Raw genomic sequence first — 576,716 nt, forward strand, 5'->3', positions numbered from 1 at the left:
GGGAAAAACTAAGAGATACTGTATTTAGGAGAAAAAACATAATTTCAAATAAGGAATTAACCATTTCACAATTTCAAAGTCCTCTTTCTCTCTCACAGGACCGAATTGTTGGTCTTGAATACATTTACACTGTTTTTGAAACTGTTTTTTTTTTCTGACCAGTTTTAAGCGAACTCCAATTAATATTAATCCAAATCATTTCTACATTTTGATACGTCCCCCGCTTTGTTTAGTCAGCGTAGAGTTTGAGTGTCGATATAAGTGTCTGTATAGGCGACTTTCCGAACAGGTCACATAAGAACATCATCTATATTGCAAAACTTGAAATAAAAAACTGGACTCTACAGATTCATTATCATATTTAAAATAAAAGTGGTGGTTTTAGGCGGATACTCATATAGTTTATATATTTGTCTCATTGGCAATTATACCACATCTCCTTATTTTCATTAAGTCTAACTTATCAACATTATACAATAAATGGGAATTCTATATATAAGTGGGTGTACTGTTACACACAATAATCTCCTGTATGTTCTAATTGTGGTTTTTAGTTTGACCATATCTAGTCAGTATGGCGCCAACATGTGACTTCTGATTCAAGTCCTGTTTTTGTTTAAGCTTAATACTATCAGAGCTCCAGATCCACGGGCGTCCTGTGTGTAAGCGTCATTTAGAAGGTGTGTCAATATTGTATTAATCCATATTTTGATGATTTTGTATTTTGTATTAATGTTAAAAATGTGTCCTTTCAATAATTACTTGTACTGATTCATTGGTGCGTTACATAGTTCATCTAATCATTGTAACCACAAGATTAAGAACAAATTGAAGTATCCACATGATTGTTTGATGTCTATTCTTTGACGCGTTAAAGACCACCACGCTGAAGTAACTACAATACATTTAGTCGTTAAGTTAACATGCATGTATATCCTTGAAGTTATAACCAATTATGTAGTAACAACTGATGTGCACGAATATTCTGTTCTCATGACCGAGGTCATTCTTACATTATCAAAATGTCTATTTTGAGAGGGAAAAAATGCTACAACTTCCATGTTATTTGTCTTCATTTACGAATGATGGTTGAAAAGCAATAAGTTAAATGACAAAATTACAGACATTTAGTGTCTATCACTCAATTTTTGAAATGCGATTTACTGTTAATGGCGTTTGAATTTGACAAAAATAGGTAATCCCTAAATGTCGTCGTTTTGGTTTTAATGTGTGTATTATGGAATTAGGCGAAGCGGGCACACTGCATTATTACGATAGCTTGAGTTAATGCATTTAGTAAATGATCAATGTCTTTTTCTTAATCGTGCACCATCTCGATGGTCTCGTGATCGTAGGTTCAATGTCTGGTCGGGTCAAACAAAAGATTTCATAGTTAAAATCCTGAACGACATGTCGGTTTTGTACAAAGCAGGCTACAACTTAAATGTGTTACTCTTAGAAAATCTATCTGTATGGTCAAATACAACACTTTTATAGATATTTAGCCTTCAAAATGAAAATAACACTTTATAAATGTGTTGCGTACGAGGCGCTTGTAAACGCTCAAAACTAAAAATTTGAAAGCCACAAGGACGAATAAATACACGAAGAGCTACTGGATCAAAAGTTTCCTAAAGAATATAGCCAAAATCAAATAAGGTCGACTTTGCCTGTGGAAAATTGTAGATGCTTGTGTTGTAAGTCTTGTCAGTGGCGAAGCAAAGGATACCCTCGGGGACGAACTGTCCACTTACAGTGATGTCGACCCAGTGCGAGAAAATGAAAATACATGATGCACATTATAAATTTGGTGCGCTTTTCGGGGTTGATATAGTGATGATAGTAGAGTTAATTTACATGACAATTTGAAAAGTTACATTTCAAATAATTTTCAGAATTTTCATTTTTTCAATGATGATAATTTATAAAGATAAGAATTTGCATGTTTAGAATTTAGAAGTAAACAACGGGTGTTAATTTTAGTAGCAGTCAAAATTCAGATTTGTAATTAATTGTTTATTTCACATGTTATTGACCACTACTCCAGACATTAAGAATTCTAATATAGTAATTCTTGGTATCTATCAAATTCAAAATTTCCATTTGGTATTTAAACGGTCAAGGGTTTGATACTAAAGATAAATTTAGAATATTAAGTAATAAGTTAAAGGTCAGTGAAATTAATTATAAAGCTATGTCTAATTTTTAAGACAGTTTTAGAATGACACTTGCCATGTGAACATCTCTATCTGGAATTCTATATATTTTATAATGTACCTTATAAACAAGTGATGCCTGTTTAATAAACAATCATAGTTTTAAATGGAGTACCTTATTATTGTGAGCTAGTGGACCAAAAGAAGTCCCCCCCCCCCCGTATTTAATAGATTCTTATGGGAGCAACACCTCACCTATCATCTGGTGACAACCCCGCTCCTACATTTACGTTCATCAGGAACGCTCGTACAGCAAGTTTTCAGTTATGCATTGGTGAAAATATTTTGTAAGGTTTGTTATATATTAAGACATTAGTTAATATTCAAAAGCAAAAATGTGTTGCTCAATTATTTCTTTGAACACAAAGCAAATATTTAAATATGTAGCTTATCTTCGGTTTCAATTCTTTTTAAAATGACAGCATCGTTGGAATTATATAAATCATTTATGTTATATTAATCGTAAATGAAAGGGTTAAATCATTCTTTCTTCCTATTTTGATAATCATTCCCCAGTTCAATACGCATAACCTTTGTCGAATTAAGTCGGCATCAAATGAAAATTATTAAAATACAGTAGCAAAAAAGCGCACTCCTTTTTATCATCGAGTGGGCTATAAATCTGAAAAAAAATACAAAATTGCTGAATTAGATAAAGATCTTTAAAAAACAAGGTCTAAACAGTTTCTAGAAGTATTTACATTTGTTATACCTTAGCAGGTGGTAAAACATTATTGAAATGGTTTTGTTCATATTGAATACTTTAAGTCAAATCGTTTTATTGGTACAATTAGGTACTCAGTTGATAAATGTCATCCGTGGAATTCTATGTTTTATTTACTTGAATAGGTCCAGTTAAACTGTCACTATTTAATAGATGAAACATGTATTCTTAGATGCAGCGAAGCAATTGATATACAATAAAGAATAATAACAATATTTATTTGGAATTCTTAAAAACCAGCAACATAATGTTTAGTATGATGATGATTGATGGCTATTTAACGTCCAGTGGCAAATTAAATGCATATTTAGGACGAGAACATGTTAGTGTGATATAAATATGAACCCTGCATTGTACTAGACCGACACTAACTCTGATTTTGAACGTGCTTGTTCACAAGGTAAAGTCCGCATGAAAACATGTCATCCTATTCAGATACATTATTCTGACTCTGGGCCGATTAGTCTTGGCTCTTCCTCATATATGACACTTGATTCGCAAATATCAATCTTTGATTTGACCAGACTGAGAACCAAACCCACGACCTCCCGCATTCGGGAACACTTAAACAAATCTTAACTTTATTTTTTATAACGAATTGTAAATTTAGCTCATATTATAGCTGTAGAAACACAATTCGCTAAATAAATAGAACCGAAATTGTCTTGGTTTTATGATATTAGTCGGACAAATTTGATCAAAAACTATCAACGCAAAAATTGAGAAGATGGCACTATGAACAAGTAACACTTTTACCTGAAAAAACCTAATGGACTGTCCAAATTATTTGTTAGTTTGCTAAACTTCCAATATTCGAACTTCTTACATACAACAAAGTACAGTACAGTACAATCGGAACGTCAGCATCTGATTAAGATCTTGCTTTCAACATAAATCAGTTATTTCTTGCTCTTTTTGTTTCATGCAGGGCCGCTTGTATTTCATACAGTTCATAATGGGAAATATTTAATCATTTAAATCGTTAACCATCACAAGTTGTTCCGCCTTCCTCGTGTAATGATCTTTTAATACTAGGATTATGATTGTGACGGTGTATTTCGTGGTCATTGTTAAAAGGCTTACGGAAATAAATAGATAATTCACTGCTATGTGTTCGTTCATTTGGAACAATTAAAATTTTCTTTTTAACTGTTTCATTCGCTTGACTTAAGTATGACCACGTAAAGTGTACAAATATAGGTATCTTTATGATCGGTATGTTACCCTATGGTAAAATGGCAGGTATATCGTTATAGCGTTTGAGATGTGTCCTTCGTGTTTACATGCTTGTTTGCACAATAAGAAATATTGTCTTATTTATGACCAACCCACTTGAAAAAGTTCTTCTCAAATACTCTGTGTGGTTTGTTGTTTATTTTTGTCTGAGTTTCCCATATCCTTCTTGTGATCAACTTATTTTGTGTGCAGATCGTCGACTTCTAAGAGGGACGTCATGTGCAGAGTATAAATCAAACCTAAGGGATGTTAATTGCCTGAGTAAAATGAAATCTTTGGTATGGAACACTGATTTTGTATACGAAAAGTATTTATCTCCCGTTTTACCAATTCAACATATTGACATCATTTAAAATGTTGAAAAGGCCATATGTACACTTATTGATTTTCAACATTTATGGAGATATTTATAACACAAACACTTGGTTAGTTTTGAATTTTTATATTACCCATAATAAAAATAAGTCGTCATTATTTATACAACACTGTATATACAATTGTAACATAAAATACTTTATCGGAGCGCTCAGCTTAAATACGTACAACAATCACACTCATTCAAATGCTTTGTGAGAAGATGTGAAAATAAACGCACTTTGAAATAAAAAAAAAAGTAATAAGAATATGATGAGTTAACTCAACAGGAAGATGATTTTTTTTAAACCGTGAACATAAAAAGAGTTGATAGAATGATAAATGTATGAAAAGTAACATTTCAGCGATTTCAAATGCATCAGGAGGTTTTAGTTTAATCAGCACCATAAATAATAACAATAAATTGCTGAACGCTATGACATTGCTTTTCGTGAAATATTTAAGGACTACAAATACAGTCCATTCTCTCATTCTTTTTCTTGCATCCATCGCATTCATGTTTTCGTACACTGATACACACACAGCAATAACATTTCATTCAAATAAATAAATATCACATTTAACAAATAAATAACAACCAAGTTCTCCTTTTGTCACCGACATCCACAACCTTCTACGACCATATCTTGATAAGCTTTTAGTACTACTTTGTCATGTTCATCAATGTATAACAATGAAATGGGTGATAGTTCTGTTGGTACACAACACGGTTTGGGAACAGACCGTGGATCTATAGAATGAACTAAGTCTTGCACTATTGCATGATTTGTTGCATTTAAATGATCGGCGTATGGCCAATGACATTCGCCGTCACAGAAAAAAGCGTTATATCCAGACGGTGCTACTATCCAGTCATTCCAACCCACTTTATCAAAATCTACATATAAAGGTTTTCTACTACATCCATTTTTAAATTTCTTCTTTTTATTTTTTCTATTTTTTCGTTTCTTTTTATTTTTCTTTTTATTTCTATTTTTATTTGATGCACGTTTAGTCCGGCTTTGTATTTGATCATTTGTATAGGTCACTAAAATAGGTCTTTGTGAATGCCACTCTGAATCTGATAATGATGTTGATCTCCGTAAACGCACATGTTTAAAATTTTGAAAGGACGGAGACAGTTTGCTGGAACTTATTCGCACTTCTATTCCATGGTTCTGTTTTGGTGTTTTACGCCATTTTAATACTGCTGGGTGAATGTCAAGGGAAACCCATGTTGCATTCTTAGTTTTTACGTGTTTGACATCTACAAGTCGCGTAACTGGATCAACATTTTTATTTCCTGGACTCATAATTTCATACACTTCTATTTTGTGTCTAAGTATTTTTCTTCTTGTAATATTATTAGCACTAATGTGTTTATCCAAAAATACTCTAAGTTCTGCTGCAGTTAACACTTCTTCTTCTGGTATATTAGAGATATTAAAATCCATCCTGACACAGCTGTCTTCATTACATGATCTTGAATCAGGTTTATCTACAAAAAGTATAAAAATGAATTAATCAAAAATCAAACTAAGATGTTTTGTGATATTTTTCTACAATAGTTTTTATTAAACTGTGTATTTTTTCTTCGTGTTTAATGGTACTGAAAAAGACTGTATAGGAATCTGGTATTTATGAGTTGGCGGATTTTAATTTCGACAAGATGAGATTGTTTAGTCTAAATTTTACCTCATTCAATGTATTTGTAGTAAGTTTATATCGGACTACTTACTATTCCAGTTATATACTCGAAGACTACATGCATATAGAATGAATTTTTAAGCATATATGTGTGTGTATTAAATTTGCTGGTTATGGTTGTTTTCTATAGATATATACATATAACACAATTAAAATAATATTTTTTACAACAATAGTCTTTATTAAACCAGACAGCTTTTTTTCTAAACGAATGGCCAAACCTTTGCTTTGTTATACCAAATGTTTACGTACTGGTGGAGTTTTATAGGAATCCAGTATTTTTTAATAAATTTCAATAGGGTAAGCCTTTAAGTCTAAATTTTAAATCATTTAAAGACTGCTTTTCCAAATATAAACTCAAAGACTATATATATACTGATGTATTTTACGTAAAAGAGTAAAATGTATTCATTTACTGAAAAAAATTGTGCGTTATTTGAGACAATGTTGGTTTTCTTCTCAATCACAGAAAAACCTACTAAGAACCATTTTTCACTATATTTTCCCAATCGAGTCCAATAAGTTCTAATTTATTTGAATGCATACCTGTGTGAACAAAGCTTCTGATCGTATTAGCACTGGCAGCTTTGCTGTTTGCAAACTGGAAATTGTTTGACGCTGAGATCTGTTGGTTATACAATTCTATCATATACTGAGGTATTATTATATCAGAACTTGGCTTTGGTCGGCTTTTTAGTCCAAAGATTTGTAGCAATTTTGATTCAAAATTCTGGATGATATTTTGTTTTTCCTTATCATTATAATTTGATAAGGCTTTGTCCAGTAACGAGTTTCCAGTATCTGTTGAATCAACTGTAACAATCCCTTTTACCAAAACGCAAGCAAGAAACAAAAAGGTCCAGAATCCGCAAATCATGATGAAATTGCCTGAAAAGAAGAAAGTACTAATTAGTTTCGGTTTCATATATAAGATAAGATATTTATTGGTGTAAAATCCAAACAATAGTATTGCTGCTATAAAACAAATGAAAAATAAACATATATAAATATATCTACCCGAACTAGAGTAAAATTCTGTTGATAAACTGGGTAAATTTTAAACCACCTATTTTGGACATATACGTACTTTAGCATGTTTAGTTAATAGTAACTAGTGTGACCGCCTACAATTACAAATGTCTATACCGCAAGTTTATTGCGTCTCGTAGGTGAATTCGTTATTCCAATAGTAAATGTCATAAAAAAAATCACGTTCCGACAATTAGTAGATTTTACGCTGAAAATTGTACCTCCTTTTATACTATTTTATTAACAATTTCGGATGAAATTTTATACAGTGTAAATATACTACATAAACGACATTTGCTCACGCAATAAGAAACACTGATATGTAGGGCATAAAGTGCACTATACTGTTAGCAATACATATTAAGAAATGCAAGTCACCCTTCTTTACATAGAAATACAGCTAGCATGTGCAATTTATTAAATAGACCAGAATGAATAATTTTTTTTTCCTTCTAAAAGTATGTCCATTTGAGTCGGAATTCTTATTTTATTTAGAAGAATAATGATGTTAGTTTTTAAGACATTTTTGTAATGCAAAGAAAACAAGGACCGTTTGACATTATGCTATCTATTTTCAAAATATTTTAAACACTTTATATATGTATACAGAATCACGTTCTATGCCACTCGAAAAGGAAATAAAACATATCATCAAACAAGGTGGCACAAGATAAAAATGTGTGGCATAAGATAAAAATGATCAATGAAACTCATAGTAAAATAAAGCTAAAAAAAAAAATCTACTCCAGTTTAGAATTTCTAAATTGCAAAGAAAGTTTTTCAAATTCCTATGAATCCAATAAATTTGATTATTTTAAAAGGGCAAAACGATCTTTATTGACTTAACTTTACTAAAGTTTTATCAGTCTATTATCAGACTGTAGAGTAGAAAGTCGTTTTAGCACCGATCCTCAAATCGACAATAAATGAGTTAAAGTATTACATTGTAATTTAGAAGAAAGATAACGTTGTTAACACTAAATCCTTTCATATCATTGTAAGCTTATCAATTATCACAAACATCACAATTACCAGCAAGTACAACTTCCAAACTTTATATGAAAAATCTAGGACCAATAGATTAAGGAAAAATACATTTATTAGAAAAATCAGTTAATCTGCACTTTAGAATATATTTTTCTCAAATCATCAGTTCTTCATGCAACTTAAACTGCATTGCTACCATTTCATAAAATAACGAATATAAAAAGAAACTTAACGCAATAGCATGGTTTTCCACGTTAACATAATTGATATATGTGTTCGGAGTAATTAATATGTGTCTTCTAAGCCTACAGGTGTGTAAACGACATCTAATTTTGATAGAATCAACATGTCTTTAAAAAGATGAATGAAAAAGATTCAATCAAGTTACCACGGAAGATTTCTTACACTGATAAAATGTGACACAACAAAGATGGAAAATATGTAGAAAATCAACAAGTTGTAGTTTTATTGGAAGGTAACTGATGGATTGGCCGTATGATTTATAACCTTAGGCATACTTGTACTATACAGTACAGACTCAAAATGAATGACGACAATGTTGGATTTTATTTTATTAGTAAAAATTTATCATTCATAAAGTATGTTTGATTTTTTGTCAATTTTTTTTTTACAGACGAATGACATCACTTACAAGTTATGGTTGGCATTTTATTATTATAGACGACAATGAAATATAAAACACGAAAAAATTTAAAACTCTTATTTCTTTGTCGTGGTTCCGGATAAAGAGGATTTCCAATCGTATTACCAACGAAGTATTATTATTTTGGAATATGTTGACATAAAAAAATCACAGAGGCGTTTTCAAAAAAGGCATATTTAAAATATTTTATGTTATGCTATTCCGCTAGTACAGAATCAAATATTTTACGAGTTCATCAATCAATTTTGATATAAAGTAGTAAAGATCCGATTAAATGCGCTATTTTGTTAAGGCAAATCCTTAAGATTTCTAAAGGAAATGATATTGATGTGTAAACCACAGGTGCCAGGCATTTAAAAATGCAAACAATACAGCCTTTTATAACTAGATCCTTAATTTTCCTTTCATCACTGAAAATAAATATACAAGAATATTAAATCCATTTATCAGATGGTGTAGTTTGCATAGTTTACATTAAACCTACTGCTTCGTTCATTTTACGGTTATAGCTTTACTATATAGATATTTAAGTACCCGACTGCGTTAAGTATAACCCTCATTCCAATGGACAATGTCCTTATACTTACACATCCAATGAATTGGAAGACGTGTTGTCCGTCCATTGGTATGTAGTAATAAATATCCACATACACTAGCATAGCTCACATTGTTTTAAATAAGTATCCTGAGAAATTAACTCCTCCGCTAACTAGCTACTTAATAAACAATTTTGAACCTATGTTCTCGCATAATCCATTGTTATATATTAAGATGTCTAATCCAAATACTGATAAGAAAACAATTTAGAAAATTATTAATCGATGTTCACTATTTTTGCACCAAAAATATCATAATTTCCTATAAATATCAAATTCTTCTTTTATTACGAACTCAAATACACCATTTAAATCACATTCACAAACTTAAGTTCCGATATGTACAATAGTCATTGATTTACATGTTATAACGGATTTAGAAAAAATACTTTTTTAATCACACTTATTCAACACAGCAGAACACAACTAAATCTGATTGGCAAGTGGGGGAGGTTACCTTTAGTGTACTACAGAATAGCGGCGCTTGCGCAAAAATATGACAGTCATTTTTAAAGTTGTGACGTCATGTACAGGTAACCTACTTAGTGGAAACAATATAATTCAGTTTTCTTTTCGTAATTACAAAATATGCTTTTCCTTAAAAGCTCCAAAAGTAAGCTCATCGCTAAATCAGGGAAGTTTATATGAACAGACAGGTTTACATATACAATTAAAAATCGCCGGTTCATTCATAAAATACATTTGCATGCAGCAATGATACTACGTGTTTTCAGATTTCACTTTTAAATGCCTTCACATTAAATAGATTGTATTTCAAAGACGTTTCAAGGGTTCTTTTAAAAAGATTATATTTCCACTCAATTGGTTAATCGCTAAAAATTTTGTATTCGTTTACTTTAAAGTTGTGTCGAATTAAATTTTTGTCGTTCAATTTGTTACCATATCTATATTTGGAAGACCATTCGTAATATTACAAAGTTAAATATATACCTAATGTTTTTCTAAACTGTCTTCAATTTCTCGACTATTTAGGATATTTTCAGCACTATGGAGGTTATTGTAAAAGAATAATTGTAATATTTTAATAATTTGATGTTGAGAGTATTTTATACTTTATTATTGTTGTTACTAGTTTGACATGTCTTTTGCCCGTGCTCATTCTCTAGCTCGCTCCATAACTGTACACATATTTTGGTAGTTTATCAAATCATAATTACCGGGTTACCTTAGATTATAATCTAATTTACCTGTAGATTATAGCTAATTGAAAAGATAAGTACTGTGTTATTGTTTGTTATTACGAGTTATGCTCATAATTCTCAGTTAAGGAGTGGGTATACAGATGTTGTTAGGGCGGGCTATCTGTTTTATCAAAACAACTTGATTGAACCATTCTAAAAAAAAATCTTATTAAAGTTTAATTTAATGAAGGGTTGACCATCTGTTTTGTAATTACTACTCAATGAATCTCATAGACTGGAAGATAATTATAGAAAAAGGTGTTGATTGTAAATAAATAAAGTTCATTCATTTGTTTAATTACCTGTTTTGTCGTTCTTTTGTAAATTTTATCTTATGACAATAACAGAATTTTTAACATTTTTGCGTAGTAATGATAACATCGAGAATGAAAGTCGTTTAAAATTTCCCGAATGGTAAAATCAATAAATGACATTGACTCCCAACCCGCTAAAAAAGTGTTTCATTATTATAGTTGCTTGTATTATTATATACCCAACAACAAGGCAAGTATAAAGACAGAAAATTACGGGTGATTTGTTAAAAGTTTCTTGAATACTGCTGCCGTTATGTTGACATTTTATTTCCTCACAAAATTACTTGTCTTACCATAAAGTTAAAAACAAACAGAAAGGAGAAAAGTCATTTTTACCCATACCGTTTTCGAAGAAACTTGCATTATCAAACTAGAATACTAGGCGTTTACAAATCATAATAAATTGTGTATGAAAAAAATATGTATGATCAAAGATAACTATGACCAGCGCCACCTCTAACGCATAATTTTGACCTTTAAAAATTGATCTTTTTATTCATTTGACAATAGAGTACAATTGACAACCTTGTCAATATTCATACCAAAAAGAAGCCATTGTGATACTTAACGCTAAATATTTATCGGCTAGAAAGTTAGATGGTTGTCCAATGTGCTGATAGGTAGTGCGGCATGCATATAATTGTTTATAGTTGACTACATATTTTAGCTTTGATTCCTTGCCCAGGTTTGGCTTTACTTTTTGTCATTTTTTTGTTTTATCAGCTCTTCAACTTTTGTAGTAGATTTTTTGACTTTCAAATGTTGTGGCCTCGAGCATCACTGAAGAGACATCAATTGTTGAAATACGCATCTGATGCAGAAAAATTGGTACCGTTTATGTTATGACCATTCTGATTATACTTTTACCTTGAAAATTACAATTTGTCTGTTGAAACAAAGCTACAGCATCAACATTTTATAACACTCGTCTTCATGTAGATCCAAATTTCCGATTTTGACAGCGTCAAAACATATTGAATGCCACAAATTAAAAAAGACACATAACACAGTATTTTGTCCGCATAACGGAAGATGACAAATTGGTCGGTTTTTACCAGATTTGTGGAAACGAAATTTTGCATTGCAGGGTACTGCTTCGTAAGAGTAATGATCGTATACGTTTAACCATAGATATAATAGCCATTATATCTATGGTTTAACAAAACTAAGTAGTACTCTTAAACATAAAAAGTACGCAATAACTAAATTTGCATTTGGGAACTTACAAACATGTATAAAAGGTTAATTATACATACTTGTTTTGAGGATTTGTTTGACGTTTAGTTTAGCCTAGATTGGTTCCTGTATTATTTAATTTCCTTTTGAACTTCATTCATGTTTATTGATTAAAAGTGCATGTAAGTGGAATATTATGACACACAACACTTAATTTAGTAACGATAGAATAAAAGGCCCACTTTTAACAACAGTGGCAAGATAACATCAAATTATAATCATCTTCTCTGAAAAGTTGGTATAAAAACTTGATTGTTGTACTTGAGTTCGACAAACGTGTAACGCCTCCTGTAAGTACAAAAACAGAAAATAATTCCACCCATGTCATTTAATTGAAAAGCTACCAATTTGTTCCTTTTAGTATATACATACAAAATTATTGAAACCAGGTGTTTGACAATGTTAAAATGGTAAGGTATTACTTATTTGTGAAAACAATCCATGGGAATGCGTTTGTGACAAGGCAACACAGAAAAAAGACTGACGGGTACCGCCTCCTTGTAGAAAATAGGTCGTACACCTGCGCTACTGTTCTGTTAATGGCCATTTAAGTTTGATAAACTGGTCCTTGGTGTTCGTGTCAAAGAGGAGTTTTAAGTCAAATTTCTATAGTACAATCAATATGTTTTCCATTTGTTTTAAAGACTTCAATTGACAAAGTAGCAAACAAAGAGCACTTCTAAACAACATCTGTACAGTATGGGTAAGATTGCAGTTGATTGGTATTGGTTTTAATTTGTTTATCCTTACGTAAAATTTTGAGGGACCGGGCTATACATATGATGAGCTATGTCCATTTTAAAATAAAATATTGGAAAGATGTAGTAAAGATTTAACTTCACTTAATTTCCATATCAATTGTCTGTCCGAACACGTGTTTTGAAAGTGTTTGATGTCACAAGCTGTAAAAAATGATTTCAACAATTACCATTTGAATGCAAAGGTTAATTCAATTCAATATTTTATTGCCATTCAACACTATACTAAGGTTTGATAATATAATATAAGATTTTTTGTTAGTATAAAATATTATAACAAGTTTATTAGTATAAAGTATTATAACAAGGTTTGTGACAAACAATCAAATAAATATGATAGATAAAATAAAATAATACCACCATGTGAACAATAATTAATATCATAGCAGCACTAAGTTGATGAGAATATTATTGCTGACGGACCTTATTACGGCAATTATTAAACCAGTTACGACTAAATAATTGTTCATAAACTTTCCACACTGACAGTAAAAATATTGAATTGAAACTATTTCATTTTTTACTTGCATGTGAGTAAAATAAATTATATTAACATTTTGTTTTACTTTATTAAGAGTACGAGGCATAGCTCTTCTCGTATTCTAAAGAAATTTATATTTTTTATCGGTGATAATTGATAGCATAACTTGTAAATTTGACAGGTTAATAATACTTTTTTTGACATGGACATAATTTATTGATTTGCGGACAGGTCATTGTTTTGTATGGTCATCTGTTTTCATTAAGAAAAGGACAAACACGTCTGTCATAATTTGTAAACAATTATTATTAATTGTTTGTAAGTAATAATATGTTGCCACACCAGAAAACAAAGGAATGTTCGTATCAATTTTTCATTTGGACTGATTTTTCTTTTAGTATATTTGCCAAACTTTGCGATATTTTATGAATAAAAAATCTTCACTGGTAAACAAAATCTTTCAAAACCCGACAACAAGTCCGCTAAGTATTAACGAAAACGTCGTGAATAAGTTCCCTGGTAAGTACGTGTTTAAATGGCAACGATGTGCTCTTTTAACCAAAGTATGACAAAGTGGATTCACTAATAACTGGTCTCCCACAGATACTGTTGCTTGTACGTTGTATTTAATAGCCATTCATGACTTTCCATTAATTGTATATCAACTGATTTGAATTATTTTGGACTGGGTTTTTTTTCATTGGTAGAGGGGTTTATATTTTTTTGTATGAACATGAGAAGCACGTCAAAAGACTCGGTATTAATTCATTGTGGTAAAACCCGAACCCTACCGCGGCTGTTTAGTCACGAGGCATAACTTTTATATATGGATGCAACGTTTCCACAGTTCATAGGCATGGATTCGTAAAGAAACAAAAACAATCGATGTAAACAATTCAAGGGAAAGTACGAAAAACAAATCATAAAACATGTTTTGTACAATCCCTGCATTTTTTATAATTTTTTTATTCATAAATAGGAGCATTATTGGGCTGTTAGGCTTTCAGGGTTGGTACATATATTTTACATAAACAATATAAAAAATATTTGAATTAACGACTTTGCTGGTTTAATTTTTTGTAAATGATATTACAAAATATTAAACAATGACCCCGTTCACATGCACACATTTGCAATGAGAGTAAATTTGCATGAGCGAACCCTTTTATGCAAAAGCTATGATTGCACAAATGCAATTTTGCACTGTGAATATTACACTGCGTGTATTTTGTGCATATAAACGCAATAAATAATTAAAAACCAATTGTTCAAAGAACAATTGAAGGTCTTTCCATATCAATTTTCTAAATAATTGATGAGAAGCTAATTCTGGTTTACTCAAAGCTACTATTGGCGTCCAATCATAGGTTTCTTCATACTGATTCAATAAACATGGTTTCTATAGACTTTTGCCTGAAATAAGGGAGATAATTGTCAACATCCGGTTTAGAAAATGTCACTTCCGGTCTCATATGATAGCTTTGTTTACACTGATTCCAAAAATATATGGTTTATATATACTTTTGCCTGTAAAAAGGGAGATAATTGGCTACTTCCGGTTTGGAAAATGTCACTTCCGGTCTCATATGATAGATTTATTTACACTGATTCCAAAAATATATGTTTTATCTATACTTTTGCCTGTAAAAAGGGAGATAATTGGCTACTTCCGGTTTAGAAAATGTCACTTTCGGTCTCATATTATAGCTTTATTTACACTGATTCCAAAAATATATGGTTTATATATACGTTTGCCTGTAAAAAATTAGATAATATGCTACTTCCGGTTTATAAAATATCACTCCCTGTCTCAAATGATAGATTAATGTATGACATTCAAAAAATATATGGTTTCTATGTACTTCTACATGAAATAAGTGAAAAAATGACTACTTCCGGTTCTATCAAGGTCACTTCCGGTTGACATTTTTCAAGGTCATATGTCACCCAACATTTTGCAAAAGATCTTATGGCTTTATCATGTACCAATATGAAGTAATAATCCATTTACCTTAGAATAAAACATTTCAGGGGCAATAACTCCAATAAGATGTCGCTGGATTGTCTCAGACCAAATGTATCATATCTTCATCACAATATAACAAACATTTTGCACTTGTTCTTTCATATATAACATTAACAATATCGGAGAAAATGCAAAAACAAGCAAAAGACAAAATTCAGAACATGACCTTGACGTTTGACCTTGACCTCATTTTCGAAGTTAGGATCAAAGGACCTTAAATAAAAAGACTATAGGTTTATACGGCTTACAGTTTATGAGTAACAAAAACATAACGACAAATTTATTTGATGAAGGTAGATAACTCCTATAAAATTTCATCGAATCGCTTCGATCCAAATTAGCCAAAAATTCCTGAGTATGTAACGAACAATTTAGAAAAAGAATTTTGTCGATATCTTTTTTTGTTACGAAGGAGATGCACACACTTGATAAACAGTGAATAGGGAGATAACTCTTACAAAGATAATTGTTCGGCTTAGCAGGGTGAAATTTAAAAGCGCATAAACTATACGATACAATATGAGAAATATCTTAGCGACATATTGCGAAACAAAAATTTCAAAAGTTGGTGGAAAAAAAGAAAAAAAATAATAATTAAAAACCAATTGTTCAAAGAACAATTGAAGGTCTTTCCACATCAATTTTCAAAATAATTGATGAGAAGCTAATTCTGGTTTACTCAAAGCTACTATTGGCGTCCAATCATAGGTTTCTTCATACTGATTCAATAAACATATGGTTTCTATAGACTTTTGCCTGAAATAAGGGAGATAATTGTCAACTTCCGGTTTAGAAAATGTCACTTCTGGTCTCATATGATAGCTTTATTTACACTGATTCCAAAAATATATGGTTTATATATACTTTTGCCTGTAAAAAGGGAGATAATTGGCTACTTCCGGTTTAAAAAAATGTCACTTCTGGTCTCAAATGATAGATTTTTTTACTCTGATTCCAAAAATATATGGTTTATATATACTTTTGCCTGTAAAAAGGGAGATAATTGGCTACTTCCGGTTTAGAAAATGTCACTTTCGGTCTCATATGATAGCTTTATTTACACTGATTCCAAAAATATATGGTTTATTTATACTTATGCCTGTAATAACGGAGATAATATGCTATTTCCGGTTTATAAAATATCACTTCCGGTCTCAAATGATAGATTAATGTATGACCATTCAAAAAATATATGGTTTCTATGTACTTCTACATGAAATAAGTGCAAAAATTACTACTTCTGGTTTACTCAAGGTCACTTCCGGTTGACATTTTTCAAGGTCATATGTCACCCAACATTTTGCAAAAGATCTTATGGCTTTATCATGTACCAATATGAAGTAATAGTCAATTTACCTTAAAATAAAACATTTCAGGGGCAGTAACTCCAATAAGATGTCGCTGGATTGTCTCAGACCAAATGTATCATATCTTCATCACAATATAACAAACATTTTGCACTTGTTCTTTAATATATAACATTAAAAATATCGGAGAAAATGCAAAAACAAGCAAAAGACAAAATTCAGAACATGACCTTGACCTTTGACCTTGACCTCATTTTCGAAGTAAGGATCCAAGGACCTCAAATAAAAAGACTATAGGTTTATACGGCTTACAGTTTATGAGTAACAAAAACATAACGACAAATTTATTTCATAAAGGTAGATAACTCCTATAAAATTTCATCGAATCGCTTCGATCCAAATTAGCCAAAAATTCCTGAGGATGTAACGAACAATTTAGAAAAAGAATTTTGTCGATATCTTTTTTTGTTACGAAGGAGATGCACACACTTGATAAACAGTGAATAGGGAGATAACTCTTACAAAGATAATTGTCCGGCTTAGCAGGGTGAAATTTAAAAGCGCATAAACTATACGATACAATATGAGAAATATCTAAGCGACATATTGCGAAACAAATATTTATCGCAAGAACAAAATTTGGCGGAAGAAAAAAAAAAAAATAATAATAATAATAATAATAATCAGAACAAATACAATAGGTCTTTCCACAGAAAAGTGGAAAGACCTAATAAATATAAATCAATTGTTTTAAAAACAATTGTTAGACGGTCTTTCCCCTCCAAAACATGAATAATTGATTTTTTGATTGATTGATTGGTTGGTTGGTTGGTTGGTTAGTTGGTTGGTTGGTTGGTTGGTTGGTTGGTTGGCTAATATACTAATTAAACCCATTGATTGATTGGTTGGCTGATATACCAATTAAACCCATGGGATAGGGTCTCTTTAAACAAGCGAAAAAGAAACAAATGCGATCTTGGACCCCGTATTAAACAGATTTAATGATTAGTTGATTGGTTGGTTGGTTGGTTGATTGGTTGGTTGGTTGATTGATTGGTTGGTTGGTTGATTGATTGATTGATTGATTGATTGATTGATTGATTGATTGATTGATTGAAAGTCTGCATGGCACTCTCCCTCTCTTAGCGAGGCCTAGGACTTAAAGTCGATATTCTGACCGACGACGTGGCTGCGTACTTATACATCTTGCACTCCCAAACAGACAGCCTAAGGATATCCTAAAGAATAAAAGTCCTGACATCTTCTTTTATTTAAAATTTACTCTTATTTTCTATTGGAACTCGTACTTCGTGGTTTCTTTTACACGCTGTGTTTGCATTTTGTTTGAACTTGAAGGAAAAAACTGAGTAACATTTTGTTTTGGAAGTTTCACATTCTATATTTGGATATGGCATGTTTTATTCTAATTTTAGGTCCGCGCGCGCGAGGGTGTTTTGAAGTCACGTGACGTTCAAATATATATGTCTGGAGTTGGAATATTAATTTCTTTTCAGGGGAGACCGTTGAACAGAGCACATGTGTATTGATCGGAGAAACACGATCACTATTGGTTTTATTATTTACAGGTCATTGATGACGGATCATGCATGCATCTTACGTACACATGTTTACGGGAGCACAGATTTGTATTTTAATGCATGATTAAAAAATTTGATTGTAGGATTTCAGCAATATTTACGATTTTTCTACGTCATTGAATTTTATTTCTCTATCAAGCGATCCGCGTCTAACGGGAACATGAATTGGAGCCGATTTTTGCAGGCATGAATTTCTATTTAAGAAATTTGTACATCAGAAGGATTGCATTTTTACAGTAAAATGTACAGGACTGAACTTCAAGGCGAAATGGGATTCCTCAAAGTAGAAGAAAAGAAAAAAAGGGGGGGGGGGGAGTTGGAGGATGGTGGACCTTGGCTGATAAATTAAGATAAGATGCATGTATACATCATGATAGCTGCAAAGTTTGAGGCTATAATTAGTTCATTTTGTTCATTTTACTATTTCAGTGGCATGGAACCCCTAAAACAATGACGCGTACTATTTTGACAAAAACTTTTCAGTTATATCATGTCGCGACTAACATTTCGGTCAAATTTTTTTTATACAGCTTACGGTTTACGTGTTACAAAAACATAACGACAAATTAATTTGGTAAAGGCAGATAACTCCTTTAAGATCTCACTGGATCGCTTCGATCCAAATTAGGCAAAAATTCCTGAGGATGTAACAAACAATTTAGAAAAAGAATTTTGTCGATATCTTTTTTTGTTACGAAGGAGATGCACACAGATGATAAACAGTGAATAGGGAGATAACTCTTGCAAAGAAAATGGTTCGGCTTAGCAGGGTGAAATTTAAAAGCGCATAAACTATACGATACAATATGAGAAATATCTAAGCGACATATTGCGAAACAAAAATTTCAAAAGTTGGCGGAAAAAAAAAAAATAATAATAATAATAATCAGAACAAATACAATAGGTCTTTCCACAGAAAAGTGGAAAGACCTAATAATAATAATAATCAGAACAAATACAATAGGTCTTTCCACAGAAAAGTGGAAAGACCTAATAATGCTTCGTTGTTTACAATTTCTCCGAGCTACGAAGTATCGGGGAGTAAATTTTTGTTTACACTACCGTCCGTCTGTCAGTCCGTAAGTTATTTATCATTTTGAAACTTAGCCGACAACCTTGTATTCTTACACCCCAATGTATCAACTACCCATTCTTAAGGGTATAAATTACTATTTTAGATGAATTTTTATACCTGATAACGACAGAATGCATCAAGTCAAATGCGTTTGTCCAGAAGTCCGGATTATAAATCAAATACTTTATATCTTATATATGATATAACAGCATGGTAAGTAAAATTGTCATCCTTCACGACAGACAAAAACAGCTGATCTGCAAGGTTACCATCTACTTGCCACTATACATGATGTACTGTGTTACAACCCTAGATAAAGCCGACGAGGAAAGGCATTACTCGATTAATAAAAGCTATATTTTTATATAGCCTAGTTGATCGATTTGTCTAGGGCGCTGGACACAGTGCAGGCGGTGTTGCCACGATGTCTCTGATGCAGTGGTTCGAATCCCGCTGACGCAAATTTGCAGATCTAACATCGTTGGGCTAAATTTGAGACGAAGTATAAGTAAGTTGTGTTGTTAGCCCTGTATAACCACATGTTATCCGATGGAGAACGTCTGTCGTAAAGTAGTCGCATATTTAGACGAATATATATATCCAACCTTCATTGAGGAAGATGCCTCCTGATATCACTGAGGTCACATTAACTAAGACAGATCGATATTAATACAGGAAAGGCGTTACCGGACTATTAATCGTGAACCTGTTACATGGGATTGAAACCAAACTTTAAATATATTCAGTAACTGCTAGTAGTCCTTTGTTCATTTATGTATCATTGTCATTTTGCTTAGTTTCTTTTGTTACCTATTCTGACATCGGACTCGGACTTCTTTTAAACTGAGTTTTACTGTGCGTATTGCTATGTGTTTCTTTATTCTACATTGGCTAGAGGTATAGGGGGAGGGTTGAGATCTCACAAAACATGTTTAACCCCGCCACATTTTTGCGCCTGTCCCAAGTCAGGAGCCTCTGGCCTTTGTTAGTCTTGTATGTTTTTACATTTAAGTTCATTTATATGTTTTGGAGTTTAGGGTGACGTCCATTTTCACTGAACTAGTACACAATTTTATTTAGGGGCCAGCTGAGGACCAACCCCGGGTGCGGGATTTTCTCGCTGCGTTGAAGACCCATTGGTGGCCTTCGGCTGTTGTGTGCTCTTTGGTCGGGTTGTTGTCTCTTTGACATATTCCCCATTTCCATTCTCAATTTCATGAGTGGACAAGTTATTTTCATGTTTGAGATCACATTTCAGCGAAAGCAAGGTCAAAATTACAAAAAAAAAATAGACTGAAATAAGTGCGGTAAAACTGTTTTCAGGATAATTACCCCATTACACTATTAAAATGAGAATGCAGCGAAATTATATAGATATAAGAAAATGTGGTATGAGTGCCAATGAGACAACTCTCCATCCAAGTCAAAATTTATAAAAGTAAACCATTATAGGTCAAAGTACGGTATGCACACATATTTCTGATTGGTCTAGCACCGTTTCAACTATTTTTACAGTTTGTTCTATATTGAAGGTGAAGAGTTGATTGTTCAAAAACATTATTAACCCCGCCAAATTTTTTATGTCCATGCCCAAGACTGTAACCAAACCCCTTCCAGCTAGTGACAGATTCAATTATGTCGTAATGGATAGGTATCCGATTTGAAACATATTTCTCCGTAAGATCACTCCTGTCCCAAGTTTAACAGCTTCATAGTATACTAGAAGATAAATATTTGTATTTTCTTAAAAATATTTAAAACATTTTACAATCAATTTTAATTGATCTATCTTTTTTTTTATATCCCACAATATTGAAGAGTGGTGGCACCTCCTCCATTTGTTGTTTCTGAAAGATTAACCTATAGATGTACCTTCATCACACATATTTTCTTCTTCTGGTATTAAACACATTTTGTCCATATTGAAAATCATATTTCACATGTGCCATTATATATTTGCAAGAAGGGGTTCGTTCATTCAGGTAAATTTATACTCATTGGACATCTGCCACATGCAAAGCTATAGTTTCTTGTTCTGATTTGGCTATACCTTCGGTCATTTTTGGTTTGTTCAGCTCCTAAAAGTGCGCCTTAGATTTTGGATTTTCAAATATTTGGCCTCCAGCATCAGTGAAGAGGCATTAATTGTCAAAATACCGTTTACGTTATTGCATCATATAAAAATACGAAGATGTGGTATGATTGCCAATGAGACAACTCTCCACCAGAAACCAAATGACGTAGAAGGTTAGCATTTGTGTATATATATATATATATAAATAAACAAGTCTAAATTGAAAACAACGTTCAAACCTATGATTGCGTTGGATAAAAACCGCAATTTTTATACGTGTGCATGTAAAACAAATTTCTTGGTAGAGGGGTCTAAATACAGCACAAACAACATTTTCCAAAAGACCAAAATAGTGAAAAAGTACATTTTAGCAAAACGCATTTGACTAACAGGTCGAACAACGGATGTTCTTAAACCCTGCTGACTGCCATTGGCGATTGCCAAATAAATTGATCACCAGTACAAAACGGATCTAATATTAATTTAATACCAAACAGAAAACAATAAACTTGTGGGAAAGATATATATATAGAAGTCTATAAAAAGGACCAACCAGCAAATTTACTATGTACCGGATCGTCTAGAATAGACGATACTGTGCAGGTAAGGAAAAAATTATATAAGTCTAGAGATTTGCACAACGATACTAATATAAGATGGTATTATACGAAGATGTTGTTAATAAATCGTGTTGACAAATATTTCGGCTTAACAAATAGCCTTCTTCGGTGTCAATTATTTTAAGATATAAGAGCTGAAAACTTAAATTCACTGGGATTATGTGAATTAAAATAATTGACACCGAAGAAGGCTATTTGTTAAGCCGAAATATTTGTCAACACGATTTATTAACAACATCTTCGTATAATACCATCTTATATTAGTATCGTTGTGCAAATCTCTAGACTTATATATATATATATATATATATAATTCGTCTAAACAACAGCCCAACAATGTTAGATCTGTAAATTTGCGGAAGCAAATTTTTTGTTCTTCCCTGGCCGGGATTCGAACTCATGCTACCGAGATATCGTGGCACCAAATCGCCTTGCACTATGCCCGACGCGCTAGACCACTCGACCACCTAGGCTCTATAAAAATAAAGCTTTCGGTGGCCGTGTCAGTTTTTATCTAACACAGTACATGATGTATAAGGCATGAAGATGGAATTGTTCGTCGTCACTGGTTCAGACGTACTTATCATATAATTATTTCTGTGACTGCATCTTACATTAATTTGTAGGATCCTTTACAATATATAATTCAGCTGATCTGTAACAATTCCATCTTCATGCCTTATACATCATGTACTGTATTACGACGCTAGAGTAAAACTGACGAGGAAAGGTAACACCCGGCCTTATATAAGAGCCTAGGTGGTCGGGTGGTCTAGTGCGTCGGGCATAGTACAAGGCAATTTGGTACCACGATATCTCAGTAGCATGAGTTCGAATCCCGGCCAGGGAAGAAAAAAAAATTTGCTTCCGCAAATTTACAGATCTAACATTGTTGGGCTGTTGTTTAGACGAGTTATATATTACAGAATGTATTTTCAGCCTTGTATCACCATCACTGCTGATGATCCGATGGATAAAATCTGTTGTAGAGTCGTCACTGGTTCAGACGTAATTATATATATAATATATATAATATATATAAAATCTGTTGTAGAGTCGTCACTGGTTCAGACGTACTTATATATACACGACTCTACAACAGATTTTATCCATCGGATCACCAGTGATGGTGATACAAGGCTGAAAACTCATTCTGTATATATAATTCGTCTAAATAACAGCCCAACAATGTTAGATCTGTAAATTTGCGGACACGATATTTCAGTAGCATGAGTTCGAATCCCGGCCAGGGAAGAACAAAAAATTTGCTAACGCAAATTTACAGATCTAACATTGTTGGGCTGTTATTTAGACGAATTATATATATATATATTTTTTTTTATTGTATATATTTCAAGATTGTTATAGTTTAATCTAAGTAGACTGATATATGATTCATTCAACATCACAATCATATTTACTGATGAAGGATATCTGTTATCCGAAATATTTATAAATAATTACATTTATAGTTCCTTTTTTTGTTATTGGTGTTGTTGTGTACACTTTTTAGGCGTTTATATAATTTATTTATTGTGTACATGTATCGTTACTCGTAACGATCCAGCGCCCTCGTGGGAAAAATCGTTGACTATTATTCAGACGTTTTATATATATATATATATATATATATATATATATAGACTCTTATATATAATTCGTCTAAACACAAATTTACAGATCTAACATTGTTGGGCTGTTATTTAGACGAATTATATATATATATTATATAAACTCTTATATATAATTCGTCTAAACAACAGCCTAACAATGTTAGATCTGTAAATTTGCGGAAGCAAATTTTTTGTTCTTCCCTGGCCGGGATTTGAACTCATGCTACTGAGATATCGTGGCACCAAATCGCCTTGCACTATGCTTGACGCGCTAGACCACTCGACCACCTAGGCTCTATACTAATAAAGCTTTCGGTGGCCGGTTGTTACCTTTCCTCGTCAGTTTTAATCTAGCGTCGTAACACAGTACATGATATATAAGGCATGAAGATGGAATTGTTACTCTTATGTCGAAATCCGGATATGGTGTACAAATTTTTGCAATTCATGTTTGCGGTATACCATCTTTTCCGCAAGTTAATTGTTTTCTGTTTGGTATTAAATTAATAATAAAGATCCAATTTTTACATCTGGTGATACGTTTATTTGGCAATCGCCAATGGCAGTCAGCAGGGTTTAAGAGCATCAGTTGTTCGACCTGTTAGTCAAATGCGTTTGTTAAAATATACTTTTTCACTTTTTTGGTCTTTTGGAAAATGTCGTTTGTGCTGTATTAAGACCCCTCTACCAAGAAATTTGTTTTGCATGCACACGTTTAAAAATTGCCGTTTTTATCCAACGCAATCACAGGTTTGAACGTTGTTTTCAATTTAGACTTGTTTATATTTTTTCGTTTGGGCTTGTATTATATTTTCTTTCGGGTTTATATGATCCGTTCATCCTATTACGACTCTTCAAAATTCAAGAGTCTATCCTAAATTGAGGTAAATTATATGGCTTTCCAAATACCGTTTCGATTCCTAACATCACTGAAGAGACATTAATTGTCGAAATCCGGATATGATGTACAAATTTTTGCACCTCATGTTTGCGGTATACCATCTTTTCCGAAAGTTTATTGTTTTCTGTTGGGTATTAAATTTATAATTAAGATCCATTTTTTACATCTGGTGATACGTTTATTTGGCAATCGCCAATGGCAGTCAGCATGGTTTAAGAGCATCAGTTGTTCGACCTGTTAGTCAAATGCGTTTGTTAAAATATACTTTTTACTTTTTTGGTCTTTTGGAAAATGTTGTTTGTGCTGTACTTAGACCCCTCTACTAAGAAATTTGTTTTTCATGCACACGTTTAAAAATTGCGGTTTTTATCCAACGCAATCATAGGTTTGAACGTTGTTTTCAAATTAGACTTGTTTATATCTTTTCGTTTGGGCTTGTATTATATTTTCCTTCGGGTTTATATAATCCGTTCGTCCTATTACGACTCTTCAAAATTCAAGAGTCTATCCTAAATTGAGGTAAATTATATGGCCTTCCAAATACCGTTTCGATTCCTAACATCACTGAAGAGACATTAATTGTCGAAATCCGGATATGGTGTACAAATTTTTGCACCTCATGTTTGCGGTATACCATCTTTTCTGCAAGTTTATTGTTTTCTGTTTGGTATTAAATTAATAATTAAGATCCATTTTTTTTTACATCTGGTGATACGTTTATTTGGCAATCGCCAATGGCAGTCAGCAGGGTTTAAGAGCATCAGTTGTTCGATCTGGTAGTCAAATGCGTTTGTTAAAATATACTTTTTCACTTTTTTGGTATTTTGGAAAATGTTGTTTGTGCTGTATTTAGACCCCTCTACCAAGAAATTTGTTTTGCATGCACACGTAAAAAAATTGCGGTTTTTGTCCAACGCAATCATAGGTTTGAACGTTGTTTTCAATTAAGACTTGTTTATTTTTTTTTCGTTTGGGCTTGTATTGTATTTTCCTTCGGGTTTATATGATCCGTTCATCCTATTACGACTCTTCAAAATTCAAGAGTCTATCCTAAATTGAGGTAAATTATATGGCCTTCCAAATACCGTTTCGATTCCTAACATCACTGAAGAGACATTAATTGTCGAAATCCGGATATGGTATACAAATTTTTGCACCTCATGTTTGCGGTATACCATCTTTTCCGCAAGTTTATTGTTTTCTGTTTGGGTATTAAATTAATAATTAAGATCCATTTTTTACATCTGGTGATACGTTTATTTGGCAATCGCCAATGGCAGTCAGCAGGGTTTAACAACACCAGTTGTTCGACCTGTTTGTCAAATGCGTTTGTTAAAATATACTTTTTCACTTTTTTGGTCTTTTGGAAAATGTTGTTTGTGCTGTATTTAGACCCCTCTACCAAGAAATTTGTTTTGCATGCACATGTATAAAAATTGCCGTTTTTTTCAAACACAATCATAGGTTTGAACGTTGTTTTCAATTTAGACTTGTATATATATATATATATTTCGACTCTTTAAAATTCAAAAGTCTATCCAAAATTGAGGTAAATTATATGGCCTTCCAAATACCGTTTCGATCCCTAACATCACTGAAGAGACATTAATTGTCAAAATCCGGATATGGTGTACAAATTTTTGCACCTCATGTTTGTGATATACCATCTTTTCCACAAGTTTATTGTTTTCTGTTTGGTATTAAATAAATATTAAGATCCATTTTGTTAGATCTGGTGATCAATTTATTTGGCAATCGCCAATGGCAGTCAGCAGGGTTTAAGAACATTAGTTGTTCGACCTGTTAGTCAAATGCGTTTTGTTAAAATAGACTTTTTCACTTTTTTTGGTCTTTTAGAAATTGTTGTTTGTGCTGTATTTAGACCCCTTTACCAAGAAATTTATGTTTACATGCACACGTATAAAAATTGCGGTTTTTATCCAACGCAATCATAGGTTTGAACGTTGTTTTCAATTTAGACTTTTATATATATATATATATATATATATTTGCACCTCATGTTTGCGATATTCCATCTTTTCGGCAAGTTTATTGTTTTCTGTTTGGTATTAAATTAATATAATTAAGATCCATTGTGTTACATCTGTGATCCGTTTATTTGGCAATCGCCATGGCAGTCAGTAGGGTTTAAGAACATCCGTTGTTCGACCTGCTAGTCAAATGCGTTTTGTTAAAATATACTTTTTCACTTTTTTGGTCTTTTGGAAAATGTTGTTTGTGCTGTATTTAGACCCCTCTACAAAGAAATTTGTTTTGCATGCACACGTATAAAAATTGCCGTTTTTATCCAACGCAATCATAGGTTTGAACGTTGTTTTCAATATATATATATAAGAAAATTAATAAAAGATAATAACGGTTTCAATTCATCACTTTTACTAGCGCTTTCACTGCTTTTACAGATCTTCAGGTAATGTGTCTTGTATACATAAGTGTTATACAAAACAATTGATTGACGTTAACAATAGTATGACGTTAACAAATACAAGGGAGACTACTAATGCCGTTTACGTTATTGCATCATATGCATTATATATATAAGAGTCTATAGAAAATAACCAACCAGTAAATTTAATACATATCGGATCGTCTAACGACGATTCAGGACAAAGAGAAAAAAAATATTTAAATTTTCCTTGTCTTAGCTTAAACACAATATTGAACATGAGTTTTCGTATCAGTAATATCTAAGAAACTGACTCAATCTTAACAAATAAAAAAATTTAATAGTATTTTAATTGATCTGGGTGTAAAGTATATATCTGTTGTATTCGTAATGATTCAATTTTATTAACAAAACAAAACAGAAACTTATTGAACATTAAAAGAAATGATTGAGGTATTTTTTTTGTTAGCTTGAACATATTTATGTTCGTTTCGGAGATAAAGTTTACCGTCGAATGATTAGTAATCCAATTGGGATTATCTGTGCCAATCTTATTATTATAGAGTTTTACTGTTATGAATCACACTTTAAGGCTTAATTTCGTAATGATCCAACGAACGTGCACTTGATAGATATTTCAACGATACCTCGACATGTACTCTGTAAACAATCAAGATATTTCTAAATATACAAATACTAGTCAAATTCACTTTTACTAAATCAACCTTAAAAATTACCGCCCCCTTTTATATGGTCGTCAACGTTGTATACGCATTTAAGGATTTAGGTTAGTTGGTAGTAATATATAGCATAAGATAGGAAAACACATGTTGCTCAGTGACTCCTGTATTCCTTGAACGGTTACTTTTACCTTTACTAAATATTAGGTTTGATAGAAAAAAAACTCAGAGGTGATAAACTCAGGTTGTCATAAAATATTCAGTCAAATTGGAGTAATATAGGACTTCACTTGATAAAAAAATATCGATATAATTCAATAACTCGCATTACTTTTTATAGCGATTTCTGAAGACGGACGTACAATGCGTCCATAGCGCGGCAGTTAAATCCCTTCTATTATAATTTCTAATGGTAATCTTCATGCCAAAATTTGACAAACGAGACTACGTTTCCTGTCTTATTCGTGATACTTTCCATTTCCTTAATTTCCTTAATAACAATGTTCCTATATAGCGTATACCTATTTAGTTATTCATAGGCAAGTGCCTGCTGCGACGTATCCGATTTCAAGGAACATTATAATGCCATTACTTAACCATTTTAGATAAGGAAAAAAAAAATAGTCCAAATTTTTACTAAATGTTATGAAAGTAGTATTCCACCTGTAAGAATTAATAGAATAGTTGCGTTTCCCATAAGGTTTTTACGATTATTTTTTTTCATAATTAGAGAATTGATCTTTTAATCATTCTTGTTTGGCTTTATAATTATATTATACTATCTGTTCATTCATTGTGCCTGGTATTTTTAGTGGGATGAACATCAATTTGCCAATTTACAGTTGAATGCGAAATAACAATCTGTATGGAAATTCTGTACATTGTTGGTATTGCACAATGCTGTGTCTTCCTATAGTGACACTGCAGTGTGAAATCTACTGCAAACTACTGTAACCGTCTTCCTATAGTGACACTGCAGTGTGAAATCTACTGTAAACTACGAGTGTAACCGAACGGCATGATTCCGTATCACCAGGTTAAGCACTTGTCTTCATGATCTTGTTTGTTACAGCTTTTTTCTTGTATGTGCGTTTTTGCTTTGTTTATTTTTATACCGGTATTATAAAGTTAAGTACTTTTCTGTACAGATTTTTATTGTTCGTTTTTGTGTATGTACCGTTGGTTTTTCCACTGTGCGAGTATACGCGTCTGGCATACACAAATTTTAATCCTGGTATCTATGAAGGGGAAGGGTTAACATAAATAGGTAAAACGTCCAAAGTAAGAAACCTCGCCAGTGGGTGTATTTATTAAAACCTTAATGTGAGAGTTTTTTTTTTTCGGTTTTTAGAGTATCACAGATGGTTAAGACACTTGTCTATTGTCGATAGCCGTTTGTTGACATCTGAATTTGTTTAAATTTTTGTGTCGTTTGGTTGCTGTCTCATCGACATGTACCCTTTAGATATTTTCTTTAACTCATATTATACATTGCCAACTCTGACATTTACGCTACAACAGGGTTAAAGATATGCAAGTAATCCTGTTGGAAACATGACTGAAAAGTATATTTATTGGGTATTTTACTTTTATGACATATGGCCAATATAGGTGTGTGCTTGTGAAACTATATTAACGAAACCACACATTTCGTGATTGTACCAATTCATGCTATCTTAATTGACCATGTGTTGTGTGTTGCTTTTTTCGTTGTACGTCTATTTTCTTGGAGGAGTCGGTTGTTGTTGGCTTGTCTGTAACGTTTCTGTAGAAGAGTTGTTGGCTTGTCTGTAACGTTTCTGTAGAAGAGGAGTCGGTTGTTGTTGGCTTGTCTGTAACGTTTCTGAAGAAGGGAGGGATGAAAAAGCTTTGTTGAAATATAAAATTTGAGTAACACTTGTAAATCATGTTATTTCATACATGATAAGTATATACCATAATTATAGTAAAGGAAGTTGATAGACGTCGAGGCTTGATCCAAATATGTTTTAATAAATATAATCCTTGCATATTAACGGCGTTGCGTTAGAAAATTTATGTAATTTACCGATGTTCAATTCTCATTTATCGACTAAGAAGACCAATCAAGCAATAAATAAAATCTGAGGGAATCGCATAAGCTCAAAAAGGAGCGAGACCGGGTGCGTCGACGGGGTAAGCGTCTCCTTCTTTGCATGCATCTCTCGCCTTGCGAATCCACACTCGGTCAAAACGTCACACTCGGGAATAGCACACAAGTTGTCGAATGACAGATTTTTAGACTTTTATGGTATATAAAGCCCCTTACACGTAAGTTATACATAGGTAATATGTATATAACCTCTAGCCTATGTTAGTCTTATGTGTTTTTTTTATTTGTATGTTTTGGAGTTTTGCGTCCAATGCGCTGAATTAGTATACATTATTGTTTAGGTGACATCTGAAGCCAACCTCCGGGTGCGGGATTTTCCCGCTGCGTTGAAGACCCATTGGTGGCCTTTGACAGTTTTATGCTCTTTGACACAATCCCCGTTTCCATTCCCTATTCTATTGTAATGTAAAAAAAAAGCAACCTTTTGACATAATCCGAACTATCTATCTAGCTCGTTTACAGCACTAATTCACCGGGGGAAAATCCTATTGCGACTCGCTGCTGATATTTTACGATACCTAATAATTTTTACTTATTTCAAATCGCATTAATGCAGTGAAATCATAGTATTCTTTTTTTTCATTTTGATGACTTCTTTCACTGTGTAAATTGCAAATTTAACACTAAACAAATTACTTAACTTTCAAAGGTATTTAATTTCACATGTTTACACCTTTGAAACACGCTGACTAAATAAATGCCTGGTTGAAATAAAGCACGATATTTTCTAAAAATAATGGCTGAAGGTGGGATCTGGTATCTGGTGTGAGTTAAAATAACACCTCATACCACTGATTAAAATACATTATATGTATAAACAGAAACAGGATAAGTTAATTTAAGACCAGGTTCTTTACTACATAAATTTTATATTATTAGATGAACGCCATTATATAAAAATCTTCAAAGAAATATATAAATTAAGTTATAATCGCATCACTTCGTTCATAAATCTAGCACTCTTAAATCGTTGTTGAAGACTCTACATGTATGTTGTATAACTGTATATCAAAGACCACTTGTTTTATTTGTGTTTCTTTATCGTTAAAAGAGAATCAAATTACTGCAGTGCATTTGTTGATAATGCATTTCATGAATGAAAGGAAAAATAAATTTGGTAAAATGGGGAAAAGGCAGATTGTCAAATTTTGGTATTTATCAACATTCTGTATGAATGATATATTACTTGGGATATTAGTCATTTTAATTAAAATGAAAAAGAAGGACGTCAAGGTAATATTATTAAATTACCACTGAAGAAAGTTTTCTTCTCACGTGCTGGCTGTGTTAGTTATTTCGGAATACCTGTTCTATAAATTAAAGACTGGGTTCGTCAGGGTATTTAAAGGATAACTCGAATGTAATCAGCTTTTTAACAGATGTTTTGCAATCAACAGACAACATAACTGTAACGCGGCCTATCCCTTTTGGTTGTTGTTGTTGTTGGGGGTGGGGTCTCATTTACCCTTTCCCCACATCTATTTTTAATCATACTATCTTTAGAGATAATTTGGTAAAGTATTTATCTTTCAACACATTTGTTTCCAAGGTTTCTTGATTGTCGTCAAACAATTTAGAAGTCTGAACCTTTCATCCTCTCATTTTTGAAATTTAAAAATCATACTCTTTTTTAACGGCTTAGCATATTGGTAAAAATGTCTCAATGTCTATTACTCAAGCAGAACTCGAGAAGAAACAACATCTTTTCATTTTCTTTTTCACTCATTAATATATGTGTTTTGAGGTCTATGATAGGAATCGCAGTGATTTTTTTTATTTTTCTTTGCCATACTTATGTTTTCCATTTTTCCTGTATAATTTTTTAAGCGTGCAAAGTTCATTCACAATAGATATTATAAAAATGTGCTTCAAACAAAGAAAAACTTTTTAACACAACATTGTTGAGATAATCAAGTTGTAACACGGATCTTAGAGATCTCATACAAAGATTGATTTATGGTACAGGGGCGGATCCAGCCATTTTTAAAAGGGGGGTTCCCAACCCAGGATAAAAGGGGGGGTCCAACTATATGTCCCCATTCAAATGCATTGATCGTCAAAAAAAGGGGAGTTCCAAACCCCAGAATCCCCCTCCCCCTTTTCTGGATCCGCCACTGATGGTATTTTATTGTACCTATCCAAATACCCACATCAGTCGATTTGCTTCGCTTCACGATATTATTGCTTCGCATCAGTTTCATACGATATTCACGCCATCTCGAAATTATTACGTAACAAATATCGGTTCTCATTGTTTTTCTAATGATGTTAACCCGAATAATTCAGTCGTTATATTCCGCTGATCTACGATTACTACATTAACAAGTAGGAGAGACCGATTACGGGGAGTGACTGAATTATTCGGGTTACATTGATTGCGGGAAAGATTCTATTGGCTAGAATGAGATATGAAATTGGGAACATGTCCCGGACAGGAGAAGATATTAAATACGGACAAAATTACAGTATGAGTATTCAAGATCCGATCCAATCCCCGACCAATGAATAATTTTGCCTTTCCTTGATTAAGCTTTATAATATCGAGTCAACTTCATGTTAACAAATAAAAGGAGGGACTAAGACGAAAAAGTTTCTGAGTGTACATCTGACTATATATGCATGTACACCAACACTAAAAATACATATTACTGCCAATGTTCTTCCAGAAATTTGTCCGAATACATGTATTCCATGGTATACAACCAAATGATATACCAAAACCACAGGTACCCCGAATTCTGCATTAGAATTGTTTTGAGAATGATCGGGAACTTCTAGGAGGCATCTTATAACAAGTTATTAAAATGGCGGTGTAGGCACACATGTCTGAGGATATCCTAACGCAAATAAATATGGAGTAAAAAATGACCAAGACGGACATAAAATACCACACTTATGAGCATATGCACAAAGAAGGTTAATAACTCCTTTCCCAAACTTAAACAACCACATCTTACTTAAAAGTATGATACAGCGAAGCACTCCAAAACTTTTTAAAGCTGAAATTTGTAAGCTTTTAGTTTCATGCCATCTTGAAATTATAACGTAACGAAAGTTACTTCTGATTGGTTTCCAGGTAATTTTGCTTCGATTCTATTGGCTTATATGGATTATAGATTTGAGGATGCCTTACGGAAAGGAGAAGAAATTATACTCGGAACTGTAACATTTTGGGTATTCGAAACCCGATCGACGAATAATATTGCTATAGAATAGTGGTTGATACACATTCACGGTTGGATAAGCGCACGAAGGTGTTCTCTACCTATATAAAAGTATACGCAGACTGGACGTATGGGTAATTTTTTGAAATGTCAAATATATCATATATCAATGGGTGCAATTTAACGGAGATAATATAACATTTGGTAGAAATGTACATATCAATGGGTCATTATTATTGATCTTCTGTAAGGTTGTCTGTAATAACTATATACTTATCTTTTAATCTTATCGCTATGAATATATATTTCATCATGTCGTTATCATCTAATTTAGATGTCACTTTTATGTCTGATATCTTGGAAATATACAAATAGGTGATGATTTTTCTATGAAATATATGTATGGGTAGGAATTTTCGAATAAATCAATATATGAATTGGGGGTGGTTTTTAAACCCTAGCCTGAAAATCTCACCAAACACAAAACTGACGTAATTTTGATACCAGCGACACTCCGTACCATTTTCAAAAAGGTTAAACTCGTAGTCGTTGTAGTTACATAAGTTAGATTGCTTTTAAGCTTTGTCTTTAGGATATTAAGTCTTTCGTTAGCTTGCTAATTATTGTGGAATTAATACCATAATTGAAGACCAGATAGCGGCTTTCGATAATTATGTATTTTATACAAAAATGAGAGAAAGTGGCCTGGGGCAACAACAAACCCCCTTTTTTGGCAAAAAAATATTGAAAACTAAAAACGGAAAATGAAAGAGATCATTGATTAACTCCTACACTATTAAACTATAGAAAAGTTTGGGTTTATTTACTTGACACTATGACCCCCCCCCCCTCCACACACACACACACACTTTCCAGACCATTCCTACGCCATTGCTATATTGAACTCGTACAATGTTTTTTGAAGCATGAATAACAATAGCTTTTTTCACGTCAATCTAACTGGCTACTTGATTATTTCAAAGAATGTATAAGCATTGTCATAAGAATGAGAATTTGGTTGACCACAAAATCTGTACCCTATATCAAATCCTCCCACCTTAGTTTTCGTTGACAATTATTGTAATTACGCTAATTAGACAGGTGCGTGTAACGTATAATGCAACACGACGTTGACAATTTATTTGATCATTTCCCATTGTTCACACAAGGAAATTATGTTTGAAATGTAAATGGTAAACAAACATATTTGACAATCAATGTTTGTATTTATGAAGGTGACATATCAGACAAGAAAACGATTAAAATTAACAATCTACGGTGTAGTCCTCTTAAATTTGATTTCTCAAAACAATACGAATAATTCTACGAATAACAACAAAGCATAAGTTAATCATTGTAAGAGTATCTTGTGTCTCATTTTGGACACTACATATTAATCCATAATCAGATATTTATGAATAAAGCGAAGTACCTTTACATCGTAGTTATGATGATACGGTGGCACAGTGGTTGTTTGAAAAAAACTTAGACGTTTGCTTATCTTTTTCTGAATTTTGAATGAATTTACCAGTCAACGAACATCGTTGGTGTTTATGTAAGACCTTCGATATATTATACTGGTATTCTACAAGTTTAAAGAGATATGGGGTAAATGACAAGCAGACAGCAACCTAACTGTAATAAAAATATTTTTAGCAACCCCTTTTCAGTCAGATAATCTAACTGTAATGTTATGTTGCTACATATACATTTGTAAAAAGGCAAAATTCAAGTTCTGCCATGTGAGCACTCCTTTAAAAACCTGTCAAACTTACAAAAATCCTTGTACCAAGTAAGAAGATAATTTTGACAAAAAAATGCAATACAGATTTGTCTAATTATTGTTTTTCACAAAACAATTTCTCCAATTTCGGAGAGCGTTCCTGATAAAGGTAAACACAGAACAGCGCATCGGATACACCAAATTGATTAAGTGTTTAAAAATATTAAAATTTAACTGTCTCGAGTGGAGAAATATAGATTCCATCACTACAACAAGTGTTTTACGATATTTCTCCACTCGAGACAGTTAAATTTTAATATTTAAAGCGCGAGGCTTGCCGAGCTTTTTAAATAATTAAAATTTAACTGTTGAGAGTGGAGAAATATCGTAATACACGAGTGATAGTGGTCGAATCTGTTTCTCTAATGATTTTTATCCTTCCTTTACGAAGATTTGCAGAAAGTTGTGTTCTTTATATGTGACGTCACCAGGCATGGTCGCCTTTTTTCATGACGTCACAATAGGGGTTTCAGAAGAAATCAAGAAAATTTAACGTCATAATTAAATTTCGACCAATCATTTGCTGAGAACAGATATTTCACTAGTGAGGAGAAATATTTTTCTCACACCGCTCATGAAAAGTGAAAATAGCACAAACATTAGAGAAATATCGTAACACACTTGTTGCAGTGATGGAACCTATATTTCTTGACACATGACGGGAAATATTTATATTGTCACGAATTTATTGAAAATTATTTTTTCATTTCATATGAAATGTAAATTTCGAAAAATTTAGCATATATAATTCAAACGTTATTGATTAACATCGTGAATCAACTGTTAATTAACGATCCGATCGATATATTCCTTGCGCAGTAATTCAGTCCTGTTCAGCGCTGATAGTTGGTCACGTGGATTGTATTACGCTTGGTCCTATCGACGAAGTATTAGATTGGGTCAGGATGCCAGGTAAAGCGGAAACAAGATTCTCGGAACGTCTCGAAAATTTTCGATCATTTATACAGATATTTCCCTTTTTTTATATGGTCCCTCTATGTATTGACTACTACGTGACATTGTATATTTCAACAATGAAAGTTCGTTGCAGACCGGAAAGTAAAAAAAGTAGACTAGATTGCAGTTAAAAAATCATTTACATACTCCAACCTACTTGCTTTTTGACAGAACATGTGCGTTTTGATGTGAATGTTTATTAAATATCAAGTATAATGATAAAGTAATTATCTAATCTATGTTTTGAGACGGTCCCTGTACGCGTTGTGTATGTGGTATTTAATATAACGTGCTTTTGTGCATTCTGAGAAAAAAAACCTGGGATTAGTAAACTGACAATATCATTATTATGTCCCAGAATTAACTGATTATTTCTGAACGTTTATCCCGTGATAATTTGTAGATCGACGCAATTATACGCAACATGAATTTGTGAGCAAATATCGGAAAGAAAAGAGAATTAACAAAACGATATTTCTGTTCACAAGGATTTTTAATCCTCGCATCTCATAAAAAACGTGATTAATATTTTACAATAACCATTTTTATTAATAAATACTTCGTTAATTATTTCATATCGTTTTGTATGGTTTTGTAAGTCCGTCTGCTTATATTTTGTAGAGCAATATATTCATAAAATCAAAGATTTATATAGTACTAAATAAATCCTTGATAAAAAATAATAACAGACCAGTATCTCTAACTTCCATTCACATGTAAGGTCTTAGAACAAATTGTACATAGCAACATCATGGACCACTTTGACAAAAATAAAATACTTACTGATGCACAACACGGATTCCGCAAAAGACGATCTTGCGAATCCCAACTCATCATAACCATCAACGACATTGCATCAAAATTAAAAAGAAGCAGCCAAGTAGACATCATCCTGCTAGACTTTGCAAAAGCATTTAACAAGGTACCACATCTCCGCCTACTACACAAGCTAGAATACTATGGCGTCAACCCCAAAACCAACAAATGGATTCGCTCCTTCCTACATAACAGAAAACAAAGCGTAATACTAGAGGGAGCTGTCTCCACGCAAGTACCAGTACTCTCTGGTGTACCCCAAGGCACAGTCCTTGGACCATTACTGTTCCTGGCCTACATTAACGACATGCCAGAAACAGCATCTACATCAGAGACCAAATTATTCGCGGACGACAGCCTACTCTTTCGTACCATCACCAACCAAGCAGACAGTGAACTTCTCCAGAAAGATTTATCAGCATTGGAAGACTGGGAAAACAAATGGCAGATGAGTTTCAATGCCAAAAAATGCCTTGTCATAAGAATATCACCAAAAAATCGACCAGTGTTACAAACATCATACCAACTACACGGTCATACTCTAGACATAGTCGAAGCTAGTAAATACCTAGGAGTAACCATCAGCAACAACTTAACCTGGAATAAACACATAGATAATACAGTAGGCAAAGGTAATAGAACTTTAGGATTCATACGTAGAAATCTCAAAGGCTGTACAAAACATGTAAAGGCAGCTGCATATGCATCCATGGTAAGACCTGCAGTGGAATATGCATGCACAGTATGGGACCCAACAACCCAAAATAAGATCAAGGCAATCAAACAGGTACAGAAAAGAGCAGCACGATTTGTGAATAACAACTACACAGACCGAACACCTGGCTGTGTCACAAATATGGTCAAAACTCTAAAATGGGAAAGCCTCGAAGAACGGAAGAAAACAAACAGACTATGCATGCTATTCAAGATCCAGCATGATCTTATAGACATAGACCGTCACCAATATTTAACCCCAAATGATAACCGGACAAGAGGTAAAAACCGCTACTACGAAGAAAGAACATGTACAGATGCCTACGGCCAATCTTTCTTTCCGAGGACCATCAGGGATTGGAACAACTTACCAACATCAGTTTCATCGGCCGACACAGTTGAGGGATTCAGGGCTGCCCTAAAGGCATGCTCTGAAAGGAAGTAGGCAACACCAGTTGTACATAATTTTAATTGTATCATATATTGCGAACGTTTTAAATGTAAATAGCCAAGAGAGAACTTTCTGTGTTGCCCGACACTGCGCAAAGTTTTCGCGCGGAACCAATCACATTCAGTTTTGAATCCGGTTCCTTACCTGGAAGAAGAAGAAGAAGAAGAAAATTGAAAGTTAGACTTGAAGAAGAGATTGGTTTGATACAAAAAAAATGTCCATCAGTAAATACTTGAAGATTGTGTTTATTGATGTACATTTTAATTTTTTGGAAAAGATTTATTTACAGAAATGTGTGTAAATGAAATTTCAATTCATTTTGTTTTTAGTTTTAATAGTTCAACCTTATAGCATCTAAATCTTTGCAATATGGTGCGATTTTGTATATCCGATTTGACAACAATAACGGTTTCGTTAACACAAATTCCGGTTTAAATGATAATGACAAACTTGAGGTAGGTAGTTTGACATCCGAACATTAGAAATTTGCGGAATTTTCTCATTTTATATCTAAATTCAGGACACGGCAGTATGAGCTTGGCATATAATTATGAATCATGATCATCATTAAGGTATTCAGACCTCTAGCTGTTTCTCTTTTCTTTTTGTATTTTGAGTAACTGTCATTATATAAATTCGAAGTTTAGTGAGGCGTCCATTTCGTTGAACTATAGTTTACATTATTGTTTAGGGGCCAGCTGAAGCCCACCTAAGGGTGCAGGATTTTCTCGCTGCGTTGAAGACATATTGGTGGTCTTGGGCCGTTTTCTGCTCTATGGTCGGGCTGTTGTCTCTTTGATAAATTCCTCGTTTCTACATATTTTTTTTTATGTAGATTGGTTCTTTTGAGAGCATGTTCAGGTATTTATGAAATTTCGGAAAACAAGATATTCTTCAAAACTAAGTTGTTCCTGTTGAATATTTGAATCTATTTAAGTAACTTCAGGAAATCTTTAAATTTTAAGATGCTTTATATGAGACCAAAATAATTGTCAGTATATAAGAGTTCCTAATGAAGCTGGTGTGTTACTCTCCAGAACAAAACACGAAACCTTCTTATAAGTTGTATGCTATAGAGTTTCATGATATAGAGTCGCATGATATAAAGTTACATTTCACATAGAATTTGGACTTTTAAAGTTCTCTATACCACCTTTACCACGAGAACAGACAGCTTCGGTAATGAATATAAGAATAATTGGAAGCATCCAGGAACCAAAATATGAAGATATGAAAGATAAAAGAAATGCATCTAGATTATGAAGCAAACTGAGTGTTGAAATTGGTAATTCGATTGGTCTGTGCAATTTGCTTTAGTCACCCGGTTTACACTGGAAATTGCAATAGGATTATGACTTTGTATATTAAGCACGAAGAAAATATGACGTAAACTCCCAACCTTAGACGTACATTCAAACGGTAGCTGTATATACTTTTCTATTTACAACTAAAATTCAAAGGCGCTTTTAATTGACTTGTGCAAGCAAGAATCTAAACACAATTACATATTTATCATACTTATAAAGTTTTAACATCATCATTACAGTATTTCATTCACAGTCCATTATTTCAAATCGAAAGCAAAAACAAATCAACAACATTTTTTTGGTGACTAGTCAACAGTCTCGGGTTAACGTATTGCTTTTCTTTTTTTAAAGAAAGCAACTTGTTTTATATTTTTGGTATTCCTTTTAGTCATTTTGCTTGTCAAGTATTTATACATCCAAATGTTTGATGTGGTAAAATTGAAGTCATTCTTCGAATGTTTTACGAACGCCACCACGAGATGGTTGTCCGTTATGGATCATCTGTGCCACAGAATGACAATAGATATGTTCCATTTGTCGTATCACAAATCCCGTCCTCTGTTCCTAGATTCTGACATAACCGCTTGAGAATTGTCACCGAATTTGTACTTACCATGAGTGACATGACAGGTGGCACATGTGGAGCAAGTTCTACTTAGCACCTAAGATCACCCCCGCTTTTTGGTGGGATTTCTGTTGCTCAGTCTTTTATTTTTCATGTAGTGTGTATATCGGACTTTTTTCTTTTCGTCGTTTTTGTTTGCCATGACGTAGTCTCTTTTCCTTCGACTAAATGCTTTGAATGTCCCCATGGTATCTTCCACCACTTTTTCCCAGATGAATGTAAATACAGAGGAGCACCTCGGACGCACCATTTAAAAATTGTTATTCTCACTTTTCTAGCACTTGGTCGATACCGCTGCTGGTGAACTGTTAGTCCGCGATTGTGTCCTCAGCCCAGTAGTTGGTGCTTCGCCACTGACATGACTTATAACTTGCATTTCTGAAAGTTTCCTTCAATAAAGCATCAGAAACTATGGTTCATACTCCCTCAGCCAAATTGACCTAATATGACTTTTTCTTTTTGTGGCCCTTTTGGTCATACTGTTCATATAACTCGCGAAGTAAAACAGTGTTTGAATTGACCGTCCTGATGAAGGTACACCAAGAAAAGCTCTTCGGACGCACCAAATTTATTATTATGTTATTTTCATTTTTTGGGGCATATAGTCATTTTTGCAGTAAATCAAATCAAATCAAACAGGATTTTGCTTCACCGACACAAATTTTGAATTCAATTTGTCTATTTTCGGCATAAAATTTTGAGTTCATTAATGCTTTAATCCTGTTCCCTTACTCATGACATTATTTATACTGCACCTTAAATTGAAAATAAAACACCGGATTCTAATTTGGTGGCTGTTGTTGAAAGAAATTGTGCTATTCAGATGATAATTAATAAACGAAAGTATTTTTAGTTTCACTAACAACCAGATACTCTATAATCTAATTATTAAGACGTTAATGTTTATACTTAATTTAGTGGGCGATCTGCACCAGATCAACCTATGAGTTGATCATAGGCGAACATCGGACAACAATATCCTCATGGATCATTAATTCCGCACTTATGGTGCAAAATTCACAAACGACAGAAATGAGCAAAACAAAATATTGATTGCCAGCAATTTCTAACAATTATTTCATTCTGTAGGTGTTTAGTCATTTGTTATTTCATTCTGTAGGTGTTTAATCATTTGTGATTGCAATATGATGAATTTTCAATACTGTTTATTTAGGACAGGTATGTGTAACTTTACACATCTAAACCTGCAATTCTAATCATTTTGGCGGGAAACCACCTGTAGCAATCTTCTGCCAAAACTCCATGTTGTAATATTTTGACATCTTAAAATTCGCAGAGCAAATGCGTCGATAAACGAGGAAGAGAAATGAAAGATTGCAATACAAGTACTCTTTGGTAAACATTTTTGTTAGCATGATGAAACGCAGGTGTCAAGCAAATTTGAAGAAACAAGTTTGGAAAGAGCGATTAAATGCATTATAAACATCAACTGTTTGTTAGTGGTTGTTATGATGTAGGTATCTTCTGATCTGCATGCCTGTTTGATGTTCAGTGTAATGTAACAATAAACTTTAAATGTCTCTGTCATACCTGGTTTTCTGCTTCTTGCATATATTTTGCAGGTGCACTCGTTTCGATCGGAAATTTGGCATCGATTTGATGAACTCGTTTCCTTAGAACTAATGATAAGGTATATAAGGTACATACTGAAATGAACATAGTTTGTTTGAACACAATCTCTTCAGTGATTTCGTAATTATTGTATTTCTTGTTAGATTAAGTTCAACATTGAACCGATCTAATTTAGTTTTCTTCACTATTTCAAAATGTTTGTACATTAAATTATGAATTAAGTTTTCTCACCATGCATGGAGAGACACGTTGTTTGCAATAATATAATCTGTCTACTAGGTGAATTTAGTGGCAACTAGAACTGAGTAAACCGATAAAAAAACGACGAAACAATCCCGTCCTCTTTTTTAAGGGGCGAAATATATCAGAAAGTGCGGGAAAGTGTTAATCTACTATTTTGTCAAATTCTAAATACATTGATTCACAACAAAAGGAGCCGATCGTACGAAACGCAAACTTCTACAAGAGACTATTGAGTTAACCGATGACTTCAATTGCTTTTTATGATTTCAGTCTTTTCTTCAAGTGAAATTGATCATTTCTGGACAATTTAAATTCCTCAGCATTTATGCATTTTGTTATAACAGATTATGATAGCATGAACATATTAATCAAGCATGTGTGTTATATTAAGTAAAGCGAGAAGTAGGGTGTACGTCAATGAGACAGCAATACACAACAATACAAAACTAAATTTATGCTATATCTATGTCTAAGTATGGTGATATTTGTTTCTTTTTCTTTGAAATCATAATTATGAAATTCCTTTCATCTGAAAAAAATCTGAACATTTAATCAAACTCTTGCATATCGCAAGATTGTAATTACTAGTAGGCGAGACAAAACAGTATCTGTAATATGCACACCTATGTTTTTTATTGTAGATCTGATTTTGCGATTGTTTAGATTAAAAGACAGAACCAGAAGGTAACGTTAATGTTTATAACAGGTGCTATTTTCATTTGGCTCGTAATAGACTTCACGCACTGTCAATGCCAGGTATAAATCTTTTTTGCCAGGTTATACACAAATGAAGAAGGGTTCATAAACCATTATTTAGTAGAATTCCATTCCATTACTGACACCCAAGGCATTCTTAAATACAAATTCCAGATATGACGAGCAAAACTTCTAAAGCAGATCAACGAAAATATGAAATAAAGCCAATTTTCATTAACATTTATGAAGTAACGCTAACAACGAAGCCAATTACATTGAATTACGTTCTGGAAGTTCAAATGCAGCTCGAATAAATCTGTTTTAAAAGCGCTTAAGTACAAATGCATACAAACTTTAACACGTTTTTCAGTTTAACCTATGACAATGTAATACATTTAGCTTTTTTACGTCTGTAAATTTTTGCGATCGTATTATGTGTCCTAGCAAGTATTGTCAATCATTATATATTTTAGAAACTATATCTACACTCGGGTAAACTGAATTAATGTTATAAATGCAAAAAATAAGGATAAAATGAAGATAAAGGCATCTGTATTTTCAATAATGTGGGGGAAACGAAAACCTAAAATCGATTTTACAACCGTGGCAATTCTTATAACATGTGTAATTAAATAGTATAAGTAACTGAGTAATAAGTAACGAAATAATAATTTTAAACCTCGATGAAAGATTTAGTTCACCAATAAACACCCGGCACATGTCTCCAAGTTTTCTATTTCTTCGATCTAAATTTTTACAATTCTTTCTATGACGTGTCTCAAAGATGACAATCACGATTTATGGCTGACATAGTTGGTCACTGTTCAACATGATACTGATAAGTCTTTGTCACCTCTAAATGGACATTACAGGAAACAAAATCTTGGTTGGACATAAAGTGTAACGACGGAATATATATCATAAGTTTGAACGATGTTTTCAATTTAGACTTGTTAATATATATATATATATATATATATATATATATATATATATATATACATATACAACTCGTCTAAACATCAGCCCAACAATGTTAGATCTGTAAATTTGCTTTCGCAAATTTTTTGTTCTTCCCTCGCCGGGATTCGAACTATTGCTACAGAATGTACACAGCCATGTATCACCATCACTGCTGGTGATCCGATGGATAAATCTGTTGTAGAGTTGTCACTGGTTCAGACGTACTATATATATATATATGCATGAGTTCGAATCCCGGCGAGGGAAGAACAAAAAAATTGCGAAAGCAAATTACAGATCTAACATTGTTGGGCTGATGTTTAGACGAGTTATATATATAAATGACATACTTGTAGCTATTAGTGTTCTGTTTTAAATAATATTCATCATGTTAAATAATTCATATCAGATCAGCGTGGTTACTGTCCAATATTAAAGGGGCATTAGCTACGATTTAAACAAAAAATGAAAATACGATTCTTTTTGTTTCAAGTCTTAACTTTGAAATAATATTTCGTGAAAAAAGCCCTCGAGGGTGACTGGGGAATAAAATATGGTCACCATTGGTCTTTCTCCGACCGGCAGTAAAACCCTCGCCAAAGTGGGGCGTCCGTTTGGCTGTGCAGGATGTACAAATTTGCAGCCACGTCCGGTCAGAATGGGGACGTTAAATCCGATGCCTCGTGTAAAGAGAGTGCCACGCTCTTTGCACGTTAAGAACCCTTGTAACAACTCTTTGAGGGGTCCGTAGGTGACCTGTTGCAAGGCAAAATTTCTGTCCTTATCCAATATACCCTCGTTTCCCGTGGCAGTCTAATTTTCTCCGACCTTAATCCCGGACACCTCTATTACAGAACCTACCTGTTGTATTTATTGTTAATTTATTCTCGTCCTGAATATGCATGAAATATTTGCCACTGGACGTTAGGCAACCAACAATCAATCAATCAATCGTGAAAAAAGCAGTCAGTTTAACCCAATTTGTCAAAATAAGCTCAAAAACATCGCTGATGTATTATTGACTTGCAAGTGCATAATTTAACGTCTTTGAATCCGTATTCATGTGACCTTAAATTTAACCCCTTAGCTGTAGATGGGTTACGCATGTACTAGTCGTGTCCAGCTATCAAAAATAAAAGAATGTCAACATTGAAGGTGAAACAAGGGTGGACTATTTCTTTGACTGATTCGATCCACAAAAAAATCATTTTTATACAGGTAAAAACGATGATTCACATATTTTTTTTTAACCTATAACATGAAATCAAACAGACCAAGAAAAAATCCAATTGCAGGTGGTCGCGATCTATTTACATTTATATTTGTGTTTATATCGGTTTATATGACCGTCGGCAGTCTTCGGAGGTCATCGCGATGGTTAATTAGATGGCGTCTAGACTAAAATACACACGAAAAACTGATACATATTATCGAGTCCATGTATTGTTAATTGTGAATTTTAGACTTTTTGCAATTTGGATATACGTATTAGTATGTTATAAATCAAATATGAGAACATGAATTTGACAGCTAATGCACCTTTAAAGACTTTTATTTGAATAAATATACAAATGTACGATGTTCTTATATATCTAATCAAAGAATACGATTTGTCATATAATTCAAAGAATACGATTTGTCATATAATTCAAAGGACGCTATTTGGCCACAAATATAAAAGTCCATTATTCTATGATGAAAATTTTTCAAGTTGATGCATATATATGTGAAGATGAAACGGGACGATTTTTGTCGAGTTTTTCTTACAGATCTTTGTCAGTTACACCCAAATTAGGGCGAACATAGATCTTGGTGAAAACTGACAAATTTCTATTTTATGGATTTCAACCACAATTAAGCATAGGAAACACAGAGCAAGGTTTCGGCAAGCTAAATACTCAAGTCAGATAGTTCATTTGCTGTAACAAACATGTTTGTAAAACATGTAAATATGAATCAACGTGCAGACATTTTATAAGTTCAGGCATTTTACATCCCATCTTTTATGGTAATATTCTATACAAAGCACAAAAATGTCGCCATTCACCTCAAAAGCTACCCAAACCTTTAAACAAACTTATTCAGAAGGAATATAGTTACGATACTGTTGTCAGGTCATTAAAGATATCATTTTTTTGGAATTAATATTGATTCACTCATAGGGTTGTTGCACCGGAAATAAACACATTTATTCTAAAACCAGTTTTTGGCGTGATACGGGTTATGTTCTTATATCGTATTTTTTAAGATGGTATGATACTAAACCCCTAACGGGAGGGATTGTGCTTGTTTTTCATATGATGAAGACATAATCTTCCAATCAGTTTAATTTAGGTCTAGAGCTGGTATGTCAGTAACTGCTAGTAGTCCTTTGTTAATTTATGTTGATTATTGTCATTTTGCGTAGTTTCTTCTGTTACCTATACTTACATCGGACTCGGATTTCTTTTAAACTGAATTTTACTGTGCGTTTTGCTGTGTGTTTGTTTATTCCACATTGGCTAGAGGTATAGGGGAGGGTTGAGATACCACAAAACATGTTTAACCCCGCCGCATTTTTGCGCCTGTCCCAAGTCAGGAACCTCTTGCCTTTGTTAGTCTTGTATGTTGTTTTTTTTTTATTTTGGTTCATTTATATGTTTCGGAGTTTAGTGTGACGTCTATTATACATTATTGTTTAGGGGCCAGTTGAAGCCCGCCTTCGGGTTCGGGATTGTTTCGCTGTGTTGAAGAACCATTTGTGGCCTTGGTCTGTTTTCTGCTGTTTATTCGGGATGTTGTATCTTTGACACATTCCTCGTTTCCATTCTCAATTTTATTATCGACGCATAGACTGTATGTTGCCATTCCCAAAATCATTTGAATTTTGCATATTATCATTGAATTTGGCGGAAAAGTAATAAATTATGATGTCATAAAAAGAACTCTGATACGCAAATTTTCAAAGAAAATATATAATTCCTATCTAGTCATGATACATTGTGATAATGACTATCAAACCCTTAAATTAAAGTTAGGTTAGAAATAGGGCCATATTCTTATATCGAATATACTCATTTCCTTTTGCCACTAACGAAGCACAATTTCTGACAATTTAAGGGCACGAGAGTACTTTTCCGATTGTGATTATAAATCTTTAGTTTTCTGTGTAATGTTTTGTTTACTATTTTTGGTCTTAAATATGAATGAAGGGAGATGTTGGATATAAGAGACAGGAACTTAACAAAACACAAAAAGATCCAAAGAGAAATGACATCTAGAGGTATGCAAACCGTCCCCAACAATCAACAGGTATCTATATAATATGTTACGGTCGAAAATGCCCTGCGATTAAGAACGTTGCTAATAAATGTATCAGTAATATATAAAAAATCTACCTTCAACAGCAAATTCTCCAAAAGACAAAATAACATACTAACATAAGACAAAAGACAACAACTGACGAGGTTCCAAGTCGGGGTTAAACTAATGTTTTAACAGTCCAACTAATGTTTTAACAGTTCAACATTCCAACCCTGTTAACATAAAATCAGCAGGATTTTGGAAATTATTAAGCCTGGTAATAATCTAGTGAAAATTAAAATTTGATCCGCTAAAAATCTTCTGGACACCACCACAACCTATTCGGAAAATCACATGGTCCTCCCCTAATGGGTTTAACCAACTTGTGCTAAATATAGTTTTGCTGTGAAGATTTTATTACTGAAAATAAAACATAAGAATAAAAAACTAATAAAAAATTTATAATCAAAAGCGGCACTAAATACACGCGTGTATTGAACTTAATGAGAAATAAGAAGGAGTCAACGGATTATCGCCATCAAGGAGAGTAAAAAATATCAAGAAGTAAGGAAAAATTGTACCGTTAATCATAAATTTGGTTTAAAAGGTTACTACGAGAAACTCTATTACCTAGACCTGAATGTCTGCGACTCTTTTCCAAAAAAAAATGTTACGAGCAAATATACCGCAAGTTACGAAAACTTGCGATCAATTTGAATCTTAAGATTTACTGTGAAAAGAGTAATAGATTTCTTTTGGCATTGGTGTCTTCTTTATTATGCTATTAAGGTAAAAGTAAAGTAAATGGGCTGTCACAGATTTTGGAAAAATTTTGCATACAATTTGGCTCGTTAACTGAAAATCGAAAGAATAATGCATTCATCTCTTTTATTTTCTCAAATATTACTGAATCAATTCTTTCAAAGTAAGTGAACATTTGTTAAGAAGGCACATAAAATCGGCGAAAAACAATCTTAAATGTGTCATACAATCATCAAATCTCCAATTAGCAATCCATAAATGTTGTTGATATTAATGAGGTAAAACAATCATAGGGTCACCTACTTCGTTTTTGATGTAGTAACCAAAAACCTGATTGGAATGAAATTTAACATATGGAAGATAAACGGGAAGGGAAAGACACCTATTGATTTTGGAGTCAAAGGGTCATAGTTCAAGGTCAGACACTATTACTAAAATGGAAACTTTTGGACAAAAATAGTTTCCAAATGGTAACTTGAGTTTCCCTTGCTTGATTGGAATGAAACTTATATACAAATGAGAGATACAGAGAACACCCTTGTTTTTTAGAGACAATAAGTCAAAGTTTAATGTCACTTTAACTAAAAAAGTAACACCATGAAAAAGTTGGTTTCCTTGCAATGCAACTTATTTTTCAGAATTTTAAGTAATGACTGGTGGGTAATTTATGATTAACGGTACAATTTTTTCTTACTATTATCTGCCCACGGAGTGTTTTCATACCTTTCCGAGGAAAAGATTTAAAATTAGTAGAAAGTCGGCCCTGCCCAACAGATGTTCCCCGAAAGGCACATTGGTCAGGTATCAAGAAACGAATATTTTACCAATACGTTCTCCAGAGCCCAATATACAACAACAACAACAAATTTGACAAGGGGCTTCGTTGACAATGATGTACCCACCATCTGCAAGTAAAAGTAACATACACCAAATTTTAAATTACGATAAATTCACCCATAGCTTTCAATTTAGGACTAAAATTATTGCAAATTGCCAGAATTTTTTAAATTAAAATAAATGCAAATATTACGTTATCAACTTGGTGCGTCCGAAGTGCTTTTCTGGATTTACCTTATCAGGAAGGTTAAAACGTTTGAAAGCCAATGATATATAAGTGCTTTAATACGCGAGGACCTTTATGACCAAAAGGGAGGTAAAAAGAATAGCAAAATCCATCTGAGGTCAACTTTGCCTGAGGGAGTTGGAACTTTAGTCTCTTGATATTTTATAAATTTATAAACAGAGAGCTTAGAAACGTGAAATATGGACTGAACGTTAATGTCATTTCATCATGTCAATAATCTGTTACTAGATAATGACGTATTATATGGTTTCTTAATTCTGCCAGGCAGAAACATAACAGTGTATAGTACGTGTATGATATTCTAAATACCTTCTTAGTCGTCGATGGGGTCATGCATTTATACAATTAATAACGCTTTATAAAGTTGAGGAAATCAAGTAAAAAGTTTTCTAATTTGTATAAGAGACTTTCTGAATTTCACTTTTCATTGATTAATTTATTATTTATTAATTCATGTTTTGTTACTGCTGACAAATAAAAAGATCTTTCGTTTTAGAATATTTATTAAGAAATTACATATCAAATAATAAGAAAAGTTTTTTTAAGGCTTTCAATTACAATTATATTGAAATATCAAAGCTTTGTAGCCTAAATTTCCACCAAAAGCATGAATCCCGCGTGTATTATTCTTGTAAACCTTTTCAAATTTAAAAAAAAATGTATCAGCTTAAAATTGTCTTCCTATATTTTTTTTAATGGCGGTATTTGGGCAAAAGAATCCCCCTGCAATCACCTTTTTTTCTTCGTAAATCGTTACATATTATTACTCAGCTTATTCTGTATAATGAAAATAACACCTTATTAATTTCGTGCGTCCGAAGCTCTTTTCTCGATTTACCTTATTCAGAAACGCTCAAGCCAAACACATGAAAGCCCCGGATGTATAAGATCTGAACACGTGAAGAGCTATATGACCAAAGGGGACCTAAGAAAAATTATCTAAAGTCAACTTTGCCGGAGGGAGTTGGAGCCTTATTTTCTTTAACATTTCGTATTTCATCAACAGAGAATTTAGGAAAAGTTTGTTAAATATCATTTCAGCACTGAAGCACTGACTACTGGGGTTACGATACTCTCGGTGACTAACAGTCCACCGTCAGTGGTTTCGACCAAGTGTTATATAACTGTATCAAGTAATGATTTGATATTTGTTCTAGAACTACATAATGTTGGGTTTTACTGTGTAAGCAATTTCTTTACCCTGAACATTGAATTTATGTGTCTTATAACGAGTGGAGGTATAATTTGCCCGAAATCACGTGCAAATTCTTGGATTTTTTGTTTTATTTTTTGTTTTTATTTTTGTTTTGTTTCTTTAATTCATTTCATTTTATTTTTTTATGATTTTTTTCTGTTGTAGTAGTGAAGGTGGTTGTCTGGAATATCGACAGCTTTCATACATTTTATCAATGTTTCCATTGGTAAATCCCAACCTTTGCCATGTTTATTTTAATCAGATCTAAATCATTTTTAAGAAAAGACGAACATTTGATTTATTGTTGCAGGTACCTGTATCTTTTTCAAAGAAAGACTTTAATCTAATTTATTGCCAGAAATTGGTGCGTTACGCTTCTTTACTCTCAACAAATGGAAACCGAGTTACGCAGCTGAAATGACAACGTGAATGCAATATAAATTTACTGCTCAATATTTCACGAGGAATGGTAATTGTTTAATACATCCACCAGAAAACTGTTTAAGTTTTCCATTTGCTTTAATAATCATCTTACCGTTTTAGAAAAGCTCATCATATTTGCTGAACAATAAAAAAGATATCAGCAGCTAATTAGTTTCACAGACAAAAAAACTCATAATCGTTATTAACACGGCATACAAGTCAGTACAGAACTGTAAAAATTACCAATGCAATGTACTTTTTGAAAAGATCGAGAACTCTCTGTGACCCTTTTATACACCTAAGAGTATAATAAAAGAAGAGATTGTTTTACTTTATTTAAAAGACGTATAAAAGGTACTGATTCAGTGTCTTGTATGCAGTTTTGACGAAACCACGATTTTGTATTACTCGTTTTTATTGGAGGATGATCATGAAAATATGAAAAAGTATTCAATTATCGACAGCAAAATCAAAAAGTATTCAAGTATCTATTAATTTATTTACTTGTTCATAAAAAAACACAGTTTTATGTTGAGGGGCAGATGGCATATTAACAAAAAAATAATACAAATGCATGAAATCCTTAAATAAACATGATCATATCGACAGCGAAATATTAGTAACCAGTTAAATTTATCTAAGAGTCTTATAATCTGCATATAAACCAATCATTTCAGTGTATAAACAGGAGATGTGTACTTGTGTCCAATTGTGTAAAAAAATATGTTTATATTAAACACGAGATTCTGACTCTCAAGACCAAAACTGTAGGAATCAGTGTACATAAAACATTTGCAATACTTACTTCTATTTATCTACATGGCAGTCTTCTTTCCAATTCAAAAATTGATTTCGTCTATGTGATATTCAAAGTTCTATTGATTTTAACGATGGCTTCGTATATTGTCGTGCAAAACTTTAAGTTCTTTTCATCTTTATGACACATTACATTTTTGCTGGTTTTTAACATTTCAAAATAATTCGTAATGTAAAAATGTAGAATAGTACGAATGCGTATTGTAAGTAGCAATTTTTAGTCTTCATTATGACGACAGAGGATTGAAAATTATTGCTTATTCATGCTCTCACCAAAAAAGGTAATTCAGGTTTTTCTAATATCATTTATTGACTACATTCAACTGAGGAACCACTTTCCTGGCATAAATAATGTGATTTGGTTGAAGTAACATGTTTGTATCCTAAATTGTGCACGATAGTTTCCCTTAACAACATTTTGAAAAATAGTAAATGTTTTATTAAATGAATGAGTAGGTATGATGAAATTCCATGAACCCGGGCAGCGGCTTTAAGTGATGTTCAATCGCAACGCATTCATATTAGAGGTCGATTGTGTAATTAGTTGATGACACTTAGTGCCAAATAATACTTTTAAATGCCTATATGATATGAATGTTAAACATTCCTTTTTACTGGACCGTTTCTCTGAGTCTCATTCTTCACACGCTACGTACCCACAAGGTCAACAGGAATATATGTCACCTCACAAGGAAAAGCTATTCAGACTCCCGGCCGTCAAGTCTTCACTTTCACTCTTAGACAGCGTGTACTTAGCGGAAAACAATTAAATACCGAGGATTGAACCCACAACCTCCCGTACTCGACGATGGCACGAGATCACCACGGCGTTTCTTAACATTTGATAGAGATGATTATTGAAATATAAATATCCGCAGTGATGATCATTTTACAGATAACTGAAGAGAGAACATAAACGAGGTGAAAAGTTGGGGGAGGGGAGGATGGGTCGAATTCGGACCTGTTGGTTAGATTTTATTCCTGTTCACCTCTAGTCCGTTCGCTATGATTTTAAATCCAAAATTAATGAATATACACGCTATAGATATAAAAATAAGGAGATGTGGTATGATTGCCAATAAGACAACTATCCTACAAAGTTTAAATGAAGTGGATGTAAGCAATTATATAGGCAACTGTACAGTTTTCAACATTGAGACAAACCCATGCCGTATAGTCGGCTATAAAAAGCCCCGACATGAAAAATGTGAAACAATTCAATTGAGAAAACATACGGCCTAATTTATAATAAAACAATTTACGAAAAACAAATATGACAGACATGAACCAACGAAAACCACTGAACTACAGGCTCCTGACCTGGGACAGGCACATATAGAATGTGGCGGAGTTGAATTAATTTTCTGACGCCAAACCTTCCCTCTAAACTGTGACAGTGGTGTAACAGTACAACATAAGAACAAACTATAAAAATCAGTCGAAAAGGGCTTAATTCATAAGATCGATACAAAGCAGAAAACATCTAACAAAAACACAGACAAGACGTTGCAGCGTATCTATAAATCCCACAACAAAATACTTTTATCAATAGTCGCTCGCCAGCTGACGATGTTTAACATTCTGCTTTGGGTTTAATTCAAATTTCGATCAAAGACAGCAAACGCATTGCAATCCATATGAATTAGAAAAGAGTTGTGATATACTTCAATAAGACCGCAACTAAACGACTAAAAACAAAAGTCATCAAGCGGGCAAGAAGTTTCACACTTTAAAATACTAGTACACATTCTCTATTTTTTAAAGTTACTTTTCTATTTTCAATATTCTTAGACTAACCTCTTTAGTTGAATTTCGTCAAAAAATGAGAAAGGAAAATGAATAGAGAAAAGTTTAACCTGAATGTAGATAATGCTTTTAATGAAGGTATGTAACATCGCTAGTGAAGAGGTCAAACATTGAAATTCGTTGTCCTAATTTAGGGCGCAAATGTGATGGATCTTGGGTCCCAACACTTGTGTATTTATATAAGATGTTAAAAACTAACGAACTTATACTGTGTTTGCTATCATTAAAGGAGGGTTAACATATTAAGCTCGGAAACAGAAGAAAAACAACTTGAAAAAGCGAGCAGAACCAAATAAACAAAAAGAATTGTGCAGAAATAATAAATAACTACGTAGCAACATTTTTTAGAGTAATAAAACACCATAAAATACTACATTTTATCTATGCAACCATATATGGTTCATATGTATTTATAAACATGTACCTTAAAATGCTTCCATAATGTCATGATGCGGTTTTGACATCTGACAAAAATTGCAGACGGCGACCAAGATTTTAACCAAATTCGATGAAAACTGATAGCAAGGGTTGAACATATACTATTGGTCATGGATATTTGCCTAATAGTACTCATGAAAAAAGATTGGACAACATTTTATCGAAATAACATAAATGATATCACTTTGATATCAAAGGTCAAGGATATTTGATTGTATATTGCATTTAAATGTGAAATATCAGAAGGCAATGTGAGATTTTAAAATTTTACAGGATAAAACATCTATGACTAGAATGACATCTATTATACTATCGAAAGTCAAGTTCTCGAGAGGATTTGTGACAAAAAAAAAACGATATGAAAAATTAATTCTAGCTCAAACGGCAAGGTGGTATTGGGGACAAAGAAGAACATCGCACGAAACAAGAAGGTGCTGAATCCGGATATGCAAAATACCACTGATAAGACTAGGTGAAAAGATGTAAAAGTTATAAAAATGACCTTTGCCTTTGATTAAGGAGTCAAAAGTTGTATTTCTAGTCTTAGAGGTTTTATCCATTAACTACTTGATGCATAACTAAAAAATGTTATCCCAAAGTCTAATCTGGTTTTTGCTATTGACACAATAGGTTGAGCTTTGAAACCGACAAACGCGCTAACAAACACCTGTTCTCTGATAATGTTTGTTTGTTCATTTATTACTTCTTTGTTGTTATTTGGAGCTTACAGAAACATCCTCCAAAATATGGTTCATCGCCTTTGAATTTTTTATGTCTTTTTTCTTAGCATGTAAAATAAATTAGAAGTTAAAAGGTGTAATATGTATTTGATAAGTTACAGATTGGAAGGACCGTTCTGTTGAATTGAATAAATAGTTTATCAATACATGTTGTTAAATCTGAGTATCTGTGGTATTTGGTAACTTGATTTGGTAAATAATCTCCCAACTTGAGATGCTATTAAATAAATCTCCCAGACGGGCATTTATCGTTTATAAGCAAGAATATATCTTAATGGAATATACATTTTCTGTTGATGGATCCGTAAGAAATCTACATGTTAATCTTTCTGGATCAATCGAAATGCATTACGATGTTTACACTTGAACACGTGTTTAAAATCAACAAATAATTATGTCTTTGAACAATGAACACCTGCAGAAGGTCACGTAAGGTCATTGCCACCTGTATAGACAATATGGCCCGTTGAAACAAGGTTTTACTAGTCATATATTTCAAACAAAATCAATATTAACTGTAGAGCAAAAATTATAAATCACTTCTCTAGTGGGTTAATTTCTTTGTTCAGGTCAACTTTTACCCTCTGGTCTTATTGTACGAAAGCAAGAAATTCATAGAAAGTTTGTATTGCTAAGATAATGTTCGTATACCGGTATAACTGAAAATGACGTGTAAACCCCATATTTAAACAATTTATGTGTCTATGTGCAGTTATTAAATCCATATCATTAAGGAAAGTGTGTTAAAAGCAAGTCAATCGAGGTCTGTAAGAAAAATTTGGCCATTACCTCATATCAAAGATGTATAAACCCATGATCTGGCTCCACTGTTAAATAGAAATAGAAACAGAAACAAAAATGTTTTCCCTGAACGGCGTTGAAAGTGGCAGTAAATGTTTTCTACTAAATGGCGCTGACAGTGGCAGTAAATGTTTTGCTGTCATAAGATGAACTATAAGTTTTAGGAAAAGAAATAATTCTATGTGTTTTCTATTTTTCCGTATATTGAATATGACATTTTATATAATTAGTGTGAACCTTATTTATTTTCGCGAGTAGGAATCGCTAAATTTTGTAAACTTTGATCCAAAACACAATCTTAAACAAACCAAATATCGATTGGAAGAAAAGCTCTATACTGATGATTGATAGGAGAGTGGAAAGGTGTAGAAATATAGCACATTTTTGTTAAAGACGTCCTTCGATGCAAAATTTTACAAAAACATACAAAATGCGATATTGTATAAGATTAGCCGAGTCACGATATTTAAGCGCATACTAATTTATCACAGATCGTATTTGATTTTAGATTTAACGTATTACGGTCATTCTACTAACGAGCTTCATGAAAAAAGCTGTTTTCTGGCTGTTTTTCAGTCACTCTACTGGATAGTGATTAATTACAGATATTGTTTTGGACAAATTTAAGGGTTTTCAACATTTTAGTGAAAGTGGTTAAATGCTGTATAATATGTTACATGTTTGTTTTCGAATAGAACTGTGACAGGTCCCCGCTTCCCGAACATTTAACGCTGCAAAGAAACTCAACTCACCAACATTAAAAACCCAACCAGGGTTACATAAAAATGATCATAGAAAATAATTGATGTTTATCATAATAATCTTTATTGACGTAAAGCATACAGAATAAAGCTTGTGATAATCAAAATGCAAATTACAACATGTACACAACAAATCTTATAAAAACCAGTTAAATAAGAGTCTCTTGTCCTCAGTTTCATTGACCGTTTTAAAAAGGAACCTAGACTTTGAACCTGTTGAAAATATGTTGGTTTGAGTATTATTGTAGTTTTGTTTTGTAAGTGTAACTCATACAGTCAATATTTTGAGAAACAATGAAAGATGAAATAATATATTGAAAAAATATGTCGTTAATTTAATGAAAAGCCCAGTGGCTTATTATGTATTTTGTTTATGTATCGTTAGAAGACGATGAATGAACATGTATCTGTGTATTCAGATTTCATACATCTGGTTAAATCACCTGCTAGTTAACATCACTCAGACGTGGCATGTTCGTGGTGTAACATAGGGTGTTGATCTAAACAAATACAATATGCAAGACATAATTAATTATCATTACGTGTAAAAGTTATTAAAGGTGACATTTCCTTTCATTAGCATCTGTATGTAGTAATCTATCGGTTTCCTGGTCATCGATCACAATAATTTATCGTAACAATATTTTTCCACAAATATTTGAAAATAGTTTGTTTTGTAATGTCCATAGTAGTCTTGTTGAACGCCATGACATAGCATTGTTCATAGAGCATTGATGTATCAATGCACAGAGTAATACCAAAACTTGAGAATTTGTCCCTTTTAATCGTTTCTAACGCACCGCTGGCGTTCACTACACTTTTATGTGATGGTTGTTGCAAATAAACCATTCTAAACAGTATGATCTGTCCGAAAAATCCGGCCAGACTTTTTGTTACTAGTATTGTTATTGTTCATATTGACAAGCCTAAGTTTGGAGTATTGATTGGTTTTTTGCCGATGCTTGGCTAAATTTGTGCATCTTATGGAATGAACAACGTTGAAGACCGTACAGTTAATTCAAAATAGTGTTATTACATTTTTATGCCCGCACCGCTAGGCGAAGGGACATTAAGTGTTATCCTTGACCGTCCGTCCATCCGTCCGTCTTTTCGTCCGTCCCATCTTCGTTTCCGCACTTAAGTTTGCCTCATGCAAATTTTATGAAACTCATACACAATGCTAAGAAAAAATCTCGCAGTTGGGCAGTAAGTCAATCACCATTCTACAGTTATGCCCTTTGTAACTTGGAAAATTGCATTTGTTTTCGTTTCCCACACGCTAACTTGAGTTTGCCTCATGCAAATTTTATGAAACTAATACACAATGCCGCGAACCACAACAAGCAGACAGAGTTCGAATTTGGGCAGTGAGTCGTTTATCGTTCTAGAGTTATGTCCTTTTTAACGATTCATATTTTTGGACCTGTTGTCTTGTCATAAACGAGTTTCTAAGAAGAAGATGAGTACTTTGGGAAGAGTGTGAAAGTTACTTGTTGATTGTTTAATTATATTTTGGGGTTGTACGGCGGGTATGCACCAGCTGTTTCAGTGCATCAAATTAAAAACCGTTTAGCCAATACTTTTCAGATTTAGATGTTTTTTATGGCCTTGAACTAGCTTTCAGTACCTGTGAGTACTCTCAGATCGGTACTTTGGATCTTTTTGTCCTTATGTTTATTCTTTTTTAGCTTCGTTCAAATCTGATGTGACAAGTCGTTTCGACTTTGAGCGTTCATGATGAAGGTAAATCCAGAAAAGCGCTTCAGACGCATTAAATTTATAACGTATTGTTTTCATTTTTACAGCACTGGGTCGATACCTCTGCTGGTGGACTGACTACCAGTCCCCGAGGGTATCATAAACTCATAAATTTTAGAAATCAGTTCTTTGAAAACATACAACACTTAGTTGCTATTTCCATAGAACATATTTTATTTGGAATAGACGTAATTAGTGTTGAACAAAACACAATGCGTTTCAGAAATATACATAGTTATATACGCCATATCCAACTGTTACTGTTTAAACATAGCATATTTATTGTATATATTTTTCATATTGTACTGAATAATATAATTGCTGTCATCTTGAAATTTTGTATATTGTACTTATTTGGAGAGGATTATTTTAAGTTGTTATAACTTGTATCGAATCCTATTGTATATTTAGACAGTAAAATATGTTTAAACTAAACTAGCTCAGTAGTCAGTACTTCGGCACTGACATGATTAATAACAAACCTTTCTAAATTTGCCCGTTTATAAATTTTGAAATTATAAAGAAACTAAGGTTTCAATCCTTCAAAGTTGGCCTTAGAAGGATTTGGCTATTATTTTAGGTCATTTTTATTATATAGCTCTTCAACTGTTTCGGTTTTATACATCCTTGGCTTTTAAATATTCGACTTTGAGCGTTCCTAATGAAAGTAAATCCAGAAAAGCGCTTCGGAAGCATTACATTTATAACGTGTTGCTTTCATTTTTTTTTTCAACTGATTTTTACAATTTGTTCTTAAGTTTTTAAGTTGTGCTGTATTGTTACACCACTGTCCCAGGTTAGGGGATTGAGCTCTCACAAACATGTGTAACCCCGCCACATTCTTTATGTGACTGTTCCAAGTCAGGATCCAGTATTTGTTTGCTGTCTGTCATATTTGATTTTCGTCACGTGTTTTTATTTTTATTATTATTTATCAGATCGTTGGGTTTTCTCCTTTGAATTGGGACCTTTTATAACTGGCTATACGGCATGGGTTGTAGGACGTACGGTGACCTATAGTTGCTTACATGCACGGCATTTGTTACTCTTGTGGATAGTTTTCTCAATGGCAATCATACCACATCTTATTTTAATATTGTAGTATTTTCATATCGATGTATTAATATAAAATGTATCATCTTCTAATAGCAATTTTCGTGTCCGCGTATCTTTAAAATGTCACAGTTTTGAGAACTTGTATAAATATTTTAACTGGTGTAAACACATATTTATATAATTTTAATTTGACAATAAATGATTAAATTGAATAGGAAATGCAATACTAGTAGATATAACTCGTACTGATAAGGTTGTGTAGATGAGACAGGTCACTCAATTTGAAAAAGTCAGCATAAAATAATCACAGACATACAAAAAACTTAGACATTTCCTATTATATATGTCTGTCACTAATAAGATAAGAATAAAAACAATACGTTCTTATGTTCTTTATTATTTATAGGTATGTAAATTGAAAATAGTTATTGTACAGGTGTTTTTCTCATTTAATGGTTACTGTAGCTGATATATTGTGAATAAATAACAAGAGTATCTTGGAAGCTCCACAAGATGGGAGATATATGATAGTTATTTACGTAGCAGCCGGTATGCTACAGGTGTTTTGCCATATCTTGTCAATAGACAGATCACCCAGGTATGATTAAAGAGATTTATGAGTATATATATATGTGAATCACACCTATTATTTGTAAAAATCATATATTTTACCAATATTACAGTTTTTGTACTAAGTACTCCGATGTAAATTATTCAGAAATATATATTGACAAGCTTTCTAGAGCATGATGTTCATATCACCTAACACATACATGTCGTGTGTAAAATAAAAGTCGTATTTCGTTTTACGAAAATCCAAATAGAGTTGTTTTGAAATTGTCTTCTTAGTAATTAACTAGAACACACCCGCGGGATATCGCGGGTCCGTGACTGAATTAAGGTACCTATGCCTTATTTCAAGGCCTGGATTTTTAGTATTTGTATTGTCATCTGATAAAGTCGTGCTGTGTATAAGGTGCACAGTTTTCTCTACTTTCAAAATCTTTCTTTTTGAACCCTTCCAGGTTTTCTCACTACAACATTATCCCTTATTTTGTATATAATTGCTTTTGTATTTTGCATGTTTTATATTTTGAGGATGAGCAAATCAGGTGAGTGTATGTTCGTATGTTTTATTGCATTGTACTTATTGTTTTGGAGGGAGGTTAACTTTCTGGTTGTAAGACCCGTCTCGGCCAGGCTGCGAAACTGGGTAGGTAAATTGCTCACATTAAATCTGTACCGACACCGCGTTTTAAATGTCCCCCTTTACTCCATACCACATGGTGGTGCTCATATTAGAGGAGGGAGATACAGAACATACATTCATACAACCGGAAACTACATGTGACATATACTATTGGTATAGGTATCGGATTCGACCCAGAACTTGTTAATTATTGGTAATATTAATTATGCCGAAAACAAAAGGGTCTGGAATGGTGTAATTTTTAATCTACACAATTGTCCTATATTAGTTAAATATAAAGTTGAATTCTTTGATTCGTCGTTTTTACGTCATGCCGGTTAACAAATTGGTCCTCGTTATTTTAGTTTTATAGATACATCGGTTCTTCTAACTAACCGAGGTCACGCAAATGGCCGAGTAAAGATCCAAAATACGATATATCCAATTCATATAGAAGAATAAAAAAAACAGAAAGAAATTAAGGCGGCAGTTGTTCCCCGATGTTTAAATTAAGGTAGCACGATACCAAATGACGTTACGCTACGAGTTATCGTTCCTGCTGTTGTCGGTATCCAAGAAATTGACGTCAAACGTAAATCCTGATGGTTTATAATATCTAGAACGAATAGTCTGGTATAAAAAAGTTGAAAGATAACTGATCCTTTATTTCAAATTTGAAAATATATTTGATTATATATTAAAAATACCTTTATTTTAGAGTCGCTTTCTATACGAATCATATTCAATCACAAAACAAAACTCATACTTTGTTGAAAGATCATACATGAGAAAAAAAACACACTTATGTGATAAAGTAAGCTTTGCATTTTATTATACGTATATAATAGTATTTTTCCATAGATTTAGAGTGTCGAAGGATATGATGCAATACGTTATTTGGGATTGATTGCTTGGTCGTCTTCCTCCCATTCTCCTTCTAATTCTTTACATTTAAATATATACTTTTTAAATGTTCTGTTTCTATTGATAAGTAAGCATTTGTACGATTTATCTATATGTGTTCTTATGCATAACAGCCTGAGCTTTTTATTCTGGTTGGTTTTTTTTATTGTCTAGATTGGAAGGGTTAATTTGATGATTCAGTTTTAAAAAGCTAAAAGTGCACCAAGTTATGACGAAATAGAATTATGTCAGTCGAATGTCATATTGAATTACTAGAAAACTTACAATAAGGAGGATAAAAATAAAATAACAATCGCCATTCAGATCCCGTTACATATTTTTTTTCAATACCTCCAACTAAGAATAACGTTATTAGATGTATTCAGTAATGTCACACGTTTTCTGTCAAATTCTAAGCGTATTTGTCAACTTTGAAGCAATGTATCTAAAAAACAAGGATGGTGACATATGTTTTTCTATACATGCATGGATTCAGTAAACAATCCTGGATTTTATGTTAGTTTTTAGTCTTTCTCCGTATATAAGAACATAGCCATCCATTGAAAAATCTAAAAACAATAAGTTAAAAAAAGGCATTTTCCCTATATATCTAAGTAAATATGTAGCCAAAATTGACGTTTTCTTATCAAAATTACAAAAAAACAAGAATGGTGACCCCTATTTTTTATTTCATGTTCCGATGTAACTCGATTGAAAGTACCAGAGTACTAAAATTTGTAGAAATCGGGAGATATGCCATTCGGTATCGTGTTACCTTATGTGAATGCCATACGATGGAGCAGAAGGTATGCTACTCTTGAGAAATCCTTTCATTTAACCCTAAGCTGAAGATGGGTCGCGGTATTAAAAAGAAAAATATGTCAACATTGAAAAGCGAATCAAGAACAACTTCGTTGGCTGAATCAACTCATATAAAAACCATTCTTAATTATACAGGTAAAACGATGATTAACATATTTTTTTTAATCTAGGACCTGAAACCAAACAGACATAGACAAATCATCGTTATACGGTTCTGTCTATTTATATTTATTTTTATGTTTATGATCAGGTCGTATGATCATCGGCAGTCGTCGGAGGTATTAAATCTCAAAATTAATTAGATGGCGTATTGTCTAAAATGCGCACGAAATGCTGATATATTATATCGAGTTTAGTACATGAATTGTTAATTTTTTCTTTTGGACTTTTTGTAATTTGGATATACGTTTTAGTATGCTATAAATCAATTATGAGAAGTTGAGTCAAATCGGTGAACATGAATTTGACAGCTAATGTCCCTTTAATCAACTACATATAAAGGAAATGTTGTCTTACTGTCATCACACTGATATCAGTGTCGATAGTATAAGGAACAATCACTACAAATCTCTTGCATGCATGTAGTTTGATTCCAAAAACCTGCAATTTTGATATTATTTTAAACATGTTAAACAGTATTTACTATTGAAGAGATATAAAATATACATTGAATTATACTTGGAGGTCAAATACGGGATTCGGTGAAAGGTCTTTATAATCCGTTTCCCGAAAATTTACGCATAAAAATAACATAACATATGTTTCAATAATACTCTAAACAATCACCGAAACAGTCGCCTCTGTGTTGTGTTTTGATTCCCGAGAGACATTCACTGAATCCACCATACATGCCACAATAAAGCCGCTCGATACAGTCGTGGTATTTTGAAAAATAGACAAATAATATACAAGATATATTCTCAAAACGGAATATTTCATTGATATATTCGGATACTTTATGAAATATTAGCCTGTTGTCTTCATCAGAATTTGAATCGTCATCGTACAATATACTCTTTAAGTAAATAATAGGAACAGTTGTAATACAAGTAGTCAAATTAAGTTATATTTTGAACATTGAAGGAGGATATGTAAGGTAGTTCGCTATCTTTACTATTTTTCTTAAATAGTTGACCCCTTAAATTAACCACTTCTCTGGAGCGTTATTTTTTTTCTTTTCTTTGGGAGCCTAGTTGAATAAGGGAATTGTAATTGGTATTTTGGAAGAGATACGTCTTAAACCAAATTTAGGAATGGCATCTAGAATATCATTCTAAAGGTTGGAATACTGATGGTACAAAAGACTTCTGATAATAACTTAATTCTAGAAATTAAAGTCCAGGAATCATATAGCTATAGAATAGGATTTAGAACGAATGAAGATAGATAATCAAGGCAATCTATGCTAAACATGTGGTGAACTTTTGTCGATTCATGTTGTCACGAAGATGCAAACCTTGCTGATCTATGATAAATCTTGTATTTACAAAATTATATATTCATTTTGAGTAAAGTCTAAAGACACTCATGTCAAAACCGTATATATGAAGAAATATGACAACAGAGAGACAAACTTTTCATAAAAATATACTCATGGACAAAAGAACATTTCCCAAATTCTGCAACTCAATATGTTATTTCGCAAGAATCGATAAAACTGACTTCTATAATTTCCATTTCCTAAAAATGTTGTTTCAATGTCAATAAAATGTGTCTCTTGACCAAAATGTGGAAAACACTAATTTTGCACAATAAGTCTGGTTGAGAGTAACTTTGGATTATCAATCAATTGGACATTGACTGTGCAGAACAATCACCAAGGTGCCAATATCATGAAATGACTCCAAAATGCCAGTGGTTAGAGGTATAAAACTTCTTTCAAGCCGGAAAACGTTGTTCAATGCTTTTGATCGAAAGAAAAAACCCTTTATTCATGTTACACATCAAATTACATACAGAAAATAAGTAAGTAAGTAAGTAAGTAATCTTTATTTAAAGTCGGGTTTTCATGTATACAATCACCATATAAATCTGAGCTCTTTAAAGCTCTTACACCGACTAATATATTATAAAATGTGAGGATCAGCATTTAAATAGAAATACACACATGATATACAGCGCATGCAATCCCTTTTCAGATTTTTTATTTCTACATTTCACAGAATTTGCGTTAACCGTCTATGTGGAACTTAATGCGTACCAAGTCACTATTTTTGTTCGTGGATGTGAGGTTTAATCCCAATATCTGAAGGCTTTTTATGTTCAGCTATTTGGCGGTAACAACCCTTTTTTGTAATTTCCATTCTAATATTCAATTAATATTTTTTTATCATCAAACACTGAAAAGTTTCTTAAGTCCAAGAGTATAGTTCCGAATCCATACCATAAAGGCACTTGCATTGTATCTCCAAGCGTTCTGGTCTACATGTTCAATGGTCTACATGTTCAATGGTCTACATGTTCAATGTTATTTACGCCATGTGTTTATTTATTCGTAGATTATTGCAATTCAATTATATACCAGAGCAGCCATTTGATTTTAACAACGTTATGTCCCTTTGTCGTTGGGATTGCTGAATTTAAGCTTTCTTTGCCAACACTATTTTTGAATGGGATGGTTTTAAACAAACAGCTATGTGAAACCATTGTCCCCTCTGGACAGGAATCATGATAATACTATGCAGTCATCGTTTAACTATTTGATGGAAAAGAAAGAAAATGGGGTATCAATTCATAACACAAAATCACTGTACACATGAAAAAAAAGAAGCATTTAAGGAAAAGTGTTTTTTTGTTGTTGCTGTTCTTCATTTCAGTCACAATGAGACCTTTAATATGGAGTAACACGAAAAACACTCACCTCACAATCCATGTTCAAGATAGCACTTACCATGTGGCATGTTTTCGGTCGCATTTCTTGGTTAATCGACATCAATACGCTAAAACCAATACTTTAAAGATATACTTTGGATCTAACCACCCAGATGTCTTGCAATTGTAAAACGTAACAAATATGTAATATAACATTGTTTACTAAATATGTTCTGTTTTTGTAATTAAGTTGCTCAAGAATACCAGAAGCAAACATTAAGGATTTACGAATTCATTTTAAACAAATGTGAGCACAATCGGAGAGATAAGTCCAAATGAACTCCGTATGTCTATCTCTGCATGAGAATACAACGGAATATAATTCCAGTCAGAGATATATCACCAACGACACCTAGTCGACCCAGATGTAGATAATACCAAATCTGTTGCATTTGAAACGTGTTTTCATCAGTACTTCTTCTTCTTCATTCAAAAGATAAATTTGTATAAAACATCAAATGCGTATAAAATTGTAAACGTAATCCAGTGAGAAGAACATTATCAAGCTCACAAGTACTTATATGACTGCATTTCTTTCCGTTTGAAGCGTTCTTGTTAAATACCTGAATATGGATACAATTACATTTGATCTTGTCGAGGTTAACATGTTTAGTCATTGATATCAAACAATTGTATGTTTCTACGCTATCAAGGTTGGTTTATTACTTAAAAAACAATGATCGCTACTCACATTTCCATATTTTCCATATATTTTGTAATTTAAAAAAAAGTTTTTTTCGTTTTGCATTGCATTAAAATGTGTAAAAGGCAGTCCCTATATTTATCCTAAAACTTAAATCTCAGACTCAAATACACTTTTGTCAAAACATTCAAATTTTGGTTATTTCTAATAAAAAAAAATCATTAACATCAAAAGGACACTCTTTTTCCCGCAAACAATACCAGTTTTTTTTTTAAATACGCAGACCGATCTATATTTCCTATAATCTCATTGTATTATTATATTTTCTATTGATAAGATAAATAATGCATGAATAGGCTGTTATTTGAATATCCTTACTTTACAATTTAACTAACAACAACAAAAAATGAACAGCTTTGACTTTTTTTACAATCGTTAAGTTTTATTGAATCGCACAAATCTTTTAAATACTGCACTTCATCGGGCCGACTTCTTCATTGTCAGTTTTGGCATGTTGTTACAATCATGGCATTAATGGTATCGGTAGTTTTAGGTGTAAACATTTCGAACAATGTCTTCATATCCTTCATATATTACAATATATATGTTATGTGATATATCATTTACTATTTAATTGATTTTGCGTGTAATATGTAAAAAATGAACTATTCTCTGACCTTTTATGATTGTGTTTACGGTTTACATTGTGACAGTAATCGGGAAGAATATTTATTGACATGGACAGAAACCTACTGATATTAAGACAGTTATAACTACATCCGACTAATTATTTATTTTGTGGTCATTTTAATTTCGTATTAAGAATGTTTGGAATTTTAGTAAGATAAGAAATGTAATCTGTTGAATACCATTGCTCTATGTTACCAGAAAAGACCACTGGTTATAAAAAGAAGATGTGGTATGATTGCCAATGAGAAAACTCTCCGACAGAGACAAAATGACATAGAAGTTAACAACTATAGGTCATCGTACGGCCTTCAACAATGAGCAACACCCATACCACATATTCAGCCATGAAAGGCCCCGAAATGACAAATGTAAAACAATTCAAACGAGAAAACTAACGGCCTGATTTATGTACAAAACAATTAAACGAAAAACGAATATGATATACAACAACAAACGACAACCATTGAATTACAGGCTCCCGACTTGGGACAGCACATACAGAATGTGGCGGGGTTAAAACATGTGTTTCCATAAATTATCACTGAAGTATGCTATCTATATCGGAAATACGAATTTTATATCTTACCAGCGAATACCACTGTTGTTTGTTACCAGAGAACACAACTATTGTTTGTTACCAGAAAATACCACTGTTGTATGTTACCAGAAAAGACCACTGTTGTATGTTTCCATAAAATACAACTGTTGCATGCTATCGGATATACCACTGTTCTATGTTACCAGCAAATACCACTGCTTGTTACCAGAATATACCACTATTGCATGCTGTCAGAAATACCACTGTTCTATGTTACCAGAAAAGACCACTGTTGTATGTTTCCATAACATATCACTGTTGTATTCTATCGGAAATACCACTGTTCTATCTTACCAACGAATACCACTGTTCTATGTTAACAGAAATTACAACTGTTCTATGTTACCAGAAATTACAACTGTTGTATGTTACCAGAAAATACCACTGTTCTATGTTACCAGAAATTACAACTGTTCTATCTTACCAACGAATACCACTGTTCTATGTTAACAGAAATTACAACTTTTCTATGTTACCAGAAATTACAACTGTTCTATGTTACCAGAAATTACAACTGTTGTATGTTACCAGAGAATATCACTGTTGTATGTTATCAGAAAATACCACTGTTCTATGTTACCAGAATTTACAACTGTTGTTTGCTCTACAAGAGAATACCACTGTTCAGTCTTGCTAAAAATACCCCTTTTTCTATGTTACTAGAAAAGAAAACGCTGTTGTATGTTACCTCAATGACAATTAAAACTGCATATTACAAAAAACAAATAAAACAAAGTTAAAATAATGATACAAAATTAAGATTTGGTATGATTGAAACCTAAAAACGTTTGATGATTGGTCTACTAAATTGTTTATGTCAATTTTTGTATATGTCACGGAAGTGTGGGACAATTATGGGATGTGTTACTTTGCAATTCCAAGAAGTAAAAGACTCTGTAGTTTTTTGTGAAAATGACATTGAGGATGAGATACATTTCATTTTTAAATGTCCCACTTATCAAGGTCTTAGATCTTATTTGATTAAACCGTCGTATTGGAGAAAACCTTCTATGCATAAATATATACAAGTAATGATTTCGAATAATCTGAGAGAACTATGTAATTTGGGTAAATTTATATTTCGTGCACAAAAATTAAGATCTAACATGTTGTAATATGTTTCACACTACCTTCTGTTAGCTATGTATACTGTGTGTAGTTCATATATGTTTTATGTCTATAGTTGTTATGACTTTGGTAAATAAAGGTTATTATTAAGTACATATTCAAATATATACCAGAATGGAATAAGCTTGGTCCAAAAATTCGTAACGTCGACTCTATATCTAAATTTAAGAAAGAATTGAAAAAAAACATAGCCACATTATGTATGTGCCTGTCCCAAGTCAGAAACCTGTTACTCAGTGGTTGTCGTTTGTTGTTGTATATCATATTTGTTTTTCGTTCATTGTTTTGTATACATAAATCAGGCCGTTAGTCTATCAGATGTATATTATAAAGCAATTGGTCATCATTTATTATCTAGAAAATATGAAAACAAAATTGTAAATAGAGTTCTTGATAATAAACATTAAGGGTGGTGTAAAAAGTGGGCATATTTTAAATTTTCTTTTTTTCAATATATTTATGAAATTAAATACATCTGATATTTTTTGGTGAATAAGGGTAAGATATTGAGGATGTTCATAATTTCTTTTTTTTTTCGTTTGTCAAAAATAAATAGCTCACCACATGTAAACAATCTTTATTCAAAAATCTTCATTGGTTTTCCGAAAAATTTTGGAATGAACAAAACATTCGAATTTAAAATATTTTCAAGACTTTATTAAAAGGCCAAACAGGTTTCTTGTACCTTTATAAAGTGTTATTGACAGGAGCACGAACCATCACCATCGTCGACATCATCATCAAAACAAGTCATCATCATAGAATATCATTTCTCAATCTTTGCTTCTTCTTTTTTTTCTTTAATCTATAACCTATAGTTTGTATAATACCCAATAAATTGTTCGCTTTACATGTATGCTCTTAATACTATTATTATTATATACATGTACATATTTGCTGCAGTACTAATGGGAATTCAATAGGATCCAGAATCCTCCTAGAACAACGTAGAAAACGGGACATCCAGATTTGTACTAGGAAGATCCTTGATTGTACTTGATGATTACTTTAAAAAAAGACAAAATGATAATAGTCAATACTTTTTATATACTTCATAATGAAATAAGCTTAATAGTCAAAAACTTGACCAAATCAAAAAGAAAAGAGGTGTGACCAATTTCCCCTGAATTAATTTCACAACGCAGTGTGCATGTATTTCCAAACATTAAATTGGTAAAATTATAGATATCTATAGATACTCCAAAAATTAATTTCTTGAACATGGCTTGGATGTTGTTCATCTCTACAAATCCTTCCAGTTTGATGCCTTTGACAATGAAAAGTCAATAAGAAATTAAAAGCTGATGAGATATTCCGACTCCAAACCTTCCAATATAAAGTAGAATTGAGAATGGAAACGGGGAATGTTTAAGAGAAATTTAATTGCGAAATATCTGCAAAAAGGATAAACCTCATCATACAATACCAGGCTATAATTTAGTACGCCAGATGCGCGTTTAGGTTTTAACAACACTTTAGTGCACATGTATTTCCGTACACTTAATCAAATTATAGATACCTGCAGATGGTTAAAAAATTAATTTTGACAGATTTTTGGCAAATTTGGAGTAACTATAAGGACATTTCAAATCCAAAATTTTATTGGAAGTATTTCTCTATATTATCTACCAGATACAAATTCATTTATTGATGTTAATGATGTCTTTTAATACAAAAATTAACCAAAACATGCGAAATATTTCTATATTGTCTTCAACAATAATATAAAGCGCTGCCTCTCCCTCTTTCTTGTTATCATCATTTAGTCTGCCTCAAAGCACAAGCAGTAATCGTCATGATAGGGCTCATTTTGATCTGAACATTTTTTTATGAGTAAACGGGGTTAAACATGGACCAACTAAAAGATGTTTTATACGAAATTGTCAGTTTGCTAACAAGTTATCAAAACAGTATGACAGAAATAAAAAGTTGAAGCCGTTTAGATATAAACCGAAATTATGTGTTTGGATGAATGTTTGTTTAAACATATGAAAGAGCAAAATGCAAACACAATGATAAAGAAAACACCAGGAAACTAGTACAACTTTTTGTGAAATTGACAATTTAGTTTTGACATCCCTTGTAAAGAAAATTATAACAAGTTTGCTACTATGCAAATTTTGTTATCAAAATGACTAATGTTTCAAAAAGATATTTCAGCAGACGATCTTGTTAATTTTTGCAAAATCTCTTTCTCTGAACTTAGTTCCATTGAAGCATTTGATGAAAAAACATCCAAGAAACTGATGACAATTGTCAGTTGGTTTCTGTCTGCAACTGTGTTTGAAAAAAAATTGTTGTTTATGTTGTGAAGCCAATAATGTTTGCTCATCAAAATGCAATAAACAAAGTATTAGCAAATCTTATTATCAATTAGATTTTTTTCACGAATTTTATGTATTTTACCAGAATTTGTTTTTAATAAAATATAGATAGCGGCATTTTATTATCATTTATGATTCACGTAGTTAAGACCGTTTTGTGATTATAAGCATTGTGTATAAGTTTCATAACATTTGGTCGAGGCAAACCAAAGTTAGAGCACGGAAACGAAAAATTCTGCAATTTTTATGTTTACAAAGGGGCATAACACATGAACGGTAAAAATGACGCCACCCAATTTCGAACTTGATCTTTATTTTGTGGTAATAAGCATTGTGTATAAGTTTTATAACATTTGGTTTTGAGGCAAACTAAAGTAAGGGAACGGAAACAAAAAAATCAGCAATTTTTATGTTTATAAAGGGGCATAACTCATGAACGGTAAAAGTGACGCCTACCAATTTCGAACTTGATCTTTATTTTGTGGCAATAAGCATTGTGTATAAGTTTCATAACATTTGGTCAAGGCAAACTAAAGTTAGAGCACGGAAACGAAAAATTCTGCAATTTTTATGTTTACAAAGGGGCATAACACATGAACGGTAAAAATGACGCCACCCAATTTCGAACTTGATCTTTATTTTGTGATTATAAGCATTGTGTATAAGTTTCATAACATTTGGTCGAGGAAAACTAAAGTTAGAGCACGGAAACGAAAAATTCTGCAATTTTTATGTTTACAAAGGGGCATAACACATGAACGGTAAAAATGACGCCACCCAATTTCGAACGATCTTTATTTTGTGGTAATAAGCATTGTGTATAAGTTTTATAACATTTGGTTTTGAGGCAAACTAAAGTAAGGGAACGGAAACAAAAAATTCAGCAATTTTTATGTTTATAAAGGGGCATAACTCATGAACGGTAAAAGTGACGCCTACCAATTTCGAACTTGATCTGTGTTTTGTGGTAATAAGCATTGTGTATAAGTTTTATAACATTTGGTTGAGGCAAACTAAAGTTAGAGAACGGAAACCAATTTTGGGGACGTACGGACGGGACGGAACGGGACGGACAAGGGTAACACTTAATGCCCCCTCCGATACCGCGGGGGCATAAAAATAATACAAAAAAATCCAGTAGAATCCAGTCACACTAACTATAGTGTTAAGTAAAATCCCAGATCCTACTAGTACAATCCAGAATCTATTACATTGCGAATTTTCCATTTCTTTTAAGCTTTGTTTCTTTAGTTCCATCTTATTGATAAGGTATACGCCACTGGCAAAACATAAATTCAAAGCATCGTCAGGACTGTGAGCCAGTCAATCTGACTTGAACATCCATACATGTAATTCATTTCTTGACAAATGTTTTATTCAAAGCACATGTTAGAAGCTCTCTTTTCAACTTTTGAAAAGGAATATACACGCTACTTATTTAAATTGCTTCTTTTTTATATGTTATTCCGACATATTTCTTATTTTATTTAAATGAAGTGTAATTAACAGTTAAAGGGACGACCATTTGGTTTCAAGGTGGGTGGGGGTGGGGCTGGGGGACGTGAGGATTGTTTGCGGACGGAATATTCATTTTCAACTGTTGCTGGGCAAACTTATTTTTTTCGAGGGTCATGGGCATTGCTAATATTGTTTTAGTTCTTACCAAGTCATCATCTTCATGTGCAGGAGTGCTAACAAAGAGCCAGAGATTGGCTCAAACTGGGACTAATACATAAATACATTTATCTATATTGGTCCTGGTTCAACTAGACAAGATTTGCTTTTGATTTCCACGTTTGGTTTTACGACAAAGACAAAACTAGAGCGACAAATTGTTTCCCTGGATGTACTAGCTGTCTAGTACCTGCCAAATGAGATAATCATTAACTTTGCAATTAGATAAAAAAAAAAACAAAAAAAAAACAAGATTTACAATACTGATATAGTCTGGTTTGTATTGTCCTATAAAAAAAGAAAGAGTTACAATCAGAACTAAAACAGATCAGTATACAGTAAAAAGGTCGCTAAATGTTTTGTTGGATCAAGACTGAAGAATACGAAAGACACAGGCCATTGTCTTTTTAATAAAGTATTTCAGTGGAAAAATCTCTTGGTTTCAGTGCACTATGTTAATCATGATTGAGAGATATCTCTGCTTGCATCAATACTGAGATCACTGAAGACATCATTCATCCAGTAACCAGTGTATCTGCACTGCTTTGATCGTTATACATTACATTTGAATAATTTTTCATTTCATTGATCATGTAATTTTTACATAAATAATGTTTCAACTGCTTAGCTAGTTTGCGCTGTGTTTATTTATGATTTGGTGGACTCTAGTTCTAGTGTCTTACGTGTGAAATGGTATCATCAGTGTCAATAGATAGTCAAACCTGTGTATGATTGGTATGATTGTGTTCGAATTTAACTTATAATAAACAGAAAATTCTAACTCAGTAAATACAGTATTCCAAATAGACATATTTTTTAACTTGACATTTTAGTCAGTTAAACTGAAAGGGGACAAAATTTGTTGATTGCCTGCTGTTCTGTTTTTGTGCTTTGAATCTTTTAAGTTTTTATTTTGAGTTCCATTTTTTCTAAAGAAAACAACAAGTACAAATAATAATAAAAATTATGTAATAGAAAGGTATCAAAACAAAACTAATCTTACAAAGCTTGTAAACAAATAATATGTAATCTATATTGCAATCAAACTGTTAACAACGTGCAATAACACCACCACAAGGACTAGAACTGTTCAAAGGAATTTGATGTTCTACAATGTATATTAGTCTTGATAATAAACCTAAACGTGCAGTCAGGTAAAAAAGTAAGGTACAAATGTATTTGAAATTTAGGTTAGACATTTCATGAATACAGGAGCTGTAAAGTGTACAACTGGGCAACTTGCAGTGGGGCAGGCATTCATTTTCGGACATATCATAATTACCTGACTGTCAAATTTTTAAAACCAAATTGAAGTCGATAAACTGTGTAATAAGTAATATATGAGAAACAGCATTAAATTCAAGAAAATAAAAATACATTTAGCGTTTTCATTTCCTGTTTATCATAAAACACCCTGTTATCACAAAAACAACCAGTTAATATTAGTAATAAACATAGCAAATAAATTCTTATAAATAAATAAATAAAATTGTGCAAATTCAAATACGTTTAAAACATAATAATCATTTTATGGTTTCTAAATCGGTACCATTAAGTGCATCATACTTGAAATAAATTAATATACATCTCAATAAAATGAATACAAAACGAAACAATGTTCTATCAGTTAAAAACTGCATAAAATCTATTTTTGTGTAAAAGTAGAAAAAAAAATCAATAATCTCGTAAAGGAATGTCTGCACTAGGAATTTCAGTCAAACATTCAGGTTTATAAATTTTGTAAATAGTTATCAAAATTTGTGAAATTTGAATGAAACAGAAAAGACAGAATGCTTGTATCCTGACTTTCCTATTTAAATTCATAATCAGCAACCCACATACCGTAAAATACTGTCGTGAGGGTAACCACAAAATAGGTTATGAAGTGTTTCAGATAAAATTCGGATGTACTTTTTAAAGCAATGCCACAGTCAAGGGAAATCACAACTGAATCTTCTGAAACCCGGATACTTTGCTTATCTGATATTCAATGCAAATAATTAATATTATGTCTCAACTAAGAATTAACTAGGTAGAACTGTTAGTGGACTTAAACTAAATCCTCCTCTATATCTCTAGAAACAAGTTGTTTGTACACCAACAACAACGAAACTTGCAAATGACTTCTTCACAGCAAAGTTAATTCAATTAAAGACCAGTTGAAGTGCTGACAGTAGAACAAACATTGTAATGTTCATGAAATTTTCGGTTCCGAGGACAATAACTACATCTTAAGTATATTGACTTAATTGAAATTTCAGTTACTCTGCAACTATTTTTTTTAAACGGTACACTGCACTAGAATATCAGCTAAAATTTACAGCAATTGTGATAAAAAAATTACCATTAAAGTCTGTTTTTTAAATAAAAATTTTGAATTTTTGTAACATTTTCAGTCATCGTCGAGTGAATTTAAACTTATGAGTAAACTATCTACTTTTTACAGTATTGTTCACCAAATCATCTGAGGTTTACAGTGTTTGCCTTAAAAATACATTATTTTTCTGTATTTTATTTTCACTGTGTTGTAACCGTTGTTCATTTTAGTGTTTTGATACTATGATCTAGCATCATAGCCATCATGTTGGTCTTTCCGCGTGGTTATAATCATTGAAACCGACTCTCTTACGATGTTTGATGCTACGTTTGATCGCATGTGGTCTAGTGATTTCAGAGTATACTTTTAACAGACGACAAACGAGAAAGTACAATCGCTTAAGCTGTCGATTGGACAAGGTGTGTAAATAAAATAAGATAATTTGAAAAGTTTCAAACTGTTATCGTTTCTTTCAAATAATCTGCTTTGATATTCCAAGATTTCTATAACTTAATTCCAGGACGTCGACTGTCAAATAGATCCCATATTCTAATGGTACCATCTTCACTGCATGTCACAAAACGATCCTCCGTTACCTTAAAATAAAATATAACAAAATTTAAATATGCAGAAGTCAAGAGTATTTAGAAAAATAGCTTACACACACTTTATGGTAAGGTCGGCTGCATCAAGCTAAAACCTGTTCAACAAATGCCGTATATTGGTTGAGGAGAGGTGGATTTCATGGACCTTAAAATCAACCCAATGTTTCGAAATTTCTTCTTTCTTTCATACGTCATGGCCTTTTTAACTTTTTTGATTCAAGCGTAACTGGTGAGTGTTTTGAATGCGAAACGCGCGTCTGGCGTACAAAACTTTAACCCTGGTATCTATGATGAGTTTATTTATATTCAATACTATCCACATTGACCCTTTTGTCATAATTGAACATTTAACACTATGATTCTTTACTGTTATTACTGAAACGCGATTTTCTCTCTATTGTTTACGTTGTAAACAAATCACGATGTCAACTCTGGAAAAGAACGAACTTAATAGGTTTTTAACCTTCGTGAAAGAAGTGTTAACCATAATTTAAGAAGAGGTGGAAGGTATCAAGGGAACAATAGTAAGTCATAAGTTAAAGAGAAACTAACAACGCCATAGCAAAAAAATAAAATAAAATGAAAATCGACGAAAAGACAAACAAGTCCACAAGACACTACATGCAAAAATACAGACTTCAAATTAAGATGAAGCAAGACACTCAAATTTCGACAAGAGTTTCATATGGCACCCCACCATACTTAAGTCACAAAATAATACATAACAGTTTATTCTGTAGGGGTACCATATACCAGGTAAAACTCTCCGCAATTTCAAGAACAAAAAACTAGAGGTTCTAAAGAGCATGTGTCGCTCACATTGGTCTATGTGCATATTCAACAAAGGACACTCTCCAACATTGTAAACGAGAATAGCATTCATGACAAAAATCTCTGTTTTGTTCATCTTGTATTGCTGATCATTTATTCTGTTTAGTTTCTTTCTATCTTCTTTAGTTTTTGCTCAAAACACAAAAGAGGATAAAAAAAATCCTCTTTTAAGGGCAATCCCTCATATAGAGTGACAGTGTGCTAACTAACTATATCGACAAAATTTGACTTGTTAGTAGATCTTGCTTTGCTGATAATTTTTGTGATTTAAAGTGTCTAAGTTATCTATTATAATTTTTATCATACAAGTCAAAACTAAAAGAAATTGTAAAAATCGTCGTTAAAGATCAATAACTCCAATAAGGTGTCGTTGAACGATTTCCTCTATACAGTCTTAATTGTAGATCTTGTCTTGCTGATCATTTTCGCTTATTTAAGTTTCTATCTATCTATAATAAATCTTTTTAAGATATAAGGGAAAAACGCAAATAATTGGTAAAACTCGTCATCAAAGGGCGATACCTCTAATAAGGAGTCGACTGAAGATTTCGACAATAAAATTGAGAATGGAAATCGGGAATATGTCAAAGAGACAACAACCCGACCAAAGAGCAGACAACAGCCGACGCCCACCAATGGGTCTTCAATGCAGCGAGAAAATCCCGCACCCGGAGGTGGTCCTCAGCTGGCCCCATACATACATATTTGTAGAACTTTTCCTGCTGGTCATTTTTGTAGCTTAAAGTTTCTCTCTATCTATTATAGTTTTCAAGATAATAGGCAAAAATGAAAAATAAATTGGTAAAATTTGTCATTTACGGGCAGTAAATCCTATAAGAAGTCGTCTGACAGTTTTGACGTATGTGAATAATTGATAGAGCTCAACATTCTGAACATTTCTGCCCTGTCAAATTTTCTCCATTTATAACGGTTTTCAAAATAATACACAAAACTTACATTTTACCCCTATGTTCTATTTTTAGCCATGTCGGTCATCTTGGTTGGCAGGCTGGGTCATCGGACTAAACTAGATACCCCAATGATGATTGTGGCCAAGTTTGGTTAAAATTGGCCAAGTAGTTTCAGTGGAGAATATTTTTGTAAAAGTTAACGACGACGGACGCCAAGTGATGAGAAAAGCTCACTTGGCCCTTCGGGCCAGGTGAGCTAAAAGCCATAAAGAGTGGATAAAAAGTAAATGTTGCTGAGGAAATTATCAGAACTAACAGCTATATATATTCGTTTAAAAACGGTTGAAACAATACCCGAGTGGGATTTGGGATAGCACAATAAAATTAACGATTTAAGCTATTATATTCTCTGACTTTTCAGTAACGTAATTATAATGAATTCAGTCCAAAATAAAAATCTCAATTTTTCGAAGGATTACTCTAAAAAAAAAATGGAAATCGTTAAAAGTTGCCCATCAAAAGTTTTAGCCGTTTTTCCAAATAATTTCTTTCTTTTTAACCAAAATGATTTTTGTACAGTAAATTCATTTATCAAATATGTTATTTCATCCCATTTAGATGATTGTACCAAACCTATTTAATGACACTCAAAATTGAATATGAAGCATGCAGAAAATAATTATAGGTTTATTATGTAAAGTTTGTGAATTGAAATTGATCAAGATATATCATATAAAACTGACGAGATCTAAAGAACTATACATTAAAGGTAAAATTATCATTGACAAATTATTTGTCCCATATACGGATACAAAATTCTCGTCTAATTGAAAACTAACGTAAATATGAACACCTGTGCTCTGTCTTCATTATTCACATAGAAATTTACCTGAAACAGGTGTTACGATTTTAGCTGATAACGAGGATGAGCTTGAAATGATCAATCACTGAATCACCCGTACAAATTTGACAGATGATTTCAAAATTTTAATGTACAAATTAATAGCCAGGTAATGTAAAATGAAATACACAAGCACTTAAGAAAGCAAACAATAAATGACATTAATACTATCACCGTCATTAAATGCAGGTGTGTTTACTTTGTTTAAATTTAACTATTTATCATAAATAAAAACTTTTACCTTTACACTTCGGTATGTAGTTATTTAAGTACAAATTCACTTTAATAGAATCTCATAGACAAGTAAAATTAGCCGATCTATTAATCACAGGTACCCCCCTGAAGCTGCAATTAGAATAAAGTATAACTGTGGCGGCAACTGAGGTTTACGTTAGTTAGTAATGTAATGTAAATCCAACTAGTGAATTTTGAATATGAAAGGGTCTCATTGATATACTCAGCAGATTTTTTCAAGCTTAACAAAATTAATATTTAAAGATATACATTTATTCATTGATCCTAATATAAACTTTTGTATTGGGGGGAACTCAACAATAAAAGGTTTTAATTTGTATCTTAAAGACAAAACATCAATTAACTTAAACTAGAATGTCCTTTCTATGTATTTGTTTAAATCAATATTCGAAAGTGTCTGATATTGTGAACAAGCAGTTTATCAAGCACGAATCAGCAAAATAAATGTGGGATATAAGCCAGCAAGTATAAAAAAAAAACACCAAATAAACAATAAGACATCAAGCGGTTAACATACTGTCTGTCACTAAATCGTCCACAATCAAGAAAGTTTGTAATATTTATCTTATATCTTCCACGGTTTCTAAATTCCATAAATTACAAACATATGAAGATATAACTTAAAGGAACATTTGCTGTCAAATTCGTGTTCACCGATTTGACTCAATCTCATAATTGATTTATAACATACTAAAACGTATATCCAAATTACAAAAGTCTAAAATAAACAATTAACAATGCATGGACTCAATAATATGTATCAACATTTCGTGTGTATTTTTGCCTGGACGTCATCTAATTAACCATCGAGATAACCTTCGAAGACTGCTGACGGTCATTTAACCCGATATAAACATAATATAGATTGAACTAGATCTCGACCATGTGCAATTGGATTTTTCTAGGTCTGTTTGATTTCATGTTGCAGGTTAAAAAGTATGTTTATCATCGTTTTTACCTGTATAAGAATGATTTTTTTGTGGATCGAGTCAGTTAACCAAATGGTTCATCCTTGTTTCACTTTCAATGTTGCCATTCTTTTCCTTTTAATAGATGAATACATGCGTAACACATCTCCAGCTAAGGGGTTAAATTTAAGGTCACATGAATACGGATTCAATGAGGTCGAATTATTCACTTGCAAGTGAATAATTCATCAGCGATGTTTCTTAACTTATGTTGACAAAATTGAACCAAATTGGCTGCTAAAATTATAATTACACTATATCACTTTCATTAATGATTGAACAAAAAAAAATAATATTCTAATTTTTTTATCTATCTCGTAGCTAATGACCCTTTAAGACAATATCTGGGTAAGCTTGAAGTTAGAACTTTAAAGTGTACATAGCAAACTGTAATACTGTGAATTCTGGTGCAGGGACTTTTGTTAAATGATACCGTATTAATATAGGGAACATGCTCGACAGATTGGTGGCTTATGCATCGATCCTTCTTTCCAACTTTCGCCTGTTCGTCCGTCCGTCCGTCCGTCCGTCATACATAGGTTTCCTGGTGTTAATTAAAGTATCGCTTGACTATATATGTAGTATTGGCTGTTTCATTTTAGCCCTTTTGGTTTTGATACAACACAATTTGGTATTTCTTTAGTAGGTTTTTCTATATGAATAGGATTTTGAATAACACAACAAATTCACTTGAAAAACATTTACTGTAATTTGTTTTGGAAAGATGTGGTGTAATTGACTTCTGAAAAAAAACTGATATTCATTTCGGCCGTTGGCTGCAGTGAATAACATTTTTTCAAAAGTAAGTAAATCCACAGATTTACCTCATCAAAGTACAGTAGCAGTATACTGCTGAACTAGTTTTCCTTAAGAACCGTATTTCTTATCTGCTATTTGTCTGTGTGTTTAAAATGGCCTTATAATGTTCAGTTTGTTGATTTCCAAAATGTATAAATTCCTTATTTAATTCCCATTCAGAAAACGAACCTCGCTGGTCTTCACAATAAACTCTTCAGAGATACCAGGAATAAAATTCTGTACGCCAGGCTCGCGTTTCGTCTTCAAAAGACTCATCAGTGACGCTCGAATAAAAAAGTTTAAAACTGAGGCCAAATAAAGTACAAATGCACTTTTAGCTCAAGATGATATAATCAAGGCAAATGGTCAACTGGAATACAGCTTAAATGGAATAACTTTCGTGTAAGAGTAAATGCTTTAGAGTTAATAAAGTTTGAGGCATATTTCAGGAATGCTATTTTTAATACAGGTTGCAAATGATTGGTAATGCAAACTGATATTTAATGTTTAATAAATGCTTTAATCGATGAAAGGTTGACATAATAGATTCAATTTGGACGACGGAATGGAAAAGCAAACAATTGTCACTATAAAACATGATTGTAAGCACAACTTCAGATCTCTGAAGTTACTGCAGAAAACAGTTCAGAGATATTTCCTAGATATTTTCCAAGTAAAGTGAAACAAATAAAGGCAACAGTAGTATACCGCTGTTCGAAACTCATAAATCGATAGAGATAAAAACAAATCCGGGTTACAAACTAAAACTGAGGGAAACGCATCAAATATAAGAGGAGAACAACGACACAACAAAAACACAACATTAAAATGTAACAAATATATCTTAACTGCATATAATTTATGGTACAATTATGATTTGTCTAAAATGTCTATAAAATCAGTACCGTCGGAAACTGCAATGAAAACAACGAATAGATAGCTTGTTACAATGCATGTGTTTATGTCTTATTCGGGAATTTCCCATGCAGGAATGTCTTCATAAGGAACTTTTTAACATCCGACTTGGAGAATTAAGTCATATGTAGGACGCAAGCCACCCCCTCGATAGACACTTTCTTGTCAGCTGAATGCCGACTGTGAAAGAAGCAAGGTGGTAACAGTATAAGACTGTACATTTGAAGTTCCAGAGGAGAAAATTAAGAAAAAAGTAAAATAACAAAAATACCGAAATCCAAGGAAAATTCAAAACGGAAAGTTCTTTAACAAATGGCAAAATCAAAAGCTGAAACTCATCAAACGAATGGAAAACAACTGTCATATTCCTGACTTGGTAATAAGTCAGAGGAAGACTTAGACCATAGAGCTAAAAGCTAGGTGATTGATCCAAGCGGGGTGTTCTAAAACTTATATTTTAATGAAATATTTTGTATACATTGTGTAATAATTTTTGACCGATATATCGGACCGCATTGAGAAGAATTACTTTATTATGACCCAGGCAATTTAAAAGGGGCAAAGTTGTCAAATTCATGTTCACCGATTTGACTCAAATTCTCATAGTTGATTTAACGCATACTGAAATGTATTTCCAAATTACAAAAAATCTAAAATAAACAATAACCAATGCAAGGACTCGATATGTATCAGCATTTCGTGTGTATTTTAGTCTAGACGCCATCTAATTAACCATCGAGATGACCACCGAAGACTGCCGACGGTCATATAACCCGATATAAACATAAATATAAATATAAATAGATCTCGACCCGTGCAATTGCATTTTTTTTTAGGTCTGTTTGATTTCATATTATAGGTTCAAATAATATGTTAATCATAGTTTTATCCTATATAAGAATGATTTTTTTGTGGATCGAATCAGTCAACCAAATGGTTCATCCTTGTTTCACTTTCAATGTTGACATTCTTTTCCTTTTAATAGCTGAACACGCCTCTTACATGGTAAATATATCTTACGATGGTAATACTTGTAAATACACAGCAAAACTTCCACGGAAAGACGACCATGAACCACTACCTTCCAACATCGACATAGCTAGACGAAGAACAGAAATGTAGTACGAAGACTCAGCAATGATCCGTTTTTACTTTGAAAATATGGCGAGATTATAATCGACCAGGAAAAGAGAGGTTTTATTGAACAGATAGACAACCCAACAACAAACACAGAACATGCGCATTATATCTCTCACCATTCAGTCAAGAAAGATTCAGCAACAAAACGCATCCGTATTGTTTATGACTGTAGCTGTCGTCGATCAAAAAACACACCTAGTCTGAATGATTGTTTGCGCAAGGACCCACCAATCTGCGTTGATAGACGTTGACCTTTTGATCATTTTAATCCCATGTCAGTTTTGCTTTAGCTTTTACGATATCAGCCGAAAACTGCAGTTTTACACTTATGTTTTCTATTTTTAGCAACATCGGCCATATTTGTTAATGTATCAAATCTCTGGGTACATTTTTTATACTAGATTCCATAAGGAGCGTGAAGGTAAAGATTTGTAACATTTGGTCCAATAGTTTTAGAATATATTTTTTGAAAGTTTATGACGACGGACGCCAAGTGATGGCAAACCTCACAAGGTCTTTTAGGTCAGGCGAGCTAAAAACGGTTGTGTGATCTTTAATATTGTATTTACATATGTCTAACAGAAATAGTTTGATTTTTAACTGCAGTTATACTTTTGTATATGCTGATTAGTTTCATTTGCTTTCCTTTCTGACCATGGTGAAAACTTTTGCCTGATATATTTGTTTTATCTTATTGCAAAAATAAAATAAAATGATTTTGAATCAATATGTTATTGTTGTAGTAACTGTAGCGTAGTTTTGTTATTGTACAAACAGAAAAGGTAACCATGTTAATCTCCGTCGAATATGGACATTAAATTCGACGTCCGATGTACAAAGTGTGACATATAACTCTCATGTAAGCCATATATGCCTCTTGTCAAGGCATCATTAGATCCAAACCGAGAATTGGATATTTCACTTTTATTTGTGACAATCAAAATATTGCTTTGGTTTTTAGAAGAGGTTTATAGGTCAACTTTTATTTTTTAAAGAAAAAGTTATTAGTTATACTTATCACAAATTTATCAATATCAAGATATCTTTAGAAAACGAAATTATTTATCATGCGACGATGCATGCAATCGGGGGCGTGGGTAATGTGAAAAAAAAATATAATTAATTTGCTTTAAAATGTATATGTATATTATTTATGGCCCAAATATAATTTCTCTTGAAATATATCCATAAAAATATGTATAACTGCAATGAAACAATGAATTTACAGCTGGTTACTAGGCATTTGTTTATTTAGGAATTGGGAATATTCCGGCGTGTCGTATTTGGGGTCCGCGCTCCCAGTATAAGAGTAAAGAACACACAAGGCAATTTATCTTCTAAAATTACAGAGACCTTATACGAAAAATTACAATTCATGCACAAAAAATGGCATAAAAGGTTGGTTGAGCGAGACCCCCATGGGTGATCAAGGTCGTTAAATACCCCTGTATAGTAGTAATAGCATTTTGTTTCTGTCCCACGATGTGCATAACGTTGCTTTGTAGGGGTTCAACGTTCCGAAATAGATGGACACATTGTTGTTAGTTCAGACGCACGAAATTTATAACGTGTTTATTTCATTTGAATGCCTACCATGACGGATGCAAGGTGGTAAAAATATAAGACTAAAGATTTTAAAGTGACAGATGAGAAAAAAAAGAAGATACTAGTAGTGGAAAACTTAAGACTGTGCACAAAGATTATAGCTTGGGTTTTGATCCAAGCAAGTTTGAAGTATTCACGACAGTTGCAAGATACCGAGTTATTCTGAAACTGTAACTTCCTTCGAGAATTGTCTCAGTACCTAGAAGACGTCGGTGTCTCAGGTGTATACTCCAATGTTGGCAATTTGAAGTTCGACTTGCGGTTTGAAATGTTTAATCTCTGTTTGCTAAGTAATTTACGTCCAAATGAATAAATGAGTTTAGACCTCGAAGTTCGAGGTTAAGCTTCTTATTTCATATTAAACAAGATTTAGGTTTCACATCTAACGTTTTACATAAAGCGTTCATAGAGGTTTGGATTTATTCTTATTTCCTCAAAGACGGAGTAAATTGATTTTCGAAATTCAAACACGGATTGTTGTAAGTAGTAAGTTGTTTCAAAATTAAGATTAACTCGTGTTTCAGAAGAAGTTTGAAAATAAAGAAAAATAGTTTACTGATATATTTTTGGGGGTTCAAGTTTCATGTCAGAGTATTTCAGATTCTGTGACAAAAACGCACACGGATCATAATATTGATTACATCGAATACTATATGTTGTAATCAATCAGATCAATAAACAAAAACGAAACTCATATGTGACAGCAACCTATATCTACACATTAGAAGACCGCGATTATGTTCTATCTATAGTGGTCACCACCCAAGTCCTTCAACACAACGGACATTGCGGAGAAAGAATTGACTACGCGTTCGAATCTTCTCCTTCAACCTATTTTTTGTAAAAAGGTTTATGTTGCCTTTTTTGTTGTCGGTCTTGCATTTTTGAGATTTTTTCCCCAATGCCCGTTTCTTTCTATAACGGTTTTGAAGAACTGTGTCATTCTAAACAATCACATTCGGTGGTGTCTTAAGGAAAGGAAATTAACATGTTCCGATGTTTTATATATTTGTTGATGTCCAAGTAGTAGACAATGCACATCCACCAATCTGCTATTGCATGACACCCTCATGCTGTTTGACCAGTAACTTATTTTTTTTATTAATGGCAAACCAAAAATAATCTCAATATTTGATGGCAAGGCAAATACAATTTCTATATTTTGAAGTGAAAAGGATTTAATTTCAACAAAGATGAAAACCAAAGAACAAAACTGAAACTAAATCTGAATTTCAATAATCAAACATAACCAAAACAGTTCAAGCAACTGTTGTATTTCGAAACGACTAATTAACAGGATGACATAATGGTTTTTATAAGACGGTAATGTGTTAAGTAATATGTCCTGGTCATTCATGTATATCAATCTACAGCAGATCATATTTTTTTAATTGACCGTAAATAATGTCGGTGTTTCAATAACAATCCAAACTTCCCGTTGTAAAACAAAACAATTTTATTTCCTTTCTATTTTATCCAATTTTGACATGTTATTTAACCAGCTACCAATAGCTAAACTACACCAAACTAAATTTAGCGAATTTATAGTTCTGACGTTATATCGAATTTCTACACCCCCTACATTGTTAATTTCCAAAAAGAAATTCTCTGAGTAGAAGAAAGCCGACATACTTTGATAGTAACGCATTGACACCTTATGACCAACACAGAGATTTTCCATTCTTACAATCTGTCAAATAATTCAATGTCTATTCATGAAATAACAGTTAGTGTCAAGGCCTGAAAAGGTATACACTAGAACTGGTAATGCTAAAATGAATCTCCCTGCTCACCTGACAGTGACACCTGTGAACCTTTACTTCAAAACTTGCGTAATATAAGAAATAGAATAAACAAGGATCACAGCACAAGGCAAAATAAAGTATATTGTATAAAAACGATGGTTTAATAAAGATTTAAAATTAAAATTTTCATTTTACCAGATGTTTTAACTTGAACCAGATAGTCTACTAAAGTTGAAAACAATATTATCAATTGCACAAGATTAAATAGCAATAAACAAAAAGTACGACTTGATAAAATATAGCTAACAACTTGGTAAAATGTTATAATTGACTATTTATTCAAGTTGGTTGTTTAACAAATATTCCACTTTGACTAGAGGTATTAGGGGAAGTAAAATTACAAAAATACCGAGCTCCGAGGAAAATTCTAAACGGAAAGTCCCTAAGTAAATTGCAAAATATTCCTGACTTGGTACAGGCATTTTCTTATGTAGAAAATGGTGGATTAAACCTGGTTTTATAGCTAGCTAAACCTCTCACTTGTATGACAGTCGCATAAAATTCCAGTATATTGACAACGATGTGTGAATAAAACAAACCGACATAATAGGTAAAAATGTCAAAAATAGGGGTACAGTCAACATTGAGGGGAGGGTTGAGATCTCACAAAACATGTTTCGCATTTTTGCGCCTGTCCTTCTAGCCTTTGTTAGTTTTGTGTGTGTGTGTTTTTTTTTTTTAATTTTGGTTCATTTATATGTTTCGGATTTTAGTGTGGCGTTAATTTCGCTGAACTAGTATACATTATTGTTTAGGAGTCAGCTGAAGCCCGACTACGGATGAGGGATTAATTCGCTGCGTTGAAGACCTATTGGTGGCCTTGGGCTATTTTCTGCTCTTTGGTCGGGTCGTTGACTCTTTCACACATTCCCCGTTTCCATTCTCAGTTCTATTGAAGGTGGGACTGATGTAACGAGTTTCTTTTGTTTTTTAAACGTTACTTTGGGTTTGGCTTTTGGTATGCTTTTAGAGTATTTAACCTACATAAGGTAAAAAGGAATGCCATTTTCTGAAAAGGTGGTTCAGTCAACTTGAGAAGCATGCTATTGCAAAACTGATAATACATGTATAGCCGAATGAAGACATAAAATACAATTTGGAAGACGTAACCAAATTATAGTTCGGCTGTCACACTATAAAACATGACTGTGTGCGTCAGACCAAAAAAATTAGCACTAGGTTTACTAGTTTCTTTGATATTGAGTACCACAGGTTTCTAATATGTACCGTTCGTGAACTAAAATCATGCACATAATTTTGAAATGAGTGCACATAAAGAAGTGTCAAGTAGATCAAAACAATTCACAAGAAATAAAAATGATTATAAATGAATATTGTGGACCAGAAATCAATGAACACAACTTGATACAAACGAAAATTAAGGTTCGGTACGTACGAACAGCTGAGAAAAATGTGGTAATTCTTAGAATATTTAGAATAATATCAACAGATGGTCATACAACACACGAGTCTTAAGTATGATATATATTGTTTTAAGAAAGAAGCAACTCGAGTTGAAACAAATGAGAACCGACACCTGACAGAGGTATAATACGTGCATACATCACCTTGTAATTATACCCTGAAGAATAATGTATTTTGATGTACTTAGGAAAAGATACATCTGATAATAATGTGTTCATGTAAAAAAAAAAAAGAAAGACTACATCAAGCAAATGAGAAAGAAATGATCAGAAACGACTTTGACTATCACCCCTTGTCCAAGCAGAAATGTTTTTTGAGATTTTCAATCAAAAGTTCTTTTTTGAATAAATTACGAGATCAACTGATTACCAGTAATGTTGTTAAACTTGTTCAGACAGATCTACTGAATGATAAAAATACCAGATTTGAGGGAAATAGCAAATGTCGTGAATGACAATACAATTTTAACAGTTCACGAAAACTGAATATCGCAATATACAATTAAAAAAAAGTATTTTATTTTTGAGGTTTGGTGAAAACAAAACATAAGATTCGATTAAGTAAGTGATAATAAAAAGTAAAAGCATGATAGTTCAGATAAAGCTTAGATTATCGCAAAAAATTCTTTTCTCCAAAAGTATCTGATAGATCTTATTGCCAAAATACTGAAGTGCCCACACACGCGTACTCTAACTTCTATACATAAAATAATATCAAATACCACAGGTATTTAACACTTTAAAATTGGGGAGTCCAAGTGGAAAGGTCAATGTTAAAATTGGAGTTGAATTTCTCATTCACTGAAATACCATACGACAGAGGGTATAGATATACAAAAAGGATAACATTCCATCAACAAACCATATTGCATTCTTTATAAGCTGTAAATACTTCGGGTGGAAATGATGTCCTGTCATAAGCAGTTTAATCTATTATATACCCAACGATAAATTGCATAGAACAGATGTATTATTGTGGTGTTACAAGTCCCAGATCGTTAACTTTGAAATACGAGGAAGCTTATCTTTCCATTGATGTAGTATCCGACATTACAAATCTGACAGCTCTCTAATTATCACAATATTATAACTCTGTTTAACTCTTGATGAAACATCAGTCTGGAATCTTGTCAGATAATCAACTGAATGCATGCGCGCTTCCGATTAAATGAATAATGAACTTTATTCAAGAAGCAAAAGATCAGAATTTGTTACATTTAAAACGAGGTAATCGCTTAATTTTGCAAAAGTTACAGAAACCTTTTATGCTCTAGACTACCAAAACAGGAGTTATATGAAAAAAAACCATATACGAATTAAAGTCCAAAATTGATAAACAAAAAAATAGCGAAGTATTACTCATGTCCGAAATACATCATTACCTCGAAGACTATTTGACAGAAAGCTTGCTTATTCGGTATCATTATTGTTCGTCCACATGCTCTTGACCATTCTATGCCGTTGTTCTCTTCGGGCACTCCGGCTTCCTCCACCAATAAAAACTGACCAACACGAAATAGCACAATAGTGCTGAAAGTGGCGTTAAACACCAATCAATCAATCAATCAATCATACTATACCGTCAATCTGATTTGACCATTTGTACAGGAGTTATGGGACTCTGATAACTTTGTTTAATATTGTAACAATGACATCTTCTGAACCTCTGAGACCGTTTTACAGAAAGCTAACATACTAGGTAGAATGTGTGCCATCATGTGTAGTTGGCCTTATTTTGGAGTAATGTAACAATGACACATCGAGACCATTTGATAAAAGCTCTCATATTTAATATGATTGACGGTTTGCCATATGTAGTTGACCATAATATATTTACCGTCATTTTGATTCGGCTGATTTTATGGACGTAATGGGACTATGACCTTTTTTGGACTAACGTACCACAATGTCTTGCTGTGAACGTAGCTCTTATGAGAATGTTTAACAAAAACATCTCATACTCGGAAGGCCATTGTTTGCCACAATACGTTATTGGCCTTAGTGTACGGCCATATTGATTCAGAAATTTTTTTGGGATTAATTGGACATTGGCCAGTGTTTGCAGTATTGTCACAATATAACATATTGTGAATGCAACTCCTCTGAAACAATTTGACAGAAAGCTCTCATACTTGTAGGATGTTTTGCCAACAAGTTTTACTGACCATATTGTAAAGTTATAATGATTCCACCAGTTTATGGGAGAAATAGAACTTTGAAAATTTTTGAACTTTGTACCACAATGACATTATGTTCTTCCTTTTGAATAACAGGTACAAATGCAAAAACTTGAAATACCCATAATAATGTAATCTATATTTCTGCTGTAAAACTATATATTGTACACAAAATTGTAGTCCTAAATTACACAGCTGTCGGGGGGGGGGGGACATTTTGTCAGTGTAGTAATCTTCTTTTGATTTGAACCATCGTTTTCATACTTTAGAATTGAATGCTTCTTTTTATAATTTTACTTGGGTGTAAAAGCGTTGAAAAGCGTTGACCAAAGCACATTTTGAATGAAGCGCTTCCATTAAAAATGTGCACACGATCAACGCTTTTACAGTCTTATAAAATTATGAAACGAAGCATGCAGTTCTTATAATTACATGTTGAAAGTCTATAATATGAAACTTTTACTACAAGTATCACCTAAACTTAATATTAAATCAATATTCTATGAAGATGAGGTAACGGTCAGATGAACCCTGCCAGACAGACATGTACACTTCACCATCCTTCCATACACCAAATATAATTGACCTTTTGTTTATAATATCTGAGAAGTAGACCAAACCGCAAAAACTAAATATTGCCCAATGAACCATGAAAAATTATTCAAGGTCAGATGAACCCTACCTGACGGACATGTAGACGTTGCAAGGAACCCATATACCAAATATAGTTATCATAACTGTATTTTTTTTCATGCAGTCACTCAACCATGAAAATGAGGCCAAGGGAACAGGACGTAGGAAAGACGAAAATTTCGTCACAAAAGGTATATGTATACAAGGTATGATGCATCCAGGTCTTCTACCTTCTAAAATATAAAGCTTCATACAAATAGTTTACGCCGCAGCCGGCGTCGCGGCTTCCGCCACCAGATTGTAATCCCTGTGTCTCGCAGGGGAAACAGAAAAATCACTTCTTGTGTGTGAATGCAGTACAACATGTCTCCAAATTTCAGGTATACAGTTGTTCATTTTCAAGCTTTTAGGTTATAGGAAATTCACCTGATTTTTCTAGAAGTAAATATTCATATTTCATTTAAGTTATTTTTTGTTGTCTTGATGATGCCCTGTGATTGTCTGTATAGCTGTACTGCCAATATATATTTATTCTTGAGTCCCTAACAGAAGTTCCTCTAGAAACTTTCTTATAAACAGTGCTATAATATCCGATAATGTTGTAAATCAAATATTCTATTCCCTTATTCCGTCAGGAACAAATACTGTAATATTTCTTCCAGTATAAGTATAAATAATATTATAAAGAAATTCTATTCCATGACAGTACAATTACAAAAAATGTTGTCGTGCAAAAAGTGATAGAATTTGTAGGTATTGAATGAGAAGTAATTTAATTACTTTTGCATATGTTCCATTTAAGTTGAGGTCATTGATAAATATAGATAAAAATTCGTAAGGGGTTTCGCGGAACCCTGCGTCTCGCCTGCAATTGCTGCTGTCAGTGTAAAAGTGTAATGTTGACTTAAAAAGTGAGTACATTTATCGGTAAAGTACAGAATTTAAAAGAAAATAAAACTTTTTCTTTAGATGTTATTTCATGGTCTTGAAGATTAGATTCTGTCCAAATTTCATAACAATCCATGAAAGTTTACAAATTAATCATGTCAATAAATGGTTATTCTGAGAATGTCTGTAAATGTTTACTGTAAAAAAAAACTAAGTCAATCTATCAGAAAAATACTGAAAATGAAAAAAATATATATTTTCAAAAGTTTGCTTCAGATCTTATCTCTTATTCATGAAAAAGCTTCTGCCAAAGTTTAATAAAATTCTATGAAGGTTTGATAAAGTAATTGATGTGTAACAAACTTTAACCCCAGACTGTATCTACTTGTTAAATGTAAAAAAACTAAGTCCATATATCAGTAAAATACGGAAAAATGAAAATAAATATTTTCAAAATGTTGCTCTGAATACTGTCTTTTGGTCATAAACAAGCTTCATTCCGAATTTCTTAAAATTGTATGAAGGCTTGACAAAGTTATCTTTGTCTAAAAAAAACTTTAACCACAGACTGAACCTAAATGTTGACGCCCCCGACGACGGAATCTAGGATCGCTATGTCTCGCTTTCGCAACTAAATGTCGTAGGCTTGACAAAAATGAAATACCTTCGTTAACCTTTGACATTGTCTAGATCTTGCTGAAAATTGTGACCTTTTGGGGTCCATCCAATCATTCAAGTAACCGTCAGGTGCATTTCTTAAGTAGTTAACTTCGTATAAAATAAAGAAGAAATAGTAAGTGGTTAAAGAAGTCCAATAAAATGTAGGCAAGGGTGATACACACAATAGGAAGATGACACGATTGTACAAATCTTAGTATCGTATACCTGAACTTTGATAAAGAAAAAAAAAATCACTATTGTTAAATTAAGTATAAAATTATTGTCAAGTTTACCTACATCAGATGGGAAGCAGGCATCCTCATGTACATGTAGGTAAACTCATCATAGATAGCAGGAATAAAATTTTGTCTGCCAGACGCACGTTTCGTCTACAAAAGACTCATCAGTGATGCTCAAATCACAAAGTGTAAAAAGGCCAAATAAAGCACGAAATTGAAGAGCATTGAGGACGCAGTTTTACAGCAAATAATGCTTATAACCAACTTCAACGGTAAATAGTCCTTAGCTGTTCACATGAACACGAACTAGCACATATTAATCCGAAGTCACGTTGATAAGTTCACTCAACATATAAAGGAACTGAAATTGCATTCCTCTTATATAGGTGTCATTTTTCATGTTTGAATATTATCTCATTGAACATTTTATTTGATTGATGCAAACACCGGTAAATGCTATTTAGTTCCTACACACTTTTTTTTTAATTATTCATGAGGGGTTACATTAAACGTATCATCAAACTGAACGAAGCAAAATATCAAACCTTATGCTGCTACTATAATTATAACACACATGTAGCGGGTGATTATAACACACGTTTGGAAATTTGTAAAATGCTTTTAAGTATATGCAAGGATCTACAAGAATTATGTAACTAGTTGAAATTAGAATACCTCAAGGGACTATTAATTCGTCAAGGTTAAAATGATTACAAAGAAGATGCACCTGTGCTTAATGAATACTCTCCATCAAACATGTACTGTCATTTAAGATACTTCCATGAAGAAGGGATGAAAAAAGGTACTAGGTCAACTTGAAACTGAACCTCACAAGGACTATCATTTAGCTAAAATACATATGTTCAGTGAACAATTACAAAAACTCGCAGTGGTACTTGGTTACAGTCTTGAGTGATTTTTGGCCTACCTGAGCGTATTAGCTTACTTCTTATAGATTGTATCATTATACTCTCAAAAGTCATTAGAGGAATTCTTATGTTCAGATTGCATAATTTGAATATTAAAAGCGAAATCTCTCAGGTCATCAGCTCAGTGAACTTTTCAATAATCCTGACAAATTAACTATTTTTGAAATATGACATGGGGTTTATTCATTTAATATCAACCGACAATAAATTATAACAAAAGGTTCACCTTTCTATTCTGACATATGATATGAAACTATACTTAGCCAAGTCAAAACAAAAGGTGTAATTAATTCTTTATGTGACAGACTTTGCAAAGATTCCATGCCCGCAAAGACCCCCTGTAGTCATTTTAATGTAGTATATTAAAATATGTTTAACACAGTTTTAACGGAAGCAAAAAATATGTATTAATTACATCATATTGTTTAGTTAAGTATTTATAAGTTAAAAGTAAGTAGATAACTGAAGATGCAAGTAATAGTTTAACGAGACAGTAACTCAATGACAGGAAAAAACCAAGACACCAAGAAGTAAACATATGCATTTCACAGTCGTCGACAAAAATCTACACAGTATGTCAAGCTAAATCACTGGAAGTCTGGAAAAAAGGAAATTTTTAAGAAACTATCAATGATCTAGCTGCAACCTGTTGAACCTCAAATTCTCTTAAGGACAAAACATTAAGAAATAACTAGGTTCCTGACTCGTGACAAGCACAAGACCATGCGACAAAGTTTAACTGGTTCTAGACCACCGAACCCTCCCATTTAAATCTTGACCAATTGACGTTGAAGAAACGTGTAACTATAGAAATGTTCAGAATAAATATGGGACTATTATACTAGTACGTCCCAGAATAAGCTCTTAAACCTTATAATTCTACTAAAGCAAAAACACAATTGCAAAATTAAAAACAAATTGTTCACAGAACTGACCAATTGAAGGTTTTCTGTCCAAATCAAATTCACTTTTCATACGAAAATTTGCATAAAAAATAGTAGCTCTGGTATCGGAAGATAGCTTATCTCACATCGATTCCAAAGATACATACTCTACGGGACTTTTTTTCATGAAATAAGGGAGATAATAAGCCCTTTCTGTTCAGCCAAATTCACTTTTCAAATAACTGATTACTTCACAGTGCTGCAAAGATATAGGGTTTGGATTTACTTTTTTTTTCATGAAATAAGAGATAAGTGGTACTTCCTGTTTAAAAAATGTCACATCCAGTTTCATATGATAAACTTTTGAACCAGAAAAAATATATGGTTGTAGTTACTTTAACACGAATTTAGATCTAAAATGGTTACTTTCTTTTTATATAAGGTTACTTCTGGTCTGTCAGTTATATAAGGACAAGTGCTAAAATCTCTTTTGATGATATTGAATATGGTTTTTGAGGAGAAGCATTTTTTTTTAAACTAGAGCCTCTAAAGAGCAAGCGTAGCTCACCTGCATCTTCAACAATGGCCACTTTTTAGTAAAAATCAGCATTCTGATTACAGTAGTTGTCGTCTGTTAATGTAGTTCATACGTGTTTCTCGTTTCTCGTTTTTATATAGATTAGACCGTTGGTTTTTCCGTTTGAATGGTTTTACACTAGTAATTTTTTGGGGCCCTTTATAGCTTGCTGTTTGGTGTGAGCCAATGCTCCGTGTTGAAGGCCGTACCTTCACCTATAATGGTTTACTTTTATAAATTGTAACTTGGATGGAGAGTTGTCTCATTGGCACTCATACCACATCTTCCTATATCTATTAAAGGGGAACAACTCTATTAAGAGTTAACTGACTATTTCATTAATGTTGACATATTTGTAGATCTTATTCTGCTGATATCTTTTTCTTTTTTAAGTTTCTGTTTATCTATTATAGTTTTCAAGACAATCGGCAAAAAAATGTAAATAATTATCATTAAAGGGAAATAACTCCAAAACCAGTCTACTGACGATTTCGGCCATTATGGCTCATTTGTAGATCTTGTCTTGCTGATCATTAGTGTTATTTAAAGTTTCTATATATCTAAACCGCCTCAGTGGTCTCGTGGTAGCGTGTTCGCCTCAGGTGCAGGAAGTCTTGGGTTTTGAACCCTGGCCGGGTCAAATTAAAGACTTTAAAATTGGTATTTGCTGCTTTTCTGCTAAGCATGCAGCATTAAGAAGTAAGAGCAAAGACTGGTCGGCTCAAAGTCAAAATAATGTGTCTGGGTAAGATTGACACGTCTTCCTGTGGACTGTTACCTTGTGAACTAGCACATTAAAAAATCCAGCTCAGCATGTCGGTCTAGTTCAAAGCAAGGCTAATATTCATATTACATTAACATGCTCTCGTCCTGAATATGCATATTAATTTGCCGCTGGACGTTAAGCAGCCATCCATCATCATCATCTATATATCTATTACAGTTTTCAATATCATAGGCAATAATGGGAAAAATCGTCAATAAAGGGCAATACCTCTAATAAGGAGTTGTCTGACGATTTTGGTCATGTTTTACTTATTTGTAGATCTTGTCTTACTGATGATTTTTACTTATTAAAGTTTCTGTCTATCTATTAAAAATTTCGAGATAATAGGAATAAAATTTTAAAAATGGTAAAATTCATCATTTAAGGGCAATAATTCCTAAAAGAAGTCGTCTGACAGTTTTGATGCAAATAGACAATAGGTAGAGCTCAACATTCTGAAGATTTTTGCTCCCGTCAAAATTTCTCTATATAAAGCAGTTTTAAAAAAAAAAATAGGCAAAACTTGTATTCTACCCCTATCTTCTATTTTTTAGCCATGTCGGCCATCTGGGTTGGCAGGCAGAGTCTTATGACGACGGACGCAGAGTGATGAGAAAAGCCCCCCTTCGCCTTTCAGCCTGGTGAGCTAGAAATGAGAAAATGAGCTTGACCTCAATAATAATCAGAATGAAACCAAAAGGTCTTTCCACGGAAAGTGCTCAAAGTTTATGAGAGCAAGCTCAATTCATGTACTTAACATACTAATATGGAATCATGTCGTCTAACAAATAGTATTAGCTGCTCTACTTCTGAGGAGTTTTCATTCATAAACCTCATAAACAGTGCAGGAAGATAAAATCGTTTGCAATGCCATCAGCTATGCAGACAAAAAATAAAAAAAAAGTTGTCTTGTTTTAAGCTATAAATCAGCAAACTTTGTTTATCTTTCTTTTTTTATGATTTGGAGGGGGATGGTAGTGGTCCAAAGTAATAAAGCTTAACCATGTAGACAGTGTAAGTTTTCCAATATCACTGTTTAAACCAATTAAATACTATCACTATCAATTTAACAGTAGTCATTTTGTTTCAAACATATCTTCTGCATGCTTTCTTTAATGATGTCTTGTTTATAAAAGAAAAGCGAAGGATACCAAAGGGACATTCAAACTCATAAGTCGAAAATAAACTGACAACGCCATGGCTAAAAAAAGAAAAAGACAAACAACAGTACACAAAACAACATATAAAAACCAAAGACTGAGCAACACGAACCCCACCAAAACTGGGGGTGAACTCAGGTGCTCTGGAAGGGTAAGCAGATCCTGCTCTACATGTGGCACCCGTCATGTTGTTCATGGAAGTACAAACCCAGTGATATGTCTAATTGGGTAGGTCACATTTGGGGTAAAGGGGACGAGATTGTAGTTATGACAATTGGAACATATCGGTCATCATCTGTGAAACAGATATTCCATAACAGTCAACCAACTTGTGATGGCGTCTGTGAAATTTACGAAGGGATGACTTCAACTTCACCAATTGGAACTGTTGGTTTAATAGCTTTTTTGTGAGTAAAGTAAGTAATTACAGATTATGGAAAAGTAATTAGTTTGGTCATATTCAAGTAAACAGTTTGTACAATTACTGATTTTTTTTTACCTCATATTATGTTATCTTATATTATTCAACACCCTAAAATATCTTAAATCAGCAAAGGTTGCCTTTGCCTTTTTATCTTTACCCTTTATGTTGGCTTATATGTGTTATTCATAGTTTTTGCATTTTATAAAAATCTTCCATTATATACAAATTAAACTGAAAAAGTCAGCATCTAGACTCCAGAGGTTGAGAGTTGTCACATTGGCAAAAATACCACATCTTCATTTTTTATAATGTCCTGCAATGTTCAAATGTTTTTGATTTTAAAGCACATTCAGTTTCTTGTAATCCTGACTACTACATGGCAAGTGGCAGTGCTGGTGGACATGAAAGTTGCCAAGGCCAAGGGTAGCATATGCCTTTGTATGGCATGTCATTATTTTACTATTTCATATAAGTATTAGTATGTCTCAAATAACATGTACAAGTACTTGTCTAAATTTAAACTTTTACATCCTACACAATCAGGTTTCAGGCCACATCATTCTTGTCAAACTGCACTTATTGATATCATTGACAAATGGCTGCAAGAAATGAATGATGGTAATTTAAACCTAGCACAATACTGCTGGACTTCAAAAAAGCATTTGATCTTGTAGATCATGACATTCTTTGCTTAAAGCTTGCTATTTATGGATTCAGTGAGTCTGCATTAGGTTTTTTCAGGTCATACCTAAGTAATAGAACACAGCAAGTAAACATTTGCAATGTTAATTTGATAAAATTGATGTGAAATTTGGTGTCCCCCAGGGATCTATACTTGGTCCTCTATTATTTGTCTTACTTATAAATGACCTTCCCCTTTGCATTAAAAATTGTAAAACAGACTTGTATGCTGATGATACTACTCTTCATAAATCCGGGAAACACATAGAAAATTTACATGATGATATACAAGAAGATTTATGCAGAATTGAAGAATGGTGCAAAATGAATAATATGTTCATCAATACTAAAAAAACAAAATGTTTGGTTACTGGAACAAGTCAGAAGTTATCAACTCAATCTTTTCAACCAAATTTACAAATAAATTCAGAAACACTACAAAATTCATCATGTGAAAAATTATTAGGTGTTAAAATTGAAAGCACACTTAGCTGGACAAATCAAATTGATCAAATTTGTGCTAGCATTTCATCAAGAATATACCTTCTTTCTAAATTAAAGAAATTTTTAGATATTAATGCCAGGAAAGCATATTATAATGGGTATATTCTGCCGCACATCGATTACTGCTGTATTGTTTGGGGAGAATGTAAAAATGAAGGGATAATAAGAATATTAAAACTTCAAATAAAAAGAGCAGCAAGATTAATTTTTGATGCAGACCCTTTATCCCCATCAGTCCCCTTATTTAAAGAACTTGGATGGATGACAGTAGAAAACAGAATCAAATACCACAAATATTTACTGCTATATAAATGTATGCAGAAAGAAGCACCACAGTACCTACTTCAAAAGTTTCTACTTAAATCTGTTAATAATCCTTATGCTTTACGGGGTGTTACTCAAGGTAATTTGATAATTCCTAAGCCAAAAACTGAACTGTTTAAAAAATCTTTTGCTTATTCTGGATCAGTTTTATGGAATGGACTACCATATGAAATGCGTAAAGTGCAAAACACTTTTTCGTTTAAACAAATTATAAAACGATACTTGAGGCAGTCCCAATATTCAGTCTTGAAATGATTGTAACTATTACTTTTTTAGAATGTATGATATTGATTTGTTTATAATATCTATTTACTACATTGAACTATCATGACTATACGATTGTGTTAATATGTTGTATGTTTGCTTTTTTTTTTTTTTTTTTCTCTTATTATTATTTTTTTACTTGTATTGTATATGAGGCCTCAGGGAAGATTAGTAATTGTAACTAACTGTGTTTACCCTCTTTAAATAAAGAATTTATTATATTATTATTATTATTATTTTGATATTGGTAATTGAGAAAGGAGGACAATATAATATTTTGGGCCTAGGATTGCAAAAAGTAGTAAAATTCTTCAACTCTTAAAATCATGTTAATTCTATCGATAAATGAATCAGTCGATATTTTCTGGACACTTCATTTTAGGTGGAGTTAATGTGAGGGAACCCGGGTTAATTACTTCACTTTCTAAATGTGAACGTTATGTGGAGTTAATGTGAGGTTGTTGCTATGGTGACACATGCCATTTGCTTATGTCATTCGAATTTACAGCAGTCATGGGAGAAACACCAGAATAAGTTTTTAACAAGAAAAATTGCAGTCTTACGTGGAACAAAAAGAAGAAAAGAATTAAGCTATCTATATTGGGGTCTAAAGCAAGATACAGGAGGAGCTTTACTCCTCTACACAGAATACCAAAATTGAACCTCTTTTGACAGTTTTTACTTTTTAAATAGGATTTTTTTCTAATATGTATGACAGCGAAATTAATTCAACTAGCGTGAGGGTACCCACAATTGCTCCTATTTGATGGGGTTTTCTTCACCTCCGTTTATTTAAGAAACACCAAAAAAAATTTTCTCCCTTCATGTTTATTTTTTTATTTTTTAGATGTATCACAGGCTAATTTACTATGAAGTTTCACTTTCATTTTGAATTCATTCTGAATCATGGAAAAATGGGTTTGAACCAACCTCCCTACTAGCCAAGATTTTGTAATGAGTTGCACTCATGCTTAAAAATTACACATACGAAAAATCTACTTACTGATGCTTTGTTTTAATTTCTGCACTTTTAGAACAATTTGACAATATTCCATTTTTTATAAGAAATGGATGCTTGTGGCATATTTTAATTGCTCATTTTTATAGTTGATTTTTTTCCCAGAAATTTTACTTCTTGCTTTGACCATTTATCTGTTAATTTAATGTGACCGTTTTGTGTATCTGAAAGTGTATTTAACTTTGTTAAAAGACATACGTAATGACAAATGATGCACATACAAATTGTTCAGTCTCTAAAAAAAACATATAAGATTCCCTTGAATTTTTTTTTTTTTGAAAATGGGAGCAACTTGGGTACTCGGTGCAATTTGGGTATAGTTATTCGCAAACACGATAAGGAAAGTGGTTGATGCGGTTTTCTTCCTAAGCGGCCAGGGATTGATCCCCAGCAGATTTGATAGTGTGAACACAGAATAAGATGTCATTAACATGTAGAAATTGACAATTTTAACTTAAAACCATTGTCGTGACGTCAGCCTATTAATTTACTGTAGATTCTTTTTCTTTACATCCATGCTCCTTTGTTCTACCAGGGATGATCTGAGCCGGATCACCCCTACCAGATCACCCTAGCTTGAGTTTCTTTGTTTTGCATGCTTTCCTTTGTTTGGTAACATCTTGGCAGGAATGTCAAATCCACAATAAAACTTAGAATTGTTTATACGGAAAAGTCTAACTATCAATATTTATGTAGAAAAAATCCAGTGTCTATGCTGGGATTCAAACTCAAGACCTTTAGAATATAGACCCACGATTCATACCCCTACACCAGGACGACTGAATACAAACTCACAGTTAATTTAACATATTTAAACATTATGTCCGGGGCTCATAAAGGGTATATACTATATATATAGTGATATATAAAATACATTATAATGATTGTGTGGTGTTCTAAACTAGATTTTATGAAGCGTAAATGTTTTTTTTTATCTAATCTAGAACAGCTGGGATGTAAAATAGTTATCCCATATGGACTTGGTGTGTCAGTGTAAGATCACCCTCTGGTCTCCGGCCATCGGGATGATCTTACACTGACACACCGCGTCCTCATGTGATAACTATTACAGAATCAACGCTTCCTAAATCTGTCACTTAAATGGACTCATCAAATTAAATTCAATTGTTTCCTTTGTGTGCCTAATTTCATTAAGTTTGAATTGGCCAATTTACTGATTTCTGTTCACTAATGGAATTAATTTAAAAACTTACCTTTAATTTTTGAAATTTTTATATTCCTTCACCGGGAATCGAACCCCTTCCTTAAAATCTGTTATGATTGTGTGACTGACATCAACACATCGAAACCTCTCGGCTACCAAGGGGTTGCATTTTAAAAGTCTAGTTTATATATATAAATGAACATATGATACCCATCGGTACAACGGACACACAGGGCTTGTACCGTTATGTATACATAATAGACAATTGTATAGTATAAGTTGGTAGCCGCTAGGTTAACATGGTTAATATCAATGAGTTAAAGAGTCAAGTTAAAGGTAGAGACTTGTTGGCTTAGGTTCGAATCCCGGTATTCTCTTTGTTGTCCCCATTCTTTAGTTTTTTCCGTTTTTCTTATTTTGTATGCTACTGCGGATATTTTTGTAATAATAGCGGGTTTTCCCTTTTATTTTTGAATTATAATTGGCTCTTTCACATGATTGAAAAGAAAATGATTACATTAAATTTGTCCATTTTTGTTTTATAAATATAAAATTGAGAATGGAAATGCGGAATGTGTCAAAGAGACAACAACCCGACCAAAGAGCAAGGCCACCAATGTCTTCAACACAGCGAGAAAATATGCTTTCATCACTTTAACTACATATCTTTACAAATGTTTATTCACAAATCCCTATGCGAGTTAATCGTGATGTGTCTAGAATTAGGCTTTGTGATAGAATTTTAGGAAGCATACATATTATATGTACTTAGAAATAAGTTTAAATATATTCATTATTTTGTAAATTACGGACGATATTCAAATGCCTTATAATTCAAAGACAGACGTGTTATGGCTCTAACTAATTAATTGTGAACTTTATTAATGTATCGTTGAACATGATAACATGGTTATTTAAACTCACTTACAATACCTTCTAATCAAGAAAAGGCTTTAATTTTGAAAAGACATCAACACAAAAGTTAAAGTTAGAGATACAATGAATACACATTGATTCTTGAAAAAGAAACCATGAGCCCGGAGATTCGTGAAAAACAAACAATTCGCCCTCCGGGCTCATGGTTTCTTTTTAAAGAATCAACGCTTATTCATTGTATCTATAAAACATAACATAACCAATTCTACTGATATAGTTTTTGTCCAAACTAAAAATGAGCCATTGCCTAACCCAAAAACATATTTTACTACAACATCTTTGTATAAGACAAGCAAAATATATTTTTGGGGTATTAACTATCTTAATATTTGTGACAAGATCTCATAAATGAGGCTATTTTGACACTTTTAGCAGTTTTCTATTGAAAGCTGCTAATATGTAAGTGACTGATAAACTAATGCCTTGTGGATATTTTCCCCATCTTGTACAACATTGTGGACATGACTAGTTCATATATTTTCCTTGTTTTAAATGACACATATGAAGTCTTGTGTCCACAAGGATTCTCCAAGTGTTTGTATATGTATTTAAAAAGGTTTATATAAGCAGGATACTAAGATCAATATCAATTAATTTTACAAAAACTGCCAAAAAAAATTCCTGAAAATATATACAACTTTAGTTTATTAATTTACAATATAACATAATAAATTTTTTTTAGTTTGAACACATTATTTCAGAAGTCATGTACACAAACCATGAGCCATAAATACAACATTGCACAAAACAAATAATGACTAATCTAAATCTTTTAATTTAGTGAAAAGCAAACTTTTGAAAGTTTTTTCAGTACTAATGACACATGTTTCTAAAAAAGTTCAGATGCAATCAAAACCAAACTTGAATTTTAATCTTAAAGGAGCTTAACAGAGAAACCAAAATTTGTTAAGGTCAGCTTTGGTTGAATTTGGTTTGGTATTATAACATGAAGCATTTGAAGGGAAAATCTATCGAAACATTTGTGATCAACAATGTTATTCTAATGAACCGCACTGTTAACAAAGGAGAAACTTATGAGAAAAGTTGACGATATGTAAAAAGCCGGCAATAAAAGTGGGTGGAAATTAGTACAAACTCTTATAAGACAGAGAAACAGGTGTTTTGATACTTTATGAATATGTTATGACAGGTAATAATATTTAAATGTATTGTAGGCGTAGGGAAGAGCAGTACATTTGACAGGACATAAGGTGACATACCTACAGTAATTCAGTCGTCCAATTTTTAAGAATGTGACAAAGGGAATAGTTTATAGTTATAACTAACTATATTTGTACAAAATTAATTCACAAGCACAAATTCAATCTGTATGAATAATCTTATAAATTCTCCTGTATGTATATCATTTCCTACTTGACAAACAATTATCACACATCTAGAAACCACCAAACCAAACTGCACTCTTGTAGAATGCTCGCCAAAATGTTGTGGCATGCATGCTACATGCAAACATAATTTTTTTTTATTGCAGTATTCTAGCTGTTCGCTAGTAGATGATTGTGGTACTTTAGCAATGTTTGGGAAAGATAGCAGGCAGGAATAGGAGGAAAAAACATCTTTTTGGTCTCACTTGTATAAACAGGTATGCTAACTTTAGTAAGAACACAATGGTCTATGACAGTTATGCTCTACATCAAATGGATATATTTTAGATCTTTTTTTATTGTGGGTAAAAAGGAATAATTGCAATAGGATCAGTTTTATGGTGCTAAATCTGTCATAACCTGTCACTATGTCATTGATCTATGTATTAAAGTCAATTTTGTTTAACATATATGAAATGAACTGAAATATGACTGCCAATAATACAAACTATCCACCTTACCACCTTCACTAAATATGGTCTTCACTTAGCAGCTTTTACATGAGACCATATCTATTGTATATTTAACAAATTAACAATTATATCATAACATAAATCATTTGATTTTATCCAATACTTGTCAAATAATGCTTTTTTCTACAATATCATGCATTCATGGACAAATTTGGAGTAGCCATTAGCTTATACCTGTAGTACTGATAGGGACAAAGGTGCACTTTCAGCTGTCAGGTCACTTCTATCATCATATGGAACACAATAACTTTTAATATATTTCTAAAGTAGCTGCAAATTTATTCCTTCTTTTCCACCTGTTTTATGTCATTCTCTAAGGACCAGTGCAGATTGATGATTACAATAAAATTTGTATGTTCTTAGGTACTATACAATTTGTTATTATATAACAGGTGTACAATAATACTGTTAAAAAAATATATCAGACAATATTTCATACATGTTTACAGCTAATTAACTGTGAATTACATCAAATAAAAAGCACTGAAACATACTATAGGTCAATAGTTGGTCATTAAAATGATGGGATGAAAAAAACAAGTCCATCAAAGCAATCATACAAATGTTTTTCACAAAGGTGGAAAAAACTCACTTACAAATAATTGTTTTACTTGTGCTTTGAATTTATCCTCTCCACAAACATCTTATGATATGGGTGTTGGTAACCAATTACAACAATTAACACATAGTTGAATTTGTTGTAAAAGAAACAAGAGGTACACCTGTGCCTGTATGGCTCACCTGGTGAAATAAATTGCAAGTTTGCAAATTAGGACTTTTATATGCACAAACTATAGTTGTGTTATTGATCATTTTTGCAATTTATATGTTTAGCTCCTATAGGTTGCACTTTGTAAATACAGCTGTTTCTCAAACCACGCCTCTTTTGGGGAGATATATAATATTCATAGATATGTTAATTTGTTAATGTACTGGTTCCCATTTATGATCTCTGTGTTTCATCTCATAGAGACATCACTTTGGAATGTAACCAGTATAGAAAAACATGGTAGCGCCTAAATTTTAATTCTTAGGAGGTCCAAATTTGAAGGTAAGGGTAGTATAGAATTTTAGTATAAGTTTAAACTCTTAGAAGTTCAGGGCATATAAATGTTGAAAATATGCCGCACAGCCCTATATTTTGACCTTTGAATAAAATAGTAGTGCATATAAACTTTCCGTTCTGGACTATTATTTTTCACGAAACTTCATAGTAAAAGTGTCACAGTTTAAGCCGCGAAGGGAGTTCCTATGGGAAATTGCATTGTCTATATTTACAGAATTGCAACCTATATAGGGTTAAAAAATAGAACATACAGAATTTCACAAAATCTGGTTTATCGCAGAGATTTTAAAGAATTTAACTCAAATATGAAGTTTTATAAATATTTCATGAAGATTGAGAAAATCCTGAGCCTTACCTATGATGACTCAGCATAAATTCACAGTTTCTGTAAGCATGGTTTACTTAAATCCCTGAATTCAAAATAAATTCATGATATATGCCTATTTGTGATTTAAATTGTTTAGAAGTGCTTATATTTACTCTTCGCAGTCATTGCAACTCATTGATTCATCCTAAATAATTTTGTTGGGTTATTTTTATCCTGTCAATAACCCAAAAGTAAGCCGTAACACCTAAATGTGTTTTTTTGTGACCACGGCATTAAAAAGTACAAGCTAGAATTACAAAAAGACCTCAATAAAACTTACAATAGTGTGTTCTATCCTAAATATATACTAAATATTCCACATTGCTAGAAACAGGGAAAATATTTAGGAAATGTGAGGCCCCAGGGGGCAAAAAACAGAAAAAAAATGCCTACCCTGGGTCATAAAACAGATAATTTAACTTGTAAATGCTATGATTTTATTATTTTCAAGGTCTTTTGTAAACAAAACAATAACTGTGCTGGAAAGTTATGCAAAAATAAGATGTAAGCAGTCATTTCTATCAAACTTTTAGTGAATTTATGCACCAGACTGATATCTTCTTAAATACAATTTTGCAAATATGGCTTTGTTTAGACACTTCTAGTTCATACATTAACTAACTTATGTTAGTTATATGGTGAAAGATGATACTGTTGTGACAAGAACTCTTAACTGACCATTTGAGACAGAAATTGTGAACTTTCATTGACAAATAGGCATACAGTAAGATGTGGACTGGAGACACAGGCAGGATTGGATACTTTGTATAATCTTGAATGTTGGAATGATTAACTACTAAACAATACATTTATAGTATTCTAAAATGCTTTCAATTTGTTATCAGAATAGTTTCAAACATGTTTTAGACATTTCATGTCAGAAAACATGCACATAGGGTAAGCTGGCAATGATTAAAGTCTTGTTTTCAAATTCTTTAAAAAATTGAAACAGGGGTAGGGGTATAAAATGTACTGTTAAAGGGAACTTAGAGTATATGCAGTGATTTCCTTAAGGCTATAATTCTGATAAATAAGTAATGTTGTGAGAAAAAGTGTTTTTAGAAGGTTTTCTATTTGAATAAATGTTTGTATAGGTTGCACTTTGTAAATACAGCTGTTTCTCAAACCACGCCTCTTTTGGGGAGATATTTAATATTCATAGATATGTTAATTTGTTAATGTACTGGTTCCCATTTATGATCTCTGTGTTTCATCTCATAGAGACATCACTTTGGAATGTAACCAGTATAGAAAAACATGGTAGCGCCTAAATTTTAATTCTTAGGAAGTCCAAATATGAAGGTAAGGGTAGTATAGAATTTTAGTATAAGTTTAAACTCTTAGAAGTTCAGGGCATATAAATGTTGAAAATATGCCGCACAGCCCTATATTTTGACCTTTGAATAAAATAGTAGTGCATATAAACTTTCCGTTCTGGGCTATTATTTTTCACGAAACTTCATAGTAAAAGTGTCACAGTTTAAGCCGCAAAGGGAGTTCCTATGGGAAATTGCATTGTCTATATTTACAGAATTGCAACCTATAGTTGTTTTATTAGAAAAAAAGCCAAAACTATAAAACACAGTAAAAATCAATATTTCAGACTCATTACTCCAAAACAGGTTGTCACAATTTTCAGGGTAGGTAGATCTTGTCATGCTGATCATTTTTGCCATTCACACACATTTAACCAAGCCCTTATAGTTTTCACAATAACAGCCAACAACTGCTAAAAAATTTGGAAAAAAAGATATTTCAAGGGCAATAACTCCAACACAAAAAGTTAATTTTTAGGGTAGATACATCTTGTCATGCTGATCATTTTTGCAATTTACACTTTTAACCTAACTACTATAGTTTTTGAAACAATTGCAAAGAGATGCCAACAAAAGTTAAAAACCAACACTTCAGGGGCAATAACTCCAAAACATGAGGACAGATTTTTCAAAATTTTTAGGGTAGATAGAACTTGTTGTGCTGTCCAATTTTTAGCCTGTCAGTTTTTCTCTTATTACTATAATTCCCATAATTCCTTAACTGTTGGTACCATAACCCCCAAAATCAATCCCAACCTGCCTTATGTGGTATTGAACCTTATGGTAAAATTTCATAGAGATCCATTCACTTAAACTAAAGTTAGAGTGCAAAAACCAATGTGTCTTCAGACGACGACGACGCCAACGTCATACCAATATACGACCGCAAAATTTTTTTGCAGTCGTATAAAAATTGCTTACTCGCTACACATCAACAAAGCTGCAGACCAAATATTAAATAATTCCCTTAAATGGAAAACTTTTTGTTTTTGTAATGTGTTTATTGGCAAAAATACATGTATTGATATTTTATGTTATAATAACGGTAATCAGTCCATAGTTACTTCGGCAAAATCAAGACAATACATATAGTTGTTTCATTGAATCATTTGACAAACTTATGAGTAAATAATAATGGTAAAAATCCCAGACAGTGTAGATTGGGAGGATATTTTTATTACTTAACAGTTTACTTGCTATAATTATTCTATTAGTTGGAGCCTTTCTACATATGTAGTTCGATCTGGAATTGTATAAAGCCCTCCTACTTTGACGAAATGTGATGTTTTCTTTTGGACGGAAGGATGGAAAGACGGACCGACGGACAGACAGACAGATGGACGGACAGAGTCAAGCGGTTACTAGACCTGCTTTCTCCTTCCACGACACAGGTAACTAAACCTTTTTGATATAAATTGGAGCACACCACGTTAAACTTCAAACGGAAATTGAACTTTTAATTTCTCTATAATACCTCTACCATGAGTAGTAAGTCATGTATTTTTAGTCATTTTTCTAAATCAGTTTTCAACTTTTTAAATAAAATGCTCCGCTGGGCGCAGCTTGATACGACCGCAGAGGTCGAAACCCTGAACAGTTGGAGCAAGTATGGACACAACATTCAAGTTTGATACAGCTCTGAATTTGGATTGTGATCAAATATTTGACACAGCATAGGTTTCTGACACAGAATGAATGTGGTCTAAGAACTTAAAATTTTTTAATTTACCTATTATGGTCCAATATCCAAAATCTTAATACATGGTTAGATTCAGCATATCAAAGAATCCAAAGAATTCAATTTTTGATGAAATCAAACAAAGTTTTATTTTGGACCCTTTTGACCTCAATGTGGACCAATTTGATAACGGGGCCCAAAAATCAAAATACATGGTTAGATTCAGCATATCAAAGAACCCCATATATTCACTTTTTGTTCAAATCAAACAAAGTTTAATTTTGGACCCCAACTTGGACCAACTTGAAAACTGGGCCCATAATAAAAAATCTAAACACATGTTTAGATTCAGCATATCAAAGAACCCCAAGAATTCAATTTTTGTTAAAATCAAACTAAGTTTAATTTTGGACCCTTTGGATTTTATGTAGACCAATTTAAAAAACGGGACCCAAAATTAAAAATCAAAATACACGGTTAGATTTGGCATATCAAAGAACCCCAATAATTCAATTTTTGATGAAATAAAACAAAGTTTAATTTTGGACCCTTTTGACCTCAATATGAACCAATTTGATAGCCGGGCCCACAAATAAAAAATCTAAATACATGGTTAGATTCAACATATCAAAGAACCCCATATATTCAATTTTTGTTGAAATCAAACAAAGTTTAATTTTGGACCCCAATTTGGACCAACTTGAAAACTGGGCCCAAAATCAAAAATCTAAATACATGTTTAGATTCAGCATATCAAAGAACCCCATATATTCAATTTTGGTAAAATCAAACTAAGTTTAATTTTGGACCCTTAGGACCTTAATGTAGACCAATTTGAAAACTGGACCCAAAATTAAAAATCAAAATACACGGTTAGATTTGGCATATCAAAGAACCCCAATAATTCAATTTTTGATGAAATAAAACAAAGTTTAATTTTGGACCCTTTTGACCTCAATATGAACCAATTTGATAGCCGGGCCCACAAATAAAAAATCTAAATACATGGTTAGATTCAGCATATCAAAGAACCCCATATATTCAATTTTTGTTGTAATCAAACAAAGTTTAATTTTGGACCCCAATTTGGACCAACTTGAAAACTGGGCCCGAAATCAAAAATCTAAATACATGTTTAGATTCAGCATATCAAAGAACCCCATATATTCAATGTTTGTTAAAATCAAACTAAGTTTAATTTTGGACCCTTTGGACCTTAATGTAGACCAATTTGAAAACTGGACCCAAAATTAAAAATCTAAATACACGGTCAGATTTGGCATAACAAATAAATAAATGTGGTCAAAGATTTTACAAATCTAATGCGCCATACTGTGCAATTAAAGATTACTTCTTGAATTTTTTCAATATTTGAAATTTGAAAAAAAAATAATATTTGAAGAATAATTCTTTTTAATGTCTGAAATCTGAAATGAGAAAAATTGACCCCCCACAATTTCTTTTTACCCCCCCCTTTTTCCCCCAAAAAAATCTTTCCCTCAAGATATGGTCATAATCTCAATTCAAATTTCCAATGGAATTTGCAACCATAATTACCCATTTAAATTTACCATAGTGCTAACTTAATCTATTTTATAATAGAATTTAAAACATGGTGTCAAATCTTTCATATGGATTTTTTTGTAAAAAAAAAAAAGATGCAACATTTGAAGATATTTTTACTGGTCTTCCTTTACAATTATGCATTTCTTTAAACATAATTTAAAAGCAGTGTAAGGGAAGTAATCAAAACGTTGTATGTGGATTACCTCCCTTACACTGTTTTAAATTGTCTTTATTGTTCATTAACCATTACTTTATACATAATTTAAAAGCAGTGTAAGGGATGCAATTCAAAAGATGTATTTGATTTATCTCCCTTACACAGCTTTAAATTATGTTTTGTACTAAAGTATTTGTCCATATAAAAATGCTTGTTTTTTGCCCCTTTTTTGGCCCCTAATTCCTAAAATTTAGAGGCAATTACCCCCAAAATCAATCCCAGCATTCCCTTTGTGATATGGAACCTTGTGGTACAATGTCAGAGAGATCCATACACTAACACACAAGTTATGTCTGGAAGTAACAAAAATGCTTATTTTTGGCCCCTAATTCCTTAACTGTTGGTACCATAACCCCCAAAATCAATCCCAACCTTCCTTTTGTGGTATTGAACCTTATGGTAAAATTTCATAGAGATCCATTCACTTAAACTAAAGTTAGAGTGCGAAAACCAATGTGTCTTCGGACAACGACGACAACGACGCCAACGTCATACCAATATACGATCGCAAAATTTTTTTGCGGTCATATAAAAACTAAAACTTTTGAAATTAGACCACATTCACACACCACAACAAAATCATGTGAAATTCGATTTGACAACAATACTGGTTTGCATTCCAAAATATTCCAGATGTGTATTTGTGAATCCAGAAACAACCCATTTGAGAAAGGTAGTTTAATTAACATCTGATTTCAACTATCATGGGATTTGAGTTTAGATAAAACATACATGTGGATGCAAATGCATATTCTTATCCAGAATATATCAGTGTGCATGCTATTTATTACTATTGTGCATGCACATTCATTTCACTAGTATGCAGAATTTAATTTAGAAAACACTTACACATTATAGAACCATTTGTTAATCCAAACTGGATTCAAATCAGTCCAGGTAAACATTGGAATTTCACAACATCCCATTTAAATATAGCATTCATGTGAAAAGGGTACAAGTTTCATAGCATATCAATTTATCAAATTATAAAACTATTTTTTATCTTTATTACATTATAGATAGTAATACATGTAGATACTTATTTATTTATGTGCATCTCTAATAATTGGTGCCCATATGTTACATATAATTGTCCTAAAGTCACTGTTAAAAGCTGGGACAATATATGACATTATTAATGATATATTTAGTCTCAACTAACACAATATTTTCAATGAATTTTCCCTTGGGTTTTTACTGTCAGTAACTATGAATGAAATTTAATATTTTTCACAGAAATATCATTTTGTTTAATTATCTTTTTGCTTTCTGACCAAGTGATGGCACTACACAGTATCATGGGAGAAGACTTTATAAGTTTGATTAAATTGTGTCTCATCCCTTTTGCATATTTAAGCAAATAAAATATGTTGATCATGTGGTAAACATTCTGTCAAAACAAATACAGTTGGCCCTTAGAGGGTTCACACACAAAAATACAGTATTTCATTTGCGCCCAAAAATAAATACTGCTTTTGCACCATTTAACAGGTAGCCTTTAATGGTTAAATTTAGGTATACATTTTATACTAAATACGAGGCTCCTATAAGAAATATTTTTACCCCCATCGTAATTTACAAGTGAGTTCATATCCATTTCTCAACCAAAACGTAGGTAGAAAATTGTATAGTTTTCACATGTTGGAGGTGACAAAGATGGATATTTTATAAACACAAATAAAGGTTATTTTATCTATTGAAAAATAGATGTACCAAAAAACTTGTAAAGCCAGAATCACATCATGTGGACAACACAACTTTTATAAAAACATTGAACGAACACACAACCATGGTGTACCCCAGCAGAAAGTAGAATCTCAGCAATGAAGAATCTGAGTTTGAAAAGCACCTGGTGACATTTCTGAAAGCCAATCAACAATTTCACTGCTTTACCAAAAAAATTAAAGCAGATGTGCAGAGTTCAAAACTGTCTCTTTTCAATATATGTCTATTATTTATACTATTTACCTATATTACTAGCACAAATAAAATGTTTTAATTTGGCGCAAATAAAATGTCAATTGGCTGAAAAGCAATGCACATGCAGTTTCAGCTTTAAAACTTCAATAAATTGAAACTAGAGGCTCTAAAGAGCCTGTGTTGATCACCTTGGTCTATGTGCATATTAAACAAAGGACACACATTATAGACAAGAATAGAATTCATGACAAAATTCTCTGTTTTGGTGATGGTGACTTGTTTGTAGATCTTGCTTTACTTAACATTCTTGCTGTTTACAATTATCTCTATCTATAATGAACTTGGCCCAGTAGTTTCACAGGAAAAGATTTTTATAAAAGTTTACAAAAATTTACGAAAAATCATGAAAAATTGACTTTAAAGGGCAATAACTCCAGAAGAGGTCAATTGACAATTTTGATCATGTTTGACTTATTTGTAGAGCTTACTTGCTGAACAACTTTGCTGTTTACAGTTTATCTCTATCTATTATAATATTCAAGATAATAACCAAAAACTTCAAAATTTCGTTAAAATTACCAATTCAGGGGCAGCAACCCAACAAGGGGTTGTTTGATGCATCTGAAAGTTTCAGGGCAGATAGATCTCAACCTAATGAACAATTTTACTCCCTCAGATTTGCTCTAAATGCTTTAGTTTCAGAGATATAAGCCAAAAACTGCATTTTACCCCCATGTTCTATTTTTAGCCATGGCTGTCATCTTGGTTGAGGGGCAGGGTCATCGGATACATTTTTAAAACTAGATACCCTAAGTATGATTTAGGCAAAGTTTGGTTTAATTTGGCCCAGTAGTTTCAGAAGAGAAGATTTTTGTAAAAGATTACAAAAATTGTGAAAAATTGACTTTAAAGGGCAATAACTCTTTATGGGGTCAATTGACAATTTTGATCGTGTTTGATTTTTTTTGTAGATCTTACTTTGCTGAACAATTTTGCTGTTTACAGTTCATCTCTATCTATTATAATATTCAAGATAATAACCAAAAACTGCAAAATTTCCTTAAAATTACCAATTCAGGGGCAGCAACCCAACAATAAATTGAAACTAGAGGCTCTAAAGAGCCTGTGTTGATCACCTTGGTCTATGTGCATATTAAACAAAGGACACACATTATAGACAAGAATAGAATTCATGACAAAATTCTCTGTTTTGGTGATGGTGACTTGTTTGTAGATCTTGCTTTACTTAACATTCTTGCTGTTTACAATTATCTCTATCTATAATGAACTTGGCCCAGTAGTTTCACAGGAAAAGATTTTTGTAAAAGTTTACAAAAATTTACGAAAAATCAAAAAAAACCAAAAACTGCAAAATTTCGTTAAAATTACCAATTCAGGGGCAGCAACCCAACAAGGGGTTGTTTGATGCATCTGAAAGTTTCATTGATATCCAAGACTATTTATGCCTTTATAAAACCTACCTTAGAGGTCCCTTGTGTCCATGTAAACCTACCTTAATGTCCCTGACAGGTCCCTTGTGTCCATGTAAACCTACCTTAATGTCCCTGACAGGTCCCTTGTGTCCCTGTAGAACTCTGACACTTGTCATTGACATTAAGTCCCATTCTCGTACTGTAGAATCACTGAAAGCAACAAATATTCATTTTTGTTTGTTCCTCAGTCCAAATATTCAAGAACATATAAACATGCCATAAATTTTCAGATGAAAATATGAATATGCTGACTTTTGTAAGTACTATTAACCTTGAATCTTACAATTAGCTTTCTTATAAACAATTCTCACATTCAAGACTCAATTTGCAATTTATTGAATATGTTCATCACACCAAATATTCTTATATCAGTTAAGAATCTAGTCAAAATATAATCTCCATGGAAATGAGATGTTCTTATGCTTACACAACTACATACCAAATATCATTGACTTACCAATGGTTCCCTTAAACTGACCTAATCACAAAATCAAACATGTAAACTATGCAAAAGTTTCAAAGTCAATAGACCATGAATGATGAGGCAGGACCAAACAATTTCCATGAAATGAGATGTGCTAATGCTAATACATTTGCATAGTCAATATCTTTGACACACCAATAGTGGTTTCCCATAAACTCATCTCATCACAAACTTTAACATGTAAACTATGCAATCTCAATAGACCATCATGACTGAAAGTGTAAGGACTAATAATATTAATAGAAACGTGATTTGCCAATTTTATTACAACTGCATACTTAAGGGCATCCGATACAGTTTCACTTTATATTGTCATTTTTATAATTTTGAAATATGTTGTGGCCCTGGACGAGTTATAAAAGAAATCACCAAATAAAACATATGTCACTGTGCTTGTTTTCGAGATTGAGGCTGAAAATTGGGGATATTTGCACTTTAGTAAAAAAGTTGACAAGTGAAAATAAAGAGAAAATTAAATCCCGTCAAGAATGACTAGTTAATCATTCAAGCCATGCTTAAAATTACGGATAAGATGCTCATAGTTGGAAATTTTTTTACCTTAAAATGTGGAAATCGAGAGGTTCTTATAAAGTCATTTTTTCATTTTTCTAAATTAACTCTCTTTTGTCATGTTTTCCCCAAATACCAATTAAAAAATATATGTCACTGTGCTGGATTCGAAGATAAATTGCTATTTATCCTAAAAATTTCATCCCCCCCTTAGTAACCTCAACGTTAGCCTGAAAATGCACGATGTCACTGGCTGACAATTTCGAGGTCTCCTGCCAATTATCCCTGCAAGGTTATCGGCAACATTTTGCAAGTGTTTATATATTGCTTATAAAGAGCAACCTTAAAATAATAATATTGTTTTGGAAATAATAAAAAAATGTGTATCATAAATACCTCTCTCTTTTATTCTGTTCATGTTCCAAGAGAGAAACATCTCAGGTAAAGTTATTGTGGACTGTTGATTTTTCTACGGCTTCATTTAAAGACTTGCAGCAATTTAGAGCTAGACATGTCGTGTATTGTTGAAGATCATATGTTGACCTCTAGATATTTTTTGTTTTAGTTGGTGGGCTGCTGTTTCATTGACATACCCCCAAAACATCCTTTTATTCACATTTTAATTGCTTTTGACAATTTCACATTTATTCATAAAATCAAACTGTTATTCAGGTGAATGATAACAGATCAAGAAAACTTTACAATAATCTTAAAATATTTCATAATTTTTTATCTGGCAAAAATGATTCAATTTACATCTGAAAAATGGGACATGTTACCTATACATGCATCCCTCATAACTTTGGTTTTGGTTTTTGTGTCCTTTTTATTCATCTCCCAAATATCCAACATGTACCATACAAAATTACAATTTTAAAGCAAGTCAGTTTAAGCATTTATAATCAGGTCAATAAATGTTCAGAAATACCATATAATGTTGTAGAAACCTCAAAGTACAGTTGTGATGATTTTTTAACAGATTTAGACCTTTAAAAAAAGACTATCAGTGTGTAATAAATTTATGGAAAACTGGCCCATACCTCTTTTGGTTTTGTACTATTATATTGGCATACATTCTCCTCGTATTAACCAGTATTTCATGTTTTTTTTTTTTTTTGTAAAAGTTTCGATTAAAATTGGAATACTTTCATTATAGTGTAATTTTGTTAGTAGATTTTTAACAGATTTAAAGACCTTTAAAAAAAGACTATCAGTGTGTAATAAATTTATGGAAAACTGGCCCTACCTCTTTTGGTTTTGTACTATTATATTGGCATACATTCTCCTCGTATTAACCAGTATTTCATGTTTTTTTTTGTAAAAGTTTCAATTAAAATCGGAATACTTTCATTATAGCGTAATTTTGTCAGTAAATTACTATATATATCATTTTAAAAGTTGTATCATCGCTAATAATGGCGACATACCATTGCGTCCTCTCATATTTGAAATAAATAAATTGAATAAAATGTTCCATGAGCAAATTCACTTCTTTTGAAGTGTTGATGTGGAATTACAATGATTAAAACTAGATTTTTGCGCTCTCTGAACTTTCGATATGAAAGACACAAATTGATATTGACTTTGCATGTTACTAAAATGCACCGTAAATAAAAATGATAATTGGCATGCATTATGTTAACACCAAAAGGGTCAGTTGTCTTGAGATTGCTCACCATACAATATTTTGTTGACTTCATTGTTTAATACCTCACAGAAGCTTCAAGACGAGGAACAGCAGAACAGTAATAAGTGTTTAATTTCTTATGATTTTATATATCAAATGTTAGAATCAAATTTAAAGGCACTAATCTTAAAGGCATAGAAGTTGACGTGTGTAAGAAACATAAGTTGGAGCATCGATTAAACTAAATACGTTCAAGTGGTTTTTTTTATTACGGAAAATTACACGCATGATGTCCTGCCGAAATTGACGTTTTGGTGTAATTCTAATGCTTTAATGTCGCGCCAATAGTTAACTCCCTTGAAACTGTATCGGATGCCCTAAAGATCACTGACTTACTGTAAACCGCAAGTGGTTCCCTTAAACTGACCTAATGATAAACTTCAACAAATTTTTGGTGCCTCAGACACCGAAAACAGCACACCTAATTTCACCTCCAAGAAATCCAAACAAGACACTATTTCAATCCTAATGCAATACCTCATAAATATGAATGTTTAATTTCAAATACTCCTTCATGAAACTAGAGACTCTTAAGAATTTTGCAATTTGACCTATATGTTCACAAGTACTCCTTACAGACACAGTTTATTTCAGTAAAACTCCTAAATGTTTTCTTCTTTCTTCATCTGAGAAGAATTTATATATTTAAAGACATTAAAGTAAAATGGTTCAGAACCCATCAGCATTTATGCTCTAAACAATACTAGATGGCTTTAAAATCTTAAATGGTCATCATTCTACAATGGTGCACTCAATAATTTTAACAGAGAGGTTCATACAAAATATTTAGTCCAAATTTTGTCAAACAACTTCAACAGAGAAGTTCAAAGTGTGATGTCCAACTGTCTGTACAATACACTAAGCAGAGAAATTAATACAAGAAATTTGGTCTGAGAGATGACAAAACTGATAGTATATTACAACAATTATTACAGCTGAATTTTATCATAGAATTGATGAAATTTCGATAGGAATATAATCAAACATACTTTGAATTAGTCTTACAAGACTCATGTACCAGTTTTAAATCTATTTTCATCCCTCCCACAATTTATTTTTTTTATTATCTAAAAAGATAACATACATCTAAAATATTGTTAAATATTTGAGTTGCAGCTTTGTTCATTTCTAAAACAAATATGACAATATACCTTGAAGCTGTGAAAAATCTTCCTTTATGGAAACAGATTTTGTGAATTTGTCCATCATGTGCTTGTACAGCTGCCTCTGTCTCACCTGTTTCTTTGTTCCAAAAGTATACATGACCTCCAGAATCACCACTAATGACTAAGTCACCTTGCATCTAAACATAAAAAAAGATGACTTATTACTTCATTCAATTTACATTTAAAAAGTACATTGATATATACATAGAAATGCATTATAATATTTCAGGACAAACTATAGCTAACCTTAACTTTAGACTGGTTGGCAGATATTGTTGTTTGCAAAACCAAGAATATAATTCAGGGATCACACTACTTCAGAATCATAGGGAGAAGTGACTTCTCTTTTTGAAATTGTGAGGGAGAAGTGGTGAGATTTGAAAGAGAAGTGCTTGTTCGCTCGCGGCACTACAATGTTTGGTTTTTACTATAATACATTAAGGGCCATATGTATCTTATTTTTTTTATATTGTTCAATTTGTACCTGGGTAAATTAAAGTAACTGTTCAAATTTAAAATTGTTGAATTTTATCATATCTAGTTGCACAATCATATGAGTCCTCTTTTCAGAAAGTAAATTAAATATCTGGCACTAATAAAAAAGATTTTTTTTTTTATTTCAAAAAGGAAAAGAAAGTTGTTATATCAATTAAAAAACTACTCTGTTATCATGTTCATGAAACTGAGTATTTCTCATTAAAAAGATATATAAATTTAACAGTTAAACTTAGTCCCAGAGTTGAGCAACTTTAACTTATAAATTGAAACAATGCATATACATGGAAATATATTCATTAATCAAGAAGATCTAACCAAAAGTATGTTAATGCGTGTGGAATGCGTAATTTTTCCTTTTGGGATCAATTTTTGTCTGTCAGCAGTGCCATTCATGCGTCTGTAGTCATTATCGTAAAAATCCGGATTTCAGTCATAGCAGGTCCGTTTCCGATGAAATTCCAACTCCGATCCGTAGTTGTACAATGATATGCCCAATAATTTAAATGGCGGACGAAGAAAAATTTACAAAAAATAAACGATGTTTGACACGCTATTTGGAAAGGAATATGACGTTTTTAATGCAATACAAGAATAACAAATTTACTTCAGACAAATTTCATCAAGTTCTAATGAAGTAACAACTTATTTTGCCGAAAGTTAGAATGATTTGATGTACGCTCTCCGAGTAACAAGTTCCGGAAGTGATAAAAAATTGTTTTTATGAAATAACATGCCACCAACTTTGAAATCAATGCTTTAACCTCTTTTCTGAAGAAAATAAATCGTTTATGCCTTGAATTTCTTTACTTATAAATGAAAAATTGCTGTTTCATCGTCTTGGTAAAAATTGAATATTGCCGATGACGAAAGGGACTGAAAGCGAGTATCGTAAACCACAAGGCGACTTGTTTTTGCTTTTGAGGGTCGGGCAAAGCGAAGTGACGGACGGGAAAGCGACTTTTCCGCCCTAGTCGCCTGGTAGCGTGAGCCCTAATATTGCACCAACAAAAATAATAAAAGGAAAACATTTCAATTACTACAAACAGTCCACAAAGTTGTAATTCACTTTCTTTGTTTTATTATACGATATCACAAATCTCATAAAGTCACTTCAAATTTTTTGAGCTCCAATGGAAACTAGAAGTGTTAAAATCTCTTTTTATTTTTTTATTTCTAGCTCAAGATAAATTTGAGGAAAAGTCAAAATTTTCCTCATTTTAATTCATGTTATCACTGTTTTTCATACTGAGATTTATAAAGAAAATATATAAAAAAAATCATCAATGTATTTAACACCTACACTTAAGACATCAAAGAAACTTAAAATGGAAACATGTTGTAACTGTCAATGGCTTATTTACATACAACATGCAATGTCACAAAGGTAAAATTACATAAACACATCTATAAATTACAAATTGTCATCAAAATGTTCAAGTTTGGCAATTATCAGAGTATTTATAAAGACAAATTTACCCAAAAATATTGATAACTTGATTGTGTTTTATTTGATTTATTTCTGTTGGTAGAAGTTCAAATTGTTCCAATACACCATTTGACAGTTTAGTTCAATGACTATAAAAAGATCAATCACTGTATTGTACTGTTGTAACAAATATTGTTCTAGACAGAAATGTAATTGTTATAATTAGCAGCAATCACATGTTATATGATACATTTTCAAAGATCTGTCACTTATAACATGAATATGTTTTCATTATTTAAGCTTCTAGTTATCTATTTAAGGATTTAATTGAGAAAGTTAAATTGTTTTAATGGTTTACACCTGCAAGAATTTGGATAATTATGTAAATTTATATGTCAAGTAAAGTACTCACTCAGTTGAAAAAGCCTCAAGCTGCAATCATATTTCTCACTTTATATCTAAAACAGTTAATCTCTTAACTATTCTGAATTATATACCTTTCCTACCCAAAAAAAAATCAAAAAATATTTATGGCCTTGTTTTGTTAATTGTTTTTACAAGTATAATTATTGTCAATTCAATTTTGAGTGTTTACAATAATTGTGACAGGATTTAAGTGGTTTATTTGATCACTTTGTACTTTAATGACTTGACTTTGCAGTTACTTAAAATTTCTAACCAGTTGAACAGTTTGATTTGATTAAACAAAATGCAATTTGAATGAACTGCAATAGATGAAGAGAATCAAGTAAATTATAATAAAAAAATTCATGTTACATACATGTATATTATTAATAAAGTGAAAATAAGCTACTATTCAACTGGCAAAAAGACAGGTTTTTGTCTTGCCTCAAGGAAGTCGAAAAAAGCATAACTTAGGTGAAAAAAGCATAACTTAAGCGTGTTATTTCCAGTGACAGTGGTGTCAACAATGTATTAGTCTGTGATTAGGTCACTTTATGGGAACCACTAGTGATAGGTCAATTATATTTGGAATGCAGTCACTTCTCATTTCCACAGAAATTATTTGGCCTTGTCCCCTCAGTCATGGTCTATTGACTTTGAAACTTTTGCTTACTTTACATAATAAAATTTGTGATTAGATCAGTTAAAGTTGAATCACAACTGTTAAGTCAATAATATTTGGTATGCAGTTGTATTAGTATTTGTAAGTCTCATTATCATGCAGATAATATTGCCCCACTCCCTCATCATGTTCACTGACTTTGTAACGTTTGCATAGTTTACAAGTTAAGGTTAGTTTAAAGGGAACCACTGTTGATAAGTCAATGGTAATTGGTATGCAGTTTTATAAGCATTGGCATTTCTCATTTCCATCGAGGTTATCAAGCCCTGTGCCTTCATTCATGGTTCATTGATTTTAACTGTTTTGCATTGATTACATGTTTTAAATATTGCCATTTTTATTATAATATAAAAATTACAAAAGGGCAAGACATAGCTCTGTTTCAACAATTTATTTCTTTGTGTTTTGTTCCTTATTTCATATTTTTTTTCTTAATCAAAATATAACAATATGGTCTTCAATACAATAGTTTCATTTGTTTGACCTCTATAAGTGTCCACTTCATAACATTTTATACTTACTACTACAGAAAGGATTTGGTCCTGGCAGCCACTAAATATGCGTAAGCATTCTGATGTTTGTATGTTTACAAGCCTAAGTGTCCTGTAAATAAACAAGCAATAAGAGATATATGCGTGTATAATTATATTCATAAATATAACAATCTCTTATTTTGGCTGATGATCAGAAATAAGTTTACATATCTAATCATTTACAGTGACTTGGGTGTAATTGTTTCTCTCTTCTTATTGCAGTTCATTCAAAATTCTGACCCAAAGGCAATTTGTTACATCAAATTGAGCTGTTCAATTGATCCGAATGTTTTTCCAACTGCTGTAGAAGGACAAAAGTCGTGTCATCAAAGTCACAAAATAAAACAAATGTACAAGATATTTTTTGTTTATCTTTAATTAAATATTCAACAACATTTATATTAGATTTGAATTCTACTTTATGGTTACTAAGACAGGATTGCTGAAAATTTCTACAAATATATTTATTGTAATAAATCATCTGAAAGGTAAGGTAGTAGTAACTTTTGAATTGCTATAAAAATGTCAAAATTAAATTTTTGAATAATCTCTTCTGACACATCATTTGTCTTTAAACAAAGGTGTCTTTGTAAATTAAAATGCAAAATACTCATTGAAATATACTTTTAGCTAAAATATGTTTTCTTGATGTTTCAAAGGGAGATAAGACAGTCCAACTAATATTTCAAATAAACTAGAGGCTCTAAAGAGCCTGTGTCGCTCACCTTGGTCTATGTGATTATTTAACAAACAATACTCTCCAACATTGTAGACGAGAATAGAATTAATGACAAAAATCTGTGTTTTGTTAATCTTGTATTGCTGATCCTTTAGTTTGTTTAGTTTCTTTCTATCTTCTTTAGTTTTTGCTCGAAACACAAAAGAGAGTAAAAAAAAATCATCATTTGAGGGCAATCACTTCTTTAAAGAGTGACAGTCTACTAAACTGTATTGGCAAAATTTGACTTGTTAGTAGATCTTGCTTTGCTGATCATTTTTGTGATTTAAATAAATAACTTTTATCATATTAGGCAAAACTAAAATAAAATGGTAAAACAATCATCATTAAAGGGCAATAACTCCAATAAGGAGTCGTTGGACGATTTCCTCCAAAGTGTCTTAATAGAAGATCTTGTCTTGCTGATCATTTTTGCTTATTTTAAGTTTCTATCTATTAATTATAGTTTTTTAAGATATCAGGCAAAAATGCAAAACATTGGGAAAAATCGTCATCAAAGGGCAATAACTCTAATAAGGAGTCGACTGACGATTTCGACTGTTCACACTTATTTGTAGAACTTGACTTGCTGATCATTTTTGCTATCTAAAGTTTCTCTCTATCTATCATAGTTTTCAAGATAATATGCAAAAATGAAAAAAAATGGTAAAATTTGTCATTTAAGGCCAATAACTCCTATAAAAAGTTGTCTGATAGTTTTGACATTAATGGACAATTGGTAGAGCTCAACATTCTGAACATTTTTGATCCTGTCAGATTTTTCTCTATTTATAATGGTTTTCAAAATAATAGACAAAACTTGCATTTTACCCCTATGTTCTATTTTTAGCCATGTCGGCCATCTTGGTTGGCAAGTGGGGGCATCAGACACATTTTTTAAACTAGATACCCCAATGATGATTGTGGCCAAGTTTTGTTAAATTTGGCCCAGTAGTTTCAGAGGAGAAGATTTTTGTAAAAGTTAACGACAACAGACGCCAAGTGATGAGAGATGCTCACTTGGCCCTTTGGGCCAGGTGAGCTAAAAAGGAGGGTTGGCGTGGAGGATGGGTGATATTTAATTATCTCCCATGGAATCTGATTGACTCCATATTGTATCTTCACATATTTTTTTACTGAATATTATATGTTTTAATTTTAACTGAAGTCTGATTCTTATAAGTACAAAAGAATTTTTTAAACAGTATAAATATAAAAATAAGGAGATGAGGTATGATTGCCAATGAGACAACTATCCACCAAAGTTCAAATGAAGTGGATGTTAGCAATTATAGGCAACCATACAGCCTTCAACAATGAGAAAACCCAATACTGTATAGGCGGCTATAAAGGCTGTATTTGGACATTTTTATAGCAATTAAAAAATTATTACCTTACCTTTCAAATGACTTATTAAAATTAGCATGTGTTGAGATATTAAGACATCATTTCAAAGCACCCATGAAGTGGAATTCATGTCTTAGAGGATTGTAAGTATACTCTGAGACTACTATATAGTAGTCTCATGTATACCTTATTTTATCACTTGCACTTAGATGACTTGACCATGGTTCTTCTACAGCAGTTTGTTAAAATTTATGACCAGACAAACAGACAAACTGTAATTGGGTAGAAATTTTGAATTAACTGCAATAGGTTGAGAGAAACATTATAATCATTTCATAGAACTACGATTTTCATACATAAAATAGTTAATTTCATAATTAAAACAAAACCACACATTTGATTCTGTTTTACAGCTCTGTTGTTTTGACCATTGCTAAATAATTCTAATAAATACTTATCCATAAATGACAAAAAAATAAAATTTAGACAATCAATACAAAGAATAATTCACAAACATTTGTGTGATATTTATGTTGATATTTTACCAATAATGAATATAGAATACAATTGTTTTATGACAATCTTTCACATATAAATACACATTGTTATGCATTTTATAATAATATTGGTTAACTTTCATCCATGACAGTAGGTAAAAAATAGACAAAAGAAAAAAAGTGCCATACAGATAAATGCAACAAGTTTTGTTTTGACAACATTTTTAAGTAGGAATATGCACATAATACATTTTTTCCTGAGAAAAATGAACAGAACAAGTGAAACTGTTAGCTACTGCTCACTGATGATACCCCCAGCCCAAATATGCATTTGTTGTTGAGTGATGAATCTGAAAAATGCATCACACGGTATAGCTGACATATATAAACCCTGAAACCAAATTTCAGACATCCTTATGATGTAGTTCCTGAGAAAGATGCGACAAAAAATATTCATGGGACGGATGGACGGTGGACGGACAGACGGATGGATGGACAGATGGACGGACTGACAGATGGATGGACGGACGGACAGACAGAGGTAAAACAGTATACCCCACTTTTTTAAAGCGGGGGTATAATAAACAAGAATGTGTCCATAGTACATGGATGCCCCACTCACACTATCATTTTCTATGTTCAGTGGACCTTGAAATTGGGGTCAAAACTATAATTTGGCATTAAAATTAGAAAGATCATATCATAGGGAACATGTGTACTAAGTTTCAAGTTGATTGGACTTCAACTTCATCAAAAACTACAATGACCAAAAACTTTGAAGTGATACAGACGGACGGACAAAAGAACGGACGGACGAATGAACGCACAGACCAGAAAACATAATGCCCCTACTACTATCGTAGGTGGGGCATAAAAACATATCTAAGAATGAATGTACAATACTGAGTAGTTTTGAGAATTTCTGATTAAAACTATCCACCTTACATAGATAACAAGTGATATCAAAAGCTTTGTCAGATAGCCTGAAATTATATGGTTTCATGTAATAGAATATCAATTAATATGCAGCAGCAGTTATAGGTTGCACTTTGTAAATACAGCTGTTTCTCAAACCACGCCTCTTTTGGGGAGATATATAATATTCATAGATATGTTAATTTGTTAATGTACTGGTTCCCATTTATGATCTCTGTGTTTCATCTCATAGAGACATCACTTGGGAATGTAACCAGTATAGAAAAACATGGTAGCGCCTTAATTTTAATTCTTAGGAAGTCCAAATATGAAGGTAAGGGTAGTATAGAATTTCAGTATAAGTTTAAACTCTTAGAAGTTCAGGGCATATAAATGTTGAAAATATGCCGCACAGCCCTATATTTTGACCTTTGAATAAAATAGTAGTGCATATAAACTTTCCATTCTGGGATATTATTTTTCACGAAACTTCATAGTAAAAGTGAAACAGTTTTAGCCGCAAAGGGAGTTCCTATGGGAAATTGCATTGTCTATATTCACAGAATTGCAACCTATATAGGGTTAAAAAATAGAACATACAGAATTTCACAAAATCTGGTTTATCTCAGAGATTTTAAAGAATTTAACTCAAATATGAAGTTTTATAAATATTTCATGAAGATTGAGAAAATCCTGAGCCTAAACTATGATGACTCAGCATAAATTCACAGTTTACAGTATGCATGGTTTACTTAAAGCCCTGAATTCAAAATAAATTCATAATATATGCCTATTTGTGATTTAAAGTTTAGAAGTGCTTATATTTACTCTTAGCAGTCATTGCAACTCATTGATCCTTCCTAAATAATTTTGTTGGGTTATTTTTGTCCTGTCGATAACCCAAAAGTAAGCCGTAACACCTAAATGTGTTTTTTTGTGACCGCGGCATTAAAAGTACAAGCTAGAACTACAAAAAGACCTCAATAAAACTTACAATAGTGTGTTCTATCTTTAATATATACTAAATACTCCACATTGCTAGAAACAAGGAAAATACCCAGGGGGCAAAAAACAGAAAAAAATGCCTACCCTGGGTAATAAAACAGATAATTTAACTTGTAAATGCTATGATTTTATTATTTTCAAGGTCTTTTGTAAACAAAAAAATAACTGTGCTGGAAAGTTATGCAAAAATAAGATGTAAGCAGTCATTTCTATCAAACTTTTAGTGAATTTATGCACCAGACTGATATCTTCTTAAATAAAATTTTGCAAATATGGCTTTGTTTAGACACTTCTAGTTCATACATTAACTAACTTATGTTAGTTATATGGTTAGAGATGATACTGTTGTGACAAAAATTCTTAACTGACCATTTGAGACAGAAATTGTGAACTTTCATTGACAAATAGGCATACAGTAAGATGTGGACTGGAGACACATGCAGGATTGGATACTTTGTATAATCTTGAATGTTGGAATGATTAACTACTAAACAGTACATTTATAGTATTCTAAAATGCTTTCAATTTGTTATCAGAATAGTTTTAAACATGTTTTAGACATTTCATGTCAGAAAACATGCACATAGGGTAAGCTGGCAATGATTAAAGTCTTGTTTTCAAATTCTTTAAAAAAACTGAAATAGGGGTAGGGGTATAAAATGTACTGTAAAAGGAAACTTAGAGTTTATGCAGTGATTTCCTTAAGGTTATAATTCTGATAAATAAGTATTGTTGTGAGAAAAAGTGTTTTTAGAAGGTTTTCTATTTGAATAAATGTTTGTATAGGTTGCACTTTGTAAATACAGCTGTTTCTCAAACCACGCCTCTTTTGGGGAGATATATAATATTCATAGATATGTTAATTTGTTAATGTACTGGTTCCCATTTATGATCTCTGTGTTTCATCTCATAGAGACATCACTTGGGAATGTAACCAGTATAGAAAAACATGGTAGCGCCTTAATTTTAATTCTTAGGAAGTCCAAATATGAAGGTAAGGGTAGTATAGAATTTCAGTATAAGTTTAAACTCTTAGTAGTTCAGGGCATATAAATGTTGAAAATATGCCGCACAGCCCTATATTTTGACCTTTGAATAAAATAGTAGTGCATATAAACTTTCCATTCTGGGATATTATTTTTCACGAAACTTCATAGTAAAAGTGAAACAGTTTTAGCCGCAAAGGGAGTTCCTATGGGAAATTGCATTGTCTATATTTACAGAATTGCAACCTATAGAATTTCATAAAGTTTTATACATCATCATAATCATATTGCAAATTTTTCTTTATGCATTATTTTTCCATGAACCGTTGAAGCTTTCATTTGTACAACTTTATGTATTTTAGATACAATGAATAAGCCTTGATTCTTGAAAAAGAAACCATGAGCCTGGAAGGCGAATGGTTTGTTTTTCATGAACCAATGCTTATACCATTGTGTCTCTAACTTAAACCATTCTTCTGATGCTTTTTTTTTCAAAATTAAAGCCTATTCTTAATTAGAAGGTACTGTAAGTGAGTTTGTATAACCATGTTATCAAAGTTCACAATTAATCAGTTACAGAAATACAAATATAACATAACACGTATGTCTTTAAATTAACGCACATATGTTCACTACTAAATTACTGTATTTAAATTTGCATTTGTAAGTTATTTTGGAAATAAATGATATTCTAACCTCTCTTCTGTATTATATAAAATTAACCTAAATTTTACATTGAAAAAAATTCCCTTATTCCGTTACTTATTTATGAAATAAAATAACCAAATTTATTAAATCCAAGTAAAATAGATGATATTACAATCATTTGAAAATACTAAGACATTTCTTCTCTATAGAAATCACCTACAGGGTCGTGATCAGAAAGTTTTTAAAACACTAAAGAATATATACCAAAGGGAATAATACATAATGATGTGTTACAATTTTATATATATCATAAAACAAGAGTGCACACGCTGAAATGTCTCGCCTACTATACTGACCATTGATTTTATGTTGATAGTCCTACATATAAAGTTTTACTACAAGTATCACATTAACATTTATGATCCAAGAAAATGAGGTCAAGGTCAGATAAACCAAGGCTGAAATACATGTACACCTTTAATACAATCATTCCATACACAGAATATAGATGACCTATTGCTTATAGTATAAAAGAAACAGACCAAACCATGGTAATTCTATATTGACCAATGAACCATGAAAATGAAGTCTAGGTCAGATGAACCCTGTCAGACAGACATGTACACCTTAAAATCATTCCATGCTTTAAATATAGTTGACTTATTGCTTATAGTATCTAAGAAACAAAGTTAACCAGGAAAACTGAACACTGACCAATGAACCATGAAAAATGAGGTGAAGGTCAGATGATACCTGCCAGACAGACATATACACCTTACAATCATTCCATACACCAAATATAGTTGACCTATTGCTTAAAGTTTAAGAAAATCAGACCAAAACACAAAAATTTAACATAAGCAATGAACCGTGAAAATGAGGTCAAGGTCAAATAAAACCTGCCAGATTGACACGTACATCGTAAAATATTTCCATACACCAAATATAGTTGACCTACTGCATACAGTTTTAGAAAACAGACCAAAACACAAAAACTTAACATTGAGTAATGAACCGTGAATATGAGATCAAGGTTAAATAAAACCTGCCAGACTGACATGTACATCGTAAAATATTTCCATACACCAAATATAGTTGACCTTCTGCATACAGTATTAGAAAAACAGACCAGAACACAAAAACTTAACATTGAGCAATGAACCATGAAAATGAGGTCAAGGTCAAATAAAACCTAGCAAGACTGACATGTCCATTGTAAAATATTTCCATACACCAAATATAGTTCACCTATTGCATACAGTATTAGAAAAACAGACCAAAACACAAAAAATAAACTATTACCACTGAACCATGAAAATGAGGTCAAGGTCAGATGACACCTGCCAGTTAGACATGTACACCTTACAATCATTACATACACCAAATATAGTAGACCTATTGCTTATAGTATCTGAGATATGGACTTGACCACGAAAACTTAACCTTGTTCACTGATCCATGAAATGAGGTTGAGGTCAAGTGAAAACTGTCTGACAGGCATGAGGACCTTGCAAGGTGTGCACATACCAAATATAGTTATCCTATTACTCATAATAAGAGAGAAATTAACATTACAAAAAATCTTAACTTTTTTTTCAAGTAGTCACTGAACCATGAAAATGAGGTCAAGGACAATGGATATATGACAGAAGGAAACTTCATATCATAAGGCATCTATATACAAAGTATGAAGCATCCAGGTCTTCTACCTTCTGAAATATTAAGCTTTTAAGAAGTTAGTTAAAGCTGCCGCCATCGGATCACTATCCCTATGTCAAGGTTTCTGCAACAAAAGTCGCAGGCTCGACAATAAAAAACTCATAACTCGAAAATGTAAAATTTAAAAATGATAAAAATCGAAAGAGAGCTCATGTAAATAGATATAAACAATTCACCAAAGTTTCTTGTAAATTGGTGAAAACTTTTTGAGTTATTATCCAAAACTGGAAAATCCCCCTTTTTTAATGAATAAAACCCCATAACTCAGAAACGTAAAAATCTAAAATTTATAAAATTCGAAAGGGAGCTCAAGTCAATAGATATAAACAATTGACCAAGGTTTCATGCCAATTGGTTAAAGCGTTTTTGAGTTATTGTCCGACATGTTGACGACGGACAGACAGACGGATGGATGGACAGACAAACGGACAATGTTCGGGCTAGAATTCATATCATCAAGTTTCTGTCCAGGATGTGGATCAGGGTACTCCAGCTTCCACCAACAACAAAAAAATGGCTGCCACAGCAAAGGTAGCTGAAAGTGGTGTTAAACAGCAACAAACAAACACATATTGTCAAATTATCAGACTTCCAATGAGAACACTAATTGTACTCATTCATTACAGATTCTTTTCTTTACTATTATGTTTATGTATAGCCTTATTGTTCTTACTCATCAATCAATCAATCATTACTCATATGAATCTTCATTCATGAAAAAAACTTTAAAAAGAAGAAAATTGAAAATTAAGAAAAGCTAATACCAGTACTCTTTTTTAACAATACATTGGACTAGCAGATACCTTAATTGATGTACTTACTATGTAAGTAAGTTTGTTAAACACATTTTTAGTATTAACCAGGATAAACGTCAGCTTGACAAAGCTAATGATAACAGTAAAAAGTGTTAATTTTTAGACAAATGAATAAAAGGAGATGTGGGGTATACGTCAATGAGACCTCAACCCAATGACAAAAATAACCAAAAAACATCTAGAGGGAAACATACAGTCTTCAAAAATAGACACTATTCTATACAATATGTCAAGCTCTAAAAAGATAATAAATTGGCAACCGTCTTCGGTTTATTAACTTTGACAAAAATTTTCACCTTTGAAACTACTTGAACCAAACTTGGCCACAATCATGCTTTAAGTATCTAGTCTAAACTAAGAGACTTCAAGGGCAATAAATCAAATAAGGAGTTGACTGACAATTTTAACCATGATAAGTTATTTGTAGATCTCGTTCTGCTTATCATTTTTACAATTTACAGTTTTTCTCTACTTTAGTCTGCAAAAACTACAAGAAAGGGTAAAAATCATAAATCAAGGGCAATAACTCCTATAATAAGTTGACTGATAATTTCTGCAATGTTGACATCTATGAAGATCTTATTTTGAGGATTAATATCACCTTTACAAGTTTCTCTCTATCTATAGTTACTATAATTGCTGCTTCTTCAAAAATGAAACAAATTGGTAACATCATTCATGGGCAATAACTCCTATATCACTGACAAACAAACCTAATGCTGAAAATTTAACTTCCATATGATGCATTAAAATCAGGTAAAGGTCAAATATAATTATTTCAGACATATGTCACAACTGGTACCGGTACATATACCAACTGCTATTGACCAATTTTGCACATTTATGTGATTGTTGAATTATTTTGAAAGTTTAACAAACAATCTTTTAAAAAAAATATCTTCTGTACGACTTTTTCTCTATAGAAATGATTCTTAAATACCTTGGTCAGACATGATATTGATAGTATCAATGTTTAGACAGAATAATTGGTATTGACAGTATGCCTTTCTGTTCATTAATGTGTTACAGTCTTGTTGATTTTTCAAAAGATCTGTTAATCAAATACATCTCTGTGGTAATATGTAGACATACAGCAATGATGTCATGGACAAATCAAACAAGTTTAGTCTTATACATATTGCTGGCATTTGCCAAGATGTGATGTTCCAATATTAAAACAATGTTATATTTCCAAGCCTCAATTAACAACAAGAATACTAATTTGCAAGGGTATGCAGTTAAAATCTATCTTTTTACATATGCACTCAAACATTGATTTTACTTTAAACTGGATTTTTCTGTTATGTTTTTCTGCAATGTCATATTTAAGGCAATTCTCTTCAAATTACCCTAATCCAACCTTATTTTTCGTTTGACTCTTCCAAGTCATAGGCCTTCCTCCGAAACAGGTTTTTTTTTTATGTCATATCTTAATGTTTTTGTCATTTGGGAAATTTTCTGGCAGATTTTTGATAGATCTGTTTATTCACTACTATTTTCGACTTAGGTTGATTTAGAACTTGATATATTGTATAGACTCCTGTCTTTTCTTTAAGACTGTGTATAGCCCTTTAGAAATCTGTTGGTTATTTTTGTTGCTGTCTCATGGACATATACTCCACCTCTCTTTTCTTCATATTATAGTGAAACATTACAGAAATAACTTTAAAAATTAGTTTTATCAATGTGACAAAGAACCAGTCACATTTGAATTGATTTTTGCTTTCACTTAAACATCACAATAATTTTGAAATTGGCCATGTTAATTTATTTGATGATCATTATAAGATATTTTCCCTATTTACAATTTCTCTTTCTATATATAATAGTTTTTGGAAAAAAATAAAGTAAGGGGAAAAATCATCTTCTCAGGGCAATACCACTGTATTTCATATAAGGGGTCAACTGGAGATTTAAATCATGTTGACTTCTTTATAAATATTTTTTTGCTGATCACTTTTAGTTCTTAAAGATTCTCTCTTATACTATAGTTTCTGAAAAACAAATGCAAATAAATGGGTATTAAAACCTTCAAGGGCAATAACTTTGTAAGACATGAATTGACAATTTCAGTCATTTCCCTTATTTGTAGATTTTATTTTGCTGGTCATTTTTACTGTAAAGGTTTTCTCTGACTATTATAGTTCCTGCAAAAAAATGTAAAATCATCAGGCAAGGGTAATAACTTCAATAAGTGCTTAATTGAGGATATAGGCCATGTAAATCTTATTGTTCAGGTCATTTTTACTATAAAAAGTTTCTCTTTTTGACTATTCCTAGTTTCTCTTCTTGAATATTCAAAGTTTCTTTTTTTTTTACTATACAAAGTTTCTCTTTTTGACTATTCAAAGTTCTCTGTTTTACTATTCAAAGTTTGGCTTTGCCTTTAATATTTTCAAAAATTTTCCACAAGAAACCTAATTTTGTAGCACAAGGGAATGCATTGAGGAACCAACAACTATAGAGGCTTTATTTTTTGTCAGATCTTATTTATTTGGTAACAAAAACAAGAGCTGACTATCATTTTTACATGATAAACAACTGCCTTAAAGGGGCATTAGCTACGAGATATAGAAAAAAAATATGATTTTCTTTTGTTTAATCGTTAATGGTGAAATAGTGAAATAATAATTCGTTTTTAGCAGCCAGTTTAGTTTAGTTCAATTTTGTCAAAATAAGCTAAGAAACATCGCTGATGAATTATTCACTTGCAAGTAAATAAATCAAACTCATTGAATGTGTATTCATGTGACCTTCAATTAAACCCCTTAGCTTGAGATGGGTTACACATATATTCATCTATTAAACGGTATGTTATAAATCAAATATGAGAATTTGGGTCAAATTGGTGAACATGAATTTAACAGCTAAATTATGCCCCTTTAAAGACAAATAATGGTGAAAAAGGGAGAAAGAGGAGATAAGGTTTAGGTCTGGAGATTACTTTTAAAAAGGAAATTCAAAAATTTTCAAACAATTTTATGATGAAGGCTTAACAAACAAGATATGGAAGGTGACTATTATGTGTTTTAAAATAATCATCCCCAACAATGTATCTATCTGTTGATGTTTTGTATGTATTAGGTTGATGTTTTGTATGTATCGATGTAGTGACGTCTTCTCATATCTGAGGGGTGTTATGAGATACTACATCTGATTTACATAGAAGTAATAAATAATTATTTTATCTTTCTCTTGTTATTAAATGAGCATTTAGTTTTGATAAAACAGGAATAGTGTCATTATTTTATCTCAAATTTCCAGATATAGTAACACTTTCAGAAGATGTTTCATAGTTCAATAATGGATTTGGAATGAAATCTTAATTGAGTCTATTTTTCTGTCATCAGATTGGTTGCCTGTAAGGCAATATGAATGAACTATCTTGTCTTTTTCTAGTTTAAATGCTCAAACCTGAACTTTTTGCTGATAAATGATAACATTTCTGGGTTTATATCTCCTACTGGATGCAAACTAATAAAATAATTTATTTGAGTGACAAACTCCAGATGTTATGAGAATTTGTGGTCTGTGGTTTACACAACAGGAACTATAATATGATGTCAATATAACCTCATGTGATATCCAATCAGAAGTCATTAATAATTTGACTGGTAGAGACTGCTCTACATGTCACCTATCTATTGTATTAAATCTATATTTTAACATTCTTTATATGTCAATTTGCTATTTGTTTACACTGGGTTCCACAATATTACATAGATTTTTGTGGACCAGAATTATAGTTGCATTTTACATGGTTTTCCTTTTATGAATTCAACTATATTCATGGAAACATAAAAAAAACCCTGCACCAAATGGTCAAAATTCAAAAGTTTCTAACAATATCAACGGTAAATAAAAACATTGCTTAGAAGTTACTTTAGCAGGAAGATGAAAGAACTTTTTCAGGATTCTAAAATGAAAATAGCACTATGAATTTGGTGTGTCCAAAGCTCTTTTCAGGATTAACCTTCATATGAAATTTGAAAACCATGGATTTATTAGTACTTAAATATGTGAGGAGCTATCAGACCAAAAGGGAGGTAAAAAGAATAGCAAAATCAATCAAGGTCAACTTTGCCTGAGGGAGTTAATTTGAAAGCTTACCGGGTAGTTTTTTAATAATTTATAAATTTATAAATGGAGAATTTAAGAAAGGTATGACCTCTATGCTATAGATCATGAAAGTACCAAAGCACTGACTACTGAGCTGATGATACTCTAAAGGCCTAGCAATCCACAAGTAGCAGTTTGAACCCATTGAAATGAAATTAAACTTTATAAATTTGTTTGGCTTTGTGTGTACGAAGTACTTTTTTGCATTGACCTTCATCTAAATCTCTGATTGATCAGAAAGGTATTCAGAAAAAATATAAGTATTCTACATATAGCATGGTATCAAAGTTCCTTGAAAAAACCACTAGATTGATTGATTGATTGACTGTTGGTGTTAAATGGCCACATCGTGGCATTCATCTCATATTGGTGGAGGCAGCTGGAGAGTACAGAGAGAATCACCTACCTTCTGCAGAAAAACTGACATAAGGCCCCATATACCACTAAAGGTTCATATGAAACTGTAACACTCATCTTGTTACTATGCCTTATGCAGAATTTTAAACTGATTCAAGAAAAATCTTCATAAAGACCATGTATAATTTATCAAAAATGCATTTTGGAGATTATTCCTAAAGGGGATAAACAAATTTCTTAGTGCTTTAAAGATAGTAATTGCATGACAGGATTACAGCAAGAGATGAGAAAAGCTCACTTGGCCCTTTGGTCCAGGTGAGCTAAAAACTATTCAATTGCAAAAACTGAACAATAACTAGACATCATTGAGATGGGAGCCATCTCTGTGGGCCCCGCTGTGAATAATGTGTGGTAAAAAATTTGTATATTTACCATAGGACATGGGGTAGTCATCTAAAACCAAAGTTTTTGACCTTGACCTTTGACCTAGGAAGTTGTACATACATTATGACACACCCTCTGGTGTTGGTTAATATACATGTCAAGTCTAAACTTTAAAATCATAACGGTTCTCAAGATATAGAGCGGACACAGTCTTTACCATAGGACATGGGGTTGTCAACTGAAAACCAGTTTTTGACCTTGACCTTTGACCTAGGAAGTTGTACATACATTATGACACACCCTCTGGTGTTGGTTAATATACATTTTAAATCATAACGGTTTTCAAGATATAGAGAGGACACGATCTTTACCATAGGACATGGGGTTGTCAACTGAAACCAAAGTTTTTGACCTTGACCTTTGTCCTTGGAAGTTGTACATATATTATGACACACCATCTGGTGTTGTTTAATATACATGTCAAGTATAAACTTTGAAATCATAAAGGTTCTCAAGATATAGAGCGGACAAAATCTTTACCATAGGACATGGGGTTGTCAACTGAAACCATAGGACATGGGGTTGTCAACTGAAACCATAGTTTTTGACCTTGACCTTTGACATAGGAAGTTGTACAAACATTATGACACACCCTCTGGTGTTGGTTAATATACATGTCAAGTATAAAGTATGAAATCATAACGGTTCTCTAGATATAGAGAGGACACGATTTGTTATGGACGGACAGACAGACGGACGGACAGACTGATCACTATAGGGCGACCCGCCATTCGGCAGGGCCCTAATTATTGAGGAATATGAAGAGGTCATGGTAAAGTAACTCCCACCTGACAAACATTTACACCTTATAGCAAATCTATACACCTTTAATATACAATTGACCAATTCCTCATTGTAAATGAAAAACTGACCTAATTCTGAAAAATTTGCATAAGATCCAGTAAATCATTAAAGTATGAGAATGAAGTGACGGACTAGTGACCTCAAGCCAACTATTCTATAAACAAAATGTGGATTGACATGCTCTTCTTCTTTATCATGACGTCATGTTTTGCCTTGATGTGAATGCACCAAAATCATTCATGAAGTTTCATGGAACTTTTTTATCTTAAATTTATACATTTTTACATGCTCTTTATATGGACAATTTCTTCTTGCAATGCATTAGAATAGAAATAACAGTGCTGTAGTTGAAGATCTGCCAAGGTCAATTTTGAATTGATGGTCGCAAATATTCATTTTACTAGCTTCGCTACATGTTGCAAGTAAAAACTGTATGTGCCACCGTCAAATCATCAATTAATGGTGAAACTCTTCAACTACAGTACTTTATTCCTTACTTGAACAGTGCAATGGAATTAGCATTCCTACATCTCACTTACTACAACTGTTGTTGCAGGCAATTCAGAAACTGTTATCAGAAATTCTTTCTCTTAATCTTTCTATGTTTTAAAAAATCTAACTATTCTAAACAGTCAATTAGTAAAATCTAGATCACCTAACAGATGAGAAAGAATAACAGTTACTACAGTTTACTGGTGATAAAATAAACTGTATAAAGGGGGATAACTAGAAAGCAGCCATGCTATAAACTCTTGAAAAAGCTTCTTAAAAAAGCTAAAACACAGTTTCATTCACCTTCAAATAAACTGAATGTGCACTCAAAAGTAATTGTAGACCAATAAAATGAAACTAGTTAAAACTTCAATCTATAAGATTCATATCTTTTTAACTTTTCAACATTTTTTGTATAATTGCAATTGTTCTAGATGCAAAATACAATTTAAACCAGACCTTAGTTTATTGAGCCACAATTTGAGATTGTCTTTTAAATCACATATAAGTAGCCTGTGTTGTTCACCTAGGTCTATGTGCAACTTTCACAATGTACATTCTTCAATATTGTAGACTAGAATATAATTCATGACTTCAATCTTTTTTTTGTAAATTAAAACTAAAAATTTTTAGTCATTAACTAATCAGCTTACAACCATCTTTTTCTAAAAAAAAACTTCAATTGATTTCAAATTATATTGTTCTAGTATCTAAAAATTTGTTTGTTTATTGAAGAATTACAAACACAACTTTTAAATCAATTTAAAACAAAATTCAACCTACATTAAATGCTTGAATGTAGGGTTTTTTTTAAACAGAATAATCTTAAAGCCTTTGATTAATGACAATTCAGTGTTGACATCAAAACATATCAATTGTAGAAATGAATTTATCCTTAGGTTAATTGCAAATATGTACCTTTTCTTAAAATAGAATAATTTGCACTTCTTCAATTTAAGAATGACAAGAAATAGACATCTATTCTATAATTATTTGAAATTATTCTAAAATTATAAGATTGACCTTTCAGCAAATAGATTCTACATCAAAAATCAAAAATATAAGTACCTATGCTAGTGTGAGGGTCTGTACAGGGTGGCTTAATCTGTATTTATTATTATTTCTGCCCAGTTTTACTTTTCAATTTATCTAATTTTATAGACCTTATCATACTCTTATCGTTACAGTTTGGGTAATTATTTTCTGTTCATGATGAAATGATCCTTATTCTGTCTCTATACTTATTAACACCCAGTCTTCAAAGAACCATGCAAAAGGCTTATTAGTGGGTCAACATGACATGTCAACCAAATGTAATGAAATTTTGCACATATGTTATGATAGTCAATAGAAAAAAATATTATCACTTTAAAATTTGATCTGATGCTATTCTAGATTTTGCAGTGCCATCTAATGGAAAAGTCATAATTTCCAAAAAATTCTACTAAAATGTCACATTTCTGTTGCTCTGAATATACTAGATATGGTTATGATCAGCTGGTATTTGAATTGATTCTTACAACAAGCATTATTTTTCCTTCGAAAAATTGACAGAATATAGTAGTTTGAGTATCCTATATTATGGAGCTTACAGGTCTAAAAAGTGATTTTTTTTAAATGTATTCAATATTCATATAAGGATTTACATCTGTGCTACAAATTTTATGATTTTTATGCCAGGCTCTCTTACACTGTTATCATGGCAACAGAATATTTCTCAATAATCTGTGTATTTAAACATGAACACTTTTAATCTTTTGACACTGGCTTATGATATTTGGCATCAAGGTGTATTATAATAAGATTAGTGTCCCATTTCATATATCATAATGAACTTTAAATGACCATGACCTTTAACCTCAAGGTCAAAATACTTTTTTTGTTTACAAGTTTCGTGTCTGATACACAACTTTTTTCTCCTTTGACATGAGCTTTTGATATTTGACACATCAGTGCAGCATCTCAATATGATGTGTCACATATAGACGATGACCATGATTTTTGACCTTTAAGGTCAAATAATAAGTCAAGGTCAAATATTTATTAATTTTTGTGTCCACCCTAAAACCTTATATTCATATTACCATGCATTTAACATGTAACTATATATTCTTTTTTGCAAAGACAATACCTTTTCAGTACTAGAATGTGTTTGTTTTGCCTTTTTTCATCAAGAGTGACTTCTACATATGAAAGGGAGACATTATTTTAGTCCAGTAAAATAGTTTTATTTAAATTCATAGAAAATTTGGTAGAATTCTGACTGCATGCAGACAAATCAAAAATACTGTGAACTCAAAACTAAATGTGTGTAATAACATTATTGCAATTTCATGGTAAAAAACCCTATTGAATCTGTTCTGTAAGGAGGAGTAAAAAGAATGCACACACTGTCATTCTAAGCTTACTCCCACTTGTAATTCAAAGTATTGGAAAAGTTGTTTGACAGATCCAAAAAGTGCTCACCAAGTACAACCCACCACTGTTGAGCTGCTGACCAAATATAAGTCATTCTGTTTAGTAATTTCTGTAAAAAGTGTGACAAAAATATTTTTTGAATAAACATGGTGATTGCAATATATACCCCACTTCTATGATGGACGTATAAGAATTTATAAAAATAACCACTCTGCCCACCAAATAAATTGATTTGCATGCATGATTGATTGACATAAAAATAAAAATGATCAATTTTAAGGCAAAAATGTGGAATAAACCTTAAGGAATGTGCTGAGAATTGACAGAAAATGTAAGGAAGTAACATCCCAATAGGAATACAAGCAAACCTTTCTGATCTTTTTCTCACATGCAAACATAAATTATACGACAAGGACTGTAAACAGTAGTTGTGTTTTCTTTCTGGCAGAACATGTAATGCTCACCTGGTTACTCACTGACTAAAGTAACAGAATTCTGACAAACTTAACTTTCAGAAAATGAATTTTAAATGTATCTGTTGTGAAGACAGTGGTATTGAATGATAGGCCAGATTAATATGTGAAAAGTATAATTGCAAAAATATGTTCTTTCTGGTAATTTTTTGGGGTCTATAAAAAGTTTGTAAAACTGAATAGTTGTTCTAGTATACAGATGAGACTGAGTATCTTAGAATATTTGGTCTCAATAGGCCAAGGAAAAGCAATTTAAGAGACTATTATTAGTGTTATATAGTAATGGAGTCTATATTGTCCATGTTGTCATCTGTGTAAAATGGACCAAATTTTGAAAGCTGACCCACTGCTGAGGACAATGAAGTAAATGCTATGCCAAAATTGTTAAATTGGTTTATATAAATTCAGAAATTATTGAGATGATTTCATTAATGTGAAAAATGTGTCAGTATCATGTTCGTAATAATAAAAACTTGCATTCCTAATTTCAGTAGTGTTTATCTGTCATGATATTTTTGCAATCACATTAAAAAGATTTCTCATTTTTGATAGTTGTCAAGGATTCACAATAATAAATGTACACAATAATTTCCGAAATTTTATTTCATATAATTTTGTTTTAATTTGTATTTCCCGTATTCATGGTTTCTCAAATTCAAACAAACTAATATTCAAAGGGAGGCAATAAATAATAATAATTATGCCTAGAGGTTACAAGAGCGCAATTATTTGTTTACATTTTACCGGCAAGTTTTTTACCCCAAGATGGTACTCAGAATAGAATCCTGTACGGCTTCTGATTGGATGATACAGAATTGGAATTAATTTTAATCGAAAGCTTATCCAATTAGGTTTAAAAAATCCAGAAAATCAAATTCACATTTTGCAAAGTATAGAAAATATCTTCCATTTCTGCACGTCGGGGCCATAAAAAATATGCCTTTTTCATTAAGCGAAAAAAATAGACGATCTTTTTCAATTGCATTTTAAGTCAATTTTTGCCGCATGACCACATATATTTTTTGGGTTGTAATGCAACACTGGCATTTCTAGTAACAGGAACTGCTTCTTGTTTTTCCCTAGTTTGTGTAGTCTTTGAGAAAAAAAATTCGGAACACCACTGGTACCCTATGGAAAATGCATTACGAATAATTGTGCTCTTGTAACCTATAGGAAAATGACATTTTTTTTTAATAAGGTTTTAAAAAATGTTAAAAACAGTCATTTTGCTTGGAAAAAATGCAAAACGGTAATTAATGGTGTCAAATGGAATTTTCATCAACGTGCATTCAAGCTATAGTCTGTTTCCTATTTGTAAAGATTTCCATATTTGAAACTAGGGTGGGCTCGAATGTCGACACAGTATAAAGAGAATAGAACGTTATTGTGATATCTACTGTTTTCATTGGGAAAAGTATGTATATATCTTGAATTTGGAGATACATTTTGGTTTTTAAACATAATGATCGTGACTCAGTTGATTTTCTAGCAAAAAGCAAATTTGATGAAAATTGGCAAAAAGTGCCCCTAAGCAAACACCAACGATTTAGTTAAATTGCAAAGTAGAAAAATTAATCTTGGCATTGAATATTGTAGTTCAAGAATATTTTTTCTTGCCAAAGTAGTTATATTATCATATATTTGAAATTTGGAAAAACTTTAGTCTGATTCAAAAACGTATTTTTTCAAGAAATTATTTCATTTAAAGCCATTCTTCAAAATTCTATGTAGCTTTTCCATATCAGAACAGTTTTGTCGGCAATATGATCAGTGCTGGATGACCTTTGAAAAATTAGGGTAGTAAATAAACATTATCTTCATGTCTTTTTGAACAGTACCGTATTTGGTAAAAAAATCAGTTCAAATTTTTGGCCTGATGGATGGGCAATAAATAATTCTCTAAATTCAGTGAGTGATCAGATAATGTTTTGAAGATTTGATATGAGCTAGATAGACCCTAGCGCTTCATTTGGCCCGGGCACTTAATTTTAGAAAATTTTTTGCATTACCATTTAGTTTAACAGAAAATCAAATTCACATTTTGCAAAGTATAGAAAATATCTTCCATTTCTGCACGTCGGGGCCATTAAAAATATGCTTTTTTCATTAAGCGAAAAAAATAGACGATCTTTTTCAACTGCATTTTAAGTCAATTTTTGCCGCATGACCATATATATCTTTTTGGTTGTAATGCAACACTGGCATTTCTAGTAACAGGAACTGCTACCCGTTTTTCCCTAGTTTGTGTAGTCTTCAAAAAAAAAGAGTACGGAACACCACTGGTACCCTATGGAAAATGCATTACGAATAATTGCCCTCTTGTAACCTAGAGTTGAGCATCTCTTCATTTCTAGATAAAGAAAAATTTTTAAAAAGAAAAAGAAAAGTGTATGTGGCATGAAAAAACCTTCTCAACATCAAACTGTTTATGAATTTAAAAACAAACAAGATTGAAATGTCTTACATGCTAAATTGATTATAATTTAATATGTTAGGGTTGAGATCTCACAAAACATGTTTAACCCAACCGCATTTTTGCGCCTGTCCCAAGTCAGGAGCCTCTGGCCTTTGTTAGTCTAGTACGTTTAGTTCATTTATATGTTTTGGAGTTTAGTGTGACGTCCATTTTCACTGAACTAGCACACAATTTTAGTTAGGGGCCAGCTGAGGACCACCTCCGGGTGCGGGATTTTCTCGCTGCATTGAAGACCCATTGGTGGCCTTCAGCTGTTGTCTGCTCTTTGGTCGGTTTGTTGTCTCTTTGACATATTCCTCATTTCCATTCTCAATTTTATTCAAGATAAATGTATTACTTTAGTATTTAGTATTGATCAATGAACCATGCAGGTGAGCAGGGACAGATCTAAAAGGGGTGCACAGTGAGTGCACCTCCACAACTAGATGCTTTGGTGGCAGGTACCAGTTTTGGTGTACCAGAACATGTGTCCCATGCAGAAATTTTGTTAAAGTTAAGTAATGAAATATATAATTGCATCATGTTGACTGACAAAAACAAATGAATGTAAATTCTAGACTACTGTACTACAGTTGTAAGTAGTTGCATATACAGGTTGGGGATTTCCTTCACATATGGGACCAATCAGAAGTCAAAATTGGGGTCTCCTCTCTTGATTTCATCCAATCAAAGTAGGAAAAAAATTCAGTTTTATGTAAACAAAAATATCTTGAGATTTTGATGGTTGGGATAGGTGTGGACAAGGCTCTAATTCATTGAATATCATTTATCTCTTGAAATTTGCCTAAAATTCTTGCTTGGTATTAGCAGGATTCTGAAGGTGAGGAATTGATTTGTATCAGGGCATCATATTTATTGCATTATTTGCAATGCATTTATAAATTTTAAAATCTCCATGCTGGACAGACATCCAAATCTACAGGTTTTCTATATATTCACATAAGCATGCACACATCTTAGTTATTTGAAACCATAAATTATATTTGCATATTAGCTTGAATGATTTTTCAGGAAAATTAAATCATAAATCCATGAAATTCTAAAGATTTATTGTAAAATAACTGGTTTCTGCCACCTTAAGAGGTCCTGTGAGTCTAGGTGCATCTTCAACAATGGCCACTCTCCAACAACATCAATGATAATAATATAATTCATGACTAAATTTTCTTTTTTGCTGATCACTCTGTTGTTTACAGTTTTTATTTACAATGGTTTTTGCCAAAAGTGCAAATATGAATAAAAGATCATCATCATTTAAGGGTAATAACTTCTATGAGGACATGTACAATCCTTCCATACAACAAATATAGTTGACCTATTGCATATAGTATTAGAAAAAAAGACCAAAACTCAAAAACTTAACTATAACCACTGAACCATGAAAATGAGGTCAAGGTCAGATGACACCTGCCAGTTGGACATGTACACCTTACAATCATTCCATACACCAAATATAGTAGACCTATTGCATACAGTATAAGAAAAACAGACCAAAACACAAAAACTTAACTATAACAACTGAACCATGAAAATGAGGTCAAGGTCAGATGACACCTGCCAGTTGGACATGTACACCTTACAATCCTTCCATACACCAAATATACTAGACCTATTGCTTATAGTAACTGAGATATGGACTTGACCACCAAAACTTAACTTTGTTCACTGATCCATGAAATGAGGTCGAGGTCAAGTGAAAACTGTCTGACGGGCATGAGGACCTTGCAAGGTACGCACATACCAAATATAGTTATCCTATTACTCATAATAAGAGAGAAATTAACATTACAAAAAACCTTAACTTTTTTTTCAAGTAGTCACTGAACCATGAAAATGAGGTCAAGGACAATGGACATGTGACAGACGGATACTTCATAACATAAGGCATCTATATACAAAGTATGAAGCATCCAGGTCTTCCACCTTCTAAAATATAAAGCTTTTAAGAAGTTAGTTAACGCCACCGCGGCCGGATCACTATCCCTATGTCGAGCTTTCTGCGACAAAAGTCGCAGGCTCGACAAAAACTGCATCTGCATATTATCTTGAGAATTTTTATGCCTGTAATATTAAAGGTCAAAAGAAGAACCTGCATATGAATTTCAGCAAATTCAACAGATCGGAGTTTTTGATATAACTTCCCGTAGCTAAGGTAATTCCCAGTGTTATGCTTTAGCATTGTGTATACTGTAATGCTATAGCTTTGAGTATAGTGTAATGCTAAAGCTTTGTGTATGGTGATTTGCTATAAATGGACTGGTGTAATGCTATAAATGTACTGATGTAATGCTATAAGAATGTAACAAGGGCAATGTTATGAGAATGATGATGCTAAAAAAAAATGTATCTAGTGTAATTTTATTAGAATGTTCCTAGTGTAATGCAAGGAGACTGCTATATGAGTTTACCTAGTGTAGTGCCATATGAATTGTGCCTGTTTAACTGCAAATGAATTTTTTAGCTTTTTTGTTAATATAATATAAAAATAAGGAGACGTGGTATGATTGCAAATGAGACAACTATTTACCACAGTTTAAGGTAGATTGGGTGTTTTTTTCTGAGTGTACGTTCTGGTCAAGTTACAAAAATACTTTTTTGTTTTAAAAATATTTTGCCAAGAGTATCAATCAACTTACAACAAAATACCTAAAACTTATAATTTAAAGATTGAACTATAAAAAAATTAAGTGTTGTAAAGTATATTTAAAATTTTGGGGGATTTTTTTAAGAAAATAAGGCTGTGACCCCTATTCTTATTTGATATTTCAGAAGTATTAATGAAAAGAAATTCTCTCATCGAATTTTAGCCAATTCTATCGTTTAATGTGTCCTCAATAAGGAAAACTTAAGTTTCCCCTATAAAAACAATATAAAATAACCCAAATTTCGTTAATTTCATTGTATTTTTACGAAAAAATAAGGTCGGTGATTCCCAGTTTTTATATTGAAATTTGAAATTACATTCACCAAGAAGTTTAAGAAATATCTATCGTCCAACATTTAGACACCCCAGCTATCTTAAATGAAGTGGATGTAAGCAATTATTATAGGCAACCATACGGCCTTCAACAAAGAGATAAATCCATACCGTATAGTCGGCTATAAAAGGCCCCGACATTGTATACATTATTTTCTTCGCCCTTCCCCCTTCTTCCCCTACCTTATACTCTTATACTCTATTCTATCATAATCTTCAATTGAGACTTGAGAAGAAAAATTTTATTTCAAAATTGTATTCACTACTTCTGAATGATACACAAAAGCATAACAAAAGAAAAACAGCTATCCCTTCGAAATTGGAATTTGATAAAGAAAATAATAACATGTTCTATCTTTATAATACATGTGTAGTTTCAGTTTCAACCATGGTACTAAATTTAGATTTTAATTTCACCAAAAATTGCGGACGGAATAGAAGACAAATGTTTATTTTCTGCAACATGAAATTGAGATTTGGATGACATAGATTTTACTTTTTCTGAGATAAATGTTATAGTGCTCAATTCTTAGTTTCTGTGTAATTTTTTGTGGACGGAATCTGATGGTTTTTTTTTGTTTGCTGTTGGCTTTGTTCTTCGACTTATAAATGTTGTGGTCTATTACCTTTTATATGTTTTACATAAATATAAATCACTGGCATGTCCTAAAATTTTCAATTGCATAAAAAACGTTAATGCCATGTCTTTCTAGTTCAACACACAAATTCACATGCAATATAATTATTCGTTACCTACAATTTTACGATACACTGTGAATTTCATTCAAAACTATGGTTTTTCAAAAAATAATGTGGGGTCAATTCTGGTTTGATTTCAATGAATTTGATATGAATAGAAGCAGAATTGTCACTGGTTTATTTGTTTATTTGGTTATAATTTTGTTATTAGGCATTTTTACTCTTTGTTGAAATAAACATGAGTCGTATTGTGTACCTGCTCCTGCGAATCTAAAACAAAAACAGTGGTAATAAAGTCAGACTAACTCACAATAGATACTCAGATTTCTGATTGAAGTCATTCTGATAATTTCTTAGAAGTTTTGAGATAGCACAGGAATACTTGTTTGGATTCGTGATAGACCGGACGAAGTCATTTCTCTTTCATGTGCCCATTTTTCCTATCTTGGAGTAGGGGAGATAACTCACGTAACTAAAGACGCACGTTTTTTATCCCAAATTCCACTAGAGGTGTGCAATTATGTATACCTCGCCTTAAGGGCAATTACTCCTAGAAAAAGTCATCTGAGTGTTTTGACATATATGAACAATTGGTAGAGCTCAACATTCTGAACATTTTTGCCCTGTCAGATTTTCTTTATTTATAACGGTTTTCAAAATAATAGACAAAACTTGCATTTTACCCCTATGTTCTATTTTTAGCCATGTCGGCCATCTTGGTTGGCAGTCGGGGTCCTCAGACAGAATTTTTAAACTAAATACCCCAATGATGATTGTGACCCAAGTTTGGTTAAATTTGGCCCAGTAGTTTCAGAGGAGAAGTTTTTTATAAAAGTTAACGACGACGGACAACGACAGAGGACGACAGATGCCAAGTGATGAGAAAAGCTCACTTTGCCCTCTGGGCCAGGTGAGCTAAAAATGTATAGAAGCAACTGAACCAATATGGGTTGTGGGACCCTTATGTTATGACAAATGGTCAATCTCTCCAAGTTGCATCTGCTTTTTAAATAAAAGTTTAAATTAGGAGTTTGAAAATTGAATCCATTTCCACATACTGTATATAAATTTTACTACTTATTATGTTCTGGAAGTAAAGTATTCATAATGAAAGAATAACATTCCAATGTCCCCTGCTGATGCCCATATCTTATCTGTCCAAGGGCAATAGTTCCAACAAAAAAGTAGCACTGTCGAGCTAAGCAAACCTCGCTACTAATTCAAAGTATCAGAAAGCTGGCAGAACTTTCCAACTTTGATATATTTTCATAAAACTTTTGAAACAATTACACTTGGGATAGAGCTAACAAGACCAGATGGAGAAATACTTGGTATTTTCTTGTCCACTGCACTGTGTTGCTACAGGAGATAGGGGGTAAAAACTGTTAGAATAGACATATTTTCTGCAAATTCTGTGAATAAAAAACCTCATCAAAGATACCAGGTTTATAATTTTGTATGCCAGACGTGCGTTTCATTTACCTTACATTATAGCTATATCGCAAAAGGATATTTTATTATTTATTATAATAAATTCTTGCCCCACTAAGCCTTTCTAAATAATTTCAAGCAACCATTACACATATATTTGAACACAAATTGAGATGATAGCCTGTATAACTCACATATCACTGGACCCTGATACAAAATAGTCTCCATCACATGACACACTGTTAACTGCTGCTGTATGACCTCTGATCACCTTCCACTGGATTAATGTCTGTCTAAACCATACCCGAACAGTTTTATCATATGATCCAGAAATACTGTAATAAATTTCAACATATGTAAGAAGTAAAACAAATAGAATGAAATTATTATGAAAAAGCTTCTGTAAAAGTTTACTGACATTCCATGAAGGTTTGAAAAAGATATCAATATTCTGATAACTTTTCCAAAGGGTAGACAATTTTACATTTTAATTTTGGCCTGTTGACTGTCAACCACCATAATAATTATTTTTGGTATTAATTAAATTTAATAATTTCATTTCACAGTTTTTGTCAACTGTTAACATTAAATTGTCAACTATAGACCTGTACACCTGTTGACTGCCTACTTAATTGTTACCACTTAAGGCAGTCTTCCGCCATCTTGGGATTGTAAAATAGCAGAAAACAATTTGTCTAAATCTTTAATGAAATGTGCAAATTTTGGAGAAGAATGTCACTAATTTGTTATATTCATGCGACTGTTTAACAAATACAAATACAGAATATTATTTGTATGATTCAATTTTTTCAACTTTGCCATGTAAGGGGAGATAACTCAGATAATGAAACTTTTATACTGGAATGTATTATGAATTTACCTAACAATGTTGTAACAATTATAATCTATACCATGGTGCACCTATCATGGGGACCAGATATATCACAAGAATACTGAAAGAGTCTTCTTTAACTAATTTTGCTTAAAGTTTTCCTCAAGTGCAGGAGGTCGTGGGTTAGAATCCCGGCCTGGTCAAACCAAAGACTTTGAAATTGGTATGTGCTGCATCTCTGCTAAGTACAGGGCATTTAGGAGTAGAAGCAAAGACTGGCCGAATCAAAGTCAGAATAATGTGTCTGGGTAAGGTGAAATGTCTTCCTGGGGACTGTCACCTTGTGAACTAGCACGTTTAAAATCTGGCTCAGTGTGTCTGTCTAGTACAAAGCAGGGTTAATATTCATATTACATTAACATGTTCTGGTCCTGAATATGAATATTAATTTGCCACTGGACATTAAGCAGCCATCCATCATCATCATCATCATACTGAACCTTCCAAGTCTTTTTTGTCAAATTATGTTTTAATAAATTCCTTTGTTTTAAATATACAGCTTTTATATTACAACAATTAATAACATACATATATTCTGGCCCAATATATAAGCATGAAACACAATCTGTATGTTTGGCAAGGACTGTCCTTTTCTCAAATGTACGCAAATCCCACACCTGAAAAGCAAATAAAAAAATATTATAAAGAACTAGTTGGGACAGTTTCATAGCAACCTTAGTAATCTTAAATCAAACTTTAATTTTAAACTTTGACATACTTCAAACTTCTATGATAACTGAGTGTGACATATTTCAAGGTCCATAAGACCAATATATGTAGGGATGAGGGTTTACCACCATGAGTTAACAATTGATATCAAGGATATCAGTGAGAATTCAATTACAGGAGATTCATCAAAACTTTTCAGTTTTGAACATAAACAAATTTAGTTGTCTCATTGGCAATAATACTACATATTCTCATTTCTATAATTAATGGTACTCCTGCACAATAAATAAAGAGGTAATTTTTTGTTAATGCATTTTAATACAGTCCTAAATGATAAATCATCTCAGCCAAGGTGAATACTACTCTATTAGAACCTCTATGTTCTACGTAAAATACTACTATTTCAAGCCTGGTTAGAAAGAACATATCAGAAAGTAGTACATATTTTAAAAAAAGCAAACATTTTTTTTTTTTTTTTTAAACCCAGGATTTAAAGGAGAACAGAAACATAAGCAACCAAGAAAAATGCATGGGCAAATAGCACGCCCACATGTTACTCCAGAATGAATCAGGGGGGAAAACAGAAAGATCTATGAATTGAAGAACTAGAGGCTCTCAAGAGCCTGTGTTGCTCACCAGATTCTACTTTGGTTTTGGAAATCATGTAAAAATAGATTAAAATCATAAGAGATACCCTAATAATGATTGAGGCCAAATTTGGTTTTTATATTGGCCCTGTAATTTAATCCAGAGCAGAAGACTTTTGTAAAGTTTACAGATATTACCAATAAATTCATCGAAATTGTTGAAAATTACTTTATAAGGACAATGACAAATCAGCTACATAGTAACAACACTTGGTCAGCACCTAAAAAAAAACCATTCATACCACATTTGGTTTCAATCCATTAAGCGGTTTTCTAGAAGAAGACATTTGTATATATTTCCCATAGGGTCCTTTGTTAAACTAAGTCCTCACGTTGGCAGCCATCTTGGTTGATAGATTTGCTACACAGTAATATAACTTGGTCAGCACCTCATTAGGAACATTCATGCCATGTTTGGTTTCATTCGATTCAGTGGTTCTCTAAATGAAAACATTTGTACGTATTTCCCATAGGGTCCCATGTTAAACTAAATCCCCGCTGGCGGCCATCTTGGATGATTGATCACCTACAAAGTTACAACACTTGGTCAGCACCTCATAAGGAACATTCATGCCATGTTTTAATTCATTCCATCTAGTGGTTCTCTAAAAGAAGACATTTGTATGTATTGTCCATAGGGTGCTATGTTAAACTAAGTCCCCTACTGGCGGCCATCTTGGATGATTGATCGCCTACAAAGTACAACACTTGGTCAGCACCTCATAAGGAACATTCATGCCTTGTATTATTTCATTCCATTCAGTGGTTCTCTAAAAGAAGACATTTGTATGTATTTCCCATAGGGTCCTATGTTAAACTAAGTCCCTCTCTGGGGGCCATCTTGGATGATGGAGCGGCTTCAAAGTAACAACACTTGGTCAACACCTCAGTAGGAACATTCATGCCATGTTTGGTTTCATTCCATTCTATGGTTCTCTAAAAGAAGACATTTGTATGTATTGTCCATAGGGTCCTATGTTAAACGAAGTCCCCCGCTGGCAGCCATCTTGGATGATTGATTGGCTAGAAAGTAACAACACTTGGTCAGCACCTATTAAGGAACATTCATGCCATGTTTTGTTTCATTCCATTTAGTGGTTCTCTAAAAGAAGACATTTGTATGTATTTCCCTTAGGTCCTATGTTAAACTAAGTCCCTCTCTTGTGGCCATCTTGGATGATGGATCGGCTTCAAAGTTTCAACACTTGGTCAGCACCTCATAAGGAACATTCATGCCATGTTTGGTTTCATTCCATTCAGTGGTTCTCTAAAAGAAGACATTTGTATGTATTGTCCATAAGGGTCCTATGTTGAAAGAAGTCCCCCACTGGCGGCCATCTTGGATAATGGATCAGCTACAAAGTAACAATACTTGGTCAGCACCTAATAAGGAACATTCATGCCATGTTTGGTTTTATTCCATTCAGTGGTTCTCTAAAAGAAGACATTTGTATGTATTGTCCATAGGGTCCTATGTTAAAACGAAGTCCCCCACTGGCGGCCATTTTGGATAATGGATCAGCTACAAAGTAACAACACTTTGTCAACTCCTCATAAGGAATATTCATGCCATGTTTGGTTTTATTCCATTCAGTGGTTCTCTAAAAGAAGACATTTGTATGTATTGTCCGTAGGGTCCTATGTTAAACGAAGTCCCCCGCTGGCGGCCATTTTGGATAATGGATCGGCTACAAAGTAACACCACTTTGTCAGCTCCTCATAAGGAATATTCATGCCATGTTTGGTTTCATTCCATTTAGTGGTTCTCTAGAAGAAGTTCAAAATGTAAAAAGTTAACGACGACGACGACGACAGACGACGACGATGACGGACGACGGACGCCAAGTGATGAGAAAAGCTCACCTGGCCCTTGCTAAAAATGTGCTCAAAGTGGTTAAGTGATAAGCTGAACATAAACCAGAAGATGATTACAATATGTGACACAGAAACTACATCAAAATCAACTATTAAATCCCATTCAATTTTAGAAGAGCAGAATGCCGATCAGTTGCAAATACTAAACAGAACAAGGCAGTTACCCTTAGAAGGAGATGAGACATTGAAACAGATACAAATAAACTTTATATTCCCTTCAATGCATATATATTATATATTTCTATTGTTAACGTACTTACAATGATGGTTGTATCCCATGATCCTGTAAGTAGTGTGTTCCCTTCAAACTGTAAACATCTAATACCTCCCTAACAAATAAATAAAATCTTGATCAACAGCTAACATTAAAGAATTAACTTACAATTGTAAGATTTAGGATTTTTTTCTTGTTCATCTCAGTCAAAATGACTAATCATCTAAAACATTATTCCCAAATAGAGTTCTTGTTTTATAATGGGTTGTTTTCATCATCATATAACTAGTCTCCTAGGAACCTGAATCACTCACATGGTAAAAATATGCAGCATTGAAATAAATAGCAACAGTGGCAGCCATCCTTAATACACTAAGCAGGTTTGCTCCAGATCTACTCAGAGATTAACTTAAAAATGTTACGAAATTCTTTTAAAGATTTGATTTGGAAGTTTGCCTGTTCCTATGGAAATTTTATTACAAATGGGATAGCACATCCTAATTTCTACTGTGCAAATATTTATAAAGCCTGTAAATTTAGATACGAACTGTAGAAACTTATTCATTCTTTGAATAAACTTTTTCTTTAAGGTTATCAATTCAAAACCATTGTTAGATCTTTGAATCCTATCTTTATTGGTACTAAGATTGATTTTGTTTTCAATAAATTAAAACATAACTATATATTTATTACTATACTGTTATGAACACTTATTGATCTAAATCCGGCCTATACTTATATTTGGGCTTTGGAAAAGGTCATGTTTATCTCAGATTATTAATGACATCTTACACTAATCTGTAGAATGTAGGGTCGTAGCTGCCATTAGGCACTTTAGGCATGTGCCTACACATAATTTTTTCACAAATGATTTTTTTTTATTAAAAAAAATAAAAAAATAATGACAACTTTATCTGTAAATGCATGTGAAGTCGTCAAAACTCTTTAATTTTCAAATGTCATTTGTACACTAGTCTATCATCCTTAGTGAATGGAGTATTCAATGGATAGAATTGTATGTACATTATATTAGAACTTTGGTTCTGATCATTTCACTTCTATCAACAAATGCATGAATGAACCTCAACATGCTCAAAACCCTGACATTTTATTCTTAGATGCATGATTTGTTTTTATTAGTTGTTGTTGGCTTTTAACTAGCTTTCCACTTGGTCTTCATCCGACCTACAATAAAACCCTTGCCAAGTGGGGCGTCCGTTCAGCTGTGTGGGATGTATGAATACGCAGTCACGTCTGGACAGAATGGGGACGTTAAATCCAATGCCTAGTGTAGAGAGAATGCCACGCTCTCTACATGTTAAGAACACTTGCAACAACTAATTGAGGGGTCCGTAGGTGGTCTGCTGAAAGGCAAAATTTCTGTCCCTATCCAATAAACTCTCATTTTCCAATGTCATTTCCAAATTTCCAGACCTTCATCCTGGACGACTCCTATTACAGGACCTACCTGTTGTATTAATTGTACATTTGTTTTTGTCCTGAACATGCATGAACTATTTGCCACTGGATGTTTAGCAATCAATTAATCAATCAGCTAGCTTTCAGTAACTTCGAGTACTCTCAGATCAACGTGTAATGACCATAATTATTCAAATTCCTTAGGTAGGAATTTTACAGTACAGGATATCAGAAAATATGAAATTCTTGAATTTTGTTAGTATGAACAGAACCTAACTTCTGGCTTCATTAGGCATCGACTGTGTGTGTATGTGTTTGTGTGGCTGGGGAGAGTGAAGGTTTAAGAATCAAAAGATGAATGGTCGATGCCTAGCTCAAAGGATAGTATTATTATATAGTAGTCTCAGTGTATACGTGCCTATTTTTTTAATGAAGGATCGTCAAAATGTACTATCAATTGACATATATATATCAATTATCCTCAATCAGAAAGGAATAGATATGAAAATACTAAACAGGATGTACTGTTTAATTGAAGGGCTACGCTGATCTACGCTGGGCAATGCATATTGTAAATACTTTTTTTTAGATTTCTGTTTGTACTGCGTAAATTCATCAGTCAGATGTTATTGTAAAATTATTTATAATTCTTTGAACTTTTCTTCATGTATATTATGATAAAATTACCAGTAAATTTTATGTTTTTTTGTACACAAAATTTTGCAACAAAAATGCTGAAAACCGTTTTCTGTCAGGGGGCTTTGCCCCCCTAAACCCACTACCAGGGCTCTGCCCTGGACCTGCTGGGGGCCTTGAGCAGCCCCCAGACCCCTGCCGCAATTTGTGCCTACAGTTTATTGGATACCTAGCTATGCCCCTGCACATTGATATTATAATCTGGGAAAACATGATTTATTTATAAGTTATAATTAGCTTTGAGTAAAGCAAGTACTCATAGTAGATTGGTACTTTATGTATTTTGTCAGTTGTTTTATGAGCTTCCTGCTGATCTGATGAGTCAAGCCCTTTCCAAATGACTTCTACAGTTTGTACTTAAGTTGTGCAATTTCACCACTGTCCTGGTTAGGGTTAACCATAGTTGGTTCTGTATATGCTTGTCATCTTTCAGTGTAGGAAAAACAATAAGATAAAACAAACAAAAACCCCTGAAGACATCTGAAGGTCAAAATACAGACTTCAACAATAGATAGGTGTCCATACCATCTGTCAATCTCCTGAGTGTATATAAGGACTCATGAGTCTATTTCCTCTACCATTAAAGATATTTAGAAGTCATTGAAACAAAATGGCAGATTAATGAGATTTTCTCCTTATGATATTTAAGTTCTCTGACACTTAATCACTATAACAAAATTTTGTAAAACAAATAAAATGTAAATCATTTGCATAATATCTTATCTATGTACTGTGGTTGCATGGTTTATAACATACTTTAGTCGAGAGTCATTAAAATTACACTTTAAAATAAAACATTACCTTGTGGCCATAAAATTTGTGTATGCTTTTGCCACTTCTGATATCCCATAACCTGATAGTCCTATCTAATCCAGCTGATATAAGTCTCTTCTTGTCAAAATGTACACATAAAATGGAATTCAAATGACCCTGCAAAAACATTTATTTACTATTACTGTGCTAATGAAAGAGTCTTGACATAAGGAAACACTATATCAAATTACATTTGGAATACATTCCTTTAAACTGAAGCTGGAGAAAAACTTTCAGTTGATTTAAAAAAAAAATGCTGTAGTTGGTATAAAGCAGGTATCTATTGTGAAATAACCCATTAGTATTGTTAAAACTAATGAATATCAGATCACTCATGCATTTAAAGTCAACCTCAATGCTGATCTAACACTAGAACCTAATAGCTATTGTCTATTTTTCCCCTGGTTTCAACATCACTTTTTTGGGATGTTTCGGTCCACTATGGGATTTTCTACTGTAAAACTTAATAATCAGTGTGGAAGGAAATGTTGTGTTTTTTGTTTGTTTTAAACTCTCTTATAAAGATAATCATCCATTGAGTAGGTCTTCCAATCATGTTTTTACATAATACATGAACCTTTAAGATTTTCACCCTAGTACATAGATTTGTCCCTTAGTCAGTAAACTAATGAATAACTAAACATTTCTTTGCAATAAATGGTTATGCTATAAATTGTTTCCTGTTCCTGCTTCTTTTTTTCTATTATTTTGGAGTATTACTGGCAGTGTTTTATCTTGAAATCACCAGATCAAATGCAAAATAAATTGTGTTTATTTTTGATATTTCTTTCATGATGCACTATTTAGAAGGGGATTTACCAGTAATTTTGCATATAAACATGTTCTGGAGTATTACTCGCAGTGTTTTTTTCTTGTAATCTTTCAGGATTTATTGGAATTAAAATACCGTGTTCATCCTTACGATTCTTTTTACTGAATTTACTAATTAAATGAAATTAATTTTACATAAATTCTTTTTCCAAGAATGGAATGTATGAAAAATAAATACAAGAGTGCACAAGATGAAATGTCACGCCTGCTTTATTTATCATGATTAAATCTATGTTGAATGTCTGCAGTATGTGGCTCAAATAGGTCAATTTCATTTTCAAAAATGAACACTCTCCACCATTGTAGACTAGAATATAATTCATGACCAAAATCTCTTTTTGTTGATCTGGTATTGCTGATCATTTTTTTCTTTTTCCAGTTTATCTTACCTTCTAAAGTTTCCCCATTACACAAAAAAGTGTAAAAAAAATTATCTAAGGGCAATAACTCCAATAAGAAGACAACTGACAAATTCATCTATGATGACCCATTTGTGTTTTTTGTATTGGTGATCATTTTTGTTTTTTAAAGTTTTCATCCATCTATTAAAGTTTTCAAGATGATAAGCAAAATCGCCAAAAATTGTTAAAAAAATGTCATTTAAGGGCACTAACTCCTTTAAAGAGTTGAGCAACAATTTCAGCAACATTAACATATTTGTTCTTGTGGAACATTTTTGCTTTTTTAAATTTCTACCTAGCTATCAAAGTTTTCAAGATATTAATGGACAAATAACATAATAAAAAATGGTAAAAGTTGTCATTAAATGGCAATAACTGCAATAAGAAGTAGATTCACAATTTCGGCCATGTTTGACTTATTTGTGGATCTTGTCTTGTCTATTTATTATTTTTTTTTCAAGATAATAGGCAAAAGTAAAAAAAAAGGTAAATTTTGTCATTTAAGTAGATATAAGAAGATGTGGTATGAGTGCCAATGAGACAACTCTCCATCCAAGTCACAACTTGTAAAAGTAAACCATTATAGGTCAAACTACGGCCTTCAACACAGAGCCTTGGCTCACACCGAACAGCAAGCTATAAAGGCCCCAAAAATGACTATGTGAAAAACCATTCAAACAGGAAAACCAACTGTCTAATCTATATAAAAAACCAGAAACGAGAAACACTTATGAACCACATCAACAAACGACAACCACTGAACATCAGGTTCCTGACTTAGGACAGGTGCAAACAAATGCAGCGGGTTTAAACGTTTTAATAGGTGCCAATCTTTAAATAACTCCTATAAGAAGTTGTTTGACAAATTTGACCAAATCAGACTGTATGACAATCTCAACATTCTGAACATTTTTGTCCCTGTCAGATTTTCTCTATCTATAGTTTTCAAGATAATAGACAAATCTTGCATTTTACTCATACATATAGGTTATATTTTTACCAATGTCGGTCATGTTGGTTGGCAGACTGGGTCACCAGACATCTTTTTTAACTAGATACCCTGATGATGATTGTGACCAAGTTTTGTTAAACTTGGCCAAATAGATTTAGAGAAGATTATTGTAACAGTTGAAAAGTAAAAACAGCATTGTATTGCAAACCATGATGAAATGGAAAGTTGTTTGTGTGTAAGATTTACAAAAATATTGGAAAGATACATGATTTCAAAGTCAGATGCTTACCCTTATGGAGCACCTGAGATCACCCCAAGATTTTGGTGGGGTTCGTGTTGTTCAGTTTTTAGTTTTTCATGTTGTGTTTTGTGTACTGTTGTTTGTCTTTTCATCGTTTTTCATTTTTTGCCATGGCATTGTTAGTTTGTTTTCGACTTATGAGTTTAAATATTGGTATCTTTAGCCTCTCTTAAGAATTTGTTCTTTCCAATAAAAAAGTCATTAATATCTTTGTCATTTGAACTCTGATGGATAGTATTCTCATTGGGGATCATACCACATCCTCATTTTTATATCAATATCTCCTTTTGCCATTTTTAATCAGTCATTCTATATAACCACAAATTTTGCATATTTCCAATAAAACTGTCTAAAGGGGTTGGCTCAACAAGGAAGCATCATAAGGATTTCAAAGATTTATAATTCTTTTAGAAATTTAAGGTGTTAAAAAAGTGGCCATATACTTTCTTCTCGAGCGTCTGTCCCAGGCCACACAACAATGGAGAGACATGGTACAAATCTTAGCTCGTTCTTTAGCCATATCCACCTGCAACACTTCTGAACACTACTACTCAAAAAGCTTTAAATCTTAGTAGGTACTGTTTGCCATATGCTTGTTTGACTAAACTATATAAGTATTTCGATATTTGGCCTATTGCAGCATAATGACACTCAGAAAGCTTATGCATTTCTCCTTATCTTTGATATTGTCTGAAAATTTTGTAACCAATCACTGTAACTTAAACTTAAATAAAACATCTGATTTAAACAATTGCTTGTTTTCTAAAGTCACTAAATTCTAAAAATGAAACACTTTTCAATTGAAATGCTATAGACTAAGTGTCTGTACTTCAGCGGTTGTTGTTGGTTGCTGGAATTATTTATTGTCAAGAAATAAAGTTTTTGAGTTATCTCCTATAAGAAAAAATAGTAAATGAATAAAAGCAGTCTTTTTTGACAATGTCACAAAAAAATCCAGCATTAAAAACAAAACAATGGTCATGAAAACAATCGTACAATCTAATATGCAGTATTTATAAGACCTAAAATTAAAAGTGCTTCTGACTTGCTTAAACCAAAAATAATAAAATGGAAATAAAAATGAAACCTCATGTGCATTGTATCACCATGGAAAAACTAATTTTCTATTGGCTCACTTGTTCCCATCATTTTCAGAAAACAACAGAGACAAAAATAAGGCTCAATCTAGTGATGTATAAGTGTTCATGTATGATTGAATTTTAAGTTGAAAATCTATAAGAATAAGGTTACTGCAGGTATCATATAAACTAAATATTTTTCAAGTATTTATGAAAATGAGGTCAAGGTCAGATGACCTGTGTCAGATTTACATATCAGCCTTTCAACCATTCTATACACTAAAAATAGATGACCTTTTGCATCCCTGTCTCACATTTGTTGCAGGCAATCAAAAATTAAACAGCTGCCAGCTCCTAAGAAAAGTTTTGGAAAACATCTGATTTTTTATTTAGCATCTGTAAACCTAGAGGACTGACACACTGATGAACAGGTCAAAAACTATTTACCCCACAACTTTGTAGTGTTGGGAATAACAATAGGAAAAGACATTTGAACATGTGACGTGAATGGACATCAGCATTAAATGTATTAGAGATCAGCTATTCATAAGCTCAAGCATTTCCAACTGGTCGGTTCAATGTAGCATTTGTCAACTCTACATTCTGATTAAGAAATATATATAGAAAAACAACAACACCAAGTCAACAAAGAGCGATAAATTAATCAATGTTTTATTGGGTAAAAGATAAAACAACCTTCGTCATATTCATGCAATACAATTCAATATTACTCAACCTGTATAATAACTCTTATGCTAATTTTAGTTACAGTGGCCATGTTAGTTCACTGAATTAATAGATATACTTAATTTAATTTGTTTAAACCATGATTTTCATTTTTCTTTCGATGTGTAAATAATACACATGCATCACTAATTTACCTGTAACCTTCTAACTCGTTTGACACTTTTCACAATACCCATGTATCTTGGCATCTCAAAAGGTCTAGGTGTTTTATCATCAGTATCTTCCATTTGTCTCCACTCTAACTTCATACTTGGCATTGATTTACCCTAAAATAATTAATGATATATTAAATTACAACTCTCAACTTAGATTCTTGTGCACCAGTTTCACTGAACAAACTGTGATTTAAGATGAAGAACGACAATAAAAGTGTTTTGGTTTTGTCAGGCATGTGAAGTGATTTTGTGTAATGAATTATTACACTCTACTCTTTCTTTTTCATTAGAGTAGTTCCAGTAATCCTGCATTGCTCACTAAGCATCATTATGCACAATCTTGACCCAATCCAAGTTTTTATAATGTAAAACTAGGATTTTAATTCACTTTGCACCAAAAAAGATGTGTACATAAATATGTCAAAATGCAACTACTAGCAAGGTTCCTGACTTGGAACATACACATGAACATTTAAGGCAGTGGCTACCTACAGGAATTTTATTTTAGCTCTCAATCCTTCCCTTATAATTACTTTCATTGGAATAAGTTTCTTATATTCTTTAAATATTGGGTGAACTATATTTAATTTATAGAATCATAGTATTGCTTAAATGGCCATCTAATAGGGTTCACCTGTTGTGATGTTGACCTTGAAAACACTTCAGGTTCCCGACTTGGGACAGGCACATGATCATATGGCTGGGTTTAATTATATAATTTCAGGTGAAATATAACTTTGATCATGTAATCTAATAAATCTAATATTAACAGCAAAAATTGTCCCTTTCTAGATTTGGATATTTCAGTATCTCATGGGAAAATCAAAAGAAAACATTTTTAAAAAGAGGATTTTGCTTTCCATATTTTCAATTTTCCTTTTTTGATCCATTTATAGTGTGTACTTATTTCCCAACTTGTTTACTATGCCTGTTTCTATGCTGCCATTTAGATTCCAATGAAAGTAATCTGTGTATAACTGGTAACAAACGAAAAAACAACACTTTATAAATTGCATGCTTTCAAGTGCTTTTCCTGATTTACCTTCACAAGGCACACTTAAAAGCGTAATATTTGAAAGACCAGGATGAATGAGAACCAAAACAGTGGAATGGCTATAAAACCAAAAAGGTAAATTATTAAGTCAGGGATTTCGTTACAATAAATTCCTTACAACTTTTACTAAATTCTTTCATAGATATAAATATTTGTTTTGAAGTTTGGCTGTATATGTATATTTCTTTTAAAGAACAGGATCTCACATCCCAAATTATATGGTAAAGTTGTTTTCAAAGCAGGAAAATTTTCCAAATGATCCACGTAAACTTATTGATCCTTTGAATAATCTTATTCTTCAATAATAAAATTTAACACCTAACCAAGATCTTTGAACACATATTTTTTATTGGTACATGTTCTTACATTGATTTTGCTTTTGATAAATTTAAACATAACTAAATATGTATTGCTTTACATTTATGAAAACTTATGGTCAAACATCCTGTCTAATTATGCACTTCTATTTTGGCATTGTACAAGGTCATGCTTTGTGCAGATTGTTTATGACATCTTTACAATAAATCTGTTGGATGTGTACTGATTAATACTTTAGTCTGGGAGACCATAATAGTTGTTATTGGCTTTGAACAAGCTTTCAGTAACTGTGAGTACATTTAAATCTTTGCCTTTATGCAAGTTGTTTTTGTGCTTCTTGCCGATCTGATGAGTCGTCATTTCAAACTAATTTTTACAGCTTGTTCTAATGTTTGTGTTGCTACACCATTGTCCCAGGTTAGGAAGAGTTGAGAGCTCCAAGCCATGTTTAACCCTGCCACATTCTGTAAGTGCCTGTCCCAAGTCAGGAGCATGTAATTTAGTGGTTGTCATTGGTTGCTGTCAGTTAAATCTGTTTTTCGTTTCTTTTTTTGTCATAAATCAGTCCAAGTTTGTTTTTTTTTTGAATCGTTTCATATTTTTTCATGTCTGGGTCTTTTATAGCTGACTATACACTATGGGTTTTGCTTAATGTTGAAGATGGTAAGGTGAACTATAATTGCTTAAATTAGTTTTTTTGGACTCTGTTGGATATTCATCTCATTGGCAATGATACCACATTGCCTTATTTTATATATGCAATCGTATATTCAAAATTTAGTTAGTTTGACCTCTCTCTTAAGGAAATAACATGTCAAAATTTGTTAGCAGATTAAGATGGTGTTTAAACTTTCTGCAAGTCATAAATCATTGGATTCATGATATGCCTTTAATTCAGAATCCTGCACTGCCCCATGTTAAAATCTAGAGTGGTCACATAGACCCAGCATGGGTGGATCAAAAACAAGAATTGTTTGATAAATTCTTAATTCTGCAAATTTTTTTGTCACACTGGTAACAACCATGACTAGACTGACAAACAATTTTTTTCAATGGATGCTTTTCTACACATTTAAAGTGGGAGTAAAATATATAAACCCTCTGAAACCTTTCATTGATATTTATTCAATCTTCTTCTGTTTATCAAATAACAAATAAATACATTACCAGTATGTCTCTTGCTTGTATTAAATCAGTTCTAATATCAAATGCTGTTTCATCTGTTTTCTTTTCTGTGTCAACTGTTCTTGTTTGTTCTGGTGCAAACGTTCTTAAATATAAATTAAACTGCTACTGGGAAAATGGTCATATTAAATCATTCATTCATTTATGAACCTGATAATGTACAATAGTAACTATAGTGAATGGCTGTACACAGATTAGGACTGCCAAAGATACAGATAAAGGCCAACAACAAGTCAAAGTGAACTGTAGTCCATATCTTTATCTTTAGATAGTCTTTCTTCCTGGAAATTGACATCTAATCAAGCAGCTATCATGTTTTTTTTACTGAAGAAATGATCCAATTCATATTTGTGTAAAAAAAATCTTCTATTATTCAAGTTTTTTTCAAAAAATTTGTTCAAATTTTAAATTTGCTCTCATGATAAGAAAGAAAAAATTAACATACACTGGAAAATAATTGTATTTTTGGTTATGTGATAATTACTGATACTGATTAAGTCATTTTCAGGCATGACTAAGGGGGTCAGTGCATTCAAATCTACTTAACGGTAAAATTCATGGATGCTTCTGCAAAATATCACAGGGTTGGACATTCACAGTTGTATGATTGCCTAGCCCAATTCAAAGTTATTCTTTGGCAAGTAAAAGCTGCAGTTTACTTGTCCAATGGGCACATAAAACAAGACCAATATATGGTCTGGACATGCGTCATTGCATGCAATTAGTTGAGGTAACATGTATACTAAAGCAAAACTGATCATTTCATTTCATTAAAGACAAAAAAATGTGACAAAAATTTTCTTTGTACAATGAGTGCTGTAAAATTTCAAACTATCAGTAAACAGAAAGTGCCAAAGTAGCTGGACAGTTGATGTAAAAATTGCTTACTTGCTACAACTCAACATTTTGAAGCTGCAGACCAAATATCAAATCATGCCCTTCAATAGGAACCAAGACAAGTTTGATGAAAATTTTCCTAGTACAAAACAACAACATGTACAATGAGTGTTGAAAATTTTTAGACCATCGACAAACAGAAAGTGAATGCAGGGCTGATGTTTAAATTGCTTACTCCCTATAACTCATTATTATCAAGCTGTTGACCAAATATTAAACCATTCTCCTTTATAGTAACCAAGAAAAGTTGGACTAAAATTTTCCTTGTACAATGAGTGCTGTAAAATTGCAAACAATCGGCAAACAGGAAGTGGCTGCACGGCGGATGTATAAATTGCTTACTCTCTACAATTCAACATTATCAAGCTTCAGACCAAATATTAAATCCTTCCCTTTCTTGGAAGCCAAGAAAGAAACTTTGACAAAAGTTTTCAATCCAAGGTCTTTCAGACGGACAGAAGGATGGATTCAAATGGTTGAGACCTGCTTTTGCCTTCCGCAACACTGGCAAAATCAAAGGTTTAAAATGGAGGAAAATACAGCATCTAGTCTGTTTCTTTTTATAAAAAAAAAGCATCATATCAATCAGGACTGACAATACTGAAAAATTTACTAATTTTTTGTATTTGCTGTTTCTAACTGTAGGCATTTTGATATCTGCCTATCAGAGTATTAGTCAGTTGTTGACGCTTACTTTGAGAACTAATCAGATTAGACCTAGCTATTTTAGGATTACTTTTTAAAGAATACAAGTCACAATAATCTAAAATCAAGAACACCTTTATATCATTGATTTTTAAATCTGGAACAAAAAGTGAAATTAAGGAAATTTAAAAAAAAATATAACCAATTATTAGAACAGCATCAGTATCAATCCTAGATGTTGGATAGAACAGCAGATTAAATGGAAAATTTTCAGTGTAATTTCCATTGAAAACTTTTACAGGATGAAAGCCAAAACTAGTGGCTCTAAAGAGCCTGTGTCACTTAACTAGGTCTACTTGGCTTGTGCATCTTCAACAATGAACAATATCCAACATTGTGGACTAGAATTGATTTGCTGATCATTTTTGTTATTTAAAGCATTAATCCAGCTATTAAAGTTTTCAAGATAAAATGCAAAAACACTAAAAATGGGTAAAAATTGTCATTAAAGAGCAATAACTCCAATAAAAAGTTGACTGACAATTTCAGCCATTACAAATATAAGCAGATCTTGTCTTGCTGATTATTTTTGCTAAATTAAGGTTTTATCTATCTATGAAAGTTTTAAGATGATAGGCAAAAACACAAAAAAAGGTTAAAATTGTCATTAAAGAGTGAAAATAACTTAATAAGGAGTCATCTGACAATTTCGGTCATGTTGACTTATTTATGGATCTTGTCTTCTTTGTGATTGTTTTTGCTTATTTAAGTTTCTATCTATCTATTATAATTTTTAAGATATAAGGCAAATTTATATTTAGCACAAGAAATGGGTAAAAATCATCATTACTTATAATAAGTGAGTATTTCACACAACAAATCAATTTTTTAAAAGTACTAGGTGAACCATAAAAATGTGGTCAAGGACAATAGACATATGAAAGACAGAAACTTCTGAACATATTAAGGCATCTGGATACAAGGTTAAAAGTATCCAGGTCTTCTACCTTCTGAACTATAAAGCTTTATTCAAATAGTTTATGCCAGTTCCACCACATCAACATTGTAATCCCTACGTCACGCATTCTGGGACTTTAGTCGCAGTTATGTATAACAACTGTTTAAATTTCATTTGTGTCCTACCCTACTTTTGGAGATTTTTGACAGACAACACAAGACAGATGAGTGAAAACTATAGGGCTCCAGTATCCTCTATCAAAGCATAACCTATAATTCTTAATAGCAGCCTTTCCTTTCATCCAATAGTGAGGAAATAAAGAATTCTATAAAGCACCTTATATCCTTTAATATACCTGCCAAGTCAACTCATTATCAACTCAGCAGTTTTATTGGTAAAGATTAAAATGTAAAAAAGTTAATAGATGGACATATGATCAATGATGACAATAATCAATCTACTTTATGGGCAAGGTTAGTTACTGACTCTATGGGCAAGGTTAGTTACTGACTTTATGGGCAAGGTTAGTTAGTTACTGCTGATTCTATGGTTAAGGTTAGCTACTGACTTTATGGGCAAGGTTAGTTACTGAATTATGGGCAAGGTTAGTTACTGACTCTATGGTCAAGGTTAGTTATAAAATTCTTTCTTGCAAACAGAAACACCTAAAATATTGTCACAAGAGTGCACACTCTGAAATGTCTCACCTACTATACTGACCATTGATTTTAAGTTCATAGTCCTAAATTTAAAGTTTTACAAGTATCACATTAACATTTATGATCCAAGAAAATGAGGTCAGGGTCAGATAAACCAAGCCCGAAATACATGTACACCTTTAATACAATCATTCCATACATTGAGTATAGATGACTTATTGCATGTAGTATCAAAGAAACAGACCAAACGATGGAAATTTTATATTGACCAATGAACCATAAAAATGAGGTCAAGGTCAAATGAACCCTGCCAGACAGAAATGTAAACCTTAGGTGTTGTTTTCATTTTTTAAAAATCATTCCATGCATCAAATATAGTTGACCTATTGTTTATAGTATCTAAGAAACAAAGTTAACCAGGAACACTGAACAATGACCAATGAACCATGAAAATGAGGTGAAGGTCAGATGATACCTGCCAGATAGACATACACACCTTACAATTATTCCATACACCAAATATAGTTGACCTATTGCTTAAAGTTTAAGAAAAATGGACCATAATACAAAATCTTAACATTAAGCAATGAACCATGAAAATGAGGTCAAGGTCAAATAAAGCCTGCCAGACTGACATGTACATCATTAAATATTTCCATACACCAAATATAGGTGACCTATTGCATACAGTATTAGAAAAACAGACCAAAACACAAAAACTTAACATTGAGCAATCGTGAAAATAAGGTCAAGGTAAAATAAAAACCTGCCAGACTGACATGTACATCGTAAAATATTTCCATACACCAAATATAGTTGACCTATTGCATACAGTATTAGAAATACAGACCAAAACACAAAAACTTAACTTTTACCACTGAACCATGAAAATGAGGTCAAGGTCAGATGACACCTGCCAGTTGGACATGTACAACTTACAATCATTATATACACCAAATATAGTAGACCTTTTGCTTATAGTATCTGAGATTTGGACTTGACCACGAAAACTTGACCTTGTTCACTGATCCATGAAATGAGGTTGAGGTCAAGTGAAAACTGTCAGACAGGCATGAGGGCCTTGCAAGGTACGCACATACCAAATATAGTTAGTTGTCCTATTTTTTATAATAAGACAGAAATTTACATCACAAAACATGTTAACTTTTTTTTCAAGTAGTCACTGAACCATGAAAATGAGGTCAAGGACAATGGACATATGACAGACGGACACTTCGTATCATAAGGCATCTATATACAAAGTATGAAGCATCCAGGTCTTTTACCTTCTGAAATATTAAGCTTTTAAGAAGATAGTTAACGCCACTGCCGCCACCGGATCACTATCCCTATGTTGAGCTTTCTGCGACAAAAGTCGCAGGCTAGACAAAAACCAGCATTAAGACATGTATCTTCATTGTGATATTTGAAATCAACATATCATTTAGCCATCATCTTATTGACAACTGATTTAATAACTGAAACTTGTGAAACCACACACAAGGATAAAATCAATTTGGCAAAACAGAAATACAAATTATTATTTAATTATAATTAGAGATTTGATTGTTTTATTGGTTTTCCTATTTGCATCATGATTAATCAATAATATGTTTTGACACAATGTATTTTGAATAACAAGGAAACAGATTTTCTACATAAATCAGAAGACATGAAGTTAAGTCTGTCTTGTCAATATTGATGAAGTTATAAAAGAAAACATTTAGTTTAACCACAGACATAATAATTTGTTTAAATAATTTCAATTTCAAATTATTCTAAAAATTCAAAAAAAATCTGTCTTGAATTTGATTTGTTCCTGACAGCAGAAAACCAACCAATCAATCATTTTCAAAATATTCGCATCATCGAAATGGATGCAAAATTCATGTGACAGGTACAAAATATTTCCAATATAGTCCACACCTGTTTCTCAAAATAACATGTGTTTAACCACAATAGGAAATGATCAAATAAAGAACAAGGAAAGTCATTTTATAATGAACATCAATTAACAACTAAAATCTTACATAATTGTACTTCAGATCATTTTATCATACAATGTACTGGTATTGTCTAATCAGAACTTATGTAACTTTTTGTACTTTTATGAACCAAAACTTTAAAGAACAAAATTAAAAATCTAAAATTAAATTTTTTATTAATTTTAGACTAAGACAATTACATAAAACCATTTGAAAAGGACTTTCCATAATCAATATGTCAACAGTGAAAAAAATCTGTGCTAACAAAGTTGTCTTTTTAATAAACCTGGAAATTAAAAAATCTCAACTATGAAGGTTTGGCTTGCTTGCTTGGTCTACAAATACAGTCAGAACCTTGCAAGGTAAATTCAGCTGTTAGTATATAAGTGGCAAGACAAAATTTTAATATAACATCAGCAACATTTCAGGAATAATTTAAGTGAAGTTTTTTGTCATGTGACCTTGACAACTTATATTCATTGGCAAAAAGGGAATCACCTGTATTGATCATCTGTAATAAATCTTTACACCATTATCAATTCCTTCTAATGCCATAATATATTAATGCAGTAACTTATCTCTTATTATGCAATCTGATGATCTTATATGTAATAACAAAAGTGCACACACAGAAATGACTTTCTTGCATAATTAATCATAACTGATATTGGTGCTGAAAGTCATGAACATAAAGGCCCTACTATTAGTAATCACATAAATTTAGCATTATCAATGATCCATGAAAATGCAGTCAAGGTCAGATGAACTCTGACATACAGATATGTACACCTTATAATCAATCCATACACCAAATATAGCTGATCAATTGCTAATAGTATAACCATTTTAGAAACAGACAATTTTGGACTATGGATTTTATGAAAAGAATCATGCATAATTATTGGACAAAATAAACATGATTGAAGATCAAGTATAAATATATATAAGATAAAGTGTGAACAAGGATAATAAAACAAGATCAACATACTTTTCTGTGGCTTTGCTCTTCTTTTTTGACTCTTTTTCTAGTTTTTCTTTCTTTTCTCTTTCTTTCAAAGCTTTCCTTGCCTTGACTTGTTGTTGTGTTCTTTCTATATCTTGTAACCTTGCTTGGTTAATTAAGGGTCTCAGTTTTTTCCAATATGATGAGGATCTTGTTTTTTCTAAAAGGTTTAATGTATCATATCATTTATTTCATTCTTAACGGAAATGATCAAGTTTATTCAAAACTGACTTAAAAATGTAGTTTGGTTAACTTGAAAATTGAGGAAAATTTCTTCTTGTGTTTCTTAAACATTAAAATTATATATAATTATGTATTCTCAAAATGAAATGTCCTCATAAAACTAAGTTTAAAAAAATATAATTAATAAATCAGAATTAAAAATATGAGCTTTCAAACAAAAAATAAAACTGTTGACACAGAAATATGTCTTACCTGTATCTAATTTTGATAGTATTATAAAATGGCAATATTTTAACATTCAAACTTGCAAAACATTCAATGAAAGAAACATGATGAGGGGGCGGGCTATATAATCTCCATGGTACAATTGCATACCAAATATCATTGACATTGGTGGTTCATCTTAACATGTAAACTAAGCAAAAGTGTTGAAATCGATAGACAATGAATGAGGGGAAGGGACCAAACAATCTCAATGGAAATGAGAAGTGCCAATGCTTATACAACTGCATACCAAATATCAATGTTCTGCCACTACTGGAACCCCATAAACTGACCTAATCACAATCTATTATATTGTTGACACTACCGCCACTGCCACAGACACAGTCAGAAACAGCAACCATTAGTGTTTCGCTTTTTCAACTTAGTTAATGCAAGACAAAAATCATATATTTTTGAAGTCACTGAATGTGAATATTTGCAGACTATGTTCTTTCATAATCCTCATTTGTCTTTGTATCTTCAGATAATCACCAACTTCTATCCATCAACTTAAACATCTTTAATAAAATTATTCCCTGATGGTACTTTACCAAAACCACAAACCTAACCACAACCATCTTCTTTGTAAAAAATCAATAAAAGTGCACAAATCTCTAAGTCATATAAGGGAATAATCAAAATATAAAACCTCACCTTAATTACTAAGTACACTGGAATATTGATAAATCAACCTTAAAATGGAAATTAGGCAAAGGTTTGATTTACCTGTTAGACATGCACTTTATACCAATTCAAAAGATAGATACTAAAGAACCATAGTAAGCAAGCTCACATATTCATGCTCCAACTTCTTTGAAGAATGCTAGTGCTAAACAGTACAATTACAAAGTGGTCCTCCTCAGAAAGGTTTTTTCTGAAGTAACATCTTTTGTTAATCAAACTCATACAAGATGCTGATGATAAAAGGCTTAGTAAAGGCACAACAATATTTGTCAAACAAAATTTGTTTAAAGAAAGAATCATTTATGATTTTGGGTCATTCTGGTCCTAAAATCAAACGTCTCTCAATTCATTTTTTTATTTACATAATATAAATCTCACATTTAGCTCCCTGCTTTACTGATCATGATTCAATTTTATGTTGATAAGTTTTTTAGATAACAGTTTTATTACAGCTATCACAGTGTCAGTCATCCATTAAAATGAGGTCAAAGTCAGATGGAAATGTACACCTAACAATGATTCCATAAGAATGTCCTGATGTTAATACTTTGTAATACTTTGTAAAAAGGCAAAAGATACCAAAGGGGTATTCAAACTCATAAGTTAAAGATACCTTCCATAGCCAATATATATCAATATTATATAAATACATATCATCTGCAGATTCTCTGTCAATCAATCTCTATGATATTTCCAAATATACCTATTTCTTCGCTGCTACTCGTAAAAAATTTAAAATTCTCAAAAAAATAGAAAATTTTCTAAATCCTTGCCTAATATGAGATTCATTGGATGATTCAGATAAAAAGGTAGTCTTTGACCAACTAACCTGTATTCTACATTTAAAATTGAATACAGTTTCACAAACTTTGATTTTCTGAGTTTTTGTATTAAAAGTAGAGATATGATTTGAATCACCCCTTGTTGCTTGTTTTGATATATTCATACCAGCTATTCATGATTCACTTCTGTCACTAATTCAAGAAAGTGAACATTTATTGCAGATTGTGAACTTTTGCTATCAGCTCAGGTGTGTGAACTTTGGAAACAAGTTCACAGATCTTACCTCTTTTAACAACCTGAAATACTGAGTCCATATACTCCTCCAAATCTTCTGAGGAAACTTCACTAGAAACATCATCCTCTTTTTCTTGAACCTTTGTTTTTGACTCAAGTTCAGCTTTAGCTGCAGCTGCTGTTATCTCCCTTAGCTGTCTCTTCTCTTCATGTTTCTGTAGGCGAGACAGTGTCCCTCGTTTTACTTCAAGTTCAGCTGAAGATATTAATTGAATAAAATCTATAATAATAATAAATAGTTGATCTTATATTTTAAATGCCATATGTCTGTATGATTTACATCATGTGAGTAACAATATTCTTGATTTGATTTGGTTCCTGAGATTATTTACATAAGTATACATAGACTTTAAATTATTACTTAACTTCACACAAAAATATCTAAGAATAGATGAAGTTTGACAAAATAATAATTTCATCTTCAATGATATTCAAAGGAATGTATGTCTTTATACTACATAAATTAGTCACTTTTAAACAAATCTTTATGTTAAACATATTGCCAAATATTATGTATGACATGACTGTTAAAATCCATTGATTATTAATAAGAAACAGAAAGATTGCATGTCTAATAATAGAAATATAAGTTGCTACTAAGAATACAAATAAATGAAGTCACTAAGTCTCTTTTGAAACAAAAAGCAAAATGTATTTTTCCATAGGATTTCAATGTAAACTTTGTCCTTTGTTGGAGGCCATATTGAAACATTTGTTAAGGACCTTCAAAGGAACATCTGGCAAGTTTGGTTCCAATTGGTTCAGTAGTTCTTGATAAAAAATCTTGTAATTTCAGACCAATTGGACCCTCTTATATGGTCCCAATAAGCCATTTTGGATTTTTTATTTAAAACCAAAGTAACAACACTTGGTACCATTAATTTCCTTCAGAGAAACATTTCTGCATGGTTTGTTTGAATTATACTTCATCTGTTCTTGAAAAGAAATGCAATATGTAATTTCCAGTAAACTTGACCTTAACTGGCCGCCATTCTAAATCCACATCATTTATGGTAAACAATACTTTTTAAGGACTTTCACAGGAATATATCTGGCAAGTTTTGATTCAATTAGTTCAGTTGTTCTATAGAAGATTGTGAAAATGATTTATTTATTAGTTAGCAGCCTCAAACTAACTTTCAGTAACAGCAAGTACTCTTAAATTGGTATTTTGTGTGTTTGAATGCAAGATGATTTTCTGCTTCATTTAGACTCTGGTGGATAGTTGTCTCATTGGCAATCATACAATATCTCCTTATTGTATATCTAATGAGAAGGTGTTAAACCTATTTTCAGCACTTTTGGCTATATTGTTGAGGCGGGGGGGGGGCAGTTTCTGTTCATAATTGAATCAGGAGTGCACAAAGAGAACCACCGACCTTAAGCAGGAAAACTGGCTATCCTAGTCAATTAATATCAGAGTTGAATGCCAGTGCAGGGTTCAAACTCAGGCCTCAGTGTTCAAAGGCTAGTGATTGCTGTAGATGAACTTCTTAGACCACTCTGCCAACAAAGCCCCTAAGAGTACTTACAATGTTGATCTTCAATAAATTAGTACTGTAAATTCAGAAATTACTGTGTGCATTTATTATTGCGATTTTTGAAGAATGGACAAAAATGAGAGATTAATTAATGCGATTTCAGGAAAATCTGCATTAAGATATATATATCGGATATCAGAATGCGAGTTCTTATTATTGCAGTGCTCACTTAGTCGCATTATTCACATTAATAAAAACCTCACAATAATTTCTGAATTTACAGTAGTGTACATTTCCAAGGACATAACTCACCAAAAAATATTCTTACCATGCTAGCTTGAAAACTTGTCTGCCTTATTTTTTATTTAAACCATTGATATATATCAATATATATGTATGCCAAAAATATTCCATCAGTTCAGATTTTAAACTCACCTGAGACATTGCTGAAGAAAATCTTTGACATAAATTTCATTAATCTCTGATGAGGATAGTAGATGTGAGAGTGCTTACAAAATTTACTTTTTCATGTTATTCACAATCAAAGGGGCACAAGACCAACAAAAAGTGATTGGTTTATCTTGATTATTTAACTCATCCTGGATATTGCTGATATCAACCTTTGACATAATGCAATAAACTTCAATGAGAAATGTCAGCACAACAGTGCTTACAATGTTGATTTTTAATATCATTTTCATTTCCAAGGGAAATAATTCCCTAAAAATAATCAATCACCCCTGATTTCAATCTAGTCAAACATTTTGCTAATATTAATCTTTGTCATAAATTCTATTGAAATGCACTGTTGGCATTAGTGAGATTTTACACCATGTGAGCTTAAAAAAGTGCTAATACAACATCAAGTGTGCATAGAACATTGAACTGGCTTTCATGCATTTCATCAAAAGTGAGAACTGACAAAGCAGTTGTTTGGGATAAAACTGCATGCAAGTGAACATTATTGCTGATTTGCAGAGTCCATGGCCATATTTAATACACTTATAAAAAAGAAAAAAAACATGCTTGATAACCACTAACTGAATCACTTATAAATAAGAAGAAACAAAACATGCTGGAGTACTAGTTCCAATAATTAATATACTTATAAGTAAAGGAAACAAAACATGCTAGATTACCTATAATTGATATACTTATAAATAAGGAGAAACAAAACATGCTAGATTACCTATAACTGATACAGATTTCACTGAGAGCTCTTCTTCTGTACAAATCAAATGGATTATTTATTAAAACTTGTGTTTTTTTTTAATTTCTAAAATGCATTGATGTTATTCCATGTACAAAAGGGATATGCTGCAAGGTTTTTTAAAATGATTCTATTTGTTTATGTATAACAGGTTTGCTGTAGTCCAGAATTACTTCCTTTTAAAAGTGAAGTGACACCCAGAGGATTGCTGGGAGTATAGAAATATGATTATTTCTTCAATTTTCCCATCTGACTATGCCTCAAGCTACGTGTCTGTTTGGCTATTCCATATATATTATATACATATATATATATATATATATATATAATTCGTCTAAACAACAGCCCAACAATGTTAGATCTGTAAAGGACAAGGTACGAAAAGCCCCCGTTTTGGCCCCCCTATTTTCTCATTTTTCAAATTTTGTTTTGGAAAGCTACTTATTATGTTGAAATATTCCCTTAGTTTTGAAGTTTGTTTGGATGAACTTCAAAACCATTATTTTCAGCAACTAGATGAGGTGAGGGGGGTGAAAGGGCATCAAAAACGCCAAAAGTAGGAAAAATTACGATTTTTGGCCTCTGTTTCTTAAAATTTAATAGCGTGCGCCTACGTGACCCAGAGAAAATAATGGCGATCTAGACAGCAAAAACAGTGATAATGACATTGTAATAAAAAAGTTCCTGGGTCACATTGGCGCATGCACTTAAAAATTAAAAAATCGTTGTACAGAACACATCCAAAGTGAATAATAATTACAATATCTGAATAATAACGGAAAGTTTACCCTCTTCGCCTCACCCAGTTGCTGAAAATAATGGTTTTGAAGTTCATCCAAACAAACTTCAAACCTCAGGGAATATTTTAACATGATAAGTAGCTTTCTAAAACAAAATTTGAAAAATAAGAAAATAGGGGGGCCAAAACGGGGGCTTATCGTACCTTGTCCTTTGCGGAAGCAAATATTTTGTTCTTCCCTGGCCGGGATTCGAACTCATATATATATACAGAAAGGTGTAGTAAGAATGGAAATATTAAATCTGGTGCCTCATGTAGAAAGAGTCCCACCCTTTTTGCATGTCAAAGAAACATTGCAACAACTCTTTGGGGTGACCTGTTGCAAGGCTAGGTTTCTGACCCTATAATCCAACATATTCCCATTTTCAAGTGCTAATCAAAATCCCTGTCCTTCGTCCTCATTGGCCCACTTTGCAGAACCTACATATATGGTATCGTAATTTATCTGTATATGCATGAAATATTTGCCATTGGACATTAGGCAAACAACAACCAAATCAAAAAATATCAATCAATTTTATACAAATTATTTTAAAAAAATAAACATATTTCCAAATATTTGAGATGTCTAATCATGCACAATTGCATCAGGAATTTCTCATTTTCTATACCCAAAAACCAAAAACAAAAATGATGTGACCAAAAATCTAAGAGAAACTTAATGTTAAGATAATAGATAATAAATATTAGCTTTAGATTTCTGGAGAGTGAAAATATAGTCTCTAGTATTAAAAGTGCACTTTTCCTAACTTTTCACTACTTTGTTATTATTTTTTTTCTAGCATACAATAGTAAAAATAGAGTCAAAGTGTAGGATAAAAAAATTGTCACTGAATTCTAGTACACTGGTAATTAAGCTGTCAGCATAAAATCAAGATCCTACTGAGGATTCTTTGTCTGAGTATACTATATATGTCTTTTATACTGAGTTGGATATAGTAAATTTAACTTAAAAATTTTGAAATAATTTTCCCAAAATTTGTTCAAAACCCAATACAAATATTATAAAGTTTACACATGTGAAATTTTTTATCTGCATTTATTGTTACAAAGATACTGTGTTTTAAGGTCTGATGAATTACCCAATATTTTGTAGTTTCCTTGACACTGTCATAAAATAGGAAGAAGATAAATACCATATTCAATTCATATCATAAAATCAGCATTAATTAACTATTTTTTTCACCCTAGGCAAATTTCCTTTTGGCAAATAAACCTGCAATAAATGGACCATATGGAAAATTCCTAACTTGTTAAATTAAATAAACCAAACAGGGGTAAACCCTTTCATGATTGCATAGATAAGGCCCAATTACAGTAACAAAATAAATGACTGGAACTAAATTTGATTGAAAATGGGTAGTAATTGATATAAACTTTTAATTTAGACTTTAAAAGATTCACTCAACATTCCAAACACTATCATCACATGCTGGCATTTTTCATTTTTCTGCCATCCTGGTAAAATGATCAACTTATAAAATACAGCTAAGGGCTGAAATGAAACTTGTATGGTCTAAGGTTGAATGAACAAAAGAAGTACTATAAATCAACCTAAAACTTCAAAGAAAAATACTTTATATATCAATTTATGTCAATAAAAGTATTCTATATATAAATTTCCAATAAACTTTTAATGATTTACAAGAAGCTTTCACTTTAATAATTTGGCATTTGAATTATTTATTAATCTCATTGAATATGTTTTAAAAACAGTGATGTTTTAATCTTGGATCTAAATTAAACATTTAAGTTGAATGATCACATCATAAATCATAGAATTTTCTTTTTAATATTATACAATTTATTCTATTATAAAGTTTATCTTGATACAAAGTTTGATGTTAAAATTTGATATCAGCTTTAAGTAACAATGATAAATGTTTAAATCACATCCTTCACTTAAATATTTAATTATAATCTGCACGACATGGATGTAAACTGATTAGTCATTTTTTGTTCATTAATGAAACCAAGACATATTTAATGATATTTAATAAAATAGCTATAGAACTTGAGATTTTCATTAACAATTTGATACAAAAATCATACAAAAAAACTTCAAAGTTTTACTGTCAAAATATGGGAGGGTCTTCAAAATTAAATAATTAAATTTAAATTATAAAATGAAACTTAGGTACAGCTGTATCATATTTTATGATGGGTTTGTCCATAAGATTAGAATAAAACTAATTCCATATGGTCAAAGGCTCAATAATAATATTTTCCCGCGTTTCGATCAGTATAGCGGGAAAATGTTGTATTCTCGGTATGGAATCGTTAATTTTCGGTAGGCCGATGTACATCTATCCAATCAGGGGGCTGAGTTGTGGTCATATATAAGGTGTTTTTTTTTTTGTGTGGTAACTTCACTTCTAGCCGTCGTATTGACCGAGTAAACTTATGGACGCCAATTTACAGCAAGTTATTCAGACAGAGGTACAAAATGCCGTTCAAACTACGCAGGACCAGTTGTTGAACAACATGACGAAGTTACTGGATTCACGTCTGGAGGGTTTCCAAAAGAGGATACAAGACAACCAGAAAGTGCTGTCAGATACTCAAATAGCAAGAATGGACGAATCACTAACCGACAATTACAAATTTCGAAAGAGGGGGAATGAGGAGCAACACAAGCACAACCAGAAAGTGTTCGTTAAAATTAGAGAAGCACACGCCGAATTCGAGACCGACAACTTGACGCAGTCAAACATTAACAGTGCCAAGAGAAAAATTTCTGAAGGTATGGACTTGATTAAAAATCGACAAAAGCTGATAAAACTTGCCGATTCATCAGACGCGGGATGGCGCGTGGTAGATGAATACGTAACTAACCCACTGGCAGAAGATTCAGAGGACGAAAAGAAGATGTATAAAGCGCAAAATAGAGCAGAAAGCAAGCTGAAGAAGGAAAAGTTAAAAAGACGCCCAGACCGCAAGAGCGTGCCATACACACAACAGGCCCCAGCAAAAGCAGCAAATTCGATCCCGGTGAACGTTAGTGGTGGATCCAGGTCTGATGTACGACCCGGTAGATGCTTTCATTGTAATGAGTACGGGCACTGGATTAGGAATTGTCCAAAGTCTGCTGCAGAGCAAAAACACAAGATAAGTATTGATACTATCGATAACGTAAAACTGAATACACACCCAGAGACCGATCTAGCATCGGGTGAACTCTATTCAATGAGTAATGTAAATTCAATAACACAGACATCACGTGATGTCCAGTCAATGAGCAATACACATACTACTACTATAGTAAAAAATAACGGTACAGGTGTAGGTCATTTAAAAGAGAGCTTGAGCGAATGGAAGAAAATAGGTGCCACGGATTTTGTAATAGACATTATAGCAAACGGGTATAAAATTCCTTTCAGTACCATTCCATGCACGGTTGAATTACAAAATAACAAATCGGCACGAGACAATCCCGATTTTGTAAAGAGCGAGATTGAAAAACTGCTGGAAAAAGGATGTATTACTCGAGTGTCTCGTAGGCCATATGTAGTTAATCCTCTAACTGTAGCTCATAATAGAGGTTCAAAACTCAGATTAGTATTAGATGCAAGACATATCAATCCACATGTCGTTAAATTTAAACACAAATACGAAGATGCAAAAACTGCTAGACAACTATACGATAAAGGAGATTTTGTATTCTCTTACGATTTAAAAAGCGCATACCATCACATTAGTATTTTTGAAGCAGACACTACATATTTAGGTTTCAAATGGGAGCATGAATATTATGTGTATAATGTTTTGCCTTTTGGGTTGTCAACTAGCGGATATATTTTTACAAAGGTAGTCAGGGAGGTTATCAAATATTGGAGAAGTACAGGTTTAAAAATCGTCATGTATCTAGACGATGGCCTCGGCGGGGGCAAAAACATGAAAGAGGCTATGTTAGCGAGCGAAAAAATTCACTCCGATTTGGAGAAATTTGGTTTTGTTCTTGCAGCAGAGAAGTGCAATTGGGCCCCTATTCAAAGTTTAGAATGGTTGGGTTTTCATTGGGATATGACAGAAGGGGTTATAAGAATTACCGAAAAAAGAATAGAAAAGCTTTTAAAAATTTTAGAAGTTTTCAGGACACAATTTCACTACGGGATTAGGCTTTTCCGGGTGAAATTCATTGCAAGTATTGTAGGACAGATCATATCAATGCAGCCTGTATTAGGAGATCAGGCACGTTTAAGAACAAGGTATTTGTATCAATGTATATTGCAAAGGGCAAGTTGGAACGCCCAAGTACTAGTTAGTACGGACGCATTCAAGGAATGCACTTTTTGGGAACATAAAGCTAAAAGCTTTAACGAGATAGGATCTCGGTTAAGTCAGTTGACTTATAATGAAACACAAGATTATTATGTGTTCAGCGATGCATCTGGTACAGGTTTCGGTGGTTTTGTTACCACTGGTTCAGAGGACGAACCTTTGGAAATGTTTGGTAGTTGGTCGTTGACGGAACAGTCCGAAAGTTCGACCTGGAGAGAGCTCGAGGCTGTAAAAAGAATATTGATAAATTTTGTCAATATTCTCACTGGTAAGATTATCAGAGTGTTCACAGATAACCTGAATATCACACATATACTTAATGTTGGTAGCAGGAAGATGGTTTTGCACAAAATCGCTTTGTTCGTTGATGAATTCTGCAGAGAGAATGCAATTAAGTTGAGCTTGGTTTGGATACCACGAGAAACAAACCAATATGCAGATACTTTAAGTAGGGTAACAGATTGTGATGACTGGGAAATACAAGATGAGGTTTTTCTGTACCTTAATCATGTTTGGGGTCCACATGATATAGATAGGTTTGCGCATGATTACAATGCCAAGTGCAAGCAATTTAATTCAAAGTTTTGGTGCCCCGGGACTGCTGGGATAGACTCGTTTACAGTAGAATGGGGTGGACATAATAATTGGGTAGTTCCACCACCAAGTTTGATTCCAAAGGTAATAAATAAGATTAGTATAGAAAAATGTAATGGCACTTTAGTCATCCCGGAATGGACATCGGCACCATTTTGGCCCATGTTGGTGGATCGACTTGGAAATTTTAAGGATTTCATAGTTGATAGCAAGTTTTTTCAAGGGGAAAATCTGACTAAAAGAGGCAGAGGTCAGTGCGGAGTATTTGGACAACAGCGCTTAAAATTTAGATTAATTGCTATAAGAATAGAATTTTAGTTTGCAATATACTTATGACGTTATTTATTTTGACAGGGGTTAAATTAGACCGTACAGTGGAGGAGACCGTCCAGGACAGTGGGATAGAAGTTGGCAGTTATATGTACGAGCTTTATCCGAAAATGTGTGAACTGTTGATTAACTCTAAAAGTGACAATACCGTTAAATCATATTTTAATTCATATAAACGGTGGGAACGTTTCATTACTTTGCAAGGTCACAAATCTTTGCCAGCTCAGCCAATTCATGTTGCACTGTATTTAACACATTTATTGAACAATAATTCAACTTGTCACCCTGTTTCTAACGCAGTTTATGGTATTAAATGGGCACATGAGATAAATGATCTAAACGATCCTACAACAAACACTTTCGTAACATCGATTCTTGAAGCTTCTAAAAGAGTAGCATCAAAAAAGACAGAAAAGAAAGATCCAATTACTCCTGAAACTTTAATTGAACTTTGTGACATGTTTAAAGATTCTTCAGATTTACTTGTTATAAGGGATTTGGCAATGATGATTTTGAGTTTTTCAGGATTTCTCAGATATGATGAGGTCAGTTCCTTACGTTTTTGTGATGTTAAAGTACACGAGTCTCATTTAATTTTGTGTATTCAAAAAAGTAAAACCGACCAATATAGACAAAGTTCTGAAGTCTTGATTTCTAGGGGTGTTTCATCTGCTTGTCCTTACACAATGTTTATAAGATACACTAGGTTAGCAGGTTTTGGTGATTCTGGTCAGCAAAACTTTTATTTGTTTCGGCCTATTTATAGATCTCGTAATACATGCAAGCTCATTACAAAAGATAAAAAACTAAGTTACACGGCGGCTAGAGAGTCAATTCTTAAGAGAATCCGGACAATTTGTCCAGAGGGAAACATAGGTCTTCATTCATTCAGATCCGGTGGGGCCACGATGGCGGCTAACGCTGATGTTAGTGACAGATGCTTAAAGAAGCACGGCAGATGGAGGTATGACTCCAGTAAAGACGGTTACATAGTAGATTCCACTGAGAAACGTTTGAAGATATCTAAGGTATTAGGCCTATAGATTACCCCTTTCTTTGATTTTCTATCACGTACGACGGGCTGTCGGCAAATTTGAATTTGCGTTTGAGTTTTATTTTTCTGCCATGCGTACAAAAAGGTGTTGTCGGTGTGCTGTCAGTGGCAGAAAAGGGTGTCATTTGTGTGTCTGTCGTCTGTAGTATAGAGAATACTAATATTTTCCCGCGTTTCGATCAGTATAGCGGGAAAATGTTGTATTCTCGGTATGGAATCGTTAATTTTCGGTAGGCCGATGTACATCTATCCAATCAGGGGGCTGAGTTGTGGTCATATATAAGGTGTTTTTTTTGTGTGGTAACTTCACTTCTAGCCGTCGTATTGACCGAGTAAACTCCATTATTTTAAATGATGTTTATATATCTATTGTTAGACAAATATTTTTGTTTTTCGTTAACTGTTTGAACCGACGAGGTCCGACGTCATTATCCTGAGATAGGCTCGAGCATTGATTCGGATACAGGTTTCCGTAATACGGTTTTTCCTGGTCGGCCTTGGCTATCAATGAGGGGTAATTTATTAAACGTACAGCTGCCAATATTTTGATATTTTGCTGTGTTTTGTACATAATGATATGATTGGTGAATGAAAATGCCAATTGATTACTGATTTATATGCTTTATTTGATGATATGTCACGATTATATATTATATACAATTATATCTGGCGTCCATCACGTACGACGGGCTGTCGGCAAATTTGAATTTGCGTTCGAGTTTTATTTTTCTGCCATGCGTACAAAAAGGTGTTGTCGGTGTGCTGTCAGTGGCAGAAAAGGGTGTCATTTGTGTGTCTGTCGTCTGTAGTATAGAGAATACTTATAGTATAACTAATTGCCCTATTTGAATATAAAAAATATGACAACGCATGACTGAACGACACATGGATTAAACGAGTGTGTAGCACGAGTTTAATATGTAGAGGCATTCAGTTACAAGTGATCTTAATCTTTATATTCAAATTGGGCAATTTGTTATACTTTTAATTCTATAGAAACAGAATATAAAAACTCTTTTCTGTGTTAGCGGCGTTAGTTGTATTCACTTTATCAATTGTTGATTTCACTGTACTTTTTTGGCATATGAATATATGTGTATTGCACACAGTTGTCAAAATGGCAGATAGTCACTAACTGAGAAGATTGATGCAGATATTGCCAAAGATGTGAATTGCGAAGTTGGTTGAAGTTGGTTGAAATGCACACATTGCTTGTGATGTATGCCCTTATATTTTTCAATTATGGGTTGTTTGCCTGTGAGAGACTTGAAGACCGTACTTTGACCTATAATGGTTTACTTTTATAAATTTTGACTTGGATGGAGAGTTGTCTCATTGGCACTCATACCACATCTTCTTATATCTATACACAGACTATTAATTGTTGATATATGACACACACAATCAATTATTTTCAAGTTCCAAGGCGAAAATCTTCAGTTGGAAGTCTAAAATCAGGTCTCAGACGGATAAAATCTCAAGAGTGAAAATCAAACAAGTCACTTCACGTGAGATTATTGGAATTTATTATGAAGGGAATTTCATATAAATCATCATCATCTATATAACAATCTTTCTTTACACTTTCATATTTTTTAAAGACTGGATGATACAGGTACATTGTATCAAGGTTTTAATTTTTTGACAAATCAAAATTCTTTGAATTTTAAGGCACAAATTAAAAAGAATAGAATAAAAGAAATATTCCTAAATTTTAATCTCTATTGGCCTCCTTACCATCTACAATAATTTTTTTCAAATCACTTGTTTTTGTCATTTAAAAGATAAAATGTTCATTTTCCACCCAGAAACAGTTTATTCCTTTACCACAATTACGTTAATAATCCTGTTGAAAGTCAATCTTCAGTCATATATTATCATCTTTGTCCTGTCCAAAATTTGTTGTTCCTAGCAGTAAATGTTGAATATATACCTAAATTGACTGATTACATTTGAATTAAAGCTTGACATATGTTATTAACTTTAGTCTATTGTGGAAGACCCTATGTTGATCTCTTAATATATTTTCTAGATTTATTGTGTGTTGATGGGTTGCTGCCATGTTGAAGTGTTCCCCAAATTTCCTTTTATTCAGAAATAGTTAGATTTAACCACTCCATTTTTTTTTTCTAAATAGCTGGATATCTTTATGAATATATATGTTGTCATGACCTAAGAGAAGACTTCTGGGAGAGTTCAGTTTTTTCATTTTTCTTCACAGTAGTATTACAAGATTGGTCATTCTGATATATCTTGTCTTTACACCAAGATGTCGTTAAATGAAATTGGATACCATACATTTATCATGCTTTTCATGTTAATTAACGTATGGTCAAATTGCTGAAAGATCCCTCCTAAATTATTGAAAACTATCATTCTGCATTGACAATAATTATCTTGGTGTTAATTAGATAAACTCATTCGGCTAGCCCTGTCAAGGTGTATCTAATTATGACTGATAATCTATTATAAGTCTTTGATATCATGATCTAACTACGTAGATATCAATGTCTTGCTGTATAGATGTACCACAAAAACTTAAAACTGGTCATTAAACCATACAATTCAGATTAAAGTCCGATGTCCTTATTAAATGGACATGAATATCTTGCAATGATGAGGAAGATCGGTTAAGTTTAGCCTCTTACTTATAACAACTAAAAACAACCTTCATAAAATCGTACCATTGGTAATAGATCTATAAAAAGGTCAGATCATCCCTGTCAGACCGACAAGTACTCTTTACAATGGTTCTATAGACTAAATGCAGTTAACTAATGCCGAACTGACAAGCATGAAAACATTATACCTTCTTTAAAATAAAACTTTTGTAATCTTTCAAATATTTTCCATGCTAGAACTCATAAATGTACTAATGTTTACTTGCTGTGTTCAAACTAAAATAAATGATCCAATCACAAAAAAACGTTATGTTGATCAATAAACAATGGAAATGATGTCTGAGGTGTGCTTACAACAATTCTATATACTAAATATATTTGACTTATTATTGCATTAGAAACACTAACCTCATCACAACAACAACATTTAATCATCTCTTAACCATGAAAATCAGAAAGGTGAAAGATCAAGCAAACCTGTCAAACAGACATGCAACCGTTACAACCATTCTCTATATCTGTATAGTTGACTGAGCATTACTTATAGAAATAATGAATCTGTTTGAATCATAAAACTTTAAAACATACATCAGTCATAATTTTAAACTAAAAAACTGAAAGTGGTTGAAAAAAAACCAAAATGTTATCCCATTTTTAAAGTCTATCAAAAAGAGATAATCTGTATTACTTGTTACATGCACATAATTTTGCTAAATAAATAACTGATTTCCAAAGTCAGAAAAAATATGAAAAAAATCTCAAACATCTCCATAATAGCAGATCAACAACTGCAATATATGTGCAATCATTCTAGTCTAATCCAGTCAGAGATAATGTGATAAAAATAATTTTAATTCAGTTATTGAACTGTCATGAACGGGCAAAGTCAGATTGAAATTTCAGCCCATAAGACATCTGTATACAAGATAAGCAGTATCCAGCTCTTATATCTTCTGAATATAATGCTATATATTTTTAAAGAAAAATTTAGAAATCATAAAGAAGGAACCAACTCCATCAGGCAAAGGTGACCTTAGATGGATTTGGCTATTCTTTTTAGATACACTTTGATCATATAGCTACATGTATTTATATTTTCAAGTATTGTACTGTTGGTTTTCATCTTTTGAGGTTTGAGTATTTTTTATGAAGGTAAATCCAGAAAAAGATTTGGACACAACAAATTTATAATGTGTTATTTTCAATTATAAAAGTTTATGCATTTGCCACTGCAGTTGTTGGATTATATCCTCTTTGCCACTGCAGTTGTTGGATTATATCCTCTATAAGTTTTTTATTCTGCAATATTTGTTGCTGTTAAGACAATCAGGTAAATACACTTTTTTCAAATTGTACTTCTTCTCAAACTATCATTTAAATATGAGTGACATTCTTTTACCTCGTACATTCAATCAAAGGGAGACAACTTAATTTAAAATAAAGACTATTCTACAAGCACTAATCTAAATCAGATATATGTATATATATTTAAAGATGTATCTACTTTCATATCTGATTATATAATGTTATATGATGCAAATTTTACCTAATGGACTAAGATGAAACAATTTACAATATTTCTCCAGTAAATCTTGAAAATCCAACACACTTGTTGACAATCCTGTCAAGGCAAAAACAATTGTTATCATATCGCACTTTAGCCTAAAGATTTATGGCAACATCATTGACATATTATATTATTCCTTTATATCTCCAGTTTAATCACATAAAGTAGGTCTATAATTACCCTAGTTTAAATTACCTTTGATCACTGTTAGATATACTTTCAGATTAAAACTGTGGTTGTAAGATGACTTTCAGAGTGAGCAACAGAAACTACAGGCTTTTAAGACAGTGTGTTCACTGGTAGAATTAATAGAATTTATAAATATGAGCATATGTGTTCAATTTAATCTGCATTATTATGCATACAAAACCACAAAGTGAAATAAATTCAATCAAAATATCTTAGATACAACATACAGGAAACTATCTTTCTGGTAGAATTCATCAACACTAAAATTCATTTCGTCCTTAAACCCAGTTTGAAGTATTGTTAAGTAATGAAATGTTAAATTCATATGAACCTATTACCAAAACTAGTTCTAAAAAGTTACATAATATGGAAAAATGTAAATCATTTGTGAAAACAATGAACAATGTACATTTCTGAAACGAACAGATTTGTTTAGAGAAAATTCATAATGATCCAAGCTATGCATTCCTTTTTATCATGATCACCATATGTCTTTTATATCTGACCTAACAGTCACTGCACCTTACAAATAAAGTCAGAGAATATTGAATTTGGTCAGTCATTCAGCCTGTTTATGAAATGTAATAGTCAGTGAAACTCATGGTTATCTTTGTCTTGTAGGTGTTCTATACCAATATATTACTGTTCCCAATGAGGTATAGATATGCAATAAAGTTTTGATTTCCCAAATTTTTCTATTGAAAGTAAAGAAAGACTAAACATTGTAACTGTATACTACATAAGTTTAAAACATTCAACAACAACAATGATGACCATCAACAATGGATGCCAAGTGATGACAATAACTCATATTTCCCAAGTGAGCTATAAAGCCATCCATATTTTATCATCCATCATCAAATGAAATTCATCAAAATTTCTATTTCCTACAAAACTATAATTTGTTTGATTTTTGTCAGGAAACTCCTGCAATTATAATAGGTGACTAAAATATCAAAATACAAGATATCAAACACTAGATATTACATTTATTATATTTAATTATATTTATATTTTCTAAGTTTCTAAGGATGTACCAGAAGTTCTTTGTAAGTCAAACAAAATGAAGCATGAACTTGATTTTCAAGCCAACATTATATACATGTTAATCCAAACCAAAAAGTCAGCTCAATTTAAATTTACATAAAAAGGATCAAAGACTCAAAATGTTTCTTAAACAAGGTGGAATGGTCTATATTGAACATTGAAATATATGGAAATACATTAATTGTTAAATGTGGGGAATCTTTAAGCAATTCCCTAATGCAGATCATTGCTCCCATTTGAGATTAGACAGTGCTATGACACAAAAAGTGAAAAAGTTGGATTACTATATCCTCAATGATCTGGAATGTCCCATCATCCTCTGAATGTTATAGTATACATTCGTAACAGAGTCCTTTGGATCAAGAATGATCTGAAGAGGTCAACCAAGCACTCCCAACAGTTAGGAAGCCAATCATTACAATTGTGAATATGTGATGACAGATTCTGCTGTATCTGATCAAAATTGTAACCATGTCCTATATAGGTTCACTATCTATATTTTTCCCCCCTAAATCGTACCAATTGTAAGCTTGATTTTACATCTGTAAGTTGCTCTTAATTGACTGAGTACCAGAATGTCCTACCGCAGAGTAGGTAAACAGTCTAAAAAATACTTACTCCAGAGTCTAAAAAGTTGGTAATATAAAAATAGTCTATTGGTTTGCACATTTTTGTAAATCTTTCTGTGGAGTTCCAAAAATTTGAGTTAAAAACAAAAATTGTTACAATCGACTAAGTTCTCAAGTTTTGAAAAATGTAAAAATTCCTCTTACAATTCAATAATAGCAGTTGTGCAACTTCAATGTGTGTGCAATCTTTCTTTGAAGTTTCAGGGATCTGGGTTAAAAACTGGATTACTCAAATTAGCTATCATCATTTCCCTAACTGCCCGAGATTACCATACTATAAGCTGGGTTTTCTCCAACCTAACCAAAAAGTCTCTTCAACTGTTTATTTCAAATTGTTGAAATGACAGACATGGGTACATTGTATGCCCAAGTAACTGGGTCGTATTGGTCATAAAAAACAAAACACAACATTAACACATAATAAAAAAAGTTTCAGGCAAGTAAAAGCATGCTTCTTACTTATCTGAAAGTAAGTGAAAATAATGATACTAATTCAACCTGTTTTGATAATGTTTTAACTTAAAAGCAAAAGTCTGTAATTCACTCAAATACCTGCCTTCACCCTAAATCTACATAAATAATACAACACCATGCTTACAGAGTGCTTGTTAGAGTATGAGTCATGGATGGTTAGCAGAAATACATGTAGCAATGCTAGAAGAAAGAATAAAATAATCAAAATGTAAGTTTACTGAAAAAAATTTAACATTTTGAAAGATTCAAACTATATATTATCTAACTTAAAGAAGACATGGAAATATGTCATAAATAAATAGCTTTTTTGCAAATAAAATAAATGTTTTCCTTTTTTTATTCTTAACATTTTACTTCATTTAGTAGAAAAAGTATTAACAAAGATAACGAATTGATTTATTAATAATGTATTCATACGATATATGCGATATAACTGACTTAGACAATATCGCAGGCCTTCCTAAAATAAATTCAGATGAAATTGATATAATTTGTTATGATAACAACTCAAACAACCCCCAATTCACCATGCAGCTCATGCTATCAAACAGCTATACTTACTGGCCATGCTTGTTTTCCTTAACAAAGCTAATTTTCTCAGGAGCTCTATTATAAAGTACATCAATAGTCAAATTGTATGTAAAGGTTAAAAAGCATTTCAACTGATCTTCTGATATTTTCTGACTTTGCTTCTTTAATTTTTTGAAATACTAGTAGTAAACCTTACTTTTGGATTTGTATTTAGCTCACTTAAAATGTGGTCTAGTATTAAAGTAGAAGTGAACTTTCAAAATGGAACTCAACAGAATCAGTACTTATTTCTAGGCAGAAGAAGAATTTTGACATTTTTCTCCAAAGTACTCCTCCACAAGCACAAATAAATCAAATGTCAGCTTATTCTATATTTAAATTTCCATGTAGTTCATAGATCCTAATTACAATAGTTTTTCCTATTGTTAATTTAAAAAAAAAATGAAAATAATTGGCTATTGTCAATGTAAGTCAAAATATGCTAATTCTAATTTAAATACAATTAGGGGTCTAAGAATGTGATTAAAATCATTGTCAGTATCTTACAATATTTCATTTCAATCTAGTTTAAGAAAGACAATCTCTATGGTAACAGACAAACAGAACCATTTAATCTTAATTCAATTTGAAAACTAAAACAATGTTAAATTTTTACAATAGACACATGTGAAAGTAAAGCATTTCTACTTTGAGCACTAAAAGAGGAATCTAAAAGTTCCGAGAAGCTTTGTTACAGTTCTACCGGTAATGAAAATGACAGAATTGCAGAATATCTATAAAAGTTAAACAAAATTGTAACAGATAATTTAAGATGAAAATTACAGAAAAATAGAAGCAAAGACATAAAATTGAGAATTTTATGTATAACATAAATACAGTGCTATCTTATTAATTCAAATCTTAAAATCTAAGTCTATCAAATGAAAAGAATAACCCATTATTTCCTTACTTCCCTCATATATAACAGACTGCAAACACTAGTAATGTTTGCTTAAAAATCAATAAATACATGATTTTAAGTATCAGAAAATTCATAAGGGTTCCGCGGAACCCAGTGTCTCGCCTACTTTTTCTGTTAATCGCAGGCTCAACAAAAATGAGGAAGTAAATCAATAAAAATATTCCTCTTGATACTATCTTTTGATTGTAAGAAGCTTCTGTCCAAGTTTGGTAAAAATCCAGGATAGTTTATGAATCTAATAAATGTTTAAAAACTTTAACTGCAGACTGAATGTAATGTTAACTGGAAGAAAACAAAATTTCCTTCTAGATACTAGCATTTGATCATAAACAAGCTTATGTCCAAGTTTGGTACAAACCCAGGATAGTTTAAGAAAGTTATTAAAATTTTTAAAACTTTAACCACAGAGTGAATGTTATATTTCCCGGCAGAAAAACTAAGTCCATTTATAAGTAAAATACGGAAAAAATGGAATTTTATTTTTACAAAATTTACTTCTGGATACTATCTTATGATCATAAACAAGCTTCTGTCCAAGTTTGGTAGATATCCAGGATAGTTTAAGAAAGTTATTAAAATTTCAAAAACTTTAACCACAGAGTGAATATTTGTGGACGCGCCGCTGCCGCCGACGGATATAGGATCGCTATGTCTCACTTTTTCGACTAAAGTCAAAGGCTCGACAAAAATCAAACATTAATGGTCTAGTTGAGTAAATCTTTGCAAATATGAATTTAAAAAAAAATTATCATTTGAACTATCTAAAAATTCATATTGCAGGGATGCTTATACAACAGCATACCAAATATCAATATTCTTGTATAAGTACTTTTTTATTTACACTGACCACCTCGGTGCTAGAGTGGTAGTGTGCTTGCCTCAAGTGTGAGAGGTCATGGGTTTGATCACCAGCCTGGTCAAACTAAAGACTTGAAAATTGAAATTTGCTGCTTCTCAGTAAGCATGTGGCATTTAGGAGTAAGAGCAAAGAATGGTTGGCTCGGAGTCAGAATAATGTGTCCCATAAGAGTGACATGTCTTACTGCGGACAATTACCTTGTGAACTAGCATGTGAAAAAGCTGGCTAAGCGTGCTTGTCTAGTACAAAGTAGGGTTTATATTTATCTCACATTACCATGTCATCGTTCTGAATATGTGCAAATTCTAATACAATACCAAATATCATTGACTTATCACTAGTGGATTATGTGTGACTTTCTTTTTTCATTCAAATTTTGTATAAAGAGTATTTTAGTATTTCAGCACAAACATAAAAATTAATTATTCATACATGGATTTAATTAGTTAAAACGACATTCTTGATTACCTTGGGTGCCTATTTACTATCTGTGGGACATTTGTGCATTTTTGTCGAGCCTTCGACTATTGTCGAAAAAGCGAGACATAACTATCCTACATTCCGTCGGTGTCATTGTCGTCGGCGGGGGCGGCCACAAATATTCACTCTGTGGTTAAAGTTTTTGAAATTTTAATAACTTTCTTAAACTATCCTGGATTTCTACCAAACTTGAACAGAAGCTTGTTTATGATCACAAGATAGTATCCAGAAGTAAATTTTGTAAAAAAAAAATTCCTGTTTTGCCGTATTTTACTTATAAATAGACTTAGTTTTTCTGCCAGGAAACATTACATTCACTCTGTGGTTAAAGTTTTTAAAATTTTAATAACTTTCTCAAACTATCCTGGATTTCTACCAAACTTGAACAGAAGCTTGTTTATGATCATAAGATAGTATCCAGAAGTAAATTTAAAAAAAAAAATTCCTGTTTTTCCGTATTTTACTTATAAATGGACTTAGTTTTTCTGCCAGGAAACATTACATTCACTCTGTGGTTAAAGTTTTTAAAATTTTAATAACTTTCTTAAACTATCCTGGATTTGTACCAAACATGGACAGAAGTTTGTTTATGATCAAAAGCTAGTATCTAGAAGGAAATTTTTATTAAAATTTTGTACTTGTTTATCCATATTTAACTTATAAATGGACTTAGTTTTTCTTCCAGTTAACATTACATACAGTCTGCAGTTAAATTTTTTAAAACATTTATTAGATTCATAAACTATCATGGATTTTTACCAAACTTGGACAGAAGCTTCTTACAATAAAAAAATTGTATCGAGAGGAATATTTTTATTAAATTTTTTCCTCATCTCATTTTTGTTGAGCCTGCGATTAACAGCAAAAGTAGGCGAGACACTGGGTTTCAGAGGAACCCTTACGAATTTTTATAGGACATGAGCGCTTTTTTTAATGGACATCTGCACTTCAATTTTAAGGACAGTTCACTTTCTCAACATAACCTATGAGCTTTGGTGTTGGGGACTTAATGGGACCAACAGGTTTGAACTGGCAAAGTTTAAGTCATATTGTTTAAAGTTTAAAAGTCACAATTTACCGCCAACATTTATTTTTATATACAGCTAAAAATTAAAGGTTTAAAAACATATAGGACATTGCAGGTCTGTTTAGGCAAAGTTTAAACAAATTTTGAAAGCATAATATGTGCTAACTGGTATTTATTCCACATCTTTGAATTGAATTAAGTTTTCTAATTTATTTATTTTTATTTTGACCGTTGGTTTTCCTGTTTGAATTGTTTTACACTAGTCATTTTGGGGCCCTTTATAGCTTGCTGTTCAGTGTGAGTCAAGGCTTAGTGTTGAAGTCCATACTTTAACCTATAATTGTTAACTTTTTATACATTGTGACTTGGATGGAGAGTTGTCTCATTGGCACTCATGCCACATCTTCTTATTTATAAGGCACCAGCTCATCAATATGTCTTATTTTGATGCAGTTGACATATTGCTCTTCCAGGATACTCTTTAAAAAAATTATAAGATGAGTTAAGGTGAAACAGTTCAAAATTGTTATAGTCAGAATAAAATGATTCTGAAGTATTTGTTGCATGTTTACTGTGTAATGGCCTCAGCCAATAGAATGGTTGAAACTGAGAGTCAACAGTTATGTAAGTTCTGTTAGATACATTGCAAATTTGGAAACACCTATTGATTATTGTGAAGCTTTAGGCATATTAGATAATATAACACATATCAACAAAAGAATCTTCAACATCTTCTTCTGGAATAAACATCTCGCAAAAAAATTATGTATCCATTTTACTACTTCACATGTACACTTTTTATGTTCCTTTGAGAATCCAAATGACCCATTCTTAAATTTGCGTTATTATTACAACTCATTAAGATTACAGGTTTACTTTTATAGGTAAATAGCGCAAATCAGTCAATTTGGTACAGGTGCATGAAAATTTAAAACAATCTACATCAAAGGTGGTGATTCTATTAAATCTCACTAACAGGTGAAATCCCACCAAAACATCCAGATCACGTTAAAACAGGACAACAATAATCCCCTTGAACTTTACAGTTGTAGGAAATTAACCCTGCATTTCCCGAGTCATAAACAAATATCTTGGGTGCTTTAAGGCACCTTTTTTTTTGTTTTTGTGTTCCTAAAAAATATTTTTGAAACATGCCGTAACCTACACAAATAAAGGAGGTGAGATATTGCCTTGCTTTCTTTCAAGGAAGCTTTCTTTCTTATATGTATTGAAACAGTGTGTGAAAATTTCAAAGTAGTACTGGACAGGTCAAAACATCATTCATGCCAAGTATTTTATTTTTTTTTGAAACGGAGGTCAATTCTGCATAATTTTTTGAAAAATGCCAATTAAACAAAGACTAATAGGGGGAAAATGATGGTATTACCCCTATTTACACAGGTGACAGGTAAAAAAAGTGAGATTTCAAATCATTAAAGGCAAAGAGAAAGTCTCCTGCCTAGAATTGGTGTGTAATCAGGTATGTAGGCAAGACAAAACTATTAATTTGAAGAGAAATCTCATTGAAATTTCCTAAAAAAGGATGTATACATTTTTTGGTGCCTGAAATAATCCTTTCAATATCATGTTAATTTCATTTAATTTTAAAAATGTTTATTTACATATCACTTTTAAGTCAAAAACATGCCATTAATTGACATGTTTTCTTAGAAAATAATAGGTTTTGTGATTACAGAATTCTAGGGGTAACAAAGGTGGACTTATCATACCTTCTCCTACAATTCCAGATTATTCATTTTTCTTTTATTTGAAATCTAGAAGATTTTAGAGAGTATATGTCCTGCAGTCTTATTAATGATAAGCCTACTTTGCCAAAGAAATCGATGTATAGCCATAAGGGTATAACAGGCGAGCACTGTAGTGATGAGATACAACTTCCTAAGAGAACAATGAATAAAGGTAAAACTGTACAAAGTATTATGTATTAAAACTGTACAAAGTATTATGTATTACCTTCTTCTTCTTTTTGTTTTCTTAGTCGCTCTGCTTCTTCTGCTGCTCTTAATTCTGATGAAAATCAAATGAAACAATTAGTATAAAATATGAAAAAGGAAACTCAATAATTTATCTATTTATCTATCATAAATATAGTCAAATATATCTTAATGGGCTCATTTTCAAGATGTCATCTTAACTACACTAGTACAATTACAGACTCTTTCAAAGTTCATTTTTCATACTTTAACAAAAATGATGATGCACAAAAAACATAAATATGGGACTTTTTTAGTTTGTGCAGTAAATGTTTTACTTGGGACAGTATTTGCCAACATCACTTCAATATATTATTGCAGTAAATATCTTTCTAGTCTACTTTGTATTATTCACAAAAAAAAATGCTTAGACATCTTTATATGTATCTTTATCAATCAATGACTTAAAATACCTTATAAAGTGTTCATGGGATACAATTCCATGTGTCTGAGAACTGGTTATTAATATAGGTCTAATACCTGTTAATTAAGCTCTTGCAGGTGTCTTACTGTGGTAACAAATTGTCAAAACACTTAATATGTCAGAGAGTTATTTTTGTCTTAAAATGTCTCATATGTACAGCAAAGGAAGACTCTTTCTGTGAAATATTGATGGCCCTGAAAAGGGCCATTTGTGAAAGCTATCATCTGCACCACATGAGTTTAAAATACTTGTTTCTTCTTCACTCCACAGAGTTCTAACCTGGCCATTGGAATTTTGTTTACAAATGTCAGTGACATCATTTAGATGGGAAATACCTCATGTAAAAATCAAGAGGCTAAAAGTGTTACTTACCCCTGAATAAAAGGGTAATTCAATGCACATTATTAATTTTAAGTGTTATTTGACATTCCTTACATTTAAATGAAAATTACCATATAACTGTAAATTCAGTAATTATTGTGAGGTTTTTATTAATGCAAATAATTTGACTGGGTGAGATTCTCAATAATAAGAACTTGCATCTGATATCTGATACATATAACTTTATGTATATTTTCCTGATATCACAAAAATTAATCTCGCAGTTTTGTTCTGGATTCAAAAATCGCAATAATAAATGCATGCAATAATAATTTCTGAATTTACAGTGGTTCATATTGATCCTGTAAAAAGTTTTCTTACAGTCATATTTGTCCTCTTTGTCCTTGATCAGCTATGGTGGTTATTTTAAGTCATTGGTTATTAAGTAAAGGTGTCATAAATTGGGTGTTTTTTTATAAATTCTCTATTATGTTCTGGTACAGTCGTATTGGGTCTTGTCATTGACCATAATACAACTGTATTTGAACATAATACAGGAATAAAATGAAAACACTCATTTAATAACACTATAGTATCAAATAGCCATTTACAATTTTATAATAAATTATTAAATAAATAAATGTGGATAGTGTCCACATGTGGACACAGATGATACCCCTGCTTGCATATCATATAGTTATAAAGGGGGATGTGGTTCATAAGTGTTTCTCGTTTCTCGTTGTTTATATAAATTAGACCGTTGGTTTTCCCGTTTGAATGGTTTTACACTAGTAATTTTTGGGGCCCTTTATAGCTTACTGTTCGGTGTGAGCCAAGGCTCCATGTTGAAGACTGTACTTTGACCTATAACGGTTTACTTTTATAAATTTTGACTTGGATAGAGAGTTGTCTCATTGGCACTCATACCACATCTTCTTATATCTACATAACTGAAGAATGGTAAAAGTGACGCTACCCAAATTTGAACTTGATCTGAGTTTTGTGGTAATAAGCATTGTGTGTAAGTCTCATAACATTTGGTTGAGGCTAACTTAAGTAGAGAACAGAAACTAAAAATTCAGTAATTTTTCTATTTGTAAACACGCATAACTCTAGAACGGTTGTGTATAAGTTTTATAACATTTGGTTGAGACAAACTAAAAAATTCAGCAATTTTTATGTTTAAAAAGGGACATAACTCAAGAATGGTAAAAGTGTCACCACCAAATTTCGTACTTAATCTGTATTATGTAGTAATAAGCATTGTGTATAAGTTTCATAACATCTGGTTGAGGCAGACTAAAGTTAGAAAACGGAAACAAAAAATTGTACTTGATCTTAGTTTTGTGGTAATGAATATTGTGTATAGGTTTCATAATGTTTGGTTGGGGCAAACTTAAGTTACAGAATGGAAACTAAAAATTTTGCAATCTTTCGATTTATAAAGGGGCATAACTCAATAATGGTTAAAGTGACACTACCCAAATTCAACTTGATCTGTGTTTTATCAGTGGAAGTCAAAATTAAACATTGTATTGTATAAAGCATTGATTTAAGGCAAACTTAAGTTAGAGAACAGAAACTATGCAATTTTTCCATTTATAAAGGGGCATAACTCTAGAACGGTTAAAGTGACGCCACCAAAATTCAAACTTGATCTGTGTTTTGTGGTAATAAGCATTGTGTATAAGTTTCATAAAATTTGATTGAGGCAAACTTAAGTTAGAGAACAGAAACTAAAATTTTTTCAATTTTTCCATTTATAAAGGGGCATAACTCTAGAGCGGTTGAAGTGACACCACCAAAATTCAAAATTGATCTGTGTTTTGAGGTAATAAGCATTGTGTATAAGTTTCATAACATTTGGTTGAGGCAAACTCAAGTTAGAGAACGCAAACCAGTTTTGGGACGTACAGACGTACGGACGGATGTACGTACAGACGGACAAGGGTAAAACTTAATGCACCCCTTCGCTACGGCAGGGGCATAAAAAAAGTTTTATAGTACACACACAATATGTTTGAAATGTACATCTTTCATTCACCATCTAATAAAAAGCTGCCTGCATGTAAATTTGCTTGTAAACAATAAACAAACTGTGTGATTAGTATCTAATCATGTGTTCAAAATGCTACACAATACATAAATTAAATTCTATCTAACCATGTGATTGTGGAAATCCATTATTCTAATTAACAGCTGTGCAATGAGTTCAATTTTGATATGCCCATACCCCTTACTTGAGGTGTTAATTTCTGTTACTCAGGAACAAAAAATCTGGGCACTGTTAAAAACTGACAGGTAGGGAGCTTTTACTGGTTTTAAGATTGAAACAAAATTTCATCAGTTCTTTGTTCAAGGCCAACACAAATTGTCTACAATTTCAAAAATAAAGTCCCATAACTGTGAAACAACAATTTAAAAATAGCTTCAAAATCAAAAGGTAACTTATCTTCATAGAACCATGAATATATGCATATATTAACATCACCTAAAACTTCTTACAGATTCAATGAAGTAAACCAGAGTTATCATGAAAGTAAAAAACAATTTGGAATGACGAACCAAAAAATCATCAAAACATTAGAAAAACTGGTCTTTCTGAAACCGAACATGTGTAAATAATCAGACAGTTTGAATTATGCAACTCTAGCTATCCTGAGATATGATTTAACAGACGTACAGACAGAATGCAGTATAACGTAATACATCTATCATTAAACAGGTGTATAATAAGTGACATGTAAATCAAATATGTGAGATAAAAATAAGTTCCAACATCATACCATAATATAACAGTTCTTTTGCAAATCTTGAATCTGATATAGAAATTCATAAAAGGTTATCTATTATAATACATAATTTTGTTGATTAAACATAAAAAATCTTATGCACTGCATATCATGCATCATAACAAATCCAAAATATGTGCTACTTCATGCTGTGTAGCAAGTTAAATAAGTTAAATACATGAACAAATAAATATATAGTGTACTCATAAAGCAGAATTGCTGATAAAATAATATATTAGAAATGTAAATTGGTTTAGATTTTTAAATGTTATAAATTGGCTATCACACTTGTATATTATTCAAAATTTCTTTTTGGTGCCCCTTTTAGTATAATATATATCAAGTTTTTAACTTAAAATCAATTTAGTAACTTTCAATAAGTTGATTTTGTTTACCCTTACCAAGCATATTCCATCTTTTGGTGTGTTAGATAACATGTCCAGTTCTGATCTGATTGTACTGTATGATTAGATGTATCACTAATATATCTTAATATTGCAGAAATTTTATTTTTGCTGGGTTTGACTACAACTGTGGATTCATTTATTTTTCGTGGGTACCAATTTTCGTGGATTAAGGAAAACTTACATGTTCATGGATATATAATTTCGTCGTTTTGCCCAAGTCTGCATACAAGCCTATAGGCAATTAGTTTTGTTGAACATTTAATTTTGTGGTTCACCTATATGAAATCCACGAAAATTGGTATCCAACAAATAATAATGAATCCACAGTATTCATGCATTTTTAAATAAAAAAAATGTTTTTTATTATCTTCAAGTTAATCTATCCAAGGATACAGCCTATGGTGACAAAAAGGTGAATGGTACTCATAACTGCAAAACTACATACTTTCATATTCTTTAAAAATGTAATTTACAAATTACCACGTCATGGTATAATAATTTATGTCTTCCATTGTTTTGAAACAATATTTGTGATGTCAATAGAGGAAGTTTTATTTATGTTCCCTTGTCCCATGACATTGTCATTTAGACTGAGGATTTATGCTGTCTGTAGCTGTTTAATCAAAGACAGCTTGAAAATTTTAAGGGAATCCACAAAGTTGTTTGTGTGCACGTCCTGGTTGTTTCTGGACGGTTTTGAGTGGCTGGACTTTAATGAAATTAATAGTGCGATTATATTTTCCTAAAGGCTGGAATATCAATCCTTTGAATTTTTGCTGAAGCAGTTTTAATGTTCTAGAGTTGCTTTAAAAAAATTCACTTCCGAATTGTCCTACAAATTGAACGCCACATTTAGGTTTAGCTCATGTTACAAGATATATATATCAGCAGTCAGCAGGGTTTAAGAACATCCGTTGTTCGACCTGCTAGTCAAATCCATTTTGTTAAAATATACTTTTACACCTTTTTGGTCTTTTGGAAAATGTTGATTGTGCTGTATTTAGACCCCTCTAACAAGAAATTTGTTTAAAAATTGCAGTTTTTATCCAACGCAATCATAGGTTTGAATATATATAATCCCAGCAAGGGAAGAACAAAAATTTGCTTCCGCAAATTTGCAGATTTAACATTGTTGCGCTGATATTTAGAGTAGATATATATATATATATATTCTTTTTGTTTTTCAAGTAACTTTATTTTTATGTTTTACAAAATACAATTAAATTCAGACTGACAGTATTTGTAAGATTTCTTTGCCTGATATTATTTCGAGTTTGTTGATATACCCATAGCTGTCTTCTTCAATGCACAGTTTTGTTTTTTAGCAAAGATTATGTTCAAACCAGTGCATGGGGCCATTTTGAATTTGCAGTGAGATGACAATTTTTGCTCCATATTTGAGGCCAAACTGTGACTTTGAGTTGAAGAACAACAATAAAAGTGCTGTTCCATTGGTTTTGGAGTTTTCATGTACACATATTGATTTGTGTCATGAATTGATAAACCATATCCTTTCTTTTCCACATACATAAAACTTCAATGACTGAGAAATTGTATTTAGACAATTAAAAACAGCAGAAATGATAATATGAAACCAAAAATGTTTAATTTTCAAATGAAATCATCATATCAACTGGTAATTTCTCTGACTGACTTCTTTTTTAAAGTTATGACTATAAAAAAAAATGTCATATGAACTTCACTCTTACAAATTTATTAGAAAAATTAATAAATTATGCAAACCATAATTAGTTTCCATGCACAGAATTTAAACGTCTCTTTAATGAATTATAAGTGACATAATATACAATTATCATTCAACATGCAGCAGAAATTTACCTGCACCTTTAGCAGTGCTTGGAATGGTCACCAAAACAGGCAAAAATTGTTGCCATGGTATTGGAATGTAATTTTCTTTAGAGAAATAAAGTACTTGATTAAAAATCATATACATAAAAGCACCTACCGTTTACCAAGGATTTGTATAGTGAGACTCACTATACAAATCCTTGCGTTAACCAATAAGTTATGTGCATAATATTGCAAGCTTGTTGGACTTTTTATAGCAAAAATATGAACTAGTTTTATTAACCTGAACAGGTACAAAATTTTAAATTGGGGTTAACAGGAAAGTTGATTTTTTTTGCTAACAATTTTTTTATTTTAAATATACAGTCAAACTGCCTGTATTATTTAGTCTTAGATGCATGATTTTTTATATTAGTTGTTATTGGCTTTGAACTAGCTGTCAGTAACTGCGAGTACTCTCAGATCTGTACTTAGTGTCTTTTTGTTGTTTGGATGTACAAGTTCCTGATCACGTCCACGAGTTTTTGTTATATGTATTTCTATTTGTATCCATCTGATGAGTTAAGCCTTTTTCAACTGAAATTTATAGTTCGTTCTTATGTTGTACTGTTACACAAATGTCCCAGGTTAGGGGAGGGTTGGGATCCCGTTAACATATTTAACCCGCCACATTCTGTATGTATGTGACTGTCCCAAGTCAGAAGCCTGTAATTCAGTGGTTGTCGTTTGTTGCTTTGTTACATATTTGTTTTTCGTTCATTTTTTTGTACATTAATTAGGCCTTTAGTTTTCTCGTTTGCATTGTTTTACATTTGTGATTTCGAGGCCTTTTATAGCAGACTATGCGGTATGGGCTTTGTTCATAGTTGATGGCCATACAGTGACCTATAGCTATTAATTTCTGTGTCGCTTGTGGAGAGTTGTCTCATTGGCAATCATACCTCATCTTCTTTTTTATATATACTGAATGATCACCTTGTTTCAGCGGTCACCTGTCTCTAACGGTATCTTTCATACCCTCCCAAATCTTTTCTCTATATAATATAACTCTTTGCAGTATCGAAGTGAAAATGAGAATTGGACCCTGTTTGCAACTGAGATTGCACAATAGGAGATGAATTCCTAATGTTCTTCTTTTTGGAAAACAGTATCACCAACTTCTATGGATATTAACGTATTGCCAAAGTTTTCATCTAATTCACACCGTTGAATTTGCTTTTTTTTCTTTCACTGCTCCAAGAACAGTAACTCTACCAATTGAAAACACAAAAACAGTTTGCCGCAATCCCTGCCACGGGTGATGTCGGAATCAGAATTTTTCAGAACCTCTCTTAAAAGGTCACCTCTCTTGAATGGTCACTTTTAATGCTTCCCATGAGTGACTGTTTAATACAGGTTTGACTGTATAGTATTCATTAATATGAATAATAATAAAGTTTATATCACCTTGTTTTCTATGGTTTATATGTATATGTTGAGTATTCCTACCTCTTTGTTTGGCATCCCATTTCATCATACGGGTGATTCTCTGTAGTTCCATATAAGCTAGCTTCCAGTCTATACCCATTTTATTTTGATTTGACTTCATTACAATATCATCCATGTTATCGATTCCCTCTTTCACACCTAAAGTTAGGTCATCAAAAGCTAAATACGATAATTTCTATTCCATCTTTTACACCTAAAGTTAGGTCATAAAAAGCTAAATACGATTATTTCTATTCCCTCTTTCACACCTAAAGTTAGGTCATCAAAAGCTAAATACGATTATTTCTATTCCCTCTTTCACACATGAAGTCATATCATAAAAAGCTAAATAGGATTAATTCTATTCCCTCTTTCATACCTAAAGTTATGTCATAAAAAGCTAAATAGGATTATATCTATTCCTTCTTTCACACCTAAAGTTAGGTCATAAAAAGCTAAATACGATTAGTTCCATAGCTGAGGTAATTACAACAAACTTAATAAACTATTATTATTATCTCTTGATAAATCTGTCCTTTGTTTCTTTTTTTGTTGTTAGGGATGTATAAATACCCTGCCACGTCCGGTATGTGTTTTTGTTAAATATTTTTCTGCTTTGTATCGATCTGATGTTCTTATGTTGTGCTGTAACACCATTGTCCCACGTTAGGGGAGGGTTGAGCACTCACAAACATGTTTAATCCAGCCACATTCTTTATGTGCATATACCAAGTCTGGAGCCGGTAGTTCAGTGGTTGTCATTGGTTCGTATCTGTGATATTATATATTTGTTTTTCAGAAATTGTTTTGTTGTAAATTAGACGTTAGTTTTCTCCATTGAGTTGTTTCATATTTTTCATGTTGGGGTCTTTTATAGCTGACTATACAGTATGGTTTTTTCTCATTGTTGAAGGCTGTACGGTTGCCTATAATTGCTTACATCCACTTCATTTGAATTTTGGTGGATAGTTGTCTCATTTGCAATCATACCACATCTCCTTATTTTTATAATAATATTTGATATTAATTCCATAGAACATCACAGTCAGTAACATTTTTATGATATATACATTATGATATACAATGGTAAACGGCTTAATTCTAATTGCTAAAAAAATATTCAACAATTTCAGTGACATCTTACAGTAATTTATTCACTTAAGTTATACTGATTTTTGATACATTTTTAAATAAATCAAAATCAAATTGCTTGTTAGCTCTGATGGGGTATTAAGATTGATTTAAAAATTAAACATTACATTGTACACTGTATTATAAAACAAAGAAACATATTTTGGCAATATTGTGAATTGATGTATTTCCCTTTATCTATGAAATTGTAAGAATGTAAGAATAGATAGACTCCTAAATCACATACCACATCTGACAGTGTATTTTATAATAAAAAGGTTTTCTTAAAAATAGATATAAGAAGATGTGGTATGGTTATAAACATACATCCTTTTGCAAATTAGATTATCCATAAATTACTTGACAATGGATAGAATCTAAAGAATGTACACCTCACTGCACTGATCTGAACCATGTTGTGTTTATAAAGTTGTATGTATTATAGAAAACCAACCAGCGGATATATGAAGTTGATTTGATTGCACAAAGTGCAATCTTTACCATAAAATAATTTCATACCTAGCTCATGACATTTAATCATCCATAGATCATCTGTGTCACATAAGAACCTCCATCTCCTACACACCTAAATTTATAAAAATATATAAAAAAAACTTAATTACAAAGTTGTTTTATAAGTGCAATATGTAATTGAGTATTCCTACATAAATTACTTCAAAGATATATTTGTGGACTCCGTTATTAAATTGGTTCATATTGAGGTCAAAAGGGTCCAAAATTAAACTTTGTTTGATTTCATCTAAAATTGAATTATTGGGGTTCTTTGATATGCCAAATCTAACTGTGTATTTAGATTTTTTACAGGTTTTGTAAACTGGCAAGTGCATACTTTGAAGTGTAATAGTCAATGTACACCTTAGAATAGTGTGCTTTACTCTTAAGTAACTTTATCTTTGTTGAATTCTTATATATACTAGTTGTTAGCCATAAAACTCAGAGCAGAGAGGTTTTCCTACCAAAGGTCAGTGGTTCTTTCCAGGCACTCAGGCTTCCTCCACCAATAAAAACTGCCAAGAAATAGCACATTAGTGCTGAAAGTGGCATTAAACACCAATCAATCAATCAATCATGGGTCAAAACCTAAATTTGGCATATAATTTTAAAAGTTTACATCAAAATGAACATGTGTACTAAGTGTCATGCTGATGTAACCAAATCTTCAGTTCATGATAAACTGCCTTAAACCTGAATTAACCTAATACAGGACAGAGGAATTTTTATAAGGTAACATGGTTTTATGTCAGTTGAATATAATATAAGGAGATGTGGTATGATTGCTCATGAGACAACTATCCAACAGATTCAAAATGAAGCAGATTTAAGCAATTATAGGTCATCCTATTAACAATGAGCAAAACCAATACTGTATAGTCAGCTATAAAAGGCCCATCCTTGACAAAATGTGAATAATTTAAAAAAAAACAAAAAACAAAACAACGTCCTGAATTATAACAAAACAATAAGCAAACTAGACAAAGTGATGCCCCAGCACTCCACTCTGAAGATAGTGTATTATAACAAAATCAATATAGGACTTGCTATGAGATATTATTGTGTCTGGGAGACACAAATGATGCCCCCGCAGATGCAAAGTGTTATTTTAAAATACACAAAGTTGAGTATGGGAGCACATAGGTTGATGGTTCCTCTTATGCAAGTTTATACCCAAAAATGACAAAGTTCAACTATCTTCCAAAAGAGCAAATATCAATAAAAATCAAAACCCAGACCACATGCACACCTTCAATATATGTACAAACAGCCATCAAAGTGAAAACTTCCTAGCATTCAAACTGTAGGAGGAGTTTCTGGAAGAACTATATACCCATAATAGGACGAATGGACGGAAGGACAGACGGACAGACAGGGGTAAAACAATATGCCCCCCAACTTTCAGTTTACAAATACTGTGAAGATCTTTTTTCATGGGTTACCAATATTGTGGTTTTTGTGAATGGCTTTATCCAAGAATTTGGGTGTCCAAAAAAATATAACAACAGTGGTCCAAATCAATACATGAAAAGATTTCCATGTAGGATTGGCAACATGGATACAGAAATATAATCTACAGAATACATTGAATATCAGCAAACCCACTTTGAATTATTTATACAACTTCTGACAGGATTTTATCCATTGAATTTTTTAATAAAATGCTTCGCCAAGCACAGCCTGATACGACCGCAGAGGTAGAACCCTGAACAGCTGGGGCAAGTTTGGACACAAAATTCAAGCTTGATACTGTCTGAGTTTGGATTGTGATCAAATTTTTGACATAATATAGGTTTCTGACTCATAATAAATGTGGTCAAAAATCATAAAAATTTGAAATGGGACATTTAATTTACCTAGTATGGTCTGATAACCAAAATCTAACAACATGGTTAGATTCAGCATATAAAAAAAACACAAAAAATTTAATTTTAGTTGAAATCAAACAAAGTTTAATTTTGGACCCTTTAAACCTTAATATGGACTAATTTGAAAACAGGGCCCAAAATAAAAAATCTAAATGCACAATAAGATTCAGCATGTCATACAGCCGCAATAATTCAGTTTTTGATGAAATCAAACAAAGTTTAATTTTGGACCCTTTGGACCTCAATGTAGACCAATTCAAAAATGGGGCCTAATATCCAAAATAGTAATAAAAGGTTAAAACCCCCAAAAATTAAAGACTTTAAAATTAATCCCATTGAATTTGGTTAAAAGATTTGTATTTATTTTCAATTGAAGATTTCTTGCTAATGCGCAATACTGTGCTATTGTGCAATACTGTGCTGTTGCACAATACTTAGTTAATTTGTTATATATAATAATCTCCTGCCATAACAGTATTTGTTGCTTTTATATATAAATAAAAAATAATCAATGTAAAAAAGGGAAAATTTTTGGGAAAAAAAAAAAGAAAAGAAAATCCCCCCCAAAAAATTTTGTCCCCCCTCCAAAAAAAAATTTTGAAAAATTTGAAATTTTGAAAAATCTTGAAGAAAAAAAGTATGACCCCCCCAAAAAAAGTTGAAAAAAAATTCTCAGCCCCCCCAAAAATTTTTTTCATAAGATTTGAAATTTAAAAAATTTTCAAATCCCCCCAAAACTTTTTGAACCCCCCCATTTATTTTTGAAATTTTGAAGATCAGTTTCTTTTCAGGAAAAATTTCAGAGAGTTCCATAAACTTTAACACAAGTTATTGTCTGGAAACTAGAAAAATGCCTATTTCTGGCCCTTTTTTTGCCCCTAATTTCTAAATGTTTGGAGCAATTACCCCCAAACTCAATCCCAGCCTTCCCTTTGTAGTATGGAACCTTGTAGTACAATTTCAGAGAGATCCATACACTTAAACACGAGTTATGGTCTGGAAACTAGAAAAATGCTTGTTTTTGGCCCCTTTTTTGCCCCTAATTCCTGAACGTTTGGGGCAATTACCCCCAAACTCAATTCCAGCCTTCCCTTTGTGATACGGAACCTTGTGGTACAATTTCCAAGAGATCCATACACTTACACAAAAGTTATTGTCCAGAAACTACCAAAATTTGTAAGGGTTCCGCCTACTTTTGCTGTTGTCTATGTTTTCAGTGTGATAGGTGAATGCACATAATAGATTTACAGTTAATGAAATAAAACGTTTGAAATGTATGAAAAAAGTTATGCTTGTAAAAAATGAATACAGTATGCAATCAAATCTATAGATTGTCTGGAAGAAAAAAAAGACAAAAGTCGCAGGCTCAACAAAAATGGGGAAAAATTATTAAAAATTTTTCTCTTGATACTATCTTTTGATTGTAGGAAGCTTCTGTCTAAGTTTGGTAAAAATCAAGGATGGTTTATGAATCTAATAAATGTTTTAAAAAATTTAATTACAGACTGTATGTAAAGTTAACTAGAAGAAAAACTAAGTCCATTTATAAGTAATGTACGGAAAAACAGGAAATCAATTTTTACAAAATTTCTTTCTAGATACTAGCTTTTGATCATAAACAAGCTTCTGTCCAAGTTTGGTACAAATCCAGGATAGTTTAAGAAAGTTATTAAAATGTTCAAAACTTTAACCACAGAGTGAATGTAATGTTAACTGGCAGAAATACTAAGTCCATTTATAAGTAAAATATGGATAAACAGGATCTTTTTTTTTTACAAAATTTACTTCTGGATACTATCTTATGATCATAAACAAGCTTCTGTCCAAGTTTGGTAGAAATCCAGGATAGTTTAAGAAAGTTATTAAAATTTCAAAAACTTTAACCACAGAATGAATATTTGTGGAAGCCGCCGACGACAACGTCGAAGACGGAATGTAAGATCGCTATGTCTTGCTTTAGCGACAAAAGTTGCAGGCTCGACAAAATTGCTTGTTTTTGGCCCCTTTTTGGTCCCTAATTCCTAAACTGTTGGTACCATAACCCCCAAAATCAATCCCAACCTTCCTTTTGTGGTAAACTGTACATCTTTTATCCTTTCAATTCTCATGAAAAAGTAGATTTGATCAATAAAGTCAGACTTCAAGTAATGATATGTGATGTGCTTTTTTATTTCATAAGAATTAATTCTACAATTCAAAGTACATTTGAAGCATTTCGTTTATGTAACAATTTTCTTAAAGTGACATGTTTATGGCCCCATTAACACCATTGATGATCTTTAATCTATTGATCATTTGATCTCGGGTTAATTAGTATCATCACTTCTGATTACAGGTGTGCAACAATTAAAATAGATATAAGAAGATGTGGTATGAGTGCCAATGAGACAACTCTCCATCCAAGTCAAAATTTATAAAAGTAAACCATTATAGGTCAAAGTACGGTCTTCAACACGGAGCCTTGGCTCACAACGAACAGCAAGCTATAAAGGGCCCCAAAAATTACTAGTGTAAAACCATTCAAACAAGAAAACCAACGATCTAATCTATATAAAAAACAAAAAACGAGAAACACTTATGAACCACATCAACAAACGACAACTACTGAACATCAGATTCCTGACTTAGGACATGTGCAAACAATTGCAGCGGGTATAAACGTTTTAATGGTACCAAACCTTCCCCCTTTTTCTGAAACAATATGTTTACTTTGCAATTTCCTTCAATCCAAGACAATTTGTAAGCTTAGATGAATCGGCTTATTTCCCAAAGCAATTATTTTAGCAAAAATTTGATGAATGTTGTCAGTAATGAAAGACAAAGAAATAAGTGAAAATGAACACCTTATTTTGCAATGTCCCACAAATTGTGATAAAACAACATATGATTATTTTCAAGAATCTTCATTTCTGATGGCTTTAAATTCTTCACTCGATTTTTTTCAGAAAACTAAAATCCATAAATTTAAGAACCCTCGAACTTGTAATTTGTGCTCAAACCTCGAAAATTGATACCCATCAATTAAAGTACTTTCACAGTATGACAAAGAGCAACCAATGACAACTACTGAATTACAGGCTTCTAATTTAGGACAGGCACAACCAGAATGTGGTGGGGTTAAACATGTATGTGAGTGCTCAACCCTCCCCTTACCACAACATAAGGACAAAATGTAAAAATCAAATTACTTGACTCATCACACTGGCACACTGCTAAAAAAAACCCAACTAACATAAGACAAAAGACACAAAACACTCATCTAAGAGTACTTGCAGCAGCTAAAAGCTAGTTCAAAGCCAGTAACAACTAATAAAAAAGCCATAAGTATCAACCAGTACACATCCAATGGATTTAATGTAAAGACATCATAAACATTCTGGGAAATGCATGACCATGTACAATGTGCAAATATAATTACATAATATTGGTAGGATGTAGGACCATAAGTTTTCATAAATTGTATAGCAATAGAATAGTTTAGTTATATTTTATTTTATCAAAAACTAAATAAATGTTAGTTCTGATAAAAACAATTTTTCAATAATCTTACTACAGTGTTGAATTGATTTCCTTAAATAATCACTTTATTCATAGGATCAATGAGTTAACATGGATCATATCAAAGTTTACTGGCTTTATAAACAAAAAAAAATACAGCAAAAAATAAGAATGTAAATTTCTGTTTTTTATAAGAATTCTACAGGTACAGCCAAACTTACAAACCAAATCTTAGTATCTATGAAAGAATTTAGTAAAAGTTTTCAGAAATTTATTGATACAAAATCCCTGACTAATTAATGTACTAGTTATACATAGATTACGCTAATTGAAATCTCAAATATCACTTTGCATCAAAAATAGACACATGTATTCTAAAACCTGTTGATGGCATGATACGAGTTATGTTCTTCTGGTATATTTTATGATGGTATGATATTAAACCCCCTAACGGGAGGGATTGTGCTTGATTTTCATATGATGAAGACATAATCTTTCAATCAATTTAATTGAGGTCTGGAGCTGGCATGTCAGTAACTGCTAGTAGTCCTTTGTTAATCTATGTTGATCATTGTCATTTTGCTTAGTTTCTTCTGTTACCTATTCTAACATTGGACTTCTTTTAAACTGAGTTTTACTGTGCGTATTACTGTGAGTTTGTTTATTCTACATTGGCTAGAGGGTATAGGGGGAGGGTTGAGATCTCACAAAACTTGTTAAACCCCGCTGTATTTTTGCGCCTGTCCAAAGTCAGGAACCTTTGGCCTTTGTCAGTTTGTATGTTTTTTAAATTTTGGTTCATTTATATGTTTCGGAGTTTAGTGTGACGTCCATTTTCTCTGAACTAGCATACATTTTTGTTTATGGTCCAGCTAAAGCCCACCTCCAGGTGCGAGATTTTTTCACTCTGTTGAAGACCCATTGGTGGCCTAGAGCTGTTTTCTGCTCTTTGGTCGGGTTGTTGTCTTTTTGACACTTTCCCTGTTTCCATTCTCAATTTCAAGACCATAGAGAATGATTTGGAAAATATACACACCAGAAGAAGGGGCCAAAGGAACATCACCATCCAAACAAGAGGCTCTCAAGAGCCTGAATAGCTCACCTGTATTTCAGAGGAAAAGATTTTTAAATGTTAGCAAACTTGATGAACAAATTGTATAAAATTGTCTTTAAAGGGCAATAACTCCTTAAGGGGTCAATTGACAATTTTGGTCATAATAACTTTTTTGTAGATCTTACTTTGCTGAACATTATTGCTGCTTACAGTTTATATATATCTATAATAATATTCAAAATAATAACAAAAAACTGCAAAATTTTGTTAAAACTACCAATTCGGTGACAGCAACCCAACAATGGGTTGTTTGATTCGTCTGATAATTTCAGGGCCGATAGATCTTGACCAATTAAACAACTTTACCCCATGTCACATTTGCTCTAAAAGATTTAGTTTTTGAGATACATGTATAAGCCAAAAACTGCATTTGACCCTTATGTTCTATTTTTAGCCATGGTGGCCATGTTTGTTGATGGATACAAACTTCGGATACAATTTATAAACAAGATACCCTAAGGAACATTTATTTAAAGTTTGAAGGTAATTGGCCCGTAGTTTCAGAGGAGAAGATTTTTAAATGTTAGCAAACTTGATGAACAAATTGTGTAAAATTGTCTTTAAAGGGCAATAACTCCTTAAGGGGTCAATTGACAATTATGGTCATATTAACTTTTTTGTATATCTTACTTTGCTGAACATTATTGCTGCTTACAGTTTATATATATCTATAATAATATTCAAAATGATAACAAAAAACTGCAAAATTTTGTTAAAACTACCAATTCGGTGGCAGCAACCCAACAATGGGTTTTTCGATTCGTCTGAAAATTTCAGGGCCGATAGATCTTGACCAATTAAACAATTTTACCCTGTCACATTTGCTCTAAAAGATTTAGTTTTTGAGATATAAGCCAAAAACTGCATTTGACCCTTATGTTCTATTTTTAGCCATGGTGGCCATGTTTGTCGATGGATACAAACTTCGGATACAATTTATAAACAAGATACCCTAAGGAACATTTAGTAAAAGTTTGAAGGTAATTGGCCTAGTAGTTTCAGAGGAGAAGATTTTTAAATGTTAGCAAACTTGATGAACAAATTGTGTATAATTGTCTTTAAAGTGCAATAACTCCATTAGGGGTCAATTGACAATTATGGTCATATAAACTTTTTTGTAGATCTTACTTTGCTGAACATTATTGCTGCTTACAGTTTATATATATCTATAATAATATTCAAAATAATAACAAAAAACTGCAAAATTTTGTTAAAACTACCAATTCGGTGGCAGCAACCCAACATTGGGTTGTTCGATTCGTCTGAAAATTTTAGAGCTGATAGATCTTGACCAACTGAACAATTTTACCCCTGTCAGATTTGCTCTAAGAGCTTTAGTTTTTGAGATATAAGCCAAAAACTGCATTTGACCCCTATGTTCTATTTTTAGCCATGGCGGCCATGTTTGTCGATGGATCAAAACTTCAAATACAATTTATAAATTAGATACCCTAAGGAACATTTATTTAAAGTTTGAAGGTATTTTGCCCAGTAGTTTCAGAGGAGAAGATTTTTGAAATAGTTTACGACGACAGACGACGAAGGACGCCAAGTGATGGCATAAGCTCACATGGGGCCCTTCGGGCCTGGGTGAGCTAAAAAGGAAAATTATCAACAGGAAACAAAAAATCATCTCTTAAGTTGAATATTTTTGTTTTGATTTTCCCACATGAAACTGAAATGTATAAATCTAGGAAAGGACAATTATTACCGTTCATACTAGATTTATCTAAAGCAAGTTCCTTTAGTTAAATTTCCTTAGTACAATTAGAGAATTCTTGATTATTTGGAGCAAAAATATCATCAAGGTAGCAATAAGTGTTGATAATTTATCAATTAATTAGAATTTAGAGGATCTTTACTAAGTTTGGCCTTAAAGTGTGATTCATGACAATACAGGAACAAGTCTACTACAAAGGGGCACAATTGGTGCTCAAAGGAATACCTACAACTTGTCCATAAACTTTCTTGCCATAAGGTACATAAATGTTTTCAAGGAGAAAATTTACATCTTAAATCATCTCATCACAATTCCAGTCAGTATATCTACCATTTTACCTTTTTTATTACAGAGAAATAAGTCGCAGCAAATAAATCTGAAAACAGATTTTTCAAAGGACAATTTATTTAAATGCACATCTCAAATTTATCATAATAACATAGGAGAGTCCCAAATTTTGACAAATATATCTTAATCTTATTACACTTTCCATTCAACTCTCAAGGTTTGATAACTATTTTCTAAACTACTGTACCAACCAAGATGGCAACACAGAATTGTAGTTTTTATAGGAATACAATATATCACAATTGGTCTATAAGGCATGACTCACCTGTGATGCTCTAAAAATCTCATGCGGTGTCAAAAAGGAAAAAATGTACAGTAAAAGTTTATCTGACAGCCGATTAACATCTCTTGTGTCTCTAATTCTATAAAATAAAATGTCAATGCTTAATCATTATTTCCATCAAATAATAATAAAAAACTTTCTCATACTCCTGGTTATAAGGGGGGGGGGGGGGGGGGGGGGGGGGGGAACTCAAGCAAAAACTTGTCCACTTTTACAATATGTCACTGAAATTATGCTTTACAAAAATTTTCTAGACTCAAGGCAACTGAATTAATCAAGGTACTGAAGTACTGAACATCAGAATGACCGCGAGTTCTTGTGGGATTGTCACAAGCACTGTCTCAGAAAAAAAATCACATCTCTATACCTGCGAGTGAGGTTAATATACAGAGATATATTTTTTTCTGAGACAAGTTCGTGTGTGGATGATGAATAAATGACAGGGAATTCAACCTAACCGTAATAACTATCATATTGTAGTGATAAAAATCAGTATACTTATTGTTGTTATATATTATATTAATATTTGTATATAACAGTTACATGTATATATGATTTTCATCCATTTGTATATCACTCTAATCTACTATTCTAATAATAGTGCAGTGCAAGTGCATGGTGGACACTCTTCTGTAATAATTCTATTTTTCTAATAGATTGGATTTGAGTAGGCATTCATATTTTCCCGCAAAACGTTCTTGAGATATTCTTCTGCATGCGTTAATACAATTTTTCTGTACATGTGCACAGATATTAATGATTTTTGACTTATATATATATATTTCTAACTACAAAACGTTTTCATATTATTAATTTATGTTCTAAAAAAAATATTTTTATGAGTATTCATTGAAGGATTGAATTTATAACAAGCGATAAGGAATGTTATTTTGCACTCGATAATGTCCGCAGATTTATAGATCGGTTACCAATCACGGTCATCGCAATGTAAAAATGTTATTCTATAATAGAACAAAAACAAGTCATGACACAAAATCACTATGCACAAAAGATTATAAAAAAGAAAAGAAAATGAACTGCACTTTTAATTGATGTTAATCCTTTCAAGGTCACAGTTAGACCTTTGAAAACATGTTTTGAATACAGGAGTAGAAAAAACAAAACTTTAGGATGAATAAACTAATTACACATTGCAGAAACAATAATTATTTACAATGAAAGAATTACAATGCAATATTCAGTGCATGTGGTATATGTACTTCTAAAAGACATTTTTTTGATAACCTCTGTTGGCGTGCAACATTTGGTTGTACTTTTTTGGACAATGGTTCTTTAATTAATCTTTACAATGACAGATGTAGGTTATATATCATAAAATCTAGTGTGCTGAAACAAAAAAGATTTGTGAGTGCATTTTACAGACATTTAACACTTGCTTTCCCTTTTTTACGAGATAAATGAAAAGTTAAGGAGCCTCCCAATTTGATAATCAGAATTCAAGTAATCATCTTTTTAGGTTTTTGTGTTGTTTGGTTGCTGTCCTGTGAGCAAATGTCTGAAATCTTTGTTTATTCATACATAATAATAGAGTCTATGGTTCAAGTATTTAAAACACTGGTTTCTTAGGACAGCATCAATTATTTGTTAATCTGAGCTTAGAACTAATGGTTTATATCATGGTCTGTAAAAAGAAAAAATAAGATAAAATATCTTTCCAGCAATCTGTGAAAAAATGTGTTTGTCATTAAAAACATGTGTTCTTGGTAAATTGCAAACACGTATTAATCCATCATGCATCATAATTCATTCACTGAATTGGTCAATAACTAAGGTAACAAAATTGAGTATTATGTAAACAAACAATGAACTTGGGAGGAACATTAGTATGCTTAATTATGCATATCCATATAAGGTAGTGTACCCGACCTGTTATACCTGGTATATGAAGACATCATTAAAGTTAGAAAGTTGTGCAAATAAATAACTGCAAAATCAGTCAGAAAGGGAAAACAGCAAAACTATGTATCAAAAATAAGTTGGTTTACAGTACTTATCGTTTAATATGATATTCAAATTAACATCTTTTGTTTTGTAAAATTATAATTATACCTTTGTTGTATATGTGTAGTAAGCTGACTTAGAACTTCATCTCCACATAACTTCAACACTTCTTTTAGTAAATTAATCTTTTCATATCCTTCCCACTGACCTTGCCACTAAAACAATAAAATTATAAAGAATATAAAATATGTTATTTGACTTTTTTTATCACTACAAAGTGTTATTGCAGCTGTATCTATAAATTTCATCGCATAATTTAATTAATCAAATGTTGTATGTAAAGTCTCATTTCATTGGTGTGAGAGATGGCATATATATGACATCACATTCCTACAAAGGCAAAATAATTCTGTAAGTGTTAATGAATTTTTTTGTCTGGACATAATTTCTATTCTAGTGCATTTTATTGGAATAATAAGTAATAAAGGTAATTTTTACTGATTAAGTTGGCCTTCACTCTTACAAACTTAACATTTTTAGTGTGTGCGCAAGACAATCAATTGCAAGCTTTCTTAAAAAAAAAATCTAATCTCCAAAGTGGTTGAATCAATATAGCAGATATTGGTAAACTTAATGGGCTCTGTGGCCTTTTATAGCTTCCTATTACTGTCTATATGGTAAGGGTTTTGCTCATTGTGGAAGGCAGTATGGTGACCAGTTATTGTTCACATCTCTGTCCTTTGGTCTTGATGGAAAGAAGTATCATTGGCAGTCATACCATGTCCTAATATTTTCTTTTAGTATCAAACAATGATGACATATATACACAAGTAACAAGAATAACATTACATACCCTTCCAATTTCTTTGTATGACATTAAAAACAAATTATTATAAACTTACAGTCCATATCTGTTTCAGCTGATCTTTAAAATTAGACATCAAATCAACTTTCTGGGCCTTTAAGAAGATTTTTCCTTTCTTTGGAGCTCCTGTCCACCACTTTACATTCTTGTACGATTTCTGCAGAGTAACTGGCAAGTCATCTACTCCTCTAGGTTTCTGTACTGTACCAAATCTTATTTGCCGTTGCATGGGTCCTTTGAAAATAAATCAAACATGTCAAAAGTGAACATTTTCTCAGAAAACTGCATACCAATTTACATATATACTGTATTTGATATGAAATTTGACTTTTTTTATATAAATCTGACTTCAAATATTTGTTTGAGATTTCACTATTATAACATGAAAGTACATAAAATAAAAGATTTAGTGAAAATTTTGACAACTGTAGCAATAATCAAATGATATAAAAGACTAACGCATTACATGACTGTCTTTATATCACATAATTACAGTGGTTTTCATATGTAATTTTTGATTTTGATACTAACTATTTCCCAAAAAAGGATTTACATACAGATGTATAAGGATAAATATTTTGGATTGGGCATAATCAAAAGGAAAAAAGAAAAAACTGATACAAATTCGTATTATAATGTGTCCTGCCTGCGGCTGATACTGTCAGAGTAAAAGTGCAATGTTGACTTTCAAAACACTAAGTCTGTTTATCAGTAGCATACAGAAGAATGAAAAAAAGATGTTGATTACAAAGAAGGTTCTGTCCAAGCTATGTAAAATTCCATTACGGTTTGACAAAGTTATTCAAGTTTTAAAATCTTTAACAACAGATTGTATCAAAATGCTGACTGTTAAAAAAAATTATCAGTCAATTACTTATATGATGTATATGAAAATAAAAGAAGGATGGGACACGAATGCCCCTGCTCAAACTTTGCAATTTTCCAATTCAAAAATGGGCATAACTCTAGAACGGTAAATGGCTCACGTCTGTCTGCTTATTGTGGTTCGAAGCATTGTGTATGAGTTTTATAATATTTGGATGAGGCAAACTTAAGTTAGAGTGCAGAAACGAAAATGGGATGGACGGAAGTACAGATGGACGGAAAGACTGACTGAAAGGTCAAGGGTAACACTTAATAGCCTATACCCCAATGCCCATGGAAGGCAACAATATTTTTTTAGCACTACTGATATTGCAAGTTAGAGAGTGGACACAATTTTTTTGTACATATGCATTGGGGTGATTAAAGTGAACTAATTTTATGACAAGGACTTTTAAAATGAGACAAATATAGGTCAATGTACAGCCTTTAACAATGAGCACTATCAATACTGTTAAAGTGTATAATTATCTATAAATTGATTAAGAGCCCAGGTGTGACAAGCTTTTAAAACAATTCAATTGAGAAATTATTCTATAATAACAGGTTCACTACTTCAATATGTCTGCAATGTATCTGTGAAATTTAAAGGATAAGAGTTAAACTGTAGAATTAGACTACAGTAATAGGTACCCACTTTCCCTGCCAGACTGCTCGCCAGGTTATATTACCATACTATTAGCCAGTTCTGCTCTATGTTTAACCCAGCCAAAGATGAAATAAAATCATTTACAAAACTTTGTTCAAGTTGCTATCTCTTGATACTGAAAAAGCTTGTCAAAGTTTTGTAATATTCCATGAATGTTTGACAAAGTTTTTGATATCTTAAAAACTTAACTCAGTCTGAATTAAATGTTGACAAAGCCAACAACGCCATTTACAATGGAATCTAGGATCAAAATGTATTTCCCTGCAATTTTTGTCTCAGGAAAGACAAAAATGTGAATACTAAAAGAATTTGGGGATATACATATGATATCATTGTCTGATTTACCTATACCTTACAACTCCTTTACTTTCTTAGTATACCTTTTGTCAATATTTACAATCAAATCTTGGATTAATTTTTTTGGGCCCTGATTTCCTCTTTAGTTCTTACTCTACTTGCTTATGGTTTACCCTACTTATTCAGATTTTCATTCATACCTAATTTGTGAACAGTTTCTGTATCAGCAGTGAAGAAATCTGGAGTACTAGCAGCATTACTTCCAAATAAGTGTTGTCTAACTTGGCTAGTATTTCTACTGGAGAAATGTTCCAGACTTTTTGACATATCAGAATGCACACTTGAATAACTTTTTTCACGGTATACTTTGTTTGAAGTCTCTATGATTGTTGGTGATAATACTCTGATTCTAGAATACTGTTGAGATTTGGCAAGACCTCTCAATGTTGTATCAGTTTCCCTCATTGATATATTTGTATCCCGTAAGTGAGAAATATTGGTTTCCCTAGCTAAAGATTGATTAGTAATATCTCTCAGTGAAGTAATATTCTCTCTCCCTTCATCACCCTCCACATCTGTTGATTCAATATCTGTTGAAGCAAAACTAACTTGCGACACAACTCCTTGACGAGGAGTATGATAAACAGGCTCTTCTCCCTTGTACTTTGTTGCTGTACCATATTTGTGTAAAACTGCAGCATGGCTCACTGCTTGTTGAATAATAGATTCAGTTAAATCTGTAACATACTTCTCAAAAGGGTTGATGTTTGCCCTGACTTCACACAATCTATCAAATGTATCCTGTTTTTCTAATTGTCTACTGCCAGGGGAATCTGTTGAACTGACTATATCCTCCAGCAAATCAATCCGTCCATCTCCTGCTACATCAAATTCAAATAGCTGGCCTGGTGTTTCGCTGATTAAATTTGACTTGAGAGGCTGTTTAACAGGCTCTTCAAATGTTAGTTTGTAGTTTCTTGACTCTTGTCTTTGTTTAAGTACTTTAAATGGTGTAGATGGATACCTATGTTTATAGGCTGCAGCATAATCTCTGTGTCTTACTGGTTCTAGTGTTGTGGCAAGAATATCTAACTGAGTAATACTACATCTGTTTACAAACAAAAGAAACTTTTATTCAGAAAATATATATAAATAAGGTAATAGAATAATAATGACAACAAAATTGCTAGGAGGTAGCCAAATGTCTACTGCAGTGTATAAATGAGGAATTAAATTGTGTGTCACAATGAGTCATTGTGGTATGATAGACAAAATATGATAAACAATACAAATGGTAAAATGAAAAAGAGTACTCCAAAAAATAGTCAAAGACCAAAATATTGGTCAGATCAAAATGGCAGCAAAATATGGTCAACTACACATAATGTTAACAACCCAGGGTTAGTTTTACTGGATGGAAAAACATCACCACATGTTGAAACCTCCACATACCTTGGTAGCACTGATAATACCATTGGTGGAGCAGAATCTGACATTAAAAGAAGACTATCTAAGGCAAGGCCAGCTCTTAACAACCTGAAGGCTGTATGGAGATCTGGGTCATATACCATCCTGACCAAAGTTGTGAAACCCAAACTTTACAGCAGCTGTGTCATGCCTGTACTTTTGTATGAATCAGAATGTTGGAGGATAACAGGTCATAACAGGTCAGGACCAAAACAAACTGTGTGTATTCCATACCAAAAGCATCAGAAGGTTAAAAGTCACTACTATAATGAAAAGCCGCTGGAGGTGGATTGGTCATGTCCTATGGAAAGAGAAAAAGGATATCACTAAGACAGCACACCATTGGACCAGGGGAGAAGGTAAAAGAAAGATTGGAAGACCCAAAATGATATGGAGGCTAACTTTAGAGGCAGAAGCTAGTCAACATCAACAGACAAGGGCCACACTACAGAAAACTGCCAACGACCAACAAAAGTAGAAGATCTTCTTTACTGCCCTACACGCCAATGGTGTCCAGGGCAGATAAGTACACATAATGGCAAACAGTAGACCTATGTATGAGACCTTTCCAGAAAATAATCTCTGAGGAGTTGAGTTCACAAGGTGTTATTGCCTAATATTAAAAATCAATCAAAATGGCAGTACAATATGGTCAGCTTCACATGATGGCAAACAGAAGTATTAGGTATAAGAGCTTTTTGGAAAACAGTCTCTGAGAAGTTGCCTTACAAGGTGTTAGTGTCATAATAGTAAAAAAAATGCTCGAAGTCCCATAACTCCTGTGAAATGGTCGGATCAAATTGTCTACAATGTTGTTAACTTCACATGACTGCAAACAATCATACTAAGTATGTGAGCTTTCTGTAACACAGAACCAGAGGAGATTAGATGCAATTAGAATACTTTAAATAGTTTCCAAATAAACACACAAAAAATATAATATCATCCTTCAAGGGTTATAACTCCTATAAGGAGTACACTGAAGATTTAAACAATATGTTGTTTGTGTCCAGCAAATAATTTTAGCTTTTAACAGTTTCTCTCCATCTACTATATCATCCTGAATAAGCATGAAATATTTGCCACTGGACATTAAGCAATCAACAATCAATTAATCCATCTACTATAGTTTATGCAAAAAAAAAACAGAACATGGTAAAAAATCATTTTTAAAGGGTGATTACTCATATTATTCCTGTAACTAACTGTTTTGGTCATGTTGACTTCAGGGATGATTTTTCTTTCCCTATAGTTAATTTTCCTTTTTTGATCGTGATGTTCCTTTGGCACCGTCTTACGGTGTTTACATACCCCAACTCGTTCGCTTTGCCCGTGTCTGTAGTGACGTTTTGAATATCAATGAGCATAATCTATGTATTACTGGTAAATTATTAAGTCAGGGATTTCATTACCACAAATTACTTAAAACCTTTACAAAATTCTTCCATAGATACATAGATTTCGTTTGCAAGTTTGGCTGTAAAAAAATTATATCACATATAGATTTTTATAGTTTGTTCTTATGTTGTGCTGTAACACCACTGTCCCAGGTTAGAGGGAGGGTTGAGCTCTCACAAACATGTTTAACCCCATCACATTCTTTATGTGCCTGCCCCAAGTCAGGAGCCTGTAGATCAGTGGTTGTAGTTGGTACATGTCTGTCATATTTGTTTTTCGTTAATTGTTTTGTCATAAATTAGACAGTTAGTTTGCTCAATTGAATTTATTCATATTTTTCATGTTGGGGCATTTTATAGCTAACTATACAGTATGGGTTTTTCTCATTGTTGAAGGCCATATGGTTGCCTATAATTGCTTACATCCACTTCATTCAAACTTTGGTGGATAGTTGTCTCATTGGCAATCATACCACATTTCTTTAATTTTATATTCATATATATATATATATATATATAGCAGACCTTGTCCTGCTGGTGAATTTTAATATTTTAGTTTCTTTCAATTTTCTAAAGTTTTAGCTAAAAACCAAAATGGGTAAAAAGTGTAAGGTTTTTCAAGGGTAATAACTCCTACCACTCTTCATAAATCAGGGAAAAACATAGAAAATATACATGATGATGTTCAAGAAGATTTATACAGGGTTCAAGAGTGGTGCAAAATGAATAACATGTTCATTAATGCAAATAAAACAAAATGTTTGGTTACTGGAACATAGCAGAAACTATCAATTCAGACTTATCAACCAAACTTGATAATAAATTCAAAAGTATTACAAAATTCTTCATGTGAAAAATTATTAGGTGTTAAAATTGACAGCACACTTAACTGGGGAAATCAAATTGACTAAGTTTGTGCTAATATATCATCCAGAATATACCTTCTTTCTAAAATAAAGAAATTTTTAGATATAAATGCACGGAAAACATATAACAATGGGTATATTCTGCCCCTAATTGACTACTGCTGTATTATTTGGGGTGAATGTAAAAATGAAGGGATAACAAGAATTTTAAAACTCCAAAAAAGGGCTGCAAGATTAATTCTAGATGCAGATCCTTTATCCCCCTCAGCCCCCTTATTTAAAAAACTTCGGTGGATGACAGTTGACAATAGAATCAAATACCACAAATATCTACTTCTATATAAATGTATGTGTATGGAAGCACCAATGTACCTATTTCAAAAGTTTAAACTGAAATCAGATAATAATCCTTACTCCTTGAGAGGTGTACATGTCACTCAAGGTAATCTGATAGTTCCTAAGCCAAAAGCTGAGCTTTTTAAGAAATCTTTTGTTTATTCTGGATCAGTGTTATGGAATGGACTACCACGCAAAATGTGTAAAGCTCAAAACACTTATACTTTTAAACAAAGTATCAAGAAGTACTTACATGTAACACAGTCCTGATAAGATTATGTTTTCTACAAAGTATTTGTATATTTTTTTTTTTTTTTTTTTTTATTGTTATTTTATTTTTTGACTACATGTAAATCTTGAACAGCTTTATATCTTATCATGTTAACAATATTACATTGAACTACTCGACTGTAAATTAACTATGTGTAAATATCTGTTTTTGATTGTATTGTAATTTGTATGTGAGGGCCTCAGGGAAGATTAGTTTATTGTAACTAACTGAGTTTACCCTCTTTAAATGAATAATTTATTATTATTATTATATTATTATAAGGAGTTAACAGACAATTTTGGCTATGTTGACTGATTTGTAGATCTTGCCCTGCAGATAATTTTTGTTTGACAATTTTTCTCCATCTTCTACAGTTAACAGTGTCAATTTTTCTCGTTTGAATGGTTTTACATATACATGTGTCATGTAAAGGCCTTTTAAAGCTTGATATACACAAATGTACATGGAGTATGTGTTTTACTCATTGTTGAAGGTTGTACGGTGACTAATTTTTATGTCATTTAATTGTTCTTTGGTAGAATTGATTGATTTTGATTTTTTTGTGTTTTAACGCCACTTTTAAGCACTGCTTTTGGGCTATTTCATGGCGGCCAGTTTTTATTGTTGGAGGAAGCCGGAGTGCCCGGAGAAAACCACCGACCTTCGATAGGAAAACTGACAATCCTAGTCAATTAAGATTGGAGTAGAGTGCACCCGCACGAGTGGGGTTTGAACTCACAACCTCAGTGTTGACTGGCTAGTGATTACAGTAGTAACTACTTAGACCACTTGGCCACCGAGGCCCCCTTCTTTGGAAGAAGGTCGTCTCATTGGCAATCATACCACATCTTCTTTTTCACAAATATTCAAAATAGTTTTGGCAAAAAGTTCAAATATGTGATATCCATTTATGTAATTGTTAATTACAAAGCATATACATGATATAGAAACAATTTTTTGCTACTTGCCTATCAATTATACCACATAACAAATGTTGCTGCTGCCATGATCTCCATACTTCAAACCAATCGCATATCTTTTTATAAATTTGTTGGTTGTTTAATTTTGAGAAGTTCTGTTCCCCTCTTTTCTCGTATTTAGTTGTGGGTGGTAAATAAACAACACCTTCAAAATTTCCATATCTTAATCCATGTGCTGGTTTAATAGAAAAATCTCTTGTGAGATTGATTGGGACTATAGAGGATGGCATTTTTGTAGAACTGAAATCAAAAAATCAATATCAGATTAATTACTTATTTAAACAATGGTAATCAATGTTAATAAAATTACCTCTTCTTCAAATTGGCATAATAATTGGAACAGTGACTTACTTTTTACAGGTCATAATTTTAACTCAAATTATTGACAAATACACCTCATCAACCTCTGTTAATTCATATCAAATGTAAATAAAGTTGAGAATGGAAACTGGAATGTGTCAAAGAGACAACAACCCGACCAAAGAGCAGAAAACAGCTCAAGGCCACTAATGGGTCTTCAACACAGCAAGAAAATCCTGCACCCGAAGGCGGGTTTTAGCTGGCCCCTAAACAAAAATATATACTAGTTCAGAGAAAATGGACATCACACTTAACTCCGAAACATATAAATGAACCAAAATTAAAAAAGCATGCAAGACTTACAAATAAAAACTTAATAAGTAAAACAAATACAATTGTAAGGATGAATGAACCATGGGCAATCAAATCTTCTACCATCACTTCCCAAAAGGGGGATACCCCTTGATCAACCTTTGTTTTATTTCTGATTTCGTGACCTACTCTTTGACCCTCAGATTGATGGGATGCTTGAACGTGCAGTTTTTTGTGTCCTATCCAGAGAATTGACTTTTGGGAGTAATCTTATCTATATGGTTCGGTGACAATTTATCCTCCTTTGATTTATCGTTCTCTACAACATAGTCCTTATAAGGTGTAAACTGCATTTAACTTGCAAATTTTTTTCATACACCTTCCAAATTTATCTTTATATTTTATGCATAAAAGATGTACCGTAAGTAGGAGGATGAAATTACATGTAAATAAAATTTGAGTCATGAATTTTAAGGTAAAGGAGTGAAAACAGCCCAAGGCCACTAATGGGTCTTCAACACAGCAAGAAATGCCCTACATTGACCAATGAACCATGAAAATGAGGTTAAAGTCATGTGAAACCTGCCAGACTGACATGTACCCTCACAATCATTCCATACACCAAATATAGTTGACCTACTGCTTATAGTATCTGAGAAACGTACCTTATCACGTAACTTTAACCTTGACCACTGATCCATGAAATGAGGTCAAGGTCAGGTGAACCAAGGACTAAACTTGGGAATTATCAAGCTGGGAGCCCAGACCAGATATTTCATAATTAGTTTCTATAATATGTTCAACTGAAATTTACCTGAAAGTTTAGGGGCCCAGCTCAAAATCTAGGAGCCATGGGCAACTGGGCTCCCTTTAAGTTTTGTCCCTGTGAACCCTGTCTGACAGACATGTAGACGTTGCAAGGAACTCATAAACCAAGTATAGTTATCTTATTACTCATTATAAGTGAGATATTCACATGAGAAAAAAACTCAAATTTTTTCTCAAGCAGTAGCTGAACCATGAAAATGAGGTCAAGGACAATGGCCATATGACAGACAGAAACTTTGTATCATAAGGTATCTGCATACAAGGTATGAAGCATCAAGTTCTTCTACCTTCTGAAATATAAAGCTTTACACAAATGGTTTATGCTGCCAGATAGTAATACCTATGTCTCCCATACTACGACTTTCATTGCAGGCGCAACAAAAATTAGTATGTCTGATACTGTCGAACTGAAAAATAGACACCCTTAACACAAAATTGTCCATTTGTTAATGATAAACAATGAGAATATTTTCTTAAGGTGTCAGAATCTATCTATTAAGTTTGAAGGTAATAGACAAAAATGCAAAAAATGGTAAAAATTGTAATTTAAGGGCACTCATATAAAAAGTTGACCTACGATTTCAGCAATATAAACTTTTTACATGGTCATTATCGATATTTCCTGACGAATGACTTTGGTAAATAACTTTAAGAAATATCTAAATAAACTATTAAACATGAAGGCAACAGCTTAAAATTGGCTTTACTCATAGGCGAGGCATTGAACCCTCTTTTTCTTTTTTTCTGTTTAAATTTGTTTTTAGTTAATCAAAATTTCTTAAATATTTCAAATTACAATATTTATTTATTTAATGTGTTCTTGCTCCTATTCAAACAATATTACAATAACAGTGGTTTATACTTGCTGTCTCTCTATTCTTTTCTAAAAAAAACTAAGGGGAAAATAAAGAAAGGTTCTAAATGCCTGTGGTTTAGACAATATGTCAAAGATAAAGGATTATAAGTTTGATTGGGAAAATACCCATATGGTCTGAATACTTATAGGGTCCAACCTGTTAATAACCAAACCAGTAAATACTCAAATGGTCTGACCATACGCTTATGGTGAGACCATAAGGTTTTTGCATCATGACCATATGCGTATGGTCCAAATACTCATATGATCTGGAACAAAAACAAATTATTATTTTAATTAAGTGGTAATTTATCATGTTAATTATGAAATAGAGATGTGGATTAATGTACATAGGGACGCTATATAATATCCCAGATGTATATGAGACAACGACGCTGCAAACTGAAATTTAGAACTTGACTAATCAGATCCACAAGAACCACAAAACAAAAATTAAGCAGCTAGACAAAAACACAAAGTACCAATCTGGGGGTACACATCACAGCAATGTAGTTTGAAGCAAATTTAAGCTTATAATAATAGTGATTTTTCTAGCGCTTGTCATTTTCGCCATTTAAGAAGCAACTTTCAAAATGACAAAAGTTTTCAGATCAATTTCGTCACTTAAATTTGTGAAAGTTAATAAATAAATAGTGCAAAATTTTACCTAGTGACAAGTTTATGACCCCAAGCTAATCAACGAATACAACAGGTGTCATAATTTTTTGTTACAGGTAATCCATTTATCCTATTGGTCATTAATGATCACCATAATTAATTCATACAAATAGAATATGTCAGTCGGCATTTTCGTTAGTTCATATGAAATTGTTCATGCCACAAGTTTACCGTAGTTTCAAGATGAAAACATGATTGACAGAAAGACAAAAACCTTCATGAACTTTTTCAAACACATTGTTTTTCTTAAATTTCTCTAAAATTGTTAAATATAGACGTATTTTGTCTTTGTTTGCCGTCAATTCTGACATAGAATAACAAATCAGGCGGCAATTAATTGAATGTGCTTCTACTGTGTATAATCCTCCGAAGAGTAGAAGCACACCTGAATACAAGAAAGATAACTCAATTATAATTTTTCCTACCATTGAAATACCTACTCATAATCTGTCTACATACTTCTGACTTTAGGACTTATTGGTTTATGAGGTCTTTTGAGTTATGGTGCAAATTAAGGATGTACTTAAGTGAGGTTCAGGAATTTTTGTCAGATGTTTTGACTCCTTGGTTTTTTTCCTATGATGCAGGGTAAAATATTTTGCCCCATAACACCCATTTTTCTTGTCATATAAGACTTCAATAGCTCAAAAAAGGTCATTTACCAAAATTTAAGCAGATTCTAGATTTCTTTTCTTTCGATTTGAGACCCAAATAAAACCAATGCAAATATAAGGTAAAAGTCTGAGTCAGCCTTTTACCGCCATTTTTTAAAAATTAAAAATCTCAAAAAGGAGCTCCATAACCTATCAACATTTTTAGCTTATTTTGTTCCTTAACTAATGCTCTTCTGACTTATAGTATCAATTTAAATTCTAATTTTTTTTAATTTCACCTAAGGACATCCTTAAGGGGTTGGGGAGGGGGGCTTGGGTCATCATTTCCTGTATTCTTAATTTTTTATACAAATTTTCTCTATACTGTGCATGTAAGCACCCATTATTCTCTCTTATTCATTTTTTTGCCCATTCTTCTCTATTCTTTATTTTTAGAATTAAAATATTTTCTCTATTCTGTAGTAAATGCAGACCATAAGCAAATTATAAGGACAGGAACAATTACCAATAGATTCATTATATTATTCCCATTAGCCCTGTTTTGAGACATACAATTCAAAACAAAATCATACAATATGTATCTTTTGTCAGAAGAAATACATCTGTTTTGTTCTAATCTTAATTGTTATATTCTTATTTGTACATGTACATGTATACTTATGAAATACTGAAAAAAGAAAATACTCTTTATGTTCATGTATAAAACCCTATGCAATAAATACTTAAGTACTACTAGTATCATGTTAAGCTGCTACCCAAGAAAGGTTGATTTTCTTAACACGCAAAACTGACTAAAGGCCACAAAATCCTAGCTTAAACCCAGACTTAAAAATCAATTAGTACACATCCAACGGATTTATAGTCCTAATAAAAATGATGAATTGTCATGATTGTAGGGCTTTTTTATATTTTATTGCTGGATGCCTTTACATTAAAAAGCCATACATTATTTGGACTAGTGGATTTAGTATAAAGACATCGTAAACAGCCTTATTATAAGGACCATAATAGTTCATAACTGTACATGTATAACAATACATTCTTTTAGCACTAATTGTATATTTTTATTGTTGATATTCACCCCATATGTACCAAGTGTTAGATTAGCTTTATTGATATTAAAGAAATTTCTTTGTATTCCTAAACGGAAGATTTTATACACACAGAAGAAGAAGTATACTTAACAACAAAATTATTTTCATTTACCTGTGTATAATATGACGCAGGTTTCTTCAAAAGTGATGATTTTCTATAAATTGTTTGAAATTTCACAGTGATATCATACTTTAACTTTGTTTAAACCTGTTTATTTACTTTTGACTTTATTTATCCCTTGTAATTTTTTATTAACTGTGTATTTGCATTCAGGTGTCACAGGTCAAATTTATTCGTTCATTGTGTGTTAATTTACGTTTTTTGATTGAGTTAAGCCTTCCAATTGATATTTTACAGTACAAATTTCACGAAAGGCTTCCCAAACTCCGAACACCAAGTTTTTTCTTGGTGTGACACCAGGAAACTTCGATATCCCTCCCTAAATTCTCGGAGAAATTTGGGAGTAGTCCCTCCGACTTCCGCGTAAATTCGCTACCTTTTGTTTATTGTATTAGCGACATCTCTCCCAGTCTGGTGTGACGCGGTGTCACACCAGGTAATTAATTGCCCTAATCCTTCTGATCTTTACCGGCACGCGACAGTCAAGGTATGTGAGATTACTTATGTAATTAAACAATTGTATTTCCTGTCTATTGATAATCAGGTTATATTTCTGATTGCTTGAAACAAATAAAAGATTTAAAAGCAAAACAACATTGTTAATTCTTTCAATTACACTGTACATTTAAAAATAGTTTTATTAAAAAAAACTATATTTGATTTTTACCTCGTTTTTTTTTCTGGTCAGTAAATTAATATTTAATTTACAAAAGAGATATACTTGTGTAAAATAAACGGAGACTTACGCTGAATAAATGTGGACAGTTTAAAGGAAAATTACATGTCTCAAAGTTTTGTATACAAGTAAAAAAGAAAATATTATTCACTATTCCTTATGGTAATAAGTCCACGCCATTTTCATTTTACGATTACATAATTGCTTGAAACAAATTAAAGATTTAAAAGCAGAATGTTGTTGTTAATTCTTTCAATTGCATTGAAGTTTTATAACAAAAACTATACTTGATTTTGACCTTGTTTAAGTTCATCGGTAAATTATTTTATTTACGAAAAGAGACATACTTGCGTAAAAATAAACGGAAACTAACGCTGAATATAAAAGTGAGCAGTTAAAAGAAAATTACGTGTCTCAAAATTTGTATATGCAAGTAAAAAAGAAAATACTATTCACCATTCGTTATGCTTAATAAGTCTACGGCATTTTCTCTTTACGATTTGTTGGCATTACTTTAGGATAAATAATTACATTTCGGCTACAACAGGAATACTTCTATAGCTGCATCAACTCGTCGTTGCATAATATTCATTTACGCACAATGAATGTAAACTTGTGTGTTGTAAAAAGGACAGTGATTTTTAAATTTTTTTAAAGAAATTAATTGCTGTGGGAAGACGATACCCATCTCAGTGATCAACAGCCCGTGGTTGAACTTTGAACTTGACTTCGCTCACAATATTGAATGCTAAAAATAGTGACATCAATTTTGTCCACGAGATTTTTATTTGGCGGGAAACATTATCACGTAACAGTAAACTCAGGTGACCTTTCTGGATGACCGTGGGAAAATTCATTCGGGGTTTAAATTTGCTTTGGAATGATTGACATTTGTATGCCTTAAGATTGAGGCTCTAGAAGGTCCTTTTACAATTGATTAACCGGAATCTAAAATATAATCCTTTTCTGAATAAACGAACACCAGCCTTTTAATTTTACGTTTCTCAGTCAACACAGGACATAAACCTGGACAATATTTATACGTCCATGGTCAACAATATACATAAATGGTAGATGAAAACAGGATGCATGTCGTTCAGTTCCTGTTGGGCGTTGGTAGAGATCCTCTGTGAAAATGTGTAGATCGTAAAAATCCGATCCACATTTTTTTCACATATTTCTTTCTTGTAGAACACGATATAATTTCATTTAAATATTCTATAGTATTAATTGTTGAAATACTTCTTTTTTAAATTTCACCAAGGACTTTTAACGAGCAGTTAAATATGGATTGCGCCCATCCAATTTTATTTTAAATAATAAAGGATCAATAACAGATCATAACAGAGATAAACAACACATGATTTTTTTTTCTTCATATAATTAAATTAGGTTGTGATTATTGTGTTGTGTCTGGGCAGGGAATGTCTCTCAGTGTTGTGTTTTTATGAATATAGGGCACATTGCATACAAAACGTTTTCCCTTCGTTCAACAGAGTTGTCACTTTACAGTTTCTTTTCTGAGTTCAAATATTTCAAGTCGGTAATCTACTGAGGTAGTGAAACATAATATTTTACATTGCAAAATAAATTGAAAGTAACAGAGTTCACTTGTTGATCCGATCATGGGTTTATACATCTATGATCCGATAAATTAACTCTTGGGTTTAGATTGGACAAATTACCGTAAAAACATCATTTTGTTTTAAGCCAGTTGATATTTATATATTGAACAATTAATGAACCAGATATTGCTCACTGAGTAGGTCATAAAAGATTCTAATTGTAGTAAAATAGTCTTTGTTGAAAAAACAAAAATTATGACCTGTCCAGACTATAATAAAAATACAAAATAAATGTTTTATTCGTATTTTTATACGTTTGTACGTTTTATTTCAAATGACAATGACATGGGGCAAATACATACAAGAATAATTATCTTATTTTGAATGAAAATGTCACATTCTTATCTGTTAAAGAAAGGAAATTTTAATACCGTGTTTTAAAGCACACAGGCGCAATCAAGATCGATTAAATGTACAAAGGTAATAAATCTGGCTAATCCGATTATGTTGTCACGCGTCATTAATTTTCAGTACATCCGATGGGCAATAAACCAATTAACAGCCACACGGTGTTGGGAGAGAATCTTTGGAGGAAATTGGGAGAATAATCTGTGATTCGCGGTGTGACACCGCTACACTCCGAAATTCGCGATTACAAACTCTCTGTGCGTACTGTATAGTGTGTTTTTCTATGTTGTGATGTTATACTATTGTTTCAGAAAAGGGAGAAGGTTTGGTACCATTAAAACGTTTAATCCCACTGCAAATGTTTGCACCTGTCCTAAGTCAGGAATCTGATTACAGTAGTTGTCGTCTGTTTATGTAGTTCATACGTGTTTCTCGTTTTTATATAGATTAGACCGTTGGTTTTTCCGTTTGAATGGTTTTACACTAGTAATTTTTTGGGGCCCTTTATAGCTTGCTGTTCGGTGTGAGCCAATGCTCTGTGTTGAAGGCCATACCTTGACTTATAATGGTTTACTTTTATAAATTGTAACTTGGATGGAGAGTTGTCTCATTGGCACTCATACCACATCTTCCTATATCTATTATTTAAATGTATCATTATTATAAGCAAGGTCAATGTTAGAACCAAAAAAGAAACATCTTAATCTTTAGGTATGAATTTGTTCATAAGATAAATATGTGTAATTGGATAGTATGTAAATTTACAGGTTCTATAACTAACATCTTCCTATATCTATTATTTAAATGTATCATTATTATAAGCAAGGTCAATGTTAGAACCAAAAAAGAAACATCTTAATCTTTAGGTATGAATTTGTTCATAAGATAAATATGTGTAATTGGATAGTATGTAAATTTACAGGTTCTATAACTAACATTAATGTAAAATTTAAGATGTGACCAAATCAGAAAAATCGCCCCTGACACAGAATCACAAAAGGGATTACATTCTCAAATTATACTGTCTCAGGACAAGTTTAATTATAAAATACAAAATTACCATTAAGTTTACGATTTATCTAATTAAATGACACATAACAATGCTACAAAAATTGTACGAGTTGGTTGAGTACGAGTTTATAAGCAAGGTTTACGATACGAGTTGTGGTGTACTCGTTACCAAAACTTCCAATACGAATCTCTTGATCTACATGTATGTATCCATCGTCAGCTAATATACAATATGGTAAACATTCAAATCATAATAAAAATATAATTCGAACCTTTTTGAATTGCATTTTCATATCATAAAATAAAATAACTTCTGGTTGTTTACATCTGTAACCTCCATCTTCCCGTTTCTAAGAACAGGTGCTAGAAAGGTAAAAAAGATGCAACCAGTCCCGTAAAAAATAAAACGATTCACCATAAAATATTCCAAGAAATCTAAATTTCTAGATAAAATATTTCTAAATTTAGCAAATTTTACAATTTTTTCCTTCAAATAATCACGATGTAAATGAATTTCAAGCTCAAAACATTACTTGTGATATATAAAAGAACTCGGGGCTACCTTTTCTCTTTTACAAGCGTCCCGTTGAAAGAAACACTAAAATGACCTAGAGCGGGAATTTCAAAACACTTCGAAAATCTTACTTGACATGAATTTTCACATGTCAAAATTGACAGAAATAATGAAAGTTGTCAAAGAATCACAAAGTTCGTCAATTTTGGATTCGTCAGACGATGAACAAGGCGAATTAGATATGTCACCTTTGACCATTTCTTGGTATGAAGAATTTCTGTTTGGTTCCTTTTAACAGAGACATATATACACATGTGTATATATGTCTCTGCTTTTAATTTAAGTTTTAAGGATTTTGCAATCCAGGGAACGATTTATATGATCAGCTAGTCCAAATAATTATGATGTCTTAAAAGGTTATTTTGATTTTTTTTCTGTGACACCTTCCTACGATGAAAGGAAGTTGTCACAGAAAAAAATTATAAAAGCCTTTCATTGAGTTTCAACTTCAAGATGTCATAATTATTTGGACTAATGATCAGCATGCCCAGATCGGAAAACCACAACTTTGTTTGAATCCCTAATGAATATAGGTATCAGCTCGTTCTGGCCCCAAACCAATCCAGCTCCTAATCCCTTTAGGGATTCTTTCTGCATCTGGAGCGATATTCTTATTTGGCCAATAGTCAATACAGCTCCAGGCCAAGAAATTTCCCAAAAGGTATTATCTGGCCCCTAGACTATTGATCCCGCCCCATAAATGTTTGAAAGCAAAAAATTTAATGTGGAAAGGAATGGAGGCCAAGGATAGGTGGTGTGCTGATTGAAAATTTAGTTCACAAACTGGCCTAGAATTGAGTGAATGATTCAGCACACATATGAGAAGTTATCTCAAGAATAAATACACCATCAATTTAAAAATACAGAAGAGCATATGTCTCAAGCACAGGGAAACTTTCTCTGGCCTCCACACAGCATGAGAGACAAACTCTGTTAATATAATAGAAAAACTAAGGATATTGGGTATCCATCCATAACTCAAAGTCAGCACATGCACAGCAAAAAAAAAAAACACAAAAAGCAAAGGTGCAGCGTTTTTATTGCTGTTCTTCATCTGAAAGTCACAGCGAGGTCTTCAACACAGAGCAAAAACACTCTCACCTAACTGCAAGTTTAAGACAGCCCTTAGCATCTGCTTGAGCGGAATTCTTTGTAAAATAATTTGGATAGATTTCATTCATGTGATGGACTGTGAAACTCAGATCAGGAGATTGGGAAATTTTGGTCAGGAGATTAGGACTCAGATCAGGAGGTTTTTAATCGACATAAATTTTGTCGTAAATGTAACCGTGTCCTGTAAAAATTGTCTTTTAAAGTGTGTTAACTTCAACTTTCCATCCGAATGTATTATGTTTATAGTACCCTTGTACTTATAAAGATTCTCTATCTTTATATTCTACATGTTCAATCTAACATTCTTTTTTTTTAGTATGTTCTGTAAATTTTTTAATTCATATCTTTTATATCACTAATCTATAGAACAATCATTGCAATCAGAACATTTGTTTGACTATTTGCAATTGCAATTAGTTTAGTTTTTTTTTTTAATTTTAAATTCATATCTTTTATATCACTAATCTATAGAACAATCATTGCAATCAGAACATTTGTTTGACTATTTGCAATTGCATTAGTTTTTATTTGCATATTCAGAAACTCAATCTGACTACTGAATTAGGTCATAGTTATTATATAAATTTCAAATTAAGCCTTAAAAGGAAGTATAGAACCCTTAAATAATTTTCAAATTATTATTTTTTTATTTGTCCTAAGACATTTGAAATCATTTAATTACCATCCTTTTATGATTATTTGTTCAATTTATATTTTATTTATATTCTTTTAACAATTTTCATTATTTAAAGGAAAGTAACTTAAAACAGGATAAATCAAGGGAAGTAACCCAATAAATACACACAGTTTTTATTACACAACGTCTGTTAGCCTGAGGTAAAAATTGTTGATTACCAGTATGTTTGACACCCAAGCTGACAAGTGAAGCCATATAATTATGCATGTTAATTGATTTACAGGTAAAATATAACTTCAGGTAATGTCAGTTACACCAGATGATATGTTGGACAATTTTTCATACACGGGATTTTTTTCTCTTCAACGGGAGGTCGGGAGGAGACCCCTGGAAATGGGATTATTGTACTCCCGTCGGGAGGTTCACATGTTTGCAGATTTTGTAAGATGTAACACCACCAGATCGATCCCGGTAAAAAAAAAACATACTTGAAAGTAGTACATATTTAAAACAAAATAGTTCCTACACATAGGTGTAAATATCAGACTATGTAGAATATATTTTGGTAATTTAAGTATCAAATGAAAGGTGAAGAACACATTTTGACTGATAATTTTGAATAATACAATGTATGAATGAATTATAAAACTGAGGGCATATATTGCCCGATTCGCAGATACGAAGTACCTGGTTTGGTGTCTCCAAAATGTAAAATAACAAAAATACAGAGTTTCAAGGGAAATTCAAAACAGATAGTCCTTTATCAAATAATAATAATAATAATAATAATAATTCTTTATTTAAAGAGGGTTACACAGTTAGCTATAAAACTAATCTTCCCTGAGGCCCTCATAAAATACAATGAAATATAACAAACAATTACAAAATATTAAACAAACACACATATATGAAAAAATGAAATAAAAAATTGTTATGAAATATACAATTTTCAAAACGGGTAAAAATTACAAATTCATATAGTACTGGCACCATTCAAATTACCTCAACAATATCTTAAGTTTGAGTAAGTGTGTGAAAATTATTATACATATAAAATTGCACAGCTTCTTAATGTTCCAACAAGTAGTTTTTTAAATCTTTTTTGAATGAGCTTGTACTTCAGGTTGATTTTTTCAGGGATGTTGGTAAGTTATTCAATAAAATAGATCCTGAATATATAAAAGATTTCTTATACAGCTCTGTTTTGGCTTTTGGAACTTGTAAATTTTTGCAAGATGCATTCCTCAAACAATATTGGTTTATTTCTGGCATTTCTTTAAATTTTTCAGTGAGATATACAGGGGCTTCGTCCTTTAGGCATTTATGCATCAAAACAGATTTGTGGTATGAGATTCTGTTCTCTACTGTCATCCACCAAAGCTGTTTAAACAGTGGAGCTGATGATGAAAGTGGATCAGCATCTAAAATAAGTCTTGCAGCCCTTTTCTGCAATTTTATTATTCTGACTAGCTCATTTTTAGCAAAACCACTCCAAATAATACAACAATAATCTATCAGTGGGAGAATATAGCCATTATAAAACAATTTTCTTGAATCAATATTTGGAAATTTCTTGATTTTAGAGAGTAAATGAAGTCTGGATGATATTGATGAACATAAGTAATTAACATGGCCTGTCCAGGACAGATTAGAGTCAATTCTAACACCTAAAAGTTTTTCAATTGATGATTTTTGAAGAATATTATTCTCAATAGTTAGAACTGGTTCTGCTTGATTTAAACGCAGCCTTTGTCTTGTACCTATAACCATACATTTAGTCTTATCTGAATTTATGAACATGTTATTTTTATGACACCATTTTTCAACACATTGGAGATCATCTTGTACTTTTAATTGCATATCAGCAATACTCTTTCCTGATGTATGCATAGTTGTGTCATCAGCATACAAGTCTGTATGGCAGTTTTTGATGTGTAATGGAAGGTCATTTATGTACAAAACAAACAAAATGGGACCAAGTATTGAGCCCTGTGGAACACCAAAATTTATAAACTTTATCAGAAAATTGATTATTTATATGGACTTGCTGTGTTCTTTCACTCAAATATGATTTAAAAAAATCAACAGTACCTTCATGAAAGCCATAAATTTTAAGTTTTTTACATAAAATTTCATGATCAACAACATCAAAAGCTTTCTTAAAATCCAGGAGGACTGCCAAATTGATATTTCCATTATTCATTTCATGTAGCCATTTATCAATGATATTAATTAGGGCAGTTTGAAATGAATGGTTAGGTCTAAAACCAGACTGGGAAGGGTGTAAAATTTGAAACTTTGTCAAATGATTATACAGATGTTTAGATACATGTCTCTCTATTAATTTTGATAATGTTGGCAAAACAGATATTGGTCTGTAATTGCTTGCATCATGTTTTTTTCACCAGATTTGAAAATTGGAGCTACCTTGGCATTTTTTAAAACAGATGGATAAATACCAGTATCAATCATTCGATTAAAAATGTATGTTAAGGAAGATGCTATGAAAGGAGCACTCAGTTTTAAAATTTTTGGACCTATATTGTCAGAACCAGAAGATGTCTTTACATCTAGTTTAATTATTTCATCAAATAGTTCTGAAACTTTTACTGGAGGAATGATGAACTTGTTGTGCCTTTTTTTTAAGAATTTCATTTGTACATAGTTTGTCAGAGTATTAAAATTTGAGTAACTTGGTGCCCTGCTATGCCTTCATTTTTGTCGAGCCTGCGACTTTTGTCGCAGAAAGCTCGACATAGGGATAGCGATCCGGCGGCGGCGGCGGCGGCTACGGCGGCGGCGGCGGCGGCGTTAGCTAACTTCTTAAAAGCTTTATATTTTAGAAGATGGAAGACCTGGATGCTTCATACTTTGTATATGGATGCCTCATGTTACGAAGTTTCCGTCAGTCACATGTCCAATGTCCTTGACCTCATTTTCATGGTTCAGTGACTACTTGAAAAAAAAGTTCAGATTTTTTGTAATGTTAAATTCTCTCTAATTATAAGTAATAGGATAACTATATTTGGTATGTGCGTACCTTGCAAGGTCCTCATGCCCGTCAGACAGTTTTCACTTGACCTCGACCTCATTTCATGGATCAGTGAACAAGGTTAAGTTTTCGTGGTCAAGTCCATATCTCAGATACTATAAGCAATAGGTCTAGTATATTCGGTGTATGGAAGGACTGTAAGGTGTACATGTCCAACTGGCAGGTGTCATCTGACCTTGACCTCATTTTCATGGTTCAGTGGTTATAGTTAAGTTTTTGTGTTTTGGTCTGTTTTTCTTATACTGTATGCCATAGGTCTACTATATTTGGTGTATGGAATGATTGTAAGGTGTACATGTCTAGCGGGCAGGTGTCATCTGACCTTGACCTCATTTTCATGGTTCAGTGGTCAAAGTTAAGTTTTTGAGTTTTGGTCTTTGTTTCTAATACTGCATGCAATAGGTCAGCTATATTTGGTGTATGGAATGATTGTAAGGTGTACATGTCTAGCTGGCAGGTGTCATCTGACCTTGACCTCATTTTCATGGTTCAGTGGTCAAAGTTAAGTTTTTGAGTTTTGGTCTTTTTTTCTAATACTATATGCAATAGTTCAACTATATTTGGTGTATGGAAATATTTTATGATCTATATGTCAGTCACGCAGGTTTTATTTGACCTTGACCTCATTTTCAAGGTTCATTGCTCAGTGTTAAGTTTTTGAGTGTTGGTCTTTTTTTCTAATACTATAAGCAATAGGTCAACTATATTTGTTGTATGGAAGAATTGTTAGCTGTACATGCCTGCCTAGCATGGTTCATCTGACCTTGACCTCATTTTCATGGTTCATTGGTCAATGTTTAGTTTACTTGGTTAATGTTAAGTTTATGTGACAGTTGTAATAAAGCTTTATATTTAGGACTATCAACATAATATCAATGATTAGTAAAGAAGGCGAGACATTTCAGCGTGTGCACTCTTGTTCAACACATGAGGTGAAATGATTATTGAATTCATTAGCAATTTCTTTATGATCTGTAGTTATATGGTCTCCGGTTGCAATAAGTGAATGTGGTTTTGATGGATTAGATGGATTTAGACTGTGAATACATTTCCATAGTGTTTTAGAATCTTTTGAGTCTTTTATCATATCATTGTAATATTTCTGTTTAGATGTATCAATAATATGTTTTGTTCTGTTTCTCCAGAATCTATATTCGGCCCACATTCCCAGTGAATTATATTTCTCTCTCATTTTTCTTGCATATGAGATTTCTTTATTGTACCATTCTGGCTGTCGGTCTTTTTTTACCCTCTTTTTCACAATAGGGGCATGTTTATTTAAAATGTTATTAAAAATGTTGTACCAAATTTCAATACAAACAAATGGGTCATTTTCAAATTCAATATGTTGAAAAGGTGCACTTTTTAAAACTTTTAAATAATTTTGCTCATTAAAAGTCTTAAAATTTCTATAAGTGATTGTTGAATGAGTATGTTTTTTATCATACATTTTCTCTTGTCTTGTCATACATATTGGATAGTGATCACTGATAGAATATTTAGAAACATAAGCCTCTTTAACAATGCTTAAATGGGTGACATATATATGGTAAATCAAAGTTTTTGATTCATTTGTTACTCTGGTTGGTTCCTTAATTAAGTCTCCCAAACGAAGTTTGGGAAGACTTATTGTTTTTGCTCAGTTCTTATTATTATTATTATTATTATTCTTCTTCTTCTTCTTCTTCTTCTTCTTCTTCTTCTTCTTCTTCTTCCGCCGCTTTTAAATTTGAACTTGTCCGCACCCGTTCTCCAAAACCGCTTGTCAGATTAACTTAGGGTTTCACAATATGTTAGACTAACATGTCTAGTGGTGCAATCAGGGTTTTGTTTGTGCAATGAGGTTTATAAAGGGGTACTTTGAGGGGCAAAAAGAAAAGAGGGTTTTACTATAGAACCCTATGGGATTTTATTTTTAAAAATTTTCAAATGATTATAAATTGAAAACCGTTTGTGATAGACACAATCTTTTTAATTGAAAATGTTCTAAATGATAAAGCCCATTAAATGAAATACAGGGTTAGTCCCCAGGGGTCACCCCCACCCCCTGCCATTTAAGAAAGTTCTAATACCTTGTAAGTGGTCAAGATCCCCACCCCTAAACCATATATATTCTGGTTTGTCATGCTAAGATGGTTTGAATGATATACAGGGTTAGTCCCCAGGGGTCATTTCGACCCCCTGCCATTTGAGAAAGTTCAAATATCTTGTAAATGGTCGAGATCCCCACCCCTAAACCATATATATTCTGGTTTGTCATGATAAAGCACATCAAATGAAATACAAGGTTAGTCCCCAGGGGTCACCCCCCACCCCCTGCCATTTAAGAAAGTTCTAATATCTTCTAAGTGGTCAAGATCCCCACCCATAAACCATATATATTCTGGTTTATCATGCTAAGATGGTTTGAATGATATACAGGGTTAGTCCCCAGGGGTCATCCCAACCCCCTGCCATTTGAGAAAGTTCTAATATCTTGTAAATGGTTGAGATCCCCACCCCTAAACCATATATATTCTGGTTTGTCATGATAAAGCACATCAAATGAAATACAGGATTAGTCCCCAGGGGTCACCCCCACCCCCTGCCATTTAAGAAAGTTCTAATATCTTCTAAGTGGTCAAGATCCCCACCCATAAACCATATATATTCTGGTTTGTCATGCTAAGATGGTTTGAATGATATACAGGGTTAGTCCCCAGGGGTCATCCCGACCCCCTGCCATTTGAGAAAGTTCTAATATCTTGGAAATGGTTGAGATCCCCACCCCTAAACCATATATATTCTGGTTTGTCATGATAAAGCACATCAAATGAAATACAGGGTTAGTCCCCAGGGGTCATCCCGACCCCCTGCCATTTGAGAAAGTTCTAATATCTTGTAAATGGTCGAGATCCCCACCCCTAGACCATATATATTCCTATTTGTCATGTCTCGAACATTTGAATGACGTATACGGTCAGTCCCCAGGGGTTCCCCCCACCCCCAATGTTCTTATATCTTGTAAATGGTTGAGATCCCCACCCCTAAACCATATATATTCCTGTTCCTCATGTAATGAACATTTGAATGACGTATAGGGCCAGTCCCCAGGGGTTCCTCCCCACCCCAAATGTTCTAGTATCTTGTAAATGGTCGAGATCCCCACCCCTAAACCATATATATTCTGGTTTGTCATGCCAAGATGATTTGAATGATATACAAGGTTAGTCCCCAGGCATCACTAATGCATATAACTTTACTGGACCAAACCAATTTTCACTGGATGTGGCCCAATGTCAGGCGACCCTGGGAATTACGAATTATGGGAGCTTCGTTTGGGAGACTTCGTAACAGCATCCTGTTACAATCATTTCTTGTTAACTGTTGAAAGTTATAAGTTTCTAGAGCATTTAACCATCTTTGTTGTATTTTATTGGGTTGTAAACAATTTATGTTAAAATCTCCCATAAGGATTATGTCTGAATTATATGTAAATGGCAAAATCAAAAGCTCAAACACATCAACCAAATGGAAAAAAACTGTCATATTCCTGACATGGTACAGGCATTTCCTTTTGACCTGGTTTTATAGCTAGCTTAACCTCTCACTTCTATGATTGTCATATAGAATTCCATTATATTTTAAAACAACAATGTGTGAGCAAAACAAACGGACATAATAGGTAAAATGTCAAAAATTTGGGTACAGCAGTCAACATTGTGTTCCAATGTATCATCTTAATCACTATAAAAACAACTATTTAAACAAAGAAAAATAAAGTTTCGGTAACCAGTAGGATTTGTTTACAATATCATTGAAAAGTGTACAATTTGCATGGTTCATTTGACCTCTTTAGGTGTTTATTCAATTAATATTAAGTTTTAATGGTACATATAAGTAGTAGACATGGTAGAGCTTGATGTCAAAGACATTCAATATATTATTTAGTCAAAATAAATTAAGAAGATGAGTTGTTTCAGTTTGTTTGTATTAACATAATTGTGGATGTCTATTTTTTGCAGGTTGGATTTATCTTCATTAGGATGTGATGAACCTGTTGGGATTTGTGCATTGCCAGGTCAGGATTGTTTTTTTATCACATTGCACTCATGTTTTATTGAAAATGTTAAAAGTATGAATTAAAAACTTAATTCCTTAAAAAAATCCCCCAAAACATATAAATAATACCTACAATACTCTATTAAAAAGTCTTAGATTTCCATGTTTTATAACAGAATATTTATACTATCAAAAATTAAAAAAAAGAAGCATCAACCATACAAATAGCATACCTCTTTCTGTGACTTTGTAAATATTTTAGTTTCATTGTTCTTGAAATCTTTTTTTTAAAAGATACATTTTTCAAACATTTTCCATCCATTCTAAAAATACAAAAAAATAGAAGGAATATACATGTATGCCATTACAATTAAAGATGGTTTGAAAAATTGAGAACTGTATCTGGTATTTCAATAGATTGGAAAGCAATGAAATGGAGTTGCAGATTTCTTGTATATGCCTTTGTTGTTACATGTATATCTTTTACTGCTTACTTCTGTTATCATTTATTAAAACAAAGTGATACATTCGAAAGTTAGACCAAAAGAAACAATATGTAACTTTTATGATTTTACTTAACTTCTTTAACCTTATTAGGGCCCTGTCGATCAATGTGCAGAAGGCCTAATGTAATCAGCTGGTCTGTACGTCCATCTGTCAAAAACCACAATGACACCTTGTGAATGCAAATTTTCTGAGACCATTTGACAGAAAACTTTCATGCTTGGTAAGATAATAATAATTTACCCTTATGAAGGCAACTCCTCTAAGACAGATTGATAGAAAAAAATCCATTCTTGGATTGTACCATCATTTTGATTCAACTATTTTAAGGGAGTTATTAGACTTTGACCTTTTTTGGACGATTATACCACAGTGACCCTGTACCACATCTCTGATAGAAAACTCTGATACTTACATGTAGTAGGATTGTTTGCCGTCAAGTGTAGTTGACCATATGGTATTGCAATCATATATAGTTGACTAATTTCTACCATAATTTTGGTTCAACCATTTTTACAAGAGTTATTCACATTCCTCTCGTTATCATGATTATATTGCAATGCTGTCATGTGAAGTATTGTGGTTGCATATTTACCTTAAGTACCATGGGTGCTAGCTTGGTATGATCCTCTCCAATTCAAACAAAAATTTTTGCAATTGGCAAGGGATCACCATGACCTATATAAGCGTGGCGGTGCGCCACACTTAAATTTCTAGCGCCACGCTTATTTTATTGTCCGCCACACTTGAAAATTCAATTGATTGAGGTTAAATTTCAGATATCCCTAATACAGTTATCATGTCAGTGGCAATTAGGAAATATAATTGTTGTTAATTGGTGTGAACATTGCCTCAAGGTGAATTTGGTATTTTCTGCTTCCCTGCCAATCAAACAGCATTTACTGGTAAAAGTAATAGCAAAGATTTGTTTGCTCAGAGATAGAATAAGGTGTCTAAGTAGGTTGATGTCTTCCTGTAGAGAGATAGAATAAGGTGTCTAAGAAGGCTGATGTCTTCCTGCAGATTGTAACCTTGTGGTTAACTGATTAGTCATTGCTTTATCATGTTAATGTAGCCCTCATATAATAAATTCTTTAATACATGTATCTCAAAAACATGAAAAATTGTTCTAATTATAACCCCTTAACCATGTGTATTCTTATTTCCTTTGATTAGACATTTCAGTGACTGTGCATCACAGATTTTGTCCTTATGTGATTACTTTTGGTAATAAAAAGAAATTGCTATACTTATTTAGGCTCACCTGGCCCGAAGGGTTGCTGCCCCTGAATTGGTAATTTTAAGGAAATTTTGCCGTTTTTGGTTATTATCTTGAATATTATTATAGATAGAGATAAACTGTAAACAGTAATAATGTTCAGCAAAGTAAGATCTACAAATAAGTTGTCATGACAAAAATTGTCAGTCGACCCCTTTAGGAGTAATTGCCCTTAATAGTCAATTTTTAACAATTTTTCGTAAATTTTTGTAATCTTTTACAAAAATCTTCTACTCTGAATCTAATGAGACAAATTTAACCATACTTGGCCATAATCATTATTATGGTATCTGTTTTGAAAAATTTGTCCGATGACCCCGCCTTCCAACCATCATGGCCAACTTGGCTAAAAATAGAACATAGGGGTAAAATGCAGTTTTTGGTTTATATCTCTGAAACTAAAGCATTTAGAGCAAATCTGACAGGTGGCAAAAATGTTCATGAGATTTAGATTTATTTGCCCTGAAATTTTCAGACGAATCCGACAACCCTTTGTTGGGTTGCTGCCCCTGAGTTAGTAATTTTTACAAAATTTTTGCAGTTTTTTGTTATTATCTTAGATGTCATTATGATATCTAATATCTAATACTATTAATTATGATTTTAACCTATATTTACATGATTTCCAAAGCATCAGTAAATACAGGTGAGCGACACAGGCTCTTGAGAGCCTCTAGTTGTTTTTGTATGAATGGACTTTGTACAGTAGAAAACTTATAATTTAATGTAAATGAGGCCTTTATATAGATCTTGGATAGTCACTGCTAAATTTATTAACAACTTTCATAAGCTCAAAAGGATTAAGAGCTTGGTATGCTGTATAGGTAGACACCTGTCTTTTGTTGAAGATAGTATGTTGAATGTTGGCTAATTGTGTTGCTGGAATGCTGTCTCATTGAAGTATACACCACATATCCGTTTTTCAGTTCGAACCCCGCACATGGCAGTTATGTTCAACTCCAATCTTTATTGACAAGGACTGTCAGTTTTTCTGCCTAAGGTCAGTGGTTTTCTCCTGCCTCCACCAATAAATACTGACCGTAACAATTAGCCAGTAGTGCTTAACACCAATCAATTGATCCTTTTCTTCATGTTTGTTTTTATTTTTTTGTGTGCTTATGTCATGTATGTTATCTACTAATTGTTTGTTTTTAAATTTTAGGTTGCAGATTTAAAGACATATGGAGAAGTCTTGAAAATGACATAAGTATGCACAGCTGTGAAATATTAAGCTTAAATATAAGAAAAAAAGTATAGTTGAAAACTTAAAATAAAAATATGGAATATACTCTTTGTCAATGCCACAGGTCTACAATGCATATGACTTAAGCCAAGACTTTCTAATTGCTGTAACAATTATTAAACATACTGAAAGGTTGAAATATATATATAAATTCTTTGAGAGAATGAAATTCAGCTTATGAAGTTTGAATAAAATAATATTTTGATAAATATCAAATATATCAATATTTTTCTAAAGAAATGTCTTGACAACGTGTTATTTTGAGAGAAAAAAATAGCTAATTTAATCCACTAGAAACAAGCATATTTTAAGAAAAATCTTTTATAAATGTATTTTTCAATTAAAACATGCCCAATTAGATAGTGATGTTTTATTTTTTAGAATGTCTTGTGTCAGAAGGTGTGAAGGAACTTTTTTGTCTGTGTAGTAAAGGTGAACTAAACAAGTACAGAGTTCCAAAGTTATTAGAAGAGCTTCAAGATAATGGCATTACTGTACATCATACACCTTTTCCCGATGGGCTAGTACCTAGCACCAGTGATCTGGTCAAAATCATTGATGACCTTAATGTTTTACTCATGAATAGAAGAAAAACTGTTATACAGTAAGTAAAGGCTCTTGTCAATTGAACCTTGGTGCCTTTAGTTAAGATATTTGATTTACTATTTTAAATACGACAATTATACCATGAATAAATATGGAGATTTTGTTACAAAGTTTACACAAATGAATGCAAATGATTTTAATTTACTAAATTGTATTTTTTTTACAGCATTTTGAATTATTAATTGGTACTTTATAAGTCTAAAACAAACTAACAATGCCATGGAAAAAAACAAAAAATAAAAAACAAAAACAACAAAAAAGACAAACAACAGTACACAAAACACAACATATAAAACTAAAGACTAAGGAGCACAAACCCCACCAAAAACTGGGAATGTCAAATAATTAAAACACCCATGGTCCTTGTCATGTTTGTTGAGCTAGAACATGCAATTAAAAACCAACAAATTGTAGAAATGCATGTATTACAAAGAAACAATTAAATGAAAAGGGTACACAAAAAGTTACCAAAATCAAAATGTAAACATTGATTAAAAAAAAAACACTTGTTAGATTATAACAACAAAACAGCAAACAATAAGATCAATAGAATTCTCATTGTTTCTTAGGCCTGTTCCAAAATTTATCAGGTGAGGGGATGGGAGGCACTCATATTAATTAAATATGGGAAGTTGCATATTGCTCAGAATTTTGTAAGAATTAATAAGTAATAAAGTGCCACCCATACATTTAATTCTGGAACAGCCCTTAGATCAAGAACCAAATCTGTAGGTTAAAAATCCTAATTTCTTTAATAAGAAATTAAAAATTCATATTTCATATTATTTCTTGACACCCAAAAAAACTATATAATATCACAAAATTTTAGATAATTTATGATGGATAATATTATCAACAATATGAATAGGATGTATGTATAAACTCACATTTCAATACAAAAGACTAGATAGCAATTGTCTGGGCTATCGTATCATCCAATATGGTAAAATGGATTTTTCATTTAAGCCATAACACCTAAATTATATATACCCATTATTTAATAATTAATTTCTTGTCTTTGTGCATACTGAAGACCACATGACAAGAAATTAAAGATTCTCTTTAATGTACACCTTTATATTAAAAGACATTTTTCAATGAGATTTTACACAACAATAATATTGTAGTAATTTATGATTTTTTTAGCTGTTATGGAGGTCTTGGAAGATCATGTTTCTGTAAGTAACAGTATAAACTATTTGTCAATTGTTTTTTCTTTAATTTAAACACCAGTTATAGACTATGTTCTTGGACTATAGTTGTCTTATTTGACTACATGAATGAAATGTAACCTGAAGATTAAACAAAACAGCTGCTTAGTCCAGTCATATTTTACAAAGATTCCCTAACAGTATATAAAAACGTTACCTTGTAATTTTATTAATCTGTAATCTTTTCAATTTACAAGTGAATTTCAGACATTGTTATCACAGAAAAAATTTCCAAAGGCTAGTGGCTACTTGTGACAATATTTATAGTATGTGATTTTTTTTTTAATTTTCAGTGGCTGCAGCATTGATGATGAAACTTGATTCCTCACTAGCAGCTGACAAAGGAATAGAGATAATGAGGGAATTAAGAGGTCCAGCAGCAGTACAATCTGTCAGGGTAGGTATTCTTTATTCATGCAGTGTTGTGGCTAGTTAGTTACATGTGCAGAAACTAGTTCTCTTGGTAATTTTATTGTCTCGCCTGCGATGAAAGTCTCAGAATGCGAGACCTAGGGATTACAATCTGTCTGTGACGGCATAAACTGTTTGTATAAAGCTTTATACTTCAAAAAAAAAGACCTGGATGCTTTGTACCTTGTATACAGATACCTTATGTTACAAAGTTTCCGTCTGTCATATGTTCATTGTCCTTGAACTCATTTTCATGGTTCAGCGACTGCTTGAAAAAAAAATTTGGAAAGTTTGAAAAAATAAATATGTTATCTTAACTTCTTATTTACCACAGGTACCTTTACAGTTCACTACTACACATAGCTGATTAGTTTGCTACTGCAGCTGAATTGTAGGTTAACTACCAGAGATAATTTGCAGTGAGAAAATTTTTCACAAACTGTTAAGGCTGTGTTATGAGTACTCTAATTAAATGTTTAATTAATATATTAATTGAAAAATGAAACAAATACCAAATCAGTTTCTTTCTTTTCATTATCAAGCTTGAAAGCTGCCGGACATAAAAAGTTTTCAAATTATTTGTCCATGTTTGGCTTCTTCATCCTCGGAAGACTCACAATCTTCTTCCGACAAGCTAAATTATCCCTTCCTGTACTTCCAATTTTGCTTTCTAATTGCATAAATCCTTCAAATTCTTCACTTTCGCTATACGATTTGAACAAAGAAGCCCATTCATCTGCCATTGTTTTAATCGCATTCCTAACACGTGTAAAATTCATCATAATTAAATGTAAACACACACTTTTTATAGAAAAGGAATGTACGAGTTGAAAGATTATTCATTTGTAAAACCTAATTTCATTGGTTCATTTCAAAACAGTTTTGTCCAATCTGAAGGGTTTTAACAGTGGTATATTTTACGGAAATATCAGTCACCGGGACTGCGCAAGTGTGTGTTTACAGCGGATCTATCAGTCAATACGAATACACGCTTGATTATGCAAGCGGATTTATCAGTCACTGCAGACAGAACGATGATAAAAACTGCGTATATATCCGTCAGTGGTAGATAAAGAGTTAACTGTCCAGAGTTTTTCGACTTATTCAATAGTTTTAAACCATTTATATACATTCAGGCTATAATAATGATATATATGTCTACTAGTTTTTTCAACCATTTTTTAGAGTACCCCAAAATAAATCATATTCAATATACAATAAACATAAAATGGAACGATGGAGTTAAGTGTCCTTAAAAGACTATTTTACCAATTTTTGTGTTTTTGTAGAAATGATAAAAGATATAAAAATGGTCAGAGCACATGATTACTTTAAAGAAAAATAATCTAATGTAATTGACCCCATCCCTGAGGTACATATAGAAAGTGGCTAGGTTAAACATGTTTGCTGCCACCAAACCCTCCACCTAACCTGGGACAGTAGTGTAACAGTACAACATAAGAACAAACTATAAAAGTTGGTTGAAAAGGGCTGAGCTCATCAGATCGATACAGAGGACAAAAAAACCTAACAAAAACAAAAAGACACAAAGTACAGATCTGAGAGTACTCACAGTTACTGAAAGCTAGTTCAAAGTCAAAAAAAAATAATAAAAAAACATGGATCTAAGATTAAATACATCTGTCTGTTTGTCAACATGTCATACAATAACTCAAATGTGCTTAAAAGTTTTCATGGAATTTTAGCAATACATAGGGATTGAAGGAAGAATGCTTCCTTTCGATTTTGAAATTTTGTTGTTGTGTTATTCTAGAGTAAAGAGACTTTAATTGTCAGATTTAAGGCAACATTTCACATATAGCTCTGCTCAAAACTTAATCATATTGTTAAGATTAATAACTAGAGGCTCTAAAGAGCCTGTGTCGCTCACCTTGGTCTATGTGCATATCAAACAAAGGACACTCTCCAACATTGTGGACGAGAATAGACTTCATGACAAAAATCTCTATTTTGTTGATCTTGTATTACTGATCTTTTAGTCTGTTTAGTTTCTCTCTATCATCTTTAGTTTTCTGTTTAGTTTCTCTCTATCATCTTTAGTTTTCTGTTTAGTTTCTCTCTATCATCTTTAGTTTTTGCTCATAACACAAAAGAGGGTAAAAAAATCCTCATTTAAGGGCAATCACTCCTATGAAGAGTGACAGTCTACTATTATTTCAGCAAAATTTGACTTTTTAATACTTTTTTTGTAGATCTTGCCTTGCTGACCATTTTTGCGATTTAAAGTGTTTATTTATCTATTATAATTTAAATCATATAAGGCAAAACGGAAAAAAAATGTTTCTCTCTAAATATCTTAGTTTTTGTCGAGCCTGCGACATAGGGATAGTGATCTTCTTAAAAGCTTTATATTTTAGAAGGTGGAAGGTCTGGATACTTCATACTTTGTATATGGATGCCTCATGATACGAAGTTTCCGTCAGTCACATGTCCAATGTCCTTGACCTCATTTTCATGGTTCAGTGACTAATTGAAAAAAAAGTTAAGATTTTTTGTAATGTTAGATTCTCTCTTATTATAAGTAATAGGATAACTATATTTGGTATGTGCGTACCTTGCAAGGTCCTCATGCCCGTCAGACAGTTTTCACTTGACCTCGACCTCATTTCATGGATCAGTGAACAAGGTTAAGTTTTGGTGGTCAAGTCCATATCTCAGATACTATAAGCAATAGGTCTAGTATATTCGGTGTATGGAAGGACTGTAAGGTGTACATGTCCAACTGGCAGGTGTCATCTGACCTTGACCTCATTTTCATGGTTCAGTGGTTATAGTTTAGTTTTTGCGTTTTGGTCTGTTTTTCTTATACTGTATGCCATAGGTCTACTATATTTGGTGTATGGAATGATTGTAAGGTGTACATGTTTAGCGGGCAGGTGTCATCTGACCTTGACCTCATTTTCATGGTTCAGTGGTCAAAGTTAAGTTATTGAGTTTTGGTCTTTTTTTCTAATACTATATGCAATAGTTCAACTATATTTGGTATGTGCGTACCTTGCAAGGTCCTCATGCCCGTCAGACAGTTTTCACTTGACCTCGACCTCATTTCATGGATCGGTGAACAAGGTTAAGTTTTGGTGGTCAAGTCCATATCTCAGATACTATAAGCAATAGGTCTAGTATATTCGGTGTATGGAAGGACTGTAAGGTGTACATGTCCAACTGGCAGGTGTCATCTGACCTTGACCTCATTTTCATGGTTCAGTGGTTATAGTTAAGTTTTTGTGTTTTGGTCTGTTTTTCCTATACTGTATGCCATAGGTCTACTTTATTTGGTGTATGGAATGATTGTACATGTCTAGCGGGCAGGTGTCATCTGACCTTGACCTCATTTTCATGGTTCAGTGGTCAAAGTTAAGTTTTTTGAGTTTTGGTCTTTTTTTCTAATATATGCAATAGTTCAACTATATTTGGTGTATGGAAATATTTTATGATTTATTTGGCAGTCACGCAGGTTTTATTTGACCTTGACCTTGACCTCATTTTTCAAGGTTCATTGCTCAGTGTTAAGTTTTTGTGTTTTGGTCTGTTTTTCTTAAACTATAAGCAATAGGTCAACTATATTTGTTGTATGGAAGAATTTTTAGCTGTACATGCCTGCCTAGCATGGTTCATCTGACCTTGACCTCATTTTCATGGTTCATTGGTCAATGTTTAGAAATGGTTAATGTTAAGTTTATGTGACAGTTGTAATAAAGCTTTATATTTAGGACAATCAACATAATATCAATGATTAGTAAAGAAGGCGAGACATTTCAGCGTGTGCACTCTTGTCATGATAATAGGCAAAAATGAAAAAGAATGGTAAAATTTGTCATTTATGGGCAATAACTCCTATAACAATTTGTCTAACAGTTTTGAAATAAATAGGCAATTGGTAGAGCTCATTATTCTGAACATTTTTGCTCCTTTCAGATTTTCTCTATTTATTAAGGTTCGAAAAATAATAGACAAAACTTGCATTTTACCCCTACGTTCTATTTTTAGCCATGTCGGCCATGTTGGTTGGTAGGCGGGGTCATCGGACACATTTTTAAAGACTAGATACCCTAATGATGATTGTGGCCAAGTTTGGTTAAATTTGTCTCAGTTGTTTTAGAGGAGAAGATTTTTGTACAAAAAATGGTTAAAAAATGACAATAAAGGGCAATAACTCCTTAAGGGGACCATTTTGGTCATGTTGACTTATTTGTAGATCTTACTTTGCTGTACATTATTGCTGTTTACAGTTTATCTCTATCTATAATAATATTGAAGATAATAACCAAAACCTGTAAAATTTTCTTAAAATTACCAATTCATGGGCAGCAACCCAACAATGGGTTGTCTGATTTGTCTGAAAATTTCAGGGCAGATAGATCTTGACCTGATGAACAATTTTATCCCCATGTCAGATTTGCTCTAAATGCTTTGGTTTCAGAGAAATAAGCCAAAATCTACATTTTACCCCTATGTTCTATTTTTAGCCATGGCAGCCATCTTGGTAGGCGGGCCGGGTCATCGGACACATTTTTTAAACTAGATACCCCAATGATGATTGTGGCCAAGTTTGGTTAAATTTGGTCCAGTTGTTTCAGAGGAGAAGATTTTTGTAAAAGTTAACGACAACGGACGACGACGGACGCCAAGTGATGAGAATAGCTCACTTGGCCTTTTAGGCCAGGTGAGCTAAAAAGGAAACTTTCTTTCTTTTTTTTTTAAAAGGGGCATAAGCTGTCAAATTCATTTTCACCGATTTAACTCAAATTCTCATATTTGATTTATAACATACTAAAACTTATATTCAAATTATAAAAAGTCAAATAAATAGTGAATATCATATGGCTTTTCAATATCACATCCGTATCAACCCGAGACACCAATATAATCCCAAGAGCTCTGCTCGAGGGATTATATTGGTTGAGGGTTAATACGGTGTGTGATATTGAAAAAGCCATATCATATACACTTTATTATATACATATACCTCATGTAGATGTTTTTTATGTGACATGAAGTCACACAGATAAGAAGGTTTGAAATGACGTCATACAGATTATAGGTTTGACATGACGTCATACAGAGAAGGGGTTTGATTAAGCCTTTGCAACAGTGACTGCAATTGATGATGTGACGTCATACAGATTAAAGGTGTGATAAAGCCTTTGCAACCGTGCTGATATCGATATCATCACGGGTGGCTGATACAGCACGCTTGCCAATGATTGTATTACACATACAATTTATCTGTATTTACTACTAAGTATATAATAAAACAATTTACGATGCATGAACTCAATAATATGTATCAGGATTTCGTGTGTATTTTTGTCTAGACGCCATCTAATTATCCATCAAGGTGACCTCCGAAGACTGCCAACGGTCATATAACTGGATAGAAATATAAATATAGATATAAATAGATAATGAACACGTGCAATTGGATTTTTCTAGGTCTGTTTAATTTCATATTATAGGTTAAAAAAATATGTTAATCATCGTTTTTACCTGTATAAGAATGAGTTTTTGTGGATTGAATCAGTCAACTTAATGGTTAACCCTTGTTTCACTTTCAGTGTTGACATTCTTTTGCTTTTAATAGCTGAACAGGCCTAGTTTATGCGCAACCCATCTCTAGCTTAGGGGTTAAATTGAAGGTCACATGAATATGGATTCAATGAGGTAGAATTATTCACTTGCAAGTGTAGGTTATTTGGCAATGCTTCTTCAGTCATTGTTCATTGACTTTGAATGTTTCGCATAGTTTACATGTTAAAGTGAATTAGTGTTGACATTTTAATTTGAATTATACTATCAAAAATACATAAAGATGAAACATATCTATGTCAACAGGTTATTCAGCTTATTTTGACAAAATTGAACCAGATTTGACTGCTAACTGAAATATTATTTCAATATTCTTCTTTTTTAAATGTTTGAGAAAAAAATTTGACTGTAGCTAGCCCCTTCAACAGACATATTTTTCATAATATTTATATGCCTAAGAATACCCTCATGCACTTAATTCTACAGAGTCATTTTATTGTTTTACCTGACTGTAGTCAAAAAGCAACATTTAGGTATGTTATTTCCATCGGCGTCATGGGCAGCATCGTCAACAATTTATTAGTTTGTGATAAGGTCAGTTTATGGGGAACCACTAGTAGTAGGTCAGTGATATTTGGTATGCAGTTGTACTAGCATTGGCACATCTCATTTCCATAGAGATTATTTGCCCCACCCCTCAGTCATGGTCTATTGACTTTGAAACTTTTGCTAACTTAACATGTATTAGTTTGTGATTAGGTCAGGTCAAGGGGAACCACTAGTGGTAGGTCAGTGATATTTGGTATGCAAATGCATAAGCATTGGTACATCACATTTTCATGGTGATCATTTGGCTCCGCCCCTTCAGTCTTGGTCTATTGATTTTGAATGAGTTGAATAGTTTATATGTTAAAGATTGTGATTAGATCAGTTTAAGAGGAACCACTAATGTTAAGTCAATGATATTAAGTTTGTAGTTGTATAAGCATTTGCAAGTCTCTTTTCCATGGAGATTATAAGGCCCCCACCCCCTCATCATGGTTCATTGACTTTGAAACTTTTACATTGTTTACAAGTTTAAGTTTGTGTTTAGGTTAGTGTAAAGGGAACCACTTATGATAAGTTAATGGTATTTGGTATGCAGTTTAATAAGTATTGGCATTTCTCATTTCCATGGAGGTTATTTGGTCCTGCACCTTAGGTCATGGTTCATTGACTTTGAATGTTTTGCATAGTTTACATGTTTAGATATTGCCATTTGAATTAAATATTTGCATTAAACTATCAAAATTATAAAAAGGCGTCACATATCTCTGTGTCAATAGTTTATTTAATTTAAAGTTTACAAACCTCAGACCTTGTTCCTGGGTCAGTATAATGTTTTCAGATTGACCTATTAGTAACCATGTGTCAGTCTAACACAGAGGCAATAAGTTTATAAAATGAATTGCTGAAAACCAAAAATCTCAATACTGAATTTAGATGTACATGTGGGTAGGATGTTCTGATATGTTGAGGTCTATTTTAGAAATGCTCTTTTTAACTTTTTATACATTTTGACAAAACAGATCTTATTATGACAACTTCAATTGAAGGATGCACTCTTCCTTGCCCAGATACACAGCCATTCAAACTTTAAAGGGTACTTTAAGGGTACATGCATTTGAGAAAATATCAAGTAAAACATTTGAAAAAGTTCAATTTACATACAAGGCTCACATTACTCCAGAATCATAGGGATAAGTGACTTTATTTTTTGAAACTGATAGGGAGAAGTGGTGAAACTTAAAGGAGAAGTGCTCGTTTGCTAGCATCACTGTAATGTTTGGTTTTTTTTTTATATTTTATAGATAGGGCCATATGTATCTTATTTATTTATTTCTTTTTTATACTGGTCAAATCATACCTGAAAATACAATTAAGTAACAGTTGTCTCAGTCTATGTCTTAAATTGTCATTTATTAAATTTACACAATTATATATTTCTACTTGTCAGAAACTATCAACTAAATATCTAGCACTGTCATGACTATTTAAGATTTTTTTTTATATTAAAAGGGAAAAGAAATTATCTTTTATCAATAAGAATTCAGTGAGGAAATTTATTCTGTTGATGACATTCATTGTTTCTCATTAAAAAGATTTATAAATTTAACAAATTTAAGCAAATTAAATCCATAAATTGAAACAATGCGTTTACATGATATACACATTTTACTAAGGGGATCTAACCAAATGTCTGTAATTGCGTGTGGAATGTGTATTTTTCACATAGCGATCATTATTCTTCTGTGAGCTGAGCCATTCGTGTGACTATTATACTTATTATTTTAAGAAAAATATATTTCATTCATAGTTAGTTCACATCCAATCCATGGTGCGTGTCAGATCTGTGGTTTGCATAAATATTTCAGTGGTGGACAGAGAAAAATCTACAAAAATATACAATGTTTGACAAGCAAATTTGTTTTGCCAAAAATGAAAATGTTTTGATGTATGCTCTTTGGTAACATGTACTGGAAGTGAAATAAAATACTCCTTAAAAAGTTGAAATGACATACGACTGATCTGTAAAGTCAATGCTTTCACTGTGTTCTAAAGAAATAAATTGCTTTTGTCTTTGATATATTTACTTATAACAAAAATTGTTGTTTCATAAACTTGGTAAAAATGGAGAATCGCCGATGACGAAAGTGATTGTTGTGAACGACCAGGCAACTAGATGTTGCTTTTGACAGTCGGAAAAGCGAAGTGATGGACGGGAAAGCGACCTCTATGCCCCAGTCTTTCAGTAGCATGAGCCCTGATATAATCAACTTCATTGATTCCTGTATTTCAGTCACTAGCATATTCAAACATTACTCCATGATGCAGGGGTATTAGTCCAACTTAGTGGACAGTTCTAGTTCATTTTATGTTTGAAAACTCTATATTTTCAATGTGTTTTTCAACTGCTGTGATGTCCTTGAGTCAGACATCTGATTTGGCAGGTATCAAAGGTGTCCCCTCTTCCAACTATTTTCTTTCAGTGGATTGCACAACAATTTCATTATTGTGAAAGTTATTTCAATGATTTGTATAAAGTTAGAATATATGATTATGATATCATGTTTGACAGACCTTGGGTCAATTATATGTCAAAGAAATTATTTTTTTTCAATTACATACTTATTTTTTTTCCAATTAGATTACAACTACATTAACTTTGAAATGTAATTTATTATTAATTACATCACAATTACAATGTCAAAGTAAATAATTACATTTCAATTACTTTTTTGCTAAAAAGTTTTTCATATAGGATAAAATAAAGTATTGAATTTAATTGGGTTAATAATGTGAACCAGCTAGTATACGGCTTTTTACAAGCACTGTTCAAAATTATAACATTTGTACAAGAATTGCTTTAAGTTTTGAAATTTGATATTTCATTGTAACAAAGTTGTGAAGGTGAGACATAGAAATTCTATAAAGCTTCTAAATGATCAAGAGACACTTTCCAGAGAAAAAATTCAAGTATTTTTTATTTCAATTACATTTAGATACTGTATAGATTTTGTTTTTAAAACACCTATAACTTTGTCAAACCTTCATGGAACTTTTCATCTTCCATATGTTACTGACTATCATTTACATGCAGTCTAGGTGTTTAAGGTTTTAAAAGCACCAATAACCTTTTTAAAATTTTCATGTAATTTTATAAAACTTGGACAGAATCTTCTTCTTAATTTGTGAACAAAGAGCACCCAGAGAAAAATTTTGATTTTTTTTAATTTATTTTCTTTGTTTTACTGATAAGCATGATGAATGGGCTTAGTTCTTTTTGCAGTCAATATTTCACTTTACAAAGACAGCAGCAGTCACAGGAGAGACACAGGGTTCTGTGGAACCCTTTGAATTTTTTCAGTTGTATGAGTAATATGACATATATTTGGTATATAGAATCATTGCAAGGTAAACATGTCCATCAGACAGGGTTCATGTGACCTTGACCTGATTTCTTGTTTCAGTGATTTATGTTAAGTTTTCATCTCAGATACATTTTGTACTATAAGTAATAGGTCAATTATATTTGTTGTACATGTCTGCTTACATGATTTATCTGACCTTGACCTAATTTTCGTGGTTCAATGGTCAAAATTATGTTTCATAATTTATTTGTAGTAAACTTTATTTGGAATAAAGAAGAAGTGTCAGATTTACATGTTTGCTGATATGGTTTGTCTGACCTTGACCTTGACTTACTTTTCATGGTTCATCTGTAAACCTTTAACTTTTCATAATAAGGTCTGCTTCTCAGATACAATAAGTGACAGGTTAAGTATATTTGATGCACAGAGTGATTGTAATGTGTATTTAACCCTCATTTTCGTGTATCTTTGTTAATGATTAGTTTATATGATACCTGTTTTAAGACGTTCAACATAAATCTCAATCATAGTCAGTAAGACAGGCAAGACATTTAGCATGTTATTAGTTTTGCTTATTTGTAGAAATCAGTAGATATAACACCTCCTTTTTAGCATTCAGGTAGATACTTTCCAGAAGCATTTCAAAACACTAGTGTCATTACCATTTATATTTCCCTTCAAATTGCAAACCATAAGTATTGTTATCAGGTCATTTGAATTTTTGACACTTTTTGGTTCAAAATGATTGTAACAAAAAAACAGATGAAATATATGAGTTGTAACTTAGTCAAACAGAAGATTTATGTAGAAAAAATATCTTTGGGGTACACTTTAACCCATGGCATTAGCATAAACTAGTATTCCTTAGAATAATAATGAGCTTGTGTGGTTTTATTTTTCAGGAGTTCTGCATTTCAATATTTAAAACTTAATTTATATAATTATTAATGATTGTTTTATCATTTCAGCAATACAATTGTCTACATGATCTTCGGCAACAGATAGCAGATCATGAAGCAAAAAAGGAAGAATTGAAAAGATCATTATCTAGATGACTTTGTAATATTGATTTATTCTAAGCAAGAAATTGAACCTTCTATATCTAAATGATGTATTTGTAAGACTGTTTTAGTTGCCTGAAGGTAGTTCAGAGGGACTATTAGATGACCCCTGGGTTCAATTTCTGTGTCATTAGCCATTTTATATGTCAAGTTCAGTTGTCAGATACTGAGGGACTTTCAATCATATTCTGAAAATTCAGAAATTTTACAATGTTAATTTTGCAAAGATTGGGACAGAATTTGTTTTGCATTTAAACTTTTGATAGCATAAATTGTATGCAGCATTTCCTAAAATTTCAAAAATTAATCTTGCATTTGTGTCCAGTTTTCAGCAATCACAATAATAAATGCACACATCAATTTCTGAATTTACAGTAGCTTGGTGTCAAGATAAATAAAATGCATCTGTTTAATTCTATAAAGCCAAAATATCACAAAACAACTGATTTGGTAGGTGCAAATCATTTTGGATCTTTCAAGTGATTCGGTCCTTCAAAAAAGTTGAATATGTTTTATCCACTTGAATGGCTAATTTTTACTATGAAACATGTGTACATAGACTATCTTTTAAAAGAAAATCCTTTATTTTATCCTAATCTTCAGAAATATACTGCTGTTTGTCTTCCTGTACTCTCATTTGCAGACAGCTTTTCCCAAATTCAGTAACCAGTTTACCTCAAAGTTTATTTTACTAGATATGTAATTATCTCATTTTTGTCTTTTTCTCACTTAAATTAAATTCCACTTGGACTGTTTTATTATAAGGTTTATCAAGCTAATGTGGTGACAGTGCAGACTTTTGTATTGTAGATTACTATGTTTTATGATTGTTTTTCATATTATGTAATGCAATGTGTTAATTTAAAAATATGGAATTTATTGTATGCATAACTTGGTAAAAGTATAAGTCTATTATTTGCTGTCTGTCTTTACAAAATAATTACTGCTAATGTACAATGTTTGTATAACCAGTAACTAATCTATTATCCATTGTTTGTATGTGTTTTGATGATAAGTTTTTCTTGTTATGATAATACATGTATATAAATATGTAATTGTTATGGATGGAAAGAAGAAGACAGTAATTTTTTTTTATAATCTATAACCATACAGTTTATGTTTATTGAATTCATAATTTTATTGAATTTAAAAGGTATTCATTTGGTCTCTAGTAGAAAGTTGTATCATTGGCAATCATACCAAATCTTCTTTTTTTTATTTTCAAATGTGATTATATGAGGAAAAAACTTTGTCAAACCTTTGAATTTTAGGGAACATAGACAGATACTTCTTCATGGTCAAGAAAGAGACAGCATAATTTTTTTTTCTGTTTTTTTTCCCCCAGATAACTGAATTCAGTATTTTATTTTTAAATGGACTTTTCAGCTGACTTGTCCTTTGAGTACTTCATAGTTTCCCTTCTTTCCCTCAGTTTGTTTATTGGAATTGTCATACAATCCACCCATATTATTTGCCCTTTTCATACATAATGTCCTTCCAAGTTATCTAACATCTCTCTTGATATGCTCTGTGGTTATCTAAATGTTTGTATTAACAGAGATATTGTCCGACATTTATGACAGTAGTTGTAAAATTCTTCACCAGATAAAACTTTTTTGATATTACCCTTCATCAATGTTTTTACCTGCGTCTCCTAAGATAGTTTGAAATCTTATAATACTCATTGTAAAAGGAAATTTTTGTGAATGTTTTTTTTACTTCAGTGAAAGGGAATGATCAGCTACGCTCCAGTATACATGTTACCTCAATCAATTGCATGCAGTGACACAGGTTCAGACCTGGTGTTGATCTGGTTCAATTTACAGATGTAGCATGGTCAGCATCTAGCAAAGAAATCCACTCAAAACTAGGGGCTGTCTAGAACTTGCAGTGAGGTGAGAATTGAAAATAGCTCCATGGTGAAGGCCTCACTGTGACTTTCAGATTTTTACAGGAGTTTGCCCAATGTCCGCCGACCATGGGAATGACTGTAATTATGGGAACTTTGTTTGGGAGACTTCGTAACAGCATCCTTTTACAATCATTTCTTGTTTTGTCCCTGAAATTGCAAATGTAATAAAATTCTTCAACCCTTTCAAAATTGTTAATTTATGTCTCATCTGTAATCTAGTAAGGATGGTATAAATTAGCTGTATAAAGCTTCATATTTCAGAAGGTAGAAGAGCTGGATAACTCATTTTTGTTGAGCCTGTGAAATTTATTTCACGAAAGCAAGACATAGCAATCCTTATTTTCATTTTTCTGTATTTTACTGATTATGACCTTAATTTTTTTACAGTTGATATTCAGATTCAGTCTGAGGTTTAAAGTTTTTCAGTCATCAATATCTTTGTCAAACCTTCATGGAATTTTAGGAAATTTGGACAGAAGCTTGTTTATGACCAAAATACAGTATCCAGAGTTTAAAGTTTGTTACACATCCATTCCTTTGTCAAACCCTCATAGAATTTTATGAAACTTTTGCAGAAGCTTTTTCATGATTAAGAGATAATGTCTGAAGCAAACTTGAAAATATATTTCATTTACAGTATTTTTTTGATAGATGGACTAATTTTTTGTCGAGCCTGCGACTTTTGTCGCAGAAAGCTCAACATAGGGATAGTGATTCGGCGGCGGCGGCATTAGCTAACTTCTTAAAAGCTTTATATTTTAGAAGGTGGAAGGTCTGGATGCGTCATACTTTGTATATGGATGCCTCATGTTACGAAGTTTCCGTCAGTCACATGTCCAATGTCCTTGACCTCATTTTCATGGTTCAGTGACTACTTGAAAAAAAAGTTAAGATTTTTTGTAATGTTAGATTCTCTCTTATTATAAGTAATAGGATAACTATATTTGGTATGTGCGTACCTTGCAAGGTCCTCATGCCCGTCAGACAGTTTTCACTTGACCTCGACCTCATTTCATGGATCAGTGAACAAGGTTAAGCTTTGGTGGTCAAGTCCATATCTCAGATACTATAAGCAATAGGTCTAGTATATTCGGTGTATGGAAGGACTGTAAGGTGTACATGTCCAACTGGCAGGTGTCATCTGACCTTGACCTCATTTTCATGGTTCAGTGGTTATAGTTAAGTTTTTGTGTTTTAGTCTGTTTTTCTTATACTGTATGCCATAGGTCTATTATATTTGGTGTATGGAATGATTGTAAGGTGTACATGTCTAGCGGGCAGGTGTCATCTGACCTTGACCTCATTTTCATGGTTCAGTGGTCAAAGTTAAGTTTTTGAGTTTTGGTCTTTTTTTCTAATACTATATGCAATAGTTCAACTATATTTGGTATGTGCGTACCTTGCAAGGTCCTCATGCCCGTCACACAGTTTTCACTTGACCTCGACCTCATTTCATGGATCAGTGAACAAGGTTAAGTTTTGGTGGTCAAGTCCATATCTCAGATACTATAAGCAATAGGTCTAGTATATTCGGTGTATGGAAGGACTGTAAGGTGTACATGTCCAACTGGCAGGTGTCATCTGACCTTGACCTCATTTTCATGGTTCAGTGGTTATAGTTAAGTTTTTGTGTTTTAGTCTATTTTTCTTATTACAGTATGCCATAGGTCTACTATATTTGGTGTATGGAATGATTGTAAGGTGTACATGTCTAGCGGGCAGGTGTCATCTGACCTTGACCTCATTTTCACGGTTCAGTGGTCAAAGTTAAGTTTTTGAGTTTTGGTCTTTTTTTCTAATACTATATGCAATAGTTCAACTATATTTGGTATGTGCGTACCTTGCAAGGTCCTCATGCCCGTCACACAGTTTTCACTTGACCTCGACCTCATTTCATGGATCAATGAACAAGGTTAAGTTTTGGTGGTCAAGTCCATATCTCAGATACTATAAGCAATAGGTCATCTATATTTGGTGTATGGAAATATTTTATGATGTACCTGTCAGTCTTGCAGGTTTTATTTGACCTTGACCTCATTTTCACGGTTCATTGCTCAGTGTTAAGTTTTTGTGTTTTGGTCTGTTTTTCTAATACTATAAGCAATAGGTCAACTATATTTGTTGTATGGAAGGATTGCAAGCTGTAGTACATGTCTGCCTGGCATTGTTCATCTGACCTTGACCTCATTTTCTTGGTTCATTGGTCAATGTTTAGTTTACTTGGTTAAGTCTGTATCTTAGAAACTATAAACAATAGGTCAACTATATTTAGTGTATTGAATGATTGTAAGGTGTACATGTTTTTCTTGTTTGGTTTATATGACCTTGACCTCATTTTCTTGGATCATGTTAAGTGTATGTGATAGTTGTAGTAAAGCTTTATATTTAGGACTATCAACATAATATCAATGATTAGTAAAGAAGGCGAGACATTTCAGCGTGTGCACTCTTGTTTTACAGTTCACTTTAACAGACAGTCTGGGATTACATTTTTTTGACATGATAAATTTGTAAACCTTCATGGATTGTTATGAAACTTGGACAGAAGCTAATCCTCAAGACCAAGAAAAAAGCTTCTAAACAAAAAGTTTTAATTTTTTTTTAATTCTGTATTTTACTGATAAATTAACATTACACATTTACACTGACAGCAGCAATCGTAGGCGAGACACATGGTTCCACGGAACCCCTTACGAATTTTTGTATACAGATGCCTTACAGTATAGTCTGAAGTTTCTGTAGGGGTTATGTCCATTCTCCTTTACCTCATTTTCATGGTTCAGTGAGTAACTTCATGAAAAAAATATCTTTTTCAGTTATCATTAGTTAAAGGACAACTGTTTTTGGCATATATGATCATTTCATGGTATACAAGTCATTCAGATAGGATTCATGTGACCTTGACCTCATTTCATGATCAGCTTTAAGTTGTCATGATAAGGGCTGTTTGTCTGACACCATAAGCTATTGGTTAACTATATTTGCTGGATATAATGATTGTAAGGTAGACATTGTCTTGTAGGCGCTGGTAAGTTCATGAGGGATCATTATCATGGATTCTTGGTTATTTTTTAAAGAATTGTACCACAATTGGTGGAATGTCTGCAACCATGAACTGAAGAGTTCACACCTTACAACAAGGTTAAGACAGCTCCTACAAATGGCATCTGGAATATTTATAAATAATTTTCATAGTTGGCTTCAAAGAAAATTGAAAGTTAACTGCATATAAAAATTGTGAATTCATATAGACAAATATTTTTGGCTCAACAAATAGCCTTCTTTAGTGTCAATATATAATATTCCAATCATGTTGCCCTGATTGGAGCAGTAGACTTATTTATAAATGAACATTGAATATTTAACAAGGTTAAGACAGCTCCTACAAATGGCATCTGGAATATTCATCAATAATTCCCATAGTTGGCTTGGAAGAAAATTGAAAGTTAACTGCATGTAAAACTTGTGAATTCATATAGACAAATATTTTGGCTCAACAAATAGCCTTCTTCAGTGTCAATATATATATATATATATATAGCAAATAGCTTTCTTCTGTGTCAATTTATATATATATAAACAAGTCTAAATTGAAAACAACGTTCAAACCTATGATTGCATTGGATAAAAACAGCAATTTTTATACGTGTGCATGCAAAACAAATTTCTTGGTAGAGGGGTCTAAATACAGCACAAACAACATTTCCAAAAAGACCAAAAAATGTGAAAAAGTATATTTTAACAAAACGCATTTGACTAGCAGGTCGAACAACTGATGTTCTTAAACCTTGCTGACTGCCATTGGCGATTGCCAAATAAACGGATCACAAGATGTAACAAAATGGATCTTATTATTTAATTTATTACCAAACAGAAAACAATAAACTTGCGTAAAAGATGGTATACCGCAAAACATGAGGTGCAAAAATTAGTACACCATATCCGGATTTCGACAATTAATGTCTCTTTGGTGATGTTAGGGATTGAAACAGTATTTGGAAGGCCATATAATTTTCCTCAAATTTCTTAGTAGAGGGGTCTAAATACAGCACAAACAACATTTCCAAAAAGACCAAAAAATGTGAAAAAATATATTTTAACAAAACGCATTTGAACAACTGATGTATATATATATATATAACAAATAGCTTTCTTCGGTGTCAATATATATATATATATATTGAAATATTTGTCTTTATGAATTGAAGATGAGTAGATGATCATTCCTGTATACTTAAAAATACTTCATATATTGTAATCAGTCGGACTTGTTTAATACCTACAAGAAGGTAACACCTCCTGAAACAAAAGCTGATTTTTTCAGCTATAGTTAGAGGAGGGGATAAGGCGTCTGAGCAAAGCTAGGCGGTGTTACAGTAGAAATGAGAAGTCAAAAGTACAGGTTCCAGCCCTGGTCGGGGAGGAAGTAAAGAATCAGATCTACTCTTACATTGTTAGGTTGATTTTCTAGGCACTTTATATATATATATTTTGTTAAAATATACTTTTTCACTTTTTTGGTCTTTTTGAGAACGTTGTTTGTGCTGTATTTAGACCCCTCTATCAAGAAATTTGTTTTGCATGCACACGTATAAAAATTGCGGTTTTTATCCAACGCAATCATAGGTTTGAACGTTGTTTTCAATTTAGACTTGTTTGTACATATATATTATTCATAAACATATATATTATTCATAAACATATATATTATTCCTATCGTGGTGCCCTGATAAGAGCAGTACATTTATTTATGAATAAACAAAACATGATTTTTGTCGATCCTGCGACTTTTGTCGCAAAAAGCGAGACATTATAAGGGATAGTGATCTGGCAGCTGCAAAGGCTGCGTTAACAAACTTCTTAAAAGCTTAATATTTCAGAAGCTAGAAGACCCGGATGCATCATACTTTGTATATAGATGCTTTATGATATGAAGTTTCCCTCTGTCACATGTCCATTGTCCTTGACCTCATTTTCATGGTTCAGTGACTACTTGAAAAAAAGTTAAGATTTTTAGTATTCTTAATTTCTCTCTTATTATGAGTAATAAGATTACTACATTTGGTATGTGCATAGCTAGCAAGGTCCTCGTGCTTGTCAGACAGTTTTCACTTGACCTCGACCTCATTTCATGGATCAGTGAACAAGGTTAATTTTTCGTGGTCTAGTCCATATCTTATACTATAAGCAATATAAGGCTACTATATTTGGTGTATGGAATGATTGTAAGGTGTATATGTCTGTCTAGCAGTTATCATCTGACCTTGACCTCATTTTCATGGTTCATTGGTCAATGTTAAGTTTTTCTGGTTAAGTTTGTTTCTTAGATACTATAAGCAATAGGTCAACTATATTTGGTGTATGGAATGATTTTAAGGTGTACATGTATTTCTGGCTTGGTTTATCTGAACTTGACCTCATTTTCTTTGATCATGTTAAATTAATGTGATACCTTTATATTTAGGACTATCAACATAAAATCAATGGCCAGTAAAGCAGGCGAGACATTTCAGCATGTGCACTCTTGTTTTAATTAAATATTAAACAAAGATGAGAAAAAAAAATCAAAAAAATTATAAAATTAAATACATAAGTTAAAATTATTAGCAGTGGATAACCTAGTGGTAAAAATTACCTCCCTGCAAACACTATGAAATTGAATTCTTTTATGTTTTGAATGTCTTCCTCCTCTTCAAGGATGTGATGCACAAGAAATCATTCTGGTATATTGAAATAATGAAAAATATTAAACTATATTGTACAGGTATAAGCAAAATTACCATTTAATATTATCATTTCCCTCTTTATAGCATGTGATGAAGAGGGCAGGCTTAAGGAGTTTGGTGCAAAATTGGTTTGAAATGTTGCTTTGAAAATAAAATCCTCTTTTTCTCTACTAGCTGTATATGTCACTGGATCACACCAATTCTCTGTATATATAAGCAATTAATTTGTATATAGAAATATAAAATCACTAAAAGTTATTTTTATCAATACAGATGTGGTCTTTATAAAGTCTCCTTGCAGTTTCTTGTTTTTCTTGAAAAACATGATCTACAGGGTGGTTGACAAAGGTTATGAGAGGCCAACAGATATTATTTACTTCACTGTTAGTGGTATTTACAATTTGCAAAAACCTTATTTTGTTCCCTCTTTCACCTAGGATAAACAAATTATGTATGGAGGTTGTTTGTCATTGTGAAACTTTATCAACAAGAACATGCCTTAGCTATTATTCATGGCAGTTAAACATATTTGGTATATGGCATTGTATGAAAGGAGTACGGTACATATCTGTCTGACATGTGACATATGGCCTTGATCTCTTTCTCTAGCATACCTTACAAAAGCAAGCATATAAAACTTTACATAACAGTATATAACATTTTGTCAATTTAGCAAAATAAATAAAGCATGATAAATGTTGAATAATCATTTTTCCTAATTTTAAATGAAAACCAGCTATTTGTAAAACTTCCTTCTCTTCTGAAAAAAGTTGTAATCAAATGATTAGAACCCCCACACACACACACACAACCTAAGCTACAAAAAGGAAAAATAATATGTAACATTGAGGTTACATAACACTTATAATTTATTATAAACAATATGTTATTATTAACACAAATAACCCAATTTTAGGCCTCCAGACTCCAGCAGACCTGTACAATCTACTATTTTCAACTGTCTGTTTTTCTGTTTTCACCATTTATATATATGGGCTAGTACTACTTCCAGTAAACATGATATCCTCCCACTTTGAGTTTCATGGTTTGATATATGATGGGTCATATATCTTATAAAAGATGAAACATTTTTGTTCACACTCAACATGAATGAAAGCAAATAGAAAACATTAAATTGAGTACACAAAAACAACATTGTCTTTTATTTCACTCCATGATTTTTTACTGGGACCAAAAGATATTATGATTAAGTCCTAGATGAGAATAGTATTGTAATCTTCACATAAGTATGTGTGGATAAAGAAAGACAACTAAGACAAAAATATATTGCACAATGGGAGGTAACTCTACCTGTCTTAATTGATAAATTATTTTTACTAAATAATTGTTCCCCTTTGTTTACTTCCTCTTTGAAAAGTGCCTTTGAAAAAAGCTGTAGAATGTGGTTGTGTAACAGGTGAAGGAAGCTAGGCCATGTCTACAGCTGCAAAAGTAACATTAGCAACATCTATAGCTGCAACTGTAGGAATAATTTCTTTTGTGCATTATAAACAGAAAAATGACCAAATGGTAATCAAGAATTTGTACATAATGTAAATGATGGTATCATGTTTATATAATACAGTACAAATTGGAATGAAAATGGTTCATGCAAAACTTCAATTTTAACAAACTTTGTTTACTCTCTTAAAATAAAGAATTATTATTATTATTATTATTACAAATTAATTCATTGTGCTCAACTCCAATGAACATGAACATTAAAATTCACAACTTGCATCACTTGTGTTCCTTTTTTAACAGTCTAATAAATAATAACAAAAGTGAAGATGTAATTTTTATGGTGACATTCCTTGAAAAAGGCTGTTACTGAAACATTTGACTTCAGCTAATTTAAAAAAATGTTACGTCTTGAATATATAATTACATAATAAACCCGAAATAATAAAACAAAAAACCATTAAGACCACACAGGTATTATGAACAAATGCTACCTGAAAAACAGTTAGACCATCACAACAGTTCAAGTTGATTATATCTCTCTCTAAATAAAATTGAGAATGGAAACAGGGAATGGGTCAAAGAGACAACAACCCGACCAAAGAGCAGAAAACAGCCCAAGGCCACCAATGGATCTTCAACACAGCAAGAAAATCCCACACCCAGAGGCAGGCTTCAGCTGGCCCCTCAACAATAATTTTTACTAGTTCAGTGTCACACTAAACTCTGAAACATATAAATGAACAAAATTAAAAAAACATACAAGACTAACAAAGGCCAGAGGTTCCTGACTTGGGACAGGCGCTAAAATACGGCGGGGTTAAACATGATTTGTGAGATCTCAACTCTACCCCTATACCTCTAGTCAATGTGGAATAAACAAACACACAGCAATATGCACAGTAATATTCAGTTTAAAAGAAGTCTGAGTCCGATGTTAGAAAAGGTAGCAGAAGAAACTAAGCAAAATGACAATAATCAACATAAATTAACAAAGGACTACTAGCAGTTACTGACATGCTAGCTCCAGACCTCAATTAAACTGATTGAAAGATTGTCTTCAACATATGAAAAATCAAGCACAATCCCTCCGGTTAGGGTTTTAGTATCATACCATCATAAAATATATGAAAAGAACATAACCTGTATCATGCCAACAACTGGTTTTAGAATACATGTGTTTATTTCCAATGTGAAGACCCTATGAATGAATCAATATATATAAGGACTACTAGCAGTTACTGACATGCTAGCTCCAGACCTCAATTAAACTGATTGAAAGATTGTCTTCAACATATGAAAAATCAAGCACAATCCCTCCGGTTAGGGTTTTAGTATCATACCATCATAAAATATATGAAAAGAACATAACCTGTATCATGCCAACAACTGGTTTTAGAATACATGTGTTTATTTCCAATGCAAAGACCCTATGAATGAATCAATATCGATTCCAAAAAATGCCATCTTTAATGACCTGAGAACAGTATCGTAACTATATCCCTTCTGAATAAGTCTGTTAAAAGGTTTGGTTAGCTTTTGAGGTGAATGACGACATTTTTGTACTTTGTATAGAATATTACCATAAAAGATGGGATGTGAAATACCTGAACGTATAAGATGTCTGCACTTTGATTTATATTTACAAATGATGTCCTTGTACCGATGATTTCATTTAGTAAATGTTTTGACAAGTTTGTGATATTGAAAACCTTGGTGTAATAGTTTTTCACTAAATTCCATTACAAATAGCATAGTTTTAAGCCATTGTTTTAAACAGCAATGGTAATTACTTATTGACTTTTGAGTAAGGTATAGAATTAGAGCTATACATTACTGATTGGGATCACATGAGGGATAACTCCTAGAATGGGTGACAATTAAATATATATATATATATATACAATATATGTACATTGTCGGAAAATATAAAATTTATTTTTATGAGCTTTAGAAACAGGATGAAAAGCAAGTACAAATTAATTTTATATTTCCGATAATGTACATATATTTTTTTTATCCTGTAATTTACAACCACTTGAAGGTTAAGTTGTTTAAATCCAAATAGTTGTCTCTAATTTTTCATAAAAAATCAACATATTTTAAACGCTTACCTTGAAGAGAAATTTACTGTTATCCAAATAGAAATATTCACATTACCATTTGCTCAACATGGAAGCGGACTAACAGGAGACTATTCTATCTATAGTATCTAATACAAGTACAAAAAAAAACAAAAATTTATTTCATTTTTATACGACCGCAAAAAATATTTGCGGTCGTATATTGGTATGACGTTGGCATCATAGTCGTCCTCCGAAGCCACATTAGTTTTCGCACAATAACTTTAGTTTAAGTGAATGGATCTCTATGAAATTATACCATAAGGTTCAATACCACATAAGGAAGGTTGGGATTGATTTTGGGGGTTATGGTACCAACAGTTAATGAATTAGGGGCCAAAAATAAGCATTTTTGTAAATTCCAGACAATAACTTGTGTTTAAGTGTATGGATCTCTCTGAAATTATACCACAAGTTTCCATACCACAAAGGGATGATTAGGATTGGCTTTGGGGGGTTATGGCTCAAACCGTTTAGGAATTAGGGGGAAAAAACAAGGGTTTCCTGGTTAATGGACAATTTGAAAATTAAAAGCAGTGTAAGGGAGGGAATCCAAAAACAAAATTGTACAATGTTGGATTACCTCCCTTACACTGCTTTTAAATTATCTATTTAAGACTTTTATGATGTATTTAAATTGGTAATTATGGTTGCAAACTCCATTGGAAATTTGAATTGAGCTTATGACCATATTTTGAGGGAAAAAATTTGTATGCCCCTGCCATAGCGGTGGGGGCATTAAGTTTTACCCGTGTCCGTCTGTACGTACGTACGTCCCAAAATTGGTTTCCGTTCTCTAACTTGAGTTTGCCTCAACCAAATGTTATGAAACTTATACACAATGCTTATTACCACAAAACACAGATCAAGTTTGAATTTTGGTGCTGTCACGTTAACCGTTCTAGAGTTATGCCCCTTTATAAATGGAAAAATTGCCAAATTTTTAGTTTCTGTTCTGTAACTTAAGTTTGCCTCTACCAAATGTTATGAAACTTATACACAATGCTTATTACCACAAAACACAGATCAAGTTTGAATTTTGGTGGCGTCACTTTAATCGTTCTTGAGTTATGCCCCTTTATAAATGGAAAAATTGCAAAATTTTTAGTTTCCGTTCTCTAACTTAAGTTTGCCTCAACCAAATGTTATGAAACTTATACACAATGCTTATTATCACAAAACACAGATCAAGTTTGAATTTTGGTGGCGTCACTTTAACCGTTCTAGAGTTATGCCCCTTTATAAATGGAAATTTATTTTCTTCTAAATATCAAGTACTGGGTAATTTTTAAAATTGGAGTTATCTTCCTTTGTCCATGATTATAATTGAATCAACTACAATCAATGCTTTAAACAATGCAATGTTTAATTTTGACTTCCACTGATAAAACACAGATCAAGTTGAATTTGGGTAGTGTCACTTTAACCATTATTGAGTTATGCCCCTTTATAAATTGAAAGATTGCAAAATTTTCAGTTTCCATTCTGTAACTTAAGTTTGCCCCAACCAAACATTATGAAACCTGTACACAATATTTATTACCACAAAACTAAGATCAAGTACAAATGTTTTGTTTCTGTTTTTCTAACTTTAGTTTGCCTCAACCAAATGTTATGAAACTTATACACAATGCTTATTACTACATAATACAGATTAAGTACGAAATTTGGTGGCGACACTTTTACCATTCTTGAGTTATGTCCCTTTATAAACATAAAAATTGTTGAATTTTTCGTTTCCGTTCTCTAACTTTAGTTTGTCTCAACCAAATGTTATAAAACTTATACACAATGCTTATTACCACAAAACTCCGATCAAGTTCAAATTTGGGTAGCGTCACTTTTACCATTCTTCAGTAATGTCCCGATATAACACTATATGATATGCAAGCGGGGGCATCATATGTGTCCACATGTGGACACTATCCACATTTATTTTCTTTTGGAAAAGGGGGGGAGGGGGTTAAAAAAAATTGTTGGAGGCCATTTTTTTTTTCATTTCCAGCTTTCGGTGGTCGGGTGTTTCCTTTCCTCGTCAGTTTTAATCAAGCGTCGTAACACTAAATTGCCCCCCACAATTTCTTTTTAGAGCCTAGGTGGTCGAGTGGTGTAGCGCGTCTGGCATAGTGCAAGGCGATTTGGTGCCACGATATCTCAGTAGCATGAGTTCGAATCCCGGTGAGGGAAGAACAAAAAATTTGCGTGGGAAATTTACTGCTGGTGATCCGATGGATAAAATCTGTTGTAGAGTCGTCACTGGTTCAGACGTACTTATAATATAATTATTTCTGTGACTGCATCTTACATTTATTTGTAGGATCCTTTACAATAGATAATTCAGCTGATCTGTAACAATTCCCTCTTCATGCCTTATATATCATGTACTGTGTTACGACGCTAGATTAAAACTGACGAGGAAAGATAACACCCGGCCACCGAAAGCTTTATTATATGTAGAGCCTAGGTGGTCGAGTGGTCTAGCGCGCCGGGCATAGTGCTAGGCGATTTGGTGCCACGATATCTCAGTAGCATGAGTCAAATCCCAGCGAGGGAAGAACAAAAAATTTGCGAAGGCAAATTTACAGATCTAACATTGTTGGGCAAACTGCAATTTTTATACGTGTGCATGCAAAACAAATTTCTTGGTAGGAGGGTCTAAATACAGCACAAACAACATTTTCCAAAAGACCAAAAAAGTGATAAAGTATATTTTAACAAAATATATATATATAAAGTGCCTAGAAAATCAACCTAACAATGTAAGAGTAGATCTGATTCTTTACTTCCTCCCCGACCAGGGCTGGAACCTGTACTTTTGACTTCTCATTTCTACTGTAACACCGCCTAGCTTTGCTCAGACGCCTTATCCCCTCCTCTAACTATAGCTGAAAAAATCAGCTTTTGTTTCAGGAGGTGTTACCTTCTTGTAGGTATTAAACAAGTCCGACTGATTACAATATATGAAGTATTTTTAAGTATACAGGAATGATCATCTACTCATCTTCAATTCATAAAGACAAATATTTCAATATATATATATATATATATATTGACACCGAAGAAAGCTATTTGTTATATATATATATACATCAGTTGACCAGCAGGTCGAACAACGGATGTTCTTAAACTCTGCTGACTGCCATTGGCGATTGCCAAGTAAACGGATCACCAGATGTAACAAAATGGATCTTAACTATTAATTTAATACCAAACAGAAAACAATAAACTTGCGGAAAAGATGGTATACCGCAAACAAAAAGGTGCAAAAATTAGTACACCATATCCAGATTTCGACAATTAATGTCTCTTCAGTGATGTTAGGAATTGAAACGGTATTTGGAAGGCCATATAATTTACCTCAATTTAGGATAGACTTTTGTATTTTGAAGAGTCGTAATAGGATGAACGGATCATATAAACCCGAAGGCAAATCTAATACAAGCCCAAACAAAAAAAAATTTAAACCAGTCTAAATTGAAAACAACGTTCAAACCTATGATTGCGTTGGATAAAAAGAAAACCGCAATTTTATATATATACATGTATGATATAGCCGGTAGTGCTGTTAGTGGTGTTAAACATCAACAATCAAACAAACAATCAAAATATAATTAATTACCACTGAATATTGGAGACTGCAACAAACTGCACAAAACACTAAGAACCAAATTAAACTTCTGGTATATACTAAAGATTTTTTTTGTAGAAATCTAAAATGAACGTTTATTGATATTTGAATAGGTAATGCGAGAAGGTGTATTGAGAGACATGGAAAGGCAAGATAAAAAAGCTCAGAACTTAATGGAATTAAATAGGCAGAAAACAATGACTAAAGCTTTACTTCAACAGAGAGAACAAGAGGAACAAAATCTGAAGCATGAAAGCAGTTAAAGGTTTGTATTATCAGTATTGAAACAAATATTCATTTGTAAAAAATGTGAGACTTAGGCATGCTGGTTCAGGCAGTGGTGTCACTGGCAGCGTCAACAATGTATTAGTTTGTGATTAGGTAAGTTTAAGAGGAACCACTAGTGGTAGGTCAATGATATTTTGTATACAGTTGTATTAGCATTAGCACATCTCATTTCCATTGAGATATTTATTCCCACCCCCTCTGTCATGGGTTTACATGTATTTGTTTGTGATTGGGTCACTTTAAAGGGAACTGTTAGTGGTAGGTCAATAGTATTTGGTATGCAGTTGTATAGCATTTGCATCTCTTATTTCCATGGAGATTATTTGGTCTATTGACATTGAAACTTTTGCTTACTTTTCATGTATTAGTTTGTGATTAGATCAGTTTAAGGAGAACCACAACTTTGTCCACTTGTCATGTAGATTTAGAAATCAACATATATAACAAAGAAATTTTCATTTGTAAGAAACAACATATATATAAAAATAAGGAGATGAGGTATGATTGCCAATGATCCACCAAAGTTCAAACTACCGTATAGTCAGCTCTAAAAGGCCACGACATAAAAAATATGAAATAATTCAATTGAGAAAACTATTGGCCAAATTTATAACTAAACAATTTATGAAAAACAAATATGACCAACGGCAACCACTGAACTACAGGCTCCTGACTTGGGACAGGTACATAAAGAATGTGGCAGGGTTAAACATGTTTGTGAGCTCTCAACCCTTCCCCTAACCTGGGACAGTGGTGAAACAGGACAACATAAGAACAAACTATAAAAATCAGTTGAAAAAAGCTTAACTCATCAGAACAATGCAAAGCAGAACAATCAAACAAAAAAACAGACCGGACGTGGCAGGGTATTTATACATCCCTCATATTCATCTCTAGCTGACTTTTTGATTTTATGCAGCAATCCAGATGCTTGACATTTATGCATTCTGTTATTTTTGTCTCCCGAGCAACGCGTTGCGGTGGGACATAGTCTGGTCGTTCATCCGTCTGTCCTTCTGTCCGTCCAGTCTTGTTGGCGCTCTCATATGTACAATTCTTGGCAGATTTTTAAAAGAGTTATGCCCCTTGAAAATATTAATCATATGGAAAATTGCCTTGTGAGTGCTCTCGTGTACAATTTGCCAGAATTTTATGAAATTTATATTATAGGTTTATATCATCAATTTCTTGGATGAGTTCGAAAATCTGTGTTAACTTTTTAATGAGTTATGCACCTTGGAAATATTGATTATATGAAAAATTACATCATTTGCGCTCTCATGTGTACAATTCTTGCCAGAAATTTATGAAACTTGTATCATAGGTTTATATCAGCAATGTCTTTAACACTTTCGAAAAGAAGTGCTGATAAAATATTTTAAACAAGTTATGCCCTTGGAAATATTAATTATATCGGAAATCACATTTAATATGCTCTGAAGCATTCATTTCTCTATGATATTTATGAACAATTTTAAAGAACAAAAAAAAAAGTGTTTTTTTTAGTTATTCAATTTATTGCCCTTATACCTTGGATAGATAAAATATGTGCAACGCGGCAGACATTGGAACTCTCTTCTTTTATCTGAATTTAAAGTTACCATTATTTTTTATACGACCGCAAAAAGATTTTTGTGGTCGTATATTGGTATGACGTTGGCGTCGTCGTCGTCGTCCGAAGACACATTAGTTTTCGCACTCTAACTTTAGTTTAAGTGAATGGATCTCAATGAAATTTTACCATAAGGTTCAATACCACAAAAGGAAGGTGGGGATTGATTTTGGGGGTTATGATACCAACAGTTAAGGAATTAGGGGCCAAAAAGGGGCCAAAAATAAGCATTTTTGTAACTTCCAGACATAACTTGTGTGTAAGTGTATGGATCTCTCTGACATTGTACCACAAGGTTCCATATCACAAAGGGAATGCAGGGATTGATTTTGGGGGTAATTGCCTCCAAATTTTAGGAATTAGGGGCCAAAAAGGGGCAAAAAACAAGCATTTTTCTAGTTTCATGACAATAACTTGTGTGTTAGTGTATGGATCTCTCTGACATTCTACCACAAGGTTCCATATCACAAAGGGAATCTGGGATTGATTTTGGGGGTAATTGCCTCCAAATTTTAGGAATTAGGGGCCAAAAAGGGGCAAAAAACAAGCATTTTTCTAGTTTCATGACAATAACTTGTGTGTAAGAGTATGGATCTTTATGAAATTGTACTACAAGGTTCCATATCACAAAGGGAAAGCTGGAATAGAGTTTGGGGGTAATTGACCAAAAAGCTTAGGAAGAAGGGGCCAAAAATAAGCATTTTACTAGTTTCCAGACAATAATTTGTGTTCAAGTGTATGGATGTCTCTGAAATTGTACTGCAAGGTACCATACCACAAAGTGAAGGCTGCGGTTGATTTTGGGGGTAATTCCCTCAAAATTTTAGGAATTAGGGGCCATAAACGGGCAAAAAAACAAGCATTTTTCTAGTTTCAGGACAATAACTTGTGTGTAAGTGTATGGATCTTTATGAAATTGCACTGCAAGGTTCCATATCACAAAGGGAAAGCTGGGTTTGAGTTTGGGGGTAATTGCCCTAAACGTTTAGGAATTTGGGGCCAAAAAACAAGCATTTTTCTAGTTTCCAGACAAAAACTTGTGTTCAAGTGTATGGATCTCTCTGAAATTGTACTGCAAGGTACCATACCACAAAGGGAAGGCTGGGATTGAGTTTGGGGGTGGTGAATCATAAGGGGGTTCAAAAAATTTGGGGAGGGATTTTTTTTTCCTTTTTTTTCTTTAGAATTTTCCATTTTAAATTGGTTATTTCTGATTTATATATAAAAGCAAATAATAATGATATGGTTTGAATAGGTAAATTAAAAATTTTTAAGTTCTTAGACCACTTTCATTCTGTGTCAGAAACCTATGCTGTGTCAAATATTTAATTACAATCCAAATTCAGTGCTGTATCAAGCTTGAATGTTGTGTCCATACTTGCCCCAACTGTTCAGGGTTCGACCTCTGCGGTCATATCAAGCTGCGCCCCAGCGAAGCATTTTATCTTACCTGATTTAAGAATTTATTTGGCCTACTGAAAATTCAGATATTTTTGGTTCCTTTATTATTGTGATTGAAAAACAGTAAATGCTGGATATAAATAATGCTATAAAAATTTAAAGGCAAGCTTGCAAACCTATTCTGTCCCAAATTTGGCACTAATAAATACATCTCAAAAATTTCTGAATTTATAATATTTGTAAGTTTAAGTTATATACACATAGTAGGAATGTTGCAAAGGCAGTTCATGGCACTTTTTAATTCAAGGGGGTAGGCCTGGGGTATGAGAGACAACTCTTACAAATGTATTGGAAGTCATTGAGCATTTTAACCTAGCAGTTCTTGAAACATTGACGAAGATTTATTTTGTTTACATCTGTCTATGAGAATGATGCAGCAGCGTCTAAAAAATTGGACAAATTATACTCCACCAAGCATTAAATTAAAGATTTTTTTTTTTTAAAAGATTCAAAAATTAAAAGCTGATAAGGTAGAAAATTAATATTTATACATGAAATGCTTCTTAACAATTATGTATTGAGGAGTTTACAAATGCCTTTTGACATCATTCAGATAAAATCTTGGAAGGTTTGGGAAAAATTGAACTGAAAATAATGGATGGAACAATGAAGTTATAACAGTTTATTGTTTCTGTGCAAAGTGATAGGCCATACTTTAATACTACATGTCTTTGGTTTTCAAATTCAAAAGACAATGTTCTAGAAGATATGATCTGAACATCCATCCTAGTACAAGCTAATGCCAACAGATAACTTACATTAGTACAAACAACGTTCTTAGATAGTGACAGACTGTGTTTTTTTTTAGGGATACTTTAAAATTAGCATCTGCTAACTTATATTATACCAATATTGGTATGTTAATTTGTCCCAAGGGTAATAGTCCCATGCTGAATGTTACTAATTTTCCTTATAAGCTTGACTATAGTTATTATTGGGCCATACTACTTTCACTGAAGCATACAACAATAATGCAAAGAGGGACTGTAGAAGGTTTTATAAGGAAAAAATATGAATTTTGTCCAAAAACTTATTTTTTATACGACCGCAAAAAAATTTTGCGATCGTATGTTGGTATGACATTGGCGTCTGTGTCCGAAGACACATTGGTTTTCACTCTCTAACTTTAGTTTAAGAGAATGGATCTCTATGAAATTTTACCATAAGGTTCAATACCACAAAAGGAAGGTGGGGATTGATTTTGGGGGTTATGGTACCAACAGTTAAGGAATTAGGGGCCAAAAAGGGGCCAAAAATAAGCATTTTTGTAACTTCCAGACATAACTTGTGTGTAAGTGTATGGATCTCTCTGACATTGTACCACAAGGTTCCATATCACAAAGGGAATGCAGGGATTGATTTTGGGGGTAATTGCCTCCAAATTTTAGGAATTAGGGGCCAAAAAGGGGCAAAAAACAAGCATTTTTCTAGTTTCATGACAATAACTTGTGTGTTAGTGTATGGATCTCTCTGACATTCTACCACAAGGTTCCATATCACAAAGGGAATCTGGGATTGATTTTGGGGGTAATTGCCTCCAAATTTTAGGAATTAGGGGCCAAAAAGGGGCAAAAAACAAGCATTTTTCTAGTTTCATGACAATAACTTGTGTGTAAGAGTATGGATCTTTATGAAATTGTACTACAAGGTTCCATATCACAAAGGGAAAGCTGGAATAGAGTTTGGGGGTAATTGACCAAAAAGCTTAGGAAGAAGGGGCCAAAAATAAGCATTTTACTAGTTTCCAGACAATAATTTGTGTTCAAGTGTATGGATGTCTCTGAAATTGTACTGCAAGGTACCATACCACAAAGTGAAGGCTGCGGTTGATTTTGGGGGTAATTCCCTCAAAATTTTAGGAATTAGGGGCCATAAACGGGCAAAAAAACAAGCATTTTTCTAGTTTCAGGACAATAACTTGTGTGTAAGTGTATGGATCTTTATGAAATTGCACTGCAAGGTTCCATATCACAAAGGGAAAGCTGGGTTTGAGTTTGGGGGTAATTGCCCTAAACGTTTAGGAATTTGGGGCCAAAAAACAAGCATTTTTCTAGTTTCCAGACAAAAACTTGTGTTCAAGTGTATGGATCTCTCTGAAATTGTACTGCAAGGTACCATACCACAAAGGGAAGGCTGGGATTGAGTTTGGGGGTGGTGAATCATAAGGGGGTTCAAAAAATTTGGGGAGGGATTTTTTTTTCCTTTTTTTTCTTTAGAATTTTCCATTTTAAATTGGTTATTTCTGATTTATATATAAAAGCAAATAATAATGATATGGTTTGAATAGGTAAATTAAAAATTTTTAAGTTCTTAGACCACTTTCATTCTGTGTCAGAAACCTATGCTGTGTCAAATATTTAATTACAATCCAAATTCAGTGCTGTATCAAGCTTGAATGTTGTGTCCATACTTGCCCCAACTGTTCAGGGTTCGACCTCTGCGGTCATATCAAGCTGCGCCCCAGCGAAGCATTTTATCTTACCTGATTTAAGAATTTATTTGGCCTACTGAAAATTCAGATATTTTTGGTTCCTTTATTATTGTGATTGAAAAACAGTAAATGCTGGATATAAATAATGCTATAAAAATTTAAAGGCAAGCTTGCAAACCTATTCTGTCCCAAATTTGGCACTAATAAATACATCTCAAAAATTTCTGAATTTATAATATTTGTAAGTTTAAGTTATATACACATAGTAGGAATGTTGCAAAGGCAGTTCATGGCACTTTTTAATTCAAGGGGGTAGGCCTGGGGTATGAGAGACAACTCTTACAAATGTATTGGAAGTCATTGAGCATTTTAACCTAGCAGTTCTTGAAACATTGACGAAGATTTATTTTGTTTACATCTGTCTATGAGAATGATGCAGCAGCGTCTAAAAAATTGGACAAATTATACTCCACCAAGCATTAAATTAAAGATTTTTTTTTTTTAAAAGATTCAAAAATTAAAAGCTGATAAGGTAGAAAATTAATATTTATACATGAAATGCTTCTTAACAATTATGTATTGAGGAGTTTACAAATGCCTTTTGACATCATTCAGATAAAATCTTGGAAGGTTTGGGAAAAATTGAACTGAAAATAATGGATGGAACAATGAAGTTATAACAGTTTATTGTTTCTGTGCAAAGTGATAGGCCATACTTTAATACTACATGTCTTTGGTTTTCAAATTCAAAAGACAATGTTCTAGAAGATATGATCTGAACATCCATCCTAGTACAAGCTAATGCCAACAGATAACTTACATTAGTACAAACAACGTTCTTAGATAGTGACAGACTGTGTTTTTTTTTAGGGATACTTTAAAATTAGCATCTGCTAACTTATATTATACCAATATTGGTATGTTAATTTGTCCCAAGGGTAATAGTCCCATGCTGAATGTTACTAATTTTCCTTATAAGCTTGACTATAGTTATTATTGGGCCATACTACTTTCACTGAAGCATACAACAATAATGCAAAGAGGGACTGTAGAAGGTTTTATAAGGAAAAAATATGAATTTTGTCCAAAAACTTATTTTTTATACGACCGCAAAAAAATTTTGCGATCGTATGTTGGTATGACATTGGCGTCTGTGTCCGAAGACACATTGGTTTTCACTCTCTAACTTTAGTTTTTGAGAATGGATCTCTATGAAATTTTACCATAAGGTTCAATACCACAAAAGGAAGGTGGGGATTGATTTTGGGGGTTATGGTACCAACAGTTAAGGAATTAGGGGCCAAAAAGGGGCCAAAAATAAGCATTTTTGTAACTTCCAGACATAACTTGTGTGTAAGTGTATGGATCTCTCTGACATTGTACCACAAGGTTCCATATCACAAAGGGAATGCAGGGATTGATTTTGGGGGTAATTGCCTCCAAATTTTAGGAATTAGGGGCCAAAAAGGGGCAAAAAACAAGCATTTTTCTAGTTTCATGACAATAACTTGTGTGTTAGTGTATGGATCTCTCTGACATTCTACCACAAGGTTCCATATCACAAAGGGAATCTGGGATTGATTTTGGGGGTAATTGCCTCCAAATTTTAGGAATTAGGGGCCAAAAAGGGGCAAAAAACAAGCATTTTTCTAGTTTCATGACAATAACTTGTGTGTAAGAGTATGGATCTTTATGAAATTGTACTACAAGGTTCCATATCACAAAGGGAAAGCTGGAATAGAGTTTGGGGGTAATTGACCAAAAAGCTTAGGAAGAAGGGGCCAAAAATAAGCATTTTACTAGTTTCCAGACAATAATTTGTGTTCAAGTGTATGGATGTCTCTGAAATTGTACTGCAAGGTACCATACCACAAAGTGAAGGCTGCGGTTGATTTTGGGGGTAATTCCCTCAAAATTTTAGGAATTAGGGGCCATAAACGGGCAAAAAAACAAGCATTTTTCTAGTTTCAGGACAATAACTTGTGTGTAAGTGTATGGATCTTTATGAAATTGCACTGCAAGGTTCCATATCACAAAGGGAAAGCTGGGTTTGAGTTTGGGGGTAATTGCCCTAAACGTTTAGGAATTTGGGGCCAAAAAACAAGCATTTTTCTAGTTTCCAGACAAAAACTTGTGTTCAAGTGTATGGATCTCTCTGAAATTGTACTGCAAGGTACCATACCACAAAGGGAAGGCTGGGATTGAGTTTGGGGGTGGTGAATCATAAGGGGGTTCAAAAAATTTGGGGAGGGATTTTTTTTTCCTTTTTTTTCTTTAGAATTTTCCATTTTAAATTGGTTATTTCTGATTTATATATAAAAGCAAATAATAATGATATGGTTTGAATAGGTAAATTAAAAATTTTTAAGTTCTTAGACCACTTTCATTCTGTGTCAGAAACCTATGCTGTGTCAAATATTTAATTACAATCCAAATTCAGTGCTGTATCAAGCTTGAATGTTGTGTCCATACTTGCCCCAACTGTTCAGGGTTCGACCTCTGCGGTCATATCAAGCTGCGCCCCAGCGAAGCATTTTATCTTACCTGATTTAAGAATTTATTTGGCCTACTGAAAATTCAGATATTTTTGGTTCCTTTATTATTGTGATTGAAAAACAGTAAATGCTGGATATAAATAATGCTATAAAAATTTAAAGGCAAGCTTGCAAACCTATTCTGTCCCAAATTTGGCACTAATAAATACATCTCAAAAATTTCTGAATTTATAATATTTGTAAGTTTAAGTTATATACACATAGTAGGAATGTTGCAAAGGCAGTTCATGGCACTTTTTAATTCAAGGGGGTAGGCCTGGGGTATGAGAGACAACTCTTACAAATGTATTGGAAGTCATTGAGCATTTTAACCTAGCAGTTCTTGAAACATTGACGAAGATTTATTTTGTTTACATCTGTCTATGAGAATGATGCAGCAGCGTCTAAAAAATTGGACAAATTATACTCCACCAAGCATTAAATTAAAGAATTTTTTTTTTTAAAAGATTCAAAAATTAAAAGCTGATAAGGTAGAAAATTAATATTTATACATGAAATGCTTCTTAACAATTATGTATTGAGGAGTTTACAAATGCCTTTTGACATCATTCAGATAAAATCTTGGAAGGTTTGGGAAAAATTGAACTGAAAATAATGGATGGAACAATGAAGTTATAACAGTTTATTGTTTCTGTGCAAAGTGATAGGCCATACTTTAATACTACATGTCTTTGGTTTTCAAATTCAAAAGACAATGTTCTAGAAGATATGATCTGAACATCCATCCTAGTACAAGCTAATGTACAATAATGCAAAGAGGGACTGTAGAAGGTTTTATAAGGAAAAAATATGAATTTTGTCCAAAAACTTATTTTTTATACGACCGCAAAAAAATTTTGCGATCGTATGTTGGTATGACATTGGCGTCTGTGTCCGAAGACACATTGGTTTTCACTCTCTAACTTTAGTTTAAGAGAATGGATCTCTATGAAATTTTACCATAAGGTTCAATACCACAAAAGGAAGGTTGGGATTGATTTTGGGGGCTATGGTACCAACAGTTAAGGAAAAAAGGGGCCAAAAATAAGCATTTTTGTAACTTCCAGACATAACTTGTGTGTTAGTGTATGGAACTCTCTGACATTGTACCACAAGGTTCCATATCACAAAGGGAATGCTTGGATTGATTTTGGGGGTAATTGCCTCAAAATTTTAGGAATTAGGGGCCAAAAAAGGGGCAAAAAACAAGCATTTTTCTAGTTTCATGATAATAACTAGTGTGTAAGTGTATGGATCTTTCTGAAATTGTACTACAAGGTGCCATATCACAAAGGGAAAGCTGGAATTGAGTTTGGGTGTAATTGCCTCAAAATTTTAGGAATTAGGGGCAAAAAAGGGGCAAAAAACAAGCATTTTTCTAGTTTCAGGACAATAACTTGTGTGTAAGTGTATGGAACCAGGATCTTTATGAAATTGTACTACAAGGTTCCATATCACAAAGGGAACACAAGTTATTGTCTATTTTCCAGACAATAACTTGTGTTCACGTGTATGGATCTCTCTGAAATTGTACTGCAAGGTACCATACCACAAAGGGAAGGCTAGAATTGAGTTTGGGGGTGATGAATCATAAGGGGGTTCAAAAAATTTGGGGGAGGGCTTTTTTTTTTCCTTTTTTTTTCTTTAAAATTTTCCATTTTAAATTGGTTATTTCTGATTAATATATAAAAGCAAATAATAATGATATGGTTTGAATAGGTAAATTAAAATTTTTTAAGTTCTTAGACCACATTCATTCTGTGTCAGAAACTTATGCTGTGTCAAATATTTAATCACAATCCAAATTCAGTGCTGTATCAAGTTTGAATGTTGTGTCCATACTTGCCCCAACTGTTCAGGGTTCGACCTCTGCGGTCGTATCAAGCTGCGCCCAGCAGAGCATTTTATTTCTTATGTCTGTAGGTGAAATTGTTCGAAGATTTTGTTAATTTCAAACGGTCAAATTCCATAAAAGTTTGTTATTTTCAAGGTTTATAAACAATAATTGTTTCAGCAAAATTAATAACTTTTTTTTCTGACAAAGTTTTAAAAATAATTGTGTTATCTGAGAGTGCCAGAATTTTTACTTGTTCAAAAATTTTAGCTATTAATTTAAGCTCACCTGGCCCGAAGGGCCAAGTGAGCTTTTCTCATCACTTGGTGTCCGTCGTCGTCGTCGTCAATGTCCGTCGTCGTTAGCTTTTACAAAAATCTTCTCCTCTCAAACCACTGGGCCAAATTTATCCAAACTTGGCCACAATCATCATTAGGGTATCTAGTTTAAAGAATGTGTCCGATGACCCCGCCAACCAACCAAAATGGCCGCCATGGCTAAAAATAGAACATAGGAGTAAAATGTAGATTTTGGCTTACATCTCTGAAACCAAAGCATTTAGAGAAAATCTGACATATGGTAAAACTGATTATCAGGTCAAGATCTATCTGCCCTGAAATTTTCAGACAAATCTGACAACCCGTTGTTGGGTTGCTGCCCCTGAATCGGTAATTTTAAGGAAATTTTGCAGTTTTTATACGACCGCAAAAATTAAAAATTTTTTGGTCGTATATTGGTATGACGTTGGCGTCGTCGTCGTCGTCGTCGTCGTCGTCGTCGTCGTCTGGCGTCGTCCGGCATCGTCCGAAGACACATTGGTTTTCGCACTCTAACTTTAGTTTAAGTGAATGGATCTCCATGAAATTTTACCATAAGGTTCAATACCACGAAAGGAAGGTTGGGATTGATTTTGGGGGTTATGGTACCAACAGTTAAGGAATTAGGGGCCAAAAAGGGGCCAAAAATAAGCATTTTTGTAACTTCCAGACAATAACTTGTGTGTAAGTGTATGGATCTCTCTGACATTGTACCACAAGGTTCCATATCACATAGGGAAGGCTGTAATTGATTTTGGGGGTAATTGCCTCCAAATTTTAGGAATTAGGGGCCAAAAAAGGGGCAAAAAACAAGCATTTTTCTAGTTTCATGACAATTACTTGTGTGTAAGTGTTTGGATATTTCTTAAATTGTACTACAAGGTTCCATATCACAAAGGGAAAGCTGGAATTGAGTTTGGGGGTAATTGCCCGAAACGTTTAGGAATTGGGGGCCAAAAAGGGGCCAAAAATAAGCATTTTTCTAGTTTCCAGACAATAACTTGTGTTCAAGTGTATGGATCTCTCTGAAATTGTACTGCAAGATACCATACCACAAAGGGAAGGCTGGGATTGAGTTTGGGGGTGATGAATCATAAGGGGGTTCAAAAAATTTGGGGGGGGGGGGTTTCTTTTTTTTTTCTTTTTTTCCTTTTTTTTTTCTTTTAAAATTTTCCATTTTAAGTTGGTTATTTCTGATTTATATTTAAAAGCAAATAATAATGATATGGTAGGAGATACACACCAAACAGGATGTGTAAATTATTATACAATAAGTATTGTGCAATAGCAAGAAATTTTCAATTGCACAGTATTGCACAATAGCAAGAAATCTTCAATTGCACAGTATTGCGCAATAGCAAGAAATCTTCAATTGCACAGTATTGCGCAATAGCAAGAAATATCCAATAGCACAATATTGCGCAATAGCAAGAAATTGTCAATTGTACAGTATTGCGCAATAGCAAGAAATATTCAATTGCACAGTATTGTGCAAAAGAATATACTTCGTATAAATTGCTTATTTCTTGATCAATTTCAATGGGGTTTTATTCTTGAATTTTTGGGGTTCTTTAATATGCTGAATCTAACCATGTATTAAGTTTTTGGATTTTGGGCCCCGTTTTTAAATTGGTCCACATTGAGGTCCAAAGTGTCAAAAATTTAACTTTGTTTGATTTCATCAAAAATTGAATTATTGGGGTTCTTTGATATGCCGAATCTAACCGTGTATTTAGATTCTTAATTTTTGGTTCCGTTTTCAAATTGGTCTGCATAAAGGTCCAAAGGGTCCAAAATTAAACTTAGTTTGATTTCAACAAAAATTGAATATATGGGGTTCTTTGATATGCTGAATCTAACCATGCATTTAGATTTTTGATTATGGGCCCAGTTTTCAAGTTGGTCCAAATCGGGGTCCAAAATTAAACTTTGTTTGATTTCAACAAAAATTGAATACATGGGGTTCTTTGATATGATGAATCTAACCATGTATTTAGATTTTTGATTATGGGCCCAGTTTTCAAGTTGGTCCAAATCGGGGTCCAAAATTAAACTTTGTTTGATTTCAACAAAAATTGAATACATGGGGTTCTTTGATATGATGAATCTAACCATGTATTTAGATTTTTGATTATGGGCCCAGTTTTCAAGTTGGTCCAAATCGGGGTCCAAAATTAAACTTTGTTTGATTTCAACAAAAATTGAATATATGGGGTTCTTTCATATGCTGAATCTAACCGTGTATTAAGTTTTTGGATTTTGGGCCCCGTTTTTAAATTGGTCCACATTGAGGTCCAAAGGGTCCAAAATTTAACTTTGTTAGATTTCATCAAAAATTGAATTATTGGGGTTCTTTGATATGCCGAATCTAACCGTGTATTTAGATTCTTAATTTTGGTTCTGTTTTCAAATTGGTCTACATAAAGGTCCAAAGGGTCCAAAATTAAACTTAGTTTGATTTCATCAAAAATTGAATTTTTAGGGTTCTTTGATATGCTGAATCTAAACATGTGTTTAGATTTTTGATTATGGGCCCAGTTTTCAAGTTGGTCCAAATCGGGGTCCAAAATTAAACTTTATTTGATTTCAACAAAAATTGAATATATTGGGTTCTTTGATATGCTGAATCTAACCATGTATTTAGATTTTTGATTATAGGCCCAGTTTTCAAGTTGGTCCAAATCGGGGTCCAAAATTAAACTTTGTTTGATTTCAACAAAAATTGAATATATGGGGTTCTTTCATATGCTGAATCTAACCGTGTATTAAGTTTTTGGATTTTGGGCCCCGTTTTTAAATTGGTCCACATTGAGGTCCAAAGGGTCCAAAATTTAACTTTGTTAGATTTCATCAAAAATTGAATTATTGGGGTTCTTTGATATGCCGAATCTAACCGTGTATTTAGATTCTTAATTTTGGTTCCGTTTTCAAATTGGTCTACATAAAGGTCCAAAGGGTCCAAAATTAAACTTAGTTTGATTTTAACAAAAATTGAATTTTTAGGGTTCTTTGATATGCTGAATCTAAACATGTGTTTAGATTTTTGATTATGGGCCCAGTTTTCAAGTTGGTCCAAATCGGGGTCCAAAATTAAACTTTGTTTGATTTCAATAAAAATTGAATACATGGGGTTCTTTGATATGCTGAATCTAACCATGTATTTAGATTTTTGATTTTTGGTCCCCGTTATCAATTTTGTCCACATTGAGATCAAAAGGGTCCAAAATTAAACTTTGTTAGATTTCATCAAAAATTGAATTCTTGGGGTTCTTTGATATGCTGAATCTAACCATGTATTTAGATTTTGGATATTGGACCATAATAGGTGAATGTCCAATTTAAAAATTTTAAGTTCTTAGACCACATTCATTCTGTGTCAGAAACCTATGCTGTGTCAAATATTTAATCACAATCCAAATTCAGAGCTGTATCAAGCTTGAATGTTGTGTCCATACTTGCCCCAACTGTTCAGGGTTCGACCTCTGCGGTCGTATCAAGCTGCGCCCTGCGGAGCATTTTATTGGTTATTATCTTGAATATTATTATAGATAGAGATAAATTGTAAACAGCAATAATGTTCAGCAAAGTAAGATCTACAAATAAGTCGACATGACCAAAATTGTCAGTCGACACCTTTAGGAGTTATTGCCCTTTATATTCAATTTTTAACTATTTTTCGTAAATTTTTGTAATCTTTTACAAAAATGTTCTTCTCTGAAACTACTGAGACAAATTTAACCATACTTGGACATAATCATTATTAGGGTATCTAGTTTAAAAAATTTGTTCTATGACCCCGCCTTCCAACCATCATGGGCGACATGGTTAAAAATAGAACATAGGGGTAAAATGCAGTTTTTGGTTTATATCTCTGAAACTACAGCATTTAGAGCAAATCTGACAGGTGGCAAAAATGTTCATCAGAATTAGATTTATCTGCCCTGAAATTTTCAGACGAATCCGACAACCTGTTGTTGGGTTGCTGCCCCTGAGTTAGTAATTTTACAGAAATTTTGCAGTTTTTTGTTATTATCTTAGATATCATTATAATATCTAATATCTAATACTATTGATTATGATTTTAACCTTATTTTACATGATTTCCAAAGCATCAGTAAATACAGGTGAGCGACACACTTTAACTGTGAGGCTCTTGAGAGCCTCTAGTTCTTTCACGCTATCGATATTACCATGAAGTTTCCGAGTTTTACTTTAAGATATGTTTCTTAGCTACGCATTTTAACTGTTATTGATATTCCTATTGAGAACATGTGCAAAAACACAAAGATATATATATATATATGCCTACTAGTGACAGTGTTTTTAACCATTTTTAAGGGTACCCCCAAAACTGGTCATATTCAATATACCCTAATAAAAAAATGCAACAATGAATGTCAACAAGACTTGGCAGATGATGCATGGACCCCTATTCTTTTAATGGGTTAAATATAAGAAAAATTAAAAGAAAGAAAATTTTGTGGTTGTGTAATCCGTGATCACACCAAGCTCTTGATTTTGCCAACACTATGCATAGTTTTTGTTGCATAGTTTGTTCATCCCACCATGAAACATAGTTTTTGTTGCATAGTTTGTTCATCCCACCATGTTCATCCCACCATGAAACATAGTTTTTGTTGCATAGTTTGTTCATCCCACCATGCTCTTGATTTGGCCACCACTATGACACATAGTTTTTGTTGCATAGTTTGTTCATCCCACCATGCTCTTGATTTGGCCACCACTATGACACATAGTTTTTGTTGCATAGTTTGTTCATCCCACCATGCTCTTGATTTGGCCACCTCTATGACACATAGTTTTTGTTGCGTAGTCAGTTGATCCCACCCAGCTCTTGATTTTGCCACCACATTTGATCCCACCAAGCTCTTAATTTGGCCACCAACATGAAATGTATTTTTTGTGTGTAGTTGACCCGACCCAGCCAAAAAAATGGCCACCACTATGCGACAAAGTTTTTGTTGCAGAGTCAGTTGACCCAACCCAGACATTATTTTGGCCATTACCATGAAACATAGATTTTGTTGTGTAGTCAGTGATCCCACCCACCTCTTAATTTGGCCACCACTACGAGACATAGATTTTGTTGCATAGTCAGTTTGCTGGATGACAGCCCAAACAATGCTTTGATTTAGTGACATGCCCAAACTTAGATTAAAATGACCCTTAGGAAAGAACCTTGTTGGTTTTTTGGTCAATAGATCAAAAGTCACAAACTGAAATTTTGAGAAAGGTTTTATTTCCAGACAACTTCTTTTGCCATAAACCAGATTTTTACCAATCTTTGACTCTTATTGAATTTGAGGTCACTAAGTCAAAGATCAATTTCACAGTAGCATTTAATAAGAGTGAAATTTGGGGGGAAATTTTGGGAAAAAAAATTTCCAGACAACATTTTTTGTCGAGCCTTCGACTTTAGTCGAAAAAGCGAGACATAGCGATCCTACATTCCGTCGGCGTCGTCGTCGTCGTCGTCGTCGGCGGCGGCGGCGTCCACAAATATTCACTCTATGGTTAAAGTTTTTGAAATTTTAATAACTTTCTTGAACTATCCTGGATTTCTACCCAACTTGGACAGAAGCTTGTTTATGATCATAAGATAGTATCCAGAAGCAAATTTTGTAAAAAATAAATTCCCTTTTTTTCCGTATTTTACTTTTAAATGGACTTAGTTTTTCTGCCGGGAAATATTACATTCACTCTGTGGTTAAAGTTTTTAAAATTTTAATAACTTTCTTATTCTATTTTGTATTTGTACCAAACTTGGACAGAAGCTTGTTTATGGTCAAAAGCTAGTATCTAGAAGGAAATTTTGTAAAAAAAATAAATCCATTTTTTTCCGTATTTTACTTTTAAATGGACTTAGATTTTCTGCCAGGAAACAACACATTCACTCTGTGGTTAAAGTTTTTAAAATTTTAATAACTTTCTTAAACTATCCTGGATTTGTACCAAACTTGGACAGAAGCTTGTTTATGGTCAAAAGCTAGTATCTAGAAGGAAATTTTGTAAAAAAAATAAATCCATTTTTTTCCGTATTTTACTTTTAAATGGACTTAGATTTTCTGCCAGGGAACAACACATTCACTCTGTGGTTAAAGTTTTTAAAATTTTAATAACTTTCTTATACTATTTTGGATTTGTACCAAACTTGGACAGAAGCTTGTTTTATGATCAAATGCTAGTATCTAGAAGTAAATTTTGTTTTCTTCCAGTTAACATTACATTCAGTCTGCAGTTAAAGCTTTTAAACATTTATTAGATTCATAAACTATCCTGGATTTTTACCAAACTTGGACAGAAGCTTCTTACAATCAAAAGATAGTATCAAGAGGAATATTTTTATTGATTTACTTCCTCATTTTTGTTGAGCCTGCGATTAACAGAAAAAGTAGGCGAGACACTGGGTTCCGCGGAACCCTTACGAATTTTTTAAGTCAGAAATTAAATCTTTAAATTACCAAATCTGCTTGGATAATAACTATTTTTTTTTTTTTTTTCTGGATGATAATTAAAGTATCACTCAACAAAAACTTTTTTGATTGGAATTGGTACACAATGTCATGGATCATAATATACAGGTCAAGTTCATATTTTAAGGTTAAGATTCTTTCCCCAGGCCCTTAGTTACCTTAAAATTTAGATTGGTTTCCAGGTGGTATGGAATGTACCAGTACTGTTCCACAAAATTTTTGCAGATTTTAACACATTTTTACAGGTCACATTCAATTTGAATTTTTTGTATTTACCGTTAAAGAGTTTTTCTGCAAGCAGGAGTAACTGTTATCACTATAGATCACTTAATTCTAGATTTTCATTAATTATATGATACATGTATTTGTATTTACTTTGTTAACCTATTTTGGTGTTAAATAAAATAGTACTGGACATCACAGACATTCCAGTAAAATCACAAGAGAAAATGTCTGATGCCACAGAAGAAAAGTGATTGTTGTATAACTGTAAACATCAGTATTTAAAATGTCAAAAACTCTCTGGTCAAGTGTCACAAGATTCCCAAATAGTGATAAAATCTATAAATAAACTAATAAGAAAAAGTTATAACTTCCTTTTTTTTTTATATAAAAATGTAGTAGGGCTATTAAAGCCTGTTTTTGGCCAAAGAAAGTTTTTTAAAAGAACTATTTCAAATTTGCTCACAATTTTTGGAAAGACATAAGATCAAGAAATATAAAAGAATTACATATGAGTTATGAAGTCACATTTATGTCATAATATGTGTTTTTTTCATGAAATGAAGAAAACTGCTCAACTCATGCAGTGTCCCATCCACATTTCCTTTCTGGAAACATTGAGCACAGCCAAGAAACAAAAAAATAATTTTAGATAAGTTTTATTATAGCTTTCTACATAATCTCACCAAATATATAGTTGTCTCTTTTGTGCACATATACTTTTCCATTCCTAAATATACTTAGAAGTTGATATAAAACAAGAAAAATTGAGAAATTTTAGAAAATATATACATAATTCATCATGGTTTGTTGCCATGGTAACTGGAAAATGTGAAATTTGCTTTTATTTTCTAAACATATTGTATTAAAGTATAGGACAAATTTGATAACATATTACATGTTTACTTTAATTTGCACTAATAATCTGTCCAATTAAGAGCCTTATTCTCCTTTATGTGAATTTTCAGAGTAGAAGAAGGAACAAGGAAACAGGTGTATTTATTGCACAACAAAATCCTATTGTTAATTCGGCAATGAAAAACAGTTAAAAAAAATTTAAGTTTGACCAATTTTAATTTCCTTATATGTGCATCTCTTTTCCCTATTATATTTTAGCCTCATGTGATGACATCACTTGTGGTTGTTGATCTTGATAAGGCTTATACAAGTGCCCTTTGAAGTGTTGTTCTCATGTTATTTATATATTGTATGTTTATATGCATATAGAGTACTTATACAAAAGAATTGACCTACATACTTTACAACAATAATTATTATGTTTTAACCAGCCAATCCATAAAATTTATATCAGACATGAAAATCCCAAATTGGCATTTTTAAGATTAGATTTTTACATCCAGGTAGAACAACACATCAAACTGGTCAAATTGTTGTTTTTTTCAAAATATAATTATTAACAAAAGAAAACAATTTTATCAATGTTAAGTAGTCCATTCCAGGTGATAAAGTAATTGTATGTAAATGACATTACTGGGCATTATTATTTAAGACTACTAGAGATGTAATTCTAATGCAATTATTTTGTATCAATGGTTTTGATTGAATGACAATAAGTGTAAAATTCTCTATCTCCCTGTCTGTAACTAAGGAAGCCGACATTTTGAATTCTGGAATGTATTGACATGTAATTTCTCCAATAATAAGCCAAAAAACTCACATTTTGCACCTAGAAATCTTCTTTTTATCAAATTTTATTACATTCTGAAGCGGACAAGAAGCCAGAAAATGCCCGGTGTTTACGTTTGATGCCGGAAGCATACTTATGACGTCAACTAGTTTAGGCGCCAAAGAAGATAACATCATTTCGCGGAATTTCGTTTAATGAAGATTTACACTATAATAATGACTAAAATTGAATGATTTGTTTATTTTACATTAGAATAGAGATAACTGTATTGTATTTGAAGCTTTGCGGACGTCCATCGGTAGTTTTATTGTCACAAATAACCGTTTACCTGTCTCCGCTACGCATCGCCAGGTAAACTAAATTTGCGACAGTAAAACTACCGATGGACGTCCGCAAAGCTTCAAATACAATACAGTTATCTCTAAAATGGATGGCAGCTCAGTATAAGTATAATGTTATACATTTCACAACTCCACTTTTGGTATAAAAAGTCAAAAATATCAATAGAAAACAAAAGACAGGTAGAAAATACTTTTAGTAGTAATTTAGAGAAGTACATCAGACCATTTTTCATTTTTGTCGAGCCTGCGACTTTTGTCGCAGAAAGCTCGACATAGGGATAGTGATCCGGCGGCGGCGGCGGCGGCGTTAGCTAACTTCTTAAAAGCTTTATATTTTAGAAGGTGGAAGGTCTGGATGCTTCATACTTTGTATATGGATGCCTCATCTTACGAAGTTTCCGTCAGTCACATGTCAAATGTCCTTGACCTCATTTTCATGGTTCAGTGACTACTTGAAAAAAAAGTTCAGATTTTTTGTAATGTTAGATTCTCTCTTATTATAAGTAATAGGATAACTATATTTGGTATGTGCGTACCTTGCAAGGTCCTCATGCCCATCAGACAGTTTTCACTTGACCTCGACCTCATTTCATGGATCAGTGAACAAGGTTAAGTTTTGGTGGTCAAGTCCATATCTCAGATACTATAAGCAATAGGTCTAGTATATTCGGTGTATGGAAGGACTGTAAGGTGTACATGTCCAACTGGCAGGTGTCATCTGACCTTGACCTCATTTTCATGGTTCAGTGGTTATAGTTAAGTTTTTGTGTTTTGGTCTGTTTTTCTTATACTGTATGCCATAGGTCTACTATATTTGGTGTATGGAATGATTGTAAGGTGTACATGTCTAGCGGGCAGGTGTCATTTGACCTTGACCTCATTTTCATGGTTCAGTGGTCAAAGTTAAGTTTTTGAGTTTTGGTCTTTTTTTCTAATACTATGTGCAATAGTTCAACCATATTTGGTATGTGCGTACCTTGCAAGGTCCTCATGCCCGTCAGACAGTTTTCACTTGACCTCGACCTCATTTCATGGATCAATGAACAAGGTTAAGTTTTGGTGGTCAAGTCCATATCTCAGATACTATAAGCAATAGGTCTAGTATATTCGGTGTATGGAAGGACTGTAAGGTGTACATGTCCAACTGGCAGGTGTCATCTGACCTTGACCTCATTTTCATGGTTCAGTGGTTATAGTTAAATTTTTGTGTTTTGGTCTGTTTTTCTTATACTATATGCAATAGTTCAACTATATTTGGTGTATGGAAATATTTTATGATCTATTTGGCAGTCACGCAGGTTTTATTTGACCTTGACCTCATTTTCAAGGTTCATTGCTCAGTGTTAAGTTTTTGTGTTTTGGTCTGTTTTTCTTAAACTATAAGCAATAGGTCAACTCTATTTGTTGTATGGAAGAATTGTTAGCTGTACATGCCTGCCTAGCATGGTTCATCTGACCTTGACCTCATTTTCATGGTTCATTGGTCAATGTTTAGTTTACTTGGTTAATGTTAAGTTTATGTGACAGTTGTAATAAAGCTTTATATTTAGGACTATCAACATAATATCAATGATTAGTAAAGAAGGCGAGACATTTCAGCGTGTGCACTCTTGTTAGAATATATATATGTTTGTGGATTTTCAAATACAATATATATTTTTCAATTGGCTAACTGTGCTTGAGCATTATTAAGGAGATGTCATTAATCAAAATCTACATCTGGTGCTTCAAAATTGGCACTGTTAAAACTTCAAGTTAAAACTTCAAAATTGGCACTGTAAAAACTTCAAAATTGACACTGTTTAAGCTTCTAAATTGGCACTGTTAAAAGCTAGTATATGTTAAAACTTCAAAATTAGCACTGTTAAAGCTTCTAAATTGGCAATGTTAAAAGCTAGTATTACCATAGGGTTGATAACTCTTCTGATGAATTAATGTTAGTTAATACGTACACGGAGTGTATTACCTAATGATGCTGCTATGAAAAGGAGAAGAACCATGAAGGCTTAAGGCACAAAAAATTTAACTTTGTAATATCATATGCAAAAGCCTATAACTATTATTTTATATATGCAAAATTTTGATATAAAACTAGACTCTTTTTATTTTTGCGGTCGTATATTGGTATGACGTCGGCGTCGTCGTCGTCTTAAGACACATAGGTTTTCGCACTCTAACTTTAGTTTAAGTGAATGGATTTCTATGAAATTTTACCATAAGGTTCAATACCACAAAAGGAAGGTTGGGATTGATTTTGGGGGTTATGGTACCAACAGTTAAGGAATAAGGGGCCAAAAATAAGCATTTTTGTAACTTCCAGACATAACTTGTTTGTTAGTGTATGGATCTCTCTGACATTGTACCACAAGGTTCCATATCACAAAGGGAATGCTTGGATTGATTTTGGGGGTAATTGCCTCAAAGTTTAAGGAATTAGGGATAAAAAAAGGGGCAAAAAAACAAGCATTTTTCTAGTTTCATGACAATAACTTGTGTGTAAGTCTATAGATCTTTCTGAAATTGTACTACAAGGTTCCATATCACAAAGGGAAAGCTGGAATTGAGTTTGGGGGTAATTGCCCAAAACGTTTATGAATAAGGTGCCAAAAATAAGCATTTTTCTAATTTCCAGACAATAACTTGTGTTCAAGTGTATGGATCTATCTGAAATTGTACTGCAAGGTACCATACCTCAAAGGGAAGGCTGGGATTGATTTTGGGGGTAATTGCCTCAAAATTTTAGGAATTAGGGGCCAAAAAGGGGCAAGAAACAAGCATTTTTCTAGTTTCAGGACAATAACTTGTGTGTTAGAGTATGGATCTTTATGAAATTGTACTACAAGGTTCCATATCACAAAGGGAAAGCTGGGTTGGAGTTTGGGGGTAATTGCCCTAAATGTTTAGGAATTTGGGGCAAAAAAGGGGCAAAATAACAAGCATTTTTCTAGTTTCCAAACAATAACTTGTGTTCAAGTGTATGGATCTCTCTGAAATTGTAATGCAAGGGAAGGCTGGGATTGAGTTTAGGGTGTTGAATCATAAGGGGGTTAAAAAAATTGGGGGGGGGGGGATTTTTTTTTCCTTTTTTTTTCTTCAAAATTTTCCATTTTAAATTGGTTATTTCTGATTTATATGTAAAAGCAAATAATAATGATATGGTTTGAATAGGTTAATTAAAAATTTTTAAGTTCTTAGACCACATTCATTCTGTGTCAGAAACCTATGCTGTGTCAAATATTTAATCACAATCCAAATTCAGTGCTGTATCAAGCTTGAATGTTGTGTCCATACTTGCCCCAACTGTTCAGGGTTCGACCTCTGCGGTCGTATCAAGCTGCGCCCAGCGGAGCATTTTATTCTGTCTGCTGTTTGGTTTTTTTTTTACCTTTTTGATGGCTTCAAAAGTATGATAATTTACAGGATTTTATCTAGATTGCATTTGTAAGGCATTGAAAAACATTGGCCTCACCTTTCAACCAAAATAAGTTTGTTATACAAAGATTTATATGGATTATTTACAGATTCTTACAAAACATCATGGTGGTCCTTGGATGTGGTCAATGTCATTTAAAGCCTAAAGGATTCAAATTTTAGCCAAAAAGTTGATCAAATTTAGTATTTTCTTCGTAAGCGTGCACTATTATGACATCATTAGTATTTATGACATCATTAGTATTATAATACTAGTAGTTACATTTTATACGACAGCAAAAAATGTTATGAAGTGGTCAGCATCATCGTTCCTAATGTTCCTCTTTTATTGTCATAAGTGTTCTTATTCTACTACTATCTTCAATGTTCGAATGAGTATATATGTGCTTAGATACCCTTTTACTCATTTGAATGCCTGTTTTGAGGTCTTCAGTTTATATAACAAAGAATTTTAAAATTAAGGTCAACACCTCTTATGGGGGATATCCTCCATAAATAGGGATAGTTGGCAGGTCTGTAAGGGTCCAAAATTTTACTGTGTTTGATTTCAACAAAAAATAAATTCATTGGGTTCTTTGATATTCTGCATCTAACTGTGTATTTAGATTTTGGATTTTGGACCCCGTTATCAAATTGGTCCACATTGAGGTTCAAAGGGTCTAAAATTATGTTTGATTCCATCAAAAATTGATTTCTTGGGGTTCTTTGATATGCTGAATTTATCAATGTATTTAGATTTTTATACGCCCGTCAATTTTTGACGGGACGTATTATGGTATACAAATGTCAGGTGTCCGTCCGTCCGTCTGTCTGTCTGGCGTAAATATGTCGCACCGTAACTTGAGAATGACTTATCCAAATTTCATGAAACTTAATATAGTTGTTTCTTATGATGGTCAAACACTCTGTATACTTTTTGGTGAAAATAAGATTAAAACTTTTTGAGTTACGGGACTTAGTAACTAAAACAGGTGTGTGTTTTTTTTTACATGTCGCGCCGTATCTCAAAAACAATTTATGATTATTGCTTAAAACTTTACACACTTCTTAGTTATATTAATCTTAAGATCTGTATAATTTTTGGTGATGATTCAAAATTTTATTTTAGAGATATTGAGTATTTTGTTAAAAAAGGGGGAGGGGTTTTTCACATGTCGTGCCGTATCTCAAAAACAGTTTATGATTATTGCTTAAAACTTTACACACTTCTTAGTTATATTAACCTTAAGATCTGTATACTTTTTAGTGATGATTCAAAATTTTATTTTTGAGTTATTGAGTATTTTGTAAAAAGAGGGGGAGGGGTTTTTCACATGTCGCGCCGTATCTCAAAAACGATTTATGATTATTGCTTAAAATTTTACACACTTCTTAGTTATATTAATCTAAAGATTTGTTTACTTTTTGGTTTTGATTCAAAATTTTATTTTTGAGATATTGATTTATTTTTTTTTAAAAGGGGGGTTTTCACATGTCGCGCCGTATCTCAAAAACGATTTATGATTATTGCTTAGAATTTTACACACTTCTTAGTTATATTAATCTAAAGATCTGTATACTTTTTGGTTTTGATTCAAAATTTTATTTTAGAGATATTGAGTTATTTGTAAAAAAAAAAGGGGGTTTTCGCATGTCACGCCGTATGTCAGAAACTATTTATGCTTATTGCATAAAAATTCACACACAAGACGACGGGCGTATCATGCACTCATGGCGCAGCTGTTTATTGATATTGGACCATAACAAGGTAAATTTCAAATTTTTAAGTTCTTAGACTATGCATGCACATTCAAAAAAAATAAGTACAATTCTAAATTAAATCCCTGTGATCCGTCCATTCGTTTTTCAAATCAACGAAACAGCTGCATTTAACAGGCCGGGCACATTTCCTTATACAGACATGTATTATTTAGCATACTTATACCCCTGTCAATGCATGTATTAGTGTTTGTTTACAAATAAAGCATTTTGTTTTATTTTGCCGATTGACCAATCCACTGAATGATTTGCAATGCATTATGGACTACTTAATTTTTATACGCCTGTTTATGGGACGTATTATGGTATACCTCTGTCCGTCCGTTGTCATCATGTCGGACATTAACTCAAAAACGCTTCAACCAATTTGCATAAAACTTTGGTGAATTGTTTATATCTATTGAAGTGAGCTCCCTTTCGTTTTTTATAAATTTTAGATTTTACGTTTCCGAGTTATGGGGTTTTATTCATTAAAAAAATGTTGGATTTTCCAGTTTTCGGACAATAACTCAAAAATGCTTTCACCAACTTGCAAGAAATTTTGGTTAATTGTTTATATCTATTGACATGAGCTCCCTTTTGATTTTTACAAATTTTAGATTTTATGTTTTCAAGTTACGGGGTTTTATTCATAAAAAAAAGGGGGATTTTCCAGTTTTCGGACAATAACTCAAAAATGCTTTCAGCAGTTCTCATGAAACTTTAATGAATTGTTGATATCTATTGTTGTAAGCTCCCTTTAGAATTTTATAAATTTTAGATTTTACATTTCCGAGTTATGGGGTTTTATTCATTAAAAAAGGGGGGACTTTCCAGTTTTCAGACAATAACTCAAAAATGTTTTCAGCAATTCTTATGAAACTTTGGTGAATTGTTTATATCTATTGATGTAAGCTCCCTATAGAATTTTATAAATTTTATTTGTTAATAGTCTGACAACAGATTTACTAAGTATTGCGCAACAGCATAGTGTATTGCACAACAGCAGGAAATCTTTAATTGAATATAAATTCAATTCATATAACCAATTTCAAGTTCTTTGACTACATTTATTCAGAAACCTATAATATGTCAATTACAATCCAAATTCAGACCTGTATCAAGCTTGAATATTGTGTATTCACTTATTGCTAGAAAAAAAAATTTCTTACTTTTTTTCTCTCGATTACTTGGTGATATCACCTCTAAAGACACTCATTCTTTCAAAAGAAACTTTTTGCTGTGAGTATATAAATGTATTCAAAACAAGTTTTAAAGAAACATTTTGCTGTGAGTATATAAATATATTCAAAACAGATTCCTATAAACTTTCATGCAAAAAAATTATTTTAAGAATGAACATGTGTAAAATAGTAATTATGTATATCCCCATTGAGAGCCCCTGACACACTGTAATTGCATAGGCCCAAGACCACAATTAATGATCCCGCTTTTCGTTGTCCACGAATATAGTTCCTTTTAATTAGAGTGTATTTTTTCTTAATTTGAAGGTGAGAGGTGAAATAAACTTTTGGATGTTGTATTTTAACTGATTTTGATATGGAAAGAGTGATTAGGCCAGGTGCAAAAAGGTGATATTTACAGTTTTCGGAACATCTCTTGACTTGTCCATAGGGGTATGGATGTGTATTGGCTAAATTTGTAAGAGTCATTGGTTCAATCTTTCTGAATTTTGGATATATTTTTGGACTAGTACTATACATTACACACACAAAAGATTTGACAAAAATGCAAGGTGCAATTTTTTTAATGAAACAAAACGTTATAAAGAACTAATAGGGGAATTTAATTGTGGTCTGTGGCCTAAGAGGTGAATTCAGGAAATATTGAATTTGTACTTTGACAACTTCACTGAATGATCTATTGGTATTAATTTGTCAAACTACATGAGAATAAATGATTTCCACTTTTATTTGATAGAAATTTTGTAAAAAAGTGACATTTCAGCCTACATGCCCAAAATTGAACTTTTTCAGTTGTTTCAATATTTTTACAAAAGTAGCATGCTTACTTTCTCTCTGACAGATTTTTCTGGTTTTCTATTTGTGTTTGTGGTATCTAATGTAGATGTTTAACTCATTTTTGAACACTGAACACAAAAAAAAGTAGATAAAATCAGAATAAGAGTGCAAAATGTGCTGCTTTAATGGTCTTTGTCTAACGGTCAGTATGAAGCAAGTGAAAAATGAGGTTCTATGCACATACAAGTTGAATTCCTTTTAGCAGATTTCACTGAATCTGTATCAAAAGCACTTATTACTGGTTGTTTGACCTTGTCTGTATCACAGAATACCTTTATTTTATTTTGTTTGATAGCTAGTGTTAAAATATTGGCCTTTTGAGGCTGAAATTTCATGCCGGTTTTAAAAAGTAAAGTAAATAACTTTGCTTCAAATCATACTGTCTACATATATAGTTGAAAGTGACAGTCATGTTACATCCAGGCTCCATGTTTTATCATATCTAAACAAAGATTTGAGCAAAAAGAAGCATATCTCTACCTACCATATCATTTATATGCTTTTTAATATGCAAATGTGGGGAACGACCTAAATTGACAACCTGTTTTTTTAAGCTTGACATTGCTGAAGACAATTTTATTCACATGTGTTATGCTATTTGAAACTAATATTTCCATTAAAAGTAAATTTATAACATGTAAAAGGTTTTTTTTATAACTTAACAACTTCAGAAAATTGTGGTAAGTGAAAAATATTACATTTCATATAAGGCCTCACATCATTTGAAAACCTCTATTTTTTGGCACAGGCTCATATAAAATTTACTTCTGGCCATTTTTTATAAGTCTGAAACATGAAGTATGCTATCTGTTGCTTTTAATAGGTGATAACTTATACATAGAAACATTAAAAAATGTAAGTTTTGGTATATTTTGGTTTTTAGAAGCCCAAATTTGATAGTTGAAATTGTTCGAATTCAACGCCACAATTCAGCACCCAAAGTTCAGATATAAAAAATGCCACATTTTTTATAATTGGTATCATATGGCTTTGAAACTTTGTAAACTGTTTTATAATACACTAAGCTTAAATCATGCCAAGTTTTATTAGAATTGGTCAAGTTTTAGACCCCTAATAGGTGAATTCAGGAAATATTGAATTTGTACTTTGACAACTTCACTGAATGATCTATTGGTATTAATTTGTCAAACTACATGAGAATAAATGATTTCCACTTTTATTTGATAGAAATTTTGTAAAAAAGTGACATTTCAGCCTACATGCCCAAAATTGAACTTTTTCAGTTGTTTCAATATTTTTACAAAAGTAGCATGCTTACTTTCTCTCTGACAGATTTTTCTGGTTTTCTATTTGTGTTTGTGGTATCTAATGTAGATGTTTAACTCATTTTTGAACACTGAACACAAAAAAAAGTAGATAAAATCAGAATAAGAGTGCAAAATGTGCTGCTTTAATGGTCTTTGTCTAACGGTCAGTATGAAGCAAGTGAAAAATGAGGTTCTATGCACATACAAGTTGAATTCCTTTTAGCAGATTTCACTGAATCTGTATCAAAAGCACTTATTACTGGTTGTTTGACCTTGTCTGTCTCACAGAATACCTTTATTTTATTTTGTTTGATAGCTAGTGTTAAAATATTGGCCTTTTGAGGCTGAAATTTCATGCCGGTTTTAAAAAGTAAAGTAAATAACTTTGCTTCAAATCATACTGTCTACATATATAGTTGAAAGTGACAGTCATGTTACATCCAGGCTCCATGTTTTATCATATCTAAACAAAGATTTGAGCAAAAAGAAGCATATCTCTACCTACCATATCATTTATATGCTTTTTAATATGCAAATGTGGGGAACGACCTAAATTGACAACCTGTTTTTTTAAGCTTGACATTGCTGAAGACAATTTTATTCACATGTGTTATGCTATTTGAAACTAATATTTCCATTAAAAGTAAATTTATAACATGTAAAAGGTTTTTTTTATAACTTAACAACTTCAGAAAATTGTGGTAAGTGAAAAATATTACATTTCATATAAGGCCTCACATCATTTGAAAACCTCTATTTTTTGGCACAGGCTCATATAAAATTTACTTCTGGCCATTTTTTATAAGTCTGAAACATGAAGTATGCTATCTGTTGCTTTTAATAGGTGATAACTTATACATAGAAACATTAAAAAATGTAAGTTTTGGTATATTTTGGTTTTTAGAAGCCCAAATTTGATAGTTGAAATTGTTCGAATTCAACGCCACAATTCAGCACCCAAAGTTCAGATATAAAAAATGCCACATTTTTTATAATTGGTATCATATGGCTTTGAAACTTTGTAAACTGTTTTATAATACACTAAGCTTAAATCATGCCAAGTTTTATTAGAATTGGTCAAGTTTTAGACCCCTAATAGGCCCAAGACCACAATTAATGATCCCGCTTTTAGTTGTCCACGAATATAGTTCCTTTTAATTAGAGTGTATTTTTTCTTAATTTTTTTTCTTTCCCTTCCTCACTCATTTCTTAGTTTTTTGTGGGTGGAAATAAAAGAAGAGAGGTGAAATAAACTTTTGGATGTTGTATTTTAACTGATTTTGATATGGAAAGAGTGATTAGGCCAGGTGCAAAAAGGTGATATTTACAGTTTTCGGAACATCTCTTGACTTGTCAATAGGGGTATGGATGTGTATTGGCTAAATTTGTAAGAGTCATTGGTTCAATCTTTCTGAATTTTGGATATATTTTTGGACTAGTACTATACATTACACACACAAAAGATTTGACAAAAATGCAAGGTGCAATTTTTTTAATGAAACAAAACGTTATAAAGAACTAATAGGGGAATTTAATTGTGGTCTGTGGCCAAACCTTTGCTGTCGACACGATATCATTTAAATATCAGGTGTCCATGTCAACACTGTTATGAAATTCATTCTAAGTTTTACCCTTATCCGTCTGTACGTCCGACTGTACGTCCCAAAATTGGTTTCCATTCTCTAACTTTATTTTACCTCAACCGAATGTTATGAAACTTATACACACTGCTTATTACCACAAAACACAGATCAAGTTTGAATTTGGGTGGCGTCACTTTTACCTTTCTAGAGTTATGCCCCTTTACAAATGGAAAAATTGCTGAATTTTTGGTTTCCATTCTCTAACTAAAGTTTGACATAACCAAATGTTATACTTCTTATACACAATGCTTATTACCACAGAACACAGATCAAGTTTGAATTTGGGTAGTGTCATTACTACCTTTCTAGAGTTATGCCCCTTGTTACAAATGGAAAAATTACTGAATTTTTGGTTTTCATTCTCTGACTTAAGTTTGACTCAACTAAATGTTATAATTCTTTTACACAATGCTTATTTCCACAAAACACAGATCAAGTTTGAATTTTGGTGGCGTCACTTTTACCACTCTAGAGTTATGCCCCTTTACAAATGGAAAAATTGCTGAATTTTTGGTTTCCATTCTCTAACTTAAGTTTGCCTCAACCAAATGTTATGAAACTTATACACAATGCTTATTACCACAAAACTCAGATCAAGCACTAGTTTGGGTAGCGTTTCTTTTACTGTTCTTGAGTTATGTCCCTTTATTACATTATATTCTAGCGGGGGCATGGACACATTCCCCATTTATTCTTTACTTTTCCAGCTATTTATTAATGTTTTGGATTCCCAAAAAGTTAAGCTTTAAGCACCTAGGAAGAGATATTTAATGTTTGTCAAATTCAGATGTGATGTATCAAATGGTACAGTTTTAATGTTAGTCATTTTAACTTTTTTAACAATGGACTTTTCAGAATTTTTATGTTTGACCTTATTGTCATATATAACCTTATTACCATTATACTTGCTAGACATCATATGTATGTGGTCATACTGTGTGAATAACAGGGGTTTATTCTTATTGTTTTCTCTAATCTAATGTTAAGTCAAAAATCAATTAATATGATTTGATAAGAAGTAATCTTCATGCTATCTTAATTGTTGGTCCATTGATCTTCTGTCATAGTTTGATAAATTGCAACAATCAGTTACTTCATCTATCTTTAACAGAAATTATGTTTATGGAATTAGCTGCTCTATATAGTAGTGGTCTTAGGTCATGAATTGAATTTGACAGTACACATAATTAATACTCTGTAAATTCATTACCCTTCTTTTAGGGATCCATATCTGCCAAGCCATACTGATATTATGAGCACTTTCTGGTCATTTCATTAGGATTCCTAACCTTCAAGGTTAAATTAAATATTTCCTGTGACTTTGTAAAAGTGTTTATTTTTTCCTATGATTCATAAATTAACAAGGAAATTAACTTGAACCTCAGCCACCAGGATCAAGGATATTATTTATATACGCAATTCATATTCATTAATAACTTAAATGTATAACTTAATCTCCCATGAAATAAACAAAAGCTGTCAATTAAATGAAGGTAATTTAAACCTTTGAAATTAATAGTGTTGAAATACACTCACAAAAATACAAAATATTTGTTATTACTTTTTTGTCACTATGATAATTCCACAAAACAATAGTCCTAAAACAGTTATTTTTATTCCATATAATCTTATTCAACAAGGAAAAAAAATATGAATAAAATGAGATTTGGTGTATACTTCAATGAGAAGGCAACTTAACAACACAAAAAACCAAAAGACAGGTAGAGATCAATATATTGTCTTCACTAATACATAGGTGTCTGTACAATATGTCAACCACTATATTAAGATCTGACATTAACACAAAGTTTCCCAAAATGACAAAATTTTAAACACAGTAAGATAGTACATAAGACTTCTCCTGACAAGGTCTCTTACATGGGACATGGGCATCAACATGTGGCAGAGTTAATTTTTTTTTTTTAGACCTGGGCTGGACACTCCCTTCTTTTACCAGGAAAATAGAGCTGTCAAGGAAGGACCATCAATTCCATGCCATTCTTCAGATTTAAATAAAATTAGTCTGTATGAAACATGACAATCAGTAGTTTTTGTCTCGCTTGCAACTAAAGTCGCAGAATACGAGACATAGGCATTGCAATCTGGCGGAGGTATAAACTATTTGTATAAAGCTTCATATTTCAGAGAGCAGAAGAAGTGGATGGTTCATACCTTGGATACAGAGGCCTTATGTAACCAAGTATCCATCTGTCATATTTCCATTGTCCTTGACTTCACTTTTATGGTTCAGTGACTGCTTAAAAAATAGGGTTTTTTTTACATGTGTTTTATCAAGTCTATCTCAGATACTATAAGCAGTAGGTCAACTATATTTGGTGGATGGAATAAGGTGAACATATCAGTCTGGGAAGTGACCACATTTTCATAAATCATTTGTCAATGTTAAGTTTGTGTGTTTTGGTCTGTTTTTTCAAATACTATAAGCAAAAGGTCAACTATATTTGGTGTACGGATTGATTGTAAGCTTTACAATTATTAACATCTATTTGATCAGCAATCAAATTCAAGCTCCAAAGTTAGTGTGAAACTACCTATTCTAGAGGTGGTGTGAATCAGATGTGGATACCAAAAAATTCCAAAGATCTTTTAGACTACATACAATCTAAGACTCTTTCACCTTGCAATAGTATTAAAACATTTGACTTTTCTACACTTAATACAAATATTGCCCATACCAAACTTAAAGACAAATTGAAAGAGTTGGTCATGCCTTGTTTCATAAAAAAGAATGGCTTACGTAGATACAAGTTTCTTGTCTTAGGGAGAATTAAATTGTACCGGGTACTATGTAAAAAATCACTCTGATTCAAACAAAAAATTCTCTGAAACTGACATTATCAAGATGCTTGATTTCTTTATTGACAACATATTTGTTACGTTTGGAGGACGTGTTTTTCAACAAACAATCGACATTCTCATGGGAACCAACTGTGCTCCTATTCCTTTATTCTTATGAGGCTGACTTCATACAGGAACTTCTTAGGAAGAAAGAAAAGAAGTTAGCAGTATCCTTTAACTTCACATTCCACTATATTAGATGATGTTCTCTCACTAAATAATTCACAATTTGGTGACAACGTTGAATGCATCTATCCCATCGAACTTGAGATAAAGGATGCAACAGATACAGCTAAGTCTGCCTCATATCTTGACTTACATCTAGAAATTGACGATGAGGGTTGGTTGAAAACAAAACTTTACTACAAAAAAGATGATTTCAGCTTCCAAATTGTAAACTTTCCATTTCTATGTAGCAACACTCCAGCAGCGCCTGCATACAGAGTATATATCTCCCAGTTGATACGATATTCCAGTGCTTGTGTTTCCTATAATGATTTTCTTGATAGAGGATTGCTGCTCACAAGGAAGCTATTAAATCAAGAGTTCCAAGTGGTGAAGTTGAAATCATCCCTTCGTAAATTTTACGGACCCCATCACGAGTTGGTTGACCATTATGGAATATCTGTTTCACAGATGATGACGGATATGTTCCAATTATCGTAACTACAATCTTGTCCCCTTCACCTGAATGTGATCTATAGAATTAGACATATCAGATGCCAGATGTGGAGCAGGATCTGCTTACTCTTCCAGAGCACCTGAGATCACCCCCAGTTTTTGGTGGGGTTCGTGTTGCTCAGTCTTTGGTTTTCTATGTTGTTTTGTGTACTGTTGTTTGTCAATTGTCTTTTTCTTTTTTAGCTATGCATTGTCAGTTTATTTTCGACTTATCAGTTTGAATGTTCCTTTGGTATCCTTCGCCTCTCTTTTACATATAATTCTGGCAGGTATCATCTGTCCTTGACAAGTTGACCTCATGTACATGGTTCATAATTTTTAAGTTTTCCAGGTTAAGTAAGTTTTTAGATACTATAAGTAATAGGTCAGCTATATTTGGTGCACAGAATGTTTGTTATGTATACATGTTTGCCTGGCATGTATCATCTGATCTTAAACTCATTTTCATGGGTCATTGATCAATATTAAGTTTTCATGGTTTGGTCTGTTTCTTGGATACTATAAGCAATAGGTCAACTATGTTTGGTGTATGGAATGATTGCTGGGTGTACATGTCTGTCTGGTAGCATTTGTCTGACCTTTATCTCATTGTCATGGTTCGTTGATAATGTTAAGCTTATGTGATACATGTAGTAAAACCTTTATCTTTAAGACTTCCAAGATAAAAATTCAATCATGGTCAGTAAATCAGACGAGACAGTTCAGCGTGTGCACTATCTTTTCTTTAATTGTGTTTTTTTTTCTTTGGCCTGACATATGTTACAAAAATATCTTTTCTTGTATGACATAACACAGAATCATTGTTTTTATGCCCCCACCGTAGCAGAGGGGGCATTAAGTTTTACCCTTATCCGTCTGGACGTCAGTCCGTCCGTTCGTACATGCATCCCAATATTGGTTTCCGTTCTCTAACTTTAGTTTGCCTCAACCAAATGTTATGAAACTTAAACATAATGCTTATTACCACAAAATACAGATCAAGTTTGAATTTACAGTTCTAGAGTTATGCCCCTTTACAAATGGAAAAATTGCTGAATTTTTCATTTCCGTTCTCAAACTTAAGTTTGCCTCAACTAAATGTTTTGAAACTTATACACAATGCTAATTACCACAAAACTCAGATCAAGAACAAATTTGGGTAGCATCACTTTTACAGTTCTTGAGTTATGTCCCTTTAAAACATTATATGCAAGCGGGGGCATCATCTGTGTCCCATGGACACATTCCCCATTTATTTTGGAGTTGAAAGAAAATAGTTATAAATTCAGTTTATAATCATTTAGACTGACATTGGAGATAGAAGTGGCTTTAAATTGATACTGCTATCACTGTCCTTTACAAGGTTAAAAGTAAATGTTTATCTTTTCTATATCATTAGTGAACAGGTAACACAAAGCATTCACTTAATTCCATAGAAATTCCTCAGTTGGCAAGACACCTAAGTTACAATTATGTACAAGCTATGTATCAGATTGTAACTTTAAGACTGAATTAGATGAGAATTTTGTTTAAAGTACTTTAGATTATTTTAAGGGGGGAGGGGGGACATGAATATGCTTGAAATTGTAAAAAATTGGCCTTACAGTAGTGTGTGATAGTTGATTTTCATATGTTGATTAAAATTGGCCTGACAGTAGTGTGTGATAGTTGATTTTCATATGTTGATTGGGATGTGGACCATCATGATCCATAGCTTTTGTGTGGATTTAGGTTAAGTTGTGTTTTATGTAAATTTCTCATGATCCCTCAGTGATACACTTATCTGTGATATTTCAATATTACATGTTGTTTGTTCAGTACAATATATTTCTGTAATAATTTGGTCACTGTGACACACGATTCATGCACCTCTCTGTGATTTTGGGTAAGCTTTGACTTTTGGTCAGTTTATTATTTGGAGGGTAACTTCATACTTCATTCACAGAAGAACATAATTATTAAATGTTTAAATGTAACAGTAATCTCCTTAAGAAATGATATATTTTTACCACTGTAAATCATTATTATAGATATATCATAAAACAGAGTTCCCCATAACCTACATCTCCTGCCTTTCAGGTGCACCCTAATAATGTAGGTCAAAGTAATTACATCTTTAAGGTATGCATACCAGAATGAAAGTTATATTATAGATAGACTATAATATTTTACAAAGATGACTTGAATATGACATGCCATATCCACATTCTATTAAGTGTCTTTTAAAAATATATATTTCTTATATTATGAAAATGATTGTTCAGGGCAAATGTGTATTAGTTTTTTTGCAAGCTGTTAAACCTGAAAAATTGTTTAAGAGTGAAGCAGCTTGATTCAGTTCCACTCTATCAGATTGACCTTAGTTCCACTCTCTCAGATTTACCTTAGTTCCACTCTCTCAGATTTACCTTAGTTCCACTTGATCAATTTTGATTTCAATAGCTACAGAATTTTAACCAGAATCCCTTGTAATAATCAGAAAACCTACAAGAAAATATGTTCACAAATGGTGATCTTTTGTATGAAATTCTAGAAAAGATTTGTTTTCATAAGATTTAGGTAAAATAACAATTCAGATCATATACATGTAGTTTTTGGTGTAATGATGTCAGTATTATGGGCCTCTAGTAGAGTACCCCCTTTGGTCACTAGTTGCCTTTAAAAAATTGCCTCAAGTCACCAGGTCACTTTTAAGCAAACTATACAGTTTTAAACTGATCTGATTCTTGGTTTTAAACATTTTTAAAAGTCACAAGTCCTTTAAAAGGAAATGCAGGTCGCAAGGTTGTCCACCAAACCTCCAAGGTAGCAGGTCAGATTTGACCATGTTTGAGCCATTTTTATACGACAGCAAAAAAATTTGGGGTCATATATTGGTATGACGTTGGCGTCGTCGTCGTCCGAAGACACATTGGTTTCCGCACTCTAACTTTAGTTTAAGTGAATGGATCTTTATGAAATTTTACCATAAGGTTCAATACCACAAAAGGAAAGTTGGGATTGATTTTGGGGGTTATGGTACCAACAGTTAAGGAATTAGGGGCCAAAAATAAGCATTTTTGTAACTTCCAGACATAACTTGTGTGTTAGTTTATAGATCTCTCTGACATTGTACCACAGGGTTCCATATCACAAAGGGAATGCTGGGATTGATTTTGGGGGTAATTGCCTCAAAATTTTGGGAATTAGGGGCCAAAAAAGGGGAAAAAAACAAGCATTTTTCTAGTTTCATGACAATAGCTTGTGTGTAAGTGTATGGATGTTTTTGAAATTGTACTACAAGGTTCCATATCACAAAGGGAATGCTGGGATTGATTTTGGGGGTAATTGCCTCTAAACGTTTAGGAATTACGGGCAAAAAAAGGGGCAAAAAACAAGCATTTTTCTAGTTTCATGACAATAACTTGTGTGTAAGTGTATGGATCTTTCTGAAATTGTACTACAAGGTTCCATATCACAAAGGGAAAGCTGGAATTGAGTTTGGGGGTAATTGCCCAAAACGTTTAGGAATAAGGGGCCAAAAATAAGCATTTTTCTAGTTTCCAGACAATAACGTGTGTTCAAGTGTATGGATCTTTATGAAATTGTACTACAAGGTTCCATATCACAAAGGGAATGCTGTGATTGTTTTTTGGGGGTAATTGCCTCAAAATTTTAGGAATTAGGGGCAAAAAACAAGCATTTTTCTAGTTTCATGACAATAACTTGTGTGTAAGTGTATGGATCTTTCTGAAATTGTACTACAAGGTTCCATATCACAAAGGGAAAGCTTAGATTGAGTTTGGGGGTGATGAATCATAAGGGGGTTCAATAAATTTGGGGGGAGGGATTTTTTTTTCCTTTTTTTTTCTTTAAAATTTTCCATTTTAAATTGGTTATTTCTGATTTATGTATAAAAGCAAATAATAATGATATGGTTTGAATAGGTAAATTAAAATTTTTTAAGTTCTTAGACCACATTCATTCTGTGTCAGAAACCTATGCTGTGTCAAATATTTAATCACAATCCAAATTCAGTGCTGTATCAAGCTTGAATGATGTGTCTATACTTGCCCCAACTGTTCAGGGTTCGACCTCTGCGGTGGTATCAAGCTGCGCCCAGCGGAGCATTTTTATTATATTTTTATATTTTATTTAAAGACAATTGCATATTCCATCAAAATCAGAAAAGATTTAATGTCACAGTACCCAAATTTCATTGAGTACCCAATTTTCACATAAAGATTAGCAATTGAAATATGTCACAGGCATCTACTTCTTACAAAGTCCATAATAAATAACCTTAGACAATTGTCAAAATTGGAGAAATAAAACAAAACATCAGGATGTTTCGTTTAGCACGTGTTCATCATTTCATTATTCCTCATTACAGAATCTTATATTGTTAAGTAAAAGTATACTTTATTTTTCTGAATTGTGAATTTGAACTTTTATAGCATAAAACGTATACGAAAAGGCAGATTCATTTATGGTTTCTTTTTTTTAGTTATAGCTTTTTTGTCTTATTTACAAACAGTTATAAATGATGATGTTTTGTGTATACACCTAGTATTTGCTGATACAAACAGTTGTTGTTACAAACAACATTCTGATGAGCCAGAAATTCTATAATTAGGCTCAGGAATTTATAGCTATAATTACTGACTCAGCTTTATAGAAACCATAATGCTTTCCACTTGGTAGTGGTATTGTATCGAGTGCTCTTGTTGTTATAATTGGAGATCATTCAGTAGGAATAACGTAAAACAATAATCACTTATTCTGCAGGTGGTTTGTTTTCATCCATTCTGTTGGGTTTTAAATTATTTTTCCAATATATATACAATTTTTGTAAAATGCTTTCAAAACTTAAAGATTTGTATTGTGTTATGTTTTATTTAAGCATTGCACTAATCCACTAATTTTTATACGACCGCAAAAATTGAAAATTTTTTGGTCGTATATTGGTATGACGTTGGCGTCGTCGTCGTCGTCGTCGTCGTTGTCGTCGTCGTCGTCGTCGTCGTCCGGCGTCGTCCGAAGACACATTGGTTTTCGCACTCTAACTTTAGTTTAAGTAAATGGATCTCCATGATATTTTACCATAAGGTTCAATACCACGAAAGGACGGTGGGGATTGATTTTGGGGGTTATGGTACCAACAGTTAAGGAATTAGGGGCCAAAAAGGGGCCAAAAATAAGCATTTTTGTAACTTCCAGACAATAACTTGTGTGTAAGTGTATGGATCTCTCTGACATTGTACCACAAGGTTCCATATCACAAAGGGAAGGCTGTAATTGATTTTGGGGGTAATTGCCTCAAAATTTTAGGAATTAGGGGCCAAAAAAGGGGCAAAAAACAAGCATTTTTCTAGTTTCATGACAATAACTTGTGTGTAAGTGTTTGGATATTTCTGAAATTGTACTACAAGGTTCCATATCACAAAGGGAAAGCTGGAATTGAGTTTGAGGGTAATTGCCCGAAACGTTTAGGAATTGGGGGCCAAAAAGGGGCCAAAAATAAGCATTTTTCTAGTTTCCAGACAATAACTTGTGTTCAAGTGTATGGATCTCTCTGAAATTGTACTGCAAGGTACCATACCACAAAGGGAAGGCTGGGATTGAGTTTGGGGGTGATGAATCATAAGGGGGTTCAAAAAATTTGGGGGGGGGGATTTTTTTTTTTCTTTTTTTTTCTTTTTTTCCTTTTTTTTTTCTTTTAAAATTTTCCATTTTAAGTTGGTTATTTCTGATTAATATTTAAAAGCAAATAATAATGATATGGTAGGAGATACACACCAAACAGGATGTGTAAATTATTATATAATAAGTATTGTGCAATAGCAAGAAATTTTCAATTGCACAGTATTGCACAATTGCAAGAAATCTTCAATTGCACAGTATTGCGCAATAGCAAGAAATCTTCAATTGCACAGTATTGCGCAATAGCAAGAAATATCCAATAGCACAATATTGCGCAATAGCAAGAAATTGTCAATTGTACAGTATTGCACAATAGCAAGATATATTCAATTGCACAGTATTGTGCAAAAGAAGATACTTCGTATAAATTGCTTATTTCTTGATCAATTTCAATGGGGTTTTATTCTTGAATTCTTGGGGTTCTTTAATATGCTGAATCTAACCGTGTATTAAGTTTTTGGATTTTGGGCCCCGTTTTTAAATTGGTCCACATTGAGGTCCAAAGGGTCCAAAATTTAACTTTGTTTGATTTCATCAAAAATTGAATTATTGGGGTTCTTTGATATGCCGAATCTAACCGTGTATTTAGATTCTCAATTTTTGGTTCCGTTTTCAAATTGGTCTACATTAAGGTCCAAAGGGTCCAAAATTAAACTTAGTTTGATTTTAACAAAAATTGAATTTTTAGGGTACTTTGATATGCTGAATCTAAACATGTATTTAGATTTTTGATTATGGGCCCAGTTTTCAAGTTGGTCCAAATCGGGGTCCAAAATTAAACTTTGTTTGATTTCAACAAAAATTGAATATATGGGGTTCTTTGATATGCTGAATCTAACCATGTATTTTGATTTTGGACATTGGACCATAATAGGTAAATTAAAAAAATTGAAGTTCTTAGACCACATTCTTTCTGTGTCAGAAACCTATGCTGTGTCAAATATTTAATCACAATCCAAATTCAGAGCTGTATCAAGCTTGAATGTTGTGTCCATACTTGCCCCAACTGTTCAGGGTTCGACCTCTGCGGTCGTATCAAGCTGCGCCCAGCGAAGCATTTTATTTGTTTTGAATTCTATTTTTGAATAAAAAAAATTGTCAAATATTACTGGAACTACTATTTAAATGCCCTCTACTTAATTGCCACTCTGTTTATAAATTTCACTAAGTAGCAAAAGTAACAATTTCAATATTTTCTGATATGTATGCCCTGTTTCAGCGTTCTTAATGCATACATTAGTGGGAATTTGGTTATATATCTTTTTGAGGTTTTGGCTGTTGTGGAAAATACCCCATAGTTAGCAAAATACTTTTAAAATAAGCTCATGGCTATTTTAAATTGGCAAACAAATTCAGGATCTCCAAATGGAAAAAACCTGCTCTTTTTGCCCCTCAAAATTTACAACTTTTAGAAGACATTTTCATCCAATCCTAGTGCAGCATAATCCATTAGCCATTCTGACTGGTTTGTAATTCAAATTCTGACTGGTTTGTATTTCAAATTTTTTATTTGGATGTAAATCCACAGGCACTGGTCTCTGAAAAAGATTTACTGATATACTTTAATATAACACAGCTACTTGTCTCTGAAAGAAAATTTACCTATATACTTAAATATAACATTATGTGTTGTTATATTAAAGTATATAGGTAAATTTTTTTCAGACACTAGTGCCTGTGTGTAAATCATGTTATTCATTAAGAATGCTAGATTGTAAAAGATCTTTTCCTCCAATATTCGAAACATTGTCATAGAATTTATAAAACAAAATGAAGTGGAAGACTATTTTATATTCTGGGGGATGGTGGGGAAAATTTTTTTTTAGTGGATTGACTATTCTTTATATCTTTGCTTATTTTTGTCTCGCCTTGACGGAGAATGCTGTTTCTGGCATCGGCAGCGGCAGCATCAACAATGTATTAGTTTGTGATTAGATCTAGTTTATGGTGAACCACAGGTGGTAGGTCAATGATATTTGGTATACAGTTGTATTAGCATTGGCACATCCCATTTCCATGGAGATTATTTGGCCCTGCCCCCTCAGTCATGGTCTATTGACTTTGAAACTTTTGTTTAGTTTACATGTATTAGTTTGTGATTAGGTAAGTTTATAGGGAAGCACTAGTGGTAGGTCAATGATATTTGGTATGCAGTTGTATAAGCATTGGCATATCTCATTTCCATGGAGATTATTTGGCTTTGCCCCCTTAGTCATGGTCTATTGACTTTGAAATTTTTGCTTAGTTTACATGTATTAGTTTGTGATTAGGTCAGTTCAATGGGAACCATTAGTGGTAGGCCAATGTTAATTGGTATTCAGTTGTATAAGCATTAGCACATCTCATTTCCATGGAGAATATTTGGCCCCACCCCCTCAGTCATGGTCTATTGACTTTGAAACTTTTACTTAGTTTACATGTATTGGTTTGTGATTAGATCAGTTTAAGATGAACTGCTAATGTTAAGTCAATGATATTTTGTATGCAAATTTATTGGCATTTGCATGTATCGTTTCCATGGAGATTATATAGCCCCACCCCTCATCATGGGTCATTAACTTTGAAACTTTTACATAGTTTACAAGTTAATGTTTGTGTTTAGGTCTGTTTAAAGGGAATAACTTAAAATAAGTCAATGGTATTTGGTTTGCAGTTGTATTAGCATTGGCACATCTCATTTCCATGGAGATTGTTTAGCCATGTACCTTCAGTCATGGTTCATCGACTTTGAATATTTGCATAACTTACATGTTAAAGTATTGCTATTTTAATTTCAACATTTGCATTATCAAAATTACAAAAAGGCGAGACATATCTCTGTGATAACAGTTTATTTTCTACTGCTTTGCCAAGAGTTTATATTCACTTTTTACACAATTGTTTCCTGTATTTTGTGTTGCAGAATAGTTATTTTCATTCCTGTCTTATGCAAGGTTATTTATTTTCAACTCTTATCAGGCCAGGATATTCATTTTCCAAATCCTCCTCTTAGGGAAAAAACTATAGTAGATATATAAAGAGAAACTGAAAACAGAAAATTATCAGTAATACAAGATCAACAAAAAAGATATGAGGTCTAAAATTGTATTCTAGTCTATAATATTTTAGAGTGGCTATTGTTGAAAACGCAATATAGATCCAGATGAGCAAGCCTCTAGTTTTGTTAAATGAGATCCTAATTGCCTGGAATTTCCCAGGTCTTTGAAGACAATTGCCTGTTTAATCTGGAGTACTTTGTGATTAATTGCAACTATGTTTATTTTTTTAAGTATTCTTGTATCAAACTGACCAGCTCTTCGGTAATAAAAAAATAACTGAAAACCAACATTGCAGATTGTGCTGCAATTTTATTGAAAACTTATGTTTTTAGTTTGTCAATATTGTATGTACCCCCAAACCAATTTCAGGTGTATATAGTCATCACTTTGCCCTAACAAATTATTTCCATTAGAATCCTTAGTTACTCTTGCTTGATTAAAGGGCACATTGTATCAATGAAATTAGGTATAGGGAAGTCTGGAAGAAGCCTCAAGTTCACTGTCACTAAAAACAGAATTATTTTTCAACAATCCCTTTCATACAACATATCCTTATTTTTAGGCTGTTACTACAAATATATTTTTTTTTTAAAAGAAATTATTTTCAGTTCAGATTATGATGGATGATGGATTGGTGTTTAACACCCAGTGACAAATATTACATGCATGTCAGTACGGTAACATGTTAATGCAATATAAATATGAATCCTGCTTTGTATCATTAATTAAACACACTGAGCCAGAATTTTAATGTACTTGTTCAAAAGGTAAAAGTTTACAGGAAGAGATGTTACCCTACCAGGAGACATTTTTCTGGTTTTGAGCTTACCAGTCTTTGCTCTTATTCCTAAACACTGCATGCTAAGGCAGAGAAGCAGCAAATAGAAAATAGACCAGGACAGGGAATGCACCCATTATTCCAGATGATAACTGGATGTTCCTTTCTTAGTTTTTAATTTTTAGGTCTCAGGTCAAGGTCACAGCTGCTACAATTAATACTGTTAATTCAGAAATTATTGCATGCATTTATTATTACGATTTTTGTCTCGCCTTGACGGAGTCAAAAAGCGAGACATAGGTATGCTGTTTCAGGCGGCGGCATCAACAATGTATTAGTTTGTGATTAGGTCTAGTTCATGGTGAACCACTAGTGGTAGGTCAATGATATTTGGTATGCAGTTGTGTTAGCATTGGCACATCTCATTACCATGGAGATTATTTGGCCCCGCCCCCTCAGTCAAGGTCTATTGACTTTGAAACTTTTCATAGTTTACATGTATTAGTTTGTGATTAGGTCAATTTATGGGGAACCACTAGTGGAAGGTCAATGATATTTGGTATGCAGTTGTATAAGCATTGGCATATCTCATTTCCATGGAGATTATTTGGCTCTGCCCCCTTAGTCATGGTCTATAGACTTTGAAAATTTTGCTAAGTTAACATGTATTAGTTTGTGATTAGGTCAGTTCAAGGGGAACCATTAGTGGTAGGCCAATGTTAATTGGTGTTCAGTTGTATAAGCATTAGCACATCTCATTTCCATGGAGAATATTTGGCCCCACTCCCTCAGTCATGGTCTATTGACTTTGAAAGTTTTGCTTAGTTTACATGTATTAGTTTGTGATTAGATCAGTTTAAGATGAACTGGTAATGTTAAGTCAATGATATTTGGTATGCAAATGTATTTGCATTTGCAAGTATTGTTTCCATGGAGATTATATAGCCCCACCCCTGATCATGGTTCATTGACTTTGAAACTTTTACATTGTTTACAAGTTAATGTTTGTGTTTAGGTTTGTTTAAAGGGAACAACTTATAATAAGTCAATGGTATTTGGTATGCAGTTGTATTAGCATTGGCACATCTCATTCGATGGAGATTGTTTAGCCATGTACCTTCAGTCATGGTTCATTGACTTTGAATATTTGCATAACTTACATGTTAAAGTATTGCTATTTTAATTTCAACATTTGCATTATCAAAATTACAAAAAGTCGAGACATATCTCTGTGATAACAGTTTATTGAAGAATGGATAAAAAAGCAAGATTAATTTCAGAAAAATCTTCTTACAGATATATGTATCGAATTCAAAATGTGAGTTCTTATTATTGCGATTCTCACCCAGTCCCATTGTTACCTGTACGAACTGTGACGCCCGTATATGACACGGAAACCAGGCGTAAAAATCATACTTTATCCTGGCGTCATTGCAGTGTTTAAGGAATGCATGTCCAGGCGTCAACCAGGCGGAAACCAAGCGTAACTGAGGCGGAAACCAGGCGTAAAATTAGGCGTAATATTTAAATGAGTACGCCTGGTCCAGAGAAAACCAGGCGTAATATGCAAATGAGTACGCCTGTTCAATAAATGAACCAGGTGTAATATCCTTACATAATACTACACTTATTTCAAATCAGTGTATTACCCTAGCTGTGTACTTTTGTGTATTTAATACAAACTTCTGTACTGTTGCTTTAATTTCTCATTGTTTGACATAAAACTGGAAATATTAACTATTGAAGAAGCTAATATATTAATAAATACATTTTAGACAGACACTGGCTCAAATAAGTTTAAAGTTTAAATAAGAATTATGACAATTAATTTTTCTTGAAATAAAACTTAAGCATTTTAATTAACTAAGTTTTTTATAAATTAATGCCCTTTAAAACATAATGATAATACTGCAATTTAACTTCATGTAAAAGATTTTAATGTTGAATAATTATCCAAGGTTAAAGGTTTTGGGATTTCAAAATTACTGTTAGAACTTAAAACTTAATAACTTAGTTAATCTACTCACATAATTATTATTAACCATGTTTTACTTTCCATTTTTTTCACAATTTTTATTAATCAATTTGATTCCATATTTCCAATTTCAAATTCTTCCAAAAAGCACAAAACAAGCTGATTATCCCTGAACGTATGAAGCTGCCATAAGTCCAATCTTGCAAACTAAAACCAAAGAGCCAAATTTTGAAAAAAATTCCCATGATCCTTTAAACAAAGCATTATGGGTATTATGATTTACGCCATACCAACAGTTTTACACCCGTACGAAAATTTACGCCTTGCTTATTTCAATTTACGCCAGGTTTACCACTTTTTTCTACGCCCGTAAGGACTACAAATTTACGTTTCCTGCTCCCTTACGCCTAGATCTAGACACGTAACTACCACTTACGCCTGGTTTACGCCTTATTTCCAGGCGTAATACGCCTAATAATTTCATACGGGTAGCATTAATAAAAACCTTGCAATAATTCCTTAATTTACAGTAGTGAGTACTCAAAAAAAAAAATATGAGCTGTGAATTTGTAGTTTCTTGGAGCATGATTACTTGAGAAATCCATATCCATTTTTTTTTCATGAGGTTCCCGAAATTGGGTTCTGTATATCCGTGCTTACAAGCAAGCTTTTTTTAACACATGACGACATCTATATATTGATTGAAATTTCATCATAATCCTGGTTTCTAAATGAAATTTGAAAAATGAATTAAAACTATTTTTTTCTTTTTCGGCAATGTTATTGTTTAGCTACTTGTTTTGTTAATGATATTGTACTAACTATGTGTAAATATGTAATATTTAACAGATGGTAGACTCATTGCATGTGTTATGTACAGTATCTTCATTAATAATTATGTAAGACACTTGGTATCTGATCTCCTCCTGTGCCATACCATTAAGTGGTAATTGACTATGATTTTTGTGTATACTAAATCATATATACTTTTATTTCTGCTTTTTAAACTCTCAAATAAAATATGAACTGCTATTAAAATTTGTTGAGTAGAAATTACAGAAATGAAAATATGTCTACTTTTGTCTTTCTGCTTCCTAAAAGTTGAAAGAAATGATTTTAAGATGGAACAATATGAACAAAAGTGGTCTATGTAAACTAACTATTACTGTTGCTGTAACAAAAGCCCATATGTCTAGTCTTCCACATTTACTTTGGATATAATATATGATCGCTAGTTTTTTTTTTCATTGTCATTAGTATTCACATGCCTGTCTGATAATCTTCTATAGCAGCCATAGACTTAAGAGTGGCAGGAAAAAAAACATCATATTGCTTCAAATGCTTGATTATTTACAGCAGATCAATTCAATAACAAACTATAAAGTCGAAGTATCACAAAAATCAGACTTGGGACAGGGGCGATTCATGGATTTTTATGCCCCCGCTGTGGCTGAGGGGGCATTAAGTTTTACCCTTGTCCGTCTACGTCATTACGTCTCAAATATTATAAGTTACTGTTCTCTAACTTTAGTTTGCCTCAACCAAATGTTATGAAACTTATATACAATGCTTATTACCACCAAACACAGATCAAAATCAAATTTTGGTGGTGTCACTTTCACGGTTCCTAAGTTATGTCCCTTTATAAATGAAAAAATTGCTAAATTTGCAGTTTCCTCACTCTAACTGTAGTTTGCCTCAACCAAATGTTCTGAAACTTACAAACAATCCTTATTACCACCCAACACAGATCAAGATTGAATGTTGGTGGGGTCACTTTCCCCGTTCTAGGGTTATGTTCCTTTGTAAATGGAAAAATTGCTAAATTTACCATTTCTGCACTCTAACTTTAGTTTGCCTCAAAAAAACTCATCATAGATACCAGGATTGAAATTTTGTATTTACGCCAGACGCATGTTTCGTCTACAAAAGACTCATCAGTGATGCTCGAATCAAAAAAAAGTTAAAATTGCCAAATAAAGTACAAAGTTGAAGTGCATTGAGGACCAAATATTCCTAAAAGTTTTGCCTAATACAGCTAAGGTAATCTATTCCTGTGGTCAACCAAGTGTTATGAAACTCTTACACAATGCTTATTTCCTCCAAACACAGATTAAGTTTGAATTTGGGTGACATCATTTTCGCCTTTCATGTTATTTTCCTTTGTAAATTGAAAAGTTTCTGAATTTGACGTGTATTTTCAAGTGGGGGCATCTGTGTCCCATGGACACATTCTTCATTTATTTAAAAGAGGCTTAATTGCAGAAAAAGGCACAAATGCAGCTGAGCACAGGAAGGTGGACAATTTTTTTAACAGGAATACATGTCACCTTACATGGACACTTTATTCTGGCTTTGAACCGACCAGTCTTTGCTCTTAATCCTTAATGCCCCGTGCTTAGCGGAGAAGCAGCAAATACCAATCGTAAAGTCTTTGGTTTTACCCTGCCAGGGATCGAACCAACAACATGTATTTTGATATGGAATACTTAGATTAATGGAATAAGCAGACTTTAGTCAGTCTGCATTCTGCACATGATAATTGTTTTGAGCTTGGCACTGAGTTATGTGTTTAAAGCCTTTCTCGTGTTATTTTTGTCTGGCCTCAACTAAGCTAGACTTAGGTGTGCTGTTTTCAGCAGCAATTTCATCAATGTATTAGTTTGTGATTAGGTCAGTTTATGGGGAACCACAAATCACTGATATTTGGTATGCAGTTGTATTAGAATTGGCACATCTCAATTTGATTAAAATACAGATCCTGGTACAAAGATCTGTTAACACCCAGTCATTCTTTCTGTTCTGATAACTTTTATATTAACCAATGAAATGTCGGTCTCCAAACTTGTGAAAGTGTGTATCATTACAACAATACACGTGGATCCGGATATGTCGTTCAAACAGAAAGTAGAATGGAGCGTTCTCAGATCCTTGTAAGCAGGTGTAGACACACTGGATCTGTATTTTAATCAGATTGGGCACATCTCATTCCCATGAAGATTATTTTCCCTGCCCCCTCTGTCATGGGCTATTGCTTTTGCTTAGTTTACATGTTAAAGTTTGTGATTAGGTCAGTTAATGGGGAACCACTATTGGTAGGTCAATGATATTTGGTATGCGTATGTATAAGCATCATTATGAAGTTGGCACATCTCATTTCCATGAAGATTATTTGGCTTCACCCCCCTCAGTCATGGTCTATTGACTTTGAAACTTTTGCTTAGTTTACATGTATGTATTAGTTTGGGATTAGGTCAGTTTAAGGGGAACCACTAAGCATTTTCATTTTTCATTTCTTTACATGTCTAAATACCACCATTTTCATTTCAACATCTGCAATATATACTATCAAAATTACAAAAAGGCCAGACATAAAATTATATCTGTGTTAACAGTTTAATTATAAAGTCATACTTCAATGTAATTTTATACTATTGTTGTGGTTGTAACTTCTGTTCACCTTTATAACCCTGTCTTTCTTCAACATGTTATTTGTTACATCTGAGTAAATTTTTGATGTACAGAGTACTTGTGAATTTTGACCTAATTCGGTCAATGGCTGTAAGGCCCTCTGGGTAGTGTTGTAAGATCATGAAGATTAGTTCTCACTAAATATTATATTTTGTTATTACAAAGTAAATTTTATGCTTAAAGCTCAAAGTACAAATTACAGCGTTATATAGTTTACAATTATATAGATTGTAAACTTGATGAACACCAGAGTAAGATTTCTATTGACCTTTTAAATGTTGTCTCTTCATTGACCATTATGTAACTTAAAGTACCTGTATTTAATATTAGATAGTAAATGTATATTGTTTCTTTTAAATAAACAAAATAAACAAAGTTTATGTTTACAAGTTAAATGTGAGTTTTTCATTAAATATTTGAAATATGTATAATAATATAGTACAAAAATTTAAGAAAAAATGTGAACAATAAATGCTGCATCTGTATTAGAAGTTATAAAGGTGTAAAATACCTAACATATTACCTGTCTCAGGTAAAGTATTTGTCATAAACACACCTTGTATAACATTTTATCAGTAAAACGGATGTTTTAATCATTAATTTAAAGTTGTCTCCATTTCCTCTGCAGTTTCTTTGAATATTAATACATGTACATGAATAAATGGTTTCTATACAATAATAAAAAAGGCAAAGATAAATAATTCAACAAGTTTAACAGTCTTTTTTTTTTTTGTACTAGCTATACTTTCCATTTTTTATTTGACTGAATCAGCAATCCCTTAGCATACCCATATAATTCATTTGTTAAAAAAAGTAGTCATCTTCTTGTTTAAGATACAATTCAACTCAAATTTTTCGCAGTTTAAAATCTTTAAATCTCATGAAACGTGATATTATAAACGTTATAATGTCCATTTATAAAGTTGGTATATTTGAACACATTAAACACAGTATAGTTGATGCTGATTGCAATCTAGACTGCCTATAGAAATAAGAAGATGTGGCATGAGTGCCAATGAGACAACTCTCCATCCAAGGCACAATGTATAAAAAGTTAACAATTATAGGCTAAAGCCTTCAACACGAAGCCTTGGCTCACACCGAAAAAGCAAGCTATAAAGGGCACCAAAATGACTAGTGTAAAACAATTCAAACAGGAAAACCAACGGTCTAATCTATATGAAAAACAAGAAACGGGAAACACCTATGAACCACACCAACAAACGACAAACACTGAACAACAGGCTCCTGACTTAGGACAGGTGCATAAAAATGCAGCAGGTTTAAACATTATACATATTTTGCTATATTAGTCTTGTAGTCGTTTTTTTTGTTGTTTTGTTTTGCCGTGGAATTGTCATTTTGTTTTTGACTTATGAGTTTGCAGGGGCGTAGCTACCCGGAGGCACGGCAGCACGTGCATCCACGTCGTTTCACAAAAAAAAAAAAAGAGAGAGAGAGAGTGAGAGACACAGTTAACATATAGGAATTGGTATTTCTATGCATGCATTTTAAAAACTACACAAAGAATAAAAGCAAGAGGAATACACATGCAGCGGAATTTTTAATCCTGTAAGACATGTATGTGTACGATAAATACATACAACTGGTGTAAACTTAGAGGAACTTTTTATATTACGGGCATTGTTTAGAAAATACCAGCTACATAGTTGTTGGTACCACAATCATACCGTATACTCGCTTTGAGTGCCAAAAAAAAACATAATCCCTTTAGGGTTAACAAAAAGACTTGAAAATTATTATTTTCCGCTTCGCCCCAAAGCACTCATCTTACTAGAATGAAGACTCTTCAACTCGTATCGATCCGGGAATAATGACTGTTACCTTGTGAACTAGTTCAATATTGACTAAATATGTAGGTCTTGACAACACGAATAGTTCATTTTCACATCACGTCAACATATCTCGTCCTGTGTGCATGTAATATCTGCTACCGGACATTAATAACCATTCAATCAATCAATAGTTTCCGTATACTAGGAGATGAGAAGTTGGAACTACTGTTATTATAAAAAAAAAGGTACACATTTTCCAGTACATGTTTTACATTTTTATTTATTTTACAAAAAAAATCTTTTATATAGATTCGATAATTCGAAGTCGTTTCTATATGGGCCGGCTATACGAATGGTTGATTGTAAAACCTTTTAAATAAATTGTTAATTCTAACTCGTTTTACTGGACTATTAGGTCATTCAGTTTTAAAAAGAACTGTCTGTCTGAGTAGGACACTAAACTGCTGATTCTTGTTCGAAAGATACACCAAACTTTTATTACACGTATCTTCACTGTTATCATCTAGATATTGCCATACAACTGGTCGAATGCATATGCATTTGTTAATTAGGTGGCTAATTAAAAATGCAGATCATGAAAAAGATCGTGATCAAAGTACCATTTACTCTGAAAAAGTTCATTAATTTCAACTTCGAATATTCCTAACTACGTAAAATTGGAAATTCCCATCTCTCTCTTGTAGAGTTTACCCAGAAAATTTTTAAACATCTAAATACATATGTTAAGCAAAATATATGAGAATGTGTCCACCAAGTATTTGGTATCCATGATGTTTTGCTAAAAGAAACTCCACATATAGTATTGTGTTTATGTTTATTGTTTGCGACAATGTTAAGTCTTCATTCGACTCGAAGTTAAACAAATAGTTGACCAAAAAACCACAACAAAAATGTCCAAGTTTTATTTTGGTTGATTGTTTTGAAACGCTATATATGCAGAGCTTCCGGGGGGCTTCGCCCCCCTGGCCCCCCTACCAGGGCTTTGCCCTGGACCTACTGGGGGCCTTAGTTTGTGATTCCACTTCATTAAAAAGGTAGCTACGCCCCTGGTTTGACTATCCCTTTGGTATCTTCTGCCTCTCTTTTTGTCCAAATCCTTGAAGGTCTTTGTTTGTATTTAATATCATTTCAATGAGGTATCAGTTATGCCATATTGATGTTTGTTTGGTGCCATGTAAGTTAAACATTGGTTATGATAAGTCTGATACTTAAACCTTTTGGGGACTTGCTGGGGCCAGCTACTGTCTTTTTTTAAGAATACATTATATATTATCCATAGTTGCTATAAGAAGATATATTCAGTGTGCATTCTACAGATTTTTTATACAGTTTCAGGGTGTATTCCATGGCTACATTGTATGAGAATTTATGAAAATTCTGCTAGTTTGAAGAACGAAATTAAAAATGCATCATTTTGAATTGTGAGGAATTTGCCTTGGCGTATTGCTTCATTTTATTTGTTTATACATACTCAGGATGTATGCTTTTGTAGATATATTACTCTTACTACTACTTTCATTTATCTTCACAGGATGAATTACTCCTACTCCTACTTTCATACAACACTACTACTTCATAAAACACTACAACTTTCGACTACACTACTACTTCATACAACACTACAACTTTCATACTACTACTTCATACAACACTACAACTTTCATACTACACTACTACTTCATACAACACTACAACTTTCATACTACACTACTACTTCATACAACACTACTACTTCATACAACACTACTACTTCATACAACACTACAACTTTCATACTACACTACTACTTCATACAACACTACTACTTCATACAACACTACTACTTTCATACAACACTACTACTTCATACAACACTACAACTTTCATACTACACTACTACTTCATACACCACTACAACTTTCATACTACACTACTACTTCATACAACACTACTACTTCATACAACACTACTACTTCATACAACACTACAACTTTCATACTACACTACTACTTCATACAACACTACTACTTCATACAACACTACTACTTCATACAACACTACAACTTTCATACTACACTACTACTTCATACTACACTACTACTTCATACAACACTACTACTTTCATACAACACTACTACTTCATACAACACTACTACTTCATACAACACTACTACTTCATACAACACTACAACTTTCATACTACACTACTACTTCATACAACACTACAACTTTCATACTACACTACTACTTCATACAATACTACTACTTCATACTACACTACTACTTCATACAACACTACAACTTTCATACTACACTACTACTTCATACAACACTACAACTTTCATACTACACTACTACTTCATACAACACTACAACTTTCATACTACACTACTACTTCATACAACACTACAACTTTCATACTACACTACTACTTCATACAACACTACAACTTTCATACAACACTACTACTTCATACAACACTACTACTTCATACTACACTACTACTTCATACAACACTACTACTTTCATACTACACTACTACTTCATACAACACTACTACTTCATACAACACTACTACTTCATACAACACTACTACTTCATACAACACTACTACTTCATACAACACTACTACTTCATACAACACTACTACTTCATACAACACTACTACTTCATACAACACTACAACTTTCATACTACACTACTACTTCATACAACACTACTACTTTCATACAACACTACTACTTCATACAACACTACTACTTCATACAACACTACTACTTCATACAACACTACTACTTCATACAACACTACTACTTTCATACAACACTACTACTTCATACAACACTACTACTTTAATACTACTTTCATTTATCTTTACAGGATGAATTACAAAATGCACAACAGAAACCATTCATTTAAATACACTTTTAAATTTTATTGGGCAAAAATTCAATTTCAATTTCATTTTGCATAAACTTAGAAAATGTGTAAGTTATCTAAAAAGCTTTTCTTTGTTTGCGTATTGCAAAGTCAAACATGATTAAGCCACATGAAAGTAATAAAAAACAGGAGCAATAATGACCCTATAGCACTTTATGTCCACTTTGTTCTCACTGACAATCATAGCTTACTGTTGTTAATTAATGTACAGTGTGTTGTTAATTAGTATTAACACTAATTTAATATATTTTCAGACGCTGTGTATGCATAACACATGATGAGATTATTACCTCTTTGGATAATCATGTTACCTCAGCAACAGATTTTATTAGATGGAAGTGTCTTTATTGTAGAAATCACCACCAAGATAACATTTTTTTACATATTTTATTGTTAATAAAGAAGTGTTGATTACTCATTGTCTGCTGCATTTATCATATTATAACACAACAGTCTACTGCCATAACTTCTCATAACTCCCAGAATTTCTTGTGAGTTTGTACAGCAAGTTATTCTTACAATAAAAAGGAAGACTAGCCAAATTTAGAAAAGTCCTTGTGTGTTTTCTACTACCTCCATCAGACAGTCAACATGCTTATGGGAACCAACTGTGTTCCTCTTATTGTGTACTTGTAACCTTATTTGTATGAGGCATACTTTTTACAGAAGCTTCTCAAGAAGAATGTTCTGATGTCCTCTCACTGCAGGGGCGGATCCAGCCATTTTTAAAAGGGGGTTCCCAACCCAGGATAAAGGGGGGTTCCAACCATATGTTCCCATTCAAATGCATCGATCGGCCAAAAAAAAGGGGGGTTCCAAATCGGAACCCCCCCCCCCTGGATCCGCCACTGCACTGAATATTTGGTGACTATTTTTTCTCATCTCTCCCATTTAAGGATAACAGCTGGGATAAAGTAAAGTCTGCTTCATATCTTGACTTTTACTGTAGATTCATAATTATTCATGGGATATAAATTTTTGTGGATTTCATGAGTACAGGTGAACAACGAATTGAAGTATTCAACATTGCACAAACTTTCTATAGGTTTGTATCCAGACTTTTGTAAAACCATGAAATCAAATATCCTCAAAAATTGGTACTCACCAAAATTAATCAATAGTACACATGTATCTAGAAATTGACAGATCTGAACTGTACAACAAAAGAAATGATTTCAATTTTCCCATTGTGAACTTTCCATTTCAATGTACTGGTAGTAACATCATCTGTCACATTATTCTAGGACTTATATTCTAATCATGGTTTTCTTGATGGGGGAGTTGTTGCTAACAGGGAAGCTATTCAGCCAAGGGCATTAAATGCTTAAATTGATGACATATTATTGTAAGATTTTATTGACTTTCATTAGAATATTTGGGTCACAGATGACTGGATATGTTTCACTTATCAAAGCCACAATCCCATCCTCTTTTCCTTGATTGTGACATCATCAAATGCAACTTGTCACTGGATTTTTACTTACCAATATCAACATGAGGGGATGGATGCCTTTAGCTGAGCAGCACAAGATTACCATTCTGGAGCACCTGAATTATCCCCTAGTGTTTGGCTTGGTTTATGTTGGTACGGTCTGGGTTAAAGTTTGTTACACATCAACTACTTTTTTAAAAATTCATAGAATTTTATTAAACTTTTATATGATTAAGAGACAATGTCTTAAGCAAACTTTCGAAAATATGTTTTTTTCATTTTCAGTATTTTTGTGATAGATGGACTTAGTTTTCTAGTTAACTTTTACAGACAGTCTAGGATGAATTTTTTTGGAGATGATAAATTTTTAAACCTGTATAGATTTTTCTGAAACTTGGACAGAAGGTAATCTTCAGGATCAAGAAATACCATCTAAAAACAAATTTTGATTTTTTTAAATTCTGTATTTTACTGATAAATGGACTAACTTTTTACAGTCAACATTACACTTTTACATTGACAGCATTAATCGCAGGCGAGAGACAGGGTTGCACAGAACCTTTTATATTTTTTTTTTATTTTCAATTATTATGAACCAAATGAAACTTTTCTACAGAGGCATCTATTGTTCAATCTATTTTAAACTTTTGTCAGTTCTATTGTCCTATTGAATAAATACAATAGCTGTTGTTCTCTGTGTAGTTTATTCACTGGGACCTTTAAATTTCTTCTAAGAGAAATCCAAGGCTTTAATTTAAACATTGTCATTTTCCAGTTTTTATTTGTAAAACACAAAAAAAAAAAAAAATTCAATAGGAACAATGTTGAAAATGTTGTCAGAAATCAACTTTTAATGTTTGAATCACTTTTTACATTGAACAGATGGAAAATATATTATTGATATTGAATAAATACAACATCAATTGCAGTTTTGTGAGTTAAAACATGTATTTTCATCTTTTAGAAGATAATTTTTTCACTCAAGTAAATTAATCAATGAGTGATGGATTTCTCTTAGAAGAAATTTAAAGGTCCCAGGAAATAAACAGTTACAACTACACAGAGAACAATACCTATTGTATTTATACAGTAGGACAATATAACTGACAAAAGTTTACAGAGATTGAACAATAGATGACTCTGCCGGAAAGTTTCATTTGTTTGCAATAAAACTTTAAAAAGTTGAAAATCAGTGCAGATCAACTATTTTTATACGACCGCAAAAAATTTTTTGCGTTCGTATAATGCTATGTCGTCGTCGTCCGAAGACACATTTGGTTTCCGGACAATAACTTTAGTTTAAGTGAATGGATCTCTATGAAATTTTAATAGAAGGTTCAATACCACAAAAGGAAGGTTGGGATTGATTGGGGGTTATGGTACCAAAAGTTTAGGAATTAGGGGCCAAAAAGTGGCCAAAAACATTTGGAACTTGTACCACAAGGTTCCATATCACAAAGGGAAGCCTGGGATTGAGTTTGGGGTAATTACTCCCGAGGAGGGGATTCAAAAAGTTTGGGGGGGATAATTTTTTTCCAATTTTATTTGGGGGTTCATAAATTTTTTCTTCAAATTTTTTGAAAAGTTTCAAGAAATCTTCAATTGCACAGTATTGCACAACAGCACAGTATTCCCCAATAGCACAGTATTGCGCAATAGCAAGAAATCTTCAATTGCACAGTATTGCGCAATAGCAAGAAATCTTCAATTGCACAGTATTGCGCAATAGCAAGAAATCTTCAATTGCACAGTATTGCGCAATAGCAAGAAATCTTCAATTGCACAAAAGCACAGTATTGCGCAATAGCAAGAAATCTTCAATTGCACAGTATTGAGCAATAGCACAGTATTGCGCAATAGCAAGAAATCTTCAATTGAAAATAAATACAAATCTTTTAACCAATTTCAATGGGATTAATTTAAAGTCTTTTATTTTTGGAGGTTTTAACCTTGTATTACTATTTTGGATATTGGGCCCCATTTTTAAATTGGTCTACATTGAGGTCCAAAGGGTCAAAAATTAAAATTTGTTTGATTTCATCAAAAACTGTATTATTGCAGCTGTATAATATGCTGAATCTTATTGTGCATTTAGATTTTTTATTTTGGACCCTGTTTTCAAATTAGTCCATTTTAAGGTTTGAAGGGTCCAAAATTAATTTAAATTGTTTGATTTCAACTAAAATTAAATCTTTGGTGTTTTTTATATGCTGAATCTAACCATGTTGTTAGATTTTGGATATCAGACCATTCTAGGTAAATAAAATGTCCCATTTCAAATTTTTAAGATCTTTGACCACATTTATTTTGTGTCAGAAACCTATATTATGTCAAAAATTTGATTACAATCTAAATTCGGACAGTATCAAGCTTGAATATTGTGTCCAAACTTGCCCCAACTGTTCAGGGTTCTACCTCTGCGGTCGTATCAAGATGCGCTCAGCTAAGCATTATATTGACAAAGTTATACGTTAGAAATGTTAATTAAAGAAAATTCATTCAAATTATATTAGCGTTATATTATTTTATAAGGTCCAACTATTTTTACAGGAGTGCAACAGAGGCCCCTTGGAAATAGATATTAAATGAAAATTGCAAATGGAAGTTTTCTGAAATCTACATTTCAGGAAGATTTTTGTGAAAAAGGTTTAAAAGTGATGAAATGAATGGCTGAAAAAAGGGAAATTTTTATTCTGAGTTGTCGGCTTTTAAAGATTTGCAAACAATAACAACAAAAAAGCTGATAATATTCAAGTCATTTTTGCAAACTTCAGGAATGTGCATATGATTTCAATATTGCGTTTTAAAGCAGCTATTCTTGATAATGGACATCCCATACAAAATGTTAGATCTTTGGAATCTGAAGATTTTTCTTAGTTGATGAGTCTCACTCTTTAATTTTTTTCTAAATATAAAAAAATCCCTAAATTATCAAAAATAAAGTCTTTCAAGAGCTAACTTTAGACATTTTTAATTTGGTGTGATAAACATTCAGTGATAGATGGTCTTCCTTTTTATCCCAATATTGTGGAAGTTCGATTCCACTTGAAGGAATATGATAATATTGTTATTTCACACCAACTTTTTTTCATTTCACCTAGCCATATAGCCCATGTGAGTTATTGCCATCACTTTGCCTCTGTCATTGTTGTCCATATGGCATTGTCGTACATTTTTTTCAAACGTCTCTAAAAACACACCAATATCAATCAAACTTGGGCTGAATTGTCTTTTGGTTATCTAGTATGTGTTTTTTGTCTCTGCTGAGACGTACATGTATAAGATCGTATAACAATACATGTGGATGCTAATCCCATGGCAGCCACTGATACAGCTTCATATTTCAGCAGATAAAATAGCTTGATAATCAATATCTGTTTTACATTTGCCTTATGGTCTGAATTTGACCTTGTGTTCATGGTTCAGTAATCGTCGTATTTTTTGTTTCTCTCACACTATAAGCAATAATCATATACTAAAATGATTTTAAAGTGTTCACGTCCGTCTGACAGGATTTATCTGAACTTGAGTTTTCATGATTTGGTCAGTTTCTCAGGTACTATGTTAAATGTATAGGGTGTTTTGAATCATGGTTCTTTGGTCCAAGTAAAGGTTTCATAAGAAGGTCCCGTTTTCTGTAAAATCTATTAACTCCAGCTCCTACATGGAAATTAAACTAAACATAAACATAGTATACAGATATAACACAGACATAACCCCGCGTCTTTCTGAGACCATTTAAAGTTAATAGCCGGTACAGTACCTAAAACTGCAAATGTTTATGGTCAAATCCAGAATGAATGAACAAAAATAATCAGATTATTAACACTGTCAAATTTCAGATAACCAAAATGCCAAATTTTCACTTTCATGGTCCTTTTCCGGTACTTAGAACTTTGAAGAAAGGATGCAAATCAGCCCCTGTTTTTGTTAACGTCAAATATCAAGCTGCTGGTTTTATCTGGGACTATTATACTAACAATTGTCCCAGATTATATCTATGTGACTGTAATGTCACAAAGACTTACACTTTTTGATGCAGGCTTAATCTAAACACAACCGTTTCTCCAATTTGAGGGAATATTTTGACTCAAGATTTGTTATCCGTAAAACACTTTAATAATCAGAAAAGATTGTCCCTTCGCTGGTGATAAAACTTCTGTAGCACGAATGCTTTTGACAGCTCGTCTGATCTTAGCAGACCACGACATTGGAAAAATGCACCAGATAAGTTTGAATGTGAAGCATTGACATATAGTATCAACTCAATGTTCTCAAGACTCCCTCTAACTTTGAATTTTTATTTCATATGGATCGTTTTTCGCTTTTCTAATTACCTTGTTCAGTCAGCTTTAGTTGAAGTTAAGCTTCACTAAGCTATATATATAGTCAGAATTATTAACAAAAATACCGAACTCTAAGACAAAATAAACTAGAGGCTCTAAAGAGCCTGTGTCGCTCACCTTGGTCTATGTGCATATTAAACAAAGGACACAGATGGATTCATGACAAAATTGTGTTTTGGTGATGGTGATGTGTTTGTAGATCTTACTTTACTGAACATTCTTGCTGCTTACAATTATCTCTATCTATAATGAACTTGGCCCAGTAGTTACAGTGGAAAATATTTTGTAAAAATTCACAAAAATTTACAAAATTTATGAAAATTGTAAAAAAAAATTGACTATAAAGGGCAATAACTCCTTAAGGGGTCCATTGACAATTTTGGTCGTGTTGACTTATTTGTAGATCTTACTTTGCTGTACATTATTGCTGTTTACAGTTTATCTCTATCTATAATAATATTCAAGATAATAACCAAAAGCTGCAAAATTTTCTTAAAATTACCAATTCAGGGGCAGCAACCCAACAACGTGTTGCCTGATTGGTCTGAAAATTTCAGGGCAGATAGATCTTGACCTAATGAACTATTTTTTATTGTCAGATTTGCTCTAAATGCTTTGGTTTCAGAGATATGAGCCAAAAACTGCATTTTACCCTATGTACTATATTTAAGCCATGTCGGCCATCTTGGTTCGCGGGCGGGGTCATCGGACACATTTTTTAAACTAGATACCCTAATGATGATTGTGGACAAGTTTGGTTAAATTTGTCTTCGTAGTTTCAGAGGAGAAGATTTTTGTCGAGCCTGCGACTTTTGTCGCAGAAAGCTCGACATAGGGATAGTGATCCGGCGACGGCGGCGGCGGCAGCGGCGTTAGCTAACTTTTTAAAATCTTTATATTTTAGAAGGTGGAACATGTGGATGCTTCATACTTTGTATATGGATGCCTCATGTTACGAAGTTTCCGTCAGTCACATGTCCAATGTCCTTGACCTCATTTTCATGGTTCAGTGACTACTTGAAAAAAAAGTTAAGATTTTTTGTAATGTTAAATTCTCTCTTATTATAAGTAATAGGATAACTATATTTGGTATGTGCGTACCTTGCAAGGTCCTCATGCCCATCAGACAGTTTTCACTTGACCTCGACCTCATTTCATGGATCAGTGAACAAGGTTAAGTTTTCGTGGTCAAGTCCATATCTCAGATACTATAAGCATTAGGTCTAGTATATTCGGTGTATGGAAGGACTGTAAGGTGTACATGTCCAACTGGCAGGTGTCATCTGACCTTGACCTCATTTTCATGGTTCAGTGGTTATAGTTAAGTTTTTGTGTTTTGGTCTGTTTTTCTTATACTGTATGCAATAGGTCTACTATATTTGGTGTATGGAATGATTGTAAGGTGTACATGTCTAGCTGGCAGGTGTCATCTGACCTTGACCTCATTTTCATGGTTCAGTGGTCAAAGTTAAGTTTTTGACTTTTGGTCTTTTTTCCTAATACTATATGCAATAGTTCAACTATATTTGGTGTATGGAAATATTTTATGATCTATATGTCAGTCACGCAGGTTTTATTTAACCTTGACCTCATTTTCAAGGTTCATTGCTCAGTGTTGAGTTTTTGTGTTTGGTCTGTTTTTCTTAAACAATAAGCAATCGGTCAACTATATTTGTTGTATGGAAGAATTGTTAGCTGTATATCCTGCCTAGCATGGTTCATCTGATCTTGACCTCATTTTCATTGTTCATTGGTCAATGTTGAGTTTACTTGGTTAATGTTAAGTTTATGTGACAGTTGTAATAAAGCTTTATATTTAGGACTATCAACATAATATCAATGATTAGTAAAGAAGGCGAGACATTTCAGCGTATGCACTCTTGTTGTAAAAGATCACAAAAATTTACGAAAAATGGTTAAAAATTGACTATAAAGGGCAATAACTCCTTTAGGGGTCAACTGACCATTTTGGTCAAGATGATTTATTTGTAGATCTTTCTTTGCTGAACGTTATTGCTGTTTACAGTTTATCTCTATCTATAATAATATTCAAGATAATAACCAAAAACGTCAAAATTTTCTTAAAATTATCAATTCAGGGGCAGCAACCCAACAACGTGTTGCCTGATTGGTCTGAAAATTTCAGGGCAGATAGATCTTGACCTAATGAACAATTTTTTTTCAGTCAGATTTGCTCTAAATGCTTTGGTTTCAGAGATATGAGCCAAAAACTGCATTTTACCCTATGTACTATTTTTTAGCCATGTCGGCCATCTTGGTTCGCGGGAGGGGTCATCGGACACATTTTTTAAACTAGATACCCTAATGATGATTGTGGACAAGTTTGGTTAAATTTGTCTTAGAAGTTTCAGAGAAGATTTTTGTAAAAGATCACAAAAATTTACGAAAAATGGTTAAAAATTGACTATAAAGGGCAATAACTCCTTAAGGGGTCAACTGACCATTTTGGTCAAGATGACTTATTTGTAGATCTTACTCTGCTGAACATTATTGCTGTTTACAGTTTATCTTTATCTATAATAATATTCAAGATAATAACCAAAAACGGCAAAATTTCCTTAAAATTACCAATTCAGGGGCAGCAACCCAACAACAGAATGTCCGATTCATCTGAAAATTTCAGGGCAGATAGATCTTGACCTAATAAACAATTTTACCTCTTGTCAGATTTGCTCTAACTGCTTTGGTTTCAGAGATATAAGCCAAAATCTACATTTTACCCCTATGTTCTATTTTTAACCATGGCGGCCATCTTGGTCGGTTGGCCGGGTCACCGGACACATTTTTTAAACTAGATACCCCAATGATGATTGTGGCCAAGTTTGGTGTAATTTGGCCAAGTAGTTTCAGAGGAGAAGATTTTTGTAAAAGTTAACGACGACGGACGACGACGACGGACGAGACGACGACGACGGACGACGGACGCCAAGTGATGAGAAAAGCTCACTTGGCCCTTTGGGCCAGGTGAGCTAAAAATGGGGAAGTCCATATAAAACCTGACAAAATCAAACGCTCGACTATCAACCAACGGAACGAATGGAAAACAACTGCCATATTCCTGACTTGGAATAGGCATTTTCCGAAGAAAATAGTTGGTTAAATTAACCTGGTTTCATAGCTTTCTAAACCTCCGACTGGTATGACGCAAGGCTTTATTTTTTATCCATGTACAGTCATATATTGGATTCGATTGCCACAGCAAGTTGTTGCTTGTAATACAGAGTAGGATAGCAGAACCTGCTCTGATCCCTATTCTCTACCCCTAACTTTTATGGTTATCAAATGTGTATAGTTTTATCTAAATGTTATTTTTCAAATGTACATACAATCTATGTCTGGCGAATAATCTTCATTTTATCATAAAGGATCGCTAGAAACTTAAAGTAGAAGAAAACACCACAAGCCAACACAGAATACCTGGGTTTTTTTTTTATTTTAGTCAAAATAAACTGTAAAATATAATGAAAATATTTTTTGGTATGCTTTATTCTAGGTAAGTCATTTTGTGGAATAGCCTCATAATAACACATAAATAAATATATGTATATATAGTAGTACCAGTACAGGATGAAAGAGGGTCTCAATTTGCCCCCAAAACACAGATGAACATGCAAACAATATTTATATATACATCAGTTGTCAAATCTTTGGTACATATGTAACAATAATTGATTTATATACAAGCCCTTCAAAATATTTCAAAAAATGTTTTATGAATTCATTGTTTTAGATTATATTTTTTTAGTATCATTTTCCCGTTTAATTCTAACATGTTAATTTTGGTGGTGTTATAATATATTAATAGATATATTGGTTAGTCTAACATAACAATGTCCAGGCATTGTCACTGAGGTGTCGGTCTTTGTGAGATCAAAAAGCATAGGAAGCAAATAATTTGCTCAATTTAACTGAAATCTCTGAATTCGTTATATATACAATAGGTCTTAATCAGATTGATAAATTCAATGTCCAATAGAAGCAATAATTGAATTATGTTAGAAATAAGAAGTGCTTGTTTCATGCGATGATAAAGGCCCCTCATTCTTTCTTCACCCTAAAGGTATATACAAAAAAAGATGTAAACCATCGGAAAGAAACAAATGAAACTAGAAATTGAATCAGGAATTAACAACAAAATATTGTACTAAGCGGACGCGTGAAAATATGAGATCATGCGGTCATCCTTCTGGTGAGAAGGATGGAGGCGGCCTTTATCATTCATTTCAGAAGGTAGAAAAACCTTGTATGGAGATGCCTTATGTTACGAAATTTCCGCCTGTCATATGTTCATTGTCGTTGACCTCCTTTTCATGGTTCAGCGGGTTGCTGCTTGAGAACAAAGTCATGTGAAATATTCACTTATAAGTAATAGGATAACAATATTTGGTATACGGCACCATTGCAATGTCTAACTGTCCGTCAGACAGGGTTCGCTTGACCTTGACCTCGTGCATTTCATTAATCAGTGATCAAGGTTAAGTTTTTTTTTGTGATTACGTTTGTATCTCAGATGCTATCAGCAAAAGGTCAATTATATTTGGTGTATAGAAAGGTTGTAAGCTGAACATGCCCGACAGCCATGCAGGTTGACTTCATTATTAGGGTTGATTGGTCAATGTTAAGGTTTTTGTGGTTTGGGTTATTTCTCAGATACTTTAAGCAATAATACACTATTTTTGGTTCATTTGTCAATTTTTATAAGTTTTCATGGTTATGTCTATTTCTTAGATACTCAGTATAAGCAATACCTCAACTATATTTTGTGTATGGAATGATAGCATGGTGTACATTTTTTTTCTGTCAGGGTTCATCTGACCTTGACCTCATTTTCATGGTTCACTGTAAAAATAAGGAGATGTGGTATGATTGCCAATGAGACAACTGTATTCACCAAAATTAAAATGAAGTGGATGTAAGCAATTATAGACAACCGTACGGCCTTCAACAATGAGAAATAATCCATACCGTATGGTCGGCTATAAAAGGCCCCGACATGAAAAATATGAAACAACTCAATTGAGAAAACTAACGTCTAATTTATAACAAAACAATTACTAAAAACAAATATGACAGACATGAGCCAACATGTTTTTGTCATGCTGATATCTGATAAAGCTTACCATACGAAATATGTTTTCCTCATTATTGAAGTTATTATAACCTCGTCATCTAGTACTGGTGGATGGATGTCTCATTGGCAAACGTACCACGTCTCCTTATTCTTATTTTCTCGGTATATTATTCGAGTGTTATATTGGTTACTGTCTGTCATATATGACATATATGTTTACCGTTTTTTTTATTGTAGCATACATCAGGTCGTTGGTTTTCTCTTTGAATTGTTTCAATTTTTTCATGCCGCGAGTTTTTATAGCTTACTATACGGTATTAGTATTCTTATTGTTGAAGGCCGCACAGTGACTTATAGTGTTTACATCCTCGTCCTCTGGCCTCTGGTGGATAATTTTCTCATTGGCAATCATACCACATATTCTTACTTTTATAATGTCATCATGAGCCACAGTCCTGTTCTAATGTATGGAATCACATTGAAGTTATTACTAGATTTTTTTTTAGCAATGAGCGACATGACGGGTACCACTGGTTGAGCAAGAGATGCTTACCCTTCCGGAGCACATAAGTATACCCGAGGTTTTCATGTACTTAATTTACTATTTTACAAAGATTTATAATGAAAATTCGTAAATTAATATGTGAATGTATATATGTTATATTAAAATTTTGTCTTTGGCAAATATTGCACATAAAACAAGCCAGAAAGTTTAATAATGACATGCGCTTCAATCCACAATTTATTCGATATCCTTCCCTATACGAATCTTCTGTTGCTGCTTTTAAAGTTTTTTTAAAAATAATAAGCAAGGTAACTCAAACTTTTTATATTGTATTTCAAAATTCACAACTAAAACCGACTCATATACTGGTAAAAATATAAAATGACCAAAGAAACTTTAACTTATTTTGGCATTTAATACAAAAATTCACTAAAACTTTTGAATTAAACATTACTGCTAGCATGTTATTTAATGGTTCGCTTATCCTTTTTTTTTTATAATAGCTGTTAAATAAGATCAAGTTGGTTAATTTCTTACAACGACAAAAATAAACAGTTTTATAAAATCTTAAACGTGGAATAAAATTTAAACAAAATTACAAACCTTCCCAATTTTAAACCGCAAATAATTTAAGTTTTTCTTTCAATGGAAGATCAATATCTAACACATCAAGTCATAAACACTTAGGTGTAACTTTTTCCCAGGACGCAAAATGGAATGCAATATTAAACACACGGCGACATATAAAAAATCGAGGAGCAAGTGATGTGAACTTATTTTAATAAGATTGAATGGAATGAGCACGAAGAAAATATTTCCAAAAATATTACAAAGCATTTCGGAGTCATGCCAAGAAATCCTCGTTAAGATTCCGGTCGACCTCCTACGGCACTCATTAGTAGCTAAAGATTTGATTTCATTCAACAAATTAATTTATGACCTTCATGTACGTGTCGCTTAGAACACGGCCATATACCAAATGGTCAATATTAATCATCCATGTAATTTGCTCGATGGGGTGTTTGCAGAATTTCAACGGAGGCAATTTCTTGGCATGCTTAACAAAATTAAAATTTTAAGATGAATAGACAGAACTTAGAAAAAATGTATCTGGTATATATTTGAGTATGCTTGTGAAGTGTGGTATTTGCTATTCAAACAGATTAGAAAAACTTCAAATGCAAGCTGCGAGGATTGTAACAGGATTTCCAATCTTTACTAAAACCGAATATTTATATTTAGAGACTGGCTGGGAACCCCTAAGAGATAGCATATAAAGCAAAATTTTAAAATATGTTATTCTCATTTTTCATAAATTTACTCACGGATAGATGAAACTAGTTCAGTTTGCTAACAGTGATATTCAATTTGATGTTAATTTTTTAGTGACATTAATAACTTCGTGGGATAATGCTCAAAACTTAGACAGAAGCTACTTCATGACTCAAGAAATAGCATATGATTTTTTTTTATTTTCCCGTATTTTACTGCTAAATAGACTTCGTTTTCTGTCCAACCAGGTCCAACATATATAAAAATTAGGAGATGTGGTATGATTCCAAACGAGACACTGACTATCCACCAGAGTTAAAATGAAGAGGAAGTAAGCAATTATAAGCCAACATATGGTCTTCAACAATATAGTCGGTTATTAAAGGCCACGACATGAAAAATGTGAATATCACTATTGAAACAAGAAAACGTACGGCCTCATTTATAACAAAACAATTTACTATAAAACAAATCTGACAGACATGAACCAAAGACAACCATTGTATGAAAGGCTCCTGGCTTGGGACAGAACGGCATATAAAGAATGTCGGACGGGGTCACGTAAGCATGTTTCTGAGCGCTCAACCCCACTCTAACCTGTTACAGTGGTGTAACAGCACACCATAAGAACAAACGGTGTGAAAATCAGTTGAAATTGGCCCGCTCAACTCAAAAGATCGATACGAGGTACAAACAAAACTAACATATGATACAATAGACACAAAGCACCGAAATAAGAGTACAAGCTGGTTTATAGCCAAATTACAACTAACAAATAAATCATGTTCTCCCAGACTAAAGTATCAACCAGTGCACATCCAACGGATTTAGTATAAAGACGTCATTTGAAAACAGTCTGAGAAAGGCATGACCTTGTGGCAATGCCAAAATATTAGTAAACAGTATCGACATGATGATGTAGGATCATGAGCTATCAAAACTGCACATATATCATCAATTATTGAGCTCTATGAACATCCTCTTTTTGACTTATCTCTCAATGTCTTAATTCTATATGATCTTTTAATATTGTTGTAAGTGGGAATGTCAATTGGAACCATGTATGCCTCTTGTTATTTTTTTCCCGCAATTTCATCGTCAATCTTCTTAGATAAGTCCAAAGGCATATCGAATAAACCGGAAACAACCACGTGATCAGCGACCTCTAGTGAGGTGTAAAAACTGGTATTTCCCTCTTTGCAAAGCTAACGCCGGGGGGAAACAACAAACATCAAATATCGCTTTTAGTTCTGCCTTACACAGAGAGGAGCCTTCAAAATGGATGATTACCCAAGTGACGGATATGTAGACGAGGAGGAGGAATGGGATAGGGAAGGTTTACTTGACCCGGCCTGGGAAAAACAACAGAAAAAGGTTTGTAAACTTGTGCCGGATATGTTTTGCCTTTAACGGTGTTTGTAGTACTGAGTAAGAGTCCACATTTTTTTATGATTGCATACCATTTAACAGTTACAAACGACACCGAATATCGTCTATTTGCAGTGTTTGAAATTGAAAGTTTATTGAAACATATTTTCTTAGTTTTCAAAAAACGTCGGCAGCCATGATGAAACCAAATAAGGAAAAGTCGTAAAGGGGCGGAGCTAATATAAATGGAGACTTTATGAATATGATTGATTCATAATCTGTGTCACTGTTATAGGGTCCTAACCTTTCTATTAATGTGACGTTTTACTATAATTAGTTTATAATGAATAAGGAACGGGTATTGTAATTAACTTGAAATTTGGAATAAAGTTTTAATTTTGGTTCCCTTATTATTTTCAAAAGGTTTTTCCTCAATGTTTATAAAAACTTATAACAAGTGTCCATAATTTGCAGTAGTTTAATTTTGTCTAGCTGTACATTTCATATATGCATACATCATTCATATGTAAGATAGTAGGTGTAGTTAGTTACGCATGTTTAGTGATGTGTAATGATCACACACCTGGCATTCCAGGGATAGTATTACATTCCATCTAATCAATTACTTGCTATTTAATTTCATCAAGGTTTATTATTTAAATAACTTCATTGACTGGCTTTCTTTTAAACGTCTTTGTCTTAAAAATTATGCTTTACAATGTAGACAATGGAAAACTCTAGACACAGCAGAAAGTTTGTAACACTCCCATTACCAAAAATGGCCTTGCCAGTTGGATATCAAGTCAAGGTGTTCATTCACTAGCTAATTCTTAACTAGTAATCTTGACCAGCTGGATTGTATGACATTACATAACATTATAAGTTATTTTTACTGATGAAATTGTCTTATGGTAATTTTGACATACGAGTCAGTTTTGTACTACCTAAAGGTTTTGTATCCATGTCAGATGATATTAATTAAAAAGGTAAACAGATGCCTCATCAAAACTGATAAACCTATAAGTTAAGAAAGGGTTATAAATTAGTATAAATAGAAAATAGTTAATTTATTTACCCCAGGCCATTAAAACTGTTAGCTGATGCATTGGTAAAAATTATAATAAAAAGTTCAAGGTCATCAAAGTACATTCTGATGATACAGTGTGTATGTACATTTATATCAAGCAATTGCTTGCAGTAGTTGTTTGTTTTTGTTGAATTGCACCCTACTTCAGATTGAGTAAATTTTAAAACTTTACAAATGTAAAGTGTATAGGTATATTTAATAACTTCATATTCTCACTTTCATATTAACTTCTTGCACAGATAGTTGTGGCCTCTTATCACATTGTGCTTAGTGCATATTAATAAATTTTACCACAAATCTGCAAATATCTTTAGCCTACTCTGCATTGTTATATGAATTATTGTGACTTTCCATTTGTTATTTTTAGGTCACAAATGACACACTCCTTTTCCTTTGTGGTTTATTAAATTATGAACAAAATATTCAAACTGTATTTAACAAAGGCCAAGTGCAGCACAGTCTGTGTGCACTAAATGTGCAACAAAAAAAGGGTATATTGTTTGCCCTACTCTGCCACAGTACAAAAAGACTATATCCAGTAAGAGCTCAAAGAGATACAATTGCAAGTACTTAATTGACAAAATAGGCCAAACAAATGGAAAATTTTAGCATGAGAAAAATGTTTGATAAACTTCAATATTATACTTGCTAAAAGCTTGTTTATTATTACTTTGAAATTTGATAGATTAAGTTGATATCAAGTAATATCCAATTCTCACTTGTTATGAAACCTTTATAAACCAGGTCTTTACATACATGTACATATATATTTACAAATAGTGGAAAACCCTCTTGGGTAGTCAAGGTCATTGACACCTTTGTTGTAAATATTGTATGATTTTTTCATTTGCTGTTTATATAGAATATAAATTAATTAAATAAATAGGAACTTGGACTTAAAAGTTAACTTGAATTATTATGAAAATGTGTTTTTTGTTACATTTAAAAAAGAAGTTTGCGTTCAATTTTTTTGATAAATTTTGTATGTACATTTGTATGAATGTTTGAATCTAAAATACAAGGATGCATAATTTTTTTTAAATTATGATGCAGATTAATAAAGAATTAAGCTTATCATATTAACATACATGTACATTAGCCACTTTTTTATGCAAACATATTTTTTACATAATGAAATCTAAGAATTTGATTTGAAATTCTAATGGTTATTTAATATAGCACAAGTAGAAGGATGCATGATTTGGGTTTTTTTTGCAGAAAATATAAACATCACTTATGATAACAATTTGTAATACCTACTTTGGTCTAAATATGACATAAAAAATCTTACTTTCATGTCAAGTAATAACATGAGCAAAACTGCTCTGTAAATCAAAACATTTTTTTCTTTTTAAATCACACTCATCAGAGATGTGGTCATATAGGAATCTGCATGTCTATCTTCCTGATGATAAACAGAACAGGTTTTTTTTTTCATCACTTTTACTGTCACAGAGTTATGGTACTTGATTGTTTGAAAAAATCAAAATTCATGGTTTTTGGATGATATACATGTAGGTAAATGGAGAATGACTTTTTGAAATTGAATGGAATGTTTTGGACCACTAAAAAGTAGTATTTTCTGCAAACTTTTAAAACTTAAACCCAAGTTATACCCCTTTACTATATGAATTTACTTTTTCATTCCTTTTTAAAATTGAAAGATTACTTGCCATATGTTTTGTTTGTTTGTTACAGTATTCCTTTATCTCCAGTGTTTTTCCATCTATTGAGTAATTTGTCTTTTAAATTATTGAAAAAAATTACTTAGTATATAATATATTCTTAGAGTAGCCTGGGTTTCTGAACAATACTTTTGTTGATTCAAAATGTTATTTGTTAAATCGACCATTCCCCATCGACTTTCAATAAAACTTTTGACTTTTACCTTATCTGCATGCTGCTAGATATCAGTTTAGTGCTTGCTGTCAATTGATTACCTTGACTTCGATCCCAATTCACGTGAACATATGAATGAAAAAAATCACTTTCTTTGTTAATTCATTCTTATTTTAAGATTAATTAAATGCAAAATACTGGTAACTGTGCAAATCTTACTTTGATTACATGCTTTGATTGGTTGTTCATATTATTTGCAAAAATTGAATTGTTAAACATACATGTCGTACATGGAAGTCAAATCATAAGACAAGTGGTATAAAACTGTCCAATTTATACATGTACATGTAGCTTACATTCAACCACAAAAATTTTGTACTTATGTACATGTATGTGTGTTATTTGCTGTGCATATACTGATTTTGTGTCATGGATGGATACCAAATATCCTTTGTTTTTCTATTATGTTAGTATGATAATGAATCTACTGTATATATGTGTACATGTCTGTGATTGTCATGTTCTTTATCATGTATATATATGTCAGTTTTAGAAAAGGGCACTTTAGTGTGGTAATCTTTTTTTATACAGCAGATTTTTCTTTTAAATTGACATATATGAATTCGAATAGCCCCTTTATTCTGTTTTTTTTTTTTAATAACCCAAACTTTACTTCCTTCTTGCAGAGTTCTTCTACAAGTTTCCTTTGTCTAGTAAAAAATATTTTTCACTCTTTTGCTTTTTCAAGGGTTTTATATAATATAATATACTTAAATTAATTTGGCATGAAATTATGTCACATTTAAAGATAAGAATAAATGTTCAATGTAATAGAGGGTGATACTTGTGTATTTGTGTAATACATGGTAATTCAAACTTGTACATGTTTATAATTTGTGAAAAATCATGAAAATTGCTTTTCCATGTTACTAAATGAAAGTTTTGATAGGAATTATTAATAGTCTTTGCTGAAAAGTTATTAAATACTGATGATAACTCATCTGATCTTGATCAGTACATTCTTCTGTCAGTAAACAAGATATAGAGATCATTAGAAAATACCTCCTGTAGGTACATGTATTGAAATAATAATTTTGAGAGCCTTTCAATTATTATACAATAAAGAATGGCAGTTTTATAACTGGAAAATGATTTTAAACAAAAATTAGTGCAAATTGGCTATAAAAAATGATACAATAAAGAATGGCAGTTTTATAACTGGAAAATTATTTTAAACAAAAATTAGTGCAAATTGGCTATAAAAAACCCTGACCACAATGACATGACCAAATTTATTTCTGTACTATTTCTTTCTAGACCAAAATCCCCTTTTTAGGATGTTAAAGTATTAATTTTACAATTTGTAATTTATACATGTATAAGTAATGAAAGGTACATGTACAGTCCACATGTTTTCTTAAAAGAACTTAAGTCATGTTGTATTGAAAAATGTTCCTGATGGTTGACTCAGAAAAGCGCTTCAGAAGTACCAAATTTATGTGTTGTTACATGTATTTAATTATTATTCTATTTTTTTCTAGACATTCACAGCATGGTGCAATTCACATCTACGGAAAGCAGGAACTCAAATAGAAGATATAGATGAGGACTTTCGAAATGGCTTAAAACTTATGTTATTATTAGAAGTTATATCAGGGGAACAGTTACCCAGACCAGATAGAGGAAAAATGAGGTTCCACAAAATTGCCAACGTGAATAAAGCTCTTGATTTTATTGCCAGCAAGGGTGTTAGATTAGTGTCAATTGGAGCAGAGGGTAAGATATGGGTTCAACTCGGATAAGGATAATTTTTAAAAGGAGATTTTTCTTCACCAGTTTATACTTAGTGTATTTAACATAGTGTATATTGGAGGATGTCATGAAATGGATTATCTATTGTGACTGCTTGATGCTTTAATGAATATATATGGTATGGATATACTTAATTCATGGATACAGTTACATGTACATCAAATATGTTGGAAGGTGTATGTAAATAGCATGGATGTTTTTATGCCCCACCTACGATAGTAGAGGGGCTTTATGTTTTTCAGTCTCTGCATTCATCCTTCTGTCCCGCTTCATGTTTAAGTTTTTGGTCAAGGTAGTTTTTGATGAAGTTGAAGTCCTATCAACTTGAAACTTAGTACACATGTTCCCTATGATATGATCTTTCTAAGTTTAATGCCAAATTAGAGATTTGACCCAAATTTCACAGTCCACTGAACATAGAAAATGATAGTGCGAGTGGGGCATCTGTGGACACATTCTTGTTTTTGTCGCAAAAGCGAGACATAGCCATCCTACATGTCGTCACCGTCGGCGTCCACAAATATTCACTCTGTGGTTAAAGTTTTTGAAATTTTAATAACTTTCTTAAACTATCCTGGATTTCTACCAAATTTGGACAGAAGCTTGTTTATGATCATAAGATAGTATCCAGAAGTAAATTTTGTAAAAAAAAAAATCCTGTTTATCCATATTTTACTTATAAATGGACTTAGTTTTTCTGCCAGTTAACATGACAATTACTCTGAGGTTAAAGTTTTTAAAATTTTAATAACTTTCTTAAACTATCCTGGATTTCTACCAAACTTGGACAGAAGCTTGTTTATGATCAAAAGCTAGTATATATCTAGAAGGAAATTTTGTAAAAATTTATTTCCTGTTTTTACATATATTATAAATGGACTTCGTTTTTCTCCCAGTTAACATTACATACAGTCTGCAGTTAAAAGTTTTTAAAACAACATTTATTAGATTCATAAACCATCCTGGACGACTCAATTCCTGATAAAAAACATCTTGCGATAATACATTTTTATATTCATATTTATGTCACCTGGCCCTTAATCATTTTATTTTAATTGACTCTATAATCATTGAAAATGTTGTTTATGAGGAAAAAAATGCTTCCCATATTTCCTATAACACACAATTTTCTTATTTCGACATATATTCTACTCTTTTAGTTGCATCAATTATTTTGAACAAAATTTTATAATTGCATCTTCTTTTTACATGCATTTCTAAGGGATAAATCATCAAGCAATATAAAAATAATCTTCTTTATCATTTGTTCATTCAATAAATTTATGTTTTAACTCTTATAAATCTATAGATTTGATTGCATACTAGTACTGTATTCATTTTTTACAAGCATAACTTTTTTCATACATTTCAAACGTTTTATTTCATTAACTGTAAATCTATGATGTGCATTCCCCTATCACACGTGCACTGAAAACATAGACAACAGCAAAAGTAGGCGAGACACTTGGTTCCGCGGAACCCTTACGAATTTTTATGGCTCAGCGACTGCTTGAAAAAAAGTTTAGTTTTTTGTCATGTCAGTTTCTCACTTATTATTAGTAATCGAATATCTACATTTGGCATATGGGTTCCTTGCAAGGTCAACATGTCCATCAGACAGGTTTCACCTGACCTCAACCTCATTTCTTGGATCAGTGATCAAGGTTAAAGTTGCATGCTTGGGTCCGTTTCTCAGATACTGTAAGCAGTAGGTCAACTATATTTGGTATATGAAATGATTGTAAGGTATTCATGTTTGTCTGTCAGGTTTCATCTGACGACCTCATTTTCACGGTTCATTGGTCAATGTTAAGTTTTTATACATCCGCAAAAAAATTTTTGGTATAACGTTGGCGTCATTGTTGTCCGAAGACACATTAGTTTTCGCACTCTTAACTTTAGTTTAAGTGAATGGATCTCAATGAAATTTTACCATAAGGTTCAATACCACAAAAGGAAGGTGGGGATTGATTTTGGGGGTTATTGTACCCACAGTTAAGGAATTAGGGGTCAAAAATAAGCATTTTTGTAACTTCCAGACATGACTTGTGTGTAAGTGTATGGATCTCTCTGACATTGTACCACAAGGTTCCATATCACAAAGGGAATGCTGGGAGTGATTTTGGGGGTAATTGCCTCCAAATTTTAGGAATTAGGGGCAAAAAACAAGCATTTTTCTAGTTTCATGACAATAACTTGTGTGTAAGTGTATGGATCTCTCTGACATTGTATCACAAGGTTCCATATCACAAAGGGAATGCTGGGATTGATTTTGGGGGTAATTGCCTCCGAATTTTAGGAATTAGGGGCCAAAAACAAGCATTTTTCTAGTTTCACGACAATAACTTGTGTGTAAGTGTATTGATCTTTATGAAATTGTACTACAAGGTACAAGGTTCCATATCACAAAGGGAAAGCTGGAATTGAATTTGGATGTAATTGCCGAAAAAGTTTAGGAATAAGGGGCCAAAAATAAGCATTTTTCTAGTTTCCAGACAATAACTAGTGTTCAAATGTATGGATCTCTCTGAAATTGTACTGCAAGGTACCATACCACAAAGGGAAGGCTGGGATTGATTTTGGGGGGTAATACCCTCAAAATTGCAGTAATTAGGGGCCATAAAAGTGCAAAAAAACAAGCATTTTTCTAGTTTCAGGACAATAACTTGTGTGTAAGTGTATGGATCTTTATGAATTTTTACTGCAAGGTTCCATATCACAAAGGGAAAGCTAGGTTTGAGTTTGGGGGTAATTGCCCTAAACGTTTAGGAATTTGGGGCCAAAAAGGGGCCAAAAAACAAGCATTTTTCTAGTTTCCAGACAATAACTTGTGTTCAAGTGTATGGATCTCTCTGAAATTGTACTGCAAGGTACCAAACCACAAATGGAAGGCTGGGATTGAGTTTGGGGGTTATGAATCATAAGGGGGTTCAAAAAATTGGGGGGGGGGGTGTTCCTTTTTTAGCTCACCTGGCCCAAAGGGCCAAGTGAGCTTTTCTCATCACTTGGCGTCCGTCGTCCGTAAACTTTTACAAAAATCTTCTCCTCTGAAACTACTGGGCCAAATTTAACCAAACTTGGCCAATATCATCATTAGGGTATCTAGTTTAAAAAATGTGTCCGGTGACCCGGCCAACTAACCAAGATGGCCGCCATGGTTAAAAATAGAACATAGGGATAAAATGTAGATTTTGGCTTATATCTCTGAAACCAAAGCATTGAGAGCAAATCTGACAAGGGTAAAAATGTTTATTAGCTCAAGATCTATCTGCCCTGAAATTTTCAGATGAATGGGACAACCCGTTGTTAGGTTGCTGCCCCTGAATTAGTAATTTTAAGGAAATTTTGCCTTATTTGGTTATTATCTTGAATATAATTATAGATAGAGATAAACTGTAAACAGCAATAATGTTCAGCAAAGTAAGTTCTACAAATAAGTCAACATGACCAAAATGGTCAGTTGACCCCTTAAGGAGTTATTGCTCTTTTATAGTCAATTTTTAACAATTTTTATACGACCGCAAAAATTAAAAATTTTTTGGTCGTATATTGGTATGACGTTGGCGTCGTCGTCGTCGTCGTCGTCGTCGTTGTCGTCGTCGTCGTCGTCGTCGTCCGAAGACACATTGGTTTTCGCACTCTAACTTTAGTTTAAGTGAATGGATCTCCATGAAATTTCACCATAAGGTTCAATACCACAAAAGGAAGGTTGGGATTGATTTTGGGGGTTATGGTACCAACAGTTAAGGAATTAGGGGCCAAAAAGGGGCCAAAAATAAGCATTTTTGTAACTTTCAGACAATAACTTGTGTGTAAGTGTATGGATCTCTCTGACATTGTACCACAAGGTTCCATATCACAAAGGGAAGGCTGTAATTGATTTTGGGGGTAATTGCCTCAAAATTTTAGGAATTAGGGGCCAAAAAAGGGGCAAAAAACAAGCATTTTTCTAGTTTCATGACAATAACTTGTGTGTAAGTGTTTGGATATTTCTGAAATTGTACTGCAAGGTTCCATATCACAAAGGGAAAGCTGGAATTGAGTTTGGGGGTAATTGCCCGAAACGTTTAGGAATTGGGGGCCAAAAAGGGGCCAAAAATAAGCATTTTTCTAGTTTCCAGACAATAACTTGTGTTCAAGTGTATGGATCTCTCTGAAATTGTACTGCAAGGTACCATACCACAAAGGGAAGGCTGGGATTGAGTTTGGGGGTGATGAATCATAAGGGGGTTCAAAAAATTTGGGGGGGGGGATTTTTTTTTTTTTTTTTTTCTTTTTTTCCTTTTTTTTACTTTTAAAATTTTCCATTTTAAGTTGGTTATTTCTGATTTATATTTAAAAGCAAATAATAATGATATGGTAGGAGATACACACCAAACAGGATGTGTAAATTATTATATAATAAGTATTGTGCAATAGCAAGAAATTTTCAATTGCACAGTATTGCACAATAGCAAGAAATCTTCAATTGCACAGTATTGCGCAATAGCAAGAAATCTTCAATTTAACAGTATTGCACAATAGCAAGAAATATCCAATAGCACAATATTGCGCAATAGCAAGAACTTGTCAATTGTACAGTATTGCGCAATAGCAAGAAATATTCAATTGCACAGTATTGTGCAAAAGAAGATACTTCGTATAAATTGCTTATTTCTTGATCAATTTCAATGGGGTTTTATTCTTGAATTCTTGGGGTTCTTTAATATGCTGAATCTAACCGTGTATTAAGTTTTTAGATTTTGGGCCCCGTTTTTGAATTGGTCCACATTGAGGTCCAAAGGGTCCAAAATTAAACTTTGTTTGATTTCATCAAAAATTGAATTATTGGGGTTCTTTGATATGCCAAATCTAACCGTGTATTTAGATTTTTAATTTTGGGTCCTGTTTTTTAAATTTGTCTACATTAAGGTCCAAAGGGTCCAAAATTAAACTTAGTTTGATTTTAACAAAAATTGAATTCTTAGGGTTCTTTGATATGCTGAATCTAAACATGTGTTTAGATTTTTGATTATGGGACCAGTTTTCAAGTTGGTCCAAGTTGGGGTCCAAAATTAAACTTTGTTTGATTTCAACAAAAATTGAATATATGGGGTTCTTTGATATGCTGAATCTAAACATGTATTTAGATTTTAGATTTTTGGCCCAGTTTTCAAGTTGGTCCAAATTGGGGTCCAAAATTAAACTTTGTTTGATTTCAACAAAAATTGAATATATGGGGTTCTTTGATATGCTGAATCTTACCAAGTATTTAGATTTTTTATTTGTGGGCCCGCTATCAAATTGGTTCATATTGAGGTCAAAAGGGTCCAAAATTAAACTTTGTTTGATTTCATCAAAAATTGAATTATTGGGGTTCTTTGATATGCCAAATCTAACCATGTATTTAGATTTTTAATTTTGGGTCCTGTTTTTCAAATTGGTCTACATTAAGGTCCAAAGGGTCCAAAATTAAACTTAGTTTGATTTTAACAAAAATTGAATTTTTGGGGTTCTTTGATATGCTGAATCTAAACATGTGTTTAGATTTTTGATTATGGGACCAGTTTTCAAGTTGGTCCAAGTTGGGGTCCAAAATTAAACTTTGTTTGATTTCAACAAAAATTGAATATATGGGGTTCTTTGATATGCTGAATCTAAACATGTATTTAGATTTTAGATTTTTGGCCCAGTTTTCAAGATGGTCCAAATTGGGGTCCAAAATTAAACTTTGTTTGATTTCAACAAAAATTGAATATATGGGGTTCTTTGATATGCTGAATCTTACCATGTATTTAGACTTTTTATTTGTGGGCCCGCTATCAAATTGGTTCATATTGAGGTCAAAAGGGTCCAAAATTAAACTTTGTTTGATTTCATCAAAAATTGAATTATTGGGGTTCTTTGATATGCCAAATCTAACTGTGTTTTTAGATTTTTAATTTAGGGTCCCGTTTTTATACGACCGCAAAAATTAAAAATTTTTTGGTCGTATATTGGTATGACGTTGGCGTCGTCGTCGTCGTCGTCGTCGTCGTCGTCCTTGTCGTCGTCGTCGTCGTCGTCCGGCGTCGTCTGGCGTCGTCCGAAGACACATTGGTTTTCGCACTCTAACTTTAGTTTAAGTGAATGGATCTCCATGAAATTTCACCATAAGGTTCAATACCACGAAAGGAAGGTTGGGATTGATTTTGGGGGTTATGGTACCAACAGTTAAGGAATTAGGGGCCAAAAAGGGGCCAAAAATAAGCATTTTTGTAATTTTCAGACAATAACTTGTGTGTAAGTGTATAGATCTCTCTGACATTGTACCACAAGGTTCCATATCACAAAGGGAAGGCTGTAATTGATTTTGGGGGTAATTGCCTCAAAATTTTAGGAATTAGGGGCCAAAAAAGGGGCAAAAAACAAGCATTTTTCTAGTTTCATGACAATAACTTGTGTGTAAGTGTTTGGATATTTCTGAAATTGTACTACAAGGTTCCATATCACAAAGGGAAAGCTGGAATTGAGTTTGGGGGTAATTGCCCGAAACGTTTAGGAATTGGGGGCCAAAAAGGGGCCAAAAAACAAGCATTTTTCTAGTTTCCAGACAATAACTTGTGTTCAAGTGTATGGATCTCTCTGAAATTGTACTGCAAGGTACCATACCACAAAGGGAAGGCTGGGATTGAGTTTGGGGGTGATGAATCATAAGGGGGTTCAAAAAATTTGGGGGGGGGGATTTTTTTTTTTTTTTTTTTTCTTTTTTTCCTTTTTTTTACTTTTAAAATTTTCCATTTTAAGTTGGTTATTTCTGATTTATATTTAAAAGCAAATAATAATGATATGGTAGGAGATACACACCAAACAGGATGTGTAAATTATTATATAATAAGTATTGTGCAATAGCAAGAAATTTTCAATTGCACAGTATTGCACAATAGCAAGAAATCTTCAATTGCACAGTATTGCGCAATAGCAAGAAATCTTCAATTTAACAGTATTGCACAATAGCAAGAAATATCCAATAGCACAATATTGCGCAATAGCAAGAACTTGTCAATTGTACAGTATTGCGCAATAGCAAGAAATATTCAATTGCACAGTATTGTGCAAAAGAAGATACTTCGTATAAATTGCTTATTTCTTGATCAATTTCAATGGGGTTTTATTCTTGAATTCTTGGGGTTCTTTAATATGCTGAATCTAACCGTGTATTAAGTTTTTAGATTTTGGGCCCCGTTTTTGAATTGGTCCACATTGAGGTCCAAAGGGTCCAAAATTAAACTTTGTTTGATTTCATCAAAAATTGAATTATTGGGGTTCTTTGATATGCCAAATCTAACCGTGTATTTAGATTTTTAATTTTGGGTCCTGTTTTTTAAATTTGTCTACATTAAGGTCCAAAGGGTCCAAAATTAAACTTAGTTTGATTTTAACAAAAATTGAATTCTTAGGGTTCTTTGATATGCTGAATCTAAACATGTGTTTAGATTTTTGATTATGGGACCAGTTTTCAAGTTGGTCCAAGTTGGGGTCCAAAATTAAACTTTGTTTGATTTCAACAAAAATTGAATATATGGGGTTCTTTGATATGCTGAATCTAAACATGTATTTAGATTATAGATTTTTGGCCCAGTTTTCAAGTTGGTCCAAATTGGGGTCCAAAATTAAACTTTGTTTGATTTCAACAAAAATTGAATATATGGGGTTCTTTGATATGCTGAATCTTACCAAGTATTTAGATTTTTTATTTGTGGGCCCGCTATCAAATTGGTTCATATTGAGGTCAAAAGGGTCCAAAATTAAACTTTGTTTGATTTCATCAAAAATTGAATTATTGGGGTTCTTTGATATGCCAAATCTAACCGTGTATTTAGATTTTTAATTTTGGGTCCTGTTTTTCAAATTGGTCTACATTAAGGTCCAAAGGGTCCAAAATTAAACTTAGTTTGATTTTAACAAAAATTGAATTTTTGGGGTTCTTTGATATGCTGAATCTAAACATGTGTTTAGATTTTTGATTATGGGACCAGTTTTCAAGTTGGTCCAAGTTGGGGTCCAAAATTAAACTTTGTTTGATTTCAACAAAAATTGAATATATGGGGTTCTTTGATATGCTGAATCTAAACATGTATTTAGATTTTAGATTTTTGGCCCAGTTTTCAAGATGGTCCAAATTGGGGTCCAAAATTAAACTTTGTTTGATTTCAACAAAAATTGAATATATGGGGTTCTTTGATATGCTGAATCTTACCATGTATTTAGACTTTTTATTTGTGGGCCCGCTATCAAATTGGTTCATATTGAGGTCAAAAGGGTCCAAAATTAAACTTTGTTTGATTTCATCAAAAATTGAATTATTGGGGTTCTTTGATATGCCAAATCTAACTGTGTTTTTAGATTTTTAATTTAGGGTCCCGTTTTTATACGACCGCAAAAATTAAAAATTTTTTGGTCGTATATTGGTATGACGTTGGCGTCGTCGTCGTCGTCGTCGTCGTCGTTGTCGTCGTCGTCGTCGTCGTCCGGCGTCGTCTGGCGTCGTCCGAAGACACATTGGTTTTCGCACTCTAACTTTAGTTTAAGTGAATGGATCTCCATGAAATTTCACCATAAGGTTCAATACCACGAAAGGAAGGTTGGGATTGATTTTGGGGGTTATGGTACCAACAGTTAAGGAATTAGGGGCCAAAAAGGGGCCAAAAATAAGCATTTTTGTAATTTTCAGACAATAACTTGTGTGTAAGTGTATAGATCTCTCTGACATTGTACCACAAGGTTCCATATCACAAAGGGAAGGCTGTAATTGATTTTGGGGGTAATTGCCTCAAAATTTTAGGAATTAGGGGCCAAAAAAGGGGCAAAAAACAAGCATTTTTCTAGTTTCATGACAATAACTTGTGTGTAAGTGTTTGGATATTTCTGAAATTGTACTACAAGGTTCCATATCACAAAGGGAAAGCTGGAATTGAGTTTGGGGGTAATTGCCCGAAACGTTTAGGAATTGGGGGCCAAAAAGGGGCCAAAAATAAGCATTTTTCTAGTTTCCAGACAATAACTTGTGTTCAAGTGTATGGATCTCTCTGAAATTGTACTGCAAGGTACCATACCACAAAGGGAAGGCTGGGATTGAGTTTGGGGGTGATGAATCATAAGGGGGTTCAAAAAATTTGGGGGGGGGAGATTTTTTTTTTTTTTTTTTTTCTTTTTTTCCTTTTTTTTTTCTTTTAAAATTTTCCATTTTAAGTTGATTATTTCTGATTTATATTTAAAAGCAAATAATAATGATATGGTAGGAGATACACACCAAACAGGATGTGTAAATTATTATATAATAAGTATTGTGCAATAGCAAGAAATTTTCAATTGCACAGTATTGCACAATAGCAAGAAATCTTCAATTGCACAGTATTGCGCAATAGCAAGAAATCTTCAATTGCACAGTATTGCGCAATAGCAAGAAATATCCAATAGCACAATATTGCGCAATAGCAAGAAATTGTCAATTGTACAGTATTGCGCAATAGCAAGAAATATTCAATTGCACAGTGTTGTGCAAAAGAAGATACTTCGTATAAATTGCTTATTTCTTGATCAATTTCAATGGGGTTTTATTCTTGAATTCTTGGGGTTCTTTAATATGCTGAATCTAACCGTGTATTAAGTTTTTGGATTTTGGGCCCCGTTTTTAAATTGGTCCACATTGAGGTCCAAAGGGTCCAAAATTTAACTTTGTTTGATTTCATCAAAAATTGAATTATTGGGGTTCTTTGATATGCCGAATCTAACCGTGTATTTAGATTTTTAATTTGGGGTCCCGTTTTTTAAATTGGTCTACATTAAGGTCCAAAGGGTCCAAAATTAAACTTAATTTGATTTTAACAAAAATTGAATTCTTGGGGTTCTTTGATATGCTGAATCTAAACATGTGTTTAGATTTTTGATTATGGGCCCAGTTTTCAAGTTGGTCCAAGTTGGGGTCCAAAATTAAACTTTGTTTGATTTCAACAAAAATTGAATATATGGGGTTATTTGATATGCAAAATCTAAACATGTATTTAGATTTTAGATTTTTGGCCCAGTTTTCAAGTTGGTCCAAATTGGGGTCCAAAATTAAACTTTGTTTGATTTCAACAAAAATTGAATATATGGGGTTCTTTGATATGCTGAATCTTACCATGTATTTAGATTTTTTATTTGTGGGCCTGCTATCAAATTGGTTCATATTGAGGTCAAAAGGGTCCAAAATTAAACTTTGTTTGATTTCATAAAAAATTGAATTATTGGGGTTCTTTGATATGCCAAATCTAACTGTGTATTTAGATTTTTAATTTTGGGTCCTGTTTTTTAAATTGGTCTACATTAAGGTCCAAAGGGTCCAAAATTAAACTTAGTTTGATTTTAACAAAAATTGAATTTTTGGGGTTCTTTGATATGCTGAATCTAAACATGTGTTTAGATTTTTAATTATGGGACCAGTTTTCAAGTTGGTCCAAGTTGGGGTCCAAAATTAAACTTTGTTTGATTTCAACAAAAATTGAATATATGGGGTTCTTTGATATGCTGAATCTAAACATGTATTTAGATTTTAGATTTTTGGCCCAGTTTTCAAGTTGGTCCAAATTGGGGTCCAAAATTAAACTTTGTTTGATTTCAACAAAAATTGAATATATGGGGTTCTTTGATATGCTGAATCTTACCATGTATTTAGATTTTTTATTTGTGGGCCCGCTATCAAATTGGTTCATATTGAGGTCAAAAGGGTCCAAAATTAAACTTTGTTTGATTTCATCAAAAATTGAATAATTGGGGTTCTTTGATATGCCAAATCTAACCGTGTTTTTAGATTTTTAATTTTGGGTCCCGTTTTTTAAATTTGTCTACATTAAGGTCCAAAGGGTCCAAAATTAAACTTAGTTTGATTTTAACAAAAATTGAATTCTTCGGGTACTTTGATATGCTGAATCTAAACATGTGTTTAGATTTTTGATTATGGGACCAGTTTTCAAGTTTGTCCAAGTTGGGGTCCAAAATTAAACTTTGTTTGATTTCAACAAAAATTGAATATATGGGGTTCTTTGATATGCTGAATCTAACCATGTATTTTGATTTTGGACATTGGACCATAATAGGTAAATTAAAAAAATTGAAGTTCTTAGACCACATTCTTTCTGTGTCAGAAACCTATGCTGTGTCAAATATTTAATCACAATCCAAATTCAGAGCTGTATCAAGCTTGAATGTTGTGTCCATACTTGCCCCAACTGTTCAGGGTTCGACCTCTGCGGTCGTATCAAGCTGCGCCCAGCGAAGCATTTTATTCGAAATTTTTTTTTATCTTTTACAAAAATCTTCTCCTCTGAAACTACTAAGATGAATTTAACTAAAGTTGTAAACAATCATCATTAGGGTATGTAGTTTAAAAATTGTGTTTGATGACCCCGCCCTCAAACCAAGATGGCCGACATGGCTAATAATAGTACATAGGGTAAAATGCAGTTTTTGACTCATATATCTAAACCCAAAGCATTTTTAGCAAATCTTTCAAAAACAAAATTGTTCATTAGGTCAAGATCTATCTGCCCTTAAATTTTCAGACCATTCAGGCAACCCGTTGTTGGGTTGCTGCCCCTGAATTGGTAATTTTTAGAAATTTTTTCAGCTTTTGGTTATCTTGAATATTATTATAGATAGAGATAAACTGTAAAGAGCAATAATGTACAGCAAAGTAAGACCTACAAATAAGTCACATGACCAAAATGGTCAATTGACCCCTTAAGGAGTTATTGCCCTTTATAATAAATTTTTAACAATTTTCATAAATTTTGTAAATTTTTACAAAATAATTTCCACTGAAACTACAGGGCCAAGTTCATTATAGATAGAGATAATTGTAAGCATCAAGAATGTTCAGTAAAGTAAGATCTACAAACACATCACCATCACCAAAACACAATTTTGTCATGAATCCACCTGTGTCCTTTGTTTAATATGCACATAGACCAAGGTGAGCGACACAGGCTCTTTAGAGCCTCTAGTTTTTATACGACCGCAAAAATTAAAAATTTTTTGGTCGTATATTGGTATGACGTTGGCGTCGTCGTCGTCGTCGTCGTCGTCGTCCGGCGTCGTCCGAAGACACATTGGTTTTCGCACTCTAACTTTAGTTTAAGTGAATGGATCTCCATGAAATTCCACCATAAGGTTCAATACCACAAAAGGAAGGTTGGGATTGATTTTGGGGGTTATGGTACCAACAGTTAAGGAATTAGGGGCCAAAAAGGGGCCAAAAATAAGCATTTTTGTAACTTTCAGACAATAACTTGTGTGTAAGTGTATGGATCTCTCTGACATTGTACCACAAGGTTCCATATCACAAAGGGAAGGCTGTAATTGATTTTGGGGGTAATTGCCTCAAAATTTTAGGAATTAGGGGCCAAAAAAGGGGCAAAAAACAAGCATTTTTCTAGTTTCATGACAATAACTTGTGTGTAAGTGTTTGGATATTTCTGAAATTGTACTACAAGGTTCCATATCACAAAGGGAAAGCTGGAATTGAGTTTGGGGGTAATTGCCCGAAACGTTTAGGAATTGGGGGCCAAAAAGGGGCCAAAAATAAGCATTTTTCTAGTTTCCAGACAATAACTTGTGTTCAAGTGTATGGATCTCTCTGAAATTGTACTGCAAGGTACCATACCACAAAGGGAAGGCTGGGATTGAATTTGGGGGTGATGAATCATAAGGGGGTTCAAAAAATTTGGGGGGGGATTTTTTTTTTTTTTTTTTTTTCTTTTTTTCCTTTTTTTTTCTTTTAAAATTTTCCATTTTAAGTTGGTTATTTCTGATTTATATTTAAAAGCAAATAATAATGATATGGTAGGAGATACACACCAAACAGGATGTGTAAATTATCATATAATAAGTATTGTGCAATAGCAAGAAATTTTCAATTGCACAGTATTGCACAATAGCAAGAAATCTTCAATTGCACAGTATTGCGCAATAGCAAGAAATCTTCAATTTAACAGTATTGCGCAATAGCAAGAAATATCCAATAGCACAATATTGCGCAATAGCAAGAAATTGTCAATTGTACAGTATTGCGCAATAGCAAGAAATATTCAATTGCACAGTATTGTGCAAAAGAAGATACTTCGTATAAATTGCTTATTTCTTGATCAATTTCAATGGGGTTTTATTCTTGAATTCTTGGGGTTCTTTAATATGCTGAATCTAACCGTGTATTAAGTTTTTGGATTTTGGGCCCCGTTTTTAAATTGGTCCACATTGAGGTCCAAAGGGTCCAAAATTAAACTTTGTTTGATTTCATCAAAAATTGAATTATTGGGGTTCTTTGATATGCCGAATCTAACCATGTATTTAGATTTTTAATTTTGGGTCCCGTTTTTTAAATTTGTCTACATTAAGGTCCAAAGGGTCCAAAATTGAACTTAGTTTGATTTTAACAAAAATTGAATTCTTAGGGTTCTTTGATATGCTGAATCTAAACATGTGTCTAGATTTTTGATTATGGGCCCAGTTTTCAAGTTGGTCCAAATTGGGGTCCAAAATTAAACTTTGTTTGATTTCAACAAAAATTGAATATATGGGGTTCTTTGATATGCTGAATCTAAACATGTATTTAGATTTTAGATTTTTGGCCCAGTTTTCAAGTTGGTCCAAATTGGGGTCCAAAATTAAACTTTGTTTGATTTCAACAAAAATTGAATATATGGGGTTCTTTGACATGCTGAATCTTACCATGTATTTAGATTTTTTATTTGTGGGCCCGCTATCAAATTGGTTCATATTGAGGTCAAAAGGGTCCAAAATTAAACTTTGTTTGATTTCATCAAAAATTGAATTATTGGGGTTCTTTGATATGCCAAATCTAACCGTGTATTTAGATTTTTAATTTTGGGTCCTGTTTTTTAAATTGGTCTACATTAAGGTCCAAAGGGTCCAAAATTTAACTTAGTTTGATTTTAACAAAAATTGAATTTTTGGGGTTTCTTTGATATGCTGAATCTAAACATGTGTTTAGATTTTAGATTTTTGGCCCAGTTTTCAAGATGGTCCAAATTGGGGTCCAAAATTAAACTTTGTTTGATTTCAACAAAAATTGAATATATGGGGTTCTTTGATATGCTGAATCTTACCATGTATTTAGATTTTTTATTTGTGGGCCCGCTATCAAATTGGTTCATATTGAGGTCAAAAGGGTCCAAAATTAAACTTTGTTTGATTTCATCAAAAATTGAATTATTGGGGTTCTTTGATATGCCAAATCTAACTGTGTTTTTAGATTTTTAATTTAGGGTCCCGTTTTTTAAATTTGTCTACATTAAGGTCCAAAGGGTCCAAAATTAAACTTAGTTTGATTTTAACAAAAATTGAATCCTTCGGGTACTTTGATATGCTGAATCTAAACATGTGTTTAGATTTTTGATTATGGGACCAGTTTTCAAGTTGGTCCAAGTTGGGGTCCAAAATTAAACTTTGTTTGATTTCAACAAAAATTGAATATATGGGGTTCTTTGATATGCTGAATCTAACCATGTATTTTGATTTTGGACATTGGACCATAATAGGTAAATTAAAAAAATTGAAGTTCTTAGACCACATTCTTTCTGTGTCAGAAACCTATGCTGTGTCAAATATTTAATCACAATCCAAATTCAGAGCTGTATCAAGCTTGAATGTTGTGTCCATACTTGCCCCAACTGTTCAGGGTTCGACCTCTGCGGTCGTATCAAGCTGCGCCAAGCGAAGCATTTTATTTTCTTTAAAATTTTCCATTTTAAGTTGGTTATTTTTTATTTATATATAAAAGCAAATAATAATGATATGGTTTGAATTCATCAAAAATTGAAATATTGGGGTTCTTTGATATGCTGAATTTAACAGTTTATTTAGATTCTTAATATTTGGTCCCATTTTCAAATTGGTCTACATTAAGGTCCAAAGGGTCCAAAATTAAACTTAAGTTTGATTTTGACAAAAATTGAATTCTTGGGGTTCTTTGATATGCTGAATCTAACCGTGTATGTACTTAGATTTTGGATATTGGACCATAATAGGTAAATTAAAAAAATTTAAGTTCTTAGACCACATTCATTCTGTGTCAGAAACCTATGCTGTGTCAAATATTTAATCACAATCCAAATTCAGAGCTGTATCAAGCTTGAATGTTGTGTCCATACTTGCCCAAACTGTTCAGGGTTCGACCTCTGCGGTCGAATCAAGCTGCACCCAGCGGAGCATTTTATTTTTACAAGTCATTGAATATGTTTTTTAGGTGATACCTGTAGTAAAAATTTAAGGACTATCACCAATAAATCAATGATGGTCAGAAAAGCAGGCCTGACAATTAAATGGTTAGGTTTGATTTCCTTTGTAATAAAAAGGAAAAGAAGCTGAACATCAAGCAACCCTCATTTTCATGGTTCAGTGGTCGAAGTTAAGTTTTTGAGTTTTGGTCTTTTTTTCTAATACTATATGCAATAGTTCAACTATATTTGGTGTATGAAAATATTTTATGATCTAAATGTCAGTCACGCAGGTTCTATTTGACCTTGACCTCATTTTCAAGGTTCATTGCTCAGTGTTAAGTTTTTGTGTTTTGGTCTGTTTTTCTTAAACTATAAGCAATAGGTCAACCATATTTGTTGTATGGAAGAATTGTTAGCTGTACATGCCTGCCTAACATGGTTCATCTGACCTTGACCTCATTTTCATGGTTCATTGTTCAATGACTAGTTTACTTGGTTAATGTTAAGTTTATGTGACAGTTGTAATAAAGCTTTATATTTAGGACTATCAACATAATATCAATGATTAGTAAAGAAGGCGAGACATTTCAGCTTGTGCACTCTTGTTTAAATCATGGAAGTATTATATTGACAGGAACTCCAACAAGCGGACTTCAAACGTTTATAGTGCGATGCCGCAAAATCGTTAAGTATTTGTTAATAATTAACTCGACATGTCATATGGATGCATGGGTTCCGATCAAATTTTTGGAACCTCGTGATTGATCGTAATTACGGAACATACCGAAATAACAGGATGTGTACTTAATTGTGAAGGAAACGACATTAACCGACCATGTCAGTTTTTCCGGTTTTGCTGCGTAAAAAAAAATACAAAATCCCCGCGACTGTTTTCACAAAAAAAAAAACAAATTTCTTTAAATGCCGATCCATAATTAATAAATGCCATTCGTAAAAAAAATCTGTCAGAGTAATCTCGGACTAGGTTGAATGTTTAAGGTTTGTTTACAACTTTATAAAAGGTGTAACAATTCGTCTGTCTCGTAACCTGATATTGCTATGTAGAGGTCATCACCTGCGTGTAATTATAAAGCTCTTTCAGTCTTTAAAACATATTTGTTAAATACGTTAGTAACATTTTTCAATTTGAGACGATAGAGAAAACAATAAATTTTCTTGTAACATTCAATAAAAATTAACAACCTTAAAGCTTAAATTTAAGCTATCCGGCACCATCCGGCACACTACACGTGCATCACATTGTTTTCTGCAAACACCCGACTTTAAGTACATGTAATTTTTAATATCGGATATTTCCCGATTTCCAAGTTTCAAAGATTAAAACATTAAACAAAACTAAAAATAAGCTTGCCCTCTTTCCGAATGCAGTTAATTTTCTTATGTCATTCTGTTAAATATGGACCGATTTTTTTCGATCTTTTGAGCTTTTGTCTTTATTTATTGAACGGAAACAGGTGTCGTTATTACTTTGGCGATTCACAAATAACCACGGGAGTTTCCGTGTTTATTTACATTGGTAGGTAGATAAGACACTCGATACCAAATCATGTGATAAGACCAGCTTCAGTTAACAGAACAGGCGAAGGCGGCATCGCAGATACCCCTCAAAGGAGTTATCACGTACTTGACAAACTGAGTCGGAACCTTTTATTTTCTTCAAGAAATCAGTGGGATGGGAATGTGCTAATTTTTCGTTGGAGTTCCTGTCAATATAATACTTCCATGTTTAAATATATATTTTGTACACATATACATTGCATATATATATATATTTATAAACAAGTCTAAATTGAAAACAACGTTCAAACCAGTGATTGCGTCGGATAAAAATCGCAATTTTTATACGTGTGCATGCAAAACAAATTTCTTGTTAGAGGGGTCTAAATACAGCACAAACAACATTTTCCAAAAGACCAAAAAAGTGAAAAAGTATATTTTAACAAAACGCATTTGACTAACAGGTCGAACAACAAATGTTCTTAAACTCTGCTGACTGTCATTGGCGATTGCCAAATAAACTGATCACCGATGTAATAAATGGATCTTAAATATAAATTTAATACTAAACAGAAAACAATAAACTTGCGGAAAAAGATGTTATACCGCAAACAAAAGGTGCAAAGGTTTTTGTACACCATATCCGGATTTCAACAATTATGTATTATTATTAAGATATGGTGTACAAAAACCTTTGCACCTTTTGTTTGCGGTATAACATCTTTTTCCGCTGTTTGTGCTGTATATATATTTATATACATTTGAATTTATTATTACTCATTCTTTAAATGAATTCTTTTTGTTTCAGAAATTGTAGACGGTAATTGTAAAATGACACTTGGTATGATATGGACCATTATTTTGAGATTTGCCATTCAAGATATTACTGTAGAAGGTTAGTCAAGATATATTCCTCAACTCCCACAGCAGGATCTAATAATGAAATTTAGTAACTGCACTAATATTGGTGAATATTATCTCAGAAGAATGTAATATTGGTCCAGCTCACCAAACATGCACAGTTCTTTTAAGGGACATAAATTTGTGGACCAGCTATTATGAATTTTGATCTGTGTAATTTTTAGGGTTTCCCACATACCAAGATATGGACTTGGCCTGTTCTGCTTATACCAGTGTTTCTTGGAAATGGCTTGACAGAATAACAATAAGCCAAAGTACATTTAGATTCTTCAATAGGTCAGCTATTTTAAATTGTAATCAGTATTTTTAGGTGTAGTGTGGAGTATAAACCATTCTGTCTGTCAGCACTCGTTATGTGGTTTGACAGTTAAGATTATGGAACTTTAGCTGTCATATTTAAAGGCCTGCAAAGTTATCTGCATTAGACCATTTAACTCGTTTACTAATTTCTGGTTAAAGGCCTACTACAATATTCCATTTTATTCTTACACAATTTCATATTTGGGCCTTTCTTTTGCTTTTGGTAGAGTGGTGTATTAATGCCAATTTGACATTAGATTTTAAGAGAGGAAGCATACTAATGGGAACCTAATTATGATTCTTTTTTGTCAAGCCTGCGACTTTTGTCGCAAAAGCGAGACATAGCGATCCTACATTCCATCAGCAGCGTCTGCGTCCACAAATATTCACTCTGTGGTTAAAGTTTTTGAAATTTTGATAACTTTCTTAAATTCTCCTGGATTTCTACCAAACTTGGACAGAAGCTTGTTTATGATCATTAAATAGTATCCAGAAGTAAATTTTGTAAAAAAAAATCCTGTTTATCAGTATTTTACTTATAAATGGACTTAGTTTTTCTGCCAGTTAACATTACATTCACTCTGTGGTTAAAGTTTTTAAAATTTTAATAACTTTCTTAAACTATCCTAGATTTGTACCAAACTTGTACAGATGCTTGTTTATGATCAAAAGCTAGTATCTAGAAGGAAATTTTGTAAAAATATATTTCCTGTTTTTCAGTATATTACTTATAAATGGACTTAGTTTTTCTTCCAGTTAACGTTACATACAGTCTGCAGTTAAAGTTTTTTAAAACATTTATTAGATTCATAAACCATCCTTGATTTTTACCAAACTTGGACAGAAGCTTCTTACAATCAAAAGATAGTATCTAGAGGAAAATGTAAAATTATCTTCTTCATTTGTTCATTCAATAAATTTATGTTTCAACTCTTTTATAAATCTATAGATTTGATTGCATACTGTATTCATTTTTTACAAGCATAACTTTTTTCATACATTTCGAACTTTTTATTTCATTAACTGTAAATCTATGATGTGCATTCCCCTATCACACTGAAAACATAGACAACAGCAAAAGAAGGCGAGACACTGGGTTCCGCGGAACCCTTACATATTTTTCTCATTACTTGGTGTTTGTTAACTACTCTAAACTACTGGGCCAATTGGAACCAAACAATAACTTTAGTTGTTAACTTCTATCATTTGGTCACTGGTGGAGAGTTTTCTCATGTCACATCTTATTTCATAAAAACCACAATCATTCTTGGGGTATCTAGTTAAGTGTCCGATGAACCCACCTGTCAACCAACATGGCTGCCAAGTCTAAAAAAGTACTTGGGGTAAAATGCAAGTATTGTCCATTATCTTTAAAGCTGTAATAGATGGTGAAAATCTTGAAAATTTAAAATATTAAGAATAGCAAGAACTACCTACGGCTCAATTTGACCAAACCTGCCGAACAACTCTTTGTCCTTAAATTACAATTTGCAATATGGGCTATTTTATTTAAAACTATAAAAGATAAAGTAAAACTATAAATTGCAAAATTGATCAACATGACCAGATCTACAAATGGGTCAACATAGACGAAATTGTTAAACAACTCCTTATAGTGGTATTGCCCTTGAAAGACTAGTATACCAGTATTGTTTTGGGGAAAAGAAATAATAGAGAGAAATATTAATTGGCAATACAAGATCTATTGATAAATCAACATGTCCTTTAAGATCAGTCAACTCTTTAAAAGGAGTCAGTTATTGCTGTTGAATGGCAAATTTAATAAAAAAGAATAAGGAGATGTGGTATGATTGTCAATAAGTCAACTATCCACAAGAGATGGACAAAGATATGTTACCCATTTTTGTCTCGCCTTGACGGGGTCAAAAAGCTAGACATAGGTATGCTGTTTCCGGCGGCGGCGTCAACAATGTATTAGTTTGTGATTAGGTCTAGTTCATGGTTAACCACTAGTGGTAGTCAATGATATTTGGTATGCAGTTGTATTAGCATTGGCACATCTCATTACCATGGAGATTATTTGGCTCCTCCCCCTCAGTCAAGGTCTATTGACTTTGAAAATTTTCATAGTCAACATGTATTAGTTTGTGATTAGGTCAATGTATGGGGAACGACTAGTGGTAGGTTAATGATATTTGGTATGCAGTTGTATAAACATTGGCATATCTCATTTCTATGGAGATTATTTGGCTCCGCCCCCTCAGTCATGGTCTATAGACTTTGAAAATTTTGCTAAGTTTACATGTATTAGTTTTTGTGATTAGGTCAGTTCAAGGGGAACCTTTAATGGTAGGCCAATGTTAATTGGTGTTCAGTTGTATAAGCATTAGCACATCTCATTTCCATGGAGAATATTTGGCCCCGCCCCTTCAGTCATGGTCTATTTACTTTGAAACTTTTGCTTTGTTTTATTAGTTTGTGATTAGATCAGTTTAAGATGAACTGCTAATGTTAAGTCAATGATATTTGGTATGCAAATTTATTGGCATTTGCAAGTATCGTTTCCATGGAGATTATATAGCCCCTCCCCTGATCATGGTTCATTGCCTTTGAAACTTTTACATAGTTTACAAGTTAATGTTTGTGTTTAGGTTTGTTTAAAGGGAACGACTTATAATAAGTCAATGGTATTTGGTATGCAGTTGTATTAGCATTGGCACATCTCATTCCATTGAGATTGTTTAGCCATGTACCTTCAGTCATGGTTCATCGACTTTGAATATTTGCATAACTTACATGTTAAGAGTATTGCTATTTTAATTTCAACATTTGCATTATCAAAATTACAAAAAGGCCAGACATATCTCTGTGATAACAGTTTATTTACTTTTTTGAAAGTAACTATTTTTTTATTGCATTGTATCAATTTTATGAACAATGCAGAGTGAGCGATAAGCCTCTAGTTTTATTTTATTGGTTGATACTAATGATCATAGTTATAGAAGAAATTGGTATTTCAACATCATAGTAATTAAAATATTGTATTTCATACAGAATTTAAGTTAGTTGTTTCTCTCCAATGAACATGATGAAATTGACAATATTTTTGTTTACTTTCAGAATTAACAGCAAAAGAAGGTCTTCTGCTTTGGTGTCAAAGAAAGACTGCACCATATAAAAATGTTAATGTACAGAATTTCCATATGAGGCAAGTCAAAATTCCCTGCAAGTTGGTGACTGAATTAAAGGAATTAAAACATTATACAAATTTATAAAAGCTATGGTATTAGATGCCAATAATCAAAATACTTCAGATTAGGAAATATTTTTTGTCTTGCCTGTGACTTAGAAACGGTTATGAGACATAGGGATGCTTATCGGGCAGCAACGGCACTATTTATTAAAGTTTTATATATATTTCAGACAGTGGAAGACTTTGATACTTCTTAAAATGTATACAGATGCCATATGTTCTGGAGCTTTTGTCTGGCATATGTCTTTTGTCCTTGACCTCATTTTTATGGTTCAGTGACTGCTTAAAAAGCTTAATATTTTTAGTTTGATTTTCTATCTTGTTATGAGTAATAGGATAACTATATTTGGGATAAAGAATCATTGCATGGTTTACATGTCAATCAGACATTGTTCACATTTCAGGGAATAAGGATCAATTTAAGTTTTCATGGTTAGGTCCATTTCTCAGTTACTATAAGAGATAGCTCAACTATATTTGGTGTATGGAATAAATGAAAGGTGAACATGACCATCTGCAAGGTTCATCGGACCTGTTAAGTTTTCATGGTTAAGTCTGTCTCTCAAATACTTTAAGCAAAGTCATATTATGTGTATGGAATGATTGTAAAGTATTAATGTCCAACTAGCAGGGTTATGTGACCTTGACCTCATTTTCATAGACTGTCCAACATGACACAGTTAAGCAAGTGAGACATTTCAGCATGTACACTCTTGTATGTATAAGCCATCTAAAAAGAAAAAAAAATACCATAAGCAAATCTTTCATCTTCATATTCTTATAGTATAAAGGGTTTACACTGTTCAGCAGAGGGGGCATTAAGTGTTACCCTTGTCCATCTGTGGGTACGTAAGTCCAGAAATTGGTTTCCGTTCTCTAACTTTAGTTTGTCTCAACCAAATTTTATGAAACTTATACACAATGCTTATTACCACAGAACACCGTTCTTGAGTTATGTCCCTTTATAACATTATATGTAAGCGGGGGCATCATCTGTGACCCATGGAGACATTCTCCATTTATTTATATTTTTTTTAACTGTCTCCGTGGCATCATCTATTGGATATAAGTATGTGCTAACAAAATGTTCCTTGCTTAAAAGTTTTTTTTCAATACACTTATGAGATGTAAAATAGTCTGCCACTGTTGTTTGGTCCGGAGTAAGGACAACATTAGGCTACAAATCTTTAATATATTATTTGAAGATTCATTTACATATAAATGCACCATGTTCATGGCACAAAAAAAGATTCATTTAAAAGTCACTGCTTTCAAAATAACAGAGAAAAGTCATCAGTTGTGATGTATATGATATAAATCAAATTACTTATAGCAGTGTATTAAAAACATGTTGATTATTTCAGTTGGAAGGATGGTTTAGCATTCTGTGCCTTAATCCATAGACATCGTCCTGAGTTAATAGATTATTACAAGCTTTCAAGGGTAAACACACTGCACCCTGATGTTACTTCTGTTAGTTTGAAGAACCCATGTAATACCCCCTATTTTAGAGGAAAAGCCAGATGTTCTGTTGCATGCATTTTTATTTCATAGAAAAAAATAGAAACAAGTATGAATTTATGACAATGAAGTGATGAGCCATTCAAGAAGCAGAGAATAGTCAACTAGAAAAAAATATACTTAGATTTTGTACTTTATGTTTGGAATAAGAAAACAGGAAAATTTTGCAGTTAAATTTGCTGAATTTATCATTTGATAAAGGAAAAAAATGATGTTTGGTGTTATCAGTAAAACAATGAATTAGACTTACTTGATCATTGTCATTCCCTAATTGCTTGTTTATTTGTGCTTGGATGAAAAAAGTGTTGGTTCTGGTTATCTGAAATCTATTTTTAGTTTTTCCCAATTCTACATTAGATTTTGATTATGTCTTATTCTTGGCATGTCCTCAATTTCTAAAAAAATGAAATATAATTTTTAAAACTTAAGAGATTTTTTTTTATTAAATTGTCAAAAACAAAACAGCTCTGTTCAGGAGAGGCAAATATTGATGTATCTGAACCAGAATCTTACAAAATTTTTCAAGCACTGTAAAAGAATTGAATCTGAGTTTAGCATGTATTGATATCTTGTTTTTCAGTTATTTTAAAATGTCTATTACAAATACATGTTTGTCATTTTGTAAACAGAAAAATTTATTCATATTGAAGTTTAATAACAAAAACCATGAAAATTGCATCATGCCTGTTGAGTTGTAACTAAAGTGAAGAATTATATGTATGTTGTTTTGAGAGTAATCATTTTATAAGTAAAACAAATGACAGACATGTAATTAATCAGACCGCATAGTACAAAATCCTTAACCCAGCATGTATTTGCTTTTTGTCTTCAGCTTTAAGGATGGACTGGCATTTTGTGCCTTGATTCATAGACATCGTCCAGATTTAATAGATTACCACAAATTGTCAAAGGTGAGTTGAGGAAGTCATGTATAACCACAGAAAAGCCAAAAAAAGGGTTGAAATTTTTACTCAACAAGAGCTACTTGACTTTATACAGTAGTTGTATACAATTTTACGAAATTAAATGTCATTTTGTGGCTGTATTGTATAGCAAGAATAAAAAAAATTCAACAAAAAACCAATGTTTTCTTATTGTATATAGACAATCTTTAATTCTGCAAATTTGAGGAACTTTTAGATACAATTATTATTTTGCCCCAAAGTGCATTTCCTTGTATAACAATCATTTTGATTTTCAATTTTTTATAAGATTCAGATCTGTTAATTTTGGGTTATTGGACATGTTTTCTTTCACATAATTTTTCAGAAAGCATCATAGCAATGTTGAAACCAATTAAGTATCATTTTTTTCATTTTTTATGACCGCCTATGATAGAAGTGGGTGGGCATTATATTTTCTGGCCTGTACATCCCTCCGATATTCAGTTCGTCAATCCTGTATTAGGTTTTAAGTTTTTATGCCCCCGCCGTAGCTTTAGTTTGCCTGAACCAAATGTTATGAAACTTATACACAATGCTTATTACCACAATATACAGATCAAGTTTGAATTTTTGGTGCCGTCACTTTAACTGTTCTAGAGTTATGCCCTTTTCAAATGGAAATATTGCTAAAAAAAATTCTTGTTTTTCTTTTTAAAATATTAATCCAGTAATTTTTTAGATCGGAGTTATCTTCCTTTGTCCATGATTATAGTTGAAAAAACTACAATCAATGCTTTTAACAATGCAAAGGTTAATTTTGCCTTCCACTGATAAATTAAAGCAATTTTTATACGACCGCAATCGTATATTGGTATGACGTTGGCGTCGTCGTCCGAAGACACATTGGTTTTCGCACTCTAACTTTAGTTTAAGTGAATGGATCTCTATGAAATTTTACCGTAAGGTTCAATACCACAAAAGGAAGGTCGGGATTGATTTTGGGGGTTATGGTACCAACAGTTAAGGAATTAGGGGCCAAAAATAAGCATTTTTGTAACTTCCAGACATAACTTGTGTGTTAGTGTATAGATCTCTCTGACATTGTACCACAAGGTTCCATATCACAAAGGGAATGCTTGGATTGATTTTGGGGGAAATTGCCTCAAAATTTTAGGAATTAGGGGCCAAAAAAGGGGCAAAAAACAAGCATTTTTCTAGTTTCATGACAATAACTTGTGTGTAAGTGTATGGATCTTTCTGAAATTGTACTACAAGGTTCCATATCACAAAGGGAAAGCTGGAATTGAGTTTGGGGGTAATTGCCCAAAACGTTTAGGAATAAGGGGCCAAAAAGGGACAAAAAATAAGCATTTTTCTAGTTTCCAGACAATAACTTGTGTTCAAGTGTATGGATATCTCTGAAATTGTACTGCAAGGTACCATACCACAAAGGGAAGGCTGGGATTGATTTTGGGGGCAATTGCCTCAAAATTTTAGGAATTAGGGGCCAAAAAGGGGCAAAAAACAAGCATTTTTCTAGTTTCAGGACTATAACTTGTGTTCAAGTGTATGGATCTCTCTGAAATTGTACTGCAAGGTACCATACCACAAAGGGAAGGCTGGGATTGAGTATGGGGGTGATGAATCATAAGGGGGTTCAAAAAATTTGGGGGAGGGATTTTTTTTTTCTTTAAAATTTTCCATTTTTAATTGGTTATTTCTGATTAATATATAAAAGCAAATAATAATGATATGGTTTGAATAGGTAGATTAAAAAAAATTTAAGTTCTTAGACCACATTCATTCTGTGTCAGAAACCTATGCTGTGTCAAATATTTAATCACAATCCAAATTCAGTGCTGTATCAAGCTTGAATGTTGTGTCCATACTTGCCCCAACTGTTCAGGATTCGACCTCTGTGGTCATATCAAGCTTTGCCCAGCGGAGCATTTTATTACCCTTCATTTCTAAAAATATTGTAAAGTCTTCTTTTAAAATTGGAGTTATCTTTCTTTGTCCAGAATGGTAGTTGAATCAACTACAACCAATGCTTTATACAATGCAATATTCAATTTTACTTCCTACTAATAAATTAAAGCAATCTTTACCATTCAGTGCTTACAAGCACTTTGATTACCGTTCTAGGGTTATGCCCCTTTACAAATGAAAAAATTGCTGAATTTTTCGTTTCCGTTCTCTAACTTGAGTTTGTCTCAACTTAATGTAATGAATTGTATATATAATGTTTTTTACCACAAAACTCAGTTTAAGTTCAATTTTTGGAAGCATCACTTTTACAGTTCTTGAGTTATGTCCCTTTATAGCATTATATGCTAGCGGGGGCATCATCTGTGTCCTTATGGACACATTCCCCATTTATTAAGTCTCCCAAACGAAGTTTGGGAAGACTTATTGTTTTTGCTCAGTTCTTATTATTATTATTATTATTCTTCTTCTTCTTCTTCTTCTTCTTCTTCTTCTTCTTCTTCCGCCGCTTTTAAATTTGAACTTGTCCGCACCTGTTCTCCAAAACCGCTTGTCAGATTAACTTAGGGTTTCACAATATGTTAGACTAACATGTCTAGTGGTGCAATCAGGGTTTTGTTTGTACAATGGGGTTTATAAAGGGGTACTTTGAGGGGCAAAAAGAAAAGAGGGTTTTACTATAGAACCCTATGGGATATTATTTTTTAAAATTTTCAAATGATTATAAATTGAAAACCGTTTGTGATAGACACAATCTTTTTAATTGAAAATGTTCTAAATGATAAAGCCCATTAAATGAAATACAGGGTTAGTCCCCAGGGGTCACCCCCACCCCCTGCCATTTAAGAAAGTTCTGATACCTTGTAAGTGGTCAAGATCCCCACCCCTAAACCATATATATTCTGGTTTGTCATACTAAGATGGTTTGAATGATATACAGGGTTAGTCCCCAGGGGTCATCCCGACCCCCTGCCATTTGAGAAAGTTCTAATATCTTGTAAATGGTCGAGATCCCCACCCCTAAACCATATATATTCTGGTTTGTCATGATAAAGCACATCAAATGTAATACAGGGTTAGTCCCCAGGGGTCACCCCCACCCCCTGCCATTTAAGAAAGTTCTTATATCTTCTAAGTGGTCAAGATCCCCACCCCTAAACCATATATATTCTGGTTTGTCATGCTAAGATGGTTTGAATGATATACAGGGTTAGTCCCCAGGGGTCATCCCGACCCCCTGCCATTTGAGAAAGTTCTAATATCTTGTAAATAGTCGAGATCCCCACCCCTAAACCATATATATTCTGGTTTGTCATGATGAAGCACATCAAATGAAATACAGGGTTGGTCCCCAGGGGTCACCCCCAGCCCCTGCCATTTAAGAAAGTTCTAATACCTTGTAAGTGGTCAAGATCCCCACCCCTAAACCATATATATTCTGGTTAATCATGCTAAGATGGTTTGAATGATATACAGGGTTAGTCCCCAGGGGTCATCCCGACCCCCTGCCATTTGAGAAAGTTCTAATATCTTGTAAATGATTAAGATCCCCACCCCTAAACCATATATATTCTGGTTTGTCATGATAAAGCACATCAAATGTTATACAGGGTTAGTCCCCAGGGGTCACCCCCACCCCCTGCCATTTAAGAAAGTTCTAATATCTTGTAAGTGGTCAAGATCCCCACCCCTAAACCATATATATTCTGGTTTGTCATGCTAAGATGGTTTGAATGATATACAGGGTTAGTCCCCAGGGGTCATCCCGATCCCCTGCCATTTGAGAAAATTCTAATATCTTGTAAATGGTCGAGATCCCCACCTCTAAACCATATATATTCTGGTTTGTCATGATAAAGCATATCAAATGAAATACAGGGTTAGTCCCCAGGGGTCACCCCCACCCCTGCCATTTAAGAAAATTCTTATATCTTGTAAATGGTTTAGATCCCCACCCCTAAACCATATATATTCCTATTTGTCATTTCTCGAACATTTAAATGACGTATACGGTCAGTCCCCAGGGGTTCCCCCCACCCCCAATGTTCTAATATCTTGTAAATGGTTGAGATCCCCACCCCTAAACCATATATATTCCTGTTCGCCATGTAATGAACATTTGAATGACATATAGGACCAGTCCCCAGGGGTTCCTCCCCACCCCCAATGTTCTAGTATCTTGTAAATGGTCGAGATCCCCACCCCTAAACCATATATATTCTGGTTTGTCATGCCAAGATGATTTGAATGATATACAAGGTTAGTCCCCAGGCATCACTAATGCATATAACTTTACTGGACCAAACCAATTTTCACTGGACATTGCCCAATGTCAGGCGACCCTGGGAATTACGAATTATGGGAGCTTCGTTTGGGAGACTTCGTAACAGCATCCTGTTACAATCATTTCTTGTTTACAATAAAGTAGTAGTAGTCAAATCAACTTGAAACTTGATGGCACATATAGGCAATTTGATGTCAGCTTTTTTTCAAAGAAATAAGACAAAGTAGAGTTTGACCTAGATAGTGCATTTGTTTGAACATGGAAATGTATCCTTCAAAAGTTGTGTTTATTGTAGTTTACCATGAATCTGAAGTCACATCAACTTGAAATTATCTTATTAATCAACCAATACTGTTCAAATTTAAGTATTTTGTTACTGATGACAAAATTAAGGTTAAGTTTGATCTTGGCAATTTTCACTTTTGCCATTCAGGAGTTTAGGTCCTTTTATTTATTGGAAAATATCACTTAATGTTGTTTCTGTGCATGTACTGATGAACCGTTTATCCAATTCTTTTCAAATTTTATTATGTTGTTACTGACAACAAAAAATTACAGTTAAGTTCGTTATTGATTATTTTCACTTATTCATGAGAAAGGTACTTGATTTATTGGAAAATGGCATTTTAGTCATATCTTTGCTGTAAGTCCAGATCTGTTCAACAAATGGCCATTCATTGCAATAAAAATCTGGTTTGCTGTAATTTTCACAGCCTCTTGTTTTCATTAAATCCAATGATTTTATTATAATCCTAATCTGTAAAATATACCTCTAAATATTTTTAAGGTTTTCTGATTTATTGCTCATGATTTCTTAGACTGTAATTGTCAAAAAAGGAGGAGGGTCATAATAATTTCTCAGAATGGAGTTAGTTATTTAAAACTGTGATATTTATGAATGCAGAATTTCATTATTCCATACATACCCACTGCTTTTTTAGCTTTTTCTCCTCTCTTGGCGTCCGTCATTGTTAACTTTTACAAAAATCTTTTTCTCTGAAACTACTGATCCAAATTTAACCAAACTTGGCCACAATCATCAATAGGGTATCTAGTTTTTAAAAAAACGTGTCTGATGACCCCCTCCTGCCAACCAAGATGGCCGACATGGCTAAAAATAGAACATAGGGGTAAAATGCAAGTTTTATCTATTATCTTGAAAACCACTATGAATAGATAAATTTTGACAAGGGCTGAAATGTTTGGAATGATGAGATCTACCTCTTGTCTATTTATCTTCAAAATGTCAGATGACTTTTTATAGGAGTTGTTGCCTTTTAATGACGAATTTTACCAACTTTTAAAATTTTTGAAAATTATAATAGATAACAAACTTTATATAGCAAAAATGATCAGCAAGATAAGTTCTACAAATGAGTCAACATCGATGAAATTGTCTGATGACCCCTTATTGGAGTTATTGCCCTTAAATGACAATTTTTATTAATTTTTTGCGCTTCTGCCTAATATCTGAAAAAGTATAAAAGATAGATAGAAACTTAAATAGGCAAAATTGATCACCAAGACAAGATCTACAAATAAGTCGAATAGTTGAAATCTTTTTGACAACCCATATTGGAGTTATTGCCCATTAATAATGATTCTGACCAATTTTTTGCATTTTAGCCATATATCTGAAAAACTATAATACATGTAGATAGATAGAAACTTAGATAAGCAAAAATGATCAACAAGACAAGATCTACAGATATGTAAACATGGTTTAAATCTTTTGATGACCCCTTATTGGAGTTGTTCTCTTTGATAACGATTTTTGTCATTTTTTTGCAAGACTAGATCAACAAATTAGAGATTTTTGTCATTAATTCTATATAGTCCACAAAGATTGAGAGTATCCATTGTTTAAGATGCACATAGACCTAGTTGAGTGACACAGGCTCTTTAGAGCCTCTAGTTTTAAATATTTTTAATGAATCAATTGTTGCTTTCCCTTTTTATACTACCGCAAAAAAATTTTTGGGATCGTATAATGGTATGATGTCGTCTGCGTCATCGTCCGAAGACACATTCGTTTTCGGACAATAACTTTAGTTTAAGTAAATGGATCTCTATGATATTTTTTTAGAAGGTTCAATACCACAATAGGAAGGTTGGGATTGATTTTAGGGATGATGGTCCCAACCTTTTAGGAATTAGGGGCCATAAACAAGCATTTATCTAGTTTCAGGACAATAACTTGTGTGTAAGTTTATGGATCTCTCAGACATTGTACCACAAGGTTCCATATCACAAAAAGAAGGCTAGGTTTGAGTTTGGGGTTAATTGTCCAAATATGTAGGAATTAGGGGCCAAAAAAGGGCCAAAAAGAAGCATTTTTCTAGTTCGAGACAATAACTTGTGTTTATATGTATGGATCTCTCTGAAATTATACTACAAGATTCCATACTACAAAGGAAAGGCTGGGATTGAGTTTTGGGGTTATTGCTCCAAGGGGGGTTTCAATAAGTTGGGGGGGGGGATTTTTTGTTTACAATTTTTTTAAAGGATTCATATTTTTTTTTTCATAATTTTTCAAATTTCGAATTTTTGAAAAGTTTCAAGAAGAAATCTTCAATTGCACAGTATTGTGCAATGGATTTGTAAGATCTTTGACCACATTTATTTTGTGTCAGAAACTTATATTATGTCAAAAATTTGATCACAATCCAAATTCAGACAGTATCAAGCTTGAATATTGTGTCCAAATTTTGCCCCAACTGTTCAGAGTTCGACCTCTGTGGTCGTATCAGGCTGCACTCAGCGAAGCATTTTATTTGCTGCTAATTTAATTTTTGCCAAATTTGTGCATTTATCTTTTGCCAGCATGCATTGAACTTACCTTGTTGTCTGCAAATGGCTGGATTTTTTTAGTTAGAAATGCAAATTTTTTATGATAGTTTTGATTACTTGTTGTGAATATCAATTACTAACAACTTTGTAGTATAATATTTTATACAAAATAACATTGATATTTGAAAAAAATATTTGTATGACAGCAAACATGCCTTCCAACAAAAAAAAAATTATTATAAGATAATGAAGAGAAGTGAAAAAATTACAAAACAATAATAACAATAATAATAATCATTACCTTTCAAGTTATCTTTTAGCTCGTCTCATTTAGTTTTACTATTCTGTCTAATCTAGCTTACTGTGGTCAGTTTTATTGATAAAAATTATAAAAACAGTTATTAATGCAAATCATCAGTGAAAATTCACTGAAATCTAGTTACATGCACATGTAAAACCTTTATGGTTTATTAATAGTATCAGAAGTGTTGGTTTAAATAAGAAAGGATTGAACTTCATAGTATAAATAAGACTGTGTCATTAATGTATTGCTCCCTTAGTAAATTAAATGAAGAAAGAAGGATACAATAGGTTTTATAAACAACCATTTGTATTCTTATATAATAAATGATCTTATTTTGAATTCAACAGGAAAATCCTTTAGAGAACTTAAACACAGCATTCAATGTAGCAGAGCAGCACTTAGATATTCCAAGAATGTTGGATCCAGAAGGTAAACATTATGTGTTAATATAGTGTATGAAAGTATTAGGGTATTTGGAGGATTTCAGGTTTTTGACATTTTTTGTTCCTATATACTCCTTTACAAGATATTGATATTTTTCTGATTTCAGTATTTCTGTTCTTTCATCCATGTTCATGTACTTTTTGTCTCGCCCTAGACAACAGTTGCTGAGGCTAGACTTAGACATGCTGTTTCAGGCAACAGTGGCATCAAAAATTGAAAGAGTGATTAGGTCACTGTTAGAGGAACCCCTACCGTAATTGGGCTTGTATAGTTCACACTGGTACATTGTCCCCCTTCTCCCCTCGAAATTTCAGGTTAAAAAAACTTTTTGTAACTGTTAGAAAATGTCTAATGAAACTCCGGTAATTTCAAATCGTGTGTGGTAGTTTGCGGTATTTTCATGGAAAAACCAGTTTTCCATCATCAAACAGAAGTTGTAACTGCTTGTAAATGATTCTAGAACACTTCACAATTGTTAAAATAAGTCAAAATCACACAAAAAAACAATTTAGAAACTTGTGTATGTTTAAACCAGAAGTTTGAATAGAACGTGTAAAAGAAAATTAAAACGGTGAGAGTCGAAATCCGTACTTAATAGATATCACTATAATACGACTTTGAAAGTAAAACGGTTCCATCCTTGTGTAAAAAAATGTTTAATATATCTATTACATTAATGTTTGAAGGGTCATAAGCTAATACAAAACATATTCGTCGTATGAAACACCAAAACGGAACGAATAATAACCGATTACGTTTTGTAGTTTATACATGGTAAGCTGGTTTACGGTTGACTTTTATACTTTTTTCATTCCGTTTCATTCAAGCAGACTAGTTTATTTTAAGCAATGCAGTGAAAAGAAATGAGAAATTTAATTTTTAAATTTATCAGTATTAATTTGATATTGAATAAAAATAACTTATTAATATTAATTAGGTAAAATTATTAGTTTTGAAAGCGCCCTCTACAATATCAATAACAAACATGGTGGAACATAAACAAACCACCTCGCGAAATCGAATTTTTTCTCTTATTTCTTGCTTATTGTACTCTATAGTCCGCACCCATGTCTGGCAGGTTCAATTTTGGAGAATAAAACCGTGGACTATACAAGCCTTTTAAAGGTAATTATAAGGAAATGAAATATGGTAGGCAGTTGCCTTACTATTCAAACATCTCATTTTTATGGAGCATATTTCTTCACGCTATCTCAGTCATGGTCTTTTGATTTGAAACTTTTCCATATTTTACAAGTCTTTGTTCTATTTAAATTTCAGCCTTTCGGTGTTAGACTATCAAAATTACAGACAGTGGAGACATATCTATGTAGCAATAGTTTATAAACTTTTGTTTATTATAAATATTTTTTTTCTCTATTTTTTGTTGTTCAGCGGCAGACAAGTTTTCTGTTTATTAGAAAATCTTACTATATGCAAAGCTGAGCCTAAATATGGCTCAGTTATACTCTTTCTCATATTAAAGACTCTGCCGCTGTGTGTATTAGTTCATTTTTGAGAAGCCTACTAGCCCCAGCTCTCTAATATATAATACCAAACCCCATCTGGTTATGCAATTCTTTGTGACAGGTTTTTGTCGAGCCTGCGACTTTTGTCGCAGAAAGCTCGACATAGGGATAGTCGGCGGCGGCGTTAGCTAACTTCTTAAAAGCTTTATATTTTAGAAGGTGGAAGGTCTGGATGCTTCATACTTTGTATATGGATGCCTCATGTTACGAAGTTTCCGTCAGTCACATGTCCAATGTCCTTGACCTCATTTTCATGGTTCAGTGACTACTTGAAAAAAAAGTTAAGATTTTTTGTAATGTTAGATTCTCTCTTATTATAAGTAATAGGATAACTATATTTGGTATGTGCGTACCTTGCAAGGTCCTCATGCCCGTCAGACAGTTTTCACTTGACCTCGACCTCATTTCATGGATCAGTGAACAAGGTTAAGTTTTGGTGGTCAAGTCCATATCTCAGATACTATAAGTAATAGGTCTAGTATATTCGGTGTATGGAAGGACTGTAAGGTGTACATGTCCAACTGGCAGGTGTCATCTGACCTTGACCTCATTTTCATGGTTATAGTTAAGTTTTTGTGTTTTGGTCTGTTTTTCTTATACTGTATGCCATAGGTCTACTATATTTGGTGTATGGAATGATTGTAAGGTGTACATGTCTAGCGGGCATGTGTCACCTGACCTTGACCTCATTTTCATGGTTCAGTGGTCAAAGTTAAGTTTTTGAGTTTTGGTCTTTTTTTCTAATACTATGTGCAATAGTTCAACTATATTTGGTATGTGCGTACCTTGCAAGGTCCTCATGCCCGTCAGACAGTTTTCACTTGACCTCGACCTCATTTCATGGATCAATGAACAAGGTTAAGTTTTGGTGGTCAAGTCCATATCTCAGATACTATAAGCAATAGGTCTAGTATATTCGGTGTATGGAAGGACTGTAAGGTGTACATGTCCAACTGGCAGGTGTCATCTGACCTTGACCTCATTTTCATGGTTCAGTGGTTATAGTTAAGTTTTTGTGTTTTGGTCTGTTTTTCTTAAACTATAAGCAATAGGTCAACTCTATTTGTTGTATGGAAGAATTGTTAGCTGTACATGCCTGCCTAGCATGGTTCATCTGACCTTGACCTCATTTTCATGGTTCATTGGTCAATGTTTAGTTTACTTGGTTAATGTTTAGTTTATGTGACAGTTGTAATAAAGCTTTATATTTAGGACTATCAACATAATATCAATGATTAGTAAAGAAGGCGAGACATTTCAGCGTGTGCACTCTTGTTACTTTAATGATGTTGTACTTCCTGTTTCAAAAAGCTTATATGTTTAAAATGTCAACATCATTTTTGAAAATTTTGTCACTTTTTAAGGAACAAATCTTTTTATTGTAATCAGTTAATTACAGTTTGGAAAATTCTCTTTAAGATATGGTAAATTCAGTGAAACCAGATGAAAGATCAGTCATGGCCTATGTATCATCATATTATCACGCATTCTCTGGTGCACAACAGGTAAATTGTCATTATTTATTTTTTAAAAAGAAGATAGGGGTACACATCAATGAGACAGCAACCAAACAACACTATTATAACTAAAAAGACATCTAATGGTATACAACAATCTACAAGACAAACATCTATACCATATATCAAGCTCTAAATGGCCAAAGTCTAAAGTTTTGAATGTAAGACATAGATCTGTTATAAACATACTCCGAAAAGGACAAACAACAATAAGATATAAAGTTAGAATATAGCAGATTATATTTCTGGATTTGAACTAGAACACAAAACGTTTTTTTAGTCCCCTACTGACGAAGTTGAAGGGGACTTTAGGTTTGCACTCTCTCTGAAGTTGGACTTTAGGTTTGCACTCTCTCTGTCTGTCCATCCGTCAGTCCGGCAAATCAGTTTTCCACACTTTTTTTTTCGTGCTTGAAGATAATGATTTGAAAATTGGTATATAGTTTTATCATGACAAGTTACAGATCAAGTTCAATTTTGTGCCGGTCTGATGATTTTGTGCAGAGTTATGAACTTCACTTAAATAATCAGTTTTCAACACTTTTTTTCGTCGTGCTTGAAGATATTGACTTGATATTTATTATATAGTTTAAACCATGACAAGTTATAGATCAAGTTAGCATTTTGTTTAAATACAATGAATTTTTAACCAGTAGGGGACTATGATTATTTGAGAAAATTCACTCAAATAATCAGTTTTCCACACCTTTTTTTCGTCATGCTTGAAGATATTGATTTGAAAATTTGTATACAGTTTTCTCATGACAAGTTACAGATCAAGTTCGAATTTTGTTCAGGTCTGATGATTTTATGCAGATTTATGGAGTTCACTTAAATAATCAGTTTTCAACACTTTTTTTCGTCGTGCTTGAAGATATTGACTTGATATTTGTTATATAGTTTAAACCATGACAAGTTATAGATCAAGTTAACATTTTGTTTAAATACAATGAATTTTTTAACCGGTAGGGGACTATGATTATTTGAGAAAATTCACTCAAATAATCAGTTTTCCACACTTTTTTTTCGTCATGCTTGGAAGATATTGATTTGAAAATTTGTATATAGTTTTCTCATGACAAGTTACAGATCAAGTTCGAATTTTGTTCGGGTCTGATGATTTTATGCAGATTTATGGACTTCACTTAAATAATCAGTTTTCAACACTTTTTTTCGTCGTGCTTGAAGATATTGACTTGATATTTATTATATAGTTTAAACCATGACAAGTTATAGATCAAGTTAACATTTTGTTTAAATACAATGAATTTTTAACCGGTAGGGGACTATGATTATTTGAGAAAATTCACTCAAATAATCAGTTTTCCACACATTTTTTTCGTCATGCTTGAAGATATTGATTTGAAAATTTGTATATAGTTTTCTCATGACAAGTTACAGATCAAGTTCGAATTTTGTTCCGGTCTGATGATTTTGTGCAGATTTATGGACTTCACTTAAATAATCAGTTTTCAACACTTTTTTTCGTCGTGCTTGAAGATATTGACTTGATATTTGTTATATAGTTTAAACCATGACAAGTTATAGATCAAGTTAGCATTTTAATTACATACAATGAATTTTTAACCGGTAGGGGACTATGTATTGCCATGCAATACTCTCAGAATGCTTGTTTTTTTTTAATCTCATAAGGAATAACATGTTACAGAAATCAGGTGGAAACAAGTACTTTTAGTATGACATATTTTAAAATAAAAAGGCCTCTAGAAACAATACTAAGAAATACAAATGGTTGCAGCTACTAAAAGCTAGGTCTAAGTACTTTATTCTGCTGGTGTACTAATCATTCCTTATGTGTCCACAATAATATTTTCACTATTTTTTTGCATTTAAACATTATAGAGAACAGTCACCTTGCAAAAATAAGAAGGCTTTTCACTTGAATTTACTCAATGTTTGTTTATTTACTGTAAACAAAATTGTTTCAAAATATTAACCACATTTTTTTTTGTTTGTTAAAAGGACCCAATCAGAATGAAGGGTGCATTTAGTGTTGCAATCATTCTATTGAAAACATTTCAAACCACAAGAAAAGGATTGTTCTCTGCTGCTTCAAGATAAATTTAACCCACTTTGCTTGTCTCATAGCATTCTTGTCTCCATTTTGTAGAGGGGGTCATGAGTTTATATATACCCCTGGTAAAAAACGAAGACTTCATAATTTGTATTTGTTTCTTCTCTGCTAAGCACATAGCATTTAAGGATTTAGCCCACAGACAGGTTGGCCTAGAGTCAAGAATAATATGTATTTGTTAGCCGTGTAGGGTAACGTGTTCTAGAAAATCATTCTAATTGTGTCGATCAAATACAAGCAGGTTCATAATCTTATCACATCAACATGTTCTTATTCAGATATACATGGATTGTTGTCCATCCATCATATCTGAATTTTAGTTGCTGACTGAAAAACTAATTCAATAAATGAATTATATTAAAATTTTGATTAAGTTCCCTTTAAGATCTGATGTTAATGTTTATTGTAGGCAGAAACAGCTGCTAATAGAATCTGTAAGGTTCTTAAAGTCAATCAAGAAAATGAAAGATTGATGGAAGAATATGAAAGACTAGCCAGTGATGTAAGTATTGAAAAAAGAAAATTTATACATTTATTTTTACCATTTATATATGGGTGAGCAGTGACTTGTAGTGTTTTTAGCAATCCTGCTATCTGACAAATAACATCTGCCTCATTGAACAAGCAGATTCCCAAATGTTTGGATGATTTCTTAGTCACATTATTTCATTAAAGGTAGCAAGCAAAAAAAAATTTTACATTTCATTTGAAATCAAGGTGTAACTATAAACTTTTCTGTAGTAGACCATGGGCACATTTTAACAAATTCAATATTGAATATTTGACTGATGAATTACATTTTTAGAACTTAACTTTTGGACAGTGGTGATAATTTGTGTAGTAAGGTTTGGTGCAAACTCCTGCTTTATTAAAGCAACTATTATTATTATTTTATGTATTTTTTGTGCACTTTAAAAACTTTTCAGATATAGATGATATTTTTGGTTACTGTGTATTAATCATGAAAATGCAAAATAGAAGACCACTGTATATTGAAATTGTTTTTAATCAGTTGTAGTACTTGATTTTATGTTTGTTTTAATTCACAGAGGTATTATAATTAAACATATATATATGTAATAGAATTCTGGAATTACTTTTCAAATGATATTGCTTTCTTCTTCAGCTTCTTGAATGGATCAAGAAAACCACACCATGGTTAGAAAACAGAACAACAGATAACACCTTACCTGGTACTCAACGCAAATTAGAAGAATTCCGTGATTATAGACGGAAACATAAACCTCCCAAACTAGAAGATAAAGCTAGACTAGAAAACAGTTTTAACACGTTACAAACTCGGTTAAGGCTGAGCAACAGACCAGCTTATCTACCAACAGAAGGAAAAATGGTCTCAGTAAGTAAAGAAAGAGGACTAGGAAGTCCTATAATACAGCCTTGATTATTATTAGAGTAGTGTTCAACAAAATTAAAATTTTCTATAGGCAAGTATGTAAATTTTGTAAAATCACAAAATCAACCACTTTATCAAAATTATGATTTTCTCCATGGATATGTTCAATTATTACATCACAAAGACATTATTAATGGTGGACTATGTTAAAGTTTATTGATTTTGTAATTGGCAGATACTTTTAAACATTCTTCTAAAATTAGGGGGCCTCGGTGGCCGAGTGGTCTAAGTAGTTACTACTGTAATCACTAGCCAGTCAACACTGAGGTTGTGAGTTCGAACCCCGCTCGTGCGGGTGCACTCGACTCCAATCTTAATTGACTAGGATTGTCAGTTTTCCTATCGAAGGTCGGTGGTTTTCTCCGGGCACTCCGGCTTCCTCAACCAATAAAAACTGGCCGCCACGAAATAGCCCAAAAGCGGTGCTTAAAAGTGGCGTTAAAACACCAAAAATCAAAATCAAATCAAATCTTCTAAAATTACTAACGCCCAGAGACTACACAACTCTATACACATAACCACGGCCTCGTAAATGCAAATACAAACCAAAGTAAAGTATCAAATTGAATACCCACACGACAGTGCCATGTGCTGAGTTTAATTACACATTATGATACCTTATATCATGTCGACAAAATAAAGTCAGTATTTTATAAATTCTACTGAAATCAAAATATATTAAATATAGCATCAAATAAATTCACAAAAGCAAGATAAAAAAAAATTTTTAAACTGTGATAAACGTCTTCAAGTTGGCCCTGTCATGTTGAATACTTTTTTCCCATGAAGTGTGTGAAGAAAAATAAACGTCTATGGGGAGACAACTAGAAGAAATTAATTTCAATCTTATTCAGTTCCTTCAAACTGTTGAAATAACATTTTTTCCTCTAAAAGTTCATGGTTATCACTTCATTTAGATTTCATGGAATTTGAGGGCCAATATAGACCCTTTGTGAACTTCATCTTTTAAATTGTAGATGGAAAAATTGCTTCAGAAAGTAAATTTTATCTTTAGAAGGAAAAATGGTCTTAAAACTAATTGTTATGATTTGCTTCAGTCACAGATGCAGAAGTTCTTCCATTGAAGTCTTTTTTGTGAACATAAGATTACTTAATATACTTTGTTTTTCTCCTTTTGTATAGGATATTGCAAATGCCTGGAAAGGCTTAGAACTAGCAGAAAAAGGCTTTGAAGAATGGCTCCTCTCTGAATTACAAAGGTCTGTAATTTTTATATGAGTTTGATATTGCAATGTATGATTTCTGTTACTGGTTATTTTCACAATTAAAGAACACTGTATGGAAGCAGGATATTGCTACTAGCTGAATCGAAGAGAGGTAGTAAAATACAAGCTGCCATACATATCAATATATAAGTTGTCTTACACTATCGAAAGTTTTTTTTTTGATTTGCATAACTTTTAAAGACAATTTATGAAAATTATGGATTGTGTATTTATAGTGGGTCATGATTGAATAATAGGAAGAAATATCCAATCATTAGAAGCATTAAACTGCTCCTTTTCTTGATCCAAAGTAATCAGTGCATCTTTTTTCCTGGTAGTAATGGTAGTTTTTACCTCCATATTTTATTATACGACCGCAAAAATTGAAAATTTTTTGGTCGTATATTGGTATGACGTTGGCGTTGGCGTCGTCGTCGTCCAAAGACACATTGGTTTTCGCACTCTAACTTTAGTTTAAGTTAATGGATCTCCGTGAAATTTTACCATAAGGTTCAATACCACGAAAGGAAGGTTGGGATTGATTTTGGGGGTTATGGTACCAACAGTTAAGGAATTAGGGGCCAAAAAGGGGCCAAAAATAAGCATTTTTGTAACTTCCAGACAATAACTTGTGTGTAAGTGTATGGATCTCTCTGACATTGTACCACAAGGTTCCATATCACATAGGGAAGGCTGTAATTGATTTTGGGGGTAATTGCCTCCAAATTTTAGGAATAAGGGGCCAAAAAAGGGGCAAAAAACAAGCATTTTTCTAGTTTCATGACAATAACTTGTGTGTAAGTGTTTGGATATTTCTGAAATTGTACTACAAGGTTCCATATCACAAAGGGAAAGCTGGAATTGAGTTTGGGGGTAATTGCCCGAAACGTTTAGGAATTGGGGGCCAAAAAGGGGCCAAAAATAAGCATTTTTCTAGTTTCCAGACAATAACTTGTGTTCAAGTGTATGGATCTCTCTGAAATTGTACTGCAAGGTACCATACCACAAAGGGAAGGCTGGGATTGAGTTTGGGGGTGATGAATCATAAGGGGGTTCAAAAAATTTGGGGGGGGGGATTTTTTTTTTTTCTTTTTTTTTCTTTTTTTCCTTTTTTTTTTCTTTTAGAATTTTCCATTTTAAGCTGGTTACTTCTGATTAATATTTAAAAGCAAATAATAATGATATGGTAGGAGATACACACCAAACAGGATGTGTAAATTATTATATAATAAGTATTGTGCAATAGCAAGAAATTTTCAATTGCACAGTATTGCACAATTGCAAGAAATCTTCAATTGCACAGTATTGCGCAATAGCAAGAAATCTTCAATTGCACAGTATTGCGCAATAGCAAGAAATTGTCAATTGTACAGTATTGCACAATAGCAAGAAATTGTCAATTGTACAGTATTGCACAATAGCAAGAAATATTCAATTGCACAGTATTGTGCAAAAGAAGATACTTCGTATAAATTGCTTATTTCTTGATCAATTTCAATGGGGTTTTATTCTTGAATTCTTGGGGTTCTTTAATATGCTGAATCTAACCGTGTATTAAGTTTTTGGATTTTGGGCCCCGTTTTTAAATTGGTCCACATTGAGGTCCAAAGGGTCCAAAATTTAACTTTGTTTGATTTCATCAAAAATTGAATTATTGGGGTTCTTTGATATGCCAAATCTAACCGTGTATTTAGATTCTTAATTTTTGGTTCCGTTTTCAAATTGGTCTACATTAAGGTCAAAAGGGTCCAAAATTAAACTTAGTTTGATTTTAACAAAAATTGAATTTTTAGGGTTCTTTGATATGCTGAATCTAAACATGTATTTAGATTTTTGATTATGGGCCCAGTTTTCAAGTTGGTCCAAATCGGGGTCCAAAATTAAACTTTGTTTGATTTCAACAAAAATTGAATATATGGGGTTCTTTGATATGCTGAATCTAACCATGTATTTAGATTTTTGATTTTTGGGCCCCGTTATCAACTTTGTCCACATTGAGGTCAAAAGGGTCCAAAATTAAACTTTGTTTGATTTCATCAAAAATTGAATTCTTGGGGTTCTTTGATATGCTGAATCTAACCATGTATTTAGATTTTTTATTTGTGGACCCGCTATCAAATTGGTTCATATTGAGGTCAAAAGGGTCCAAAATTAAACTTTGTTTGATTTCATCAAAAATTGAATTATTGGGGTTCTTTGATATGCCAAATCTAACCGTGTATTTAGATTTTTAATTTTGGGTCCTGTTTTTAAATTGGTCTACATTAAGGTCCAAAGGGTCCAAAATTAAACTTAGTTTGATTTTAACAAAAATTGAATTCTTGGGGTTCTTTGATATGCTGAATCTAAACATGTGTTTAGATTTTTGATTATGGGCCCAGTTTTCAAGTTGGTCCAAGTTGGGGTCCAAAATTAAACTTTGTTTGATTTCAACAAAAATTGAATATATGGGGTTCTTTGATATGCTGAATCTAAACATGTATTTAGATTTTAGATTTTTGGCCCAGTTTTCAAGTTAGTCCAAATTGGGGTCCAAAATTAAACTTTGTTTGATTTCAACAAAAATTGAATATATGGGGTTCTTTGATATGCTGAATCTTACCATGTATTTAGATTTTTTATTTGTGGGCCCGCTATCAAATTGGTTCATATTGAGGTCAAAAGGGTCCAAAATTAAACTTTGTTTGATTTCATCAAAAATTTAATTATTGGGGTTCTTTGATATGCCAAATCTAACCATGTATTTAGATTTTTAATTTTGGGTCCCGTTTTTTAAATTGGTCTACATTAAGGTCCAAAGGGTCCAAAATTAAACTTAGTTTGATTTTAACAAAAATTGAATTTTTGGGGTTCTTTGATATGCTGAATCTAAACATGTGTTTAGATTTTTGATTATGGGCCCAGTTTTCAAGTTGGTCCAAGTTGGGGTCCAAAATTAAACTTTGTTTGATTTCAACAAAAATTGAATATATGGGGTTCTTTGATATGCTGAATCTAAACATGTATTTAGATTTTAGATTTTTGGCCCAGTTTTCAAGTTGGTCCAAATTGGGGTCCAAAATTAAACTTTGTTTGATTTCAACAAAAATTGAATATATGGGGTTCTTTGATATGCTGAATCTTACCATGTATTTAGATTTTTTATTTTGTGGGCCCGCTATCAAATTGGTTCATATTGAGGTCAAAAGGGTCCAAAATTAAACTTTGTTTGATTTCATCAAAAATTGAATTATTGGGGTTCTTTGATATGCCAAATCTAACCGTGTTTTTAGATTTTTAATTTTTTGGTCCCGTTTTTTAAATTGGTCTACATTAAGGTCCAAAGGGTCCAAAATTAAACTTAGTTTGATTTTAACAAAAATTGAATTCTTGGGGTACTTTGATATGCTGAATCTAAACATGTGTTTAGATTTTTGATTATGGGACCAGTTTTCAAGTTTGTCCAAGTTGGTGTCCAAAATTAAACTTTGTTTGATTTCAACAAAAATTGAATATATGGGGTTCTTTGATATGCTGAATCTAACCATGTATTTTGATTTTGGACATTGGACCATAATAGGTAAATTAAAAAAATTGAAGTTCTTAGACCACATTCTTTCTGTGTCAGAAACCTATGCTGTGTCAAATATTTAATCACAATCCAAATTCAGAGCTGTATCAAGCTTGAATGTTGTGTCCATACTTGCCCCAACTGTTCAGGGTTCGACCTCTGCGGTCGTATCAAGCTGCGCCCAGCGAAGCATTTTATTTACACTTATGTTTAACATTCCTAAATGATTTGGAGAGGTCAATTCCCAATATATCATTATACAAATCTTTAGACAACTGCAATAATTGCAAATACATAAAAAATTGGAATTCTTCTCTGTGATTACAAAATTTTAAAACCTCACTTTGCTTCAGCTAGTACCAATATCCGGTGTTGCTCCCATACGGTGAAAACAACAAACAATATTATTTGTACAGGAACTAAGGACTTTCAGACTAATTTAATTGATGTGTAACATTTAGGCAGTATTGAATTCACCTTTCTTTGTCTGGGATTTATCCCAGGTGGACACTAAATATCCAAACCTCAAGTTTAATACTTTTAATGCATATGCAATATGATTTGCAGGTTAGAACGTTTAGATCATCTTGCCCAGAAATTTCGACACAGATGTGAAATTCATGAAGAATGGGCAGAAGGAAAAGAAGATATGTTGCAAAGTCAAGATTATCTTAAATGTAGACTAAATGAATTGAAGGTAATTATTATGGTTAAAACTTGAGAATTGATAATAATATTTCATTTGTATGAAGACAAACCAGCAATTAGATAAGTCTGGGAAATGATGGTTTAATTTATTAGTTGAAATATGCTTTGAACTAGCTTTAAGTAATTCTGAATACTCTTAGATCGGCACTTTGTGTGTTTGTCAAGGATGCAACATTTATGTTGCAGAAGGATACATACTGATCCTACATTCCATGGTTGTCTTCTTGTCAATATAAGGGAATTTTATGCTACTGTCATACAAGTAAGAGGTTTAGCTAGCTATGAAACCAGGTTTAATCCACCATTTTCTACATAAGGAAATGCCTGTACTAAGTCAGGAATATGACAGTTGTCTTCCATTCGTTTGATGTGTTTGAGCTTTTGATTTTGCCGTTTGATCCGTTTTGAATTTTCCTCGGAGTTTGGTATTTTTGTTATTTTACTTTTTGCAGCAACAGTCTATGGTTAAAAGTTTTTAAGTCATCAATATTTTACCAAACCTTCTTTGAATTTAACTTAAATTGGAGCTTTTTAATATTCCAAAGACAGTATCAAGACCAAATAATGAAAGCAATATTTTACATTTTTCTGTATTTTTGTCTGGTCTTGAGGATGTCAAAAAGAGAGACTTAGGTAAAGTTTTGGATTATGTCAGATAAAGGGAACCACTAATGGTTCGTCAATGATATTTGGTATGCAGCAGTATAAGCATTAGCACATCTTTTCCTCAGGGATTATTTGGCCCTGCTCCCTCAGTCATGATCAATGACTTTGAATATTTTGCATAGTTTACATGTTAAAGTTGGTGTTTATGTCACTTATAGTATGATATTTTGGTATGCAGCATTGGCACATCTCGTTTCCATGGAGATTATTTGACCCTGTACATTCAGTCCTGGTTCATTGACTTTGAATATTTTGCATAATTGACACGTTAAAGTATTGCTTTTTTAATTTCAACAATTGCATTTTGCTATTAGAATTACAAAAGGCAAGACTTATCTCTGTGTTAAATTTATACTGATAACATTATGCAAGTAACATGTAGATACAGTCTGAGGTTTAAGTTTTTTAGACATTAATTACTTTGTCAAACCTTTATAGAATTTTTATGACACTTTGGCTTCTTTTTTATGATTAAGAGATAATGTCTGAAGTAAAATTTTGAAATATTTTTTTCCTTTTTCAGTATTTTATTGATAGATGGACTTATTTTGTGCAATAGAAAATTATGACACTTTGGCAGAAGCTTTTTTATGATTGAGAGATAATGTCTGAAGCAAAATTTTGAAAACAATTTTTCCTTTTTCAATATTTTATTGATAGATGAACTTAGTCTTTGCAATTAACATTTACATAAAATATGGGATTACATTTTTTTGACTTGAAAAATTTCTAAACCTTCATGGATTGATATAAAACTTGGACAGAAACTAATCTTCAAGAGCAAGAAATAGAATCTAAAGAAAAAAGAATGATTTTCCCCCTTTATTTTTATATTTTAATGATAAATGGATTTACTTTTGACAGTCAACATTACACTTTTACACTGACACCAGCAATTGAAGGTGAGACACAGGGTTCCGTGAAAACTTATATGAATTTTTCATCAAGATGGACATGAGTGGGTGTTTGTGAATGAACAAGTTTCAGCAACATACACCAGCTAGACATGTTTTGGCATACAGTGACATCATATTTGCATGTTTTGGCTGAATGGATATTTTTCAGGGGAAGGACACGTCTCTTGAGTGTTTTATTTATAAATTTGTTTTGTTTATTTTGTAATTATGGAGGATATCGATTTTATAATAACTATTATAGTAAAATTCATCATATCTTTTGATAGGCAATGAAAAAGAAACATGAAGCTTTTGAAAGTGACCTGGCAGCACATCAAGATAGAGTAGAACAAATTGCAGCTATTGCTCAAGAATTAAAGTAAGTTACATTTCCAATAATGATTAACAGGCAAGCAGTATATTTCTTATTAAAAAAAATCAGAACAATTCCAGGCAGTCAATACTATGATACTTAGGTCGAAGAGTAAAGGTCTGTCTTGATCTTGCTATAAGTTGTGAACTCTTTTAGTTCCAACATTGAACAGCTTTCAACAACAGTCAAAACGAAGCACATCAATAAAAGCACTGTACCTTTGGTTGACTAGCAGAGTCAAACCAAAGACTTCGAAATTGATATTTAATGCTCCTCAGCTAAGCACCCAGCATTAAGTAGTAGGAGCAAAGACTGGTTGCTGGTTGGCCTGGAGTCGAAATAATGTGTCTTGAGTAGGGTGTCTTCTTGCAGTTGTTACCTTGTGAACATGCATGTTAAAATATGTGGCTCAGCATGTCAGTCTTGTACAAAGCAGTGTTAATATTCATATCTCATTAACTTGTTCTCATCCTGAATATGCATTAAATTTGCCACTGGATGTTAAAAAGCTGTCCATGATCATTGGTACAATAATTTTTGTATCCCCACTGTAGGAGTGGGGGCTTTACTTCTTGCGATTTGTCTGCTGTCAATTCATTCACAATAGTTTTAGTCCCACTTTTTGACATTCTAATGACCTGAATGACTTCTTATATGGTCAGCAGATTGACAGTGATGACTTGTAACATGTGAGCATTTGTTGAATCTGACAAAAAATTCCTGATTCAGATACTTTAATTTTTATGCCCCCGCCGTAGCGGAGGGGGCATTAAGTTTTACCCTTGTCCGTACACCCCAAAGTTGGTTTCCGTTCTCTTACTTTAGTTTGCCTCAACCAAATGTTATGAAACTTTTACACAATGCTTATTGCCACAAAATACAGATCAAGTTTGAATTTTGGTTGTGTCACTTTTACTGTTCTAGTTTCATTTTTGTTCTTTATCTTAAGTTTGCCTCAACGAAATGTTATGAATCTAATACACAATGCTTATTACCACAAAACACAGATCAAATTTGAATTTTGGTGGCGTCACTTTTACCTTTCTAGAGTTATGCTCCTTTACAAATGGAAAAATTGCTGAATTTTTGCGTTTCTGTTCTCTCACCTAAGTTTGCCTCAACCAAATGTTATGAAACTTATACACAATGCTTATTACCACAAAACTCAGATCAAGTACAAATTTGGGTAGCGTCACTTTTACCTTTCTTGAGTTATGTCCCTTTATAACGTTATGTGTAAGCGGGGGCATCATCTGTGTCCTGTGACCTGTCCCATGGACACATTCCCCATTTATTTAATATGTTTTATGATAATATTTCGTCCCAAATTTCTGCAGTGCTAATTAAAGAGAAATACTCCATATTTGGTCAGCAGCTAAGCAGTAGTGAATTGTAAGATGGTTGTGTTGTAGATTTTAAGAATGGGGTATGCTTAGCTAGACAATGAGTGTAATTTCTTGTTTTGTCCTACTTAATCTTGTAATTATAGCAAGTTGTTTAATACTGCTATTTTCTGTCTTATCCATGTGAAAATATCTCTGATCAATAATTTAGACACTAAATTTGGCTGAAAATGATCAAAAAAGTACTATTGGTTATGTTTGTAAAATTTAAGGTGATCAGATCAGCCCTAATATACGGCTATCAAATTTGCAGAATCAGCTTTTAAATCCATGTTCTTCAGTAGAACTATGCAGTTTCTGATAAAAAAAATATTCAAAGATTATGTAGTTTTTTAAGTGACAATTTTTTAAAAGCAGAAATTTCACAAGTTGTTACCGTTTCACTCACATATGAGCATAAGTAATATAGAGCCAATCCTGAACCCAATACTGTTAATTCAGAAATTATTGCATGCATTTATTATTGCGATTTTGTCATTTAGACTAAAATGCAATTTTAATTTTTGCGATATTGAGAAAAATCCTGTTTTATTCATAAGAAAAATTTCATAATGATGAGAGTTTAAATTATTGAGATTATAACCCTGTCGCATTTTTCGCAATAATAAAAACACCGCAATAATTTCTGAATTTACAGTATTACATTCTCACAGGCAGTTATTTGTGAATATTTGGGTCAATGCTTTTGCTGTATATTAATTGATCCAAAATATTCAGTAACTGATTTGATAGTTGTAGCATTGTGTCGTTATGTTGTAAAATGTACCTAATTTTTACATTTTATTCAAGCAATTCTCCAAATGTTTTAAAAGGTTGATAATTAATGTTTTAAAACATTTGTTTTATGCATATGGCGAATTTGCAAGGTCATAAGCCTCTTGACATACAATTTCCTTTAATTTCTGAATTAACAATATACAAACTTCTGACTGTTCCGGTGTCAGTATAATTGTTATTGTCTCAACACTGAATTGCACAGCAGTAACTAAAATGCATGTTTGGAGGGTATTAGTCCCACTATATTGAAGGTTTTAGTTCTTTTCAACTTGCTACAGTAAATGTTTAATAAAATATTATTTGGGGAGTTGGGACAAAGTCAAACTCAGCTTCTATTATGATGAATGATATCTAGATGACAACATTTTGGTTTCTGGACAAAGTCTTTTGAATCAAAAGGAATAGCTTCACCAAATTTGGCTTGATAATGCCTCCTGGGAAGAGGAAAACCTCTATTTAATTTCAAGGTTAAAGCAGCTAATCGGACAACATATCTTTTTTAAAAAAAATTATGATTTTTGGAAAATTAGAACCTGACTCAAAAATTTATTTCTTGTACTACAATCCATAAAGATCACAACAAGGCTTATGCATCAAAGTGCTTCTGTAATTTTACAATGATAATTTTCATATATTTCAGCGTTTTACATTATCATGATGTTCAAACAGTCAACACAAGGTGTCAAGTGAGTAGATATTTTAAGGAAGTCAGTGTTCTCCCCAGGAATTTTGGATAGCATCACATTTGGCGTAAAAAAAATTGTGTGTATTTATTTTTCAATGTCATTTGTTGCGTCGCGGCGATGCTCTCTTTCTTTTAAGTTGTGTTGATTTTTTTCAATTCATAACTGAGAATACAATTAAAGTATAACTGTTCTTTTAGTTTATTTCTTTAATATTCATTTATAGTTACAGAATTATATTTTTCTTGTTAGAAACTACCAACTAAAAATCTAGTACAAAAGAGAACTTCTTTTATATCAAAAAGGAAAAGAAAGTATCATATAGTAATACCATTTCAATTAAAAACTATTCTGTTTATCATGTGTATGAAATTCATTATTTCCTGGGACTCAAAATATCAGTCCCAGTTGTTTCAAACAGATATATATTTTTAACATTGTTAAACTACTTTAATCAGTAAATTAATTGAAACAATGCGTTTACATAGAAATAAATACATTTTGCAAGGAGATCTAACAAATAGTCTGTAAATTCGTGTGGAATGAGTAGCTTTCCCTATTGGGATCATTATTATTCTGTCAGCTGTGCCGTTTCTGCGTCTGTAGTTATTACCGTAAAAATGCGGATTTTTATCATAGCTGGTCCGCTTCCGATCCGTAATTAGTACAAATATATCAATGGCGGTCGAAGAAAAATTTACGAAAATAAACAATGTTTGAGAACCGAATTGGATGAATATATCACGATTTTACTGTAATAAATAGATGAAACATTACCTAAAGGCAATTTTCATCACGTTCTAATGAAGTATAGAACTTATTTTGCCCAGAATCGAAATGTTTTATGTACGCTCTCGAGTACCGGAATGGAAAGAAAACACTTCTTTACAAGTTGTTAGTTTGAAATAACAAACGACCAGCCTGTTAAGTTCGCTCGTTTTTTTTTTTTTTTTCTTCTCTTGGGAGACGAATTTGCCTTGATTCAAACGTAGATTTCGAATTGTTTATGATTTTCTCGATGTCAAAATTTTGCAATTGGTCCACGTGTTATCAGTCATGTCATAAGTGTCAGCTTGGGGTATTCGTATCCAAACAGTTATCACCCAAAGGGCAATTAACACCTATTTAATCAATTTAATTGCCTCTTATGTCCGATTTGAAGGGACTACAATTAAAGGTGATATAATTTTTATGATCACAAGCGTCAATTCGATGAAAGTTCGAAATTTAGGACATCGATATTGCGGCAATTTAAAGAGCAGACAAGAAAAAAATAGTGTCCTCAAAATAATTATAGCGTCGCGGAAATTATTATAGCGTCACGGTAAAAAATTATAGCATCGCGGGGCCGCGACGCTAAAACGGCCTGGGGAGATCACTGGAAGTATGCACTAAAACTAGAATTAATGCACTAATTCAGTATTCTCCCCCAAGATATTTAGATAGCAAGCAAGCAAAAGTATCGTTTATTTATTAGAGGACACATTACAATGGACAAGTACACCTTGTCATGTTTCATCTAAACAGGGCCAAGTGAGCAGTTCTCATCACTTGGCATCTGTCATCAGTGTCCGTTAACTTTACAAAAATTTCTTTCGTATGAAAATGACAACCCTCTTTTTCATAGGATTTTTACATTTTCTTTTAAATAATTTAAATAAATTCTATTTTTTATTATGCATAAATGATTGACTATTATTCCCGAAGCATTAAGTTCAAAGAGTAGTTAAGAGATTGAGAAAATCTTGATTTTACACCTGGACCAGAGAAAAGAAGTACTAATTTTTTGTTTTGTTTTAAAGCTCATCTGCGATCAGTGGGACAGACTAGGAACATTGACAGCACAAAGACGTCAAGGCTTAGAGGTAAATAAAAAGAGACTTCTTCATACTGAACATCTAATTAATTGGTTGATGCCTATTTTTATAGTTGTATAGTAAGTTCAAATGAGCTATGATTGAATCACTCAGTGAAATAATCTTGTGTTTTAGATATGTTAATGAGTAGTGAAACACACTAAAAGCTAGCAAATTGACAAGTGTCAGCTGAAAATGATGAACATTTAACTTTGAAAAGTTTGGTTTTTTCCCCGAATTTGAAGAGTATTCTTTTGCTCTGAATTAAATAAATAAAAATCATATAAAATATTTGACTTTATGTTTTCCAAATTATTTTATCAATTTTTTACTTTGTTATTGCAGGAAGCTGAAAAAATATTAGAAAAAATAGATCAACTTTATTTAGATTTTGCAAAACGAGCTGCAGTAAGTATTCTGTCAATATACCTTTATATATTTATAATTGTATTTACCCCTGTCCGTCTGTACGTACGTACGTCTCCCAAAATTGGTTTCCGTTCTCTAACTTGAATTGCCTCAACCAAATGTTATGAAACTTATGCACAATGCTAATTACCACAAAACACAGATCAAGTTTGAATTTTGGTGATGTCACTTTTACAGTTCTTTAGTTATGTCCCTTTATAACGTTATATGCAAGCGGGGCATTATCTGTGTCCCATGGACACATTCCCCATTTATCTTTGTTATGTATAAATGACGTTATGTGAATGCCATTTCAATATGACAAATTTTGCATGACTTGAAAGAATTTTTTATAGGCTATTGTAGCATAATGACACCTTGTGAATGTTACTCCTCTTAGAACATTGCCTCCTTCTTAACATCACCTTTCGAAAAGAATCAGATTGTGAAAGCAGACAATAGTCTATCATCAATAAGAGTTCTGCATCCTGACCTTGGCCTTATGTTGAATGATATGTTTCCCTTTTTCAGTCAGTTTCTCAGTTACTGTAAGTAATAATTCAAGTTTAACAACTTTATTTTTTTTGGCTATAGATCATTATAATTGTATGTTTGACAGGAGTTAGCTAAGCTTAGCTTCATTTTCATGGTTATTCAGTGATTTATAAAATTGTTACAATTAGTCAGTAGAATCATTGATGAGTGTATATAATGAATTATACAGGGGAGACATTTCAGCATGTCTGCTCTTGTATCAACCATTACTTTGAATTATTTTCATCAAAAAAATTCATTTCTCATTGAAAATAACCTGGATTTGGGAGTCACCACATTATCACATGTTTTTACAGCTAACCATGTTTAAAGTTGATAATGTCATTGTTTTTGCAGCCATTCAACAATTGGTTAGATGGTGCTAAAGAAGATTTATTGGATATGTTTATAGTTCACAGTATTGAAGAAATTCAAGTAAGCTAACATCGAGTAATGAAAATTATCGTATATTTGCCCTCTTAGTCAAAATCCTTTCCAAAATAAAAAAAAAAATGTGGATTCAACACAACTTTCTACAGTATTATGAATTTTCAACAAGATTTTAAGGTCATAATAAGATCGTAAAATTGTTAATAGAATTGAGAATGGAAACAGGGAATGTGTCATGGAGACAACAACATGGCCAAAGAGTAGAAAACTGCCCAAGGCTACCAAAGGGTCTCTAGAAAATCCCACACCTGGAGGTGGGGTTCATCTGGCCCCCTAAACAAGAATGTATACTAGTTAGCAAAATGGATACCACACTAAACCAAGGATCCGGAAATTTTTCCACACAATTTCGGTCATTTTGAGATGATTGAAAAGTTGGTGCCCCTTTCCAAATTGTCGATGTCAACTTGATTAGATTCATACTCATAGCATCAACGAACTTGTATTGCTGTTTCTTAGTTTCATCGCATTTACTAAGTAAATGTCTTACCATTACCATGAAGAACAGTTTAGGGAAGGCAATAGTTTAAAATTGAAATGATTTTAATGACTCAAAATGGTAAATCTCTCAGACATTGCTTACGGTTACCGTTTCTTTTGATTTGACAAAAGTTAAAACCGGAAGTTTGCGATAAAGTTAAAGTACGAATAATTCCGGATTCATTTCCGGGATTTGTTTTTTGTTTATCAAATTGACAGGAAATCACCGGCTTTTTATGGCTTTTTTTATTTTATTACCTTTAAAAGTGTTTGAATGTAACAGACAATAGTTGCACTCGTTTAATTTAGCATGAAATCAATTTGCATTTTACAATTAAATATTAAATTTGCTGAAGACAATTTCATGCATGCGTATTATATAGTAAATAAAGCACATGAAAAAATACTTTTTTCTCCGTAAATTTAGGTTTAATTTTTAAATCAGATTTGATGATTGTCTTTGCTGAAAAGTAATTAAATAATGAATACACTTATCAGGGAATTTCAATTTTTGTTAAGATATTATTCGGAGCTTGTGATCACGGTCAGGTGTGAATTAAAACCACAGGTAAAAAGTCATTAGCGATCATTAGCCAATGTTTCCCGGAGGCATTGGTATAGATATTAGGAGGGCCCTCAGGATTATCAAACTACTGGAGTGGCAGTTTTATTACAGGAAAGGGATTATAAACAAAAACAAGTGATCACAACTTACACAAAACAGTGCAAAACGGCGATTAAGAAATCCGATTTCAAACATTGAGTCAATGAAATGACCGAAATTACTTCTTTAAAAAAATAAAATTTGTCCTAAATCCCAATTACTCGATTAGGACAAATAGTATCATCTTAGGACATGACTGGCATATATGACCGTTTCCGGACCCTTGCACTAAACTCTCAAACATATAAATGAACCAAAATTAAAAAACAATGCTTTTTTGGGGGAAAATAAATATAAAAGGAGATATGGGATATATATGTCAAGGAGACAGCATACCAAAGGAGGACATGCAGAGCTCCATTTACCTTCATTCAACAACAGATAAGAGTGTATACAATATGTCAAATACTAAATCATTTAGTAAAGTTGACACATTCTGCATATCAAATGCATTTTCTTAGACATGTGTTGTTCATATTGACATAAACTAATCTAGTGTGTGCTCTTTGTGTGTGTGTTAGAAAACCATTGAAATTGTCAAATATCCATGCATTTCTTGGTCAGGGACTTTATTACAACATGTATTTTGATGTTATGGCTCCTAAACTATCTTCTTTTAGTTTTTGTCTTGCCTTGCTGAAATCCTAGATTTGAGACCTAGGTGTGCTTTTTCCATAGTGGGTGGGGGGGGGGGGATCATCAACAGTTAAGTTCAGTTCAAGGGGAACCACTAATAGTTTTCAATCATATTTGATTTGCAGTTGAAATAGATTGAAGGAGATTATTGGGTCCCACCCCCTCAGTCATTGTCTATTATCTCTGAAACTTTAGCATAGTTTACAAGTTATGTAGTTGTATTAGTATTAGCACATTTTATTTTATTGGGAGAGTATATGATTGTGTTCCATCAGTCATGATTCATTGACTTTGGAATTTTTGGATAGTTAACATTAAAAAAAATTGTGATCATTTCAGTTTAATTGATTGATTTGTGTTTAATGCCACTTTCAGCACTATTTGCTATTTTGTGGCAGTCAGTTTTAATTGGTGGAGGAAGCCGGAGTGTAGGAAAACTGATTATCTTAGTCAATTAAGTTTGGAGTCAAGTGTATCTGCCTTGTGCTGACAACCTCAGTGTTGACAGACTAGTGATACAGTAGTTGGACTACTTAGACCACTAAGCCAATGATGCCCCCAGGTCAACTTAAAGGGAACCTCTTGATAAATCAATGATATTTGGTATGCAGTTGTATTATCATTGGTATCTCATTTCCACAAGAGAATTTGGGCCCTGAACCTTCAGTCATGGTTCATGGACAGGATGTTTTGCATAGTTTAAATGTTAAAGTTTTGCCATTTTAAAATCAACATTTGCATTTAATTATCAAGGAGTCCAAAACCAGCATATAGTATGGTGATGTTGGGCAGGCAGGCAGGCAGTTTTCAACCCAGATCCCTAGGACTTCACAGATAGATTGTACACATGTTGAAGTTGTGCACCTGTTATTATGGAATTGTTGGATGATTTTTTCACGTTTTTATTGACTTGGGAACTTTGTTATTTTCCAGCAAAATTTACCACCTTCATTGAAAAATTTATTTTCCAGCAAAATTTACCACCTACATTGAAAACATTCTATATGGATTAGTCACAAATATTGCAACCCGGTCATTTGAGAATTTATCCTTTTTTTCTTCCTTTTTTTATGATTTGAAATGTCAGATAAGGAAATATACATCAAACTATTGCAATTGAATGTTCCATATAAATAAATCAAAATTCATTTGACATTAATTTCTATGCTATTGTTCATTTTGGCAGAACATTTTCTTCAGTATTTTTTTTGTTATTTTAACTTTGACCTATATTTCATTTTAAAGGACTTTGATTAAGTATTGGGTTTGTCATTTTACCAATTGTTGTATCAATGATACTTCACAGTGACAACATTTTATATACAGTACAACACAACCCATTAACATCTGGTCACTTATCTTCTATGTTCAGTGATTGGTTGATATTTTTCATTTACATTGTACGTCTATATCTCAGAAAGCTATAAACTTAAATTGAATCTTAATCAGTACATTTGTTTGACTTTATATTGAATATTAAGCCATAAATTAAGGTGAACATAACTGTTATATTTGTGATTTCATATTTAGCAATTGAACAGTGTTGTGGGTTTCATTTGATCTTAATTATTTTTTTTCCAGTGCCAGCTATTTTATATTTTACATATCCATTTCAATTTTATTTGTAGGATTTAGTAGAAGCACATGAACAGTTCAAAGGAACTTTAGGAGAAGCTGACAAAGAGTTTAATTCTATTATGAACTTAGCTAATGAAGTACAGAGATTATGTCAACAGTATGGGTTAACATTGAGAGAGAATCCATACACTACAGTCAGTCCATCTGTTAGTATACTTATATTCAATCTGATGTTTATGCAGACATACATTTCACTAAAGATTAACAAAACTTTAACAAAATAAGCATCCTTAGCAGGCCTTGAACTACTAATAAGGTCTTCTCATTTCATCATTATTTGGCTTGTTTAAGTAAGCTTTGGTATGGTGGATGCATATTTAAGAATTATTTTATAATACCTATTGTTGATAGAAATGTGGCATGGTTTAGAGGGGTATGTTTGAAATTGTCATTACTGTGTTCCTTGACAAATTCTTCCCTTTTGAATTCACTTGTTTATTAAATCCAAACATATTGTAGAGTAATTTGATCAAAAGTTATCACAATAAGCAATGTATGTAAACATCCATGAAAAAGTGAAACTATCAATGCAGTTTCTTTTTAAACAATTTTGAATGATGAATTGGGGTCATGGCTTCTGAAACCTTTGAAATATATTCTTGACCGGCTGATGTACGGCTGAAACAGACATCAAATATGGGTTTGCCACTTTTACTTAATTCATGAAGAATTTGAGTTTTGGCAATGTTTTTGGCTTAATGATTTCATTGCGGTCTTTTCCTTAATACCCAAATGATAAAACCTTGATTGCCTTAAGTTTCAAATGCATAAGGAGATTAAAAACAAGACTGAAAAAAAAAATGTCTGCCTGGATTGTTTTTTTTGGGGAAAACAGAATGTTATATAGTAGCAGGAACATGGCAGAGATAAACTCTATTCAATCCATTACTTTTCCCCTCATTTTGTTTTTGCAAGGTAAAGTTAAAATAGATGTCCAACAAATCATTAAAAAGCAAAGGAAATATATGCAGTTGTAGTATTATATATCTACTGAGACTGTGAAATCATAGACATCTTAGGGAATCTCTATTGAGACTAGACAGAGTTTACTGTAAATATTACCAGAGTGTATATGGGATTTTCCAGATTTTATTATGGTCTCGCAACATAGTTGTCGGGGCCATATAGTTATACCCTTATCCGTCATTCCGCAACAAACAGTTATACAGACTTTTTTTCTAAAAGGCTTCACATATTGAGCTGATATTTAGTATGTGAGTCTACTATGATGAGTTACAGGTTAAGTTTACGTTTGGTTCCGCTCCATTGATTTTTGCTGAAATTACAGGCTTTAGACTTTGAAAACTTGTGAAAATAACAGTTATAGGGACATTCATTCTCAAATTCCACTCATAAAAATGGCTTTAAGCTTTTTTTGTTAGCAGGGCCATTCATATTGTTTTGACACATCTAGTTCTTTCTTCTTTTTGTCACCACTTATAAAGATTTTTTTTAAATGGTTGGAAAAGATGTGTGTATGTTTTCAAACTCAGGATGTTGGCTGAGAGAGAAATAGCAACCACACAACAGCAAGAAAATGAAATCAGATCAATATGTATAAAAAAAATTCCAATTATTTTAAAGATTTTTCTTGGATTACTTTAACCGACAATCTATTTTATTGTTGAATGTTGAGTACTTTTTTATGATTATTGAAAATAATTGCTTATTTTTTGTGCTTGTTTTACTTCCATAGGAGGTTAGTATGCCGTGTAAGTTAGTTGTCATCTACTGAACTGTCATGGTTGTAATATAAGTCTGCTGTATAATCTTAAAACGTCTTAGAAGTTGTTGTCTAAATATGCTTTGCTTTTTATCTTGCAAACAAGAAATTTTAACATACACACATTTTGAGAGGGCAAAGGATCAGATAAAATAATTGGGAGCTATAATCTTCTCATCAGGTACAGACCTGAATGGACACATCATGACAGTTCAGAATATTTGTAGCTTCATTTCTTCTAACTTTCATTTTCATCCACTAAACAGTGCAGAACTATATATTGTTAACAAATCTGGAAAGAGTAGAGAGGTGAAAGTTTGATAGCTCTTTTATCAATATTGTTTAACAAATATAAAATTTATGTTGTTGGGTACTGGTTAAACTCAAAACTCTTTGAGTGTGCATGCTGCATTAATGGTCCAATAATGAAATCTGTAATGGTTTTTACAAACCATATGATAATTTTGTTGTTGAATCTAGTAAAAAATAATGGTTATGGTGTTGGCTAATATTTGGGATCTACAATTAATGCAACATTGCACTCTGTAAGAGATTAATATATGTAACAAAAATGAATGGCTCATTATTGCAGTATTAAGTCTTTGTAATAAATGCAATAATGCAAATGATGACAGGTCAGTTTAAGTTGACAGGAAATATCACACAGGATTGTACATCTCCACTTATCACTTTTTTCTCCTTACTATTAAGCGGCTACAATCAACTGTCTGATTATTCTGCCACTGTGGAGATTGGAGTTTGGGATTCTTATGTCCATTTATTCATCTGTCACATGATTGCTCTATTAGATTAAAAGTCACTGAAGCAAATCTTTTGAAATTCTTACACTGAATCACAGACTACAAAATTCTGATTAAACTATGGTTTAAGTTGATTTGACATTAACTCTTTTAGAATTATATTCCCATTTATCAAAAAATGTTGTCGGGATGGTGATTAAAATACTCTGATCAAATCGTTTCCTTTCCAAAATTCAAAATTTTTATTTTACTGTTTTTAATTCTACCCAGTGGTTATATGAAAAATTGGATTATTTTTTTTTTATTTTGTGATTAAGAAACATTTGAAGTTAAAAACTACTTATTGTCAATTGACTTAATTTCATTCATAGATCATAAAATACAGATGAATTAACTGTTTTGCTTACTTGACATTTTCTGTTGGGTTATGCCTCTGCAATGTCTTTTATTCTGCTGTTACAGTGATAACCCATATTTTATATGGCAGAGCCTTGACTTTAAAAATCTGTGATTGCCCAGTTCTAATTAATTGTTCTGTTGTATGTATTTTGAGAAAATCCCTGCTGTTTTAGCTCAAGAAATAATTTTTCAATTAAAAGGAATTTTCATGAATTTGGCGGTGACTATAAATTCTATGGAATTTTTGGAGATTAACAAAAACACACATTATTTTCAATAGACATCACTGCAATTATAGGAGCTTTTCATTTATAGGTTAACTAACTATTTGATGTTGTGTATATGTACGTACAAATGTATAACCATGTCAATCTGTTATAATAGGTAAAGTGTATACATGTACTAACATTTCATCTACATTATATACAGGTAAAAGGATATTCAGAATTTTGTTGTTGTTGTTTGGTATACAATTATAAATTTCCTAAATGTAAATTAACCTCTGATAAGAACCAAACAAGTGTTGTGTTAATTTTAATTAAATGTACCAATGAAAATGTAATGGAATCCTAGTGTTTTATATATATATAAATAAGTTTAATATTTACATAACTGGTATATATTGATGAAAGTTTGGTTTGATGTTAGATGACTAAAACAACAAAATATGAGAAAAGTTCCGCTGTTATCTAGTGTTACACATCTGAACATTTTCTATTTCATTTTAGTTTACTTTAAAGATGCTTTTTTTAATTGATATTTATAGAATACATTGTGGTAGTGACAAATTATAAGACAGTTAAGAATCAAAAGCAGTACAGTTCATTAAGAAAATATTATCTGTATGAAAAAGATATTGTCAATTGAAATAGACACTTGAAAGACAAAATTTATTTTTTATTTTTCCTTTTGGGACAACCAGGATAAATGATGGGAAATATTGACTGCTCCTAGAAAATATGGGTGTGATTTATAGGCCATTAGCGGCAACTTAAAGAAAGGGTTTCACTGCTAGAAATGATGACCACATTTCTATATCCCAGTTCATTTCAATACACCATGATTGTACTACAATGCAGGCTTTTCTCAATTTATTATTTTGTCACTAGTGTTTGAAGAGCATCTGTTGGCTGTTTCTACTTTAACTTGTTTTAAATGATGTATTTTTTTTCTAAGGACATCTCTAATAAATGGGGAGAAGTCAAACAGTTAGTTCCCAAGAGAGATAGAACATTACATGATGAAAGAATTAAACAAGAAAATAATGAGAGACTTAGGCGACAGTTCGCACAGAAAGCAAACATTGTGGGACCTTGGATAGAGAATCAGCTAGATGGTGTTGCATCAATTGGTGTTGCAGCTAGAACCTCTCTGGAAGAGCAACTGAACAAACTTCGTCAATTTGAGAAAGCAACAGAACAATACAGAGTTCATATGGATGAACTTGAAAGATACAATGAGGTTAGTCACATAGCAGTGTTTGATAGATGGTAGAACAGATATAGTATTATTATACCTCCATTATAAAAGTGGGGACTATATTGCAAAAACCTTGTCGATACTTTGAATTTCTATGATCTGAATGAACTTATAATTATTAGTCCCCTACCGACAAAGTCGAAGGGGACTTTAGGTTTGCACTCTGTCCGTCTGTCTGTCTGTCCATCCGTCAGTCTGCTGTAGCGGAGGGGGCATTAAGTTTTATCCTTGTCCGTCCGTCTGTACGTCTGTACGTCCCAAAGTTGGTTTCCGTTCTCTAACTTTAGTTTACCTCAACCGAATGTTATGAAACTTATACACAATGCTTATTACCACAAAACACAGATCAAGTTTGAATTTTGGTGGCGTCACTTAAACTGTTGTAGAGTTGTGCCCCTTTACAAATGGAAAAATTGCTGAATTTTTTGTTTCCGTTCTCTAACTTTAGTCTGCCTCAACCAAATGTTATGAAACTTATACACAATGCTTATTACAACACAGAACAAGTTTGAATTTTGGTGGCGTCTCCTAAACCGTTGTAGAATTATGCCCCTTTACAAATGGAAAAATTGCTGAATTTTTTCGTTTCCATTCTCTTACTTTAGTTTGCCTCAACCAAATGTTATGAAACTTATACACAATGCTAATTACCACAAAACACAGATCAAGTTCGAATTTTGGTGGTGTCACTTTTGCTGTTCTAGAGTTATGCCCCTCTACAAATGGAAAAATTGCTGAATTTTTCGTTTCTGTTCTCTTACTTTAGTTTGACTCAACCAAATGTTATGAAACGTATACACAATGCTTATTAACACGAAACTCAGATCAAGTACAAATTTGGGTAGCGTCACTTTTACAGTTCTTGAGTTATATCCCTTTATAACATTATATGCAAGCGGGGGCATCATCTGTGTCCCATGGACACATTCCCCATTTATTTATCTCTCAGACACCTAATTCCTGTTATTCAGATATGGGGTAAGCTTAGCATGACAACATGTGCATTCTTGTTTAATGTTGCCAAAAAAAAATTGCAGTATGTTTAAAGCAGATGAGACAAATAAAAATTAAATATAATTTGAAAAATTTTTGATACGCCCGTTTACAGGATGTACATTTTTGTGTATTATGGTATACCCTTGTCCGTCCTTCCGTCTGTCCGTCCGTCGTCAACATGTCGGACATTAACTCAAAAACACTTTAACCAATTTGCATAAAACTTTGGTGAATTGTTTATATCTATTGACGTGAGCTCCCTTTCGTTTTTTATAAATTTTAGATTTTACATTTCCGAGTTATGGGGTTTTATTCATTAAAAAAAGGGGGGTTTTCCAGTTTTTGGACAATAACTCAAGAATGCTTGCACCAACTTGCAAGAAATTGTGGTGAATTGTTTATATCTATTGACATGAGCTCCCTTTCGATTTTTATATACTTTAGATTTTACGTTTCCGAGTTACAGGGTTTTATTCATAAAAAAAGGGGGATTTTCCAGTTTTCGGACAAAAAATCAAAAATGCTCTCAGCAGTTCTTATGAAACTTTGGTGAATTGTTTACATCTATTGATGTAAGCTCCGTTTAGAATTTTATAAATTTTACATTTTGCATTTCTGAGTTATGGGGTTTTATTCATTAAAAAAGGGGGGATTTTCCAGTTTTCTGACAATAACTCAAAAATACTGTCAGCAATTCTCATGAAACTTTGGTGAATTGTTTATATCTATTGATGTAAGCTCCCTTTACATTTTCATAAATTCCTAATATGACATTGAGAATTAATTGAACTTTAATTGTTTATAGTCTGACAACAGATTTACTAAGTATTGCGCAACAGCACAGTGTATTGCACAACAGCAAGAAATCTTTAATTGAATATAAATTCAATTCATATAACCAATTTCAAGTTCTTTGACTACATTTATTCAGAAACCTATAATATGTCAAATATTTAATACAATCCAAATTCAGACCTGTATCAAGCTTGAATATTGTGTCCATTTTTGCCCCAACTGTTCAGGGTTGGACCTCTGCGGGCGTATCCAGCTGCGCTCAGCGAAGCAGTTTATTGATTTTGGTGAGGAGAAAATTTGTGAAATATGAAGTTGAGTATCTTGATGGATGAGTTGTTGTAGAATGATTACATATCAACCATTGCTTGTTCCTTTCAGGAAGTACAGGAATCTTTGATATTTGAAAACAGATACACACACTACACAATGGAGGTAAGAAATTATTGATCTTCTTTAAACTTTGTATCAAAAATCATTGAAAAGAAAGAAATTATTTAGCATCTAATGATAATAATGAAATAACGTATTTAAAAATTGCATGGTGACATAAGTTGTAGGAGGACTTTTGTAGTTTACAGTTATTGTTTGAAAAAACAAGAATTTAAGACAGCATTCTATTTAAATGGCTTATCTAACCTAGGGGGAGCATATGAGTTGCATGTTTAATACAAACAACAGACAAAGCTGTAATATACTTATGAACCAGATTTTAATTTGGGAAATTGAAGCAATGAAAAAAGAGTGTAAATAAAGACCTGTAATCAAATGATATCTAATAATGTATTTCAGACACTCCGTGTTGGATGGGAGCAATTATTAACAGCAATTGCAAGAAACATCAATGAAGTAGAAAACCAGGTGAGTCTTTTGTCTGCCTATGGACCTTGTTCAGAAATTTGTTTAAAATAGCATTTTTATATTGCTCTATAACAGTGTTCTCCCCAGGCCCTTAAAGGACCGCGGGCCCGCGATGTATAATTTTTTACCGTGGTGGTATCGTTCTTACCGCGATGTATAATTTTTCTCCGTGGTGCTAAAATTTTCAGTTAAAAAATCGTAAATCGGTAAAGTTTATAAACGACTTGTTAAATCTTTTCCGTGTGGTATAAAATTCCAGGTGAAATTTGACCAGTTCAAACCAGTTCAACACGGATTGTTTACACCACGTGATCGATTTACCTTTATGAGGTTAACCTTTGTTGAATGGATTTAATCGATGTAATTAACACTTTTTATACGACCGCAAAAAAATTTTTGTGGTCGTATATTGGTATGACGTTGGCGTCGTCGTCGTCCGGCGTCGTCTGGCGTCGTCCGAAGACACATTGGTTTTCGCACTCTAACTTTAGTTTAAGTGAATGGATCTTTATGAAATTTTACCACAAGGTTCAATACCACAAAAGGAAGGTTGGGATTGATTTTGGGGGTTATAGTAATAACAGTAAAGGAATTAGGGGCCAAAAAGGGGCCAAAAATAAGCATTTTTGTAACTTCCAGACATAACTTGTGTGTTAGTGTATGGATCTCTCTGACATTGTACCACAAGGTTCCATATCACTAAAGGAATGCTGGGATTGATTTTGGGGGTAATTGCCTCCAAATTTTAGGAATTAGGGGCCAAAAAAGGGGCAAAAAACAAGCATTTTTCTAGTTTCATGACAATAACTTGTGTGTAAGTGTATGGATCTTTCTGAAATTGTACCACAAGGTTCCATATCACAAAGGGAAAGCTGGGTTTGAGTTTGGGGGTAATTGCCCTAAACGTTTAGGAATTTGGGGCCAAAAAGGGGTCAAAAAACACATTTTTTTCTAGTTTCCAGACAATAACTTGTGTTCAAGTGTATGGATCTCTCTGAAATTGTACTGCAAGGTACCATACCACAAAGGGAAGGCTGGGATTGAGTTTGGGGGTGATGAATCATAATGGGGGTTCAAAAAATTTTTGGGGGGGATTTATTTTTTTTTCCTTTTTTTTCTTTTTTTCCTTTTTTGTTTCTTTTAAAATTTTCCATTTTAAGTTGGTTATTTCTGATTTATATTTAAAATCAAATAATAATGATATGGTAGGAGATACACACCAAACAGGATGTGTAAATTATTATATAATAAGTATTGTGCAATAGCAAGAAATTTTCAATTGCACAGTATTGCACAATAGCAAGAAATCTTCAATTGCACAGTATTGCGCAATAGCAAGAAATCTTCAATTGCACAGTATTGCCCAATAGCAAGAAATATCCAATAGCACAATATTGCGCAATAGCAAGAAATTGTCAATTGTACAGTATTGCGCAATAGCAAGAAATATTTAATAGCACAGGATTGTGCAAAAGAAGATACTTCCTATAAATTGCTTATTTCTTGACCAATTTCAATGGGGTTTTATTCTTGATTTCATGGGGTTCTTTAATATGCTGAATCTAACCGTGTATTTAGTTTTTGGATTTTGGGCCCCGTTTTTAAATTGGTCCACATTGAGGTCCAAAGGGTCCAAAATTAAACTTTGTTTGATTTCATCAAAAATTGAATTATTGGGGTTCTTTGATATGCCGAATCTAACTGTGTATTTAGATTCTTAAATTTTGGTTCCGTTTTCAAATTGGTCTACATTAAGGTCCAAAGGGTCCAAAATTAAACTTAGTTTGATTTTAACAAAAATTGAATTCTTAGGGTTCTTTGATATGCTGAATCTAAACATGTATTTAGATTTTTGATTATGGGCCCAGTTTTCAAGTTGGTCCAAATCGGGGTCCAAAATTAAACTTTGTTTGATTTCAACAAAAATTGAATATATGGGGTTCTTTGATATGCTGAATCTAACCATGTATTTATATTTTCGATTTTTGGGCCCCGTTATCAACTTTGTCCACATTGAGGTCAAAAGGGTCCAAAATTAAACTTTGTTTGATTTCATCAAAAATTGAATTATTGGGGTTCTTTGATATGCCGAATCTAACCGTGTATTTAGATTCTTAATTTTTGGTTCCGTTTTCAAATTGGTCTACATTAAGGTCCAAAGGGTCCAAAATTAAACTTAGTTTGATTTTAACAAAAATTGAATTCTTAGGGTTCTTTGATATGCTGAATCTAAACATGTATTTAGATTTTTGATTATGGGCCCAGTTTTCAAGTTGGTCCAAATCGGGGTCCAAAATTAACTTTGTTTGATTTCAACAAAAATTGAATATATGGGGTTCTTTGATATGCTGAATCTAACCATGTATTTATATTTTTGATTTTTGGGCCCCGTTATCAACTTTGTCCACATTGAGGTCAAAAGGGTCCAAAATTAAACTTTGTTTGATTTCATCAAAAATTGAATTCTTGGGGTTCTTTGATATGCTGAATCTAACCATGTATTTAGATTTTGGATATTGGACCATAATAGGTGAATGTCCAATTTAAAATTTTTAAGTTCTTAGACCACATTCAATCTGTGTTAGAAACCTATGCTGTGTCAAATATTTAATCACAATCCAAATCCAAAGCTGTATCAAGCTTGAATGTTGTGTCCATACTTCCCCCAACTGTTCAGGGTTCGACCTCTGCGGTCGTATCAAGCTGCGCCCTGCGGAGCATTTTATTGTGTTTTAATTTAGAGATCATAACTGTATGATCAAAGATAACTATTTTAAGGCTTCACTCACCACCTGACAAGTCGGCAAATACTTTGTACACAAACCGTGTTGACCCGATAGTTGTACACACGACGGTACATATTTTGTACATTATAAAGTTAGCTCAATACTTATATTATAGTTTAATATGTCTCTGATTAAACCATGGCCAAAATTATCTTTATTTATGATAAAGTTATTGCATGATATTCCGTTTTCAAACTGTCAACAAGTAATTCAAAGGGGAAGGATCACATGACCCAGTTAGTTCACGTAGAATATTCAAGATTATTTACAATTAACTGCAATCTATTCTATTTTATAAATAAAATGCATGACTGTACCTTCAAACTGGATATCTAAATCCATATGATCATTAATGAATAACAGAAGTGATCTTGCAAATTTAATCCATAAGCACATGTTAAATCTATTTATATCTACTTCCTGTCATTTAGGCGGGAAAATAGGGAGACTTTGTTGTTAACATTGAATATGGTTACTTATAGACCTAAGATAAATTTATAGATTTAGGAATTCTTTCTAAATGGATAATGACAAATAAAGATTTAGATTTAAGTGCAGTATTAAGTCTGTATCTATGTTTGATTATCACCAAAGACAAGAAAGGTTAATATTTACATGTACATGAAATATGGCAAAATGTTTTAAAATTTATGAAAAATTTCTTTTATTAAAATTTAAGATAGAAACTGGTTCAAATTATAACACAATTTTGTTCTTGTTAATTTTATATCTCCTTATGACAGGAATCCTTGCACATACAACAACTTTCTTTCTAGAAACTAGAAAGATTTTTAAATTGAACATTTTTGTTGTCTTTTGAATCTGGGAACAGTATATCTAACAATATATATGTTCCTGTTTGAAAGATATTTTATGTTTATTGATCATGGATTTTATAAAAGATTTAATTACTTTAAATTTAGATGAATATTATGTAATGAATCATGTTTTAATTATTTTTAAAAAATATTAAAAGTATACAAACTGTTTATTGATCTTTTTAACCAATAATATTCTGACATAACACAGTACCACAGTATTAAAACAAAACAAGAGACATAATAAATGCAGTAACTAGAAATATAGCGACGCCACGCGACACAACTGATTGTATGAATCATTTCACCAAGTTGTTCACATGCGTTACCCTGGTGCTATCCAAAAATCCTGGGGAGAACACTGTCTATAAGGGTCAGTTGGGGGCCAAATAAGTTTTACTCCTGTCAATATGTTTGCATAAAGGGTACAATTCAATTTTTACTAGAAGTTGTGCATTTTATTATGATTTTGATTTTCAATTTTTCAAAAAGTTGCGAAATGAAAATAACTAATGGGGTTTTGTATTTGGACATGGTTTGCCATTAAATATCTGCTTACATTTTTCAGCTCATCTGGCTGAAAAGGCGGTGTGAGCTTTTGCCATAACTTGGTGTCCATCGTAAACCTTTCAAAGATCATATAGTCAGAAACTACTGAACCAATTTCAACCAAACTTAACCTGAATTATCTTTAGGGTATCTTGCATAAAGTAGATATTTTTTTATTCTGGTCAGTCAACATGGCCACAATGGCTAAAAATGTGACATAGGGGTAAATGCTTCAATATCTTGAAAACCATGATATATAGAGAAAATCTGACGAAGAATATCAAGATCTACCTACCTACTTTCCTATATTCACAAAAATTATTAGATGACTCCTTAAGAAATAATTGCCCTTAAATCCAAGTTGGTCTAATTTGCATGAATTTGTCTATTATCTTAAAAGCTATGTTGGATATGTAAAAACTGTAAAAGACAAAATTTAACAGCAATACAAGATCTACAAAAAGGCTAATATGATAGAAACCTTTGAATGACTTGATTCCATGAATAAAAGGAGTTTTTTGCCCATAAATGATGTTATTTTTTTCTTTACTAGATTTTAGTGTTTTTGTCTATTATCTGGAAAACTGTAAAAGATTGTTAGAAACTCGAAACAACAAAAATGATCAGTTATTGCCCTTAAATGAAAATTTTGGGCTAATTTTCGTTTGTTGTATACTTTTTCATAGATCTTCTTTGAAACTGATTTCAACCAAACTTTGAGTGAATGATCCTTAATGTATCTAGTATAAAGTTTGTGTGGTTTTTTTTCTGGGCAGCCTTTATAATATAAGTTCCAAATGGAAGAAATATTCTGGGATATTATTTCTAATGAAAGAAATATTACAGTATTTGTTGCTGACAAAATAAAGGATATAGAATATATGTTTCAACAGGAACAGTTATAAAAGCATGATTTATAAGAAAGTTTCCAGAAGAACAAACATACGATGAAAAGCCAATCAACAACATAAGGGTAAAATGCAAGAATTGTCTTGTATCTTTAAAACCATAACAGAATGGGAAAATCATGCATTGACTAAAAAGTCAGAATGCCAAGATCTGCCTACTCCTAAATTTCACCAAAACTATCAGATTACTCTTACGGTGTTATTGATGTTAAAGGATGATATTTTAATCCATTTTTCATGTTTTTGCCTATTATCTCAAAAACTATAATAAAGTAAAAAATGTAAGTAGATAAGGTAAACAGCAATACTAGACCTACAAATATGCCAATATGACCGAAACCATTAGATGAATCCTTAAGGAGTTATAATCCTTCAATGACGAATTTTGACTTATTATTTATAATGTGTTATCTCTTAAACTATTCAGCGGAGCATCTTGGGTTTGTAGTGGACTGTAATCCCACATTTAGTCGGTCTTTGGACTTTCAGATTAGGTTTTGCCTGGCAAATATGACCAAATCTGGACCTTTGACAAGGATCTTATAAAACATAAAGTAAAAGCAATTTTTCTTTTTTATATGAATAATGTTGAAAAATAATGCTGGACAGACGGTAAGGGACAGTTGACTAATAAATGCCAAGTGTGGATATTATTTACATTTTTATTAGTTTGCTTAATAAATGTGAGTTTTTACCTTGTTACAGATTTTGACAAGAGACTCTAAAGGCATCAGTGAAGAACAGATGAATGAATTTAGAGTATCATTTAACCACTTCGACAAAAATAGGTCTCGGCGTTTAGAACCTAAAGAATTCAAAGCTTGTCTCGTCAGTTTGGGTTATAATATCAGGGATGATAGACAGGTAAGAAAATACAAATGTTATTAAGATTATAAGTCAATCACATTGGAAAAGAAATGAACTAGATAAACTTGTGGTTTACCTGTAAAAAAAAAGATGACAACTTCATACGTGTCATTGACACGGGTATTGTCCTTAATGACAATTAGATGAAATTATACAATTATATTGAAACTGCAATTGCTTTGGCCATGTGGATTAGCAAACCAGAATACCCAGTTGCTAGTTTTAACTTTTGAAAATGCATTGCAATTAGGAGTTTGTAACTGCTAACTGAAAGAAAAAAACCTTTACATTTTTGTCGAGTCTGTGACATTTATGTCGCAAAAGCGAGACACAGCGATCCTAGATTCCGTCGTTGGAAGCATCAACATTTAGATTCAGTCTGTGGTTAAAGTTTTTTTTAGATATCAAAAACTTTGTCAAACCTACATGGAATTTTATGAAATTTGGACAAAAGCTTGTTTATGACCAAAAGACAGTGGGAAATCTTGAAAATATTTATTTTTATTTTTCCGTATTTTACTGTTAAATGGACTTAGTTTTCTTACAGTTAACAAGTTGATACAGTCTGGGGTTAAAAGTTTGTTACACATCAATTTCTTTGTCAAACATTCATAGAAATTTATGAAACTTTTTTATGATTAAGAGATAATGTCTGAAGCAAACCTTTGAAAATATTTTTTCCCCGGTATTTTTCTGATAGATGGACTTTGTTTTATACAGTTAACCTTTACAGACAGTATAGGATTAAATTTTTTCACCATTTTTTCAATTTTGTATTTTCATGTATTGAAATGTTTAGTATAGACTATTCTCCAATTGAGTGTTTGATCCATTTTTGTCTCGCCTTCTATGAAAGTCGCAGTATGCGAGACATAGGTATTACTATCTGGGGGCGGCAGCGTTAATTTAACAGTCCCCTACCGACGAAGTCGAAGGAGAATTTAGGTTTGCACTCCGTCCGTCTGTCCGTCCGTCAGTGTTATCTGACCTTTACCTCATTTTAATGGTTTATTGGTCAGTGTTTAGTTTTGGTCTCTTTTTCAAGTACTATAAGCAATATGTCAACTATATTTGGTTTAAGGAATGATATTAAGGTGTACATGTCTTTCTAGCCAGTGTCATGTGACCTTGACCTCATTTTCATGATTTATTGGTCAATTTTAAGTTTTTGTGTTTTGGTCTGTTTTTCAAATACTAATAGCAATTGGTCAACTATAATTGGTGTATGGAATGGTAAGGTGTACATGTCTGTCTGGCCAGTATCATCTGACCTTGACCTTATGTCCATGTATATTTCTATAAATTTAAATGTTTAGTATAGACCATTCTTCATTGTTTAAGATACCCAGTCATTTGAGTTTTTGATCATGGTTGAAGATGCAGGTAAGCAACACATCTAGTTGATATTGTTTGAATAAAAGCTTTTCTTTTTAAATTTCAGGGCGATGCAGATTTCCAGAGAATTATGTCAATAGTTGATCCTAATAATTCTGGCTATGTAACATTTGAAGCCTTCCTTGACTTCATGACTAGAGAAACAGCTGATACTGATACTGCTGAACAAGTTATGCAATCATTTAAAATATTGGCAGGCGATAAGGTAAAAAAGATATTTTTCATGGTCTATTGTTCTTCAAATTCCATCAAAATTGGGTAAAGCTATGTTCTAGTGTTGTCTAAAACAGTGTCATCTTTCAGAGACATTTTGAAATTATTTTACAAAAAATACTGTTATAGAAGATTTTTTAAGACATTTTCCTTTCTTGTACAAATGTAAATAAAAGTAAATTTTGAAGTTCTTTGGTTTATCACTACAGATAAACATTATTGATGAAATAAAACAAAACTTAACTGATACAGATGGAATATAGGGAAAAGAAAGAAGCATAATCATTTTTTGGGTCAAAGTTGAAATTTGCTGTTACTTAAGATAGATTTTTTCTTTAATTACTGCTTTCTGGTTGAAATCTTTAGTTTCCAATGCATATTTGGATGGAAATTTAAATGGATGGAAGATATCAGAAAATGAATGAATTTAGGGTAAAAAGTTTTAAGTCACAATTGATAAAATATAAAATGTTCATCAGATGAAATTCTTAAAAAAATCTCTCTAGGTGAAATCTCAACTAAGGCTTTTAGTTTATTCGTGAATAATAAATTTGGGCATGTGCCTCCAGATCTGATGGGTTAACCAGAATCAAGGGAGTCTGCCTTATTGTTTTAAAGATGGATTAACTTTTTACTTGTTTTAGACTGTCAGGAATGGGTTGATACTAGCTTTGTAGCTATTTTTAAAGTGATGAAACTTAACAAAGTGATTCAAAGTCTTATTGATATAATGTCATTTAGAAACATTATGATTTGTTGCTGACATGTCCTTTTGTTGTATTTTGTAGCCTTTCATTACTGCACAGATCCTCCGACAAGAGCTTCCTCCAGATCAAGCAGAATACTGTATCCAGAGAATGGCACCATACACTGGACGTGATGCTGTCCCTGGAGCTCTTGATTACATGTCCTTCTCGACGGCACTATATGGAGAAAGTGATCTATAAACATGTTTTCATCACATATTACCTAAAATGGTCGTGCAGCATAGACATCCTTATTTTTACTGACTAGCATGTTTTACTTTGTCATGACATTTGTACAAGCAAGATATATTTCTATATGCATTTTTATCAGATTTCTGTAAAGTTCAGAAAAAAACATGTTAGTTGCTGTATAGTCAAAATGAAAGCAATAGATTGTAGAATTGTGGATTCTGTGCTGCATCCCTGTCAAAGGTTTTGTCTGGTTCCCAGATGGATGTATATGCGGACAACAGATCCTTACTGTTCATGCTGTACATATTAGTATATTCCAGGTTTATGTTTAGGGGTATGGAGACTTTCAAAAATATTTATAGTAACACAATCAAAAATATTCGAGGGTGAGGAATCTGAAATATAATTGTACATTTTGATATATTTATTTTATTATTACAAATTTAATGTGGTATTTATATCATGATTTAAAATCTAACCAACTCAGAAAAAAAGATGTCCCAATGTCTCTTATGTTTAATATGGATTTATAGAGTATTTATTAATTAACTAACTCTGATAAAAAAATGGACAGTTATGGGAAAGATGGATACTGTTAATACCGTATATAGGCAATTGTGTTTTTATACATTGGTTATTGTTGATATTTTAATATGTATTGCAAAATATGAACTTTGTTAAAGATATTTCAAGACTCAAGTTACTTGAACAAGAAATACATGGACCTATATCCTATGTTAATTTAGTAATGGTGCTTGTTACACTCTTATAGATGTATATATATATATGTATAACATTTTCAGTTTTATTTATTCTATTATTTTAGTTGGAGCAAGCTTTGCCTTAAATAATAACCTAGCAGTTTGTGCCATACTGACTGGCAGGGTATTTAATAAACAGACAAATCCAAGTCTATTACAAGCTGGCCTGTGTTATGTTTCCATTTATGAACATGTGATTCTGTAGTACTATCTTGTTATAAGATCATTCTGTTCAGTTTTGTCAAAAATTTGCATAACTGTTCACTTTTACAAGTTAGAACTATGCAATTTATTAGATAATTCCTGTAACTTGAGTCTTGTAAAGGTCTATTCAAGATGAAGAATATTGTCTCTGAAATAAGTTACGCAAGCGTCTTTATGGAATTTTGGTGCATGTTCCATTAAGTGGGATATTAGTACTGGGAGGGAAGCTTTTAATTAGTTACAAAATGGAAATGTGCAACTGTTTAAATATCTGTAATCAATGAGGATATTTTTGTTCACATATACTTGTTTTATATTTAAGTTATGATAACCCACATTTATTTTCATTCTGTGAAAACCTTAAGTTTTACAACCTATGATTATGAATAGGTTCCTCCTTTACAACATTCAGACATAGTGTTTCCTCTGGTTTCTGTAAATATGCACATGGAGGACTTATCTACTTACTGAAGTCAATCAAAAGATTATAATTTTAAGTGTGATATGAAGTGACCTTTGACCCACATTAAAGGCCTAAATGGTCACTGTCAGGGATGTTTAGGATTATTTTTACCTTAGAATGTATTCTTCATTGGAAATGACAGTTTGTAAAAATGAAAGTAACCTTGTAAAAGTTTAAATGATTTTAAAATTTTTACCATTTTAATTTGTAAAATCGCCAAAAATGGGTGTATCCATTGTCCTGTTGTCAATTGCAACTTTAAATGGGTAATGTGTCTGTGTGTGTGTCTGTATGCTACATGCTTATTTAGCTTAATGGCCAGCTTGTACAAACTACCATCATGGTCTTGGTTTATAAGAATCCAATAAAGTCTTTCTACCCACATTTTGTTTCGTTTATCAATGAAATTGCTGCAGTGACTGAGTAATGAAGATAGTTTGTTGCATGTTTGATCATTTTAGCTTATCCTCACTCATATTCCCTGGTCTATTTTAAAAGTCGCATTCATCAAGTAAATATTCTAACATAAAAAGACTGTATGACACCGACTTATGTTATGAAGTTTCAGTCTGTCATATGTCCATTGTCCTTAACCTCATATTCATTGTTCAGAGACTACTTGAAAAAAAAAGTTAAGATTTTTTGTAATGTTAATTTCTCTCTTATTATGAGTAATAGGATGACTTTACTAAGTATGTGCCTACCTTGCAAGGTCCTTGTGCCTGTCAGACAGTTTTGCCTGACCTTGACCTCATTTCATGGATCAGTGAACAAGGTTAAGTTTTCGTGGTCAAGTCCATATCTCAGATACTATAAGCAATAGGTCTACTATATTTGGTGTATGGAATGATTGCAAGGTGTACATAGAAATAAGAAGATGTGGTATGAGTGCCAATGAGACAACTCTCCATCTAACTGGCAGGTGTCATCTGACCTTGACCTCATTTTCATGGTTCAGTGGTTAAAGTTAAGTTTTTGTGTTTTGGTCTTTTTTTCTAATACTAAATGCAATAGGTCAACTATATATGGTGTTTGGAAATATTTTATGATGTACATGTCAGTCTGGCAGGTTTTATTTGACCTTAACCTCATTTTCACGGTTAATTGCTCAGTGTTAAGTTTTTATGTTTTGGTCTATTTTTCTTAAACCATAAGCAATAGGTCAACTATATTTGGTGTTTGAAATATTTGTAAGGTGTATATGTCTGTCTGGCATGTATCATCTGTCCTTGACCTCATTTTCATGATTCATTGGTCAATGTTTAGTTTTCATGGTTAAGTTTGTTTCTTAGATACTATAAGCAATATGTCAACTATATTTAATGCATAGATTGATTGTAAGGTGTACATGTCTGTCTGGCATGGTTCATCTGACCTTTACTTCATTTTCATGGTTCATTGGTCAATGTTAAGTTCGTTTCTGAGAAACTATAAGCAATAGGTCATCTATATTTGGTGTATTCTAAGGTGTACATGTATTTCCGGTTTATCTGACCTTGACCTCATTTTCTTGGATCATGTTAAGTGTATGTGATACTTGTAGTAAAACTTTATATTTAGGACTGTCAACATAAAATCAATGGTCAGTAAAGCAGGCGAGACATTTCAGGGTGTGCACTCTTGTTATTGAAACCACTTGGATGGTTGTTATTTAAGGATGTTCTCTCCTCTTGTTTTTGATTTTTTTGGCCAGATATTCGGAATCTTCTGGTTTTATCCATGTAGTGCCTTAAAAATTTTGCCCGCTAACCCCTACTTTTATTTCATAATTTTATAACATATAGTTTAAAAAGCTATATTTGAAAATCTTATAAAATCCTTGTTATTTTTTCGTTGTTTTTGAAAGAAAAAAGGTGCCAATGTTAAATGTATGAAAAATCTAGAGAGAATCATTTCCCGTCAAACTTTCAATGGCTTATATCTCGAAAACAACCACACATTTTTTTCTGCTTTTTTAGTTCCTTTATTTTTAAACTATCAATTTATACCAGTCTTTTAAAAAGTTTGTTATTTTGAAACAGAGTAGTGAACATCCTTAAGCCATTGGGCTGGTTGTTATTGAAGCAACTGGGCTGGTTATTATTGAAGCCACTGGTCTGGTTGTTATACCCCTGCTTTAAAAAAGAAGGGGTATACTGTTTTACCTCTGTCTGTCTGTCCATCCATCGGATCTGCCAGTCCGTCCATCCGTCCCATCAATATTTTCGTCACATCTCTCTCAGGAACTACATTGCAAAGATTTCTGAAATTTGCTTTCAGGTTTTATATAAGTCAGCTATACTGTGTGATGTGTTTTCAGATTCATCACGCAACAACTTCCTGTTTACCGAACACTTGTATCATATTACACATGATAGCCAAGTTGAAAATTTTCGTCACATTCTTCTCAGGAACTAAAATACAAGGATTTCTGAAATTTGTTTTCAGGGTTTATATAAGTCATCTATACAGTGTGATGCGTTTTCAGATTCATCATTCAACAACTTCCTGACTACCGAAATGTTTGGGCGGGGTATCATCAGCTCGCAGTAGCTCGCAGTTTCACTTGTTATTGAAGCCATTAGGCTGTTAGATATTGAAGCCACTGGTCAGACTGTTATTGAAGCCACTGGGCTGATTGTTATTGAAGCCACTGTGCTGGTTGTTATTGAAGCAACTGGGCTGGTTGTTATTGAACCCACTGGGCTGGTTATTATTGAAGCCACTGGTCTGGTTATTATTGAAGCCACTAGGTTGTTGGATATTGAAGCAGCTGTTCAGACTGTTATTGAATCCACTGTGCTAGTTTATTATTGAAGCCACTGGGCTGGTTTTTGTTGAAGCCAGTGGGCTGAATATTAAATTAAATCACTAGCTGATTGTTATTGAATCCACTGGGCTGAACTTCAGAAAAACATATGGGTATATTATTTGGTATGAAAAAGATAATACTTTTTTATTAGTGTCATTGGGCAGAACTATCCTGATACATAAAATACAAGTTGTATACTAGAATAATTAATGTTCAGGAAAAAATGCATTTCCTGCTATTTCTGCATAAAATGTTTTTCTACTGGTAAAATATTTTCTTTTCGTTCATACCGGTACATGTTTCAGATTTGTTCCATGTTAAAAGGTGGGCGGAATTTTTTAAAAGATAACATGTCTATATACTTGTTAAAATATTTTATTTAAGATGCTGACACATCTTGAAAATGATAATTTAATATTTGTCAAATAACATTCAATAAGAAGTTCAATGTTCATAAGCTTCGAAATAATTCCAGACATATCTCGTATACAAGATCCAGGGTCAGTGGTATTTCTGATAGTAATTTTTATGAAGCATGGCAGGTGTAAATTGGACAAAGCAAAGGATGGTTACGTTAGAGATGACCCTTAAGCACAGTTATCTCTCTCTAAAAAAATAAGGAATTCAATAAATATTCAATGCTATTTTCCCGTTCTTTGTGTTTCGAGTGCACTTGTCACTGCAAGTAGTGTTTCCCATGTTAAAGTTTGAGGTTAATTGATAAATATTTTATGTTCGTTTGAGTTTATAAATTAAAATATGATAAACTCTATAATGAAACCCTGAGTACCAACATGAATGCAACCTCAACACAGTGTAAAAACATGAATGCATCACCTCGTAACACTAAATAAAACATAAATTCATCACCTCGTAACACTGAGAAAAACATGAATGCATCACTTTGTAACACCAAGTAAAAACATGAATACATCACCTCGAAAACACAGTAAAAACATAAATGCATCACCTCGTAACAATGAGTAAAAACATGAATGCATCACCTCGTAACACAGAGTAAAAACATCAATGCATCACCATGATACAATGAGTAAAAACATCAATGCATCACTTTCGACTTCGTAACACCAAGTAAAAACATGAATGCATCACTTCGTAACACCAAGTAAAAACATGAATGCATCAGCTGGTAACACAGGGTAAAAACATGAATGCACCAACTTGTAAAACAACAACATAAATGCAGTACTGAGAAACAACATAAATACGTCACTGAGTAACAACATAAATGCATCACCAAGTAGCAACATAAATACATCATTCAGTAACAACATAAACATATCACTGAGTAACAACATAAATACATCACTGAGTAACAACATAAATACATCACTGAGTTAAAACATAAATACATCACTGAGTAACAACAGAAATACATCACTGAGTAACAACATAAATGCATCACCTTGTAACACTGAGTAACAATATAAAGGCATTACCTGGCAAAAATGAGTAACAATGTAAAAGCATTACCTGGTAACGCTGAGTAACATCGTAAAGGCATTATCTGGTAACTGAGTAACATCGTAAAGGCAACATCTGGTAACACTGAGTAACAACGTAAATGCATCACTTCGTGACAATGGGTAACAATATATAGTAAAATGTCTACCTCGTAGAACCAATAAAAATCTGGAATTTTAACGTGAAGTATAATAACAAATATACTACATCGTATCTGTCTTACAAATATCTGCAGATTTTATAAAATAAATTATTAAATTATGCGTTGTTTGGTCATTATGATCTTCATCCAAACATTTAAATTCATCATGATCGGTAAAGGAACAAGTTTGTGATAAGATTTGCATGTAGCTTGTCACCATAGCAATACCAATCAATCACCGAATAGTAAACTTATCTCCAGAACGAATATATATATCATCTAGCACAAAAATTATCGCTTTAATCAAATCAATCCAATAATAGATATGTTTTAACATTACTGAAATACTCAAAGAAGTAAGAAGATACCAAGGTCCAAGGGGGCATTAGAAAACTAAATCAAAGGGTAGGAATAACATCAACGGTACCAATTTTACTGCACAATAAATGTCTCCTCAGTGATGCTCGAGTTAACATATTTGAAAATCCAAAACTTATTAAAAATTAAAGAGCTGATAACCCCCTCCCCCCCCCCCCCCAAAAAAAGACAAAAAGTATAGCAAAAGCCGTGAAAAGGAATCCGAGCTTTGCATGAGGGAGATGTATTCCTTAATTTCAAATAATTTAAAAAAATTTGTATCTGCAAATTTTAATAACACAATATCCTTATTTTCAGTAAGAAGATACCAATAGGCCATTAGAAAAACAAATCAAAGGGTATGAAAGATATCAACTGGGCATTAGAAAATCAGGTCAAAAGGTAAGAAAGATACCAAGTGGGCATTAGAAAACCAAGTCAAATGGTAAGAAAGATACCAAGTGGGCATTAGAAAACCAAGTCAAAGGGTAAGAAAGATACCAAGTGGGCATTAGAAAACCAAGTCAAAGGGTAAGAAAGATACCAAGGGGCATTAGAAAACCAAGTCAAAAGAGAAGGAAGGTACCAAGGGGCATTAAAAAACCAAGTCAACGAAGAAAGGTACCAAAGGGAAGAAAGTCAAGTCCAAGGATAGGAAGATACCAAGGGAGAATTAGAAAACCGAATCAAAGAAGGGACATTAGAAAACCAATTCAAAGAGCAAGCAAATACCAAAAAGTAAAATAACAAAAATACCGAACTTCAAGAAAAATTCAAAATGGCAAAATCAAAAGCTGAAACTCATCAAATGAATGGAAAACAACTGTCATATTCCTGACTTGGTACAGGCATATATGGCGGATCTAACCTGGTTTTACAGCTAGCTAAACCACTCATTTGTATGACAGTTGCACAGAATTCCATTATATTGACAACAATATGTGAGCACAAACATAATAGTTAAAAATGTCAAAAATTGGGGTACAGCAATTGTGTTATAATCTTAATCACTATAAAAACAAACAAATATGTCATCAAAAAGGCATTTAGACACTCTATAGACAAAGCACATAAGCAAAAATGAAAGACAAGAATACAAAAACATGACCATAGGACAATAACAAAATGTCGGGGTGTATAAGTACCGAGCCACGCCAAAAGGATATTACCAAAAATGCACTAAACAGTAAAGGTTAAAATATACAAAGACAAATAAAAAGAACACTATAACACGTAATTAAGATGAAAATCAACGTCAGTACCTTGAACCGATACTAGCAAGACCATCATGTATCATTTGTGAAGTTGATACGGAATATTTATCAACAAGGTCTTGGTATCTTCCGATGAACTTTTTTAAGAAAAGGGACGAGACGTTCTTTGACATAACACTGGTTCGTCAACTTTCTGCTCAGACACTGGTGACGTTTTATAAAGTCTGAGTAGCAGCTGCAAGCCCTTGGATAGCGAATCATGAGTTGGGAAATGTGTATCCCATATGCAGGTGAAGTTGTTATATTGCTGCTAAAGGGAATAAAGGGGACATAAGAGAACCAAGTCTAAGAGATAAAAAGATACTGAGGGGCATAAGAAAGGCAAGTCGAAGAAGAAGTAAGAACATACCAAGGGGTATTAGATTACCAAGTCGAATAAGATTCCTAGAGGCATTAGAAAACAAAGTCAAAGATGATAACTAGAAGGCATTAGAAAACCAAATCAAAATGTTAGCAGATGCCAATGGGCATTAGAAAATAAAGCCAAAGAATTAATATACCAAGGGCATTATAACATCAATTCAAAGATTTAGAATACCAAGGGGGCATAAGAAAATCAAGTCAAAGAAGAAAGATGCCGATGGCGAGGACATTAGAAAATCAAGTCAAGAAGAAGTAAGATACTTAGGAGGCATTAGAAAACCAAGTCAAAGAAGTTAGATACAAAGGGATCATTAGAAATCCATGTTAAAGGGGCATTAGAAAATCAAGTCAATGGATGAGAAGATACTAAGGGACATTAGCAAACCAAGTCAAATGGTGAGATGATATCAAAGGAGAATTAGAAAACTAAGTCAAAGAAGTAAGATCATACAAAAGGGGCATTAGAAAATGAAGTCAAAGCATTAGCAGATACCAAGGGGCATTAGAAAACCAAGTTAAATGGTAAGAAGATATCTAGTGAGGATTATAAAACCAATTCAAATGGTAAGGAGAAACCAAGGGAACAGAAGAGAACCAAGACGAAGAAGTAAGAAGATACCAAGGGGAATAAAATGCAAGTCAAAGAAGTAAGAACATACATAGGGGGCATTAGCAAACCAGTTCAAAGTAGATACCTTGAGGTCATTAGAAAACCATGTCAAAGATTTGAGATTCTAATACCAAGGGGGCGTTAGAAGTGTAAGATTAAGGTACTTGTACCAAGGGGGCATAAGAAAACCAAGACATAGAAGTAAGAAGATCCATGTCCTAAGGGGGCATTAGGAAACCAAATCAAAGATTTAAGAACATACCAAGGGGGCGTTAGATAATCATTTTAAAAAATAAGATACCCAGAGGGCAATAGAAAACCAAGTCAAATAAGAAAGATTCCGAGGGTTTCTTAGAAAACCAAGTCAAAGGGTAAGAAAAAACAAAGGGAAGACATTAGAAGTCTTAAGTCAGAGAAGCAAGACACTTATGGACATTAAAACCAAGTCAATGTAGTAAGAAGATACCAATATTTTAACACAGTTTATAGCATTAATGTTCAGGACCATACTAGTACGTGTATGATCCAAAAATACTAGTATGGTCCGGAATATTAATATTATGTTTTGAAAAAAATTAATCAAAAACACAATACATATTAAAAGATGGTCTTCAGAAATATTGCGATGAGGAATATTCAACCAGTGGTGCCAATCAGATGTGGATTCTTAAAAATTACAGATCTACTCCAAAATCTCCAATCACAATTTACAATTTTGCAGTAATATCAAAGCTTTCTCATAATACAGAGGTTTTCTACACAAATGGGGATCCCACATAAGCCCTACATAGTTTGCTAAAGAAAAGATATTAAAACACCACATATCTGTCCTACTATCGTTTTATATTAGCATAAAAAAGAATGATGTAAATCTCTCGGGTTAATGGTGACAATCAGATGTGAATTCTTAACAACAAATTAAAACATTTGACTTCTCTATACTTTACACAAGTATTCCCCATTCCAAACTTAAAGATAAATTGAAATATTTAGTCCTGATTTGCTTCATAAAAAATATACAACTTATATACAATCTTGTCTTAGGGAGGGTTAAATCGTTACTTTGTAAAAAATCACTCTGATTCAAACAAAAATTCTCTGAAACTGACATTATCAAGATGCTTGATTTCTTGATTGACAACATATTAGTTACGTTTGGATGACGCGTTTTTCAACAAAAAATCGGCATTCCCATCTGAACCAACTGTGCTCCTCTTCTTGCTGATTTGTTTTTTTATTCATACGAGGCTGACTTCATACAGGAGCTTCTGAGGAAGAAAGAAAAGAAGTTAGCATTATCCTTTAACTTCACTTTCCCGGCTATATAGATGATGTTCTCTCACTAAATAATTCAAAATTTGGTGACTGTTGAAAGCATCTATCCCATCGAACATGAGATAAAGGATACAACAGATACAGTTAAGTCTACCTCATATCTTGACAACGACTTGCATCTAGAATTTGACAATGAGGGTCGGTTGAAAACAAAACTTTACGACAAAAGTGATGATTTCAGCTTCCCAATTGTGGACTTTCCATTTCTATGTAGCAACATTCCAGCAGCGCCTGCATACGAAGTATATATCTCCCAGTTGATACGATATTCCAGGGCTTGTATTTCCTACCATGATTTTCTTGATAGAGGCTTGCTGCTCACAAGGAAGCTATTAAACCAAGACTTTCAAGTGGTGCAGATGAAATCATCCCTTCGTATACTTTACGGACGCAATCACGAGTTGGTTGACCGTTATGGAATATCTGTTTCACAGACGGGTATTTTCCAATTGTCGTAACCACAATCCCGTCCTCTTTTTTTCCCTGAATGTGACCTACCGAATTAGACTTATCACCGGGTTTGTAGTTACATGAGCAACACGACGGGTGCCACATGTGGAGCAGGATCTGCTTACCCTTCCGGAGCACCTGAGATCACCCTCAGTCTTTAGTTTTCTATGTTGTGTTTTGTGTACTGCACTGATTCCAACAACAAATACACTTATGATGATATCTTGAAAATGCTGGACCTTTTGGTCGGCAATATATCTGTTCAGTTTGGTGGATTGGTATTTCAATCCAATAGTGTGCACCCCTACTGATCGATTTTTTTTTTTTTGGTACTCGGCGTATGAAGCAGAATTCACACAAAGACAAAAAGAAAAAAACATCTGGCAAAGTTCTTCATTTCACTTTCAGATATATAATGATGTCATGTCTCTTAATAACAAATATTTCTGTGAGTGTTTGCATCACATACGTTGGATATCCCAGTGAACTTGAGATTAAGGATACTACCGAAACTAAAAGGTATATTTCATAAGTTGATGTTTTCTTCGATATTGACACAGATGGGCTTCAAACTAGAATCTATGACAAACATATTAATTTCAACTTTCCTTTGTTCCATTTCTCAGCAGTAAGATACCATCTGTTTCATGGTGTGGTGTATACATATTTTCAATCATCGCTCCTGACACAAAAACTGATCCAACAGAGTTATTACCGTCTCCTCGGAGACGGTCTTATAAGTTGAACGATGCACAGTCTTCGGACTGAATGCTTTCTTGCTACCTGATTGGAAGATATTACTAACTCTATCATAGTAAAAGTCTGTTGATTGATTGGGGCCTTTCGAAACCTAGTAAATGTCCTTCAACCCCGTAGAGTGTCGGGTTTGAACTCTTTGATTTTATTTATTAAAGTTGCATTATGATCAATCATGCATATCGGTACACAAGAACATTATTCTTTCTATAGCCAAAACTCCTGCAATTTTGTAAAGCATAAAAACGCACACGTGATCATTCCACACATTATCTAGTCGATCACTGTTATGAATGTTTAGAGTCATTGTAGTTGAAACGTATATGAAAACCTAGGGACACACCGCGTATGCTTTTTTCCTCGGTTATACATATTGATACTTAGTAATATTATTAGAAGGTAACAATCAAATTGAAAAACGGATATACCCAAATCAGTCATTTTCGATTAATATTGATTAATACGGGGATAATTTAGAGGAGGGTTTGCGCTGGGCTAGACAATGTCTAGCCATTTTTTTCCGTGGCAAGATGGCAGAATGTGAAGAACATAAGACGAGGGGAAATAAAAAGAAGAAAAAAACGACTCTAAGACTATAAAAGCAATTACTTGTGCATAATTCATATTTTAATTTCTAAGTATGATTTAAAGAAGATGTGAAGTATACATAAATAATCAAGACAGCAATCTAACTAATCGAAACACAAAAATGCTAACCTCTAAAGTTCAAACAGCATATGTCTCTTAAAAGTGAAAAAGTCTTCTACAATGGACATAATATGTCGTTACACTATTTTTCAGTTTTTAACTCTCCCAAGTCTATCTATATATAGAATAGTTGTGAATGAATATAAAAAAAAACATTATGGCAAAAAATAAATTAAGATATAACTGGAAACAATGCACAGAGTCAGGAACAAACTTTTTATATTTGTTTCTGATATTTATTCACTATCATACTAAACATGCTATACGAAAAAGAGAAAGAAAAGAAATATACATTTAAAAGACGAAAATACTGTTGGCATTGGATTATTTGAAAATGGATGTTTTCTAGAGGAATTTAGAATCAGGTATACACATACAAACACTATGATAATAAATCAGAAAGGCATTTACATGTCAACATATAAACGCTCTCCCACAACAGAATATGTTAATTCATCATGTTTAGCTTTATAGGGTAAGAACGATAAGGGCCTTATTCTTTTTATTTTTCTTATTTGTTTATGATGTTTTCCAAATCTTATGGATTTCAACGAAATTTAGTCTTGGAAGGTAAAAAGCGCAAGATTCGACAAACTAACTATTTTAGTCAGATATCTAATTCATCATAACATGTATTATAAGTTAATATTGCAAGATCTTTTTTATCGACGTGTGCTCTAGCGCTGTTTCCGGTTCTGAAAAGTAATAAAAATTCACCTGCTTTCTTTGTGTTTGTTTAAATCGATGCTAACTGTGATGTCAAAGAATGATATCTAATCTAGCTTTAAAATGTTTCATTGTTATAACAGCCATCAATCCTAATTTGAATTTTTTGCTCGATATGATTGTGGTCTTTTCCAACTTACTCCTTTTACAATAGTCTTAAAACGTTGTTGAGTTGATTTATCGAGACTATCGTGACCAGGGACCAGTACATTAACATTATTAGGTCATGCTTAAGCTAAGTTTTTCTAGATCGCAACACTTCTCGTTTTAATTAGTTTTGAATGATAAGAGGCAGATAAAATATTATTCAATATTAATTTTAAGGATCATTTTGAAAAGATGTGGGAAATCTTTTGAAAAATCTTTTTGTGTTTTAATGTTAAAATTTTACTACGTTTTACATTATATACGCTTTTCGATACCTACTATGAATGAAACAGATACATGCGGAAGTGGCCATACTTTTATAACACATGGAAATAAACAACTGATCTAGGAAGGAGTAAATGAATAACATAAAAAGCTAACCAATAAAAAGATACAAACGCAGATGATTGAGTAATACTCCCCTTTTTTTCCGGTGTTTGTACATTCCCCCACAGGCACTTGTCTCTGAAAAAAATGTCATATATACCTTAGCGTTATATTGAAGTCTTTGATAATCGATGTAATTTAGGGTGTCTTCAACCTATGCCAACTTTTGATAAATTTATATTCAACCTATGCCTACATCCAAAATACAATAGGTGTTGTTATAACACTTATTAATTACTAACAGGTAAAATACAGTCAGTATATTTAAGCTTTGAATATTAACTCTTTTAAAAATTAGAAACAAAAAGTATTTGCAAAATTGTGTTGTAGTAAAAATGAATTTATTAAAAAAAAAATCTAAAAAGGAAAAAATGTTCAAATAGAACACTTGAAACTAGCAAAATTGTGTTGAATTAAATACAAAATTAATAACAACAAATAGACAAAAATTCATTAACTCTTTTAAAAATTAGAAACAAAAAGTATTTGCAAAATTGTGTTGTAGTAAAAATGAATTTATTAAAAAAAAAACCTAAAAAGGAAAAAATGTTCAAATAGAACACTTGAAAGTAGCAAAATTGTGTTGAATTAAATACAAAATTAATAACAACAAATAGACAAAAATTCTAAAATTGAACACTTGTATATATATAATACTTGAGAATTAAAGTTAACAAGCTATTTCTTTTGTGAATTTTTATGATATCTTTTGTTTATTATTTTGTTATATTAAATATGAAACATGCTACAAACAAGCAATAAAATATACAAAAATACCATACTTTAACATTTTTTTTAATCAAATTAATTTTGCAATATGAAATTTTAAATAGATATCTAATAAAATGATTTTTTTTCTTTATTTATTACACGGCGGCTTTCCAGTGGGACAGTGCGCCCTTTGATTATCTAGTTTTACTTCTGGAAAAAATACTCTGTGTGGCAAATACACAGTTAGATATTCAGTTTGTCACCAATAGATAAGAGTCTAATCCACAATGGATACCAATAGGGCATCAGTGGCCGGGTGGTCTAAGTAGTCAGAATTACTGCATTACTAGCCTGTCAACACTGAAGTTGTAAGACTCCATAACTTCCATGGAGCCATCATATTAGTAAAACTACTGAAGAAACAGCAAGCAGCTACAGAGTTTAGAATAATACAGAACTCAGCAAGTGGTAAACATCGTCAAAGAAAGTACATTGAAAATGACAACAGGCTAGCTGACCTAAACTAGAGACTCTAGGATGACAACATGACACCATTTGAGTGTGCAGATGCATCATCATATCTTCTACATATAAATTAGTGCCACAGAGGCCCTATTGGTATCCATTGTTGATTAGACTCTAATCTATTAGTGACAACTGAATATCTAACTGTGCATTTGTCATACTGACTTGCGAATGATGGAATTTCAAATTACAAATTGGCGACAAAAAATGTAACCACAAATATCACAGCTCAGTTTAATAAATAAAAACAAACACAGAGTACTTTTTCTAAAGTAAAAGAAAGTAAATAAAGGGCACACTGTCCCATTGGAATTAGACCTTAATCAATTTATGTTTTTATAGCACTTAATCTGTAACAAATTATTCAACCTATGCCAACATTTTTTCATACAATTTTATACCTAAATTTCAAAATGTAGGCATAGGTTGAATGAACCGTAATTTAGATACCAGTATGTAATTTACCGATTGTGTTCTATTACCAATTGTGACATTTTGACTAGTTGATTCGCATGATAGGTGAGTAGATAGATATTGACGGGGTAAACAGTAAAAAGAATAATGGTCAAAGAGTAGAGAATAAAAAATAATGAATTGAGAAAATTGGGGGCACAAAAAAAATGGGAGAAAAAAAGAAAACAAAAATAGCCTTTAAGAATACAGAAATTAAGATCCCAAAACATTAACAAGAGACATCCCTACTGTAAAGAACAAATAATAAGGAGCCGAATACTGAGCCTTATGGTACTCTTGAAGTAAACTCCTTCCAAATTGATTAACTACCATTTAATGCTACTCTTTGGAGTTTTTATGTATCATATTTCTCTGATTACAAGGGTTTTTATAGTAATTAAGTCTCTATACAAATCCTTGGTGATATAGATATTTCTAGATTAAAAAAATCAGTGTTCAAATTTGTACAGATATCCGAATCACAGGGCGGACATAGATGAGGGTAGGAATGCCCTTTACCGGCAGGCGTGAAACGTTCATTTTCGGCTACCGTTAGCGTCAAATTGGTTAAAATTTTATCGCGATTCTTCAAAATATCCTTATCGTTATTCGTCAGAGGTCTCAAATAATTAACCGTTACCGTTATTTTTGGAAAAAATTTAGCGGGAGTCGTCAAAATCAGTCGATCATTTTACCGTCATAAAGAAAGTGTTCATTTTATCGTCATGCACCAAAAATTACCGTTAACGTCATTTGGCCAGATTTTTTACCGTTATTCGTCAAGAAGGTATCCCCATTAAGACCCTCATAGATATATATATTAATCATTGTAATTTTATTCGTTTTTCGTACTTTCTCTCTATTTGTATCTTGTATTACATTATTAACATTGGCACCAATATTTTTATGTTAACTAGCAATGTGCAGTTTCATTATCCGTATTTAATACACGTGCCGTATTACTCAGGTGCAAACCTGGGACAAAGTATATTAGTATAACCAGAGACATATAATACAATTCCGGGACGAATTTAGGTTAGGGGGCGCAAACTTAAATTTTTTTGAGGTAAAATTATCGAAATATTCTTGTAGAGTGGGTGCAATGTAGATATCTCGAAATATTTTGTGGTAAAATTGGCGAGAAATTAAATTTTCAAACTAAAACCGCCTAAATTCACCACTGACAACAATCACCATAATTAACAGGAAATCTGTGAGCTTCTATTCATTGAGACTACCCCCATATATTTACCAGAAAACGGGACTGAATAAAATTGAGAATGGAAATGGGGAATGTGTCAAAGAGAAAACAACCCGACCATAGAGCAGACAACAGCAGAAGGCCACCAATGGCTCTTCAATGCAGCGAGAAACTCCCGCACCCGGAGGCGTACTTCAGCTGGCCCCTAAACAAATATGTATACTAGTTCAGTGATAATGGACGTCATACTAAACTCCAAATTATACACAAGAAACTAAAATTAAAAATGATACAAGACTAACAAAGGCCAGAGGCTCCTGACTTGGGACAGGCGCAAAAATGCGGCGGGGTTAAACATGTTTTTTTAAGACTTGTAGAATAGAGACAGACCTCAATCCGGAGTACACAAGCTGACCCTCCATATAAAAAAAAACAACAAGCGAATGTTATGTCTATGGTTGCCGGGGAAACTGGTGTTACATTTATATTAGTCAATCAAATATTTAGGTTGCAAGTGAGAAATATATATAGACACAGCAGGGGCGGATCCAGGATTTTGGAAGGGGGCGAAGTATGTAAATTTTGCCGAGCGGAACGAGGCGAAAATTTTTTTGGACCTTTTTTTGGATAAAAACATAAAATAAGTGTAAAATGCACTTTTTTAACGGTTCCTGACGTAAGACATGTATATTTCATAGCTAAAGTGTAAGGGTTGGACATTTTTGATGCCGTATTCTCCCCATTAATTGTCTATTATAAAATGATTGGATGAGTCCAAAGCTATGTACTAATATATTTGATGTGGGACTTGTCAGTAAAATATTGACATGGAAAATTCTCGTTTGTTGTATGTTTAGTTAGCATAACGTCACGGATTTCTTGTTGTAAACAAGATATACGCCGGGCTATTCAATGAAATTTACAATACGACCGACACGAGTTAAGAAAGACAAACAAGCAATTTTTTTCCAAATGTTTGGTTGAAATGTTTCACCCAACAAGGGAAGTGAGGGGTTTCAAATCAACCAAAGGCTACGAATGAGTCTTAAATGACAACTAATATATGAATGACGGTCGACAAATGGAGACATAAAGGCCACACCCAGCAGGCAGGTTGCAGTCGGTCCTTGAAAAAGTATTCATTTTATCAGTTCGACGAAACAGACATTCCTGTCAGATATGGGATTTACATTCAAACCCCCGGCCCCAAAAAAATTACGCCCGTTTTTTTATTCATCATGTTCATTTAATGCTAATTATTCTGGTGGAAATTTTTGTTTCTAATAGCAAAAAAAGTGGACAAGATTATTGTTTTCAATCCAGATACGGCCAGAATTTTTGTTTAAGGCAAAAATCAGGGTCAGAATTTTTTCTCTCAAACATCTCAGACTGCCCCCTCAAATCAAATAGTCCGTACCTTAGACTTTAAATCTATCTAGAGCTTATTGACTGGGGATCATTTAATGCTCAACTTCACAAGACGGAATTTACTGCAAATTTTGCATTTTGTTCGCTACTGGCCGCAACCTCTATAATGTTCAAAAACGCTTCTCAAAAAAAAAACCCGCTTTAAGCTCTGAGTCCGCGCCTGCATTATTCAGCTATGTTATTAATAAGCTGGGGCGTGTTGGGTTAAACATGTTTTCGTAGGTAAATAATATTGCTGTGGAACTTTTTTTTTCATGAAAGTGTAATAGAGTATTAATTTCTGTTCGGTGGAATTGTGAAATAGAAGTCAATAAATACGTTCTTGCTCAATCCTTTCAGTGTCGCTTTGAAGGTGTCATGCTTGTCATCCTCAGCCTAAGCAATGTGTTACTGCAATTTGAATTTCAAAATGACTGAGTGACGTTTTTTCGACGCACTGGTCAACTCCACCGTAGCGAATCACAAGATTTTGACATAATCAATGATATAGTACAGTAAATACGAGCAAACATATCTTTAAAAGTAAAGAATTACCGTATAAAAATTAAATACGCAGAAAATGGCAAAGTTCACGAAGTCTAGTCTGATTAATCATTTTACAAAAAAAAAAAGTGCAAGCAAAGGGGGGTCGTACGCCCTCTACGCCCCCTCTGGATCCGCCACTGCACAGAGATATTAAATAATGATACAAATTAATAAACTAACCTTTCGCTTGAACCGAACCAGTATTTATATCTTTCATTAAGAAAGAATCTAACCTAATACGAAAACCCTGATTCCCTTTCCTGTCTGGGACATAATATACTATGTATTGTTGGTATATTCCTGGTGATATCGATTCACAAAAATGGTTCAAAAAGGGTCACACTTTTGTATTTACCGCAAAAAAATACTCTTAATTTAGCACGACATCTGGCGATAATTTTTCCCGATAAAGGGAAACCAATGTATTCGCGCCAATGAAACATCTCAAGAAAAGCAATTCTTCAGGAAAAAATAATCACAGATACTATGCAATATTCATTCAAATAACGCTCCCACATTCTATCCCATATCTGTATTGCCCATATACTATAACATTTATAGTGGTTTGTAAAAATTTTGTAAACAATATTCCGCGAGAGCAAAACAAACATGGCGGACACTGGCTCAGGAATGAATGGTGTTGTTCTTGTAGGGCCAGGAGACCTTAATAACCAGGAAAATATTATTAGTTCAAATGAGAATATCGATCAAAATGACGAAGTCAACGGCGACGACCTTCTTCAGCTTGCTTTGGACGAGGCATCTGGTGGTCTAACGACAAATACTATAGCTTACAGTGTGTCAAATGAACTGGTTGAAGCAGTGGCAAATGAAACATTTCAAGGAACAATAACGGGTGGTGATAATTCTGAACTCGCTTTTGAAAATGCCACTTATATTGTAAGTGGTGATTCTGTTAATTTTAACGCTGAAGGAACACAGTTCCAGCTTGAGACCAATGAACCTGGAAACAATGATTCAGGAAATATTGGTGTGTCTGTTGCTTCTGGTTCAGATAATCATACTAGTTCAGTAATTGGAACTACAAGTAGTGGATTGACTGTTACCCTTGTTCCTGCAAATGAAGGTAGTGGGGCACCGTTAGGTTCAAGTCAAAATCCGATTCGCATTATACAACAAGGTAATCAATATACACCTGTACAACAGTTAACTACTGAACAGTTGCAACAGATAATGCAAGTTGTCCAACAACAGCAGGTAGCAAAAAGTGCATCAGAGGGTGGTGGTTCAAGTGTTCTCTATAATCCACAAACTAATACAAAAATAGTATATCGGGTCATTTATCCATCAGAACTTCATAAAACTGCTTCTGGCTCTCAGAATTCTCAGGGACAGCAAACGATCATACAGTTAAACCAGCAACAAAAAAGGCAATACAAAAAGAGAATAAAGGAAGAAGAAGAAAGAGTTGATGGTCCTGATTTGACACGAGAGGAAAAGGAAGCTAGGAAAAAACACCGGCCTCGTACTCGATCTGGTCGGGTTTCAAAGCCACCAAAACACATGATGAAAGATTATAAACATATTCATGTTGTGGATTGGGATGAAGACTATGACGATTCAGATGGTGGGTATTCTGACTTCAAATATAGTGAAGATGAAAAAGAAGAAGAAAAGGAAAGTGAAGCTGATTTTATGTTTGATACAGGTACAAGATATTTACATTTAAACAAACTATATTCTGTATTTCATACTGGTCATTACTGTATAATTTATAATGTTAAGACTAATTTACATGTACATGTAAGATGAGGTTTTAATCATTGTGTGAATCCTGACAACCTGTTGAAGACCTGCATTTACACCACATCTCCCTTTGTTATGCATCTACCTATAACATGTTCAATGAAATGTACACACTGCATTTTTGATGTACATTTCTTATATTTTCTGGATGTTGAAAAATCATAGCTTACAATAAGATAAAAATATGTAATAAATTATTCAATTCTTTACAAGTTTATGTTGTGTTAGCCCTAAGAAAATGCAGTCAATATTACATTTTTCATGTGTTAGTATATATGTGTCCATAGATGTCATCATCATTTCAGTATACTTTAATAATGAGACTGCCAGCCTATACGTTGAAGATACATGTAAGTAACCAAAAAAATAAACAAGAGGGTAATATATTTAGTCTTCAACAAAAGAAAGGTGTCTGCACTATATATGTCGAGCTGTGTATTGTCCTGAGTCTATAAGCATGATAAGAGAGACTTTTATTTTAAATGATAAATCTGCCATTTAATAAATAACACTAAATTCTCTAAATAACAAAAACATTAAGCTAGACATACATGTACATGGATCACAACTACTGACGAGAGGTTCCTGACTTTAAGATTATTTATTTTAGAACCCACCCTCTTTTAAATCTCGATCAGTAGATTAACAAAATGTACATTTATACAAAAAGCCGAGAAAATCTCTGTGTCAAGTCTAGTTTTAAAAGAGGATGGGATCACATTATTAATGATTAATCAATAAAAGCATGTGTATGACTTGTTAAACCTTTTTCAAAAAATATTAATAGATGGAGCAATTTATAACTGGTTCTCTGATGGAAATTCTGGTTATTGATTTGGGGTAGTATGGCAGACAGGTGGACCAACAGGTATTCAGCCATGCTGGCGACTCCAGTTGTTTCTGAGCAATAACTCAGAACTTATTTACAGTTCAACCAATGCTTTTCAAATTTTAATACATACATGTATATGTTGTTACTGATGACAAAAACCAGGTCAAGTTCAATATCCAGGATTTTCGAATTAACTTTTGCTGTACGTGAGTTATGGTCCTGGATTGATAGGAAAATGGCATTTCAGTCATTTTCATGGAATAATATGAGAACCTTTCAACAAATCCTGTTCAAATTTTGACATGTGGTAACAGATGATAATATTAAGTGCATTATTTATGATTTTCACTCTTGTAATTTAGGTCAAATGAAGCCAAAGAATTGGAAGTGTAACACATGCCATAAATCTTACATAGGGAGAGGAGGCCTTGGGAGGCATTATCGCTTAAATCCATCACATGGAAATGTTGATGATTTACCTCAAGAAGAATCAGGTATTTTAACATATTTAATGGTTAATTAACTTAATCATGTAAGTAAAAACTGAGAAATGTTTTATGTACATGTTCGATGTATGCAATAATAAGTAAAGATGTAAAAACAAACAAACATGATATACATGAATGTCTGCGTATCCAAGGATTAGTATAAAAAGAAGCTTTAAAGGTTAAAGTAATATTATAGTCCATTTGAGTTCTATACATGTAAACCTTTCAATGGTAAATGATAAAAATTCATATTTATTATATAATAATTACAGTACATGTATGTTTCATTAGAATCCATAATTTTGATTGTCTGACAACATTTGAGAGGCACTCCAATATCGTATTTTATTAATATTTGGCCGTGTGATATGTGGTTGTTTCCATCTCTCATTTATAGATATACAATGTATGTAGGTTGGTAATGGAAATCTTGGTAATCTTTGTTTCATTTTATGTCTCGCCTGCGCCTTTTTTTGTCGCAGTATGCGAGACACAGGGATTACAATCTGGCATCAACGGCGTAAACTATTTGTATAAAGCTTTATATATTTCAGAAGCTAGAAGACTTGGATGCTTCATACCATGTATGCATATACCTCATGTTACTAAGTTTCCGTTGTCATATGTCCATTGTCCTTGACCTCATTTTCATGGTTCAGTGACTGCTTGGAAAAAATTACATTTTTTTGTTAAGTGAAATACTCACTTATTATGAGTTATAGGATAACTATATTTGCTATATGGGTTACTTGCAATGTCTACATGTCGGTCAGGTAGGGTTCACCTGACCTCGACCTCATTTCATGGATCAGTTTCAAGTTTTCGGTCAAGTCTGTATCTCAGATACAGGTTAACTATATTTGGTGTATGGAATGATTGTAAGGTGACCATGTCTGACTGACAGGTTTCATCTGACCTTGACCTCAATTTCATGGTTCATTGGACTGTTTAGTTTTTGTGGTTTGGTCTTTTTCTCAGATACTATAAGCAACAGGGCCACTATATTTGGTTTATGAATTCATAATTATAATTTGTTACTTGTTTTTTAAATATCAAGTCGGTTAAGAACTCTACAGAGCTTATGTTTACTATGTTAATTTGTACTTATCATGTCCAACTCAAAATAGAATTTACTTACTTACTTACTTATTTACTTACAATGTACGTATGAAATGATTGTATGGTGTACATGTCCCACTGGCAGGTTTCATTTGACCTTGACCTCATTTTTATGGTTCATTGTACAATTTAGTTTTTGTGGTTTGGTCTATTTCTCAGATACTACATGTATAAGCAAAAGGTCAATTATATTTGATATATGGAATTATTGTATGGTGTTCATGACTGTCTGGCAGGTTTCATGTGACCTTAACCTCATTTTCATGGTTCACTGTTCAGTGATAAGTTATCTTGGTTTTGTCTTGCTTATATTTTTAGCTCACCTGGCCCGAAGGGCCAAGTGAGCTTTTCTCATCACTTGGCGTCCGTCGTCCGGCGTCGTCCGTCGTCAGCGTTAACTTTTTACATTTTGAACTTCTTCTAGAGAACCACTGAATGGAATGAAACCAAACATGGCATGAATGTTCCTTATGAGGTGCTGACCAAGTGTTGTTACTTTGTAGCCGATCCATCATCCAAGATGGCCGCCAGCGGGGGACTTAGTTTAACATAGGACCCTATGGGAAATGCATACAAATGACTTCTTTTAGAGAACCACTGAATGGAATGAAACCAAACATGGCATGAATGTTCCTTATGAGGTGCTCACCAAGTGTTGTTACTTTGTAGCCGATCCATCATCCAAGATGGCCCCCAGCGGGGGACTTAGTTTAACATAGGACCCTATGGGAAATGCATACAAATGACTTCTTTTAGAGAACCACTGAATGGAATAAAACCAAACATGGCATGAATGTTCCTTATGAGGTGCTGACCATGTGTTGTTACTTTGTAGCCGATCCATCATCCAAGATGGCTGCCATCTGGGAACTTAGTTTAACATAGGACCCTATGGGAAATACATACAAAAGTCTTCTTTTAGAGTACCACTGAATGGAATGAAACCAAACATGGCATGAATGTTCCTTATGAGGTGCTGACCAAGTGTTGTTACTTTGTAGCCGATCCATCATCCAAGATGGCAGCCAGCGGGGGACTTAGTTTAACATAGGACCCTATGGGAAATACATACAAATGTCTTCTTTTAGAGAACCACTGAATGGAATGAAACAAACATGGCATGAATGTTCCTTATGAGGTGCTGACCAAGTGTTGTTACTTTGCAGTAGGTCCATCATCCAAGATGGCCGACAGCAGGGGACTTAGTTTAACAAAGGACCTATGGGAAATACATACAAATGTCTTCTTTTAGAGAACCACTGAATGGAATGAAACCAAACATGGCATGAATCTTCCTTATGAGATGCTGACCAAGTGTTGTTACTTTGTAGCCGATCCATCATCCAAGATGGCCGCCAGCGGGGGACTTAGTTTTATATAGGACCCTTTGGGAAATACATAAAAATGTCTTCTTTTAGAGAACCAATAAATGGAATGGAACCAAACATGGCATGAATGTTCCTTATGAGATGTTGACCAAGTGTTGTTACTTTGCAGCCGATCCATCATCCAAGATGGCCGCCAGCGGGGGACTTAGTTTAACATAGGACCCTATGGGAAATACATACAATTGTCTTCTTTTAGAGAACCACTGAATGGAATTGAACCAAACATGGCATGAATGTTCCTTATGAGTTGCAGACCAAGTGTTGTTACTTTGCAGTCGATCCATCATCCAAGATGGCCGCTAGGGGGGGGGGGGGCTTAGTTTTACATAGGACCCTATTGGAAATACATACAAATGTCTTCTTTTAGAGTACCACTGAATGGAATGAAACCAAACATGGCATGAATGTTCCTTATGAAGTGCTGACCAAGTGTTGCTACTTTGTTGCCGATTTACTGTTCAAGATGGCCACCAGGATATTTTATTAAATAACGGGACCAATATTAATCAAAATTTGGCCTCAATCATTATTTTGGTATCTGTTATGATTTTTATCTATCTTTACATGATTTCTAAAACCAAAGTAGAGTCAGGTGAGCGACACAGGCTCTTGAGAGCCTCTAGTTATCAGATACTATAAGCAGTAGGTCAACTAGATTTGGTGTATAGAATGATTGTAAGGTGTTCATGTCTGTCTGGCTGGGTTCATATTACCTTGACCTAATTTTCATGTAATTGTAGTAGATAAACCATTTTGTAAGACGTTTCGGCCACTGGCCTTCAGGTATGGGGCGAATTACATTGCAATGTAATGCATTATATTACAATTACTTTGACAAAACCATGCATTAAATTACAATTACAATTACATGCATTTATCAAAGTAATGCATTAAATTACAATTACATTTGCAAAGTAATGCATTGAATTACACATTTCATTTGTAAATTTTATTATCAAGTGAAAAGAAAATCAAACATTTTTTAAACAACATGAAGTCACAAAAGATTCTATCATATGCAGTAACTGTTCCATGTATTGAATTTAAGCATACATATAAAAAGTCTATTCAATACGACTATTACATTTTAACATCATACATGTCATAAGGGTTTCGAAGGTTTCATCCTTCATGTGCATTCTATGTTTCAAAGTAAACATCCCTGTGTTTTCACTAAAAAGAAATGACAGAGATAAAGTTTAATACTTATTTTAACTTAATGTTAACTTTACTTTTATAAATATACATTTGTATTTTTTTTAATTTCAATCAAAATATTTACTGAGAATTTCTTTCCTAATTATAAAGAAAACATAGAGCTTAATTTATGACCAAAATGTCAAAATAGTGAAATGATTGATTGTAAAACAAACTAATTAGTGTTTTATGACAATGTTCAATTATCTGTTCTTTAATCACGATCTTTTGAGAACAATGGAACACTTTTACAGTAATGCTTTTCAAATATCAATCTTTTTATGCAGGAAAATGTATGAAATTAAAAAAAAGAACTCAATCTGATATCTGTTGTGTTATTAGTCCCCTACCCCATAGTCGAAGGGGACTTTAGGTTTGCACTCCGTCCGTCTGTCTGTCTGTCTGTCTGTCCGTCTGTCTGTCAGTCCGGCAAATCAGTTTTCCACTCTTTTTTTCTTCATGCTTGAAGATATTGATTTGATATTTGGTATATTGTTTTATCATGACAAATTACAGATCAAGTTCGAATTTTGTTCCGGTCTGATAATTTTGTGCAGAGTTATGGTCCTTGGACTTGGAAAATTCACTCAAATATTCAGTTTTCCACACTTTTTTTCGTCATGCTTGAAGATATTGATTTGATAATTGGTATATAGTTTTATCATGACAAATTACAGACCAAGTTTGAATTTTGTTTCGGTTTGATGACTTTTTGCAGAGTTATGGTCCTTGGACTTAGAAAATTCACTTATTTTATCAGTTTTCCGCACTTTTTTTCGTCATGCTTGAAGATATCGACTTGATATTTGTCATATAGTTTACACCATGACAAGTTATAGATCAAGTTAGCATTTTGTTCAAGTACAATTAATTTTTAACTGGTAGGGGACTATGTATTGCCATGCAATACTCTACGAATGCTTGTTTATTTAGAATTGTAATTTGGTCATTCTAGTATTTATACCAATTTTTTTCAAGTTCTACCTGGGGCAATGCTTAATCCCCAAATTCCCTTTATTGATTTATGCAAAGTGTGAAAAATAAATATTGATTAGAAAATAAATATTCAAATGATTATGTTCTTAGTTAATCAAGAAATCTTACATTCTGCTTTAGTTAAATCTCCAACAATCTGTTAAAGATATATAGTATGTGAAAAAAGTAATGCCATGTAATGCAATGTAATGCTTGAAATTACACAACTTTTTGCTAAAGTAATGCATTAAATTACAATTACATGTAATGCAAAAATTGCTGCATTACACATTTCATGCAATTACTTGGAAAAAGGTAATGCATTACCATGCATTACAATTACAAATTTGCATTACCCCATGCCTGCTGGCCTTCTTCAGTTTATTATCCATCTTCATGTTCTTAACTACATGGTAGACATTTTACTTTCACAATCATTAAGATGTTATAGATTTAGTTCCTTGGCCTAATTGTATTTAGTTTTTGCATCCACTGTGCTTCAATGTATCTTCTATAATTGGCAGATTTTTTGTAAATTTTTTGAAGAACTTGAACTGTCAACTAAACCCCAATTTTCATGGTTAAATGGTCAATGTTAAGATTTTGTGGTTTGATCTGTTTCTCAGGTACTATAAGCGATAGGACCACTATATTTGGTGTATAGAATGATTGTAAGGTGTACATGTCTGTCTGGCATGGTTCATCTGAATATGACCTCATTTTCATACAACATTGATAATGTTAAGTTAATGTGATACATGGCCATGTAGTCAAACTTTCATATTACATATTCATATTTCAACATAAATTCAACCATAAGTAAAGCAGACAAGACATTTCAGCGTGTGCACTCTTGTGTTGATTAGTCGCATGTGTGGAATATTATTTTAAGATCAATACTAACAGAGAGTTGCTTGCTTTTGAAATAGGATTTATTGATTCACAGAAAAAGCCATATTGTCAAAATGTCAACGTGAAGTCCTGAAGGGAAATAATCTTGGAGTATGTTCAATGGCAAATCAATTTTCTTTTATTGACGACCCTCCTTAAAAAAAAAAAAGAAATAAATAGTAATTGGATTTTGCTGTAATAAATAAGGTTCAGATGAAACTTGGAATGTGGTAGCATTTTTTTAACATAGTTAATTTAAAAAATTAAAAATAATTTACCTGCTGTACATGTATTTTGTAATTTAAATGATGTATAAAAATCTATATCGGAAGTTTGAGTACTATAAGTACATGTTTGGAAAGAATAAAAAAAATACATATACATACATGTAGGATTTACCTTTATTAATTTGTATGTACAGTACACTTAATTTTTATCTTATTAGTTTAAAAACTGGTTGGGACCCCTAAAATTTAAACTTGGCCCCTGAAAAAAAATTGGGGGACCAGCTGTCCCTTGGAGAAAAAAGTTAAGTTTAGTCGCTGCACCTAACCAAGTTTTGATGGTTGTCAACATGACTGAAATTGTCAGTCAACTCTTTAAAGGAGCTATTGCCCTTTACTTTAATGATGATTTTTTACCAATTTTAAACGACCGCAAACAAAATTTTGCGGTCGTATATTGGTATGACGTTGGCGTCGTCGTCATCGTCCAAAGACACATTGGTTTTCGCACTCTAACTATAGTTTAAGTGAATGGATCTCTATGAAATTTTACCATAAGGTTCAATACCACAAAAGGAAGGTTGGGATTGATTTTGGGGGTTATGGTACCAACAGTTAAGGAATTAGGGGCCAAAAATAAGCATTTTTGTAACTTCCAGACATAACTTGTGTGTTAGTGTATGGATCTCTCTGACATTGTACCACAAGGTTCCATATCACAAAGGGAATGCTGGGATTGATTTTGGGGGTAATTGCCTCAAAATTTTAGGAATTAGGGGCAAAAAACAAGCATTTTTTCTAGTTTCATGACAATAACTTGTGTGTAAGTGTATTAATCTTTCTGAAATTGTACTACAAGGTTCCATATCACAAAGGGAAAGCTGGAATTGAGTTTGGGGGTAATTGCCAAAAACGTTTAGGAATAAGGGGCCAAAAAGGGGGCCAAAATAAGCATTTTTCTTGTTTCCAGACAATAACTTGTGTTCAAGTGTATGGATCTCTCTGAAATTGTACTGCAAGGTACCATACCACAAAGGGAAGGCTGGGATTGATTTTGGGGGTAATTGCCTCAAAATTTTCGGAATTAGGGGCAAAAAAGGGGCAATAACAAGAATTTTTCTAGTTTCAGGACAATAACTTGTGTGTAAGTGTATGGATCTTTATGAAATTGTACTACAAGGTTCCATACCACAAAGGGAAAGCTGGGTTTGAGTTTTGGGGTAATTGCCCTAAACGTTTAGGAATTTGGGGCCAAAAAGGGGCCTAAAAACAAGCATTTTTCTAGCTACCAGACAATAACTTGTGTTCAAGTGTATGGATCTCTCTGAAATTGTACTGCAAGGTACCTTACCACAAAGGGAAGGCTGGGATTGAGTTTGGGGGTGATGAATCATAAAGAGGTTCAAAAAATTTGGCGGAGGGATTTTTTTTTCCTTTTTAGCTCACCTGACCTAAAAGGTCAAGTGAGCTTTTCTCATCACTTTGCGTCCGTCGTCCGTCGTCCGTAAACTTTTACAAAAATCTTCTCCTCTGAAACTACTGGGCCAAATTTGACCAAACTTGGCCACAATCATCATTGGGGTATCTAGTTTAAAAAATGTGTCCGGTGACCTGGCCAACCAACCAAGATGGCCGCCATGGCTAAAAATAGAACATAGGGGTAAAATGTAGATTTTGGCTTATATCTCTGATACCAAAGCATTTAGAGCAAATCTGACATGGGGTAAAATTGTTTATCAGGTCAAGATCTATCTGCGCTGAAATTTTCAGATGAATCGGACAACCCGTTGTTGGGTTGCTGCCCTTGAATTGGTAATTTTAAGGAAATTTTGCCGTTTTTGGTTATTATCTTGAATATTATTATAGATAGAGATAAACTGTACACAGCAATAATGTTCAGCAAAGTAAGATCTACAAATAAGTCAACTTGACCAAAATGGTCAGTTGACCCCTTAAGGAGTTATTGCTCTTTATAGTCAATTTTTAACCATTTTTCGTAAATTTTTGTAATCTTTTACAAAAATCTTCTCCTCTGAAACTACTAAGACAAATTTAACCAAACTTGTCCACAATCATCATTAGGGTATCTAGTTTAAAAAATGTGTCCGCTGACCCCGCCCGCAAACCAAGATGGCCGACATGGCTAAATACAGTACATAGGGTAAAATGCAGTTTTTGGCTAATATCTCTGAAACCAAAGCATTGATAGCAAATCTGACTAGATAAAATTGTTCATTAGGTCAAGATCTATCTGCCCTGAAATTTTCAGACCAATCAGGCAACACGTTGGGTTGCTGCCCTTGAATTGGTAATTTTAAGAAAATTTTGCAGCTTTTGGTTATTATCTTGAATATTATTATAGATAGAGGTAAACTGTAAACAGCAATAATGTACAGCAAAGTAAGATCTACAAATAAGTCAACATGACCAAAATTGTCAATTGACCCCTTAAGGAGTTATTGCCCTTTATAGTCAATTTTTTACAATTTTCATAAATTTTTGTAAATTTTTACAAAATATTTTCCACTGTAACTACTGGGCCAAGTTCATTATAGATAGAGATAATAGTAAGGAGCAAGAATGTTCAGTAAAGTAAGATCTACAAACACAATTTTGTCATGAATCCATCTGTGTCCTTTATTTAATATGCACATAGACCAAGGTGAGCGACACAGGCTCTTTAGAGCCTCTAGTTTCCTTTTTTTTTCTTTAAAATTTTCCATTTTAAATTGGTTATTTCTGATTTATATATAAAAGCAAATAATAATGATATGGTTTGAATAGGTAAATTAAGAAATTTTAAGTTCTTAGACCACATTCATTCTGTGTCAGAAACCTATGCTGTGTCAAATATTTAATCACAATCCAAATTCAGTGCTGTATCAAGCTTGAATGTTGTGTCCATACTTGCCCCAACTGTTCAGGGTTCGACCTCTGCGGTCGTATCAAGCTGCGCCCAGCGGAGCATTTTATTCATATTTTGGTGAAAACTTTGAAGAATGCCAAAGACTGACAAGAACGATGTTTTTGGAATTTTCCATTTATGAGATAGAATAGAATGCAAGGCTATGCAGACTCTTACTGTTCTGAATGAAATTTTTTTTTTTAAATAAACTTTTTAAAATTTGAAGTGGACATTGGAAATATTCCATGAGCATGTCTTTTTTTATAGACAAAACTCTACAGAAACACATCAACATAATATGGTCAGTGACTATAATTATAAAGCCAAATGATTATTGTTTTTAAATGACCTAATTATATTCTCAGAGTGGAGCTGGAATAAACCTTGCAACAATATGGCTTGGTGTATGAAAGATGGTTGCCACTGTTACTGATGATTTTAGTTTTGCATAATGATATATACTACATACCTGTCAACCTATGACAATGAAATCTCAGGTCATAATGCGTACTAAGTTTTTTTAGCTGAATTTCAGTATTTAGGGGACAGTTAGTTTTCTTATATTTTATATCAAAGCTTCCAAAACATGTCCACATGGTTAAGTAATTTAAAATTGTACATTTTATTATTTCATTGCACTTGGAGGACATTGATAGAATTGTGTTACATTGCCTTTATTCCTGTTCAACAGTAGAGGTTGATATTAGAGTATGATAAAATAAAGTTAAACAATTAAAGGAGGTAGGTATAGATGAAAAAAGTAATTTTCAAAATTTTTATTTTTTAATTGTTCAAAGGTAGAACAATAAGTAAAAGTATTATTCTGATATGTTTTTGCATTCAATTCATTTTAGATTTAATCTTTTTACAAAAAAAACATAAGTTTAAGGAGTATATTGTGAATTGACAAAAAAGGGGAAGTAACTCAAATTGTTTTTAAAACAACTTTGAAATACACAAATTATGTACGACCTAAAGCTAAGTTAATTGGTGTTAATTAACAGTGTGTTTGACACCAAAGCTGTCAAGTGAAGCCATGCACTGAAATGGGTCACTTGAGCTGAGTTTACACAGCTAGTTGAACTTCTTGTCCAGGAAGGACTACGAATTTGCAGGTATTTTAAAGAAATCAGTTTATATCTAATCAGTCTGAAGGCTTAGGAATCCGGGTGAAAACGGGTTATTTTCCGAATTCCTGGGTTATTTGGTCACCTGGCGGGTGTTCTGGGTGACCCCTCAGAATTGTGAAAATCTCGGGTCACACCCGCAGGATCCGGGTCAGTTGACAGGTATGATACTAGGAGAGGGATTCAGGATCTAGGGAGTTGCTAGTATTTATATTACATTTTGAATGTAATGAATTATATAATGCATAAATAATGAACTTTATTGCAGATTCCAGTAATTTAAGTAGGCCCACAGCAAATGGTATGGCATATACAGGCAGTATATCAGAAGATAGCAATACTCAAGACTCCATTCCAGGTGCGTCTGTTTGGTATCCTACACCTGGACGACCAAGAAAGAAAGGTCAGAGAGGGAGACCACCTATGTATGAACAAACTCCAGCTCGGAAAAGACATAAACTTAGAGAGGTATGAAATAATAAAGGTGTTTATCCTTAAGAATCTTTTTATGAAGAAGATTCCAAGGGCAATCAAAAACCAGGAGTCTAACAAAAGAAGCCAAAGCCGTTGCAAAAGAAAAAATGTGAACGGTACACAAAGCACTGCACAGAAAAAAAAGATTCAGACGCACTAACCCTACAAAAAACATGAACTCAGATGCTTTAGAAGGGTCGGCAGTTTCTGCTTCACTTGTATATAGTAGAAATTGTAAACAGCTGAAATCATTTGGAATATCTATAACAAAGTTTTAATGGCAAAAACTGAGGCTTAACTGGAGTATATAAAATAAAGCCTAGTAAATATTTCATTAGGTTATATAACCAGTTTGACAGTCAACAGGTAGACAATCCAATAGGTTAGTTATTGAGATTATATGGGTTTACAGGTCAACGGGCGTATGACATTTGCGCCAATTTTGAAAATATCAAAATGCGAGACACAGGTATTACTATCCGGCGGCAGCGTAAACTATTTGTATAAAGCTTTATATTTCAGAAGGTAGAAGACCTGGATGCTTCACACCTTGCATGCAGATACCTTATGCTACGAAGTTTCCGTCTGTCATATGCCCGTTGTCCTTGACCTCATTTTCATGGTTCAGCGACTGCTTGAAAAAAAAATAGTTTTTCTGTCATGTTAATTTCTCACTTATTATGAGTAATAGGATAACTATATTTGGTATATGGGTTCCTTGCAACATCTACATGTCCATCAGACAGGGTTAACCTGACCTAGACCTCAATTCATGAATCAGTGATCAATGTTAAAGTTACATGATTAGGTCCGTTTCGCAGATACTACAAGCAGCAGGTCAACTATATGTGGTGTATAGAATGATTGTAAGGGGTACATGTCAGACTGGCAGGTTTCATCTGATCTTGACCTCATGGTTCATTAGTCATTGTTTATTTTTGGTGTTTTGGTCTGTTTTTCAAGTACTGTAAGCAATAGGTCAACTATATTTGGTGTATGAAATGATTGTAAGGTGAACATGTCTGTCTAGCTAGTGTCATCTGACCTTGACCTCATTTTAATGGCTCATTGCTCAATGTTAAGTTTTTGTGTTTAAATCTGTTTTTCAAGTACTATAAGCAATAGGTCAACTATATTTGGTGTATGGAATGATTTGTAAGGTGTACGTGTCTGTCAAGCGGGTGTCATCTGACCTTGACCTCATTTCCATGGTTCATTGGTCAACATTAAGTTTTTGTGTTGTGGTCTATTTTTCAATTACCATAAGCAATGGGTCAACTATATTTTGTGTATTGAATAATTGTAAGGTGTACCTGTCTGTGTGGCAGTTTTTATCTGACCTTGACCTCATTGTCATGGATCTTTAAAAATGTTAAGTTTATGTGATACTTGTAATAAAACCTTTATCTTTAAGACTTTCAACATAAAATTAATGGTTAGCAAAACAGGCGAGACATTCAAGCGTGTGCACTCTTGTTTTCATTTGCGCCAATTATTACTTTTTATACGACCGCAAACAAAATTTGGGGTCGTATATTGCTACCACGTCATTGTTCGAAGACATTTGGTTTCCGGAAACAATAACTTTAGTTTAAGTGTATGGATCTCTATGAAATTTAATCAAAAGGTTCAATACCACAAAAGGAAAAAAAGTCTTTTTTTCCTCAAGATTTAAGAATTTGTCAATTTTCTAAAGAAAAATTTGGTGTCACAATTTATTTTGCTAATTCTTTGTATATAGTCTGAAAACAGATTTACTAAGTATTGCGCAACAGCACAGTGTGTTGCACAAAAGCAAGAAATCTTCAATTGAATATAAATTCAAATCATATAACCAATTTCAAGTTCTTTGAATACATTTATTCTGTGTCAAAAACCTATAATGTGTCAAATATTTAATTACAATCCAAATTCAGACCTGTATCAAGCTTGAATATTGTGTCCATTTTTGCCCCAACTGTTCAGGGTTGGACCTCTGCTGTCTTATCCAGCTGTGCTCGGCGAAGCATTTTATTTTCTTTTGCGCTAATTTAATTTGAACAGGTAAGATCTGATACATTTTAATAGTTATCGTTACTTAGTTAAACCGAACGTAGCAGGCATAAGTGGTGTTCCATGAGTATATGTACATGTATATACATACATGTTACACTCATTGATTTAAACACTTCTGTTACCCGAACATTTACATTTTATATGGATATCATAAAGAAAATCCAGGCATCAACTTATGTAGAAATCAGATCTCTCGACATGGCAGCACCCGTAAGAAAAAATGAAAAGGAAAAAAAGAATTTTTTAGTAAAAAGTATCAGATGTATAGTAGAGAAGATATCACAAGGTCGCAGTTCACCAGAAGTTTTGCATAACAATACTCAGCTAGGAAAAACTTGTAAATATGCAAATGTGCTTTTGACGTCAAACTTACTATTTTATTTAAAAAAGTGCTATTTTAAGTGTGATACAGTTTTAGAAACTTTTGCTATAAACTTATCCTGCTCGAAATCCCTCTTCCACCTCCCTGTGGTGAGCAGATGGCAGAAGGAAGGGGTATTTTTGTTATTATATCAATAAATTCTATACAACTTATATGTCTCATCACTTGTGTTTACCTGTAATTTGGGCGCAAATAAAGAAAAAAATTGGCGCAAATGGAAAAAAAATTTGGCGCAAATGCAAAACACTGAGGTCAACAGTTGACAGGTAGACAGTATATTTGAATATGTGGTTGACGTCAAACACTTCAAATGCAAGGAATTAATGAAGTCTGAAAAGTTCAAAAGATTTCCAATATTTTTTATTTTTTTAAAGTTTGGCTGCTGTTAACAACTTTCAAACTTTATATCAGACTTCATGATTCATTCCTTGCATTTGGAGTTATACAGCGCATTCGTTTGACAGCAACTTCTGTCATCAGTGATGGACTTGACGAAGTTAAAGCTTCTAAGGATTGAAACTTTGTAATTTCTGGATAGCTTAGTGATTGTACATACATTATACAACCCCACAACAGAAAGGAAAAGGTAGTTATTACACATTATAATTTGTATGATATAATGAAGGTATGGTGCTTAAAATGTGCAGGAAGTGTGTAGATTACGATACTTAGATTTTTAATCTTTCCTGTCTTGTGGAAAATAAGAATAGAGGGGCATCATATGTAAACTACTGTTATTGTAATGCTGTATGTTTTAGAGCAAAATCACTTTAAACAAGTGAAAATAAGCTAAGATATTAAAGAATATATACTGTGGATTCATTTTTATTCATGGTAAACCAATTTTCGTGGGTTTCGTGGGACACAGCAAACCACGAATTTTAAAATTCAATGAAGAATAATCCCGAGAAATGTGTTTATGTTCAATTATGTTGTGCAGTTCCAGTATAGTGTTGATTTGCGATAGACATGGTAACATAAAACGTGTTCTTGAAATAAATTATAAAAGTATTTTGATTAAATAAATAATGAAATCTGTAGAATAAAAGTGACAATTTACGTTGTTAAATTGATTAAAATAGTTCATGGGAAATAACTGCAATTTGTTAATTACCGTGTCATAATTTGGTCTAAAGGTGATTAAAAATCAATAAGATTAAGTACGGGACATTGCCCTTAGATAATATTTTTTTGTTGACAGGAACATTAATTTTCACTCTTTTATTCTGAAAACGATATTTGATTAAAATAACAATTTACTTGTACATGAACACGTTGTGATGTACACTTTTAACCCATTTATTATAATCCTTTAAGACAATCATCGATACAAATCATACATTTTACAAATAAAACTTTTAAGTTTAAAATCGTTCATCAAAAATTAAATGAAATTATTATTTCCGACATGAAACTTAAAATCTAGAAAAAATAGCCTTTTACATGTTCCCCAGAGTTTATATTACAAAAAGGCACGATGAGTAATTATTGCAGCATGCTTTTTATGGGCTTTGGCAAACATCGTAAGCGTGTTTCTTACTTTAATATTTTTCTAATGACTGCTTATTATGTTGTAATTAGGAAAATAACTTTCAATCAGTTGTACATCAAAGGCTAAGAAAAATTTGGCAAGAAATTATAAATTGTTAAACAAACTAATAATTAGTTGCTGTTGTCCACGCTTGCAATTGAAGTTTTAAATGAACATTTTAACCTAGAATGTCCAAGCAAGGTTTTGACAATTCAAAACATTTTCAATAAATTTCGATCTTTTATTTTTTATTATTCAAACAGATTTCCACGAATTATCGTATCTGAAACATTTTTTTTTTTGAAACAGCTATCCACGAATTTACGTATCCCAGGAAATGTCTGTTTTTCTCTATCCACGAAAATTGATACCCACAAAAATAAATGAATCCACAGTATTACAAAAAATTACAACACAAAAAAAGGGGGGTCCATTCCCCATGCAGCTGTTGTTTGGTCAAGAAATATGGGGAATTCCCTATTGACATTGAATCTGGTTATTTATAGATCTATAAACCTGATAAGACACCTGAAAGACATTAAAACTAGCCAGCCAGACTTTTTTTTTTCTTATTTCAAATTCAATCCTGTAAGACTTAGCAACAAAAGGCAACCATGACATGGTAATAATTTGAGCATCATATCAATGATTGACATTAAAACGATATTTAACTTCAGACTTTTGAAATAAATTTGATGTTCTGACGTAAACTGTTACATTGATAGTGCATCATACGAAATATTCAACAAAGTGTACTAAAGTTGGCCTTTAGACTCTTTAAAAATGCAATAGAGTTTTGTGGGGAAGTAGATTGTTACAAATAAATTTTAATTTCACATTATGTAACTGGACTTTGATAGGGTGGTATATACCTGATAATCTTAACACTGACCCACCATTGAGGACTGAAAATTAAACCTTGAAGGACTTTGACTGCAATTAGAATAATAAAGTTCTTCTTGCAAATTGAGTTTTTATAATATGTAGATTTTTGATAGTTTATTATTCTGAGTGAATCATTAATTTGCATGTTATTGTTTTTCTTACAGTTTATTAAACAATATGACACAGAGGATTTAATGGACATTGTTCTACCAAGACTAGCCAAAGTTGTAACATTGTGGGAATTTCTCATGATGAAGGTAGAATCCACCAATACCAATAAACCAAACATACAAAGTGTATATCAGGAATTTGAATTGCTGACAGAAAAAGTGAACGATTTATTTAAAACCTGCTTAAAACTTTCAGACGGCAAGTCAGATGAAAGTTTAGATAATAGAATTAAGGTAATCAAAACTGTTATCTTCCTCAATGCCATGCACAACATCTTGCTTAGATTTTGCTTTTTCGACTAGTCCATAGTAGGCAGCCTTGTCCATTGAAATTTTTATCTATTTAACTTTAAAAACATACTGAATACCAATGCTTGTATAATTTTTTTAGTAGACTGCACTTACAATTCCTGTTATAAAAACAAAATAGTAACTATTAGTTTCACCATATTATTGTCCTCTCCCACTTAATGACAAAAGGAAAAAGTAAAATTTGCCTGAGCTAACAGTAAGCATAACATTTTGTTAGAAGCTCTAATGATTTATAAACATGTCCATATTTGCTGCTGCAATGCAAGATATGTTGTCGGTTACCATTGATATAAAAAGAGCTGATTTAGGTATAAAGAGATGAAAGTTAAAAAGAACATCAATGGAATATTTCAGTACACAGCTGTGCCTCGAAAATAAATTAAAAAGCAATCTTCCGTACCCATTTTTTTTCATAAGTGTTTTAGATTCTATATTGGTCCTTGGAAAACTAAAATAAAACATAAGATTAGTTTAAATGTATCTGTGTTAAGGTCATTTGAGGCAAAAATATGCTGTTTTTCTGGTCAATTTAATGTGCTGACCTGTACAATTTTGATCATGTGATTACCTGGTTCACTCATTTGAGATATTTTATTTCACCTGGAGACGTCATTTATCGCAGGCACAAGTTCATTGAAAGAAGGAGGCCTTGGTGGCCGAGTGGTCTAAATAGTAAATCTACAGTGTTCACTAGCCTGTCGACAATCACATGAGTTCCAACCACATGTGGACGGTCTCAATTGAATAGGATTGTCAGTTTCCCTGCTGAAGGACTCTGGTTCTCTCCTTGTTCCCAGACTTCCTTCATTTTTATTTTCATGGTACCAGTTGATAAGCAAAAATAATATTGCAGCCTATATTTCAAAGTGAGCCCAATGCTTTAGATGAAGACTATAACAGTTTTTGCAGATGACTTATTTTCTAAATGAAAAACATATAAGAAATAAAACAAAAAATAATTATATTACAGTAAGTTTTTTAAAATTTAAAACATCTGTAGCAAAAGGATCACCACATTGTAATTTCTCACAGATTTAAAGATTTACCAATCCACTAAAGTGTATAGGTCATACTTTAAATATGTGTTTTTTTTCAAGTTAACATAGATTTAGAAGTTTAAGTTGCACTTAATCTCAGGTCAAACAAATATATAAAGTTTTTTTCATTTTGAGAAATTTTTCAGTACAGTGAGGTTTACTGTAACACTTTTGTTTTATTTATTAGTTGCTCCTCTTAAACTTATTGATATGAACATCAAAAATTTTTGGTTTACATAAATTAAGAGTTACATGTTCCTACTTTATTTTTGATCAAATGACTACTCAGGGTTTCCTTTAGGTGAACAGTGAGTTCTAATATTTTTGAGATGCACCTGTTTCTGATCTGCAAATGATCATACATTAAAAAGAAACAATGGACTTGTTGTTCAGGAAGTTTTTGTTGTTATCTGGTCAACTGACCCAAAGACTAAATGGAATATTTTTTCAATAAAATACCAAAAATTCAGAGATTATTTATCATCATTTGCATTTGGATATAACCAAAGGATTAAAGATTGTAATGTAAAGATGAAATTTGATTTTTAATAATCATGATAATGTTATTTTTGAGTGCATAAATGAATGTACAAACATTTTTATTTCAGATGTCAAATAGTAGATTAACAGAAGCTATTGGATTTGAAACAGGAACATATGAAGTGAATACGGCTGTTCTTCAGTCTACATTTGTGGAGAATGATCTGAACAATACAGAGAAAATTGAAACTGTAAAGCAGTTTAACACTGTTAGGCATAAAAGACCACATACAATAGAAGTGATGATGGGTCCATCCACAGAATCTCCCACCAAAAGATTTAAATCTATTTTACCTAATGATAAAAAGAGTAATGTTGTAGTGTCTACTCAAGGAAACATTGTGTTAATGGGAACACCACAAACAACTAATTCTACATCTCCTAAAATAGTTCTAGTAAATAATGCACAAACTTCACAAACAAGTTCTAATCCATTAATAGTCATGAATAAAAATCAATCCAATTGTTCGGCTGCAGTTTTAGAATGTGTGCAGTCTTCACAGTCTAATGTTATATCATCACACACATCAACACTACCTTCTGTCAGTAAACAAAGTCAATTTGTCAGTAATCAAGTTTCACCTACAAAGAGTGTTTTGTTAAATAGTAAATCATTACCTCAGAAAAGACCTTCACAGACTTCAACATCCAAACCTAGCACAGTGGTACAATCTAATATCTCCTCAGGAATCACAATAGTTCCAGTGAATAATTCTACTGGATTTAATTCTGTAGGAAAGATAAGTTCTGTGTACAATACATCCTTATTAAGTCATAACCAGGTACCAAAACAGACTGAAATTATCTCTAATTCTGTAGCAACTAGTTTATTGTCATCTGTGGTGTCAAAAGCTGGAGTCATCATTGGGGAAAATAACATAAATAACATAGGAGAAACAGACATGGATTCAGACTCTTTACAGATTAAACCTGAAGTTACTGAAAGCAATGAAGGCAATATGTTGGTTATTACAAATTATAACGATGTTGAACCAAATGATTCTTTAGAACCAACGACTTTAGGCAATTCTAATGTTACTTTAGAGAATACCATAATAAATTCTTCTGGTGGTTTAGAAAACCCTGATTCTGGAGAACAGACTATAGGAGAAACATTAATAGAAACAAATCACATGGAGTCAACTGAAATGATTCAGTTAGTAAACGATCAGTTAAATACTGAAGATGTTTCTTTAAATAATGTCATCACAGCATCAAACATTTATCAGACACCAGAGGGCATCATAATTATCCAGAATCAGGACGGTAGTACTGTACAATTACAGGGCAGTGATGGGGAACCAATTCCCTTAGAAACAGTTCAGGCATTATTAGAAGGACAATATCTGCAGACAACAGAAGGGAGTGTTCTCTTAAATCAATAATTTGAAAGCAAATACATGTACATTAAATCATAACTGTGCATTTAGCACATTAGTGTCATATTTATTATTTAAAATATTTAAATTGTGTAAAAATGATTTTATAGAAAGCACAATAAAGAAAGATGCATCATTTTGCTGTATAAAATCTTGGATTATAGGGTCGTTATGCAAACTGAAATTTATTATCCAAGCAGATGTTGTGAACAATATGTTTGTACTTAGTATTTTAACATTCAAATTATACGAAAGCCTCATAAATGTTTTTTATTATTATGTCTTGTGATGGTTTGATGTGAAGTCTGTTGGAGAGATCTGTTAAGTGCAGTTAGTTCAGACAGATTATAGATTTTTGTCTTGCCTCGAAGAAGTCGAAAAAAATCAGGACTAAGGTGTGCTGTTTCTGGCAGTGATGTCGTCAACAATGTATTAGTTTGTGATCAGGTCAGTTTTATGGCAACCACTAGTGGTAGGTAAATGATGTTTGGTATACAGTTGTATTAGCATTGGCACATTTCAAATCCAATGATAATTTTGCCCCTCCCCTACAGTCATGGCCTATTGACTTTGAAATTTTTGCTTCATTTACATGTTGGAAGTTTTATAATTAGGACAGTTTAAAGGGAACCTATAGTGATAGATCTATGATATTTAGTATGTAGTTGTAATAGCATTGGCACATCTCATTTCCATGGATATTATTTGGTCCTATCCCGTCAGTTATTGTCTATTGAAATTGAAACTTTTACTTAGTTTTCATGTTATAGTTTGTGATTGGTATGAAAATAAGGAGGTGTGGTATGATTGCCAATGAGACAACTATCCACCAAAGTTCAAATGAAGTGGATGTAAGCAATTATAGGCAACCGTACGATACAACCTTGAACAATGAGGAAAAAAAAACCTTACTGTATAGTTTGTTTTAAAAGGCCCAGATATGAAAAATATATGTCAGTTTAAAGTAAACCTCTAAGCATAAGTCAATGATATTTGGTATGCAGTTGTATTAGCATTGATATTCTTCATTTCTAATGAGGTTATTTGGAATTGCAACATTAAGTCATGGCTCATGGACTTTGAATGTTTTGCATATTTTACATGTTAAATTATTCATGTTTCAATTTCAACATTTGCATTCTATGATATACTAAGTTCAGTTCAGCATTAATCCAAGTAAAACAATCCCATATGAAAGTTATCCTGTATCACTTACATTTGTTACATTGTTTTCAATTTGTAACATAACTAAATTGTCAATTTTAATCCACTATTTTACACTTACACTTTGACAATAAATTGGCTTCTTTTTGACAGTGTCAAAATGTGGTCAGGTAAATAAATTTCGATTTATAAAATTTTTGGGATCTGCCTACTGTTGCAAAAGTCAGTCACATGATCAATATATGGATAATTTATATATAATTCTCAATGTTTATTATTAAGCAAAGCTATGAATAAAATTAAAATTCAGAAGATATTGATAGGAAGCATTTTTCAATACTTTATGAAAGCTATAGATAGTCTCAATAATGACAGGAGATGTAACCAAGTATATATCAATGTTTTGGGGACTTGGTTCAGTGTACTAAAGTTTGTGGTTCTATGGGGTTTTTTTTGCAGCAAAGTATCACAATTAGTTAAAAAGAAATTTTACGTAAAATTGTCTATCCGTCCACTTAGCTTGTTAAGTTTCTTATGATTGTCAATTGCAATAAGTAAGTATATTTTTTCCTTTGTATGTGACCTGTAAAATTTAATTTTAGTGTTGGTATTTAAATGACATGGAACAGTGATAGAAGGTACAAATAGATGTCAGAACATCTGATAAGTATGTTATTTTATGCAATATTATTTATAATACTTTAGAATTGTAAGCTAAAAGTGTAAAGGAGGTATGATAACAACTATTATTTGTCTTCAGAAATTTTAGAAACATAGTAAGAGTCTTCATTCCTTTAAAAAGTATGTAGGCACAGACCATTTTCATGAGGGGGTTCTTGTCTTAAATAAAAGAAAAGAATATTGCTTATCTATTTCAAACAGGAACAAGATTTTTTTTTTAAATGATGTTGTTTTTATTTTTTCTTACCAAATTTCAATATCAACAAAAAAATATTTTCAAGAAATTTAGTATCAAACCACAATTTTTCTAGACTGATCACAAAAGTGGTGAAATGTCAAGTATTATGTGGTTTTCTTCACAAATATCGCACATATTTTCCAAAGATGGTTATTTTACAATATAGTGAAGTAAAATAAGTAATTACATCAGATTTTGCAGGTTTTCATTAGATGCAAGAAGTTTTAAGACATAAAGCAAACATACTAGAAAATATCTTATACAGTATTACTGACAGTAATGTCTTGAATATCTGAAGAATGTATTGTAAAACATTTATAAAACAATGTACCTATACTTTATGATTTTGCTATCAAATACCAAAAGAGAGGCCTTTTATCATACCTTATTATTTGTATCATATGACCACAAGCGATAAGATAATATGGAAATCTTATTCATGTCTATATGGTTGTCCGTTTTTTTCTTCAATTGTCCATCAGTTTGTGAGATTGGTTAATCCACATCTTTTTATATAACACTGAACTGATCTATACTCAATTAAAAAATCTATAAATTGTGTTTCTGTATTTTATGTTTGCATTTTGGATTTCAAAGTTGAGATTTAAGTAGGATCAGATTGAGGGATTCCTCTGACGTCAGTGAGATGTGTGTCCTATACTTTTAAATTGGAATGTTTATTCCTATGGAATATTTATTTTATTCAAAATGGGAATGTGAAGACGGTCAGAAAGCAGTAGAAAATAAATATCAGTTATTTAATAAAAAATTCCAATGTGGTATAGTTAGAGGTAGAAAATGTCATAAGAAAAGAAAATTACCTGCTAACAATAGATTATGAGTTAAATAGACAATGAAGAAACAATATTTATTTTAGTGACTTTTTAATGTAATTTGTACTATTATATAATATCTAATATAGAGTAGAAACCCGAAAAATAGTACATAATTATTGAATGAAAAAAAAACTGATTATGACATTAATTCCTGATATTTATGTTTGTTGATGTTTCTCCTAGTGCTACAAAGTAGAATTGTGAAGAACATTAAATGTTTATGTTATTTCAATCATTTTGTATCTACATTGTGTATGCTATGTGAACATTAGACCCTTATATGTTACATATACAATATGCACTGATATAGATATTCATTGTTTTGTTCAAGTGCAGCTATCAGTTCTATTAAAGGTATAATTCATACTTATTTCATTAAATACTTTTAACAGTGATGTGTTTGGCTTTTATAAACATGACAGGTCATCTGAATGTTGTATACATGTACCTATAGTTAAGAAATGATTCATGGGGCTTTAATTATACTGATTTTACCACGGGTTGGCCCTTTATGCTAAATATTTTACCACAAGTGATAGCGAGGGGTAAAATAATGTCATAAAGGGCAAACCTGTGGTAAAATCAGTATAATTTGAAGCCCCCATGAATTATTTCTATTCTAATAGGACAAATACAGCAATTCCTTTGGATCTAAGCTCTCGAGGTGAAGCTCTCAAATGTTTGCTATTCCCTTAATGAAACACCCCATTAATGCTGATGTAAAAGATGAAGAAAACTTTATTAGTGACATGCTTAAATGATTTGAAATAACACGTGGACAATTTGGACGAAGTTAAATGATTATCTTACTTTTATCTAAGAACATTGGCATTCAACTAATTTTTATCATCATTTATTATGTTTCTGTGTTTCACATTCATGCATTTTCCTGTAGAATACTTATATTCTTGACAAAGTATGGTTTATGATTAGGGAAACTTTATTCAATTGCAATAGATACAAACATTGAAAGCCATATGATTTTCAAATACATTCTTTCAAATTTTCTCATTTACAAATGATCTGAAACATTATCTAATTGGTATTAACTACATGTGTCGCACATATTATCATGAAATTTCAAATAATTTAATGTGACTATCTTCCCTGCATGTACCAAATTAGACATTATTTCCAACCTGATTCATATTTTCCAGCCAGTACGGAAGTACTGGTTACTCGTCTGGTGAAGTGGAGGACAAACAGTCCACCAGCAGAGGTATTATTTCAAGGATTGACTCTTATTTATTCAAACATTGTTAACTAATTAAATGTGACTTTTTTTCCAACAATTTAATGACTTTCTTTCCTGTGACTATGTCTGTTTACCCAGTAATTGATCGGGTAGGGACTGCTTTACTATATGTCCTATCAAAAGTTCTATTGACCAGTATTTGCAAGTATTTAATGCTGGCATGGTTGATAATTTTATTTGCCAACCTTGTTTCCTGATAACATTACAACAGCTCCATAAAAAGGACTGATTTTCAGTGTATTTTGGACCATTTAACCCAGAAAACTTTAATTTTAGTCATTTCCAATTTAACTGCTTTCAGAGTAATGATCCTTGATTGTTATGAGAATTCAAAATATTATGATTTCTGGATGCAAAACCCATTTTACTGCATCAGATATTTGACAATTAATTTTTACAACCATTCAGTGTTATATGGATAAATGGTCATAAAGTTGAAGGCTGTACAGTGATCTATAGTTGTTAATTTCTGTGTCATTTGGTCTCGCCACAAGAGTTGTCTCATTGGCAATCATACCACATCTTCTTATTTTTATACGACCGCAAAAATTAAAAATTTTTTGGTCGTATATTGGTATGACGTCGGCGTCGTCCGAAGACACATTGGTTTTCGCACTCTAACTTTAGTTTAAGTGAATGGATCTCCATGAAATTTTACCATAAGGTTCAATACCACGATAGGAAGGTTGGGATTGATTTTGGGGGTTATGGTACCAACAGTTCAGGAATTAGGGGCCAAAAAGGGGCCAAAAATAAGCATTTTTGTAACTTCCAGACAATAACTTGTGTGTAAGTGTATGGATCTCTCTGACATTGTACCACAAGGTTCCATATCACAAAGGGAAGGCTGTAATTGATTTTGGGGGTAATTGCCTCAAAATGTTAGGAATTAGGGGCCAAAAAAGGGGCAAAAAACAAGCATTTTTCTAGTTTCATGACAATAACTTGTGTGTAAGTGTTTGGATATTTCTGAAATTGTACTACAAGGTTCCATATCACAAAGGGAAGGCTGAGATTGAGTTTGGGGGTGATGAATCATAAGGGGGTTCAAAAAATTTTGGGGGGGGATTTTTTTTTTTATTTTTTTTTTTTTTTTTTCCTTTTTTTTTTCTTTTAAAATTTTCCATTTTAAGTTGGTTATTTCTGATTTATATTTAAAAGCAAATAATAATGATATGGTAGGAGATACACACCAAACAGGATGTGTTAATTATTATATAATAAGTATTGTGCAATAGCAAGAAATTTTCAATTGCACAGTATTGCACAATAGCAAGAAATCTTCAATTGCACAGTATTGCGCAATAGCAAGAAATCTTCAATTGCACAGTATTGCGCAATAGCAAGAAATATCCAATAGCACAATAATGAGCAATAGCAAGAAATTGTCAATTGTACAGTATTGCGCAATAGCAAGAAATAATCAATTGCACAGTATTGTGCAAAAGAAGATACTTCGTATAAATTGCTTATTTCTTGATCAATTTCAATGGGGTTTTATTCTTGAATTCTTGGGGTTCTTTAATATGCTGAATCTAACCGTGTATTAAGTTTTTGGATTTTGGGCCCCGTTTTTAAATTGGTCCACATTGAGGTCTAAAGGGTCCAAAATTTAACTTTGTTTGATTTCATCAAAAATTGAATTATTGGGGTTCTTTGATATACCGAATCTAACCGTGTATTTAGATTCTTAATTTTTGGTTCTGTTTTCAAATTGGTCTACATAAAGGTCCAAAGGGTCCAAAATTAAACTTAGTTTGATTTCAACAAAAATTGAATATATGGGGTTCTTTGATATGCTGAATCTAACCATGTATTTAGATTTTTGATTATGGGCCCAGTTTTCAAGTTGGTCCAAATAGGGGTCCAAAATTAAACTTTGTTTGATTTCAACAAAAATTGAATATATGGGGTTCTTTGATATGCTGAATCTAACCATGTATTTAGATTTTTGATTATGGGCCCAGTTTTCAAGTTGGTCCAAATAGGGGTCCAAAATTAAACTTTGTTTGATTTCAACAAAAATTGAATATATGGGGTTCTTTGATATGCTGAATCTAACCATGTATTTAGATTTTTGATTTTTGGGCCCGTTATCAACTTTGTCCACATTGAGATCAAAAGGGTCCAAAATTAAACTTTGTTTGATTTCATCAAAAATTGAATATATGGGGTTCTTTGATATGCTGAATCTAACCATGTATTTAGATTTTTGATTATGGGCCCAGTTTTCAAGTTGGTCCAAATCGGGGTCCAAAATTAAACTTTGTTTGATTTCAACAAAAATTGAATATATGGGGTTCTTTGATATGCTGAATCTAACCATGTATTTAGATTTTTGATTATGGGCCCAGTTTTCAAGTTGGTCCAAATCGGGGTCCAAAATTAAACTTTGATTTAAAAAAAAATTGAATATATGGGGTTCTGTAATATGCTGAATCTAACCGTGTATTAAGTTTTTGGATTTTGGGCCCCGTTTTTAAATTGGTCCACATTGAAGTCCAAAGGGTCCAAAATTTAACTTTGTTTGATTTCATCAAAAATTGAATTATTGGGGTTCTTTGATATGCCGAATCTAACCGTGTATTTAGATTCTTAATTTTTGGTTCCGTTTTCAAATTGGTCTACATAAAGGTCCAAAGGGTCCAAAATTAAACTTAGTTTGATTTTAACAAAAATTGAATTTTTAGGGTTCTTTGATATGCTGAATCTAAACATGTATTTAGATTTTTGATTATGGGCCCAGTTTTCAAGTTGGTCCAAATCGGGGTCCAAAATTAAACTTTGTTTGATTTCAACAAAAATTGAATATATGGGGTTCTTTAATATGCTGAATCTAACCATGTATTTAGATTTTTGATTTTTGGGCCCTGTTATCATTTTTGTCCACATTGAGATCAAAAGGGTTCAAAATTAAACTTTGTTTGATTTCATCAAAAATTGAATTCTTGGGGTTCTTTGATAAGCTGAATCTAACCATGTACTTAGATTTTGGATATTGGACCATAATAGGTGAATGTCCAATTTAAAATTTTTAAGTTCTTAGACCACATTCATTCTGTGTCAGAAACCTATGCTGTGTCAAATATTTAATCACAATCCAAATTCAGAGCTGTATCAAGCTTGAATGTTGTGTCCATACTTGCCCCAACTGTTCAGGGTTCGACCTCTGCGGTCGTATCAAGCTGCGCCCTGCGGAGCATTTTATTATATAAAGTTATGACTCTGACAAATTGATATTTTTGGAAATAAAATGTTGATAAGAAATTTTTCAATTAATGTGACTGGATAAAGTTTTTGCTTAATGTGAGTCTCAGGATAAAGTGCATGTAACAGACATAACATTTAACATTTTCTTTTTAAGATGATTAATTTAGATAAATATAGATTAATAATCAAACCAATTTTACTTTTAGAAGAAAGTAAAAAATTGTATCCTCTTTGCCAAGCGGTAACAAAAAAAAAAAAATTACAAGATTAAGCTTACTGCAGTCTTTAGAGTTAACAAACATCAAAGCAATTTTAAGCTCACCTGGCCTTTAAGGTCATGTGAGCTTTTGTCATCACTAGGCGTTCGTAATCCAATTTTTGTCATTGTAATCTTTTTAAAATATCTTCTCTGAAATTTTAATCTAGTTAAAAAATTGTATTCAAGGGATTTGATCCATAATTTAAGTTACCATTTAATGCAATGTTAATTTTGGGAACACACATATTAATGTGGCTATAGGGAACACATGGAAGGTACCATTTCGTGAAATTTTAAATGCTCTTCTTGGGAACACATTATCTGGGACTATCATACTAATAGTATAATAGTCCCAGACATTATAAAAGTTACCCTTTCATAGTGAAATGTTTTATTTCTATTTAATTCAAAATATTGTATTGTTCAAATATCAATCGTACATTTAAACAAAGGGATTGAACAAACTTGAGGCAATGCCTATACAAATCCTTTCCCATACAAGATGGATTGAATCAGGGGCGGATCCAGGATTTTAGGTTGAGGGAGGGGGGCGTAAAGTTAAATTTTTTTGAGGTAAAATTATCGAAATATTCTATTAAGCTGATGACAACCCATGCTTTGCAAATTTTAAGGGGGCGCACGCCCCCGCCTGAATCCGCCGCTGTGAATAATCTGCCGGATAGTATATATCTTATATATAGTTATTCGGAAATGTTCTTCTAGGGACCCGTGACACATAAAAATTATCACTTAGTCGAAATTTATAAATGACTCAAATGATCCAAGATGATATCTTCCTACCGGTAAATATTTCACAACTAAAACTTGTGGGAAGAATGCTTTAAAAGAGAAAATTTTCTCATTTCTAACTTTCGACTAAGGGAGCTACCATTTGATTTTTATGGGGGTCTAGGATGAAATTTGAAAAAAAAAGGCAGGACACGAGTTCTGAGTAAAAAAATAGGCAGGATGAGTAACTTGGCAACAAAAAAAGGTAGGATGACAATTTATGTAAAAAAGTCAGGATAAACTAATAAAAAAAAAGTAGGACCGAATAGAGTGGAAAATAAAAAGGCAGGACAGAGATTACAACTTAAAAAAATGCAGGACCAAATTTTTCATCCTAGCCCCCCATAAAAATCAAATGGTAGCTCCCTAAATGATAATTTTTATATGTGTTCACCGCAGGAACATTTCAATGTTCCAGAGAGAAACATTTTACTAAATTGCAACTTTTAAAATGTGTTTTCCAGTGGAACATTGTACAAAATGGTAACTTTTTGATATGTTTCTCTTACAAGTGACATCAATAAATATATCATTTAGTATTACTTTTACAGATCGATACCGAAACAAACAAGAAAACAAGAAAATAATCAAAATGATATCGCTCATACCATTAATTATTTCATAACTAAAGACTTGTTAATTTCTTGGAATAATACAGCAAAAGAGAAATCAATGAGTCATTTGATTACTTTCGACTCATTTCAATGTTCCTTAGAAGAAAAATAAATGGTAACTTTTATTGTGTTCCCCGGGGAACATTTCACTAAATTGTAACTTTTATCATTAGTTCCCAAAAGGAAAATTTCACAAAATGGTAAAATAGTTATGTATGAGCACGCATGCAAATGCATGACTTGCCGGTTCCACAAGAGTGACTTTCATCTACGAGCAGATATTATACTGTATCAACTTTACTAATAACTATTTCTAGGCATCTCAATAAATACTAAATACTATATATAGCCGATAGCCCAGCAATACTGGTGGACCCCATATTTTATTAATTTAAATATAATTGATAAACACAATATACATAAAGCATAAGTATCAATAAATTCACTTTCATTAAAGAGTTCAATAGAATAATTAGTAAATTGTGTTCAAAAATATTTTGCTCTGTCATCAACGATCCCGCCGGCCAGGAAAAACCAACAAAAACGAGTCACCTCGGTCAAACTCCATTTAAACTGCAGTCAAAAGACTACATTTTAAATAAAGTGGAAAATGTGGGAAACCTGTGTCCAAACCCAAATGCTCGGAAGACCGTCTCGAGAGTTATACTTGGACTGTATATAAAGTAAATATACTATATATATGTAATAAGTAATAACTTAAGTTACTCTTTAGTAAAATATCTAATTCCTACTTAATACAAATAAGAATAACAATACAATAGAAAATGAACTTTATTTCACTGTTGTCCAGTCTGATGCTTGGCTAGAAGTGACCAACAAGGGAAAATATTCCCGCTAAATATCAATATCACGTGATATGTATATATACGTGTACATACGAAGTACCCGTATCAATAGTATTCACTAGTACCGTTATTACAGTAATTTCCCACTATACTATCGAACCGTTGGAAATTATAAGTATCAACTTTACTAATAACTATTTCTAGGCATCTCAATAAATACTAAATACTATATATAGCCGATAGCCCAGCAATACTAGAACCACAAAGAAAGGGCGGGTAAAGTACAGTTTACAACCCAAGTGTTTGTGAAACTGACATTCTCTTTTCAAATGTATCATCTATGTACCCGTCCTTACTTGTGTCGGACTTCCACCTCCCGTGTCTCTTAATGCACCTTTCGTTCACATCAGACTGGGCAGCAGCGGTAGCACCGCCTGCACGGAGAGAATGTAAACCTAGATTAAGATTAGGTGCGACAATTTTTATCCTTTTTACAATATTTTCTTTAGCTGATGTATAACTCATCTTTTTATTCTTATGTATCAATTTAGCTATACCCCTTGATCTAAATATAGGTCTAAAAACAAATAAATCAGATTTCTCATCTAAATTAGCTAACTGAATATATCTATTGTACATATTGAATGGACAAGCTAAAGTGCTACCTTTTGAAATCAAAATTTTATTACCCTGTCGGTATTGATCAGTTTTACTGCGTAAAATGTGAATCTCTAAATAGTCATCGAAAACTGTGATATCTTTACATTTTAAAGAGCTAAGCTCATCGTAACGCAAAAACCCTGAATAACCTATCAAAATCATGGTCAAATCGCGAACGATCAATAAATCTTCTGAACTTTCGTACAATGAACATAAATCAATAAGAATAGTATTGTTAATTGGATCCCTTTTGACTACTGGTCTACCGTTCAAACGTTTTGCAGATTCAGTCAGTGATTTAACATATGAATTGTTAGTAGGATCATTGAAACCATTAAGCTCATGGGCCCATTTGATAGAATATACAGCGGAATCTATAATACTGGGAGAACAATGTTTGTCAATAAGATATGTCAAATAAAGTGCAACATGAACTGGGTTAGCAGGTAATTCTGACATTTTGTGTTCATTTATAAACGTTTTCCATCGTTTAAAACCATAAAAGTACTTTTTACTGGTATTCTCGGCTTTGGATTCCACAATAAAGGATGACATCTTGTTGGCTAAATTCCTAAGTTTGTTGTCCGGGGATACACCACTGTTGTCTATGGCAGCCTGGACATTTTGTTCCAATCTTAAACCTGCAAATAATATTGATTACATTAAAATTCTAGTTTGATTGCTAACATATGAAATCTCAGAATTCGTTCACCAAATACGCCATTTTTACCACTACCTTTAACGACTGAGTGCTCTTTTGGTAAAAACTTTGTACCTTTAATACATTTGGTGAGATCATTAGATGCGAATAGCAACGGCCAGAATGGAGCTGATTTCCATTCTGGTATAACAAGCGTGCTGTTGGCTCTGTCGTTTTCTACTTTGCGTACGACCATGGATATTAGTGATGGTGGTGGAACTAACCAGTTTGTTTCTGTGTTCCAGTTTTGACTAAATGCATCAACTGCTTCCGTACCGGGATACCATATTTTAGAGTTAAATCGTTCACACTGTGTATTATAGTGTGTGGCGAATCTGTCTATTGTATATGGACCCCATAGGCTATTAATTTCATCAAATATATCAGAATGAATAGCCCAATCATCGTGATCAGTGTGTCTACTGAGCGTGTCTGCATGTGTGTTTTTCTCTCTTGGAACCCATTGTGTAATTATGTTTATATTGCTACTTACACAAGTTTGTTTAATGTCAATAGCTATATCTTGTAATTTTTGTTTTCTACTTCCTACTCTCAGTATGTGAGGTACGTTTTGATTGTCTGTATTAATTTTGACGGTTTTGTCACTAAATGTACTATCAAAAGTTTGTACAAACCTATTGACGCATTCTAATTCGCGCCATGTGGAACTCTCGTTCCTTTCTCGTTCTGTCCAGTTACCGGACATTTCCTTGCAAAAAAGTTTTGCATTCAAATCTGTGGTTAAATAACCACCAAAGCCTACATCTGAGGCGTCACAAAACATTTCTATATCAACAATATCATGCTTATCGACTTTACAAATGTCGACTCCAGCATTATTGAGCTTTTGCAATGAAATAGACCAAAAATGTATTTCATTAATTGCTTTTTTACAAATCTTGACTGGTGCATCCCAACTTGCTCTACTCATGATACAATCATAAAGGTATCTAGTGTTCAATCTGACTAAGTCACCAATGACTATCTGCATAGATATCAACTGACCTACAATGCTAGCTAAAAATCTAGATCCAAAAAGTTCTACCCCTTCGTTTGTTTCTTCTATTAAAGATCTAATCTTTTTCTCAGTTTTCATAATTCTATCTTCATTAACAAATATTTTACCTATATTTGTATCCCACGTATACCCTAGCCATTTCAATTTCTGGCTTGGTAACCAAAAACACTTCTCATGTGCAATCAAAAATCCCAATTGTTCTAGTTTATTTTTAACCATTTGACTGCTCTCAATGCATTTTTCAAAATTACTATCTCCACCCAAACCGTCGTCAAGAAACATTATTATCCTTTTGCCTTCTGATCGCAAATGCTTAACTACTTCTCTAAGTACTTTTGTAAATATGTAACCTGCAGTTGAAATGCCAAAAGGAAGAACATTGAATACGAAATATCTCGTATTTCCATCAAAATTCCAAGCGAAACCTAAAAAAGTTCTGTGTATATCTGAGATTTCCAAATGATGGTAAGCAGATCTAATATCAAAACTAAATAAATAATCTCCTTTTTGAAAGAGATCTCTTGCTATCTTAGTATCCTCGTACTTATACCTAAATTTAAACAGATGTGGATTCAAATGCCTACAATCTAGTACTAGTCTTGGATTATTTTTATTAAATGCTACTGTAAGTGGATTCACTACAGTTGGTTTAGAATAAATCTCAGAAATGCACCTTTTTTGAAGAAGTTTGTCAATCTCTTCAACAACGAATTTTGCATTGTTTAAAGATGATCTGTTATTTTTTAAATGTATAACCCCTGGTTCCGTTTTTAACGGTAACTTATAACCGTTTTCAATAACATCAATAATATGTGTACTAGTAGTAATAGCTTTCCATTCATGTAATTTTGACCTCAATTTACCTACTGGCGAGACAGGTATATCAACTTCTAGTAAAAAGTGATCACCAGTGACACTTGGTTTCGATTGAGTAATTTCTATCGTATGTTTATCTTCTGATTTGTTTACATTTGTACTGAATGAATTTTCAGCTTGACCAATATAATATTCTTTCATATTATACAAATTAGTACATTCAAAATTTTTAAATACACTTATCTTGTCTTTCTTTTCAGGACAATCATTCGCCCAGTGGCCCTTATTGCCGCAATTAAAACATCTCCCTGTTCTCCAGGTAGGGGTGGATCTCTCTCTTTGGTGGAATAAGGCACTTTTCTGATTGTCTTCGACTTTTTCAGCTTGTCTGACTTGCTCCTACGTTCAGCTCTATTTTGCGCTCTTATCATCTTCTTTTCATCTTCGGAGTCATCGGCAATTGGATTAGTTGTGTACTCCTTCACGACTTTCCACCCCAATTCGGATGAATCGGCAAGTTTAATGAGTTTCTGTCTGTCTCTTACAATTGCCATACCTTCAACAATCTTGTCTCTTGCTTGGTGAATGGATTCTACGGATAAATCTGGTCCGTCTAACTTTGATTTTGCCTCCGTCAACTTCGTCAGGACTTTAACCTCATGTTTGTACTGGTTTTCGTTCCCCTTCCGTTGGAAAGTATAGTTCTCCGACAAAGTCTCTTCAATCTTGGACATCTGGGATTGACTGATATCTCGCTGAGACTGTTGAATATTTCCCTGGAATGTGGATAGTCTGTTATCTATCAAGGCGGTGATTTGGTTAAGGGTATCTTGTTGTGAAGCAGATACTGCATTTTGTACTTCTTGGACAATTACTTGCTTAACGGAATTATCTAAACCGGGGTCCGTCATATTTCACTGTTGTCCAGTCTGATGCTTGGCTAGAAGTGACCAACAAGGGAAAATATTCCCGCTAAATATCAATATCACGTGATATGTATATATACGTGTACATACGAAGTACCCGTATCAATAGTATTCACTAGTACCGTTATTACAGTAATTTCCCACTATACTATCGAACCGTTGGAAATTATAATGATTAATTCAGTTATAGTTATACACCGAGGGATAGGTGTGTTTGGATAAGAATCCCCGGAGGCCGGAGGGGTTTCTTATCCAGACACGCCGTATCCCGAGGTTTATAACTAACTTACACCCAATGCTAAACCCTATATTTGTTAACATTGATTACTAAATGAAAAAGAACGAATAGCATATTTGTTGACAAAATCGAACCATGATTTATAAGAAATTTTTTTTTTTTACATGAAACCCCACTAGTAACCTTACTTTGACTATGTTCTTTCAAACTTTGATAAATGAGTAGATTTTTCAAATGTCAAAGTTGCTGTTTTGCATATTCCCGTTAAATCCTGGTGCTAATATGGATCAGCAGTTTAAGGTTGACCATTCATTTCGTGCATTCTTATCACAAAATAAATACATCATGCTCCTTGTATGCAGTTGTCAATATGGACGGGTATAAGACAGACGACATTTTGAGTCAAGCGTTGGATTTGGTAGAAGAGACTAAAGATAAAGTATAATAAATAAATAAGCTTTATTTAGAGTCGGCAAGGTATACAAACAGAGACAACATATGCTCTAATGAGCTTTTAACCGACATACAAGACATTTATAACAATACACAGCACAAAATGAAGCACTAAAAAGCATGATGGTAATAAGCAGAATATAAGCATAAGCTAGGTATTAAAGCTAAAAGCATATAAGTGTAAACTAGGCATAAAAGCTGGTAAAATGCATAGCATAAAATGTTTTAAAAAAAAAAAAGAGTATGATCTAAATGGTAAATAATTTTAGCATAATGTATTAACTAAAAATCTGCACAAACTGTGCACTTACAGTAATTTCCATTCCATGACTTTAAAATATTTTTGAACTGACTAAAATTAGCAATTTTTCTAAAATCATCAGGTAGATCATTCCATAAAACAGTTAAAAGAGTTCTTACCATAGGTTGATGTTCGGACCCTAGGTATATCTACAATATTAGAATATCTAAAATTATATTTACAATCTTTCAATACAACTAAATCATGTAAACATGGTGGTGACAATTTATATAAAATTTTAAAACATTCAATAGCCATGTTACGCATACGTCTTATTTCAGTGATGGAACCTTTGCTCGTAAAAGTAGTTCATCATATGAACTAGCATAGTCTTCATATATGAATCGTAAAGCCCTTTCCTGAATTTTTTCTAATTTAGTGGTGTTATTTTTGTTGCAAAAATGCCATGCCAAAGGACAAAAATTAGAATTAGATAAAATAAATGTGTGGAAAATGGTAAATTTATTTAATTTAGTAAGGTAGCAGCCAATGCGCTTTAAAACATTCAGTTGTTGAGATGCTTTACGACAAATATTTTTAATGTGGTGATTAAAATTAAGTTGATAGTCAATATCAATACCTAAAAGTTTGACAATCTCATCACAGGATATTTTTGCTGACTGTATATTAAAAACAGGTTTTTTTGTAAATGTTTTATTTCCAACTGCAATGGCTTGGAATTTATCAGGATTTGCCTGCATACAATTAAATCTAAACCAGTCAATTCAAACAGCACTTTCTCTTTCAAGTGTACACAATAAATTTTCAAAATTGTTGTCAGCATATGACAGAGTATTATCATCAGCATAATTATACAGGGTATCATGTTCAATAAAATAGAATATGTCATTTATAAAAATATTAGGGGTGCCAGGATTGAGCCTTGGGGTACCCCTTTCTGGATATCAGCCCAACTGCTGAGTACTCCCTGAAGTTTGATTTGTTGCCTACGATCTGTAAGATAATTTTGAAGTAATTTCACTGATTTAGAAGAAAGACCGTAGGCAAATAATTTACTTAAAAAAATATCATGTGGTAGACAGTCAAAAGCTTTCGAAAGAACCATAAGTATAGCTGCCACATACATATTTTTATCCAAAGCTGTTTTCCAATCTTCAAGGAATCTAAGCAAAGTTGTCTGACATCCATGACCTTTTCTGAATGCACATAAAAAAGCATGAAATTTTTTTCAAAAAAATCAGTCAGCTGGTCAGACATAACCATTTCATATACTTTTGAAATTGTTGGTAAAATGCTCACAGGTCTATAGTTCTTTTATCCAGTGGATCGTTCTTTTTGTGTAATGTCTGTTTCGAAACTCACTGGATTATATAGTGTTATTTATTAGTGTTGTTATGTGTTTGTTCAGTACTGGTGCACCAGCTCGTAATAGTTACGATGATATCTGATCTACTTCAGTAGCTTTTTTTATATTGATCTTTTTTACCAGTTTGTCTACAGTGTCAACATGTATAGGTTTAAAATCAAAAAGTTTATCATGTTGTATGTTAGATTTAATTTTCAAAATACTAGGATGTGTTTTTTCTTCAAAAATAGTACCTTTGCCTATGTCATTGGCAACATTAACAAAAAAAAGTATTAAAGTTGTCACAAACATCTTTAGTGTTGTTTAAAATTTTATTTTCATCCACAAGTACTATTTTTGTTGGCTGCAGGTAGACTTTTTAGATAAAAATGGTTTGACTGTGCTGTAAAAGTGTTTTGATTTTTGTCCTCCAGCACATCTTTCTTGAAAATAAATGTTCACTGATTTTCTTTTTAATTTTGTAACCAGGTAATATTATAACCCAAAGTACTTACCTGTAACAGTTTAAGTTGGAGAAGGTAATCATAAATGTATTTTTTATGTTACGGTTTTATAAAAAAAAAAGAAGCCCCCCCCCCCCTTCTCGAGAATACATAAACATTCATATTCGGACACACTGAGTGATAGGGGTGTCTGGACTAGAAACCTGACGACCGGGATCCGGGAGTTAGAATCCCTGTTTTTTTTAAGACCAATGCTTTAGAATAGAGACATATGACTGGGATCAAAAATTTTACCTCCAGGCAAAGGGGTGGTATGGTACCGTTTTTTGTCGGAGTCAGAAATTTTTTTCTCGCAAATCGCGAACAATTTTATTTAGTTTTTCAACGCTATCAATCAAATTATTTTCCCTTAAATGATTTTTTTTATTCAAAATAGATGCTTAATATTTTTTTCGCTATAGGAATTTCCTAAAATGTGTTTTTTAATATCTTGAAACAACTTGTAGTGAACACTATTAGTAATTTCTTATGTTCATGCTATTTAAATATAATGAATTTCTTTTGTAATGAATAACAATGGACTGTGTTTTCGAGATGTAGAAGCAGGGGTTTCCAGAAACCCCACTCGTCACACCCTGTGGTCAAAATCCATTGCTATTCGTAACAATAGATCTATTCAATTTACACTTGTTTCAGAAATAGAAAGTATTTAGAATATAGCAAAGTACTCTCGACCAATGAAATTGTAGGATTGGATGCCTCTTAATTGTGAAGAATGAATGTAAATCATGTTCTTAGTAAGGGATTATCCTATTATTTGGGTCTATTTACAGTTCAAAACAAAGAGTTTCTATAAATGAGTTACAACTGCCCCAAAGCACATTTATCAGATTGAAAGGATTTATCACACATTGATTGAAACTGACTAAAAGTTGAATTGTGAAACAAACAAAAATCTCAAAATAAGTTGAAGTTTACTGGTGCAGTAAAATTGGTACCGTGAATGTTATTATGAAAATATTAATAACTTCAAATTACTATAAAATTAAACAATACAAAAGCAATGCAAAAAAAAGAAAGAAAAAAAAATTTCAGATAAAATATAACCTAAATCTTTAGCTTTCCAAGACTTTGATTACTTGATCAGCGGTTGGGGGAAATAGTTATTTCCAATACATGTATTCCGATAAAAAAAAACAGGAATTTAATTTTGAACATATTAAAAACTTTTAAGGGCACTATTTTTTAACATTTCCCTGACATAATGAAACTGTATTTGATGTAAAAAGCCGGACCAAAATATTGGCTGTGAAATAAAATTTAGTTGTAACTCAAATGTATTACTTAGTAATTGGTTTAAACTGTAAATAAAAAAGGATAATTCCTCACTTAAATATTACATGATTTACATTCATACTCACAATCAGGAAACATACAATTCCTACCTTTTCTTTCTACTGTTGTGTCACCTAATATCTATAACGCATTTTTTTTTAAATATTTCACAAATGATAAGAAAGTCCTCACTTCACTAAAACTAATCTATAAATGACATGCCGAAAAAGGAAGTCATGCATCAATTATAAACATTGCACTGACAATGAAACTAATTCTTGAATAGATCATTTGAGCCTTGAGCACTTTACAATATTCTAAGTTTGTAAGAGAATGATAATCCCTTACTTCATGATAAGTACTCGCTAACGCTCGTACTTAATCATGAAGAACGGGATTATCATTCTCTTACATATACGAAGTATAACAATAGAACTGGGGTGTAACTTTGTATACTTGATCTTTTAATTTATACAATCTATTATTTCTACACACTTTAAATTATATGAAAGTTCTAATCAGTCATACTTCATTGAGCAGAGTTGTAACTATGTCCACCTGTCTAACTCATTATATAATTTATTGTCACACCTTGTTTAACTTTATGGTCAGTTCTTATTGGTCATTTTGGACACACCTCAGATTTTGGAAAAGAAGTAATGGTGGTCAACTCAAGAAAATTAAGAGACATATATGTTTGAAGAGTACATGTAAGGGCTGGATCGTAATCCTTGGTAGAAATGGAGATTTTAGAATGATTTTAAAAGTTACCTTGATTATAATAATATGCTATTTGATAATGTCAACGTATACATGTATGTGTTCCGCCTAACAGAAGTTCCACAGAAATCTTTGTTATAACAGGAACCAATATATGAATATTCAACGTATTATTCCCAAGTTAAAAAAATACCATAATATCTATACCATTTATTCCGTTAGGAACAAATTCTCGGTAATAATTGTTCCAGTGGAAATAATATTCCAAAATATTTTTTTTCCATTTGGCACTTACATTATAAAGGAACTTCTATTTCATGACAATACGACGTATCAATACAAACACACGATTGCAACTTTGTTGCATATTTTATGAATTTCACTCGGTATAATTTATTGTATACGGAATAGAATATGACATACGATCTTGTAACACTGCTTTTTACACCAAGCAGTATTTATATTGTCATGGTTTAGACCCATTTTGCCATATAGCTTCTCGCAAAACAGGATGTTATATGTAGAGCCAAACAGAGAAAGGACAGAGAACCAGTCTAACCCAAAGCGTCCATTTTATTGGGTTTGAGTGTTCCTGGTGAAGGTTATTCCAGAGAAGCGCCTTGGACGAACCGGTCAAACTTATAATAATGTGTTTTTTTTTTAATTTTATCAAGTGGACCTATTCTTCTCTTTCATGGTGGACTGAAGGTATGCTTCGCAATACTAATCCGGTTCCGGTAGCTTCAGCGGTTTATATGTCAGGTCGTGCCTTTTAAAAAAGTAATAAAACAGAATATCTTATAAAATTTAAGAATCTTACCAGAGTAATAAAAATTTCTAATACAACCTTATATTTGTCAGAACATTTTAATCCAACAGATTGGAAACTTGGCGAACTGGTGATATCAAGAGGCCATGGTATTAAAAGTCTGTGTTTGTTAGATAACGATTGAAATACAATAGGAAGATTGGAAAACGAAACAACTGTCCATCTGCACATACTGCAATACACTCAGTGCCACGATAACGTTCTGCCAAACTTAAAAGTGCGGCGGTTTAGGGGCTTTTTGTCCTCACTAAATAAATCTAACAAAATGGATTCATCATAAGCCAGCGTCAAAGAATTGGTCCCACAGATAAAAATAAAGCCTATTTGACACAACAAACTCAAGTTTATGCACGAAATGCGGGTTTCGCTTGCTTATAAGAATAAGGAAATGAGGTATGATTTCCAATGAGACAACTATACACCAGATTCAAACAAAGTGGATTAAAGCAATTATAGGTCACCATACGGTCTTCAACACTGAGAAACCCATACCGCATAGTCGGCTATAAACGCCCCGATATGAAAAAATCTGAAAAATGTGAAACAATTCAAACAGGAAAACTAAAGGCCTTTATCATAACTGAATAATTCAAGAAAAACAAATATGACAGACATGAACCAACGACAATCACTAAACTACAGGCTGACTTGGGACAGACACGGCAGAATGTGGCGGGGTTAACTTGAATATGTTTGCCCCATCCCCTAACCTTGGACAATGGTGTAACAGCACAGCATAAGAAAACATTATAAAAGTCAGTTGCAAATGTCAGTTTTGACTGATTGATTGATTGATTGATTGGTGTTTAACGCCACTTTCAACACTATTGTGCTATTTCGTGACGGTCAGTTTTTATTGGTGGAGGAAGCCAGAGTGCCCGGAGGAAACCACCGACCTTCGGTAGGAAAACTGACAATCCTAGTCAATTAAGATTGGAGTCGAGTGCACCTGCCCCGTGCGGGATTCGAACTCACAACCTCAGTGTTGACTGGATAGTGATACAGTAGTTGGACTACTTAAACCACTCGGCCACCGAGGCCCCAAATGTCAGTTCTGTTGCATTCTTATTTTAAAAGGCAAACGAAGTATACTTATTTAACGAAAGAACTTATGGCACGTGTTTGAGAGACACTCAAAGTACACCACGGAAAATCACATCCGTTCCGTGGACCGTTCTCATAAGTAATGTTTACGTTTTCATTATGACGTCATAATTGAATTTCTTCCCATCAGCCTACTGTTCTGTTCTGTTCTGTTCTGGTATATTCCTCCGTTTTATCGGAGCACTCCACTTATCGAATGACATTGTCAAGAATCAGTCCGGTCAATATTGCGCATGCGTGAATTCATATACCCTACATTGATAAAATCGTTATATAGAAGTTATCTGGAAAATAATCTTTACAAGACGATATTCAAGTTTCTTCTCAATGGTTTTCTTAGCTGCTGCAATCCCCAGAATCCTTAATGTGTCTTCTTTTTAATGATATAGATTATTTTAAAATAAAATTTGAACTTCTTGCAACAAATTTGGATTTTTTACAGTGTTGTCAAATGGCTTACTTTTGCCGTTATTCTTACAGGAAAATGCCATTATTCGGAAGAGTGGTCAGCTTTGAAAAAATAAATAAAATACTTTTACTTATGATATACCTTAGCTGCTGCAACCAAGAAAAAGATGAAAAGTTAAAGCTTAACGTGGTGTAGTTTATTTTCAAATTGGTTATTTTCTCCTTGCTCCAAATTTGATTTAAAAGTAGGCGATTTTTGTTTTTTTTCTATCAATTTCTATTTGACAACAGGACACATCGTGTGTGTAAACAGATAACAAATTGTTATACAATCGTGTTTATACAGTCATGCTGAGACATAATATATTCCCAGAGTCATGTAATATAGTGTAAACGACATTTTGTATAAACTTGATTTAGGGTGGACGGAATAGCAAAACACCATATAAATATAATTAAAGTTTTTTTATAATTAAAGACAAGGATTTGTATATCTCACTATACAAATCCTTGTTGAAGATGATTAGATTTTAAGTTATTTTTTGTTTCTGTTTTCACGTGGTTATAACCGAAAATTAATAAATATATCATTAGAATGCAGTCAAAATCTAAAACGCATTATTTTAAATAAATGCTTGTTCATCTGAATGTTTTATCAATACACAATCATATTTTTTTTCAATGGCATTAAATGGTTACTATTCACATTTATTTTTAAAAAAAGAAGAAGATGTTGTATGATTGTCAATCAGACAACTGGCTCGTTTTCTTGACAATCCATAGATAATCATTTTTTGAGGCAATTTTAACACGATTTGAATACACAATCATATAGGAGAACAATTCCATTACGTCGCACTTTAAAGAGTGCATAAAAAAACATTTAGAATACTTCACGAATTCGACCACTTGATACGGCAAGATGAAATCTAATAATATATTTAACATCAAACCGAGTTTCTGTTATTTAATTTCTTGAAACTAAATACACGAATAATAATATGTGCGCACAATAAATTGGGAAGTTTGCACCTTTCAAGACCCGTTAAATAGTTTTGAAATTCATTCATTACTTAAATTGTACATTCGCCGTCAAAAAGAAACTTGTTGATGACAAAAATAATCAAAACGAAAAGTGTATAAAATGAAGAAAAAAAAAACATCAAAAAACTACTTTTTATTAAATTCCCTTTGTCAATTTTTTATCACTAGCTTTTCATCTCAATTAAAATTTATTGAATCGAAACAATATTAAATAAAAAATCAATAATTTCTTCACAAAACGGTAAAGATTGTTAGCTTTGAACAGGTACTTGTACATGTATGACAATTAACATGTCATCTTCAGGGTATATACCTGTGGATATATGGTTGAAACGATGCTGGAAGCTTGTATGCTTTCTGTTTCTTGTTTAACTTCTATTGTTTGCGTCGTAGATGTTTATATAATGTGAGATATTAGGTAAATATCCACGAGATAACCTACCCTCCACACACAAAATTCACAAGATAATAGAGGGTTCTGTAAGCCTTAACTGAATAATATAAAAAAGAAGATGTGGTATGATTGCCAATGAGACAACTCTCCACAAGAGACCAAATGACACAGAAATTAACAACTATAGGTCACCGTAGTGCCTTCAACAATGAGCAAAGCCCATACCGCACAGTCAGCTATAAAAGGCCCCGAAATGACAATGTAAAACAATTCAAACAAGAATCGGCTATCATAATGTATAAAAAGCTTTAAACCCCCCGTTCCATCATAAATAATGGTTTAACCAGAGCTATATATATATATATATATATATATATAATAATAAGATCTGTGTTGTTACATCTTGTGATCCGTTTATTTGGCATTTAACTCGAGGAATTGTGCTGTTATCCTCACTCTATGTATACTGTTAAATTCAATAATTGTGAACTGTCAATGGATGTTTAAAATTAAATATAATGACAGACATTCCGAATTCTCGAGGTACCCGTTTTATATATATATATATTTATAAAGAACCGTAAGACAAAGGCTTTTCGACCAATTATATGTGAAATAGTTGAACTAAAATTTCAATTACATTTCAGTCAGTTTGATGCTCAATTCATTTTGAATAAGAATATCTATTTTTATATTTATATGCATTTTTCATTTACCAATTTGGGTAATACATCTCATGCCGTTTCAATGTTTCAACTGGGACTAATACACTAATTCAGTAGTCCCAGGTTTCAACAAAGATCGAATAGGAACTCCGTCCTTCAATTAATTTTACAAACTACACCAAAATACAGAAAACATGATTCAAAATTATTATATCGATAACATCTGGTATTGGTTTTCACTGAAGTTATCTTTACAGACCAGCGGGTGTTTAACCCCTAATTGTGCGCCTTATTGCATATGTCAAATTGGGAAGTGACCCCATATGGAGCGAGGACGGGTTATCGTCCTTGTTGATACAAATAATTGTTTTCAAATTGGGTTATCTCCCTTAAACCGGACAGATTCTTGGCAATGAGTATTAGAATTTTAAATACTTAACCGAAAAAGCGGATATTTTTATATTTACGATATGAAAAATATAATTTTAAAATAAAATTAGTTAGTTAAAGTGAATAAAATAAAAGTTTATAATGTCTTTGATGATATATTAAAAGATATTAATACAAAAAAAAAATATTATTCACACATCACAAATTACGGCACTTTGATTCACCAATATGAATAAATAAAAAATTTTACAACCTAACGATTTCTAGTCAATAGGTGCCCTGCCAAGGCAAATGTTAAAATTATATAGCATTATCTTTTATGCTGATATTTATAGACTGAACCAGTTAGCTTGGCATCCCATGCAGACTGTTCAGACTATATTTAATATTACTGTTATATTTTCATGTCACTTGATATCACATAAAAGTTGTGTACGCTTCATGTGTAAATGGTAGCATAAATCTTGTGTCTTCCTTTCTATATCTATCAACTTGTCTATTGGTTGATTACTCATTATGTCTAGTGCTGAGCAGTCTAATATAATTTTGAGTAATAGTTCATTATTAATAACATTTGTTGTACCACCCCTTTCTATTTCTCGTAGCATTTTGAATAATTTATCCATATATCGCTGCCTAACATCAGATAGACTTAAGCAATGTAGTAGGAAATATTCCAAGGTTTCTTCAGATTCATTACATAGCTTGCAATTTGGTTGAATAGCATTTTTACTAAATTTTGCCCTAGTACTTTGGAGCATGTAGGTACCAGTTACTAGCTTACATTTGAATTCTGCCTTTTTTATGCCTACTCCATTGACTATTCGCAACGTTGTTCGACAAACACACACAAGACAGAATCGACATACAAAAGGCAAGATTATTATTAAAGGGACAAGATGAACACATTGAAATGCAAGTGCTATATTTACTTTCTTAAAATAAGTCATACGTGTTGATCCTACTTCTTTTTATTCACCCTTCATTTCAAAATCAACAGAAAAGGTGAGATGGCCTTGGGTTGGCAACAACAAAAAATAGTGAGAACCTTGATTCAACACAACGAAAGCAAAATGAACACAATATAAATGCTTAGTACGTGTGCTCATTCAGTAATTAAAACAGGCTTTACCAAGATTTCTCATTACATCATACAAGTCAAACTTATCTGCATTTATATGCAGGGACATGGCATAAATGAAAAAAAATCAGCTTCCACTTGATTCGAGATTACCCATATGCTATATATTATATATACCGATAATGCGTTAATTCCGAATACCGTATGATAGTATTATTTACATTTAAATATCCGATATACCCGTGAACAGCATAGATCTCTGTTGTTTGATTGTGAACCATGTGCATAGTCCCTACTGATAAAGAAACATACACTTAGGGTATGATATCCAACCCTTAAAGGGCTTTAAAACAAGATTTGCCCTTTCTCCCCAAAACAACCCATATCCATACCCTAACTTTAATCTAACCCATAAGGTACATGTTTTTCTTAAGACTTAAGTAAAAATTAAAAAAAAACACAGAAAAATATGCTCTTGACATGTATTAACACTTCACAATGATTAACATTTTTGTACTATGACTGGGATCAGCATGTTTAACTTTCTTTGTTAATCCAAATTTATAATATATTTCTAATTATGAATCAAAGTAAAAACTTAAGGTAATATATCAAATTTAAGCAGTTGTTAAGAAGCATGAAAGTATTTTATCAGTATGCTATGTTTGTGCAAGTTATTAAATAAAACTTGGTACAAGATGTATATTGACATCAAAGTTGATTCTCACACTTTTCTCGAATGCTACTATTCCAATTCTTTCCTAAGCAAGTAAGAGTGCTGATACAATACCAGTATGACTGACAACTGTCATGATTAAGAAACAATTTTACTCAGAGGTGTGAGTATAAATTGTAATCAACTCCACTCAATAATTTAGGTTAATTTAAGCAGAGACACTATAATTGTATTATATAGATATAAGAAGACGTGGTATGAGTGCCAATGAGACAACTCTCCATCCAAGTCAAAATTTATAAAAGTAAACCATTATAGGTCAAAGTACGGTCTTCAACACGGGGCCTTGGCTCACACCGAACAGTAAGCTATAAAGGGCCCCAAAAATTACTAGTGTAAAACCATTCAAACGGGAAAACCAATGGTCTAATCTATATAAAAAACGAGAAACGAGAAACACTTATGAACCACATCAACAAACGACAACTACTGAACATCAGATTCCTGACTTAGGACAGGTGCAAACAAATGCAGCGGGTTTAAACGTTTTAATGGTACCAAACCTTCACCCTTTTTCTGAAACAATAGTGTAACATCACAACATAGAAAGACACACTATAAAATATCAACTGAAATAGCTTAACTCAATCAAAGGACATATTAACACCAGTGAACATACACTGAACAAATAAATTTGACCTATGATACAATGTAAATACATGTACAAAATAAATAAACTAAGGGAAGAATAATAAAAGTAACATGTTATACCGGTATGAAATGTTAAACAATTTAAGAAAAACAATATGCTCGAACAAAAATATCAGCCATTTGCAATTACTTTAAACACAGGTAAATGAAAATAATTTTGTTGTTAGGTAATGTATACGTGTACAGTTCCAATAGAAAAAGGAAATATTTTTACAAAATAAATAATTTTGATGTTCATAGTACGAAGTGAAAATTTACAGTAATACCAAACACTTATCAAAGCTGGTATAAAGACCAGATATAACCCTGAATAACATTAAATAACAAAAAAGCATTACAATTAGTATCAACAGGTCAAATAAACAAGAAAGTACGATTTGAGAGTACTCGCAGTTACTGACAGCTAGTTAAAAGCCAAAACAATTAATAACAAAAAATCATGCATCAGAGACTAAAATCAACTAAAACACATCCCAGGGATTTAGTATTTTAACGTTATGGACAGTCAAAGAAGACACTGATGACTTGCACAATGCCAAAAATAAATGTATCGACAGACAGTAGGATAGTTAGGAGTTTAACCTCTTTATAGATCAAAATGAACGTGGGTGTGTCTTTATACATCCCGTTTGAAAAGAATACAAATTTAGTTATGTTTTAATTTGCTGATGACAAAATCGATATTAGTGCCAATTTAAACTATATTCAAAGATCTAATTACAACATTGGTAAGATGACCTTTACTAATAAGTTTGTTTAAAGGTTCGATGAGTTTACACGGATCACATAGTGATTTCCGCGCTTTAAGTACAATATTACCGTAAAATTTAGGATGTGAAATACCGTTTTAATCAGTTTTCTACAGGTACAGCCAAATTTACTAATCAAATCTTTGTATCTATGAAAGAACTTAGTAAAAGTTTTACGTAATTTATGGTAACAAAATCCCTGACTTAATAATTTACCAGTGATGCATTGATTACGTTCGTTAAAATCTATGATATCACTTCACACACGGGCATAACGAACGAGTTGGGATATATAAACACCGTATGATGGAGCCAAAGGACCATCGCCGTCTAAAAAGGAAAATTAACAATAGGGAATGAAAAGTCGTCTCTTTTGTCGTAAATTTTCGTATGGAGTTTTCCTTTAGAGATTAAAATGCCCAAATCTAGAAAAGGACAACTACTGCTGTTTATGTTAGATTTAGTCTAGGAGCAAATTTAAAGCTTCAATCATATCTTCACATTTCCAGTAAGTGTATCTAGCATACTTTCCTTTTTCGTTACAGAAAAAGGCTTTAAACGAGTTACAGCAAATAAATTTGTAATGAGATTTTTTAAAAGACCATTGAATTAAATATGAAAACTTTTTCTTGATAAGATTGTGTGGAAGTGTAGTATAGAGAGTGGAAAAATCATAACTGTCAACAGAATTAAAAGGACCATCAAAAGCATGTATTTTATCTAAAACCTCTAAAGAATTTTTAACACTCCAAAAATAATTAATACCATTATTTTCATAAGCTTTATTAAAAAAGTTAATAACAAGTTCTTTGATAGTAGTAAGGGAGGTAGTTAGAAGCACTGATATATTGGTAGTAGAACACTTACTAGATGCGGAGATGAAACGGAATTTAAATGGTTTTTTGTGCAATTTAGGTAACCAGTACATAGTAGAGACTTTCAAATGTTCGGAAGAGGCTTTAAGCTGGGTAGTGGCAGTGATATGCTTGTTTACAATTTGACTCTCTGTGGAGCGTACGGACCTGAATGTAGATGAATTTGTAATTTCGTTTTGGAGAACTTCCGTGTAGTATATGCGTCACACCACCACTACATTATTTGCTGCTTTGTCCGCCGGTACGAACACAAACCGCTTTGCGAGTACTTGGAGTTAATTTTTTATTCTGGAAATGGGAATATCATGGACTCTATTACTAATTTCAGAATTGTTTTCAAAATGAGATATACGAATATTAACAGTATTCATAATTTTATTCAAATAACTGTCTAGAGATTTTTTATCAGATTTTTCACGTTTACACCATTTTTTACAGTAGACAGACAGAGCGTCTTTAATGACCTGACGACACTGTTTCCAATCTATTTTAGATGGAGGGCGATATTTCGGTCCTTTCTTAAGAAAAGTTATGACCTCTCGGTCTTCGACGATGTTGAGGTCTCCTGTAAGGACATGACCATAGGGAACATATCTAAAACTAGATGTTTCACAATCTCAAGTGGAAGGAACATTATTTTCTATATTGACCTCTGATGTAACTGACGTATAATTAAAAATCAAACTTCTACTTGGTTTTTTATAAGAATACGAAATAATAGGTGGTTCTATATTATCAAAATATGGAGGTATTTGGCTTTGGATGGTAGAGTCATTGAATATACTAGATAAGTTAATAAAATCAATACCTCTATTTATATATTTTAATTTAAGAAAATGCCGTTTATGATTTTCAGGTTATCGATACTAGGAAATAGCCCATGATGACAAAAGGCTGTAATAATACGGGTGTATTCATACATTGGGCTAAAAAAAGAAATTTTATCACACTCCAGAAAAATAGCATATAATTTACTTATTGGTATCTGTCCCAGTTTGCATAATACTTGATGTCTGCCATTATTTTTTATTATAGATAACAGATCAGCAAGTGTATAATTTATACGATGTTTAATACGTTGATTACGGTTTATGCGTTTGCCATGCGACCTTTTATTTCTTAGTCGTTTATCGAAAATATTAATGACATCGATTGAAGTTTTAGTTATGTTCCCCTGTCCTAATATTTTGTCATTAAGACCGAGAGGATAAGCTGTTTGAAGTATTTTTATCCAAAATAATTCGCGAACTTCACGTGATTTTTCAAATTGCTTGTGTGATTCTCCTGGTTGTTTCTGAACGGTTTCAAGTGGTTGGAATTTAATAAATTTTAGATTGTGATTATGCTTATCTAAATGTTGATATATCAAACTTTTGAATTTTTTAGGTCTACGAAAGCGGTAAAGGTGTTCTTGATTTCTTTTGTAATACGCTCGTCCCGTCTGTCCCACATATTGAATACCACACTTAGGTTGGGTTCAAGTTACCACATATATAAGGTTTTGAGTTGTTCAGGTAATGTCACTGGAAAAAGAGAGCGAAAAAGCTCTCCCGTTCACTGTTGACCGTACAGTATTTTGTGAGGTTAATCTAAAACAGGTTAGTCACTTTTTGGCATTGCACGGGAAAATTTGTGGATATCCACTCGTATTTTTGTTAAACAATCTGGCTGTAGAGGCATTACAAATACGTTTGTTTAAGCACGTGGATATCCTAGAAGTTGTGTTGTTAATCATTTTCTTTCCAATACATAAAATCATCATAGGGGTATAGGAAAAATAAAAAAGACCGGAGGTTGTAACAATGAATAAGGATCACAATTACGGAATAGGAAATAATAGGCAAAGCAGTAAAAGAACTCTTACAAAAAACTGTTATAAAAGGCCCGACGTAAAGACAAGTATTAAAATACTGACAAATAACAAACACAGGGCAAAAACAGAGATTGTAAGAAATCTTAGTAAAACCATAGCAGGGGGCAATAATAAAAATAGTAGGCGTGGATGTCTTGATTTAAGTTGTGACTATTAGTAATAGTCAGTTTGCTTGAAACAATAAACAAAATTGCATAATTCTAATCTGAGCATTTTCTGCAATAAGATTTATGTGTTATTCCCCATTATGTTGCTATTTAACATTACAAGGTATTTGTACGTGTGTATTTGAATGTATTTTTCTCGATGAAGAATGAACACCACTTTAATCAAAACTTAGTTATTTTATTGTTGTTGTTGAAAAGGTGCATTTTCAATGCCTCTTTAAGTTCTGGAAATTATTAAGTTAAATTTCAATAAAAGTACTACACCAGGAAGATTTCCCTTTCAATTCTTGCCAACTCATTAAATTGAAAAAAAAACTTATAATAGAAAAGAATATGTTGAAAATAAGATGTACCCGCTAAAATTGAAATATCAAAAGAATTTGCATCAATATCGAGAAATTCTCCTGGGCAACAGAATAAAATTTTAACAGTATTGATAAAGTACATATTTCTTGTCTTTTCCTCATAGCCTGCGATTTCATTTTATTTCTCATTACATGTTTGAAACCTTTGTGTTTGTTGTCTTCAGAGCACAGACTTGTGACTTCCTTACAAATGAAAATAAGACTTTAGAAACATCGCGTATCAGGAGCGATTTTCTGGATTCACCATCATCAAGAATGCTTAAACTTAAACATTTAAAAGCCTCTGACTGTTTTATATTTCGCAAATCATTGTGTTTGGTGTCTGTGTTAAGCAAGTATTTGACTGCCTTTAAATTCTCAATAGATGCACCAAAGCTTTGTGTTTTTTTGTTTTTTCATAATGGTCTCCGATTTTATGTTTCTAGATACATTCATTAAATCACTGGGTTTGTTGTTTTCCTAGCAAAACCGTTCAACTGCCTTATATACCCTTATATGATTTATTCATCCCTCCTAAGATTGATCAACATTTGAGTTTTTGTCCTTTAAGCCCAACACTTTGACAGACAAATAGTTTGGAATAGATTCTTTAAACATTTGCGAATGGTGACTTTTCATAATGACATTTTTACTGCCTTATATTTTTGAAAAGACTTATTTTACAAAACAAATGTTTGTAGTATGTTGCTGTAGATAATATTTGTTTTTCGTTCATTGTTTTGTACATAAATCAGGCCGTTAGTTTTCTTGTTTTAATTGTTTTACATTTGTCCTTTCGGGGTCTTTCATAGCTGTCTTGAAAGCGATATGGGTTTTGCTCATTGTTGAAGGCCGTGCAGTGACCTATACTAGTTAACTTCTATGTCATTTGGTCTCTGGTGGAAAATTTTCTCATTAGCAATCATACCACATCTTCTTATTTTTATGTTGACTGCCGTAAATTTCCGAATAGATTTATTACACCTTTGTGTTTGTTGTCTTTTCAACACAACCTTTTCACTGCCTTGCATTTTTCAATAGATTTATTATTCAACTTTTGTGTTTGTTATCTTTTCAGAACAACATTTTGATTTTGTTATATATCTGAATTGATTAAATAAACCAACTTGATTGTTGTTTTTTTAGCACAACCAATGACTGCTTTATATTTCTGAATATACTCACCAAACCTTTGTGTTTGTTGTCTTTTCAGCACAAACTTTGACTGCCGTATATTTTCCAATATATATATTTATTATTTGTGTTTGTTGTCTTTTCAGCACAGCCTTTGACTGCCGTACATTTCTCAATAGATTTATTAAACTTTTGTGTTTGTTTTCATTTTTCCCAACTTTGACTGCCGTATATGTCGCAATACATTTATTAAATCTTTCTGTTTAAAGTTTTTACAACACAACCTTTGACTGCCGTATTTTTCTCGAAATATTTATCAAATCTTTGTGTTTGTTCTCTTTTCAGCACAAACTATGACTGCCGTATATTTTCCAATAGATATATTTATTATTTGTGTTTGTTGTCTTTTCAACACAGCCTTTGACTCCCTGATATTTTTCAATAGATTTATTAAACGTTTATGTTTGTTGTCTTTTCAACACTGCCTTTGACTGCCTGATTTTTTTCAATAGATTTATCAAACCTTTGTGGTTGTTGTCTTTTCAACCCTGCCTTTGACTGCCTGATTTTTTTCAATAGATTTATCAAACCTTTGTGTTTGTTGTCTTTTTTTACCATCTTTGACTGCCGTATATTTCTTAATACATTTATTTAACCTTTCTGTTTGAAGATTTTACAACACAACCTTTGACTGCCGTATTTTTTCAAGAGATTTATTAAACCGTTATGTTTGTTGTTTTTACAACACAACCTTTGACTGTCGCATTTTTCTCCAAAGATTTATTAAATCTTTGTGTTTGTTGTCTTTTCAACACAACCTTTGACTGCCGTAAATTTTTAAATAGATTTATTAAACCTTTGTGTTTGTTGTCTTTTCAACACTGCCTTTGTCTGCCTGATATTTTTCAATAGATTTATTAAACCTTTGTGTTTGTTGTCTTTTCAACACAGCCTTTGGCTGCCGTAAATATTTTAATAGATTTATTAAACTTTTGTTATTGTTGTCTTTTCAACACATCCTTTGACTCCCGTCTATTTTGAAAACGATTTATTACACGTCTGTGCTTCTTGGTTGTTCAGCACAACATTTGACTGCCGTATTTTTTGCAATATATTCATTAAAAGTTTGTGTTTGTTGTCTTTTCAACACAACCTTTGACTGCCGTACATTTCTCAATAGATTTATTAAACTTTTGTGTTTGTTGTCATTTTTCCCAACTTTGACTGCCGTATATTTCGCAATACATTTATTAACCCTTTCTGTTTGTAGTTTTTACAACACAACCTTTGACTGCCGTATTTTTCTCGAAGAAAGATTTATCAAATCTTTGTTTTTGTGTTCTTTTTAACACAAAATTTGACCACGTATATTTTTCTATAGATTTATTCATCATTTGTGTTTGTTGCCTTTTCAACACACGTTTGTCTGATATTTTTAAATAGATTTATTAAACCTTTGTGTTTGTTGTCTTTTTTACCAACTTTGACTGCCGTATATTTCGCAATCCATTTATTAAACCTTTTTGTTAGAAGTTTTACAACACAACCTTTTCCAATAAATTAATTTATTATTTGTGTTTGTTGTCTTTTCAAGACAGCCTTTGACTGCCGTATATTTTTTAGTAGATTTATTAGAATTTTGTTATTGTTGTCTTTCCAACACCACCTTTGACTGTCGTCTATTTTTCAAAAGATTCATTAAACGTTTGTGCTTCTGAGTTGTTCAACACAACATTTGACTGACGTATATTTCTCAATATATTCGTTAAACATTTGTATTTATATTCTATTTACATTACAACCTTTGACTGCTGTACATTTCTCAATAGATTTATTAAGCCTTTTTGTTTGTTGTCTTTTCAACACTGCCTTTGACTGCCTGATATTTTTCAATAGATTTATAAAACCTTTGTGTATGTTGTCTTTTTTACCAACTTTCAGTGCCGTATATTTCGCAATAGATTTATTAAACCTTTCTGTTTGTTGTTTTTACAACACAACCTTTGACTGTCATATTTATCTCAAGAGATTTATTAAACCGTTATGTTTGTAGTTGTTATAACACAACCTTTGACTGCCGCATTTTTCTCGAAAGTTTTCTTGAATCTTTGTGTTTGTTGTCTTTATAACACAACCTTTGACTGCCGTATATTTTTTTTAATAGATTTATTAAACTTTTGTTATTGTCTTTCCAACACAACATTTGACTCCCGTCTATTTTTCAAAAGATTCATTAAACGTTTGTGCTTCTTGGTTGTTCAACACAACATTTGACTGCCGTATATTTCTCAATATATTCATAAAACGTTTGTGTTTATTGTCTTTACAACACAACCTTTGACTGACGTACATTTCTCAATAGATTTATTAAACCTTTGTGTTTGTTGTCTTTTTAACACTGCCTTTGACTGCCTGATATTTTTCAATAGATTTATTAAACCTTTTTTTTATTATCTTTTTTTTCCAACTTTGTTTGCCCTATATTTCTTAATACATTTATAAAACCTTTCTGTTTAAAGTTTTTACAACAAAACCTTTGACTGCCGTATTTTTCTCCAAAGATTTATTAAATCTTTGTGTTTGTTGTCTTTTCAACACAACCTTTGACTGCCGTAAATTTTTTAATAGATTTATTAAACCTTTGTGTTTGTTGTCTTTTCAACACTGCCTTTGTCTGCCTGATATTTTTCAATAGATTTATTAAACCTTTGTGTTTGTTGTCTTTTCAACACAGCCTTTGGCTGCCGTAAATATTTTAATAGATTTATTAAACTTTTGTTATTGTTGTCTTTTCAACACATCCTTTGACTCCCGTCCATTTTGAAAACGATTTATTACACGTCTGTGCTTCTTGGTTGTTCAGCACAACATTTGACTGCCGTATTTTTTGCAATATATTCATTAAAAGTTTGTGTTTGTTGTCTTTTCAACACAACCTTTGACTGCCGTACATTTCTCAATAGATTTATTAAACTTTTGTGTTTGTTGTCATTTTTCCCAACTTTGACTGCCGTATATTTCGCAATACATTTATTAACCCTTTCTGTTTGTAGTTTTTACAACACAACCTTTGACTGCCGTATTTTTCTCGAAGAAAGATTTATCAAATCTTTGTTTTTGTGTTCTTTTTAACACAAAATTTGACCACGTATATTTTTCTATAGATTTATTCATCATTTGTGTTTGTTGCCTTTTCAACACACGTTTGTCTGATATTTTTAAATAGATTTATTTAACCTTTGTGTTTATTGTCTTTTTTACCACTTTTGACTACCGTATATTTCGCAATCCATTTATTAAACCTTTTTGTTAGAAGTTTTTACAACACAACCTTTTCCAATAAATTAATTTATTATTTGTGTTTGTTGTCTTTTCAAGACAGCCTTTGACTGCCGTATATTTTTTAGTAGATTTATTAGAATTTTGTTATTGTTGTCTTTCCAACACCACCTTTGACTGTCGTCTATTTTTCATAAGATTTATTAAACGTTTGTGCTTCTGAGTTGTTCAACACAACATTTGACTGACGTATATTTCTCAATAGATTTATTAAGCCTTTTTGTTTGTTGTCTTTTCAACACTGCCTTTGACTGCCTGATATTTTTCAATAGATTTATTAAACCATTGTGTATGTTGTCTTTTTTTACCAACTTTGACTGGCGTATATTTCGGAATAGATTTATTAAACCTTTGTGTTTGTTGTCTTTTTGACACAAATGTTGTCTGCTGTATAATTTTTAGCAGATTTATTAGAATTTTGTTATTGTTGTCTTTCCAACACCACCTTTGACTGCCGTCTATTTTTCAAAAGATTCATTAAACGTTTGTGCTTCTTGGTTGTTCAACACAACATTTGACTGCCGTATATTTCTATATATATTAATTAAACATTTGTATTTATATTCTCTTTACATTACAACCTTTGACTGCTGTACATTTCTCAATAGATTTATTAAGCCTTTTTGTTTGTTGTCTTTTCAACACTGCCTTTGACTGCCTGATATTTTTCAATAGATTTATGAAACCTTTGTGTATGTTGTCTTTTTTACCAACTTCCAGTGCCGTATATTTCGCAATAGATTTATTAAACCTTTCTGTTTGTAGTTTCTACATCACAACCTTTGACTGCCATATTTATCTCAAGAGATTTATTAAACCGTTATGTTTGTAGTTGTTATAACACAACCTTTGACCTCCGCATTTTTCTCGAAAGTTTTCTTGAATCTTTGTGTTTGTTGTCTTTATAACACAACCTTTGACTGCCGTATATTTTTTTTAATAGATTTATTAAACTTTTGTTATTGTCTTTCCAACACAACATTTGACTGCCGTCTATTTTTCAAAAGATTCATTAAACGTTTGTGCTTCTTGGTTGTTCAACACAACATTTGACTGCCGTATATTTCTCAATATATTCATTAAACGTTTGTGTTTATTGTCTTTACAACACAACCTTTGACTGACGTACATTTCTCAATAGATTTATTAAACCTTTGTGTTTGTTGTCTTTTTAACACTGCCTTTGACTGCCTGATATTTTTCAATAGATTTATTAAACCTTTTTTTTATTATCTTTTTTTTCCAACTTTGTTTGCCCTATATTTCTTAATACATTTATAAAACCTTTCTGTTTAAATTTTTTACAACAAAACCTTTGACTGCCGTATTTTGCTCGAAATATTTATCAAATCTTTGTGTTTGTTGTCTTTTAAGCACAAACTTTGACTGCCGTATATTTTCCAATATGTTTATTTTTTATGTGTGTTTGTTGTCTTTTCAACATAGCCTTTGAGTGCCTGATATTTTTCAATAGATGTATTAAACCTTTGTGTTTGTTGTCTTTTCAACACAGCATTTGGCTGCCGTATATTTCTTAATACATTTATTAATTCTTTATGTTTGTTGTTTTTACAACACAACCTTTGACTGCCGTATTTTTCAAAAGAGAATTATTAAACCGTTCTGTTTGTTGGTTTATAGCACAACCTTTGACTGCCGCATTTTTCTCGAAAATTTATCTAATCTTTGTGTTTGTTGTCTTTTCAACACAACCTTTGACTGCCGTATATTTTTAATAGATTTATCAAACTTTTGTTATTGTTGTCTTTCCAACACAACCTTTGACTCCCGTCTATTTTTGAAAAGATTCATTAAACGTTTGTGCTTCTCGGCTGTTCAACACAACATTTGACTGCCATATATTTCTCAATATATTCATTAAAAGTTCGTGTTTATTGTCTTTACAACACAACCTTTGACTGCCTGATGTTTTGCAATAGATTTATCAAACCTTTGTGTTTGTTGTCTTTTTAACACGATCTTCGACTGCCTGATATTTTTCAATAGATTTATTAAACCTTTGTGTTTGTTGTCTTTTCAACACAGCCTTTGACTGCCTGATGTTTTCAATATATTCATTAAACGTTTGTGTTTATTGTCTTTACAACACAACCTTTGATTGCCGTACACTTCTCAAAAGATTTATTAAACCTTTGTGTTTCTTATCATTTTCCCCAACTTTGACTTCCGTACATTTCGCAATACATTTATTAAACCTTTCTGTTTGTAGTTTTTACAACACAACCTTTGACTGCCGTATTTTTCTCGAAAGATTTATCAAATCTTTGTGTTTGTGTTCTTTTCAACACAAAATTTGACCGCGTATATTTTTCTATAGATTGATTCATCATTTGTGTTTGTTGTCTTTTCAACACAGGCTTTGGCTGTCTGATAATTTTTCAATAGATTTATTTAACCTTTGTGTTTGTTGTCTTTTCAACACTGCCTGTGTTTGTCTGATATTTTTGAATAGATTTATTAAACCTTTGTGTTTGTTTTCCTTTTCACAAACTTGGACTGCCGTATATTTCGCAATACATTTATTAAACCTTTCTGTTAGAAGTTTTTACAACACAACCTTTGACTGCCGTATTTTTCTCAAGAGATTTATTAAACCGTTATGTTTGTTGTTTTTACAACACAACCTTTGACTGCCGTATATTTTTTAGTAGATTTATTAAACCTTTGTGTTTGTTGTCTTTTCAATACTGCCTTTGACTGCCTCATATTTTTCAATAGATTTATTAAACTTTTGTGTTTGTTGTCTTTTCAACACTGCCTTTGACTGCCTGATATTTTTCAGTAGATTTATTAAACCTTTGTATTTGTTGTCTTTTTAACACAACTTTTGTCTGTATTATTTTTAGCAGATTTAATAGAACTTTGTTATTGTTGTCTTTCCAACACCACCTTTGACTGCCGTCTATCTTTCAAAAGATTCATTAAACGTTTTTGCTTCTTGGTTGTTCAACACAATATTTGACTGCTGTATATTTCTCAATATATTTATTAAACATTTGTATTTATATTCTCTTTACATTACAACCTTTGACTGCTGTACATTTCTCAATAGATTTATTATGCCATTTTGTTTGTTGTCTTTTCAACACTAACTTTGACTGCCTGATATTTTTCAATAGATTTATTAAACCTTTGTGTATGTTGTCTTTTTTACCAACTTTGACTGCCGTATATTTCGGAATAGATTTATTAAACCTTTGTGTTTGTTGTCTTTTTAACGCAACTTTTGTCTGCTGTATAATTTTTAGCAGATTTATTAGAATTTTGTTATTGTTGTCTTTTTAACACCAACTTTGACTGCCGTCTATTTTTCAAGAGATTCATTAAACGTTTGTGCTTCTTGGTTGTTCAACACAACATTTGACTGCCGTATATTTCTCAATATATTCATTAAACGTTTGTGTTTATTGTTTTTACAACACAACCTTTGACTGCCGTACATTTCTCAATAGATTTATTAAACCTGTGTGTTTGTTGTCTTTTTAACACTGCCTTTGACTGCCTGATATTTTTCAATAGATTTATTAAACCTTTTTTTTTATTATCTTTTTTTTTTCCAACTTTGTTTGCCCTATATTTCTTAATACATTTATTAAACCTTTCTGTTTAAAGTTTTTACAACAAAACCTTCGACTGCCGTTTTTTTCTCGAAAGATTTATCAAATCTTTGTGTTTGTTGTCTTTTCAGCACAAACTTTGACTGCCGTATATTTTCAAATATGTTTATTTATTATTTGTGTTTGTTGTCTTTTCAACATAGCCTTTGACTGCCTGATATTTTTCAATAGATTTATTAAACCTTTGTGTTTGTTGTCTTTTCAACACAGCCTTTGGCTGCCGTATATTTCTTAATACATTTATTAATTCTTTATGTTTATTGTTTTTACAACACAACCTTTGACTGCTGTATTTTTCAAAAGAGAATTATTAAACCGTTATGTTTGTTGGTTACAGCACAACCTTTGACTGCCGCATTTTTCTCGAAAGATTTATCAAATCTTTGTGTTTACTGTCTTTTCAACACAACCTTTGACTGCCGTAAATATTTTAATAGATTTATTAAACTTTTGTTATTGTTGTCCTTTTAACACAACCTTTCACTCCCGTCTATTTTTGATAAGATTCATTAAACGTTTGTGCTTCTTGGTTGTTCAACACAACATTTGACTGCCATATATTTCTCAATATATTCATTAAACGTTTGTGTTTATTGTCTTTACAACACAACCTTTGACTGCCGTACATTTCTCAATAGATTTATTAAACCTATGTGTTTGTTGTCATTTTTCCCAATTTTGACTGCCGTATATTTCCCAATACATTTATTAAACCTTTCTGTTTAAAGTTTTTACAACAAAACCTTTGACTGCCGTATTTTTCTCGAAAGGTTTATCAATCTTTGTGTTTGTTGTTGTTTCAGCACAAACATTGACTGCAGTATATTTTCCAATAGATTTATTTATTATTTGTGTTTGTTGTCTTTTCAACACAGCCTTTGACTGCCTAATATTTTGCAATAGATTTATTAAACCTTTGTGTTTGTTGTCTTTTTAACACGGTCTTTGACTGCCTGATATTTTTCATTAGATTTATTAAACCTTTGTGTTTGTTGTCTTTTCAACACAGCCTTTGACTGCCTGATGTTTTTCAATATATTCATTAAACGTTTGTGTTTATTGTCTTTACAACACAACCTTTGATTGCCGTACATTTCTCAAAAGATTTATTAAACCTTTGTGTTTCTTGTCATTTTCCCCAACTTTGACTGCCGTACATTTCGCAATACATTTAGTAAACCTTTCTGTTTGTAGTTTTTACAACACAACCTTTGACTGCCGTATTTTTCTCCAAAGATGTATCAAATCATTGTGTTTTTGTTCTTTTCAACACAAAATTTGACCGCGTATATTTTTCTATAGATTGATTCATCATTTGTGTTTGTTGCCTTTTCAACACAGCCTTTGGCTGTCTGATATTTTTCAATAGATTTATTAAACCTTTTTGTTTGTTGTCTTTTCAACACTGCCTGTGTTTGTCTGATATTTTTCAATAGATTTATTTAACCTTTGTGTTTTTTGTCTTTTTACCAACTTTGACCGCCGTATATTTCGCAATACATTTATTAAACCTTTCTGTTAGAAGTTTTTACAACACAACCTTTGACTGCCGTATTTTTCTCAAGAGATTTATTAAACCGTTATGTTTGTTGTTTTAACAACACAACCTTTGACTGCCGTATATTTTCCAATAGGTTTATTTATTATTTGTGTTTGTTGTCTTTTCAACACAGCCTTTGACTGCCGTATATTTTTTAGTAGATTTATTAAACCTTTGTGTTTGTTGTCTTTTCAACACTGCCTTTGATTGCATGATATTTTTCAATAGATTTATTAAACTTTTGTGTTTGTAGTCTTTTCAACACTGCCTTTGACTGCCTGATATTTTTCAGAAGATTTATTAAACCTTTGTGTTTCTTGTCTTTTAAACTCAACTTTTGTCTGCTGTATAATTTTTAGCAGATATATTAGAACTTTGTTATTGTTGTCTTTCCAACACCACCTTTGACTGCCGTCTATTTTTCAAAAGATTCATTAAACGTTTGTGCTTCTTGGCTGTTCATCACAACATTTGACTGCCGTATATTTTTCGATATATTTATTAAACATTTGTATTTATATTCTCTTTATATTACAACCTTGGACTGCTGTACATTTCTCAATAGATTTATTAAGCCTTTTTGTTTATTGTCTTTTCAACACTACCTTTGACTGCCTGATATTTTTCAATAGATTTATTAAACCTTTATGTATGTTGTCTTTTTTACCAACTTTGACTGCCGTATATTTCGCAATAGATTTATTAAACCTTTCTGTTTGAAGTTTTTACAACACAACCTTTGACTGCCGTATTTATCTCAAGAGATTTATTAAACCGTTATGTTTGTTGTTGTTACAACACAACCTTTGACTGCCGCATTTTTCTCGAAAGATTTATCAAATCTTTGTGTTTGTTGTCTTTTCAACACAACCTTTGACTGCCGTATATTTTTTAACAGATTTATTAAACTTTTGTTATTGTTGTCTTTTCAACACAACCTTTGACTCCCGTCTATTTTTGAAAAGATTCATTAATTGTTTGTGCTTCTTGGTTGTTAAACACAACATTTGACTGCCATATATTTTCAACATATTCATTAAACGTTTGTGTTTATTGTCTTTACAACATAACCTTTGACTGCCGTACATTTCTCAATAGATTTATTAAACCTTTGTGTTTGTTGTCATTTTTCCCAACTTTGACTGCCGTATCTTTTGCAATACATTTATTAAACCTTTATGTTTAAAGTTTTTACAACAAAACCTTTGACTGCCGTATTTTTCTCGAAAGATTTATCAATCTTTGTGTTTGTTGTCGTTTCAGCACAAACTTTGACTGCAGTATATTTTCCAATAGATTTATTTATTATTTGTGTTTGTTGTCTTTTTAACACAGCCTTTGACTGCCTGATATTTTTCAATAGATTTATTAAACCTTTGTGTTTGTTGTCTTTTCAACACAGCCTTTGACTGCCTGATGTTTTTCAATATATTTATTAAACGTTTGTGTTTATTGTCTTTACAGCACAACCTTTGATTTCCGTACATTTCTCAATAGATTTATTAAACCTTTGTGTTTGTTGTCATTTTCCCAACTTTGACTGCCGTATATTTCGCAATACATTTAGTAAACCTTTCTGTTTGTAGTTTTTACAACACAACCTTTGACTGCCGTATTTTTCTCGAAAGATTTATCAAATCTTTGTGTTTGTGTTCTTTCAACACAAAATTTGACCGCGTATATTTTTCTATAGGTTGATTCATCATTTGTGTTTGTTGCCTTTTCAACACAGCCTTTAGCTCTCTGATATTTTTCAATAGATTTATTAAACCTTTGTGTTTGTTGTCTTTTGAACACGGTCTTTGACTGCCTAATATTGAAATAGATTTATTAAACCTTTGTGTTAGTTGTCTTTTCAACACAGCCTTTGACTGCCTGATGTTTTTCAACATATTCATTAAACGTTTGTGTTTATTGTCTTTACAGCACAACCTTTGATTGCCGTACATTTCTCAATAGATTTATTAAACCTTTGTGTTTGTTGTCATTTTCCAAACTTTGACTGCCGTACATTTCGCAATACATTCATTAGACCTTTCTGTTTGTAGTTTTTACAACACAACCCTTGACTGCCGTATTTTTCTCCAAAGATTTATCAAATCTTTGTGTTTGTGTTCTTTTCAACACAAAATTTGACCGCGTATATTTTTCTATAGATTTATTAAACCTTTGTGTTTGTTGTCTATTCAACACTGCATTATACTACCTGATATTTTTCAATAGATTTATTAAACCTTTGTGTTTGTTGTCTTTTTGACAACCTTTGACTGCCGTATATTTCGCGATACATTTATTAAACCTTTCTGTTAGAAGTTTTTACAACACAACCTTTGACTGCCGTATTTTTCTCAAGAGATTTTATAAACCGTTATGTTCGTTGTTTTTACAACACAACCTTTGACTGCCGTATATTTTCCAATAGAATTATTTATTATTTGTGTTTGTTGTCTTTTCAACACTGCCTTTGACTGACTGATATTTTTCGATAGAATTATTAAACTTTTGTGTTTGTTGTCTTTTCAACACTGCCTCTGACTGCCTGATATTTTTCAGTAGATTTATTAAACCTTTGTGTTTCTTGTCTTTTTAACACAACTTTTGTCTGCTGTACGATTTTTAGCAGATTTATTTGAACTTTGTTATTGTTGTCTTTCAAACACCACCTTTGACTCCCTTCTATTTTTCAAAAGATTCATTAAACGTTTGTGCTTCTTGGCTGTTCAACACAACATTTGACTGCCGTATATATTTCTCAATATATTTATTAAACATTTGTATTTATATTCTCTTTACATTACAACCTTTGACGGCTGTACATTTCTCAATAGATTTATTAAGCCTTTTTGTTTGTTGTCTTTTCAACACTACCTTTGACTGCCTGATATTTTTCAATAAATTTATGAAACCTTTGTGTATGTTGTCTTTTTTACCAACTTTGACTGCCGTATATTTCGCAATAGATTTATTAAACCTTTCTGTTTGAAGTTTTTACAACACAACCTTTGTCTGCCGCATTTTTCTCGAAAGTTTTTTGAATCTTTTTTTTTGTTGTCTTTATAACACAACCTTTGACTGCCTTATATTTTTTTCAATAGATTTATTAAACTTTTGTTATTGTCTTTCCAACACAACCTTGACTCCCGTCTATTTTTCAAAAGATTCATTAAACGTTTGTGCTTCTTGGTTGTTCAACACAACATTTGACTGCCGAATATTTCTCAATATATTCATTAAACGTTTGTGTTTATTGTCTTTAAAACACAACATTTGACTGCCGTACATTTCTCAATAGATTTATTAAACTTTTGTGTTTGTTGTCTTTTCAACACTGCCTTTGACTGCCTGATATTTTTCAATAGATTTATTAAACCTTTTTTTTTATTTTCTGTTTTACCAACTCTGTTTCCCTATATTTCTTAATACATTTATTAAATTTTTCTGTGTAAAGTTTTTACAACAAAACCTGTGACTGCCGTATTTTTCTCGAAAGATTTATCAAATCTTTGTGTTTGTTGTCTTTTCAGCACAACATTTGACTGCCGTATATTTTCCAATAGGTTTATTTATTATTTGTGTTTCTTGTCTTTTCAACACAGCCTTTGGCTGCCGTATATTTCTTAATACATTTATTAATTCTTTATGTTTATTGTTTTTACAACACAACCTTTGACTGCCGTATTTTTCAAAAGAGATTTATTAAACCGTTATGTTTGTTGGTTTACAACACAACTTTTGACTGCCGCATTTTTCTCGAAAGGTTTATCAAATCTTTGTGTTTGTTGTCTTATCAACACAACCATTGACTGACGTATATTTTTTAATAGATTCATTTAACTTTTGTTATTGTTGTTTTTCCAACACACATTTGACTCCCGTCTATTTTTGAAAAGATTCATTAAACGTTTGTGCTTCTTGGTTGTTGAACACAACATTTGACTGCCATATATTTCTCAATATATTCATTAAACGTTTGTGTTTATTGTCTTTACAACACAACCTTTGACTGCCGTACATTTCTCAATAGATTTATTAAACCTTTGTGTTTGTTGTCATTTTTCCCAACTTTGACTGCCGTATATTTCGCAATACATTTATTAAACATTTCTGTTTGTAGTTTTCACAACACAACCTTTGACTGCCGTATTTTTCTCGAAAAAAATATCAAATCTTTGTGTTTGTGTTCTTTCAACACAAAATTTGGCCGCGTATATTTTTCAATAGATTGATTCATCATTTGTGTTTGTTGCCTTTTCAACACAGCCTTTGGCTGTCTGATATTTTTCAATAGATTCATTAAACCTTTGTGTTTGTTGTCTTTTTTACGAAGTTTGACTGCCGTATATTTGCAATACATTTATTAAACCTTTCTGTTTGAAGTTTTTACAACACAACCTTTGACTGCCGTATTTTTCTCGAAAGATTTATTAAATCTTTGTGTTTGTTGTCTTTTCAACACAACCTTTGACTGCCGTATATTTTTTCAATAGATTTATTTAACTTTTGTTATTGTTGTCTTTACAACACTGCATTGGACTAACTGGTATTTTTCAATAGATTTATTAAACCTTTGTGTTTGTTGTCTTTTCAACACTAGATTTAACTGCTGTATATTTTTTAATAGATTTATTAATTTTTTGTTATTGTCTTTCCAACACAACTTTTGACTCCCGTCTATTTTTCAAAAGATTCGTTAAACGTTTTGGTCTTCTCTGTTGTTCAACACAACTTTTGACTGCCGTATATTTGTCAATATATTTATTAAACGTTTGTGTTTATTGTCGTTACAACACAACCTTTGACTGCCGTATATTTCGCAATACATTTATTAAACCTTTCTGTTTTAAGTTTTTACAACACAGCCTTTGACTGCCGTATTTTTCTCGAAATATTTATCAAATCTTTGTGTTTGTTGTCTTTTCAGCACAAACTTAGACTGCCGTATATTTTCCAATAGATTTATTTATTATTTGTGTTTGTTGTCTTTTCAACACAGCTTTTGACTGCCTGATATTTTTCAATAGATTTATTAAACCTTTGTTTTTGTTGTCTTTTCAACACTGCCTTTGACTGCCTGATATTTTTCAATAGATTTATTAAACCTTTGTGTTTGTTGTCTTTTCAACTGAACTTTTGACTGCTGTATATTTTTTAGTAGATTTTTTTTAAAATTTTGTTATTGTTGTCTTACCAACACAACCTTTGACTGCCGTATATTTTTCAATATATTCATTAAACGTTTGTGTTTGTTGTCTTTACAACACAAACTTTGACTGCCGTACATTTCTCAAAAGATTTATTGAACAGTTGTGTTTGTTGTCATTTTTCCTAACTTTGACTGCCGTATATTTCGCAATACATTTATTAAACCTTTCTGTTTAAAGTTTTTACAACACATCCTTTGACTGTCGTATTTTTCTCGAAAGATTTATCAAATCTTTGTGTTTGTTGTCTTTTCAACGCAGCCTTTGACTGCCTGATATGTTTCAATAGATTTATTAAACCTTTGTGTTTGTTGTCTTTTCTACACAGCCTTTGACTGCTGTATATTTTTTAGTATATTTATTAAACTTTTGTTATTGTTGTCTTTCCAACACAACCTTTGACTGCCGTGTATTTTTCAAAAGATTCATTAAACGTTTGTGCTTCTTGGTTGTTCAACACAACATTTGACATGCCGTATATTTCTCAATATATTTATTATACGTTTGTTTTTATTCTCTTTACATTACAACCTTTGACTGCCGTACATTTTTCAATAGATTTATTAAACCTTTGTGGTTGTTGTCTTTTCAACACTGCCTTTGACTGCCGTATATTTTTTAATAGATTTATTAAACTTTTGTTATTGTTTTCTTTCCAACACAACCTTTGACTCCCGTCTATTTTTGAAAAGATTCATTAAACGTTTGTCCTTCTTGGTTGTTCAACACAACATTTGACTGCCATATATTTCCAATATATTCATTAAACGCTTGTGTTTATTGTCTTTACAACACAACATTTGACTGCCGTACATTTCTCAATAGATTTATTAAACCTTTGTTTTTGTTGTCATTTTTCCCAACTTTGGCTGCCGTATATTTCGCAATACATTTATTAAACCTTTCTGTTTGTAGTTTTTACAACACAACCTTTTACTGCCGTATTTTTCTCGAAAGATTTATCAAATCTTTGTGTTTGTGTTCTGTCAACACAAAATTTGGTCGCGTATATTTTTCAATAGACTGATTCATTATTTGTGTTTGTTGCCTTTTCAACACAGCCTTTGGCTGTCTGATATTTTTCAATAGATTTATTAAACCTTTGTGTTTGTTGTCTTTTTTACGAACTTTGACTGCCGTATATTTCACAATACATTTATTAAACCTTTATGTTTGAAGTTTTTGCAACACAACCTTTGACTGCCGTATTTTTCTCAAGAGATTTTATAAACCGTTATGTTCGTTGTTTTTACAACACAAACTTGGACTGCCGCATTTTTCTCGAAAGATTTATTAAATCTTTGTGTTTGTTGTCTTTTCAACACAACCTTTAACTGCCGTATATTTTTTAATAGATTTATCAAACTTTTGTTATTGTTGTCTGTTCAACACTGCATTTGACTGCCTGATATTTTTCAATAGATTTATTAAATCTTTGTGTTTGTTGTCTTTTCAACACAACTTTTAACTGCTGTATATTTTTTAATAGATTTATTTAACTTTTGTTATTGTCTTTCCAACACAACCTTTGACTCCCGTCTATTTTTCAAAAGATTCATTAAACGTTTGGTCTTCTCTGCTGTTCAACACAACATGTGACTGCCGTATATTTTTCAAAAGATTCAGTTGTTGGCATGACACGGGTTATGTTCTTCTCATATATGTTATGATGGTATGATACTAAACCCCTAACGGGAAGGATTGTGCCTGATATTCATATGATGAAGACATAATCTTTCAATCAGTTTAATTGAAGTCTGGAGCTGGCATGTCAGTTAACTGCTAGTAGTCTGTTGTTATTTATGTATTATTGTCATTTTGTTTATTTTCTTTGGTTACATCTTCTGACATCAGACTCGGACTTCTCTTGAACTGAATTTTAATGTGCGTATTGTTATGCGTTTACTTTTCTACATTGGCTAGAGGTATAGGGGGAGGGTTGAGATCTCATAAACATGTTTAACCCCGCCGCATTTTTGCGCCTGTCCCAAGTCAGGAGCCTCTAGCCTTTGTTAGTCTTGTATTATTTTTAATTTTAGTTTCTTGTGTACAATTTGGAGTTTAGTATGGCGTTCATTATCACTGAACTAGTATATATATTTGTTTAGGGGCCAGCTGAAGGACGCCTCCGGGTGCGGGAATTTCTCGCTGCATTGAAGACCTGTTGGTGGCCTTCTGCTGTTGTCTGTTCTGTGGTCGGGTTGTTGTCTCTTTGACACATTCCCCATTTCCATTCTCAATTTTATTAAACGTTTGGTCTTCTCTGCTGTTCAACACAACATGTGACTGCCGTATATTTCTCAATATATTCATTAAACGTGTGTGTTTATTGTCTTTACAACACAACGTTTGACTGCCGTACATTTCTCAATATATTTATTAAACCTTTGTGTTTGTTGTCTTTTTAACACTGCCTTTGACTGCCTGATATTTTTCAATAGATTTATTAAACCTTTGTTTTTATTATCTTTTTTACCAACTTTGACTGCCCTATATTTCTTAATACATTTATTAAACATTTGTGTTTGTAGTTTTTATAACACAACCTTTGACTGCCGTATTTTTCTCAAAGGATTCATCAAATCTTTGTGTTTGTTGTCTTTTTAACTCAACTTTGACTGCCATATATTTTTGAATATATTTATTGACACAAAACTGACATGGATATAAAATGCAGTTTTTGACTTAAATCTTAAACACAAAACTGACATGGATATAAATTAATAGCAGGTCAATTTCTATCTTCTAGGGAATTTCAGAAAAATCTGACAACCAATTTTGGGGTTATTGCACCTGAAATTTAAATTTTTAGCAAAATCTTAAAAAACTAAAGCAGTTAGAGCAAAACTGGCATTGATAGATATGATCAGCATTTTTTTTGCCAAAACCATAAATGTCCACAATACGTAGAAACTATATGGCAATAATATTCAGCACAATTAGGTATACAGGTCTCTCCTAGACAATTTTCGGAGAAATTGGACAACAAATTTGAGTTATTGTCACTGAAATGTCAATTTAAAGCAAATTATGAAGTCTTTGGTTATTATCTTGAAAACTATTATAGTAGGAGAGAATATTTTAACAGTTCTAATGACCAGAACAATAAGATAAACAAATAAATCAAACATGGCCAAAATCGTCATTGAAAAGTTATTGCTCCGGAAAGAGTTTTTAACCCAATTTTGCAGAAACCATAATAGAAAGAAATTGTATAGCAAAAATGCTCATCAAATAAGGTCTGCTAATAAGTCCAACATGACTAAAATCGTCAATCGGTTCCTTAAAGGAATTATTGCCCTTGAAAGATTGTTTTACACATTTTTGCATTTTTTGCAGAAACCAATTAAAAGATTGAGAGAAATGTAAATAACAAAGATTTTAAGCAAAATATTATCTTTAGCTGAAGTCTTCAATTAAACCTTTATAAGAAGTAATTGCCCTTGAAAGATGCCCATTTTTGCACAAACCATAATTCATAGAAACGATCATCATAGCAAAAATTTTCAGCACAATAAGATCTACAAATAAGTCAGCATGGTCGAAATTGTAATTGTTTCCTAAAATGAATTATTTCCCCTGAATGGTGAATTTTTCTGAAAAAAAAGTATAGTAGATAAGAAAAAGCTTTCAACCGGCTCCTTACAGGAGTAATTTCCCCTGAATGATGACTATCTAAAAACTAGTAGATGGGGAAAAACTTTTAAAGAATAAATGATCAGCAAAATAAGATCTACTAGTAAGTCCAAATGTTCAAATTGTAAGACTATTGTCTTTAAAGATATTTTAATGACTATTATTTTTTTTTTCAATTTTCTTTTAATCCTTAATAGCAATATATTAACTGTAAATAGTAAACAAAACACATTACAAACCATAATTCATAGAAACGATCATCATAGCAAAAATGTCCAGCACAATAAGATCTACAAATAAGTCAGCATGGTCGAAATTGTACACAATGACACATTGTGAACAAAACGCTTTCTGAGACTATTTGCGAGAAAGCCCTTATACTTGGTACGTTTATGTTTCTAGATTGTCTTAATGAAATGACTACATGTACTATGGTGTGAGTTCTTAGAATTTTACCATTTTCTTTTTAGTGTTGTAACACAATAAACAATTATAAACGCCCGACGATAGCAACAAAACGCAATTCTGACAAAATTATGAGTATCTACCCGGGTATTTACCTTCTAAACATATACCAGTTAGAAGCACACCGCTAATCAAACCAAAAACAAAATGTTGGAAGTAACGTTGTATTTTGATTTTCGGATATAAATAATAAACATTAGGAAATGTGATACGATTGCAAATAAGACAGCTATCCTCCAACGGACGAGGATGCAAAAAAACTACAGGGCAATGCACGGCCAGTAACAAAGAGCATATCCCATACCGTATATAATAAACTATTGAAGGCCCCATGCTGGCAAAATGTAAAACAATTAAAAGAGAAAACCAACGGTCTAATTCATGCTAGAAGCAACAAACGAAAAACAAATAAGGTAGCCAGCAACTAATGACAATAAGTGAATCACAATTAAGGCTCCTGACTTTGGACAGGCACGTAAAGAATGCCTAACCAAAGTCAACAAAATAACGTTTATATCAAAATGTCTTCAATGGATCAATATGTAGCTCTAAATAGCATTTTGATTTAATGGAAATCTGTAAAGCTGTTTGGAAAATGTTTGAAATAAGTGTATGGTATGTACTCCTTTAAATTAAAATTCCAGTAGGTTTTAATTTTCTGATTTTTACTCTGTCTGGATCAAATACACCGGAGATAGGTCTAGCATCTTTCTGATACGATCATACATAGTAATCTTGATTGGATACGATGTAACGTCTAGATATTACTGCAGTCACATCTATATATTATCAATAAACTATAAATAATTAATTCTGTCAAGTACGTAAATTACAATTTGAAAGAGTGATTTTTGATTGGTTGTATATTTTAGGTTAGTGATGCCACATTTGGGCCGTTTTTACTTTAAGCAAAATTTGGCAACTACGTTGATGGCATCTATACCATTGACCTTGATACCAAAATCACCACTGCCATAACTGAGTCGGTTCGTATCTTATCTTTTGCCTAGAAATGGACAGCGAGGATAGCCTGAAAATTTAACTATACGACTAATTGAGTGTATGTCTTCATCAGTGTCACATTTGACCACACATGAGTTTCGTTTACGCCTGTTTCGATCGCGTCAACTTTTCCTACTTTATGATTTGTTACCAAAAGTGAGCTACTACCGGGTGTTAACTTGTAATGAGTAAACATAACGGGTAGATCAGGATTTGCTTTCCTTACAGAAACACATGAATTTAACCTTAATTTTTGGTAGGGTTCATGTTGATCAATCTTGTCAAATCAATATTTCAGTAAAGATGATGAGCATTTAAAACAAAATATTTCATAAAGTTGTGCCAAATCTGGCTACGGTCATATATGCCTTGGTGTAGAAACAAACCTTTGTGTTTCGAATGATTTGACTTTCCATGAACAGTAAAACTGAAAATCAACGATATTTTATGCCAGCCCTAAAGTGCACACTAAATAGGGTTGGCGATACCATCTGGTACGAAACGTCCAGCAGTTGTAAATCCACCAAAGATACCGTCTTTGGTTGCGCTAAACTATTTGTATAAAACTTTACATTTCAGAAGATAGAAGACCTGGATGCTTCATATCTTGTATGCGGATACCTTATGTTACGAAGTTTCCGTCAAACATATGTGCATAGTCCTTGACCTCATTTTCATGGTTCAGCGACTGCTTGAAAAAAAAATTTGAGTTATTTTGTCATGTGAATTTCTCACTTATTATGCGTAATAGGATAACTATATTTAGTATATGGGTTCCTTGCAACGCTTACATGTCCGTCAGACAGAGTTCACCTGACATCGATCTCATTTCATGGATCAGTGATCAAGGTTAAAGTTACGTGATTAGGTCCGTTTCTCCAATACTATAAGCAGTAGGTCAACTATATTTTGATATATGGAATGATTGTAAGATGTAAATGTCTGTCTGGCAGGTATCATCTGACCTTGACCTCATTTTCATGGTTCATTGGTCAATTTTAATTTTTTGTGTTTTGGTCTGTTTTTCAAGTTCTATAAGCAATAGGTCAACTATATTTGATGCATGGATTGATTGTAAATTGTACATGTCTGTCTGGCAGGTATCATCTGACCTTGACCTTATTTTCATGGTTCATTACTCAATTTTAAGTTTTTTGTGTTTTTGTCTGTTTACAAGTACTTTAAGCAATAGATCAACTATATTAGGTGTATGGGATGATTGTAAGATGTACATGTCTGTCTGGCAGGTATCATCCGATCGTGACCTCATCTTTATGGTTCGATGGTCAATGTTAAGTTTTTGTGTTTTGGTCTTTTTTTCAAATACTAATAGCAATAGATCAGCTATATTTGGTGTAAGGAATAATTGTAAGGTCCACATGTCTGTCTTGCAGGTATCATCTGACCTTGACTTCATTTTCATGGTTCATGGGTCAATGTTAAGTTTTTGTGTTTTGGTCTGTTTTTCAATTAGCATATGCAATAGTTCATTTATATTTTGTGAAATTGTAAGGTGTATATGTCTGTCTGACACGATTTATCTGACCTTTATGATCTTTATTGTCATAGATCTTTAAAAAATGTTAAGTTTCTGTAATGCTTTTAGTAAAAACTTTATCTTTAAGACTTTCAACATAAAATCAATGGTCAGTAAAGCAGGCGAGACATTTCAGCGTGAGCACTCTTGTTTTTTTTTCTTTTTGGCCAAGGTGTTGCTTTAATTGTATGTCGTCAAACGATGACTTTTATAAACTCTTGGTAGCTTTTAAGATGTGTTTTGTTTTAATGCCTCACCTCATGGGACTTTTTATAAATAGATATAAGAAGATGTGGTAATGAGTGCCAAAGAGACCACTCTCCATCCAAGTCACAATTTGTAAAAGTAAACCATTATTGGTCAAAGTACGGCCTTCAACACGGAGCCAAGCTATAAAGGGTCCCAAAAATGACTAGTGTAAAACCATTCAAACAGGAAAACCAACGGCCTAATCTATATAAAAAACGAGAAACACTTACGAACCACATCAACAAACGACAACCACTGAACATCAGGTTCCTGACTAAGACTGTCATATTGGCGTCATAAAACCTTTCACCACTTTGTCGTTTAAATGTTATTTCACTGAATTGAGAATATGTCAGTAATTTTCCATTTGTTAAATCGTAAAAAGATTATCCGTTTATGCCAGAATTATTTTTTTTAAACTACCCTTTGGGTTTAGTACATTTGATATTACATATGCCTCTTTTTTATTTCCATCCTTCGGCCTTGAACAAACGCACAGGAATAGAGCCATGTGTCTTGCATATTTAACAAGGTATTTAGATATTTAATTTCTTATATTCAATTGTTTTAAAGTACAGAGTATCAATCTACTTTTCCTCAAACTGTCTACTGCAAAATGACTGTTTCGTCGCATGTTTCGGTTGTAAATAAATATCTTTTGTCAACATGTGATAGATTGCTGCTGCTGATTTTGTTCTATTTCGAATAGGATCTGATGGTGTCCCTGCTGCCAGTTCTCGCGCCATCTTATCACAAACTCCTACCAAGATATGTAATAGATCAGTTTTAAACTCTGAGTTTAAAAGACCCTTAAAAACCTTATAGAGACAGTACAATAACCAACCTCCTTTACCATTGTCAGACCAAGCTGTTCGTTCTGCAAAACAAGAGAATGTATGATTAATGAAAATACATGTAGGTGGCGGAACATAGTAGGCATAATGTTAAAAAGTCAGTTACAAATCTAAAAATATTATACCCATGCATTTGAAATTTACCTACAAACTGTGTTTTACTTGCAATTATCGTTATAGTGCAAAATAGTTTACCCTACAGTACTTTAATGTGTGTTTCGCAGACATTCCACCTGAACTTGATCCATAGACGCTTCAGTAACCTTAGCGTAAAATATCACAAAAAAGAAATCAGTCGAGACCAAACATATTTAAAAAAAAATAAAAAATGAAGAAGAAATTCAAATGTCTAGTTGACAAGAAATCCTGTAACAGTTTACTAATCGATATGATAGTTCTTTTGTCGTACTTGCCTGATGCACTAGAAAACATAACAAGAAAGTCTTCATGGCATGGTATAAAACAAAATGAAGCTGGTTCTGCGGAATGGAACCTTGTACTGCTAACTTTAGAATCATAGTCTTTCGGTCTTCCTCTAGTATCTTGTTTACTTGTAGTTGGTAACTTCTCGTCTAATACAAAATCACAATGTTCATTTTTTACTTCATTTTTTGTGTCGTCATCATTATATTCATTTCTTCTTTTTATATGGAAAACAGGATAATCTTCTTCATGAATTCGAGTTTGAGTAACTTCAATGTGTACACCTTTGTCGACATCAAACTCTTCGTCCGCTCCCATAACACATCTACAAGCCTTTAAATAAAAAAAAAACAGTAGAACTAAGAAATAAGTATTAACAAAAGTACCGAACTCCAAGGTTAATTTTAAAGGCGAAGTCCATAAAACCTCACAAAATCAAAGGCCCTAATAAATCAATCAAAGAAACGAATGGAAAACAACCGTCATATTCCTGACTTGGTACAGGAATTTTCCGTTAAACCTGGTGTTATAGCTTGCTAAACCTCCCACTTGTATGGCAGTTGTTTATAGATCCGTTATATTGACAAAATTGGGTGAGCAAACCAAACAAGACACAATTGGTTAACGTGACAGTAATTTGGATCCAGCAGCTAAAACTGTGTAAACATTCATCACAGACACAAACACAACTGATTTAAAAGTTCAAACAAACATACAAATAAATCTGATCCAAAACTGTGTAAACATGCAGCACAATCATACAACACAACTGACTTTAAAAATTCGAACAAACATGCGCATACATCTGAGCCAAAACTGTGTAAACATACATCACAGACATACAACACAACTGACTAAAACAAATCAAATAAACATACACATAATTCTGACAAAGACTCCAATTTTTGTTTTATGTAGTTGATAGTACATAATAGTAAACATAATGACATATACACTTTCCCGATAAATAAATATAAGAAGATGTGGTATGAGTGCCAATGAGACAACTCTCCATCCAAGTCACAATTTGTAAAAGTACATTTAAGTAAAATTTCAATACAAAACGAAAACAACACTTTATAAATTTCATGCGTCCGAAGCGCTTTTCTGGATTTACCTGACACAAAATGTATACTTAATAAAACAACACTTTACAAACCCCATGCTTCCGAATCGTATACCTCCGGACCCACTCGCATCAGGAACGACCAAAAGCCAAAATCATGAAACTGAAGAATGAATAATCAAAGCCCATAAAAATGGTCATGTAAATTAAGAAAATTATAAGTTTGCCATTGGTACATTCCAAACAATGATTGGTTATAATTGAAAACCGTATCAAAGATATCAGGCTTATAATTTGAACGCCAAACGGCTGTTTTTTTTTTACACAAGACTCATCAGCGACACTCGAATCAAAACAATATGTAGGCGAAATCAAATACGAATTAAAAACCGAAAATATGGCTAAAGAATTCATGGGTACAAAAAAACCTTAATGTTTCGATTAAATCAACATTTTATAAACAGTAAATTTACAGAAAATTAACTTATCAACGATATATAATGTCTGTACAAAAGTGCTGCAAGTTTGTGAGACATTCGTAGATGAAACGTCCACCAACAGTGGCAACGACCCAGTGGTTGTAATATCTTGATACGACAAAATCGCCGATATAAATCAGATTTCAGTGCACACTTCGCGCGTTTAATAAATAATCGTCACTATATTCCACTATGTAAACAAAAGTTTGAGAACCGATGTAAGCCTTGTCTGTTGGTGTTTGAAACTTTGTTCAAGTGCAGGTACATAGTTTATCGACTGAAAACGGTTATTTATTAATGTTTTCTAAACGTCCAGCGGCAAACTGTACAAGTAGTTGCAGGACAATTACATGATATGAAGGTATCTTACTTTGTAACAGACCGCCACACTGAGCCGGATTTAAGCATGCTAGCCCACAATGTAACAGTCTATAGGAAGCTAACACTTTTACCTACTTACCCTTATCAGACTCTCATTCTGACTCCGAGCCAACCAGTTGAATGGAGGGGAAGCAGCAAATACCACTTTTGAAGACTTTGACAGACCCAGTATGGAATTGAACCCACGAACTCTCGAACTCTAATCGAGAAACGAGACCACAGATGAGGCTTTCAAAATTAAATCAAGCTGTATAATACAATGAGATTATGACCTTTGTGGTATGTTGTATATTTGTAAAATGTTTTTTGTACTATAGCTTTAGTGACCAAAAATAATGCCATAAATATTGCGTTTCTTTGAGATCACGGAAGAAACTACAGTTAATATCTACCTGTATAAAGAAAATTCGTGGTTTTCCTTGAAGATTTTTACAACCTTCATTATTGAAAATTTTCAGAATTTCGTCTGTAGGAATGGTTCCATTCATTGTATATATAACATGCTCACGAAGTTTTCTCTGTGAATCCAACAATCTCGACAATGGTAGTTCTGCACCATGAGAACTGATAACACAAACGAAACAGTCATATTCAGTGGTTATCGATCTCTGTATTGCTAAAATGAAAAACCTTAAAGGTGACGTGACACATATACCAGAACACAATGCCATTTTGAAATACTAGTAAATCCTTTCCCTCTTAGAAAATTCATATTTATATCCTTTCACTATAGTCTCCACTTTGCTTGAACTTTCAATTCACCTGAACTAATATTACAATTAAAATTTAAGTTCATAAAGCGTGCGTATCCGCTTGTATGCAAAGTGTGTATATTTATATTTGTAGGTGCGATGGGGACGCTGTAGTGCGATGGTTTGCGCCGAAGTGTGATTGTCCTTTTGTTGATGTGCGATGGTCTATATGACGCGTGATGGATAGTTTAAAGTGTACAGATGCGCAATTATTTTGATAGTTTGATTTTTTATTAGTTAGTATATAAATACCAAACACTCCATAATAACCGTTTACGGTGATCCATCTTATTCCTTGCTCTCATTCACAACAGTCGAATATGTTTGTTGCTTAAACTGTTTCTTTCTGAACGAATATGAAAAGCAGCTTATTACAAACAAATTGACTTCTTCATCGACATGTGAAAATGAAAAACATTGAAAATATAGTTTAAGTAGTGCATCGCACTTCATCGTTACCACTAAGGCACTCTCGGCGTGGCTATCAACAAGATAGTGTCACAATGCCACCATTGCACTTTAGCGTGTTCAAAAACGCACTTCAGCGTGTCCATCGCGGTTCAGAGTCCTACATATTTACACTACAACTGTGCTATTTGAGGAGTCAAACTGCATTGACCGTATATTTTATTGTAATATATACAGTCACTGACCGTATATATATCGCCTTGTTTATAACGTTGACAATGCGTTTCCGTAGAGTTTATTTATGATGCCAATAAATAAAACAGGTTCGCGGAATGTTTACGTTGTCTGCTTCAAAATTGATGGTTTTTACCCAAAATATTTTATTTGGAATAGCGGAGTATCAGTATAAAGAGAATGACCGTACACACAGGCACTTGTCTCTGAAAAAAATATTCCTATATACCTTGTTATAATACAAGGTACTTAACTCGCATTTTTGAGAAATGTCACCGGTCGCGAACCTCCGTTATATTTCGATTTTGCGGTTGTCTATCCCACTGAAACTGGCAATCCCGTAAATCTACCTTGAATTACACTGAAATCATAAGCCTAGTATTTGTAAGACTTTTTTCATATAGTTTATTTCAAGTGTTACTAATTTATTACATAGTAAGTATAAAACAAATCATAGGCCTAACCCACCGAGAGACATGTACAGGCATTTTCTTTTTCATGTATCATTTTAACTTTGCTGTTATAGTTTTACTTAAAAATTGATTTAATTTCAATTTTACCTACCTATTAGCTCTCTCCACAATTCCTGTCCTTTCAGGTCTTCTAGAAGATGTATTTCAAAGCCTAAATGTTTAAAGAGTTTTACCATATAACGACAGTCTGTTCTTGCAAATGGTCTATACGGTTGATGTTCAAACCTAGAATTAATGATGAAAACCGCAAGCCCTGGCTTTCTCCGACTCATATTATATTTATATATATCATCACTTGAATATAAAACAGGTGCCGGTACACACAGTTGATATTCCTTGTCTTCTGTTGAATTCTTTTCTGCTACTTTTTGTCTTTCTTTAATAATTTTCCCATTTCCAAGACGAGTACCAGACTTCCTATTTATTCTTATTCTGAAATGGATATACTAAAATGAAATTAAATTTAATCCACAGACTAATAAAAACTCTGTCTTTCCATTCAACGCATCACTTCGATAACAGACTTATTTACTTAGTATACTAGTATTCATTTTATAATTACATGTTGTTTTGACACCAAGTTTTTGCCTTCCCTGTTTTTTTTTTGTTTTTTTTTTTGCATTTTAAGTTAAGATATTTAAAACTTTTAAAAGCAATTATTAATCTGCAAGATGTTTTGTGTGTATAGTACAAAACGTATAAGGACAGGTCAGTTGGTGTTGTTTCACTTTTTATACATCTGTCAGAATTGGCATATTAGAGCATTAGAAAGAAAATAGATATTGCATGATTGCCAATGAATCATGAGTATCCATAACGACCAAAAGGACGAATAAGTTAATTATAAATGCAATATAAAGTGTACATGAATCGTAAATGCAGTCAAGAAATATATATATAAACACGAAAGATTATGTTGCTTCTGTCCTCAGTTCTAACAAGGAATTGCATATTTAAATATACAATTCCTTGATACATCTTACAATAATCCTGGTTTTATCTCTCACTGCTGGTATATATGTTCCGGACCATATCAGTATTTGAACCACATACGCGTATGGTCATGACCATATGCGTATATACTCATATAGTCCGACCATACGCGTATGGGTAATTAATACGACGAACTTTGAACAGTAATTCCGTAAGGCATAACCCTTGAAGGTGTCATAGATTAAGAGTTTCTAAAAATGAAATTTTAACTTAGATAATAATTTGGTAATCATTGTAACGTGATTAATGAAATAAAATGAATTTTACTCACAAGTTAAAATTATAGTAGAAGCATTTTTGCATGGTAATTATTACTTTGTTTTACGAAACACATTATGTCGACTCCGAAAATAACTAAATGAACTGTAAAATAAAGGCAACAGTAGTATACCGCTATTCAATAGTTAACTGAAACAAATCCGGGTCACAAACCGAAACTGAGGAAAACAACGGAACAACATAAACACAACATTACGTGACAGGATTACATTACACTTAAACGCAAGAACACTCAGGACAGAGACATACATAAATAAATACTATAATAGTACATTACAACATGTAAACAAGGAATTGTATATTTAAAAGGAATGGAAACACGGCTCGAGATCAATCGGGACTCCCTCGGAGCGATAATCCATGTCTGATTCGGTCGGAAGTATGCATGATAAATAAGATAAAGAATCATGACGGAGTTCCATTTCCTGTCATAAATATCGGTATTCTAAATTCACAGGGTCATCTTGCTTGAAAAGATATAAAGGAGAGAGAAACCCAAATCAAGTATAAACTACTATTCCATGTAAAAGTTAAGTCCTTATAGGTATCATTTTAATGCCTTTCCGAACATACCTTTGCAAAAAATTATTATGAAATGTCTTATAAAACTAGACCTCGGTCTTGAAATTTGCGAGAGTTTCATCCGGATTACAATACAAAAAAATAGTGTTTTGATTTTTTTCTAAAAGCTCGACAACCATGAAAGGCAAAACAAAATAGTTGATATCATTATGAAGCTAAAACCTCATTCTAGAACTTTAACGCTTTTCTATGTTTCTGGTAAAATTTCTGAATTTTCTGCGATTTTCCAAAATTTCAGTTATGAATTTCATTATTCTGTCAAAGCGTGTCTTTCAATCTGGCAGTGTAATACGATTTTTTTTAAATGTTGAAAAGTAGAAAACAAACAAAATGACCAAATGAGATGTTATTTTAAAGAAGGAATATTTTCCTACAATTCGGTCTAAATTACGAATGCTAAATATTATTGGTACATTGAAATGATTTTATTTCGAAACATGTTGAAAATTTTAAGTAGTGCGTCAAAAAATACACCAACACGCTATATTCTGGTAAGGGTTAGATAATTACTTCAAATAGATATAGCAATGGAATACAATTCAAAAGCTTATTATTTTTCTATAACCTGGTGTTGGTGTTATGAAAATGGTGATAAAAACGAATTTTCTATGATTTTTCAAAATCCCATGTTTATAGTTTACATTGACGCCATTTTGTTCAGTCAAGTTCCACACCGACGAAGTCTGAAAATACGCTAAAATGTGCCGTTTTATACACGATTTAATTCATTTTTTTTTCTCGAATACTTCTTTTAATACTCAATCGTTATTTAATATTGCAGTTTGCCATAATTAAGCGTTGCCACAAATTACCATAAGACAGCAAAACATGGAGATTATTTGGCCCTGCCCCTTCAGTCATGGTCTATTGACTTTGAAAATTTTGCTAAGTTAACATGTATTAGTTTGTGATTATGTCAGTTCAAGGGGAACCATTAGTGGTAGGCCAATGTTAATTGGTATCAGCTGTATAAGCATTAGCACATCTCATTTCAATGGAGAATATTTGGCCCCATCCCCTCAGTAATGGCCTATTGACTTTGAAACTTTTGCTTAGTTTACATGTACTAGTTTGTGATAAGATCAGTTTAAGATGAACTGCTAATGTTAAGTCAATGATATTTGGTATGCAAATTTATTTGCATTTGCTTGTATCGTTTCCATGGAGATTATATAGCTCCACCCCCTCTTCATTGTTCATTGCATTGACTTTGAAACTTTTACATAGTTTACAAGTTAATGTTTGTGTTTAGGTTTGTTTAAAGGGAACAACTTATAATAAGTCAATGATATTTGGTATGCAGTTGTATTAGCATTGACGCATCTCATTTACATGGAGATGGTTTAGCCATGTACCTCAGTCATGGTTCATTGACTTTGAATATTAGCCTAACTTGTTAAGTATTGCCATTTTAATTTCAACATTTGCATAATCAAAATTACAAAAAAGCGAGACATATCTCTGTGATAACAGTTTATTACTATTGTTGTTTGGTTGCAGTCTACTTGCTTCACAACGGCTGCTATGAAAAACCATGTACTATGAAAATTAGAAGGGAAACACTGACTTTTCATTGGACGAGAAGGGGTGAGTATGTTCTAATGTTATGAAAACTCTCCTTTCTTTATGATAATTGGTTAATTAAGTCATAAGTCTTTTTGGAGGGAAATTCTTTTGTTTGGTTAGAATTGTCTATATTTTGAACTGAATCAGGTGAACTGAATGGTGCTGTGCTGTTCCTTTATATAATTTATATTCATATTTGGAGGACATCTTAGATTTCATCAAATAAGGTCAGTTTTCTCTTATTTAACATCTCACATTCCTACTAATGTACTGATATGAATGTAAGTTGTATAGATGATTTAGTATGAATGGTCAAACTGAATGATTTCAGAATAAAAGAATATATAAAATGTTGGTTAAATCACATAAAATAATCATTTTGTAAGTATTTAAGCCAAATTATATGATATCTAAGTACTATGTATAAATGGAAAGAAGCAATAGTATTAATGTAAAAGTGAATAGATAAAATAGTTTTGGTATCAAAAATAATAATTTTTATGTAATAAGACATATTTTTGTATATACACAAACTATTAACAACAACAGTTATGATTGTTTTTATTACAGATACTAAACCATATTGTTCCAATATTGTAAAAGAGGGACGAAAGATACCAGAGGGACAGTCAAACTCGTAGATCGAAAACAAACTGACAACGCCATGGCCAAAAATATAAAGACAAACAGACAAATAATAGTACAGATGACACAACATAGAAAACCAAAGACTAAGCAACACGAACCCCACCAAAAACGGGGTGATCTCAGGTGCTCCGGAAGGGGTAAGCAGATCCTGCTCCACATGTGGCACCCGTCGTGTTGCTTATGTTATTACAAATCCGGTAAATAGTCTAATTCGGTAAGTCACATTCGTGAAAAGGGAGGGTATTGTAGTTACGACATAAGGAACATATTCGATATCATCTGTGAAACGGTTATTCCATAACGGTCAACCAACTCGTGATGGCGTCCGTAAAATTTACGAAGGGATGATTTCAACTTCCCTATTTGTAAATGATATAGTACCATATTAGTTCCCGAGTTTTGTGTATACAGGACCTTTTGTACATCATACATGGTAAGTTTTGTTATTTTGATTATATGTGTGTTTTGTGCTTAACATGTTCTTAAGATCAGCTATATTATATTTTTAGCAAGCTTATTGTGTTATGTTGCTATTTTTGATATTGTCAGCTTAAATGAACAGAATTATCTTTCTTTGTACTGATTATTTGTATTTGTAGTGCAGTGTCAATATAAAAATTATTGACCTCAGGGTGAGGTGTTTATTTTTATCATTATACTACCAAAACTACATAGTTTTATATAGATAGTTTCAAAAATTATGCCTATTTATTAATCCTAATTCATGTTTTTATGTTTTGCAGGAAATGATTTTTATTAGCGACTAAATCAAATGAAGAATCTTCAGAGTTAAATGCATAGAAAGGAAATATGAAGATAGCCAATGCATGACACAAGAAGAAGCAATTATGAATTTTGAAATTGGTATAAAGGAGAGGTCATACATCAGAGAAGAGTTAGACAAAGTTTAAAGGTAGGAGACGACTGGTTGATTTTAATCAATTGTCATAAATTAATGTGGTATGATTTCAAATGAGACAATTATCCACTGGAGTCCAAATAATGCAGATTAAAGCAACTATATGTTACTATATGGCTTTCAACAATGTCAACAATGAGCCCAGCCCATACCATATAATCAGCTATACAGCTGTCTCGCCATTGCTTGTTTACTGTACTGTGGCAAATGTTTCGTACATATTCAAGATGATATAAAATATAATAGCTTCTGCAAATTTTGTAAAAATTGTTGGAGAGGGGAGGAACTATCACTGAAAAATAGGCTTGTTGGTGATGGCCATAAAATTTGACCATATGCTGTTTGCTCATTTTTCATATTTTACCTTGGACTGATTTCTATTGATTCCATATTTTACCTGGTACTAATATTATACTATTTAGCATCTAGGGTCAATATTTTGACCCCACTGCATTTAATTTTTTATTTCACTCATAAATATTGGCATAGCTTTTTAGCAGTCAATATTTAAGTACAGTCTGAATTACTTTGAAAAAAACCTCCATGGATTTTTTTTAAAGGAGAAGGTCCGGTAAGGGCTAGTTTTGGCCTAATATTCGAAGTACATCTAATGAAAGATTTTTGGCATTTTTTAAACACTTAAGTGTCTATTTCAGTCGATTCAATTAGTTTATGTGAAAGATTTAAAATGATTTGGTCATTAAAGACGCTCAAATGCAAGCTTAAAAATGAAAAATCTATCAAATATGCCATAAAACGACATTTTTCAGATGTTTTTTTTATAAAATGGAAGTGGCCGCATTCATGTTCAGTCTCAACCTTTATATGTGTTATGTATTATCATCAAATACAACACATATTAAATAATAAGACTGAACACAAATGCGGCCACTTCCATTTTAGACAAAAAACGTCTTAAAATTAGCACGAATGCTAAAATTGTGAAGATTTCAGTAATATTGCATGAATTTATGATGCCATTACCTGCTGCATGTGTATTGTATTGTCAAAAACAGCCCTTATTTATGGAACAGATGTATTCTACTTTCCAATAAATAGCTAAAAGTTTACATTTTAACATTTTGGTAAAAATGCTTTATTTTGGGGCCAAAAAGGGGTCTTACCCGGCCTACTCCTTCTGACAATAGCTTCTTCATAATCAAGAGAGAATACCTAGAGCAAAGTTTAGACTTTTCTTATTTATTTACTATATTTTACTCAAGTTTTTGTCAGTCAAAATTAAACTTTTGCACTGACAACAGTAGTTTGTGGGTGGGACACTGATTCTACTGAACCCTTTACAATCTGTTTTCAATCTGTACTTAAATTTATAACATGACAGTATCATAAGTATAATTTTGTCGGTCTGCGACTTCACTTCAGTCGCAGAAAGCTCGACATAGGGATAGTGATCCAGCGGCGTTAGCTAACTTCTTAAAAGCTTTATATTTTAGAAGCTAGAAGACCTGGATGCTTCATACTTTGTATATACATGATATAGATGCCTTATGTTACGAAGTTTCCGTCTGTCATATGTCCATTGTCCTTGACCTCATTTTCATGGTCAGTGACTACTTGAAAAAAAAGTTTTATAAAGTAAATAATATATTTTATATACTTTTAAAGATATATTATAAAGTAAATAATATATCTTATATACTTTTAAAGATATCTTATGAATTATACAAGATATCTCATAAAGTATACAAAATATCTCATAAATTTTATCAGAAATCTCAAAGTATTTATTAAAAAATATCTTAAATAAAAAGATATAAAATATCTTATTATTTATATGCGATATTAAATTTGATCATACTTCATGTCAAAATGCCAGATTTTGATTGGTTAATACGAGGGAGACAATTTACTCTATCCCATGACCAATACTCTATTACCCTTCACGGAGACGCTTGCTCAAGTGTGCGCTTTAATAAATACGGACGATTGTTATGTACAAGACGACATAGTTTATTACTTTGAATTTGAAATTTAATAGACTGTAATAACAGAACATTCAGTGTTAAGCTTTTTTGTTTAAAGAGGAATCACAGTTGTCAAGACTTCATCTTTGGATAAAGTTAATTGTTAGTATATTAGAAGTGAAGCCTTAACAGTCATGAGACAATAATCAATATTTAATGATTTATTTTAAAGACTATGCGGATGTAATCTGATTAGCATTTGTATGACTTAATGTGACATTTTTCATATGAAGATTTACAAGGCAAAGAATTGGATTTGACAAATATTTGTATGCATTTAAGGACTAGAACTGTCTTCTTCAGATTTCAGGAGAATTTGTTTAAGACAGTAAATTCTGTGGTTGAAATAAAGAATGTGGGCTCACTAAATAAATTATAAAAATATGTTTTCTACCTTGAATTGATAAAAACAACATAAAAGATAGACAAATTTCTTTCTTTTTTTCATGACACTTATTGCAGAATTATTTCCAATATACTAATTCTTGATAGATGTGATTCGAAAAATTCCACACAAGGTGCCGTTTGCTAGTCTATTTGTTTGCCTGAAAGTGTAACTCAATTGGTTATCAACACAGAAAACTACAGTTAACTCTCAGCCATATAGGAGATGTGGCAGGACTGCCAATGAGACAACTATCTCTAAAGGCCAAAGATCACAGATAATGAATAAATTATAGCATATCATGGATTTCAATACAAAAGAAAGATCACCATTAAATATTCAAATACTATTAGGTACTATTAGTTATAATCATTTATTGTTAAAGACTGTATTTTGACATTTTAATATCTTTCTGGTTTTACTCTATTGTTGAGTTACTGTCACACTGTGTTTACCCAAAGGCCACATCTTATTTAATCCTTATGAAAACCTTTTAAGAAAAGCAAACCTAGACTACTTGGTAAATCTTTTATAGAAAAAAATAATTCACTTCTTACCACAGGTGTTTATGTTATTTTCAGTGACTGACATGGAAAACATGATAATGTTACTTATCAATAAGCATAATACTTGTATACACGTATGGGAAGTTAAAGCCGCTCTCTGTGCTTAGGGTTCACAGATGCTATACCTCCCTTTTAGGTATAGTAACGTCCCCTTCCACACGTACCAAGTATCCATTATTACTGGTACAAACTGGACAAGGTGGCTCGGTCAAAAACTTTTGGGGATGGGGATATTTTATCTACCATACGTACCAAGTATCCGCTATAACTGTTACAAACTGAGTGAGGTGGCTCAGTTTAGCATATGTAAAATATGTTTTTAACTGGGAAAGGGTATTTTATTTGATTTCATCAAATTTTAATTGGGGATATTTTACTGTTTTTATCCAAATTTCAATTGGGGATGTTTTACTGTTTTTATCAAAATTTTACTGTTTTTATCCAAATTTTAAATGGGTTATTTTTATTATGTTTTAAAATGATTGTATTTTATTTGTTTTTATCAAATTTTAATTGGGGATGTTTTACTGTTTTTATCCAAATTTTAATTGGGGATGTTTTACTGTTTTTATCCAAATTTTAATTGGGGGTGTATTAATGTCTTATCCAAATTTTTTAATTGGGGATGTTTTACTGTTTTTTTTTATCAAAATTCAGAATGGGGATGTTTTTATCCAAATTTGAATGTTTTTATCTAAATCTTAAATGGGAAATTTTACTGTTTTATCCAAATTCTAATAGGGGATGTTTTACTGTTTTTATCTAAATTTTAAATGGGAAATTTTACTGTTTTATCCAAATTCTAATAGGGGATGTTTTACTGTTTTTATCTAAATTTTAAATGGGAAATTTGAATGTGTTTATCTAAATTTTAAATGGAAAATTTTACTGTTTTATCCAAATTTTATTTGGCACATTTTACGGTTTTTATCCAATGTCAAATCAGAGACTTCAAAACTGGTACTCCGAAAGGAAGAGGCAGGTGTCTAACTGCGGACATTTGTCTTGGTGAACTAGCACCTTAAAGTCCAGATAACCCACAGGCCAGCTGGCTAGTACAAGCAGATAGGTACTTTTGTACCATTTGGCATTTTAAAAACTTTTGGCAATTTTTACTTTTGGACTTTTACCTTTTTCTATTTTTAAATTTCAGTTAAATACACATTTTGGCTGCATAATGGTTATCCAAGGATAATTTCTTTTTATAAAATTTCCATCACATATTTTGGCTTATTGTTACTTTGGCTGTTACCTTACATTTCAAGAAATGATATGATAACCATTTAATATTGAAAATAAAAACTACAACTTCAAAATTGGCTCAAAAAAATTTCCATATTCTTTTCAATGTTGAAATTTGTATTCTTCCATGCCCGGTACTTCATGATTAAAAACCTTTTCATCAACTAACAAACTTTACATAGGAGTATCTAACACAAGAGTAGGCTAATATAGGTGGCTAAAGTATGTAAAGCTGTGTGTTCTATAGGGAGAAAAAGGAAGAATTGAGAAGATGAGGGTAATGTTGAGAGTGGTATGTAAAGAAGTAAGTTTGAGAGGGATTGAAAGAGCCAGAAAATGTCAATTTCGTTGTAAGAGGTTGTTGTACTGGTCGAATGGAAGTGAAGTGTTCTCTTTTCTCTCGTGTAGTTTCTATTTTCTAACTTCTGAAATTACTGTTGTCTTAAAATTTACAAGTTAACAGCCTTTCTTGTTACTGATTATGTGCTGCTTATATAGAAACATTGTAGCACTTCTCAGTGACTAGATAGGGTTGCAGCTTTTCATCAATTTTAACAGAATCCTTGCAGTGATTAAAACACTTATACTTAATAGATGTTTCTCATTATATGGGTTTTATATCAGTCTTAAAATGCTGTATTTTTTGCAGTTATCTAATACTTCATGGTCAACTTCCAGTAGAAAAAATTGTCTGTAAAAACATTTCTACTAATTGCAAGGAGAATACAAAATGAATCACTAAGACATTCTATTGATATGCATTATGGAATATCCAAGCCTCTCTTAAACAGCCTCGGTGGTCCTGTGGTAGTGTGTTCGTCTCGGTGAAGGAGGTTCTCGGTGTTTGAAGCCCAGCAGAGTCGAAGTAGACTTTAAAATTGGTATAGGCTGATTCCTCACTAAGCACGCTGCATTAATTATCAGCATTACCAAGGATTTGTATAGGCTCCATATACAAATCCTTGGCAATACAAAATCAACAAAAAAGTGGTAATGAATTATATTATTGTCTTCAATGTTAAAAATGACAAAGATCCCAGGTGAGCGACCTAGGCCATGGCCATGGCCAATCACAAACAATTATTTTTGTCTCGCCTGCGACAAAAGTCACAAGTTGGCGTCAACAATTAATAAATTTTCTGCTTAAGTTAGTTAGCCGGATAGGAACAGGCTACTTTTGATAGATCAATGATATTTTGTATGAAGTTTCATTACCATCAGTACATATCAGTTTGACGACTATTTTGATGCCCTGCCCCCTAGGCCATGGTCCAGTGACTTTGAATTAATAAGCAATTTCAAATGTTGAGTTTTCTGCTTAAGTTAGATTGATAGGAACTACTTGTGATAGATCAATGATATTTTGTATGAAATTGCATTACTATATATCAGTACATACCAGTTTGTCAACCATTTCGAGCCCCTGCCCACTAGTTCATGGTCCAGCGTCTTTGAATTAATTAGCAAAAATAATTTTTACACTTGTATTTTTATGTTGTTTTAAAATACGATTTAGCTCGAATTTATACGTGTTTACCTTATTTGATACATGTACATGTATATACCAAGCCAAGTCAGTTTATATCTTGTTTCTCGTCTGACTATTTGAAAGGCCAGGAGAGCTTTGGTCATCATTTTTCTGTTGTCATTGATAGATTAGGTTGACGAGCTGTCTATATAAAGTAACGATGAGGATATATACAGTAACAGGTATATCAAAATGATGTTGCCTGAAATCACAAACAACTTCCCCAACTTGAAGCTCTAGATATCACTACTGATGCAATATTCTTTTTATCAATAGTTTTCTTGTCTTTAGAAGGGGGTCTTGAAAATGTAAGAAAATGACCAGTCCTTTAGATCAAATTTATATTAGAGTAAAATTATGTTTGCTATTGATGTGCCTTGGTTTTGATTGCTCTTATTGTGTTTTGGGCCATCCAGAGCTGAGCTGACTGCCATGTGGTGGGTAGTTCCAGCTCCGTTGAAGACCATGTGGTAAGTTCTGGATGTCTTATTGTGCATTGCATTTGGATGATTTGATGATGTCTTCGTGCCATTGCCCCATATCTGTTCTTCTTCATATATCCAGTTAGTATGATTGTCTCATTGACATGTACCACACTTTCATTCAATTTCAGCACATTGTTCATATTATTTATTAAAGAAGTTAGTAAATTAAATTCAGATAAAAGTACTTTCCTGGACTAACACGTTCATACTCAACAAAAAAAAATTGACGTCTTTCGTGCAAAAAAAAAAAAATGTTTTTATTGTTGGGAGGGGGGAGAGGTGGGTGTGGGTAGCCCGAGTTCGCATCTCAGGTCATAAAGAAAATGTATTCCCGTAAAGACATGTTGGAGAGGTGGGTTTGGGTTGCCGAAGTTCGCATCTCCAGGTCATAAAGGAAAATTATTCCCGTAAAGACATGTTAAAAATGCGACGCTTGATTCCAATACATTATCTTAAATATTTGCATTGTATGCTCAATCATGAGTTCTACGATCAATCATGTTAGGAGACAGCTATAAGTATTATCAGTGCTTTTATCATATGGAAAGGAATTCAGAAAAGCTGCTAAAACTAAGACATCAAACCATCAGTCCCTGATATTGTTCTTCATGTCAAACAAACAAACAAACAAACAAACAGAATACGGTCATGACTCACATGAAACAAACATCGAAATAAAGTTTAAAGCCAAACATAATGACACAAGAGATATAGATATGACATCTGAATCAAGTGATAGACACTTCTGAATAATACTATACAGATTTAGTGTATTCATCAAATGAGCTTTAATTTTTGCATGTTTGAAATACAGAATTGCTCAAATCTTGTAAAAACATTTCGATATCCCCCATCTAAAGTATTGAAAAATTGGACAACCCCCCTTTCCATTCCCAAAAATTTCCAAGGCCCCTCTTAATTTCCTTCTATACCCCTTCAAGTTACAAACGACCAGTCCCTAATCTTTACAATTGCAAAATGTGATGAATGCCTTCCTTTTGATTTTTTTCTTCATTTTCCCAACCCCCTTTTCATTCCCAAAAATTTCCAAGGCCCCTCTTAATTTCCTTCTATACCCCTTCAAGTTACAAACGACCAGTCCCTAATCTTTACAATTGCAAAATTTGATGAATGCCTTACTTTTTATTTATTTCTTCATTTTCCCAACCCCCTTTTCATTCCCAAAAATTTCCAAGGTCCCTCTTATTTTCCTTCTATCCCCCTTCAGGTTACAAACGAACAGTCCCTAATCTTTACAATTGCAAAATTTGATGAATGCCTTCCTTTTTATTATTTCTTCATTTTCCCAGAAAAGTATACCCAAATGTTTCACACATCCTCGTATAGCAGTGTTTAGGATCCCTCCCCTATCTTCCCCCGGGGGATTTTAATAGTCTGCCTCCATTTAGACTGATGCGGTATTACTGTTTCTGACCTTTGGTTTGTTATCTTCTCTTTTTTTGTGGATTTCCAACCATTTTGGAATCAAGTAATATAATACTGATGAGACTAGAAATGTGCATGTGATAAATGGTATTTTTCCTTTTGTGTATCTATAGGTTATTGTTCAGTGCCGTCTTTTATTTCTTAACCTTATCAGAGCACTGTCAGGTAACAACTTTTTTTTTTAACACAAATTTGCTATTCACAACAATTTAATTTTTTTCATCAGATATTCAAAACATTTTTTTTAATTCTAGGTTCAAAATATTTATTTATTTTTCCAATTTTCAAAAGCAAATTTTTTCCCACGAAAAATCCCTCAGAGAATCAAATAGTTGCTCCCTTAGATCCTCTCTGATTATGAATATAGATGACAAGCATTGCACCGAAATGTTTTGTCGGTGAACATAAAAAAAACTTCCTGTGTAAATATCTTTTTGACGGCGATTGTACCATGTATTATTTCTATACATATCAGCCATATTGGAGTCAAACAGTCAAGAGTTTTGTCAAAATTTTGTCATTTTACTAAATCTCTCATTTTATAACTGTAACATCCATGGAAAGATTATATCTAAAACTTAAACTGCAATGTTTTTTGTACTAGTATATATATAATCAACGTTTAATTTTTCCAATCATGGACAGTTTTAAATACAAATAATGTTTGATCCAATTTGATCTCATATCATACCTTCTTCTTTGATCTCCCTTATATCTGATGAGTTAGCTAAAAATAACCTCAAACTATGATTAAAACAAATTTGTGTAGAATAAAATCGTTTTATTCAATTTTATTCCTATTTATGGAAGTAGCCTTGAAAAAACATTTAATACACGGTGATGCAGAGATTTAACTAAAAATAAATTAAAAATATACTTTAGGATCTGAACTAATGATAATGGTACACATTAACTTTTTTTATGTATGTTGACTAATTTTTATAAGGGAAAACAAAATTAATCTCACTATACGTCCTTTATTTTTCGTGCGCTTTATATGTCTTATCCCCCATCACGTTCTCATAATGTGACTCGCAAGCATATGTGTGGGCATTTCTGTTAATGAATTGTTCAATATTCACGCATAACAACTCCTGGGGTGGACTGAATTAAAAAAAAAACAAAAACACAAACACAAAGAACGATTAAACAAACATTGTTTACTGTGCAATTCTGTCTTGTGTATTAAGGCGGTGAGTCAAATGCTACTATTTTATTCTATTTCATATTGATTTTTCCTTTATGTTCGTGCATATCAATTATGATTACATATATTTTTCTTTCTTTTAAAAGTATGGACTATGGAGAACTGTGATAAACACACAATTCAGTTCAGTTTTCAATGATGGAAGTTGGTCACACAAAAATAAAGAATCTTGCCCATTGCCTAGAGTGCCCACACCAGAAATGAATTTGCTTGATTCAGCAATTGAAAATGACAAAAAAAGGAAATGTTGACACTGTAAATTAACTGGACATTGTAAATAAAAAAAAAAAAAAATGGGAAAATTACATTCCCAGCTTTGCTTTAACAATAAACTATGATGATTATTAAATATATATATATATATATATATCAAATAATTTCTTTATAGTTTATCTAGCAAATAACTGCAACTTCTCCAAAAAATGAAATATAACATATCGGTAACAACTATCAAGGATAATGGTTACTATGGCAACATGCCAAATTGTTTAACCTAGATATATAGATTATTGATATACACAAACTGACATGTAATAGGCCACTGTTCTAAATCAGCTGGACAGAAGAAAGAAACAAACACAGTTGTATTCGTTTTTATACGCCCGTTTACGGGACGTATTATGGTATACCGTTCTACGTCCGTCTGTCCGTCTGTCCGTCCGTCTGTCCGTCCGTCTGTCCGTCCGTCCGTCGTCAACATGTCGGACATTAACTCAAAAACGCTTTAACCAATTTGCTTAAAACTTTGGTGAATTGTTTATATCTATTGACATGAGCTCCCTTTCGTTTTTTATAAATTTTAGATTTTACGTTTCCGAGTTATGGGGTTTTATTCATTAAAAAAAAGGGGATTTTCCAGTTTTCGGACAATAACTCGAGAATGCTTTCACCAACTTGCAAGAAATTTTGGTTAATTGTTTATATCTATTGACATGAGCTCCCTTTGGATTTTTATAAATTTTAGATTTTACGTTTCCGAGTTGTGGGGTTTTATTCATAAAAAAAGGGGGATTTTCCAGTTTTGGGACAATAACTCAAAAATGCTTTCAGCAGTTCTCATGAAACTTTGATGAAACGTTGATATCTATTGATGTAAGCTCCCTTTAGAATTTTATAAATTTTAGATTTTACATTTCTGAATTATGGGGTTTATTCATTAAAAAAGGGGGGATTTTCCAGTTTTCAGACAAAAACTCAAAAATGCTTTCAGCAATTCGTATGAAACTTTGGTGAACTGTTTATATCTATTGATGTAAGCTCCCTTTAGAATTTTATAAATTTTATTTGTTTATAGTCTGACAACAGATTTAATAAGTATTGCGCAACAGCACAGTGTATTGCACAACAGCAAGAAATCTTTAATTGAATATAAATTCAATTCATATAACCAACTTCAAGTTCTTTGACTACATTTATTCAGAAACCTATGATAGATGTATGTCAAATATTTAATTACAATCCAAATTCAGACCTGTATCAAGCTTGAATATTGTGTCCATTTTTGCCCCAACTGTTCAGGGTTAGACCTCTGCGGGCGTATCCAGCTGCGCTCAGCGAAGCAGTTTATTTTTTTATAATTTTCACCAAATACCAGAAACAAGTGCAAAATTGTAAATTTTCACTTTTGAGATGGAACATTACAAAAGACCGTTTCTTAAAAACTACAGTCCATATCACTCTGAAACTTTGCAGATTTGTTTCTCTTATATACATAGGTACTTATTGCATAAAAATATCTCATTTTGCACCATGGACCTCATTTGGACCCAAAATCTCATGGCTGGTCACATATAATGAAATGGTCTAAACATTTAAAAAAGGTAAACATACCAAACCTTTAATATTTCACTTGATAAAAGTTAATTGACATTTGCCTCATTGGCAATCATACCACATCTCCTTATTTTCATCTTGTAAGAGTTGCAAATTATTAAACTCAATTAAAGTCCAAATAATAATGAATAGTCTGCCACACAAAATACAGGAAACAGTTGTGCATAAAAACGAAAATAAATTTTCCTGCGTTGAAGCCACCGAAAAAATAAGCATGAGTAGCAAAAGAGAGACGAAAGATACAAAAGGTATAATCAAACTCATAAGTCGAAAACGAACTGACAAATCTACGGCAAAAAAGACCAAAAGATAAACAACAGTACAAAAACAAAACATTGAAAACTAAATACTGGGCAACACGAACCCCACTAAAAAAGAGGGGTGATCTCAAGTGCTGCGGAAGGGTGAGCAGATCCTGCTCAACATGCAACACCCGACGTGTTACTCCAATGAGTATACTTATGAAGCTAAGTTCAGAGAATATTGGACTAATGTTTCAAAAGATATAACACAGTAACCAAATGCTTTCCCCAAATTTCAGTCTAGCAATCGCTGTGGTGTTACTTTAAACATAGCACATTTTATATCAGTAGAGGCTTTCTTCACTCCATAGAGCATTATCACGCCAAATGCGGTAAAAGTTTAACAAACGGTTCAGAAAAGACTAACTGACTATAACTTCTCCTAAATTTCCTGTTGAAAGTTAAATTCAAATTTTCATTATATTTGTGGATGTAAAAAGGGGTCCGAGTTTGCGGAATAGATAGATGAATTATAAAAAAAAAAAAAAAAAAAAAAAAAAAAAAACATAAGTCTGTTGTCTAGAATTATTTCTATTGCTAAGGAGAAAAGTGCATTGTCATATCAAGAAAATATATAATTAATTTGTAAGCACTTGGAAAGAATTTAAACATATTTTCACATACAATGCACAAGACTCGTACTTATTTTCAGGGCAATATGATAATATTGTAATTGTCCCCTTTTGTTGTAACCTAGCAAACCTTTCTTTGGAATGAAGACCTGGAAAACTGACTTTAACGCTCAACCTTCTCCTGTGTTACAGCACAACATTAAACAAACTGTACAAATCAGTTGAAAAAGGTCACAAAGCGGCAAAAATAAGGCCGATATGGGAAATGACATGTTATAATCTTTATCTTACCTCCTATACATTTCTAGGAATATGATTGGTTAAAAGCAACCGCGTGGATACCGTGTATATTTCATATGAGGTTAGTAGGCGGGGTTTATTTCAATACACGGTTAGTAGTGGTGTTACGTCCCTTTGTAAAACTGACAACACGGTGTTGAGGAAGAATCTGAAAGGTTTCAACAGACGACGAAATTGATGATGAACGATTGAAATAAATTCACAAAATACATTTAAAACTAACAAGTTGTTATTGTTGGCATTTTTTTTGTATAGACCAATGGAAGTAGGTTCTTAATACTAAGTATTGAAGACTAGATCCCTTTGAAAGGCCACTAGCCTAAATAACACATGTTAAGATAGTCGGTAAGATAAATTCGTTGCACAGTGTGCTAGTGAACTAATACGATATATACGGGGTAAGTAAATTCCATATGAGGATTAGAGCTTCGCTCTCACCCAAATGGAATTTACTGACCCCATATATATCGCTCTCACTCCATATGGAATTTACTGACCCCATATATATTGTATTAGGTCACTAGCACACTATGTAACTAATAATAATTATCACATATTTTGTACTAATATGTACGTTTTTGCATGTCCAATAATAGCCGGAAGTCGGAGTCGGTTATTTGTCCTCGGTGCCCGGCAATATCGATATTTGCCCTTAAATACCCATATTGAGCCCCCGAATTTAACTTCCGGTAAACCTGTCAATCAAAAAAAAAATTAAACAAGATGGTTTGAAAATATGTGATAAATAAATTATTACATTGCATTTTCCATATTGGCCCTGGTATCAGCCCTCGACCCATATCAGCTACATGTTGCCTATAGACACAGCGCATTAACCTGTCAGAAACCATCAAACTCAACCAGAACAAACACATATTGAGATGTATACTAACATTGTGTCATGCTATTATGTCTGTTTCTTTCTATTATTATGTAAACATATAGTAGATTTTTTTGTAAAGAAAAAGGTGACAGACGCTAGACAAGCGGACAGGACAAAACTATATGTGGGGGTCTAACGCATTAACATACGAAGTTAAAAAAAATAAACAAATATAATAAGTTGTGTTTTTACACATTATTACATTGAAAAGTCCTGAACGTTCCTGTGTTCCAGCTGATATTCCTTAGCGTAATAATATTAATAACTCTCAATTTTGTTCTGGCCTCGTGCCTTACTGTCCAGTTGGTTAACGAGTGTGCCACAATACCGTGATTGATACACGCTAGACGTAATGAAAATGTAAAAGAAATACGTACCTTTTGATTACAGTTAAAATCTTCTTTCTTAATTTAATCCCATCAGGGGATGAGTCGATTTCTAAAAAAAAAATAGAAAAAGAAACCATTTTGAATAAAACATTGAATTAGTAGTCAGACACCTACCCATTGTAATTGTTTGTTCATTGGCAAGGTTCTTCAATGACTGGGAGCTGACTTGTAATGTAAATGATGTTACGGAAGTGCGGCAAAAAAAGAGTCTGATATTTTAGTTCAGGGAAAAAACGAACATTTTCTTTTGAGAAATACTAATAATAGTCTATTTATGCAACTCCATATCTTTTTAAGTCTATGTATGTTACTCCATATCTTTTTTAAAAGCTATAAATGTTGAAGGAACATTGATTTTAAAAGCTGGACGGTTACCCATGCTGAATAGCACCTATTTTGTAGTATAACAACATATACGCATCTTGATCCGTTTGACTGTGGAAATGCACAGAACGCCCCAATTTGAAACATTAACGAATAACACATGTACAGTAAGTATAGCGTCCGGCTGGAATCGTGTTTTTACGAGTGTGACCACGTTTTTTCGAGTGAATATGATCACAAATGTAAAAACAAACAGACTTTGTATATTTGTATATATTATTGTTTTCCATATCTTATAAATTGCATGGACACCGGCATTGGTATCTTTGAATATATCAAATATGTTCACGCCCATGTACATATGGTGGAACTATCCAATAAGTCAACGTCCATGTACACATGTTGTATCGATCCAAACATACGGATATCGATGTCGACTCAACCAAATATGGATATCATACAGTAAATATTCGTGCTGTAAACATATATATAAAGAAAAGGAAATGTGGCGTGAATGCCATGCAATGAGTCAACTATCAACAAGACTTCAAATGACGAAGATAAAAGTAGATATAGGTCACCGTACGGCCTTCAACAATAAGAAAACCCTATACCTTATAGTCAGCTTTATCAGACCCCAACATGAAAAAAATTGAAACAATTAAAACGAGAAAGCTAACGACCTAAGTTATACACTACAAAGTACGAAAAAAACAAATATGACGGACATGAACCAACGACAACCACTGAATTACAGACTCTTGACTTCGGACAGGCATATAAATATTGTGGCGGGGTTAAACATTTTTGTAAGCCCTCAACCCTCCTCATAATTTTGGACAGTGGTGTTACAGCATAAAATAAGAACAAACTGTAAAAATCAGTTGCAAATGGCTTTCATCAATAGATCGGTACGAAGCACAGACAAACAAACTGGCATAAAAACAATAGATACAAGGTATCGATATAAGAGTACTCGCGGTTACTGAAAGCTAGTTCAAAGCCAGTTACAACTAATAAGTAAATCAAGTTTCCAAGACTAAAGTATCAAGCAGTACAATGTTGGATTGAGACGTACATACTTTGTGTGTGTTAAGCGGGTATGTGTATTTTTTTTAACAGAAAATACATCCTAGATGTTTCATTTACGCGCGTCTGGTGCAAATACATAATTTCAATCCTGGTATCTTTAATGAGTTTATTTACAACCACTGGGTCGATGCCACTGTTGGTGGAGTTTTTATTCCCCGAGGGTATCACCAGCCCAGTAGTCAGCACTTCTGTGTTGACATGACTTATCATTGATATGGACATAATTATAAATTAACTGTTTACAAAACTTTACATTTTTGAAATACTAAGGCTTTTCTACCTCAGGAATAGATTACCTTAGCTGTATTTGGCAAAACTTTTAGGAAACTTTGGTCCTCAATGCTTTTCAACTTCGTACTTTATTTGGCCTTTTTAACTTTTTTTGATTCGAGCGTCACTGATGAGTCTTTTGTAGACGAAACGCGCGGCTGGCGCAAATACAAAATTTCAATCCTGGTATCTATGATGAGTTTATTTACTATTTGTCTTGATGATAAATTGTTTTATCGTTCTAAGTATGAAAAAAAGCAATTTTCAAATGCTACTACTGTGATGAGGAGTATGATCAAGCGTATGCTATACTTGGTCACACAACAATAAAACAACATGATAGCTTCCTTTCCATCAGTTAGCAGTGCTTTGAAAAATGAAAAATACGAATCTCTATCTAGATATTAAAATTACCAATGTAAATCTACGGAACTCTGAGAAAGACATGAAATAAATACACGACGTGTACGCTATTGTATACACATTTTTCATATTATCATTTCAAAAGGATCATATTAAAGCTTATAGATTATTTATTTCATTGTTTATTATATATATTCCATTCAATTCAATTTTTTTGTCAATAGGAAATAGTACAGGGTCGGATTAAGTGGTTTTTGTTCGGGGGGGGGGGGGGGGGGGGGAGCTTGGCTGGTCCCAGGCATCTCTTAGAAGAGTATTTGTGGTATATTGCATTTTATTGAATTTATAACTTCTGTCCATTTGTTTTTTTTTATATAAAAATAAGGAGATATGGTATGATTGCCAATGAGACAACTATCCACCAAAGTTTAAATGAATTGGATGTAAGCAATTATAGGCAACCGTACGGCCTTCAACAATGAGAAAAACCCATACCGTATGGTCGGCTATAAAAGGCCCCGACATGAAAAATATGAAACAATTCAATTGAAAAACACTATTTTTAAAACTTCAGGTTTGGCCACTGTAATATATATAATTCATAAACTATTATTTACCTTAAAAATATTGTAGCATGAAATGATATTGAAAAGATTATGAGTCCCCTGTTTTCGGTTCTAAAGACAGTTTTACAAAGAAACCAGTAATTTCTAATATATATATAATATATCTTAATACTGCAAGGTTATGGTAAAATGATTTCAGAACATAAAGTTGTCATTAAATTGAAAAGGGTTAAATTTGATCAACATAGTAATATGTTTTGTTACTTATTAGGAATATATAATATTGCCCTTCGCTAACTTACAGTTACAAACGAGAAAAGGTTAGTTTTTAAGCCCAGGAATGCCTTCTTTCTTGTTCACATTTTCTTTGAAAAATCCGGACCATTTGTTTAAAAACCCGGACGTTTTAAATGTTGCTCTCGAAAAAAACACAGACAATGTAAAGCCCTGAATTGTCAGTGAACTACAAGGAAATTGTGCGTCGTTTGTGCGCAAAACATGTTTAGTATTCAGAATAAGGTAAACAGTCATGAAAAACCATACCGAAAAGTAAACTATAAAAAAGCCCCCGTCACGACAAAACGCGAAACAATTACAAACATTCTGATTTATGTCAAAACATCAATCGAAAAAACCAATATGGCAGACAGAAACGACAATCACTGCATTTCAGGCACCTGACTTGGGACCGGCACATACAGAATGTAGCGAAGTTCAACCTGTTTGTGAACGCTCAATGATTTCCAAACCCTGGACATTGGTGTAACAGCACGGCATTAGAACTAACTATTAAAATCATTTTGAAAAGGATTGACTCATCAGATCGGCACTAAGCACATAACCAAACCACAAATAAGAAAACAAAACAACAAGGTACCGATCTAATATTACTCGCAGTTACTGAATTTCAAGGCCAATTCCAGCTAATAAATATGTATATGCATATATAAAAATAAGAAGATGTGGTATGACTGCCAACAAGACAATGCTCTACCAGAGAGCAAATGCCATAGAAGTTAGCAGCTATAGGTCATCGTACGGCTTTCAACAATGAACAAACCCCATACTGCATAGTTAGCTATAAAAGGACCCGAAATGAAAAATGTAAATCTATTTAAAATGTAATACAGAAACAAACGACAACCACTTAATTAGAGGCTCCTGAATTAGGACAGGCATATCCAAAATGTTGCGGGGTTAAACATGTTTGCAGGCGCCAATCCCCACCTCATATCCTTAGACAGTGATGTAACAGTACGACATAAGAACCAACTATAAAAATCATTGGAAAAGGGCTTAACTCATCAGCTCGATACAAAGCACATAAACATCCTAACAAAAACATAAAAAGACACAACGTACAGATCTGAGAGTAATCTCAGTTACTGAAAGCTAGTTCATAGCCAATAACAACTTATAAAAAATCATATTTCTAAAACTAAAACATCAATCAGTACACATCCAGCATCTAATGGATTTAGTGTTAAGACGTCATTTAAAAGTCAGAGAAAAACATGACCTTATGTAATGCCATAATATAGATATCCACAGTTTGTAGAACCGTAAATGTACATATGAGTAGAACAATAATGCTTAGTTTGGTTTTAATTTACTGATAACAAAATCAATATTTATACCGATAAAAACAATATTTAAAGATCTATTCACAGCGTTGAATTGGTAACCTTTTTTGATAAGTTTATTTAAAGGATCGATAAGTTTACCCGGATCATATCTAATTTTACGGACTCGGTTAACAACATCACTGTAAAAATTAGGATGTGATATATCCTGTTTGTAAGAAGTCTTCTTTAGGTACAACCAAACTTCAAAACCAAATCTTTGTATATATTGAAGAATGCCGTGGATAGACTATTTAGATATTAGATTTAGAGGGTTTTCCAGCCCCCCCCCCCCCCCCCCTTGTGTGGGAAACATTTGCTTGATTATTTTGGGAATTACTGAAGCATGACTGGAGCGGGCCCCCTCTTAGGCAGTCAGTGGACCGCCCCTTATGACAATGTCTGGATCCGCCACTGATAGTAAACTTGGAATTGATAGTAAATGGCAAATACACTTTATTTATAGTATATGTATGATCATAGTATACAGAAATATGCGACAATAATTTTCCTATCCCCAAGTACTTATGTGTAATTTTAAAACAGTCCTAAACGGAAGTCTTGTCTATGACTTAAAAGTCTGTCCAATGACGGAAACAATATCCGGATGCCTTTATTTTCGTTTTCCTCCCAAAATAACCCAAACTGAATTATCATAAGCGAGGATGACAAATGCGACTATGCATGGTACCTATAGGACACAGAGGCATGATGATTAATTTATTGTGGAAGGAAGAGAAGCAACACACAAAATGAGGTCTTCTCATTTAATAGTATAGAAGATATAGCAATATGTGTACCCAAATGGTTCATTGCTAACCATGGCGGTCATGTTGGTTGACCGACGGGTTCATCAGACACAATTTTCAAACTAAATACTCAAAGAATGACTGTGGCCAAGTTTGGTTATAATTAACCAGGTAGACTCAGAGTAGAAAATTGTTGTAAAAGTTGACGGACGACGGACACCATGCATCTCACACGGATGAGAATAGCTACAGTGGCCATTTGGGTAAGTTCATCTAACATAACTATACGAACGCCATTTGATCTAAAGACGATCTGATAATTTCACTGAAATCCTTATCCGTAGGGCAGAAAGAGCAAATTGTTGAAAAACGAATATACTAATGAACGTACGAAAGAGCGCATCAGACTGACGATTCGGACGTACACAAGCATGAACACAACGATAACTTTATGTCTGCATTTAATTTAGCAGGATTGCATTTACAGATATAGTCAGATATAATCATTGGCGGTGGCGAACATCCTTCACCAATGTGAAGGCATTGTAAATTTCCAAAGGCACATCTACTCCTAGGTCAAAAGTGTTTCACCTATCGAAAATTCACCTATTATTTTATTATTTGATTTGACACACATTTTTGACCCCCCCCCCCCCCCCCATTAAATACAAAAATGTGGGCAATTTCTTGCAATAAGTATGAAATAAATTTATGATTTATATTTTTACGGGAATCACTATTTAATGACAAATATGATTTCTGCACGAAAAAATCATAAGACTATATAGGAAAAAAAAATTAATTCTAATATTTGTATGCAAATAATGATTTTACAGTAATGACTGTCATAAAAATAATTCTTAATAACCATAGAAAACTGTACACATTTGGGAGTTTACCATTACAAATTTCATCAAAATCTGACCTCAAATTGCGTTTTGCCAATGTTTTTAAAACATTTGTTTTCATATAAAATGATAAGGGAATTAGTGACAGTTGAAACACACGTTTGACCTACGACTGAAGGTATTTTACACAAATAGAAAAAATAAATAAAAACCTGTAAATTCGGTATCTTCGATGTCGTCTGAATCTGAAGAATCAGTTGACATGACTTCGTGATATTTCTCTTCAATTTCCGGGTGTTTTTATTCTTCTTTTAGCAGACTAAATATTTAAAGTTAAGTAAACATACACCTACAGTTGAAAAGAACCATTCCACCGTGACATACCGTGTACAGGCTATATATAAATACTCGATGAATAATATTTAAACCATTGAATTTAGTACAGTAATTTTCAATTTCCCAAATATTTAGTAGCAGGAAATTTGTTACTTTCAGTTTGTGATTTTGTTATGCACTCCTTCAAATTACTTATTTCAGAAAGTAGACTATATATATCAATGTAGATAAACTACCTACGAAATAATAATCTAAATCTGATAAATGAAAAATGCACGTAATTGGACTTTTATTGCTTTCTTGAATATTAATAGATTAGAATACCTGTAAAGATCACAACGTGTAACCGAGCGGTTGTCAAATTCCATAACAGTCAACCAACTCATGGTGACGTCCGTAAAATTTTCGAAAAAGAGAGGCGAAAGATACCAAAGGGACATTCAAACTCACTTACTAGTACACTTGGTACAATCAAAAACCTGGTAATAAATTGTTCAAATAAGGCCATGAAAATAGTGGAATTAATTACTTTTGGAGTGTCAAAAGTTCGTTGGAAGTACTTGATAAATTGCATGCTTATATTGGTGATTTCGAATCTGTTCAAAGTTTTGATTTTTCTACCCTATATACCACGTAGCCTCATAAGAAAAAAATCACACACCTGATAAATGGGCATTTAAAAGGTCGGAATGCGAATATATATGTTCAAACTCTTTTAGGTCATTTTTTAGTAACAACAAACAAAAGAACTATGTCAATCGGACCTGCTTTGATACTATAACTGCCCTTGAATTTTTACTAGATAACATTTTTGTTCGCTATGGAGATTCCGTATATTGTCAGGTTATCGGAATTCCCATGGGGACTAACTGTGCACCACTTATTGTGGACCTGTTTCTGTATTGTTATGAGTTACAATTTATGACTAAAATCAGCAAAGACCCATCGAAACAACATCTGATTCAAAAATTTACTTCTGGAAATCACTTTTAGATATTTAGATGATATATTGGCTCTCAATAATGACGACTTCAGTATGTACACTAAAGAGATTTATCCTGCCGAACTGACTTTAAATAAAGCTAATACTAACAATGAAGACTGCCCTTTCCTGGATCTTGATATCTTTATCTTAAACGGGAAGCTTAATACCAAAATTTATGATAAAAGAGATGATTTTTCATTTCCTAATATTAATTATCCATTTTTAGATGGTGACGTTCCCTTGTCGCCATCTTATGGTGTTTATATATCTCAACTTGTTCGATTCGCTCGTGTATGTAACAACGTATTTGATTTCAACGAAAGAAATCTCTGTATTACTGAAAAATTATTACACCAGGGTTTTCGATATCACAAACTAGTCAAAACATTTACTAAATTTTATAATCGATACAAGGACATCATTCGTAAATATAAATCAACATGCAAACATCTAATACGTTCAGGTATTTCACATCCACTATTTTATGGTAATATTCTTTACAAAGCACAAAAATGTCGGCATTCACATAGAAAGCTAACCAAACCTTTAAACAGACTTATTCGGAAAGGATATAGTTACGATACTGTTGTCAAGTCATTAAGGATTGCATATTTTGGTATTAATATTGATTCACTCATGGGGTTTTTGCATCGGAAATAAACACATTTATTCTAAAACCAGTTGTTGGCATGATACGGGTTATGTTCTTCTCATATATTTTATGATGGTATGATACTAAACCCCTAACGGGAGGTATTGTACTTGATTTTCATATGATGAAGACATAATCTTTCAATCAGTTTATTTGAGGTCTGGAGCTGGCATGTCAGTAACTGCTAGTAGTCCTTTGTTCATTTATGTATCATTGTCATTTTGCTCATCGGACTCGGACTTCTTTTAAACTGAGTTTTACTGTGCGTATTGCTATCTGTTTCTTTATTCTACATTGGCTAGAGGTGTAGGGGGAGGGTTGCGATCTCACAAAACATGTTTAACCCCGCCGCATGTTTGCGCCTGTCCCAAGTCAGGAGTCTCTGGCCTTTGTTAGTCTAGTATGTTTTTCAATTTTAGTTCATTTACATGTTTTGGAGTTTAGTGTGACGTCCATTTTCACTGAACTAGCACACAATTTTATTTAGGGGCCAGCTGAGAACCACCTCCGGGCTGCATTGAAGACCCATTGGTGGCCTTCGGCTGTTGTCTGCTCTTTGGTCGGGTTGTTGTCGCTTTGACATATTCCCCATTTCCATTCTCAATTGTATCATAAGTAGAAAATGTATCACAAGTAGAAAATAAACGGACAACGTCATGGCTAAAAAAGAAAAAGACAAACAGACAAACAACAGCGCACAAAACACAACATAGAAAACTAAAGACTGAGCAACATGGACCCCACCAAAAACTGGGGGTGATCTCAGGTGCTCCGGAAGGATAAGCAGATCCTGCTCCACATGAGGCACTCGTCGTGTTGCTAATGTTAGTACAAACCCGGTAACAAGTCCAACTCCGTAGGTCACATTCGGGGAAAAGGGGACGGGATTGTAGTTACGACATTTGGAACATATCCGCTATCATCGGTGAAACGGATATTCCAGAACGGACAACCAACTCGTGATGGCGTCCGACGAAGGGATGATTTCAACCTCACCACTTAGAACTATCGGTTTAATAGCTTCCTTGTGAGCAGCAACCCTCTATCAAGGAAGTCATGATAGGAAATACAAGCCCTGGAATATCGTATCAACTGGGAGATATATACTCCGTATGCAGGCACTGATGGAATGTTGCTACATAGAAATGGAATGTTCACAATTGGGAAGCTGAAATCATCAACATAGTCACCAAATTTTGAATTATTTAGTGAGAGAACATCATCTATATATATATAGCGGAAAATAAAGTTAAATGATACTGCTAACTTCTTTTTCTTTCTTCCTAAGAAGTTTCTGTATGAAGTCAGTCTCATATGAATAAAGGAAAAAGTTGTCAAGAAGAGGGGCAGATTTGGTTCCTATGGGAATGCCGATTGTTTGTTGAAAACACGTCCTCCAAACGTAACAAATATGTTGTCAATCAAGAAATTAAGCATCTTGATAATGTCAGTTTCAGAGAATTTTTTGTTTGAATCAGTGATTTTTTTCAAAATCCCTCCCTAAGACAAGATACTTGTATCTACGTTGGCAATTATTTTTATGAAACAAAGCAGGAGCAGCCCTTGGAAGACCCAGCAATATAACGTTGTTTTTAAGGACACTTATGTAGTTTAGGTATCCAATACAGTGATGGAAGATCCAATTCTTCATCTTCGGTTGAAATTCCAAAAGAACATATAACAGACCTATGATTATCCAGGATTTCCTCTTTTGTAAGGGATGAAGGGATGATTTCAACTTCACTACTTGGAACTCTTGGTTTAACAGCTTCCTCGTGATCAGCAACCCTTTATCAAGGAAATCATGATAGAAAATGTAAGCCCTGGAATATCGTATCAACTGGGAGACATATACTCTATATGCAGGCGCTGCTTGAATGTTGCTACATAGAAATGGAAAGTTCACAATTGGGAAGCTGAAATCATCTGTTTGTCGTAAAGTTTTATTCTCAACCGACCCTCATTGTCAATAACTAGATGTAAGTCACTATATGAGGCAGACTTAACTGTATCTGTTGTATCCTATATTTCAAGATGTGTCCAATATAGTCAATAAACTTTGAATTATTTAGTGAGAGGACATCATCTATATAACAGAAAGTGAAGTTGAAGGATAATGCTAGCATCTTTTCGTTATTTATAAGAAGCTTGTGTATCAAGTCAGCCTCATATGAATAAAGAAACAAGTCATGAACGGCCAACGTAGATACAAGTATCTTGTCGTAGGGACGGATAAATCGTACCACACCAATAGCCCTATACTAAGTACTCCTTTCCGAAAAGATAGAGAAAACTTCTGGATAAGGGAACTATGTTCTGCAATGCCATATGATTGAAATGATTACATCAAAGGAGTAGGAAATTTGTCAAGTCCAGCCTGCAGTGATGTAAATGTAATGAGCTTATTTAATATTACTTTAAGACACAAGCGTAGTCATGGACAAAAACATTACCATCAGCCCAATGTTAAAAAAGTCTTCCAAATCTAGATTGCCCTCTGGGAACTTTGATGACCTTCTTTCACATCTTCATCATCCGCTAGGGTTACATTACATTTGAACTATTCTTTTTTCACTGCCTGTTAATTTTCTAAAATGTTTGAGAGATTATGCACATGACAAGGGATGCATAAATACATTTTCTCCAATATACAGACTTCTCAGTATAATTTGTGATGTAGCTCTTTTCCGTCTTTTTAAACCAGTAAAATCGGAACCTTTAAATGATGAAAATAGGAAATTCCTTCCAATTCAGTTTTTTAATAAAGGAATTGATGTAATCAACATCAGCAACGTTCTTCATCACAAGGAGGTAACATCTAAAATTCCACTTTATTTTTAAAATCAGTCTGTTCCTATTGTATCCTACAGTTGCACCAAAACCATAGCACCTAAAATATTTAACTATAAGCAAGCATTGCAGGACCTTGATTTAGAAGAATATCTAAAAAACCATGTGACTGTTCCAACTCGCCTTATATTTACAGCCCCTCTGGCCATGTTATAACTGGAGATCTAAACATAATTCAACATGAACATCTCCGAAAGGTGATATCTCATGGTCCTAAGTTCATAGAACCCCAACATATCAATTGGAACCATAACTTCTGAATAATTATGGATTCCATTGAGGACTACGCCAGACCATGGGCTAAACGAGAAGTTGAACTGGACACTTTGTCAGATAGGGTCAAAACAATCAGGTCTCTGATAAAACATCGAAATTATAAGTTGAAAAACTGTGTGAATGATCGACCAAAGTCCGTTTTCAGAGACAAAGAAGCTGTGAAATGTCTATCATCTCTTCACGATAAATATGTTGTAGTTCCTGCGGACAAAGCTTCAAATAATATTGTCTTTGTGTGTAAATCGTACTACTACGAGTGTCTTGTAAAAGAATTAGGAATAAATGAACACTCAGGTAATCCCACACAAAAAAAAAAACATACCATTTGACAAGAATAAGATTTTGGCGAATCATAAGTCCTTCATGGCTTCAATGAACATTACATTGAACAGCAAATTTGAGGACTTACCTTGTTTGTATTGAATATACCTCGAATTTGAAATAAGTACCAGAATCTTTGACAAACGAAACGATTTTAATTTTGAAATTATCAATTTCCCCCACCTTAGTAGCAATATACCAACATCACCTGCATATTGGATATACATTTCCCAACTCATTCGGTATTCAAGAGCTTGCAGCTCTACTCAGACTTTATAAAACGTCACCAGTGTTTGAGCAGAAAGTTGATGAATCAGGGTTATGTCAAAGAACGTCTCGTCCTTTTTCAAAAAAAGTTCATTGGAAGAAACCAAGACCTTGTTATTCCGTATCAATTATGATGGTCTTGAAGTATAGATTCTAGATACTGAAGTAGTTTATCATCTTAATTACGTGTTAAATCGTGTTCTTTTATTTGTCTTTGTAAATTATTGACATTTACTGTTTAGTCTATATTTGTAATATCTTTTTGGCGTGGCTCGGTACTTATACATCCCACCATTGTGTTATTGTGCTATGTTCATTTTTGGTATTCTTGTCTTTCATTTTTGCTTATGTGCTTTGTCTATATGCAATTTTGTTTTTCTTTGTTCAGATATTTGTTTGTTTTATAGTGATTAAGATTATAACACCATGTTGACTGCTGTGCCCCTATTTTTGACATTTTTACCTATTATGTCTGTTTGTTTGCTCACACATTGTTGTCAATATAATGGAATTTTATGCGACTGTCATGCAAGTGAAAGGTTTAGCTAGTTATAAAACCAGGTTTAATCTACCATTTTCTACTTAAGGAAATACCTGTACCAAGTCAGGAATATGACAGTTGTTTTCCATTCGGTTTTTGATTTGAATTTTCCTTGGAGTTCGGTATTTTTGTTATTTCACTTTTCGTAAAAAAAAACACTCTGATTCAAACAGAAAATTCTCTGAAACGGACATTTTCAAGATGTTTGATTTTATTTGTTACGTTTGGAGGACGTGTTTTCAACAAACAATCGGCATTCCCATGGGAACCAACTGTGCGCCTCTTCTGGCCGACTAGTTCCTTTACTCATATGAGGCTGACTTTATATAAGAGCTTTTTTTGCATAATGAAAAGAAGCTAGCATTATATGCCGTTATTTGTTTTATCTTTATAAATACATAAAATCAAGCAACATCTTTCTTTTTATTAAAACGATAAACATAGATTATATGCACCTATATTATATGCACCTGGAAAATATTGCCCATTGATTTGTTGAAATTAGATTTTGAACTAGCTTTCAGCAACAATGAGTACTCTTCGATCGGCGCTTTGTGTCTTTTGTCATTTTGTTATCTATTTTTGTGATTAGTACCAATATGATGAAGGAAGCTCTTTGACCCTCTGGTCAAAGGCAATACGATGAAAGGTAATTGTTTACATCTTTTGTGGATGGTTGTCACTTTTGACTATCATACCATATCTTCTTATTATTCATCTTACCGAGTCAGCTCATAAGTAGAAACAGTCGAACTTCATACAAAACAATTATTTTGTTTGATATTGTAGTTTTATTATTCAATCATTACTATTTACCCTACAAAAACACAAAAGCATCCAAATGGCAAAAACCACCTCGTTAAAATTATATATAAAAACTGAGACATTTTTGCCTTTACATAGATAAGAAAATGCTGTATAATTCAGTTAACACTAGATGCAGTACTAATATCAATAACATAAATATAACCCTGTATGATACTGAAAGTAAACATGGCCAAACCATTACTATTCTTAACTTACCTCATGAGATCTACATTTGCACTCCAAACGCTATAAACAACAGCAAAAAGTCTAAGACAATAGACACGAGTCTATACAATGGGTAAAAACAATAGATAAACTAGCAATTTTCAAAGAGCTGCCATCAACATTAATTGAAATAACGAAAAACATATCGTGTATTTTATAAAAACAAAAATGAGACAATGAAACCGTAAAAATAAATAAGTAAATAATGCTGTAATAATCCAGAAAACACATGGAAGTTAAAGCTATAAGCAGTACAAATATTAATAACATACATGTATCCCTGTATGGTACTGAAGATGAGAACGATTATCAAAAATCAAAATATATTCTTACTTTTAAATATCACCAAAATTAAGTATTAATATCATTTTTATTCCAGTTTTTCCTATTTTGACTAAATTTTTTCATACACAATCGAACAGCAAATTGACTTTCGGTTGCTTTTATGTAAAAAAAGAAATCGATATCTTTTATTTGGTACATCACTATTTGAATATATTTTTCTGGTGTGGTATAAGTCTGTATTAAGGTGAGGTAAAAATAAACGTTATACATCTTGTATAAAAATATGGAGATATGGTATGATTACCAATGAGATAACTATCATTCTGAGTTAAAATGGAGTGGTAGAAAGTCTCTTCTATCGTTTCAAATCATTCAAGAAACTTAACTTAATCACAAACCCGGTTCCTTTGAATTCTAATTTAAAATAAAAAATATTTACAGCCTCGCGCAAAAAATGATCTAATGATGTACAATTTATGAATTTTCCTAAATTGATTTTAATGAATCAAATAAAAATTTATATTGCACAGGACAACCAAAACAACCAGATAAAAGATCAAACCGAGGATTCTAAGACAGGCCCGGGTAATGGAACGAGTTGGTGAACCATTGGCTTTAAGAAGATATCTTTTGTCAACATGTGATATATAGTTGCTGCAGATTTAGATTTATCATACGCAGGTATCGACGATGTCCTGGTTTCCATTTCGTTTGCCATTTTCCCACAAACATCAGTAAGAATATGAAGTAAGCTGACTGAATACTCAGTGTCCAGTAAATGTTTAAACACTTCATATAAACAGAAGGTAAGCCATCCACCTTTTCCGCAATCAGACCATGCGATCTTCTCTGGAAAAAAATAATTTTATCAACTATAGTTTTGGTAATTTTCTTGAGAGAAATTGAGTCGGTTTTTTCCTTTTAAATTCATTATAACTTATTCATAATTATAACGCTAAATTAATTCAAATCAGTTGATTAATTATAACATAATCATGCCAATCTCTCGCCTTAAGGTGAAACAGTCGCGCCAAAACCAAGCCTTACAAATTATGCAGTTTCTGAAAACTGCTTTTCAAGAACAACAACAACAGTTCCAACTGACACCGAAGATATTCTACTCTGACTTTCATACATCTACCCGTAGTTTCGTCTAATAAGCTTTTGCCAATTTAACTTTGAGAGGCTTTCGCCGACGGTACCACTGAAAATTGTGTAGAAGGAAACAGTAATGGAAGCACTTCGACAACGACGGAGCATGCACCAATAACAACTAAGAGGGATGGTACCACTTCGACAACGAGGGAACATGCACCAATAACAACTAAATTGAATGGCAAAGCAAACTCAAGAAGCACGTCAATCATGCACACCAAAACTCTACTTCCTGATAGAAAAAAGAAGATGTGGTATGAGTGCCAATGAGACAACTCTCCATCCAAGTCACAATGTGTAAAAAGTAAACAATTATAGGTCAAAGTACGGTCTTCAACACGGAGTCTTGGCTCACACCGAACAGCACGCTGTAAAGGGTCCCAAAAAGACTAGTGTAAAACAATTCAAACGGGAAAACCAACGGTCTAATCTATATAAAAAACGAGAAACGAGAAACACTTAAGAACCACATCAACAAACGACAACCACTGAAACAGGTTCCTGACTTAGGACAGGTGCAAACAAGTGCAGCGGGTTTAAACGTTTTAACAGGCGCCAACCTTCACCCTAACCTGAAATAGTAAAGTAACATTACAACATAGAAAGACACACTATAAAATTTCAATTGAAATGGCTCAACTCAATCAAAAAGACATATTAACAAAACAGGTAAACATACACTGAACGAATAAATTTGATCTATGACACAATCTCAAAAAGACAACTATAACCTTGGACAAAATGGCGTTAAATAAAATAACGTACACAGGTAAATCTAAATATAATAATTTTGTTGTTAGGAGTACGGAGATATTTTTTACAAAATAATAAATTTGTTGTTCATAGTACGAGTGATAGACATATTTCAGAAATTCAGACCAAGTTACTATATATATATATAGCTATATGTAGCAACTGGGGTATCTAACGAATACAAAAAAATCAATAACAGACTGTCAACGTTGAAAGGACAATTTTGCAAGGACTACTTCTATAATGCCATCTTCCTCTTTCATATGGAAGTTCGACAGTAGTGTGCCCAGTGTATTTTATTGAACTTTAGAAGAAAGAAACAAAAAAATTGTACATTGATGTTGTTTTTGTTTTAAAAGTTTGTTTTTTTGTCACACGATATAGTTGTAGTATTAGGACAGTTAAGATCTTATTTGAATTTAATTGAATTTATAAAACAAATATCAATTAATGGACATTAGTTTTAAAGTCTTTGGTTTGACACGGTCGGGTTTCGAATTCAAGTCCTCCCGCACTCTAGGCGAACACGCTACCACGGAATGGGTTAAAGAAAATGTATGTGTAAACTTTTCATAAAAAACAATGAAGAAATAGGAGTCCTCAATATCAATTAATGTAAATTCTTTAAATGACACGATATGTCTAAATGGGGGTAACATGGCCTTTCAAATAAGACACGGTCCGTTTAAACACTGGCAAAAACTCCCTATTGCACTAGGGATTTCGAGTATGCACTCAGGACAAGAAGGGGTGCTTTTATATGTAAATTGTCCGTGTATAAATTTATAAATATTTAAGTAACTAAGGTTCCAACTCCCCAGCTAAAGTTTTCACATGCTTCGGTACCTATACATCCATTGGCTTTCAAATATCTGGCTCTAATGAAGGTTAATCCAGAAAAGCGTTTTGGGCGCATATAATTTATGCAAAGAAATGTTTTTTTCTTCGTTTTTTTCACATTTTCTTACTTTTCTTTGTTTCATCTGCGCGTGGGTATGTTGATGGTGTTGTGCTGATCTTTTTATCAACCGTTTATTTTGATTGGATAGAAAGCCATGACTTATCATTAGAAATAGAACACGTTCTAATCTGCTTAAAAGAAACACTTTATAAATTTCGTGCGTCCGAAAAGCATTTCTAGTTTTCCTTCACCAGGAACGCTCCAACATAAACATTTGAAAGCCAGAGATGCGTAAATACGCTGTAAGGTTAGAAGTCTTAAGTAAAAAGTGTTTCATCTCTCTGAAAATTCCCCTGTATACATATTCTACATTAATTTTTTCAGCTGATGACCGCGGATGACCGTGAGGGCATTCCGGTGTTATGTTGCCGCAGACTTTTCTACCCACGTGATTTGCGTTTTTGATAACCGAACGTATTTCGTATAATTACGCGGATATTATCAAGTGCAAAATAACATTCCTTATTGCTTGTTATATATTCATTTTATCAACAAATATTCATGAAAATGATTTTTAAGAACATAGATAAATGAAAATGTTTTGTCGTGAGAAATATATATATCAATAACAAATCCAGAATACCGAAAATTTGTGTTCACGCATGCGAAAGAATATCTCTACAATGTTTTGCAACAAACGCGGGAAAATATGAATGCCTACTCAAATCAAATCTTTTAGAAAAACGAATTATTACAGAAGAGTGTCTACCATGCACTTGCACTGCCCTATCATTAGAATAGTAGAATAGAATGATATACAAATGGATGAAAATTATATAAACCTGTTATACAAATATTAATATAATATATAACAACAAACCAGAGTATACTTATAACAAATGATTATATCACTACAATATAATAGTTAGTACGGTGAGGTTGAATTCACTGTCATTTATTCATCATCCACACTGGAACTTGTCTCAGAAAAAAATGTATCTGTTTACCTTAACCTTACTTTCAGGTATAGAGATGTGATTTTTTTCTGCGACAAGTGCTTGTGACCATCCATCAGAACTTGCGGTCATCCGATGTTCAGTACTTCAGTACTTTGATTAAATACATTACAACTTATCTGAGGTCCCATTTTGATGAAATGTTTACTGTTAAACTCATAAATGTTTATAGTTTGTTATGGTAATTATGAAATATTTATACGATATTTCTTCACTGAGAAATCATTATTCATATACAAACATTGAAATTAAGTGTCATGTATGATTTTTTCCTGATGGAACTCATATAAAAAGTATAAATCATAGATATGTTTTATAATGATTGCATAAACTGCAGACATTTCTGTAATTAATGGAAAGCATTTCTTTCAATTGGGACACGAAATATCTTTTAAGTAGAATTTTTATCAAAAATGTGTTTTTATATGAAACATATAGCGAATTTTCAAATGGTGAAACACTTTTGACCTCTGACAGTATTGACCAAAAACGACCTAAACAGATCCTAGGTCAACTTTGCATGATCAGTTATATGATGGATTACATTTCAGTAATACATGTTCCTAAACATGATGATAATGCTCTATTGATTTTGCTTTTTTAGATAATGTAAATTTTTTTTCAATAAAACTTTCAACACTGGTAATACAATTTACCTGAGGAACTTGAAAACATAACTAGGTAATCCTCGTAGCATGGGATAAAACAGAAATCTACAGGAGCGATTTGTTTACAGTTAGACAGGTTGATTTCTTCCTCTTCAGATCGGCCATGTGTATCAGCCAAAGTTTCTTGTCCTTTTTGTCCTTTTTTAAGGAAGGTTCTTTTCTTTTTCACTATTTTAACAGGAATCCTACCATCACCAACCTGTTCTTGTACCAAGTTTATAGTAAACCCTTCATCAATTTCGCTTTCAGTATCATTTTCTGTATTGAAAACACTCCTACAAGCCTTTAGAAAAATAAAAAATAAATATAACCAGATCTTCTTCGGATTTATTGCTAATTGCAAAAATAGTTTAAAAGATGAACAGTTTGTTTAGAAAAATAAGTACTTTAGAAAACCTTTATGATTTGAAAAGTAAACATATTCGTGTTTGTCTAGATATCATGAAATAAGTGCTGATACTTTATATACTTCATGTTAAATATGTTCCATACCTGAATGAAAAACATTCTTGGTTTTCCTTGTAGATTTGGACAATGATCGTCGTCAAACAACTGAAGAATTCTATCAGTAGGAATAATTCCGTCTGCTGTAAAGAGTACATGATGTCTTGGCTGTGGTGAGGTATCGCTACTGGATGTAATTGGTATTTCTGCTCCATGAGAACTAATCACGCATGCCAAACAATCACAATTCTCTTCTACCTTACGATTGATGTCTAAACGAAAAGAACAACACCTAAACGTAAATGTAAATTCAAGTACGTGCAAAGCGATGTTTTCTATTCTTTCCTAGGAAACAGCATTCAATGATTTTTCGTTTTTGCTTATATTGGTTGAAGCAATGTATAATGTAAAAGTACAAGACCTTGCTCGGCTACAGAACACCACCACAAGGGTTGTAACAATTGGACCAGAGACATAGACAACAATGACACACACAGTTTTTGCAGATGGGTCACCAAACTGGACTGGTTCCACGACTCATCACGCCTACTTACTCAACTCCTTTATGTCACATACATTGGATAATCATCAGAAGCCATTTATGCAAACCCACAGAGCTCTGCATCAGTATGTATAAACACAGCATCCAGTTGATAATGTACAAGGTAATCAGTCAGATTTACAAAAGCAGTATATTACTTTAAGTTAAACCCCTACATGTGATTCTAACATACAACATATACATGTATAAAGATAGAAGGCAAACTTTTTTCCAATCTTATGGTTTAGATTTAAAAGATTTGTGTAATGATTATTTCTCAGTTTCTAAACTTAAATCCACAAAATATTACCGAATGTATTATTTATACAAATTTATTAGAGATGCGTTAGAAATAAGAAACAATTCTTAAAAATACGGTTACAATTATATTATATATATATATATATATATATATATATAGATTGCCTAACAACGTAATTTTAACACACTATTTAGTATGTAAATATAAGAATGTTTAAAATATTTACAAAATGATGAAAATAAACGCAATATTTCGCTAGACTAACTAGCTTTATCAAGCGTGCATCTATCCAGGTGAAATCGGATGTAGATGATAAGAAACTTTTGCAGCTCAATGTATATGTTGCACTTGAATTTAGCTGCCTTGAAAATAATACATAATTTGGATGAAGTTCAAGATTTTTACAAAATTGGTAGTTGAAGTTAGCAACGTCCATTGGCCAATATTACAGGATAAAAAGGACGACGCTGTGTACTAAATTATTCTTTATCTTTCCTGTATCTTTTCTCATCTTTTTCGTTAAGACCATCAGGTTCTAAAGTGTGGAGTTGGTGGATCCAAAAATTTTCTCTTCTCCTTCTCGCCGTGGTGTCCCACTCAGTGTTGACTTCTATGATTTGGAAATATATATATATATATATAGTATATTTTAACAAAACGCATTTGACTAGCAGGTCGATCAACTGATGTTCTTAAACCCTGCTGACATCAGTTGTTCGACCTGCTAGTCAAATGCGTTTTGTTAAAATATACTTTTTCACTCATTTGGTCTTTTGGAAAATGTTGTTTGTGCTGTATTTAGACCCCTCTACCAAGAAATTTGTTTTGCAAGCATACGTATAAAAATTGCGGTTTTTATCCAACGCAATCATAGGTTTGAACGTTGTTTTCAATTTAGACTTGTTTATATATATATATATATATATATATATATATATTACATGTGAAACTTTGAAATGTTGTTTTGTATATTATCATATGATTGGTAACATATGATTTGTAATGGAGAACACTAATGTAATATTAGTTATCTTAATAAATAATCTGAATATTCCAAATCAGATATACATGTACAGCATGAATACAGATATTGCAATAAAAGTACCACAAAATATAAAGGACAAAATTTATAGAAGTGAATACATATTTATGACTATATTAGGCCAGACTTAAAAATATTTCTGTGTGCCCAAACCCTATCCACCAGTCTCAGGTGTGGGGAGATAGGTAGGGAAATTTTTGTTTTTGTTTATATTTAAGAGAATAGGGGTCAAAATGGTTTTACCCTGTAAACAACTTTTAAAATGAGACTATTACAGAGTTTTGTGTAAATTGTCAGACGCATACATGCCAGGATCTATACATGTATGTACATGTAATATACGCAAAAACTAGTACAAATTAAAAGGGGCAGCTTGTCTTGCAGTCTGCTCCAAACCAGTCAAAAATCTTTAGTATTTAGGCAACCTAGTTCAAACCCAAGACAGAGACCTGCTAAATAATGCATTTATGGGACAATGGACATACCCCAATAAAAGTTAAGTGGTTACTGCTGATATACAATGTTTGTTTCTTTTTACATGGATTCTAGTATACAGGTCCTCATAGTCATTCTTTTAAATTTGTCTTTGCCCGAGTTGATCCAGTTATTCTTGCCTTGTATTTATGAGCAGTTTTATTACGTTATAAGAAATTCGCTTCAACATAGACATCTTATACATTCAGGTATTTCACATCCAATCTTTTATGGTAATATGCTTTACAAAGCACAAAAATGTCGGCATCTTCCTCAAAAGCTTACAAAAACATTAAAGCAAACTTATGAAGAAGGAATATTGTTGCCAGTGAAAAAAATGGCATATTTTGGCTTCAATATTGCTTCACTTACAGGGTCTTTGCATCGGACATAAACACATTTATTCTTAAACCAGTTGCTGGTATGATACGGGTTATGTTCCTCTCGTATATTTTATGATGATGGTATGATACTAAACCCCTAAGGGAAGGGATTGTGCAAGATATTTCATATAATGAAGACATTATCTTTCAAACAGTTAAATTGAGGTCTGGAGCTGGAATGTCAGTAACTGCTAGTAGTCCTTTGTTAATTTATGTAATATTGTCATTTTCAATTTGTGTTTTGTTTGTTTTGTTACCTATTCTGACATCGGACTCAGACTTCGTAAACTGAGTTTTACTGTGCGTATTGCTGTGTGTTTGTTTCTTCTTCATTGGCTAGAGATATAGGAGGAGGGTTGAGATTTTAAAAAACATGTTTAACCCCGCCGCATTTTAGTGTCTGTCCCAAGTCCGGAGCCTCTGGCCTTTGTTAGCATTGTATGAATTTTTATTTTAGTTCATTTATATATTTCGGAGTTTAGTATGACATTCATTATTACTGATCTGGTACAAATTTTTCATAATGGCTGAAGCCATTTCTGGTTTTTAGGTGGATCACTTCAGATGTTAATCCTGCTCTAATCCCACTGGAATTTATTACTGTTATTTCAGACCTTTAGTAACCAGTTTGATTGTAAGTTCCATAACACCCAGTGCATACAGATGTAACAGAGAGGACAGTCTTTTTTTTTCATGAGTTCAGATCTCTTAATGTTTTAATGAATACATGGCCTATCCCTCTCTGTGAATTGTTAAGGTATTGCTTACTTGTATCTCTCTCAACAAAAATTGTGACATTACTAATTTACTGGGTTTTGAAATTTTATTTTAGTAAGATTAACAATTATGAGGATGTGTCGCAAAAATTTGAGGTTTGGCAGTTTTTTAGAAGGTATTAAACGCTCCAGGCCTAAGAACAACAATTTACGTTTACCAATAACCAGAGTCATGCTGAAGTCTACCAAATTTTTCCTTATCTTGTGTTGGTTAAACTTGGTATGAATTAAGTGTGTTTAAAGCTGTCTTTTCACTTGCTTTTCGTGGATTATTAAAGGGTCGGAGATCCAATGCTTACAACTTAATACAAGGGTTACATTTTTTTCTCTCAATTAATTATGCTTTAAATTGTATTTGTATTATATATGTAACATAATACTTTCATGAAGCTAATTGCTCTTCAAGTATTGTAGGAGATCCTATAATGTTTGGATAGTAGGATCCTCTATAGTAAGCATGTTTTTGTAGCAGCCCGATATCCTCCAGCTGGGGTTAAACTAGGTATAGGGCGCTGAAATGAATCTTTGTGGTGGCATGATTGCCAAGCATGTTTAAAGTTAACTAAGAACAATGAAACTATGAGGATCCACAATATTTCTTAATAAAACAGGTAGCAGGTAATGACATAGGTAGTTCTAGAGTGGGTTTTTTGCACAATATGATAAAGAACATGATCAGATGGATTATGCAGAAGTTCATCAATTCTTAAGTAAGCATGGTCTCAAATTTGACCAGGTTATTGCAAAGCAATGGACTTGTGTTGCTATAGATTAGAATATACAATTATATTACTGCCTTTTTAATTAGCTGTGGGGGTTGCTACATAAAATACCATGATATTCGATCAGATCAAAATTTTTTCAACCGGATGGTTTTCACTTGTCACCCTTAACATGCTTAAGAAATGAATTGTGGTTAAACATCTTGAAAGGTGCAATGGAGCGTTTCATTCTAAAAAGGACAGTGCTTACACTTTTCCGTGTTAGTTATATATTTGATGATATACTATAATAATACTATATTTTATGATATACAAATACAATCAACTATCTTATGGTTTGGTGTAGTTTCGGTTAGTATTTTTATCTGTGTAGGTAAATATGTTTTAAAACAGTTGTTCGCAAAACATCATATAGATTATTTAACATGTATATATGTACCAAGTTGTACTTTAAAATAAAAATATCTATCTATCTATCTATAGTTATCTGGTTCACAGCTTTGCAGCGAACCGCCCTTTTTATGGCGGTTGACAGAGTCTCTGTTTTCCTCTGTCAATGTGGCAGAATTCGCTGCATATAATCTTAATGTTAACTATGACATTTTAGGTTTTTGGAAAATACAGACTACACCTGTGTATCCCACGGTGCATTCTAAATTTAAAGCACCAGTGTATCCCACGGTGCATCTTTACATTTTCATATATATCTATCTATCTGCAAGGTTGCCATATTATCTTCAGGTAACCAACCATATATCTATCTACATATACATCTATCTATCTATCTATATATATATATACATCATATAAATCTATATTGTGAATAAAAGCTGTGGCCAGATATCGCCAATCCATATATGTATTTTGTTTTAATGGCACCATCTGAGATAACAAGTCCATGCATTGTTAATTGTTTCTTTTGGACTTTCTATAAATTTGAATATTCGTTTTAGTATATAAATAAAACATGAAGATTTGAGTCCAATCGGTGAACATGCATTTGACAGCTTATGTCTCTTTGATATGACATGAATTTGAACCATGCTTTATTCTTGACCGACATGCTGTCTGGGTATTCGTACTTGTCACAAGTCGACAAGAAGACATGTCACCCATGTCATTGAATTTGACCTTCGACGATATGGATTGGGCATTTGTAATCGCAAGTCCTCCTAAACAATTAACTGGATTCTGTTGAAAGTGTACCAAGCTTGTACAGTACCTCGTACCATTGTGTACCTTCTATTTAATGTATTGATACGAACACAAATAAACATATACTGGTTATTGTGGTTTTCCAATAATTGACCGGAGATTTCCTGTTATTGAAGAAGTATCATGTCGTTTTTTTTTTTAAATTGAAATACGATATTCTTGCCACATGGATATTATTTTTCCTCGCTTAGAGGAGTAGCCTCAGTATGTGGTATATAGGGATCATTGTGTCCGATCGTTCATTCCATACATGGTATCTGTAACTGTTTTATTCAATGACTGGACTCCCAAGGAACCTTAACATGCTGTATAGTACTATATGGCATTATTCAACTCCTTTTTGCGTTTTGTCTCGCTTGCAAGGAAAATTTACGAAACGTGACTTATACGTGATGTTCCCAATGTCGTCATCGGCGGCGCCTTTAATTGTTAAAGTTGTGATTAGATTACGAGATATAGCTGTATTAACAGTTTATTTTGTTTTCAATTTTTAGAGTTCAATAGTAAATTATATGGACTTTTATTCGTTTATACATTTATTCGTAATTCCTTCCGAAAAACGTACCGGGTTTTCTTGAAACTTTTCACATATTCTTCCTAACATTTTGCTACAGTACACTTTCTATTTTATCATTTGAATGTTTTTTGTTATATCACATTACAAAACCAGCAGGTGCATAGACAATGAAACAAAGCAAAACATAGACAGCGAGGCTTAGCAAAACATAGACAATGGAATATAGCAAAACATGGTCTATGAGACATAGCAAAACATAAGACAACGAGGCTTAGCAAAACATACACAATGTCAAATCCATACCGTCAGGATGAGAGCATGGGAGCATGGATTTGTAAGCTCAGCTTAGTTTTTGTTCCCAGTCGAGGATAAACATACCTTGTAAACTTTTCCAGAGATCAACACTTCTTTTATTTTCTAGCAATACTACATCAAAGTCTAGCAATTCAAACAGTTCTTTCATCCTTTTACTATCTTCACCAGCAAACGGACGCTTTGGTTGTTCATGAAATGAGGAATTGATGATGAAAATGGCAACACCTCTTTTTGGATGATTAAAGTCATAGATGTCATTGAACAAGTTATTTTTTACACTTGGCAATTGCTGGCTCTTTGCTTTGTCTGTCTGAGATGGTGTCAGTCGAGTTGTTTGCTTAAATCTACACAAATGTATACATTAAATGAAAATATGATATAAACTTCGGGCGGAAAATATAATACATTCTGAATTTACCAAATACTCATTACTAATGTGAAAGTTATTTACATCTGCTCCGTATACCATCTAATACAATGGGCATTTAAGTGTTAATAGTTATCAAAGTTACCAGGATTATAATTTAATACGCCAGACGCGCGTTTCGTCTACATAAGACTCATCAGTGACGCTCAGATCAAAATAGTTATACAGCCAAACAAGTACAAAGTTGAAGTGCACTGAGGACCCAAAATTCCAAAAAGTTGTGCCAAATACGGCTAAGTTAATCTATTCCTGGGATAAGAAAATCATTAGTTTTTCGAAAAATTCAAAGTTTTGTAACAGGAAATTTATAAAATTTTTAATTTAATACGCCAGACGCGCGTTTCGTCTACATAAGACTCATCAGTGACGCTCAGATCAAAATAGTTATAAAGCCAAACAAGTACAAAGTTGAAGAGCATTGAGGACCAAAAATTCCAAAAAGTTGTGCCAAATACGGCTTAGGTAATCTATTAAAATATATCTTAATTTATTTATTCTGAACTGGGGTAGATAGTTGCCTACATACACGTCATTTGGACTCTGTTGAATAGTTGTCTAATCGGCAATTATGCCATATCTAGCTCCTTATTTTTATATAGATTCTGTCTTTGATAAGCGTTTACTTGATTCTGTTAACACAATTATGCACAATTGAAAAGATCATTTTTCACACTAAGACAGGGCAAGGATATGATGCCTACTCGCTCTCTCTCTCTCACTCTGCGTTAATATGCGGTGGTATGATAAACTAATCTCTGTGCGAACCTTGACTAAAATAACGAAATGTAATATTTTAGTATGTGATTGCCCAGTAATATTCCCGTTTCCCGCTTCATCCACCAGTCCCATGGTTGTCTGTGTGGTATCTATTTTGAAAAGTTCATTGAATTGTTGGACCCTATTTTGGTAGTATTTGAATTTCAGCAAACTATTGTAAACTATAGTTATACCTATCTATCAGGTGAATTATCTTTTTCTTCACGCTGTCAGGTGATGATTCTGAAAAAAAAGAATGGACCTTCTTGTCAAATATGAATCTTTTATCAAATTGCCATACCTGGTTTAAATCAAAATGTTTAATGTTCTTTTGAAGGTTTCAAATGGTAAAGTTGAAGTCATCTCTTCAAAAGTTTTTCGGCCATCAGTTGGGGTGTTTACAACAAATTAATGCTGTAAGTCTGAGGGTTTAACCTTCATGACATGGTTGATCCTTTGTTTAGAAAATGGCCACGGATATGTCCCCTTGATGAAGCACCTGAGTTTTAATAAATTTCTATTCGACTTATGGTTTTTAATAACCCTCCCCCGCCCCCCCCCCCCCCCCCCCCTTGACAGCTTCTCTCTATTTTTAATTTCAACACACTCATCCTATCTGTCCCGTTCCAGGAATCTGAAGTCCAGTAGTTGTAATTGCTTGAGGTCATTCATAATCGATTTTCTTTTTATGTTAATAACTCAAATTATGCTGTAAGTTTTCTCTCTTAATATTTTTTTACATTTTATTGCTCGTTTAAAGTTTACTCTATAGTATGCTAATTATTGAAGTGTGTGGGCTGTGACATGTAGATTTGAACAAGCTTATCATTTGTGTATTGGGTAGTTGTGACATCTCTTATCTCTAGATAGTACAATCCTTACAATCGGCAATATGCTTTTACAATTTAAAGGTTTTCATTATCGAACGATGATAGTTTTTAAACACATGGTCACCGTTTGAAACTTTAACATACTCAACTAATTTATGAAGATTTAAATTTTACATTCATGGATTAAATTATTAAAGATATTTGAAATCATAACTAGGTCACATTTCATTTGTGTTCACGACAATTTCAATACGAAAAAAATCCTACCATCATTTTTACTCCCAGATTCCGAGGTCGCCATCTATCGTCGTCTCCTCAGACCTGTTTTGGGGAATTTCCTGGTTATTTGTCGATTTTGAGTCATACGTCATGTAATTTAAAATAATTTTAAAGTTCTCAAAATTATAAGGTAGATAAACTTTAACTCTACACAACTATGTTTAATCAAAGGAATCAATAATGCGTGGTATACGCAAACAATAACTGTGCTCGTGACCGTCTTAAATATGAAAGTTTATTATCAGTTTGTAATCTGCCATAGACAAATTGAATATTAAAAATGAAATACATAATTCAATTATTAAGTAGTATATTGGAGGAAGAATATTGACCAAGGCACTAGTAGCGAATTTAACCATCAATTCCAGTTGTGTGACCACCGAAAAGTCGGAACAAAGATTTTCAATAATAAGTAATAAGAATAAAGTGTACATCATTTATTGAAATAACAGAGGTATTATTAACATATAAATCTGTAATTATGAAATTTTATGTTTAAAACAGCCATTATCAGCTTGATCATATTTCTTAAATATATGCTTTACATCTAGTTATAAGCACAGGTACCATATACGATAGCACATATCAATAAAAGATAAACGACGGAATTTTTTTCAAACAAAAACAAAAAACACGGAGCGGAGATAGTCAAGAGGGAAGCAGGAAGCTAGTCTAAACGATTGATTAATTGATAAAGAGGTGCTTAACGACCAATGGCAAATGTGACAAGAGGTCCCCTGCTTTGCTATAGGTGGCAAAACACAGATAGGAATTGGGTTTCGCATTTCGGCCCCGGAATTTTTCAAATATGAAAGTTATTGCGTAATAAAATAAATTTTTACATAGCTGAAGAATAATATAGCCTTCAAAGTAGGTTTATATGAATATCTAAATTGTTTTTCGAATGTTATATAGGCCATTTTCGGTTCGACAGTCCGTACTTTCACATTCGAACCGTCCATAGGTCCAGAAATTATTGCAATGTTTTCCAACAAATGTTACGATCGAACATTTCAATTCAATTTAATAGAAAAATGAGGTGAGATGCATATGCTTTTTATTTAATCTCTTAATAGATAAATTTCAATGGTTTCAGAAAAGCTATCTCTCAAATGGATTGAAATTATACTTTGGAGCAAATTTAAAAACATTTGTTGCATTTCTACCCCCCCCCCCCTTTTTGCAATATTTTGTACCAAATAAATGCAGATTGTAGCCATGCTTACACCAAAAAGAGATTATAGTTCACAATTTTAACTATTGGAAATCAAATCTATGGAATATGATGTTTCCATACATATGCGCATACATGACACAAACAGTAAGCCTAATTGTTTAGAAAGCAAGGGGAAGAGGGTGGTTAAAAATTATGAGTGTCAATTTCAAGTTTTTATCCTAACTGTGTATTGCTATCATAGGACCAACACGCTCAAATCGTATCATATACAGGTCACAAAATTGAAGATATCAGTCCGCAGAAGGCATGTCACCATAATAGAACACTTTATTTTGAATCCGAGCTAACCAGTCTATGTGTTCTTATTTCTGAATACACTGTATTTAGCAGTCAAGGAAATCTAAAATGCTACAAGTACAAGAAAAAAGCGTTGAGATTGGTCTATGTGATAGTTTCTTTTTTAACTACTACACTAACAATATATATTTACTGGCCATTAAATCCAAAGTAGATTTCGTAGTTCCATAAAACAACAACAGCTCTAAATTTCATAATTTATCATTTAAGAAATATATATTTGAAAAAAAGCATTGATGGAAAGGGGCAACATATTGGTACTTTTAAAAATGAAAAAAATGGCCAAATGTCCTAGCACAAAATACAAAACGTAAAAAAATAAACACAAAACACAAAACTTTAAAACAAAACAATAAAAGTTAAAAGACAGATTATGACAACCAAATGTTTTGGCCTATTATAAAAAGGTCTTTGTCAAGGTTTATTCATTATTTTGTGTTTCAGAGTTTCCAATAACAGTAACAGACAAATGTCTATACAATATGTCAATCTCGTCTTTATACAGGTGGATTTTCCGATAACAGAAACTATCTTGAAATTTCTTCACGTTCCAATAGTCTAAACTCGTTTATTGATACAAATCTCAAGTGACAGTTTAAGTTATCGCGCTTTACATATATATCGTGCTGAGCTTGGTCGAATTCCACTCAAAAATAAAATTGTATTTTCAAGCATAAATTTTTTAGAGCATATACTTTCATCAGAAAATACACTTGTAAATCAAATTTTCTGTGCAACAAGGTTAAACTTTTCAAACCCCTGATCAAAAAAACTAAATGCATTTTACAAAAATTAGGATATTCATATCTTGTAGAAAAAAGTTGTTTGACAAAGCAGCACTTGGGACAAGTAAAACAAAGAATTTATGATCAGTGCTTGCTAAATCAAAATGCAAACATACAGGAATCTTCTAAACCCAGTTTCTTTCGTCAAGTCTACAAAATGGGTCAAAGACCATCATATGTTGATTCACTAAACAATGTAAATGATAGAGTAGCAATATGCAAAATACGCATAAGTGCACATTCTTTAATGATTGAAAGGGGAAGACATCTTAACATTCCTAGAGAGGAAAGATACTGTCCTGTCTGTAAAAATGGGGAAATTGAGGATGAACAACATTTCTTATTACAATGTAATAGATTTACCTCAAAACGAGAAATATTAGAAAATCAAATAAATGTTATATTTAAAATACAGCGTAACATTACCACTGATGAAAAAATATCTCTAGACTATTGGTTAAAAATAGTTCAGCATTACTACTTAGACTGTCTTCCTCTTTCATAATAGAGTGTCTAAATATAAGAAATAGTGAACTAATATGAAACATCAATATGTAACTTTTCATTCTATCATGATATGTTATCATGTAACTTTTCATTCTACCATGTCAATTAATATAATTATATGTATGCAATAGGTCTTAACCATTTATTGTTAATGAGTTTGTGCCAATAAAAATATTTGTATAATAAAGCAATATCAACGCTCATGCGTAGTTTCTTTAAAAAGAGACAAAAGGACAACGTGGTCTCGTACATCTGTCCAGTAGTATACAGGTTTCATATTAATGCACTACCATTTGATCGATACAATTGGTTGTGGACTGTTAGCTTTGGGCATCCGTCTAGTAGTATACACGTTTCATATTAATATACTACCATTGTATCGCTACTAATGGTTGTGGACGGTTAGCCTCGGGCATCCGTCCAGTAGTATACACGTTTCATATTAATGTACTACCATTGTATCGATACTAATGGTTGTTGACCGTTAGCCTCGGGCATCCGTTCTGTAGTATACACGGTTCATATTAATGTACTACCATTGTATCGATACTAATGGTTGTTGGCCATTAGCCTCGGACATCCGTTCAGTAGTATACACGTTTCATATTAATGCACTACCATTGTATCGCTACTAATAGTTGTGGACTGTTAGCCTCGGGCATCCGTCCAGTAGTATACACGTTTCATATTAATGTACTACCATTGTATCGCTACTAATGGTTGTGGACTATTAGCCTCGGGCATCCGTCCAGTAGTATACACGTTTCATATTAATGTACTACCATTGTATCGATACTAATGGTTGTTGATCGTTATCCTCGGGCATCCGTTCAGTAGTATACACGGTTCATATTAATGTACTACCATCGTATCGATACTAATGGTTGTTGGCCATTAGCTTCGGGCATCCGTTCAGTAGTATACACGTTTCATATTAATGTACTACCATTGTATCGCTACTAATGGTTGTGGACTGTTAGTCTCAGGAATACGTCCACTAGTATAAAAATACAATAAAATTGAGAATAGAAATGTTTCATATTCGGGCATCCGTTCAGTAGTATACACGTTTCATATTAATGCACTACCATTGTATTGCTACTAATGGTTGTGGAGTGTTAGCCTCGGGCATCCGTCCAGTAGTATACACGTTTCATATTTATGCACTACCATTGTATCGCTACCAATGGTTGTGGACTGGTAGCCTCGGGCATCCGTCCAGTAGTATACATGTTTCATATTAATGCACTACCATTGTATCGCTACTAATGGTTGTGGGCTGTTAGCCTCGGGCATCCGTTCAGTAGTATACACGTTTTATATTAATGCACTACCATTGTATTGCTACTAATGGTTGTGGAGTGTTAGCCTCGGGCATCCGTCCAGTAGTATACACGTTTCATATTTATGCACTACCATTGTATCGCTACCAATGGTTGTGGACTGGTAGCCTCGGGCATCCGTCCAGTAGTATACATGTTTTATATTAATGCACTACCATTGTATCGCTACTAATGGTTGTGGACTGTTAGCCTCCGGCATACGTCCAGTAGTATAAAAATAAAATAAAATTGAGAATGGAAATGTTTCATATTAATGCACTACCATTGTATCGCTACTAATGGTTGTGGACTGTTAGCCTAGGGCATCCGTCCAGTAGTATACGCGTTTCATATTAATGTACTACCATTGTATTGCTACTAATGGTTGCAGATTGTTAGCCTCCGGCTTACAACCAGTAGCATACACGTTTCATATTAACGTACTACCATTGTATCGATACTAATGGTTGGGTACTGCTAGCCTCGGGCATCCGTCCAGTAGTATACATGTTTTATATTAATGCACTACCATTGTATCGCTACCAATGGTTGTGGACTGTTAGCCTCGGGCATCCGTCCAGTAGTATACACGTTTCATATTAATGTACTACCATTTTATTGCTACTAATGGTTGTGGACTGTAAGCCTGGTTCGTCCGCCCAGTAGTACGACGAGGGGAGTTTTTAACGACCTTGACTTCCCATGAGGGTCTCGCACGGTCCAGTAGTATACATGTTTCAGTTTAATTTAACCTTAGTTCACCCCCGGTTTTTTAGTTGGGTTCATGTTGCTCAGTCTTAGGGTATTAATATACGTTTTTTATTGCTGTTTGTGCTTTCGTCGTCATTTCTATATTTGGCAATTGTGCTGTCTGTTATTATTGGACTTAAAATTGACCCCTTTGTATCTTCTCTATTTTTTTACTTTCAATGGATCGATGCTATTGGCTTCTTGACTGATGGCCTCCTACAATTATGGTTAATAAAATTGGTATGCAATTGACCCTATAAGAGTTTTCTGGGCTGAAGTTTTGGGAATTTTGATATATACCCTTGAGACCAGAATATTGGTTAACATTTATATCGAGTTATCCAGTATCTATCGAAATATTATAAAGTATTTAGTTTATGAGGGTGATATTTAGATCCTAGTTTTTAACTTTTTTCATAAAAAAAGAAGCGCTAACGTAGATGCACAGAAATTGTAGGGACGAATAAACCATACTGTGTAAAAAAAACCACTCTGATTCAAACAAAAAAATCTTTGAAACTGACATTTCAAATAAACTCATCAAGGATACCAGGCTTGTTATTTTGTACGCCAGACTACAAAAGACTCATCAGTGACGCTCGAATAAAAAAAAAGATAAAAAATCCAAATAAAGCCAAAATAAATGAAGTGCATTGAAGATCCAAAATTCCTGTAGGTTTTGCCAAATACAGCTAAGGGAAAATGTTTGATTTTTTTCATTGACAACATATTTGTTACGTTTGGAGGGCGCGGTTTTTAAAATATGGGAACCAACTTTGCTCCTCATCTTGCTGACTTGTTCCTTAAATCATATAAAGCAGACTTCATGCAAGAGTTTCTTACAAAGAATGAAAAGAAGCTAGCATTATCCTTTAACAGCACGTTCCACTCTGTAGATGATGGTCTCTCATTAAATAATTAAAAGTTTGACTACTTTGTTGATCGCATATTTCACATTGAACTTGAAAGAAAGGATACCACAGATACAGTAAATATAAAATAAGGAGATGTAGTATGATTACCTATAAGACAAATATCCACCAAAGACGAAATGACGTAGATGTTTAAAAGTTTTGAGGGAAGCAGCTGTTGTAAATTATTAAATTTGATTACATTACTCTTTATGCACTTATTGCAAAGGAAATACTGGAGTGTTTAGCACATGATTATTACATAACAATGAGAAGGAGAACATTACAAAGAAAATTGATATCAACAACGCAAATGTTTATGTTATAACGCAAACATAGGAAGAAATATAAAAAAAGGTTTGTGAAGCGCTAATACGCTTCCGTCAAAGTGATAGTGATATAATGCCAGGAAAAAATGATTGGCTATTGAGTGAAATCGACCCAGTGGAAGTAAGTTACACAAACCTTCAAGCTTATACTTGTTTTGTGAACCAAATTCTGTAAAAATACAGGTTTTGCTGCATGTTGTTCCCCTATGTGAGCATACTTTTATCAGTTAGAATAGAACACGATTAACTACGCTGGGAGCATAAAGAATAGCCCAAACAATCTAGAGGATTTCCTTGGGGCAGTTTTAACTTAGTTTTGTACAAGTACTATTAACAACTTGATAAGCCTAAAATGTATCAATACGTACATAGTAAATCAAGATCAATGCCGCCAAAACATTGATTAATGGTGATATCATTTTGAGACAAACAATCCACCGCAGCGATGTTATTAACCAATTTGTAGGAGATATCAAATACTTGTTTAGCTTCGTTCTTTGGATACATTCAATGCAAGAATATCTCACCAAAGATACCAGGCTTGTAGTCTTGTACGCCAGAAGCGCTTTTCGTCTACAAAAGACTCATCATTGACCGACTCGAATCAAAAAAGTTAAAAGCCCAAATAAAGTACGAAGTTGAAGAGCATTTAGCAACTTAACATTCAGAAAGGTTTTTCTAAGTACAGCTAAGGTAATCTATTCCTGGGTATAAAATATTTCGAGCAATTTAGGTTGCTTCATTATCCTATACGTAAACAAGTGTTCACTAGTTCTGGAATTCTTGGTCCTTGTACTAAACAATAAAAGGTATAGGCCACCTTTTCGTTTTGTGTTTTTATATTTGTCATGGTGTTCGGCTTTCTTGTTACCCCTCGTTTGAAAGCTCAAAAATGCCTTACATTAACAAAACAGTTAATTGCAGTTACTCTTAATCTTTTCAAAACGAAGCTGTGAATGCTGAAAAGAACGCTTATTGCTTATAAAAAGTTAAATTGAAATATCCTACGCATTATTTGCGCTAACAAAATAAAACTAAGAAGGATCAAATATCTGTATCGCACAATCGAAGTGTAGTTTTAAAATCATTCATCGCTTTAATACTAAAAAAAGAGTATTATAATTAGCATTTAGAAGGATGAATTGATGCATGTAAGACAAAATGTCACTCATTTCTTTTCTTCTATTTGTTTTCCTTTTGCAGTCAAATCAAAAATCATCACACGTATGAAAATATTCCAATCATCTCTTTCATTGATACAGATGAGACGATTGATCATACATAATTTCCCCCAAATAACCAGTTTTTTCTGTAATAATAGCCTCGCTAGATACAATTAGAAATTTGCACTCTTGTTTCAATATATAAATGATAATAATGATACCGCAAAAGTAAAAACGAATATGATTATTTATGGATGTTCATGTTTTAATGGGTACTCGTCTCGTTTGTCTAAAATTTATGAGCGTAAATTATGTAACCATAAATCAAATGATAAAGACGATTTATGTTTTGTATTATTTTATTGTGTCAAAAACATTAACATTTGATTCCTGGCTTTCACTATTGTCAGGGGGATATTTCTGATAAGAGAAAATATAAAAAATGAATAATTTTACATCGTTTGTTTACATTTAAGACAGCAAAAATTTGCTGAATCACAATGTTTTACATACATGGTCATGTAAGGAATGTCAGTAAATTGCACTTTCAAAAAAAATAGGTATTCTATTCAGAATCATTCAGTTTCAAATATCGTATCTAGTCATCGGTGTTATCTTTTCAACTAGCAAGTTAAAAATCAAGCTTAGCGTGTCGGTCTAGAACAAAGCAGGGTTCATTTTCATATCACATTAGAATGTTCTCGTCCTGAATATGTATTTAACTGAATCAACCATACATCCATCCTTCCTAATTTTCGAGTTATCCCTGCATATATTTAATGCACATCTCTGTCTGAAATTCTACACAAAACTTCATCATTGAAGACATACTAGCAACTGCTAAGATGAAGAACAATAATAAAAGGACAATTCCTTTGACATATTTGGTGAAATATTTATTTCATTCAGATCTATAATTTAATTTTTGTTCGAGTTGGGCTGCGCATGTGCTTAGCATGTACAGTGCTTAAAACGAATGTCATATGATTGAAACACATGTCAGCTGAAAAAGGGAAAAAAGGGGAGGCAACAGCATGAAGAACAATTTCGTAGAATGATTCGACCCGCATAAAAATCAATCTTGTACAGGTTATGAGTAAATAATTTTTATATACTTTATATGGTTTTATCTATGAAATGAGACCAAACAGAACTAAGAAAATCGTCTTATTTCTTTATATTTAACGGGGTCACATGCCCAGCCAGAAATACACTCGAAGAGTTGATGCTGTATAACGATTGTACGGAAGCCGTAAGGGGACACACAAAAAATAAGAAAATATTTTTTTAAATTCGAGATCACGATAAAAAATACCGTTTTACCGAGATCTCGATAAAAAATATATCGTTATCTCAATAAAACGAAATTGTTATATCGAGATCTCGGATTATTATATCATTATCTCGATTTATTAAATCGAGATCTCGGATTATTATATTGTTATCTCGGATGGTTAGATTGAAACCACGATTAAACATTTTCGTTTTATCGAGATAACGATAAAGAATAAACCATTATCTCGATAAAACGAAATTGTTTAATGGTGGTCTCAATCTAATAGCAAGATGCAATAAATGGTTCATTGCATATGATTTTTAAGACATGTGATCCTAATTTCTCAGATGACCAAGGGTCATGATGACTGAAGCCAAAGAGTTACAATCAATTTCCCCAATATTGGTTTCCTTCTTTCAAAATAAAAGCTGATGAAACCTTGGTAGTTGAATTTTACGTTTGTAAATTCTAAATAATATGTAAGAAATAATTCATGAGGGTGTTAATTTTACCACAGGTTGGCCTTTCATACAAAATATTTTACGACGTGCAACAGCGAGTGGTTAAAATCAGCGTACAAGGCCAACCCGTAAAATCAATATTAATTCAAGCCTGTTGATTTATTTCTATTCTAATAGGACAATTATGTTGTTTTGGATGAAGCGTTCCAGATCAAGGCAAATATTTGCGGTTCCCTTAAATGAACGCACTACAAATATTGACTTAAAAGTCGAGGAAAACGGAATTGGTTACATGCTCCTCAACTTTGTATCTAATTTGGCCTTCCAACTGTTTCGATTCGAGCGCCACGGATAAGTCTTATGAAGACGAAACGTGGTCTGGCGTATCACATTAAAAGCCTGGTATCTTTAATGAGTTTTTACCACTTGGTCAAGCCACTGCTGGTGGACGTTTCAAAGGGTCTCACCTGCACAGAAGGCTAAATTTCAGCCCTAACCAATTTACTCTCGTTTCTTGTAACAGTCCAAATTCCCCACCATTCACCTCGGTCAACCCATTTCCAGGACCTAGCTATGGTATGTATTAATAATTTGTTCTTGTCCTGACCATGTATGAAATATTTGCCACTAGACGTTAAGCAACCAAAAAATCATCATTTTGGTTAACTGAATGTGAAAAGTAGATCTCTGTTTGTTTCTTTTCACAACTTATGTGGACAAGAATTATTGACTTATTGTTTGGACCTAATTTTGTTGTTGAAGACTTTCTTGCCCTATAGATGTTTTTTTGGTTATTTTTTTCGTAGCATTGACGTATACTCAACATTTCCTTTTATTCATAGTATTTTCTTGAAGTCAGAATGTCTTCAATAACCCATTGACCTGATGGTGTTTTATATAGTGGGGCAATATGATACGGACATATAATTTCAGTATTGTTAACTGAGGAAATAATGAATTTCAGATTTGAAAATTCTTTGTGAAATAATCCATATGTTTTATGACAAAGAATGTTTATACTAATAAATTGTATCACCTTTTGTATCCTCTAATAAACTTTTTAATATACACAGGAAGATAATTTGCAGCAATCAGGGATGGCATTGCACACACAATAGAAATAACACTATATATGAGTTGCGGTTAGCTGATTTTGTATTTGCATTTTAACGATGAATAAGAAGGACAATACTTTTTACATTAAATGTTAATAGATTTTATATACCCGATGACACCAAGCTTTATTAATTTTGTCTATTCCAATGAAATCTGATAGAAGTGTAAGGTTTCTTACTTCAATGAGATGAAACTGTCGCAAACAATACTTGTACCTTAATGAAATATAACAAAATGTTACAAATGAAAAAAATAAACGAGTTATGTCGAGAATTAAAAAAAATCGGACAAATTTTATCTTAGAAGAGGATAGATATCGAACAATCCATTATGTCCATGTTCAATAGTTGCCCTAAGATCTACGTTTTTGGTTGAAAGTTGTGTCATTTGAAATCATACAACATCTCCTTATCTTATATACATTATATGTCTACCCAAACGGCCAGAAATCCTGTAGCACACTGGTTGACGTTACCGTCATGTAATATGACTGTAATTTCAATAAGGTTGTTGGTTGTCTCTTTTAAATTATTAAAATTTGGTTTGCTCTTTTTGGAGTGTATTTCTGATCCCGCTGTATTTTTCTTTGTTATTCTTATTGGCCATAACGATGACATGCAGATGTGAAGATGCTGATATTTTATGTTTGGTTATTATCGATCGTCTTGGTGAATAGTTGTCCCATTGGCAATTATACCACATCTCCTCGTCTTATGGAGGTTTAACGTTACATAATTTGTGTAGTTCCACGCGTATATTACATTACTACCATTACAAAAACTAACAATAAACGAACACGTATGGTGATCTCAAATCAAAATGCTACAGACAAGTTTCGTTGATTCTGTTTAACAGCAGTTCGATTTATGACATAAAACCTATTTTTCTTAAGTCAAATAATTACGAAATAATTCATGCAAGCCATAGATTTGTTATCATTATAACATGACCCAGGCTTGCATGAATTATTTCGATTCTAATAGGACAAATACGGTAACTGGAAAAACTGAAGCGAAGGCAAGATTGGGCACCGTGTGTATGGCTGTTCTATTTTACATCTTGTAAGATAAAAGCTAAAAATTTCAAATAAATCTAAGGCTTGCATGAATTATTTCTTAAATAACCACTAGAAAAAAGGTGTTCAATCCTTATAATTCTTAACCCAAACATTTTTTTTCGTTGGCTACTATTTACTGTCAAATCCACAGCTGACATGTCGTATTAAACTAAGGAGTGAGCCGCCATGTTGACATGTCGTTACTAAGAAGTGAGCCGCCATGTTGACTTGCTAATATCCATGAATATATGTGAGAATGATGCAATAGAATAGAAAATGAAATAACACCTACCTCAAAACTCCATTTTCACGATATTACCCGAATTTAGAGCGTACACGTTAGGGAGCTACCATTTGATTTTTTTTGGGGGGGGGGGGGGGCTAGGATGAAATTTGACAAAAAAGCAGGACGGGAGTTTTGAGTATAACAATTTATGTTAAAAGAGTCAGGATAAACTAATAAAAAAGGCAGGACCAAATAGAGTGAAAAATAAAAAGGCAGGACAGAGATAACAACTAAAAAGTTGAGAGTTTTCCTTCGTATGACGTCATGTTTTGACGTGACGTTATTTTAATGCGCCAAGATCATTCATGAAAATTTGCGGAATTTCATTTTATTTTGATTTTATACATTTTTTAAGACCTTATGCTTTAATTCTTTTTGTTATGCATTATAATAGGAATAACGGTTCTGTAGTTTTTTTTTAAATTTCAATTTGAACACAACGAAATCCACATAGTGTTTCCACATAGGTTACGATACATGTGGATTTACGTGGGAGGTAAATAGTAACAGCCATTAATATGTTTATCTCTGAGTCTGCACTAAGTAAAGATATATCGAGAATTTTATCACGCTGTTGTTTACAAAGCGAAAGAAGCACGTCATATTAGAACGTAAAATAAACACACGATAGAAATACAAATTCTTTTGAAGTAATTGACCTTGCATATTTGTTCAAGCTTTGGTATGGAAATTAAAGGTTAATCCCCATCACACTAGCACCACGATCTCGCTAAGACCTCAGAAATCATGACAAATTTTGGAAGTCGTAGTAATATCGTGGTGGTCTTAGTAAGGACGTGCCAAGGTCTTCATGGTTTAGAATGTCCACGAACAACTTTGAACATGCTCAAAACATTCGTAATGAAGTCGGTGCCAAAACTAGTCGAAGCAGAAACATAGGAAGTTCGTAGTAAGGACGTAGTAAGATCGGATCGGCGTAAAAGTATGGTGCAATCGGGAATCCAATGGAAAAGATTTCGCTGCGACCTTACTACGATTTCACTGCGACTATTCCGATTTCACTACGTCTCAGTTTCGCTTGTACTAAGATATTGATATGATTAAACTACGACGAGGAAGACAAAAGTACGCTGCTATTTCGCGCTTGCCGTACTAAGTATACAACCTTACTACGATACTTCTAATTCCTAGCCACGATAATCGTAGTACATCATTCTGTTGATGAGCAAACGAAGAGCGCAGTGACAACGTAGTGGAAACGTAGTGGAGTCGTGGTTCGATCGTAACTTAAGCCTCCGTCACACTAGACCAAGACCATGAAGATCCCACTACGATCTATAAAAATAAGATCGCGGTGAGATGGTGGTATGGTCGGCTTGAATATTCAATATTTCATAGTTTTCACGTTCATACCACGATCTTGCTATGTTTCTGATAAGATATCCTGCTACTATACCGCTACGATAGTAACACGTTCTAGTTACGATCTTGTCACGCTCTTGCTACGTCTAATAAGACCTTAATTACTACGACTAACACGATCTCTATACGCTTCTACCAAGACCTTCAAGATCTCAATACGAGTCTATTACGATCAAACCACGAGTCCACTACGTTTCTACTACGTTGTCACTACGCTCTAGAATATGGCTTCATCAAATAAGCTTTCAACCCATGTGCGTCGTCACCAAAGATGAAGTATGGCATGTTCAGGCCGTCATTAGGTAAAGGATCTGACTCTTGAAATCCAATAGTTTTATCTTCAAAACACTCCTTTAATTCTGTCCCGTTGTAAATCTGGGCGTCCGACATGGAACCATATCCTCCTACATTTATCCATAAAAATGTGTAGTCTGCATCCACCAAGGCAAGGAGCACTAATGAAAAAAACCTTTGTAGTTATGAAACAAGGATCCGCTTTTAGGAGGCCTTTTAATACCAATATGCTTCCTTATATCGAGTGCGCCACAAGCGTGTGGCAAGTTCCATCTTCTCTCAAAGTCTTCGGCAATAGTTCGCCATTCATTTGGTTCTGTTGGACAAGATATGTCTTCATCTTCATATTCCTGTACAATTGCCTGGCAAAACTCAGGAATAAAAGTACTTATGGTATTGCGCACGACTCTGAAATCGTACTGAAGGGTTGAATACCTATCGCCAGAAGCTAAGTGCCTTAAGGTAATAGCAAATTTCACACCGTTATCTAGTGCCTTTCTGAATCGGGTGTCTATCTTCTGAATTCGAGGACTTACTCTCTTCAAAAGTTCATCAAACATTTCTGGAGGCATCCTTTAAAAATCAAAGAATGATTGTTGATCATCCATCCTTAATTCTTTTATAAGTCGGTCGAAATTCCCAAACTGGAGTCTTCTTTCAACAAAAAGCCAATGGCGCCTCCAACAGGACAAACGCTGTCTAGTATGTCTTCTCCTTCTTATAACTAAAAGTGTAGCCTGGTCAGCCAAATCGATACAGTGCAGCTTAATTAAAGATTGCAGAAGTAGGTTTTGCTCATGTTTGTCCATGGTTGAACAATAGGTAGAAGATGTTGCATCCGTTTATATATCAACAGATTGAGGTCGTGCAATTATCGTGTCTAGGACGTAGTAGTATCGTAGTAAGGTCGTACTAAGGACGACAAGCGCGTAGTAACAGCGTACTATTGTCTTCCTCCTCGTATTATAATCGTATCAATATCGTAGTAGAAGCGTAATAAAGACGTAGTGAAATCGGGATAGTTGCAGTGAAATTGTAGTAAGGTCGCAGCGAAATCTTTTCCATTGGCTTCCCGATTGCACCACGATTTCCAAAACGATGCTTCTACGCCCATCCCGATCTTACTACGTCCTTACTACGACCTTCCTACGCTTCTACTACGACTAGTTTTGGCCGCGACTGCACTACGAATGTTTTGAGGATGTTCAAAGTTGACCGTGGACCTCCACGATCATGAAGACCTTGGCACGTCCTTACCACGACCACAAAGATCTTACTACGACTTCCAAAATTTTTCATAAATAGACTCGTATTGAGATGGTGTAAGTCGTGGTAAGGTCTAATTAGACGTAGCAATGGCGGGACAAGATTGTAACTAGAACGTGTTACTATCGTAGCGGAATCGTAGCAGGATATCTTATCAGAATCATAGCAAGGTCTTGGTATGAACGTGAAAACTATGAAATATTGAATACCCAAGCCGACCATATCACCATCTCACCGCGATCTTATTTCTTTATATATCGTAGTGGGATCTTCATGGTCTTGGTCTAGTGTGACGGGGGCTTTGAGACGCTGACAGGCAAAAATGCATATCATTCAAGACTGATATTTAAATCATTTTTATGGTTGCAGTTATGCTTTTTTCAATATGGGAAGATCGTATTATAAGATAAACTAATTCATATTAATTACCTTTTAAATGAGAAACTTGATTACTGTAAAAGTGGAATCAAATAATGAAATCATTTGACCTGCAGTTCTGTGGAAGAATTCTGGGTGTCAAGATGTCAAACTAGTAGTGTAACTTGACTAACATAAAGAGGCCACCCATACCCCAAAATCTAACCGAAATAACTCTTTTAAATCGAAAAAATTCCCATTGATATTTTAATATATAATCTGAGACACGACTCAATAACATGAATAATAACAATATTTCTGTGAGCATGGTAAAACAATAAAAATGTGAGCCTGAACATTCTACAATGATTCATTATGAACGTTTATTTATACTTTTCTTTTTCTCTCTGCTGTCATAATCTTCTTTTTAAAAGTAACCTCATTACTTTTAAACACTGAAATGGTTCTAATATATATACTGGTACCTTGCGTTAATTCGGCCCTTCAATGTTTTGCGTTAGCGGTACCTTTAGTGGATTTTGAACCCCTGCGTTTGTGATATTGTGGCAACACTACCTGCACTGTGTCCGTCAAACTATAAATTTATATATATATATATATATATATATATATATACAGACCACTCGGCCAACTTGGTTAAATCTTTTCTTGTAAAACATTGTACTTTTTATTGACTTATTTCATAATACACTTATCTCTATTTCTTTTAAAAAGTATTTTATGAAGAGACATCGATTTAAAAATTAACCTTTTCACTGATTCAATTACACAAAACACATAATTAACCTAGTTGGCTGAGTGGTCTAGGTCGCTGGACATATATATATAACACGAAACTTGCTGTTAAAAACAGTAGTATATAAAACCGAGTAAAAAATTAAATACATGATGCTTTTTTAGAAATGTGAAGCAGTTAATATGCAATCATTTTTAGACATCACGTCTGTAATATCGAATAAAATGTCACAAAAGGAGCCCCTTTTTGGTACACGATCGAGTTTCGGGTGTTCAACGTCAGTACCAATCTATTGTTTGACACACCAAGCATTAAATAAGTTAGTATTAAATAACACGAATTTAAGTCGGAATCTAAATTACGGATCAGCTGATTCAAACATTTTTGTGAAATTGTAGCCTTTATTATATTATAATATTCCCTGGATACAGTATTGACTATTATTGCAGAAGTAATGTTGACCTCTTCACATGCTCTCGTGCATTTTTTAAGATAGGTAAAAGAGTTAAACTCACATTGTCAGAATAAAATAACCTTGCATGAACGAATATTTTTTCTGACCTTTTTTTAGGTAATGCAATATTATCTTACTGGCGATTTTCGATGATAATGAAAATTCATATCTTAATGGTGAAGCATGGTTATTCGGTGCAAAACATAATGAAAAAATACAACAAACGAAATATATTGAATGCATTATGATATTTTAGGATCTTAAAGATTTGTTGTTGCTTAAATGAAGTTAATATCATCCTATTCTAAAATCATAATACTAGCAAACAGTATATGTCACCGAGCTTATTTTAAAGCTACAGACAAAGGTGCAAAATTCTCATATTTTGTTAGAATTATCTATTGAAAAAAACAGGTTTATGTGAACGAAATAAAACATTGAAATAAGATACGAGAACATAGCTTTTTATGAATACGTTAGGAAAATAAAAAGAAAGAATTGTGTCATTATATTCGTTTATTGCTATACATAACGAGATTAAAATATTTACAGTACAATCTATCACAAAATTACTTTTTTGACATGATATAATGTTTTTCACTTTTGTTGTAACAAATAACTTTTACTTTTGAGAGGTAAATAAATAAATATTTAATCTTGTCTCTTGTTTAAAAAAAAAGCAATAATTAGTTTTGAGAAAACAGGAATAGTGTCATTATCTCAAATTTTCCAGATGCAGTAACACTTCCAGTAGATGTTTTGTAGTTCTATAAAGAACTGGTATAATTCTAAAATTTCAAAGTTGACGAAGGTTAAGTAATTACAACAGAGGCTACTTATTCATACATTCCAAATAAATAGCACTGTTCGATTTGAATGAATAGTGCTGCGCGATTAGAACTTTTCATTGGTCGCATTTGGTACCAACGTTTTTAATTTTCTTATCCAAAATCTTTCCCGAGTGATTCTCTCCTCCCTAGATCAAGCAGTGGTGTGGTCTATGATGGTTATAGTCCGTCGAGTGAGAACTGCATTAGTATGGCCAGGGTATCTCAAATGTCGACTGAGAGGAAGGTCTGGCTTGCATTCATAGTCATTACAATAGCTGTTAATACGTGTTTGAATTGGCTGTTTGGGACTCACCAACATACTGTTTACCACATTTACACTGTAGAAGATACACAGCATTTGTTGTCTTGCAATACACATTGCAAAATATGGTGTATTCAATACAAATGGGGTGACTGTTAAAGATCTGGGTATTCAGTATTTGCTTGCAGGTAAGACATCGTTTCTTCCCACAACCCTTACAAAAAAGCCAACAGACGAAGAGGATGGTTTAGAGGATAAATCAGCTCTCAATAGCAAGTGTTTACGGCTTTGATTCTACTACAAGCCAGTACGGGTGGCTCGGGGAAGATCTTGGATAGTTTAGGATGTCATATAATCGATATTGTTTTCTAGAATACGCCTTTTCTGAATTAGCAGCTACCGTTATAAATCAAAATGTTCAATTTGTCTTCTCAAAATCATCTCTGGAACTAAAGCGCAACATGTTTTTGAAACTTTAGGGTTGATGAAAATAAAACTATCTGTAGAGCTATTGTCGAACTTACCGACCATTGATCCAACTTTCAAGCCGTTGCCTCGAGTTTGTTATGATAAAAATACAATTGATTTTGTTTTGAACATGATATTCATGCGAATATGATTGCACTTCTATATTATATTTTCTAACTTCAGCGAAAATCTGTACAGATCCAAGACTACCCTAATCTATCAATCATATACATGTATGTGTATTTTACATGAACATATGTATTATAAAAAGTAAAGAATTCGAAAAGTTATAGGTCTGCTTCTATGCCGCTTAAAGCACTTTATCTTTATTGTAAAATCCACAATAGTTACTGTTATTTTCGTGTAGCAGTTTTAAAACGTTCTACCAATTTACTAGCTACTTAACAACCGAACCGTTCAATAAATATGCCAGTTTGGAGTAGAAGTGGCGGATTTCAATCGAAACAAACTTAGTAGTTACCTTTTTCCATAACTTAAAAAAGAGCACTGGTAAGAAATCGTTTCAGTAACATCGGTTGGCAACTCGAGAGGCATATAGCTTTTAGTGAAGTATATATTGTACGTACCATCATTCGAGAGGGATGAGGTCCCAAGAACTTATAAACTCATCAATTGTTCATTTACATGTGCAAAATTAAGGCAACAGTAGCTTACTGATGTTCAAATCTCATAAATAGATTAAGAAGACAAACAAGGTAGCAAACTAAAACTGAACGAATCGCTTTAACGCCAAAAGGAGCGAGACCCGGTAAGCGTTCTCCTGTATGCACCATCCGACATGTGAATCCACTCTCAGTCAAAATTTCGCAATCGGGAATAAACACAATTGGTAAGATTACAGATCACTATAATGACTACTATGGTATTTATAGATCTAACACTGCGAGCACATGTCGGTAGTGAGCGGAGACACAGATATATACCAATGCTAATATACCAAATATACATTTTCATGTAAACTGTGATGTTTAATGTTGTATTGTGTTGTATTGTATTGTATTGTATTGTATTGTATTGTATTGTATTGTATTGTATTGTATTGTGTCTTGTCTTGTCTTGTCTTGTCTTGTCTTGTCTTGTCTTGTCTTGTATTCTATTCTATTCTATTCTATTCTATTCTATTCTATTCTATTCTATTCTATTCTATTCTATCAGTTAACGAATTCCGTAAAACTTATTGTTGATTTCAGCCGTATTTTCTCATAACTCTGTTGAAGCAGTTTACGTGTAAGTAGCACACCGCTGCAAATGTAGCCGTTAAGTGTGAACATGTACGAGCGTAACGTATCAGTTACGATATGTAAACGACATACAATGTGGCAGAGGGTTTGTTACTACTGAGAAATGGAAAGTTGAAATCCACATGTTTGTCATAGATTCTAGTTTGAATTCTTCCATCTGTGTCAATATCGAGGAAAAGATCAAGATATGAAGCAGACTTTCTAGTTAGGGCCACACATCAAGGATGCGGGTACCCTATACATTTCACTTTGTCCGTTCTACCGCATGTCCGTCCGTCCATCTGTTCTTCAACAGTTTTTGTAAGCGCAAAAACTTAAAAAGTATAGGTAGGAGGCCAACAAAATTTTGCACAGTTGTTGTGCATAATATGTAGATGTGTATATTATATTGTGTTGAAATTTGGCTTATCAATTTGTGATAAAAAATTTTACTTTTTGTTTATCAAACACAAATTTTGAAAAGCACTTTCTTGTGTTAGAATGTCATCAAAAGTGATATAGGCATAATATGCATTCCAAACTATCTCCTCAAGTCAAAATCGTGTTAAAAAATGAGAATCACATTTTTTGCTAGGATTCAATGAAAAAGATCAACAAAATAACCATGTCAAACTTTCATTGAATTAAATGAAACTTGGACAGAATATTTGTCATGATCAAAAGACAATTTCCAAAGCAAATTTTAACAGTATTTATTTTCATTTTTCGTGCTTATTTGATAAATGGACTTAGTCTTTTAGCAGTTAACATTTAGAATTATTATGATTCTCGTTAAAATAACAGATTTCGATTGGTTGATATGAGGGAGACATTTAACTTTATTATACTTCATTTTATAATGCCAGATTTTGATTGGTTAATACGAGGGAGATAATTTACTCTATCCCATTTCAAATACTCTATTACCGGATGGTTGTTATGTACAATTAAGACATCATAGTTTATAAATTTGAATTTGAAATTTAATAGACAGTAATAACAGAACACTCAGTATAATAAATTAAATAACACATAGCTGAGAGGGTGATAGAGCAGAGTGTAACACCACAAAAATACATTCGGCCTCGGTTGACAATGTTTTCTCGGGGTAACACTCTGCTCTGTCACCCTCTAATCTATGTGTTATTTACATACTATTCCATAGCTCAGCCGGAAACATTTTTTTAATGTCACCCTCTCGTGAGACCAATCAAAATCGACAATTTAAAAGAAAATAAATTGACTTTACACCAATTATTAAAAATACTATGCTCAAGTTCTACGTTTCGGCTTCAGGCCTTTTTCATACACTGTCTACATAAAAAAAATACATCGTGCTTCACTTTTGTTTTTGTTTTGAGTTTGTTACTTTGCTAATGACTGTAACGTTGTTATGTACATGAAGTCGTAGTTTATTACTTTATCTTTAAAATTTAAAGGACAATAATAACAGAACATTCAGTTTAATAAATTAAATCACACATAGCTGAGAGGGATACGATTTTTACCCCTTAAAACATTGTCAAACGAGGTTGACAGATGCTACTTCTTGATCAAAAGCAAAATTGTGGAAATATTTGTTTTCCCTCATTTTACTGAAAAAATTGACCTAATTTTTGTACTCAAAATTTAGAGGGAGTCGGGGTTTAAATTATAGACATAAATTCTTTTTTTCAAACATTCATAGAATTTAATGAAACTTAGACTTTGGTGTGGGAGAACATGATTTATTTATTAGATGTAATTGGTTTTGAACTGGTTTTCAGAAACTGCGGGTATTCTTATGTCTGTTTTGATTTGTATCTATTGTTTTAATGTTTGTTATTTTTATGCCTCTTACCGATCTTTTGAGTTAAGCACATTGAATTGAATTGTTTCACATTTTTCATGTCGGGGCCTTTTATAGTCGACTATACAGTATGGGTTTTTCTCATCGTTGAAGGCTGTACGGTTTCCTATAATTGCTTCCAGCTTTCATTTGAACTTTGGTGGATAGTTGTCTCATATGCAATCATACCACATCTCCTTACTTTTATACAGAAGATTTTCTATGATTAAAATCTGAAGCATCTTTTTTGTAGTCAACATTTACTTGCAGTCTATGGTCATTTTTTTAAAAGACATTGCATTTAAAGAAAAAAAAATAGATTAAAAAAATGTCAGTATATTACTGATCAATGGACTTTGGATGTCTATATTATACTTTCAAACTGACAATCGCAGGCGAGACACCGATGAACCCTTTATGAGTTATTAAAAAAAACAAATACCAGGGGACATACTTACGAAGCAATACCTTCTAGTGTGACATGAATGGTTTGTACGAACAGAGTAACTTCTTGATATATACAAAAATTAATAGCAAAGTATTTATCATAGGTACGCACTCTGACATATTAACAATACTTAATGAACTGTGCACCGAAATTATTATTGGCTTACATAGTTAAGATTTTTTAAGGATTTTAGACAGTCGCATATGTCAGCCCACTGACCACTAATTTTTGTAATCTGCTGTTAAAAAATTATATCCATTTAAAAGCTAACTAGTGACTGTTACATAGCGCTTACCAACATCACATTTGACATTAAGATGTATAGTCTCGATATTTTTGAAAATCAGGTTATACAATAGATCACGAAAATAAAAACTTGACAAAATAATTAAAATATCGAACATTTTTATTTAACAATTATTTTGTTCGTTTCACTTTTTAACGCGACAAATCTCAAGTTCTCACGATATAACATTTTTGGGGGTTCTCTTTAACTTTATAAAACACAAACATAAATTAAGTGTTAGAATTAGATATAAGTCATCTGAAAACTAAACAAGAAAATTGTTTGTACTCCAACCGTTAATTTACCACCACCTCCAATAAGCAAATGTTGACCCTAAAGAATTGTCTGGAATCTACCCAGATTCACCGGTGAAAATTGAAGACTTCAATGCACATATAACATGTGGATGCGCTATTTCCTTTCATTAATCGTAAAATCAAGATCCTAAGATTTTGAAAAAAGTTGAAAGCTTTAGAAGTGCTACTTTAGTATTAGAATATCTCTGGTCGTGACTTAACCTGTAAACTGTTCATCAAACTTACATGACGGAGTAAATTGTATATGCTTTTAAGACTTCAAAATTAGAAGAAATATACGGTTAATCGGCCGATCAATTTTAAATTTTGTTTAAAAAAAGTTCTTAATAGCGGATACCTTGTTAATTTTATTCTTTTCTTTATTGTGTTTTATGGTTTGTAGCTTGTTCTCTCTTGCTTTTATCGTTGGATCATGGTGTTTTCTGGTTTTTTTTCGACTGAAGTTTTTTATTGCCTTTTTCCAGTTGTTTTTCATTTCAAAAATTCATTAAGGGGGCAACCATTTAACTTCAGGGGGGGGGGGGGGGGTTGGGGGGGGGGGGGTATGGTTTTTTGTCTGAGCCAGAGTTTGTTTTGTTTTTTTGCGCATAGCGCGAACATTTTTTTTTAGTTTTTTGACGCTATCAATCAAATTATTTTTTTTCAAAATTTAACACTATAACGTATGAGGAAAATCTGGATTCAGAATTTTTTTTTTTTTCATCTGCTTGACCACAATATTTTTTTTCATCAAACTGGGGATCAGAATATTTTTTTAGGAAAAAACCCTCCCCCCTTTGAAGTTAAATGGTCGTTCCCTAACTGGGTAACTAGAACATCGGGAGGCGCAGGGGTTTATTATTTATAGGGGTTTTAACTAGTATTTATGAAAAATGAAGCATTCAACACAAAAAGAGATACAGATAGACATTTTCACTTTTTAAACTAACTATACTTTTTATATCAAGAAAGCATAGCTTGTTGACCTGCTATATATTCTCATTTTTTCCGGGGTTTAATGCAGCTTTCTTTATTTCTAAGATGCTTATGATCGTTAGTACACTGACCTCGCCTAACCACCGAGCCATTTCATAATTCTCATAATTCTCGTGATTCTTTGGTTAATTTCATGCTTGTAAACACAGTTTTTATTTTCTTATTTGTTAGAAGTAAAAAAAGTAATTGCCCTTTTGAAAATTTACCAAAAGGAACAGGTTACACAAGGTATAATTTTTTCTAAATTTACGAGGTGTAAAATATATCAATCAAAATATCAAATGAAAAATGTCATATTTAGGATTAGGATAATTTGTTGTAGGCATGGAAAGTTGCAATCAGATACTATACTACATTTATCATTTAATATCCGTAAGACCAGCATGCAAGCAGTTTTAGCAAAGTAATGTGAAAGCATACAAGTATTTTAGTCCATATAATTTGCTGTAGATCCACTGCTTCTTATTTCAAACAGGTGTGATAAGACAGACAATAGCAGAAACAGATGTTTATATGACCGGCAATTCAACAGCATAAAGATTCCGATTAAATACTCTCAAGTGGAGTTCAGTTTTACACAAAATATTTAAACGGTTTCTGTTAAAACAGTTTTCACTCAATTTATATTTGTGTCTGGTTACACACGGCAATCTGTACTTCATGTAATCTTACGGGGATAGTTGTAAGATGATATTAAATGCAGTTCATAAACACGAAATTTCATTTTTTGTCGAATTCTGCAAACAATATTGGGGCTGGCATTTATTGTGGTTGAAAATATTATTCAAGTGAGCAGCTATGACTCAGAAACATGGTCGTAATGTTACATAAAGTACAGATTAACGTGTGTAAAATTTTCACAAATTAAGTGACAACTGCTATGCCAAAGGAACATAATATATATATATAGAATATTAGATTTAATAAAATTATTTAAAGGGGTAAATATATAAAAATCAACAAACAAGATTGTAATATGATATTAAGTGCAAATTACCATGCGTAAAATTTGAACGTTTACTTCAGTTCTACCGAAAATAAAAGACCTATATCGGACTGTTTGAAGTTTTATTGGCTTTCTAATACATTTAAAGACGTTTAGGTTTGTAATTAATGAAGTGGTTAAATTAAAGTCACTATTGTAAAACACGGTGGGATTAAGTAAATTGTCCATTATATCTGTTTCTACATGATCTGTAATCATATCACAATGTCTGGCAACTGCATTATGAATTTACAGGCGATTTCCAACTGAACTTGTTAACTTCGAAAGTTTCCACAAAAACGTATTGAACACTTATCTTATCTGGGACATAATATAAGGTTTATGAAAATCTGAAGAATTTAAGTTCATTTGTATATGCATTTTTCAAACAATTTCGTTAAAATATAGCATTTTTTATTGATGCCTTATTAGGGGAAATGTTCGTTTTTTGTTCATCAAATTGATATCAACACGCCCTTCCGCGAGGAATTAGATTTAAATCCATGATATTGTTCTATTACTTGGGACCTTCACAACTTGGTACTATTTAATCACTAAGGAATCAGGATTGATTAACACCTTAAAAGATATGAATGAAAGGGACAATGTGATCTTTTGATGTAAACTATTGATAAGCTATATAAAGTCTTTTGAAATGTCAAAAGCTGAATAGGACGGAATCAATCTAAACCTTTTGGACGTTCATCAGACTTTCAGACTGTAGATGGACTATGATTTTTTGGCGAGATAAATTATAATGTTTTTAACAATCAACAAACCTAACAAAACAAGTCAATACATTATGTATTATTAAAGCATCTTAAAGAAAGGTTGGTTTATTCAGTTTGATCTATGTAAATTTACATAAAGTTTGAACAACATTTAATAATTATGTATGAAAATATTATATTTTGATGAATAAATAAATATATTTTTATTGATAACTCTATGTATGTGTTTTACTACAGAAAACATCTCTGTAATACGTAATTAATATGTCGTAGTGGTTTAAGGAGAAGATGATGATGGGAGTGTTTTAAGACCTTGACTATCTATACAGGTCTCGCACTGTCGACCCATCGTGTTGGTCGGGCTTTGAATAAGGTAGAAATGAATGAAGTTATATCAGCTTGCGTCATGACAGTGTTTGAAGGAAAGGTTAATCGTCTCTCTGAGCTTGTTTACTTGTTTTCCTAGTTCAAACTGGTATAGCTAAATGATTACCCCCTTCGTCTGTTTCACGACAGATTATTCACAGTTTGACTTTGTCTTCTGTTGTACGGATAGTATGTACGAACTGTTTTAAACTATAAACGATTTGCTATCATTTCGTTGGTGCATGGTTTACATGATCTAATACAAAAAAAATAGCAGGTGTGTGGACGCAGTGCCATCGACTTCCATATTTCATTGGTGCCTGGTCGTATGACTGGTACTGTTGTTGGTTTGTTGCTTGCTCTTTGTATGATGTCTTGATTGACGGAGCAGTAGGTTTTGTTGTAGGTACAGTAGTTGATGTAGCAGCTGGTTCCAGGTCCCGGGTGGGCTTGGTAGTTTCATACTGCTTGGTGAGTCTACGCTTCCTGTATGTTCTCTGTTACGACAATGGGTAGATGGAATTTAGTGTTTTTTCTTGACTTCGATTGGCACAGGGACATCTTTAAATCAGACTAGTTTGACCATGTATACATCAGACATGATCACTGGTTGGCAAGCATACTGATGAAATTTAAGTCATGAGGAAGATTTGGTGAACCTATATCTTAGCAAAGTCTTAACAAGAGATCGAACTTACAGGTTAAAGAAGGATTTGTCACGTATCGTTAAGGAAGATACTCGCTGCCATTCGTTAGAGGAAGTCAGAAGTATCAAAGAATGGTAAACAGAAGGCATAGACACCGATTTCTGACACATAAAACCATGGATTTGTTCAAAGCGAAATACTTTGTGATACCATTCGGATTATTTCCAAATCACTATCCAAAGAAATTTCCCGTATCTGTCTAATCAAGGTCCGATAAAAACTATTGTCATATTGGAATGCATTCAAAGTTTGGTTTCACCTCCCTAAGACAAAGTTTACCTTAGATGGATTTTGCTATTATTAGGTCCTTTTTGGTCATGTAGCTCTGCAACTGTTTCTGTTCTAATACAACCTTGCCTTTCAAATATTCGGTTTTGAGCGTTCATGATGAAGGTAAATCCAGAAAAGCGCTTCGAACGCGTGATATTTATAGTGTTGTTTTCATTTTTTTTAACTACGAATAAACTATCATACAAGTGTGATATTTGATGTGGCGTCAAAGGAAGCATAAATACTTATCACCTTGGTCCCTAAAATTGCAACAAAAATGCGTTTTAGCGCAACATACCCACTCGTTATTCAAAGTATTGTAGCGCTACATTCCCACTCGTTATTCAAAGTATTGTAGCGCTACATTCCCAATCGTAATTCAAAGTATTGTAGTGCTACATCCCCACTCGTAATTCAAAGTATTGAAAATAACTAGCGTTAAGCATCGAGTTACGACGCTTTATATTCAAGGAGAAGGTAGGACAAGGCAACTTTTTGGCCCCTTGGATTCGGAAGCCAAAAAGAATAATAAATTTACGATAACATCCTTCAGATGTTTATAAAATATAAGTGTTTTAGACATCAGTATATATATTTTTTGTTTTATTTTGTCTTACATATTACCAAAAGGTCTTCAGACTTCTTGCAAAACTTTATATCTTATCATTATAATTTAGAAAGGACATTTCCCAAAACGATATGTTGCAACTAAATGTATTTTATAAAGATTTTGTGCCTTAAATGTCTATTTAGGCTAATATATATTTGTCAAAAACCTATGTGTAAAATAGCCGGGTTTTTTTAGGTATCGAACGTTCAGCGCTTAAATGTCCAGAAAATATCAACCGGTTCAGATATCAATAGTTATGAAAAACATGAATGATATACCTATTTTTACAATTCCAGGGATATCATACCTCCTTCTTTGTCATCTGTTTGGTATCGTTAAGCAAACTGCGACTCTTCATACTTACTTTGAAAGTGTCATCTTTCCGGTTTCGCCAAAAAGAAGATAGATTGGAATAAATGAGCAAGTATATAAGAAAACTTCGTGGTGAAAGGTTATAAAGTAACAAAGTATAATTTTCACAAATACGATAGGAAGTATTAGATACTTGTAATCGATTCCCCTTCCGATTTGCAACAAAATGTTTAAATATTGTATCATGTATAAATAATGACTAAGCATAGAAATTAAGCACGAAAGTCGTACAGGTGTTAATCACAGTTATTCATGTCCTCAAATACAAAATATTTACCCAAAAATCATTAAGTTCAATCTCGCACAAAAATAGTTCGATGTTAGAAGTCGTGAGCACATAACTATCTTTCTTTTTAGGTCTACAGATATATCTCGTCATACCCGTTTATTAAATCTTGTAAAAAAAAATGCACTTAATGTTCTGCATTGTTGTGAATGGGAAAACGTATCCATATATGGAAAATCAATATCTGGAAAGAACAAAGTTCCTTTTTAAATATGGGAATGCAAACTATATACAGCATGTTCTGTATTATAAACCTAGATTTAACCAACGAGGAAAGGTATCTTCTGAGTGACGTAAGCTTTATTTCATTTGTGTTCTACATGGTCAGATGGAAACGGAAATTTACGCATCAACAACATGAAAATTTTTAAGAAAAATCTATGGATTTGAAATTGAAGATTTAACGATTTTAAGACAAATTTAAGACCGTTTTTCGCCGATTTGATTTGCTTTTTATACAAAAGTTCTCCTATTTTGAAATAATTCAATCAGTATTATTTCAGAAAATAATAGAGATAAATGCATAGTTATTTTTTCGATTTTAAGTTCAATGAGGCAAAGTTGTATGCAAAATTTTCCCAAAATCTGTGACAGCCCGTTTACTGTTCCATGATCTTAAAGTCAGTATCGATTGTGACCACCATCCACCTTTCACAGCTAACATTGTTCTACATCTACTTGGCATTGATTGAATGGGCAGCTAACACTGTTGCACGTCTACTTAGCATGGATTGAATTAAATTTTGTATACTGACCTGTGGTATCCTTTGCTATTCATTTTGCAACGCTTGACTGACTGGATCAAATGATCGAGGTGGGGGTAGGCGTTGGAGGCCGTGTCTATCAAAATCGTCTCAAATTTATCTATGGGCTTAAAATGCAGCGGTGACTTTGAGGGCCAAGGCAATGCATTAATGTTGCTATAGGACTTCGGAAATCCATGATTACCTTTTAAATATTTCTAAACGATAGTATTCATTTGGATTGATTTGATTTAAGAAAAACCGTGACCAGATCGCAGCCTTTTACAAAACAAGTAAATTTCAGGAAATGTCAAGAAGTAAACTGCCTTTATAATATTTTAGAGCATTATTAAGAGGTGGTTGCATACATGACCTATTTCTCTGAAACTTAACTTCGCCATTAATTAGGTGGATAAACAAGGAAAAGCAAAACCAATGTTGCTTAAGCATGGTGTCAATAGATTTTCACGAACAATTTTTGGAGTTTGGCAGTGAAAATAAACAACTACTTGGTGGCCGTTCTGATCAAAATAAGATTTTCTTTTGTGGAATTTATTATCATCATAATATCATGCTAACTTAAGATTTAAATAAAAAAAAAGTTCTATGGAATAATATCGGCCGCAGAGAAAAGCAATAAGACCAGATCAGGCAATACAAACCGCCGGCATTTGTAATATTAACAAGTAGGTATTCTGGTAACACTGGTAACAGAAATAACAAAATGTTCCTTGAAATAAGAGTGAACGAGGAGCACGACCCTCATTGACGCTAGGCCATATCCATAACGGTCATAACCTGATAAAACTTCTCCGGTTGTTCAGAGGATAAAATATTTCAAAACAAGTATCAGTAATGAACCGACCGCTCTGGTAACCAAAATAAAGCCATGTATGAAAAACCAAACTTCCCTGTGGAATCATAGGCATATATTGTAGCATATACTAGCAGTTTAACGTATAATTATAGGGTCATGTCCCTTTGTCATCTTGCCAGCTCCCCCTTTGTGGTATGATTGCCAATGATATAAGCAACTATAGGTCATTGTTCCGCCTTCAACAATAAACCAAACCTATGACGTATAGTCAGCTATAAAAGCCCCCGACATAAAATATTGACCGTGCGAGGGATGTATATCCAGTCAAGGTCGTTAAAA

General features: G+C 32.7%; 7 protein-coding genes and 4 long non-coding RNA genes across 31 annotated transcripts; 7 read left to right on the forward strand and 4 right to left on the reverse strand.

The window, feature by feature from the left end:
- Positions 1-4,602: 4,602 nt before the first annotated feature.
- Positions 4,603-202,733, reverse strand: LOC127698968 (bone morphogenetic protein 2-like). 2 transcript variants are annotated; one of them, XM_052202754.1, is made up of 3 exons: positions 202,730-202,733; positions 6,784-7,125; positions 4,603-6,028 (listed from the first exon to the last, which is right to left on the reverse strand). In XM_052202754.1, the coding sequence occupies exons 1-3, from the start codon at positions 202,731-202,733 to the stop codon at positions 5,145-5,147; spliced, it is 1,230 nt and encodes a 409-aa protein (XP_052058714.1). In that variant the 3' UTR covers positions 4,603-5,144. The 2 variants fall into 2 exon arrangements, with proteins under 2 accessions (XP_052058714.1, XP_052058713.1); XM_052202753.1 differs by lacking the exon at positions 202,730-202,733 and adding an exon at positions 9,505-9,956.
- Positions 71,965-234,489, reverse strand: LOC127698930 (uncharacterized). 19 transcript variants are annotated; one of them, XM_052202665.1, is made up of 25 exons: positions 234,440-234,489; positions 216,315-216,566; positions 211,210-212,117; positions 209,219-209,415; positions 208,425-208,531; positions 206,337-206,433; positions 197,530-197,596; positions 195,901-196,038; positions 192,191-192,223; positions 188,640-188,693; positions 183,369-183,413; positions 180,448-180,522; positions 169,202-169,237; positions 166,521-166,727; positions 164,309-164,483; positions 158,159-158,261; positions 155,599-155,730; positions 151,142-151,270; positions 148,272-148,340; positions 145,349-145,437; positions 144,123-144,263; positions 118,577-118,658; positions 115,030-115,181; positions 111,260-111,347; positions 71,965-73,925 (listed from the first exon to the last, which is right to left on the reverse strand). In XM_052202665.1, the coding sequence occupies exons 1-25, from the start codon at positions 234,472-234,474 to the stop codon at positions 73,833-73,835; spliced, it is 3,504 nt and encodes a 1,167-aa protein (XP_052058625.1). In that variant the 5' UTR covers positions 234,475-234,489; the 3' UTR covers positions 71,965-73,832. The 19 variants fall into 19 exon arrangements, with proteins under 19 accessions (XP_052058625.1, XP_052058623.1, XP_052058632.1 ...); XM_052202663.1 differs by lacking the exon at positions 192,191-192,223 and adding an exon at positions 194,443-194,517; XM_052202672.1 differs by lacking the exons at positions 192,191-192,223; positions 234,440-234,489 and adding exons at positions 194,443-194,517; positions 225,062-225,151.
- On the forward strand, positions 225,410-252,080 carry LOC127698988 (cyclin-dependent kinase inhibitor 3-like). The gene is made up of 7 exons (XM_052202780.1): positions 225,410-225,567; positions 234,170-234,225; positions 237,152-237,196; positions 237,614-237,836; positions 238,985-239,016; positions 239,343-239,446; positions 249,887-252,080. Exons 1-7 carry the CDS (start codon positions 225,440-225,442, stop codon positions 249,971-249,973), a joined length of 675 nt encoding a protein of 224 aa, XP_052058740.1. The 5' UTR covers positions 225,410-225,439; the 3' UTR covers positions 249,974-252,080.
- Positions 252,081-258,962: 6,882 nt separating this feature from the next.
- LOC127699000 (uncharacterized) lies at positions 258,963-317,751 on the forward strand. Its single transcript, XR_007980984.1, has 3 exons — positions 258,963-259,147; positions 264,943-265,094; positions 317,587-317,751. It is a non-coding gene; the product is annotated as an uncharacterized LOC127699000 (long non-coding RNA).
- Positions 275,211-303,622, forward strand: LOC127699016 (uncharacterized). The gene is made up of 2 exons (XR_007981004.1): positions 275,211-275,865; positions 302,741-303,622. It is a non-coding gene; the product is annotated as an uncharacterized LOC127699016 (long non-coding RNA).
- A 13,365-nt stretch (positions 317,752-331,116) lies between the features above and the next one.
- Positions 331,117-408,284, forward strand: LOC127698934 (alpha-actinin, sarcomeric-like). Of its 2 annotated transcripts, none has more exons than XM_052202686.1 (23): positions 331,117-331,353; positions 335,815-336,049; positions 353,648-353,734; positions 357,142-357,229; positions 358,639-358,717; positions 367,391-367,472; positions 370,433-370,518; positions 373,035-373,127; positions 373,752-373,982; positions 375,183-375,259; positions 379,383-379,512; positions 381,373-381,464; positions 384,279-384,324; positions 386,124-386,186; positions 386,523-386,585; positions 387,477-387,554; positions 390,978-391,133; positions 395,047-395,331; positions 397,519-397,572; positions 397,930-397,998; positions 403,765-403,923; positions 405,368-405,526; positions 406,323-408,284. In XM_052202686.1, the coding sequence occupies exons 1-23, from the start codon at positions 331,258-331,260 to the stop codon at positions 406,479-406,481; spliced, it is 2,667 nt and encodes an 888-aa protein (XP_052058646.1). In that variant the 5' UTR covers positions 331,117-331,257; the 3' UTR covers positions 406,482-408,284. The 2 variants fall into 2 exon arrangements, with proteins under 2 accessions (XP_052058646.1, XP_052058645.1); XM_052202685.1 differs by lacking the exon at positions 358,639-358,717 and adding an exon at positions 359,628-359,706.
- On the forward strand, positions 339,587-347,377 carry LOC127699002 (uncharacterized). Its single transcript, XR_007980985.1, has 2 exons — positions 339,587-340,996; positions 341,520-347,377. It is a non-coding gene; the product is annotated as an uncharacterized LOC127699002 (long non-coding RNA).
- Positions 347,381-352,233, forward strand: LOC127699019 (uncharacterized). The gene is made up of 2 exons (XR_007981007.1): positions 347,381-350,000; positions 351,009-352,233. It is a non-coding gene; the product is annotated as an uncharacterized LOC127699019 (long non-coding RNA).
- Positions 408,285-424,675: 16,391 nt separating the features above from the next.
- Positions 424,676-449,263, forward strand: LOC127698933 (zinc finger protein 839-like). Its single transcript, XM_052202684.1, has 5 exons — positions 424,676-425,943; positions 427,236-427,367; positions 437,456-437,655; positions 442,679-442,918; positions 444,642-449,263. The coding sequence occupies exons 1-5, from the start codon at positions 424,884-424,886 to the stop codon at positions 445,956-445,958; spliced, it is 2,949 nt and encodes a 982-aa protein (XP_052058644.1). The 5' UTR covers positions 424,676-424,883; the 3' UTR covers positions 445,959-449,263.
- Positions 449,264-498,304: 49,041 nt separating this feature from the next.
- On the reverse strand, positions 498,305-527,166 carry LOC127698966 (caspase-6-like). Its single transcript, XM_052202751.1, has 6 exons — positions 527,019-527,166; positions 520,961-521,021; positions 502,954-503,294; positions 501,388-501,611; positions 499,060-499,402; positions 498,305-498,669 (listed from the first exon to the last, which is right to left on the reverse strand). The coding sequence occupies exons 1-6, from the start codon at positions 527,068-527,070 to the stop codon at positions 498,380-498,382; spliced, it is 1,311 nt and encodes a 436-aa protein (XP_052058711.1). The 5' UTR covers positions 527,071-527,166; the 3' UTR covers positions 498,305-498,379.
- Positions 527,167-533,578: 6,412 nt separating this feature from the next.
- On the reverse strand, positions 533,579-547,973 carry LOC127698970 (caspase-3-like). Its single transcript, XM_052202755.1, has 6 exons — positions 547,816-547,973; positions 546,913-546,961; positions 545,599-545,879; positions 539,337-539,560; positions 538,833-539,127; positions 533,579-535,200 (listed from the first exon to the last, which is right to left on the reverse strand). The coding sequence occupies exons 1-6, from the start codon at positions 547,847-547,849 to the stop codon at positions 534,908-534,910; spliced, it is 1,176 nt and encodes a 391-aa protein (XP_052058715.1). The 5' UTR covers positions 547,850-547,973; the 3' UTR covers positions 533,579-534,907.
- Between the last annotated feature and the right edge of the window lie 28,743 nt (positions 547,974-576,716).

Source organism: Mytilus californianus, unplaced genomic scaffold, assembly GCF_021869535.1.
Source record: "Mytilus californianus isolate M0D057914Y unplaced genomic scaffold, xbMytCali1.0.p SCAF_4, whole genome shotgun sequence".
In the NCBI taxonomy this organism is placed as follows: domain Eukaryota; kingdom Metazoa; phylum Mollusca; class Bivalvia; order Mytilida; family Mytilidae; genus Mytilus; species Mytilus californianus.

Excerpts from the sequence above, each read along its gene's own strand:
- LOC127698933 (XM_052202684.1), top strand. The coding sequence starts at position 424,884 with ATGGCGGACACTGGCTCAGGAATGAATGGTGTTGTTCTTGTAGGGCCA. Across the intron at positions 425,944-427,235 it reads TGATTTTATGTTTGATACAG|GTCAAATGAAGCCAAAGAAT; the intron begins GTACAAGATATT and ends CTTGTAATTTAG. Across the intron at positions 437,656-442,678 it reads AAAGACATAAACTTAGAGAG|TTTATTAAACAATATGACAC; the intron begins GTATGAAATAAT and ends TTTTTCTTACAG.
- LOC127698970 (XM_052202755.1), bottom strand. The coding sequence starts at position 547,849 with ATGGCGACCTCGGAATCTGGGAGTAAAAATGATG. Across the intron at positions 546,962-547,815 it reads ATCTGGGAGTAAAAATGATG|AATCATCACCTGACAGCGTG; the intron begins GTAGGATTTTTT and ends CTTTTTTTTCAG. Across the intron at positions 539,128-539,336 it reads CAAGAATGTTTTTCATTCAG|GCTTGTAGGAGTGTTTTCAA; the intron begins GTATGGAACATA and ends ATTTTTCTAAAG.
- LOC127698930 (XM_052202663.1), bottom strand. The coding sequence starts at position 234,474 with ATGAAACTAAAATATTTACAAAGTCACAGAAAGAG. Across the intron at positions 197,597-206,336 it reads AGATTTTTAGAGCATCACAG|GTGTGTAGGAGATGGAGGTT; the intron begins GTGAGTCATGCC and ends TTATAAATTTAG. Across the intron at positions 111,348-115,029 it reads AGATTTTTCACAGCTTCAAG|TGATTCTACAGTACGAGAAT; the intron begins GTATATTGTCAT and ends TGTTGCTTTCAG.
- LOC127698988 (XM_052202780.1), top strand. The coding sequence starts at position 225,440 with ATGAATTTTCACATGTCAAAATTGACAGAAATAATGAAAGTTGTCAAA. Across the intron at positions 225,568-234,169 it reads TCACCTTTGACCATTTCTTG|GTTGGATTTATCTTCATTAG; the intron begins GTATGAAGAATT and ends TATTTTTTGCAG. Across the intron at positions 239,447-249,886 it reads CAGCAGTACAATCTGTCAGG|CAATACAATTGTCTACATGA; the intron begins GTAGGTATTCTT and ends TTATCATTTCAG.
- LOC127698934 (XM_052202686.1), top strand. The coding sequence starts at position 331,258 with ATGGATGATTACCCAAGTGACGGATATGTAGACGAGGAGGAGGAATGG. Across the intron at positions 375,260-379,382 it reads CTCCTCTCTGAATTACAAAG|GTTAGAACGTTTAGATCATC; the intron begins GTCTGTAATTTT and ends TATGATTTGCAG. Across the intron at positions 405,527-406,322 it reads AAATATTGGCAGGCGATAAG|CCTTTCATTACTGCACAGAT; the intron begins GTAAAAAAGATA and ends TGTATTTTGTAG.
- LOC127698966 (XM_052202751.1), bottom strand. The coding sequence starts at position 527,070 with ATGTCAACTGATTCTTCAGATTCAGACGACATCGAAGATACCGAATTT. Across the intron at positions 501,612-502,953 it reads ATTGTGGAGAGAGCTAATAG|CAATACAGAGATCGATAACC; the intron begins GTAGGTAAAATT and ends TTTTCATTTTAG. Across the intron at positions 499,403-501,387 it reads CACGAATTTTCTTTATACAG|GCTTGTAGATGTGTTATGGG; the intron begins GTAGATATTAAC and ends TTTTATTTAAAG.
- LOC127698968 (XM_052202754.1), bottom strand. Across the intron at positions 6,029-6,783 it reads CAGAAGCTTTGTTCACACAG|ATAAACCTGATTCAAGATCA; the intron begins GTATGCATTCAA and ends TACTTTTTGTAG.